Source organism: Spermophilus citellus (assembly GCF_964194105.1).
Source record: "Spermophilus citellus genome assembly, chromosome: 2".
In the NCBI taxonomy this organism is placed as follows: domain Eukaryota; kingdom Metazoa; phylum Chordata; class Mammalia; order Rodentia; family Sciuridae; genus Spermophilus; species Spermophilus citellus.
This window is the reverse complement of record NC_138183.1, coordinates 149,156,320-149,732,285: the sequence shown is the minus strand read 5'-3', so window position 1 is coordinate 149,732,285 and position 575,966 is coordinate 149,156,320. Positions and strand designations below refer to the sequence as shown.

General features: G+C 45.2%; 2 protein-coding genes across 5 annotated transcripts in view; both read left to right on the top strand.

Moving 5' to 3' along the window:
- Positions 1-83,338, top strand: part of ARHGEF12 (Rho guanine nucleotide exchange factor 12) — a 140,122-nt gene extending 56,784 nt beyond the window's left edge. The window contains exons 2-41 of one of the 4 annotated variants that reach the window (XM_081311302.1): positions 11,079-11,102; positions 12,224-12,309; positions 14,022-14,078; positions 25,651-25,749; positions 26,501-26,550; positions 28,768-28,825; positions 30,831-31,009; positions 32,269-32,346; positions 32,541-32,660; positions 34,237-34,377; positions 39,394-39,468; positions 41,844-41,939; positions 43,984-44,094; positions 44,397-44,495; positions 47,242-47,284; positions 47,598-47,703; positions 49,381-49,518; positions 50,240-50,272; positions 50,591-50,705; positions 51,615-51,720; positions 53,028-53,240; positions 57,679-57,811; positions 58,911-58,946; positions 59,270-59,424; positions 60,564-60,710; positions 61,820-61,905; positions 64,738-64,863; positions 66,461-66,575; positions 68,693-68,793; positions 72,039-72,116; positions 73,461-73,536; positions 74,387-74,554; positions 75,347-75,434; positions 76,006-76,089; positions 76,231-76,310; positions 76,697-76,930; positions 79,227-79,694; positions 80,677-80,993; positions 82,021-82,090; positions 82,673-83,338. In XM_081311302.1, coding sequence (XP_081167428.1) covers positions 11,079-11,102; positions 12,224-12,309; positions 14,022-14,078; positions 25,651-25,749; positions 26,501-26,550; positions 28,768-28,825; positions 30,831-31,009; positions 32,269-32,346; positions 32,541-32,660; positions 34,237-34,377; positions 39,394-39,468; positions 41,844-41,939; positions 43,984-44,094; positions 44,397-44,495; positions 47,242-47,284; positions 47,598-47,703; positions 49,381-49,518; positions 50,240-50,272; positions 50,591-50,705; positions 51,615-51,720; positions 53,028-53,240; positions 57,679-57,811; positions 58,911-58,946; positions 59,270-59,424; positions 60,564-60,710; positions 61,820-61,905; positions 64,738-64,863; positions 66,461-66,575; positions 68,693-68,793; positions 72,039-72,116; positions 73,461-73,536; positions 74,387-74,554; positions 75,347-75,434; positions 76,006-76,089; positions 76,231-76,310; positions 76,697-76,930; positions 79,227-79,694; positions 80,677-80,993; positions 82,021-82,090; positions 82,673-82,683 — 4,600 coding nt within the window. In that variant the 3' untranslated portion in view covers positions 82,684-83,338. Of the gene's footprint in view, positions 1-11,078; positions 11,103-12,223; positions 12,310-14,021; positions 14,079-25,650; positions 25,750-26,500; positions 26,551-28,767; positions 28,826-30,830; positions 31,010-32,268; positions 32,347-32,540; positions 32,661-34,236; positions 34,378-39,393; positions 39,469-41,843; positions 41,940-43,983; positions 44,095-44,396; positions 44,496-47,241; positions 47,285-47,597; positions 47,704-49,380; positions 49,519-50,239; positions 50,273-50,590; positions 50,706-51,614; positions 51,721-53,027; positions 53,241-57,678; positions 57,812-58,910; positions 58,947-59,269; positions 59,425-60,563; positions 60,711-61,819; positions 61,906-64,737; positions 64,864-66,460; positions 66,576-68,692; positions 68,794-72,038; positions 72,117-73,460; positions 73,537-74,386; positions 74,555-75,346; positions 75,435-76,005; positions 76,090-76,230; positions 76,311-76,696; positions 76,931-79,226; positions 79,754-80,676; positions 80,994-82,020; positions 82,091-82,672 lie in introns of those variants that run through there. The other 3 variants (XM_081311300.1, XM_081311299.1, XM_081311301.1) reach the window with 3 other exon arrangements.
- A 22,553-nt stretch (positions 83,339-105,891) lies between these two features.
- Positions 105,892-524,417, top strand: GRIK4 (glutamate ionotropic receptor kainate type subunit 4). The gene is made up of 21 exons (XM_081281772.1): positions 105,892-106,482; positions 232,795-232,899; positions 236,267-236,398; positions 361,006-361,170; positions 372,980-373,077; positions 377,655-377,820; positions 388,249-388,427; positions 392,528-392,581; positions 420,695-420,856; positions 431,369-431,521; positions 432,325-432,429; positions 454,440-454,547; positions 460,387-460,590; positions 486,952-487,065; positions 498,275-498,384; positions 501,227-501,400; positions 504,709-504,874; positions 506,219-506,444; positions 510,395-510,523; positions 520,319-520,437; positions 523,738-524,417. Exons 3-21 carry the CDS (start codon positions 236,317-236,319, stop codon positions 524,092-524,094), a joined length of 2,871 nt encoding a protein of 956 aa, XP_081137898.1. The 5' UTR covers positions 105,892-106,482; positions 232,795-232,899; positions 236,267-236,316; the 3' UTR covers positions 524,095-524,417.
- The last annotated feature ends 51,549 nt before the right edge of the window (positions 524,418-575,966 follow it).

Below are 575,966 nucleotides of genomic sequence, written 5' to 3'. Positions count from 1 at the left end.
AGTTCAACCAATAGCAAATGTATTTGTTCCCAATTAAGGATTATTTTCCTGTTTTAGATAGGCAAATTGAGAATCTCTATACACCTTTTCATGTACTGTATCTTCTACATCCATGCTTACTCTTTTCTAATATATCAGTGTTATGGTTAATAAAACACAAATTCCTCTGAAGATATTATGAATTCATTCTAGCTTTTGTCCATTTATTCAATTTGTGGCTTGTTTATCTGTAGATATTATGTGAGTTCCTGTTTTGTTTTTATTTTTAGCAGAAATAGGGAGTCTTACCACTTTGTGCCATATCTTGTTAGTTGGGCACCAAAATAATGTTACCCTGGTCCTTTGTTTTATAAGATCTGATGCCAAAATAGCTACTTCAGGTTCTACTGCTGTCTCTTTCCATAAAAGTTAGTTATGAGTACATGAAATTGAGTGAGAGGATAAGTGTATGCTCTTTTCTATTTACTTAGAACCTACACAGACTCCTGTTATTTCTAATCCATCTCCCATGTGGATTGCTTGATCTAAATGAATTAATTCATCCTAAGGAAAAAAATCAAGGGTGAAGTGTAGGATTTGAGTTACAGGGATATTTTTTTTACAACATTATTATGCTGAAAAACTGGACCCAGCCTAAATATGTACAAAAGGAATTTGTTAAATTAATTAAATAGCCATATTATAAGAACTTGCAATCAAAAAAATATTTACAGCTCTGTTTTTCAATTTTTTTATTCAAATATGTTTATTTATGACTTCATTTGTCATTTTGGGAGTATAAGATCCAAATACGATGACAATGAGATTTAATAAACTATAAAATTAATTAAGCAAATAATTTGTTAATACTTTGAAATCAAACATAGCTTAAAACATGTGATAAATATAATTTATAGATTGCAAAAAAATTTAAAAATTTACCTAAATACTATTTTTTAAAATTTGGTTGATTTTATTACTAGCAGGAACACTTTCAAAATTTTTATGATCATGGTAGGAATACTTAGGAGATAATATTGAACATAAACTGATTATATTTTAAGCAGATAGGCATATAGAAAGCTGAAATAAAATCCATTTTTTAATTAGAAGCATATCATATTTCTATTCATTATCAAATCTTTTGTTTTGTTTGAAGTTCCGAATATAAAAATAAAGCTAACCAGCTCTGATACATGCTCCAGAAGGGGCTTCTTATGAACCCCTAGGATTTCATGGAGCATATTTAAACCGATGCTATAGTGAAATATTTTAGTGATGTAAAATATGTTGTTTTATTAAGTTAAAGTTACAATATATTCAGTATTCTTTAATTTTCATAAAAGAACTTTTGTACACTGTATTCAGAAATCTATGTATAGAAAAATAAAATGTGCTTTATATACAAAAATTGCTGAATATGAGATTATGGGTGATTCTTGTTTTCTATTTTATTTTTAATTTTTAAAAATATTATTCATGTATTTTTTTGAGTATAAAGAAAAAAGAGACATTTTTTCATAATAAAAAGTAGAGAAGCATTGCTTGTATGCCAGCCTGCCTGCCATCTGTCCTTCCTCCCTCCCTCCCGCCCTTCCTTCCTAGTACTAGGGATAAACTCAGGGCTTCATGCATGCTGAGCAAGGGTTCAACCACTGCACAACATTCCAGCCCCTTTTTATTTTTTTATTGTGAGGCAGGGTCTTGCTCAGGCTGGCCTTGAACTTGTACTCCTGATTCAGCCTCCAGAATTGTTGGAATTTAGGTGTGTGCCACCACACCCAGCTGGAAATTTCACATATTAGAAAGATAAATCCCATTTTTCAATCCCTTAGGAAAAGAGATTATCTTGAAAATGTAATAATGTTATTAGTTTACTTAGAAACTATTAGTATCAGTAGTTCTATGTGTTTAGTATATTAAGATAAGCCACATATTTAGCAGCTAAGGGAGAGCATGGAAACTTGAATGTCAAAATGAACCGAACTTTTAGAACAGTGGTTCCCAATTCTGGAATGCTATAAGAAGAATGTCAGAATCATTAAGAGTGGGGTGTGGTGGTGTACTCCAGTAGTCCCTGCTAGTTGAGAGCCTGAGGCAGGAGGATGGATGGCAGCCTGGGCAACTGACACCCTGTCTCAAAAGTTTGAATAAGTAGGGAGGGGCGTTGGGGGTATATCTATGTTGTAGAGCACTTGCCTACCATGTATGAGAACCTGAGCTCAATTTCCAGTATCAAAATAAAAAAAAAAGAAAAGAAATAAAGACACCTTGTGCCCAGTCCTCTCAGATTCAGTGCTATGGTGAGCCATTGTACTGTTGAACATATACCCCTGTTTTAATTCCTTTGTTTGGGGTCAAGAAAAAAAAAATTTGTAGCAGAAAGTTTGAAATGGAATGCATATTACTAATTCTTTCGCCTTTCCCCCTGTAAAAATGAGGTGTTTTTTCCCCCTATGTAGTGGTATGAAGGCAAGAGTGTGGTTCTGTGATAAAATAAGTGGATAGCTAGCTAATTCTGATTGAGGGAGTTGTTAATATTTGGACATGAGAAAAAAAATATTTTAAATAAAAAATCTCTTTAGTAGAAAACCAAGAATTGCTTTTAATGTATTCCATATATTAACATTAATATAACATGTTATATAATTTTATATCATAATACAAGTTTATAGTATATAAAATGCACAAATGTTTATATATACATATGTGTGTGTGCGCGCACACACACACACACACACACATACACACACACACTTTCTGAATAGATCCAGTAAAAATATTTTAATGAAAAAAAATTTCCTCAAGAAGAGAACAAAGTACTTTCTTTGGATGTCTAGAGTGGTGTTTTTTTTTTTTTTTTTTTTGGTACCAGGGATTGAACTCAGGGGCACTTGACCACTGAGGCACATCCCAGCCCTATTTTGTATTTTATTTAGACAGGCTCTCACTGAGTTGCTTAGTGCCCCGCTTTTGCTGAGGCTGGCATTGAACTTCAGATTCTCCTGTCTCAGCCTCCTGAGCCACTGGGATTACAGTGTGTACCACCATGCCTGGCTCAAGTGTGTTTTATAGAAGATTTAATTGTAATGCTATTGGTTGTGGTCAGTTTTTTTAGTTTTATTTTGTCTTTATAATTTTATATTATATATTCATACACTGTCTTAAGTTTTATGTATTTATAGAGAAACACTTGCCAGTTGAGGGACATGATGACCTAAATTTAGAGATATATAACCAAAAGACTTGTCCATAATACATTTCTTTTTTTAAAAAATATTTTTTGTTATAGAAAGACACAACACCTTTATTTTATTTGTTTATTTTTATGTGGTGCTGGGGATCGAACCCAGTGCCTTATGAATGCTAGGCAAGCACTCTACCACTGAACCACAACCCTGGCCCCTCCATAATGCATTTCTTATGTAATTTTAAAAATTAAAGTAGAAGACAATGAAAATATGCTCAATCTTTATTCCATTAGAGTTCTACATGAAAAATATATGAGCTTTTTCTTTTTGCACAATAGATGTATATTGGTTTAGTTCTAGTTTTGAACAATTTTAGAGCACATGGGAGAAAACTTAAGTTTTATATTTTTCTGATTTCCTGTGCTTCCTTCTCCTGTGAATTCTGGGCAAGTCCTCATCTATTTAGCTTTCTGATATAGGCCTGGCTGTGATCATGCTTCTTTGTACTTCATAGATTAAGTGCATACCATGTACAGTACCTGAAGATAAGCAGGGATCTTGAATACTCTGTGGTTTGGAGGCTAGTGTAAATATGGTTGTTTTCCTCATCAGATTTTAGAAATAAAACATTCCTATTCCTGTAATTAATTGCTTCTTTGTAAGAAATGTTTATGAATTTTGTAAGATAAACTCATTATGATTTTTTTTTTTGGCACTGGGGATTAAACTCATGGGCACTCAACCATTGAGCCACATCCCCAGCCATATTTTTGTATTTTATTAGAGACAGGGTCTCACTGAGTTGTGCCTCACTGTTGCTGAGGCTGGCTTTGAATTCATGATCCTCCTATCTCAGCCTCCTGAGCCTCTAGGATTACAGGCATTTAAAAAATTCTTTTTCCTTGCTACAGATTGCTATTCTTATGGATATTTTAGGATTTCTTCTTTTTTAACTAATGCAACCAAACTACAAATATACTGCAATTTCAAGTGAAATGTAGAAATCTAGAGTAGAACTCTTTTATATTAGAAGATATCTAGCTATATTTATTTTAAAAAGTGAAATAATTGACATTATTTTTTAATTTTACATTGTAATAAAATTTTCAAGTTCACATTGAAAAGTAATTACTGTGTGTTGGAGCTTGTCTCCATTGCACTTCAGTGGTGCTGGTAAAAGCTAAAACTGTCTAATTTTTCAGAAGCACAGTTGTGTCTTTTAGCAAATTTGTACAAAGCAGATTGTCTTAACAGATTTTGCTCAACAATTCTCATGCGTTTTACAAAATGTTAACAATGTATTTTATATAAAAATTTGGCTGGGAATAGTGCCCCCAATTCTGATTAAGTGAACATTTTTCTTGTTATTTTTACCACCATAACTTGAAATAAGGCAATGTAAAATGAGATTAAGATTTAAACCTCCCTGTTTTTTTTTTTTGGTAAATCTTGAGGTCATTTTGTAGAATTCAGGTTATTTTATTTGTTTAATGATGTTAATACTTCTTCCATAAGCATGAATTTGTTGGTTTGAATGATGTTTAATAGAATGAGGATACCTGTTTAAGCATGTTTGAACTATTTTTTTTTCTTGGTAGTTCTTCTTACCCAGCTTTTTGAAATGAAAGAAATTATGTAAGGTAATACTGATAGTCCATATCTCAAAAGAAAGTCATTTAGAAATCTTCTAGGAAGTGTTCACAAAGGTAATAATTTCCCAGATTATCCATAATAGAATGAAAGCCTTTAATAGCCATTATAGTCATTGTTAATTATTTCCCCACTTTAGAGATAACAACCAATATCCAATTTATAATAGCTCTGGCTGAAAGAATGAAAATTATTTTTAAAAATTTAGGGCTGGGGTTGTAGTTCAGTGGTAGAGCACTTGCCTAGCATTTGTGAGGTCCTGGGTTTGATCCTCAGCACCACATACAAATAAATAAGTACAAATAAACATCAATCAACAACTAAAGAGTTTTTTAAAAAATCTATTATTTGTCAAAATACACCCAGAAAATAAGAGAGCCTTACTAAGGATCTTTGGGTGTTTAAATTCTTCAGGAACAATGGTGGTATACTAATCTATATAGAAGTTAATTTGAGAAATTACATTACATTATAGTGAATCATTTTTGGATTTTATACCAGAAGTGAGCTCGTTGATTCTTGTCATTCTGTGGTTTGTATTGCAAGGTACAGAGCTTTAAAGCTAAAAACACCATGAAAAATTCTCCATGAGTCATTCTGTCAGCTGTAGCTTCTGCTTTACAGTCCATTTGATATTGCTAATGTTTTATTGGCAGCTCTCCTAACTAGTTTTTGCTCTCTGGATCTATATGCTAATAATAAAGTATCTCGGTAATATGGACAGTTCTTCCCTTTCTCCTCCTCCTCCTTCTGTCACCAACCTCCTTCCTTCTCCTACCTGCCCCCTCCTCCTTCCTTTTTTTTTTTTGTCAGTTCCATAACCTTAGCTCTGTTGATGACTCTAGGCTGGACAGACAAGTTATAAGATGTTGGTGGTGAAAGTATGAACTATATTTTTTTGCTCTCGGGCATGGGTGGTGGTCATCTACTACTTTTCATTCTGTGATCTTATTGTCCATAGATCTAAAGATTGAATTAACAGTTCAGCTACTGTTGGCACTATGTGCTAAATACTGTACTTTTTATGTTTTGCAGACAAATGCTCTTTTAGCTGTTATTTTGTTAAAAATGACATAATACTAGATCAAACTGGTTCAGATTCTAATTTAGTTCCAAATTTGAAGTATTATACTTTAGGTTGTTTAAATTATTTTATAGATAAAGATCCAACCTGTGGAATGTCTTAATCATTCAGTCTTGCTATTTTAAAGGCAATGAGGATATAAAGGACTTCTTTGCTAATAAATGGTGGGTATGGTCAACACAGTTTCACTAGTTTGAAAGAAAAAAAAAATCACTGATGCTACCTGCCAGGAAAATTAAGGTTTAGATTTTAACCTGATCTTTTTCTTTTTAAAAACTCTATGGCAGGTGAGAAGTTTATTAACTTGAGTATTGATGTAAATTTTATGTACTATGACTTGGTGAGTTAAATCTACAGTTTTCATCACTGGCTTTGAATTCTGCATTTCTGTACATTTTACAAATTTTTACTAAAAACCTATTCTGAGTATTGTTAGTCTTTAAATTGAGTTTTCTATTTCATTTGAATTCAAGCCACTAATGTTCAGATTTTATTTCTGTTCTTCCTAATAGCTAATAATTAAGTGGCATGTTATTTGCTAGGCATTGTTTTTCATTTTCTAATTTAATCCTCAAAACAAATTTGTGAGGTAAGTACTAGTATTATCTTTGCTTTATAGGTGATGCCTAGAGAGGTTAAGCAACTTGTAATTTTAAGCTCCCATTAAACTGTGAAACTAGAATATGAACTCAGTTGTTATTTTCTGAGGAGTTCCCTGCACCCAAGTTCTTGAAATTACATGGAATTTTGATTGACTAAAATAATCAATAATACTTCATTCTAATCCCATCCTGCTCATTTCTGACTTCTGCACTGATATGTATCAACATTTTTATGAAGGCTGAATGTCAGAATTAATTTATTATCTAATTTGAAGTTTTTCGTTAGCTTAATTGTTATTTACTGTGCAGTTTTTCTGTCTAGTAATTCTCCTTACTGGATTGGATTCCAATAAAATGGTATTGTATTTCATGGATCTGAAGGTACAGTACCCTGCCTTCCTACCGCCAAACACATATACACACATTATAACATGCTCAAATTGGGATGTATGTTACAGTGGAATTCTTAATAATTCTAAATTATTCTAACATTATTTGACTGCTAATAATCTTCAGTGTATATAAAATTTCCTTAATTATGTCTCCCTCATTTCAGTCATCTCTTATTTAGAAGAACCCTCTATATTCCCAAATTTTCTATTAAAACTAAAAATATGGAGAAAAATTTCTAATCCCTTGGAGGAAAGAGAAGGGCAAAAATTGGAGTGTGATGTCCTCATTCTTATGTGATTTCACAGCACTTTTTACTGGAGTATTGTCAAGGCTAGTTCTTTATTCATTAAAACGTATGATTTCTTATAAATGGTTTATTACAATATGTGACAACACAGAAACTTGGTGACCCTTTGAAATTTCTCTTTAATCCAAAGGGAAAATTCTGTTTAATAGTCTTTAATCTTAAAGGAATATGCCAATTATAAACGCCCTCCTCCATCCCATTCACATGTACAAGCTTTTCTTTCCTGTTCATTTTTTACTGGATATTTAATTAACAATCACATTCTCCTCTACACTGAAATAACATATTAGGAGGGGGTGAAGGAAGACCTCTAATATATTGCTGCCTTGAACTTTAATATTAGAGCTCAGAGCTAGAAAAGGGCATTCTGAATCTAGTAAAGGAATGTATTCTAAACATTTAAGATGCTTGTTTGGGATTTCTGGGATTCAACTATGCTTTAAATAGGAAAATAAAAAGTAAGGGTATCTAGTCCCCTTGATCTCAGTGACTCAAATTCCTGATAATTCTTTCCATTTTTTTTTCATCATGATTCTTAATACTGGTATTTTGACTTTGATATATAGAAAAATGCATAACACATATATGAGATGTTCATTATTTGCTTATGTACCTAACCTAGTATTTTCCTTTTTTTTATTTTATTGGTTCCTTTTAGTTATACATACAGTAGAATTTATTTTGATATAATTATACAAGCATGGAATATATCTCATTCTATTTAGGACCCCATTCTTATGGTTGTACACTGTGGAGGGATTGATTATTGTGTGTGTTCATATATGAACATAGGAAAATTATTTCCAATTCATTCCTCTTTCTTTCCTTTTCCTTTCCCTTTCCTTCTTTGTATTCCTCTTTGTCTAATCTACTGAATATCTATTTGAAAGCCAGACACAGTTTCATTAGACACCTCTAATGTTATGTTACCATTCAAATACAGCTGTTCCATGCAAACATATAAACAAAGGAGATTTTATGATTAGACTATGTGGTGGACAGAGACTTGAGAATATAGGATTTTGTTCTCCAAAATTTGTATCATATAAGGCTAATGTTGAACAGGGCCACTTTTTAGCTTTCTGATCTGCCTCTCTGTGGCATTTGTTAGTATTTATTATCTTCTCTTCCTTGGCTGCTTTTCTGATTGATCATCTTAAACTCTGTCATTGGCTTTCATCTCCATTCTCAATCCTGCATCTGTTAGTCATGTTATGTCCCCCCCCCCTAAGGATTTGCACCTTGGCAATTTTCTGTGACTTGCTATTGCAGATTGCTGTGACCATCAATAGGTTGATGAATCAAATCTACAACTGTGGCCCCAGGCTTTTCTTGGGGATCATGGCTTCCTACTTCTGGCTCTCTGATTATATCTCTGTCTTAGTATTCAGAAGCTGGTAGAAATTTTACAAAACTATAGGATTGTCTCAATTTTCTTATCACAAATAGATAATAAAATAGGCTGTTGACAGTGTTATTTATGGTGTATATGCATATGTTTGTATATGTGTGTATATATTTGCATATTGTATGTACATATTTGGTTTTGCATATACTTTGAAGTGGAATTCAGAAAAATATTGATTTAAAAATTTTTTATTTGAAAAATTCTTTTTTATCTGTCTTTTATGGATGTAGTAAGTCCATTATGATAAGCGAGTTGTATTGTGATGGTTTTTGTGCTTTATCTTTTTGTTTTGTTGTCTCTTTACACTCCTTTTCCATTCTCCTGTAAGGGAAAATATTTCAGGAAACTGGGTTACTGTCAGTAATCTGGGAACTTCCAGGATTCTTTGCCAATCCCCCTAGATGTTGTAGATCCTAACGCAAGTAGCATTGTTCTAGGGAAGGAGTTTTTATAATGCTGTGAGGCAGAGTGGTTAGCTAAGGTTGATAACTGCAAGTGTGTTATCCTTTGCAGATCAGTTGGAAATCCTTTTCTGCCAATTTGTATACATATCTATAAATTAAAAAACATGTTTCCATTCCTTCCCACATTGTCCCAGCAAGCATATTTGGACTACATAGGAACTCCTGCTTCTGAAGATTTGGTTGTCTTTTATAATTGGTATAGTCCCTAGAGTGGCATCCTCTTTCTTGTCCCAGAAACCCCCTTCCTCGTTACTGCTAAATTCATTGTGTGTTCACATGCCATCACTTATTAGGGAAATTTTTAGATTTGTTGTCTTTTTCTGTGGACACTGTGTGTGTGTGTGTGTGTGTGTGTGTGTGTGTGTGTTTGTGTGTGTTTGTAGGGGGGATTGGTGCTGGAGATTGAACCCAGGGCTTTGTGCATGCAAGGCAGGCACTCTACCAACTGAGCTATATCCCCAGCCCACTGTGGACACTTTTGACTTAAATAGTAGTTAAAGGGAATTGTAACTAAATTTGTCTTTCAAGGTTTTTTTTTTTTTAAACAAAACAAAACAAAACAAAAGAAATCTACCTCCATCCAAATAAAAATATAGTCATCCAAGTATCATTGCTTTATGTTTGTTACTATCTTTTATTAATAGCCTTTTAAAAAACTCTACTTTTACTGATGTTCTTAGTAAAGCACTCACTGTTCTTACTACCTAAATAATCTTTATAAAAAATATCATAGGTTGAAATAATGGGAAGATATTTGACTTAGTGTTTATGTGTATCATCAAATGCTTATCAAGAAGTCTCTTAATATTTCTTTAAAAGGAAGACAACCAGGAGGAAATGCTTTGGTTCTTGCAGTTTACAGAATCTTCAGAAAAACAAATAAAAGAAAACAAAAAAGTATCCTTTGCATTCTACTTTTGAAACTTAAAAAAAAATTATGTATGTATGTATGTATACATGTATACATGCATGCATGCAGTACTAGGAATCAAACCTAGGGCCTTACACATGCTAAGCAAACACTCTACCACCAAGCTACATTCTTAGCCCTTCTTATTTTATTTGGAGACAGGGTCTTTCAAAGTTGCCCAGGCTGGCCTTGAACTTGTGATTTTCCTGTCTTAGCCTTCTGAGTAGCTGGGATTATAGGCATGTGCTACCATGCCTGACTAGAATGTATTGTTAATAGCTAACAGTACTCCCTGGATAATTTTACAAAAAAAGAATTCTCTAAGTAAAGCTAAACATAAATAACTGAGGATCATGGTTTTTTTTTTTTTTTTTTTTTTTTTTTGTTGTTGTTGTTGTTGTTGTTTATACCAGTGATTGAACCCAGGGCCTTGCACATGCTAGGCAAGCTCTCTACTACTGAGCTACATCCCAGCTTTTAAAAAATTTTATTTTGATACAGGGTCTCTGAATTGCCAGATAGCCCTGAACTTAAAACCTTCCTGCCTTAGCCTCCCAAACAGCTGGATTATAGGTGTGTACCACCATGCCTGAATTCTATGATTTGATCTTAATCAAAGGGTAAATACAGATCCGTAGTGCAATAATCAGCATCCAGATATTTTGGGAAGTGGGAGGGTTTCCTTGGATTTTTTAAAAAAAAGTTATTCTCGGGGACAACTGGTGGTTAATGCACTTATACTTTAAGATTAAACAGATTAGGGGCTGAGATTGTGGCTCAGCGGTACAGTGCTCGCCTAGCATGCACCAGGCACTGGATTGGAATCTCAGCACCATATAAATGTAAAAGAAAGATATTGTGTCCACCTAAAACCAAAATATAAATATTTAGGACAAAAGGTTTAAAAAATTAAAGATATTTAAAAAAAATCACACCTCTTATTCTACCTGTTTGTTGAATCTTTCTTCAGGAAAGCTAACATAAGATTTAAAATCTTTATTCTGGTTTAGTATAATTAATAAATTTAATAACAGAATCCTACCAGCGAAGTAATTACAGACATCCTTTATTTTTTTTCCCTCTCTTATAGGTTTCCCCTCAAAAAACCTATAAGGTAAGTTGTTCATTTGCCCTTCATTCTAAAATTTAGGTTAAATTTTAATTGAAAGCATTCCTTTGGAATTACAGGGATTTTTATGGGTTTTGAGAATGTGTATTTAAGTAATAAAGAATTTCATAATGCTTCACAAATTTAAAATGTAACAGGTGTTGTGTATTTTTTCTGGAACAGCATTGTTTTGATAATATTTTCAGTGTTTTTAATACAAGCATTTAAAAAGTTTGTTCAAATTGATATTTAATGTCACTCCCTATGAAGAGATTTAATTTTTAAATCTGCTTGTGACTGTTTTGAATTGTGAGTTGCTTGTAAGGTGAAAATGGATTGCTAGCTACCTTTAATGAACTTTTTGTACTAGTTTAGTCTTAATTAATTTAAGACAATAAATAAAAACATCCAAAATATTTAGATTTGTGTCTATATCTATATATTTATTAATTTCCTGGGGAAGAGATATCTCTCTTCTTTCTCATCTTAATTATTATAATAAATATTATTTTAAATGTAATATGTTATTCCCAATTATTACAGTATGTTTATCATTTTTACTGACTGAATTTTCCAGGATAACAGTGCAATTAATTAATAGTATATATGTCATGTATATACACACACACGTATATATGTATATATATGTATATATATGTGCCATAGTAGTATGTGTGTCATAGTTAGGGTCTTATTTGTTGTCTAGCCATTATCTGATCAGTATAATTGATTAGGCCTTAGATGTATATATTGGGTTAAGGAATGTGTTTATTCCATTTAGGCTCCATTTTCTTATCCATTAAATGGAAATGATAGTGATTAACCTATGAAAACCACAAAAAACTGTAAGCAATTATTTCTAGGAATAAAATAAGACATCAGTAATGAATACTATTTTTATTATTTGAAAGCACTTTTATAACAAGTAAATAGACTATGTATTAAACATAGTATAGATTGAATTTTAAAACCTGTTGAAAAATATAAACTAGAGAGGCTTATGAAGCTGTATAAGGTAAACTAGTTTTCCGAGTTTCCTTTGTAAAATATGCTTTTGGGATTTTTTTTAAGTTTTTATTCTAATGCTTTACTTCTTGTAAATATTTGGTTGCTTTGATTTAATTTAGGCATGGAAGTATTTTGAACCGAGAGTCACCAACAGATAAGAAGCAGAAAGTTGAACGCAGTGCATCACATGACTTTGACCCCACAGGTAAAAACACTAGTTGGGAATATTGAGAATAGTGAATATGAGAATAATACTGTTGAAGTTACCTGAACCCCTCAGGAGTATTTGTTTGATTTGCTGTACTCTCTGTATACTCCTGTTATATAATATCAAATCTTTGCATTCAATAGGAATGCCTGCATTTTTGACTTTTAACACTATAGATTCCACTATGGAAACATTATTATAGAGTATATTTTTAAAAATGATGAAAAGAAATGGGTATATCATAATTGAAGATTTGAGTCACACCAAGGACTTTTGTTGAGATGAATCATGGGGTGTAGGGATGTAACTCAGGTATAGAGTGCTTGCCTAGCATGCCTAAGGCCCTGGGTTTGATCCCTAATACCACCACCACCACAAAAACAAAACCACAAAAAAACAAAACAAAACAAAACAACAACAACAAAAAACCCAGAACACACACACACACACACACACACACACACACACACACACATGAATTATGGTATGAATGGTAGTATGTCATAAAATCAAGGTTATAACAACTACAAACTTTTGGAGTAATTTAAAAATTCATATATGATCATAGGGAATTTGGGTATTAGAGAAAATGCAATTTTATAAATTTAATGATTATCTTTTTAGGGTAAACAAATGATCAGATATCCCTTTTCTTCAGTCAGAAATTATTATTACCTCAGGGAGCTGTCTTTCAGCCTCTATAGTGTTAATCTTTCCTAGAATTTTCATGTTAGCATACTTTGTATTCTTAATGCTGTTCATATAGATTGAATTCCTTTTATAAAATATAGGCTTTGCTTTTTGCTTCCTCCTTGTAAACTCAGTATTTAATTTATTAAAATTACTTAATAGTTTTGCTTTTGTCATTTGAAATTGATACATGTTCTTTGATCACATAGTGTTTTATTTAGTTTTACCAAAGATAAAGCAAGTAAATGCTATAATCTCAGATAAATAGTGTCTTAAGATATCTTTACTTAGAAATGTAATTTTAAATATTTAACAGTGATATGTTTTGTATATGATTAAAATGTTTCATACTTTTAATATATGTGCCTCTTTTATTTTGAAAACATATTGTAAATATTATCTAGGAAAACTACGAAGTGGATAGCTAATAATTTACCTTCATGGATAGTAGGTAAAAGGTAATTTCAGTCATTGATTTAGGAGTTTTGGGAAGTAGGAATAATAATGTCAGCTATGGATCTCTGTAAAGAGAGAATTCTCTGACACCTAATTTTGAAGTCATGGGGTTCAGAACCTTTCACTGATATGAGTAGTTACAAGTTTCTGCCCTATATTCATTAAAATATTATAGTCTTGTTAAATTTGTTCTGTATTCCTCTGTGATATCCTCATCTCCAAAGACAGATTTAACAAAGAAGTATGTTACTTTATAATGAGATTATTGTAGCTTTTAGTGCTTTTGGCATCTCTCCCAGTTACAGATGATGTATTTTGTGGACTATTCATGTGTTGTTTTGTTTGACTGTAGTTTTATTGCACTGTCATTTCTTTGATAAATCTTTAAATATGTCATTACCTGTGCTATTCATGACTGTTCTAAGTGCTATCATCTGTGATGTTCATACTTTGTTTGCACGATTTAACTTGATCATGATTCATTCTTTTTTCCCCATGAATTTTTCCCCTTACATTGGTCTCCATATTTTCTATATCTCTCCTTTTCTCCCGCTCTTGTGCAGATAGTTCCTCCAAGAAGACAAAGTCTAGTTCAGAGGAGAGTAGATCCGAGATATATGGTAAGCTAATGTAGCTAATTCAGCCTTGCACCTTTGGAGCTTGCTTCATGCTGTTTCATTTTGTTTTTTGTAACTGCATCCTCTCTTGTGTTTGCTCTGCATGGCATGATCTACTGCAGGGAAAGGGAGCCTGGGGTTCTAATGTGGCTGTGATGTGGAAGCCTAAGATTGCTAGAAACTAACATTGAAGATTAAGAATAGGCCACATTACCCATCTTGCCTTTCATCCTGTATGTTAGGAAAGTGATTGTCTCTAATATGTTTGGGTCTGGTTCCTCCAAATAACGTGGACTGGCTTTGAATTCTTGGCATCTTCTTCCTATGTCTTGTTTGCTATTTGGATTATGTAGAGTTTAAGCAGTTAATGTTAAATATTTTCCTCTAAGTGTATTACTATATTAGCAGATCTGTGGAATGTTTCTTTATTTTTAATTGCTTCATTACCTGGAAGAATCATTTTTATGGAATGTATCCATAATAGCAAAAATATAGAAGTATTTTATTTTCGTCCTTGAAGAATTTGTGCCTTTCCGAAATTTCCCTGAAGCTTATTCTGAATGTGAAAATTTCAAAATGATAACTTGAAAATAATCTTCACAAAGAATAAGCTTAACCTTAATGGTCAGCTTTTGTAATAGATGATGAAAACATTAATATTTTCAAACCATATCCTATCTTTCAAAGATAAAAAAAAAACATATTTGTAGAAATTTCCTTTTCCTTTGCAGTTTTACCTGCTTACTTCACTTATTTTGGCACCTAATAAGTTTTTCGAGAAAAGTGAGTAGGAGAGGCATTACCTGAAGTAAGACTTTTAAAGTATTCTCTGAAAAAATAACATACTCTTTTTAGGAAAATTTCAAATTCAGCCTCAAGAAAATAAAAACCCAAAACCCAAATCTTTTGTAATAGAGTTGATCAAATGAAAGTTTACCTAGATGTTGGTGTTTCCTAGTTTGAAGTATATGAGAGGAAAACATATGCAACTGCCCCTTCCTCTTTTAAAACATCTTCCTACAATTGAGCCCATAATATCTGATACTGTTTAATATTATGAAGGCTCAGTGTTTGGTTATAAATTAGTTAATGATTCTACATTAGATATATAAGCCATAGTTTTTTACTTGACTTTTTCTGTGTAGTTTGACAGACAATGTTTAGAAGGCCTTGTGGCATGTCAATGTTATGTGCTTTCTTTTCCTCCAAAGTATGGCTTCCAATGAATAAGAAATATAACTTCCCAATTCCTGTACCCTCTCTTTCTGTTATATGTAAATAGCTTCCTATGGTTTAGTCTGTCCTTGGAAACATCAACACTGTCCTGATAGTTCCAGTCTTTCATAGTAGCCTTTGTAGTATGTTTCATCTTCCTCACCATTTGCCTAGATATGTGGTTTGTATGTAGTTACTTGTTGTTTGCTTTGGATGAGGGCAAAAATTTAGGAATCTATGACAAGAAATAATATACTAATATTTTCCTTACCAGTGATAGGAATATTACACTAGTTCAGACACGCTGTTAGCTTGGTAATGATAGAAGCATTTTAAGTGGTAGTTGGGAAGTGAGGTGTGGCTCCGTAAGAACCCTTGAAATACCTTTTTTGGAAGGAACTGAGCCACTGGTCCTCAAAAAGCATTCCTCAGAGCGACAAATTGATTAGAGTTAGTGAGTTAGCGTGCTAATGTAACTCTTTCACATTACAAATGTTTTATCAACTGTATGGATAGACTTATATAGACTGTATGCAGTTAGTGTGGGTAGAAAAGATACTCAAAGGTGTCATGGAAAGACTGGAAATGTGACAATATGTCTGAGAAGAGTCATAGCTACTGGGGACTTTCTGCTTTAGTGTATGGTCTTATTTCAAGCCTACTTCAGACTTTTAAGGAATAAACAGTACAGTCTGAGTAATCCCTTATCTGAAATACTAGAGACCAGAAGTGTTTCAGATTTCTAAATTTTTTGGATTTTGGAATATGAGGATATACATAACTCACTATCTTGGGCTTGGGACCCAAGTCTAAACATGAAATTCACTTATGTTTCATATATGCCTATATACATAGCCTGAAGATAATTTTATATAATATTTTTTTTTTAGAGAGAGAGAAAGAGAGAGAGAGAGAGAGAGAGAGAGAGAGAGAATTTTTTTAATATTTATTTTTTAGTTTTTGGCGGACACAACATCTTTGTTTGTATGTGGTGCTGAGGATCGAACCCGGGCCGCACGCATGCCAGGCAAGCGCGCTACTGCTTGAGCCACATCCCCAGCCCAATTTTATATAATATTTTAAATAATTTTGATTGTTTTGACTGAGACTTATCATATGAGGTCAAGTGTGCAGCTTCCCACTTCCAGTTTCATGTTCAAGAGGTTTAAGATTTAGAAACATTTTGTATTTCAGGTTTTTGGATTAGGATTATCAACCTGACCTTTAAATATCTTGGTTTGGGTACTTCATAGTTTATGTATTTTTAAAAAATGAATATATTTTTCTTAATCAGACTTCTCACATCTTTCAAAATAAAAGTTCTTGTTTGATTTTTGCTCCCATCAAGTTGTTCCTTTTTTTAGTGTTTTTTTAAATATATTTTTTAATTGTAGATGGACACAATACCTTTAAATAAATATGCATTTGGCATTGAGGATAGAACCCAAGGCCTCGCACATGCAAGGCAAGCGCTCTGCCACTAAGTCACAACCCCTGTCCTTCTTCAGCCTTTTTAAAATATATATATTTAGTTATAGTTGGAATAATATCTCTATTTATTTATTTATTTTTATGTGGTGCTGAGGATTGAACCCAGCACCTCACATGTGCCAGGCAAGCACTTTACCGCTGAGCCCCAGCCCCAGCCCCCTTCAGCCTTTTGAAGAGTGTTCTACATGAACCTTCTGTGTCCTTATAATTCTTTCATTTCTTAACCTCTTATAAACTGACTTCTGAACTCATGCTATCTGAACTATGAACCAAGACATCCTGCTTGAAAAATCCATTAGCTTTTTCTTGGTTCTTACCTTCCTTCTGAGCCATTTGGCAATGCAGTTCCTTTTCCTTGTTTTCTATATTTCATCAATTTGGCTTTTTTAAAAAAAATCTTTGTAATTGTCTTGTCTTTGTGTATTGATTGCTTTTTACCCCTTGTCTTATACTGTTTCTGTTCCTAATCTTTCTTCTAGCTGCCAGTCACGTTTTAATTGTTTGTGGTATACTTTCACTCTAAGTCACCCTCAAATTCAGAATGACCAGAGATCAATCTTCCTCTTGATTTACCTAATTCTTTCAATGACACTATAGTTCTTCCATTTACTTCCTCTTATTTCCTTATAGTCATCTTTTACTTCTCATTGTTTTTCAACTGTTTTCTCCTGTTTTTCAACTATTTGCCAGGCCACCTTGTTTTATACCATCTCAGTGTTTTTTATCCCTCATTCTGATTCCATCCCCACTGCTTTGTTTAGTTTTGCATGCCATGAGACTTTTTTAATAGGTTCATAACTTTGTTTAACTTCAGTTTCACATTTATTCACTTCCTTGTCTTTATTCTTCTATATTCTGCCTTGACTCATGAGATTAATATTATTAAAATAAGTATTTGGTCATTTACTTGTTAATAAAGTACAAATAGTTATTAAGATATGTAATAATTTGTTTCTAAATTATTATTACTTAATCTACTAGTATTCACCTAAAGGTACCAGACGCTCTTCCAAATTTTGCATTCTCCAACTATATCTTGATATTATACCTTTGCTCAGTTTATATACTGTTGCCTTGAATGATTGGTTTATGTCCTGTAATTTAGAATCCCATCCATCCTTTAAGGCTCAGTTCAAATACTGATACATAATTATAGTTAAATAGGAGGAATAAGTTTAACAGGTCTATTGTTCCTTGTGATTAGTGACAATATGTTATATTCTTGAAAAATGCCGAGAGTGGATGTGGAGTGTTCTTACAGAAAATGATAACTATATGATTTAATACATTTGCTAATTAGTTAAATATTTACAAACTGTAGAATAGTTAAATCTAAAATTTTTGTTATACACTATAAATACATAAAATTTTTTCTGTCAATTAAAAAATACTGTCTTTTCACAGGGCTTTTCCAGAGCTGCTCAGCTAACTTTGTTGTTTCTGAATTTAACATCCAGCTTTGTGTCTGGTTATTTGCATCTATATTTATATTTGCACCCTCTATGGTACCTGGCTCTTTGGAGAGGTACCTTTTTCTCAATTTTATTGTTTCAAACCCATTACCCTATTACCTTCATTTTTTTTAAAAATTGTATATTCTAATTTGTTAGACATGACAGCAGAATGCATTTCAATTCATAATATAGATATAGAGCACAATTTTTCATTACTCTGGTTGTACACAAAGTAGAGTCATACCACTTGTGTCTTCATACATGTACTTAGGATAATGATGTCCATCTCATTTCACCGTCTTTCTTACCCCTACCCCCCTCCCTTCCCCTCCTTCCCTTTGCCCTATATAAAGTTCCTCCATTTCTCCTATGTTCCCCCCACCACTCCCATTATGGATCAGCATCCACATATCAGAGAAAACATTCGGCCTTTGGGTTTTTGGAATTGGCTTACTTCACTTAGCATCATGTTCTCCAACTCCATCCATTTACCTGAAAATGCCATGATTTTATTCTCTTTTAATGCTGAGTAATGTTCCAGTGGATGGATGGATATATATATATATATATATATATATATATATATATATATATATATATATATATACACACACACCACAGTTTCTTTATCTATTGAAGAGCATCTAGGTTGGTTCCACAATTTAGCTATTGTGAATTGTACTGTGGAGAGGTACTTTCTTAAGTGTGTTTCAAGTGAATGATTGCTGAATTTGAAATCAAGTATTTTAGTATATAGAAGTGATAGAATAACATCTTGTCCCATCTTAATTGGCTCTTTCTTCCCTTCTGAAAAAGTATAAAGTAGATGTACAAGTAACTTAGAAAAGAGACTTATAACTGGGTGTGGTGGTACATGCCTGTAATCCCAGTGACTCCAGAGGCTGAGACCAGAGAATCACAAGTTTAAAACTAGCCTCACACTTCAGTGAGACTCTCGTCTCAGGTATAAAAAGGGCTGCGGATGTAACTCAGCGGTAGAGTGCACCGAGGTTCATTTCCCAGTAGCCCCCCCCAAAAAAAAAATAAATAAAAGAAAAGCAACTTGTTTCTGATAGTGGTCTAAAAGAATGAAATCAGTATACTTGGAACTTGAGGCTCCTCTTTCTGGCAGCGTTGTGCATTTAGAATGCAGAGGCTTCTTAATCAAAGGATTATCTGAGGACTTACTCATAAAACATGTATGTCTGGCAGCAGTTTAAAAATGAGCTGTTTTTATTAGGTTGCACATGGTTTTTCTTCACACCCTTCCCCGAAGCTAATTCTTAAGAAGTGAGACTTAAAGAAGTTTGGTCATGTAATAAAAGAAAAGGTGAAGAAAAACTAAAAATGTGTGCTCTTTAAGGCGAAAGTAGCATAGGAGATTTAGCATGTTGCCTTACATATTTAACACTCCATTTTCATTAATTTACTATCTGGCACTATAGCTCTGACCTTTTTAAAAAATATAGTGAAATATGACAATATTGTCTTTCTCTCTCTCTCTCTTTCTCTCTCTCTCTTTTTTTTTTTTTTTTTTTTTTTTTTTGCGGTGCTGGGGATTGAACCAAGGACCTTGTGCATGTGAGGCAAGCACTCTACTGACTGAGCTACATGCCCAGCCCCTCAAATTTTTCAGAATACATATTTATCACTTTTTCTTCTTCACTCCAAAGCATTACAAAGATTTACTTTTTTTTCACCTTCAAAATATTATCATTGAAAATTACCTATTGAGCAACAAATAGTCTTTTTGTGTTGGTTTCATATGCCACGTTATTTATAACAAAAAAGTCCTTTGTTATGAAAGGGGAATAAAATTTAGGAAGGAATAATTTATGTAAATTTGGCAGAATATTTTTATTTCACTGAGAATAAGCATGATATCAGTTTATTGGCTTCCAGGGGGAAATATCAAGACAGGAAATTAAAAAAAATTAAGTAGAGGGGTTAGTTTGGGGTAGATTGGGGATCAAATTGTTTTTGTTGGAATTTTACCAGACCAGAGATTAATTAGTGTCCTTACAGAATTATTTATTTACTTTGCATGGTCTTTAGGACTCTGATTTTCTTATTTAAAAATAATTGGGTATGATTTATTTCAAATCTCTTTTATGTAAAATAAATTCAGATTTATTTAGTAATGCTTTATTGAACACCTATTATATGTCAGGCACTGTGCTAAAGAATAGGAAAACAAATAATAGGCGTCTATACTTGCTTTCTACACATTCATAGGCTAGTACAAAAGAAAGCTTTGCAATACCTTTTGATAAATGCATTTAGAGATACACTTACTCACCAATACCACATATATACTTAAAAAATAGATATCTGTGAACAATCTTCACGTGACACCAAGAACCATGAGGGTGAAAAAATATTACTCTGATAAGAGTTTCAAGGAAGTTGAAGCCTTTTTACTGTCTTCTTCTTCACACTCTGTCTCTATATAAAGTGCTGGGATACAGCTTACATCCAAGTGTTTGTGTGATTTTGTAAAACTCATTCAGAGATATACATATTTGTATGATAGTTAGATTGATAAACTTTATCATAGTGAGGGATTTAGCAACAAAACAAAACCATGGCCTTCAACCAGAAAAAGTAAAATCGATAAATGTTAGTTTGGGGATTTTTTAATTCATGAAATTCAAAATGTCTGTTTTGGTGTTAGATTCCACTTTTCTCTTACTCTTCTTTTTATAACATATAGGGCCTCTTGTCTGTACCATAATCTGATTCTTAGTTAGATATTTATTGTTTGTTTCCCAACTAAAAATTTAAGTTCTTTGAGAGCAAAGACTTCTAGTAGTTTTCTGTTTGTTTTTATCTTTACAGCACCTGCAGACTGCAGTGTTAACTAACTAGTAGATGAATACTCAAACAAATTTGCTAAAACAAAAGTAGGTTTTTTGGTCAAGGACTTTGCTATGATGTAATAATTTAGTCAGTGTTGATGATTTCACTCTTACAGAAGGTGGAATTTCCCCTGAAGTGGGTCAGAATAGCTTCTGTTCTACAAGTAGATCATGTATCTCTAGAACAAAGAAAAAAATTTGATTTGATTGTGAGTGGGAGGTAACATCATAGAAGCGAGCATTTGAGATTGGATTTCTGAATTATGACTTAGTTTTCCCTTTATTATGACCATAAATCTAAATTTATGCAGATGGCACAGATTAACAGGGCAATAGGGTATTATTATAATAATTATTAGTAATAATAATAATTATTATAATAATTAATTTGAATTCATAGATTCTGAACTGATTACATGTTTAAAATGTAAAGTTCATTCTTTTTGTGGAGGTCTAGTAATTCTTATGTGTTGAAGTATACTAGAGTCTCAGATTAGCAAGTAGACTTAGAAGAACAAAAGTGAATCATATTTTGGGGATGGAGAGAAGAGAAAGACGAATAGATGTGTGCTTAGCTTTTTTCCCTTTTACTCTTTATCCCTTGTACCTCATTATCTCCTTGATATAGAATTAAGAGAGAAGTTTATCAGGCTGGAACTATTATGAATTGGAAAAAGCAAATTTACAGTATTCTGTAAATAATGTATGCAGTAATCCTAATATATTAACCCGTAGCAGCCTCTTAGGACCCTAGACATATTTGTAAAAGTAATTATGATTTTTTTTTCTTTTTAATCACTTCCCTCTCTGGGCTTCCACTCATCTCTAGACTCCTCTAATTTTCTGAATTTCATTAGCAATTTTTAAAAAATTTCTTCTGTGCCAGAATACATGCCAATTTCTGAACTAAAATAGTGAACAAGAAAGATATAGCACTCTGCACTTTTGAAGCATATAATAATGAGGGAATAAAACCAAATACCATCAATGTTCATTGATGGTGACGTGATGTGATAGGAGTAAATAGAGGTGCAGGGGGAGTTTACATGAGGATATTTAGGTAAAGTTTTTTGGTTTTGTTTTTTTCCTGGCAGTACTAGGGATTGAACCCAGGGCCCCGTGCATGCTAGATAATGCCTTGCTACTGAGCTACATCTTCAGCCCTAGGAGAAGCTTTTAAGAGGATATGATTCGTTTCTTGACTTTTTGCTGTCCTTCATCTTCTAGAGCTGACTATAAAAGAAGCCTTGCTCTTGAAAATTTCCCTTCTCTCTTTCTTCCCCATCCAAAACGTGAATGAGGATTGATTGTCCTGAGAATCATTTGCATTAATGATTAGAGTATATTAATATAAAAGTATTCGTATTTGGTTTTTAATGGTGACATGGATAGATGGGTAATACATTTTTGTTTTTTGAACTGGTAGCTTTCTCACTGAGCTAAATCCCCAGCCCTTTTTATTTTGAGTTAGGGTCTCCCTTAGTTGCTTAGGGCCTTACTAGGTTGCTGTGGCTGGCCTTGAACTTGGGGCCTTCCTGTCTCAGCCTCCTGAGCCTTTGCGATTATAGGAGTACCCACTGCACTCAGCTAGATGGTTAATATATTTCTGAGCAGCAAACTCCAAGGGCAATGTCCCTAATCATAACAATATAAGAGCTAACATTTCTGAACCCTTTCTGTTTGTGAGGCATTGAGCTAAGTACTTTATATATGTTATATTAACTTTATATAGTTTATACCCTTCTGATTTGTGGTTTTTCTGATTGAAGGAGGCCATTGAACAGATGAAAGAGTTTGAATTCTTATAGTCTATTTCTCTTCACCCTCATTAGAATTTACTGTTTTGTGGGAGTGGTGAATTTGTGAAAACAAATACTGCTTAGTACTTAGTAATCTCTAGAGTGATGGCTAACAAGTTGTTTAATGTTGAAAACCAGTTTTATTGAAATAAGAATGATTAATTTTAAGTGTGAGGTTTGAAGAGTTTTGACAAATGAATATACTCATGACATACCTTAATTAAGATACAGAACATTTCCATCACCCCAGAAAGTTCCTTTGTTTCTCTTTGTAGTCATTCTCACTCCTCTCCTCGGCAATCACTATTCTGCTTTTTTGTTTCTGTACTTTAAGTTAGGTTTTCCTCTTTGCATTTAAATCATATAATGTGTACCCTCTTTTGTATTTGGCTTGTTTTGATTAGTATATAATGTTTTTGTGATTCATCCATGTTTGTTGTATATGTGAGTAGTTTTTTTTTTTCCCTTGCTAGGTAATTTTTTAGAATGGTTAGACCCACATTATCCATTTATCTGTTGATAGACATTTGAGTCTTTTTGTGGATATGAATTTTCATTACTTGGGAATGAAATTGCTTGCTGGTTCATATGTAAATTATGTTTAACTTTATGCAAAATTTCAAACTGTTTTCCCAAGGGTTTGTACACTCCCATCAACAATGTTGTGAGAGTTCCAGCGGCTCCATATCCTTACTAACATTTGTTATCATCAGTCTTTTTATTTTTAGCCATTCTGGTTGGTAAAAAATAATTTCGTTGTGGTTTTAATTTGCATTTTCCTGATGATGGCAGATGTTAAAGCACTTTTGCATTGTGCTTTTTGGCTGTTGGTATATCTTTCTTTGTGATATGTTTATTTAAATATTTTGCTCCTTTTAAAATTTGTCTTCCATTGTTGAACTGTAGAATTGCTTTTTAAGATATAATCTGGATACAGGCTCTTTGTCAGATATTTGTACTGTATTGTGAATATTTTTCTCTCAGTCTGTGACTTGGCTTTTCATTTTTGTATCAGTGTGCTTTTAGAGAGCAAATGTTTTTCAGTTTTGAGACCAGTTTACCAGATTTTTCTTTTACAGTTGTTTCCCTTTTTCTACTAAGAAATCTATGCCTATCCTTGGATCTTGAAAATTCTGTGTTTTCTTCTGGAAAGTTTTAGCTTTTATGTTTAGGTTCATGGTTTTTTTTTTTTTTTTTTTTTTTTTTTTTTTTTTTTCTTCCCATGATGCCGGGGATCAAATCCAGGGACTTGCACATGCTAGGTAAGGGCTCTGCCACTGAGCTACATACCCAGCCCTCATGATCTGTTTTAAATTAGTCTTTGTGTGGGATATGAGTTTGAGGTTCATGTTTTCTATATGGGGATCCTGTTATTACTAGTCTTTTGTATTTCATAGGCTCACATACTCATAGTGCATCATTATCAGCAAGCATATACAATGGTAAGAATATATTATTAATATATTAAACCTATCCTTTGTACATCAGATTTATTTAAAAGATTGTGGTTCTTGGTATAAAAATCTTTATTTAAAAGAAGTGTTTGTTTTTCTAATCATCTTTTTCTTTGTTATTTTATATGTTGTGTGTGTGTGTGTGTGTGTGTGTGTGTGTGTGTGTGTGTATTTTTCCTGTAAAACTGAAAATATACTGTCTGTCCAGTGCAGAGTTTAGGAACTTCAGATTTGATCCTTTATAAAAACAAGTAATCAGGGTTCTAGTCTGAAATGTTCCTCTTTCTTTGGTTGGGCCCTTTTTTCTCTCACCTTGCCTGGACAGTTTTAAGTAGAAGGGAACAAATTGTCCTGTAGGAATCAGGTGAGTATATGAAAAACATGAAAGGATAGGTTGGGCCCATAGGTTCGTTTTCTTTTCTGTTTTTTTTTTTTTTTTGTGTGTGTGTGTGTGTGTGTGTGTGTGTGGTGCTGGAGATTGAAACCCAAGGCCTTGTGCATGCTAGGAAAGTGCTGTTTTACTAGGCTGTATCCTCAGCCCTCTTTTCTGATTTTTTTTCTCCTCTTTTATTTATTTGTTTATCTCAGTATGGGATATTGAACCCAGGGACACTTTGCTACTGAGTTATTATATCCCCAGCGCTTTTAAAATATTTTAATTTGAGACAGGGTCTTGCTAAGTTGCTGGAGCTGGCCTTGCACTTGTGATCCTCCGGCCTTATCTTCCCAAATATTTGGGATCACTGGTGTGTACTACAGTGCCCGGCTTTCTTTTTATTTTTTCTATGAGCCAGAGTTTTTCTTCCCTTGAACTCTTTCCTTCTTCAGGTATTCTGTAAGCACCCCCTTTCTTTGTTTCTATTTTCCTGAGTATATTTTATTGAGGTTAAGATTGAATTTCTCTGGAATTAGACACTCCTGGCCTCATGTCCTGTAGTCTTCAATTTTCTTAGGTGAAACACCAATTAGAGTACAGTGGTGTAGGATTTTATATTACAAATAATTAGCATATATGTGGGTGGACTTTCCTTTTAATTGTCCCATCTTTAATACTTTCTTTTCCAGTTTATCATCACTGTTTTTAATCCTGGAACAATTCTACTTTACTTCTTTAATGAGAAGACAATATTTGTGACTCTTGTGATATTATTGTTTTACTTATGGGTTGGCGTTTTTATAATATGTGAGTTTCATGAGCTATGTACATTTCTTTAGATAGAAAACAGTTCATTACTAAAATATAATCATTACCTTTTTCTCCCTATTTTCTCTCTCTCTCTCTTTACTCTGTGGATCTTGTATAGGTCTTGTTCAGCGTTGTGTAATCATCCAGAAAGATGACAATGGATTTGGGCTGACAGTCAGTGGAGACAATCCAGTCTTCGTACAGTCTGTGAAAGAAGGCAAGGCATTTTTAAAAACAGTTCTATTATTTGGAAGCAAACAGTAAGAATAGAAAAGTTTAAATAGTGTCTGTTGCCCAGAATAGAATAATTGCAGGGATTGCAGGTCATGAGGACTATTGTACTAGATTTATCTATAGTGTTAAGGAACAAATTAACCATAGTTGAATTTCTTTATACTTCATAGAAAGAAAACAGTTCTTAGTTTTAGAAATCATGTTACTCCTTGATCATGACACTTTGTGTCATCACTTTTAGAAGTTTGTAGAATTCATTTCTTCATAACACTAGTGATATTTTGCTAAGGATAAAGAGATGGTAATGGGCTCAAAACTATCAATTCTTTTTCCCAAATGATAATGATATCACCTTTTGCTATTACCATATATTGAATACTTCCTTTATGTGGAGGGATGTAATTTGAGGTAGGGTTTTTTTTTTGGGGGGGGGGAGGGTGAGTGCTGGGGATCAAACCCAGGGCCTTGTGCATGCGAGGCAGGCACTCTACCAATGGAGCTGTATCTCCAGTCCATTGAGGTGGATATTTTTTGTCCCCATTTTTTAGGTGATACTGAGGCTTAGAGTAAAAAAACAAAATAAGTCTGAGTCACAGAAATAGTGAGTGGCAGTGGCAGGATTTGAATAAGTACATCTGACTTTAAGCCTGTGTTTTTAACTGCTTTGCTACACTTCCTCTTTTATCAATGAATATAAATGAATCAATATATTATGTAATTAATTTTTTATACAGATGGAGCAGCCATGCGGGCTGGAGTACAGACAGGTGATCGAATCATCAAGGTAAGGAAAAGACTATTACAGCACTCATGGTAAGATTATAAAACAACATGTATTAGCTATATAGTTTTTTCCACTAGGAGTTTTATAAAAAGAAGCACATTATATGTAGATCCATTAACTGTAAAACCCTATTTCATTTCTTTTAAATTAATGTTACCTTTTACTGAATGGCATAATGAAAGACTTGAATAAGTAGGCATGTATGTTCTTAAGTAGGAGAATAACTCCCTATGTTATATAGATCATTTCTGTCCAGATTAATTGTAAGCAAGAAAGTCTTGTCAAATATATAGAGTGCTGGGAATTTAACTCAATGGTGGAGTGCTTGCTTACCATGCAGAAGACCCTGGGTTCAATCCTTAGCACCACACACACACAAAAATAATAAATAAATTATATACACACACTCGTGTGTGTGTGTGTGTGTGTGTGTGTGTGTATGTATGTGTATAAAACTTATGTGTGTTATATATATATAGCTTATATGCATAAAATTGTGGCAGTGTATTACTTGTCAAACTGATTGTTCTTACAGATGAACTTTACAAAGTTTTAGGATTAGCTAAAGAGAAATGGAGCTTATAGCTCAGTGGTAGAGTGCTTGCCTAGGGTTTACAGGTCCTGGATTCATCCCCAGCACCATTAAAAAAAAAAAAAAAGAATAGCTAAAGAAAAAGTGTGTTATGTAAATGAGAGAAAGAAAGAATTGATTAATTTTGAGTATGTCATTCTAGTCTAGAAGCAGACTTGGTATAGATGTAGACCAGTAGAACACAATGGAGAATTCAAAAACAGGTCTTGAATTCTGAATTCTGACCAGCAGAAATAGAATAGGTTTGTGAGTAGTTACACTTGAAACAATTGACTTGTTTACCTAAAATCAAATTATTTTACAAGAAAAGACTCCATGAACATATTTTACAAAAATAATTTGGGAGAAATCTTGAATGTGTTATACAATATGATGTCCTTATTTAAAAAGCACTTTTAAATTACTAAGAAAATAATAATTCTAATAGAAAAATAGGCAAAGAATTTCATCAGCAATTTCATAAAGTAATTGGAATAAATAGCATATTGATTAGGATATTTTCAACTTAAGTGATTTAGTTAATTTGAAATTAAAGTGATAAGTGAAAAATATATTTGGTTGTAAGGAAATTTACAAGATTGCTAATCCATAGTTGGCATAGTTTGGGCATGATAAATGGCTGCTCTCATAAGCTTGAGTGTAAATTAGGTAAAATTTGTTTGAATAGAAACTTAGTTGAATACTTATTAAAAAAAAAAAACTTTAAGAAAGTATCTAAATGCTGACTAACAATTTTGCTTTTAAGAACTTACCTGAAGAGATAAGTTTGCAAACATGAAGTGATATGTGCACAGGAAAATTGGTTTTGCCTGTATCACACCAAAAACTTGTGAACAATCTAAATTGTGCATAAACTGAGGGTTGGAGAAACTACATTTTTAGTTGCAGCCTTTAGAAAGAATAGATTAGGTCTACCTGAATCTTTATTGAAAGATATATGTAGTGCAATGTAAAAAAGGAAGTTATATGTATGTAAGTGTGCAGTTCACATAGTGTTGTATGCTAGAAGAGTGTCTCAAAGATTAGATATCATAGTTAAATGTGACATATCTGGGGTGCTTTTGTATTCGAACTTTAACATTACCTCAGAGAAAGAAATTAATGTTAAATCCATGTTTGATATTTTTACCTTTATATATTAATTTAGTTTAGTGGAGACTTTGTATGACTTTTTTTTAACATATAACCTGTCTGAAAATTAATTTTCATGGTAAAGATTAGGTCATATTTGGAAAACTAAAAGTAAATTGTGTATCATTATGGAAACATTACTTTTTAATCATGTTTTGATTTATTATAACTTTGAAAAATCAGTGAACTGGTAATTAAAAGCAGAGGTTTTTTTTTTTTTTTTCCTAATTACAGTAGTTCTTCACTGTGAAGGATTTTTAAATCTGTTTCATGGCATATTTTGTCATTTATCATGGTGAGTAAGTTGTAATTTAAATAGAGGACTGATTTTGTGTTCAAGTTCATTTTGTTGCTGAATACACTTTATAGACTAGTGATAAAAGCACATTTTGAACCAAATATATACATATTTTGATGTAACTGTTATAATTAGAGTACGTACCCATTGTCTCAATAGGATGTATCTGGCATACACTATTTTCATTTTCTTATAGGTGAATGGAACTCTGGTGACTCATTCAAACCATTTGGAGGTGGTGAAGCTAATCAAATGTAAGTGAATGTTATTTTCAATTTTAATTGTTTTTTTAAACCCTTAGAATGAGGATCAGTAAACATTTTCTATAATAGGGCAAATAGCAAATATTTTAGGCTTTGCAAGCCATGTAGTTTATTTACTGTTAGACTCTGTCATTGTAGCACAAAAGCAGCCATAGAACATATGTAAAACGAATGGATGTGGCTGTTTCAGTTAAATTTTATTTATCAAAACAGTTTGTGGGCCAGATTTAGCCCCTTGGCTGGAATTTTCCAATCCCTGCATTGAAGGAAGGACTGAGGTAAAAACTTATAACTTACTAATAATTATCTTCTGTCAACTCCATGTATGCGGTTGATTATATCCTTGTAGTTTTTTTTTTAAAGAGAGAGAGAGAATTTTTTTTAATATTTATTTTTTAGTCTTTGGTGAACACAACATCTTTATTTTATTTTTATGTGGTTCAGAGGATCGAACCCAGTGCCCCGCACATGCCAGGCGAGCGAGATACTGCTTGAGCCACATCCCCAGCCCTATCCTTGTAGTTCTTGATGATATTGAATACATATATTTGAAAGACAAATTGTTATGCATGCATCCCCTGAGATAGAGGAGGTTGAGAAATCAGACACAATGGCCTGATGAACTGAATGGAACTTTAGAAATCATGTAGCACATTTACTTGCCCTCAGGGAAGTAAATGATTATATAACCCAGAATAGTGGCTTCACAAAGTTTAGGGTTAAGAATTGGTGATCTTCAGGTTCAGGTGTGTAGCGCCCCTGCATTTATTTCTTCATAGTGAAATTGGGGTTCAAGTCAATGAGAGTTTGCAACTAACTAGCTCTAAGTACTTCAGGATCAAATTGATAGTACTTCTCCACCTGGTAGTGAGACATGGGTAGGCCAGACCCCATTGCTTGTAAGGCCCATTTTCCTATCTGCAAAGGGAGGAGATAGAGTTTAGTTACCCCTCTGAGCTTTGCTTGCAAGTGATAGCAGTATGTATTTGGGTATCTCAGAAGTGAGTGAAGTTTGGGCTCCATACTTTATATTTCCCTAGCTTCAGTTTCACTTTCTTGTTACCATTTAACTCCACCTGCTTTCCAAGTAAGGTGATAGATGACATTCTTGACAGAGCAATAAGACCAAAAAATGTTAACACGTATTTATACTTTCCTCACCTGCAACATAGCATTTGTGACTATTTAGTTAACAAAAATAGTTTTTAGAACCTTATACATTATGAAATAATTGATAATGAGTTTATTGGGAGGATTAAATTGGGAAGCAAATGTGAAATACATTTAAAAATTGTATTGAAGAACTTGATTAAAAGGTTTTATCATTAAAAAACCAGTTTATCTAGAAAGTCATTTATTTGGAACATTTCATTTCTTTTTGATGCTAGGTAAATAATATTGAGTCTTTGTGTTATAATTTTTCTGTCTATATTTTTTCCCCTCTCATGTGTCTAGTGAATTTTTCTGTCTACTCTTCCAACTTTTTTCAGTTACAACTCTCTGCTTGTTGTGTTTTTCCCTGTTTTTGTGGGATATTATTTGGTCATATTCATTTTGTAAAGTTATTTTGAAATTGTGCCATTACATTCTAAAATGTCAATTAAACCCTGCCTAATTAGTGTCATCTTCAAATATGATGATTTTAAACATTTACATTTAGGAAATTAGTTGAATTTATCTATTAGTAGATGGTTGATGTTAATCATCTCTAAATTGGGAAAGTATATTCTTGGGATTGTAAATTTTGTTTTCTTTTAGTTAGTCTGATCTTATGAGTAATTTCCTATAGAAAAGTATATATTTTTTTCAATTTTTAGGGCAGTCATTAAAGAGATTGTATTATTTTTCTGTGGAGACATGATTAGTGGATGATGGGACTTTCTCACATGACTGGAGTTTTAGAACTGCCAAAGATTAAGTAGTGAAATGCTATATAAAGTTTCTTGACGATGTTATTTTCCTTCCCCTTCTCTTTCTCCCATCTCTACACCCCAAGCTGGTTCCTATGTAGCTCTCACTGTTCAGGGACGCCCTCCTGGGTCGCCCCAGATTCCACTTGCTGACTCTGAAGTAGAACCATCAGTCATTGGACATATGTCTCCCATCATGACATCCCCTCACTCACCTGGAGCATCTGGGAATATGGAGCGAATCACTAGTCCTGTGCTCATGGGGGTAAGAGTAGGAAAATTTCTTAGTAAATGCTCAATTGTATAAAGATTTCTTTATTTGATATTAAGAGTTTTGAGGTATTGAACTGATTGACAGATTTAAGTTCAAGATTCTAGAAAATAATATCCTAATATGAAATCATGTAGTAATGTGGAAGATTGCAGAGTATTGTCATGGCAAATTTAATTCAAATAATAAACACATACTGTATACAAAATAATGTGTCACCCCCCCAAAATATAATTAAGATATTCTCTGTTCCAGGTCTTTAGTCATCTTCTAATGTATAATTTAAGAAGACAGAAGCTTTTTGTTTGTTAATTGTTGTCTCCCTGAACCTGAGATATTACTTGACATATAATAGGTGTTTAATAATAAACCTTCATTGAGACTGAATCAAGAATATACAAGCAATCATAATACAAAAGCAGAATGCATGTAGGTTGAGGGTAAAAATATTACGTTCTATGAGAGTTCAGAGGAGGAAGAAAGTACATCCAGTTGTGATAAGGAAAGCTTTCATTAGAAGGGTTTTATTTGAATTGAACTTTGTAAAACAGGTAACATTTAAGTGGTGGTAATAGGAAAGTAACCCATGTAAAGGAAGTAGGATAAATAGATATAAAGAGCCAAGAAAGCACCAAATACTTCAGGAAGCACTCAGGACTTTTGTTTGGTTGATACCTGTTCAAGTAAATGGTAGAAGATGAGCTTGAAAAAAGTAAATTGCCTATGTATGTTTCACAATTATCAGACTGATTAACACGTGTAATTGGATAAGCAGTAAGATTCCATTCAACATTCTTTTGAGCAAGTGAGTGACATGATTGTAACAGGATTATAGGAAGATTAAATTGGTAAAATATTAAAGAGTTGTGAAACAAGGAGGAATTAGGGAATTGTCTTCATATTTCAGGCAGGAAGTACTGGGAGTTTGAGCCATGCAATGATAATAACAATCCAAAGGAAGGAAGTATAAGATACTGTTTATGTAATGAAGGCAATTTCAGTTTTCCAACTAATATTAGTAATGTTCTTGTAAGTTCTCTTTAGTAAAAATGAAATGGAAGGGCAGAAATGTCCCTGTAATTTTTTATCTGTAAGAATTGATCTAAATACCCATCTTCATAACTGCAGGAATGAAGAAAATCCTAAAAGTACTGATAGTTAGAACTGAGGCAGAACATTTTCTATATTGTTTTCTCTGTTTTTAGCTTCACTCTCCACATGTTGGTTTTTTTGTTCATTTTCTCTTTTTCCAGGAAGAAAATAATGTGGTTCATAACCAGAAAGTAGAAATTCTGAGAAAAATGTTGCAGAAAGAACAGGAACGGCTACAGGTAACTAAAGTAGAAATGGGGGCTGTTTACAGGCCAGTAAAAATGTGAGTGGGCATAGTTGAGTTGGTGTTTATCATAATCACAGTCCCGTAGAATTGTAAGCAGTTCCATCAACTATTTTATTGATTAATAATGAACTTTTTCTATATTTTCATGGCATAATTAATCCTCAAAATATTTTTATAACTTTTCAGTTATTGCAGGAAGATTACAACCGAACACCTGCCCAAAGATTGCTAAAAGAGATCCAAGAAGCCAAGAAACACATTCCTCAGCTGCAAGAGCAGTTATCCAAAGCCACAGGCTCTGCTCAGGTAGCATCACTATGAAAAATGCTACCCAACTTTTTGTAGGAAAATTTTCTTCTGGGAATGTGTCAGAAAATGTTGCAGTTGCCTTTTTAAAGTGGTTTTTCGAACACAGGACGAGATGTCCTATGTAGAATATTACAAAAGTAATGATTAGCAAAAATAAATAAGGGCTTCTGATTGTTTGCTTGCTCATATCATGTTTCTTTGTTCCATAATTTTAAAAGAACCCAGCACTTTTGCTTTGATGTAATAAACTACAAAAATGTATTTAGATAAATATATTTGCATTTTTGTGGTTCATTTTGCCATCTTGAAACAGAATGGCAGTAAATATGTTTTTAAACAGGGACATAAGATTTTGCACAGTGATAGACATTGTACTAAATATACATGCAAGCATTCTCTAATTTGCACAACATCCCTTTGAGGTGAGATACTATTGTTTTCTTCCATTTTACGTATATAGTTTAAAAATCTTAGATAAGCAACTTTCTGAACTAGTACAGTTCAGAAGTGATAGAATTGGGATTCAAACCCAGTCTGAGGATTTCAAAACACATTTATACTCTTAGTGACTATATTTTTATTTTAATTTAAAAATAGATTTGTATAGAATTTGCTGTATAGGTATGTTATGCAGATAATGGTCTCATTAGAAAAAAATAGCTCAGCATTTGTATGTCAACCAGATGTATTTTGTAATACTCATATGTAGGATGTATAAAGCTTCTTATATTTTATCTGAAAGAAAAATGGGACAGATATTGCTTTAGCCATTTAAAATGTGAAAAAGCTGATGATCTATCACTTCTTGAATTAGGCTGAAGTGAAAACCACATAGTAATAGAACTAAAAGGGTTCTTTGAGATCATCTAGGCTAATCTCATTTTCAAATGAAAAATCATGTTGAGAAAACTAGGGCTGAACTGTTAAATGGACATATTCAAGGTCACAAAGTATGTAGGTCTCCTTTTTGTATCAATGTACTTTTCATTACACAGTTTTTTTCATTACTTTTAATTTTGCTATGTCACATTTTGAGTATTATGCTGGAGTAATGTTGACAGTTTCACATTATTATTATTGATCGAAGGCCACGGTCTTACCCTGTTTGAACAGTGAAATGTAATTCCTTATTTAAAAGCTTAACATTAACTTATATTATAGCAATTGTCCCAAAATTTGCAATTCATTGTAACTCCGAAGCACTGAAAGGCAGTTAACCAGAAGTTATAGTGTAAATAATTCTTTACTTACAGATGTATAATGTAAATTTACGTGTGTGTGTGTGTGTGTGTGTGTGTGTGTGTGTATTTCTTGGCTATATTTGGAAATTGAAACTTTTGTTCTCTTCACTAAAATATCCCTTTTTCTGTCTTTATGGTCATTCCATCTTAAGATCATAGAGTTAGTTACTATTAGTTACTATTTTTTTTTTTATTGTAGAACAGTAAGTATTCTTGATCACATTAGTATTCAACCTGTAGCAGTCTACATGTTGACCACAATGCCATTTGGTTTCTTTGTTTAGCCAGTAATGAACATGTTTGTATGTGTGTCCTCCTTTCTTCTCTTTTAGGATGGAGCTATAGTTACACCCTCCAGGCCTTTAGGTGATGCCTTAACAGGCAGTGAGGCAGAAATAGAACCTGGAGATGGACTGGGCAGGACAGACTGGAGCACTGGAGATGCATCTCGGCCTAGTAGTGACAATGCAGATGTAAGCATTAAGTTTTCTAAATTTTGATCTTCTTGTACTCTCCTTACAGCTCCTTTTTTGATTTAATTTTAAGTTATGTGAATTAGAAGTGTTATCTTTATACTTAGTTACTACCATCCCAGTCTTTAATATAGCAATTTGATGAACAGAAATTCTGGATACTATTGGATATGAAATTTAAATTTCAGAATTCATTTTTTTCCCTCAGACACCAATTGCCAAGTTTTTCTCTTGCAGGAATGGAATTTCCCAGTAGGCTTCTTGTTTGTGGGTAGAGAAGTTAATAATGCCAGTGTTTTTAACCGAACCAGGAGGCCAACTGTTGATATCTTTAAGAGCATGTTAATATTCCATTTGTGGTTAGAGTGACTCAGGCTTGAATCACAGGGCATTTTGCCATTACAAAGAGGAAAAACCTTAGTTCTGTTGGATAGCTTTCAGTTAATAGTACAGGTTTAATAACAGCACTTTCTTGATTAACTCAGAGACTATCAGGTGAACATGGGTCTTTGTTTAGAAGATGGTAATAAAATATATTAAGTTGAATATGTTGTAGCACGATGGCCACATTGATGTTAAAAGCCAATTTCAGCATTATTTACTCATCAGTACTCTCTTAGAAGCATGAAGCAACAGGAAAAAAGACTTAAAAATAGGTTACTTTCTTTAAAAGTGAATGAGGGAGGTAGTCTGAGCCAGTGTCTTTGGATCATAAAAATGATCCAGCTATGGATCATAAAAATCAAGTTAGTAAATTGTGATGAATTGATACATATTTTTTAAAGACTAGAAGTGGAAATAAATGTGCTTTGTATATAGAAGGTTTTATTTCTTGTGACTTTGTTGTATACACACATACACATGTAAGTGATGGTAAACTATGTAAGGTTTTTATCTTAATGAAAGTTGTGATTAAAAAAAATTTGAGAGTCACTGTATAAACCATTATTCAGGTTACCTTTTTTTTTGGTACTAGGGATTGAACACGGGGTGTTTAACTGACCACATCTACAGTTCTTTTTGTATTTTTTATTTTGAGACAGGGTTTCACTAAGTGGTGAGGCAGGCCTGGAACTTATAATCCTCCTTCCTCAGGGATATTAGGGTCAAACAATTCCTCTTGAGTCTCTCTGGAATTGCAGACAGACTTGGTGGGCTCAGGTTGCCTTTTGAAGGTTAGACCCAATGACTCAGTTCCTCATTCAAGGTAAATTTGAAAACTTTTTGTTTTGTGATAGGAGTCTAATGATTGGGTAAAAGGTTTTAATAGAAACTTTCAATTTGCCCGGGGTGGGGGGGGGAGGGGGGATTGAACTCAGGGTCACTTGACCACTGAGCCACATCCCCAGCCCTATTTTGTATTTTATTTGGAGACAGGGTCTCACTGAGTTGCTTAGCATCTCTCTTTTGCTGAGGCTGGCTTTGAACTCAGAATCTTTGTGCCTTAGCCTCCTGAGCTGCTGGGATTATAGGCATGCGCCCCCACTCATGGCAGCGGAAACTTTCAATTTTGACTCAAGAAAAAAATTATAATAGCTAACATTTATTGGTCGTACATACCATACATTAGTGTTTTATATTCCTTATCTTAGTTAAACTAATTCTCAAAACAGCCTTATGAAGTAGTATGATTATTACTGTAACTTTGTGAAAGAAAAACTGAGACCAAAGGGAATTAATTGCTTTGCCAAACTTATCCAGTTAATAAATGATCTACCTCTGTCTAGTTCCAAAGTACCAGCACTCTCAATATAAACAACATTATTAAAGTATGAAAACACATACCATTTGGGGAGAGCAGTGAAAATTTTAGAGCAACCTAGTGTGTTAGGGTTATGGATGAAGTGGCTTGAGATTATCTTGAGTAGAGGCTATAAAGGCTTCAGCTTAGATAGCAGTGCTACTTGGGAATATTTCTTATATTCGTTTTTTTATTATTTATTTATTGCTCTCTGTTTTTATGGTTTGTCTACCATTAAGAAGTTCCTTGAAAGCATAGACACTCTTATGTGACTTCATGTTTCCAAAGAATAGGTATTCAGAGCAAGTGATACCTATAAGAAATTTGCATTTTATCTTTTATTTAGAGAAATGTTACAATAAAATCTGTGGCTTAGAAGTATAACTTTATGAAACAGTGAGTTAATTGGTAAGTATAGGTAACAGGCATTCCAATGAATTAAGACTGGCATGTAATTGATATTTTGTAGTATTCAATGAACAACAAAATGAATGAGTCAAGTGTTTAGGTTTTATCTTGCATGCAGATGAAGGGCACCATCAGAAACATGTCAGTGTAAAAAATAAATTGCAGTATAGAAACAGGGAGATCTGTAAGAAATGAAAATTGCTTGACTGAATTAGAACATAACAAATGTATGTAGAATAGCTGACAGTTAACATTTATTGAATACCTACTTTCTGCCAGAAGTTGTACCTAATGGTATACATATATTTTTAATTCTCACTAAAGATGAGGTATTAGGGCAAAACAAATACATGAATATTGTGGAAAATTATGAGAATTCTTGCAAGTGTTAGTTTGAGGCTAAAGATGTTCTGCTTTTAGCTTATGGATTTCCATGTTTGTTTCCATTGTACTGTAATAAGTTTGGAGGAACCGGTTTGTTTTCTTAACTTTTGAATCACTGATTTTATTTTTTTTGAGGTTTCTTTTCCTTCCTTTAAAATAGTATACTCTGGTATTTGTGATACTATCATTATTAAAAATTTCTGCTTTTGCTCACTTTACTGGAGGTTTTAAAGAATGCTCACATAACACTGCTCTCAAGATAAGGAACTGGGTCCCACATCATTATCCAAAATTCAGAGCATCTGCTTCTGGGTTTCAATTTCTGAATTTTTTTTTTTGAAAATTACCATACACATTCAAAAATATTCCTGTCATGTCGCTGATAATTCAGTCTCAGCAGTCATCAACATGTACCCAAACTTGTTTTGTATGTAACTTCTATTCTCCATACCCTTCAAACACTGAGTTATTTTAAAGTAAAGACTATTTCATTAATGTGTCTTCGAAAGATTTGATGTTTAAAAAATATAACTATGATATCATTATCAAACCGTAAGAATTAATATTTTCTTAATATATGCTTTGATACTCTACTTGTCTTTAAAAAATCTTTTTATAGTTTATTTGAATTTGGATTCAGTCAAGGATTTCATGTTGTCTTTGGTTGATAAGTCATTGTAGTAGGACTCTGTTGGTAAAAGAAATTGGGTCATATACTAGTAAAGCAACTTACTTTTCAATTGTATTCACAGTGTTATGTAACCTGTTCCTCTATCTTTATTTCCTGAAAACTGATAGTTTGATCTAGAGTCTTGATCAGATTAAGGTGTGATTTTTTTTTTGGCAGGAACATTTTGTTGGTGGTTCTGTGTACATCTCTTTATGTCACATTAGGAAGTGAATGTCTGGTTGTCTTACTGTGGTTCTAAATTTGTTTAAGGTGTTCATTCAGAGGAGGAACTTCATTACAGAGTTCCCTATCAAACTTTTACATAATGTTTTTATATGCCATTGGTGACCTAAATGTCCAGATTCATGATGTAATTAGGGGTTTCAGAAGAATGATTTTGTAATTTTATCATTATTTTTTAAATTTGGTTCTAGGAATTAAACTCAAAGGCACTTAACCACTGAGCCACATCCCTAGCCCTTTGTAATATTTTATATAGAGATAGGATCTCACTGAGTTGCTTTTGGTCCTGATAAGTTTCTGAGGTTTGATCCTCCTGCCTTAGCCTGCCGAGCTGCTGGGATTACAGGCATGTGCCACCACCCCTGGCTCTTTCTATAGTATTTATTATATGGAATTATTTTATAGGGAATGATTTTCCCTTACAGGTGTTTAGGTTACCCTAAAATATAGCTTATACAGAAAATGCAGGATAAATATTTTTTCCCTGATTGTTTTCAGAAGAGTTGATTTCCTAACATGTTCCAAGGGTGACCAGTGAGAGAGAGAGAGAGAGAGAGAGAGAGAGAGAGAGAGAGAGAGAGAGAATATGAATGAATTAATGTAATATTTTGAACTAAGAGATTCTAACAAGAGTTGCCTTGTTTTTGGAATGTGAGAGTGCCTTCAGGTTGTTTCTTTTGTTACTTTGACTTGATTCTTCAGTATCTTTGATAGTTTTTTTTTGCTTTTTATGTTGGAATTATTCTAATCTTATCTTTATTATCTTAAGCTCCAGAGTTATCTGTTTCTTTAAGGTGGGCCATACATTTGAAGCTACTGTGATATATTGATATCTCTATATCTGTATCTATATATACATACACATACACACACACACACACATATATATTCATATGTACACATGATGATAGATAACGTCTGTCTTCCCAGTGGCTTTCACACATAAGTTCTTGTTCCTCCTTTTCAATTCCTCTGAGGAATGGCTGTATTGCTTTGGAGTTCCACATTTTCCCAGAATTGAATTTTCTGCATGTCATAATATAGTTTGTATTTTATATTGTCATCCCTATATAAATAGGGCAAAAGAGTTTTTTATTTGTTGGTTGGTTTGTTTTTTGAGCTAGTGGAGAGTGAACCTAAGCTCATACTAGGCAAGTACTCCACCACTAAGTTGTAGCCCCAGCCCTAGGCAAAATGCTTTTAATTTGAAAAGAAAGGATAGTTGGAAAAGGCAGAGGTTAGAGAAGATGAATAGAATTTGATTTTGACATAATGCATGTAATGTATCTAGTTAGAGTTATTTGGTAGAAGTTAGGTAAAACTGTTTTATTGGTTCTGTATTTTTTATCAACATAAAACTGAAAAGCTGAGGGATTAAGTGACTTTCTAAAGTCAGGAAAAACATAGTAGAGTCAAGTATTGTATGAAAGTTATTTAATAGTTATAAATATAAACATGAAATTCAGAATGCTATTTTTTTATTAAAAAAAAAAACATACTGTTTTTCCTTATTGTCTTTTGGTGAGCCTGTTGAAATGAACTGAGTAGTTTTTTTTTCCCCTCCCATTAGAGTCCCAAGAGTGGCATGAAAGAGAGGATTTATCTAGAGGAAAGCCCAGAGAAAAGTGAAGCAATTCAGGACACTGTGAGTATGAAATCCATAAAGTGAATTTTTTTTTAATCTTTTCTTCTTGTTTTTTTCCTTCTTCTCTTCCCTACTCTTCTCTCTCCTTTTCCTTCCCCCTCCCCCTGTCCACCTTCTGTGGTGCTGGACAATCACAGGGCCTTGTGCATGATAGGCAAGCCCTCTATCACTGAACCACATCCCCAGCCTCTTAACTTTTCTTTAGCTATTCATATACATAGAATTTACAATATTTTTTGTCTGTGACTGGCTTACTTCAGTTAGCATAATATCTTCATATTGTAGCATGTGACAAAATTTCCTTCCTTTTTAAGAATGAACAATATTCCCCAATTATGTGCTACTTTTTGTTTATTCATTCACCCAGCACACTGAATACTTGGGTTTCTTCTACCTTTGGCTGTTGTAAGTAAGGGTGCTCTGCTTTCAGTTTTTTTGGGTATATACCTAGAAGTGCGATTATTGGATCTTACGTATTTTAATTGAATGCTTTTAGTATTCTGATTTTACTTTTAAATTAGATTTGCTTGAAGTTTTTTGTTTGGTTGGTTTTGGTACTAGAGATAGAACCCAGAAGGGCTTAACCACTGAGTCACATTCTTAGCCTTTTTTATTTTGAGACAGGAACACACTAAGTTGCTGAGTCTGGCTTTGAACTTGCAATCCTCCTACCTCAGTCTCCTGAGTCTCTGGGATTACAGGCGTGTGCCATCATGGTCAGCTTGTTTGAAGTTTTATAGTAAAATATTTAATGAATTTTGTGACACATTGATTTTTAGCAACATAAGAATTATTGAAAAGCAGACATCAAATCACTTATAAAATCAAAATTTGACTACTGTTCTAAACAAATTTCTGTTCTTTTACCTGAATTTTTAAAAATAAAAATCTTGAAGTTAGAGAAATAAAAAAGTAATTTAAAAAAAAGGCAGAGTAAGAGCATTTAGGAGATGCAGTATCATAACATTCTTAAGGAAGAAAAACTACAGATACATACTATCCACTCAATTTATAATTTGTGGATTAATTTACATATAGACAACTTTAATTTCTTATGCAGACAATTCCTAAACCAATATGGCTCCACCCTTCTTTGCCAAAGTCCAGATCTTGCATGTTCAGGTGCTGTCAGTTTTCCAATATTTACTTATCTTAATCTTATATGGTCTTTTATTTTACTGTTTATGGTCTTCAAACATCACATTTTGCGTTAATGCCTCTGTACTGCCTTTTTAATGCTAAATCCTATTTTGTGAGAAGACAAACAGATGAATTATTGCATGGTGTGATGTCTGCCAGCCTACTTTTATAATTTGGTTATTTTTGTTTCTGTAGCAATGTTTGTGATATTACTTTTAAATGTTATTGTAATATACCAGTGATTTTTAACTAGGAGTGATTTTTGCCCTGTAGGGGACATTTGACAGTCAGTGCCTGGAAGTACTTTTGATTATCACACCTGGAAAGTTGCACCTGTCATCTAGTTGCTGGGTAGAAGTTAGGGATGCTGCTAACCATCATACAATGCACAGGACAACCCCATAGCAAAGAATTATTTGGACCAAAATGTCAATAATGACAGAGTTGAGAAACCCTGCATTATACACTTATAAAAATGAATTCAAAATGAAAAAATAGGGCTCAGTGAGAGATTTTAATTATGTTTTCAATGAAAATTTTTGATTTGTACTTCTCAGGTCTATTAACCTCTGCTAAATTTGTCTTTCTGCTCTCATTTTTTCTTTGTCCTGTTATCTTTATCTTCATTTTTTTTTTTTTTTTTAATTAAGAATGGAACCTAGGGCTCTGTACCACTGAGCCATACCCCTAGCCTCCCCACCACCATTTTTTTGAGAGAAGTTCTAAATTGCTAAGGCTGGCCTCAAACTTGTGATCTTCCTGCCTCAGTCTCCTGAGTTTCTGGGATTACAGGTGTGCACCACCATGCTGGGCTGTCCCCATTCACTTTTGTTTTTTATGTTTTTTTGTAACCTTATAAGCCGATTTTATGTCTTTATGTAAAAGGTATAATTTAATATGTATAATTTAATACCTGAGGTATATAGCAATTAATTAGAACCAGATAACCAAAAGTACAGTGAACAAAGAGTATTTATTATTTTAAGGGTCAATAACAGTTCCCCTCTTTCCCCAAGAAATCATCAGTACTACTGTGGTCATTTTTTTTTTTTAACTGGAGTGGTATTATGGCCTTAAATATTTGAGACACACTGGTTTGAAAATAAAGTACCTTAAAGAAAATAAACAAAAAGAACTCCTACTCATAAGTGAACCATTATCTTTTTGATGATTTAGCTTTGTTCTTTTTCTGAATTTGACCACCTGATAATTTTTCTGTTTTTCTTTTCTGTTAGCAGGACACTCAGTCATTTGTTGGGAGTCCCTCAACCCGTGTTGCACCTCATATAATTGGAGCAGAGGATGATGATTTTGGTACTGAGCATGAACAGGTAATGACTTTTTTTCTAAAAATCAATTTTTGACATTCTGAGATGTCTCATTTGTTGCAAAAATTAACATTTTCTGGAGATTAAAGTAACACTTGTAAGGATTTGAAATTAATCTTAGAACTAACTTTGCTTATTTTAGCTTTGGCCAGTGGAAACAATGGAAGTTTTTTTTTTTTTTTTTTTTTTTTTTTTTTAATTTTCTCCAAGGCCGTAAGTGTTAGGTCATTGATTTATACCTAAATTTTTCATTTTGTTTTGGAGGTAAGATGTTATTGAATATTTAATATTTTAAAAACTTTGAAAATTCCAGTTATTCATTGATGGTATATAGAAATATCTGGCTTAATTCTTGTCCTTGTATTCTAGGAGCTTCTTAATAGTTTTGGGGATTTTTCTACAGAAAAAATTACACTATCTTTTTCTAGTTTCCAGTCTTTGCATTTAAAAATAATTTTTTTTTTTTTTTTATTGGTACCGGTAACTGAACTCCAGGGCACTTTACTACTGAGCTGCATCCCCAGTCCTTTGTTAATTTTTTATTTTGAGACAGGGCCTTGCTAAATTGCTTAGGGCCTTGTTAAGTTACTAAGACTGGCCTTGAACTTTCAGTCCTCCTGCCGTGGCCTCTGGGATTACAAGTATATGCCACCATGCCCAGCTGTATCGTTTCACTTCTTTTTTTATCCTGGTAGTAGAAATTGAACCCAGGGTTTTGTGCGTACTAGACAAGTGTTGTACCACTGAGCTACATCTCCAACCCTTTTTATTTTTATTTTGAGACAGAGTCTCACCAGGTTGCCCAGGCTGTCTCCAGTCTTGCAATCCTCTTGCCTCAGCCTCCTGAGTAGCTGGGTTTACAGGTGTGCAACACCATGCTGGTCAATCTGTGTATCTTCCCCCCTTCCCCTTGTTCTTGATTTTATTGCGCTGGTGAGGACTTATAGTATGAGGTTGAATTGAAATGGTGAGGAAATCCTTGCCTTATTCCTGTTCTTAGGAAGAAGCATTCAATCCTTCATCATTGAGTGTGTTAGCTATAGGTATTTTTGTAGCTGCTCTTTGTTAGGTTAAGGATTATTAAATAAAAGACTATTCCAGGTTTGCTATGAGTTTTAATCATGACTAGATGTTGAATTTTGTTGAAAACCTGAGATGATCATATGGTTTTTAAACATTTAGTCTCTTAGTGTAGCAGATTACATTGATTAATATTAGAATGTTGAACCAGCCTTGTATTTCTAGAAAGAACTCCAGTCAAATCATGTGCTATCCCTTTTTTATATTATATGTAATTCGCTTTTATTTTTGCCAAAATTTTTTGCCTCTGTATGCATGAGGGATAATGGTCTGGAATTTCACTTTTTGTAATATCTTGTCTGGTTTTGATAGTCAGATAGTGTTGGCCTTGTGAATGATTTGGGAAGTGATCTCCTATTTTGGGGCAGATACTATGTAGAATTGGTATTTTTTTAACACTGTATTTTTTATTTGTTATTATTTGTTTATATTAACTTTCTTCTCTATATAAGTGTGAAAAGTCATGTGGAAATTGTAATGCTAGTTTGTCTTTAAGTTTAATTGTTACCTATTTTCTATGTTCAGAGTATTTAGGGATTATACAAATGACAATATGTTAACTTAAAGTCATACAGCTCCATTTTACACTCTCTTTCTGTGATTAGCCTGAAAGCAAAGGAAAAACATCTCTCCATTGTTGAGCAAAAAACTTTTCTACATTTTCAGGAATTTTATTTGTTTTCACATACTGATTTGAAGACAGTATGTGCTCCTACATGATCATTTCCTGAACTTCCATTCTCCTAAAATGGTCTGTTTTCTGATCCCAGGAAATGATTAATTTTCAGAGGAAGAAATTCAGATTCCATGGCCTATCTTGCTAATAACTTTTAGGGGAATTTTTAAAATATTTTTTTTTAAATAGGGAGATCAAAGTGAAATTTGGATAGTTGTGATTAGTTGAACTTATATTGCATTTCATATTTGTATGTCAAAGTTATTGATGTATGATTTTTTCTTCCTCTAGATCAATGGGCAGTGCAGCTGTTTCCAGAGCATTGAGTTGCTAAAATCTCGCCCTGCTCACTTGGCTGTTTTTTTACATCATGTAGTTTCCCAGTTTGACCCTGCAACATTGGTAACTTATTTTGCAATTTAACTGATTCAGTCTTTATATTGAAGCTTTTTTTTTAATAGAACTTTTCATATTTACAAGATTTCACATATATACTTCTTTTAGTTTTCCAAACACATAAAGGCAGATATGAAAGATACTTAAAATGTTATTAATTCACTTTTTAAAGACTTGATTACATGGTAAAAACTATATTGTTGATGGTGACATGCCTGTTCCAAACATTCCTGTTCAGTAAGGATCTAGCAAGTTACCTTTTTTGGTGATTTTTCACTTTGTCTTTTCCTTTTCTTTCTCTACGACAGCTCTGTTATCTCTATTCAGACCTGTACAAACAGACCAATTCCAAAGAAACTCGTCGCATCTTTCTTGAGTTTCATCAGTTCTTCCTGGATCGATCTGCAGTAAGTTTAAATGTTAATATTATCTTTGCTTTAGTACATTGATTTATTATCCTCCTGTTTCCAGTAGTCCTTCCCATTTTTTGGACTTTTTTGTGCTTTTAAATATCTGTATTATATCTCAACTATTGATTACTTTTTACAGTAATTTCTAAATTAATTTTGGGCATATGAATTCTCACAGTAGATTTTAGGGGATTATATATGTATACTTATGCTTTTATAAGTGCATAATTAGAATAAGGGAATGAAAAAAACATATAAAATAAGCTAGTCCTAATATATATTTATATTCTAGTGTGGTGTATACACACACACACACACGCACACATATGATACACACACACACACACACACACATTTATTTGTTAGTATTCCAAGGGATAATAATTGTATAATTGAAATCTGTATGGCCTCTTTGAAGCTTAGAGGCACAAATTTAACTAAAAAGTGGCAGGCAAAAATCTCACATACTGAGATTAATGATAATAGGGCTTTATTTTTACTAATAGAAATGTCAGTAGGGGTTTTAAACTAGTAAGTTTTATTGTTAGCCTTGCTAGAAGCAAAAAGCACTTAGCCCTTAATGCTTCAATGGGTGATCATGCTGCCTGGATTGCACCCTTTCATGTTTCAGTTTTCTTAGACAAGTACTTCATATCTTTTCTCTTCTAACACGTGTATCCCTTCCTGTTCTAGCTTTTTCTCATCTGATGACCTTTTTGTTTCTCTGCAGACGTTAAAGTATAGAAAAAAGAACTTCTACAAGTTATGTCACATACTTCCATCATATCATGTACTCAGCCCTTTGTCCGGATACTGTTGAGGAATTGTCCAAACTCTATCCATAGCCAGCTCTCCCTTTTTTACCCAGTGTATTTCCTTATAACTTCTCAGAGACCTTGCTCTAGCTATTATTTCCCTGCTCTCTTGCATTGTTGATTTTTTTCCCTATTGAATCATTACATTAACATGTAAAACATCGTTTTTTCTTTTATTTTAGAATAAACATACACATTTTGATCGTACTTCTCCCTCCAGCTCCTGCCTCATTTTCTCTGTATTCCTTTACAAAGTTGTCTACATACTTTTGTATTGCTAAATATACTTTCCTTTTCCACAAGGCCTTTCCTGACCAGCTTTCTAAATCTCACTCCCTTCACTGTAACTTCTTCTGTGTTGTTTTTGTCTCTAGGACTTATAGTTTATTTATTAATTTTATTTGTGTGTATACTTGCTCTCCTGACCTGAATATAAGCTCCAATAAGACTATTTGTATGATACAGTATCTCTAACACTGAAGTTTCTGATACATATCTATTCAGTGAATTATACTGCCATTGTTTTCATACATCACTTTTGTTAAAATAGCTTATTGTCATGAAGAAATGACAGAATATTTAAGTATGTTTAAATTTTTTATTTTATAAGAGAGCTCCAGGCTAAGTCAAAACTATACTTTGCTGCTCATGATCTATGAGTATATCAACATTAAAGAATAAGAAGGATTGGTTAATTTACTAATTATTCTTTAATGCTACAGGTCATATTTATTTCATATAGATATCCATGTACACAAATTAAATTTTATTTTTTTGTACTTGTACTAGAAAGACTTTTAAGAAAAATGATTTGAGCTACTGCTTGGCAACATAAAGAGAAAGTTTTGCAGTCCGTTTCATTATTCTTAAAGTGAATATGAGAGATCATAATTTTTTAGCAGTGACTTATTTTCAAAACTTAAAACTTGATAACTTTATGGGAATCATTTAATTTCTGGAAGTATATCACTGAAATAGGTATTCGATACTTTATGAGAATGAAGAGCCTAAGCTATTTCTTCTAAATACAGAGTAATAAAGTTTTCTCTCAAACTGTTGGAGGGGAAACACAACAATCTGTTTGCTTGTGAGACCAACAACTGTAGTTATCATGGGGAAAATCCTAGCTATAAGAAGTAAATTCTAAGACCTTCAATTTAGTTAGTTCAATAGCAAAAACTATAGATGATTACTGATTAAAAACTCAACATTGACATCCAATACTTTCTCACTGGAAGTGTGACTAAATAAAAACCCTACAGATTTTTAACTTTACATTGAAAAATAATTGGAAGTCTGTAGGGTGAGCATCTCAAATCCAGGAAATAAACCTCACAGTTAGATGAGTCAGTTTTTCCTATGACAACATACACATAGTTTAGGTTTTACGATTTTAATTCAAGTGCTTTGTTGTATTAACTAATGATTTTAGGAAACCAAAGCCAAGCCTGGTATAGTGGTGCATGCCTGTAATCCCAGAGATTGGGAGGCCGAGGCAGGATTGAAAGTTCAAGGCCAACCCCTGTGATTTAGCAAGACCCTATCTTGAAATAAAAAATAGAGTGTGCTGGGGGTATCACAATGGTAGAGCACCCCTGAGTTAAATCGCCAGTACCAGAAAGAAAGAAAAAAAGGAAATCAGAATCGGTCTATTCATTAGGAACAAGTATGACACTGAAACATTCAGTCATGTAAGTGAAAGAACTGTAGATATTTCCTTCATCCCACAAAACTGGGAAAGGGGCTTGTTTTTAAGTTTAAACAATAGAACACTCTGGGGCTATGAGATCTGAATGAGTAAATGAGCTCATTTGTGAATATGCCTGTCAGAGTAGGTATCCTTGTTTTATCCATTTATACAAATATTTATAAGCATTGTGAAAAGAAAGTCTTTAGTGCTGTTTCACCTTTGTTTGATTTTGTTTTAGCATCTGAAGGTTTCTGTTCCTGAAGAAATATCTGTAGATCTAGGTAAGTTTGGAGCACCGACATCCTTCAGAATTTTACTATGCCTCTTTGTATGTAGCTCAACTCAGTTCTAAAGGTTTTATCTAATGCTTAGTAACTGGTTAAATCCCTGAATTACAATAGAAGGAGAGTGTATAATAAATTTTAGGGGAAATGAAATCTGAATTCTGAGATCAAATGCAGGAATTGCACTAAGAATTTCTCTTTGGGGTTCTCCATGATAAATTGATACAAAGTAACATTGCTATGTTGCCAGTGAACTTATGTTGTAGAGGACATACCTTTAGATCAAATAATTCCTTTCTTCTTTATGCAGAAAAGAGGAGACCTGAACTTATTCCTGAGGATCTACATCGTCACTATATCCAAACTATGCAAGAAAGAGTCCACCCAGAAGTTCAGAGGCATTTAGAAGATTTTCGGTAAGCTTAGTGTACATAAAACCTTATGTGGTCGTTCTAAATTAATTTTTCTTAAATAGGAAAAGTTGCACATTAAAAACTTCACTCATCAATTAAGTAAACTAGGTGGTCTTATCCCTGTTATTGAATAGGAAAAAAGTATGGAGATGTCTCAAAAGATTAGGAATAGAACTACCATATTCATTCCACTCCTTGGTATTTATCCAGAAGATCTAAGATCAGTATATATAGTGATACATGCATATCAGTATTTATAGCAGCACATCTACAACACTCAAGTTATAGAACAATCCTAGATGCCCATCACTAGATGAATGGATAAAGAAAACGTGTGGTGTGTGTATATGCACACACACATATACATACTCATATACATACACACATACACACAACACACACACACACACAGTGGAGTTCTCAGACTCAAAGAAGAATGAAATTATGTCATTTGCTGGTAAATGGATGAAACTGGAGAACATCATGCGAAGTGAAATAATACAGAATCAAAAAGTTGAAGTTTGAATGTTTTCTGTCATATGGAAGCTAGAGAGATATAAGAAATAAAAAAGGGGAAATCTCATGAAAATAGAAGGGAGAACAATAGAGTTAGAAGCAGAGGACCAAGGATGAGGGAGAAGGGGAGGCAAAGGAGAAAAACTGGGGAGTAACATTGATCAAATTATGCCATGTGCTTGTATGAATATATCACAATGCATTCCAATTTTGATTTTTAATTAATTTTTAAAATTCATATATGACGGCGGAGTGCATTACAATTCTTATTACACATATAGAGCACAATTTTTTATATCTCTGGTTGTAAACAAAGTATATTCACACCAATTCGTGTTTTCACACATGTACTTTGAATAATGACATCCATCTCATTCCACTATCATTTCTAATCCCATGCCCCCTACCTTCCCCTCCCATCCTTCTGTCCTATCTAGAGTTCCTCTATTCCTCCCAAGCTCCCTCTCTATACCCAACTATGAATTAGCCTCCTTATTTCAGAGAAAACATTCAGCATTTGGTTTTTTGGGATTGGCTAACTTCACTTAGCATTACCTTCTCTAACTTCATCCATTTACCTGCAAACAATTTTTATATATAACTATAACACACAAATTAGAAGGAAGATCAATAAAGTAGAGGAATGGGATCAGGGTAAGGGAGGAAGGTACAGAAGGATATAATACTAGGGATTGAAATGGAGAAAACATTGTCAATATGCCAATCCCACTATTATATGTGACTACAATATATTTATTTATTTATTTGTTTATTTATTTATTTGAGGTAGAGGCAATATCTTTATTTTGTTTTTTTAATGTGGTGCTAAAGATTGAACCCAGTGCCTCATGCATGTAGGCGAAGCGCTCTACCTCTGAGCCACAACCTCAGACATCTGGAGTCAAAGGGTTAGAGTGGAACTGAGAGTCTACAGTCTACCTTCTGTGTCCTTTCAAGATTTGAGCTCAGTATTGTGTCTATGCTAGGTATATTCTTTCAGGATATGTATCTTTGAGTGATTGCCTCTAAAATTTTGGCATTCTAGGTGATGTGACATTTTGCCTGTTCCTAGAAATTTATAGCTATGGAGACTTTGAGAAACATCTACAGAGGGAGATGGTTTTCCCCTAGGCTACCTCAGGAGATTTCTCCTATTCCCTTTAGGCAGAAACGTAGTATGGGACTGACCTTGGCTGAAAGTGAGCTGACTAAACTTGATGCAGAGCGAGACAAGGACCGGGTAATTTTGGAGAAGGAGCGGGCATGTGCAGAACAGATCGTTGCCAAAATTGAAGAAGTGTTGTAAGTAATAGAAGTATATGTGGAAAAGTTAATATTGCTTGAAGTACTCCAGACAGATTTAAAAGGGCAGTCAGTGTATAAGAGGAAGTGTTTATTTTGTTATAAAACTTCAAAAACTATGATTTTTTCACCCTGACATTTCATTTTAGAAAAAGTTCTTAGATTGTGAATGTAGCTCATCGGTAGAGGATTTGCCTGGGATGTGCAGGATCTTGATTTGATCCCCAACCTTCCCCAACACCCCCCCACCACACACACACACACACACCACACAGTTCTTGCATTTCTTTTTCTGGATGTTGGTAAATGAATAACACTGGAATTTCTAATCAGTGATCCAAAACAGGTGAATACTTTCATTGATTTTAACTCATAGACTTTGGAAATATTTCTTATGGTAAAACATGTACAATTGATAAGTGCAAAAATGGTAGAATTCCTTTGGGGATTAGGGTTCTCTTGATATTTTACTCTAGATGACGTTTATTCTGTTAGATATCCATGATATGGTTTATTTATCTCTTCTGATTTATATGTGCATGGGCCTCTCTGCCATACTTTGTTTAATCTCATTTACTATTCTCTCCATAGTTCTGTTCTTTTTCTTTACTGGTGGGGTACAAAGCATTTGGTTTTGTTCTGTTGTTTCAGGTGTCTTAAGTTCAATAGCAAAATTTTAATTAAACTTATATGTTTTATTTTTAAACATTTGTACTTTTAGGTTGACTGCTCAGGCTGTAGAAGAAGAAAAGAGGTAACATAATTGTTCTGACTCCCCACCCCGAGAATTTTAAGAAAAAAGGAAACTTTCTTTTCTCCTATGAGCCTTAAATTACAATTGATTTCTTTTAACTTAAAAATGTACTGTGGTTTCCCCCTGGTGGCCTTGTGTTATATTTGATTAATATTCTAGTGATATGAGTAGAATCTTTGTGTGCAGTGAATAAATCCTAAGTTTTTTTTTCCTTTTTGATTAATTAATTTTAATAATTCCATTGTTGGGTTGGGGTTTTGGTCTTTTTTCATACTGACCCTCCGTTCTCAGAAGTCTTATTTTTATTTAATTCTCCAGTTCCACAATGCAGTATGTTATTCTCATGTATATGAAGCATTTGGGAGTAAAAGTGAAAGAACCTCGAAATCTGGAGCACAAGCGGGGTCGGATTGGATTCCTTCCAAAAATCAAGGTGAGACTTGGGAGGCTGAGGCAGGAGGAACACAGGTTTACGGTCAGCTTCAGCAACATAGCAAGGACCTAACTAAGCAATTTAGTGGGACCTTGTCTCAAAATAAAAAATAAAAAGGGCTCAGTGGTTAAACACCCCTGGGTTTAATCCCTAACACACACACACACACACACACACACACACACACACACACACAAAGATGAAAACTGGAATGATAAAAAAGTGATCAGGGCTCAGTACTCTTTACATTTGTTGCACTGTTTTCCTGCCTTTTAATATTTGCTAAATCAGCACATTAGCACTAGGCATAACAATAGGTAGATATGGTCCCTGTTGTCAAGAAACTAGTGATAAAGATATGTAAGCTTATTATTAATTAGTGTGAAACATGAAAATAGCAGTTTATACAGAGTGCCTTCCCCAAATGTTATTGCCTTATACTTTTAGGGTACCTGTAATAGTTTGTAATCACTTGTGTTTTGTTTCATGTTGCCAGATTTTAAAACTCTATGAGGTCAAAGACTTTTCTTGTTATTATATCCCCAGCTTTTATCATAGTGCTTTCACATTATAAAATTGTTGGATGGATGAATGAATTGTTTAGAACAAACTCCTGGTAAATGTGTAAATTCACCCAGTTAATAATAAGCTCCTGGTAAAACTACCCTTTTATTTCCTAAAATTATTATCTCTAAAGGGCTTGAAAAGACATCTTGAAGTTGAGGTATCCATAATACTATGTACCAGCCTCTGAGAAGTATTGTGTGTGTATGTGTGTGTGTGTGTGTGTGTGTGTATGTGTGTGTGTGTGTGTTAGTAGCCATTAGAATTACATTTATGTGTTCGAAAGCAGCAAAAGAAATCTTCTATAAGGTTTCTCTTATCTCTTTGATTATATCTCAACTCTAGCAAAGTATGAAGAAAGATAGAGAAGGCGAAGAAAAAGGGAAGCGAAGAGGATTCCCTAGCATTCTAGGACCCCCAAGGAGACCAAGTCGTCATGACAATAGTGCAAGTACGTTGAAGTTTGAAATGCTGCGTTCCCTCCATTCCATGCAGTGTTTACATCAGAGACTCATTGGCTAGAATGGGTGGCTGGAGGAAGGTGTTCTTGAGATGATGTCACTGAACTTTCAACATAGTTCATTTCCTTTCAGTGCTATTTCTAATCTTAGTACCCCTACGTTGTTGGGTAATTGTCATAAGCATCTTTAATGGCAGTATTCTGTTAGATGTCCATGATATGATTTTACTTATCTCTTCTGATTTTGTTTGCATTCAAGTTTTGTTTGTTAAATTTAAAAAACAATATGTGCATGGATCTCTCTGCCATACTTTGTTTAGTCTCATTTACTACTCTCTTTGTAGTTCTGTTTCTTTACCTTTTCATTGTGCTTTATTTTCTGATCTCCTTCTACCTTAGTCCCTGGCCTAGTAGAGAGAGATCAGACCACTAAAGAGGGTTGCAGGAGAATTAGGGATAGTGGTACTCTGGGAAGAGCAACTGGATCATGTAGTGCTTCCTGTCTTGGACAGTACCACATTTGAAATTACTGGCATGCTGGAGGTAGAAGTGGAGTTGTGGAACAGTGATACCGAGTATCCTCCATGATGTGGAATTCTCACTGAAATGCCAGTAGTGCCCTGATTGAGAAATACTGAGAGGAGGTTGAGGACCTGGAGGTTTCCACAGATGCTGTCATGATCTCCAAGGAATACAGAGGAAGTTTTCGGAATTTGGAAAGATGTTAGGATGTACAATGCTGTGGATGATAACCTGAGTGCCTGCAACTCATATAGTGATGCATGTGAATAAGGATAATGAACAGAATAGGGATAATTTTGTATGGTCTGAGGCATATTGTGATAATGAAGTTGTGAGTGTTAGGAAAAAAGTGGAATGGGGCTTGCTAAGCATCACAGAGATTAAGGGCTTCTTTTTGATTCTTAACAAATGATACAGCTACATGTCTACCTATCTCTGTCTCTCAGCATCCCCACCCCACATCGCTTTCTCATCTCCTTTACTCATGATCCTTCTTCTGCCACATCCTCTTACCTTCAGATTTTACCTTCTCATTCCCTTTTCTGTTCATCCTCCATCTCCTTATTTCCCTCCTCCATCTTCCTCTCCCTTTCTCTTGTTGCCCACCTCTCTTTCTTTCCCTTCTTTATTTTTCTCTGTGCTTTGCTCTGTATAATAATTTATTTTATGTTTTTCTAGGGCCAATATTCCAGGCATTTTTTTCCTGGATATTTTTATTTCCTCTTTTTTAAAAGTTATTTAGCAACACAGATTATTAACTATCATTTTCTGTTCAGTTGGCAGGGCCATGGAACTACAGAAGCCACGCCATCCTAAGCATTTATCCACACCTTCATCTGTGAGTCCGGAACCCCAGGACTCTGCTAAGGTGCGGCCATGTGGCTTAGCAAATGAAGGAACAGACACTGGATACCTTCCTGCCAATTCCATGTCCTCTGTGGCTTCAGGGTCCACTCTTTCCCAAGAAGGAGGGAAAGAGAATGATATAGGTGAGTCAGTGCTATAGTTCAGCTTAACTTGGTGTCAAGATTTTTAAACAAATATACTAATTGTACAGTGGAGAGGCGGATTCTTTTAATCAGGACTGAGTCCCCGTTTAATTTGATTTTAACATTTTAATATTCTCTAACCCCTGACAAATTTATGCTGAATGATAATTTGTAGTTCCCATTCATCAAAAAAAAAAAAAAAAAAAAAAAAAAAAAACAAAACTGAGCTCTCTGTCAGACATTAGCTTTGTACCAGAAGTCAGCATATAATAATTATAGGCAGATGCTTGCCCAATGCAGCTAGTTATATGGGGGAAATAGTCAAGGAAGTGAAAAATTCAGATTGTGCCAAGTCTAAGAAAGAAAGGTAAGAGAGGAATAGAGGGAACTGGGCAGTAGTTAGAGGCAGATATGGGGGATGGGATATTCTAAAGAAGACTTTAAAAATCTGAGACCTTCTCCAGATGGTCAGAATCATGTATATAAATTATTAGAACTCTAAACAGAGATGACTGAATCATCTGAACCTGAGGTGCCTTAGGTACTCTATTGACCTTGATGGGGTTGGAGTTTCCCATTGCTTATTAAGAGCTTTTTAATTGTTTTGGTTATTTAGTATTTCTTTTTGCAAAGCCCTTCCTGTCACTTTAACTAAAAACCAAAAATTTGTTTTCTATTCATAAGCAGATTGTAGAAAAATTGCCTTATTTTCAGAAGCATGTCTTCATTAAAGTGTAGGTTTTCAATAGAAATTGAGACAAATCTCTGGAGTGACTATTCAAACTAGTGATCTGGGAAATAATTCAAAATTATTTTCTTGACATGAATTTTGCAAATGCATTGCTTCAAATAAGGTCATGTATGAAAGAACTTCAAAGAAATTTGTAGTTAATCAGTTTTTGCATATAGGGAACTAGTTTTAAGGTTCTTAAAGATAATTTTAGAGGCTCCCTGAAAACTTATTTAATACTTTGCTAACATATGCCCTTATTCTATCTCTACTGGTACATTTAAGTTACCCATGTTGAATTATCATATTTCCAATAATTAGAGCTTGAATTAATGGTGTTTGTCATGAATTATCTTAGTTACTTTAAGCACTGCTCCATTTGATTTTTAATTATTAATTTTAAATACCAAATTAAATGCTGGTTTGTTGACTGTCGCTTTCTAGTTGATTGTTACTTTACAGTGTCCCTTCTTAACACATGGGGTTACAAATAAAATGATCTGTATAGTTTACTCTCTAAAAAAAAAAAATCTGAGACCCTGGAGATTTTTTAAAATGTCTAATGAGAAGCCTGCAGAGAAAAGAGATTGACTATGTGGCAGAGAGTATAAGCAAGAGAACAAAGTTTCAAGATGGCAAGAAGAGATGAGGTATTGAGTGTATATAAAGGGCAAGGTTACTAGCTGAAGGCGAGGTTTTAGTTAGATGGGCAAGGGGATTTGTAAAGAAGGAAAAGAAGTAATTGCAGGAGAAAATTAGGAAAGCAACTTATTACCATATTTCTTTATACTTGTTATAATGAAGGATTTCTTAAGCAAGTGAGCTGGTAGACCAACTGGTTTTATTTGGAGAAGGGAATGCCCATCTATACTAGTGTTTCTTAAGGCTGTTCCATTTCTGATGATGACATGATCAAGGATGAGACTGTAGGAGTGGTCAGTAAGATATCATAGAGGAGGTTACTAAGGATGAAGAAGGCAAAGAACCAAGGAGCCAGGAGTTTGAATAGCTTAATATACATATATTTGGAGGTCACCTAGTATGATTTGAGCATGGAGAAGAGAAGTATGAGCCAGCAGCCAAATGTTTAGGGCTGCTAGATGATTATTGTAAGGAGGGAGAACATCTGATAATATCCAGAGAGTGAGTACTTCGGTGGTGCAAATAATTTTACAAGAAGGCAGCAAGATAATAATCTAAAAGTCATGTAGAGAAAAGGAAGGCTATTCATCATATCTCCACCTTGAAGTACACAGTGTAAGACAGAAACATTAGTTTTTGAAAGGATTGGGGCAGTAAACAGTTTTCTATTTAAGGCAAGGAAGTGTGAGGGTAACATTTGGAGAACTGTTGGGATTTTGTCAGGTATGGATATCTGAAGGTGTTAGATTGAGTGTATTCATATTTCATGGCTTCCATGACTCATTGAAATAAAAAAATAGTAGGAAAGATATTAAAAATCATAAAGAGAAAGATAGTAGAGGAAGGGATTATGTTTTTAACAAATATTTGAGAGATTGAAAGTGGACAAGACTGTTCTAAGGGATAAAACAACGTAAAGGAAGTCAGAACCTATAATTTGTGTAAGGAATCCAATGTAGAAGCCATTCTATCCATTGAAACTCTGGGGAGACTTTGGGCTCAGAGTTAGTGTGTGTAATGGAGTACATAAGTAAGAAATAGATCTGCAGTGATGAATACATTGAACAATAATAATAATAATGTAATCAAAACAACTATGTCAGCACCTTCTGACCCCTTTTAGTAGTCTGTTATTTATGGACAAGAAGAGACTCAGTGAGCTCTTTTTCAAAGAAATTGGGTGAATTGTGTAGGGAGAGTTACATTTTTCATGGAGTTGATGCCCTGGAATTCCAACATTTGGGCACCTGTAAAGCCAGATAATAGGCTTGCCAGTGACACACCCTGCTTTGGGCCCTCAACTAGAACAGAGCTGTTTCCATACAGCAGCAAAGAAAGCCAGATAAGCTTCCTGGTCTTTCATTCTTAAATATGAATATCACTATTCACTCTTGGAAAAATCTGCATATGAGAGTCAAGACCTCATATAATATATAATACCAGATACATTAAACAATGGCACAAAGAAAGAATACAAACCAAATAGGAAAACTGCCCCTAGAAAGAAAATATGCTTTTTGGTAATAGACAAGAACTTTTAAAAATACTTCTAAATTAAGTAGTATATTTCGAGACATTAAAGAAGTTATCAAATCTATAATGCAAGAAATGGATTCTATGAAAAAAGGAGAGACAAGCTGAACCTGGGCCCATAATCTCAGTGATTCAAGAGACTCAGGAAAGAGGATCACAGTTCATGGCCAGCTTTAACAATTTAGTGAGACTTTGTCTCAGAATAAAAAGTTAAAAGGGTTGAGGATGTAGCTCAGTGGTAAAGTACCCCTGGGTTCAATCCCCAGTACTCCCCATCCAAAAAATATTAATATAACCATTAAATACAGTCCAATGACTATTGCATAGTCATGAATCATTGTGTGATAAATTACTCCAAACCTTAATGGCTTACACAAAATTCTTTATTATCTCACCTTTTTGGTGAGTGAAAAATGTGACAGCAGCTTAGCTGGATGGTTTTGGCATCTGGTCTCTTTAAAGGATGAGACCCCCTTCTTAATGTCTCAGCTCCTCACCACATGGATTTCTCCAAAGAGCTGCTTTAGTGTTCCATGACGTAGTAGCTGATTTTCCCCAGAATGACCTGATAGAGAAGACAAGAAGAAAGCCGATAATCTTTTTTTTTTTTTCATTTTTTTTTTATTGGTTGTTCACAACATTACAAAGCTCTTGAGAAAGCCGACAATCTTAACAACTTAGTCTATTGGTACACACTGCTACTTCTGCAAGTTAGACCCAAGTCCTTGAATCTGGCCCATACTTTAGGAGAGAGGAAGCAAGATCTACTCCTGAAGGGAGGATTATCAAAGCATTTGTGGATGTATTTTCAAACCACCACAGCTTCCAATATTTAAAGTAGAAAACAAGTTATAGAAAATAACTATAACAGTCTTATACATAAGCAAGTTAAGATGGCTATGCTATCACTAGACAATGTTATCTTTTGGGACCATTGTATTTATGGTCCATTGTTGGTTGAAATGTTATGTGGCACATGATTGTATGTAATGAGTAATTTAAAAAAAATCTATACCTAAAATGTCCTCAGAAACATCAGTGCACCAAGAATGAATGCTGAAAGCTTTTAAGACAAAGGAAATGGTGATTATGCTACTTCACATTTCTTATAACACTGCTAGGACACAAAAGAGCAATTCCTTCAACTTACTGAAAGAAAACAGTTTAGACTTTTAATTTTGCCCCCACCTAAACTTTCCATCAAATATGAGGAAAGGATAAAGACATTTCAAGATGTGTAAGGATCCAAAGTTTAAGCAAAATGCATCTTTAACATTATTTGAGACTACATAACTACAAATCCCCTTGTCCATCTAATTAAAACCTCGCCTTCAGCTAGTAACCTTGCCCTTTATATACATTCAATACCTCATCTCTTTTTGCCGTCTTGAAACTTTGTTCTATAGCTTATACTCTCTGCCACATTGTCAATCTCTTTTCTCTGCTGGCTTCTCATTAAACATTTTAAAAAATCTCCAGGGTCTCAGATTTTTAAAGCCTTCACTTTCAATGTCTGACTTCTGTTTTTTTCAGGATCAAAACAAGTTGGAGAAACACCAGCATCTGGAGACTCATTGGATGGCACACCTCGTACTCCCAATACCATCTTTGATTTCCCACCTCCTGCATTAGACCAAGTGCAGGAGGAGGAGTTTGAAGTAGAAAGGTAATTCGAAAGAAGATCTGAAAAAGTTTAGGGCATTGCTTAAAGTTTTTTGAATTATATTCTACTTGTGTACTATCTAGCATTTTTCCTTATATAGAACTAGCACTTGTTGGTAGTAAATATTAGATAGGTACTGAAATTTTTCTTCTGTTCATTTTACATTAAATACATCCTATTTCTGAGAGTATTGTTTATCTAGCCATTGGAGTTTGACCCAGTTTTCAGTATCTTTGATATGAACTCCTTGATATCCATTATTTTTTTTTCAGGTTGACTCTTTTTTTTTTTTATAGTAGTACTATTTATTCAGAAAACTAGAAATTACCCAAATGTTCATCAACATAGAATGAATAAAAAAGACATTCTCTTTCTGATATGTGGTCACAAAATAGAATGACATAGAACAAGGAAAATGAAAGATTGACAGCTATGAGCAACCATGTGAATGAGTCTCACACACCGTATTGAATAAAAGAAACTTAGATATGAAAAAATTATACTGTATCATTATACTATGTAGAGCTCAAAAATAGGCAAAATGAATCTGTGGTGTTAAAATGCTTTACTTTGGGGGCACAGGGAGTTCCAACAAGTGGAAGGAGGTGAAAAGGGAACTTCTGTTTGCTGGTAGTATTCAGTTTGTTGACTAGCTGCTGTTTATACAAAAAAGTAGTCCAATTTGTGAAAATTCATTGTTCTGTATATTTATAATTTATGCATTTTTTTTTATAAAAAGTTGGAAAAAGATTAGAAGGATCTATTCCAAAATGCTAACAGTAAATATATCTGGTTGGTAGGAACATGGATTTTTCTAAAAAGTTTTTTGACATATTCATATATATCCCAACTTATAATAATCAGGTCTTGTTATTTCAGTCTGAATAAAGTATTATTAAAATGCTTAAAAATGAATTAAGTCTAATCAATTATTATAATTTTGGATGAAAGGAAATAAATATTAAAATTGGAACTGTAACTACCACAAGAATTTTCTATATAATTATAGTATTCCTTCGAGTACCAATCCCTTGTAAAAATGTTATGTATTTTCTGGATTCAAAATTGTATGTCATGTTGACTCTATTCTCCACTGTTTTAGGGTGATGGAACATGGGACACCAAAGCCCTTTAGAAAGTAAGTAAATCTTAAGTAGCTTTGAATAAAGGCACATTTTAAGAAATAGAGCTTTTCCCCCCTAAAGTTCCAATCTTAAAGGAAAAGAAGCCCTGTACACAAATCTGTTAAATTGTATAAAGTTTTTAATATGCACATATAATTCAAAAGATAAACAGTAAGGTGTATATAACATTTATAAGCTGTTTTGTAGAACAGGAAGATATTTTAGGCTTTTTGATCAATTGCAGAAATCTGACTGATTACTGTAATCTTAAGACTTGTGTAGCTTCACATTATCCACTTGAAGTCCTCAAACAGAATTTATCATTTTTCTTTGTTAGGTTTGACAGCATAGCCTTTGGAGAAAGTCAAAGTGAGGATGAACAATTTGAAAATGACCTAGAGACAGATCCACCCAACTGGCAGCAGCTTGTTAGTAGAGAAGTGTTATTGGGACTCAAACCTTCTGAGATCAAAAGACAGGAAGTGATTAATGGTGAGTTTAATTGTTTTTGTCATTCATGTATATTGAGTTTTATCAGAATAAAGCAAATCCCTCAACCCTGGAGTGTGCTTCAGTTTCTCTTATCCCTTTGTTTTAAACAAAGATGGAATTAAATTAGATAAATGATCCTTGAATGCTTCAACTCAAAAAATGCAAATGGTATTATAATTCTTATTGATAACTTAATAGGAATGAATGTTTAACCTTCAAGATATTCAGGATCCATAGCATTATAGTTTAGAGTTGATGAATCATTGAGATACTTATCCCGTCACTTTACTTTCAGATTAAATTATTTTTTATGCAGAAATTATAAATAGGAAGCTAAAAAGCCCAATGGGATTAGTTGAGTTAATTAAGGTTATATAGCGGATGGGCTCGGGATGTGACTCAAGTGGTAGCGCGCTCGCCTAGCATGCGTGAGGCACTGGGTTTGATCCTCAGCACCACTTAAAAATAAAATAAAGATATTGTGTCCATCTAAAACTAAAAAATAAATATTAAAAAAAAGATCAAATAGCCCATAAGTGAAAAGGGGAAAACTAGGATCTATGTCCTTTCGAACCCTGGTTCAGCATTCTTTAGTTACTCCAATATGTTTGTGACAGATATGTGGCATGAATGCTGTATCCTTATCCCTAGAATGTCATTTGAATAAATACCCTCCTTGTCTCTGACAACATTACAACATAGTGAAGTTACAGTCTAGTTCCATAAATGAGAGTTTATAGGAAAATTAGATAGCCAAAAGTACTGTTATTTCTGAAGAAGGCTCAAGTTAAAGGCTGTATGGTATTGAGGCTTTCAGTTTTCTAATATTGTCATTTTGATATGTAGATGTTATAAATGGAAGAGTAGGGTATACTTAACTTTTAAGTACAAAATTGTTTTGAAGGATATTTTTCATTTGTTCACATTTAACTCAGAATCACTATGTTGGAGAATTTCATGGCATCAAAGTGATTTGCTAAGTAAATGCTAAATATTATTTAACTCATTTGCTACCTAATTCCAGCTAAAAGGCTCTATTTAGTCCCATGGAATTATTCTAAGTGAGGAAATAACTCAAAATAACTCATATCTCCCCTCCCCCATTTCTTTCCTTTTTTTTTTTTTTTTTTTTTGCTTAGAATTGTTCTACACTGAGAGAGCTCATGTTCGAACATTGAAGGTTCTTGATCAAGTATTCTATCAGCGAGTATCCAGAGAAGGAATTCTTTCACCTTCAGAACTACGAAAGATTTTTTCAAACTTGGAAGATATTCTTCAACTTCATGGTAAGAGAAACTGACTTGATCTTTGCCCCTACATTTCCAATAGAGAAAAGATTGGGAGTCTATCTGGCAGTTCTTTGGCACTTTTATATAATTTCATGTAATTTTGTAAATGTATCCATATTAGCATTTCTGAAGTTATATATGAGCACATAATGTAAATGAAGAAATGATGGAACTTTGACTAGATCCTTTTGCCCTATAGTCATCAAGCTTTGTATACGAAGTGTTATCATAGGGCTTCAGGTCTAAAGTCAGCACTTAAGCTTAAAAACATGAATAGTCAAAATTACCCTTAAACATTTCTTATCAATTTCAATATAAAAGGTTTTGAACATATGTGTCCCATGTCCTAATACATGTAGAAGTAGGTTTTGTAAATAGCCATACACAATATGGAATCCCATAGTATGATAAATTTTAGGCATTGCTTTATTGTATTGTTGCTTGATACACATTTTGTAAATATACAAAAATTCAACCTGTGTCTTTCCCTGTTTGAATAATCTACTTTTATAGATAGTAGTAGGATATTCCTAGTAGGATATTCTGCTCTTTGTAGGTTACTATTTCTCTAAATTTCCAATCTCTCTTTGTCAAGAATATTATCACTTCCCACCAACACCTATCAACCAAATTGATGTTCTTTACAACTTTTTGGGTAATGTTAGGTCCCATCAGAATGCATTGATAACTTTAGGCCTGATTACATCTGTTGCCTATAAACAGGACACATTTTGAAAGGAACAGTGAGCACAATCAGCACTGTTGAGACTTAAGTTCTTTTTGAGCATGATTATGAAGATGAAGTCCTGAGGTTAAATGATGTTTGATGCTACTGCACTATATTTAATATACTAGTTTCTAAAAATGTTGTTTGATGCTTTAACAGTAAAAACACCGTTCAGACACTGTTTTACAGTCTCTGGATGCATAGCGTATGTTCAGATTTTTGTTTACAGAGATTAGGAGTTGTGCTATTCTGAAAATTTTGTTTTTGAAAACTTAGCTATCAATCAAAATTTTTTAGATTGTGTATTAAACTTTTTAAGGTGTGTACTAAATTTTTCTTTTTTTAAATTTTTATTTAAAATTTTTTTTCTTTTCTTTAGTTGGGCTGAATGAACAAATGAAGGCTGTTCGAAAGAGGAATGAGACCTCTGTTATTGATCACATTGGGGAAGATCTGTTGACCTGGGTAAGGAAATTTTTTAATGTTTTTATAGACATTTGATGATAAGATTCAAGGTCAAGTCTTTCTAAATATGCAAACCCATCCAGTTTGCAAGGGTTTAGAGTGGATATTCTTGATTAATATGTACTAATCAATGCTCAAACTAAGTGCTATATTTTATTGAAATAAATATACTGGTCCTTTGTGTTTTAAAAACTGGTAAAATGGTTCTTAAATAATTTATATCCTTGTCAAGAGGTAATTCCATCTGAAAAATTAATTTTCAGGGCTTTGGAGTTATTGCACATTAAAAAATATTGTCACACACACAAAAAAGAAATAATTTAAGTGGTACAGAATTTTAGCCATCTTCTGTTGTTCAGATCTTGAAATTGTACTCTGAGACAAGTGTATATCCATGATTGCTCTCACAATAGTAGAAAAGTGAAAATTACTTAATTTTATGAACAGTATGAGGAAGGAGTCCAAAGGCTGTAGTAGTTTTTTTGTCAAATTCCATCTTTCTAACTCTGTGAATATATATTGTACAGTGCTGTGAAAGGAGCTAGTGGCAATCAAAACATAAATGTCTCCTGCCTTCACAGAACTTAAGTTATTTAATGCAAGATGAGTACAAATAAAGGGGGAAAAACACAAGGGACCTAAACTTGAACGTATTGAAAACCTTCTTGAGGAAGGCATTTGATTTAAACTTTTTTAAAAATTTTTTAATTTACATATGACAGCGGAATGCATTACAATTCTTATTACACACATAGAGCACAATTTTTCATATCACAGTATATTCACACCAATTCGTGTCTTTATACTTATACTTTGGATAATAATGGTCATCACATCCCACCATTATCACTATGTAGTTAAGGCTGTGAATTACAATAAAGTCTGTGATTTAGTTCTCAAATTTTAACATAGACTGAATAAGAATGTTTTAAAATAGGCACACAGAAGTGTGTGTGTGTGTGTGTGTGTGTGTGTGTGTGTGTGTACGGTTCTTGAGGAAATGCCATGAGATTTTAGTAATTCTAAAATTGTAACTTTTAAAAAGATTAGAGAATAGAAAGCTAACTAAAGCAATGTTTATCTTACTGCTTTCTTGATGGTGAGAAATGGCTCAGAATCTCGTAATCTATTAAAAGACCTCTTTTTTAATCACTTGACTCAGAACAGGAGCTACAAATCCTAATCCAGTTTTACCTTGCACTTTCCATCTTAGAGCAACGTTAGAATTATTGTTATTAAGGATATTTAATTTCTTTGAAAAATTCAACTTATTCTATGGCTACCCTGTGATAATGTGACTCATTTCCCCGCCCCTGCCCCCCCCCCCCTTGTTTTGGTGTGTTATTGGGAACTAAACCCAGGGGCACTCTACCATTGAGTTATCTGCTTGGGATATCCCCAGCCCTTTTTATATTTTGATACAGAGTAAATTGCATAGGATGGTCTCAAACTTGCATTCCTCCTGTTGTAACCTCCTTAGTAACTGGAATCGTAGGGTGTGCCATTATGCCCAGCTTCATCTTGTTTCTTGATCTCAGTGTAGGCAATGAAAATTATAACTGAGTGGTTTCACTGTATACTATTAACTTGAAACAGAAAATCAAAAATTTTATAAGACTATCATTTCATTTTATAGTATCACAGAGTATAGCATCATTTCTATGTCAAACTTTGATTAAAGGCTCTAAGTAACTCAGTGAGACCCTGTCTCTAAATAAAATACAAAAAAGGCTGGGGATGTGGCTCAGTGGTTAAATGCCCCTGGATTCAATCCTCAGTACCCAAAGTAATAATCATTTAGAATTCTGTCATATATAACAAATTTACAAATTAAAAATATTGATTAAAAAGCATAATTTTTCACAAGAGGTTCATAAGCTCATAGCTTCCCCCGTCCCAACAAAGCCAACTCTAGTCGCTGCACAAATGTAGCAGTAATTAATTTAATCTCTACGCTGCTTTTAGTCACAGCATATTTCATAGTTAGTAGGAAAACAAGCTAGTGTCCTAAGGATTTGTTTCTTGGAGCAGTAATTCTTGTAAAGGTGTCAGGGTCTGGTGAAAATGAAATTTTAATCTGAGTCTCCAGGCATTTTGTGTCTCGTATTCTCCAAATGTCACCCTCCCTCCCTTTTTTTAAAGTCAAATAACAATTTTATTATTAATAAAATGAAATTTAAGATGAAAACATCATAATGGGCAAAAGATGGACATTGTATATTTGTACTGCACATAATATCTAGTTCTGTAAGGATAAGGATTATCTATTGTATTTGTCCAAATTTCTATCCTTTCCATTGTTCTTTGATCCTTCTTGATGCTCCATGATTAGTTTCCTGTTTGAAGGTCTTTACCATTCTTTAAGGGTAAGTCTGATAGAAGCTAATTATTTTAGTTTCCATTCATCTGAGAATATCTAAATTTCTTCATTTCTGAAGGTTAGCTTCAATAGATATGCAATGCATGTTTGACAGTTCTTTTCCTTGAAGTTGACAGCACTTGAAAAATATTCTATTTCCTTTTTGCCTTCATGAAATGTCACCTTTCTATCTGATTTAGTAGTGGTGTGGGCTGAAAGGTAACAAGTTATGATAAGTTACCAGCAAGAAAACATTGATGTCCGATCAGAAAAGGCCTGGATGTGTCAGGGTCAGACCTTTCCTAATGGAGAGCTATTGATACTACACATAAATATCTAGTTCTATATTTGTTGTCAATTGAGAATACATTCTACTAGAATGTTGAAAGAATCATGGTTGTCTCTTATTTTGCATGGCCTTGTATAAGCTCTGTATCTCATTCTCTATTGTTTTCTTTGCATTCTTGGTACAGTTCAGTGGACCAGGAGAGGAGAAGTTGAAACATGCTGCTGCTACGTTTTGCAGTAATCAACCTTTCGCTCTGGAAATGATCAAGTCTCGTCAGAAAAAGGACTCTCGATTCCAGACATTTGTGCAAGTGAGTTGAATGAAAATAACGCAAGTTAAAAGAAAATAATGCAAGTTTTTAACAATTACCAAATAAACTTGGAAAATCCTGACTTAGACTGTCTTTTACAGGATAACATTTTTGTTAACATTTAAAATAACAATATTTATCTCTTAAATTATTGGAAGCATAAAAATGATTTTGGAATGATGAACAAAAAAATATATATATGTCAGGATTAAAATACTTGATGTAGAAATCCACATTACCATAGAGATTTTATCAGGAATTCATATATATATATTATTAAAAGAATATTGTTAAAACATTAAAATGGGCTTATATCGGGTCCAAGGAAGACTATAACAGCAGTCATACTCACTGGGGTAGGTGTTTACATTGGTATAGATAAGATTTGATAACTAAAGCCCATAGGTAAATTATCCAGCCTTGTGCCTATTTTTAAAAATAAAGTTTAATTGGAACACAGTTGTATTTATTTTGTATTGTATAATATACATTAAGTGACCACTTAATGCAAATTTATTGTCTCACAGCTTTTGTTGTTTAGGAATATGGCCACAATTTAGCTAGATCTATTTTCAGGGTTTTACCAGCTGAAATCAAAATGTTAGCTAGAGCCGCAGTTCTCATCTAAGACTTGGGAATCTCTTCTAAGCTCACTGGTTGTTCGAATTCATTTCCTTAAAAATGAATAACTGAGGTCCTTGCCTTCCTATTAATTGTTGGCTAGGGAGCAGTCTTCTATAGAATGTTTCTCTTTGTTATATGATCCCCAGTTTACAGCTATAGATAGATGTTTGTTTTCTTCCAGACTATTAGGAATGGAGATCTCTGACCCAGGTTTCTTTTCAAGTCTTTTCTGATTAAGTCAGACCCACCTGGGGTAATCTCCTTTGTGATTAACTCACAGGCAACTGATAGTTAGTAAGCTAATCATAGGAATGATATTCCTCTTTATTCGTGGATTTCATCCACTCAGTGGGATGGGATTATGCAGAGTGTTTCCACCAAAATGTGGAAATCTTGGAGTCCATCTTAGAGATTTTATTTTTGTTGTTGTTGTACTACATAAAGCAATGTTCATTCATTTATAAATTCTGTGGCTGCTTTTTTGCTAAAACAGCAGAGTCAAGTAATTTTAAGAGACTGACCTTCAAAACCTAAATATTTACTAACTGGCACATTACTGAATGTTTGTAGACTTCTGATATAGATAAGCTGTCATGTCCAGACTGGTGATCCATTGTACCTACTTGGAATGGCAGATAACAAAGAAGTTAACCAACTTTTAATAGGAATGCCAGTCAGGAAAGTGTACTTACATTTTTTGAATAGGTGAACATAAAGCAGTTTTAACACAGGAAGGTAATTGTTAGTTGATTGTGGATGCTGTCAGTTAGTGCTTAAACAGATAGCAGAAACCATTGATAACAGGCTTTCTTCCCCCTATATGAGATTAGAGGAGAAAGCAGAATCGTAGTATGGCAATGATGTGTCTTGTTATTTTTTGTCTTGATTTAATAACCAGAATGTTATAGGTACTTATGTGGTACAATGTACTGCCTAATAAGAGTACATATTCATTTATTTCTTTTAATTTTAGGATGCTGAGAGTAATCCACTTTGTCGTCGTCTTCAGCTGAAAGATATCATTCCCACCCAAATGCAGAGGCTTACTAAATACCCACTTCTTTTGGATAACATTGCCAAATACACAGGTACAGCATTCTCCCTGAAATAAAAAAAAAAAAAAAATCTAATCCAATCTTCTTTAGACTGTTGGATTTAATGTATCCATTAGTAGCTATAGTGAGAGTTTGGCAAACTGTGGGGATTATGGTCCAAATCAGGCACACTGCCTATTTTTACAAATAAAGTTTTATTAAACACAGGCTTACACAGCCTTACCTATCTGTTTACATAGTGTCTCTGCCAGCTTTTATACTGCAATAGCAGTGTTGAATAGTTGCAAGAGAGGCCATTAGGTCTGTAAAGTATAAAACAATTATCTGATTTTTTATAGAAAAAGTTTGTCCATCCTCATTCGAGCATATATATTTGTTTAAAGAACATCTATATTGGGTTGAAGAGATGTTTTATATCTATATATGTAGTTCTACTAAGTTAAACCAATGTGCTATCATTCCAGCTCCTGTTTTGAAACATGAAGTAAATCTGAGTTTCTCAGTTTAGCTTTAGGCTCTTATACTTTTTTTAAATTAATATTTGTGCAGTCTAATTCCTATTTCTATGTCTGAGAATTTGCATAATTGAGAAACATTCGTACCTGTTAATTTTTATACCTTATTATATCTGTTCAGTATAGCTGGACCATTGTTTAGAGGACTATAATTCTGAATGTTCTGATTTTGGTATCCCTTAGGCAAAGTGTAGCCTCAGCACATTTTGGTGAACTTTATCTTCTATTTTAATGATATAAACATTGTAATTGATTTTCTTTCTTTAGATATAATCTCAAATTCAAAGCAACTTGTTTTGGAATTTTTTTGAATTGTGTTACTTAAAAAATATTGCTTTAACAGGGCCACTGGACATAATTATATAGGCTCTGCACTATGAAATTCCAGGGGGAAAAGAGGGTCCTGTTTATATAGCTTACAAAATGAGTTGAGACCTTCCGCCTGTAGTGTGTAATATTGTGATCATTATATTTTATGTAATGCATAATTTCTGAATTTAGGGTTCTATATTATAGTTTCTTTTTAAAGATGAAAACCTATGTTTTAAAGTACTGTCATCAGGTGTTTTCCCAAAAGATCTAAAATTTGGCGTACTATATAAAGCAACATAGCCACATCAGTGTTTATAGCAGCACAATTCACAATATCCAAATTATGGAATTTACCCAGTTGAGCCCATCAATAGATGAATGGATTAAGAAATTATGGTGTGTATATATACATATATATATATATGTATGTATATATACACAATGAAGTTCTATTCAGCCATTAAAAAGAATGATATCATGGTGTTCACTGGTAAATGGATGGAAATGGAGAATATCGAGCCAAGTGAAATAAGCCAAATTCAGAAACTTAAAGGTGGAATGTTTTATCTCATATGCGGAAGCTAGAGTAAAATAAAGGAAAGGGGAAGGGAAGGATAAGATTATATAAGGAACAAGTCAAATGCATTAATTAATAGAAAATCTAAAGGAAGTCTAGTGTAGTAGAGGCAGGTGGGGAAGGAACAGAAGGGAAAAGGGTGAAGGAAGGGGGATCATGAACTGAAATTGACTTCATGCATGAATGAGTTTTTTGGGATGAACCCAACTACTATTACAACCATAAAGCTCTATTAAAAAAAATCCAAGTTGTATGCCACTTACAAGCCTATATTTATAAATTTGAGAGAATACAATAAAGAAAACTATTTAAGAAATAGATTCTGATTTCTTTATCAAAAAGGGTTTTAAATAATGAATTAAATATACAATTTGTTTAGGCTGTATTTTTTACACTATATATGTTGATATGTAGTAATTCTTGAACCAGGTTAAAATAATAAATTATTTCAATACTGTAAAATTTTTCATCTGAATAAATCTAGTTTTTTGTTAAAAAACTTCAAATAAAAAAATTCTTGGTCACAATAAAAATAAGTAAAGTATTGTTATCAGAGGTCTCACCTATTCAAAGACTATCCAAATCGAGATTCTGCCATACATTTTAACCTACCATAAAAATATTTAGGGTCTTAGTATGTTCTTATGAACTGTTGAAATAAGATGAAATCTCATGTATATATTTATATATTTTTTCTTTTTTTAATTTTTCCTATTTTACATTCTGAATTTCTTCCCCATATTCAGAATGGCCAATGGAAAGAGAGAAGGTGAAGAAAGCTGCTGATCACTGTCGTCAGATCTTAAATTATGTAAATCAGGCTGTCAAGGAGGCAGAAAACAAACAGGTAAAAAGGAAAAGCAAGAAGATAAGGATGGCATTGAAAGAATATTAAATTCATATTACCTAGGATCTGTGAAATAATTGAAATTATCATTACATGATTGATGGGCAAGGACATTTGTTAGCTTTACATCTATACATGTAGTATGTGAGTCCAGATTTTTTTTTTTAGGTACTAGAGATTGAACCCAGGAGTGTTTTACCACTGAGTTACATCCCAAGCATTTTTTTATTTTTTATTTTGAGACACAGTCTTGCCAAGATCCTTTGCCAAGGATCTTCCAGTGTTGCTGAGGCTGGCCTCAAACTTGTAATTTTTCTTTCTCAGCCTCCTGAGTCACTGGGATTATAGGCATGTGCCATCACTCCCAGAAATTCAGATCAACTTGTTATATCAGAGTTGTATTTGACTCTTTTGAACATCTCTTGCTGTTTGTTTATTCATTTGTCTATTCTGTGGAACATACACTGTAGGCTGGGAGCAAGTCTAGGGGGATTAAGAAATTGAGCACAATAACTCTCCACATTGAACTTTTATCTAGTAGAATTAAAAGGCATTTGACAGATTATAGTACAAGCATTTTGAGTCAGTATTGGTAACTGTATGAAGGAGAATTTAAGGATACTATCAGTAAGTATCTCACTAGGAGGCCTAACCTTGTTTTGAGATGTTAGAATGACTTTCAGTAAAAGTTCCCTAGAGGAATTGAAGTTTGAATCAAGTTTGGAAGGATGAGTAGAAATGAGTCAAAACAACATGGAAAGGGACAACCTACAGGTATAGAGAGCAAGCAGTATGTGTGACATACAAAGCAAGTCCTGTCTGTTTGAGTAACAACTGTTAGATCAATGTGGATCGTGCCTATAAAGTAGTGAGAGTACTATAAAATGAGGTAAGGTAGGCCAGAGGCAAACAACAGAGGGTTCTTTCAACCATTTTAAAGTCTTTGATTTTTATTCCAAGAACAATAGGAATTTATTATAGACATGAAGACCTTGGAGGTGTATAGATTTTTACTGGGAGGTTTCATTCATACTCCTATGTGGAGGGTGGGTTGAAAGAGGTAGGTTTTAAGTGAGAGATACAAGTTAGGGGTCTGACCATAGTCCAGAATAACTGATGGTGGCTCTGAGAGAGACAGGAATTGGAGGAATATTTAGGAGATGAAATTGGCAGGATTTGGTGATTGATTCAGAGAAAGATTTGAGGAGAGGCTATGTCAAGAATAAACACAGGTTTCTGGCTTGCATATGTGGATGGTCAGGAGGAGTGGAGATAGATCTGAGGAGGTGGAGAGATGCAGTAATTAGTTACCTATGTGGGTCCACCTTTAAGAGGACTATACTGAAGATAAATTTTCAGATTGTGAATATACAGAGGCTAATTGAACCCATGGAAATGAGTGTAATATCTTAGGAGCTAAGTATGGTGACAACTTTGTTGGTGAGGCTGTAGAACAACAGTGTAGGTACTTTCTAATGTATTGTTTGGAGGGTAAAAAGATAAAACCTAAGGGAAATTTGGCAATATTTATCTAAATTAAATGCACATACCCTTTGACCCATTTCAAGAGAAATGAAGGTGTATGCCTACAAACAGACTTACCGGAATGTTTATGGCAGCTTTATTCATAACAACTAAGAATTCATCAGATGGAGAGTGGATAAACCAACTGTGGTGCAGTCATAAAATAGAATACTGCCAGGGGATAAAAAGGAGTGAATCTCACATTATGCTGATTGGAAAGAAACCAGACACAAAGGAATACTTATATATAAATAACTATTTATATAAACTTCTAAGAGGCCAAATTAATCTATGGTAGGAAAAGTATCAGAAAAATGGGAATGTGGAGGATAACTGGGAAGAAGTAGAAGGAAACTTTCTGGGGTGATGGTAATATTTCATATCTTGATAGGAGTTTGAATTGCATGGGTATATGCATTTATCAAATATTATGTAAAGATACACTTAAAATATGTGCACTTCACCTTATTAAATTTTACTTAAAGAACTCTACACAGATATTGAACTTCTGTTTATGAAATGCATGCTGCAGTATTTAGGAGAGGTGTATACTTAGATCTATGATTTCGAGATGCATCCAAAAGACAAAATGGATTGATTTGATAGATACAGGAAGAATTGATGGATAAATATGTAATAAAACAAAACAAATGTTAATTGTGGAATGTAGGTAGTGGGTATGCATGTATTCATGACACAATTTCAAACTTTTCTGTGTATTTGAAAATTTCATAATGTTGAAGAAAAATGCACATAACCTTTGATTCAGTGTTTTTATCTGGAAATTTATCCTGAAGATATATATGCACAAGTGTACAAAGGCATATGTTTAAGGTCTTTCTATTACAGTATTATTTGTTATTAGAGAAGACTGGTAGTCATCAAAATGCCTATTAGTAAGAGGTGGTTAAATTATAGTTCATTCAGTTAAATATTATTCATAGTCTTTGAAAAAACATGAGACTTCTCTCTCTATATGTGCTAATATGGAACAATCTCCAAAATATATTTCCTATCACCTACCCCTTCTAATACACACCACACACATGAAATACATATATTAATCTGCCAATTGAATGAAGAATACCAGAAAAATAGATGTGTGAATATATTATACTACCACATCTTAAAAGCGTGTGTATACGCACATAACACACACGGTTGTATATACATGTATTCTCTTTGAATAGGATTTTTCTTAATGGCCATCCAAGAAATAGATATTAGTGCTTTCTTTAGAGACAATTGGGAATAGAGAGAGGGCAAAAGAACAGGGTTGTTTGCCATACTAACCTTCAGAAATTTGTACTATCCATATGATTTACATATTCAGAAGTATAAGGTAGTTAAAAGGCCAATGAGTTTGAAAAGAAGATTGAGAAGGGACAGGCAAGGAGGAGGAAGGAAAACTACTCCTGAATATTTTTCTGCAAAATGCCTTTCGTATTTAAGAAATTTTATGCAGGTTATTTGAACGTAAACTTTATTCCACTTTCAAGACAGAGAGTGTTAATAATAGTTGAATGTAAATGGTATGTGTTATGTTAATAGAGTATAATAATGCTAAAGCCAAAGAGGTGTTTTAAGATAGAATGGTTGTTAGTTATGTCTAGTGTTGCAGTGAGCTCAGTTCAACACAGATTAATTATGTCCACTTGGTGTGGAAACAGAGAGGTCATTGATGACCAAAGCAGTAACCTTGGCTCCATCCTGATTTTCAGCGCTTAGAAGATTATCAGCGTCGCCTTGATACCTCCAATCTGAAGTTATCAGAGTACCCAAATGTTGAAGAGCTCAGGGTGAGAGATGGTCTAATCATAATTTTAAAAATAAAATAGAATGTACTAAAGACCTGGCAGGTAATTAACATCTTAGTGGGAATATTCATCACTTGAAGGAGTTCTATATCATAGATTATCTTTATTTATGATTTTATTCTGCCTTTTATATGTCTTATCTGTGTAAGAATTATTTTTGTCTTTAGACCATTTTGTGAAAAACTATAATTTTACATGACAGGAATTGTCAGGAGACTAAGGAACACTAATTATTAGTAATATTACTGTATTCTTTCTCTCTCTTTTTTTTTAAACTATTTATTTATTTATTTATAATGGTGCTGGGCACATGCTAGGCAATCACTCTACCATTGAGCTACATCCCTGGCCCATTTTATTATGTTCTATAGCTTGTTTACTACAAGAACTTTCCAGATCATTGAGTAAAGCAGAATAACTTAATTATTTTTCTGTGAAGCTCTTGAAAAACATAAAAACTTGAAACCATTGCAGGAATAATAGTGTTTTCTAATTGCACCACTTGTATGTGGACTTTTATACTAATAAACTTTTTAGGCGTGATGAGTCTTTCTTATACCATTTCATTAAGTGGTTGTTTTGGCAGATTCGTTTGGTGACTATTTAAAATAGATTTCTGTGTCACATGTAACAGTTTATCAAGAAGCATGCTAATGTACTTATTCCATTGATTTCCAAAAAGATTTTCCAAGAGCTGCTAATGCTAAAAAATGATTCTCTTTACTAAAAAGCTACTGATTTTAGAGTAAGCATGAATAATAGTACTTGGACTTTTCATGGTGAATGTTGTGCCTTAAAGCTTTATTTGCAATTAGAACCTTTGGACTCAGAAGCCTCTTATAGATAAGCATGTACATCACCCTCATCCAGTTATTGTAGTTAAGAGATGGATTGGGAATGAGTTGGTTTACTGTTTGTTATCATAAGCTATTATCTCTTTGGAGTGAGAGTTGAAAGATAATACTCTTGAATGTTTTTCTCCAAGATGCCTTTCCTATTTAAGAGATTTTATGTAGATTAATTTTTTAAAAGTTTTTTAAAATTATACTTTAAATTGTTTTGCACAGTGGGGACACACACACGCACACACACAGAGGGTGCGGGGCAGGGAGAGAGAGAGAGAGAGAGAGAGAGAGAAAGAGAGAGAGATATGCAGGTTACTTTAATGTAAACTATTCCATTTTCAAGACAGAGAGCATAATAATAGTTGAATGTAAATGGTATTCATTATATTAAGAATGTTTTGAAAAGAAACTAAATTATACAGAATACCTTCTCATTGAGTGCTTGGAAATAATTTGCATGTAACTCTCTTTACTTTGGCAGAATTTGGATTTAACAAAAAGGAAGATGATTCATGAAGGACCATTGGTCTGGAAGGTGAATAGAGACAAAAGTATTGGTGAGTCTGATATTATCTGTCAGTTTTGAGAAGAGTGGAAAAAGGAAAAGAATAAGAATTTCATTTTACCAAAGGGAAGAAGAAAGAACCATTTACAATTTTCCCTTAAGAGAGTTAGCAATGCTATTTAGAGGACTTCTATTTGTGTTATTTGTTATGTGTGTGTGTGTGTGAAATATTCATTTAGGAATGCAGCAGAAAACTTTTTCATGATTCAGTCCCATTTCCATCATTATTGTATTCTAATGAATCTTTATAATCAGCTTTTTTTTTAGACCATTACCTCTCAAATTATATGTGGTGAGAGAATATTGTTCTTTAGTTCTTATTGGTTACAGACTTACTTTGGTAAAACACAATAAAAATTAAAAAAAAAAAAAAAGAAAGAAAGAAATCATAGGGCTGGGGATATTGTTCAGTGACAGAATGCTTACCTAGCATGAATAAGGCCCTTGGTTGATCCCCACCACAGAGAGAAAGGAAGGAAGAGAGGGAGGGAGGAAGGAATACCAATGTCAATTTTCAAATTTATTAGCTTTATCAGAAATAAAATTTCTCAACCAGGTACAGAGGTGCGCACTTGTAATCCCAGTGGCTTTAGGAGGCCGAGGCAGGAGGATTGCAAGTTCAAAGCCGGTCTTAGCAACTTAGTGAGGCACTTAGCAACTCAGCAAGACCCTGCCTCTAATAAAATATTTAAAAAGGGCTAGGGATGTGCCTCAGTGGTTAAGCATCCCTGGGTTCAATCCCCAGTATGGAGAAAAAAAAAATTTCTCTGACATTCTTTTAAAATTTATTAAACATATCTCAGTTTCTGTACTTATTACCTTTTCTACATCTTTATTTCTAGATCTGTACACATTGCTGCTGGAGGACATTCTTGTTTTGTTACAAAAACAGGATGATAGGCTGGTGTTAAGGTGTCATAGTAAGATTCTGGCATCTACAGCTGATAGCAAACACACATTTAGTCCTGTCATTAAGTTGAATACAGTGTTGGTTCGACAAGTGGCAACGGGTGAGTATGTCCACCAAAGGATAGTAACCTCCAGATTAATTATGAAGTTGCATCAGTAGTCACTGTTGTTTAAATAGCACAATTGGCTATTCTTAGGCAAATGAAATGCAGTTTATTTACTGTTTAGAAAGGAAATTTAAAGTTTATACCCCCAAATTACTTGGGATGCCTAGATTCTCTGAGTGATTTCTGCATTTAGAAATTTTTTTGCAGTTATTTTGGTCTTTATTCTATGTTCAAATCATTGATAAATGCCAATGAAGATAGTGCATTGAGAGGTAATCCCAATGAGAAGACGTTCATTAGAGTGGTATGTTTTTTGATAACTGAAGAGGTGTGTGTAGTTTGGGTTTATTAAAGCCAGTTTAGGTTGGCAAGTTGTATTTTAACTGTATTACAATGATCCTTTTCAAAACTTGTTAGTTATATGAAGGCAAAGTAAATTTATGATATCTTTTTTCTCAATACTCACTGAATGTTATTGACAACTTAGCAAAGGGGCAGTTCAAAATAAATGCAAAAGAATAATAGCATTCAGTTTAGTAATTTAGATTTTGACATCTTTTTCTAACAACTGTGGAATTTAGTGTTAATTTTTATAATCTTTGTTCTATTGAAGTGTAACATATGTAGTAAAACATACAGTAAGTTGCTCATAATTAAAATATACAGCTTGATGAATTTTTGCAATGTGAGCATATTCAACCTTTATCTAAATTAAGACCCTAGAAATATCCCTTATGAACTCTCTAGATCATATTAGTAAATAAGTTTTGTCTTGTTCTTTTCCAGACAACAAAGCTTTATTTGTCATCTCCATGTCAGACAACGGAGCCCAAATTTACGAATTGGTGGCACAGACAGTCTCTGAAAAGACTGTGTATGTATTAGATTTAGCTTCTTTGTTCTAATTAACATTTTTTATTATCCCAAGGATAATATTCCATGAACTTGTTTTTATAATAGACTTTATAAACCAAAACCTATATTGAAACTAAGCACTTCTTCTATATTCTTTTTTTTTTTTTTTAATGTGGTACTGGGGATTGAACCCAGGGCCTTTTGAATGCAAGGCAAACACTTTACCAACTTATCTATATCCCCAGCTCTCCTCTATATTCTCTTAGAAACATTCCTCTAAGAACTTGTTCCTTTTAACATTGATGTCTTTTGATTCTGTTCTATTACAAGTAAATTTTCTAAAGAAAAATTTCTCAGAAGTATCAAGTGAATTGTTTTACTGGGTAATATGCCCATGTTAGAATTTTCTTTCAGGGGTGATTTTGGAATCTTAACTTAATAGTGTGTTGCCAGAATAATAGTCTCTGGCAGAGTGGGGAGTTTTTGCTTCGGTTAGTTTGGTTTCTGTTTCACTTTTATTTTTGCTTTCTGAGTGTATTTCTTTTTTCCTTTGCTTCTTGTATTTTGGATTTCTTTCAAACTTCGTGAAGCTGGCAGGACCTAATCTGTCGAATGGCTGCTTCAGTGAAGGAGCAATCCACAAAGCCAATTCCATTACAGTCACCAGCTTGCGAGTAAGTGTTCCTTGGTGTTGTAATAAGACTTATTTTGTAGTTTTGGTCAGAAAAGAGATGGGTAATTCTTATATTTGTTTGCAGTGATGTTTAGGTACCTCATGAAGCTGAAAGATTATTGTTGTTGTTTTCTTCCTACAGAGGAGACAATGATGAAGAAGAATCACCAAAATTAAAAGTAGAACAGCATGGCATTTCAGTCACCGGTCTACAAAGTCCAGGTAAACTTATCTCTTAGGATAAGAATGGGGGCTGGGGATGTAGCTAGCTAAGTGGTAGAATGCTTGTCTACCATGCATGAGGCTCTGGGTTCAGTCCTCAGCACCATCAAACACAAAAACTGATAAGAATGAACAAATGTAGCCTATTACCTATTGAAATTACCTAAAGAAAGTTTGAAACTTTTGGTTTACACAGGTGCTGGCATCAGCTGTACAATTTAACAAACTCAACTTGTAAACTTTCTGTGTGCCAGTATAACATTGCTTTACGTGTTGTGTATTTTACTTGATGCTTTGTAACTTATGTGCTGTTTTTTTCTAAGTATTTTCTGAATGCTTAAACTTTTTGTTGAAATATACTCTACCTTTTCTGTTCCACTAAACAGACAGAGATTTGGGATTAGAGTCTCCCTTAATATCATCAAAACCTCAGTCTCATTCACTGAGTATCTCTGGGAAATCAGAGGCAGATGATCTTTTTGTGACTGAGAGACAGTTTGCAAAGGAACAGCATACAGATGGGACACTAAAGGAAAGTGGAGAAAATTATCAAATAACAATCCCAGATCCACACTTGCCTGTCTCAGAAGAACGGTGGGCATTGGATGCACTAAGGAATTGTAAGTTCTATTCATAAGTTACTGCAGATACCTATTAAGTACCAGCATTCTATAATGTACTGAACAGCCATTTAGGAAGAATCCAAAGGTGTATAAACTTTTCCCTTCAAGATATTTACAGTCTAATTGGAAAGATGATAGAAACCCCTACCCACCCTACCTGTACCTTTTTAAGGAAACATTCAAACAGTAACAATGCAGATATGTCAGAATTGATTTGGGTTAGAATGATCAGAGAAAGGCATTAGAGAACAAGAAAGATGTGATTATTGTCTTGAAGGATGGGTAAGATTCAGACAGGTGCATAGAATAGAAGCCATTTAGACCAGAATACTGGTAAGACCAAAAGCATCAGCAGGAAACTGTGCAAGTGTTCAGAGACAGTAAGCAGGCTAGCTGGCCTATGGTAGAGGCTGTAAGTTACAGGACTATGGGAAAGGTTGAAAAAAGAAAAAATGTGCTGTTCAGCCCAGCCATTGTGAACTTTGAATACCAAATTGGGCACTCTATACTTCAAGGATAGCATATTACCATGTTTTAAGAGCCTTTTCAAACTACACATATTCTTCTACCTTTCTTATGGAAATTATCATATTATCTACCACATATTATTGCCACACACAAACCCCACTCTATTAGTTGCCCCCTTCCCTCTCTGTACTGGTTGAGAATCACTGTTACAAACAGGAAGATACATCTCTCAGGTGTAATAAGGTGGGGAAAAGTCCAAGAACAGTTGGTATAGCTGTAGAGAACCATTTGAGGTTTTTAAACTAGGGTATAAATGAAAAAAGATTAATTGGGCTAAAAGTCATACAAGGATTTGAAGGGAAAGAGGCTTAGAGTGATATGCTTACTAAGTAAGTTATTATAGTAGTCTGGATTTGAGCCTGAAAGGGTTTGGACTAGAATGGTTTTAGGAGTAGAAATGAAGTTAAGGAATCATTAAATACTTAGAACGTTTGACTTATTTGGATATGAGGGCAAAGGAAAGCAAAAATGTAAAGATAATTTCAATATTCTAGTCAGAATACCACCTTCCCTACCTCTTTTTGCCCCACTTGATGATTTGGCACAGATTATGGGCTCCATTTTAAGTCATGTCAACATTTAGTTAATGAGTGGCAAACCATTCAAGAGAAAGTGACTAGCACAAAGTTGGCATTTCAGGGAGATATTTGAGTGTCAACACCATAAGAATTCATGACACCTCTCAGGAAGTGAATGTAGTGAAAGACAGAAGAGAGGGTTAGACACTCAGACACATGTGGAAACTAATTTCCTAAAGAAACATAAGATAGAAATTAAGCCCAGGATGAAAGTAGGGATTTAGTTAAAGTTATTTAAAAGCTAAGGATTGAGCTCAGGGGCACTTAACCACTGAGCCACATCTCCAGCCTGTTTTATTTTTTATTTTGAGACAGGGTCTCACTAAGTTGCTTAGGGCCTCTTTAAGTTGATGAGGCTGGCTTTGAGCTTACATCCTCTTGCTTTAGCCTCCCAACTGCTAAATTACAGGTATGCACTGATGCACCCTTCTAGTCTTGGTGATCTCTGATAGTTTGACTAACATTGCCCTAGAACTCTGTCATTGTACGAGTGACTTCAACATAAATTTTATTAGTTCATTCATAGTTTAATTGGTTCTTATTTTCTACAACATATAGAAGCTATACAACTAGTAAGATAATTTTTAAAAACCAAATGAATATCTTCTTATCTTTGGAGATTAGATATACTACTACCAAAAAATAGGAATTAAATTATTACAGGGCAATTTTATTTTCTTCTTCACCATGTAGGGAGATTCTTTGTATTATTAATAATGATAAATGTTCTATGTGGCTAATAAAACTAGAAAAAATAATGCCTATGTATATAGTGTTCTCCTGGAAAAATCAGAAATTTTAGCTTTTTTTGTTTGTTTGTCTAGTTTAGACAGCCTTTCAACATCTTTAAGTACCTTTTGAGTTTTAGTCCACTTATATAGAAAACAAAATAGAGACATGATGTTGGTATTTGGGGTTTTTTTCCTAAAGAGGAGTACCTCCCTATTCATGATGCTTAACTCTTGTTGAGTCTAGTTTAATGTTAAGTCATTTGTAGAAGATGATGCTTTTTTTTTTAAAGGTTATTGTATAAAATGGGTATTTTGGCAACATGTTATTAAAAGGTGCTTAGATTTGGAGATGATTGGAAACTCGGCTACCTGATTCTGGCTGTCTGAGGCTATGGTTATAAATATGCTTTCCTTTTTTTTTTTTTTTTTTCTCTTTCCCCCATTCTAAATCTTTAGTGGGTCTGTTGAAGCAGTTGCTGGTACAGCAGCTAGGTTTGACTGAGAAGAACACTCAGGAAGACTGGCAGCGTTTCCCAAGTTACAGGATAACCTCTCAGGGGGTTCAGGCAGATAGTGAAATCCAGAACTCTGAAAATACAAAGGCTTATCCTGGTGAAGGACAGATGCCCTTTAGAACTGGAACTGGTGACATGGCAGCTTGTTACAGTCCACGGACTTCAACTGAATCTTCTGCTCCACGGGATTCAGTGGTACTGGCATCCCAAGATAGCCAGGCAAGTAACATTTTAGTAATGGACCACATGATTATGACCCCAGAGATGCCTGCCACAGAGCCAGAAGGGGGTCTTGATGAGAGTGGAGAGCACTTTTTTGATGCCCGTGAAGCACATAGTGATGATAATCCATCAGAAGGTGATGGAGCAGTTAAAAAGGAGGAGAAGGATGTTAATTTACGCATCTCAGGCAAGTTTCTTTCGCATTTAAACTTTGATTTTGATTATTGTTAATGTTTTGTATGCTGGAATGAATGTTATTTGTGTTTGCATATATGTCTACATGTGTGTAGTACATATTCCTCATTCAATAAATAATTCCTGAATCTACTTATACCAGACCTCATGCTAGGGGCTAAGAGATACAACAGTATATAAAATGCAGAAAAAGTCTCCTCATGAAGCTTGAGTACCAGTAGGGGAAAGAGTAATGGTAAATAAGAAAACAAATTAAGGGCTGGGATTGTGGCTCAGCAGTAGAGTGCTCACCTAGCATGTGTGAGGCCCTGGGTTTGACCCTCAGCACCACATAGAAATAAATATATAGAATGAAGGTGTTGTGTCCAACTACTTCTAAAAACTAAATGTTAAAAAAAAAATAAAACAATTAAGTAGATGTCAGATAATGAGAAGCATTAGAAAGAAAAATGTTGGGATACAGGGGTATAGAGTAATGAGGCAGATAGGGATTGGAAAGAGGACCTCTGTCAAGTAGTACCTGAGTGAAGTGAGGGAAAAGCCACGTGGATACCTGGGAGCAGTGTTCCCGCAGAGGGCAGAGGAGTCAAAGCTGCATGTCAGGAACAGGCTTTTTGTATTTAGGGAGTGTTTACAGGGCAGGAAGAAAACGGTAAGAAACCAAGTAAGAGAGGTATTTGGCAGGGGAGGTGGTGACAAGATCATATTGGGACTTTGTAGTTTCTAGCTCTAAACTTTTAAAATGCCAACTAATATGAAATTATTCACAGGTTACCTTGAAAGCTTGCCAGGTTTAGCTTTAATCTGAAGTGAGAAAATTCTGATGGATTTAAAACTAAGCTTGGGTGTTAATGGCTTTTCCCTTTGTTAATAGCATTTCAGATTGTCAGCATATAACCCCATCTCTATTTTCTATTTTCTGATGTCCTGATAGCAGTACTAATCTCATCTAACTATTCTGACTCCATCAATAGGAAACTGTTTGATCCTCGATGGCTATGAAACGGTGCAGGAGAGCTCCACAGATGAGGAGGTTGCTTCCTCATTTACCCTGCAGCCTGTGACAGGCATCCCTTCTATGGACTCCACTCACCATCAGCAGCATTCTCCCCAGAATGCTCATTCTGATGGGGCAGGTTCACCATTCACCCCAGAATTCCTGGTCCAGCGGCGCTGGGGAACTATGGAAGATTCCTGTTTTGAGATCCAGAGCCCCTCCTCTTATACAGATTCACAAAGCCAGATCATGGAGTACATTCATAAGATAGAGGCTGACCTTGAACACTTAAAGGTACTTCCCACTTGAGCATCCACAAGACTTGATTATTCAAGAAACACACTTAGCAGAGAGGATGTATGGAATGACTGAAATGCTCATGTTGATAAACTTTTTCAGGTTCTAAAACCATATGTTTTCTTTGACCATTTTCATGAGTAAGCATGGATAAAAAGCTAAGATCGATACTGTTTATTTTGTGACAAATCAAAAAGAATAGAAAAAGTTATAGTTCTATAACTATGGTTTGTGTGGGTTTCTCAAGAAGCTTAAAGTGCTTGGGGCAGCTGGCTACCCTCCATCAGATGACAGTAACAGTAAGCTGAGCTGGGTGGTGCTTACACAGTTGTGAATCTCAGCAGGGAAATGCTCTGACTTGCTGTAACCTGTTAATTATCTGTGACTCGCTAAGTAATGTTCGTAGTTTCCCAGATGCCAGGATGGGTAGAATTTGGCTTCAGTGGCTTCTGTAATCCAGAAACTTGAACATTAATGCAATTCTTTAAAACTAGTAATTGAAGATATTACTGTTTCAAAACTGACTTGTATGGCCTATTCAGGTTGAATAGGACCCTATTCAGGTTGGCCCCTAGTAGACAACACTACTAGAGCCCACGTGCTTTTTCCTGACATGGTTTAGTTGAAAGGCTTTAGGAATAGATTTAATGTGTTCTTAGCCTTTTAGCTCAAGACTGGTCTCCCTTAGCTTTTCTTTTAATTTCATATGATAGATTTTCACCTCTTCATATGATTATATGTGATATCATCCTATGGCTGATGAGATGAGATAGCCAGAAAACCACTGTGGGCAAGTTGTTTATATAGTTTATGCCACAGGGGGTGGGGCCATTTTCAGGGTGACTTCTGTGATAGGAGAATTGCCTTTACTGGGTATCCCCCTCTGCTTTCATTTTACACGGGAAGGTTTTAAGCTATTAATTCAAGGAAGAAATGGGAAAAGGAAATTTACTTTTTGCCCCTGCTAACAAAATTTGTTTTTCTTATAATGTCCAAATGAAAAACCTGTGGTTTTGTTTTACAGAAGGTTGAGGAAAGTTATACCATTCTTTGCCAAAGGCTGGCTGGATCAGCCCTCACAGACAAGCACTCAGGTATGTGAAATTATGGGTTCCCAACTTTAGCATCATCCTGCCTGAACAGTACACTGAATGAAATGATTTATTATTCTTTAAAATGAAAACCTTCCGAGATTCCATTTCTTTTCTGTCTTTAAAAACCATTTGTTTCTAAACATCATAAATCAAGCAAAAGCTCTTGTCTGCTGACTCTGCTATTCCTTCTCGCAGAAGAACTGCAGTTGTCAGTTCCCATGCTATACTCTCTTCCTTCTCTCTCTCCACCTTTTCGAAAGCAGAAGGTGGAGCTGTGGGAGGTCTGGTAAATCACAGATTCAGGGTGAGATGTGCTGGTGTGACTCCCTTGTATGGAGGGTTGTTCCTCAGGTCCTGCTGTGCTTTCATGCCTCTTCTGACAGGGACAGGGTCTCCCCTTGACTGCGGTTGGGTCTGTTCAGTGCAGCAGTTTATATTCATTTGCTTGTATGCTTTTGGGTACGCTTTTATGCTTTTTTGATTCAGAAACAAATGTATAACTATGCCTACAGATTTCATGGTATTCTTTGCAGTGTTCATTTGTTCTTAAGCAGGTTTCCACATATCTTTATGTTTTCTCAGATAAAAGTTAAAGCCGAGTGTCCTGGAGGTGACTGCAGGTTGTTGGATTTTGAGCATTGGCCTTGTATCAACCACATCCTGGTTCCAGTGTGGACACAGAGAGAGTGTGACAGAGGATCTGCCTGTGAACCACTTGGGATTAACCATGTCCTGAGGTGTCCAGAGCAGGACTAGTTCTTCACAGTCTGGCAGCTGCACTGGTCTGTCAGTGAGGGAACGTCTATTCTCTCACTCTCCTCTCCTCACTGTCGGAAAGTCGTTTTGATTCAGAACAAAAACCAAATGTATAGAGCTTTGGGTGTAGGATATGAAATTGTACTTAGACATAAGAAAAAGAAAATCAGATGTATTTATTTGACTTCATTCCGTATTTGAAAGCACATTTTAATTTTTATTTGCCTTGTTTTATTTTAATTGAGTAGTGAGAGTTCTGGCCCTTTGTATTTAGTACACCCAAGGATCAATTGCTCCTGAAGTGAAAAGGTCAGGATGGGGTATTAGGAGGTTGGGTAGAGAGGAGATGAAGCAGAGGGAGGAAAAGCATCTCATCTTCACTAATTGTGTTCCATACTCTCTGCTGTGCAGCAGGCTGATTTTCTGAGGGTCACCTCAAAGGCATGGTGGTCCCTATGTGCAGAAGATGTGAGCTATGTGTTGCCCAGAGGTCAGAGAGTAGTGGGCTTCCTCCTACCCTAATGCAAGCACTGCTTCTCTGTAGCTGGAATATACCCCCAATTAACAGGAATCCTCAACATACTAAATAGCAGGCACTTGAAAATGGGTGTATTCTCTTCTGTTGTCATCTTTTCTAATGAGGGTTGGGATTTGGGAGGGAGAGGAAAACAAATTTTTTATTTTCTTGACTATAAATTTGTTATTCTTGGTATTGTTTCATTTTTATAATTCTACATTAGACTTTGGCACTTGTAAAATCATTCCTGCAGATTAAGCAGGAAGTAAGAACAAATAAATGGAAATGCTTCAGTGGTGGTGGGGGTTGCTAAGGAAGGGTGGGATGGGGGTGGGTAAAGAGTTTGGGAAGGTTATCTAAAATGAATCACTACTGAGTTGAACCATGGCTGTCTTAAGCCACGGGTACTGCTGATTATAAGGCCAGTAAAATATTAGTACCTGGAGGTTTGACTCTAATTTTTTGCACTGATGTGCCAAAGGGCTCTTTGAGTCACGAGGAGAGCCAGGGTGGAGTGAAAAAGATGTGGTGGAGGAGGCAGAACTGCTCACACCAGCTCCAGAATCACTTCCTCTGACCTCACTGCCACAAACTCTGTCCATACTGGGCCATGACTGACCTTAGGAATTGCAGACCAGAGCATACACTGGATACTGCAGGCAAAGTGTTGGTAACTGCCTGCTCTAGGATGAATAGCAGTATTGGCAGCACCTACAGAGGATATATATGTCAGAATTATAACTTGAGAACTCCTTCATTTATATTGGCTTTCTGTGGTTTTCTTTGTACATTAGGTAAATGTATTTCTGGAGTATTTTGCCAACTAAAATGAATTCATTTGTCAAAATTGTAAATTCTGTTAATAAAGAAGGAGTTCACTCATTGTTCACATCTTTCAGTAGTGCCCTCTGAACTCTGTGGGTAATCAGGATGTAATTTTTTTCTTCACTGCAGCCCCCTTCCTCAAAAACAGAAGCTTTCTCACCACAAATGGTGAGGATTCCCAACTACTTCTATAAACACCACTACAACTTAACAAGCTTAGCATCCAGATTCCTGTTTCTGTCCTTTCAAAACTGATCTATGTTTTTAGGTAGATCAACTTGGATCTTTGTACCTCATCTATAAATTGAAATTATATTTCAAGTCATAGGCCAAGTATAATTTAACTCAGAATGAAATTGAAAATGTTTAGAGGCAGAAGCTAACAAATAAGTGAAGCTTGGAATTTGGAACTTTTCTGTATCTCTTAGGAGAAGCAAGTAGAAACCAAATGGTTACATTGTGCTGCTGGAAATAGTGTAGTCACTTCCAATAAAAAGGGTTAAACCGGTAGCCACTTGACACTAAAACCTTCAGGAAAAAGACACTACAGGGTCATTACATAATTCTTTAGCACTCAAGAAGGTTGTAAGTTAGCAAAGTTTGGGTTTCTCTTCTAGTTCAGCCAGTATTTTGTTCTTAGTAATTATTTACTTCTCTTTTCTTGCAATTTAGCTTTTCCTTGGCTAAACAGGGCTAACTGGAAAAATACTTTGACTGTACCTCTAGTACTTTGAAATACATTCATGCCCCAAGATAAAGTTAATTCTGAAATCCACCCTACTACTTTTAGTGTTCTTTTGACCTTACCATCCTAATTTCTTCCCTTCTCCTTCCTAACCTGACCTCCCACACTTTGATTTCATTTTGGCCATTATAATCACATCTGTTTGACTTTCATATTATATCTGTCCCCCTTCAGGGAAGATAGAATTAGATATTCCTCCTGTCTTTGAGTGAAATTGGTTACCATTAAAGGATTTTTCTCAAAGTTACATAACTAGAAGTTGGAATCTGCTGTTGTACTGAGGAATGTGATGGAGGCAGACAACAACCTTCCCTAAGCCAGAAAGTTACATGTTGGCTATGGAAATGACCTGCACTGATACTCTGTTCTCTCCTGTGGGCTTACCGGCTCTTTTACTGTTAAGTGGCAAATTACATTTGGAGGGTCTTCTTCCTTTTCAGAGAATAGACTTAATCAAGGCAAATCAACAATCCCCCAAAGTGCTATAATTTAAAATCAGATTATTGCCATGACCATATGTTTTTGTGTAATTTAAAATCAGCTAACTTGAACTTCCTGAGCTATGTTGACTTTTAGAACCTAAATTGTAATTCTTACATTGCATGGGAGGTAGATTTTCTAAGATTTTTGGCTTTCTTTCCCACAAAACAACTTCTAATGACTATTAGGATGAATCCCCTTTTAAAAATTTTTGTTTGTTTGTTTTGGGGGGAGAAAGAAGTGACTGTGGTAATACAGGAGAAAGGCCTTTTTTTTCCCTCTCTTAATTATTTAGAAGCTAAAAGAAAATAATTACATTTCCTGTGAGTTTTCTTTTACTCGCATCTTTTTTTTTTCTTTGATGTTAGTAAACTTGGCACATTTCCTGAGGTGTTGGTATCTCACACTGGAAGTCCTCTTCTCTGAAGTTGATATGATGTTATTTGGAACTACTAGAGCTTTGGTCATGGTTTCCTTTCCTGCATGTCACAGAGGGCACCATTGAGAACTGTGTGCATAGGACCTCAAAATACAAAATTAGCAGGAACTTATAGCAGCTAACTGTGGGCTAGCCTACCCTCCCCCTAGTAGTACAGTTTTTGTTTTTTAAATCATGTTTTTCTGACATTTCTGCACCCTTTTCAGAGTGATCTGCAAAATTATTCTTCCTTCAAGAAGAGTTCCTTTTGTCTTGTACCTTATGCCTTCCCCACTGGAACTGAGGGTTTTGATAATAAATTAGTAGGAAAAAAAAATGTTCCTCCTAGAAGGAAGCCTCCCTGCCATTCCCAGGTGCCAACTGCTACGCAGGTATACTGCAAAAATGGTAACTGTAACGTGCACACTGTTGGTTATTTTTAATAAACCTCTTCCTACTAGAACATTTTATTTTCCTTGTTCACCATACAATCATGTACTCTTTAACAGAAATTGCTTTTAAAAAATCTGGAAATATCTTTTAAAAACTTTATTAATAATCATGTATTTTTACTGATCACATTTTGAAATGCCTAAAAGACTTTATTGTTCTAATTATCCAGATGTACCTTTGTAAAATAGCTCTTTTATGAACTAGCTGTTAAGGCTGTATGTTTCTGGAACAAAATATTGGTCGTCTAAAATCTTTCTGTTTTCTGGGGTTTGGGAAAATAGAAAATAAGAGTTCAAATATTAAATAAGCTTAAAGGAACCAGTATGTGACTTTTTATTTGAACACATTCTTCATTTACCTTATACAATTTATTTAGAGAAGTCAAGGAGTCAAAGAGCCTTTAACTAACTCATCTTACTGACGGTGACTCTCATACATCTTCCCACTTGTTGGAGCGTGTTTCCTCTGGTTGGTTGATCTCTGTAACGTGGACTTCCATGCTAATGATTACCCTAGCACTGGTCATGGTTTCCTTCCCTGCATGGCACAGAGGGCACCTAGCAGTGGGGCAGCTTTGTTGCTGTTTTTAAAATATATTTATTAAGACATAATTCATACATCATACAGTTCTTCCCTTTAAAGTATACACTCCCATGGGTTTTGGTATATTACATTATTAATTTCTTAAAATTTTGGTAAAATATATGTAATGTAAAATTTGCCATTTCTACCATCTTTAAGTGTACAATTCAGTAGGATTAATGGGCCAGCTTTTATGGTTCACTTGAAGATAACGCTAGTTTAATACTACGTACATGAAAAATATGATATCTTTATTATCATTCCTATCCCCAGTGCTGAGCTTCCTAACATAACAGTTTTTCTATGCTTTTAAGGTGCCATTTCAACTTAGAAAGCTCACTGACTTTTGGTATTTTCTGTATTTTGGTTTGGAAATTAAATTGTAATTTGACTTATTTTGAGATAGTATTTTAGTTTTCAGGCATTTAGGGGCACATTTGGCTGGTAGACCTAAGCAGCATAACAAAAAATGCCATTTTAATATTTTGTGAGATGTTTTAAACCTATTAAAAATTAAGATGAGTTAAAAGTATTTAAGTTAAGTATTTATACTCTTAGATCTGTAAGAAATGAACTTATTTTACTCTTAGTTCTGTTTATAAGCATATGTGTGTGTGTGTTTGGTAAAACAAACAATATAGCATTCCTATTTGCTCTCACCCATCTTCTCATGGAATGGAGAAAATAAAACTGTTGGCATTTGAGCAGTCACTTCTACTTTTTATTGCTCTCTTTCAAGCCAAATGACAGTTTTACCAAAGGTTTAATACCAATTTCAAAGAAAAGAGGCTCTACTCTTATTTTTAAGCTGTATTTAAAAGTTGCCTTTTAATGAAATTTGATGTCATCTTGATATTTTATGATGAAATATTACAAATAGCTAGATTTAAGTGTTTCCCTCCCTCTATCCCTGGAATGTCAGCAATAATTCTTTTTACTAACTGAAAACACTTCCTCAATTTTAGCTGTCAGGGAATATGTTTGTTTCCACCTGTTACTGTTAGTGAGAAATCATCATTCCTTAAGCACTGGCAGAGGTCTTGGTTTGAAAGCATTAAGGTAGATAGAGCTGTTTTCCTAGCCTGTTCTCTCATTGATGAGGGTACTTTTTGATCTACCTGTAGCATAAAGATGGATTTACAAGCATTTTGAAATAAATCTCTTTGTGCACATGATCCACAGGATTGGGTCTGTCTGCACATGTGGTGATCAAAGATACTAATTAGGGTTTATCTTGGTAATTTATTTAAATTTTTGGAGAAGTATTTCCAGAGGGGGAAAAATTACTATTATTATTTTGTTTGTTTGTTTTTGTTTTTATTGAGATGGTTTCTTGTGTTGCCCAGACAGTCCTCAAACTTGTGTTCCTCTAGCCTTAGCCCCTGAGTAGCTGGGATTACAAGCCTGCACCACTATGACAAGCCTGTTATTTTAAATATCAAAGGCAGATAGCATGATACATAGTGCAGTGATATTCAGTCTTTTTGATCTCAGGGCTGATTTACACACTTAAGAATTATTCAAGATTAATGGAGAAGCTTATGAATATGTGGATTACTTCTCAGTATTTACTATGTTCAAAATTAAAATGAAAAAATTTACACAATATAAGACAATTATTATAAAAATAGCAATAAATCCATTACACATTAACATAAATCACATTTTTATTTAAAAAAGAGACTCTTCCACAATTTAAAATAGTTATTGAGAAGTTTTTGAACCATCTTGAATCTCAGGTGTAAAGGACAGCTAGGTTCTTGTATGTGCTTCTTCATGCTGTCTGTTGAAGCATGAACTACAGAGAAAGTCTAGTCTCCAATATTTATTTTTAAAAGGGAGAAGTATTTTAATAGCCTTTTCAGATAATTATAGATTATTGATGTGGTAGATTTTTAAAAGAGATGCAATGTAGAATCTAAAAACATCAATGAAATTTTTATATTCCATTACACTGAAAATCCATTGGCCCCTTTTACACTTTAAATGTGTGAGAAAAGGTATCTTTTACCCATGCATGGTTTCATAATATCCTTTATTGGTCATTTGGAAGCATTAGTTTACTGAGTTAAATATGCCTTCCAAATATTGACATATTTCTTTATATAAAGTCAAAAAATCACATTTTTTTAAAATTAGAGCTTTATAATTATACATATTAGTTGGATTTGTCCAAAAAAACTCATACATGCATGGAAGTCAGTTTCAGTTCTTCATCCCCCTCAGCCTCCCCCCATTCTCTTTCCTATATTTGATTGGTTCCTTATGTAATCTTATCCTTCCCTCCCCCTTTCCTTTATTTTACTCTATCTTCTGCTTATGAGAGAAAACATTTGACCTTTGAGTTTCTGAATTTGGCTTATTTCATTTAGCATGATATTCTCCATTTCCATCAACTTACTGGTAAATGCCATGATTTCACTCTTTTTTTATGACTCAGTAGAACTCCATTACATATACACCACAGTTCCTTAATCCATTCATCTATTGATGGGCATCTGGATTGATTCCATAATTTAGGCAGTATGAATTGTCCTGCTTTAAACATTGAGGTGGCTGGCTGTCTTGTTGTTGTAGTATGCCAAAAATCATATTTACTTCCCAACTGATCGTATCAGAAAAGTGTAAGAGTGGTAGATGCAAATTTCCAAAATACTGTTTTTCCTTGAAATCTTGAATTTTATGATTGACAGTGAATGTAGTTGTTTGTCTCAAAGAGATAGGCTCACTTTTTTCATTTTTGAGAAAATACCTGCCAAATTCTTAAGTCTGTTCTTTCATTGCTTATAGTCATTCTTTGAGGTTAAAATGTTCTTCTGTTTAGAAAATGAACAAAGAGTGAAAACTGGCTTGTTTTGTTTCAACCCAAACATTTGCACAAGTACTTTTCCTTCAGCTGTAGTTAGGGTACTCTGGTATGCAGCAGACATACTTTATGCAAACTTTCCATATCATTACAGAATAAAAAGAAAATGTGGGGCTGGGGGTATACCTCAAAGGCAAGTGCACAAGCCCCAGATCCAATTTCCAGCAACAGTGTAATAAGAAAAATAGTGTGTTTTCAAGGATTGTGACTTTATAAAACTATTAGGGTTTTTAAAATTTTTTTTTTTTTTGGTACTGGAAATTAAACCCAGGAGTACCTTCACTAAGCCATATCCCAGGCCCTTTTTTATTTTGAGACAAGGTCTCAGTAAGTTCCTTAGGGCCTAGCTAAGTTGCTGAAGCTGGCTTTGAATGTAGGATCCTCCTGTCTCAGCCTCCTGAGCCACTGAGATTACAGGTGTGCCCCACTGTGCCAGGCAAAATTATTAGTTTTTACTGCTTCATCCAGGGTATTCTTAAGTGACAAGGCAGATCTGTATTGCAAGTGAGCAGTGAGGAATGGAGTGACTGTTGGTGACACTTGGTGTCACAACCTTCGTCTATGTTAGCCTCCAGTAGCTTCACCCTCCATTGTTTCTGTGTCATCAGTGTAAACGACAACATGGTAAAAAAGGCAAATGGTGTGCTAGTAGTTTTATGGAAATCATTTTGATTCTCCAGACCTCTGAGAGCATCTTGGACACCCCCAGAGGTTTCTAGGCCACACTTTTGAGATCTGTTGGTACAGTGAAAAGCGCCTGACTATGGAGGATTGGGATTCATTCCCACCTCTTCTACTTACTTGCCCTGTGACCTCAAGCAGGTTACATTTTCTCATCTGTAAATCAGGGAACATAATAGTCAATAGTTGTTGGGAGGATTGAGTGAAAAATTACCAAACGGGTTCAGTGTCTCAGAGTTGTTTTTCATTCTAGGATCTTAATCACAAGACCAATTAGTTTAGAATATATAAATATCTCTCTTGCTAATACAGCTACATTTTATGTCTTTTTTATTAATTTTTATTTATATATGACAGTGGAATACATTACAATTCATATTACACATATAGAGCACAAATTTTTCATATCTCTGGTTGTATACAAAGTATATTCACACCAATTCGTACTTCATAGGTGTACTTTGGATAATGATGTCCACCTCATTCCACCATCATTTCTAACCCCATGCCCCCTCCCTTCCCCTCCCACCCCTTTGCGCTATCTAGAGATCGTCTATTCCTCCCATCTCCCCTCCCTACCCCACTATGAATCAGCGTCCTTATATCAGAGAAAACATTCGGCATTTGTTTTTTTTTGGGATTGGCTGACTTCACTTAGCACTATCTTCTCCACCTCCATCCACTTACCCACAAATGTCACAATTTTATTCTCTTTATTGCTGAGTAATATTCCATTGTGTATATATGCTACATTTTCTTTATCCATTCATCTACTGAAGGGCATCTAGGTTGGCTCCACAGTTTAGCTATTGTGAATTGTGCTGCTACAAACATTGATGTGGCTGTGTCCCTGTAGTGTGCTGTTTTTAAGTCCTTTCTTATCCTAGCTTTGTACATTTAAATCCTAGGCTCTTGGCAGAGGCTATTATGTATTTGTGTTCATTAAAAAAAAATCCTCTAGTTTAACCCAATTGTTCTATTTAAATGTAAAGAAAGAAAAATGATCCTTTACGTTTGATCTAGCAAGAAATTTGGTTTTCGAGAAACCTGTGTTTTGGGCTTCTTGTGTTTTGGTGCTGCTGTTAAAGGGTCTGAGCGCTGGGGTGTGGCTCATTGATAGAGTGCTTACCTAAAATCAGAGCAGAGACTAAAGAGAACTCAAGTGCCCTTGTATAGTCTGGGTACCATCCCAGCATGGCAAAAAATAAAAGATCATACAGTGTGGGATAGTAGATGTTCCAGAAACTTTCCATTAGTTTGGTAGTGATTTGTGTCTAGCTGCAGACCCCCATCTACATGCAGGGTGTTAATACTTATTGGGTTTGTCTTCTAGTCAAAGCTAGATCTTGGTAGTTTTGAAACATCTTTATTCTCTTCAAATATGTAAACTGTTTACTTTCTGAGTTATCGGATGGTTATTTGATGAGTTTGTATTTTGTCTTCCTAAAAATGCATTGATTGCCTTGTCTACTGCACTGAAGAGAATAAGTCATGATAATACTTTGAAATCTTTTCTGAACAAACTGAGAGCCCAGCATCATGGCCTAAAATCTAGTGTAAAGCAGGATTTCTGGTTTTCTTCTCCATCCATACCAGGGAAGCAAGAGCAAACCAAACTTGAGTTCTCTCTAATCTCTGCTCTGATTTTAGCTGATTGTCTCACCTGGAACAAGTCATATACCTTATCTGGGCCTCAGTATTTTCATCTTACCCTGAAGAAGTTGGATAAGGATTCTTTTCCTTAAGGTCCTTCCAAATTAGATGGCCCATGAGCTTAATGACATAAGAAAACAGATGGAGTTACCCAATGGCTTGTTGGGTCATTTTAAGTGACCTTGTGTTTTGTTCCAGATAAGAGTGTGATTTTAACCTCACTTGCTGAGGCCTGTCCCTGACAGTCTTTTCTCCCCTCTGCTTTGGGCATCTGTTTGTCTTTTGGTAGCTTTTTCCTGTTCATTGTTACCTGCAGGTAAGAAGCATTATTTTTCTCTCTTCTATTCTTCCTGGTCTCACTGCCAGTTTACAAGAAACTTGGAGCCTTTTGTGGAAGAAGATCTGACATTCTTGGTTCCCCAGGAGACTTGTTGAACATTGGCTGAGACTGTGAGGTCCTGTCTGTATTCCAACTCAGGAATAGAGTGATGGCTTGTTCAGAAAAGTTTATGAAATGTGAAGGTGTCACAAAGTTGAGTCCCTGGAATATGGGCTAGCTGGATTAATGATTGCACTTGGCAAGCAAAAGCACCATCAGAAAAACTGTTTTACCTATGAGAATAAGTCTCAGACAACTTGGAAGTTTTGATGCAAAAAAAAAAAAAAAAATATTTACAAATTAATAGCTCAAGTGAAGGGAAAGGAGGAGGGACAAAGCCATTGCTATGCCCTCCATTTATTTTAAGTAAAAGGCAAGAAAAAAGCTCTCAAATATTCTCAAACTGTCTTTCCTCTTAGAAATTGTGCTCTTTGGGATAAATTCTAACCAGGGCCATCTGTGACATTTGGCTGTAATAGAGCCTAATGTTTTCTTCCTGTGGGGGTATTTGCACTCTAATGGGAGTATTGTTTTAGTCAGCTTTCTCGATGCTGTGACTAAAGGACTCCACCAGAACAATTTTAGAGGAGGAAGAGTTTATTTGAGGGCTCAAGGCCCAGGAGGTCTTAGTCCATAACAGGCCGGCTCCATTCCTCTGGTGAGGCAGAACATCATGGCAGAAGAATACCAGGGAGAGAAGCAGTCCACAGAGTGATCAGGAAGCTGAGAGAGTCTCCACTCCCAGACAGACAGACACCCAAAGCCACACCCCAAATCCCACCTCCAGCCACACCCTAGCACTTCAGTTAATCAGGGGATTAAGTCACTGACTGGGTTAAGACTCCCACAACCCACTCATTCCTCCTCCAAACCTTGCAGTGTTTCACATGGGAGCCCTTGGGGGATACCTCGTATCCAAACCACAAGTATGTAGGGAAGGTTCTGGGTGTTTAAACATGAGTTTTGATTAACTTAGATCCTCAACTTTTTTCTTCCTCTTCAGAAATGTTCTAAGCTGAATTGTGGTTAAGACTAGATATACCTCGGAGATCAAATAAGCAGAATCTTGCTATCTTGAGTCAGAATAGCTTGAGAGCGGTCGGTGACTACAGAGTCAATTGATTCATTGGTGAACTTATTTCCAGCTTTGTTTCAGAAAAGAAAGATTTACAGCAGAAGCACAGCGTTTGAATATGGTTTGAGAAAAAAATGAAACATGGGCCTTAGGGAAAGGAGACCAGAGATTAAGATCATTGGAGTATTGGTTACTGGGTACTGTGATTTCCTTTCTTCTTTACCCCCTTCCTCCCTCCCTCCCTCAGACCTTCTGTCCCTTCCTTCCTTCCCTCTGATTTACCCCTTGTTCTGTTTCCACTGTAGCCAGGTCTTCTTGCAGCCCATCTCCACAGATGCACACTTGCATAAATCACCTCCTCCTGCTCTCCAGTGTCACATGCAGGACTGACCTGCAATTCCCCCCCCCCCACCCACATTACTTTCATCCTGCCACTTGCCTGCCCAAGAACCTACCCTGGCTCTGGAGTTACTGCTCTGTTGAGACCAAATCTGCTTAGTTTCTGAGATGTCCATAACTTATGCCGCCAGCTTTATTTCCCTCCTTGTCCTCCCCATCACGAATCCTTTTCTCCAGTAAGTCTTGGCTTCCTTCCTGTCTCCCCACTGGCATTCCATGTCCTGCCTGCACCTTTGCTATTCCCGCAGTCCGAAATGCACCACTTCCTCTCTAGCTGTCCACGTCCAGCTCATCGTTTCAAGCTCAGCCTTTTTATTTCTTGCAACCACTCCTTAATGTTCTCTGTGTCCAATGTTTGCAGCTGCCACTGTCCTCATCCCCCACCTGACCCTCACACCTCCACTTAGCAATGCAAGCATTTTCAAGCACCCACTCTGTGCCAGGTAGTGCACCACATTTTGCAGAGGCTTCAAAGCTTAGTGCTAAAAATAATAGGTCCAACTTTCGGAGTACAAACTGTGTCAGGTGCTGACCACCTCATCTCCATTACCTCTCATCTTCACAAGGACCCCAAGAGGTAAGTGGCTTTTTTTTTTTTTTTTTTTGTTAACAGATGAGATCACTGAAGCTAGTGGTGATTATGATGTTCCTGAGAATTCAAGAAGGGTCTATCTGCCACCAAAACTTTGTTTTTATTATCCAGCTACAGAAATTGTTTCTGTCCTTTAAAATGTTTTTAATCAAATAGTAAAGAGAAGTCCATGAATATCATGTTTCTGCCTTTCTCCCTCACTAAATTACAGTTAGCCACACTGAACCCCGGTAGAAATCCTGAGACATTTTCATTCCATTTAAGGCATTTAATCTTGGAATGGCTTGAACATAGCTGAACATTCAGAAGATGAACTCAGAATCTGAATTCTCCTAAGTAGGATAGAATAGCAAGGGTCTGGGGTTAGGAAGTGGGGAGACCAGTAGAAGGCTATTATAATGTCCAAATGAGAGGCTTAAGTTTGGTAAAATGACAAAGGGAATAAAAATAGAATAGTTGAGGTAGAGCTCACGTGTTGGCACAGACATTTACATGGAGGGAGGAGGGAAACCTTGGTGAACCTAGGAAACTGGTCTTACCATTAATAGCAAAGGAGGAGCATGGACGGGGGAGAGGTCCTGGGGGAAAATTAGTTTGAGCTGTGTTGAGTTTTAGTTAGCAGTGTTATTTTAACTTGAACCTGTCTACTACAAATCCAGCTTTGGAACAGAGTGGAGTTGAGCCCTACGTATTTGTTGTTCCAGTTCATTTATGGACAGGAGTCTTGTGTTCATGAAAGCTCACTGTTGAAAGTACTTTAGAGCTCATCAGCTGATGAACAAAGTGGGTACATCCATATAGTGGAATATTATTTGGCCATTAAAAAGGAATGAAGTATCGATACATGCAACACAATGAACCTTGAAAATGCTAAGTATAGAGGACAGTCACAGAAGGCCATTTTTGTCTGACTTGTTTATATGGAATGTCTGAAACAGGAAAATCCATGGAGACAGAAAGTAGATTGGTGGTTGCCAGAGGCTGCGGAGAGGGAGATTCTTAATGGGAATGGAGTGATGAAAATGTTCTGGAATTAGATGGTGATGAGAGCTGCACAAACTGATGAACACACTAAAACCAAGTGTACATCTTTAAATGGTGAATTTTATGGCACATGGATTATATCTTTTTAGAAAATTGGAAGAAGAAAAAGTACCTATTCTGTCCCCACACTGAGTGACTCAATGCCTCCATCCATCCTCTGCTCACACTCAAGATGGTACACTTACTCTGCACAATCAGCCGTTCCCATGTTACAGGTCTCCAGTTGGATAAGAAGTGTGGTCTCTGAACGTCAGATGGTCCTGGCTGTGCCACTTCCTAACTTATGGGACACTGGGCAAGATGGTTCATTTCACTAAGCTCCAGTTTCATCATTTACAAAGTGCAGCTAACCTGCCTCCCAGGGTTGAGCTGCGAACCTGGAAATAATGCACAGGACACGCACAGTGTCTAGCATGTTGTAAACGTTTAATAAATGGTAGCAATTAGTTTTTTATCTCTTGCCTGCTCTTCACAATACAAAATACCTAGTGAGAGCTCAATTACCACAGTGTTTTTGGATTGCCTGAGAGCCCAAAAAGTCTATTGTACCAAGTGGAGGTACACAGGGCAATGGCATAATTGGAATGAGCTATGAGAATGTATGGCTTGTTTTTGGTTTTTAAGAATCTCATTAGAATCTGCTGATGCATTTATATTAGGTCATTTTGCCCAGTTTTGTTTTTCCCTTCAAGGGACATGTGTACCATGTGGCAAAAGATAGGAGGAGCTTTGGGATCCTGACCGCTGTAGGATGGCCAAGATGTTGGGAGAAACTTGTGTTTAGTTTGTGTTTTTCTCCTGTCCCCAAAGCTCTAATGACATTAAGAGTTGAGAGCAGTTTTATTTAACACAAGGCGCTGATCAGAACTTTCCTACCATCCCCATTCTCTTTGGAAACTAACAGTTATAAACAGAAAAGTAGTTTGTAAAGTATATGAAAGTAACAAGGAGTCCTTTCCTCTTCTCGACCTAACCTCACACCTCTTTTCCTTGTTTTGGCTAAGATTGGACAAGTATTGTGAAATGATATGGCACCAAAAGCTTAGACAGGAGACAATTTATTTAGGTTCAGTCATCTAGAAGGTTCGGCAACCTTTTATAAGCCATTTGTTATATTATGTGTCTAGTGCGATCCTGGTGTTAGCTGAAGATGTCTCTTGTATCGCTTCATAAAACACTGTAATAAACCCAATAGAAGCAACCTTCAAGAGAGCCACCCCTCCCACCCCACCTTCCCTCTGCTTCCCTGCTCCCCTAACTCACCCCCTGCTGGGCAGCGGGAGCCACAAATCACCAGTGTTACTTTCAGGAGAATAAAAACAACTACAATCTCCCTGCTTGCTTTTTTTTTTTTTAATCCCCTTACTGGTCTGTTTGTTTTCAGCTGTCAGTCATGTAAAGTATTTCCCCTAATCAATTTTTTAACCTTCTTGTTGATATTTATCCAGCTCTGTTGAATATATGATATTAAACCATGCTCCATGGATGGGAGAGTAAATCTAAATTTCTCTCTGTTCTCTGGAGACATCATAATATTTCCTATTATCCGAGGTTATTGCTTTGCTAGGATATTAACAAGCAGTTTCTCTACTGGAAACTACATTGCTTGCCTTTTCTTCAGTCTCCAAACAAACAGTTTTGAATTAGCATGGAAACCAGGTTAATTTCTTGACTCCTCTCCTCTGGTTTTGAATCTCCTCTGCTTCATGCATTGTGGATAATTTGGTGCTCGGGCCTGTCCATTTCCTCTGGCTCTGCTACTGGAAATATGATTAAGTGCCACCCCCCCCCCCCACTCTGTGGCTTTTCATTAGCTTGTCAATTATTTCTGAGCCTGTATTTTCTTTATTTAGACCTAAGATACCACTAGGGAAGAGGGCTGAACAAAAGAGCCGTTTCCCCCTTCCTCTCACCAGGGTGTGGGTGACGCTGGTGGCACAGCACGTCTGGCTGGACACCATGTCTTCTGTACTAGCTAAGGGGAAGGTGCATCCTGTGCAGTCCAGATGTGGGAGGGAACGTTCTTTACGTTGCCTTTGCTCAGTGAGACTCTTCATCTATTGTTATTTTGAAGTATTTTTATTATCTACCATTTATTAAATGTTTTCTGTGTGCTCTGTTAAAGAATATACCATGGTTCTGTCTGGCTTTAGGGTCTGGAATGCTTAGTTTTAGCCTTTATAACTAAAAATTTAAAAAATGGATAGTGGACCATATATGGCATCTTGGGGATATTTTCCAAATATTTTCTATTAAATTAATAAACATTGGACCCAGCCCCTCAGGGAGAGAGATCCAAAACAGGCACATACATAAAATAAGACACAAAATAAGAAAGGCAAAAACAAAATACACTTGAACATCTTTTAGAAGAAAGGTTGATTTTTACCTTAAATTTTTTTTATTTCAAGTGATAGATTGAATTTTCCAGCTATTTTCACCTCACCTCTGTTTTTCATTCTACAAAGAATGTTTTGATCTTTTCATCTGGCCCAAGGCAAAGCTGGTGACTTTGCTCAGTGACAAGAAAAAACTCTGGAGCCTTAAGGAGCAAGAGTTTAGATCGCAGCTCACTTAAGTGGTGTAGCTTGGTTCTGTGGAGCATGTGTATCAGGAGGGCAATGGGGTTGTTGGAATGTGACTGCAGCGGGAGAAGGCCATGCTCATTTAAATTTAAGAAATGCCACCTCAAGGCTCATAATCTACTAAATGGAATACTTTTCTGTCTTGAAATGAGGAGAACACAATTCAGTGTTGAGATGAGGAACAAATATGATACTGGCTGTGAATACACTTTGTTAACTGTGAAGTGCTTTGCAGATGTTAGTTGTTATGAAATGCAGTGGTGAGATGAGCTGTGTACCTACATACTGACAACAGGAAAGTATCCTAGCACATTGACTTTGTGTGTGTGTGTGTGTGTGTGTGTGTGTGTGTGTGTGTGTGTTTGTCCCCAAATGTATTCATTCATGCACTCAGGGTTTTGGGTTTTTTTTGGTCCTGGGGCTGGAACTCAGGGCCTGGCAGATGCTAAACCACACTCTGCCACTGAGCCACACCCCCAGCCGGGCAGTTGTATGGAGCTGAGGACTGAAATCAGCAGTCAGCCCGCTTTGGAGGTGTACAGGGCAGCATGCTATTCTATGCACCACAGTAGGCCAGCTCCTGGGCCCATGCAGGGACCACGCCTGCTCACAAGTGTATACCCAGTACCAAAGACAGTGCCTGCCACCTAGAAGACTCTGAATAGTAACTCAGCAAATTCAACTGAAGTTGAAAACACAGCCCTGGAGTACCACCCCTCCATTTCTTTAACCAACAACATTATAAAACAGATCCTTTTACTGCTACTGGAAAATAAAAATCTTGTCTTTGGAGGTTAGTGGAGAGAATTCCATTTTCTATTTTGGTTATTAAATGGATAGGTATTTATGTCCAAGTATTTTTGCCTGGGTCTACCTCTTTAGCTTATATTTTTCAAATTTTGTTCCCCTTTCCCCAACAAATTTTTAAGACAACCAGATCACCTCAACCATGTCCTAATTAATTAGCATCTGAAAAGCAGTGGACTCGGTTGCCTTAGAGTCCATTGGTATTCAGAAGAACTAGGTTTCACTGTGTACTGAGCTTTACTCAAGTGCTTAATGCTTGAGAATGTTTGAAGGAAACCGTCCTTCCTGCTGGATGAGATGCCCACTGACTCCAAGGTACAAAGGCAGTAGATACATTGAGATAATTTTTTTTGCATATTTACTGCACATACTGTTTTCATTCCTGAATGTGTGTGTGTTGTAGGTCATTTTAAAAGCAAACACGATGTTCCCTTATTCAGACTGGTCTTATTTTGGAACTATCTTTCTCACATGGAAACATCTGGCCTTTTCCAACTAGGCCATCAGTGCTATTTACCTAGTAACACTTGTGTGTGTCAATAACATTGCTTTTGTCAATAGAGTACTTAAGTAATTACTGCATTTTCTAGTATTAAGCATCTTCACTGCATTTAAAGTGTCCATGTATCTAAACTTAAAGGCCCAAAGACACAGGCAAGTCTGTTAATGTTTTGTTTTGTGTTTGTGTTGCTGGGAATTGAATCCAGAGCTGGGGGCGAGATTCTCCCTTCAACAAGAAGTGTCCCATTTCTCCAAGTATTCAAATTTCCTTTTAGCCTTGGGCCAAGGAGAGGGGCTGAGTATCCAAGAATTGAGAGATGGAAAGTACCTTGTGCACTGTCCTAATCTACTGCAGGAATACCCTGTGGGGCAGTCCTGGCAGACAGCCATCCATCTGCTTGTATCCTTCCAGTACTGGGGAGCTCATTATCTCCTAAGGCAACTCATAAATTCTTTCTTATTTGAGCTACAATCAGCCTCTCTGTGACTTCTATCCATTGATCCTCGTTGTGGAGCAACATAGGGAAAATCTTAAATACCTGAACACAGCTACCACATCTTCCTTTAGTCTTTTCCAAATTAAGATAACTGAATTCTTCTAAAATTAAGATTTCTACCTGGTATCTAGGAGAACAAGTGTGGAAATGATTGCACATTAAATTTTGCTTTAATGGCAGCTGTCTGGTGGAGTATTCTCCAGGGAATTCATACGTGGGCACATTCCACTGCCTTTTTTGTTGTTGTTTTCAATCCTGGAGATGTCACCGAGCTGCATCCCCAGCCCTTTTTATTTTTTATTTTGAGACAAGGTCTCGTTGATTTGCCCAGGCTGGCCTTGAACTTGGATCCTCCTGCCTCACTCCTGAGTATTTGGGATTACAGGGGTGTACCACGGCGGCCAGTATTGTTCTCCAATGTAACCTACCCCCTCATTTAGCTGGGACAATTAGGATATCTGTCCTGGGGGAACAGAAATCCTGCTTATTCCTTTTGCTATTCTGAATTCCTGGACGGAGCTCAAGCTCTCGAAAATTGCTGTGAGATAAAATGTAAAGGTTTTCCTTTAGGAGGGAAAATTAAATGCACCAGACTATGTTTTTTTGAAAGTAGAAACCATGTCCAATCTTTCTTTCTGTCCCCTTTAGTGCCCAATACCTTACCTGACAGATGCTATTCAATGAATTATTGCTCCACTGAGCTAAAAAGACAACTGGCCAGCAATATGTTGAAACACAGGTGTCTGCTGAAATGTAAATAGTATTTGTGTAAATAGACATAAATGTACACCTACCCACATACCCATATATACATAAATGTGCACACACCTTTTTTTGCCTTCAAATATCTCCATGTCACTCCATAATAATTCTTAGGAACACAATGCCACTGTTTAGACAAAACTATACCCTGGATAAATTCCAAATACCAAACACCTGGGGGAACATGGAAACTGCTGCCTTATTTCTGATATCCTGGGGTGATTGCATGGAGATGACAGATCCGTTGCTCTGTACCTGCCATTTCTAAATTGATTAAGCTTTGCTCCCAGATAGAAAATGCTGCACTATCACTCATCCTGCTACCTCTTGCTCCTGCTCATTTGTATGGTCTCTTTGGTCACCCTTGGAGATGCAGAAGGATGAGGAAAATGCAGCTTCCTTGTTTCCATCCAACCCCCCATCCCCATCTGAGTTAAAGGAGCTTCATCCCTTCCCAAGGTGGTCTTGGACCATCATTCTTCCAGCTGAGCCCTTCCCTCCCAGAAGCAAGTATTTTTAACATGGCTTAATGGGACCAACCTAGACTAACTGTGGGGATCCAAGGAGGAGAGGGGGTGTGGAAGGAGGAAGCACATCATACTTGTAAAATGCCGCTCTGAGATGTGAGTGCAGGACTGCAGCTTTGGCGGCCCTGGTCTACATTTGTGCATGAGCAACAGTGCCCCTTTCTCCACATCTGTAGCTGTAGTGACAGTAGACCTCCAGCTACATGCAGCTCTGTGGAAGACTCATATCTCTAGTTCTGGGTTTCCACCCATCCTAGTGATGCCTCCCCCTTGTCCTTGACTCTTAAATTGCCATAAACCACTTATTGCTTCTCCAGCCCCACCCTGCCTTCTAGCCTGGACAGTGATCACTTAACTGAGTTAATTGATCAATGTAGGTTAATGATACCATACAGAGAATACCCCAAGTCAGAATGGGCCAGAATTGTTAGAAGGAAAATGTGTCATCTACAATACCTTTTACTTGATTTTGGACTCCAAAAGGACTCGCCCTGGATTCATCTTGTTTTCTCTTTTGCCTGGCACCTAATAGGCACCAAAGGTCTCATGAAGAACTAATTGCCATGGCAGCTGATCTCCTCTGCAGAGTAGTAAATGGGGACTGAGACATGTGGCGGGAATGAATTAGGTCCCCACATTAGGGATGACAGCAGGGCTGCAGCACTGAGAGGCAGGTTGTATTCGGATCAAGGATGATCCAGATTTTAATTTTCATTTCAGTGTGAACAGTATTCGTTATGCCTAGACTAATAAAATGCAGATAAGAGATGTTAGGGGAAGGGAGCTGGGTTATAATATGATCGTCAAGTGGGGATGCAGCTTTTCACCAATAGTTGTAGTCTTTGCCGCCAGCGAGGCTGAGCAATATGGTGTGATGAGGCTTGAGGACTATGCAATGTCTAAACCACAGACCACATCTATTTGTTCTTTGCCAACACTGATCCATAATGTCACTGGGGAAAACTACTGCTTATTTCATCCTGTAAGGCATGGGTAAAAATCAAAGAACATTCCTCCTAACTTCAATTCCATTTTTAAACTGGTTCTGTTAGAGACCAGTTTATCCTTTAGAAATGAACCATTTGTCCCCAGCACAGGCATCGAGGACACAGAGGATTTACTTTCATTTAATCTGGAGCTCTAGTGAAGTGCTTCGATAGGATTGATGGACTGTAGCGCTGTATGGCAATACAATGTACAACCAGTCTCTTGCTTCCCTTATCCTCCAGCTCCTTAAATGTGAACTCCAACTTCAGCCTAAATTAACATAGACTCCAAGCATAGTGAGGACCCAGAGTGTCATATTTGCTAGCTGGGATGTCATCTGACTTATGGGGACTAATAACAGGAGCAACTGTGATCTGCCAGAATTGTCATTCAACCCCACTAACTCTTTCTCTGTAGTCTATATTCTCTATGAACTTGTGATGAGCCTTCGAAGGGACCTTCGGGAAAAAAAAATGGCAGGTAAATTTAAGATAAAATATTCTGCTTCATGGGTCTACCTGAGGCAAATCCAAAGAAGGGAGAAGCTAAAATATAGATCCAGAGAACAAGTTCACAGTCTATTAGAGCAAACACAAAACAAGTAGGTAAGCATAATCTCTAGTACATGCAAGAGGGGCCCAGAGAAAGGAGAATTCATTCTGTCAGGAAGGGACGAGATAGTGAGGTGTGAGATGGTTCTGGCAGGAGAGGACTTCTAACCTGAGTTTTGAAAGGTAAAAATGCACTTGTGTATTTAGGGGGTGTGAGGAGGCCAGGCAGAATTCAGTGTATTAAGGCACAGAGGGTTAGGGCAGGATGACCGGAGAACCTGGAGTACTTTGGTATTGATGGAATATGAGCCAGGCAGAGGCAGAAGATGGGAGAGGCAGGGGAAGCAAGCAGGGACCTTGTGTCTGTGCCAAGGAATTTTAGATTCAATTTTACCTTCCCGGTTATGTGGGATGCTAGAAGGGTTTTTCACTTGGGTGTGAAGTGGTGGGGCTCATTTTAAATACATCACTCTGGCAGCCGTTTGGGGGTGTACTGGAGGAAGAAGCCAGTCCACAGGCAGGGAGACAGTTGTGATAGTTTCTAAGAGACAGTGGCATGATGATGGTATGAGCACTAAATGTGAGGACAAATCACCCAGTCACTGTGCCTCAGTTGGCTCCATTCATGCACTTATGAACCTTCCAAGGGACCTGTGGGAAAGACATGGTAGGAAATTCAGATCAAGTATTCTTCATCCATGACCCTGAGGTAAATACAAAGATGGAAGGAGCTGAAAGTAAATCCAGGAGAACAAACTCCTTCCTGCAGTCTCCAGCCTCCACGGGGATGCCCAAGTACATCCAAACCTGTCTATCTAGCACAGCCAGCAGTCGGCTGCTTGGAAGGTTTCTGGCGAGAAGTCCTAAAGGAGGGGGCCCCACATCCCAATCGTTCTGCTTCTTCATTCAAGATCAGCCAAGCCAGCTCACTGGGCTCTGACCTTCCCCTACTGTGGAATCAAAAAATGATCTGGAAAGACCTTCTCACACCTAGGACTGAACTTGGGAAGTTAGCTTGCCTGGAACTGTGTTCTGATTGGCAAGTGGCACCAATGTTCAGGAGTAAAGAAGGTGGAGAGCAAGAAGTGAGTATTTTAAAAGAACTCAGCAGCCAGCCTTGAGGGAAGAAAGAGACCCGAAGTGAGTGGGGGACAACCAGCTGGGGCTAACAGTAGGCTTCTCTGGCATGGCTGCCCACCCTCTGCCTTGCAGGGACTCCTGTTTCTAAGGACGGAGACTTAAAGAAGAAGAAAATCAATATCACCCTTGCAGGAAAGGAAGAAACTGGGGTCCTCATGAGGCTCTAGCCAAGGCTACTGCCAGTCATCAGTAATCTCTGGGACCTGCCAAAAGCTCCTCCTCACTTCCCTGGTTCATAGGATGAGCTCATCAGGCCAAAGAATATGAGAAAGCATTTCGCTTTTATACTATTTTCCTTCCCAGACACTTAGCCTCTGTGGTCTTGCTGATCTTGCATCCTTCCAGTAGGCTAGGGATTCATGCATGTCAGAGTTTGAAATAACTTTAAGACTATTCCAGGCTACTTCCCTCATATTTGGAGATGGAAACTGAAGCCAAGGGAATTGAAGTCTCTGGCTGGGTCACAGGGATGCCCCTCACTCCTGCCAGCCTAGGGCACTTTCCATTAGATAATTTTGTCCTTTGTGCAAGTAAGGGGAATGAGTTCCAGAGTGAGAGAACAGAGCCGGAGTTAAACTCAGCTGTGTAGCCCATTCACCTCAGGGCCTTACTGTCTCACAGGTGATCTTAAACTTGAACGGATTTCCTCATCTGTGAAATGGGGTTAGGTTTCCCTTACACCTACCTTACAAAACTGATACGAAGGATTTTGGAAACCACACTTGTGTGGGCAGTTTGCTCTTGGCACACAGTAGGTGCTAAATAATGTTTGTCTGGAGAAATGGAGCCCTGTTCAGTTTGGTGACTCCCCTTCCTAAGGAGCATTGAAACCCAGTATGGAGGTGGGAGGGGGAGGACAAGGCTCTTGCAGAGAGTCATATTCCTCACCAAGCAGGAAGCTCAGTGCTGGCTGGCTGGCCAAGGGGAAGAAAATGTCAATGAATATTCTATAGTTCACATACAAACCTGTCATGCCTGAGATCCAACCAAGTATGTCTGGGAATGATTTTTTCACAAACAATTTTGCTGAGACTGGGTGTGCTGATGAGTGTAAGATAGGGACAGAGGGCAAATGCACTCTGACAGCCATTACAACATCCCACCTTAACTTACAGTGTGAGATTCCAAATGTGCCTCTTGGCACAAATAGTATGAGGTGCATCATTAGAGCCTCGATGCTTTCATTTAACTCATTGGGGCAACATTCCTAAACCCCAACTTGCAAACAGTTCAGCTAGCTTCTTCCCCTTCCCCCCAATTCCTGCCAGCAGAACTGACTTCTTGGCAGAGCTGTCTCCTGAATGGATGCCCCAGTAAAAACCTTGCTTGCATGTTTGCTCACTTAACTTGATGACATTTCAATCTGGGGTCAAAAGAGTCCAGTGTTCAGCATTAGTAGGGTGTATGTGTGTGTGAGGGGAGGCAATTAGTTCATTGGTGCTTTCAAGACAGAGGCCCTGTGGGTTGGAAAAGGGGAACTAATAGGTTTGAGGAGTTCACATGTCCGTTGGGCTTCCTGTTCCTGCTGGGCTCCCATTCCGCAGACCCATTTTTCAGACAGCTATGATGTAGTAAATGAGGATGGAACCGTATGTCAGGGGGTTTGGTTTCCCCCTGGTCCTACCACATGTTACCTGTGTATTCAGGCTGGTCCCTTCCCCTCTCATAGCCTTTGGCTCTTGGTGGGTAACGTGAAATGACAGCTCCTCCCAAGATGTTTGTGTTCATTAAGTAGTGCCTTGGAACCATCAAGTGCAAGCTGTTGCTCTTCAGCTCCCTGGAACAGGTGGAACAACGTGGTCAATATGGTCTTGCCCAGAAATCCTCCCGCTCTCCATCTTCCGTGCCCCCACCAAGGCCAGTCTCTTCGGTTAACAGGGCACGCTCATCCCTCGCGCTGTTCCCAAACGCCACCAGGAGGCGCCCTTTGCCCACCGAAGCTGGCCGGGCTAATAACTCCCGGGGGCCGGGGTGGGCTGCCCCTTTGCGCAGGGCTGTGGAGGGTGCGGGCTGCGTCCGGGTTCCCCACCTGAGCTCCAGACATCGCCGCGCCCGCGCCTCGGCTTGCCGAACGCCCCTCGTCCGGGCTCAGCGCCGCTCCCCAGCAGGGCGCCTCCCGCTTGGCCGGCCCTGGCGGCCGCAAGTTTGCCGGGGCTTCTCGGACCCGTCCCCCGGTCGCCACTGACGCCGCTCCGCTGCCCCTGAGCCTGGGCTCTGGGCGCGCTCCGCGGGTCCCGGAGTGGTCTCAGGGGCTTGCGGCTGCCGGCGGGGTGCGGGCCGGCCCCGAAGGGGCGCCCCCCCGGCCGGCGCGAGCGGGGCCGCCGCAGTTCCCGTGCTGCCCGCCGGGCGGCGCCCCGCGCCTCGCAGCGCGCCTCCCGCGCTCCCCGCTCCCGGCTCGCTCGCAGCCGGACACAGACTCTGCCTTCGGCTGCCGGCGGATCGGGCTGGAGCCGCCGCGGTTGCTGCGGAAGAAAAAAAAAAAAAAAAAAAAAAAAGGAAAACAACAGCCCAGCGGCCGGCAGAGCAGCACCCGGCCCCTGGCTCAGCCCCCGGAGTGCGGAGCCGCCCAGGTAAGGGCATCGGCCCGCCGCGGAGACCCCAGCCCGCACCTCGGGCTGCCCCCGAACCCCCCCAGTGCCATCGCGCCGGCCCCCCGCCGCGCCGCACCCCGACTTCTGACGTCTCCGCCGCTCCTACCCTCGGGGGCCGCGGCTCGGCCCCCGCCCCCGCCTCCCCTCTCCCGCCTTCAGCCACCCTGTCCCTGGCACCTCGGTGCCTGTGTCCCCCAATTCGCCACCGAGCCCCCGCCGCTCTGCTCCCGTAGTTCCTCCAGTCTCCATCACCGTCTGCCTCCCCCCTCTGCATCCCCTCCCTGGCTTGCCGTCCTCCCGCTGTGGTCCTCCCCCTTCCCGGTACAACTCCCAGCCCTGCCTCTGCCCCCTGCAGGGATGACGGCCCCTTCCCGACACTGGCGCTTCTCCCCCATCTCGTCACCCTCCGCTTCTCCCCGCGCTGCTCTTCCCCAGCTACGGTCCCCCTTCAAGCGCAGCCCTGCGCCCGAAGCCCTCTCCCCTTCCCTTGCTTCCATCTGCCTCGACTGCCCCTTGCCCCTGCCCTGGACTCCGGCCACCACCACACCCCCCACCCCACGCGTCGTCTTGCTTTGGCAGAAGCAGTCCTATCAGAAATGACCCTCCTTCCCGCGACTAATGGGGTTCCCAGACATCCCACCCTAGTTCACCGCGTGGGGAAGTGAGGGAGAAACTCTGGAGACCTGCATTAGGCGCGGGAGGGGGAGGGGGAGGGGGCTGGGTGGAGGGGGAGGGGAGCCCATGGAGATGCTCTCCCGTGGGGACTGGCCGAGCAGGAGCGGCTCAGACCTGGCTGGGTGGAGGGTGCGCAGGCGACTGCTGGGACAAGGGGTTCAAGGCGCTGTGAGCACCTGTGCCTCTCGCGCCTGGCTCCCTGGAGCTGAGGAAAGTGAGGGAGGAGGTGGAGCCTGGGGAGAGTTGGCTGAGGGCCTTGGGTTGAGGTTGATCGCTGAAGGGGCTGGGACAGGTCCCTCTCGCTGGGCTGCCTGGCAGTGGTGGGGCAATGCGGGCTGAGCCGCTCCCCGCCTGGACCTTGGGCTGCTTGGCTCTTGGCATCTGTACTTGATGCTGCCATCTTCCTCCTGGTGCTGTTGTCTGGTGATGCCACGCGGTGCCACCTCCCTGCCTCCCTCCAGTGGCTCTCCTGGGCATGTCTCCCAGGGGCCTAGGTTGTCTGGAAAGAGGAGAGGAGCTCTGGCAAGGCTGGGCCTCTCTGCCCTGCAGTGGGCATCTCTCAAGACCAGACCAAGAGGTCTGAGCCCTGCCAGGGATGAAGAGAACTACCTTCACGTGCACTCCCTGTGGGTCACTTGGTGGTAGTGACACTTCTAAGAGCACCTGGATACAGCTGATGTGGCATCCACTGGGATGCGGCCATTGGGGTTGGCAGTGGGCATGTGAGAGAAAAATCCTGTCTTACATTAGTCCCTGAGTGTCTGTGCTTGGTGGTGGGCAAGGGGTTGGAGAGTCAGCTGTGATCTGTCCTGCCAGGGAAGGAAGCTCCTGGAATTCCACTGGGCATCTATGGGCTTGCTTTATTTGCTGAAGCCGCAGCTGATGCTTCATCATTAATCAGGTTTATTATTTTCCTCACCGGCTGGATGTGTTCCTCAAGGTCATGACCCTTTGGAGAAGTTAATCTAATATGCACACATTAGAGTGGCTGGGTTTGTTTAATTTTCCATATTTTGTTCATTTCATGTGGCCTGGGCTTGCCCACCAGCTTCCTGCCTGTCTTACCAGCTCATCTCTCTCCTCTTCTGGACCTGTCACCTGAGCCCCCGAGGCAGGGCTGGTCCCTAGTGGGGAAGAGACAGGTGCTAATGGAGTTGGGAGGAGATCATAGGTTTCCAAGTTATTACCTTTCTCCTTCCCTTTGCATCTTGATCATTGCTGTTTTTCCAGCACTGGAAAGTTCCGAGAGACTGGGGCTTCTTCATAATTTCACTTTCCAGTTTGGTTTCCCTTAGGATGGGGAGGGGACATTTTTGTAAAGGGAGGAAAGTGAACCCTTCTCTAGGAAAGTGGGCAGTGCTGCTGGAAGACAGGGGGCCCTGGAGACAGGAGCTCAACTCCCCTGAGCTGGGTCTCAACCCTGAAGAGATGGGATGGGGGGTAGGGGGGAGACAGGCTCCGCGTGACATGGAAGACCAGCTCAGAAAGCAAGAGTGGTGAGTGGTACACCGGTGGCTATGTGGCTGGTGAGAGTGGGCAGGCGTAGTGCGCATGTGGGAAGAACACAGCTCTTGTCCCTGCTGCAAAGTATTCATCCCTTATATGTGTACAGAGTTCTGCAGCTTTCCAGATGCCTTTCAGCAGAATGACTTTGATCCCTACCATGGCCCTATAGCATTTGGTCTGTACCAACAGCCAATAAGGAGGTATCAGTGACCCACAGAAACTGAGGCTCAGAGAAGTTAAATAACTGATCCAAGGCTCCATAGTCATGTGGGAGGTCTCTGGACTCACAGTCCTGTGCTCATGGGGGAATCCTTGTCACTTTGTAAGGTCTCAGCTTCTCAGTCCTCAGATAGGCCACCTCTCCCTCTCCCATGCTTCAGTCCATCCCAGTGATAACTCAGGGCTTTCTTCCTTCATGTGGGACAGACTGTGTCTTACAGGTGACCCTGTCTCAGGACCCCTCAGTGGCAGTGGGCTCCTGAGTATAGTTCAGATGCCTTTGCTTGAAGTTGAAGGCCATATGCATGTGGTGTGGCCTCAGGCCATGTGTGTCATCTGGCATGACCTTCTGCTCACCTGTGTGTTCAGGCACCATCCGTATGCTCTCACTATGCCCCTGTCCTTGCTTTTTGTTCATTGCCAGGGATCAAACCTGGGACTTCACGCACACTAAGCAGGTGCTCTGCCACTGAGTTCCAGCCCCTGCCCATCCACATCTTGCCCTGCCTTCAGAGTGCAGCCCGAGGCAATTATGGCATGGAAGGGACAGCAGTTCCGGCTGCTCAGTGTCAGGCCCATCCAGGTATCTGTCCTCTCAACCCTCTCTGCATGACCTTGGATAAGAGACTTAACCTCTCCGAGCCTCACTTTCCTCACCTATAAAATGAGGATAATCTGCATCAGAGGGCTGGCAGCATGGAACGTGAGTGGCAGGAATGTGAGTGGACACAGGCAAAGGGCTGCTGGGGCATGTCCCCTGGGTGCCCAACCTACTCTCCCTCTCCTTGAGCCTGGCTAGTTCCCTAATCCTGCCCAGAATTCATAACTCTCTGCCCTGTCTGTCTCCTGACTCAGACAGCAAATCCCTTGAGGAGCAAGGCCTTTGCTCCTCGCAGGACAGGCACTGTCCTTCATGACATGTAAACTGGCCCCATGCTAGTGGGGACATAAGAAACAGTTGTTACTTGAGTATACTATTTTGTTACATAAAACAGGGTATGTCTTACATTTAGCAAATTCAGTATGAAAAAAAAAATCTCATACCACAGCACCAGGCTGGGTAGATTATGAGAAGGAAGGCAGGAATCAATTGAACATCGTATTGACTACATATTCTGCTTGTTTTGCTCAATCATCCCAGTTGCCCTGTGAATTAGATGTGCCAATCTCCACCTTCACAGAGAACAGGTAGTCCCTGGGGCCGCGCAGTGTCAATACACCCTGTCCCGAGTCACAGTCTAGTGGGAGCTCCAGATCCCAGAGACACTCAGATTTACGTGCAGTGCAGCCTGGGCTGGGGGGTTAGTGGGTAGTTAGTGTGGGGCGGGCCCTGTTCTTTCCTCTGCAGGTGAATTATTTGGGTGGAGAGTATGCTGGACCCTGCTCAGGTGGAACCTCATGCCTGTGTTCACATGCACCGTGGATGTGAGAAGCAGGCATTCCAAGCTGGATGGAGCCTGCAGGGGAGGCCTTCACAGAGAGGGGGGTGAACAGGGGCTGCATAGGCAGAACAAGAGGGGAGAGGATGGAGCGAGTGGGCAGAATGGACGGGGCAGGTGCAGAGTCCTGTCTGCTGTAGAGGGCTCGTTCAAGGCATAGAGGAGGGTAGGTAGGACTGACTGAACTCCAGAGAGAAAAGGCTCAGGCAAAGGCAGCAGGCTGTGTGGAGTCGCTGAAGATTCTTGGGCAGAAGAGTGTTGTGCCAAAAGGGGGGTTGAGGGCTAAGCGGGGGTGCACTTGAATGACATTTCCAAGGAACAGCAGAACGTGCCGACAGATTGGGTATAGCAGACGAAGGAGCAGGAAGTGTCGGGATAACTTTGAGATTTCTAGCCCGGGAGGCCAGGGAGACTGGTGATGCTGCTTTCAGAAATAGGGAAGCCAGAAGGGGAAGCAGGGCTGAGGGAAAACGGGGGTGCTTTCCCCAAACTGCCTTGAGGGGGCTGCCTGGAGCATTCAGGGACAGGGTCCTGTGGCCTCTGGAGTTGCTGGACAGCAGCTAAACAGTCCTGTGTGGCACACGCTGCATGAACTGGCTCCAGGGGTCTCTGATGTCTGAATTTTACCTCCCCAACTTCCTGTTAGTGCTTGCTGCCCGCTTCAAGGCCCCGGATCCTGTACCCAGCACTTCCTGCCCTCCAGTCCTCCTCCTATGTCTGTTACCTCCACGGGACTGAGAATGGAGCTGACATCCAAGAGGGCTGGAACCGTGTCCGAGATGTCCCTGATGCTTACAGAGAGCAGGTGCTAGTAAATATTTGTCCTGTTTAAGGGGCCTCAACTCGTATTTAGCAAGTGTGTGTTACAGAGCTAACTGCACAGACCCTGTGGGCCTCAGGCCTCCCTGGGAACTGGTCCGGCTCCACAGCCTGCTGTACTTCCTCATGTCCGTGACTCTCCTCTTGGCGCCCAGCCATGCAGTACTGGCTTGTGTGGCCAGCAGTCCCCGGGCCTGTGGGAACACTGCTGACAAGTCTTGCTTCCTCACTCAGTCTTGACTTTGAAATAGGCTGCTCTTCAGCCCAAGAGAGGTCTTGGGGGGTCCACAGACCCGCTGCTGGGAGCCCCAACCTCCTCATCTCTAAGTCAGGGACAGTTTTCTCAGAGGCACCAAGGAAAACCAGGTAGTCTGGGATTCCCTGTGCAGGGTGCTGCATGTCACTGTGGCCATGAGGAGACGAAAGGGAAGCCACCATATGCACAGTCACCCTGGGCATCTTGGGGAGAGGCCATGCTGTGGACTAGCGGAAGAGAACAGGGTTAAAGCAGGAAATCCAGGTTACAAAACGCTGCCTCGGTTTCTTCTCTAAAATACGGGCATATGGCGAACTTTACCTCTTGGAATTCCCATTTCAGTGAGATGCTTACATGGAGCCCCTGGGGGCTTCTGCCACAACCCCTGGAAGGGAGAAGGCTGACCCTCCAGGACAGGGGAGTCCTAGTGGTGGCCTGGGAGGGTGGTTGTGGAGTAAATACATGTTTAGAATTGGAGTTTAAGGATGAGAGTTAAAGAGGAGGATTTAATAGAATGAGAAATCAATAGCCCAGAGGAGGTTAAGATGTGTGAGTGAATGGCCAGCTGCAAGGCACACTTCATGAAAAAGAAAAGTTTGAGATGAAGTGGAAGATGGAGGCAGAGCTCAGGGTGGAAAGCTGGGGTGGTCTGCTCTGCTCAGCCAGCTCTGCAGCCTGGAGCTGGCTCCTGAAGAAAGAAGCTGGATCTCAGGAGCAGTGTGAAGGGTGGCTGTCTGCAGCTGTCTCCCTGTCAGGTGACCTGGGCAGGCACCTCCCTTGTTCCCTGGAGGCTGGGTCGTGCAGTGGTTAGCACTTGTCTATCAGGGTCTTCCAGATTCAGCTGCCTGGCTTAGGGCACAGAGCTAAACCAGCTCCACAGTGACCTCTGTAATCTCAGCAGGTGTGGAGAAGTTCCTGGCAGCAGTTGTTGTTAGAAGTATTATTACATTTTTATCTTTATAGCATCTTGCTAGCCCTGCCCAAGTACATAAGACCCTACAGAAATAAAGCCGGGCACAGTGGTGTATACCTATACAATCCCAGAAATTTGGGAAGCTGAGGTAGGGAGGATCAGAAGTTTGAGGCCAGCCTCAGTAATTTATCAAGAACCTCAACAACTTAGCAAAATGCTATCTTAAAATAAAAAATAAAATGGGTTAGGGATGTAGCTCAATGATAATGCCTTCCTGGGGTCAATCTTCAGTACTGGGGGGAAAAAAGACTCCACAGAATTAACATACCCAATGAGGTTGAGGAGAGGATGAGGTAGGGATGTCATGCTTTTAGGAAGCAGGAACCCCCCCCCCTTTTTTTTTTTTTAATCAGTGAAGTCTTGAGTGGATTTAATCTAAGCCCCAGACAGAAGAGGGCCCAGAGAGGTGAGGTCACTTGACCAGGCTGTACAGCTAGGGAATGGCAGAGCTGGGGTATAAGCCCAGGCTCCATGCTCCCCTGCCTGTGTCCCTTTTACCCTTTTACTGGGTTTTGTGGCTGTCCTTGGGTGGTGAAAAGGCTGAAAAAGAGAAGCTTCAACAATCTTTTGGTTCAGTCCCAACATCCAGACAAACTTGAACTATAATGAGGCAGGAGAATGAAGACCCTGAATCTTGAAAGCCCTCCACTGTGAGCGCCATGGGGGCAGACATGGGGCTTTGTTTTTTTGCCCCACACCAGGTTGACATAGAGTAGATGTGAATTCAACAGAATCAATGACAATGACCATAATAATAGCTAATGTTTATTCACTGCTTATTACGTAGCATGCATGACACAGTGGAGTCTTTGTATGTTATCTTAGTTAAAAATCCTCTTAATAACTTCTGTGGACTGAATGTTTGTGTTCCCCCAAATTTACTTGTGGAAATCCTAACCTCCAATGTGTTGGCATTAGGAGGTAGGGCCTTTGAGAATTGATTAGGTCATGAGGATGGGCCCCTCAGGAATGGGATTAGTGCCTTTCTCACAGGGACCCCTCAGAGGTCCTTCATGTCTTCCACCATGTGAGGATGTGGAGAGAAAGTGCTGTCTTTGAAAGTTCTCACCAGACCCTGAACCTGATGGTGCCTTGATCTTGGCCCTCCCAGCCTCCAGAACTGGGAGATAAATTTCTTTTGTTTATAAGCCATCCAATCTATAGGATTTTCTTATAGCAGCCTAAATGGACAAAGATTTTAACTTTAAGGAGCTGTTGTTATACCTATCTAACAGATGAGGAAGCTGAGATCCAGAACAGATGACTTATTAACTCAAAATCCCATAGCTAGTAAGAAGTAGAGTTGGAATTTGAACCCAGGTAGTCTGATTTCAGACTCTGATGACAGTTCCTGCGTGTGCCTGTGTATGTCTGTGTGTGCACATATGCGTGTGTAGTGGAATATGCATGGATTCTCCTCTGATTTCCTAGACTCTCCTTCTGGCTTCCTCGCCACTTCCATTCCTCATGTCTTAGGCCAGGAGGCCAAAGCTCATTTCTAGAGCTGACACCCTCATGGCCCACACCAGCCCAGCCAGCGGCCTTCAGGCCTGGAGAGCTGGTGCGGGGCCCTCTGCACTGGGATGCTTTTCTGTCTTGGGTGTGATTTCTTTGACCTTGAGTGGGATGGTCAGATGGGGAGTCAACTAAGGATCCACCCCTCGTTGCAGTGTTCCCTGAATTGTGTGTTGGTCTTTTCCACCGTGGAGGCTGTCCAGGGAAGGGTGTGGGGTAGAAGCAGGAAAAAGGCAATGACGGAAGCACTGGTGAGACCCTCTCACGAGCCGTCAAGTGACACTGGACTCAGGGATTAGCTCCAGCCTCACCCAGGCGGGACCAGCCAGAGTTCAGTCTATTCACCAGCTGCTCCAGGCTGGCTGGCTTGGCTGCCCTGGGCTGTAAGCTGGGGATTCATGGGAGGGAACCTCACTGTGGTCTTGGACTTTCTTTCAGCAGAATAACTGGGGCTGTCTTTGGGAAGAAGTCTGAGGCAGCACTGGGTGACAGTTAGGGCTATTCTTGCTCTTGATGGGTCTCCTGTAGCCTAGTTCAGTCCTAAGATCACTACAAATAACATCCGTAGCAAGGTTGCTTATAGGGTGGGCTGGGGGTCTTTCTCTTTCTGGTGGTGGTAGAGTAGGTTTCAGAGTTGGGGACTTGAGAGTGGGTTTAGGGAGGGCCAAAATGTCCTTCTGGAGCCATTTCATGGAGCCCCTCTGCAGCCCTGCCTCAGCCTCTGTGAGCACAGCCCATCCTTAGACCGAGGCTGCCGTGCCACTTCTGATGGTCAGTCACCTGCCCAAAGGCTTATTAGGTTCTTGGTGACTTCCGTCTCCCCCAAAGATCGCCAAGGCCTATAAACCTGAAAGGTGGATAGGACTGGTAGAAATTATTGTCCCCAACTCTCAGAATTTCAAAAACTAGCTGAAAACCACCTAGTTGTTGTATGGGTAAGGGGGTCAGGACCCAGAACCACTGCCCCCGTCCAGCGTTCCGTTTGTGCCGGTGGTGGAAAGAGCCATCCTCCATAACCCCTGCTCTTCCCAAGGCTGAGAATGGATGCAGAACAAAGCAGGGTTTGTCCAGGGATGACAATGCCTGTTTGATTGCTGGGAAACTAAAACCCTGGAGGTTAAACAAACCACAAAATGTTATTCCTGGGAGGAACCTGGGGTCATTGCATTGGACCTCCCACCTGAGGCTTCTCCCGATGGAGCCTCCTGTGGATGTTCCCTGGCTCCAGCTGCTCCGCCCCGTCTTCTGAAAGGTGACCTGGGGCACTCCTGCCATATCCAGGCACTGCTGTAGGTGGTTGGTAGGTACCAATTTGGTCTCCCAGCCTCCCTGTGCAATGGGTGCTGTAGTCTTAAGAGTGAGGAAGCAAACCCACAGTGATCGCGTAGCTTGTCTGAGGTGAGCCCTGGGAGTGGTGAGCTGGGAGATAAATGAGGCCACCCGGGCCGTGCTCTTGACCTCGCAGGGCAAGCCCCAGCCTGCTGCCTGGCACCTGGAAGGTGCTCAGTCAATGTAGGTGACTCTCTTGAAGATACCAGAAGGTTCTGTCTTCAGCGAGCCACATCCACTTCCCTTGGGTCCTCATCCCACTCCCCTCCTTGTAACCCCGGGTGGCCCTTGGGATGTGCAGATGCCCGCTGAGCAAGGGACAAAGCTGAGTTCAATCCCATCCTCCCTGCGTGCCCAGACTCTTTTCTTCAGACTGAAGACTCTGGACCAGGAAGGTGACAGTGACCCAGGAGGCTTGGAGAAGTGTCCAGGGCTTGGGCTTACCTCCAGGGAGACCGTTGCCTGGACCCTGGCCACTCAAGGCCGGGCAGGGGGTTGCCACATACCCACGGGTGAGCGTCCATTTCCAGAATGCCTGCTGCGTGTGGCACTGGACGAAGCAGATGTAGCAGGCCATGCCCCAAGACCTGTCCTCCAGAATGCGTGCAGGTATCGGCTCAATCTGCAAGATGCCACAAAGTGGGCCTTTGAGCTTCTAGGTGGCTGGTGCTGCAGACATCCGTGAGAGGGCCCCAAATTCAGATGACCCAAATCTAAGAGCACAGAGTGGGCACCTGGGGGAGAAAGCTCATGCGTTTATGGGAGCTAAAATAGCACCATCCGACTCTCCTTTGAAGAGAAGAGTCCTGCCAGAGCCCAGGTAAATAGGCTGGAACAGGAGCTCTGCCGGGAAGGTGCAAACTGGTGGTGAACAGGTGTCGGGCTGTGTGGGGTGGAAAGTCAGCTGAGAGAGAGCGTTTCCCCTGTGCTCTGGACTGCTCCCCTCACCCCTTCCCGGGAGGAGAGCTGTTATGTGGGATGGCCAGAGCTTGACCTTGGGCTGCAGAGCCTGGGTGGAGCTGTCCTTCGCCCTACATTCCTGGGGCAGTGCTGCTGCTGCTCTTTGCTTCCCAGTTTCTGTCCTTACATGTCACTGTGAGTCCTCATAGCAGCCCTGCACTGGAGCTAAATTAGTCCTGCTTGACAGGGGAGACCACAGATGCTCAGAGAAGCCAAGTCCCTTGCACAAGGTCACACAGCTGAACCCAGCATTGCTCTGTTCTCTTATACTGCTGCATCTCCACGATGGCCAAGGCCTTCTGCAGAGCTTGGAGGAATCTGCTCAAGCCTCCAGCTCCCAGCAGGGTGGGAATGAAAGCAGCCCACCTGGGATGGTCAGGTGGAGGTGGTAAGACAAGGCTAGGCCACCCTTGGGTGATTCAGGGAGGTCCGCAGAGACTGTCTGTCCCACAGACATGGATTCCCCTGGCGCAGGCGCTGTGTCTCTTTCTCAGCATTCATTCCTCAACATTTAGGGTAGTACCTGCATATAGTAGATGCTCAATGCACACTTTTTGAATGATCAGCTTCCTCTGTGAGTGCTTGTCTGTAGAGGTTTGGATCCTAGAGCCCTGGACTAGCAATGAGTCTCTGGAAGCTTGGACGGGAGGGCTTCGGCTCACAGGCATGTAGGGTTCGGAAGTCAACTCTGGATCCTCTGCTGGATGGCAGGATCAATTCTCAGGTTGGCATCACCCATGATGGAGCTGAGCCAGTAGAGGGTAACCTTGGTGTGCCGGATCTTGGCCTAGGACACTTTGCCTCTTCCTTGAAGCCAGCTGAGTCTGGCAACCAGGGGTATAGGGGATTGGACCAGGGTGGGTAGTGAAAGCAGAGGCAGCATATGGGGTGACAACTGTGATTCTAGATCAGGGCTGGGGGGACACACAGCTCCCGTGAGTCCGGAGGAGACTCTGGGAGCAGAGGCCAGACCCAGGCTGTTGCTCTAGGTGCACCCACCGCGGGCTGGGCCTGTGCGGGCTCCAGTTGGCTTACCCTGGAGTAGACAGGTCTGAGGGGGGCAGGGGCAGCATGGGAGGTGGTGCTGTGGGGGCAGAGTCCTAGGAAAAGGCTGTCTCTGTGCAGAGACGAGAAGGCCCCATGACCCAGAAGAGGACCCAGGCCTGGGGTCACGATCATGAGCCATGGGGCCCGCACTGAAGCTTTCTGGAGGAAGCTGTGGTGCTGGTGCTCTTCGGAGCTGCAGGTGGCTTCCCTCCTTACCCCTTGGGCTGGCTCAGCGTGGGTCTGATCCTGGCCCTGAGTGAACGGACTGATCTAGTCAAATCCTTTTACAGTTGAGGAAACAGGCTCAGAGAGGGGAGGTCACCATGACCTGCAGAATCAGGACTTGGAATGGGCTCCCCGCAGGTGGCCCATTTGGTCTCCTGCCTTTCACCAGACTGATTCCCTCAGAGCCGCTCATTGGCCCATGGGGACAGGTGCCTTGCTATTCTGCTCCCCACCTGGCCGGGACCTAAGGCACCACCATTTCTAGCCAGCTCCATTCCTGCTGGGCCAGGTGTGGCAGGAGCTTCATGCAGGCGTTGGGACTCAGAGACACGGGGTGAGGATTCGGGCTCCAGACACCACGTGCATCCCCATCAGATCCATGCCAAGGACAGCGTGGGTGAAGTCCTGCGGTTTGGGTTAGAAAGGAGCAGAGCAGGACAGGCTAGTGGCCGTCCTCAGGCGATCTTGAAAGCTCTATGGAGAAAGCAGGCCTTTGGGCGGAGGACTTGCTGTCATAGGGAGGTGCTGGTTGATATGTGGGAATTCACCTGGGGGGAGGTGACAGGAGAGGGTCCTGGCCTGCTCAGAGTGAGATTCCCTGATTCTCTGCAGCCTTGGACAGGTCAGGACAAGCTTCTGTTTGCTCAGTAGTAAAATGGGGACAATAAAAACCTAATCTCACTGGGCTGGGGAAGAGCAAATAAGATAACATCTATACAAGGGCTTCTTAAATCACAAGGTGTTTCAGTATATTCTGTAGGATTTATTTATATAAAGTTCAAAACCAGGCAAAGTAATCTATGGTAGCAGAAGTCAGGGTGATGGATACCCTTGGAAGGAACTCCCAGGGAGGCCCTAGAATATTGGTCATGCTGTTTCGTGATCCAAGGGCCGACTACATGGATGGCCATTGAGTGGACACTAACATGCACGTTTCTACCTGTACGTTATATGTTGGTGTTAAAAGTTCTTTAAAATTCAAGTGCTTATGGGGCTGGGGTTGTGGCTCAGCGGTAGAGTGCTTGCCTGCCATGTGTGAGTCACTGGGTTCAATTCTCAGCACCGCATATAAATAAATGAATGAAATAAAGATCTATCAACACTAAAAAATATTTTTTAAAAATTTAAGTGCTTATAATGCATATAATGGCCACATTATAGTGCTAAAGTATAAGTCACTTGATCAAATGTCCAAGAGGAGACCCAGAATGATGTTAATAAAAATGGTAGCTGGTACCTATCGAATATTTTAGGTAGTGTACTCATCACTCCACAAGCATTTTCTCACTTAATCCTACAACAACCCGCATTTTACACTTAGGAAAACTGAGGCTCAGAGAGGTGATCCAAGTTGCCCAAAGGCGAACAGCCAGCTGTGGCAGAGTGGGGTGAGATGGGAGCAGACCCAGAGGCAGCACCCTCCTCCAAGTGGAGTCTGCAGGTCACCGAGGTTTATGGAGGTGCCCCGACCCCTTCCTGGCCTGACTAAGCGTTGGGCTCTTGGTTCTCTGTCACCTTAGTTGCTCTCTGCAAGGTCTTTCTGGCTGCAGCTTGCCTACAGTATGTGAGAAAGCCTCAGTTTCCATGCTCCACCCAGGCTGGAGATGCTTCTAGAATGGAAGAAGGGGAGGCAGAAGCCAGGAAGGAACAGGCTGGTCTGGGGAGCCGTGAGTGAGCCATGCTGTGCTCATTGTGGGGTCTCCAGGGTTGGGAGGGGAAGGGGGCCAGGTAGAGGCTCCAGGACAAATGGTGGGGTGATCAATAAAACCCTCCAGCGTAGACCCCTGCCAGGCAGAGGGCAAGACAGTGTTTATTCGTGCAGCGAAGGAGAGGGGGCTGCAGCTGCAGCTGTGGATTTCCTCACTGTCGCCCCGCAGGGTCTGGGGTCTTCTCCTTCACGTGGAGAAGCAGGGAGGAGCTCACAGCCTGGGTTGGGCTTGGAGGAAAGTAGGAAGTCAGGTGCTTTTGTAACTTATACTCACACTAAGCCACTCCTGCCTTGTCTGGGGAGGGAGGGACAGTATTGTGTTTGCCTTTATATGCAACTGGCTAAACAGAAGAGCCTTCTTGGTATCCAAGGTCCCTAGTCAGGGGGAGAGAAAAAGTCCTGATGGTCAGAGTAGCAGAGAAGTGTCCTTCTTTTCCAGCTAAGTTGGCCTCATCTCCTTCAGGAGGCCTGCCCTGATTAACCCCTTCAGCATCTGACCCTCAGCAGGAACATACATGCTGTGAATAGAGTACATTAACCAATTCTGGTTGCTTGTGGTGGTTTATATCTTAAGCCAGTCTTCAATGTGTTAGTCTTATCAACCCTATTTGACTAGAGGCTGGCAGAGGGCAGGATTACAGGGATCCTCTCTTAGGGATCCTATTTACTGTATTTCTGACACTGGCTCTCAGTAGCGTTGGTTCTCTGCCTCAGGGCCTTTGCACATGCTGTTTACCCTTTTAGAAACTTCTCTTTCATTTCTTCTCTTTCTACAATATTATGTATCTATTCCTCTTCTGAGAAGTCCTCTTCTGCTGCCTCTGCCCCCAGCATACATGAGGTCCTTTGTATGTGCTCCTAAAGCAGCCTCCAATTCCCCCCTCTTTGGAACACTTCTGACACTGTCTTACAGCTATCTGCTTCCTGCTCAGTCTCCCCCACTGGGCCCTGAGCCTGGGAGGCCAGGAACAGGCCCATGTGCCCCAGGTCAACCTGCAGGTCAGCAGTAGAGCTGGAACCCAGTTCACCTTTTTCTGATGTCATGCCTCTGTCATGCCCTCCTTCCAGAGCAGCTCAGTGGCCTCCTTAGGAATCAGGGGACAGCAAGTGTGAGTTCTCAGAGGCCCCTGTGCTCACTTAGCTCCTGAGAGTCCCTGACCTTGGAAGGACCTGTGTCCCTACCAGAAGGTGCAGGTGGGGAGGGAAGTCTGCCTTTGATGAATAGCCCTATGGTCCCAGGACACGCAGGGCTAATTCAAGTGCAAACAGTGTATTACTATTTATTACTCATGCTCCACTGCTAATAAAATTTGAGTTTTAAAAATAATGGTGAGTAAATGAATTGGTCGATGGCCGGTGGAGAGAGGAGGCAGGGGAAGAATATTTCACGAAAGGAGTGACAGGGGTCTCAGCCATCGAAGACTCTGAGATTGGGCTCAGGGCTTACTGGGGACTGGGGGTTGTTCTTGGGGGCATCTCTGTTCTGGTCCAGTGTGGGGACTCGTTAATCTGCACGGTGTACAATTTGTTTGAAAGCACATTTGCCAACGGTAGCAGCATCTGCAGGCTGAGGAGGAGGCTGGTGACTGGGTAAATGGCTCCCAAATATGTTATCTGTACTTAAAATCCTTAATTTGGGAAGCCGTTTCCCATGAAGTCCTTCCTATACTTGTGCTCCAGGGAACCTCTGGTGACTGGGTTGCAGGGCAGGCTGGGTTGTGCGGTGCAAGGTTGAGAGTGACATTCTGAGCCCTAGGCAGGTTCATAAAACAACCAGGGACATGCCACAGGCTCCACAGTGTGGGGAGGCAGGTCCAGCCTGGGGTGAAGAGGGTGCTCGGGTGGGAGAGCATTTCAGGGTGAGGAGTGCTCTGATGGCCAGGCAACGGCACCTCTGCTGGCAGAAGCTTCGTGGGCTGGGGAAATACCAATTTAAGATAAGACCTGCCACGGTGTGACATGGAGAGAGTCATTTCAGCTCTTTGTGACTTAGCTCCCTCATCTGTAAAATGGGGACAGTGAGTCCTTCCTGGCCCTCTACATGGGATCAGGAGGAGAAGGCTGGGCCGTCCAGGCAGAAGGGTCTGATGGTTCTTCAGAGTCGGTCTCATGCTTTGCTTAAGCTGGGCTTTTGGAAAGCTTAGAAAATGTGGGCAATGGGAGATTTTTGTCTGCATGTGATGAAATATTTTTCCCCTTAGCATCTCTAGGATTCATCCCCCAGGCCAGAACGGCCAGGAGGGTGACTCGGAGGTTGGTGCATCTGCTTAGCATACACTCCTTTATGGCCCATCTTCATGCCCCCTCCTGGACAGCATCCTGCTCAGCAGTGCTGTCCAAATCAGCACTTGGACTTCAATGTCTCCTGTGGACCAGGGGCTCCATGTCCCAGGAGCCTCCTGCTGGCTGTCAGGATCATCCTATTTACCGAGCAAGAAACAGGCCCACAGCGATGAGGGGCCAAGGTCTTGGTCAGAACTCAGCCCTTCCTGCCTCCTTTAGAGCCCTGCTGCCTCATGGTTCTGGCCCAAGGATGTCACCTGAGGGTCATCAGTGGCCACTATGGATCCGTTGCCATCTCTTCCTTTCCTCTTTACTCCCAAATGGGGACTTTCCCCTGTCTCCATCTCGGGATGTTCTGAGCGGGAGGAAGGACTTCAGCTCACCTGGTGGGTGTCTGACTCAGGGAGCAAGGCATTCGAGGTCTGCCCTGAGCCTCTGGGCTGCTGTTGCAAGGATGAGTGCGAGATCCTGACAGGGGCCTCCCGAGTCCCCCATTCTCAGAAGTTACCTGGTCCCTTACTCTGCACCTCTCTCCCCTGACCTTGCGCTAAACAGCTGCGTGCTCCTGAGCTCCCCACCTGCAACTCCCTTTGCTCTGGCTGCCGGTGCCATGGTGCCCCTGAGCGGGGCACAGTAGCCATGTGGCCCTGCAGGGTTACCAGGGAATGTCCCAACAGCCAGCATGCAATGAATCAAGGTCTCCTCAGAGGGGAAAGGGTATCGTTTAGACATTTTGTGTAAATTAGTAATATTGTAACTGTTAATTGAATGTCCATTGATCGCCCATCAGAGGTTTGATTTACTCTGTCCTTCGCCCTTGGAGTCTCGGGTGACTGTTGAATAGGCTGCTTGCTCTGCCCTCGTTTCTCTTCCTCTGATGTGGACTCCTTCCCTGCACCCAGCAAACCTTGGTTTCATTCCACTGGCTTCATAATTAGCATCTTTTGTTTTCTGACTCTGGCCTTGGCCTCCCTACAGCCACTTGTCCCTCCTGAGTGGATTCCTATGACTCATTCCTCAACCAGAGTTTTCTGAAGTCCAGGGACACCCAGGACAAAGGCAGAGTCGGCCTGCAGTCTTTCTTTCAGAGATTTAGTTGCTTTGAGCTTTTCTTTGGAAGGATGTGGGAAGACCAGCTGCCTGGAGACTTTGGGGATGTGCCCTGGTTGTGCTGCTTCCTTCTGTCCGTCTGTCCCTCCCTCCTTTCCTTCCTTCTTCATCTATTCTGTGTGATTGGGGGAGGGGGGACACCGACTCTACTGCAGGCTCTGTGTTTAGCACTAAAGGGACAAATCTCTGAGTTCAACATTTTGTAGAGGAGGCTGAGAAGTAAATAGAGACGTGTGCAGCATGGTGGGACACAGGAGAGGACACTGATATCAGAATGGGCCAGCAGGAAAGGGTTCCTGGAGGGGGAATCCTTCCTGCATCAGAGCTTGGGCTGCAAGCCGGAGTGTTTGCCTGGTAGAAGGAAGAGCCAGAGCTTGGAGGCAGAGGCTGTGTGGGGGCAGGGCAGAGAGGCACTGGAGCCGGAGGTGGTAGAGGTCACGCCAGAGGCTAATGGTGTGTTTTTTTTTTTTTAAGCCAGACAAATGTTATTTTTCTTTTTTCTTTTTTTTTACATTTTTTTATTGATTATTTAAAGCATTACATAGCTCATGATATATCATCTTTCATACATTTGACTCAAATTGTGTTTTGAACTCCCATTTTCACCCCAAATACAGATTGCAGAATCACATCTGTTACATATTCACATTTTTACATAATGCCGTCTTAGTGACTGTTGTATTCTGCTACCTTTCCTATCCCCTACTATCCCCCCTCCCCTCCCCTCCCCTCCCATCTTCACTCTCTACCTCCCCTGCTGTTGTTCAATTCTCTCCCTTTTTTTCCCTCCCCCTTGCCCCTCATAACCTCTTATAATTTTATGTATCATTGAAGGTCTCCTACTATTTCCATGTGCTTTCCCTTCTCTCTCCATTTCTCTCCCCCCATTCGTCTTTGTTTACTGTAGTCTTTTCCTCATGCTCTTCCTTCCTGTTCTGTTCTTAGTTGTTCTCTTTATATCAAAGCAGACATTTGGCATTTGTTTTTTAGGGCTTGGCTAGCTTCGCTTAGCATAATCTGCTCTAATGCCATCCATTTCCCTGCAAATTCTATGATTTTGTCATTTCTTAGTGCTGCATAATACTCCATTGTGTATAGATGCCACATTTTTTTATCCATTCATCTATTGAGGGGCATCTAGATTGGTTCCACAAATCCAACAATATGCTGCCTTCAGGAGACTCATATGATAGGAAAAGACATACACAGGCTGAAGGTAAAAGGTTGGGAAAAATCATACCACTCACATGGCCCTCGGAAGCAAGCAGGAGTGGCCATACTCATAGCGAATAAAATCAACTTCAAACCTAAGTTAATCAAGAAGGATAAAGAAGGTCACTATATACTGTTAAAAGGAACCATCCACCAACAAGACATAACAATCATCAATTTGTATGCACCAAACAATGGAGCTGCAATGTTCATAAAACAAACTCTCCTCAAGTTCAAGAGTCAAATAGACCAAAACACAATAATTATGGGTGACTTCAACACACCGCTCTCGCCATTAGACAGATCCTCTAGACAAAAGCTGAATAAAGAAACTATAGAACTCAACAGCACAATCAATAACCTAGACTTAACCGACATATATAGAATATATCAACCATCATCAAGTGGATACACGTTCTTCTCAGCAGCACATGGATCCTACTCAAAGATAGACCATATATTATGCCATAAGGCAACTCTTAGTAAATATAAAGGCGTGGAGATAATACCATGCACCATATCTGATCATAATGGAATGAAATTGGAAATCAATGATAAAAGAAGGAAGGAAAAATCCTACATCACATGGAAAATGAACAAAATGTTATTGAATGATCAATGGGTTATAGAAGACATAAAGGAGGAGATGAAAAAATTCTTAGAATCAAATGATAACACAGACACAACATACCGGAATCTATGGGACACAATGAAAGCAGTTTTAAGAGGGAAATTCATTTCTTGGAGTTCTTACCTCAAAAAAAGAAAAAACCAACAAATAAATGAACTCACGCAACACCTCAAAAACCTAGAAAAGGAAGAGCAAAACAACAGCAAATGTAGTAGAAGACAAGAAATAATTAAAATTAGAGCAGAAATCAACGAAATTGAAACAAAAGAAACCATTGAAAAATTGATAAAACTAAAAGTTGGTTCTCTAAAAAAAAAAAAATAAAATAAATAAATAAATAAATAAATAAGCAAGCTAATGGTGTTTATAATGATGATCTATTGCCCTCTCACAAGCATCAGGCCGAGTTCTGAGAGCTTCCCTGTGTTCTCTAGTGTGTGTTCCTCCGACCCCACATGCAGGAACCTCCATGTCCTCCAGCAGCAGAGCCTGGTCCTGGGCAGAGGACAAGGCATAAATGCTGGGGCTCTAAGTCAGGGTTGCTGGCTCCACCCCACCCCCTGCAGCCTCACAGCTGTTTTCTGCCCCCAGGATGTTATACCCAGGGTTGGGTCATGGAGCTTGGGATGCCTCTGCAGAGCCAGATGGGGAGGTTGGAACATGTACACCAAAAAGTTTTAATTTCCTCCTGAAAGCTGGGAGAGCCACTGAAAGCTTTTAAACTTAAATATGTTGATCAGATCAGTTTTCAAGCTTAATACTTCTGACTGCTGTGTGGAGGATGGCAGGTCTCGATGCAGGCTGGAGCCCTGGAGAGTGGCCTGCAGACATGGGTGATGCAGTGGGAGAGGCTGGGCCAGGGCACAAGGTGCAGTGGAGACTGTGGCCCCAGAGGCGGGAAGGAGGCAGGATCTGCAGGACAGTGGGCCGCTCTGGACTGGGGTGAGGGTGGGGGTGGGAGGCCAGGCTTCAGATGACTCTCAGGTTCTTCACGTGGGCAGTTGGCCCCAGGACAGGGCAACTAGGGTGGTCTAGACTGTGGTGGAAGATGGTGGATTCAGCTTCACGTTAGACCGAGTTTGAAGTGACTGAGGAAATATCCGCGTGCAACTGAATATATATGCCCAGAGCCCAGGAGACACAGGGCTGGGGCGCAGAATTTGGATCTAGATGTGGGGGTGAACGCCCTTTGGAAGAGCATTTCATGAAAAGGGAGGGATTGGAGACTGAGCCCTGAGACCACCCACACCCAGCACCAGGGCCCACCAAAGAGGTTAGAGGAAATAGCCACACACAGAAGGATATCCAGGGCACAGCGGTGTCACAGGAGGCCAGATAGGAGGGGACCATAGAAAGGGGGAGCTGTCCTCAAGGTAAAATACTACAGTGAGGTATAGGTAGGGCGAGGGTAACAGTGTTCAGTGAATTTGGCAACAAGGACGTTTCTGGATGTCTCTCTTAGTCATCCCTGGGCATGGGCAGGAGGCAGCTGCAGTAAGAACACATTGGACAGGTTGGAGGGGACATGCAGAGAGATGGCCTTGATGGCCCTCTAGGGAGGAAAGACTAGGAGAGGCTCCGGGGGGCAAGAGGACCAGGGCTCAGGGGGCTGTTCCCACAGCAAGGGGATGAGTGCAGGTTACTGAGGGGGGACTTAGAATCTGAGATGAAGAGGTTGGGGTGACCAGCCATCTGTTTAACCCAGGACCAAGGGACACTGAACTTCCCTGCTAGTCCAGGATGGTCCTGGGCAGACCTGAGGTGGGCTGGCTTCCTGAGGTGAGCTGGTGCTCTTCCATGGCTCTCCTGGGGGCCTCAGATCTGCATGGTCTGCCAGTTCCTGGGCTGTAAACGCCGCCCCCTGCCCCTGCCTACAAGTGGACTTTAAACTTGGAAGATGGCAGTGCCACTGCAGAACCAGGAAGGGGAGTGCCCACCTGCTCTCCCAGGCTGCTCAGAGCCAGCCCTGGCACCTCCAGGAGAAAGCATGTGGGCAGAGCCACCAAGGAGGTGGGGGCTCCAGGATAGAACCTGGATGCAGAAGGGGCTGACCCTCCACGGAGACCACAGGGGAGAGCCAGGGTGGGTCAGGTGCAGATCCGTGCAAGGAGGCAAGGGAGGGATTGGGGGGCAAGGCCAGCCACCTCATGGCCCTGGTGGTCCCAATAACAGAAAAGACAGAATGGCTTTGGGCAGTTTGGAATGACGTGGGGGAAAGGAAAGGGGAAGCTGCAGACCAGGGCCCCATCCACCCAGCAGTATTCCAGGGCGGGGCGCTGGAGGGCGGGGCGCTGGAGGGCGGGGCGCTGGAGGGCGGGGCGCTGGAGGGCGGGGCGCTGGAGGGCGGGGCGCTGGAGGGCGGGGCGCTGGAGGGCGGGGCGCTGGAGGGCGGGGCGCTGGAGGGCGGGGCGCTGGAGGGCGGGGCGCTGGAGGGCGGGGCGCTGGAGGGCGGGGCGCTGGAGGGCGGGGCGCTGGAGGGCGGGGCGCTGGAGGGCGGGGCGCTGGAGGGCGGGGCGCTGGAGGGCGGGGCGCTGGAGGGCGGGGCGCTGGAGGGCGGGGCGCTGGAGGGCGGGGCGCTGGAGGGCGGGGCGCTGGAGGGCGGGGCGCTGGAGGGCGGGGCGCTGGAGGGCGGGGCGCTGGAGGGCGGGGCGCTGGAGGGCGGGGCGCTGGAGGGCGGGGCGCTGGAGGGCGGGGCGCTGGAGGGCGGGGCGCTGGAGGGCGGGGCGCTGGAGGGCGGGGCGCTGGAGGGCGGGGCGCTGGAGGGCGGGGCGCTGGAGGGCGGGGCGCTGGAGGGCGGGGCGCTGGAGGGCGGGGCGCTGGAGGGCGGGGCGCTGGAGGGCGGGGCGCTGGCGCTGTCCAGGTGCTGCGCTGGCACCGTGCAGGTGCCCCAATGGTCCGTGGTGTTTAGAAGCTGGCTTGGGAGCTGAATGAGGTTGGCTGGGTGGGTTTTGTAGGGTGACTGAAGAAGCAGGGCTGGGCATGGCTCATGGTCATGGTAGAACTTTGTTGACTGCGGACTTAGGACAAGCCAGGAAGGAAGGGGAGCCTCCCTGTGGAGGGGGCAGAGTGGGCCAGGGCTGGAGCCTGGAGAGAAGGGGGAATGCAGGAGAGGAAGGGGGCCAGACAGGGTGGGTGCTGGGTGTAGGCAGCTCACTGGGGAGGGGGAGTCTGGGCTGGCTGGGGGAAGAGGAACTGTACTCAGGCGCTGCATAGTCCTGCAGGGACAGGCTGGACGTGAGGTTGGGCTCACAGGCCGGGCATTCAGACCCGTGTCCAAACCCCCCATGTGGGTAACATGCCTCTGTGAAGCTGGGCTGTCCTCAAAGGGAATGGATGAAGGGGAGGGTACAGGGAAGGCCCCGTGTTGATGGCAGCTCTGGGCAGGGTCTTGAGGCTGGAGGGGCATGTGGGGAGCCCTGGAGGGGAGCTTGGGCCCTCTGCCCAGACCTCTCATTCTGGCTGCAGACCTGGACATCTGTGCAGGAGCCCATCCCTCGTGGTCCTGCCAGAACCTCTCTGCTCCTGCCTGCTGCCCCTGCCTCTGCTCTTGGGCACATTTTGGAACTGGAGCAGAGAGGACTCCTGGCTGGTGCAGTTTCAGACCAGCCACTTGAGCGGCTCAGGGTAGGCTGAGCTACTTGCTCTGGAGTCTGACAGGCTGGACTTAAGTCTGGCCCATCACTGAAACCCGTGGGCCAGTGGTCAAGATGCTCAGCCCTCTCCAGGCCTCCGTTTTCTCATCTGTGAGAGGGGAGGATGACAGCACTCACCTCACAGGTTTGGATGAATGACCAGTACAGATGGTCAGGTGCTGCGCCTGTTTGAGGGGACGGTGTGTAATTGTTGTCCCCTTGTGACATTGCGGATGCATTGCTCAGTATGCTCAGAACCCCCTCTCATCTGTATCTGACTCCTCGAATCAGTACTTAGAAGCTCTTGGCTCACTGTCACCAGCTCCAGCAGGTAGAATGTGGGTGCTGAGGACCCTGCCCCTTCCCTGAAGCCTGACTAAGTTCAGTGGATGATTAAGGGGCACCCTCCCTGCCATTCTGGTCGGCAACTGAGAAGTCTCAAGAGTTTAGATCCAAGAGTAAAATATCCCCTCACCTCCTGCCCAGACTTTCTGCCCATTTCCTGTCCCAGAGCACACACCACCTTCTAACATGCTGTGTTTTACTTATCTGTGGTGTTTACTGTCTCTCTTCTCTCTCTAGAAAGTAACTTTGTGAGTTTGTGTTTTGTTAGTTGCTCTATCCCATCATCTGAACAGTGCCTGGAATACAGTAGGTATCAAAAGTTTAATGAATTGATAAAGTAAGTGAGAGCCCCTGCAGGATTTATTCTTGCCATTTTATGTTGGCCTCTTGGTTTCTCAATCCTTATTCCAGAATATTTTACTGTTCGCAACGCTGATTAAGATATACTGGAGTACATCTGCAGTCCTGCCCCTTCCAGAAGGAAGAGAACAAATTATTTATCTGACATAGGATTAGGGTATGCTTCACAGGGAAGGCAACATTGAACTGGGCTTTGAAGGATGAATAGGAGTTTTCTGAGTAGGCAAAAGGAGAAAGGATATTTCAGGCAGAACCAATGGCATGAACAAAGATACAGTGGCTTGAAAGCACATGAAATGTTCAGAGAATATTGAGGAGTACCCAGATGTAAAGAATGCATGGTGTGTGTTGGTGGGCTGGAGAAAATAGAGACTGTGGGATGGGGTCTTGCTGATGTCTATAAAAATCATGAGAAGAGGCAACAGTAGTTGACAGCCCAAACTCTGGAGCCAGGCTGCTGGGGTTCCAGTCCCAGCTCTGCCACTTACAGCCATGTTCTTCATTTGCTGTAAATTGGGGATAATGATAGTACCCACCTCATAGGACTCTAGTGAGGATTAAATGAGTTAAAATATATGAAGCACTTACTACCTGAGCATAGTAAGTGATATAAAACATTAGCCATTATTATTATAGCAGGAACTGAATGCATGTTGAATTTTTTATACCTGTATCCACGCACATCTGCTTTCATTTGCATTGCTACACACATTCCTACCTTGCTCTCCATAATGAGCAGTCTGAGGAGAGAAAAGTGTCGCTGCGCCCTGCCTCCTTCAGTGGGCACGATTTTGCTTTTTCTCTAGTTGGCATGAGTGCACGTGAATACGATTTTTAGCATGCTTGACTGGCTCCTTTTTGCTAAGGGGCCACACTTATACCACGGTGGGCCAAAGCCAGGCACATAAACAGAGACCAGGACAAACAAAGGTAATGAGGAAGTCTTTCTCAGGGGAGCGGTGGAAGATTCTAAATGCAATTCCGGAAACACTGTGCATATTATTGAGAAACTGTGGAGAGGGTGAGCCGTGCCAGGAAGCTGAAGTTATAAAGATGTTTTCACAAAGAAGAAAAAGGTAGATTAAAAAAAAAAAAAACTCTCAAGCAATAAGTGTTAGGCCATTTTCCTCCAACATTTTGCAGGAGTGTTTGAAGCAGCTGGTTTGGGAGCTCTGAGAAAACGAAGAGATGGGAGCAGGGTCTGCAGCAGTCCATGAAGGACAGGTTAGGTCCAACTCACTTCCTTTCCTGTTTTTCAATAGCTCGCACGTCTAAGCATCTTAGACATAGGGGGTCTTAATGGGAGTAGCCTCAAGTCCATCCTGATGGCATCTGTGAGGAAAAGATGAGGAAAAGATGAGTCTTTGCCCTCTGAGGCAGGCAGGTGGATTCCTCATGGGTGAGCCAGGGGGCTGAAGCACTGAAGCAGGATCAGTCCAGGTGGACAGGAAGAGGCCACATTGGCCTGTTGATGCATTGAGCTCATCTTGTCATCATGTGACATTTATGAACTGGGACCTTCTTGTAAGTCTCCGTGCCACAGGGCATCATTCTTGGGCCTGTCCCATTTGACATGTTTATCGATGGCTTGAGTGGCAGATTTTCCAATTCTCACATGATGCCAGGCTAGCAGGGAGGAGGAGCTATTCCACAAGATGACATAGTAAGAGGTAGAGTGGTCCACAGGAAGAGCAAGGGGCCTGGGCCAACAGGAGGAGTTAACCAAGAGCACAGGAGAAGCCCTGCATCTAGATTTTTTTTTATTTAGTTGTAGTTGGACTCAATATCTTTATTTTTTTTTTTATGTGATGCTGAGGATCGAACCCAGGGCCTCGCACGTGCTAGGCGAGCGCTCTACCAATGAGCCACAACCTCAGCCCTGCATCTAGATTTTTAAAAAAAAATTAGTTGCATGCCAGGTGTAGAGTCACATGTGTGTAATCCCAGCAGCTTGGGAGGCTGAGGCAGGAGGATTGTGAGTTCAAAGTCAGCTTCAGCAAAAACTAAGCAACTCTCTAAATAAAATATGAAATAGGGCTGAGGATGTAGCTTGGTGGTGGAGTGTCCCTGAGTACAATCCCCAGTACCCACCCCCTCAAAAAAATAAATTGCATACATACAGGCTGGGGTGGCCTCTGTTGGCCTCATTCAAGATGGAGGGGCTGAGGTGGTTTGCCCACCAGCACCCTGGCCAGGTGGGAGCTGAGGGAGAGCCTGTGTTCCAGCCGTAAGCTGCTCACACCTCTGCACCCTGAGAAGCACATGGTGAAACAGGGCTTCACTCAGACACATGGATTAAAACCACAGCTCTCCCGAAAGGGCACTGCCAGCTGGTCAAGGGAGCTGAGACCCATTTCCTGGGAGGCTACCCTAAAGGAGAAAGGACCCAGTCAAGTACTTGAAGGGTTGTAGGAGAGCTCAACTCATTTGTGTCACTGTCCCTTATTCTTGGCTCCCAATCTGTGGCCCCCAGGAGCCCTCCTTTTTCCTTCTGCAGTCCTGTCACCCTGGAGTGACCTGGCTCACAGGTGCTTTGGGGATGAGAATATGGGAAGCAGGAGAAAATGTGGGGTGTGGTCAGTGGGTGAAGGAGCAAAAAGCCGGAGATGTTTCAGGATTGGCAAGTTCCCAAAGCTTCAGAGGAACCCGTGGTGCCCTGGATAGGATGTTTGCTTGGGGACAAGAGAAGGCAGGTGGGTGTGTAGGAGTGAGATAGGTAGATACTGTAGGACAGTACCGCCTGGGGGTGTCCTGTCTGGAAGCACAGTGAAGGAAGCCAAGACACCTGCCTCCTGGGAGCTCTCCCCAACCCGGAGGCGGAATTAATCAACCACCCTCATTAGGTCTCCACGCACTCCGTACCCCCTGTATGTGTCATCCTGCATCATGGATGGGCTTTCACGAGCCTGCTCCACCACTGCACTGCTCCCCGTGGCCCTTTACAACCTGCCTCTTGGCCCCGCGCCAGGCGCAAAGTAGGTGCTCAATAATGAATGAGGGAAGCTGTTGTAGAATAAATACATGTTCTTCTGCGTTCAGGCCGGGACGTCTACTCACTTTTCTTAAACAACAACTACCTTCAAATGGGTTTTCAGGGATATGTAGCTCCACATCACACAACAGGAAGGACCACATAGCAGGCTCAGGATTGGTCACCAAGGCCATGTTCAAATTAAATCCTCATCTTAATTATTTGGCCTTAACAAAGAAAAGTGGGTTTTGATGTCACAGCCATAGATCTTCATGTGCTACCCAGCTCTGATGAAGGGGCAGTCTCTATAGCACTACAGAGAGGCCTGGCCTCCCGCCCGACCCTGTTCAGTCTCTAGAGCAGCACATATCCCTCCTGTTGGGTGCCTGTCCCCAGGATGTGGCTTCTTACCCGGATGGGGTCACACATCACTTTGGCACCAGGGCAGTGGGAGAGGACCTATTTCTGGAGACCGTGCCCCTTCTGTGCAGGAACGGGTGGGGCACTGTGGTTGGTTACAACAGGTGCCTGCTCAGGGAAGTCCAAAGTGTCCACAGGGCCCCCGCCCGGGCTCCCAGGCAGTGTCTGACTCCCTTCCCATGAAGTCTGTTGTGCAGGCTCCCCTCTCCCAGCACAGGCATATCCAAACCTTCCGTGTCCTTGGGACTTAGCATTCCAATCAGATTTCCCCTTTCTTTCTCCATGAGTTAGAATCAATTTTCACATTAGTAATGAAATTGTGTGTATTGCATTAGCCATTATCGTTGGCTTCCTTGTGGCTTTGGGCTGACTGGGCAGACTGCCTCTGGCCCTTTTCCGCCTCAAGTGCTGAGATGAGCCAGGCATTCAAGTTTGCTGCTTGTCTGAGGCCTCACATTGGCCAGTCTTCCCAGTGAACTACCTATCTGTCCCTGGAGGAGGAGGGAGTCAGGAGGAAAGAAGGGTGGGGCTTCTCCACGAGCAACTCCACGCGATACAGCTTGCGCATCTGTCATCCGAAAATCCAAAATCTGAAGTTCAAAATCCAAAACTTCTCAATATTGTCATGACACAGAAGTGGAAAATTCCAAATCTGACCTCATGTGATGGGTCCCAGCCCAAACACATGAAATTATTAAAAATGTTGGATAAAGTTATCTTCGGGCTATATGTATAAATGGTGTATGAGAAATAAATGAATTTTGTGTTTAGACTTGGGTCCCATCCCCAAGATATCTCATGATAATGCAAATAGATCTGAAGAACTCCAAAATCTGGTCCCCTGGGAAACTCACCTTGTCTCTGACAGGGAAGTCCACAGGACAGTCTGAAGGATGTCAGTGGGCTGGGGGCCAGCTTAGGGACTTCTCTTCTTGTTCTCTGGGTTGGGAAATTTTATACAAGGGAAGAAAAGGAGGTGGCAATCATCTGTCCCAGAGTGCCTTGAATGTACCTGAAAGCAGCACCACTTCCAGAACAGGTGAGGCGCACTCAGGAAGGGGACTCTAACTGGGGACACTCTGCAAGGTTTATGAGGTGGCACATGGAACACTGTGTGGGGGACAGTGCCCCTCAGAGGGACCATCTCCTTATGGAGAGAGTGTAGCTGATGAAGGTGTGGCTTTTGGAGCCTAAGGAACAGTGCTGGGCCTGTCACCCACTTTGGTCCCCTTTGTAGTAAAGCTCTTCTTGGGTAAAAGGTCTGGCAAATCACGGGGCAGACCCCTGATTGTGAGCTGCTGGCTTCTTTATCAATAGTCCCTATCCTTTACATTTACAAAGGGAAGCACTGCTGGAAGTAATTCCTGCTACTGTGATCTGATTTGCTTTTTGCCACAATGCAGTAAGTGTGAGTATTATTTATGTACCCCTCTTGGAAAATATTTATTTATTTGCCTGTTTATTTATTGTTGTACAGGGGTTTGGACCCAGGGAGGCTGCTGTTCCTTCCACTGAGCTACAACCCCAGCACTGTTTCTTTTCTCTTTTGAGACAATCTCATTCTGAGTTGCTGAGACTAGCCTCGAACTCATGATCCTCCTGCCTCAGCCTCCCGAGTGGTTGGGATGACAGGTGTGTGACACAGCAGTGGCTATGGGTCCCTCTTTGCAGATGGACTCCCAGTCCAGTGCTCCTCCCAGGATGCACCGCTGCCCCTTGTGGCCATCTGCTGTGAGGGAAGCTGGCCAGGGAGTTAATTAGAAGTATTTTAGGTTCAACAAATCTTATTTGATCTGGAGCTTAATTCGAGCTGCCATCAGCAAAGTTATTATCATTACCAGTATGTTTAAAGTGGTTAAATATTTAAAGCCATGTCAGTGTCTCCCAGCTGAACAGGGTCACCAAACATGTGCAAAACGCCTGCACCAGGGCTTGCGGGGGGGGGGGGGGTTCTGCGCAGGACTGTGTGCCAGGGTGGTTTCTTGGAACTCCTTGTGGGGCTGGGCAGCTAGAGGAAGTGGAGCCACAGCTCTGGTCTGCTTGGTTTTCAAAGCCTCTTCAAGGTTACTCACAATGGCAATTTTAAAATAATTGAGTTACTGTGGGGCTGGGTCTGCGACTTTGTCACAGGTGGAGGAGCTATCTAGTCACAGGGAGTGAAGGGTGGGATGGATGGGCCGCTTGTTGGGGCTGGGCCAGGAAAGTCACACTCGCAGCCTCCTGGTCTGTAGGAGATGCTCCCAGGCCCCCGGGAGAGAGCCAAGCAGGTTCATGGCCTGGGCAAGCGGCTGAGGATGAGCAGGGTAGTTTCACTGTGAGAAAGAGAGTCATGGTGCTTTTTAGGGGCTGATAATCCAACCAGAGTGCAGGGTCTGAGGCATCCAGTGACTGGCAGAGGGTTGGGTCATGTTGCAGGGCTCCTTCCTGGTGCTCATCCTGAGTTCACAACCTGGGGCTCATTGACACCCAGAGGGTTGCCACCAATTGCCACTGATGGATGGGAAGCCTCCTGTGTTGTATGCAAATTGTGAATACATGTATTTTGGGGCACAAGGTCAATAGCTTACATTGCTTCTCAAGGAGGATTATGGGATAAAAAAAATAAAAAAGAGAGACAGACTCACTTGTTTGTCAGCCATATAAGGCCCTTTGCCATCTGCTCCAGCCCCACTCTCCCGCATATTTCTACCCACTCCTACCCTGCAGCCTGGGACCCAGGCACAGGATTAGCGGTGTCTTTCTGGAATGTCCTGGGCTGGTCCCTCTGTCTCTTTGTCTCTGTCCACATGCTGAAGTCCTGCTCATGCTCTGAGACCCCACTCAGCCTCTGCTGACAGACCTTCTTTGGACAGAGCTACTGAGTGTCCACTGTAGCACTGAAATTTGAACAGGTGTATCGGAGCACTTGCCACAGAGTGTTGAAGCTATTTATTCCTGTGTCTGTTTCACCCCAAAGACTTAGTACTTTTCAAAGGCAGGGACTGTCCATGTCATTTCTGAGTAAGTCTTTTGAGTGAACTCTCAGTAAAATTTGATAAATTGACTAACCTATTTCAACCAAAAGACCACAACATGTAGGTGTCAATAAAAATGCTCTTTAATTGGAAGAGGCCACAACTAAATGGGAAAATATACTCTAGAATAATGAATACTGTTGAACTACACATATTATCCAAAGCAATCTACAGATTTAACACAATCACTATCAAAATAACAATGACATTTTTCATAGAAAGAGAAAAAAATCCTAAAATGTATATGGGACCCTAAAGGACCCCAAAGAGCTAAGGCAGTCTTGAGCAACAAGAACAAAGCTGGATGTCATCACGCTTCCTGATTTTGAACTATATTATAAAGGTGTAGCTATCACAACAGTTTGGTATTGGTGTTAATAATGGACACATAGACCAATGGGATAGAGAACCCAGAAATAAACCCACACATACCTAGTCAACGAATCTTCAACAAAGGTGCAAGAACACATGGCGGGGAAAGAACAGTCTTTCAGCAAATAGAATTGGGAGCACAGATATCCACACAGGAAGAGTGAAATTGGACCCAAATTTTACACCATACACCAAAGTCAACTGGAAATGAACTGGACTTAAACATAAGTCCTGAAACCTCTAAGAGAAAACAGGGGAATCTCCTTGATGTTGGTCTCACCAATGATTGTTTTGGATGTGACACCAAAAACGGCACAAAAACAAATGTACAAGCAGAAGTGCATCGGATTAAAAAGCTTCTTCACAGGCAAGGGAGTAGCCAACCAAAAGGAAGGAGCCAACAGAATGGCAGAAAATACCCCAAAGTCACATATTAAGTGAGGGATTAGTATCCAGAATACATAAAGAATCCCTATGCTTAATAGCGCCAAATCCAACAATCTGTTTTTTTTTTTAAAATGGGCAATGGTGCTGGGTATGGTGGCACACACCTGTAATCTCAGCAACGCAGGAGGATCACAAGTTCAAAGCCAGGTTAACAATTTAGTGAAGCCCTGAGCAACCAAGTGAGACCTTGTCTCAAAATCAAAAAATCGAAAGGGTTGGGGATGTACTCGGTATTAAAGTGTCCCAGGTTTAATTCCCAGCACCCAAAAAAAAAAAAGGCAGTGAACCTGGGAAAAAGCCTTTCTCCAAGGAAGACTTAGGTAGCCAACAGGTCTATGAAAAGATGCTCAACACCATTAATCACAAGGGAAATGCAGAGCCAAACCACGGCGATAGGTCATTTCACACCAGTTAGTGTGGCTACAATAAAAAAGACAAGGTAACCAGTATTGAGGAGGATGTGAAAAAAAGGGCACCCTGGTGCATTGTTGGTGGGGTGTCAACAGGTAAAGCCATTGGAATCTGAATTTGGAGATGAAACGCTATTCCTTGGTGAGACCGGAGCTTCTCCACTTCTGCTGGCAGCTGGGCTGGGCATAAGGTTGCAGGCCTCTGCAGCCAGAAGTGGTGCCGCTCTTCATGCCCTCCGTGTGCGGCAGACCCCAGCAGCTCACCATCAATTTCTTCTGGCGTGGATCTTGTCTCATGAATTCAAAGAATGAAATCCATAGGCCAGGATGAGTGAGTGTAACCATCAGATTTATTGAAAAATGGAAACAAGATCAGAACTCCATAGCAGGTTCTCTCCTGCCGAGTGTGCTAGTTAGGGGTTGATATAGCACGTGGGCCATTGCTACGGGTCCAAACTTATGCTACTTAGAGTTTGGAAATGTACTAACACTATTGTTCAACTCTCAACTCCCAACTTCCACTCAGGTCTGCCCCACCTCCTTTTTCTCACTGTAGGTCAGGAACCGGAGGTGGTGGTGGGACCAGTAGGCTGGCTGCATGGCTTGGCAGCCAGGGCACAGTGTCACCATTATGGAAAACTTATGTGGGTTCCTCAAAGAATTCAAACATGATCCAACAGTCTTACTTGTCGGTATTTATCCAAAGAATTGAAATCAGGACCTTAAAGAGATGTCTATGCCCCTGTGCTCATGGCGGGATCATTCATAGTGGCCAAGGTCTTGTCCATTGATGGATGAATGGAATAGAGAAAATGTGGCATTTATATACAATGGAATATTATTCAGCCTTAAAAGAGAAGAAAATCCTATATTTGTGACAGGATGGATGGACCTGAAGAGCATTATGCTAAGTGAAATAAGCCAGGTACAGAGACAAATTCTGGGTGGTCTCACTTGAATTTGAAATAGATAGAAGGCAGGAGTAGAAGGGTGGCCTCCTGAAGTTAGAGGAATGGGGAAGGTGAGGTATTGGTCCGCAGGCACAGTGTTCTTACACAAGTCCTAGAGAGCAACTGTGCGAGATGGTGCTTACAGCTCACCATACTGTATTCTGTATCTAGAATTTGCAACAAGGGTAGGTCCTATGTTAAGTGTTCTCTCCACATACAAATAATAATAAAGAGCAGGAGAGAGACCTGGGGAGATACTTGATGACTTTTTTCAGTGTATACTTATCCCCGAACTCAGTTGTTGGTATACATCAAACACATACTGCTTTTACATGTTAATCAAACCTCCATAAAGGGGCCCTTTGTTTTCAACTTGGCACACTCAACACTGCTGGGATGAGGTGATCACATACTCCACATTGTCCCCTTCCACCTCAGCAGTAGCTCTTTGAGTTTGGAACAGGCTGGGTTGAGTTACCAGGGGGCAAAGAAGAGAGATGTCCCTGTCCCGTGGGTCCTGAACGCTCTGGGGGTGAGAGGTCAAGGTTGGAGATGGAAGTTTGGGAGGAGTCAACAGAAATGGAGCCCTTGAAACCATACCTGGCCCTTCTAGCCAAGGGGTCATAGGGAGGAGACTGAGGAGCTTGGGAAAGAGGCATCAGGTTGAGCACAACCCTGGTGCCCAGCTTAATGCCAGGCAGCTAGCAGCGTCACTGCAGCCCTGGGCTACAGGGTTTCTGCTTTCTCTAACCGATGAATGAGGAAACCAAGGCAGAGCAAATGCACAGCTAGCCAGGGGCAGGGATCCCTCCTTGAAGTTTAGGTGTCATTGATTCTGGTGGCTGAGGTGGGGGAGTCCCCACAGGGCCCTAGAGATGGAGAGAACCAGAGGAGGTGAAGGTCTGGCATGGAGGTGGCCCCACCTGCTGCCCATGGCTCCCTGCGGGATCCAGTAGGTCAGCCACACACTGAGCACTTCTGTGACTCTTTCCATAAGACCGAACAGAATCAACCAGAAAAGGAGCTTGCTCACTTAGAACCACCTTATCACTAGTCTTTAGAACGTTCTTTTGGCTGAAATTATATTAAGTTCATTTAATTGAAGGTTATTTTCCTAAGATAAATTTTTTCATTATTATAAAATGATGATATATGCTCATTGAAGAGAGTCTAACAATACAATGAGGCAACTGTAAGAGGATGGAAATTGTTCATAATCCTATCATGTGTAACAATATCAATAACAATAATAACTGACATGCATGGAGTAATTGCTGGGTAGTAAGTACTGTTCTAAGTGCTTTAAGACAGCACAGGTTGAGTGAGCCTAATCCAGAATGCCAGCCACCAGAAGTGTTTTGGATTTGGGATTTTTTGGGAATTGGAATATTTGCATATACGTAATGAGGTATTGGGACAGGACCCAAGTCTAAATGCATAATTCCTTTGTGTTTCAGCGTGTGTAGGCTGAAGGTAATTCGTATTACATTTTTAGTGTGTGTTTTGTCTGCGACCCATCACATAAGGTCAGGTGTGGAATTTTCCACTAATGGCATCATGTTTTGGTGCCTTTTGGTGCCCAAAAGGCCTTGGATTTTGGAGCATTTCAGATGTTTGGAGTGAGGATGTTCAACTTGTATTAACTGCCCCCCTCCACGCCTTTTTTAACATATGAGAAAAACAGAGAAGCTCAGTAATTTGGTAGAGGCTACACAGCTAGGAACTGATGAGACTTTAATACACAGTTCAACTCCAGGGCCCAGGCTCTTTACTTCTTTCTTTTGTGAAACAATAATGGCAATGAATTTGGAAATGAAGGAGATGAAACTGTTTATTGAGTTTTACTTACCGTGGACTCCAGAAATCTTGATTGTAATTGTCAGATAGGGACCACAGGCTTTAGATAACAACACCTAGGTGTTCTTTCACTCAAGCTTTATGAAGACAGAAAAAGTTATTGAGACCGCTGAAGTGTGTGGGATGGTGATGCCGTGTGCTTACAGAGCACAGCCCTGGGTGGGCAGCCTCTGTCCCTACCCAGCAGGGGCATGGCTCCCCGCTGGGTTTCATCTCACCTCTCACATGGGCCTCTGCTTTGTGGTCTGGTGTCCCACATGTGACTGGTACCCCTTGGTTTCTCTCTCTGGTGTCTCCACAGCCAGTGACCCAGAATCCTCGGGCTTCCTGGGCTTGTCAGAGCATCATCCCTGAGGCCTGGAATCTGTGTCCCAACAGGTCTCTTGGGGTGCATCTTCTAAGGGAGACCCACGTATGGAGGAGGCAGGAGATCTCACAGGCAGGTGCCCTCCTCAGAACCATCTGGTGCAGCCAAGCTTCGCTTTTTCTGTGTGATTGACTTGTCCCCAGTTGACACGGGATTGTGTGCAGTGTCCCTGGCAGTGGCTGGGTGTAGTTCCCAGGACTCAGGAAAGGTGAGCCAATTTGAGATCTGCCATGAGGGGTGTTTTCCAGTTTGGAGCATTTCTCCCTGGAAGGGCAAAGGACTTCCTGAGGAGCTGAGCCTGCCTGTGCCTCCAGGGTGGAGACTGCCTGCCAGGTGAGGAAGCCGGGCCTCTGCGCCTGCCGTTCCAGCAGCCTGACTCTTTCCCTCTAGAGATTCACCCAGAGGAAGGGAATGCAGGGTGTATGGGAGTCCAGCAGCAACAGGGCTAGGTGCAGCACATGTCCACAGGAGCCCCACAGCACTCAGGGTCCCCAAGATAAAGGGTGGAGTCTGAGGAAAGTACAGTGCTTGGAAGGGGCCTGGGACCTGCCTCCTGCCTCAGCTCCCGGGTCACGCGTTAGCAAGTGGCTCAGCTTTCTGAGTTGCAGACACCCTCATGCCAGCCTTCCAAAGTCCCCTCCCCATTATTTGACTCTTAGGAATGAGGATGGAATAGGTGGGGGTCTTCTGGCCTCTGTGCTATTAGGAATGAGCATGAAATGGAAATGCAAGGAAAAGATTCATAATCTTGTGGAGGAACCAAATGTGACCCATCTCTGATCCCACAAAGTTCTGGGCGGAGTGCAGCCTCGCCACAGTGAGGTCTGGTGGGGGTGGCATTGCCGATTGTCCAGCTGAATCTCTTGCTCCCAGAGCTCCCTGGCACCATGCCCCTGGGCTCTGGCAGCGAGTTCTCCACATCCTGTGCCTTGCGTGCCTTTGTGGGGGTGGGCCATCCACCCAAGTCCCAGCTCCCTTTCCCTTCCACTCATGCGAGGAGCCAGCTCCGTGGGTATCCTCTCCGTGAAGCTCCACCTGGAAGCCTTTCCTAGAGCCATTGACCTCTCTGCCTGCAGGACACCCCGAGCTGCCTCTCCTGTAGCTCCTAGCATCCTCATGACTGGACCATCGGCTCCTGGAGGTCACAGGCCTTGCTCCAGGCATCCTTATGTCTAGCTTCTAGAGCAGAGTGACTGCCACATGTGGCTGCATGTGTGAGGGACAGAGGTGAATGAGCAATGTGACACAGAGTGGGGCTCAGTCAGCATCTGGCTGGAGGTGACCAGATGCCCATGTGGGCATAATTCTCTCAGACACGTTCAAGGCAGCATTCAGATAAGTAAGAAAAAAGGCTTTGGAGGGGACTAGAGCCGGTGAGGACGGAGAAAACTTCTTGCTGGCAGCCGCTCAGGTGTGGTTTTTGTCCTGACACAAGCAACTTGGTTTTTCCACGGTTAACACCTGACGTGGGAAATCAGAAAATCTTTCTTAGGGAGAGACCAGAAATTATATGAGTTTGTCATTATTATCTTTTAATTAAAAGATAGCAACTGCCTGGTATTTGGTAAATTTAGGCCCCTCCCCGTGGGTCTACTAATATGCTGGAATCTGAGTTTAATGTGCTAAATTTATTTTTTATAAGAATCTGTTACTGAACCTGCTCAGTGGAAACAGCCTTGTTAGGGCTTGAAGAAACTTCTCATTAGTGGGATAAATGTGCCGGGGTGAGGGGGGCTGCAGCCTGGTGCTGCTGGGCACAGCTGGGCTGGGAGATTCTCGGGGTGCCTGTGGGAACACTCACGTGGGGACCGCAGTCCACAGAGGAAGGACACTGGGCATGGGCACCCTGCCTAATGTCTGTGTGAGAGTGCGGTCACCGTGTCTGGTATGCAGTCACAGTGCAGGCCTCCCAGTCTCTGAGGCCCACACTGCCCCCTACTCCCCAGGCACCCAGAGCTCCTTGCTGTGTGAGAATACTCCACACGCCTTGCTGGCTAGGGTAGGAGTGTAGGGGAGGACCCAACACCTGGACGCCCAGTGAGGGGACTTTCGTTCTGATTAGGGGCTGGCGGTAGGCTCGGATGCGGGGGCCATTCGAACAGAGCCTTGTTAAGTAGAGAGTACTAGGTGGAGATGCGGGGCAAAGGGCAAGGGGATTCCAAGCACAGGGACAGCAGGGTGGACCTCAGTGTGCAGTAGAAGTGGGTGGAGAAGAGGCTCCAGAGGCAAGTTGGCTCCGGATGGCCTTGCTCGGGGACTTGGACTTTCTTTTCCCGGAGTTGGGTTTCGGAGAAAGATTGACACATCCTTTTGATGTTTGGGGAAGCATGCTCTGGTGGCAGCGGGAGGTTGCGTGAAGAGGGGAGAATCACCATGGATGTGGAAACTCCAGGGCAGAGGCCTGACCTTAGGGCCACCTACCCCAGCACCAAGACCCCTGCCCTTTATAGACAGGGTCCTGGAGCCCTAAGAGGTTAGATGAGTCATCAAATATCATTGGCAGAGGTGACCAAATGTGCAGAGGGGAGAGAGGGCTCTCTTGCATAGATAGGGGAGCACATGTCGCCTGACTGACCTACGACCATACAGTACCTGTGTGACGTGCTGGGAGGGGGTTTCTCAGGCTCGGTGCCTGTGGTGTGTGGCCAGGATTTCGCGCTTCCCCACTTTATCATCCAAGACAGTGATGGGACCCCCCGGGGGCTTGGAAGGATGCTCTGTTTCCTGGCTGTTTGTTGTTGGAAAAGACATGCCCACGGGGTGCTGTGAGTGGGTTGATGTAGATAGACACAGCTGTAAGGAAGAAGGGGTGACACCTGCCTGGGTGCCGCAGCAGCACCTGCTTGGAGGCGTGGGCTTAAGAGGACTTGAGGGAGACAGGAGGGAGGCCCAGCCAGAGCCCCCACCAGAACCCAGCTGCTCTGCTCCCCATAGGAGCTGGGACAAGACCCAGGGAGGCTGAGGAGGGCTGGCTTGTGAGCAGCTGGCAGAGCCGGGGTGCAGAGGAGGAGCTGGGAGAGGCGGCAGCTGCTGCAATGAGGGGACACAAGGGACCCTGCTAAGCAGAGTCCCCGGGGGGCTGAGGACTCTCAGCTGAGCTGCGAGGGCTGCCTCTATCCTTGGGAGCCCCTCTATGGCTTTTAGAAAAAAGCTGCCGCTGGATTTTGAGGTGTGAAGATGGGAGGGCGACAACTGCTTCAGCCATTTTACTATCAATAAATTAGTTGCTATCATTGAAGCCAGTTTGAGTTGGGTTTTCTGTCACTTGCAGCGGGTTTGGTTCTAAGTGCAGTGAAAAGCCATTAAAGGATTCTGAGTGGAAAAGCCACAAGGTCTGATTTACATTTTTCAAAGGGCGCAGTGGCTGCCACAGGGAGAATGGGCTGTCGAGGGGTGACGGGGAAACAAGAGACCACCGCGTGAGGCTGCACTCAGGTGGGAGAAGAAGTGGCTTGGACTTGGTGGCTGCAGTTGAATGGACAGAGTGATGGTAGGAAACTCCTGCCACTGCTGGACTGGGGCTTTGGTGGGTGGAGCAGCAGGATGGGGCTGTTCCAGGGACTGACCAGGTCCAGGTTGGGTAGGTGTGAGTTGGAGGGAAGCTGTTCTCTGTGGAGCAGTCTCTTGCAGAAGGTGAAGGCTAGAGGTAGAATTGGGGGGTCATTGGAGATAATGACCAATGATAGTGAGGAGAGTGGAAGACACTGTAGGGAGGAAACAGATGTTGAAGAGAGGGCTGTGGATGGTCCTGAGGCACACCAGGTGGAGGCGAGGAGGTCAGGAGTGGGAATGCAGCAGGGGTGGCCTCAGAAAAGGGAGGCCAGCCCAGAAAGCACGTCTCACTGCAGCAGGGAAGAAGGAGTGCCCAGAGGAGCGGGGAAGGGAGAAGGGTCCTGTGGTGCTGAGAGGCCATTCAGAAGAACATGGAAACGTGGTGGTCATCAGTGACCTTGCTATGAGGTCAGATGGGTGACTAAAGCATTCGTGGTGGGAGAGAAACAGGAAGATGAGCACAGAGAGTCCTTTGAGGTGTGCTGTGGTCAGGAGCACAGGCTGGAGGAAGTGTGGGGTCAGGGGAAGGCCTTCTATTTTTGGGGGGAGATGTACAAAACATTGATCCCAGGGGTGCTTAACCACTGAGCCACATCCCCAGCCCTTTTTTTAAGACAGGGTCTCACTAAGTTGCTGAGGCTGCCTTGAACTTGTGATCCTCCTGCCTCAGCCTCCCTAGTTGCTGGGTTTTCAGGCATGCACCACGGGGCCTTTGCTTTCTAGTTTTAAAGACAGGGGGTGGCAGAACATGAGTACCTAGTGATGGAATAACCTGAGTGCAGTGGGAAGCTGGTAGTTTCCAGGTGGGGGTAACTCCCTGAATGAAGGGCTGGAGGGAGTGAGAGATTGGCATTCAGAAGACAAGTGGCTTGGCTGGAGCAGGAACTGTTGTGCCACTGTGAGGAGGGAGGATGGAGATGAAGCCAGGAGGAGGTGAGCAGGTAGGGCTCGTGGTGGAGGTGCCCGTGTGCCTGTTTTCCCAACAGACTAAGAGACAGGGCTGTGAGTGCAGGGGAGGCTGGAGGAGAGAGGACGGGCAGAGCAGCCTGGGGGAGCTGGGTGACAGTATTGCTGGGGCTGGCAGGAGGTCATAGAGTATCCTTGAGGGCCCTTTTGAAGCTTGCAGCTACAAGTTGAAAATACAAGGAAGCTGGGTGCAGTGGCACACACCTGTGATCCCGGCGACTCAGAGGCTGAGGCAGGAGGATCCCAAGTTCAAGGCCAGCCTCAGCAACTTAGTGAAATCCTGTCTCAAAATAAAACACAGTGATTGAGGATGTAGCTCAGTGTTAGTATGCACCTGAGTTCAATGCCCAGTACTAAAGAGAGAGAGAGAGAGAGAGAGAGAGAGAGAGAGAGAGAGAGAGAGAGAGAATATGCCAGGAGACAACCTGCATTGTGGATTTCTCCAGAAATGCTCTGTTGCTGGTGTGGGCATTGGAGATAGAGAATTGGGTCTAGGTGGACTTGGGATTTAGCTAAGGAGGGAGTCAAAGGAAGGAGGGAGAAGGGGTGAAGGATTTGAGGTTATCGGCATGGGAGGGGTAATTACGGGCTATCATCACACATACCCAAGATTCCTCTAGACAGGGAAGGTGCTGGGAATGAGGGCTTGGGCTCATCAGCAGATAGGCGGAGAGTTCAGATGAGATTGGCCAGCAAGAGCAGAGGAGTTACAGCAGTCAAACCCCGACAGTCAGCTTCTCAGCGGTGGGCCTTTGGAAGGACAGAGGAGAATGGGGAAACCAGGAGAGGTGGCGCCATGGAAACCAAGAGACAGGAGAGGGATGGCAACCAGGTCCCCCACTTCTGAGGAGTCACAGGAGGTTGAGATTAATTCAGAGGTCTCTGGTGACCTAGGGGAGGACATCTGCAGATGGGTGTGTGTCTCAGGGAGAGTCAGGGAAGGGATGGAGTGAAAACAGTGAGGGGTAGGAAGGGAGTGAAAGTGTTGGAGCCCACGTGAACTTGACCTGGGCCTGGAGAAATGAGAAACTGGCTAATTTTCTAAGAAGCTGAAGGGAAAAGAAATCCTGGCTTGAACTTGGGGGGTATAGTAAACAAGCACATGGCTCCCTCAGGGTCAGGAGCAGTGTGTGAGAAAGCCCTCTGCATCTGGAGAGCGGACAGGTTAAGAGGGGTCAGGGAACAGGCTGGGAGTGAGGACCATGTGCTGTGGAAACTTGGGCAGGTGAGCAGCTGTCAGTTGCCTTGGGTGTCACAGACATTTCCTTCTCCCTAGCAAACTAGATGGTGCAGTGGCAACACTGGCAGAGTGCAGAGGGGGCAGGGCAGGAGATCTGGGAAGGTCAAAGTCAGGGTCAAGTTCAGGTTTCCAAATAGAAACCACTTTGGGAGGTTTTGGTTCAGTTGAAACCAGGATGGATGAGGGGATGCTTACACTTATGCACACTGTTAAAAGGCTTCTCTCTCTCTCTCTCTCTCTCTCTCTCTCTCTCTCTCTCTCACACACACACACACACACACACACACACACACACACAGAGTATCTGAAAAGCCCTGTGCTATAGATACATGTAAGGCCATGTGAACGAAAGAAAGAAAGGTGGATAAACATGAATGTTTGAAATTTAGAAAATCTAGGGCCAGGCCCAAATAAGACCAGTGAAAATATCTTCAGAAGAGTTTTGGAGCCAGGATGTCATTAACAGAGAAAGTGCGTATTCTGAGACAGCCCTGGGAGCTGGCCGTGGCGGCTGATCATTCTTAACCTGCGCAGCATCAAGTGAGTTCTGCCACTTTTTAAGAGTTCGTGTGGTGGTCAGTCCTTTATGTCGAGTGACAGTGGCTCCCAACCTAGTGGCCCCTGCACAGACTCCTGTCTCTATTTAGATCTTGTTCTTCTCCAAGTTTTTTGCCACACTGTCAACACTGGTCAAGGGTTGGGGAGGCCGGCCTCCTCTTTCCTTCCCTTCTCTGGTGAGTCAGGCTCAGTTGGTGAGCCCTTATGCATCTGTTCCCTCCTTTCAAATGGAGAACGTCTGCTCAGCTCCAGGGTAAGGACAACAGTGGAGGAAGGTGGGTGGCTGGTGTCACCACATTGCAAAGCCAGTATCCCTAGAGGTGGCTTGCAGAAATCAACAAGAAGGAGCTGGTTGCTTCTGAAGTGGGTGACACATGGGAAGCTCTCTGCAGTCCCAGACCACAGCTGCTGTCCCCATGTCCTGCAGGCTATGCACGTAATGGTCACAGCACTGATGTGGCTGTGCTGACTGTCCATCTGTCCCATGACTTCATGCTTAACTTGTGCAAATGGAAGCCAGAAGCTAAGCCCTAGAAGGTGTGTGCTTTTTGCTGGTTGGGATTTCCAATGGAAAGCCCAGCAAGGGGCTTCCTGTTTATGCATTAGGTGCAGGAGCACTCATTATTGGGTGATGAACCAAAAGCCAGGCAAGGCAGCTAGGGCCAGATGAGAAGGAGAAAAGCCTCTCTGGCTCTGACACAGCAGGCAGAGGGCTGTTGTTCATTTCTCCGAGTCTGATTTGCATCAAGATTGCTAAGAAAGCTTCCTACCCGGCTCTGCTTATGTACTTGCTTCAAGGAGCCAATATTCAAATACTTTCTCATCTTCTCGAAGTAAAATGCATTCTGTGGCTGAGGCTACCGCCAGGTGCGCTCAGTGGGCATCCTTTCCTCTTGTGGTCCACCTGCCTTTCCCAACCTACCCACTTCTGGGGAGGCTGGAAAAGGCACATGCAGTCTAGAAGCATCCAGTGCCTAGGAAGTGGGAAGTGAGGAGGGGTGGCCTTTCCACTTCTTGGGAAAGCTGCATGTTTCAGAGAATGCAACTTCCTCTTACCTGTCATCCTGAGAGGCCTTGAGGCTGCTTCCCCGTCACCATTATCCGTGCCCCTGCCCATGGGGAATCACGGCCATGCTGGGCCGTTTGTCTTGGGGCAATAAAAACTGCTTTACCTTGGAGTTGACAACTTAGGCAGCAGCAGTGTTTATCTAGCCACTGCCCACTGTGTACAGGTCGTATTTCTAACTTTTATTTATAAGTTCACTCTGGGCTACTTGAGCACAGTTCTCATAGAAATACATTTTCAGGGAGGGTGAGGTTTCCGTGCCAGCACACACAGAGCCCTTTAACTTGGATTAAAGTCAGTTGTCAGATAGTCAGAGGGGCAGGTCTAGGTCAAGGTTTAAACTGAAGAAAGGTGGGGAGGACAAGCCTGGATGGGGAGCCTCATCGCCCGCCCTCTGCACTAGCACAGTCTGTCACCCGCATTCACGAATATATTCATCCATGATGCCTTTCCTCCTCCCCCACCCCATAGTCCAGCCCCAACCACCTTGTTTGTCCTCCCTTTCAAACAGACCCCCAAATCTAACCACTGTTTCCCTCTGCCAGCTTCTTTCCTGGCCCAGTGACCATCCTCCCTTAACCTCCCTGTTTCTGCTCTGCCCTTCATGACAGCCAGCATAAACCCTTTCACATGAACACCGGATCCAGTCCCTCCATGAGGACAATACAAAGTGCCTGTCCCCCTCCCCCACCTCCTCGCCTGGGCAATTCCGCTCACCTCCTGCAACTCCATGAAGATGAAGAGGCAGCAGACTCGGGTACACCTGCTGGGTTCTGGATTGGCCTGGTTTTCCTTTGGCCCACCCAGTCTCTCTAAGCCACCGAGTTCCTCAGTCTCCCCTAGGTAGCGCCAGTCTTGGGAATGGGTTGAACCTTGACCTTTACTTTAGGAGTAAAAAGAAATAGTACCTTCTGCTCTTGCGGGGGCACTCGGGGAGCACTGTTGTTCTCAACTATGCCCCGCAGGTCATAATTACAGTGATTCATCTCCTCTCGCCTCCTTCTTCCTAATTGTGAATGGCAGTCCCATTCCCGCCCCTGGGTCGGTTTAGCTCCACTGTGTGCTGGGCCTCTGACTCTTCCGCCTTAGTCACCCTCCCTACATTTTGCCACACCTTCCCCGGTCCTTCTCTTCCTTCCTGGTGTGAGCTGACATCCTCCTGAGCAGCTCTTCTGGTCAACAGAAGGCACTGACCCCTGACCCCTGCTGCAAAGCCACCGGCTCTCAGTGCTGTCATAGGCTGGGTTTTATAGCTGCTTAGAATTTGGGAACTGGAAGAGCCCTGTGCCCTCCCTCACCTCTACCTCTACCTTCACTCTTCCCCGTCCTCACATCCAGCCTGCCATCTTCTAGCTGCTCGCTCTGCTCCGCCATGTCAGGGCGAAGCCTCCTGTGTCCGAGTGTCCTCTCAGGCGGCACCGGCCCTGGCAGCCTCCTCTCGCGTCCCCTTGCTTACAGTTTCCAGCCTCCAGTCTGGGTGACAGGAGTACCTCGCCAAGACAATCGGAATTAATTTTGCAAGTAAAATTTCATCAGACGACCTATCAAGCGCTCCACTAAATCAAGACATATTATGTCTCACGTGTGCCTGAGCCCATTCATCACGTAAGTCAGCCTCCGAAACACCAGCCAGGCCAGGGCCACAGAGGAGTAACATTCTCGTCTGAAGGCAGATTTGCCCCTCAGAGGCACTTCTCTCTCCTCCCCCACCCCCTCCCCTCTCTCTTCTCTTTTGCTGGTGATAACATCAGAAGGCATTTGCCATGGTACTTGGAGTCAGACTCAGTGGACCTGAAGCAGAATCCCTGTTTTGACACTTATCAGGTGTGACATTGAGAAGTTACTTAAACCTGTCTGAGCCTCAGTTTTCTTTTTCTTTTTTTAAATTCATTTTTACATTGTCTTTTTAAAAAAATCTTTGTTTTATTTATTTATTTATTTATTTATTTATTTTAACGTGGTGCTGAGGATTGAATCCAGTGCCTCACACATGCTATGTAAGCGCTCTACCACTGAGCCACAACCCTAGCCCAGCCTCAGTTTTCTGTGTCAAATGAAAATAATATTTACCTTTGAGGGCTCTTCTGAGATTAAATGAGATAAGCTAACATGAAGCGTGTTTCAGTAGGTTCTTTATAAATGTTAGTTCCTTTCCCCTGCATGAAGTAAGCTAAAAACTCCATGGAGGTCTTCAGTTCACAGTCATGTTGGTGTAGCCGCATTCAGACACAACGTAAATGCTAGGGAATTAACAAATGAGTGGATTAGATATATACTATATCTAATATATCTATTGCATGTGTTTAGCCAACAGAGCGGGTTCAGGGGACATTTTGGGCCCACAGAGAAAGACATACAGAAAGTTTTAGACTTCCAGGCTGGTGTGGCCTCTCTCCATCTCATTCTTTTTCTTTTTTTTTTTTTTAATATTGTTTTAGTTGTAGTTGGACACTACACCTTTATTTTATTTACCTTTTTTATGTGGTGCTGAGGATCGAACCCAGTGTCTCATATGTGTGAGGCAAGCACTCTGCCACTGAGCCACAACCCCAGCCGCTCTCCCTCTGATTCTTTGTCTGGCTCCAGCTTGACAGTGAGTGGTTTGACCAAGACTCCTGAGATCCCTGAGAGGCCTCCCCATAGTGACACGAGGGGCCCTCATTTTTTTACTTTGTTCCTTCTTCCTGTCACTTCTTCAGACAGTAGCTGACTAGAGCCATTTAGGACCAGGCAAGGGAAGATAGAAAGCCAGCTTATCAGCTGGGGTGGCAGCTGGCGACGCAGACAAGGACTCACGGAGAACTCTGGGAGTGTGGCCTCCATGGCGAAGCATGGGCCCCCTGGGCTAGGTGGTAGCAGTTCTTTCCTACGTGCAGCCTCCTGAGAGCTGGGGAAGCCAGGTCCTCAGCTCCCAGGACTAACTCTGGAGGGAGCCCAGATGCCTGAGCTCTTCTCTCCTTCCTTGGCCCTGGATAAAGGAGTCACGTGGGCCCAGCACCCTGGTCACAGCCCTCTTTCCTGGGTGCTTGCCTGTGCTGGACCCTGAGCAGGCAGAACCCACTCCTGCCCACCATGGACACCTCGTCCTGACCGGTCAAGGTGCTTACTTATGCTATAATTTGTATTTTATCTGGTATTTCAGAGGATTGAAGCTTACTCCTTTAAGCATCCAAACGTAAAAAACAATATTTTGACTGCTGTGATGAAATATTTCTATCTAAAAGGGTGTAAGAAGAGTATGATTGTTATGCACATTTCCTTAAACAGCATGCATAGAACACCATTTGATCATTTTTTTCATTACTCAGGGTCATTAATATAAACACCAGCTCCTACCCTGTGCTCCAGCGAAGGTTCTCCCAGTGTCTGGCAGGATCTTCTGGGTTCTCTCCACCCTGCCACGTTGCCCAGACTGCTGAACTTCTTGAGCCCTTTATCCACTTCTCTGTTTTTCTCTCCTCTTCCCTTTCACTTGTCTCTCGCCTTCGCCAGACAGCTTGTTCTGCACTGAGTGCATATAAACCGAATCAGCGCAGGAGACGGGCTGGAAACCGAATCAGCACGGGAGACGGGCTGGGAGAGGGACCTGTTCAGAGGTCTTTTTGTTTCCTGCTTGATATCAGGACAGAGGTGAGTCCCCTAGGGAGGTGGTGTCATTGTGCTGCCTGTTGTGGCTGCTGCTTGAATACATGCCCAGCTTTCCAAACAGATTGTAAGTCTGTGGTAGACAAGGGACCCCACCCTGTGTTTATTATGCTCTCCATCCCATAGGCTCTGTGTGTAGCTCATGTACGCACGTTGAACATGTCGATGAATCTACCCAGTAATGAGATACGGGATTAAATTGAATATGAAGTTGTGGAACCACCAGAAAGAAAGTTTCCACCATGCACCTAAAAGAGACAGTATGACAGTAAAGTCAGTCAAATTGGGGTTCTGGTTCCAGATCCTCCATTCCATCAGTTGGCTAATATTAGATTTTTCCACGCCTTGGTTTCCTCACCTTATAAAATGGGATAAACTATAGTAGCTACCTTATAGGGTTGTGAGGCTTTAATGAGATCATGGCTGTTAAAATTGCTTTGGACAATACCTGGCACATAATCAGTGCTCACAGATGATAATCACAATCATAAACAGGCATAGCTATTTGACTTAGCAGAAGAGTGGTAGAGATGCTATGAATTCTGGGGGATTTCATTTGCCCCTCCCCCCTGAGGATTTCTTTCCCTTCCTTACCCCCCTTCCACACTGCTGGGAATATCTTTATTTGGCCTCAGCTCTCAATGGATATTAATGTGGAAATGTTAGGGCTGGAGATTTCCACAGCCTTTGAATAATAGACATTTGGAAAATTAAATATTTCTGTCAAGTGTGCCATAAATCTTGGCTGTTTAGGAAGGTGAGAAATTAAAATTGCAAAACAGCTAGGGAGGGAGGGAGCCAGTCCCTCCCTCTGTGTGGTCCGAGGTGGGGAGGGAGATGCCAAGTGAGGTGGGTGGTGAGCAGTAATGTCACAGCTGAGGGGCATCTAGGGACAGGTTGGCTGCTGTGGGTCATCAGAATGGGAGACATTGAAGTCCAGCCAGTTTTTTTTTTTTTTTTTATTTCCCCTAGTGCTGGGGATCAAACCAGGGCCTTGTGTATGTTAGGTAAGTGCTCTACCACTGGGTTGCACCCCCAGCCCTCCAGTCAATTTTTTGGGGGGGTACTAGGGATTGAACTCAGGGGCATTTAACCACTAAGCCACATCCCCAGCCCCTTTTTTATATTTTATTTAGAGACAGGGTCTTACTGAATTGCTTAGGGCCTCACTAAATTGCTGAGGCTGGCTTTGAACCCATGATCCTCCTGCCTCAGCCTCCTGAGTGCCTGGGATTACAGGCATGTGCCACCATGCCCGGCCCTCCAGTCAATTTTTTCATAATTATTTTATTTGTGCCATACACATGCTAGGCAAGCACTCTGCCACTGAGCTACAGCCCCAGCCTTCAGTCACTTCGGTTTTGATACCGAGGATTGAACTCAGGGGCACTTAACCACTGAGCCACATCCCCAGCCCCATTTTGTATTTTTTATTTAGGTTCAGGGTGTCATTGAATTGCTTAGTGCCAGGGTAAGTTGCTGAGGCTGGCTCTGAACTCGCGATCCTCCTGTCTCAGCCTCCCCAGTCACTGGGATTACAGGTGTGTGACACTGTGCACCATCCCTCCAGTCAGTTTTGATGAAGGTTCTTTGTGGTCAAGCCTGCATTCCTGCATCCCTATTGTCCCTTCCTTCTGTCCCTCAGGCCTGGCCTTTCTTGCCACATGCCCACCTGCAAGGCCCTGCTTTTCCCCACCTCAGAGGAAGCAGTCTGGTGCCTGCCCTTGTGGTTGTCTTTCCAATGCAGGGGGCAGTGGGGAGCTATTCTGGGACTCTCTATCCCAGCAACGGTTCTCAGGTTACACAGGGGGCAGCCCTTGTATCCCAGTCCACAAGGGTAGAGCAAAGGGAGGGACAGGATTCTGTCTTCCAGGGAGAATGACCACCCCACATCGCCTTTCTCTCCTCCACAAGCCCGAAGGTGAGGGAGTTACCTGTCGCCTGCAGTCTTCTCTGTGTTGCTCTTTCCCACCTGGGCCAGATGGTGACTCAAACTCATTGCACATGTACATCCAGTGACTAGCATATGATTTGGTGGCGCATGATTTGGTCACCAGTTCTTTGTGACTCACTTCAAAAGGGCTACAAATAAACCAAAGCATATCTAGGGAAAACAGCCAGGGTGGTGAAGGGCCTCGGAACCATGCCATGTTCTTCCTTTCATCACTCATTTACTCCATGATTATGACTAAGTGATTAGAATGTGCCAGATGTGCTTGATACAGAGGAGACGCAAATACTAAAGGGAAGAGTCTGGCCACCCTGTGCCAGGCACTGTGCTAAATACTTTGAATACATTAATTCTTTTAATCCTACCAGCATTAAGATCTTATTATCCATTTTTAATAAGGAAACTGTGATTCAGAGAAATTAAAATGCCATCCCAGAACTAAGAATCAAATTGACATCTGACTAACCCCCAAACCAAAACTAAGGAGCTCACTGTCTATAGGAGGAGAATGGGAGTATATTTAGGGCTGCTATGGTTTGGCTATAGTTTGTCCCCAAAGGTACATAAGCTGGAAGTTTGATCTCCAATTTAATATCGAGAGGTAGTGGACCTTTAAGAGATCGTGCCTACATCAGGTGCAGTGGCACACATTGTAATCCCAGCCACTCAGGAGGTTAAAGGAGGAGGATTGCAAGTTTGAGGTCAGCCTGGGCAATTTGTCAAGATCCTGTCTCAAAATACAAAGTAAAATGGGCTGGGGTATAACTCAGGGGTACAGCATCCCTGGGTCCAATCCCCAATACCAAAAAGAAAAGGAAATGAGGGAGGAAGAAAGGAAGAAAGAGAGGGAGGTGGGGCTTAAGGGGAGGTGATGAGGGCGAGGCCACCATCATGTTGGATTTAGTTCTGCTCTCCTGGAGGTGAGTTAGAGCTGAGTTAGATCTTGAAGGACAAGACTAGTTAATTCAAGAGCAGGTGTGATAAAAGAGCCAGACTGGCCCCTCCCTGCTCTCTTATTTCCATTCTTTGTCACCAAGTGTAATTTCTTCTGCACCCCCTGCTCAGGCTCTCAGGTGGTCCTATTTCATGATGCCATTGCTGTGTTGGGAAGTAGTCAGAAGGCCCTCACCAGAGGCTAAACAGATGGGTCTCCCTGATCTTAGAATTTCAGCCTCCAAAACTACGAGTCAAAACAATCCCCATTTTCTTTATATGTCCCCCTGCATCATGTATTTTGTTATAACAATGGAAGACTGACCAAGATGGAGAACTGACTCAGCCTTGGATGGATGGCAAAGAACCAGGGAGGGCTTCCTAGAGGAGACCATGTCTGAGCTGAATATGGGAGGACGTGTAGGGCCAGCCAGGGGAAGAAAGGGAGCTAGGATATTGGGGACAGGGAAGAGTTTACACAAACACTCAGAAGTGTGGGAGGTCTTTTGTTTAAGTCAAGGTAAGTGGGCTGGAGCCAGGGTGCAAGAGGAGAGAGAAGAAGCCAGGAAGGTGATAACAATCAGGTCACAGAGAGCCTCGCATACCAGACTTATACAAAAGGGAACAGGTTGACATCCTCTGGTGATGGTAGTGTGGGGCATGATAGGAGGCAGACACATCTGTTTCCAGGTGCCCTGGAACCCCAGCTTTTCTAGGCTGTAAAGAACAACTTCTGCCATCTGGATGAACCCTGTGCCCAAGAAGAAACTTGAAAAAGGAGATTAACACAATCCCTGGGAAGAAAGCAGGATGGAGAGCAACTTTAACTTTCTGGTTTATAAAATGCAAACTTGGAAAACTGAGTACCCAAGGCTGGATTCAGTCTTGGGCTCTGTTAGAAAGAGAAAGCAACAGCTGTGGTCTTGCGGTTATGGGTGGGATGGAGGGGTTTGTTTATTATAGGGCTGGCTGCCTCCTTCAGTTCATCAACCGGAGCACTTCCAGAACCTGTCCTTTGGTCCCCCTCCATGCCAGGAAATCAAGTGGCCGCTCTGAATATCCCTCCACCCTTCCCTGGCAGCTGGGGAAGTACACAGCTCATGTTCCGACAGCTCACGAATCCCTAGGGCTTTCTCTCTGCTGTTTGTGCCAGTTCTGGCATCTATCAGTCCTTGGGGTCGGTTATATATCCCAGGCTGCTCTGAGCACAGCCAGGATTCAGTCTGCCTCCCCTCTGGTGACCAAGGACTGGCACATTATCTATCCATCTCAGAGTAGGCGCTCTTGTGGTGTCTGGGCACTTAATACAACCACTATGAGAGCCTTTTAAAGGCTGGGGATCCTCAGAGAGTATGCAATGGAAAAGCTGGGGTCGGGGGAGGTGATGCCCAAGAGAATGGGGTTGCAGGTCTGAGGAAGGTCTGCAGGGCCTGGGCGTGCTAGCACGGTGGTGAGCCCTGGAGCAGCAGCCAGCTCCATCTCCCCACGTGTGCTCTAGGCCTTGGTTACTCTGGCAACTCGCCCCGCTCAGACGGCACCAGGCAGCTGAATCCAGCCCCTTGTTGCGGGGGAAAATGCTCTCATTGAAGCGCCGGAGCGGATCTTCTGCCTTTTATTGCAAGCGGCGCCACCGGCTTCCATTTGTAAACTTATTAGTGTGCGCGCTCGGAGAGAGGTCTCAGGAATCCCGGCGGCCATGCAGGGGCCGGGAGGAGGCGACGGCAGCCGCATGCTAATCAGGGGTCCGCTCTGCTACTCCTTCCCCCCAGCTCCCCAGTCTCAGCCTTGACCTCGCTCGAGCCTGCCGGGCGGCCCGACGTTCCTCTAGGAATGGGGTCGAAGCTCACGGGAAGGCTCTTAGGACCCGGAGAGGAGACAGTGCCTCCTGGGGGAGCACGCCCTCCCCCTACGAGGACGGGGGCGGCTCCCTGCCTCGCCCCGGGGTGCCGTTGCCCCCCGGGCTTCCCGCAGCCCTGGCAGTCGGGGCTGGCGGCGGCCGCGGCCCCTCGCGGCCCCTGCGCGCCGAGGCCGCCCGCCGGGAATGCTAATGCGCCCGCTCCTCCGCGCGCCGCGGTTCTAAAGGGCAGCCGCCGCCGCTGGAGCAGGTAATTAGCTGGACAGATGGACCGGGCCCGACGCACCGCGCCCTGCTCGCCGTCTCGGCCCTCGAGGCGCCCGAGTGGGCTGACGAGCAGCGCGTGGGCCTTCCGGAAGCGGTCTGATTGGACCCGGCTCAGGACTCCGCACAAGGGCAGCTCTTTGTTTACAGCTCCTCTTTCCTCCCCTCCCCGCTTCCTTTTCGCCCACCGCCTCCCTTTTCCGGTTTTCTGCTTCGCCCGGGGGCGAGGGTCCTGTCCAATCGCCCACCTCCCAGCCCCGCCTCTCGCTCTTCCGTTGGGGACCCTGTGCCGGTGAGTCTGTCGCACCCACGTCAGGGCCGAGGCAGCGCTACCCGGGCAGCGTGGGAGGACGGGCTACGGAGCCCACGTCATCCTGGCCCTGGGGAGTGCTGTGTCCTCCCTCCCGCCAGCGAGCCGAGGTGCCCCGTCCGCCGCCCCGCGGGGCATGCCTGCCATGTCGCCACCAGCTGCCAACCTCATTAGGGCTCCGATCATGGAGGAGCGGGTGGTTAAAGGACCATAAGAACCAAGCTAAAGTGGCCGCAAAGATATTGACAGCCTCCCTGGAAACCCACTTTCCAATAAGCTGCTGCACCCCCTCCTCCTTTAATTAGCAGGAGGGAGCTGGACAAGTTGTTACAACTGCAGGGAAAACGATAAAAGATGGCTTTGTATTAGTGTGGCAAATTTTATTAAACCGAGAGAAAGGGTAACTGAAACATGACAGCCGGGTGTGTAGTGCCTCCTGAATTTGTAATAACCCAATCTTGTTCTGAATCATCCCTGCGTTGGCAAACGGAATATAAAGCATTTAACAGATCCAGTATAGTAAGAGGTACAACAGAGAGCCTAGGAGCAGGGAGGGACAGGTGGGAGACCGCTCCAGCACGGGGCAGATCTCAAGAGTTAATGAGACTGGAGCAGAAACACTCTCAAGAGTTAAAGAGACTGGAGCAGAAACACGGAGTGTGGCCTAAGGCTTTGTCTCATTAATTATTCCTGCCATTATGGCTCCTTTCTACAACTCTTTCCACTTATAATTCAGAGGTGATATCTGGCCACATGAGAAAACTAATAGCACATTAGTTGGAAGGGATGGACGAAGCCATTTCCTACAGGGAGTAAAAAGCAAGACAGGATGTCTGAGAGAAAGTTGAGACAGCGTGGTCAGTCTGTGCTTGGAGTGTGACTTTGTTACTTAAACTGAGAAGGAAAATGACTGTTTACTATGCATTAGCCCTGTTGCATGTAAGAGTCCTTATTTCTGTGATAAGGATCTGAGCCAGGCCCACAGAGGTTAAGTAAATGGCAGCCTGGATTTCTACTTGGGTCCTTCAGACTCCAAAGCCTGTTCTTTGCCTGTTACTCTAGGCTTCAGATTTTATTTGACAAATGAGAAGGGGAAAAAGAAAAAAGCTTCGTTTGCAGAGGCTGTTTAGTAAGAAATTGTAGTTGTTAAGCTGCAAAGGATTTCAAGAGATGTTCTGATCTAGGTAATATTTTTCTATTTTTTATGTTTTATTTTTCAGAGGAAGTAACTGCCATTCAGTTAAGCATCCTGTCCAGGGGGTTCCAGCCCTCAAATTTCTTCCTACTTCGTAAGGCCTGAGATGTTAGATAAATCCATGCTGGTATTCAAACAGGGGTGATTTAAGATGATTGCAAGCTAATTATGGACTACGTCATGCTAGCATATTATGATTTGGACTCTCCAGAGTCAGAATAGGGAAGATGTTTAGCATATGCATAACTAAGTCTTCCAACAACTTGCAAAACCCTTTTTGATTTTAGGTTCAGTTTTCGGAATACGAGGTAGGATGGATCACTGGCTTCATAACTGCTTGAGCAGTTAATGAGTTGATGTCCACTAACAGAGAGTTTATAGGGACATGTCACAGGACTGCCCTTATTCTTTGGCATTTTTGATGTGTTGACTATTGGAATTAAGACTCAGAAAGCTCTCAGCAGGATGGCAGCAGGGTTGGGAGGTGATTTAAGGGTTTGCAACAGACGCGTGGACACCAGTTGGAGGCCTGGAGTGGTAGGACTCAAAGGGGACAACAAAGAGAGTGGCCTGCACTTCCTGAGCAGGGGAAAGGAATGAGTAAGCGGTGGCTTCCAGGACAGAGGGACATTCCTGATCACACTGTTCTTCAAGGACACTTATGCCTGGCCTTAGGTAGCAAGATGTCACACAAGACTAGGAGTCACACTCTTCCTATTGACATCTGCTTTTAAAGAATCATCTGTCCTATTGCTCTGCCTAAGGGGAGAATGGATTGAAAACATCCCAAAAATCTCCAACAAAAGATAGCCACTTCAGGGGACGCAATCACATGTTCCCTTACAGTAAGACACAGTTCCTTCTGGTATCCTGCCTAAGTTCTTACTGCTGCCATTTTCTTCATTTCTATCCTCAGTGGAGGCTAAGATATATACCACCCTCTTCCCAGCCACTCTTTCTAGATTGGAAGGTAGGTGTATAGGTCTCACCTCTGCTCTCCCTCAGTCCTTCCTGCCAAGGACAAAGCTGCACCCTCTGAGGAGTTTCTCTCCCCACCCAGGAGTGATTCACATGTCCTTTTCCCCAGCATGGAGAGGAAATGAGCAAAACACTTCTGTTAAAAAAGGACAAAAATATGTAATACAACCCCAGGCTCCAGTTTGGGTTTGCAAAGTGGAAAACAAAACAGAGCCATTTTCCAGGTACTTTTATGTTATTGCCTCTATAATGTGCCCCAAAATATTTTTCAAGTGATTCATCCACAATCCAATAAGAACAAAGGCTGTTGCAATTCTGATGAAAGGAACTGAGGTGCACTCGTGAGCAATTGGATTTTAGGAAGGGGAAGAGGCACAGGTGTTCACAGCCGTTTGCCTGCCTGAGGCACCAGGATCTGTGCCTGGGGCCTCTGCTGCTCCTGGAGGGGCAGCTGGCACTTCCTCAGTAGGACGATAGACCAAGCAGGCTGCACCCGTGGTGACAGGGATTCATGGTGCAGCCTTTTAATTCCAGTGCACTGGTTTCCTCCCCCTCGAGGATCTCTTTATAGTCTGCTAATTGTAAAAATTATTATTAATAATAAGGATAAAAATTCACATGTGAGGGGGTTTCCAGTTTAGCGCACTGCCTTTGCCCACCATCTGACTTGACCTTGGTCACCACTCGGGGATTGGAATAGGTGCTATCATCATCCGCATTCTGTAGGTCAGAAAACTGAGGCTTCAAGATGTTTACTATTTTGTCCAAGATGAAGGCTCCCCTTTTCTCATTCATCTCCCATTTCTTCCTTCCTTCCTTTCTTTCGCAGGACTAGGGAGAGAATCTAGGGCCCTCTGCATGCTAGACAGGTGCTCAGCTGCTCAGCTATCTGCCCAGGTGGATATTGCCTTGTGAATGTCAGGGATTTTTGTTGTTGTTGTTGAATTTTGATATGGGTGGGGGAAGAGTGGCTCTCCTCAGCCAGTGGCTCTCTAGTAGCCCCTGGGAATAGTTTCCCTGAGGTCAGTCTCTTTGGGGGATCAGTCAGTTCCACCCTGTTTCCTGGAGACTTTGCTCCAGGCACCTCTGTTCTTCTGTCTGTCCCACTTGCTCCCTAGGCAGGCGGTCCAGCTGCTCTCAGTGGCCTTCCTCTGCTCTCCTCAGCCCAGGGAATCCCTCTTGCCTTTCTGTGACTTGTCTTCCCTGTTTCTGGGGTCTTCCACATCTTCCTCTTTCTTGGTTTGGTTCACTCCACTTTTTTTTTTTTTTTTATTCTGGAGGGCAGGTACCAGGCATTGAACTCAGGACACTCAACCACTGAGCCCTATTTTGTATTTTATTTAGAGACAGGGTCTCACTGAGTTGCTTAGCACCTCACTTTTGCTGAGGCTGGCTTTGAACTTGCAATCCTCCTGCCTCAGCCTCCTGAACCACTGGGATTACAGACGTGTGCCACTGCACCAGGCTCACTCCATTGTTTTGATGGAGCACGTTATCCAGGAGTTTTCTCATGTTGAAAAGCTGCACAGGACGTTATTGTGACAGTCCTTGGTATGTCTCTGAACATTGTCTTCTGCACTGGGCACACAGTAGTCTCTTTTCTCTGATCAGATCTCCTGTTTTCTGTAGCCCATATGGTCCTTTAGCTTAGGTGAGTCTATCATCTTGCTGGAGGATTCTGATTTACAGGAAGGCCAGTTGGTAGCAGGACTTCGTGCACATCACAGGAGTAAGTGGCAGAACTGTGAACTTGAAGCCAGATCTGAGCCAGAAGGCCTGCTGTTCTTCCCTCTGGCTATGATCCTGACCCCTGCTCCTGCCAGGGCAGGGAGAGCTCCCACCCCCAGCCATCGCCACATCATCCACCTGGCTTTGCTCACCTGTCCTCATCTCACTTCTTCCTCACCAGTCCCCTTTTGATGTCTGTCTCTGGCACCAGGCCTGCACCTTTCCCTTGGTCCTGTCCACGGCATGTTTTTCAGAAGGAAACACCGGGGTCCATGAAGTGATTTGGACTTTTTATACTTTTCTGGGTGACTTACCCACTTGATGGTGGGGAATGATGTTAGGAGGACCAAGGCCATCTCTGTCTCCTCCCTTTGCCTGTTACATGGCCCTACCCTTTCCCCTCTGAATTGGCAGGAAGTTGCCGGAGGCATTCTGTCAGTCTGTGGGGGCTACTAGAACAAATTATCCCATACCAAGTGGCTTAAATAACAAACATTTATTTCTTGCCATTCTGGAGGCTGGGAAGCCCAAGTTGCTGGCAGAGCTGGCGTGTAAGGCCAACATGCAGGTTTACAGATGGCAGTCCTCTCATCTTCTCACATGCAGAGCATAGAGCACAGAAAGCACATAAGGGCACTAATCCCATTTGTGAGGGCTCCACCCTCCTGACCTTCTGACCTCTGAAAGGCTCCACCTCCTAATATCATTCCTTGGGGGTTAGAATCTCAACATGTGAATTTTAGGGAGAAACAAAATTCTAGTTCCCTTACACATCTCTTCTACAACTTGCCAGAGGGCCCTTCCCTAGAAAAATATATAGGCTTGGTTAAGTGGGTCAGAGAACAATGCCCTGGGGTGGGGTCAGGTGGGGACCCCTGCGTCCCCAGGTGCCTTGCAATTCCCTGAGCTTGTTGGGTTGAAAGCTGCCTCCCTTGCAGGCTGTGTGTAGAAGGACCTGCCTGGCTGCTGTGGGGAGGCTGCCCCCTCCTCCTCCTCCTGGTCTTCTCTCCTTCCCCTCCTTCAGTCACTTCCTGAAGCATTGTCTTCCTCAGGAAGTTTTCCAGGCAGAGTGGAGCAAGATGGCAGTGCGTGCCAAAAGTCATGCATAAATAAAAGCCACAGATAATTCTCAAGCCCTGCTTCAGCCATCAGTTTCCATCTTTCGGGTGACTAGCCCTCTCCCGGAGTTACTGAAGGGAACAGCAGTGACTGATCGGTGTCTTTCCCCTTTTCATTTCCTCTGCTTCCTCCCTCCTCTGATTGAGGTCCAAATTAGTAACAGAATGACCCCAGTAAGGCCATTAAATGTTCTGCAAGAAGATGGAAAGGCAAGGAGCCTCAGTAATCCATAAATTAGATCATCGGGCCTGAAGCCACGGAGAGGTGACTTGACTCCCTTCATTCATTCGTTCATTTGTTCAGGAAACTATGGATCGAATCAAGTTCTGGGTTCTGGTGTTAGGAAATCAGTGTCTTTCAGTTTGAGGAATCTGAAGTATATTTAAAGCAGTGACCTCTTGTGGCTTGTCAGCACCCCAGGGCCGTGATCCACATGGGTTTGGCAGTTCGATACAGTGTCCTGGGTGTTCTACTGCTTGGGTTGAAGGACAAGCGGGATTTGCAGAGGGAGAGCCCCGTAAATGTTTGTTGTTGATGATGGTAATGCTTGGTCAATAAAGCTAATCCTGCCATTGTCATCGGGATATAAATCTTTAGTCATTTGTGAGAGTTTCCCCTTGAATGTGAGGTGGAGGATGCTCAAACAGATTTTTTACAGTCTCTGGGAGCTGGGGCACCATGAGAAAACGCTGGGCATGGGCTGCTGAGAAGTTGAGAGGATAACAGGGAGGTGCCCCATTGGTCTAGCCTCCCTGTACCCCTATTCCTGCCCCCATGATGCTGAGGACCCTGAGCCTCAATTCTGCTGAATGGGGTGAGCCCAGGACTGGGAGTAGCAGGCTCTGGGCCTGGTGGTCATAGGCAGTGTGTGTATGGGCCTGGATGAGGAGCCAGGAAGCCACAGAGGCCTAGCGCTTGGGGCTCAGGGGTACTCTCTAGCCCCTAGTGTTTGGAGACGACCTGGCTTTGCAGCTACGACAGTGCTCTCCTGGGTCCTTGCCCACACTCGGGGCCTCAGTGGAGCCCAAGGAGCAAAGCCCCGGGCTCCTGCTAACTCATCTCACCCATTCCCAGGCTGGGCTACCCCAGAGGGCCTTAGAGCCCCAAGAGCTTCCTGGACAAATGCTGTGGCCCAGGGCCGACACCAGTGCCTGGGGGTAGACTGTGCAATGTGAAGTTAGTGCTTCGTCCTATTGTTTCTCCATAAGCTCTGAAGAATGAGTCATGAGTGGTGTGCCTCTTCCCTGTTCCACGCACACCCTAGCCCCCATGACAGGGACTCCACAAATGCCCGGTGAGCCACACAGTGGCCATGCTGGGGGATTAGGCCCGAGTGGGCTGGGAGCAGCCTCCAAGATCCAGTTGGCCCAGCTGGCGACGCCCTTGATCGTAGGTCTTCTTAGAGAGGCTATGCTGGAGGGTGATGACAGCAAACACATCACCAGCACTGGCCAGGGGCCGCTGCTCGTGACCTCACTCGACCCTCAAAGCAGCCCCTGAGCCGGCACTCGTGACCCCTTTATACAGAAGAGGAAACGGAGGCCCTGGCTCACTCCTGTTCCTTCTTTAGATTCCAGTTCCAAGCGTCACTCCTTCCACCTGTCGGTCACTGCATTTCTTGTTCCCCCGGCTATTGTTCACCTGTCGCTGTTCCCCAGGGCTGAAGGCTTTAGGGCCTGTGCCTGTCTTGTGCACTGTTTGGCTCTCAAGTTGTCTGGCTCATGGGTGGTATGGAATCGGTGCTCAATCCTGTGTTTGAATGAGTAGATGAGCACTCTTAGGGCATCACTTGGTCTCCATGGATGGACTTCATCCACCAGTCTAGGGAGGACATTTTACTGGGTCTCCCCCCAGGGCCTATTGACAGAAAGTGTCCCAGAACCAGGCATCTCTATTTCACAGGTGTTTATTGAGTAACTACTATGGGCCTAAATCTATACCAAGTGATGGGGAAGGAGTCCCTGACCTTGGGAAACATCTAACATTGAGGGCGTGGGGGCTACAGACTACATCGGCAAAGAAATCCCTTCATTTGAATTTCTCCTAAAGCTCTTTCATATTTTTGGTAAAATAATCTCTGCTTTGCCCCCTCAGACCCTGCCATGTCCACTAGCTCTCAGGGAGACCAGTAGAGATGAGTAAGTTCTGCATCTCAGTGTGGGCGCCCTCTTTCCCTCATTGGAGGACATGAGCATTTTGGCAAATTCTGAAGAATGCGTGTTTTTCCTGCTCAGACTGTGGCCGGCTGACGGCGCCTCAGCGTGACTATCTTTCCTCTTATCACCCATGCTGCTCCTCCTCTCTCCCTGCCCAGTCGCTGCCGTCTACCTGACTTAATTTTCACACGTATTCAGCAGCTCCTCAGGGACCTTGTCTGCGTGGTTCTCCTTCTCTTCCCTCTGGCATGTGTTGGGTGCCCCCACCCTGTCTGGCCCTCTTCCCCAAATGGAAGGTGTTTTGCAGGAAATGCAAGGAGTTCTTTCCTTAGTGCATCTAGCCAGGTGTTGCTGCAGCTGAGGGGGTGTGCTGGTGAGATTGAGGGTGGACTTGCACCTGCCCAGGTAAAACAGAGACAGGGCTCCTCATTTCCTCAACCTCTGCCATTCTCCCCCCAGAAACTACAGACCGCTGACATCCTGCTGGCTGTCCTGCAGAGTACAGAGTGTGCCACCAGCCACTCCTACCTTCACCTTGTGCTTAAGAACCCAGCCGCGGAAGCCCCTTGGCTTAAGGAGGGCCCTGAGAGGCAGCACCCAGGGATTCAGACAGCGTCATTCTCCTGCAGCTGGGAGACGAGGCCCCTTTTATTTACTGGGAGGCGACTATAGGAAAACAAAGTATGAATGGCCATAATTTACTGGGCTCCTGGGTAAATTTGTATTTCATTCTGATTATTAAATGTGTCGCCTAATTGCAGCTCTAAAAAGGAATAGTCCATCTTCTCCGTGAAAGCCCAGAACTGGCTGATTGTTGTTTAATTAGTCGATTCCAGTGGTCGAGGGGTGAGTTTGGAATTACAATTACAGCTCCTATTATTTCAGGGAGATTGCTGAATTAATTAGTGGGACAATAGGATTCCTCATTGTTGACATCTTAAGAATCCCAAATAATAACTTTAAAATTGGTTGCAGTAATGGACGTTGGAAATAGATTTGTCTTTGCTGGTGAGACTGGACTTGAGGAAGACTGGGGCTTCCCCTGTCTGCTCCCTTCCCGGGGAGTGAAGACCTTAGACTGGCTTGGGTGGAAGAAGGAGGCGGGATGCACACACCTGTGCTTAGCTTTCTCATGACCTGGGCAGGTGGAGACCCCATTTCAGAGATGAGAAAGAAAGAAGACAGGAAGGAAAGGGTTCAGCTGCGAATGTGCAAGGTTTAATTTAAAATCAATGAAGAGGTAGTCTGTTTATAGCTCTAATGGACAGCCACCCTGGCCAGGAGCAAATATAGTGCCTCTTGAGAGGGCCCAAGGCCATGCTGAATGAATTTTTTTTTTTTTTTTGTGGTACTCAGAATTGAGCCCAGGGTGCTCTACCACTGAACTATATCCACAGCCTTTTTTAATTTTTTGTTTTGAAACTGGGTCTCGCTAAGTTGCCCAGGCTGGCCTTGAACTTGCAATCTTTCTTCCTTGGCCTTTTGGACTCGCTGGGATTACAGGTGTGTGCCACCAAACGTGGCTTCATGGGTTCCTATGAGCCTGTTTTCCCCAAACCTCTCTGGAAACACCTGGTGCTGGGCCACCATCAAGGTTGGCTATTATTTGGGTCCTGGTGACCTCCAGTCTTCCTTCTGGTCAAGGTCTTACTGTAGTCCTGCTGGAGGTGGGTGGGGAGCTGCCCTCAGTCCCTCTTCCCTTCCTTTCATCTTTCCCCTCTCCCCAGGAATCACCAGAATCATCTCTACTCTGGATATAAAAGAGAAATATTGCACTTTAGCTTCAGCTGGAGAGGTGATAATGAGGATACAAGAAAACTGTTTATCCAGGTGGTTAATATTTGAATAATCCTGAAGGTCATGTGACATCTTTCTTTCAAGGAAAGATTTCTCCCTAGCCTCAGGTTATGTGCGTAGAGATGGGACAGATAAAGGACTGTCCCCAAGGACACCTTCTGGATTGGAGCCTGTGGCTGCTGTAGCCTAGAGATGCATGTTAATGCCTGGGGTGGGGAGGAGTGGGTGGCGTGCAGAGGACTGAGTAGTCGGCCGGCCATATGAGGGTGCCAGGGCAGGGGTCCTCTGGGAAGAGCAGAAAGGGATGATGGAGATCTTCTGGTTTAGGAGGGGCTTCTTACTTCTGGTTCTGAAGACATTTGCCCAGTGAAAGATGGATGGGGCGTATGCCAGACGTGCTCTCCTGTGCGCTGGCCTTTCCCTTAGCCTTTCTAGCATCTCTCCCTGATAGTCCAGGACTAGGTGTCCTCAGGAGGACAAAGGGCCGGGGAGCTTCTTGGAAGGCAGATCATTAAGATTTAATGGGACATTTCCTGCCAGACGGGGATTATAAAATATGGCTAATTTAGAGAGCAAGGGGATCACTGAGTCATATTGCCTGTTAGCTGGGAAAGGCCAGACATGAAGTTATGCCAGTCCTTAGCCTCCTGCCTGAGGCCCCCATCACACCACCAGGCTGCCACAGGCTGACCCAGAGCTACCTGGGCAGAGGCCGCCCTCCTCCCTCCCTTGAGGCTGCAGTGCAGGTGCAACCGCTGAGGGTTTAATGATGACTGGTGATGCTGAGAAGGGTCCAGGCAGCCACAGCCCCTGTGCCATGCACAGAGTGCCCAGCTCAGACCCGAGGGTCACAGCCACGACCTGGACTTCCTTTGCACACCCTTGATCCCCTGCTGTGGATTTTCCAGAGCCTCCATCTGGCAGAGTCCAGTCCATTCAGCAGAGTGAGTTGAAAGAAGTGAATTGGAAAAGGGGTGGTGGCCGTGTGTGTGTGCAGGCATGAGCGTCAGTGTGGGTGTGTGGAGGTGCGAGACAGAGAAATAAAGATGAATGCAGAGACAGCAAAGGCGGGAAACAAGGGGACACAGGGGATGGGGACAGGGAGAGGAGAGAAGTGAGTGCAGAGAGCAGGGCAGAGAAGAGTCCCTGGCCTCCTTACCCCCAGGGCTGGCTGTTTTGAGTTGATCTCTGCCATGTCCACTAGTCACAGAAATGAGAAAATGGAAGAGCAGAATTGGGTACATTTCAAGGATAAGAAATGGGAGGCCAGAAGTTGCAATAGCAGCAGATCCGCCGGGGCTCTCTGGTCTGCCTTCCAGTGGGGCTGAGATGAAGAGAAGGTGGGCTTTAGTGCTGCCCCAAGGCACGCCATGGAACAGTCCCCAGATGTGGACCCCTAAAGGCTGTGCCCCTCCCCAGTGAGGATACGCTTGCTCACTTCACAAGGGTGAGACAAGTGTTAAATGACACAACACTGCCAGAGGGTCGAGAACAGATGGGGTCCAACAAGCCAATGTGCTGTCTCCCTCCTTCCTGTCAAAGGGGACACAGAGATGCTTAGCGCCATGACAGACACAGGCTTGGCACTTAGTACCACTCCAGGAAATTGAATTCTGAGTCCCAACAAGCACTCAGGAGCAGCCCTGGGAGCTAGCCTGGGAGCTGGGAGTGCTGCAGGCCTGGGAGTCGGCTGAACTAGCCAGCAGTCCATGTTTCCCAGCACCCCTGCCATTTCTGCTTTTTTTCCCCACTTGGCCATCTGCATATATGCTCAGAGCCCTAGGAGGAAAGGCAGCCAGGCTTGAGCTCCAGTCCTGCTGCTGACCTACTCAATGGAAGTTGGAAGTTCTAGGTTCAGTTCTCCACCCCACAGTGCAGCAGGGTGGGAGAGGCTGGTGGCAGTGCTGTGCTGCCTCCTGCATGTCTGTGACATCTTCCCTCAACAAGTGCCTAGGAAGCCCTGGAGGCAGACGCCTGCCTGAAGTTGCCTGTCTAGTTAAGCATTTACTGAGCACCTACTATATCCAGGTCCTGCCTAGTATGGGGACATAGCAGTAAATAAGGCTGCAGAGTAGTCTGTGGGGGAGGGGTAGGGACAACCAGTGGTAAATAAGGGAGCAATTAGTGCCAGTACAGAATGAAAATCCTAGGATGGATGGGCAGGGGGTGTGGAGAGAAGGAGCTTTTTGGGAGACCACATTTATGTCAGATGGGGATAGGTAAGAAGGAGCCAGCCACACAGAGATCAGGGCAGGACCTCTCAGGCACAGGAAAGAGGTGGGAGCAAAATCCTCAAGGTGGGGCACCCTGGTGTGTTGGGGAGAACAGGCAGGTTCCAGGGTGGCCTGTCGTGGGGGATGAAGGGCAGTGGTGTGAGGCGAGGTCTGAGAGGCGGGCTTGGCTTTGTGTGCCAGGGAAAAATCGGTTTTTATTCTAAAATGAGATGAGACGACTTTGGAGGGGTCAGGCAGGGGAGTGACATGGTGTGATTTATGTCTGAAAAAAGTAATTTTGACAGCTTTTTAAGAATAAACTGTAGGGGAGGCGATGTTAAGAAGTGCCGAGTCGCCGTAGGCTGGGTGAGAACTGGCAGCGGCTCAGGCAGAGCGTGGCCCTGGAGGCAGCAGATCTGAGTGGGCAGCTCCGGGTCCGCGCGCCTGCCAGCTGTCACCAACGTGCACCTCACACACAGCGAAGCTCACTATCTAGCGTAAATTCCCTGACTTTTGGCCAACCAGTAAGCCACGAAGCCACCACTACAACCAAGATATGGAACATCTCAGCACCCTGCCAATCCCCCCAGGTCCCCCGTCGTCAGCAGTCACCCGACTCCCGCCCTGGGCACCCATGGATCCTTTCCTGTCCCTGCAGGCATGCCATATAACGGGACCACGCCATAGGTCGATGTTTGGGTCTGAATTCAGGACTCAGCACGATGTAGCTGAGACTCCTCCAGTTGCTGCAGATCAGCTGATCACTCTTTTTACTGCTGGAGTGCGTGCTGTGTATGGAAACGCCAGGTCATTCACTGACCAGTTGAGGGACATGGGGTTATTTTCAATTTTTTGGCAATTTTAAATAAGGCTCCTGTCCACCTCTGAGTAGAGGGTATTGCACGAATGTAAGTTCTCGATTTTCTGGGATTGCCAGGTTCCATGGTGTGCATGTGTTCACTTTATATGGGGCCACCACGCTGTGTCCCAGAGGGGACATTCCATTTTGCATTCCTACCAGCCATGCCCGGGAGTTCCTGTTGCTCTGCATCCTCACTAGCACGGAACTGTCACCTTTTTTTTTAATATTTAGTTTTTAGTTGTAGTTGGACACAATATCTTTATTTTATTTATTTATTTTTATGTGGTGCTGAGGATCAAATCCAGGGCTTCACGTGTGCTGGGCGAGCGCTCTACTGCTGAGCCACAACCCCTGCCCCCCTGTAACACTGACTTTTTTTAAAAAACATGAAAAAAGTATTCTCTCTCTCTCTCTCTCTCTCTCTCTCTCTCTCTCTCTTGTTTGGTTGTGGGGATACAGAGACATCTTGTTGTGATTTTGATAGCATTTTCCTAATAGCCAAAGACAAATCTTTCCTTCTGTTTATTTGCAATCCCTATAATCATCTTTGATGTGTCTACTTAAGTCTTTTGAACATTTTTGTATTGGTTGTTGCTTTCCTATTATTGAGTTTTGAGAGTTCTTTATCTATTCCAAATACGACTCCTTTAACTGATGTGTGATTTGTAAATATTTTCCTCAGTCTATGGTTGTCTCTCTATATTTATGAGATGGAGCAAAGATTAAAACACACGATTCTTTGATCACAGGCTATCCTCAGAGAATGGTTCTAGAAGATAGGGTCTTTGAAAATCTTGTGTTGATGGGCCAGAGTTTGTAGTTTTTATTTTTTTGTAATAAAATACACAAAACATAAAATTTACCATCATAACCATTTTTAAGTGTACAGTTCAATAGTGTTAACACATTCACATTTACAGTCACTCTCGAGAACTTTTTCATCTTTTAAAACTGAAACGTGAAATAATGAAATAATAGCTCTCCATTCCCTCTTCCCCTCAGTCCCTGAAAAACACTAGTGTTTTCTGTCTCGTGAGTTGGACTTCTTTGGGTACCTGGAAGTGGAATCATATGGTATTTGTTCTTTGTGATTTCACTTAGCATAATATCCTCAGGCTTCACCCACAGTATAGCACATGTCAGAATATTCTTCCTTTTTAGGACTGAATAATATTCCAATGTATGGATAGACCACATTCTGTTTATTCTTCTATGGATGGACATGGGCGGCTTCAACCTTTTGGTTACTGGGAATAATGCTGCTATGGACATTGTGCACAAATCCCTCTCTGAAACTTGTTTTCAATCCTTTTAGTCTCTTTTCAGTCTCTTAACAGTGCCTTTTGAAGAGTGGAGCTAATTTCAGTAAAATCTTAATTTGTCCAATTTTCTTTAATGGATTGTGCTTTTGGTATTACATCTAAGTACTCATTGCCTAATCCAAAATCACAAATGTTTTCCGCAAAAAGTTTTATAATTTTAGATTTTATGTTATGACCCATATTTAGTTATTTTTATTTATGGTGAGAGGCATGAACTAAGGTTCATTTTTTATTTTTATTTTTTTACAAAAGTGTATACAGTTGTTTTGACACTATTTATCTGTTGAGTTGTTTTTGCATTGGATAGGTTTGGAGATGGAATTGACAGGACTTATTTTTGGATGTAGAACATGAAGGAAAATTAAGAGTGGCAGTAGGGGCTGGGGCTGTGGTTCAGTGGTAGAATACTTGCCTAGCATGTGCCAGGCCCTGAGTTTCATCCCAGCAACACACACACACACACACACACACACACACACACACACACACACACACGAGTGACCCTCAGTTTCAGATTGAGCAACTGCTTGGGCCAGGGTGCCAACATATCATGATATGGGGATACCTTAGGTGTGAGTTGGGGGTTCAGAGTTCAAAGTTACTTTTTGCAGATGTCCATGTGGCATAAAAGTACCTGTCAAGGACACCACTGGAGGTATGAGTCTGGAGGTCAGGAGGTATAGCCAGTCCTGGAACCTGGGTGTGTACACTGGCCGTAGGGCACCAGGAGTCTCCCACAGTGACGGAGAGTGAGGCAGGAGTACCCAGGAGTAGAGAGGAGCCTTAGAGGAGGTCAGATGAGTGAGTCTGAGCGGATGAACAGCAAGAGAGAATCTGGGAAACGGCATTTCAAGGCAGCAGCCAGAGAGAAGGCATGTGGATAGGAAGAGAAGGTGTGTCCTCAACAGGTGCTTTTATGACATGTGAGCATCTCCACAAAGCAACTTTTTTAAAAAATATTGTTTTTTAGTTGTAGTTGGACACAATACCTTTATTTATTTATTTTTATGTGGCGCTGAGGATCAAACCCAGCGCCTCCCACGTGCTAGGCGAGCGCTCTACTGCTGAGCCCCAGGCCCAGTCCCCCCACAATGCAGCTTTGAACCCCCACCCCAAGCTTGCATTTCCCCAAAGTTACCCCATCTTACCACGGGGCACTGTTACCCAACCAGTTGCTCAAACCAAAACTGAAGAGATGGCAGGGCCGGTTCAGGAGGGGCCATATTTCCAGAGAGGAGATGGGCCTTCTTACGTAGGCCTTGGGGGATCCGTGAGAAGCCTTCTGTGAGAGAGAAGGCCTTGCTTCCTTCTTCCCTCTGACGTGTGTTATGGGCAGCCCACAAGGCCTCAGTGTGAGTTAGGGAGCAGGGGGAGCAGGAGGGGCTCTGCTCAGTGTCAGCTCCTACAGTGAGCCCCGGATCTGAGGCTACGTTTGTAGGCCTGGGCAGAGGCGTCACGGTGACACTTCAGAATGAGTGCCTGTCTCTCCGGTCTTCCCTCCCTCTGGCCCCACAGACTGCCCTTCCTCTGACCTGAAGAGTGTGTCTGTCTATAGGAGTCCTCTGATGAGGTCAAGTCCTGCAGTTTAGAGGAAACTCTGCGTTGGCTTTCCCTGTCAGGTGTGTGCTGGGGGCTGAGGCTCCTGCTCCTCCATCCTCCACTACAGGAGCAGGGGTCCCTGGGCCTGGCAGCCCGGGGATTCAGACTCAAGCCTTCAGTGGACTGGTGTTCGTCCGATCCTTCATCCATCGGCCTAATCAGACCCTGTCCACCCTGACAGGAATACAGATGTGCTGCTTCTTTCTCACTCTGTCTGAAATTGCTTTGTAATAACAGTAGGAGTTAGAGGGGCATTTTTATTGATTAAACAATTGAGGTGATTTGTCTTTACAAAACTGAAAATATAGAGGTGTCTTTTTCTCTCTCTGTATGCATTACACATGCTTATTTATTAGAAGCAACAGTCTCTGCTTGTAATCAAGCTGATGTTTATGATGGGGCCGCTCTATAATGCCGGGCTGATGACATCGCGGAATAGGAGTGAAAGGAAGCCCTAATGTAATGACACTGACAATCAGGGGTGAGAGGCCTGGGGAAGGCAGCCGGCAGGAGAGAGCTGTGGAGGGAACCTTTGAGCCCTGTTGATATGAAAAGAGGATTCTTACAGTGGGGAGAGGAACATGGGTTCGGGATCAGATGGCCCAGGGTTTGAATCCTAGCTCTGCTTCTCATTGCTTCTATCACCTGGGAGAAGTTACTTAAGACTCTGACATCCAAAATAGGGATAATGATACCTAATGAGACGGCATATGTGAAATGCCTGGCACAGTAGCAGATAAATGCAGTTATTATTATCGTGATCTTTCCAGAATGGGGTTTGAGGTAGGAATGGGTGTGCTGAGGTGCCTAGGCCAGTAACTTGTGTAGGAAGCAAGTTACTAGCTCTTGGGGGTGGATTTTCAGGCCCAGTCCATTCATCCTAGAATCTTTGTAAGGTCAACTGGACTCAGTTGGGCAGGGTTGCTTGGTCTCGTGGCCTCAGGCCTGGTGGACCTGGCTGCCTGGCTCTCATGCTGTAAGTTGCAGGGTGACACAGTCACCAGGAGGCTGGCGAGCTGCCGTTCCGATTGGGTGGGAGGAGCAGGGCCTTGTCATACAAGGACGCCACTACTGGAGCCACCAGCTGCATTATTAAGAGGTCTTTCTAATATCATCCTGATAGGGCGTAATTGCTCCAGCCCTGCAGGGCTCAGTATGAAAACCGCTGTCAGTCACTTGGCTGCCGGGATTCGTCAAACTGTATTCACAAATTTCATTTATCACCCAGGCTGTGTGTGAAGTGTGCAGACAGACGGCGGGCTGGGCAGCTGGCTGACTGGAGGTGAGCAAGACGGGGAGGAGAGTGCCTGTGTCTGGGGCTGTGTGGCTGGGCTTGGCCTGCACATGGTGACTGTGGGCATCCAGTCAGGGACTCGCTTCTGCCTTCAGGTTCCTCAGTCCTTGTGGCCAGGGTCTTCTAGAGGGGGCTTCCTGGACTGTGGTGTTCTTGGGGTTGAAGGGCAGCCAGTTCTGCACTAGCTGTCAGGGCACCGGCAGTGACTGCCACGTAGACTGCAAGGCTGGGAATCCTTACAGCAGAAGCAGGGTTGGCAGGAGGTCAGTCAGAATCAGTCCTTCCAGAGGTCAAGGGTGTGAGTCCAGGGTCCTGATGTTTGGTGTGGTGTTGGAGAGTTTGGCAGCCGGGGATAGTGTAGGATGGGGCTCTGGACACCTGGGGCCAGGTGAGAGGTTGTCCTGTGCAGCATCTCTGGCCTTTACCCACTAGATGCCAACTCCCCTAGGTGTGACAACAAAACAGGTCTCTAGACTTGTCAGGCATCTCCTGGTGGCAGAGTCGTCCCCTGTTGGGAACTGAAAGTGTAGGGAGTACAGATAAGTGTGAAGATGTTGGTGGGGTCAAGTCTATAAGGGCCTTGGGCTTTGGCTTATGAGAGTTGGGACTTTATTTTGGGAACCTTGTATGAGCAGATGATGCAAAGACTGTGGCATCAAGAAACTCTCAAGGAGAAATTTGGTTCAAGATGGCATTCTCTTTTCTTTTTGCTTTCTGAAAAAAATTTTTAATTTGTTCTTTTTAGATATACATGACAGCAGAGTATATTTTGGCATATTATACATTCACGGAGTACGACGTATTCTAATTAGGATCCCATTCTTGTGGTTGTCCATGAGGTGGAGTTACCCTGGTGGTGTATTCATACATGAACAGAGGAAAGTTGTGTCCAATTTATTCCACTGTCTTTCCAGTTCCTATCTTCCCTCCCTTGCTTTAATCCCTTTGTTTAATCCAATGAACTTCTGTCCCCCACTTATTGTGTGTTAGCATCCACATACCAGAGAAAACACTTAGCCTTTGGTTTTAGGGGATTGGCTTATTTCACTTAATATGCTATTCTCCAAATCCATCTATTTACCAGCAAATGCCATAATTTTATTCGTCTTTAAGGCTGAGTGATATTTCATTGGGTATATGTACCACATTTTCTTTATCCATTTATCTGCTGAAGGACACCTACGTTGGTTCCATAGCTTAGCTAATGTGAATTGGGCTGCTATAAACATTGATGTGGCTGTGTCACTGAAGTATGCTGATTTTACATTTTTTGGGTATATGCTGAGGAGTGGAATAGCTGGGTCAAAAGGTGGTTCCATCCAAGTTTACTGAAGAATCTCCACACTGGTTTCCAGAGTGGCTGCACCAATTTGCAGTCCTACCAGCACTGTATGAGTGAACCTTTCCCCCGCATCCTCACCAACATTTATTGTTACTTGTATTCTTGATAATTGCCAGTCTGATTGGAGTGAGATGGAATCTCAGTGTAGTTTTAATTTACATTTCTCTAATTGTTAGAGATGTTGAGCAGTTTTTCATGTATTTGTTGACCATTCGTATTTCTTCTTCTGTGAGGTGTCTGTTCAGTTTCTTTGCCCATTTTTTGATTGGGTTATTTGTTTTATTGGTGTTAAGTTTTTTGAGTTCTTTATATATCCTGGAAATTAATGGCACTCTTTTTTCTACTGTGGATCACACAAGTGAGATTCTCTCTGAGGCCCAGCAGGAAACAGGAAGTTGCTAACCAATTTGTAACAGATCCCCAAACAATCCCTACCTAGTTACACTACGTTAATGGTTCTCAGAGTACCAGGCATGGCAGAATCAACTGGAGGACTTGTTAAAACACAGATGCTGGCCCCCATCCCCAGTGTTTCTGCTTCAGTAGGGCCCAAGAGTTTGCACTTCTAAAACATTCCCTGCTGGTGCTGGTGCTGATACTGACATTTTTGGTCTGGGGACCACACTTTGAGAACCTAGTTTTGATTCCCTGCCTGGGCCAAACAAAACAACACAGCTGGCCATCTGTAGGTGGGCAGCTCTGATCTCTACCTTGCACAAGTCAGAGTGCTACCTTGGCCACCATTTAAATGGTAAAGACCTTTTTAGGGAGGATGTGGCAGGTTGGAGACACCTGATTTGAGCCCAAGGTTCAGCTGAGGAATTCCTGCCAAGTGTACCCTGGGAACCTCTGGGGTGTTGCCACCCGTGTCTTGCTTTGGCAGTCAAGCCTCTTGAATTTGACACAACCCCTGCAGAAAGACAGGGCTCAGGTGGTTTGAAATAGGAACAAAGGCAATGAGCTGGCTGTGCGTGTTTGCACTCCTGGGCCCCAAGGGGGCACTTAGAAAGCAAAGTATAGCCCCCCTGGGGCCCCTCACCACCCGCTGCCTGCTCGGCTCCTCCAACCACAATGACTTCTATCCTAGACAGGACACAGGCACATCTGTCTCTTTTAATATATATTTAAAAGGTATTGATAACCAAAAGGCCAGAGGGACACAGAGGTCAGCTTGGGCGGCTGGCATTTTCGTATGTGAAGCCTTCTTTCTAACTTTGCTCATAGAAGGCCAGGGCAGGAAGGGCCTCGAAGGTCACTGGAACCTAGGATCTGAGAGGGAGGTAAGGACTTCATGGTGATGCACCCTAGGAGGGGCAGGAGCAGCCCTTGGGATAACACACCATGCTGGCTTGAGGACCCGCCTATGTCAAAGCTGCCTGGTGGGGAGGAGGGTGCAACCGTGCCCTTGCCATCCATGAAGCCTGTGTAGCAATCACAAACCATTTTTCCTCTGCTCTCTCCACCACCATCAATACGAAAGACTTCTGCGACCCCCAAAGGTGTGAGGATTTCTTCCCACCCATAAGCAAGCAGTCATTTCTGTGGCGGACATCCCCTGTGCGTCCTCTAATCCAGGACAGTTCTGACACAGTCTCCCTGGAGGCAACTCACATCACACATGTTGGGCTCAGTCCCCAAGATGGCACCCCCGCTTCACATGCCCGTCACAAGCCCAGCTTGTTTTATTTGTGCTTCTCTCTGACAGGCTGTAAACTGGGGTTCCCCCTCCTTGGGTCTGATGGATTTGCTGAAGCAGCTGTCAGAGCTCAGGGAAGCACTGCCACTGCCTCCTTAGGAAGGATGTTTTAATGAACAGCTGGATGAAGAGACACTGAGGGTGAGGTCTGGGAGGGTCTCAGTGCCGGAGCTTCTGTTCCTATGCAGTTGGGTGCCCACCCTCCTGCATCAATGTGGTTTTGGTCACTTCCTGCAGGCCCCGACATGTTCAGCTAATTCCCTCTGAACCCTGTTCTTTTAGGGTTGGTTTTTTTTTTTTTTTTTAATTCTGGAGATTGAACTCAGGGACACTCGACCACTGAGCCACATCCCCAGCCCTATTTTATATTTTATTTAGGGACAGGGTCTCACTGAGTTGCTTAGCACCTCACTGTTGCTGAGGCTGGCTTTGAACTCGCAGTCCTCCTACCTCACTCTCCTGAGCCACTGGAATTACAGGCATATGCCACTGTGTCCAGCTCATTTTGGGTTTTTATGGCCACTTCTTTACATAGGCATGGTTGACTAAACCAGTGGACATTGGTGATCAACTTAACCTTCGGCCCTTCTCCCTGCCCTGAGGTTGGGAGTGGGGCTGGAAGTCCCAGTGCACTAATCCTGCCCTGGTCTTTCCCCACCAGCCTGATCTGGAAGGTACCTGGGGACTTCCAGCCTTGGGTCCACTAGTTATCATACAAAAGACACTTAATGCTTTGGAGATTCCAAGGATTTTAATTGTAAGCCAGAAAATGGGGATGAAGACCAAGTTTACATTTCACAATAGCACCAAGGATTAGTTTCCATTGACTTTTCTTTCCCTTTAGTTTCAACCCTACCCCAGAGCTGCAGCTTACCCCTGCTTCTGCTTCCTCTCCACAAGCCCAGGAAGCCACATCTTCAGGCCTCAGCACCCGGACTCTGAGTCCATTGTGCCTGGTAGAGTGGGTCCTCACAGCTGCAGGCTGTGTCATTCCACGGGAATTAGGGTGGATCATGTCCCAGGCCTCTTACGCTGCCCAGAACTAGCGCCCTGCAACTTGGGTTTTGCCTTGCACATCATCTGGTAGCCAGGGACTGCAGCTTCAGATAGTCCTAGTGACGGTCACTGCACCCTGACATCCAGGTGACACCTGCTGCTGGCGTGTCATCTCGATTATTGCTGCATTTCCAGGCTGAGCACAGTCCCTGGAATGTAATTGGCACTCAATTCAATTGTCTAGTGAGTAAATGGATGAACACATCTGCTTTGCTCATTCTCTTGATTCAGACTCAGCCCTCTTCTTGGGAACTCCAAGACTCACCAGACCGTGACTCGTGCATGACCCAGTGGCCTGTGTTGATAGACTCTTTGGGCCCCTGGAGGCAGCCTCTGCCGAGGGGTCCCTCCCCCAGGCCCATCTAACCTTCCATTTGTGAAATTCTTAGTATATGGCAGGCACTTGCTAAGGAACTTACACACATTCTTGATTCTCTCTGCAGCTCCTGAGATGGGTATTGAGGTCTCTGTTTCACAGGTGGGTTAAATAGAGATGAGAATTCTAGGGACTTGGCTTAACCAATCCTAGCCACACTCCCTTACTCATGGTGATGGTTATTGCCAAGAGGTGGCATATTCAGTATTAAGTTACAGGAGATCTGGCTCCTTCACCTGCTTTCTTCTCAGCCTGTCCTGGAGGGGTAAACTGAGGCAAGTCACCATATTGGGCCATCTGGCCATATTTGAAACAAGACGACTCTGGTGACTACCATTTATATTCTGTGCTCTCCTGGCACACCTCCTCCCTTCTGTGGAAGATGTCACTTCTCATGGTGGTGCCCTCTCTTCCTGCCTTCCAGGCCTGAAGCTGGGCTTCGATGCCAGCAGATGGGTCTGGGTATGAGTATGCCACTGGTTGACAGAGCAGCCGAGGTTCCAAAGAGCACCTGCATGAGGCTTTTCTCTATACTACTCACCTCGGGATCTCTCTTCCTCCTGATGTCTTCTCTATGTGGCATTAGCACTAATCATGTCAGAGCTTTATCTTGAAAGTGTGTTGGAGGGGCTCACCGGTGCATACACTCATCGTTTGCCTCCGCTACCTCCTGCCTTCGCCTACCCACATCTTTTCTGGAAATTTCATACAGCTGCGCCCAGCTTTCTTCTCTCCCTGTCTTTGTCCCAGGCATCTCTGTTTGCATTGGCTCCTGGATCCATGCTTCTAGACAAACATTTTGGGTGTAGGGAAAGTGCTGAGGCTTCCGTTTTGGCCAGCTGCAGGATGCTGGAGCCACACGCCTCTTGCATGTTCCACTCTTCCGTGTTCGTGTCGGCCCAGGAGCTCTTGTTGTCTCTGAATGAGCCAGGGGAGAGATCTTGGAAGAGTAATTAATTTGAGCAGATGTATGTCAATGTCCTAGGAAATAAAAGATGCCAGTACAAACCACCTGTGCATGATCTGGCCACAAAGCACCAGGAACGCAGGTGGACCTCTTTGCAGGAAAACCCAGTGGATGAGGCTGTTTGCATTACAAAATGACTTCGCTTTACAGGAGGATTTGCTGCCTGCTTCCTTAAAATCAGAGCTCTTTTGGCTTATTTAAGTCTTTTATAGGTCATTAAGTACTTGACAGAGAGGCTTTAGGGACTGGAAAACTTTTATGTTCAAGCTTAAGAAACAGTGCCAATTACGGATCCTTCAGAAATGAAGATGTAGCATCCTGGAAATTGTACATAAGTCCCTGGGGAAATTGCAATCAGACTCGCCCAGAAAAGTGCACACACCTCTTTAGAGATGATCACCACCATTGAAGGCTGAGGACCCTGTGTGGGCGCAAGTGTTCAACTTTTCTGTGCCAGTTTGCTAATGGATCCTCTGCTCCTCTCAGCACCACACTCCCCTGGGCTGGGAGACTTCTTAAGTGAAAATCATAGCACAACTCAGTGGCCTTTTAAGATTTTTTTTTCTTGTATGATGTTTTCTATAGTAGGCTTCCTTTCACTCCCCAAAGCTCCTGTGTCCTACCTTCTCTGACTTGAGATCTCCCATATCACCTCCCACATCCTCCCCCTGAGCTCAGCCTCACCTCAGCCTTCACAGGAGGCAGCGGGCAGCAGGTGTCTGGGAGCTGGCCTGCAGCAGCCCTCAGATGCACCCCTACAGAAAACCTGGGGGCATGACCTTCTGCATGTGCTCTGGATCCCATTCCTCTCACCTTCTCTGGGTCTCACCCTGGGATCATCTCTCCAGGAAAGGGATGTACCGTGTTCTCTGTCGCCTTCAAAAAAGCTACCTGCTGGGGAACCTTCTTCTTGGGCTCCCTCTCTGAATCGGTGCACTCCCTTTCAAGGCCAGTGTGCAAGAGCTGGGCACACGCTCTGCCTCTACTTTTTCACTAGAGTCTGGCACCTGACCCCACTCACCCACTTGTGGAGGTCACTAGTTGCTTCCATGTTGCCCAGTCCCGTGGACACTGCAGCAGCATCCACGTTCTCTCCTTGGTGGACACACTTTCTTTAGGCCCACTCCCCTGGACTGCCCCACCCGGGCTGGCTTTTGCTGTCTCCCTTTCTCTTTATTCTCCCTTTACTCTTGTCTAAGTATTGGATGTCTCCAGTCTTGGCTCCAGGTCTTTTCTCACCAAGAAAGCTCACCTACTGCCATGTTTTGAATACCATCATCTAGAGCAATGACGTCCGGCTTTCTCTCTTGAGCTCTGCTCCTGCAGTTCATCTGCCTCCTTACATTTTCGTTTGGATGTTCTTCAGAGATCCTGAGCATATAAAAAAAACAAACGCTTGGTTTCTCTTCCCAAGTCTGCTTCTCCCTAAACCTTCCCCTATCTCAGTAAATGGCACCGTGGTCCATGGGTTTGCAAGCCCCAAAGCATGGGCGAGATCCCTGATTTCTTCTTCCTTTCACTCTCCAACCCATTTCCCACCAGTTCTGCCATTTCACCTCTACCGTGCGTCTCAAATTTAGACCTTTCTCCCTGCCACCCTTCAGCCAGGCCACCATCACCTTTTACCTGACCTAGGATGGGAGCCTCCTAGTTGGTCACACTACTTTCTCTCTCGCCTTCTGTTTTTCACAAAGCACACGGCATTTTAAAAACCATGCACGTAAAAATGTGAACTGTTTCCTGTTATACTTCTGCTTAAAAGCTTTCCGTGGGTATTCATTACTGTTAAATAAAATCCCAACTCCTTAAAGTGCCTGATAAGGGCCTGTGTAATCTGGCCCATCTTATTCTCCAACCTACCCTTACATTTTTGCCCAGATCAGATGCTCTCCTGAATGTCATTTCCTACTATCTTTCCTGGTAGCAGAGCCCTGATTTTGTTCAGATGTGGGGGATTATTTTTCCATGAAAGAGGTGGTGACATTTGCCGGGAAGTGGAGTCCTCTGCCTGCAGGATTTGAGCTAAACCCTTAATATCATGACTTAGCTACCAGTGGTTGGTTTAAGGGTGGGCATATGATTTATTTCTGGCCAATGGAACTTAAAAGAACATTCCCTGGTGACTTTGAAAGATGGACTGCCTTTAGAGGAGGGTTGTACAGGAGGAGGAGACGTCTCCATGGGCATTTGACCTAGGACCTCCCAGCAGCCAGAACAAGAACCAAATAAGCGTTTGTTGTTTATAGCCCACTCGGTCTCTGGAGCCCTGTCATAGCAGCAGAAAACAAACCATGACCATGGATGAGGATGCAGCATTGAGCATGGCCATCTTATAACCTTGAGGGGAGACCACAAGAAACAGGTCCTAGGAGACTCCATTGAGTTTCAGAATCAACCTCAGACCCCACAGCCTCCCTACATGGGATCATACATGTCTTTACAGCTTCAGACCCTTTTAGGAAACTGAGCACATCTTGCTGACAGTTCCACACTGGCTTCCAGTAGTCAGGCCAGGCTCTCTCCTGCCTGAGGGGGTTTGCATACCTTCTTCCCCTGATCAGAGACTCTCCGCTGCTTTCAGCCAGCCAGTGCTTATCCAGCCTTGAAGGCTCAGATCATCCTCCACTATGAGTCTGCCCTTTTTGTATCTTTATCTCTGCTTCTTGTGAGTTCATTAATAGTTGCAGCTTATTATAAAAGTTCTTTTTCTTTCTTTCTTTCTTTTTTTGTGGTGCTGGGGATTGAACTCAGGGGAGCTCTACCACCAAGCTACTTCCCTGTCTGGTCTGGGATCCTCCTGCATCAGCCTTCCATCATGGGGAGTACAGGTGTGGACCACTGCACTGGGCTATGAAATTGCTTTTTGTATTTATCCCCCATCCCAACTGAAAGTTCCTTGAGGGTAGAGACTTGCTCTTGTGCACCACCTCACTGAATCAACTGGCAAGGGGCTCCACTGAGGGAAGAGGCTCACCACCTCTCTTATCACCTGACTCACTGCATGCAGAGAGGAGCAGTTTGACTTATGTCCATCTCTCCATCCATATTCTCTGCTACACGAGGACTTCTCATACGTCATACTCTAGCCACACTGGCCTGTGGTATTGCAGTCTCTCGAACATTCCTTAGTTTTTGCCATCTCTGGACCTTCGCATATGCAGCTCTGTCTGCTGGTACAGCTCTCCTGTACCTGGACACTCCCACTCCTCAGGGATCTCAGTCAAGATGCTCTTCTGGAAGCTTCTTTCCCTAGATCATGGACCCTTAGGACCCTCTTCTCACCCTCCAGAGCACTTATCAGACTGTACTGGAAGACACTGCTTGCCCGACTCCCTAGACTCTGGGCCCCTTGTGGGGTGCCTTTCTTATCCCTGGATCCCTCACACCAGCCTGAAGTGGAAATTAGAAAATCATACATCACCAGGTACAGTGGTGCACACCTGTGATCCTAGTGACTCGGGTGGCTCAGACAGGAGCATTGCAAGTTTAAGGCTAGGCTTTACAACTTAGGGAGACTCTGTCTTGAAATGAATAAATAGATAAGCAAACAAATAAATAAATAAAGTGATTGTGGGTGTAATCTGAAGTCCCCCAAACTGAAAATAAAAACAAAGTAAAAAGTTTAAAAGATGATTGCATCACCTGACATCTTTGGCTGCCCTCCATGTGTCAAACGTTATGTTGAATGTTGGGGATACAAAGATGAATAAGAAATTGCCTCTCTGCCTACGTTCTAGAAAGGGAGACAGGCCTATTAACCAGTGAATGTAATGTCACACTGTGAGGAGTGTGGGAAAGCAGCTGTGGGAGCACACACTCTGCCTGGGAGGCAGGAGATGGGGTGCTGGGAACCCCACCCCGCTGAGGCAGATGTCAGAGGAAGGTGGTGGGCTGGTTCAAGCCTGCAGTCATTTCGAAGAGGAAGGGTGGATATTTATATCTATGTCTGTGTGTCTGTATGTCCACGTCTGTGTGTCCATGTCTATATGCCCATGTCTGAGCTATGTCTACATATAAAATATATGGAGGAAGGGGCCCGGCTGGGAGGTCAGGGAGGGTGTGCAGGGCATATGAGGGTAGGAGAAGGGACCTCAGCAGCTGGACTCACACTCTGCCCATTTCTCAACTCACTTGGTGCCGCTTCGTGTGTAAATGCTGGGGAGGGGTCAATTTGGGAGGGGGCTCAGGCCCCTGGCTCGCAGCTACTCACAGGACTAAACATGGCAGCCTCGTGCCAGGCCAGCCCCTGTAAGCTGAGTTCCTGAGGCCCAGGTTGCCAGAGATGTCTATACTCACCTTGGAAGGCTGATGCTCCCTTCCTGAGTTCCCATCTGGCTGGGTTCCTTACCTGCTTGGGGACCAGTCCCTTCCTGCTGTGCTGGGAGTGGCAGTATCCTGCACAGGGTTCTGGAGGGAGTCAGTAAGGTGGGTCTGCAAAGCTCCTCCCTGGGCCTGGGGACTGGGCAGTTGCCCATTCCTGTTGTCTGCACTCTCCCCCTGTTGGCTGGCTCTACCAAACAGGTGTCTGCTGCTCTGCTCTCTGTTCCTGATCCCTCTGCTGAGCCCAATGGCAGGCCGTGGCAGAGTCTTAGTGCAACTTCAAGGCAATTTCTTTAGCTGTTTTTTTTTTTTTTTTTTTAAAAAAAAAAACAGCAAAAATCAACTTGCTTCCCAGTCTTCCTGGGTGGTGTCACGTGAGTGCCCTGCCAGCGTGTCTGCACTAAGGGGTCTGCAAGGGGCCCCTCCAGGTCCCCGCTGTGTGTGTGTCTGCCTATCTAACAAGGCCCTGACTTGGTCTAATTTTCTGTGCAGTCTTCTAATATTTTCTTAAAGGATGTGGAAGGAAAAGGGAACGCGTGGCCCCGGCTGAGCCCCTCCTCGGCAGTCTCCGAGGGAGCTCCTGAAGTCATTCTGCAGCCCAATTAGAAGCCTGCCTAGCTTTTAGGAGTGGGAGCGCCTGCCGACGAAGACTCCTGTTTGGAGCCCTAATTACCGCTTGATGGAATGAATAAAGACATGGTGTTTTCTGCATTTTACTTACAGAGTTGCTGATGCGGTGAATGTTGGATGAAACGCCTCTTTCCTCAGAGAGATTAAAAACTAAGTATCTCAGCGACCCAGCTGAACGGCTGTTTCAGACACTTTCCCTCCTGCCTTAGCTTGGTCTGGCAATTTGAGCAGGTCTGGGGTCAGGGAGAAAGGGCCCCTCTGGGGATCATTTCTCTACTTTCTGCAATTAAGGTAGAAGGCGTCTTGATCATCGAGTCCAGCTGCTTCAAAATAAAGACAAGCATTTACTGAGCATGAGTTGTGTGGGGTTTCCCTGTGCATCCACTCAGCTTCTCAGGACAGTGTTATGGGATGGCTTGTTGCACCCACTGTGCGGATGGGTAAGCTGAGGCTCAGGTCAGTGTCTTGTCCAATGTCACACAGCTGGCAACTAGCAGAGGGACAGTTTGAACTTAGCCTTCTGGGGCTGAGGCCGGTCTTTCCCCATCCTGGGGACACTTTCCTGGCCTGCTTGGTAGAGTCTGCTCAATGCTGGAGGAGCCAACCAGTTTTTTGCCTTAATGGTGAAGGGCAAAGAGAGTGTGGTGGTTAACTTCTACTGCAGAACAAACCTCCCCCAAACTTACTGGCTTGAAACACAAACTGGATTGATTTTCACAGTTCTAGGTAAATGGCTCTTTTAGGGCTGAGCCAGGTTGACTGGGGCCAGTCCCTCTGGGATGGCCTCATTTGGTATCAGTGGGCAAGGGCCATGTGCCTCTCATCTGTAGATTTCATATATGGACATAAACACTCATTTTCCTCTTTGAACATGACTTTGCTGGTGGAACCTTGTCTATCTTGACTCATTCCCATGGTGGTAGATTCCTCAGATCAGAAGAGGAAAGGATGTTTACATCCTGTTCTATTCCTTGTTAACATCTGATCATACAAAGGAAATCACGGGCCCAGATTCAAGGGCTGGACAACAGACCCCTGCTCTTGGTGGGAGGGGCTCAGAAGCCCCTTGGCACAGAGGGACACATGGGAGACTTTGGGGCCATCCTGTAGCCTGCCTCAAAGGTCAAGACCTGCTCCTGAGAAGGCCATTTCACAACTGCTGGTCCTATAAACTAAGAGCTGGCCCATCCTCTCCATCTGGACAGGTTGTCACCAAGGCTGATCCAGACAGATGTCTCAGATTTTTTCTTTTTCTTTTTTAACACGCAGACAATGAGAATACAGAACCTCCCTTTGGTAATTTATCCATGTTCTCATAACCAGCCATTATCTGCCATGATTTTTATTTCTCAGAATCAGCTGTTTCAGATGTGTGTGTGTGTGTGTGTGTGTGTGTGTGTGTGTGTGTGTGTGTGTTTGGAGCTAAGAGTAGGGAAGGTCCAGGCACCTTGGCTTATAGCTTCCAGAATGAAGGATGGGACAGCTGGGTGTGTGAGCCTACCCACTTCTTTAGGTCACAGTGTGTTCTGGTTCCTCCTCCTAAACTCAGTGTGGCCCCACCTGTGATCTAAGACTGCAGTCCAGAGAGCTGTACAGCTCAGCTTCTGCATTCCCAGCCCCCAGCCTCTCTTCTTGTGCTTCCAAGGACAAAATGACCTGTTTGCAGAGCAGGAAATGCTATAATCAGATGTTTGTGGCACCCGTTTCCAGGGAGTTGCCTTGGATGTGACAGGGATGTGGTCCCTTGGGCCTCAGGTCAAGGCTGACTAGCATCTCTCCTTCTACCTGGGAGAGAAAAAGGCAGTGGGAGCCAAGTGCATTTTGGGTCACCCCCACTCCAGCCTCCTCAGGTGAATACCCCGCCCCCCGACTCAGTAGCTCAAACAGCTCAAAGAATGCTGTGTTTAAAAATCAGACAAAGTTTAGGTTTTCCTCTTTCCTGTGTTGTCTTGAGCACCTAGCACAGGGCCTGGCCCAGGAGAAATGCCCTTTGACCTCTGTGCAGGCGTTATGGAAGGACTCCAATGGAAGGCTCTCGGGAGGGAGGTGCTGGCAGCTGATTCAGGCGTGCTTGTATAGGGGGAGTGAGACCCTCAGTGTGGGGACCCTGAGGCCTGCTTCATTTGCCTCTGAGGAGTGACCTTCTCCATCCTTCCGTACCTCTCACCAGTGGGAGCCCTGCTGACTCCTGATGCACTGTCGGCTTTTATGGGTCCCTTTAGAAACTCATGGGAGCCAAAGGTCTTATGACTTAATAAGAGTTTTCCTGCAAATTAAACAAATGTCAAAGCAGGGCCAGAAGCAGTGCCTCAGGTTGACCCGGGAAGGCTTCTGTTCTCAAGGCCTTCCAGGAAGGCCCACCGGGCTCTTGTTCTCCTCGGACAGAGGGCTGGGGAGGGGTGCGGGTCCTCGTTCTGCCTCTGTGTGTGTGTGTGTGCGTGTGCGTGTGTGCATTCTGGGCTGCAGGAGGTCCGGTTCCTCCCAACACATCCAGCCAAGAGGGTCTGCAAGGGTCCTGGGAGCCCTGACTTTATAGGTGGCATTTGGAATATGTGTAGCCAGTGAAATCAGAGTGGGTCAGTGTGTAGCTTTCTTCAGATTCTCAAAGAGGTCGGTGACCCTAAAAATATCAAGAACTCATGATCACTAGTTCAGTCCCCTCAATTTGGACAAGAGGAAACTTAAGGCCCAGACAAGGCAAGGGACTTGATTCAAACCACACAGTATATTAGTGACTTTTTGCTTAAAGATCAAACTCCCATGTTTTGGGGGACCCTGTGGGGGGAGAGCTTTTTCTCATTTGCTAGAGATTTGCAAGCAGCTTGTCTCTTAATTGATGGTGACTTTTTGTTGTTGTTTGTGTTTTTTTTTTTTTTTTTTTTAAGTTGGAATCACTCCCAGAACTAAAGGGGCTGAGATGAGCAAAATAAATACAGAATAAACAGGCTCAACGTGTGTGTGGGGGGGTGGAAACTGGAGAGTGGCTGAGTTGGGTGAAACTGACTCAGAGCTGAATGGGAGAGAGCGAAGCTGCGGGCCTGTGGGCCTCGTCCAGGCTTAATGAGATGAAAAAGAGCAGCCGGAGTGATAAAGTGCCGGCCGGAGTTTCCATATTTTGTTTCTGGTACCTTGAGGCTAGGGGTTTGCCCTTCTCTAAACAGGATTGAAGCGCGATTCCCACCTGTGGACCATGGAGACTCGCCTTTGCTTCTCCCTAGGTCCCTCTCAGGTGCCAGCCAGTACCCAGCCTCTCATCCTCTTCTTTCACCAGGAGCTCCTTAAATTTCTAGCATGTACCCCTTAAAGCATTGGTTGGGGATCCTCTAGGGCCAGCCCCACGTGTGCGGCCCCTCCTCTCTGGGTCACCCTTGGCCAGCCGTGGCGCCCCCTTCTCCAGTTTCTCAGAAACCAGGAAGATATTGAAAACATCCCTCTGCTATTCTCAACTGATGGGGCTTTGCTTCCTGGGGGCACTCTCAGTTTGGTTTAGCAGATGAATGGAAGCTTTAGGAATTGATTGCCACCTGCAGCCCGCTCAGGGAGCGCTGGGCCCTTCAGAGGAGTGGGTGTTTGGCCAGGTGGGGACCTATCTGAAGAGGAAGGAAGGAGAGAGCTGTGAGCAGAGGACTGCCCGACCCCCAGCCCGAGGTCCTGGTTGAAGGTTTGGTGGTGTGTGAGGGTCATTGTCTTGCCCTCCCTTCCCAACTGCATTTTCATTTCCATCTTATTTATTAATAGTAGGAGGTATATCCATCATGTTCAGTATCAACAATAGAGGCCTGAGGCAGACAGGAGGAAGAAGGCCGAGGTGTGATTTGAGATGAGGAATCTCCCTGTGCAGAAACGCTGTTGTTTTGTTTGCTTGGAAATGGCTTTGAACACCTGTAGGTGGGGCAGGCATTTTCCAGCAGTGCCACAGGCCCCCTCTCCCCAGCACTGTGCACCTGCTGGATCATACTTATCTTATTGGCTTGGCTGGCTCTAGAGCATGAGTCTTTACATCTCCCCCCAGTTCTGCATTCAGTGACATCAGGTTGGTTGCTTGAAACTGGCTTTCTTGGGTGTATTCACACTATGGAAATCAGCAAACACTAATCGGAGCTTTTTATTTATTTAATTAGTTTAGGTTTTGAAAGGTGGTTCGCATGTACGCCACTGCCTGTCGGCATTTTCTTTTAGCTCTCTCTGAAAGCCCTCTCCAATTTGTTCAAGGCATGTTCACCCAGGCAGGTTTATTTAATTCAATCTCTTTTACTTCTCATAACACTGAGCTTGTCAGAAAGATAAAGAAACACGCGCTGGGGCGTAGGGCACAAAGAGTTTGGGTTCAAAGACAAGTCCTTTGCCTTCAAGCTCAGTGCTGCTTGATGCTTAGCTCCTTGGTTCTCAGCTGGGGAGGTTTGCCCTCCAGGAGACTTTAGGTAAGGTCTGAAGATGTCTTTGGTTGTCCCAATTGGAGGTGGCACCTAGGCAGAGGTCAGGGCTGCTGCTGAACACCCTATAGCGTGCAGGACAAGCCTCTCAATAAAGAACGATCTGGCCCTGAATGTCAGTAGCGCCTGGCTTGAGGAGACCTCGCTTGGCTGGTGGCACAGCCTCCTATCACTCCCCTTCTTTTTCTGCCTCAAAAGATGATGACAAGCAAGCAAGCATTTGTCCTGGTGAGGAAGTGAGGCACAGGGTTTGGGAAGAGCTGGCTGCCCCGTGGATTTCAGAATGAACCCATGGGCAGGTTTCAGCTGTGACTGGACCTGTGCCCAAGGTCAAAATAAGGCAGGAGAGAACCACAGACGCCCCCAAGTAGAGGGAACTGGGACCTAAAGCCAAATAAGGACTTGGAAAGATTTTATGAGAAAAAGAGGAGGGTGGAGGGCGGGTGATCCAAGATAGAGCCCCCTGGGAAGGGGCCAGCTGGTCTTTCCTTGCCCTTAAGCCAGAGCTGGGGAAAATATATACTGTCAAGGTCTGAGTGAGAGGTTTGGAGCGCCACCTCAGTGTTCCCAGATCTGCCTCATCATCAGAATCATGGCGGGGGTGGGGTGGTTAGTAAGGAAAAATATGCATGTGGTCAGATCCCACCCCAGAATGGCCAAGAAATGGGGCCAGCACTTGAAATTTTTAAGAGTTCCCAAATGATACTAATGACCAGCCAAGTTTGGGAACCCCTGGGGTAGATGGACATGTCATTTGTCAGCGAGGGCTGTCACTTGCTGAGTATTTGAAGGAGGCTGGGACTCAACACCCATTCATGCAGCAAAGTGTTTGAAGACTTGCCACACGCCAGGCAGCGGTCCAGGCTCAGCAGGAGGCTGGGCCCGTCTCCTGCCCTCTCAGAGCATACAGGAAAACTTACAGAATAGGGTTAGGCTCAGGTGACTAAATCCCTCGGAGCCCTGTTTCCCTCATCCATTAAATAAGAGGAATAATCCTCAGAGTGCAAGGTCCTTATGAGGATTACCTAAAGAGCAACATGAGAACTGTAGCGAGTTCCTGGCTTCACATCTGAGCTTGTGGGTTCTCTATAGCTGCCTGTTGTCCATGGCTCCTTTTTTGGGGGTGAGGGCTTGCTTGGGACAGAATGCAGGGCCTCCCACAAGCTAGACAGGGCTTTCTCACTGAGCCACACCACCAGCCCTGCCCATGGTTCTTGCTCCAAGGTCCTTTCAGTTTCTTCCAGTTCCAGTTCCTCATATGCTGCCGTCCCACCCTGAGTCAGTGAGCCGAGCTCTGAAGGTTACTGAATTGTGGAAGACTTGGCGTCCTCCTCTGAGGGCTTGTGGTGTGGCAGAGCTGGGTGTGGAAGGCCCCAACCCTTCATTGTACAGAACACAGGTCATGCTGTGCACGGAGCAAGGCCCACTCTCCAGGGGCCTGGGGCGAGGACCCGGAGTTCCAGAGGATTCTGTAGGATGAATAATGTTCCCCGGGTGGGCAAAGTGGAGAAGGCTAATAGGAGCTGGGAGAGATGTGCGAAAGTAGGAGGTGAGACAGCGTGTTGAGTGAGGGTCTCTGTACTGCTCCCTCTGGAGTCTCTGCACCTTGGGCCTTGCCCTCTTTCCATCCTCTTCCTCTCCTGAGGCAAGGCACACATCAGGTGGAGACACTTGAAAAAGTTCATCAGCTTGGTGCTTGATTTATCCTTCAAACCTTCAGTAACTGATTTCCAGTCTCATAAAATATTAAATACATCCATATATTGAATATCACATTTTGATATGTTTTCACGCCTCATTTGCCACCGAAGTCAAGGACAGATTCACATTTTTCATGGCATGGGGCCCAGATTTGTCCTCGCACAGTGTTTTATGATATCCCCTCACTCCACCCCTCCATGGCAGCCCCACATTCCTCTGCGTCTCACTTGAGCAGCCACGTTGACAGCCCACTTGGCATGGACCATGGCAGGCCCAGGGCAGAAGGGCCACATACATCATCCCTGGGGAGAGTTATTTACATAGCACTGTAAACATTTGCGAAAGGACAAGGTCTCTGCCAGACATCTCCAGATTCCCCATCAGACAGTGGCGGGCAGGAGACCTGGAGGACAAGCTGCCTGGCTTGGAGCCGCTTGTTAGGACTGGCATTGGAGGGCTGCAGGGGACCCTGATGGGAGTTCAGTGTACACCAGAGGCCAGGGCAGTTCACACAAGGTCTTAGAAGCCACAAGGGTAGAGCAGTCTGGGCTGTATCCTGCTTACCATGGGAGAGCGCTGTGACCTGATATGGGATTAGGAGTAGGGCAGGACCAGAGGCTGGGCAGCCAACGGCCAGGTGAGAGGCAGGGGGACCAATCAGTACTGATTTGGCTGTCCAGGTGATAAAGGATGAGGGCCGGACTTGGCTGCAGGAGGAGGACACAGTGTGGGCAGGCTTTTGCCCTGAGTTCCCCAGAAGTATCCTCTGAGGAAGGCTTCAGGCTGTGCCGGGTTCAGTTGAGTGTTAACTACAGGAAACCCACTGGCAGAGTGAGGCCCGGAGGGGAACGCAGCGACTGCCGAGTGGAGAAACACTTTGTGGACACATGGCGTCAACTCTCTTGGGCCTCTGGTAGACAGTGGGGGGCGTGCGTCTGGGAGTCCCATGCACAGGAGCAGGAAGCTTCTACTTATCATCTAGTTTCCATCATCACTGGCTGAGGGGTCTTCCACATTAGCACCACAACAGGAGGCCAAGGGGAAGCTCTTGGGTGCTTGCTCTTGGGTGGGATGGGAGCGTCTGTAGGGGATGAGGGAGTCCAGGTTGATTCCCAGCATAACTGATTGGAAGAGAGAATTTGGGGGAGTAGCCATTTGCGGGGAGAAAGGGAGATGACTCAGTTTGGCCAAACTGGGTTTGGGGTGCCTATATACAGCCACGTGGAAACATCCAGTAGGGAGCTAATTGGTGAGATCTAGGATGAGAGGGGCGTGGGTGTGTGCTCTGGGCCTCTCTTGGGTAGAGAGGTAGCCAAGGCCGTGGATTCAGATGACGCCACTTATATTCACAGAGGAAGAGCAGAGAGCACCTGACAGGGAAGAGCTGGGAAGCACGAGGCTTTCACGGAACAAACTAAGGAATAAGCCCAGGGAGTCAACTGAGGAGTAGCAGGAAGGTAGGAGGAAAAAAGGCAAAACACGAGCCCGAGACCACAGACCCCAGGGAGGTGAGTGCCAGGAAAGAACAGGTGCTGCCGAGAAAGGTCAGGTCCAGTGAGGACAGAAGAGTGTCCGCCAGGCAGTGAGGAGGTCACAGGGCCTCTGAGGGATGGGAGCAGAAACCAGAGAGCCCAGGCAGCTGTATGAGGCCTTGGAGCACAGAAGTGTCAAGGTCAAAGTGGCATTATAGAAAATCATTCCAGAATGGGTGTGCAAGGTGAGAGGGAGGAGAGGCTGAGGTCGGGGAGGCCAGCAAGGTGGCTGCCTGGAGTACAGCAGGGGGCTTATCGGAGAGGAGGCTGTGGGCAGGTTGCAAGGAAACTTGCTGGGGCTCTGGAGTACCAGGCCAAGGGGGTGTGTTTATGTGGGCTTCAGCACCAACTCTCTGATCACTTGGCAGGGAGCCTGCATGCGTATGTACATCTGTGTCCATGCTCCAGGGCTAAATGCTGCCCTAAATCACATGGGCAGTCTCTGCCCTTCCCCCTACCAAGAGGTGACCTTGGTAGTGATCCTAGCCCCCCTAGGGCTCCCCCCCCCCATTGTGGAGGAAGCTATGATCCACCTCAGGGAGCGATGCATTTCAAAGTGCTGCGTGGCTTTTCATGAACCTGGTGGGTTTTAACTATGGGCCAATCAACTAGCAGGACCAGCCTCTGTGGAGGCCCCCGAGGAGCTCCCAGAAGCTGCCCCACTGCCCTGCCCTGCTGCTCTGCCCCACTGGGCCTTGAGCCCCCAGCCTCCCCCTTCTGGAAGCGCCCATGTGTGCTGACCTTGGATGCTTCCACCTCAAGGTGGGAGGCCTGGCTGGGTGGCAGCCTGTGGACAAAAATTGTGACCTGCCAGCAGGAGCCTTTTCTTCTGTTTCCTCTTCAATTCAGAGTCTGTCTGCAACCCACTGGCAGGGAGATTATTGAATCTGATTTGCTGAAACACAATAGCAGATTGACTTTGTAGCCACCAGCGCCTGTAACAAACTCCAAGTGAAGTTTGGATAGCCCGATTGTGGGGTAATGACATTTTAATTAGATGTCATATTTAGTCTGATTAAAATTGGAGGCCTGGGGTGGAGGCCCAACCCTGAGCGCTCGTGGCTCCCCCTTCCTCCTTCAGCTGGTTTTGGTTGTCCCCTCTCAGAGACTCCTTACCCAGCCCTCCACCTCAGGGCTCTCATATGAGCAGTTGGGGTGCAGTTGAACACAGCTCTGAGTTAGCAGCAAGTTCCGATTTTTCCTTCTGTCCCTCCCTGCTTCCCCTTGCTCCCACTCTGCACTTCTTCATCGACCTGCCTTCTATGCCCTCTTCTACATTTAATGTTCCCCTCCTTTCTTTCCCTGGGCAAGTCACTTACCCGCTCTGAACCCAATCTTTTCATAATGAGGAATGAAGACTAATTGGTCTCTATGGTCCTTTGGTCTAAATGTGGCTCCTCCTTAGATCCATCCCTCTTTCCCTCTCACCTCCCTTCTTCTCTCTTTCACTTCCTGCCTCAACTTTGTTTTTATGGGCAGACTGCATTGGGCCCAGGCATCAGCTGTGAGTGCCCAGAGCAGGAATTTCCCCCTCCACAGTAAGGGTGGAGGCCCCGGGCTTCCTTTTATGATCCCTGAACCTTCCAAAGGAGATGGATTTAGTGAGGAGCCGACTCGCTCCCCTCCCCCAGAACAGCCAAGTAATTGAAGAAAACATGAATGTTAATGATGCATTTAGCATTTGGAAGTTAGAGGGGTGATTAATATGTTGTAAGTTGTATATTAACACCTTCACAGTGGCATAATGAAGACAAAATATACACTCAGAGATGAGATTGTTTATTCTTGTGTGTAGTGCTCCTGGTTGCCAGCCCCGTAAGCCTCCGAACACACCGTGCGGCTGCGTGTGTGGTGGGAGGGAGTGGGTGGAGGGACAGTGTCTGTTCTGGCATCATGGTTGCTGCGGATGGGCTCTCTCTCCTGTCTTGAGCTGGTTCAGGCAGCTGGCGAGGAGGATGGAGGGCAGAGTGGGGCAAGGACTTGGAGTCCTGGAGGGGTCTGATGGTGGGTGGGGACTCTGTCATTTAGCAGCGAGCACGCTCAGGAGACAAGGCGGCTTGTTCTTTGTGGTCCATGGGGCTGAGTTTCAGAGGTGCACTGGGGCAGGGGTGGGTGAAATGAAGGAAGAACAGAGGCGACAGGCAACCTCCGCAGGGTCCTCAGCTTCAGCGACTCTGGGGATTGGCCCAGGGTTTGCCCCTTGGCTCTGGGGAGGTCTCTCCCAGCATGCCACAGGGGCTCCTTGCTACAGGTTATGCCTGGCCGGTGCGCCTGGGTCCGAGCAGCGTTCGCTGACTGGAACCTCTGAGCCCTCCCTGCCCCCTGCCCTATCTGTGCTCACTGAGGCCATGTGGACTAGAACCTCAGGGTCACAGAATGTCAGGGCAGGGAGAGCCTTGCAAAGTGCATCCAGTCCCAGTCTTGTCATTTTCAATTTGTGACTGAGGCCCCGTGAGTGGAAGAGACGTTGGTCTGGATGGACAGCTTGCGGCAGAGGCAGGAGCAGGTTGGCTCTCTCCTCTACTGCTCCTCGGGGACTCAGGTTGGGGTGCTGAGAGCTGAGTACTCCCTTGGCTCAGTTGTCCAAGAGGGTCACTGAGGAACTCAACCAAGAGCTCCAGAATGTGGAACAGCAGATGGGTGGTTCCATCTCTGTAGGCCTTGGTCTCCCTGTTGTCAAATAGGAATAACATTTTCTGTACTATAGTCAGGTCACTTTCATCTTAAACAATACACACACCCCAGAATGATTAGAATTAGTGTGTGTGTGTGTGTGTGTGTGTGTGTGTGTGATATACCAAGTATTGTTTCTGGCATAAAACAGGTAGATACTCAAAGATGATGGTACTGAGAGTGTATTGTAATTATTGTTACTGTTATCATCATCATTTTTACCTTTATTTATTTTAAAAATATTTCTTCTAGTAGATGGACATAATGCCTTTATTTTATTTTTATGTGGTGCTGAGGATCAAACCCAGTTCTCTCATGTGCCCGGCAAGGGCTCTGCCATGAACCGCAACCCAGCCCTGTTCTCATCATTATCTACTTTCTTGGCCATGGCCTGCATGGCCGCCTCCTGCTTGTCTTTGGGATTTGGCTTAGTCCCCACCTGCTCTGGGCATATTTCCTCACTGCCCCCTGCCTTGGTGGGTTCCGCACCCCCTGTGCTGTTGGGTGCTCCCCGTGGCTATTGACTGTTGAGACTCTGCTCCCCTCCGTCCCCATCTGACTCTTGAGCTCAGTGAGACCAGAGACTGTGCCTCCTCTTCTTTGGGGTCCTCGGCGCCAGCACCCGGTGAGTGTCTGTGGACTGCGTGCTCTCACTGCAGCCTGTGAAGGCTTCCTGGAGGAAAGCCAGGGGGTGTGAACGTCACCAGCTTCTCCTTTCCAAGATCAATCTGAGTTCTTTTGTGCAGCACAGAAAACACTATGCTTTGGGGTTTACGGCATCCTTTCCTAGCACTAGGGTGTCTGTGACTCGGCTTGCCTCCTTCTAGGAACAATTGTAACTTGAGTCCTTGCTTCTGGAAGCCTTCCACCGTAAGTCCATCTTTGCTCTGTTGCTATCATGGTGCTTGCTTCATTCTCCTTACATGCTCGTCACATTTCACCTTATCCTATAGTCACTTGCTTATGTGACCTACTTCTAGTAGGTTCTTTGTGTGTGTAGCCCACGTTGATCCCTGTTGGACACCTTGCTTCACTGTGAACTGCCATAGTGTCCACACACAGGACATTTTACTGTGGGTAGAGTTCAAATGGGGTTTTGTTAACTCAATGAATGAACAAATGATTTTGTACTATATTTGTAGTATAGAAGCCTGTTTAACTCTTACCTTGTTAAACTAGCTTTCCTGATAAGTTCCATGAAAGCAAGGATTTTACTTAATACTTCTGTATCCTTGTAGTACTGGGCAAGTAATGTTTAACGGGAAATAATTATTGATTGATTTTTCTCAAATTTCCTATCCTATTAAGACTTTGGAAGCAAAAACCAAACAAACAAACAAACAAACAAAAAACCAAAAAAACCCAAAAAACTTATTAGCCTCTTAAGAAGTTCCAACATTGGAAAGAATTGACTGAGTCCAAGTCCCTGTGATGAAGTGTATAGCATGTGGGATTCTATATCGAGAGTGGAAATCCTGAGGTTTCCTGATCATTTCCTGACAGGCACTGATTACTTTAATGAAGGCAAAAGGTCTGAGTTAAAGGGAATTATTCAACTTGACAATTGAAGCTGTAAATGCAGCCCTCATTAACGACTTGACTCATTTTTGAGCTGCCTTGTGGTGGATGGTAACTGGTTTTGGGCTTTGTCTATGACAGAAAGAGGGGAAGCCTCTGCTCATTCTGGGCCAGGCTGAGGCTACATGAGGGCTCTCAGCTTCCACCATGTGTGTGGTCATGGGAGGGGAGAGGGAGGTGGGGACTTGGGGAGGACAGATGTGTCATGGGCACGTGATATGATGTGGACTAGAGTATTTGTGTGAGAAATTTTTTTTTCCAACCAATTACTTTCATGGTGAGTGGGGTCTGTGTGTGAGTGGTGACAGGTTTGGGAGAGGCAGCTGGGGACCAGAAGGGCTGGTCTCTGCAGTGGGAAAAATGCGAAAATAATGAGGATGATAGCCACATGTACCTGTAGTGTAATTAAGATTGCTGTTTCCTGGGTTGGAGAGACCTAAGTTGGTCACTGAGCTCACGGAGCCCTCGCTCACTGATCTGGGGTAAGTTGTTTCCACTGATCCTTTGGCTCTTGTGGGGGTATCGTGATAACTACCTCTCTGCCTCTTGTACAGAGAGAAATGGCCCCCTGCACGGGACTAGAACCCTGGTCTTGGGAATTTATATCCTTTGCTTTCTACACACTGCAGCTGAGGTAAAGGGGACTATCTGTTACTTAGCTGATGTCGGTAAGCACTTTGGAGATGCAGAACTCTCCATGAGGGCGCATCCCCTTCCCCTGTGTGAATGTGAAACATGAGGCAGACAGAACCGGGAGGATTTCCTGGAGTGCAGGCAGCACGCAGTGCGCGCGTATGTGCGTGTGGATGCATGCATGTGCATGTGTTGTTCATGCTCCTCGCGAGGGTGCTGCAGCAATGAGGGGCAGGGACCATTGTATCATTTGGGGGCTTGGAGGAGATGCCCACCATGTCTTTCCATCCCAGAAGTGTTGTGAGTCTGTCTCTGGTTGGAGGTGACCCAGGTCCTGGGCAGGAGACGGACTGCGTTCTGAAGTAGCACCTGTGTGGTCCAAGGGGAGAATTTCTGAGCCTGCAGGCAGGTGTGGCTGGGTTTTCTGCACATTGCCCTGCTCCTTGTTTCAGGGTGCCTGTAGCAATTAAAACTGTTTTGCTAATCCTTCTGGCAAAACTGCCAGCCCCTCTGCAGCCTAGAACCGGGGGCTCTGTGAACTCAGAGACACTCTGTTCTGTTTTGACTCTGCAGCACACAATCTGTTTTCTCCCAGGAGTTCTGTTTGAGCCTTAGGTTGTCAATCATTCGCCCTCGCCTCTGTTCCCTCCTCTCCAAGAGCAGACTGTGCCCATGTCCTGGCCAGCTGCCTTCTGTACACCTTCCCTCTTTGTGGTTGATGGGTACAGGCCCTCAGTGCAGGGCCCCGCCCACGCCCCATGCTAAGTGTGGCTCCCTCTGAAACAGGCCTGAGGTGAAGCTCTAAGTGCAGGTAGTTATTTGGGAGGACAAGAGAGGTGGTTGTGGTTTCTCAAAGCCCAATCATGTGTCACAGAGGAACAGAGAAGTGAGACAGGGTAAGGAAGGAGGTAATAATGCAGAAGACCATATAGCCATGCATGGCCAGGGCCAGTCCCACTGGAGGATGGCAGGAGAGGATGTAGGGAATCCAAAGGTGGGGCATTCTGTTGGCTTCTGACCGAGTCACCCCACTTGGGGCCTGCCCTGTGTATGTGGGCTGCATGAGCTCCAGAGACCAGGAGGTTCCCAGGTGAGCCACAGGTGCCTGAGCTGGATGCCACTGGTCAGTGAGTGAGAAGGAATATGGGTTTCTCCATCCACTCTGAGCCTATCTGTAGGCCAGACCCCTGTCTAGTCTGGTGGGGTAAAGGTAGTTCCTGTGGCCATAACCCCACTCACATTGGATGCCAGCTACCCTCTAGGTTCTAGAAGCATCTCTGAAATTCTTATTTCTGGAAGGTATTGGTAGTGGTCTGATTTGTAAACCCACCAGTATGCATTTCATATGAATTTTTTAAGTGCCGAGTCCAGTGTTGAGTGCTTCTCCTGAATATCTCATTTCTGTCCTCTTGATATCCCGTGAAATAGGTATTGCTATTTTTATTTTCCATTTGAGGCAACCCAGGCAGAGTGCTTGAGTGACTTGTCCCAGTTTACACAGCTTAGAAGAGGCAGATGGGGGACCCTCAGCAGGTCCCTACCTAATATTGCCCCAGCTCTCCTGTCAGATGGCAGGGTGCCTGTACTTGGTCATGCCAAACGGCGTTTCACAAGGCACCGAGCTGCTTGGGTGGGCTACCTCTGTGGGCCTTCTGTGTACAAAGACACCAAACGAGATTCCATCCATCTATAAACCCATTAGCTACTCCCCTGGATCATGGATTGATGGGGCCTTGGGCCTCCTTGAATGAAAATTGCCTTTAAGTTAGGCTCAGAGGAACACCCAGCTCTGGCCTTTTGATGAATTTGTCTCTGTCTGGCAGGACTGCTCTCCTCAGTTCCAGGAAGCCTGGCCATGCCAGCTCCTGCTTGTCACTCCCTTTGTCCAGGGAGCCCTGGAGACCTCGCAGTAGCACACTCTACCTGCTGGGCCTGGCTGGCATGCTCCCTGCCCCTGGGCCTGGTGCAGCAGCTTTGCCATCAGATTTTGTGGTGGCAGTCATGGGTGGGGGATCCCAGGGTCCTCTTCAACTGTGTGCTCAGTCTTCATTACAGTCTTACGGCTGACAAGCCCCTGGAGGGAGGGTCAGGGGATCTGGATTTAAGTTCTGTGAATTGTGTCTGTCCTCATTCTTCTCTCCTCTGGACCTTGTTTCCTCATTTGCTAAGAAACAGAACCACTATCCCTTTCTGTACCAAAATCATAGGAGCTGGAAGATCCAGGGACTGGCTTACCAAGAGGGCAGAGGCTACAACTGATCCCAGAGGCAGATCCTCTGGGGACTGACTGTTCACCTGCTGACAGTTCAAACACCCAGTGTCATTCTAGTTGTCCCAGATACCTTGGGTCCTGCCAGTCCTAGGAGCTTCGGATGTTGCTGCCCTCAGATCTCCATGGTGACAGGGAGGGGGGCACAGGAGGAACCTGGGGACCCGTGTATGGAGGATGGGGAAGAAGACTGTGGCCTCTGCTAGTCTGAGCCTTTGGAGCCTGGGCCAGCCCCAGGAGGTTAAGGGTCTATGCAGTGGACCAGGTCATGAGGCATTGTGACTCCTCACTGTCTCAGTCAATAATCCCTTCACTAAGGGATCCCCAGGTCCATCTTAGCTGGAGCTCAGTCATGAGGTCAGCAGTGCAGAATGGAGTTTCATAAGGGGGTGTCGAGGAAGAGCCATTAGGTCCCTCTCAAACTGGCCACAACAGACATGGCCCTCAGAGAGCCGATATTGGTATTCTCATCGGTTGGAAGGTGGCTACTGTGGCCCAGGGGATTTGATCCTGATCAGTTCAGTGGGATGGAGAGTCAGAGGTTGGTCCCAAAGTGCCTCAAGCTGAGGCCATTGGGCTCAGTTAGAGGTGCTGGATCCGCTTAGTCAGCCTGCCAGCTGCCCTCGCCCCCTGGCTTGTTGGCCATATTCTGTTTTCCCTGATAAGGAAGCCCCACAGACATAGCACCTACTGTGTGCCAGGCACTGTACTGGACTCTAGAGTGTTTAAAGGCAAATAAGACAGAGAGGCCCTTCTCTTGAGAGGTAGAACCTATGAGCAGAGACCTGTTGCATACACAAAAAGTTCTGGACATCTGCAGAAGAGCTTTACAGAAAAGTGTCACAGATGGAGAAATAGCTGAAAATTTCCCAGAGGAGGAGGACTGGCCAGGATAAAAGGCAGGAAGTGGGGTTTCTGTCTAGGGAAACTGCCCAGGCATCAGTGTGGTGGGCGGAACGTATGCCTGCCCAGCAAGAAGGAGATAGAGAGGGTGGGTGAGTCTAGACCTGCATCAAGCACCTGGGGACAGCGCCTTGTGGCCCTTGACCAGGAGGGAGACAGAGTGTGGCATGGGCAGTGAGTGAGTGGAGGGGTAGGGAATGGGCATGCATGAAGCTCCAGATTGTTCCAGGAGCAGTCGGGAAACCAAAGGGCACCGTGTACAGCCAAGTCGAGACCCTGAGGGAGCAGACAGATTTCAGACATGGGAACAGGATGCTCCCATGTTTCCAAATAATCCTCTGGGCATTGGGCAGTGAACCAGAGTGCCCTTTGCACTGAACAACCTCATGGTCTACTGTCATTACCCACACGGGAGGTTCCAGTGTCCCCTCTGCACCAAGCAGTTGTTTGGGCTTCTGCCATGAGCTTTTCTCAAGGCTCCTCCAGCCTCTGCTGGAATGGTGAGGGAGGGCTCCAGGTGTGGACAGGTGTGATAAGGGCAGAAAGTTCCCCTGACCCAGAGGTTCTCAGCCCTCCGAGTCTCCTGAATGTTGGGAAAATATCACATACGTGGAATGATGTGGTTTTTCTGGGGAAGAATCTAAAACCTCAATCAGATTCTCAAAATGGTCTCTTGTTCTCCCAGAGGGATAAGGTCTCCAATAAGCTGGGCGAGAGAGGACTCTTTCCACTTTGCTCTCCCTTTATTCCTGGTGTCTAGTTCAGTACCTGGCACCTGTTAGGTGCTTAATAACTAATGTTGGGTGGTTAGTTGATTCAGAGGCCAATGGTTCATGCTCAGGATGAACTTTTAGTGCAGATGTTCACATCTCTATGGAGCATTTCTGGCTTCATTTCTTTAATAGTATCTGTTAAATTCTAATTCTGTGCCAGGTACATAGCATTATGACTTCTATGGCTGTCACTGCCACTACTGCTTTCTCCCGCTACCACGAGCCACCACTTCCTGGGCATACACGATGTGCTGGCATTGTGCTGGGCCTTTGCCACGTGACATCATTCAGTCCCTACGCCATCCAGCACAGGAGGTGTCCGCGCCTCTCTCTCATGACGAGGCTCAGAGAGCCCTGGGGTCACTTGCTTAGGATCATGCAGCCAGTGAGTAGAAATGCTGTCATTCCAACCCTCATCTGCCTGACTCTGAATCCTGTATCCTCAGCCATACTTTCTCGTCACAGCTGGGTGGCTCAATGCTGAGAGAAAGGACTCCTCTCTCCTTGCCCCGCCTCTGCAGGCTGGCTGAGTCCTCCCAGGCTGGGAGAGACCATGGCGCACCATCTTCAAAGTCCAAGGTCAAAGGCCCCATCAAGTAGGAGAGGAACACAGTTGCTCTGAGTCCTGGTGAGGTCGGGAAAGCTGCTGGGGGTGGACCTGATGGGTCTGGAGGGCAGTGGTGATTCTGGAACCATCTCCCCAGCTGACCCTTTCATGTGGTCCTTTTGGTCATTTTCTTGTCTGTGCTCAGCTGATTGCTTGCCGTTTTGCAGGCCCTTCTGCTTGAGAGGATCAGGGGATCAGGCACTTGGAGCTGTCAGGGAGAAATATTGGAATCATTTGAACAGGTAATCATAGGCTATTGTGAGCTTGTTTAGTGCAAGGAAAAGATCACAGTGTAGAGACCCCCTCCCAGATAATCAATGGGCACTGTATCTAAGGGATTTCCTGTGGGGCAGACATAAGAAGGCTTCCTCAGAGCTCTGGCAGTGGGGAAAGGGTCTGGGCTATCAGGAGACCAGAGGGAGTGGTGGTCATGACCTCTCAGGGGCCAATGAGAGTGTGTAAGCTGGAGCTAGCATGCCCATGCCTTTGCCTTAGACTGGGAGTTCAGAGACTGTGTTCTGGTACGAACTCATTCATTCATGACGTAGGTTTGAAATGTTGTCAACTTTCCGTTACTATAACAAAATACCTGAGGTGATCAACTTTAAAAGAGGAAAAGTTTATTGTGGCTCACAGCTTTGGAAATTTCAGCCTATGAACCATAGACCCTGTTGCTTTGAGCCTGTGGCAGCATATCACACCTGGAAGCAAAGTTTCTTGGCTGCATGGTTAGGACTCCAAAGACAGGAAGAGACTAGGGTCCCAATATCCCCTTCAAGGGCATGCTCCCCAGGTCTGGAAGACCTCCCACTAGGCCTCCCCTCTTAAAGGTCCCACCACCTCCCAACAGTGCCTCAGGCTGGGGACGGAGTCTAACACAGGAGCCTTTGGGGGGCACTTATCCAACAACTTGGCCAAGTGGTTATTTAAGGCTCATTTTCCTCTCCTCTGAAGGGAGCTGTTTGCATGGTGTTGGTCCGTTCTGACATTCAGGAATTCTATGATCTCTAGTGACTGTGCAGTTGGAGTAGCAGGACGAAGAGCCCATGTGATTCTTAACGTGGGTGTGGGGTGCAGCTTGTGCTTGTCTCTATGTATATCTATTATTATTATTATTATTACCACCGTAACAAACATGCAGCATGTTAGGCACTGTGGCAAGGGTATTATCTCCTTTAATCCTCATAGCAGCACGTGAGTGAGGGGCTGTCATTATCCCCATGGTTAGGGACGAGGATGACCTACACCAGGTTCTGCATGCTGTTGAGGGCAGAAGTGAGATATTTATTGGACTGTTTAACTCCGAAGCCTTAACCACTGGGCCAGTGTGCCCATCTTGTTTGACCACAACTCAGCAAGAAAAACGCTGCCAAGCACAACCCTGACAGTGGTCCATGTATTCAACGGAAGCCCGTGGTGCTGTGTGCTCTCCTGGTTCATATTTTCCTTAATTTTTTTTTTTTTCTGGAGTGTCATTACTCGAGTAGTTTCCTGTGACTGCTGTAACAAATGACGACAAGCTGGGTGGCTTCAGATAGCAGGGATTCATTCTCTCACAGTTCTGGATGCCAGAAGTCTGAAATCAAGGTGTCAGCAGGGCCTTGCTGTCTCCAAAGGTTCTAGCAGGAATCGATTCTGTGCCTTGTCTGGCTTCTGGTGGCTTTAGGCCATCCTTGGCCATCCCCATCACTCCAGCTTCTGCCTTTGGGGTCACATCGCCCCCTGCTCCATGTCTGTTATAAGGTCGCACATGATTGCCTTTGGGGTCCCCCTACTAGTCCAGAAGTCCTCCTTTCAAGGTCCTTGTCTTAGTCTTGTCGTTTGCCATGTAAGGTACAGTGGACAGGTTCTGAGGAGGAGGTTGTGGTCCTTTCTTTAGGGACCACTTGTTAAGCCACTATATTTAGGGATCAATGGACTCCATGTATTCAGTGTATTTCAGCAGCTCAGATGGTCACATCATTGGCCAGCGGAAGCCCCTGGAGCAGCCCTTGTGTTCTTTGGGTCCTGCAGCCTGAGAGCTAGTCTTTGCTGTGACAAGAGGCTACAGGGCCACCGCACGTGTTCCTGGCCCTTGACATGGAACTTCTCTATGTCACTCTGATTCTTTTCTGGATAGGACTCTGTTACTCTGACTTTCCATTCTTATTAAAGATAAATACTGATTATAATTACTGCAGTGATGGCAGGAACCTTCTTCAGGATGGTGACCCACAGTTTGGAAACTGCTGTATGAGAATGTTTCGCCTTTCCTTACCTTCTTCACAAATTGAGGAACTTCCTTCCCATCAGAAAGCGAAGCACTCCAGAGACGAGGCCCTGACTCTTCCCTGGCCCCAGGATGGGGTCTGCACACAGGGGACCCACACTTCCCAGCCCCTCCCCACCTCCTTACTCCACTTCCTGGTCTCTGCTTCTCCTCCGGGCTCCTTGCCCACCACCCCCTCCCTCCCCTGTCCCCTCCATCACTGCCTGGCCTCTGCTTTGCCATTCTAAGAGGCTCATGTGGAAATTGCTCACAGATGGCACAAACAATATGGAAAAGAGCCTGTCTCTTCATTAGAGCAACACAAGATAGTGTTTTTAAATGATTAAATTGTTATCGTAATAATTATGCCGGAATCCAAACTCTCAAGGCGCTGCCTCAGCCTCTTGTCAAGGGCTTCCGAGGCTCCCTCCAGGAGTTTGCAAGGTGCAGCACCAACAGAGAGCCCATGAGCTGGCCGCATGGTCCTTTCTGTGACCTTCAACACAGAGCACACGGGAGGGAACTCTTTGGGCAGTGTCTGCCTGCATTGCTGCTCCTCACCTGTCACCAGATGAGGCCAGGTACTAGCTGAGTGTGTCTTTGGTGGCCAGCCCGTCCGTTTGGTCTCCTCATCTCCATCCAGGTCCTGCTCTCGCAGGTGCTCCTAGAGGGCCTATCCTACCTACTTCTCTCTGCTGGCCATTCCAGCTCCCAGAATCCTTTGCTCTCTCAGCCCCCTTCCTGGAGTGGAGAGAGGGCAAACTGGGTGAGGTCTTCTCGGGACGTTGTTGGAGGACAGACACTTGGTCTCATCCCCCGCCACAGCACATTGGCATTTTCTGGAGCACCTTGGGATTGCCTTCAGCTTTACTCTTCCTTCCAGGCCATGAGAAGGCTCCGGGCTCGGCTCCTGCCCTGAAGCTCCTGTCTCCACTGCTTCCCGTCTCTGGTTTCCTTAGGGAAGGAAGTGGTGGGGACTGAGGAGACAACTAGGAAAGATGACATACAGCATTAAAAGCCAAGGCCAGCAATCATGAGCCTCATTTTATATCCGTAAAATATGTAAAAATCAACGTTGGTTTCATTTGGTGGTCACCTGATGCCCTGCCAGGGTGTTTGGGGAAGAGGGAAAGAAGGAAAAGAGGAAAGATCATTGGGAAGGGAATAAATAAGCCTCTGGCCAAGGAGGAGACACAGGGGACAGGGCAGAAAGGAGGAGAAGGGCCCAGGGAGGCTGCAGGAGAGAAAGGGCCTGGAGGTACAGAAGCTGAGGTGCATTATTAACTAGCGTGGGGCTTCCTTTTCGTCGAGGGATGTAAAGAGCCATAGCTCTTATCCTAACATCTGTGATGCACTCTTCTTTTTTTCTAGATCTTTCTGTCTCCCCTTTTAGTAGGGACGCTCCATCTGCCCGGTAGAGGGAACATTTTGGTCTGGGCTTCAGTGGACAGAAGTCAGAGCTGGCTTGTGTATTCTTATCTTCTTCTCCCCCATTGCACAAGAGCCTGGGAGGTGGGAGAAGCTGGCGTGTCTGGTGGGTGGTGGGCGGCTGGTGGTGAATCAGCACTTCCAGGTGGAAGTGGGTCTGTTGGAGGATACAGTTATTGGGGGATGGAGCCGGTGGCAGATGGGTGTGGGGAGGTTTCCTTGATGGCCACCCTCTGCCGTGCCCCAGCCTCCGTGAACCAAGGCTGCTCCGTCCCTCTTCCGTTTCGATTCTTTCTTTGATTAAGGGCCCTGACACAATATTTGAAGAAATATAAAAGGACAAGTTCATTCGCTGGGATGGAATTACATTAAGCAGGATGAAATTAAAGGCTTTTCATGGAAAGAGATCTCCAGGATAATTTGATGGAAGACTTTAATTATTTCAAAGTGCCCCCCAAAAAGATGCTTTTAAAAAGAATTCATTTGGGGGAATCACATAAAAATATTATATATGTGTATCTTTTTGAGTTTTATAGCTATGGATTCAGATGGCTGCCAGCAGCTCAGGAAAGCAGGGATTTGGTTCCTGGCCCCCTGTCCTATGTGCTGGTGACAGGTAAAGCAAGGCTGTGCCAGACTTGGGGACACAAGCTCAGGAAGGGGAAATGGGTTTATATTACTTAGATACCAGGAAGAACTGAAAAACTTGTTGCCTGCTTTAATTGACTTGGTACAGATACTTTCTTAGAGGAAAGTGAATCTTTCTCCTACTCTTAGAAGAGGGAATGGTATGTCTATGTGAGTGGAACGTAGACTGCTCAAGAACTTGTTCTGTCCCAAGGTCACATAGCAGAGTGGCTCTTAGACTCATTATCCTTTGTTCTTACCATCTTTCCACTGCCATATTGACCTTGCTTTTAGGGCTCTCAGTTCTCAGGCTTCTCCTGATCCAGGCTTTTCCAGGGAACCCTAGGCCCCTAGAGCCCCTCAGAGTTCTCTCCATCAATCCCTCGGCCTGAACACCCACCTGGGTTAAATCTCCAGGATTCCAAAGCTGCCAGTCATTGCCCTGGACCCACATAATCTGGGCTTTCAACCCCTTCAGGTCTCATCAGGACAGGAATGATGGAGTCACATAGCCAGGACTTTGTGGGAGAAATACACTAAAAAGGTTGCCTGGTGGTCTGCCCTGAAGAAACGGGGCTTGATGTGATTGAGAGGGAGCCAGCCTTAGTGGGGGTAAGCACTGATGGCTGCATACAGCTGGCTTCTTTACGTGCCTCCATGAAGGACCAATGGGCTCTTTCACTGCTTGAGGCCCTGGGCCCTCCAGGCCATGGCACCTGAGAGACCGTGGCCAGGTGGCTGGCAGGCCTGGCCCTGCCATGCAGATCCTGTCTTGGGACCTCTGGGTTGTGCAACTGGAGCAGCACAGTTCAGTGTCCATCCATGTCAGCTGTCATTGTGTTCCCTGTTGAGTCCCCAGAGCTTTGCACAGAGTAGGTATTTCATTAGTATTGGCTGATGAATCAGCATTAGGAAGCCCCAATTTATGCCCTCTTTCTCCACTTCTACTTAACATAGTTCTTGAAACACTGGCCAGAGCAATTAGACAGATGAAAGAAATTAAAGGGATACAGATAGGAAAAGAAGAACTCAAATTAGCACTATTTGCGATGAAATGATTCTATACCTAGAAGACTTGAGAAATTCCACCAGAAAACTTCTAGAACTAGTAAATGAATTCTGCAAAGTAGCAGGATTCAAAATCAACACCCATAAATCAAAGGCATTTCTATATATCAGTGACAAATCCTCTAAAAGGCAAACGAGGAAAACCACCCCATTCATAATATCCTCAAAAAACAAAAACAAAAACAAAACAAAGGGCTGGGATTGTGGCTCAGCGGTAGAGCGCTTGCCTAGCTCGGGCGGGACCCTGGTTGGTCCTCAACACCACATAAAAATGAAGGCATTGTGTTGTGTCCATCTACACTTAATAAATAAATAAAACAAACTTGAGAATCAATCTAAAAAAGGAGGTGAAAAAAAGGAGGTTTCTTTACAATGAAAACTACAGAACGTTAAAGAAAGAAATTAAAGAAAACCTTAGAAGATGGAAAGATCTACCTTGCTCTTAGATAGGCAGAATTAATATTGTCAAAATGACCATACTATCATATACAGATTTAATGCAATTTCAATCAAAATCCCAATGACAATCCTCATAGAAATAGAAAAACAGTCATGAAATTCATCTGGAAAAATAAGAGACCCAGAATAGCTGCAATCCTTAGCAGGAAGAGTGAAGCAGGTGGCATCACTATACCAGACCTTAAACTATACTACAGAGTAATAGTAACAAAAACAGCATGGTATTGGCACCAAAACAGATGGGTAAACCAATGGTACAGAATAGAGGACACAGAGACTAACCCACAAAATTACAATTATCTTCTATTAGACAAAGGTGCCAAAACCATACATTGGATGAAAGATAGCCTCTTCAACAAATGATGCTGGGAAAACTAGAAATCCATATGCAACAAAATGAAATTAAATCCCTATCTCTCACCTTTCACCATGCACAAAACTCAACTCAAAGTGGATGCAGGACCTAATAATTAAACCAGAGACCCTGTGCCTAATAGAAGAAAAAGTAGGCCAAAATCATATTGGATTAGGCCCCTACTTCCTTAATAGACTTTTATAGCATAATAATTAAATTCAAGAATTAATAAATGGGATGGATTCAAATTAATAAGCTTCTTCTCAGAAAAAGAAACAATCAGTGAGGTAAATAGAGAGCTTCTAGGTTGGGAGCAAATTTTTACCCCTCACACATCAGATAGAGCACTAATCTCTAGGGTATATAAAGAACTCAAAAAACTAAACACCAAAAAAATACAAATAACCCAATCAATAAATGGGCCAAGGACCTGAACAGACACTTCTCAGAAGAGGATATATAATCTATCAATGATACATGAAAAATGTTCAATATCTCTAGCAATTAGGAAAATGCAAATCATCTCACTCCAGTCAGAATGGCAGCTATTAAGAAATACAAACAACAATCAGTGTTGACAAGGGTGTGGGTAAAAAGGCACACTCATACATTGCTGGTGGGACTGAAAAATGGTGCAGCCAATATGGAAAGCAGTATGGAGATTTCTTGGAAAACTGGGAATGGAACTACCTTTTGACCCAGCTCTCTCTCTCCTCCGTCTATACACAAAACATACTTAAAATCAGCATACTACAGGGACACAGCCATATCAATGTTTATTGCAGCACAATTCACAATAGCTAAAATGTAGAACCAACCTAGATGTCCCTAAGTGGATGAATGGATAAAGAAAATGTGGTATATATACACAATGGAATATTACTCAGCAATAAAAGAGAATAAAATCATGGCATTTGCAGGTAAATGGATGGAGTTGGAGAATATAATGAAAAGTGAAGTTAGCCAATTCCAAAAAACCAAATGCTGAATATTTTCTCTGATATAAGGAGGCTGATTCATTGTGGGGTTGGGAGGGGGAGCATGAGAAGATTAGACGAACTCTAGATAGGGCAAAGGGGAGGGAGGGGAAGGGAGGGGGCAAGGGGGTAAAAAAGATGGTGGAATGAGATGGAAATTATTACCCTAAGTACATGTATAAAGACATGAATGGTGTGAATATACTTTGTATACAACCAGAGAGAGATATGAAAAATTGTGCTCTATATGTGTAATATGAATTATAATATATACTGCTGTTATATATAACAAATTATAATAAAAAATTTTTTAGAAAAGAAGCCCAATTTGTTGGGTGTGGTGGCACATACCTGTAAGCCCAGAAGCTCAGGAGGCTGAGGCAGGAGGATCTTGAGTTCAAAGCCAGCCTCAACAATTGAACAAGGCCTGAAGCAACTTAGTGAGACCCTGCCTCAAAATAAAACATAAAAGGGGCTGGAGGGCTGGGGTTATGGTTCAGCAGTGGAGTGCTCTCCTAGCTTGTGCGAGGCTTTGGGTTCGATCCTCAACACCACATAAATAAATAAATAAATGTAAAAGAGCGGGGGAGGACTGGGGATGTGGCTCAGTGGCTAAGTGCCTCTGGGTTCAATCCCCAGTACAAAAAAAAAAAAAAAAAAAAAAAAGAAAAAGAAAAAGAAAAGAAAAGAAGCCTCAATTTATCTAGCTCTTCTTCATTCACAGGGAATGAACCCTCACCATTATTCACGAAACTGATTTTAGATGGAAATCCTCATCTTGGATTTCCCAAAAGGACAAGCCACTCCTCGTGGCACATGGAGAACTCCAGGCTGGAGCTCCTGCCTGGGGTCTGGCCCCAGCTTTGCTGTGCAGGACTCTGCCAGTTTGGCGCTTCATCTTGGAGTCCCTATGCCCCTCTCTGTGGGCTGGGTGAACTCTCCCCCTCCCCCCTCAGTCCTGTGCAGACAGGAGACACAGCTGCCCGGCAGGTCCTGAAGAGAGTCACCTCTGGGAACAAGGCCTCCTGTCCAGAGGGTCAGGTGCTGCCACAGCTGCTGGGACCTAGGCAGCTGGGACACAGGGCACGATGGCTTGGGTGGCCCTCGGGGAGCTGTGCACCAGGACCTTGTTCAGTCGGACCTGGCCCAGACAGACAGAGGGACCTTCAGAGCCACCCCCATCTGGGTGCGCATTCCTCTTTCCCGGCATGAACTTGTTCTTTGGGTCATAGTGAGGAGTCAGGGTGGAGATATGTTCCACACACAACCCCTGGGCTCATGTCAGGGTGCCACCAACAATGTGCTACATGCCCAATCCCAGGAGCCTCAGTTTCCTTTTCTGTAAATTGGGCCTCTGAATGCTCACATGGAGACATAAGAGCACTTGGAAGAGTGTGCAGAGCTCTGTCAACACATAGCTTCCGGGGAGAGGAGGTGGCTTGTGGGGTGAGGGAGGTGCTGAAGGACTGCTGGAGGCTCCGGCATGGTCCTCACAGGATGTTATGCAGATGCCCCAGATGTAGTGAGGAACTCAGGGTGGCCACTGCTGGGTAGAGGCAGGTTGAGTGGGCTCTCTCCTTGTCACCTGGCCCTTGATCTGACATCTCTGGACCAGGTCAGATTCAGGTGCTGTCTTCTCCCCTTCTTGGAGGAGCCATTGATTTTGCCCCAGAAATAGATCTTTAGCCCATGGCACCGGGAGACCCCCCACCACCCCCAGCACTTCTCACCATCTTGTCACCACCCTTTCCCTTGGCTGAAATAAGAAATGTGGCTCTCAGCCTGCTTATTTGTGTTCCTTGGGCCCCTTGGAGACTATAGGTTTCCTGAAGCTAGGAGCTGAGTGTCCACGGGTCCTCCTGACAATGTGTGCCTCATGCAGAGACAGGCTTTTAAAGGACAGTGCTCCGGGTGACAATGACACAGGTTGTCAGCTGCATCCCAGAGGTCCTGTCCATTTCACTGATGGGTGGAAGACGAGAGGTGAGGTCAGCTCCAGAGGAGCCCAAGAAAGGCAGTTCCCTGGGACCCAGGAAGGTCCAGAGACTTTGGCATGGCATGGGCTCTTGGGTGGGAGGGGCTTGTCCACTGGGGCGAGAAGCTCCATGCTCGGTTCTCTTTTTCTTATGCCATGAAAAATAGATGTGCAGTAAAGAGGGTTTCAGGGAAAGAGCCATCCTTCTTCCCTCCCTTCCTTTCTTAAATATTTATTGAGTGAGCAGCGTATGCCTTATTCTTTGTTAGACACTGAGAGCAGGAAACATGTCTGGTGCCCTCTCAGGAACGCACAGTCTAGTCAGGAGGATGAAATGACCATTGTGCAAGGCAGGAGATGCAGGCCTGCAGGCCCAGGCAGAGTGGCGAGCCTGGTGATGCCTGGTGTACCCAGGAGAGAATCCTGGGGGAGGTGGCTGGGTTCTGGGCCTCTGAGGACCCGGAGAGGTGGGAAGAGTCAGGGAAGCACACAGGGAGGACACAGTGGTGCCGGACAGTGGCTGAGGACCTCAGTTGAAATTGCGTCTGCACCTCCACACGTGGACAAGTCACCTTCCTATCAGTGCTTCAGCTTCTTCATCTGAAAAATGAGGATCATAACAGGACCTACCTTGAAAGGTTATTTGGGGATTAAATGAAATAAAATAGGAACCACCCAGGGCCAAGCCCCCTCCATGGTAACCACATTAACAGGACGGTTCTGCTGTCCTGCCCGCTGGGGGAGCTGTCTGCCCTCTGCCTCCCAGTTACTGCTCCTCTGTCCCCCTCAGACTCTCAGCCTCAGCTCCTTCCCTTTGATGAGAGGGCACCTGGGCTTCCCCTCAGGCAGGTGTGAATCAAACCCGGCTTCCTCCTGCTCTGTCCTCCCAGGCAGTAAGTTTCCTGCCAGGCCCGGTGTGGTTTATACTGACAGCTCCGGCCACCTTCTCCTCCTGGTGTCTCCCCATGCCGGGTGGCTGGGGAGCTGGCCTTTCTCTAGGAGAGGGGGATGCAGTCTCTCAGAGGCCGTGTGACCCACCCCCTCGTGAGCCTGACATTTTGTTTGCACCGGGGCAGAGGCCTCTGGGCTAATTGGGCCTGTCCCAGCTGTTTCAGCGCTAATCCAGTGTCATCGTGCCAGCTGTCAGAATGGTGAGTTTCAGTGCACAGTGCCCAGCCCAGGAATGAAAGGAGCCCGGCATTAGTGCTGGGGACAGGTCACTGTGGGCACAGAGGAGGGAGTGCTCTTCCCAGCCAGGGACTGGAAGCCCCAGTGGGCTCCTTCTGCAAGTGTCATTGTGTGGTTCCCTTTCTCCTTGCCTGGCGATGGTTTGCAGGGTCCCTGCTCTGTGTTGTGCATACCCTCAGAAGCCTCTCGCCTGCCGCATGTGGAGTGAGCAGAAGGCTCAGAGGCCCTGTGCTGGAGCCAGGCCCCTTGGGAGTGGCCAAGCCCTGCCTCCAGTGATCTGCTCTTTAGCTCAGACAAAAGACTGCCTGACCACTTTGTGGTGTGTTTCTGAAACAAATCGAAGAACAGTGGCTCGGCCTCCCTGGGGGATTATGAGTGTTCCTGGCAGCCCGCTGGGAAGGGGAGGCAGGCTTTGCACCCACACCACTTCTGTGGATGGTTTGGAGCCAGTATCATCTCCAGCTTTTCCTGCTCTGCTAGGAAAGAGTGAAACCCCAGGAGCAGCAGACTGGATTCCTCTTCCAAGGGCACGGGCCTGGGCTCTGGGGGGCTGGGTCCCTGTCTCAGGAGCTATCAGGTAGGGGAAAATTGTGACCATCCATAAATTCATATTGTTTTGAGAATAAATGAGCAGTTGACTTAAAATTTATTTGCTTACTTTAAACTTTACTTTTGCTCCTTATCTGCAATACAATTGGCTGCTAATGAGAGGTGGTATCCTAAGTTGGAAAATATGCCAATAAGAGTCCTGGACTTGGGCTCTTGGGTGAGGCCACTTTTCTTACCAGGCCTGTGTCTCCATCTGAAAAGTGAAAGAAAGTGTGTCTACTCCATCTCTGGGTTCTTGGTTAAGAACTCCATCTGAGGTGGAGGAGAGCACGTGGGCTATGGCTTTGATGATTCTGGGTCTGGGTTCCATCTCTGGTATTTATATGCTAGTTGGTGTCTCCTTGCTTCAGTTTTTCATATGCAGAATCGAATAATCTAGCACCTGCCTCTTGGGGCTGTTGTGACAATTAATAGAGATGCATATAAAGTTCTTAGCACAGTGTCCAGCTCAGACACCCTCAGTAGGTGCCAGCTGTCCTGGTATTTTTGTTGGGATTATCATTGTCATTATTTCATTGTCCCTTCCAGTTCTGACAGTGCTGGGTAAGGGGCTAGCTGGGGGTTCCTGACCACTTCTTAATGTTAATCTGTGTGGGGATCTCTTGAGGGTCTTATCGGAGGGCAGATTCTGCCTCAGATTTCTGTTTCTGGAAAGCTCCTGAGGATGTGGATGCTGCTGTCTGTGGGTCACACCTGGAACCCCAGGTGTGGATGGCCTACATAGGTGATGTGTCCTCCAGGGCCTCCAAGTCCAGTGGGAGACTCCTAGCATCCAAGGAGAGATGTGATGTGCCTAGTAAGTCTCACAGCCCTGTAGGAGGATGAGCACAAACGTCTCACCAGACAAGAGTGAGGGGCAGGGCAGAGATCCTAGGGGACCATGTCAGGACAGTCTTCCTGGCTGAGGTCATGAGAGAGATTTTGATTCTTGCATAATTTAGGGCTGTTATGATTGCCTCCTGAGTACTGGGCTTTCCTCCTTGGTTATACTGGAGACTCTCAGAGGACAAGATCTTGTCTCCTGTTTCTCTATCCCAGGATAGTGCTGGACTTGTAGAAGGCACACAGGATCCATCCACCCAGGAGCCTGAGCCTTGGGGCTTGGTGGGGCGTGGGGAGGAGAACGTGGACTTTGGAATCAGGTGGCCCCAAGTTTGAAGCTCAGCGCATAGTGTGCTATCATGCAGCAGTCTCCAGCAAGCTCCCTGCCTCTCTACACTGCCTCATCTTGAAAAATTAGGATGCTGACACCCACTGCTGTGGATGAAGTTCGGTGACCCCTCAAAATTCACATGTTGAAACCTTAGCTCCCAAAGTGTTGATATTTGGAGGTGGGCTTCAGGGTGGTTAGGTCTTGAATGTGGAGCCCTCATGAATGAGATCAGTTTCCTTATAAAACACATCACCCCAGAGCTGGGCTTGGTGGTGCATGTCTATGATCCCAGTGATTTGGAAGGCTGAAGCAGGAGGACTGCAAGTTAGAGGTCAGCCTGGGAAACTTAGTGAGTCTTCTGTCTCAAAATATCAAGCTGGATTTGATGGCTCACTCCTGTAATCCCAGCCATTTGGGAGTCTGAGACAGGAGGATCACAAGTTAGAGGCTAGTCTCAGCAAATTATCAAGGCTCTAAGCAACTTAGTGAGTCCCTGTCTCAAGATGAAAAATACAGAGGATTAGTGCTCCAGTGGTTAAGCACCCCTGGATTCCATCCCCAGTACCAGACACAAAAGATGAATGCATTGAAAAAAAAAAGGCCTGGGGGTGTAGCTCAGTGTTAGAGTACTTGCCTCACAGGTGCTGGGTTCCATTCCCAGCAGTGTGTGTGTGTGTGTGTGTGTGTGTGTGTGTGTGTGTGTGTGTGAGAGAGAGAGAGAGAGAGAGAGAGAGAGAGAGAGAGAGAGAGAGAGAGAGAGAAAGAGAGAAATGTGAACACATGTTCAGAGAGCTTACTCTCTTTCCACCATGTGAAGATTCAAGGAAAAGTCAGCAGTCTACAACTGGAAGAGGAGGACCCTCACCTGAACCTGACCTTGCTGGACCCTTAATCTTGGTCTTCCAGCCTCCAGAACTATGAGAAATAATTTCTGTTATTTATAAGCCACGCAGCCTGTGGTACTTTGTTGTAGTTGTCCCAACTAAGACACCCACTTCTGAGATTCATAAGAACTAATTGAGATGCACTGAGCTGGGACCTGGTTCACAGCGGAGCTCCATGCCTGGTGGTGCCCTTTCTCCTCCTCCGCATCTCCATTCTTCCCCCACATCCTTAGCTAAATCGGGTCATGTTGGAACCCTGGAGCCACTTAGAGCCCCATGCTCCGCTCCAAGGGCCTTGCTGTGATGGCCAGTCCTGCTTCTGCATTAGCTTAGGCTGTGAAAAATGTCACTTAGGCTGTCACTGGTTTCTTTTTTCCCCAGTAACCCACCCCACCCTTCATTCCTGCCCCTGTTTCTCTTGTTGAAAACTTTGCTCATTCAGGAATAGCACTCAGGTCACACCAGCCACACTTCCTGGGGCTGTGGTGGAAGAGCACCCACTGAACTGCGGGGCCATGCTTCTAAGAGTCCCCAGCACCCTGCCCACACCCTCTATAGGCCTCTGTGTGTTCATAGTACTCAAACCTTCTCCAAGGCACCCGGACACATCCCTTCTGTGTGCTGACATTGGGGAGCTGGGACACACTTCTCTACTGCAGAGGGACACCTGGGTTGGGGCACTGATGATAATGCTTTGTTAAGAGCTTATGGCTCACCCACTTAGAGTGCCTCACTATTCCCTTTGGCTCCTGCAAACAAGCTCGAGGTGGCCCTCTCGTCATCATCCTCATTGACAGATGTGGAGACTTAGAAGTCCTATGGTTCTCCCAAGGACACAATAAGATGGTAGCACCTTGGTCATCAGCTCCCCTTGTCTTGAGTCCATGGGGAAGACTGGAGTCAACTGGGGTGTCGTATGTTCAATGACAATGATTCAGATTCTTTTTTGGCCTGGCGCTACATTTCAGATGAAGTGCCATCAGCAAGGTAATTATCATTATCAGCATATTTAAAGTACTTAAATATTTGAAGTCCTGTCAAGCTTTTATGACTCTCTAAATCAGAGACACAGTTAGACCTGGGCAGGCCTCATAGGAATCTAGCCCTTAGGAATCCCAGCCCTCTCCCTGGGGAGCAGAGAAAACTTGGCCTGAGGCGCACTCCCTGGAGGCGCCTGGTCTCAGCGCATGCATGAGTGTGTGCACACATCGATCTGCAGAGCCTTTGGCTTAGAAGTTTTCAGCAGAGGACTGTCTGATATGAGGCTGCTGCATCTGACACCGATGGTGTTCAATTAGGGAACTGAGAAGCTTTCAACTTTCATCATTTATTGATAAAGATAAATTCTAAGCATTAAAACTGTTCAGTTTCGTCCATTTTAAGAGGGAAATGAAAGAGACATGTCCCCTAGGTGAGAGGGGATGAGCTGTCAGCATCAGAGGGCCCCCCGAGCAGGGGGGTGCTGGGAGAGGACCCATCAGTCTGTCTCCTTTCCCTGCTGATGCTGTGGTGGTTTGCCAGGGAGAATCCTTCCTCAGTAGAAGAAAAGGTGGAGACTTTTTGAGAGAATGACCCTCCTTGCTGAATAGACCAGCAGGGCCTATAAAAGACCACTGCCAACCTCTTTTCTTATGCTATGAGCTATGAGCATGGGGTCCGGCTGGGGGCATCAGGGAGGGACAGTCCAGTAGTTAGCTGTGCGGATATTGGAGGTGGCTGTGTGAGGTGGCTTTCCATCGCTGTGATGGTGCCCGGGAAAATCAACTTCCAAGAGGAAAGGTTTGGGTCCATGGTCCATTGGCCTGTAGCCCCTGGAGCTGTGGTGAGGCAGCACACCATGGTGGGAGGAGGTGGCAGAGCAGAGCTGCGTGCCTCACGGCAGCCAGGAAGTGAGCAAGAAGGAGAGGAAGAAGCCCTGGGTCCCAATAGCCCTTTCCAGGTCCTGCCTGCACTGACCTAACTTCCTTCCTCTGCGCCCACCTACTGAAGGTTCCACCACCTCCCAAGAGCACCACTGGCAGGTGACCAAGCCATTAGCAGATGGGCCCCCATCATAGTGGACAAACCATGTGTGGACAAATGTGGATTCAAATCCTGGTGCCTCCACTTACAAGTTGTGTAGCGCTGGACTCGGGCCGTGCCTTTCTGGACCTGTCTCTATAACGGGGCTCTTCAGACCCACGTTTCTGCATGTGTACGTGGCTCGAGAACAATAATGTCTGTAAAATGTTTGGCATGTGCCTGACCTGTTGTAAGCCACCTAATAAACGGCGAGAGGGGGACTCCGTGCCCTGTGTTTCATGGCACTTTCTCTGTCACTCTAGTGCTGTTGGACTATTAGTTGTCAAACATGACAGCTAGAATGCACTGAGACCCTACTGTCCGCCAGGGAAATGCCTGAGTTCTGCAGCTGGAATCCAAACTAGGTCCCCTAGTTCCAGAGGTGACGCTTTGCAGGCTGCAAATGCTGAAGCCTAGGAGAGCTCCTCCCTGTAACACAAAGGCCCCCCAGGAGTCCTTTCCTGGGGAGTCCCTAGTTCTGGCTGCAGGGCCTGGCACAGGCTTTTTCGGAGACAGCTTCCCAGACCCCAAAGTCCCTGAACCCTGCCAGCTTGCCTTCCCTAGAGGTGCTTCAGAGAGACCCTTTGTTCCTGAAGGGACCCTTTGTGGGTGAGCCTGTCAGAAGGGAGACCTGGGACTGTCTGGAAAACCCAGTGACCTGGAGACAGTGGCTTTGGGAACTGAAGAGAGTCAGGAGCAGAGTCAGGAGACTGCAAGAGGCTCTTTGCAAGAGCAGGAGGGACATTTCACTCCTACCAGCACTTCTCTCTCCCTCCCACCTGCCAGTCCTCCTGCCCAGCACGTGGAGCCACCAAGCCCAGCATGTGAGCCACCTGCCTGTGTGTGCAGGTGGCCAGCCTGAGTGACCCTTCATCTGCTGCCTGTGAAAGTGAGATGCCAAAGTGCCCCCACGTTCAGCTGAGCTCTGCCTTGACAGCTGGGGCCCAAAGCCCAGGAGAGGATAGACCTGTGAGGCCAGGACCTCCATCCGCTGGGGGCTTGGTTTCCTGCCCCTTCATCCTTTCTTGGGGCAGAGAAGATAGGAGGGCAGGAGGGGCAGCCAGAGTGACCTGGACTCCCTGAGGAAGCCTCACTTTACAGTCCCCGCAGTGTGGCTGGTTCCTCTTCTCCTTGCCATGAATTCTCCCCAATAATGAATGTGACTGTGGAGTCACAAACCGAGGCTCTCCCCACTTGCTCAGAAGCGTAGGCATATTTGGGCAATTCTTGGAGAGCTGTCCAGGTTGCACTAGATCAGCTATGCAGATTGAGAGGCGGAGGCCACCGTCCCTTTTATTCCTTGGCAGCCTGAGAGTGCGGCTTCCCTCATAAGACCAGCACCAACTCAAGGTCCCTGCACACAGCTCCCCTCTCCAGTGGAGCGTTTTGACACTTCTGTTGTCACTTGGGGTTGACCCCAAGGCCTGGCTGCTCCACTCTGAGGCAGAACTGTGCATGGAGCTTACAGGTGAGATGCTGTTGCTCATTCTCTGAGAAGAGGGGACACTCGGCAGTGTCACATAGGACTTCCATGACATCAAGTGAATTGAGGAGTATTAGGAAAGTTTCCCCCCACTCTCATCCCATCTCTCCTCACTCCTATTCCTGATGCATGGTAGTTATTATTTTTAGTTAAAGTAATTCAGCTTTATGGAAAAGGAAGTCCCTGTGGAGGGGTAATTTGGTTGAACCACTATCAGTCATGAAGAGTTTAGTATGAATTAATGAATGTGATGCTTTCCTGTTGACTGTAGAGTGAGGGGGGTGATGAGCGGTTGGAAGGGGCATGAGGTCACTGGGTGATTATGGAGAGCCAGCGAAGGAGGGGAACTGAGGGTTCACAAGTGTGACCTCTGCTTTGCCAGGTTATCTCTTAAAATTCTTTCAATGTAAACTTTTCTACAAAGTAGTTCAAACACCGAAAACATACAAATCCTAAATGTACAGCTTTGAATTTTTACAAAATGAATACACTCTTGTATCTAGCATCCAGATTGAGAAACAGTACCCAGTTGCCCCTCCCAGACTTCCAACCAGTCACTGTGACTCCCCCAAGGTGCCCACTGTCCTGACTTCTTCTTTTAGTACTGGAGATTGAACCCAGGGGCACTTAACCACTGAGCCACATCCCCAAATATTTTTTGTATTTTATTTAGAGACAGGGTCTGACTAAGATGCTTAGGGCCTCACTAAGTTGCTGAGGCCGGTTTTGAACTTGCAATCCTCCTGTCTCAGCCTCACGAGCTGCTGATATTACAGGCGTGCTCCACCATGCTCAGCCGCTGTCCTGACTCCTAATACCATAGATAAGTGTTGCTTGTTTTTGAGCTCTCGGGGCACCCATAGGGCAGTATAGATACTCCTGTTTGTCCCCATGGCACCTTGCCACATTCCATGAGGCCAGCAGAGTTGTACAGTGATATTTCCAGCTCCTAAGCCAGTATCTGGCAGTGGTAGATGTTTAAAAGTGTGGTTGCTTCCCACCTTTGCCTACAGTTCATCTCAATACCTAAGAAAAACAGCTTGTCTGGAGCCTTGGGCATCTATTAAGATTCTTTCCTTAAGAGAGACGTCCGGGCTCTGGGCTCTACCTGGGTCCTGGTGTCCTGAAATTGGGGCTAAAGTCTGAAAATTCAATCTGGCCTTCAGGAGCAGGCTTTTCTGGGAGTTCCACAGGGTGCCCTCCTCCCTGCTGCCCCAGCACAAGCTGAAGCAAAACCAGCTCTGACACTGTGTGTCTTTGAGGACCCCCATGCTGTGGCCCTCCCTGGCCCCAGGCATGTGGTGGCCAGCTGGGAGGGAAGAATCATGAAGAACAGCAGAGAAAGAGAAGATGCAGGATGACAGGAAGAAAGAGGAAATAGAGAGGAGGCGAGAGGGAGAGAGGGAATCCATGAGTCAATCTTTTTCCACTGGTTTCTAGAAGCACAGCATGGGGGAGGGCCAGACAGGCAGGGAGCTGGTGCTCCCAGGGGGAAGCGAGTGTCCTCCTGTTTGGGCTGTATTGTTTTTAGTAGCAAGTGACAGAGTGGAGGCAGGAACATGAGCCTGTCGAAATGCAATGTCAGGGTGCCCTGGTGGGACAGGGTTGTTGTTTTTTTTTTCTCCCTTGGCGCTTGGCAAATCCCTTTCACAGGCAGAGCGAGTAGCTCCGCTGCCTCTCCGGCTGCGCGGTGTTGATTGAGCAGGTTATTCTTTATTCATACACCTTTTGCTGAGCTGCATAACAAATGTGCTGTAAATTCCAGTGCTTTAGAGAGACTGATACAGAAAGCAGGACTACCTCCAGTACTAAAGTGGAGGTTGGTCAAATTCCACAAACATCAAAGCCATTTGCGTTGCTATGGTTCAGAAGTAAACATTACTTCTTGAAGAAGATCTGTACCTAGAATAATTATTTCTTGGAGTGATTTGAGGGTAAAGCTGGTTTATGTCTTCATTTCCCTTAGACCAATATTTTGCCCTAGTGGGGTGTGTCAGAGTGCTCAAAGCCCACGCTGCAGAGTGCCCCTTCTTTCTCTGGGGCCACTTTCTCTGCACAAATGCACCTCCCAACCCCTTCATCTTGTTCCTAGAGATGCTGTCAGTATCCCTATCTTTGCATTTGTTAATTGATCAGTTTTGTAGTGCTTAATATGGGCCACGTATTCTTCCAAGCTCTTTAACAAATACCGACTCATTTAACCCTCACAACCCTCTGAAGAGGTATCTGCATTTCCAAATGGGGTAAATGAGTCACAGGGAGGTTAAGTCACCTGTGTGAGATGGCATAGCTAGTGGATGATGGAGCTAGAATTTGTCCCAGCGTCCAGTGTTCTTTATCATCACACCCTGTAATCTCTCTATGTTTTCTCTAAGTGGTAGGTGAGCAGGAGACAGCCTTTTGTAGGGACTCAAAACAATTTTCTGTGCCTTTCTTAATGTTTCTATCCAAGGTGGCCCTTAACTTTGGAAGAGCAGGGGATCAGTTCCTGTGAGACTGGTCACTGTCTACAAAGCACACACCTGCTCATAGGCTCAGCTGCACCAGCAACACCATGGACAGAGATGGGAAGGTGAACTTGGAGCACGGGCCAGGAGCCACCTGAGCTCTGGACTGCAGAATCGCGAGGCCCTGCTTGCTACACACACACAGCACGGGTGGTTCTGGTGTCTCTGGGTTGATTGTCCCTTTCTCTTGCTTTTTCCTTCCTCTGTTCTGGGGAGGTCATTTCCCCCTCCCCAGACTCTGCGCATCATGTGGCCCCACCGCCAGAGCAGTTGCTAAGTCTGGAAGGCTGCCATCTATTCTTGCTTCCTATTTCTCTGGGATCCACATCCATCTCTAGCTCTCATCCTCCACCACCTCTGTCTTACTTATATTGCCCCCCTCTCTCTCCAGGACTTCTTCAGGACCCACCTAATGAACCTCCCAGACTCCAGACTAACTCCTCTAAAACTATTCTCAAATTGCAGTCAGAGCCATCTTTCTGTAAGAAATTCTGACTATGCCACCCCTGAGCTTAAACCCTTCCTGGCCGTGCAGCACCCTTGGAATACAGTTCAGACTTCTTAGCTTGGCCGTTAAGGACCCCTTGGATGATGCTGTGGGTTTGTTCCCTTGGGGCAGCACCCTTCACAGCTTTCAGGATCACTAAAGCTGGCTGTTTCCTCTCCCTTTGGGCCACACTTGGGCTGTTCCCTCCACCCACCCCTCCCTGTCCCTCTGGCTGATTGCAACGCATTGTTCAGGTCTCTACTTAAATGGCCTTTCTTCTGAGGAGTCTTCTTTGACCCTCCAAGCCTGGCTTGAGTACCCCAGCCCAGTGTTCCCATGGCAACCAGCGATGACGCCGTTCCCTTAGGATTTGGACTTGATAGTGACAGGTATGTTTTTCCTAACATACATACTCTGTCTTGTGCACAGCTGTGTCCCCAATACCTAGGACAGGCTGGTTTGTGGGAGATACTTTGAAAAAGTCTTAATGAGTGAGTGCTGTCATAAAAAGGACATTGATGGAACATTCTGGAGGCTGGGCGTTTAGAACAGGCTCTGGTACAAACTCTTGGCCTTGATTAAGTCATGGAGCCTCATTTTCATACCCCTGAAGCCCATGCCTGTGCTGGATGGTCTCCAAGCTCCTTTGCAGTTCTCAGACCCTGGGATCCGTCTTCTGAAACCAGGTTTGTGCTCCTTGTCTCCCTTGACTTCCAGGCTGTGAGGATCCACCCTCTCCCTCTCCGGGGGCTCTTGCATGCTGGTAAGCGGTGCCCGGTGGCCTGCCTTCAGCTGCGCTCTGGCCTTGGCTTCTCCTTGTATCCAGACAAGAACTTCTTGATATTCTCTAGTGTCTTCCTCTTCACCTCATCTTGTTTGCTGTCAAAAATTTGCAAGTAGGAAGATTCTAATGCTGCCTCGCCCTCTGAATTGTCACAATAATCAATACGAAGGTGTTAAATCTACATGCTCCTGAGGCTACCCTTCTGCTCGCAGAAATAGGAGACTCCTAGTGGCCACAGCCCCTGCCCAGAATGCACACAGCCTTCAGTCAGACTGGGAGGGCTTCATCTTCATCCGGGTTACTGTCTACACAAGTGGCTCCCAGATCCAGCCAGCACATTCATGGAGCATCTGTTGTGTGACAGGAATTGTCCTAGGTGCTTTGGACGAATAAAGAACAAAGGAGATAAAAATCTTGCTCTTGAGGAACTCACCTCTTAGACGCATATTCAGGGGAAGGCGTGTAAATTAGAGATTCTATACACAAGTGAATTGTGTGAAGATAGGCCAGGAGGTGAGGTGTCCTACGGGAATAAAGGGAGATGGGGAAGGAGGATAAAGGTCCCTGGCAGGGATTTCATTTGTGGCGTGGACCAGGGTGAGGGAGTGTGCCACCTCTTCAGGGGAAGGGTGCAAAGCCCAGGGCAGAGTGTGAGCACAGCCCAGGGCAGAGTGTGAGCACAGCCCAGGGTGGGAACTCGCAGGCTGTGTGTGCTTGAGGAACAGTGAGGCTGTGCACAGCATGTGGCAGCCATAGGCCAGGGCGTGTGGGAGCTGGAGGTTATAGCACAGCCCAGAACCTTCAGTTGAGTGTCCTGTGATTTGTTCACCTAGTGCCACTTACCAAACCCAGGCTGGTCCTGTTTGAGGTGAGCTGATCCCATGGTAGTGGAGGACTTTAGGGATATCCCTGGTGGCTGTCAGAGGTCTTTTCATCTGTGGCTCCTCCCTTCTCTCCTGGGTTCTCACTGGTTGTCTCTGAATACTTGGGTGTGGAAGGAAATGGTCTCTGGTCTTTTGCCAGCTGACAGGCTCTAGCTGGTATGTCACACAGGGGTGCACACTGGGGATCTTTTTGTGTTGTGTGTTCAGGTTTTAAACAGCTGTTTGGACCTTAGTTGGATCATTTTGGGGTACTTGTTGGTGTGGGGTGACATTCGGAAGGCCAGGAAGATCCTTAGAACCTCCTTTAGGGGGAAGTTGTTTGGAGAGTAGTTTTTGGCCGTTCCTCTTTGTCTGTTTATAACTACTTTGATTTCTGAAATGGACAACTTAGTTTCAATACCACCTAAGTCCTCTGGGCCACATACTTGCTGACGGGAGAGCTTTCAGTTGGAGCCCTATGACAGAAAAGGAATTGTCATCCATTGTGTCACTGTGTGGCCCGTGTGTGTGTTTTTTGGATAAAAGATGGCCGCTTAGCAGATCTTTCCACCTGGAGTTGTTTTGTTGAAGATCAGGCGAAGGAGAGGAAGTCCCTCATGTACGGGTTTTTATACTCCAACAAAGAGGGCACAGGGTCGATGGTGTAGGGAGGAAAGAAAGGCATGATTCCCCTCCCAGATAGTAAAACTCATGGGGAAAGACAAAGGCAATTGGAATTCTAAATGCTTTAAATCTGCTCCTGTAGGTGTAGGCACCGAGGTACCACCAGGTCCTTTGGACTTTATATCTCTAGGGAATTTTTCACAGACATATTTTTGAGGGGTAGGGACTGAAGCCAAGGGTGGTCTACTGCTGAGCTACCTCTCTGGCCCTTTTCTCATTTTCAGTTTTGAGACAGGGCCTCTCTAAGTCATTCAGGGTGACCCTGAACTTGCATTCAGATATTGTTAGACTTGGTTTTCAATTTCTTTTCTCTTTTGGGGGGGGCCTGGGGATGGAGCCTAGGGGCACTTTACACTGAGTTACATCTCCGGTTCTTTTATTTTTTTATTCCGTGACAGGGTCCCGCTAAGTTGCTGAGGCTGACCTGGAACTTGCAATGCCCCTGCCCCGCCTCCTGAGTCACTGGGATTTCTGGTGTGTGCCCACGTCCTGCTTATCAGGACTTCTGCTTGCAAGCCTTTGGTTTTTTTTCCTTCTGCTACTGCTCCATTATCTAAATTTGCCTTTTGCTTCTTAATTTTTCTCTTGGAGAAGGGGAGCCTGTGCTAAAATGGGGAACAGCAATTCAAGAAAGGAGGAAGTATTTTAGGGGAGAAACCAACATTTGGTACTCCAGCTGGATTTATGTTTGGTGATCATGGTGACTCAACTTGCACATACTTGGGAAAAATGGGGAAATTTAACTCAGAATGACTTGCTTTATGTTTCCCTCCATGGGGGAACATTCGACATTCTTAAATTGGTTCTGTTGTGTGCTAAACATTAGGTCTGAGGCAACAGAGCAAAAAAGGATTACATCTTCCTGCCTCAGCTTCCCGAGTAGCTGGCCTACAGGTTCATGTCAACAGGATGGCTAAGAACGGTGTCTTAGAGATATAAATTTTCCATCTCGTTTCAACTAAGAGTCAGACCTTTGGAAATGCAACTTTAGGAATTAGGATTGCTTAGGAGATGATCAAGTCAATATTCTATTGGAAAACCTTTTAAAAATTGGCTAATGTGCTGTCTCTCCCTCTGGTGAAGGCCCACACTCTCCCTTGAATACATATTCCTTGCTTTACCCTAAAAGCTGTGACTTGAGATGGCCACATCCTCCCTTGAATGTATCTCTTACTTTACCCCAAGGGATGTCTCTCCCATGAGGGAGCCTGCATTCTCTCTTAAATACATATCTGCTTTCCTAAACAAATATGTGTCTCTGAAAAAAAAAAAAAGGCAAAGATAAATCTAAATGGAAGCTATAGAATCTTTGCATTCTGTCTCTATTGTGTGGTATGTCCATGTATATGCTTATGTTTGTGTGTTGTCTACATGGTAACTAATAGACTTGAAGAAAATGAGTGCTCTTACATTAAAAACATAACCATCTCCCCCCGAAAAAAAAATCCCTTTCAAATAGAGATGAAAATGTACTTTCCTGGATTAAACATGTGGATCAGAATCAATATAGCTGTTTGTTTCTAGGCTGCAGGAATGTGGTACCATTGTGAATTAAATTTGTAATATATTTAGTGAGAACTTACCTATGTACCAGCCACAGTATTAGGCACTTTGTAGTGTTTCTCATTTGAAACTCCAACAGTTCTATGAGGTAAATACTATTACCTCTATTTTAATTCTATTATTACCTCTATTTTACACATGAGGCAAATGAGGCTCAGAGAAGTTACTGTCTTTGTTGCAGCCAGTAAGTGAGGGAGCTGAGAATTGAACCCACCTGTATCAGCAGCTTTCTGTTACTATAACAAAATACCTGAGATGAACAGCTTATAAGGAGGAAAGATTTATTTTGACTCACAGTTTTAGTTTCAGTTCAATGGCTTTGGGGTCTGTATTGAGGCACATTACATTATGGCAGTTGGAGCATGTGGCAGAGGAGGCCTGTTTACCTCAGAGCAGCCAGGAAGCAAAAAGACAGGCAGGAGGGGCCAGGGTCCCCACATCCCCTTCAAGGAATGCCCCCCCATGATCTAAGCTTTTTTTCACTATGTGCAACCTATTAAAGGTTCCACCTTCCAATAGCACCTCAGGCTGGGGGCCAAGCCTTTAACATGAGGGCCTTTGTGGAGTACTCCAGATCCATACTGCAGCACCAGCCTTCCAGAAGGAATGCATTCACCTGCTTCTCCAGACATGGCCTTGCCGTGGCCTGAGCTCTCAGGAGGAGGAAGGCTGTTCTTGCAGCCAGGGCTGTAGGAAATCAGAATCAATAAGCTGTTTGTTTCAGGGCTGTGAAGTCACCTCTCAGGTCACTAGCAAACCTTCCACTAGAAGGGGAGAGAGAAGGGGTTCCCTTTTCTTGCCTGCAATAGACAATGAAGTAGTCAAAGATAAGGTTGCTCTCTGAGTGTATGTGAATGTATCCTTTTCTTCTTTGTCTTAGAGCATGTTAAGAACCCGGTGGAGCTGTGGGAATCCTGGATCTCCCCTTTAGGTGCCTAAAATCTGAGGACACATGTATGGTGTATGTACATGCACTTTGTGTGTGTGTGTGTGTGTGTATACGTGTACACGTGCATACATGCATGTATGGGTGTGTATTGCATGGAACGCATGCGCATGTGTGGTATGCAGTGTGTTGTAAGTTGTGTGTGTGTGAGGGTCTCAAGACAAGTGTAAGGGTCTCTTTTTCTGCAAAGCCTCCTGATCGTGCCTGGGCAGCCCTGAGAGCTCTCTGCCTGGTGCCAGCACTGCCTTGTGCCTGGACTGTGTTACCGCAGCTTCTGGCCTGTACTGGGTGACTGATGCCTGTCTCCCCTGCAGACGGGGAGCCCCCGGAAAGAATGTGTCACATTAGCGTTCTTTCCATAAACACATGTTGAGTGTGCAGATGTGCAAACGGATGTACCGAGGAGTGGACTTACGCCACCACTGCCTCCCCAGCCTGGGAGAGCCCATCATCTGTTCCTGATCACTCACGTGGGTGGGGGTCTCATTGTCATGGAGGCTGCCTGCTTATGGCATGGAGCCCCTGGTTTGAACTCAGAGAGATGCTGGACATCCTTGGTGCCCAAGCTTACTAGGGGCCACCAGGCTGTGTGCAGCTGGACTAGACAGCCAGCTGTGCTGGTCATCTGGAAGCACCTTCTTTCTTCAGTTCTAGAGAGTTCCCTTGCCTACTGGCTTCTCCTTGGGTCGCATGGAAATGAAAGTGTTGAGAAGTTGTTCTTCCCGTGGTTAATGTGTTCCATGCCCGCTGTGTCCCCCTGTGCTCAAGTTCCGGGCAATTACCCTCCTGCAGGGTTTTGTTGCTGAGCACAGCAGGTGGGCCTTGTTTGTAATTCACTTGCACCATTAACGCTGGGTTAGCACCATAAGGGCGCCTGATCCATTCAGTGCCCCCAGCCCCAGATGCCATTCGATATTGGGATGTTAAGATGGCTTTGGGGGTCCAACTGCTTCTCCCATTTGAAGCAATGAGAAGCTTAATCCATTGGTTGTCACAGAGCAGTGGCAGTCATCTACACTGATGGAAAATCTCTACCCAAACACCAGTTCCCTCCTCCCCAAATTGTGGAGATTTGGCTCTGGACAATAATAGCACTAATCACAATACCAGCTGTCAAGCATGGAGCACTGACTGTTTGCAGGCGTGCAAAGATCACAGCTGATCTTTGAAAGCAACCTAAAGGATAGTTAACATTCCCTCCATTTTATGGGTGGGGAAACAGGTTTGGAGAGATTGATCGCGTGCCTAGACCTAGTGAATAGCAGGGAGCTCTGTTTAAAGTGTGGAGTTGCTGTTGGTGACCGCCACATTGCCTCTAGTGGACATGAATTGTGTAAAGCTTAGTGGGTGGAGGGGACAGGACAGATCTCCAGCTTGCCATTCTAATTACTTTTTTTTTCTAGCATTGCTATTATGGTAAGTCTCAGAGTAGGGGGAAGATGAATAGGATTTAAACATCCTCTTCTAGATTCACTTGTATTAATTAATCAATCATACGTTTACTGAGCTCTAACTAGGTGGAAAACATTGTCCTGGGTGTTTTATAGAAAACAAAGATAAATCATTCATCTGTTCAACAAATCTAAGAGATAGGGAACCAGACATGTAATTGTAGAACCTAGCCCGGGGAGCGAGGTGCTGGGGGGTGTTGGGGAAGAATGCTAGGAACTAACCAACTACAGAGATCTCATTTAGAAAAAGCCTTCTCTAAGTCCGATTGTGTGTTTCCAAAGCATTTTTCATGTGTAACCTCTTCTTTGACCTTGAACAACAATGAAGTATGTAGGGCAAGCAGTATGTCTTCGATTTCATGGGAAGCTCAGGTGCCAAGGGATTTTGATCAGACAGTGAACAAGTACAGAGCTGGGTTTGAGGGCGGCCTTCTGACTCCAAGTTCAGACCCTTGTTTACAAAATCACCCCACTGTCAAGCTCCACATTTGGGACTGGACCTGCTTCAGACTTCAGTGTGCTTGATGTCCCATGTCCTGCTGAGGCTGGCTCCGGAGCTGCCCGGGCTCTGCCTCCCTTGGAGACTCACAGAGTACAAGCTTCTCCCCGACGTGAGGCTGCTCAGAAACTTTTCCAGTTTGTGGGAAAATCCCAATGCCCTGATGTGCGGGTGGTATCTGGTCAGGTCCCATCAGAGCTGGGTCGCCATGTTCCCGTGCCCTTTGCACGTGACTAAGTGCCTTTACTCTCTAGGCCCTTTGGTATGCCCGGGTCCTGCCTTCCCTTACCCAGAAACCCTCAGTAGCTCTTTATTGCCTGGAGGACAAAATCCAACCTCTTTAACCTTGGCATTTGAGGCCTTCTAGAATCCCATCTCTTTCAGAATCATACACTTTCCTGTTTCTAGGCTGCTCAGACACAATGGGACCTGGCAGCTTGGTTTGGTCACTGCCCTTGCTTTTCCCAGCACATACCTGGGAAGTCTCTTCCCATGCAGCATGTGTCTTTCACCGAGTCTGTGGCCTGCATTTTCCAAGGTTCTTGCTCCAACTGCAGGGGCCCAGGGTGCTTCCCTCTTCGGTCTTCCAGCCTGTTCCCTCATTTGGTGGCAAAGGCTGCTCTGCCGTGTGCACGCTGCTTTGTCACCGAGATGCATCCTGAGCTCTGGTGCGCTCTTACTCTTTGCTGGAGGACATCATACTTTGCCAGGAGCTCCTTGGGGGAAGGCAGCATATTTGAGAGTCCCCATGGCTGCTAGCACCCAGCATGGATGCTGGTGCAGTGCTCCCCAGTTGCTGGGGCCAGGATGTGCCCAGCTCATGCCCATGTGGCAGCCCCCCTCTTGGAGAACATACAGCACTTTTTTTTTTTGGTACTAGGGGTCGAACCCAGGGGTGCTTTACTGCTGAGCTACATCTCTACCCCTTTTATTGTATTTATTTTGAGACAGGGTCTTGTGAGTTACCGAGGGTCTTGCTCAATTGCTGAGGCTGGTTTTGAGCCTGTGATTCTCCTGCCTCAGCCTCCTGAGTTGCAGTACTTACAGGCATGCGCCATTGCTTCTGGCTGACGTAGAGCATTCTTGATCTTTCTCCCTATGTCTTGTGGCTGGATCCGAGATTTTGGAAACATGTATTCCTTCACCAAGGAATGTATTACCTTGTATACATGTATGCCTTCCACTTCCCCATGGTTGGCAGGTATGTGGGGGTGTTAGGTGAGAAGAAGCCCCTTGCTTTGCTAAGGAAGCCTGGGATCTTCCCAGGGCACCCTGTGACTGAAGAAAGTGAGGGGAAAAAGCCTTCAATCCCTGGACTCTCATCCTACAGACTGATTGGCTGAAGCCACTGGCAGAGAGAGGGTGATGAGGCCCTGACAGGTTCTCTTCTGTAGCCTGTGACAAATGCAGAAACCTAGGACAGTTCCTGGAGAGAGTGCCCTCTGCATTCGGACCCCTGGGAGAACGCTGAGTATGATGGTTTCTCAGGCCTCTCCTGCCTGAGGGAGGGCCCTCTTCTTGCACAGGGCTTGAGACCCATCTAAGTACCAGAGCAGGGGTCTCTAAGGCAAGTACTGGGACTGCACGTTTTCTCAGGAGGGTGATAACTGGGGCAGGGGTAAGAGAACAGAGTGAGTTTTAGGGTGGACTTCCAGGGACAGCTCTGAGCAGCAACTTGGCTTTGTTGGAGAGCCAGAGCACCTGGGATGGGGAAGAGTCAGAGAGTCTTGGAGAGACCAGGGCAGGCCCAGCATCACCGAGCACCTGGGCCTGAGCAGAGGGCTGATTAGCCTCACTCTACAGTGGAGGGACCCTGACTCAGGGGTTAAGGAGAATGGCCCTGTCTTAGAATCAGCCACACAGAGAATCAGATGCTTTATTGTGTGTGTGGTTTTTTAAAAAAATGATTAACCAAGTTTTTTAATTGAAAAAGCAATCCAACCTCTTTGTTAAAAATGCAAACAACAGAGAACACTTTAGAATGAAAAGTGAGTCTCCTTCCTATTCCTCACTGTGGTCCCCTAACCCCCCGTCCAGGAGCAGCTGGCCAGCAGCCAGTTTCTACTCTGAGCTCCTCATTGAGGGGGAATGGCAATTGGTGAAAATTGAACTGGGCAGAAGGGACCGTGGGAGAGACCACGCATGATGCTTTCAAGCAATTCCCAGTGATTGTTCTGAACTTGGGTGACTCTAGACTAGGTCTGTCATTCTGAATTGCAGGGGGACATCACTTACTTTGCTATGGACTGTCATTTTAAAGTTTCTACATGTCCTATCATCTTATTCCTGACTTCTGGGAGTGCTTGGAGCCTGGGCCTGGGTTTCTTCAAGAAATGCTTGGGTCTGGGGGTAGCTGCTTCCTGACCTCTGCCTGGAATTTAGGGGAAAATGATAAAGTCTTACTTTCTGACAGTGTTATCACAGGTGTCAGAAAGGCTGATGTGCATGAGAAGTGACCATTGGCAGGATGTGTGTGGTGAGATGTCCACCTGGGTGTGACAGAGCCAGGTCAGGGAGTTCCGTGTCTGTGACCCAGCAGCTCCCAGCCTCAGGGTTTCGTTGTCGCTGATACTGGTTAGAGTGCTTTCCTGTGGTCTTGACCTGAGCACCATCATCTGAGTCTAGAATAATTCCTCTCTGATTTCCGGTGGTGAAATTCTGACCGTGTCACCCTGTTGCACAACTGCCTCCGGACCCCCGCCTCTTCTCCAGGCTGAGTGGCCTGCACCTTTCAGACATTGTCATGGAAGACTGCAGTACACACAGGAGACCAGCCCCTGCAGGACAGCCCTCCTCCTTCCAACACCAGAGAGGCTCCTAGCAGAGGAGAAGCCCATGTTTGGGAGGTGATTTAAATACCATCCTAAAAGCTGTTCCATCCACCTCTCTTCCCCCTGCCCACTCCATTCCTCTGTGGACACTCCTTTGCAAGGTCTTTCGGCTCTAAATGTGTTTCACACAGCTCCAGAACTGGACTGTTTTGTTTCAAAGCCTCAGCTCACGTGGTCTCTGCCAGCTCGTCTCTCCTGGGGCCCAGCCTGGTGGCCTCAGATAAATGCCAGGGCCATTTTTCACCATTCCCAGCCAGTCCTGCCCTTCCCCTCTGACCCTGTGGTCCTCGTTCCACCTCCCCGGCTTGCAGTGCTGGTGATCAGCTCTCCATCTTCTTACCGCTAACCACCTCCTTTTCAGTGGGAAGGAGATGGGGATGCTGTGGCTGCCGCGCCTTTTCTGTGAAGGGTGCTGGGCCCAGCCTGAGGTTCATGGGGAAAATCAGCTTAGGCTGCAGCAAAGACAGAGGGAGCAGGCTTTTGTCTTCAGAAAGGACATGCCTACCAGCAGGGCTAGACCTCACCACAGCAGATACAGAGAAACAGCCCTCAGCTTTCTGCTCTGTGTGGACACCTTGCCATTTCTGAAAGCCACCATGCCTTGTCCTATCAGAGGCCTCTGGTCTCACATGCTGATTTCTCTGCCCTGATCTCCACCCTGCCCCACCCCACTGCCCCCACTGAAGCTAACTCCTGTCAAATTGGTCATCCTCAGGGAAGATGTCCCTCCCTGACACCTTGCACTTTCCCTTTGCCATCTGTAAAGATGGTGTCTACTTATCTGAAGATCTGATTCATAGCCGGGTGCCATGGGGCATGCCTGTAATCTCAGGAGGCTGAGGCAGGAGGATGGCAAGTTCAAAGCCAACCTCAGCAATAGTTAGGCACTAAGCAACTCAGTGAGACCCTGTCTCTAAATAAAATATGAAATAGGGCTGGGGATGTAGCTCAGTGGTTGAGTGCCCCTGAGTTCAATCCCCAGTACCAAATAAATAAACAAACAAATAAATAAATAAATAAAATAAACACTCTAATTCATGTATCTAAACAGCCCAGACTGGAAGGTCCATGAAGCCAGGGATTGCATCTCGGGGCCTGGAAAACTGCTTGTCGTGCAGGGGACACTTGGCAGATGCAGTCATTGAATGAGGGAAACACAAATTGTACAGCGACACCAAGTGCGTCAGTATGCTTTGGGCAGACCAGGGTATGGAAACAATACATACCATTTTGCTTTAAGAGTACTTTACTCATTTGCAAAGCAATTCTGCATCCATTATCTCATTTGAGCCCCTTAGCAACCTTGTAAGGTAGATGGCATGAGAGTAATTTCCCCACTTTACAGCAGAGGAGATTGAAGCCCTGAGAGGTTAAGTGGTGGGTCCAAGGTCATGCCAGTCTCCTCCTGCAATCTGCTGGCTTTCCTTCTGTGCCAGCCTGAAGCTCAGTGGGGGAGGAGGGTGACTGCTTCCGGGGATGTTGACCTGCAGCAGCACTTTGAATATGTGAGGGCTGTGGATTCACACTACTTACAAGCAGGCGTGGGAGACCATCTTGTTGGGAGAAGATGTGGACATGGGCCAGGGAACTCTTATGTACAAGACCTGGAGGGAAGTGTTGAGTGGGGATGGAGAGGTGAAAGGAAGGGAGTTCACATTTATCAATAGCATCATACCTAAGGTCCAGGCCACGACTTTTCCAGGGGTCATTATCTGAGTCTTTCAATTGAGGAATTGAAGCTCAGAGAGGTTAAGCAATCAGCTTAAGGACACACAGTGGCAGCTGGGATGGAAACCCTGGCCTCTGGTGAGGGATATTTATTTAGAGGTGCATCAGGGGCATCTTTCTGAAATCTCTAAGGGAGTGGATTAGAGGGGGAAAAGGTTGGGTAGTCATTCCTCTTGCCCAGTAGAGCCTGAAAATCCAGAGGGGTTGTTCCTAGTCCTGTGTCTGGGTGCTACCACATCCCTATACTTGGAGTGCTCATGGGACACCCTTTCTAGGGTCAGTCCCATGCTGGGCAGGCAGCTTGGCTGCTGCTCTTCAGTTCATCCTAAGAAGTCAGACCAGGTCCTGCTCCTGGGGCAGGTACTGACCTCCTGTGGCACCAGGGCAAGCTGTCTCATCAAAACTCACCACAGACTCCTGGGGGGCATCTCCTGTGGGAAACCCTAAGTCTCCTGAGGGCATCAGGATGAAGGTTTTGCCAGAGAGCCCCCTCCTTCTCATTGGTCCGTCGCCGCCCCTGATTCAGCAAGATGTGCAGATGGCCAGGGTCCACTTGCACTGTGATGGGCTTGTCCTCCAACATCATTATGGTCATCCCAAGCGCATTCTGCCATCTCCCTGGGGCCAACTCTGTGTTCGGTTCTGGGACACAAAGAGAAGGTGGGTGTTGAAGGTGGTGGAAGAGAGCAGGGTCCTGGAGCTGAGGACGGCCCAGTTCCTCCATTTGCCAGTGTAGTGACCTTGGCAAGTCACTCAACCTCTCTGCCCTTGGCTTCTACATCTGCAGATGTAGAGGCCTATCTGCCTCCCAGGGGTCTTCTGAGGAGCAAATGAGTCCAAAATGGTCCTTTGCTCATAGCAAATATCCAATCAATATTATAAAATTCAGTTCTGAGAACTGTGGAATTTCAGAGCTTAAAAGAACCTTGGAGAACATCTAGTCTAATTCCCTCACTTTATAGAATCAGAAACTGAGGCTCAAAGAGTTGACTGACAGAGTGAGGGGGCACGCTGGCCCCCAACTCCCAGGATAGTCCAGCTTCCTCCCATCTCCTACTTATTACCATGGAAACTATATACCTACCAAGTGCACCCAAATGTATTAGGCCCCAAAGCTCACCTCTAGGAGGCCACAGGGCTTAGGGCTGCCTCTGTCCCCTTCCCTGGCCTCCCCCGCACTCTCCAGGCAGGTGCTGGCTGCTTCTTAGAGTTTCTCCCAGCCAGGGGGAGTCAGAGAACAGCGGAGAAGCCCACATCCATTTGTCTTGAGGAGCCTGGAGCGTCAGGAGGGGTAATCAAGATCTTGTTGCCCATAACTGAGAGAAAACCTGTAATTAATCTGGCTGCCCCTCTGATTTTGTCTGTCCTCCCCGCCACCAAACACTGTCTGGTGACTGTCAGCTTTCTCTCCATCCCACCCCAGAAAAACACGATTAATGATGTAGCAGCCTATGAGGTGAGAGAGAGAGGGAGAGAGAGCGAGCGAGCAGTGGAGGGACTGCAGGCGAGTCAGGAGGGGAGAGGTCATTCAGCACAGCCGGGCTGCAGGGGTCCAGACAGAGTGTGCACCTCAGAATGCAGTGAGCTGTCAGCAGGCTGTACCTGTCACACTATCGGCCACTGCGCGTGACTCAGCAGGCGTTTATTGAGCTTCTACTCCATGTCAGCCCCATAGCAAGTACATCAGGTAGATGCGTGCCTGAAAGAGATGCTCCTGCCCTGCAAAGTTAAGTAAGCACTCATTCATTCACGGAGTCCACAGCATTCCTTTGTAGCAGCCATGCTCCAGGCACTGTCCAAGGTGCTGGAGGTGCTGCCAAGAATAAGAGAAAGCTCCTGCCCGCCTGGGGCTTGCATTCCAAATAGAACATATCTCTTTGATCTGAAAGAGATATTTGAAGGGTGTCTCTCCTAACTTCGGGGATCAGAGCAATCTTGCCATTGTGAAAAATGACTAATTAGGTTTCCCTTCTGGAAAAAATGGGGAATGTCTGGAAACATCCAGGCAGGTACCAGGGAGAGCAGAGGGGAGAGTGCGGAAGCCCCAACTCCCAGTCCAGCTCTCTACAGCACATCTGTCAGGCTGTCTCAGTTCCATGTGATAAATGGTGCCCTGGAGCCACGGTCAGTGGAGGGCCAAAGGAGGAGAGCTTGCAGGGGTGGAGAAACGGTATCTGGATTATATTCCTCATGGGCAAGGATGCTAACTGTAACTCACTATAAATACATGGTGGCTGGCAGAGTCGTCCACACACATTCTCTGATTGGATTCTTTCGTTATTTCGACAGATATTTTGTGAGTGCCTACTATGTGCCAGCCTGTGCCAGGCACTGGGGACACAGGTGGAAAAGTCCGAATTGTTCCTTGCTTTCCTGGTGCTCATCATCCCAGAGGTAGGCATTCTTCTTCCCATGTTTCCAGTGGATAAGGAAACAGGCTCCAAAGGGTGCAGTGCCCAAGATCATTCCTTACAAGATTGAGAGCCAGATCCAGCCTGACTTCAGTCCAACCCTGACTCTGTATCCATTGCAGTTGGCATGGCTGCCCCAGGGTGTTCAGAACAACGCCCTCAATTGTATGGGAAGGGTATGTTTCTCAACTCTTTGTTCTCTGAGGTTGACTGTATCCCCAGAGCCTACAACAGAGCCTGGCATATATTACAGCCTCAATAAATATCACCGAGCAGATAAGTGAACTGTCAAAGAGGAAAGAACTGTAAAAATCTGGTTAGGTTGTATAAAAGTAATACTAAATACAGTCACTTACATCAAATGCTTTCTAGGTATGCTTGATCAGCAGGCTGCATGACAATTATTATTCAGATGGCTAAATAGGTGTCAGATTAGCCCGTGTAAATTTTATTTGATGACAGAACTACACTCAATTTGAGCAAGTTCGGCTTATGTCGTTCATGGCCCTGAAGACTGGAGACCACATTTCAGAACAGTGATGGCGGAGGTCTGGGGCTGCCTTGGATTACAGCTGTGTGACCCTGAGCAGGATGATGAGAAATAATCTCCTCCTAAACTTTACAAGAATAAAACAAACCACCATGTTGAACGTGTGGAGGGCTCAGTGGTTTGGAAATTTTTTCCGTGTTCTTTATTGTATTTAATCCACCACACAAACTGTTACAGATGAGGCAGTTGTGCGCAAGAACAGTGAAGTGTGACGCTCAAGGTCACACAGAGGCAGGGCTGGGCAGGGCTCTGACTCCACCTCTTTCTTTTTCTGTCTTCACTTTTTCCACATGAGGCAGGAAGGTGAAGCTTCCAGATCCTTCACAAAGAAATTTGATGTCTTAATTTTAGTTTAATGTTAAAATGAGTCTAGTCTAAAACTTAACAGCTTGGCTTTTATTAACTAAAAATATTTTAATAATTTAGGGCTAAAAAAAAAAAGCATTGATCTTGGAGAAACAGGACAAGACCCCCTTTTCCATCTGGGAAATCACATAGCACTTTCCTTGCCAGGACTGAGGGAGGCCTGTATATGCAGGCCGAGCACTCCAGATCCTGGATCCTGGAACTTGAAACCTCACTAGAGGGACAAGGACTCAGTTCCACCTCTGTTGAGCTCACATGGTAGTGAGGAGACAGATAATCACTGAATAATCAACTTTATCCATAACAAGCACCAACGCCTAGCTTCCCTTGAGACTGTGTTTGCTTTAACCTATCTCTGCACTAACACCCGTGAATTAGGGGACAAAGATTCTGGGCCTGACTTGCCAACAGTGCAGTTGCTTTATCCCATTCCTCTCCCCTTTATCTCCCTCTGTCTTCGTCTAGCAGGGGATTGCTTAAGGCCTTCCATTCATTGAGCAAGTAGGTACTGTGAGGACATTGTGCCTAAGTAGTCTCTGGGGACCCAACAGGAAGCTGGAAACAGCCCTTGCCCTTAAGGAGCGACAGTGATCCCAGGCAGAGACACACAAAGGTGGCAGCCATAGAGGGAAAAGTGCTGCTGTCACAGCCACCGTGGTGGCAGTGATGGTGCAGGGAGAGGGGACACTGATTCTGGCAAGTGGCAGGGGCAAGGAGGGGAGCATGCTGCAGGGAGAGGGGACACTGTGCACAGGAAACTGCAAGTTGGAGAGGCGGGATGCTATTAAAAAAAAAAAAACACCTTTTTTTTTTTTTTTTCAGAAGTACAGCATAAAAAGAAAAGGCCCGTATCCTGGAAGCCCTCATGCTAGTGCACACCCTAACCGCTAACTGGACTTCTGACCGCACAGCATAACTTTGCCCATTTTGCACTTTGCGTAGATAGAATCGTGTGCCTGGTTTCTTTTGCTCATATTATATTGATGAGAGCCATCCTTGCTGAGGCCTTGGCTGTTGTGTTGTGTTGACATTTCTGCATCCCGTTCCGTTGTGTGAATATGCAGTATGTTTCCCCTTTCTGCTACTAGACTTTTGCGTATCGTCCAGTTTGAGGAAATCCAAAGAGTGCAGCTTTGAGTGTTCCAGGCCAAGTCTTTGGTGAGCATATCTGTGCATTTTTGTGGGAGATGTAGCCAGGAGAGGAGTTGTTGGGTCTTTAGGGTTTATGAAAGGTGCTTGTAGACTGGTTTCCCAAAGCAGCCGAATGCATTTACAGTCCCACTGATACTGCGTGAGAGTTCCAGTTGCTCGACACCCTCACTAACACTTGATGGTGTTTTTTTTTTTTTTTTTGGTGCCATTCTGGTGGGTAAACATATAATTGTTATGCTATAAAGTCATATTTTCCTGATGCCCAATGAAGCAGAGCTCCTTTTCAAATTTGTGCAGGTCATTGGAATACATTATCTAGTGAAGTATCTATTCAGATCTTTTGCTCATCATTCTATTGGATTGTCTGAGGGCAGGAGAAGGAAACATTCAAATGTTTTCTGCTTTCCTTTCCTGAGATTAGCATATCCAGGTGCTCACCAGCTCTATTCTCATCCTTGTGACGGGGGAAGAGCTGCTTGGTTATTGACTCTGAATCTTAAGGTGTCTGAGAGGTCTTGCCAGTGGGTGGGGGACAGTAACCCTACTGCCCTGGGGGGAGGCATCCCCCTTCACAGCTTTGCAGTTGATATCAGGAAGGAAGGGAGGAGTTGGTGGAGGAAGCTGGGGAGGGGGTTAATTTTTAGCAGGCCACAGAAGCAGGCGTGGAACCTTCTGATGGTCTGCAATGTGTGCTTCTGCCCTTGGTATTTGCAGCCAGGGAGGAACTGGAATTCTCATGGCCCCTCTTCAACAGCTTCTCCTATGTTTATGTTAGCTTAGTTATTCCTCAGGTCAGCTCCTCTAAGAGGGATCATTGTCACTTTTACAAAACAAGAAAACTGAGACAGCTGGCGAGTGGAGGGACTGGACTTAAACGCAGCCTCTTCCCCACCCCACTGTCTAGCATGGGAAAATGCCGGGGGCCTGGGGCTAGGGGTGACCCTCCCCCCTTCCTCTTCTGTTCAGTCTGGGGTGCTGTTCCTTAAGAGTAGGTGGAAGTCCTCATTCCCTAGTGGAGATTTTGAAAGAAAAGGAGGTGCTGTGAATCCTGAGCCTCAGTTGCAGCACCTGCCCCCAGTGGACCAGGAGGCCAGGACTGAAACTCGAGTTTTCTTTGGGCCTGGTGGGCATGGGGAGGAACGGCATGGCCCACTCCCACAGGAATTTCTGGTGTGGGGTTGTCACCCTCCCCAGTGGCTCTCCCTGGAGGCCCTGGTCTCTGGGCTGGGTAAGGGCGGCTCCCAAGCCCTTAGCACTCACCTACTCCTTTGCTTTCTCACAGAGTTATGTCATGCCCAGACCAGCAGAGGGCTCCATGAGGATTTATAGAAGATGCCCCGCCTCTCGGCGCCTTTGGTGCTGCTTCCAGCGTGGCTCGTGATGGTGGCCTGCAGCCCGCACTCCCTGAGGATCGGTAAGTGTGGCCTGGCTATGTGATGCTCCTAACCATTACTCCAAGGATCCATAGGTGACATCTGGGTGCTGCCCAAGCCTTGCAGGAGGCTGCCCGACCCTGCACTGTGCCTTCCTGAGTTTGGCTGGGGCAGAGGTGGGGACGGAGGAGGCGGAGGTGGTGGTTTTGAGGCAGCAAGAGGTTGACAGATCTGATCTGGTTGACTTGAGCTCCCCTGGTGATAACTTCCTGGTACAGTTCATGACAGAATCAGCCTAGCCCATGAAGAGGCAAAGAAGGGTGAGAATGGCCGTGGGGAGTTCAAATCCAGGGCTAGAGGAAAGAGAACAGGTCACTTCTCCTCTTCTCTGACCAATCAAAGAACCCTGGAGATGGTGGTGTGTCCTTGGCAATTTGGATGAATCCAGGAGTCTGCTTGGTGACCCTGCCCTTGGCTTGCTGTTTGCTGGCTGTGGCTTGATTCTGAGAGGAAGGGCAGGATCCCTTCCGTCTCTCCCTGTCCTTGTTGCTTGGGTGGGTAGGCAGGGCTGCTACCTGTACCATCAGCAACTCCAAACCTGGAGCCGGGGGTGGGGGGATCATGTGTCTCCTCTCTTGCTGGGACTGAGTGAGGCTGGCCAACTGCAAGCCAAGGCATTCCAGATCTCGAGTACTGGGGACTCAGTCCTGGCTGCAGGGCTGAGGACGCTCTAGTGCAGCAGGCCCAATGTGGGCATCAGAGGGCTCAGCCAGGGAACTTGTGGGGTCAGGTCAGATGGGAGGGTGTCGGTAGTTTCTATATGTGCATGTGGGGTGGGGGCCAGAGTGGACAGATGGGTGGGCCACAGCAGTGATAAATCTAACTCTGTGTTGGTTACAAGAAGATTCACCAGCAGGGACCCAAGGACAAGGTTGGGTGACAGCCCTATAAGAGTCAAATACCAGGCAGGTTATCCAGATGGATGACCACATGAGGCTTCTCTTCACAGACTAGGGTGGGAGCCATGTGTGGGTGACCTAAACGATGCTGGATCTGGATCCTAAACCCGATCCTAAAAGGACTTAAGGTTTAAGGCTAAATCCAGGGAAAGGACTTGAAACTCCAAGATTCCTCCAATTGCCATCAGGACTGGTCCTAAGGGCCGAGATTATGGTTGGCATGTGGTGATGGTCCAGCACGGGCAGAGGCGGGTCAATAGCTGAGACCCTGGCCAAGCCAGGCCGGAGGCTGAGCCTGCAGGTCTCTGAGCTGCCCCTTGTGATGCCGTGGGCATGTTTCTGTGCATATGTAGAGGCTCTGCTTGAAATCAGAAGTATGCACAAGTGACTCCACTCTCCTCTCACCCTACCCTGACTTCCTGCTCTATAGTCTTTATAAAAAAAAATAGGGGGAATTAAAAACAAAATCTTCCCTCCCTCTTCTTCATTCATTTCTGCAGCAACTTCAAAATCTAATTTAATTCTGCTTAGTGGCAGTGCGAAAATGGTTCATATCCTTAAGATGCTTATTTATAAGATGCCTACAGTTATTCAGCATTTGCTGCAAGGTTTTCTAGGCCCTCTAAATGAGCGGATAAAGCGGTAACCCATCAATTTCCATTTGTCAATAATGGGAAGCGGAAAGGGATTGAGCCAGAATTGGGAGTGCCTCACGGCCTTGGCTCTCCTGACACTTGTTCTCCTGGAGGGAAACAGAAAGTGGAGCCAACAGATCCCTCTCTTGGCTGCTGTGCTGACAACAGAGGGCTTTGCAGGGACCCCGTGTGCTCCCACATCCACACTTTGCCCGGTGCTTGTTCAGCTGTCAATCAAGACTCTGCTGGCCCCCAGCTTTGGTTCATGCCAGGCCACTTCCCATGATTTCCAGCTGAGGGCCTGCTGGCTGACAAGGTCAAACCGGCCCCATCTCCTGCAGAGACCAGGAAGCAGAGTTAAGCCAAGGAAGAGAAAGAAAAGAGAAAAACCCAAACAGCAATGCCAGGACCTGTTTTCCTGTCTCCTTGATTATCTTGAGAGTTAGGAGCTTTTAAAAATCTCCCCATCCTTGTGGATGGAGAGGTGCTAATTACATGCACTCCAGAAGGGAAGTGGAGTAGGGCAGGGATGGAAAGAGAAATAGGTCAAGAAAATATGAGTAGTTGTGCCTCATGGTAGGCAGCCGTGCACGCAGGTGGGCTTGCTGGGCAGACTGTTTTGGGGTCTCCCAAGTCCTTGAGAGTCTCCTGGGAAAGGGGATCACTGCTCCCAGCATTGGAGTTTTGGGGGGTTTTCCCCAGTTCCCCAGTCTCAGAGTGGATGGCTGTCAAAACAGGTCTGCACAAAAGGACCCAGAATCTCAGAGATAAATGGTCCAGCCTGCTCCATCCTCAGCCCCGCTTGTCGCTGGTGACAATATGGATGTTTGTAAAGAGGCCGCCGAACCCATTACCCTGTCTTGTGATGGCTGTTTTTCATTCAAGTGAGGCACAGGGTGGGAGACAAAGCCAAACTGTCTATTGCAGTGTCCGATGTTTACCCTCAAATGAGGTTTTGGGTAAGAGAAAGGGATTTTATTTATGGCTGCGAGGCTGCCCGCATAAATTCCCCAAACTCACACGCATATGTCAGCCCCCTCAGTCATCCATCTTCTGAAAATATTCTTTGATTTTGTTTCTGTCCCTCTGGGTCCTGAGTGGTGACTGTGGAGCCACGAGTTAATAAATGTCCCAGGAAGACCCCACCCTGTCTCTGTAGAACCTCCATTACTTAAAGAGATCAACTGTGGTCATAATATCTCAGAGACGTAAAAGGTAGTAAGGATCCATTATCCAACCTGCTTATTTTGCAGATGAGGAAATAGGCCCAAGGGTCAGTGGTTTGGCCAAGGTCACATGGCAAGTGACCTGGCTAGCAGTGGTCAGCTGAGAGCCTGTTGCCCTTGACTCTTCTCTCCATGTGCCCATGGGTGAACTCCCTTAGCCACTGGGGAACAGAGTCACCCACCACAGTAGGTGAAGATTATTACCTCTTTTAGTGTTCTCTAATTTCTTCTGGAAAATTTCAGACATTAGCCAATGCTGTCCTAATGCAGGGAACTCGGTATGTATTCTCTAGGCAGATGGACGCAGGGATTTCCAGCTGCCCCATTCTCTACCCCCAACTCCTGCCATGCTGCAGTCACACTGAATCGCTCGCTGTGGCCCGGCTGTACCAGGAACTTGACTCCAAGCTTTGCCCATGCCCTTCCTCTGTCATAAGTGCTCTTCTTCCCATTCCATTCCCCTCTGCTTAGAAAGCATCTCCATCAACTCTCCTGCATCACCACTGGCTTAAACAGTTCTCTGCAAAATTTTTCCCAATATCTTCCTGTCCTCCCAGGGAGAGTTCATCTTTTCTTTAACATTCTCCCATTCCCGCTGTTACATACATTTGTTCCTGCACTTATGGTACAATATTCTAATTATCACAGCATTTTCTTACCAGACTTTGGACTCCACTGGAGGCTGGGCACATGGCGTATGCATATGTGTGGCTCCAACTCAGTAAGAGTGATGGATGCGTCCATGGCCTTTCCCAAATACTATGCTTGGTACCATGTTTTTAAACTGTTTTCTTCCTGTCTTACCTATGTGCAAAGAGTTAGACCTGTGGGAAGAAGTAGAAGAGACAGGAGAAAGAGGAGGAGAACATGTCCATATATCTGTCTTTCATAGAAGAGAGAATAAGAATTGGCTGAATGTCCTGATTGGGTTCTATGGAAAGTTTTGGCTGCAATAATAAATGCATTGATTCAATTATTCATTCATTCATTAATTCAATTCATTTATTGAATGCAGTGTGACAAGCACTGGGGATATGGTGCTAAATGATAACAGTCAAAATAATCACTTGCCGTGGGAAAGGCTTTATTCTCTGTTGGGCCGAGAATATTCTCTAAGTTACCGAGGCTGGCTTTGAACTTGAGATCCTCCTGCCTCAGCCTCCTGAGCTGCTGGGATTACAGGTGTACACCACTGTGCTCAGCTTGGGATCTCTGATTATTATAGAAATCATATTAAGTACATTTTGTTGTGTTTGGTAAAGAAATTCAAAGATAGACTCATTATAGCTAACATAGTCTTATCTTGCTTTTCTTTAACACTTTTACCTCCAAAGAATTTCCTAGAAACATATAGTGTAGCTGACAGATGAGGAAGCTGAGGCTTGGGGATTCCAGAGGCTTGGGAAGTCCTGCTTGGTATGGGTGGCACCAGACACATTGGCGAGTTATTGCAGCGATTGAATCTCTTTTCTGCTTAAGGTTTCCCTGCATGGTGGAGCAGCAAGTGCTTGGATTTATTGGACACTCTGCCTTACTAGGACCCCCGAGCACTTTACAACTACATTTTTTTACTTAGTTGCTTTCCTCCAAAGAGCTTGAATTCTTTGCAGGGAATGTTCAACTTAGAACATTCAAATGTTATAAAGATGAAGCTAATAGGAGAATTGGGGGAGACAAGAGGGAAGAATAAAAAACATTTTCTGTTGGCCTTCTGCTGTGTATTAAATATATGTGACACACTGAGATGCTTGGCCTTGTTGAGGATTTACCATGGGGTTTTTTGAGTAGTGGGCTCCCCTAATAATCTTACCATGTGATTTGATTTATGAAATTTTGATCGGTGCGTAACTTTTCATCTTGGTTCCAAATTGAGTCATCCATATAGACAATCAATTGGTCTTTCACATTAGTGACAAATAGAAATTGATGACTTTCTCCTTCATCTGTCACCTAGAAAGGGAATATAGAAAGATTTCTGGGACATAAATCTCTCTTCTGCTGAGTAATTTAGGGGAGTCTGTATCTGCTTTATTCATGCCTGTATTCCCAGGGTCTATAGCAGTGCCTGGCCCACCGAGGGCTTAGTCATGGTTTGCTCTGTGGGTTTTCTATGGGAAGCTCTGAATCTTGAGTTGACCTTTCAGTTCTCAAATTTCTCTCCTCCCGGAATGCTTACGAATACTAATCAATTTTATTGTTAGCCCACAAAATATATAGTTAGGAGCATGAGTGTTTTGCCCGGCTGGGATTACAGGTGTAATCCCCCGCTCCCTGCCCCGGTCAATGTCTGCACGTGTGCCTGCACAGACCTCTGCATGCATCAGGACCTCTCTCCTCTCCCCCTTGCTTCACCTCTGCCATCAGCACATTTTTAGGTGGGCAAGGGAGGACTGGCTGCCGCCAGACAGGCATCCGGCCGTGTTCTGTGTGTCATTATCCATCCTTACTCAATTCGGGAGCATCACACAGGATGATTTCAGGGTGTTGACCTCCCTCCCCCTTTCCAGAACCCAGTGTGAGCCATAGACACACGCTGAAGTCTTTTCTGCTGAGAAGCTAGGGATGGATTAGGCCTAGATGCTTCATTTCATAGAGGAGAATTACTGGGGTCCCAAAGGCAAAGTGAACTGGCAGAGGTCCCTTTAGCAGCACCAAGGCCCCTGACTCTCAGCTGCCGGGTGGTGTCAGGGTATTGGGCATTGCATGCACCAGTTCAGGTCCCCCAGCATCTGTGAAGCAGGTACAGGGGAACACATCTCATGGAGGCAACCTGAAGCTCTCGGGGTCTGTGATTTGCTCAGGCTTGTGCAGTGGTAAGTGACCAGGTCAAAGTGGACAAAGTGAGTAGGATCTGAGTCCTGAGTAGCTTCTTGGCAGTCCATTCACAATGGGTGACATCTCAAAGCTAATAGGGGCCAGTGTTCTGGTCCCTGGGACTGACAAAGTGGGGCTGAGCCAAAGAGAACAGGCAAGTAATGACAGTGAACCTTGGTAATTCTGGCTTATCTGTTCTGTTTTCTTAAACATTGTGCTTGGTCTCTGCAAGAAAACTAAGCAAGGTCCCAGTGGCAGGAATATCAGAGATGAAAGGGTGGGGCCCTTGGTCCGTAACTGCGAGTCCTAGAGATAATAGAGTTGATTTCCATATAATTTTGGTGTGTGGCTGCCTGTGTTCATTTGTGTTAGGGTGACCTGGTTCCCCCAGGCCTCATTTTGTCCCTCAATGAACTTCCCTTTTGGATACAGCAGATTTCAGGCCTGCCTGGCAGGGTGGCCGGTGGCCTAATCAGGCGCATTGGGGTGAACAGAGATCACCATGGCACTGGGAGAACCAGCACTGGTGATAACTTCTCGGAATATCAAAAGCCTATCTCCAGCTCTGTGACATGCTTTACAAAGTCTCCCTTTGTGGAGCGAATCATTTGCAAGCTGGATTTGTGGGGCAGGGGTTGGGAATGTAGAAATTATGGAGAGAGATTTTGCTTCTGTGTAAAACAAAATTGCTTACCAGGCAGAAGGAATGGGCTCTTCTGGACCCCAGGGTCCCCAGAGCTGGAAGTGGCCACAGATAGGTTGGAAAGGGATTTTAGTATTGGAGGCAGGGTTGGACCTGTTACTTCCAAGACCCCTTCCAACCTGGGATTCTGTGATATAATATTTTAGCCTTTGGTCTCATGCTCTCACAGGAAGACATTTCAGTATCATTGTGTCCTCATTAATAACCATTAACAAGAGCTTAGATTGAGGCAGCCATCTGCCTAATTAAAGCTATGACCCCATTTGGTTCCAATTGCTTGGCTAAGCCAGGTAAGACACACAGCCCTGCTGATCCTTTAGTTCTGTCGGTGTGGACCTGGCCCGTCTGCCGCTTCCCTTCTCCCTGTGGACCCTGACGGAGGAGTTGGAGAAGCCCAGGTGATGGAGGCAGCTGCTTAGATCTCAGCCACACTGTGTATGTGTGTGTGTGTGTGTGTGTGTGTGTGTGTGTGTGTGAGAGAGAGAGAGAGAGAGAGAGAGAGAGAGAGAGAGAGAGAGGGACGGAGGGTGGGGTATGCTCATATGCATTGGCAGAGCCAGAATGTCCCATTCAGCCTCATGGCTCAGCTGCGTGCGAACCCGCGGTCACACTTGGCTCTCGTTAGTCTGAACAAGCAGGCACACTTCCGTATATCCTTCCTGGGGGGTGGTGGGGTGCACGGAGTGGCAGAAAGCTGCAGACAGCTGTGCTTTCTCCTTCCACCTTGACTCCTGGTGGGCTGGGCTGAAGAGGCTCATTAGGTTCACCCTGAGAGAATGCTATGGAGAGGGCCCAGCCTAGTCGGCTGCTGGGCGTGCATTGGCCAGCACAGTCCCCTGGCCAGGGAGACAGTGCCTCTGTGCTGGCCTCCAGAAGGCTCCAGCATAGTGTAGAGGTTAACCCAGCTCATGGGCTCTGGAATCAGACTGCCTGGTGGTGAATCTGAGTTCCTCCCTTGATAGCTGTATGATTTGGGGCAAAGACTTGATTTCTGAGTGCCTCGATTTCTTCATCTGTCGCATGGGGTCATAGTCCCTACTTTGTTTTCATGAGAACTTGAGACGATCCTATGGAAAAAGCCCTTAAAGTGCTAGCCAGGCCTATGCAGGTGCTGGGAAAGTGGCCTCTTTACTGAGAGAGAGCACTGATGGACGAGCTGGTCTCCATCTCTTCACCTTCCACTGCCCCTTTCCCTCCCCCGTTTCTTCACCAAATCTTGTCTCTTTCCTTTTTTTTAAACCTGCTTTAAATTCACCCTGTTCTAGGCGATGGGAGTCCCAGCTGGTTTGGAGAGCTCTTACTTCCAGAATTCTCCATGTGCAGGTGGGCACGTGCTCTGTCGCACGTGTCTCCCTGTCTTCATGGTACTTACCCACCTGTTTTATGCAAACAGTTTTTTAAAAACCTCATTTTAATTCCATCTACTCCAGGAGCCTAAGAGCATCCTGAAGGGATGGGCTCCAACTTCTGTGTCCTCACAGCACCGTGGACTCTCCACACTAGAGTTTCGTCCCAGGCACGGGCTAATGGATTTGAATGATCACCTTCTCAAAGACCCCCTTTAGCCCCATCCCTGTTCATCATCCCTCTCTATTTTTCTCCTTCCTTTTACAGCAAAGCTCTGCAAAATAATTGCCTATTCAAGTTGTCTCCATTTTCTTCCTCGCTCTCCCTATCAATAGGACTCTCCACAATCAGACTCTCAGCTCTCAGTGACGCCCCTATGGCTAACTCAGGCGATCTGTTCCCAGGCCTCATCTTACTGGGCTCAGCAGCAGCATTTGGCCTGTCTTCCACTGCCTCTTGCCTGCAGGACTTCTTCCCTTGGCCCCAGGACCACATCTCACCCGGTCCTTGCTCCAGCTCACTGGCTCTGCCTTGGACTCCTTTGCCGTTCCCTTTCCATGTCTTGATCTCTGCATGTGAATGTGCCCCAGGGCTCTGTCCTGAGGCTTCTTCTCTGTCCTCACCCAGTAGGTGATCTTGCTTTCTTCTGGTCCAGGTGCCTCTACAGGACATGACTCTCTGTCCTCACCTCCGGCTCTGACCTTGCTCCATGACTCAGTAACTCACACCTGCGACTGCCCACTCACATCCCCACTTGGATCGACAGAAGCTCAACCTTGACATGTGTTAAACTGAGCTCTTGATTTCCGTTCCAAGCCTGGTTCTCCTGCCGTCTGTCTTCCCCATTTCATAGATGGTAATGCTATGCTATCTGATTGGACTTGGGCTCTGAACTTTGGCGCTGTCCGTAGTTTCCTCTTCCTCTGCCATCCGACACCCTCTCCATCCGCAATCCTGTTGGCTCTTCCTTCCAAGCACAGCTGGTAGCTCTTGACCACTTCCTTCCATCTCAACCATTGCTGTCCCAAACCATCTTCTGCCTCCCCTGCATTATCATGAAGCTTTCCTACCAGTTTTCCTGACATCCCCCGCCCCCCACCATACTAGGGATGCAACTCAGGGTGCTTTACCACCTACGTTCCCAGCCCTTTTTATTTTTTTTATTTTGAGGGTCTTGCTCAGTTCCTGAGTCTGGCCTTGAACTCCTCCTGCCTCAGCCTCCCGAGTCCCTGGTGTGTGCCACGGTGCCCAGCTCTCTGTGTCTCGCTGATGCGATCGCTTTTTTCTCAAAATGGCAGCAAAACAATTCTCCTAAACTGTAAGTTACATCATATCAGTTCTCTGCTCTGGCCCATCACTGGCTTCTTGTCAGAATAAAACACAGTCTTCATAATGGCACGGGGCCCTCTATGTTCTGGCCCCACTGTGTGTTCCATTCTCCTGCCTTACCCCTCTGCCTCTTGCTCACACCACACCAGCCCCAACCAAGACGCACTAGCTTCTTTGTTTTTCCCCAAACATACTAACTGGGCTTCCACCCCAGGTCCTTTGTACCTGCTGTTTTCTCTGCTTAGAAAATTCTGGATATCTGCATGGTTCATTCTCTCACAACTGGTAGGTTACACCCTGACTGTCCTTGGCCCCTCCCCTGTCCCCATTACTTTCTATCTGCCCCTGCTTTATTTATTAATTTTTTGTAACATTTATTGCTAGCTGGCATTCTTGTCTTACGTGTTTCTTGTCTGAATCTTCCCATGAGGAAAAAGGCTTTGTTTTGTTCTCTGCTGTTCCCCCAGCACTTGAAATGGAACCTGGTATATAGAAGAAGCTCACTAAATACCTGCTGAATGAATAAATGAATGATGCAGAAGCAAGGGAGGCCCCCGAGGAGCTTCAGAGTTGAAGGCACAGGCTGGTGGTCTTCCTGACGGGGAGGCACCTCTTCCCAAGCATTGCTTGTTGGGAACAGTGCAGTTGGCTCCCTGTCCCCTTGTTCTCTGATTCCTGCAGCCAAACCCCAGGTCCTGAGGCTAATCTTGCTCCTGTTCTGAGGAAGCCTAGGCCAGCAGTTAAATGACTCAGCATCGACATGACTCTTGGCTGTGGATCTTGCTTTGTTCCTCAGATCCAAACACCAGGTTTCTGGCTTGTAATCCACCCCCACCAGTGTGGCCCTTGCAGTACCCAAGTCTCTCCTGTCATCATGTCAGAGACCTCGCTTGAATACTGTGACTGTGCCCAAACCACCCTGGGAGCATGTCTGGCCTTGTTGGTCTCAGTTTCCCAAAAGCCCAGAGACCCGCACCTGGGCCCAAATCCCAACGGATCTCTGCCACCTGCTGCCAGTGCTTCCCTGACACTGCCGCTCTTGGCCAGGAGTCTGCTTGTTGTTTGCCAGGAGACTTTACCAATTATGACTATCCGCTTGTGCTTAGGTTTGCAAAATCGAAATGGCGGCCGGGACCCAAATGTCGCCCATCCACCTTTGAATAGTGATGACCCTTGATTTTCTTTCTATCAAGCTCAATTCTGTCCCTCTATGCGGACTGTTCAGACTCCACCTTTCCCCCAGGGCCATACAGAGCAGGTCTGATGCTGTTCCCTGTGATGGTACCTCGGAGACCGGAAGCACCGTCATTTCCTGTTCTAACATCTTCTTTCTACCAGAGATCCATTATCAGGGCCGTTGTTCCTTCTATCACATTGCTGGGCTTCCATTCATCATCCTGGTCACCCTCCTCGGAAGGGGTTTTCTTTCTTCCTCATAATGAGAACAAGATTCCCCCAATTAGAGGCAGGCACTCCCCTCCTCGGTTTCCAATGCCGGCAGGCACCTGCTCCCACCTGTGGCCTCAAGTGCAGAGCCTGTTGTTAGACCCCTTCCCACCAACCCTGGCTGCCCAGGCTCCGGTTCAGGAAGGCCAACCTGGGACTCAGCAGTGAGACACAGCCCTGCTCCTCACAGACTGGGCTTTGCTCGCAGCACCCGGGGCTGCGGCTACTGCAAGGTCTGAAGGCACCTGTGTGAAGGGGCTGGGGGCTGGGTGGGTTTCCTAAGTAGAGTCACACCTCTGTGACTTCCTCTGAGCTATGCGTTTCCCAGGCTTTCTAGGACATGGTCTTTTGAGCAGAGTGACACAGGCAGGGGAGGGAGTGCCACTTTGCTGGCAATACTCATAAATTTCCTCCAGCTGCAGGGATCTAACAACATGAGACTTTGAGCTTTCAGCTCACAGATGAAAGAACAGGGATTTTCCCAGAGATGACAGAAAAGGGAGGCATGCAGCCCCAGGGGCCTCCACAGGAAGCTGTATTAAGGACTCGCTCCAAGGAGACACCAGCCACCAGCCCATGCTGGAGCAGGGCTGCAATGGGTGCACCCAGGCCCCTGGGCAGCCACCCGGAAATCTCAGGTCAATGGCCTGGAGCAGAGAGTGAGCTTCCCCAAGCTCATGGGTAAGGAATTCTCTTTGCACTTCCTAGAGTTGTTGGGGTTTCTGAAATTAAAGGGATCTTCATCTGGGAACCGTGGTTGAATGCAAATGTCCCCCTGTAGAGCCAATTTGGAGAACCTAGAGTTCTAAGGGAATCGAGGTTGCCTTAGAACCTCAAGGCAGTGGAGGTGGTGGAGATGAAACAGGGGAGGAGTCAGTTACCCATTGGAGCTTTCCCTTTATTTAATCGACCTCTTCCTCAGCTGTCACAGGAATGATCTCCCGGGGAACAAGGTGGCTCTTGGGAGGCTCCTGAGCAGGTGAGGCAGGGCCACCATCTCCTGGAGACTTGCTACTCTTATCTTGTAGTCCCAACCTGGGTGGGGCTCCTTGCTGGGTCTCAAATGTGCGCCTGTCTTACCATAAAGCCATGAGGATGGACACAGTTCAGGTTCAAGTCTTCGCATCCCAGGCTTCATGGGACAAGTCCAGTCTCAGATTCAAAATCCATGGGCACGAGTCAGGCATGGTGGCACAAGCTTGTAATCCCAGTGACTTGGAAGTCAAGGGAGGAAGATTGCAAGTTTGAGGTCAGGCTGGGTATTTTATTGAGGTATCTACTCTACCATGGGCTGGAAGTGTGGCCCATGGTAGAGCACCCCTGGGTTCAATCCCTAGCACCAAAGAAGAAGAAAAAAAAATCATGTGCCCAAATACTACTTACCATCTGTGTGCACTTAGGCAAACTCAATTTCCCGTTTATAAACTGGAGGTGACAGAGTTTATCACCAATCACTGTATTAATTAAGAGGAGCTATATAACATATCACACACAATGTGTAGCATATAGTAATACTTAGTAAATATCATTTCTGTTCTTTTTGCTCCTTTCAAGGAATAGTAGTTTGCTCCACAGTGATGGCAAGTAACTAGATGGCCTTCTAGGGACCCAGAGGGGTCTGGGCCTTACCGATATGTAAACCTAGCATTGAACTATGGTTTCTGCATGTGACCTTGGGCAAATTAAAGTATTTGGTGTCTGTTGTCTGCTTTCAGATAGGGATAATAAAACTCACCTTATATAACTGTTGAGGTTTACGGGAGAGAAAAGGTGTAGAAGTCAGTGAGCAGAATGCTTGACAGTCATAGGAAGTCAATAAATAATAGCTGTTATTGGTGGTGCCACCATGGTTGCTGTTGCTGTGGTTTTCTATTACTGTCATAACAAATTACCACGAATTTAGCAGCTCAAACAAAATAAATTTATTACCTCCGTCTATAGTTCAGAAGTCTCACTGAGCTAAAACTAAGATGTCGGCTGTGTTCTTTCCTGGAGGCTCCAGGGGAGAATCCATTTCCTGCTCTTTGGGGTCTCTGGTAGAACTTACTTCCTTGTGGTTTTATGACCAAGGTCCCTGCTTTCTTCCTGGCTGTGAGCCGAGAGCCATTCCCAGCTTCTAGTCTGCTGCGTCCTTGGCTCTTGGCCCTCTCCCTCCATTTTCAAAGAAGCCCTTCTCACCTCAAGGCCCACTGGCCTCCTCTGGGACAGGTTCTCCAGCGTTGAGGACTCCTGGGATTATTCAGGGTCACCTCCCCATCTTGAGTGCAATAACCTTAGTTGAATCTGCAAAGTTCCCTTTAGTGTGAGGGACTAACACACTCTCAGGGTGCAAGGTTTGGGATGTTCACAGCCTTTGGGGCCATTATTCTGCCTTCCACAGCCGCTGCTCAGTGTGGAAGCCTTCCAAGGTGGGAAGCTGAGCTATTCAGAAACCTCCTCGTGAACAGGGCCTGATGTGTGGGCTCTGCCCTTGGAAACTGTCCCTAGCCCCATCCTTGTCCCAAATTACCCAGCTCCTATTGCCGATGTCCATTTTGCATGAAAACCAGGCATCCAGAGCGCTGAAGCCCATGTGTTTCCTTGATGGGTGGTGGGTACCGCACATGCTGGCCACATTCCCGCAACTGGAGATTGTGCCAGCAGACGAGAGACAGCCGGGAAGGGGCTGTGTAACAGGAAGTACTTTATCATGTTGATTTAATAATCTCCCCGCTTCTAACATGTCAGGGCGCCAGCGGAGTAGCCTACAAGCTGAATGTTATCTGAGGCTGTCACGTGAGCTCTGCTTGGAGTGATGTGTTTATTTCTTGCCATAGGGCCCAGAGAGAATAATGTCCCCCCAGAGTCCCAGCAGACTCTTATTCTACCTGTCATCTTTCCAGAGAGGCCAGAGTCACTTGTGCTTCAAGAAGCAACTGCTGGGAGCAAGGAGTTCAGAAGCCTGGGGTCTGCAGCTGGTCCAGCCTGTTCCCTGTCTCCTAGAACTTAACAGAGCCCTGCTCTACACTATGGTTGTGGGAAATACAAGGAAATGGGATATTTTGTGGGTCCATGTTCTAATTTGAAGTGGCAGGGCTACCAGACGCGCGGGACCTGGAGGGTAGTGCAAACCATTTGTTACTCCGGTGTTGACTCTGGGATGCAGCAGAGGTGACTGCGGTCCAGGGACTGTGGGCACATTGGCATATGGATTTCTTTTTACTCCCTTTCTGGTATTTCTTCTGTTGCCCCTCAGAGTAGAGGGAATGACAGGGCAGTGGACCATCACCTGAAAAGGCCGTGTCACAGGAGAAAGAGTGACATTTGTGTTTACTAAGCACCTACTCCGTGTTCATGACTTCTGTTAAACTATATAATTTTTACAACCTTCAGAGGTGAGCTTGATGGTGTCTGGAACCTGGATGTGGAAACTCAAGCACATAGGGACCAAGGTCTCCATGCAAAACGTGGAGGACCCTAGATTTGAACCAGATGGCTTACATGCCAGGGCTGTGCTCTGTCCCCATTGCCTTGCGGACCTGCAGGTGCAGGGAGAAGGTGGGCATGACCAAGGCCCACCCCAAACCATTGTGACATCGGGTGTCTTTAGAGAAGCAGGACAGATTCCACACAGAGGCCCCCAGTGCCCCCAGCCTCTGCAGGGGTCCCTTTCAGACATTTGAAAGAGAGAAAATTAACTCAAAATTGAAGTACAGAAGTAGTGCTCAAGACACCTTTAGGCTAAAAATAAGAGCAGAGGCTGCTGCGCTCAGAGGGACCGAGTCTCATGCTGGCTTTATTTATAGCCGCTTATTTATTAGATTCCAAATGATGTTTAACCAGGAATCATATGGCAGTGATCTTTGATTACTTATGCGGCTAATGGCTGAACATATATTATTATTGCTATTTATTTAGCCCTGCTAAATGTACCGGGTGCTTCTCTCCCATGAAGCCACTAAGGAAAGGGCCACGGGAATAGGGAAGTGGCCAGAAGTTGGCCTTAGAGACCAGGTGAGGGGCTCCCCCAGGAGGATTATTTTAAAAGGATCAATCCTTGGAAATGAGTAGAGGTGGGAGTGGAGAGATTTCCCTAAAAGGGAAGAAAGAGTTTGAGGCTAGAATTGGGATTTTTGGAACCAGAAATATCTAGCCTCATTAATACCAACATTTATGGAGTGTTTCTTATGTGCCAGGAGTGATACTAAATGCCATTCAAAATTATTTAACCCTCCTTGGTCATTTTATAGATGAGCTCAGAGAAGTTAAATAACTTACCCAAGGTCACAGAGCTGGTAGGAGACTGGAGCCAGCATTTAAGTCCAAGCCTGTCTGCCTCTAGAGACCGCGTCCCCATTATGATGCTCTGCCCTACTTCAAAGCCCGCAACCTTCTCTTGTTTTGGTTAAGCTTAACTTTTTGAGTAAACAGCTCAAAAAGAGAATGGGAAGCATGTTGCCCAGGAGCCTGAGAAGGAGCGTGGAGATTGGGGCTGTTGACTTCCCCTCTCCTGTGGAGCTTTACAACCTGCTAGGGAGGACCTGTCAGCTGTCCCTGGGGCACAGCCCACCCAAGGCTCTTATTGCAAACCTGAGGCAGCCACTGGGGTGGGACAGGGAGTACCAGGCTCAGGGTTACGAGAAGGGCTTCTCCGCCTCCTGGTGCTCCCTGGCTATGCCACGGAGCGCAGCAGTTGGCCAGTGTGTCCTAGAAAGGGGGCAGGGTGGGGGTGTCCTGGGCTCCACCGGCTCCAGGCCATAGCATCTGCATCTGAGGCGAGAAGGGGCCCCGATGGGGAGAGCCACGCCCACCCACCTTCCCCGCCCACTTCTGACCTGCACCCCTGCGCTGTCCCTCCTGGCTCCCAGCCTCACCCTCACCTAGTTGTGTTTCCCTGGAGAAGGCCCAGAGGCCTTTCCCGGGCATCAGAAGCCTCTGCAGGCAGCCTGAGGATGGTCTAGGTTCATTGCTCAGCCTCCCCCCGCCCAACCTCGTCCCAACCCCATAAAGGCTCCCTACCAAGCATCTGCTCACTGTGCTGGAGTCACAGAACATCCCAGCCGCTCAGTTGCTGGGCCTTTGCTCCCTCTGCCGGAGCACCTGTCTTCTCAACTGGCCAGGCAGAACTGTGGTCATCATTCGAGGCCTGGCTTACAGGTGATCTCCTTCCCCAAGGAGCTCTGCTGGTCTTTCTCATTCTCAGTGTGGGTGACTCGGCCCTCTCCTCACGTGGCACTGTGGCATGGTTCCAGCAGGGGTCCACCAGGGCAAAGACCACATCCTATTCCCACCCACACCCCCCCCACCCCCCGGCCTGGTCTTGTTCACATCGGGTGTCCTGGGGCTGGAGTAGCCTGACCCCTCTTCTCCCCAGCACAAGGGTCACGGCTGATACTCCTGTAGCAAAAGACAGGTGAACCAGAGAAAAGCATAACATATTTATTTAATCAGAGTTTTACATGACATAGGCGCCTTCAGAAACGAAGCTCCAAACAGGGAGAACTGTCTGTTTTATGCTTAGGTTCAACGAAGAGTGGGCAGCTGTGCACAAAAGTGATCAGAGGAAGGGGCGAAATCCGATGGTAATAGGCTGGGTGGGGGCAGCAAGCCCAGTGTGTCTACATTATTCTTGGCCTCTCTGGTGTCCTCTCTCCTGGGTGTAGGACAAGACTCCTCTGGAATGAGGGTCTTCAAAGGAGAAGGGAGAAGGGAGAGAGGGATTATTCTAGGTTTTGTGGATTGCTTTGGGGAGAAGAAATTGAGTTACTCTGACCTGCTTTGGGGAAGAGGAGTTCTGGCTTCTGTGACCCACTTTGAGGGTGAAATAGTGATGGGTTACAGGAGGACCAGAGCAAGTCAGAGACCTGCTCCCGAGACCCTTTGAATCTTCTTCGGTTCAAGGCATTCAGTATGTGCCAAGGTGCCATGTTTTGGGATACTGTATTCTGAGCCCAGAAAGTGTTTAGGAAACTTGGTTGAGTGATTAGATGATGGGTTCATTCTTATTCTGGGCTGTCGTGGGAGAAGTATTTGTTCCACCAGGGGCCGCAGACCCACTGGTTTTTAAAATGGGGACATTAGGGCAGGAGACAGAGACTAAATGAGTCAAGTTGCACAGCCTGAAATAGAACAGCACAGAGCCCGATCCCTCTGGTTGGGGAGGGAGGGAAGCTGTTAGCTGGCTGTCTGGGTGCGGAGGGGAGGAGAGGAGACCTCACCGAGGGCAAGAAGAGGACTTCAGGAGCTCCCTTCCTGCGCCCTCTCCTCCCTCCAACACCACGGTCAGTCTCTGGCCTTTTCAGTTATAGCCAAATACATGGTGTGAAGTATTTGACCTTTAGAAGGAGGATTTGTGTGCACACGGCCCTGCATCACAGGGTCCCCTGCACTGCGTGGCTCTGATGTCCGACTCCCTCTGGGGAGGACCACCCTGCAGCGCGGTGGCCCATCCTTTCACCCCGTCTCTGGCTGCCATTCCCTTCATCTCAGAGACACAGCCAGTGGCTGCCTGGGGTTTGGCCAGATGCCAGGGGACTTGAAAAGAAGATCCTCGGACAATTGCAAAGACGGCGGCAGGGGGAGGATGATGAGCGGGGGTTCGCGGAAGGGGCCAGGGTAGGACCAGCCACTAGGAAAGCTCCTGGTGAAGATGGAAGCCCAGGAGGAGGAGAGGCCCAGGCTGTGCAAGCTGGTGAATCCGCAGGGGTCAGGTCCCCTGTCTGAGTGTCCGTTTCTCCCCACCATGGTCTCCAAGGTCCTGTCAGGTCTGAGATTCCAGAGGGTGCCGTTCCTCTCTCTGGAGGCGACAGCAGATGCACTTTCTCTGTCCTCCTCCGCCGCCTTTATTTTCTGTCCTCTCCCTCTTCTTGCCCCTGTATGTATTTACTACCCACCTGGGTCTAGATGATTCCCCTGCTTAAGTGCCATTTAGCTGTTGGCCGCCCGTTGGCTCAGTTTTATAGACACGTTCCTGAGGCACAGAGGCCAAGGCCTGGTTTTGGAGAGGGAGGGTAATGGGAACAGAGAGCGGTGGCGTCCCACTTAGATTGGATTTTAATAAAGTTTCCAGCCAACCTAAATCATCCCCGTCACAGGAGCCCAGCAACCGCCGAGTGTGGGGTCACCTCAGGGCTGCTTCTCCCGGCTGGGGACAGGCAGAATTAAGGGCTGGGGGGCTGGAGGTGGGCAGCCCTTGGAGAGGAGATGTCCATCTCAAGCCTAGTGTCCCCTTTGGTGGCCAGGCTAGGACTGTCAGAGAAGGGCTCGAGGTAAAGGCTCTCGGAGGGGAAGCCGAATGCCTGCTCTTTCGGCAGCTGTTAATTAGTTGCAGATGATGAGATAATTCATAAAAATTAGCAGTGATTTCCTTCATTGTGTTAATATCACCGGGCAATAAAACTGCTGTTAAGGATGAGTTTTCTCTGCATCAAGGAGCAGGATGTCAAGGAAAAAACAGCCCTCTGCAGGGGTGGAGGGAGGGAAGAAAGGAAAACAGAGCAGTGAGAGATGACGGGAGTGATTTCCAAGCTTTGGCTGAAATCATCGGAAAGAAGTCAAATTGAAATGCAAATCCTGGTGTCTCAGAGCACTGGCTGGGAAGAAGTGCATTTGGTGGTGTCACCTTGGCGGCCACGGACAGGCAGACGGTGGTGGGGAGGGCTTCCCCTGCTGCTCCGAGAAAACAAGATGGAGTAACCAGAGGCAACTCAGACTTCCACTGTGCCCGGGCAGGGAGCTGGCCCCAGCCCACAGGACAGTTCCCTGGAGAGCAGACACACTTGCTTATTCAGCCTGTGGTGTGGTCTGGCCTTGACCTCCTCTATGACTGTCTATGACTGTTGATGCTTTCACCAAACTCTGCCTACACTGGCCTCACATGAGTTTCTCAGATGTGACAAGAGCCTTCCTGATTTAGGGACTGGCCCCCAACACTCCCTCTGTCTAGACCATGATTTGCCCCCACTTTTTTTCTTTCAGTCTGGTTATTTTCTATTTTTCCCTCAGATAAAACATCATTCTTGTAGATAAAGCTTCCTTGAGCTGTATTCCTAGGGGCTGGCACAGTCCCCAGGTAGCACACTGGGAGTGAGGGATGGGTGGAACGGTGGTCTCTTCCTGCTTAAACCTTGCCCAGGCTACATTTTCTGCAGGACAGTTCCAAAGTCAGTTGCTTAAGAATACTCTGTGATCTTACCCCTGCCCACCTTGCTGACCACATCTCACAGGCCCTCCTACTTTGTGTCTGCCTGGGCGATCCTTACTAATTCCCTGCAACCTGGTTCAAGTGTCAAGTTCTCCATGATGTGTTCCCCTACGCCTCCACCCACCCACCACCTCTTACTGCTCACAACCTTTTGAGTCATCATCCCTGTGACTATGTTATTGCAGCAGGTTTACTTGGCACCAATCCTGAACTCAGTTGAGAACATGGACTAATACAGAGCGGCCACTCCACAAATTGTTGCATGATCGAATGGTTGAGTATAAAGTTCAAAAATGGTTTTAGTACTATTTAATCATCCAGGCCAGAAATGATGTTGGCTTAGGGGAGGGACAGTGGTGATGGTGAGAAGTAAACAGGTCTTTCTTGAAGTTAAATTGACCAGTCTTAGTGGTGGATGAGATGCGGGGGATGAAGAAGAGCTAAAATATGCCCAAGTGGGTAGCCGTGTCACTAATTAAGAAAGGAAGGAGGAGGAGGAGCAACCTTGGGGTTTGGGTTGAGAGATAACAAATTCCTTTTGGCAAATGCAGAATTTGAGATGCTTGTAAGACATCTGAGCGGAGAGGCCAGGGAGTCAAAGGGACATACAGTATTAAACCTCAGAAGAGGAAGTCTCAGATGGAGATACACAAAGGAGAGTCATTGGCATGTATGTGGTGTCCAGAGCCAGGGGACCAGGCAGCCTTCTAGGGAGAGAATGTGTGAATGGTGTGAAGGGCCCAGGACCAAGCAATCTAAATGTTTGCTCAAAAAAGAAAGATAATCAAAGGCTCTTGGGCCATTTTGCAAAATAGACACAGTCTAGTGAATTCATAATAAGCCACAGACTAAAGTATATATCAGATTTAATCATCCAAAAGATTTTAACCAGCAGGAAGGAGCAGAAAGCTGTGAATTTTGTGTCTGGGGGTGCATATTGGTGAGATGATGGTAGGCTAGTCATAGAAAAGTAGAGAATGGTCTCAAGAGCCCAGCATGTCTTTGGGTAGACCAGCTGAGCCTTGTGATACTAGCGTGGCCTCTCACCCTGTTCTAGATAAAGTAGAGGTTAGCCCAGAGTGCCCTTGGCCAAGCTAGGAAAAATTATCCATTGTGAAGCCCAGGAAGATTCTCAAGGAATGAAACACAAACACAGACTTGTAAATTAGTACAGAACTTTTCCAGACAATTAACATTTTCTGGCGAACCGTTTTTTTTTTTCTGGGAAGAACTCAACGTGAAGCAAATGGAATATGCATTTGATTTAATGCTGGTCGATCGATCCACTCACTCATTCATACTCAATACCGCTATGAACAACCACTATAAGTCAAGGTTAAGAAGAAAAAGAAGGATAGTATTTGATCCCTGACCATTTAGAGCTTGTGGAAATACTACCAACATGTATGAAAAATTGAGTGACAATGCAAGACAATTTAATAATTTCAAGGGAAGACTTATTTAAGTGCCCACTGAATGGTGCAGAGAGAACCCAGCAGCAGGAAGCTCACCTTCTCTGTAGCACCGTCGTCAAGGGCAGCTTTTCTACGCTCACCTGATCCGGTGACTTACTTTGGAGGAGTGAATAAAGGGTGCTGTTGTATAGGAGTCAGGTGGACTGGAGTGGAATCTGAGCCGCTAAGTCTCTGTCTACGGAAGATGACATTTAGATCTGCTGCCATCTGTTGGTAAGCGTGGGAAGGAGCCTGGAGCACAGTCAGCGGGTAGAGAAAACAAAATTGCCAAGAATTAGGTATTGGGACAAGAGAGCTTTGGTTTAGTTCATTGTCATGAAAAACATGGCTCTCTGGCCAAGTCCATCGACATCCCGTGGGAGTGTGTCAGAATGCACAATGTCAAACCCTACCCCAAAGCAGGTGCTGCAGTTTAGCCAAATCTCCAGGTGATTCACAAGTTCGTTTGAGAAACAGTGGTCTAGCATTGGTGATGTGGGATTCTGCTGGGGCGTTTCCCAGGTCCTTTCCCTGGTAGGTCCTGAGTGGCAGGGCTAGGACAAAACCTCAAAATTCCTATTTTTATTAAGTACACCCAGAGGATGGCTGTGAGCAGGACAGCTTTGAAGGGTCTGCTTGCTGCACGTGCGTCCCCGGGTTGGGACAGCTTCCTCACCATGCAAGTGCCTGATACTTATCCCTCACCATCAAACTCATTATTTGGAAGACCACTAACAAAATGGCATTTTCTTGGTCTTATTCTCTCCTTGCTCATTACCTCTCTGCAGCAGTTGCAGTTTGGATTGTTTCTTCGGAGCTCTCTCTTGATCTTGGGTTCCATTAGATGAAGCTTTTCTTCCTCAACTATTCTCAAACTCTGCCTCTTCCTTGAATCCTTTATGATTATTGTCTTCCTTCAACGGTTTGCTCTTCCCTCACCCTTTCTGGACAATCTGGTCCCCTCCGTGGCTGTGATTATCATCTCTAGGTAAACGGCTTCCAAGCCATCGGCAACCCTGCATCTCTCCAGCTCCGGCTGCCTGCAGGAGGTTCTCCCACAGGCTGTGATGCTGCTTGGGCTGTGCATGGGTAGTGCTACCCTCAGCGTCAGCAGGAATGTGAGCTGGGACATCAGACACACTTGGATTTGAGTCCTGCTCTCCTTTTGTCAGCTGAAGGTTTTTGGGTAGATTAATTCACTTTTGAGTCTCAGTTTACCCCTCTATTAATGTTAATTATATCTGTGTCAGAGGATTATTTTGGATACCAAGTGGGATAATCGCTGTAACCCGCATGGTGCATAATAAGCACATAATGAATGTTAGCTTCTTTTAAAAAATTGTTCTTCATGATACTTTATTAAAATGAACTAGATTCCTTATACCTTTCCTTTTTTTTTTTTTTTTTTTTTTTTGGTACCAGGGATTGAACCCAGGGGTACTTAACCACAGATTCACATTCCTAGCCCTTTTTATATTTTATTTTGAGACAGGGTCTCTTTAAATTGCTGAGGCTGGTTTTGAACTCACGATCCTCCTGCCTCAGCCTCCCAAGCTGCTGGAATTATAGGCATGCCCACTCCTGGCTTATACATTTTTATTTTAGTTCTGTATTATTGCTTGTATTCTTCTCTTGGAATACCCAACTTTGCTGTCTTTCAAGACCAAACTCTGTGTCCACCTGGGCCAGGAAGGCTATGATCAGCCCATCCCCAACTCAGATTTTGCATAGATTCCTATATTTCTTAGGGTCCCTACATCACTTTCTATGATTGTTTAAGCACATGGTGTCTTCCCTATATGATTGAAAGCTCCCTTCAGGCCAGGCTTATTCCCCGAGCGACCTAGCCATTCCTGTGTCCTGTGCCAGCTCAGCTCAGCTGTTCTGCTGGTAGTGGACGGGCTGCGCCATCTTCCTCTGTGCAGGCCAAGCACATCACTCTCCATTTCATATGCTAATAGAGGGGAGCAGTGATGTGAAGAATCAAAATAGCAGACTGCCCCAACATTATTGCTCTTGGCTTCGGAAGGCATTTTGGTATTTCTGCTTCAGATTTACCTTGCTGATTATGTTTTATCAGGCACACATTAATATGAGTTTGCATTCCGTGAGCATACACCATCTGGGAAACTGAAAGGGGTGATCCAAGAGACTGCTGAGCAGGGGGAGAAACCAGTTTGAGATTTTCAATTGTCCAGGGATAACTCATTAAGTGAAAAACCAGCCCCAGCATAACTGAGAGTTGGTTGTTATGTTATTATTTCTCTCTTAGCTTTCCCTGGTCAAAACCCTTTATGACAATTAGTCAAGGGCACACGAATCACCTGTCAGTGACATAACATACTTCTGGTGATAGAGCAGAAGCACTGTGTTTTGACTTGCTGCAAACTATTATAATCAATCATGATAACTTACATTTGTGTAATGATTGGTCATGTTGAAGGGCCTTTGCACGTCTTACTTAGTTTTATCTGCATGACACTGAAGTCAGTGGAGTAGGTCTCCTTACCCCATCAGACGGACATGGAAACCAAGGTTCTGACCTAGAGGAGGACTGCCAGGCTCTCTTAGGAGCAGGGCCAGGACCGAGGCCACAGCCTTGTTCGTTTCCCTCCCAGGTTCCAGGGCTGTTTCCACTCTTGACCCAGCATTTCCTGAGCCTCCTATTCTTTAAGATGTTGCTTATTCTCTTGTAGAATTTCCAGGTGAAACTTTTTTTTTTATCATTTCCAACTTTCTGGTGAAATTCTTTATTTTTGCCCATTTTCTTTCTGTTTGGGGGAGTGGAGTTTTCATATATGAGGTCCTTTTCTGTTGACTCTTCACTCTGGGTGACCTGGGGGTCTGTTGCTTTGGTTTGAGGGTTTCCCCCTCTCAGATTTTGGCCATGTGGTTCTCTCTTTAAATATGTCTAATCTTTTTTTTCTTTTTAAAATTTGAATGCTGGATGTCACATAGGCTGTAGATGCCATGATTTTCCTCAGGAGAGGGCTGTTTCTTTGCTAGGCAGAATAAAACTAATGATCTAATCCAATTACAGGCTGAACTGAGTCCAAGTGGGATTGTGTCTCCAGAAGGTTGTTTGCCTCTGCTTTGTCCCTCTCCCAGGGCATAGCCAGCGTTCACTGAGAGCCTGGTGTGTCTGTTGGGTGCCTTTTCAGTATGAGACTGTCCCCGAATCCCTCTTTGGGTTATAGAGACTTTTTTGGCTGAAGCTCATATTGGCCTTCTTCTCCCTTCAGCTTCAGAATTCTATGAATGACTTAAAGGAGGAACTGGCCATGTATTTGGGGGCCCTCAAATAGGCCATGTATTAGGGGGCCCTAATTTTCTCTCTAGTCCTAAGATAAGCTAGAAGGTCTGTTGGCTTCTTTGTCTCCCAGCACTAGTCCTCTATTTGTGCAAAGCCTGGGTTCTCAGCCTTTTGTCCTGTACCCAGGAAGGACTGGGCACCAGGTGGGCCCAGGTTAGAAGCCATGACAGATCATGGGCTCATCTCCCTTCACCTTCCCTTCCTGCAGTCGTATCTTCTTGATCGGTTCTGTCCAGCAGGTGTATGGTGCTTTGAAACAGGTGAATATTGTATTTTCTCCAGCATTTCTAGTTCTTAGTAGAAATATTGATCTGCCATGAACTATCCCATCCTACCCGGAAGTCAGTCGCTTACTGTTATCATGTAAGAGCCACGGATTACAAGAGTGGTTCTTAGCTGGGGGTCTTGGTAGGTGACCCAGACAAGTGGGAGCAAGCTGTCCTCAGGCCTTCACTGGTCTCTGGGCTGCCCAGCCACGAAGGAGGCAGGGAAATGAATGGAAGTGGAACTACAGGCTGGGAGGAAGGCATTCATTAGGCTGAGGAATGAGTGTTCTGAAGCTCGGGAGGCCTCGATACTCCATCAGGTTTCTAATGATTTTGTCAGAGTGTTAATCCCCCGGGTGAGCAGCAGCATTTTGATATCAGCAAACAGATTGTGTTTCAGCCCAGATAACCCAATATGGAGTCCTGCATGAGAGCCGAAAATAATTCATCACATTTTAATGGGATTGGGAGAGGCCAGACAAGGATGATTTACGTTGGTGGGGCTCAGAGCAGGAGTGGGATGTGGGAGATGTTGGACGAGGGACTGGCCCAGATGTGTGTCAACAAGGACATTTGCTTGTGAGTGTGAAGGGGAGACATTGTGTACACACAAGGCGTCGCAGAGTTAGTCCCTTCTGTCACAGAATGCTTTCTGAATGCCCACTTTGGACCAGGTCCTGGGAATACAGAGAAAGAAGATTCAAGTCCTGCCCTTGAGGACTTCCCATTCTGATGACCGAGCGGGCAAGTCATTCCATGAATAAGAGCAGCAGTGAAGATGCTAGGTGGGAGAAGGCCACCGCTGCATGGGGACACTGGGTAGGGACAAAGAATGGCTTGAGCCACTGTCTGAACTGATCCAGATAGATGGGGCAGAGGGCACTCCCAGCAGAAGGACCAGGGTGAGGAATGTGCTGCTTCATTTTGTGATAAGATGCTCTTGATTCGGCAGAAAACTGGGAGTGTCCCCGGCCTTTGCCATTGGCCAGCCAGAGCCTCCTACCTGCCCCCCACCTCTTGGTTCTCTAGTCTTTCCTCCGTGTGTGTTGTGGTTTGAACACAGTTTGTCCTCTTATGTTGGCGTTTAATCCCCATTGGGAGGTGTTAAGAGGGTAGAAGCTTAATTGGACCATGATGTTCACAGGTGGGACCAATGAGAGGTGATGAGGTTTGGATAAGGTCTTCCAGGTTGAACTTGATGATTGGGTCATGATGGGTCTATAAGAAGAGGGAGAGAAGCCAGAGGAGATATACATGCTTGCTCCCTGTCTCTCATCAGATGAATCCCTGTTGCATGTTGGGACCCTGCCATCAAGAAGGCCATCACCAGGTGAAGCTCCTTAACCTTGGGCCAGAACTTAGCCCAAATCAACCTCTTTTCTTTATAATGGATCCAGACTATGGCATTATGGTATTAGCAACAGAAAACAGACTAAGACAACATGGAACCCATGCTTTCATCTATTGTTGTTGACAACCCAGGAATTTCTTAGGGTTTCTGTAGTTTGTGAAATAAAGTGCAGACTCCTTAATATGCAGGATATGACCACATTTTTTCCTTCATCATCTTCCTCCCCAATCCTATTCTGCACCTCTGTTCTCTGGTTTTATGGGCTCACTTGCTATTCCTGAGGACAGCCAGCACTTTCCTGACTCTAGCTTTGTTCATGGTATTCCTTATACCCAACATGGCCTTCCTTGACATCTTCACCAGATTGCTCAGGACCCAGATCACATGACCTCCTTTTGGCAACATCCATGATGCTCCTAGAGAGTCATCTCCCCTCTGAGTTAGATAATAGTTTACACCTCTGTTAATGTAAATTACATCATGCCTACTTCATAACTTTCTGTGTTTCTGTCTGTTGGTGTCTGCTTCCCACATTCACCAGGGCAAACTCCTTGCAGGCAGAAAGACACCACACTCATGTTTGTGGTCTCTGTCACAGCTCACGTGGCACCTGGGGCATTCCTAGTACTTAATAAATATTTACTGATTAACTGAATAAGTGAGTATCAAATGGGCCTTCCATGTGTTTTGCTCTAGGTATCTCTTATTATAATTAAAGTTTTTTTAAAGTCAATTTCAGGCAAAGAGCAAGATAAATTTTATGTGAAGTTTGAGAAGGACTGTAAAAGTGATTTATGGGTGGAGAAGAGATTTTTGCAAAGAGGTTAAGAAAATGCTCACAGTCACTTCTTCCTGCTCTTTCCATCACTGCAGACCCTAAATACAGATGCATGTCTGCCCTCAGCAGCCCTGGCTGAGGCCTGGTGATCCTCAGGCAGAAGGTGCCCCTACCTGCCCATCTTCCTGGCATGTGAATGATTTTGTGTGAGGTGTTGAAGTACAGTTGTCCCTTGGTATCCATGGAGAATCAGATCCAGGATCCCCCCCAACACCCGCTGTCAAAATCCACAAATGCTCAACTTCATCAAATGGCATAGCATTTGCATCTAGCCTTTGCATATCATCCTGTGTACTTCAAATCATCTCTAGGTCATTTATGATCCTAATACAGTGTGAATACTATGTCAATAGTTGATACACGGCATCATTTAGAGAATAATGACAAGGAAAGAATCTGTACATGTTCACTAAAGAGGCAGTATTTTTTCTCAATGTTTTTGGCTCATGGTTGTTCATATCCACAGATGTGGAACCTACAGATATGGAAGGCCTGTGACTGGATAAAATGCTCACTCCTGAGAGTGGGTTGAGATGTTTATGGGTAGCATTCACACAGAGAGTAGTGCATCCTGTGTTCTGTGCTGATTCATGCTCTTTGCCTGTCCAGGTAGGATCTCTCATGGCATGCCTTAGCAAAGCCCACTGAGGCTCAGCCCTGTGACCTTCGCCTCCTGGTGTCAGGTTCCTATGCACAGAGTCAACCAGGCCCAGCAGAAGTGGCTGTACATGTCTTTTTTTTTTTTTTTTTTTTTTTTTTTTTTTTGTGGGGCGGGGGTGTACCAGGGATTGAACACTGAGTCACATCCCCAGCCCTGTTTTGTATTTTATTTAGAGACAGGGTCTCACTAGGTTGCTTAGGGCCTTGCCATTGATGAGGCTGGCTTTGAACTCGCCATCTTCCTGCCTCAGCCTCCTGAGCTGCTGGGATCACAGGCACGTACCACTATGCCTGGTTGTGCCTGGTTGTACCTGTCTCTTTTCATTTCAAGAGTGAAGTTGAGCATGAGCAGCCTGGCAAACAGAGCCTGGTGCCCGGGCCCTGACCATCATGAATCAAATGCCTGGAAATAGCAGTTTAGCATGGAGATCCTCTGAGAACACCACAGGAGTGGTCCAGATGGGTTCCAAACTGGCCATTTCTCCCAAATGGGGATAACTACACTGGTACCTGTGGCTTTTGCTTTCTGATGCCTTTGTACCAATAGCCCAGTGTCTTGTCCCTCATCCTCTCTACCTGCCAATGTTCCCAAGGCCCAGATTTAACGGTCTCTTATTTTAGTTTCAGGCCATTTCTTCTTTTAATGGTGTCCCAAGCTACCTGAAATAATTCTTGCCCTTCTTTTATGTAGCTCTGTCTCGCATATTTATGGGAAGTTATCATGTCCTCATAGGCTGTGGTTCTCTGGGTTCCACATATTATGTCTCTTTAACCTCCCTTTATAGGTCAAGCCTTTAATTCCTTTAATCATTTTTATTACATTTCTTTGTATTCAATCAGCCTCCTTTTAAGAGCAAGAAAGCCCACACTACATGTGTTTCATTGGGCTTTGGCCCAGTAGAGAGGCCTCTGGACCCCCGTTTTGGGCACTGTGCTCCTTTCCCTCTGATGAAGCTCTTGTGGCTTCTCCCCTTTACCTGGGCCTCTGCTGTTTCTGCATCCTCCACCCTGAACTTGCACTTCTCAGGGAGCGGTCTCATCCTCACTGTGGTCCAGTCCTCAGGCCTGACAAAGGATTTAGGGGACATCAAGAGCACAGAAATTAAGACTGGGAAGATCCAGGGTGGGAGCATAAGGGATCCAGCAGACGTCCTGCACCTGGGGTGTGACAGTCACCCTGCAAGACCCTCATGTATATTATTCCAGTGAATCATCGTCCCCTCTTTGTAATTACAGAAACTGAGTCTCAAAATTGTGAAATAACTTTCCCAAGAGTAGACAACTAATAAAGGGCACATCTAGGATTTGAACACAGGCTGTGAGATGGCCCCCAACCATCTTTCCTTTCTACTCTGTGCAGCCTCCTTTGAAGGAGGCAGGAGAAGGGTCCTGCAGCCGAACAGGATGCAGTGGAAACAGCAGAACTCCAAGGTGCAGGTGGGAGAGGATTCTAAAGTTTCCCGTGTCCCCACTGAACCCAGACCCTGGGGACCAGCAGCTTTCTTCCTACATGGCCTGATATATATAGACACCTCACTTGCTTTGGCCCAAATGCCTCCCCAGCCTGGACTCAGCTTACTTCCTGCTCCGTGTACTGTGGGCCACTGGGGACACCGCTAATGGCCTCAAGGGGCGTATTGGAGCTACTGTCTAGCCTTGGGTTTGGGGATTTTCCCAGGGGTTTATGCTGCCTCCAGTCCTTTCCTGCTCCCCATTAGGGCTGATGTGAGGGGTGTTCTACGATGTGTGTGATTACATTGGACGAACATGGCACCTCTGTGGGTGGCCACCTAGACTGTGGGGGAGGATGTGATGGTTGCTGAGCCCAAGTAGGCAGAGTGGACAAGTTTCAGTGGTACCTGGTGTAACAGCTGACTCCCTTGCCTCTCGGTGGGGGCAGGGAGCCATCTGCCACTGTCTACTGTGCCCCACCTGATATAAGATGAAACACACGGGTGTTCCCCTCAGAAGACATCCAGGGAAAACCTTGGTGGGCCCGGTGGGAGGTATCTAGGCCTGGGGGAGGCTGGAGAAGAGCTGCCCAGCTCAGCCCTGGGCAAGGTTTCCAGGCTTTGCTTCTCAGAATCAGCCCCTCTGGGGTGCATGTGATTGTTGAGAAACCTCGCTGTTACCATTGTGCTGGTCTTGGAGCTGGGGAGACAGAGGTGAGTGGGGTGGAAGCCTGTGTTCAGGGAGCAAGTAGGCTGCAGGGAGATGACACATATGGAGGTCAAGGTAACTCAGTGTGTAACTTTAGGGATGGGGATTTGTCCAGGACCCAGCGGCCAGGCACCGAACAGCCTTGGATAGGAGTGGCAGAGGCTGGAATGATTTTTGAGGGAGATGTTGCCAGAACTGAGTTTAAAAGAAGAGTGAAAGTTGGCCAGATGACGGAGAAGGATGCTCCAGAGGGGTAATACAGGTGGGACAGATCGGTAGTGGGAGAGATTAGGCAGGAGAGGATCAGGGCCAGGTCACCGAGATTCCGTGGGCTGCAATGGGAAGTCTGAACTATGTTTTGCAGTAACAAGGAACTCTTATAGAGGGGTCTTAAGTAAGGACAATGTCATGGCAGTTACATGTTAGATAAATCAGCCCAAGGGTAAGATGTGGGATAAAACTTTAAAGAGAGAAAGCCCTACTGAGAAGCTATTGGAATAGCCCAACCATTTATCTATCCAAACATCCTCCTACCCACCATTAACCCTTTCAATGAGTACTTCCTGAGTACTACTGTGTTTCAGGTACTGGGAGAGTGCTGGGTATGAAGATGGGGATAAAAATGAGTCTCTGCCCTCCATTGTGGACATGGGAGAGGTTAGGAGGCCTGAACTTCTCTTGCAGAGCAGCCAGAGAAAAGAAGCTCAAGTTAAGATCCTCTCGGGGATCAGTGTGATAGGATTTGGTCATGGCGTGGATGTGGAGGTCCTGGGCCTGAAGGAGGGCCAAGCAAACTCCCTCATTCCATTTGGGTGATGCAGTGACTTGTGGGGAGGGCCCTTCCCTTAGCATCTTCAGCTCCCTGGTCAAACATAGAAGCTGAGGAAGAGCAGTGTGCTTGCCACCCAGATTCAGCTGGGGACAAGTCTACCAGCACCCTTCCTCCTTGCAGTCCCCTGCCTTTATTCCCTCCCATGAAACCCCTGGAGCTGCTTGCTGGGTGGCCCACAGCTGAGGCATACATTCAGCCAGGGGCAGATAGCGAGCACAGCCGTGGTGGACATTTGGGCCAGTCAGCCAGGAGGCAGCTGGTAGATAGGACAGAAGCAGGAGGCAGGGGTCTGGGCTGGAGGACAAGCTTTGGCACTATCAGTGGAGGAAACCACCAGAGCAGATACATGTCAAGTTTCTTTTGTTTCAATCTTAGATTTGTTATTCGTACAGCATGACCTGAGACGGGCTCTTTTTTACTCCTCTGAGTCTTGGAGGCCCTCATCTGTAAAATGAAGTGATCAGACCAGACCAGTGGTCTCCAGACTTATTTTTAGTGGCCAAATCTTTTGTTCAAATAAAACCACAAGCAGCCTTCAACAGGTGGAAATTGAGCTGCCCTGGTGGGAGAGGAACATCAAGGACATGGAGATTGGACTCTGCTCTCTGTCTGTCGTACCTCTTGGTACCCCATTGGGCCCCGGAGTTGCTCTGTGGGGGCACAGTTTGAAAATAAGAAACATATGGGCCTTCCAAGGTCCATCCTCCAGTGCCTGACCCCCTGGAGCCTGCTTCCCAGCCTGGTGTTGAGTGCAGGAGGTGGAGACTGTGCCTCTGGCTCCCCGGAGCACAGTCGGGGTGCAGGGAGACTGGGGAGAAGAAAATGCCAGCAGCCTATTCCCCAAAGCCCTGCATCATCTTTGACTTTCGGTAGTCTAATTAAAATCCAAGCCCTTTAATACGGTTCCCTTATAAAAGGAAAGAAAGACAGACCAGCAGCACAGGCCATAAAACACTGTAGCCCGTGACGCTTCCCTGTTCGCTCCTGTGGCTTCGGTGCCTTCTAGTTTATCATCCTCAGGCTTCATCACGGGAACTTGATTATTTCCTTTTCCCCTTCAGAGCATTTAAAAAGGTATTAAAAACATCCCCGGTGTCATCCTCAGCCAAACCCACTTCCTTCTCCCCACTTTGAAGGGCCTGTGCCATTTACCATCCACTCTCCCAAGGGAAAGGACCCTAGCCGTCCTGCCCTCCTCCCGCAGGGGTGGGAGCCTGGCCCAGGAGGTGAGTGTTCCTGCCTAGGAGCTGGGCCAGTTCTAGCTGTCAGTGTGCAGCTGTGGGCCACCCCAGGGGGTTGGAAATGGGCCCAGGACCTTCAGCAACCCCTGGAGCCAAAAAGCCCCCTGGGATGCTGGCCTCACAAGGGGCTGCTCTGCTCTTTCCCCAGGCATGGCTCTCCCTCCAACCCCTGTCACTGCTGGGTCCTTCTGTGAAGGGCTTTCTGTGGCTTGCCAAGGGATTGTTTGGAAGATGCATTTCGTCCATTTCCCCCAGAAAGAGACTCCAGTGTCCTCCCTGAGGGGCGGGGTCCTCACTTGCCCATTCCTAGGCGGTGCTCTCTGGTGCTCAGGGAACTCTAGGCCATGCTTGTCAGCACTTCATTTATGCAGATGAGGGAGGGAGGTCAGCCTGTGGGGTCTGGCCTGCCCACTACCTCCCAGCCTGGAAGGCCACCACCGGTGGGAATTGGGGATGGGCAAGGCTGTCTCTGCCTTGTTAGTGGGCGGAGGCCTGGGGTTGAGCTGAAGGGAGCAGCAATTGGGTGAGCTGGGTGACCCGTTGATCAGCCCTGCAGAGGCCTTGTAGGTTGGCAAGTGAAGCACCATGGAGATTACTGTCCATGGACCTGGTTGAGTGCAACCCCTGGAAGGGGCATTTTGGGATGACAAGGCCAGAGTGGGCCCCAGAGACCTCATACCTTTCATAGAGACCTGCTCTGTGGACCAGCTGGATAGGGCGCAGGGTGGTCACACACCTCACCTGGGAGCCTGGAGGCCCTCTCTCAGGGGGATCCCCCCTGCAGGAACGGCTCTAGTGCTCCTTTCCGGCACAGGGATCTGGGCTGCCTGCCTCTGCAAGACGGGGCAGGGGCCCTGGGAGCGCCTCTGCGACTTGTCCTATAAATGACAATAGAGCTAACAAGCTCTAATTGGCTATTAAAGGAGAAAGCAGCCCTGTAGATGCTGCAGGCTAATTAACCCTGGGAGTGCAGAGCGAGAGGAAGAATCTCTGCAGGGACTGCGTGTGAGCGCATCTGTGCCCAAGCATGTCTGCCCAGTGGCTGCCAGGGAGACTGATGTGCCCCCGCAGCAGACCTCACGCCGCCCACACAGCGTTCTGCTTGTTGGCCATCAGACCTGAAAAGAGCCTGAGACTTGTAAGATCCAGTGTACTCATTTTACAGATAGGGAAACTAAGGCCCAGGGAGGAGGTAGGACTTACCTATGGCTACATAACTCGTTGGTGGAGCCAAGACTGAGCTTGGATCTGGGAAGGCCGGTTGCCCCCATGGTGTCTGGTACCATGTTCAAAGGTCTGAACCTGGCCTGTGGTGTTCACTGTCTAATGTGGAGGCCATCTCTGTACATGATTATAGCCCAGTGTGCAGAGGCCTAGAGTAATGTCTGAGCACCATGGAGATTACTGTCCATGGACCTGGTTGAGTGAGTGCAACCCCTGGAAGGGGCATTTTGAGGTGACAAGGCCCGAGTGGGCCCCAGAGACCTCATACCATTCATAGAGACCTGCTCTGTGGACCAGCTGAACAGAGACGGGACCTCTGCTCTGCTTGGGGTCTCAGGGAGGGCTTCCTAGAGGAGGTAGAGTCTGAGCTATGTTTTGAGCAAGAAGGTTCTAGGTAGTTGGTTTGGCTTGTGGCAGGAACAGTGGTGCCAGCACACCGTGTCTGAGCTGGCTTAGCCACGCCTGGCCTTAGAGAGTGTGTTCCTCTAGCCCACCCAGCTGCCAGGGGTGCCAGCGGAGCTGGAGGTGAGCCTCTGACCACACGAGGCTGAGTTTTCTCTACACAGAAACACCCTTGTGGAGGTGTTGGTGGCACACCTTGATGGTGCATGGGATTGGGGTGGCCACTCCTTGTTGGGAGAGGCTGGCAGTGGGGGTGGGACTCCCTAGATTGATCTCTGAGAAGGGTCTCAGCTCATCCTCCTGCCCTGCATATTCTCACGCCCCTTGGTGGTGCCCCTCCCTGCCCCTCCTCCTGCCACCATACTGCCTCCAAGAGCCACCTTCCCCCGCTTCCAGCATGCCAGGGGCTGGGTTGGGGAGGTCAACCAGAGTGCAGGGGACGTTTTGTGTGGTGTATTGTTTCTCAACTCTGTTCCAGCCATTTTTCACACATATTTTTTAAAAGCCTACTTCTAAAATGGAATTCAGATATAACTATTTTATATACAATTTAAAAATGCCTTAAATATAAGGGATAAATAAAAAGAAGATGACATAATAAAATGTGTTTCAATATATTAATGCTTGGGCATTACTACACTTATGGGGGCAAAAACATTTCTAGAAAGCCCCAGAAGGTTCCTGTTAAAAACCATGGGCTTTGGGGTTAGGGAAGCTGGGGTTCAAATTCCACTTCCAGTCGCTGTGACCTGAAGCCAGTAAGTCAGCCTCTTTGCAGCCTGGGCTCCTCACCTGTAGGCAGCACACCTAGATGACAGGCGTTCAGGAGCTGCAGGATTTTGAAGCTGAGTTGCCCGCTCTTGCACCATCTCCTGGTCGCTCTTGCACCATCTCCTGGTCATATAATACCGTTATGCCTCACCTTTGTGCTGTGCTTCCCCTGTGAAAGCATTCTGCCTTCACCACGCCTCCGCAGCCAGATGTTCCAGGCTCCCTGGCTTCCTGTGCCCTGTGCAGCCAGCTTGGCAGCCAGTTCCTGCTTCCTCCCTGCCCTCCGCCCCAGCCCATCTTTTCACACCTTCCTGAGCCTCTGACTGGCCTGGGGCTTGTTTGGCTCCACCTGCTGTAGAGGAGGGCAGAGGCCACCCAGATGGCAGGAGCCCCCCTGATGGCAGGAGCCCATTTGCCCCCACCCAGAATGCATACACTCCCCGCATCAGTAGTGCATTGTATTAATGAGAGGAAGTAGGGCTCTTGGCTTTTGATGGTCCCCAATGAGGCTTAGCCTGAGTCCTTAATAAATACTGATCACCCTCCCTGCTATAACAAAATGGATTGAAATCCTATCCAGCTCCGGGAAGACTTCCCGCCTGCATCTGTTTGCCTCATTGGCAGCCCCAAGCACGTGCAGCATCTCGCACTGTATATTTCCCATTGCCACTAGATGGTAATGGAACCAACTGCTTCAGTGTGGCACAGCTGCGTGTGACCCCTCTAACCCAGGTGGCAAGGCAAGGGCAGAGCACTGCCAGCTGTCCGATCTCTCCACTCTTGCAAAGCCTGGCTCACATTGTCTGTCTTAAGAAACATTCCAACTGGTGCTCCAGGGCTCCCGTCCTTGAATGTCAAGGACTGGTGGCCATGGCTGTGCCTGTAGTCTCCACAGCCCCAAGGCAGGGCAAGGTCTACACCCAGGCCCTCAGCCTTCAGTTCATCCATTCATTCAGCAAATAAAAATCTAGTGCCTTCTATGCACCACATACTGGGCATGTGTAGGTGAATTAAAACAGGAATTCCTCATTCCTCTCAGAGAATACAGGCAGTAAAGCCAGTGGTGTGTGTGTGTGTGTGTGTGTGTGTGTGTGTGTGTGTGTGTGTGTAGTCTGTTAGTGACAAGTACCAAAGAGAAAAATAAAGCAAGGAAAGGGAAAGGGCTTGGTGGGCAGGGAGCCCCTCACTGAGAAAGTGACATTTGAGTGAAGACCTAGAGGAGAGAGAGGTAGAGCCGTGCAGACGTCTGGGAAGAGCACATCAGAGACAGGAAACAGCAGGTGCAGGTGTAGAGGAGACCTGGGGCAGGAGTGGGCCTGGCAGCTTCAGGGCACAGCCAGGCGGCCCCTGTGGCTGCTTTACAGTCAGCAGGGGGCAGAGCCTTAGAGGAGGTATCAGAGGTGTGGGTGGGAGGGTCAGCCCACATGGTTCCTTCAAGCAAAATGGGAAGCAAAAGGTTTTGAGCAAAGTAAGGTCACGGTCTGACTTAGATTTTAATGGGCTCACTCCAGTTGCTGCATTGAGGATAGACTGGAGGGGGCAAGGAATGGGGCAGGGAGGCCAATTTAGGAGGCTCTTGTGATAATCCAGGTGAGAGAGGCTGAGGGCTTGCACAGGGAGAGCAGTAAAGGCAGGAGTGGTGAGATTCTGGGTGGATCTTGAAGATAAGGCCAACAGAATTTCCTGCTGGTTTGGATATGAGGTGAGAGGGAACAGAGGAGTCGGTGACTCCATGCCTCCGGCTTGGTACCTGTAAATAGGGAGCTGGCATTTGCTGTGACAGGGGAGGGAACTGGGCTGGCTTTGGGGGTGAGAGGAGTCTGAATTCAATCTTGGGTTGCTGAGTCTGGAAGCCAGTGAGGAGCCACATGGAGGTGTCTGGAGGTGGATGGCTTGGGGGTCTCCAGTTCAAGTGAGTGGATTCTGGCGGAGGTGTGAGTTTGGGAGTCATGGACACATAGACTGTACTTAAAGCTCCAGGGCTGGGTTTGTGGGACAGAGAAGAGGACTTCCAGACAAGAGATCAGAGGCAAGTTGAGGAGCCAGCAAAGGAGAATGAGGAGGAGTAGCAGGGGAGCCTGGTCTTCCGGAAGCCAAGCAGAGAGATTTCTTGGTCAAACACTCCCAAGAGGAGGACGTCACTGAGAGATGGGCTCCCTGCTGTGGGGATTTCTGATTCACCTTGTTTTCATGCTCCACATTTTTATTTTAAAAAGGCTCCACAGGCCATGTTCTCGAGACCCCATCCCTGCAGAAAGCAGGAGGGAAGATTTGTGCACCTCGAAAGGAAAGAGAAGGGTACCAGTGCGCTTTCAAGCTCATCATCTCACTTGCTGCACACAAGTGCCGATGGGGAAGTATTTATAAAGAGAATGGGGTACAAAGAGGCAGCATTGCTAACTTTAGATCAGGTGCTTTTAAATTGGCCAATAGCACTTTCTATGATGGTGGAAATATCCTCTTCCCTTGTCCGTGGGCTCCACGTGGCTGTTTATTCAACAGTTGAAATGTGGCTGGTGCAACAGAGCTGACCTTTTCATTGTGTTTGACTTCATTTAAATTTAAAGAGCCATCTATGTCTAGTGGCTACCTTCCTGGATAATGCAATTAATTCTAAGTGTCCAAATCTATATTTAAACGCAGGCCTTCTGACTCAAGGCCTGGATCTTCCACTCTACCTTCTGCTTCTCGAGAAGGAATGTTCCACAGCAGGCCAGGTTGGCTTGAACTGATGAGTCTAGGGGAGAGCAGAGCTGGAGAAGGAGGTAATGGATATGATCAAGGGACTCATCTGAAGTTCAAGGGCGTCCTAATGCCTTTTCCCTTGACTCTCAGCCCATCCCAGGTTCTATGTGTGTGTGGGGGGGAGGGGGTACTTAGTCTGTGTGACCACTTATAAATCTTACCATCAGTCAGTCTCCTTCACGCAGCCTTCCCTGTCCATTCTAGCCCTAAGCACTCCAAATCCTTTGAAATAGTGTTATTTAAACCTGTTTTTGGACTCAGAATGAGGCTGGTGTCATTGTCAGTATTTCAGTTATGTTTGTGCCCTGTCTCCTGAATCACTTTATACATTCCTGCAGGCAGGTGGATACAGGATAGGATGGTGTAAAGAGACGATCTTTGCAACACCAGACACTAAGCATCAGACTGTACCCGATGCTTAGAAAATTGTGGGACCTCAATAAAAGTCTGTTTAATAGCTGAATGGCTAAAGTTAGAATCCTATAGACTCTTTTCAGATTTCTGAGTTTCTGCTCACCAGCTTTGTAGCCAAGAGCAAAATGCCAAGCTCTTTGAAATCCAATTTGTTCATCTTTCAAATGTGATGGCAGTGTTTTCTTGTGTTCTCAGGAGCACTGAATGAGAAAATAACTATAGAAGTTTTTGCACAGTGCCTGGCACGTAGCAGGTGCTCATTATGTGGTAGTGTTTCTTTGCATCTCTTACAATGATGTGCATTTGGTTCATTTTTCACCAGACTGTATCTTCTGCAAGCAAGGACTGTCTTGTGCTCACTGATGTCCTCCACTTATACAAAGCCCCAAATATATCAGGTTCTTAGGAAAGCTATTGGATTTCTTGCTTGTTGGATACCTCTGGCCCCTGCTCAGGAGCTGCAGGGCAATAAGACATGACCCAGGATCAACAGAGAACATTTGTATGTGCCCAGACTTAGAAGGGTCATGGCCTCTATATTAGCTTAGAAGCCTGCTGGTAATTTACACTTGGGCTCATTGCTTCTCCCCAGAGGGTCATTGAATTTCTTGAGACGGCAGGGCTGTCCTGGATAGTTTGCTGGAACATAAACTCCACGAGGACAGACACCTTTGTCGATTTTGTTTATTGCCATCTCGGGAGCAGTGCATGGTAGGTAGTAGATGTTCAAGAAACGTTTGTTGGATGGAGGAACGTCCACAGAGGAGCATGAGAAGGAAGATATTAATACAGGAATCTGCAGACTCTTTTGGTAAATGGCCAGGCTAGATGTTTTAGACCTGAGTGCCATATTCTCTTCACTGGGGTTACTCAACTCCGCCGTGGTAGCTCAAAAGCAGCCATACATAATGAACGCTTGAGCAGGAATATGTTCCAATAAAGTGTAATTCACAAAAACAGGTAGCATGTGGTTTTCAGGTGTCCCAGCACCACTTGTTGAAGAGACTGTTATTTTCCTATTGAATAGTCTTGGCACTCTTGTAGAAATCAATTGGCCACAGGTGTTTTGGTCTATTATGGATTCTGAATTCTATTCTGCTGATTGATTTATTTGTCTATCCTTATGCCAGTACCAAACAGTTTTGTTGCTGTAGTTTTGTAGTTAGTTTTGAAATCAAGACGTTTGAAATCTTTACCTTTGTTTTTCTTTGTAAATATTGTGTTTGCCTGTTTAGGGTCCCTTGCAATCAATATGAATTTGAAGACCATCTTTCTATTAAAAATGCTGGTGGAATTTTGGTAGGGATTGTATCAAATCACTTTGGGAAGTATTACCCTCTTCACAATATTAAGTCTTCCAATTCATGAACAAGGGATATCTATCTATCCATTTAATTGGTCTAGTTCTTAGTATAAAACTCTTTTATACTCCTTAGTTTTGTTTACTCCTAGCCATTGTATTCTTTTTTTTAATAATTGTTTTTCAGTCATACTGGGACACAATATCTTTATTTTATTTATTTATTTTTATGTGGTGCTGAGGATTGAACCCAGCACCTTGCACAAGCTAGGCGAGTGCTCTGCCGCTGAGCCACAACCCAGCCCCGTGTTGTATTCTTTCTATCTATCTATCTATCTATCTATCTATCTATCTATCTATCAATCTATCTATATTTTAGTTGCAGATGGACACAATATCTTTATTTATTTTTATATGGTGCTTAGGATCGAACCCAGTGCCTCATGCATACAAGGCAAGCACTATTATACCCCTGAGCTACAACCCCAGCCCCCCTGCATTGTATTCTTTTTAATGCTAATAAAAAAGGACCTGTTTTGTATTTTCTTTTCAGATTGTCCATTTCTGGTATCTAGAAAGTCCACTGGTTGGTCTTCTACACTATAACTGCTAACTTTGTTTTTTAGTTCTAGTAGTCTTTTGCAGATTTTCTAGGATTTTCTATATACACAAAAATGCAAAAGAATGAAACTGGACCCTTACCTTATTCCACATATAAAAAATAACTCAGTGAATCAAAAACCTAAATAGAAGAAGTGAAACTATTACAAGAAATCATGGGGATAAACATCCATAAATTTGGCTGTTGTGTTAATCGTTTTTTTTGTGTGTGTGTGTGTATGTGTGCTTTACAAAAATACCAGAGACAATCAATTTATAAAGAAAAAAGGTTTATTTTGACCCTCATACGTTTTAGAGGATTCAGTCAATGATCAGATAGATCTTTTGCTTTGGGGCCTGTGGCAAAGCAGCACGTCATGGTGGGGAGCATGTAGCCAAGCAGACCCATTCACCTCATGGCCAGGATGCAAAAATGAGAGGAAGAGGAGGACCTAGGGTCCCATTGTCGCCTTTGAGAGCATGTCCCCAGTGACCAAAAGACGTCCCACCAACCCCATTAGTACCAATCTTGTACTGTGCCTTTAACACACAAGCCACTGGAGGACACACCATAGGAGGTGTTGTAATGGGTTCTTAAATCTGATGCTTAAAACATAGGCAACGAAACCCAAAGTAGACAAATTGGCCTTCATCAAATGAAAAACTTTTGTGTGTCAAGGGACATTATCAAGAAAGTGAAAAGAAAACCTACAGAACAGGAGAAAATATTTGCCAACTGTGTATTTGATAAGAGTTTAATATTCAGACCACGTAAAGAACTCTTACAAAACCACTATGGAAATCTACTCCCACTTATAACATGGGCAGGAGATTTGAATGGACATGTTTTTCCAAGAAAGATCTACAAATGACCGTCAAGCACCTGAAAAATGTTCAACTCCATGGATCCTTAAGGAAATGCAAATCAAAACCATAATGAAATACCACTTTACATCACTAGGAACACTGTATGTAAAGACTAAAAACTAAAATTAAAAACACCCAGAAAATAACAGGTGTTAGCAAGGATGTAGAGAAACGGGAATTTTCCTGCATTGCTAGGGGGGAGTTAAAATGGTGTAGCCGCAGTGACAAACGGCTGGCAGCTCCTCAAAAAGTTAAACATAGAATTGCCATATGGCCCAGCAATTCCACCCCTTATTCCTCAAGAGAAATGAAAACAGCTCTCCACATAGATTCTTATATACAAATGTTTATAGCAGCATTATCCTTAATAGCCCAAAAGGTGGAAACAACACAAATGTCCATCAGCATATGAATGGATAAACAGATCGTGGCAAATTTATGGAATGGAATATTATTTAGCCATAAAAAAGAAGGAAGGATGGATACAAGCTAGAACTTGGAGGAGCCTCAGAAATGTTTTACTGGGTGAGAGAAGCCAGACACAAAAGGACAGATATTGTGTGGCCCCTTTATGTGAAATTTACAGAATATGTAGAAAAATGGAGAGAGCAAACAGATTAGTAGTTGCCAGGGGATTCAGGGAGGACAGGATGGGGATGGATTATGTTGAGGGCCTCAGATGTTCTTCGGGGGTGATGAAAAAGTTTTGGAAGGTGGTGGTTGTACCACTTTGTGAATGCACGCACCACATTCTACAGTCTAAAATGGAGCCACAGTACGAAATTGCATACATTGTATAAACTGTATTTCAATTCTTAAAAAAATCAAGCAGGTGGAGCTGGGGTTGTAGCTCAGTGGTAGAGTGTTCGCCTACCATGTGCGAGGCCCTGGGCTCGATCCTCAACACCACATATAAATAAATAAGTAAACAAATAAATAAATAAAATAAAGGTACTGTGTCCAACTATAACTAAAAAATAAATATTAAAAAAATTCTCTCTCTCTCTCTCTCTCTCTCCTCTCTCACTCTCTCTTTAAAAAAAAAATCAAGCAGATGACAGTGCTGTCATTTGTTGACCTCTGTTTCATAGCAGCGTTTTTCAGATTGTAGGCCAAGACCCATTAGTGGGTTGGGAAATCAGTTTAGTGGGTCACAAACAGCAATTTTAGAAAAATGAATGGGGGGAATAAGGAAGAGGACGCACTGTGGCCTCGTAGACAGTAACGTGTTCCTGGGTTGGAAGTTTGTCATGGTTTTGTATATACCTGTGGGTTTGTGGGTCCTGGTCAGTGGTGTGATGCATATTTCTTGGTATAGACGCTGGTCAATAATAGCTGGAAAGCGACTTGAAAATGGCCTTTTTGAGGGCTGTCAAATTCAGTGTCGACAGCTAAAGGCAGCCCACATTGTCCACTCAATTTTTCCTGGAGGGCCCCAGTGTCTGAGGCTCCTGACCTCCTCCTCGAGCACATGGAGGCCTCTGGGACATCACCCTCTGGCAGTCCCAGAGGACTGCTTCCCAGCAGCTGGCCTGGTCTTTCTATGGATGCTGGGCAGCCACCATGACCAAGTCCATTTAGCTTGACTTTCCCCCAGGGCTGGGGATGGAATCTGGGTCCCTCACATGTGCTAGGCCAATCTGTACCACCAAGACCCACACCAGCCACACTAAGTCCACTTATCGTCCCCTGGGGGGAGGTGCAGGGACCTCTTCCTGCCTGTTTGCAGGAGTCTGATGATCCATTCTGAAATCCGTGCCTCTCCTGGCAAGGTGCAAAGGGCTCTGGAGCTGACCTTGATCTCTGTAGATAAGTCCTTGTCACGTGTTTTGACCACCAGTCCGCTCCTCCAGCTGCCCCACGTAATCTACAAGATAGATTTCTTGTCTGTTCAATATTCAGGCCCACTGTCTTCTAATCTGGCTGAATAGGCCCCAGCTTTGTCTCCGTAGATCCTCGTTCCCAGCTGCCCATCTCTTCCAACATGACCAGCGTGGCTTGCCTGGGTGCTGAGTGGAGTGGGCAGGTGTGGGTGTGGGCATGAGGGCTGCAAGCTCATGTCTGAATGTGACTCACTGCTCAGGCTTGCCCTCAGCCCCTTCCCTTCACCAGGCCTGGAGTCCTCCCATGGAGACCATGGCCAAGTCACAGTGGGGACGGGATGGACAGCCAGACTGCCAGGCTAGTTGGTGTGTGGTGTGCTCTGAGGTTTTAGGAGTACAGGGAACCCCTTAGGAATCCAGGTTGATTTCTGGCCCTCGAAATACTGAACCTGCTGGGACCTTTATGGCATAAGACAGTCCATGCAGTGGCAAAGCACTATGGGAGGTCAAGCGTGGGTAATGTGATCAAGACCCTGGGAAGCCGAGCCTGGGGTGGCAGATAGCCTCTTTGTGACTGACAGACTAGCAGGCTTCCTGACTTCAGGACCCTGCTCTGCAGGAACATGATACTTGGTGGCCTTACCTCCTATAAGTACTGATCTTCACTGTGATCAGCACGTCACACCAGGTGCTGGCATCTACATTACAGTGCTGTGGTCCGACACTGACAGGCCCCATGAAAGGAATAAATACCGGCAGATCCTCCGACTGTGGCAGATCCTAGAGCACCTAGCGCTCCTGGGACAACCTCGCAGAGCCTTTTCTTCTTCATCAACCTTGAGCCACCAGGCATGGGTGAACCCGCCAGGGCAGAGCTCTCGGGGGGGACACTGAACTATGATGCCCGGTTACAGAGACCTGGGGACCAGAGGAAGGAGAAGGTAATGATATGAGAACCCCACAGAGTTGTGAGAAGGAGGCCTGGTGCCTGGGTCAGAATCTGAAGAACCTAAAGACCTGGAGCCTTCAGGTCTCCATTTATCATTTCATTGGTGAAACTCGCTGTCCTGGCCACAGACTACCAGGTATAGCTACTGCTCAGGGTGAAGTGTCCAGGGAAAGGCTGAGGTGTGGGCTGTCAGTGTGGGCTGAATTGATCCTGAGCATAGCCCTCAGCAGGCCCCACACTCTCGTCTAAGTGAATCCATGTGACTCTGTAACCTCAGAGCCCCCTTTTGGTGGCAGACTGGCAGGGTCCAGAGGCTGGGATCCCTGTGCCTAATCAAAATGGTTCCTGTTATCTACCATTGGTAACAAAGCACCTCACAATGTCATAGCTTAGCACAATAGCACAGGTCTATCTAACTCACAAGTCTTTGATTTGAGCAAGGCACCATGGGGAAGGTTCTAGGCTCATTTCTGCTCCATGTATTATCTGTTGGGGTGGCTGGAGGATCTGCTCCAAGATGGCTCACTTCCATGGCTGGCAAGTTGGCTCTGGCTACAGGCTGGAGGTTCTGTCTGAACTAGGGCTGGGGCCTCTGTTCTTCTCCACGTGTCCCCTCCTCAGAGTGCTTGAGTTTCCTCACAACATGGTGGCTGAGGTCTGAGCTTGAGCTCCCGAAAGAATTGTGCAGAAGCTATCTTGTTTTGTGACCTAGCAGAAGTGACATAGAATCACTTGCATGTGAGAGACCCCTTGTGAAAAAAGTCTTCATTGGAACTGTTTTTGTTGAGTCTCCTCTCCTCCTCCCACCTCTGGCTCAGCTCAGCAGACATCCCTGAGGAATCATCCTCATCAGGAGAGACCAGAAATATCTTGCTACTTAGCAGCCAGGCAGTGGGGTGGGGGTGAGCAGGGCTCAGGGGTGCTCACCCTGCAGCTGGCAGGCTGGCCGCTGTGGGTTTTTTCCTTTCCAATCTCTGGTCCCTGGAACAGAGCCACATCCAGAGAGATGCCCCCTGCCTGGGGCTCCTTAAGGGACCTCGAGCAGGCTGCAGAGGACAGAGCAGCTGCTTATTCCAGTGCTGGAGCTGCCCTCTAAAGGTTAATTGCCCTCAGCTGTGAGGGGCCCAGAGCGATTGCCGAGATCCACGGTCCTGATATTCTGATGAAGTCTTTCCTGTGCCGAGGCTCAGGAGCCCGCAGCTGGGAGAGTGGGACTGCTGCCCATGACACTCCTCTGCCACCCCTGCCCAGGGAGCGTTCAGAGGACCCCAGCAAGCCTTGCAGATGGTCCAGAGCAGAGCAAAGGCAGGGCCATAACCTTTATACAGTTGGCCTGAGGATATTTATAAAACCCAAGAGCTTGGGGACCAACTGTGGATGGACATGTATAATGGCCCTCTGCAGAACCTGCCAGCTTGGGAATTTGGCATCATTTCTGAGGATCACCTATCCATAGTCTTACCTGGACAACTTATGAAGTATGCAGACTCCAAGCCAGCTGAATCGCCAGTGTCGGAATCAATTCTCCGCATCTTAACAAGCACCCCGGAAGTCTGAGACCCAGTGCTTGTCCCAAGGGCAGCAGTGTCCCTCATCTCTCTCTAGCACCTGCTCTGTGCTGTGAGTTGTGTTAGATGTTGGAATAGGAGGATAAATAAGACAAGGTACCAGCCAAGGAGGGGATAATTATTTCCAGAAATTCCTGGACTGTTTTATGTTATGAAAACAGGGGTTCATTTCCCCAACCCTTCTCACCTGACAACAGGGTTTGGGAATTGCATTCTAGGAGAGTCTCTGTAAATGCTGACTTGCTTATAGAAAATAAAAGGTCAGTTTGACAGGAGTACTGGGGAACTGATGCCATCTGCTATGGCAATGTGGAATTTTAATAACCACACTTTACTTTTATATTTCTCCTCTGACTATCCCTGTAAACAGACAAATCTAGAAGTGTTTGTTCCATACTCAGAATGCTTTAGACAGCTGTTCACCCATTTCCCAAAGCCCCTTCCTTTTGAGGCTCTTTGAGGTTTTCTGATTATACCAAAGAGAGTCTCAGTTCTTCATTACAAAACAGAGCAAGAGCCCTGGACAAGGAATGAAGGGACCAGGATTTGAGGCACCTCGCAGTGACCCCTGAGACCTGGAGTGTGTCTTCCTGTCTCAGTGTTCCACCTGCCACATCACTGTCTGCCTCTGGGGATCAAGCAGATAGGGCTGCCAGGGTGCTTTGGAAATTGAGTGGCCCCTTCCCACATGCAAAGCATCGTGATTAGGAACCACAGCTTTGCATCTCAGTTTCTGAGGAGCTTCCAGTTCCAGCAGACGGCAGGCAGGGAGAGGAGAGGTGGAAACAAAATGAAACGATAACCCCGAGTCACATCTGAAATCCCGAATCCACAGATACAGGCTTCCTGCGTTCCAGTGAATCCGTCCAGCAACGTGGAGCCCTAGGTAGGACAGATGTTATCTGTACAGTGAGGAGATTGGACTAGATATTTTCTGGGGCCTCTTCCAGCTCTAAAATTAAATAATTCTATTATTTGCCATATGAGAAAACTGAATTGGACAGAGCCGAGAGACTGGGAGGTCAAAGGGCCTCGTGAAGACCACATGACTCATTCCTGTCAGGCCTAGTCCGGTGAGAGCCCCTGGCCCTCCACCCTCGGCTCTTCTCATAGGCCACAGTGTCTCCCTTTAGCCCCTCAGTGACCAAGTGTGTGTTGGTCATGAGTTTAGACCCTGTGGGGGCAAAATGGTTCCATTCCGGCTATGAGGGGCACCCGCTGTGGGCCAGTCTTCCTCGTGAGCACTGTGACTCATTGTGTCTTTCCGCATGGATTAGAATGTGCTAGAGAGGATAGGAAAGGTAGCAGAATACAACAGTCACTAATATGGCAGTATGTAAAAATGTGATGTGTAACCGACGTGATTCTGCAATCTGTATTTGGGGTAAAAATGGGAGTTCATAACCCACTTGATTCTAATGTATGAAATATGATATGTCAAGAGCTTTGTAATGTTGTGAACAACCAATAAAAAAAAAAAAAAGAATGTGCTAGAGGTTCTGTGCATGGGAGCCAAACCGGAGCTGGAGCCCACTCTCCAAGGGAGAAAACGCACCTCAGTCTCCATCCTCAGAGGCTTAAAGCTGGAGTCTCCACACGCACTTCTACTCCACGCTGTGAGCCGCTCTGCCAGCCCAGGAAGGCAGAGTGAACTACGCTGCCTGACCACTTTGAATGTCAGTGATTTGTATTATTTAAATGTATGACTGTATGCCCGGAGCCCCCTTTGCCAGAGACCCAGAGGTTTAACACAAGGGAGCCTTCAGGCTGATTCCCAGCTGTCTTTTCCTGAAGGGTGGGTGAGAACCCAAGTACCCTCCCAGTGGTACCTAGCATGCCACCTTGGGGTGGGGAGGTCATGTCAGCCACCACAGACCCCTGTTCTCCACTGTGGCCCAGGGTGGCCCATGCTGAGCTGCAGGAGGCCGTGAGCTCCAAGTCAGTCTCTGATTAATACTGCACCAGAGCTGGTCATGTCAGGGAAGTGTGGCTTCCTCCAGAGACATTAAATATTAATAGCAGCAATAGAGGCAGAGGGTAAACAAAAGTAAGTCATAAAATGTTCACTTGAGGGCAGTGGTGTTCACTCCAGCTGGTGAGAGGAGAAGGAGCATTTCAAGAGTGGAGCAATGGCCCTGAATGCCTTGGGTCTTAGAGACCCTCCAGGTTGGGGCCAGGTACTCTGCACTTCTCACCTCACCTGTCTCTGCCATGGCCCAAAGTGTGCAGGAGAAAGAAGAGCTCATCCTGGTAGGACACACCCCTCCCTCTGGGCCCTGGGAGGCAAGGGATCTCTGCTGAGTCACATGGGATGTGACATGTGTCTATTCAAGGGGCATCACTCAGGATAGCCCAAGGTCAGAAGGAAAGGTACTTTAAAATCTAAGTGAGGAGATTCCCAGGACAGAAAGGAGCTCCAAGGCCATCTTTTTTGTTCTCTAGCTATCTGGCAAACCCACCTTGAACAGATTGATCCTCAGAGTTTTGCAGGAAAGGATTTCCTGAAATGTCCATTGCCTGAAGCCAATGGGAAGGTGTCGCTGATGAGCCTGTCAGCTGCAGAGGGCCTTGTGAGGGAAGGGGCTTCCTCCCCCGGGCCCTGAGCCAGGACAGAAAAAGCTTCAAAGCTGATTTGCAGCCCAGGGGAGACGGGAGATTTGTTTTGTAAGGGATGAGAAGCTCAGAAGTTCCAGCAACTGAATCCTACCCAGACTCTGTCGTCTGAGTGGCTTCATCTAGAATCCAATTCATTCATACACTTGTGTGCTCAGGACAAATTGATTTCGTGGCTTCACTGTGCAGTAGACTGGGCGAGAAGCTCTGGATGCAACAACGGGCAAAGCAGACAAGGGCTCTGCCTTCACCCAGCTACATTCAGCAGGGAGATACAAGCCAATGAGCAGTACCTATAAAGTGGACAGTACCATACTGAAATTGCAAGGTGCTAAGAGACCTTCGGGGGGGGGGGCACTCAGTTTGCCTCTCAGAAGAGCTCTGGTGTCCAGCATATAGTACACTAGGATGGAGTTGGACAGCCAGGGACAAAAGTAGCAGGACACAAGACCAGAGAGGCAGGATTTAAAAGGGGAAAGGACTAGGCCGACTGACCTCATGAAGGCCCCCAGCCAAGGCAGTCTGAGCCATTTTGAGTTCAATCAGGAAAAATCTCCAAACCCAGCCACTTATGGGCCTTGTGAAGGCCATATCAACAGAAGCCACAGGTCCTTCTGTTCTTTTCTCCTAAATTCATATTCACATCTCGCCAGGGGCAGGGAGCTCACAGCAGCCTGGTTGTCGGTCTGTTTTCTCAATGATGAATACAAATTTGAACCTCACCACTTCCTTCTGCTGGCCTGGCTCAGCCTTCATGGACCTGGCCATTCTTCAGAATGGCCCTTTCTACATCCAAAGTTATCAACCATAGTATTGCCAAGTTTTCTTTTCCTCAGGATGAAAATTTCCTGTCTTTTCATTCACCTCTTATATGATTTGGTTTTTATGTGTGCTTGTCATCTGGAACCTTTCTACTTCTAGTATTGCTCTTGTAGAAAGAGGTGAGCATACTGGTCATGGTGTTCTGTGTTAGTCTGTCTAGAGCAGAGGTCAGAAAAGCAATCCCCTTCTTTGTACCAGGCACTCTACTACTATTAATGCAGCCCAAGATCACACTTCCCCCCCCCCTTTCTTTAGCTTTTATTTTTGGGACAGGGCCTCACTAAGTTGCCCAGGCCGACCTTGAACTTGTGATCCTCCTGCCTCAACCTCCTGAATTGTTGGGATTACAGGTGCAAGTCACCATGCACAGCTTGTTCTTTCTTTCTTTCAATAAGTGACAGTTCTTCAGTAAGCGTGTGGTTCCAAAAACACATGAACAAACAAAACCCACATCTTCCTCTTCATTAAAAACTCGTCCAAGCCAAGTGTTTTAGTCAGCTTTTTTTGCTGCTATGACTAAAGGATTTGACCAAGACAATTGTAGAGGAGGAAAAATTTATTTGAGAGCTCATGGTTTCAGAGGTCTTAGTTTATAGAAGGCTGGCTCCATTCCTGGGGCTCCAGGTGAGGCAGAATATCATGGAAGAAGAGTGTGGCAGAGGGAAGCAGCTCACATGGTGATCAGGAAACAGAAAGAGAAAGACTCTATGCTCCAGACAGAAAATATATACCCCGTAGTCCCTCCTCCAATGACCCACTTGCTCCAGCCACACCCACCACCCTCCAGTTACCACTCAGAAATTCCCATCAGGGATTAATCCAATAATCCCTGGGTTAAGGCCATAACCCAAACATTTATCCTCCAAACCTTGCATTGTCTCACTCGTGAGCTTTTGGAGGACACCTCACATCCAAACCACAACACCAAGTGTCTTCCTGTGTGTGGTCTGCTATCGAGTTCTTGAATCCAGATTGTCTTTACATTTTCCATCCAGGATTTCACTTAGTTGTTTTACCTCTATCTTGCATTCTGCTGGTCATTTTGAGTTTGGATTCTGTTACCTGACATGGTGAGTGTTTCCCCAATCCTCCACCAGTGTTGTGGCCCCTGCAGGAGGCAGGAGGAGCAGGAGGGAGACAGCGGGATCCCCCTTGTATCCTAGCACGGGGCTATTCAATCCCAGTCATGTTGTAATGGGCAAGTGTAGGAACCCCCAGCATGCTTTGTGCTTCCAGCCCTTCACCAGGCCGGGTTTAATTGCAAGGAGATTTATGACGATAGCTCGTAGGAGGTAATAGATGTGTCCACGTCTCTTTCATCCTCTGTGGCTACAGAGGATTTTTTTTTAAGGGAGGGGGAAGACAAGTGGGAACTGAACTGGGAAACTACAAGGTGGAGAGGTGGCTACAAATGACTTGATGAGTTGCAGACGCTGAGGTGGCCCTAAGAGAGGTTCACATGAATATTCAGAGTTCTGTGCGCTTAGGTAGCTGCTTTTCTGGTCTTATCTCTTCCCAGCAGCCTTGGCAGATAGGGAAAGGAAGACTCAATTCTCCATTTTACAGAGGGGGAAATTGAGTCGAGAATGGATTTGCTACTGGTTCAAGGGGTCCAGTGAAGGTCACAAATAGAACTGGGGCTGACGTCTGGCGTCAGGTCTTGAGCTCTGATCTTACCACAGAGCACCTGCTCCTCCAGCTTTGGTGACATCGCTGCCACTCTTCCCTCTTCCATCATTACTCATGAGATGACCAGTACGACAGGCAGTGGGAACTGAAGCCTGGAGGTGCGGCCCTAGTTCCTGCCACCGTGGCTGAGGCCGTGTGGCATGCCAGGTACCAGGAGGTGCAGAAGCGGATGAAGCAACTGTCCTAATTTTCAACTGGGCTGACTTTAGCCATGTTGGGAATTCGCCCAGCCTGGAGGCTCCTCTTGACTTACACTCCAGGGGCTAGAGAAGGCAAGTGCCAAAGCCCGTGTCTATTGCAACCTGGAGTGAAGACAAGGGGCTCTCAGAAGGAAAAGCTGACCCCTGTCCTCCTCTCTCCTTCTCCCTGCTCTCGCCCTTCCTACCCTCTTCCCTTCTGTCTCTCCCCAATTTATCCTATTTATTTTTTCTACCAAATCAATTATTAACCCAACGGTTTCTACCAATTATCTACTGAGCATCGACAGAGTGGCTGACCCTGAGGTGGATGCTGTGGACACAGTGGAGAACAGGCAAAAGTAGCTTCTGGCCTCTTGGGACTTAAATCTTGTGTGATGGGGGCAGGGATACCTAAGAGTAAGCGCTTATGGCAAAGTGTCATGCCGTCCTAATTGGGGAGGTATGGGGTACCTTAGGGTCACTTAGCAAGGGACTGTGACCTGGCCCAGAAGTTAGTGAAGGCATCCTAGAGGAAATTATGACTCAAAGACCTGAAGTTCAAATTAAAGGTGGGCCTTTGCCTAGATGAAGGGAATATGGTTGGATGCTCTGGGAAAGCCCAGAGCAAGAGAGCACATGAAGTTTGGAAATAAAGGGGGAGGTGGGGAAAGAGGATGCTGGAAAGGGAGCAGTGGCCAAGTCATGTGGGATGTGGAGTCCTGCTGAGGAGGGTTGGGCTTAGCCCAGTACAAGGGAAAGCTACCAGGGAGAGATGAGCAGGGGGACCCGGCTGGGATTTCTGTTTTAAGAGAGTCCTTCAGCTGCAGCAGGGAGGAAGGGGCAGGTGCTGTGTGCAGGTCCTGCTGGCTCTGCAGGGCCTCGGGCTTTCCCGTGGCGCTCTCCATTCTGACAAGTAACTAGCTCCATTTGGGTCCAGAGCTCAGAAAAGAGGTGCAGGCTGGAAACTCGAGTTCACCGCCTTCCTGCTGCAACTCCTGCTGCACTAGGAGTCAGTATATGGAGTAGTTATTGAAGCCAGGGATACGAAGCTGCCCTAGGAGGAGAAGAGGGTCCTGGTTAGGACCCTGAGGAGTCCCAGCCTGGGAGGGCAAGCAAGGAAGTGGAGCCTGTAAATTTATCTGTGAATAAAAGAAGCCCTTTTGGAATCACAGACCCTTTGAGACGCCAGTAGAAGTGGTAGGGCCTCTCTCAAAAAGCCAGAAAGGTCAAAGCGAGATTGGAGGTGCAAGCCCCTCAGCCCTATCCGTGAGCTCACGTGAAGACGCCCTGACCTGAGGTGGGTCCTTCCCCTCTTTGATTCCACTGCTCCCCCTCTTCTCCCTTCCCTCCGGGTTTCCCTCTTCTAGACTTCTGTTTTCCCCACCGATGCCTTCCCAGTCAGGTATGGAGGATGACATTTGCAAAGGGCTCAGGGATTCTCGAATCCCAATAGCTCCACACCACTGGATAGGAAAGGTCGCATGTTGATAGCTTTATTCCACACCAGACCCACGGGCAGCTCATCATCTCCCTTTTGTGGGTGGGTGAACTTGGGACAGATATCCCCATTTTTGAGACAGAGCTGAGGAGAGTGAAGCAGAAAATAGGCTGCAGCCTCCTCTAGGTTCCAGCTTTAATTTACTTCAGATGAATTAAATATACACTTCCTGAGCCCCAGTGGATTCCAGGTGGGGGAAGTCACTCAAACAGTCACAGAGGCAGGACCATCCTGAGCAGAGAGAGCACCGTGCTGCCTTTCAAGAACTGGGTGTGGGGAGTTTGCTGCTAAGTGCTGGAAGGCTGGGGCCTGATGACGGTGGTCCTAAAGCAACGAGGGTAAGGGGTCTGGGCTGTTCTGTAGGGAGCTGGACAAGGTTTGAAATGGGAATGACCTTATCAGAGCTGATGTGAAAAAACTAGAGCCCCTTGTGCACAGAATTCCACCTGGATTTGTACTGATAAAAACTCATTAATTTACCCTTTGTGAATTGAGTGACTGCTACGTGTAGACTCAAGAGTCTCGATTCCAGAGATGCAAAGATAAATAAGAGGTGGTCCCCCGCTGCAGAGCCGGCAGCCTAGCTGGGGAACAGGAACTCAGTTTAATAAGCCCAGACCCTTGGCACCTCCTGCTCGACATTCATCACTGTGTGCAGGAGTCCTTCCAGCAGTGAGAGAAGGTGAGCTCCCAGACATTTCCAGGAGGGGAAGCCGGCCTCAGCAGCCAGCGCTCTGACCAGGGTCATGGAACCAACCACACAGGAGGGAGGTTCCGCACGTGCTCGTCCCCAAACTCCATGTAGAGCGTCAGGGCCTTGTTGGCAAACCTATTTGCACAGCCCTGGGCTGAGATTTCAGCTCAAAGAGTCAGAGAGGGCACGGGAAAGGATTAGGATGCAAATCCTCTAAATATTTGCTATGGGGACCTCTCAGACCCAAGAGGGGAAAGAATGCCAAGGCAGAGGCTCCTCGTTGCTCTGATGGACAGTTGGAGGTCCAGCTGGGAGATTTCTCTCACTGACCAAATGACCTTTAAATGGGGGCCAGCTGCCCTGTGCTCATCACAGACCCCGTTGCTGTAATGTGAGCCTCCAGCAGGGGTTCACCGGCTGCAGCTGCGCTGAGGCAAAGTAAGCGAGGGTTGGAAAGGAGGAAGCAACCAGACACGAGGGTGGCAGCGGCCACCATCAGGGACAGATACCCTATGGAGCCAGGTGGCTGGGAATGTTTGCGTTGTCATGGGGCAGAGACCTGGCTGCCCTCGGGGCTTCCTCCCTGCTTCTCCTGCTGGTTGAACTTGCTCCCAGGGTGGGGAGCTCACCAGGCATGGAAGATAATGGAGAAGGAGGGGATCTATTTCTCTTTGGCCATGCCACCTGCCCCACTCCCCACCTCCTAGCTGTTCAGAAAGAGAGTAAGAGGTAGGATTTAATTTGAGCCTTGGTTGCATCAGCCTGTTGGGTTCTCATGTCCTTACTTATACCAAGGAAAATGACTCCCCTGCTTCCTGTCCACCCAAGTGACATGAAGAAAATAACTGAGATAATGAAAGAGAGAAAGTGGGAGGGGAGAAGGGTCAGGGTGTATGGGGGATGCTAACTGGAGAAGCCCTGGGCTTCCTGGGTAGGGATCTGCTCTCCCTGTGGCCTAGCCACTGCAGACTGTCACAGAGACTCACAGGGGCACGCCTCCCCAGCACCAGCTCTGCCCTCTGTGAAACCAGGCAGTCATCTGTGGCAAGAGGGTTTGAGGAAATTCTGAACCGAATTAAGCCTGTGTGGCTTTTTGTCGTCTTAACTGTCTAGACACAACACCTGATTCTGGACAAGGAGATCATAAGTCATGCTCTTGCTGGGTGCTGAGAAGCTTGGCTTCTGCCTCCTGCTCTCTCCTCTTTTCTAACATCCTTCCTCCCTCCTTCCCTCCCTCCCTTTTTTCCTTCCTTCCTTTCTCACTCAAAGGCAGGGCTCAGCCCTGGCCACAAGACTACAGTCCCTTGACTGTCTCTGGATTCTGACCAGGTGTGAATTTGCCCCCGATGTCCCCCAAGTCTATAAGTCAGAGCCTCCCAGTCGCTGGTCCTCTTTGCCTCTACCCAGGCATCTGGAAGGAGCAGAAAAACCTCAGACTCCAGGTAGACTGAGAGTGCTGTGACCAAGGGCTCTAATCGCTGAAGCATCCATATTCAGGAGAGGATGCTGGCCAGTTTCCATTTTCCCTGAGGACGGGGTGAGAAGGAGTAGGCTTAGGCAGCAGCCAGTGGGTTTAGGCTGGGGTTAAAGAAGAGCTCAGTGGCCCTGTACAGAGTGGTTTGCTTGGCTCCTTGCTCCTGTCCTCACCAGTGTTCTAAGCCAGCGACACTCAACGTCCAGCTGTAAGCACAGTCTTGCCCTGGCACGGGATTACTTCTGTCCCTGGGATGGGAGGCAGGAAGAGGGGAGTGTGTCCCTCATCTTGCATGCTGAAGCTGAGCAAGGCACCTTCCTATCCAGTGCCCCCTCGGCTCTGGTAGGCTGATAGTGCCCAGGGCGAGCGGTGAATCTGGCTGCTGTTGTCTGGGTCCCATTCTGGCGCCCACCAACACCCTCTTGGTCCTGCCTCAGTCACCTCTTTGCTGGTTTTTCCCTCACGTTGCTGGGCAAACTTTTATCCCCTCTCTCCCCTCCTGGTCTTCCTGCCTGGTTTCTGCTCCAAGCCGACTCTGATCTGAACCATTTCACAACCTTGGTGTTGAAAGCCAGAGTTGTTAATCAGTGGGATGATTTGCTAAGAAAGAAGATGGCCTCTTTAAGTCCTTTATAGAAAAAGTGCTTAAAGAATTACAATAGGTGTTAGAGTTTTATTTTACTTTTTAAAGATACCTGAGTTTGGTAAGTAATTTTTTTTAAGTGTTATCATGAACATTTTGAGTTTTAAATATATTAGATATGGGGGTTGGGGTTGTTGCTCAGTGGTAGAGCGCTTGCCTTACACACGTCAGGCACTGTGGTTTGATCTTCAGCACCACATAAAATAAATAAGTAAAACAAAGGTATTGTGCCCATGGTTCAACTAAAAAAAATTTAAAAAATATATTAGATTTTGAAGAAATCCAACAAATGAGATATTTCACATTCTTCTACAGATTCACTGTGATAACTGAATAGCGTTTTATGCATGATTGAACAAATCTTTAATTAAAAATAAGTTTTAAAAATAATAGAAAGACGACGGTAACTTCTATGGGCACACATAAAGCACTATTTTCTACAATCTGTCTGGCCTAGTGATGGGATATGGGGGGGATGGGGAGGGAGGGGGAATGGGGGGATGGAGAGGGAGGAAGGGAGTATGGACCTGGAAGAAGGTGGAGGCTCTGAGTCAGGTCTAGATTCACATCCGTGCTCTGACACTCACCTGTGTGACCTTGGACCACCTTCCCTACCCCTTGGACCTTGAATGCTGCCTCTTTTGGTAAGAGACTCACCATTACCTCCCTCCTAGCTGTAGGTATCAGACAATGAGATAAAGGATGTGAGTGAGTCTCCTGGAGCTGAGGCAGGCAGCTCCCCCACACTGCCACTCCCTTCTTCTCGCTCTTTAGGCCCCAGGAGCTCAGAGTTATTTGCACACCTGCCTTCTCCTGCTCAAGAGCTATTTAATCTGAAATGAAAGAATTAGATAAGCTTCCCTCCCATCTAATATTAAAAATCAGAATTTACAAAATAGAAAATTAGGTGACAATGTCTAGACTTATTACAGAAGGATTATTCTTTTTGCCTAAAGATATTTCCTAAGGTGCTTCCACTCCAGAGCATTGTTTGCATGTTAGATGCTAATTTCCACCAGGCAGAGGGGAAAGGCTGAAAGCTAAAGGCTTGTGTTAGGAACCCGTGTTTCCTAAAGGTGAATTTGAGAAAGATCTGGTGTAGTGGTCCCTCAATAGCTATACTTTTGCTTTCTCCATGTTCTGTTAGCATGGTTGACAAGAAGTGCAATAAGATGTTGAGAGAGAAAATAGAGAGAGAGAGAGAGAGAGAGAGAGAGAGAGAGAGAGAGAGGTCACATTCACAAAATTTTATTATAGCATATTGGTATAATTATTCTATTTTATTAGTTATTGTTAATCTCTTAATGTACCTGATTTATTAATTAAACTTTGTTCTATTCATATTCATATGTAGGAAAGAAGCACAGTATATGTAGAATATACTACCTGAAGTGTCAAGTATCTACTGCAGGCCTTGCAATGTAACCCCCATAGATAATGAGGACTACTATAGAAAAGAAAATTTGGGGAAACTGGAATTTGATTGATAAAAATTCAAGTTGTTGCAAGAAACAACTTTTACATATAGCAAAGTTCATTTAGAAGTGAGTGTTGATGCTGTACCTGGAATTTGGAGAGAGAGAGAGAGAGAGTGTGTGTGTGTGTGTGTGTGAGAGAGAGAGAGAGAGAGAGAGAGAGAGAGAGAGAGAGTGTGTTTAGAGGGAGAGCCAGGGAGAGATTGGAAAGGAAGGGCTCCTATTGGTGTGACCATTAAACCTACTTCTGCCTTTCACAGTCACAGCACATTAAGATTTGCTGAGGCAGAATTGGTCATGAAATCGATCAACACTGCATTTTGTGTTTGACTCTGGTTTATTGTAGACTGTTTTCTCCAGACATCCTCTGATGTGTCTTTGACCATGAGCAAACTGATATTGATCTTCCCTCCATGTTCCAGGACTTGAGGCTGACTTCCCTGCAGTCCTGCACTTAGGGGGTGACGGGAGTGATTTGGGATGGTACCTGAGCTCTCAGCTCCCAGATCTGGGTGGTGTGGGAGGAGGGCGCTGAGGATGTTGATGTGTCCTTCATTGCCAGAATTAGCTCAAGACTGGCAAGAAACTAAGCTTGCAGGTGAGAGGTCGTGGCACACGGCTGTGGATGGTTGGAGGAAGAGGCAGAGGAAACTGGGGAGGGGGAGGAGGTCCAGATCCTTAGGAGAGTCAATTGAGACTTCACATTTATTCTAAGAAGGTGGGGTATTTATTCTAAGAGGGTAGGGTTGGGAAGGGGCAGGCAGGGAAGTAGATGGAAGAGTTACATTTTAACAAGTCAGGGTGCAGTGTGGGTTGGAGGGGGAGAGACTGGTATCCGGAAAAAGACTTAGGATCTCACTGCTGTTTCAGCATGTGACGGTGGAGGATGATGTGGGAAGAAGAAGGAAGAGAGAAGACTGGAAGGACAGAAGAGAGAGGGATGAGTCGTTAAAGATGACTCCAAGTTATAAAATTGGGCAAGTTCATTGGTTCATGTGACTGTTCATTCATTCTTTCAATGAAGAGTTTTTGCACAGCACAAGGTTAGCTGTGCTGCTCACTGGGGTGGGGGGGCATGTTTTCCTGGGTAGACCATCTAAGGGAGGTCTTTTTAGACCCACAAAAAGAGCAATTCCAACATCTGTGGGAGCATGTGGGGAGCAGTGGCCAGGAGATTGGCGGGGGGTGGGGTTGGGGGGGAGTGGCTCAGGAAGACTTTTGGAACAAGTGACCTCTAAATTAGTCGGCAAAGTCAAATACTATAGTGAGGCAAGGAAACAAATAGTGGTGGGTAAGGCCATCTGGTTGGCAGCTAGAATACCACTGATGGCCTTTGCCGGAGCAGTTTCAGGAGAGTCAAAGCTATGGCAAAGAAGTGTTTTAAATTATGGTGTTTTCACAACAAATGGAGGCACAGTGAGGCCAACTGATCAGCAGACAATTGCCATTGAAAAGAAGTCAGCACACATGGTTCCCAAGAGGAAGGGGTGCGCCATGTGGCACCGTGTGCACAGGGTAAACACAGGGATGAGTCTGGAGAGGGGGCAGGTGTGGGCAAGGGCCTTGGCTGTGGTTTCTGTGGGAAGGAAGGGAGGAGGCGGATAAACAGGCCTGGGTTTGGCAAGGCTGAGTACCTTCAGCGGGTCTGGACACCTAGTTGTTTGATACATGGTTCTGGAGTGATCAAGGCCGGTGGCTAGTGGCCCAGAGGGTTAGCACCCCATAGAGGAGGTAGGTTGGGTGTGGGCTCTAGATTAGTTGGTTTGTATTTAATAAACACCCTTGTAGGTGAGTTGTTTACAATCTCTAGGGAAAGGCTAACCCTGGGAGAGGCCATCTCTCTAGGGTCCCTTGCTTTGCTCCGGACCATTTCAATAGAAGTCAAGGATTTCTCATATTTCCAGACGGCATTTTTCTCTTTTAAAACTCTCCATTTGATCATAGTAGTTCTACCATTATGGAGGCAATGGCATTTTGCAGTGGGATTAATTGAGAATCAGAAGGATTTTGAGGCTTTTCCAAAGAGACCTTGGCTCAGTTTAGGAGACTGATTCCCAATGTCTCTTCTGAGCAGCAACTTGGGCTTCCTGGTCTGGGTAGCACCAGCAGACTTCCCCCAAGCACCACTCTCCCTTCATTTGCATGCACACCCAGTGCCTCCAGGTTTCAAGGAATCTTTTGCAAGTCTGCGTACTGTTCTTTCTATAAAGAAGGGGGAAGAACAGCCTGTGCTGGGGCCTTTGGAGCATGGAGTGAACCCAAATGAGATTTGCTCAGCAATTATGTTTTCCTTAATGCACTTTAAAGGAGGCGGTAACTAACAGGGCTTTATTCAGACACCAGCCATTCCTCATTGGATAAATGGTGCTTCATAGCAGAATCCTGCACAAAGAATTCTGAAGGATTCGAATTCCAAAGGCTGCAGTGACCAGAAAGGGAGAAAGGAGGTGCTGAGAGTTGGGGATTTTGTCCTGGCCTCTGATACCTGGCTTACCTTCCCCACTTCCAAGAGCTAAGGCTTTAGGGTGAGTTGCACGCTTCCCAGTCTCTAGAACTGTCAGAAATAAATTTCTATTGTTTAAATTTCCCAGACTGTGGTATTTTGTTATAGAAACCTGAATGGACCAAGATAGAGACAGAAGGAAAAATCATTGCTCTTTAGAATCCCTGTCCTATTGGCCATAAGAAAGAGGACCTCAAGATTGGGACAGTTTGTAGCATGAGTGACCTTGACTTATGATTTGTCACCAAGGCTTATTGCCCAGACTTGTTTGCCATCTGAGCTCCCAACCCCTTTGCAGAAGGCACTGTTCTTCTATTCTCTGCCCTTCAGGGCTTTGTTTCTGACCTCTGACCTCTCCATCAACCCTCAGCTAGATAGCAGGCAGCTGATGGGTCTTGGCAGCTGGTGGAAGGTATCCCAGTGTTTAGCCCAGCAAGGGGAGTGGGTGATGGCCAGGACCTGGACACCCTGCAGCCTGGCCCTGGATCTGCCATTAGCCAGTCCTGTAGCCTCAGACAAATCACCGAGTCACAGAGGATCAGGACCACTGATTGGGGAACAGGTTCAGAGGAGTAAAGTGGCTTGCTGAAGGTCACACAAATATACTTTAATGGTAGATTTCAGGTGTTGGACCAGACTTTCAGCACAAGTGTTGGTTTTCCCACATACCATGCTTGTCTCCAGAATAGGTCTGGTAAGTCTTGCCCAGTCTTCAGTGGACAGAATACCAGGAAGAATTTTATCAACTGTGAAGCGCTCTGCAGTGGTTCAATGGGACCTGTTGTTTTAGACACATGTAAATTTTAAGGCATAATTTACATATAATAAAACTCACCTCTTACAACCATGCAATTCTATGAGTTTTGATGAACACATACAAGCATGTAAGCATAAACAATACAGAACAGTTGCATTACCCCCCCCCCCCAAATTGATTACTTTGTTGTCAGTCTCTCTCCCCACCCCCAACTCCTGGCAACCACTCATTTATTACCTGACCCTATTATTTTGCCTTTTCCAAAAGGCTACAGAGTGTAGCCTTTTTGTCTGGCTTCTTTCACTTCTTTCTTTACGTTTGAGGATCAACTAGCTGTTGCCTTCATGAGACATTTACTCATTTTTATTACTGAATGGTATTCCATTGTGTGAATGGACCACAGCTCCTCTATCCATTCACCAGTTGAAGGATGTTTGTGTTGTTTCCAGTTTTCTGTGACCATAGATAAAACTGATTTGTCATTACAATGCAAACGGAGTAGGCATTTTGTAAATTTGTTGGGTCAATTTTGTTTTTTACAGTGGCCAGGGCCTCTGGCTCTTCACAGGCCAGGCCTGGGTACCAGGTACCTTCAGGATTCAGAATAGTCCAATGCAATGAAGGCATCCTGTCCTTCCAGTAAGACTTTAGGTATTCTACTAGACATTCATGTGTGATAAGCCAGTTTACAAATATCTAAACCTAGAAACTTTATGTGTCAATAAGCAGTATTTTTTTTCAAGATTTAGTATGCATTGAATTTTCCATGAATGTAACTACTAGGTGAATGGAGAAGACCAGGCTTTGTTTTGTTCTGGATTTTATCAGCAGTTGTGCACCATTTTGGAAAATCACATCATCATTCATCATTCCTGCCAACTCAGCCTGTGAGTTACCACAGCGACTCTCCTGTATTCATCTGAATTCGTAGTTGCTGTGTTCATAGTGATTCTACATAAAGGTGCAATCATCCGACTGCTTCATTATGTCTTCCAGTTTAGTCATGCTCAAGCATTTGCATAATGAAATACATATTATTTTATTATAAATTGCTTTCTTTTTTATTACCCCTTTATATTGTAGTTAGGGAATTATGTGAATTTTTAAAAACAATTAGGTATGCAGTTATATATAAATTCAATTTTCAGATAGAAAAGGAGTATTATAAGATATTTATTACAGAAAGGGAGTGTTGATTCTTAAAGAGTTGAGAGTCACTGCTCTTCCTAAGAGTTATGTGGTCAGGACACTATCCAGCTACCCAGACAGGGCCCGCATCTTGAGAGAAAGGTTTTGATTGATGACTGATAATTATAGGAAAATATTCATGTTCTGGGCATTACTATGTACGGGGCATGGTTCTTTTGGTCATATTCAGAGGCATGCATGTGAGCAAATATTTACTGAGAAACTGTTAGGTACCAGGTGCATTCTAGTAGTGCTGACGGTGGTGTTGGGAGTGTGTACAAATGAACGACATTTATACGTATGAGTGAATAAAAAAGATAATTTTCAGGCAGTCATGAGTACTAAGACAGATAAAATGGGTATCAGGCTTACCTAGGGTGTCCCGGAAGGCATGTCTGAGTCAGATCTAATGGTGAGAAAGAGGCAGACTTGCAAAAATCTTGGAATAAAGCATTCTAACTGCAGGGAACAGCCAGGAAAAATGCTCTGAGATCTCAAGCATTTGAGCATGCTTTGGAGAGGAAACAAGACCCAATGTTGGGAACACAGAGAATATAGGAGAGTGGAGGGAGGTAGAATTAGAGAGAATAGCATGGTATAAATTATGTAGGGTCTTATAGGCTATGGCTAGGTGTTGGAATGTTTTTGTTTGCAGCAAAAGCTTCTGGGATATGTTGAACGTGGGAATAATATATCTGAGTTACACTTTAGAGAGATCACCTTGGCACCTTACAAGGGGACTGGGGTGAGAGACCAGTAAGAAAGCTAGTTCTGCAGCCCAGAAGAGAGATGGTAGAGGCCAAAGTTAAAGCAATGGAGAAGGTTAAATGACCAGGGCCTATGGATGTGATCAATCTTGGAGTGTGAGCAAGAGACTGAATCCTAAGTCTGAGCAACTGGGAGGGAAGTGGTGCCATTTAGGGAAAAGAAGATTAATGGAAATGGTTTAAATGGGTTTCTTTTGGCCAAGTTCAATTTGAAACACCTGCTAGATATCCATGAGGAGGTAGCATTGCTAGTGGGTATACGAGGTCAGATGAGAGCTGCAAGCTGCAGATGGACATTTGAGAGTCATTAGTGGGAGCTTTTTGGTAAAATATTGGCCACAGTGGCAGTATAGTTTTTGGATCTTCCCAAAACGCCACATAAAATAGAACAATGAGATAACAAAAACAAAAACTAGGGCTAGGGATTTGGCTTAATGGTAGAGCATTTGCCTAATACATGTAAAGACCTGGGTCCAATATCCAGCACCACAAAAAATCAAAACAAAATAAAAAAACTACTTCAAAACCCCAAACTCATAGACAACATGTACAATAAAACTAGATGACAGGATATGTCCATAAGCTCCAAAATACAATAAGGTGGGGAGAAATTATTAATAAATATGAGGCTTGTCTGGTTTTGGTACATGGAAAGTAGAGGGAAGGTGGGTCTGAGAACAAGGAGCCTCAAAGCAGAAACAGAAAATGTGGTGGGTCAATGTGAGAACAGCAGCCGAAACTGGGAAGGGCACTGCTCACTCCAGTAGCAGATGAGTACACGAAGCCCTTCAGTGGACAGAAGGACCCCACACTGATAAAAGCATTTAATAAAACCTGACTGCCAGAGCTTCCTCCCAGGGTCCTTGCTGAAGAGAACCTTCTGGGAGTGGAGTAAAAATCAAACAGAATCAGGGCATAAAGACAAAAGTAAGAGAAACTCCATATAAGAGTTGGTGAGGGGAATAGAACCAGGAAATCTCAGAGAGAAAGCCACCATATATTTTTTAACACTGTGTGGAACAACAGAAGTGTGAACTCAGCGGGAGTTGGAAAGGGCATCTGAACAAAGCCTCTAAAAATGTTGGAAAATTTATTCCACAGAAAAACAAAATGATTTGATTCAAGGCCATAAAAGTTGCTACAAGAAAGAGAGAATGGAGAGGATAGCATCCCCATAGAAAATGATAGCACACCAGAAAGATATGCTAAAAATAAAACAAATGACTTGTGCCAGTTAGATTTCTGTGGCTATGACAAAATGTGTGAGATAGTCTAGTCAAAAGAAGGAAAATTTTATTTTGGTTCATGGTTTTAGAGGTCTTAGTCCTTGGTCACTTGGTCCCATTCCATTTAGACCTTTGGTACAGCAGAACATAATGGTGAGGAGTGCATGATGGAGCAAAGCTGCTTACCTCATGGCTGCCAGAAAGCAAGAAAGAGAGAAGAAGAACCTGGGTCTCCATATCCTCTCCAAGACCACGCTCCAGTGACCTAACTTCCTCCCACTAAGTCCCTCCTCCTAAAGGCTCCACCCATTCCCAGTAGTGCCACAGACTGGCAACCAAGCCTTTAGCACATGGGTCTTTGGGGAATATTCAAGATTCATGGGTCTTGGGGAATACCCAAGATCCAAGATATATCATATTATGTTATATTATATTATCATCAAGATCCAAGCCATAACACCATAAGTATGTACACCATATGTAATATATACAAGATACTATTTTATGATGTGCTCAAAAGCCTTGTAAAATGATATAAGACATGGAAGACAATATAAATGTACAAAACCTTACAAGTAGGATGACAGAATTCAAGAAAAATTAGAAATGGAAGAAAAATATGATTTCATACACAAAAACTAAATCACAAGGAAAATGAGCAAACAAACACTATAAATAAAGGCATAACAATTTTAGAATCAAAAGGAAATTAATGAGATAGAAATGATTACTACTAAACATAGGCAAAGAAGACCCAATACATGAATAATAGACATTTCTGAAGGAAAAAAAGCAATACAAAACCAAAGCAAAGAAATAGAATAAATCCTAACAATACTAATTCAAAAATTCCCCATGAAATTAAAAATATGTGTTTAAAGCTGTATATTAAAAGAGCAAACTGTGTGCCTGAGAATACAGATCTAAAAGGACCAAAAAATATTTTAGTAAAATTACTGGGTGAAAGAGAAAAAAATCCTTTGGGCATCCAAGAAAGAAGAGTAGGTGCTTTTATATGGGAAAGGAAATGATATTGTCATCTGACTTCTCTATAGCCATATGTTATGACAGAAGAAAATGGAATAACACATTAAAGGTACTCAAAAGAGAAAATGTGAACATGGGCCAAGGATTTTATATTCAGCAGAATTGACCTTCAAGTATAAAAAGCATAAACTATTATTAACATAGCACATAAGAACTGAGAGAATATTGTTCCCATGAGCCTGTCCTTAGGAATCTGCTGGAGAATGAATGAGTCTTAGACAACCAAATGACCAGAGAGACATGGACACAAAGCAGGTGTTGGACATCAGTTACAGGTAAGACCAGGAGAAAGTGAAGGCAACAGGGATATCATAGCATGTGTTGACCAGGTGAGCCGGCCAGGTGGACATAGTCTTTAAAATGGGGCCTGTGGAGATCATGTGTGCAAAGGATTTGCAGCTGTTTTAGTAATCATAATTTGCTCATGGTGGTGTTAGTATTCTTATTGTTCTCCTGAGACTGTTGTATGTATAATGTGGGATAAAGCAAGTGAATAATTTTGGGTCCTTCTATCATTTCTGTGTCCCTAAGGAGCAGGATTCTCAGTTCAAAAGAATAGAAGTACAGAATAGTATGGAAGAGAGCACTGTAGAGCTGAACTTGAATTTTAATTTGTGTGGGTGTAGATAGATGAATGGGGGGGGGAGAGAGAGAGAGAGAGAGAGAGAGAGAGAGAGAGAGAGGGAGGGAGGGAGGGAGGGAGGGAGATATCTCCTCTTCCAACTCTGTCCTCTGAAAAAGGCCTAGAAACTTTGACTGATAGATGAAATGAGCATCTTGTGCAAGATTATGGTCATGATCCAACATTTCCCATTGAAAGGAACCAGGGCTCCACGGGGCAATGGGGACTCAGGTCTGGGTAGCAGAGGTACAAGGTGAGCCTGGAACAGGCCACGTCAAAAAGTGTAGGAGCCAACTTAAAGAGGCTACCACTTGCTGCAATTTAGACTCTAATAAATTTAGACTCTAACGACAATTTAGACTCTAATAAAAATAGTAATTGCCTTGAATTGAAACCCATGTTTAAACGTGGGTTTAATATTTTTACATTAATGAGTTCATTATGACATACTAAAAATTAACTAATTGGTCATCTTCTGAGGAGGTCAGGGAACTAATTTGAAAAATGGGCAAACACAGGAAATAAGCATATATTCTGTCTTTCCTATCTGAACTATACTCCTGGGGAACCAAATAATAGATGAAGGACAGCGTCTCTGTATTAAATTATTCTGATATGTGAAGACTAAAATGAATTATGGATCTAGTGTTGAAATTTTAGACATTGAGCACCAATAGCTGCTAATATTGAAGAAAAAAAAAAGGAAACTACAGACATATGTGCCTCCTGATCCTGAGGAAGGAGCAAAGCATCACCACAGTCTTGGCTAACTTGAACCTGATGAAGCCTCAGAATCCAGCTGCGAAGGTCAGAAGAGCAGACAGGGGAATGTGTTGGACTGCCATGAGATGCAACACCAGCATTCAGATGGTGGGAAGCTCCACAGGGCAAATGAGCAGATGAATTGTCAAGGAAGGAAAGAGAGGAAGGAGGATTCTGTAAACTTAAAGACTTAGCAGACAGCGTCTCAAAAACCAGGCAAGACTAGGAACACACTTGGTTGCTAAAAACCATGAAAGAACACAAAAACACAAGTGATTACACTGTAAGTCAGGAAAGTGGTTGCTTTTGGAGGGGAGAAGGGGTCTGGGATTGGAATGGGGCACATAAGGACCTTCTGGGTGGCTGACAAAGTTCTGTCTCTTAACTTTATAGTAATTTAATAAGCCATTTATTTGTTTTATGTGATTTTATGTGTAAAATATGAGTGGAATTTAAAGCTATGGAATGGATAAGTTCATCTGAAAGAGATTTTAGATAGGAAAGACAACCCACGAGTGAGCCTTGGAGATATTCCAACATTTGAAAGTCTGGTAAGGAAAGATTGAGGAGGAGCTATCATTGAGGCATATGTTAGTCTATTTTCTGTTACTATAATGAAATACACAAGGCAGGCCAACCTTATGAAGAAAAGAGGCTTATTCATCTAATAGTGTTGGAGGCTGAGATTCCAAGATTAGACAGTCCCACAGCTTTAGCCTCTGGTGAGGGGCCCAGGGCAGATGGCATCACAATGACAGGAGTGTGTGTGTTATAGGGACAAATGAGGCAAGGCACCGAAGATAGCAGGAAACAGTTTTATTTGGCTGTAGCCAGGTTCAGAGGGCACAGCTTTTGCTGTAATCAGTTAATCCCCTGAACCTCGAGTTCAGGGAGTTTCAGAGTTTTATACCCAGCATGTAAGGGGAGTGCAGTGACAATCAGAAGTTCACAGTCAACAGAAGTTCACATAAAAGCAGTTCTTAATTTCACTGTTTTGGGCAAATGAACCCTTCAAGGATAACACCTGAGAAGGGGAGAGCTTCTTCTCCCCTCTCTTTCCTTCCCTGCTAGCTAGTTACCATGGAGCCCAATTGGTAACTTATCTTAGAAATGTAGACATCCCTGTGAAGCCCAGCTCAAGGCCAGAGGCCTTGTTTGTTCATTTCTACAAACTACTACACTGGATATGTTTGTGAAAACCTAGTGAGGGGGTGTCCAGCACCTGGAGTGCTGGTATCTTCCCAGCCAGTGGCCAAGTAAAACAGGGCAACATGAAAATGGGAAGTTTATCTACATTGAACTCTTTTGCAGAGACTCTTTTGCTGACAGTCCTAAAAGCAGCCATGGTGAAGATTTCTGGAGAAGCCCAGTTGAGACTTTTCTGTGGAGAAAGGGGGTGCCACTTCATGTGCAGGAGCGAGACATCACATTTCCAGACAAGAAGTCAGAGAGTTGCACGAGATGAGCTTGCTCCTTTTATAACACCCCTTCTTCAAAATCTATGAGAACTACCTTTAGTCCTTCTGAGAGCAGCGCCCCTGTTATCCAAGGAACTTCCTGTCTCTCACACTGCCACACGAAGGACTGAGCCGCCCTCATGTGAACCCTCAGGAACAAACCACTGAGCACAGCAGAACAGAAGGCTGGGAAGCAGCAGACACGGGTCAGATGAGGGAAGCTTAGAGAAGTCAGCCAAGGGCTTAACCAGTCAGTGCCACCAAGGGGCTCGGTGGAGTGAGCGTGGATGAGTCCCCCCGGGGTTTGGTTTAGTGCCATGACAATTCAATGAACCCCGTCCCCACGTGGAAGGGATGGAAGCCCAGTGCAGAAGGACGGTTGGGGTGAGAATGGGAAGTGACGTGGCGAGTAAAGACGACAGTTCCAAGAGGGTCTTGAGGGACATAAAGGAAGGGCAAGGAGTGCATCAGGAAAGACAAGGCACAAGGTGATTCTACCCAGCCTGGACGTCAGGGACACCCTGGTTGGAAGATGAGCTACAGGATCTGTTCTGCTGAGGTCCATCTGCACCCAGGGGCCCTGCCCTTGCCAGTGTGGGATGCTGAGGACAGACCTGCAGCCAGGCAGCTGGCAGCCAGCAGGAGCTGTGTGTGCGGGGCCAGGAGGGCACAGGCATCAGGCTTTTGGGCAACCTCAGCCAACTCTGGAAGGGAGATGCCAATCAGATCAAAGCTGTCAGCTGGGATTTCTGCTCTCTGTCACCACCTGCTTTGGCAATGCTGAGAGAGAATCAATTCTCCCTGTGTCTTGTCCATGCCTTCCCCTTGAAGGCCAGTCACAGCCATTTATTATCCCAGTGCTGGAGGAGGGCCTGGCGCTGAGGATGCGGCCCGCGGGGTGGTGGGAGTCAGCCAGCCGGGGTAGGTTCCGGCTGCTCGATGTTGAGGTGCACAGCAGTCCCTGCTCACAAAAGTTGGGAGCCATGAAGTGGAGGCTGAGGGCCTTCACAGCAGGCCTGATACCCTCCTTAGAGCAACTTGGCAATTTGTGGACCATGATCCCCTTGGGCCTGGATCTAGTGTTCTCCCCTTTGTGAATTTGTTCCCAAGGCTCTAGATCCCCCCCCCCCCCCCCACCGTAGCCCCTCACACCTGTGGGCAGAGGCTGTCTAGCAGGATGGCCTAGTGATAAAGAGCCAGGCTTGGGTCTGCTCATCTACGTGGAAATAGTAGTGGTACCTACCCCACAGAATTATTGTCAGACACGTTACACCTAAGTGCTTGGAGCAGCGTCTGCCACACAGATGGGGCCAATCTTGACTGGTCTGGTCCAGACACTTCTGATAGGTTCTTGCTGCTTTACTGCCCCCTCTGTCAGAAACTAATGACATTCCTGCATGTCTGAGCCTGGGTCTCCTTCTCCAGGTCTTACTCCATACCTAGAATGCTCATGGAGAGACCTCAGAGATGATTTTCTAGACGAGAGAACTGAGGCTTTTTGGAGAGGAATCTTATTCTGCTGCTAGGATCTCTTCTGTGTTTCTCTGAGACAAAACATTTAGACACATCTTATTTAAATATATGCCTCTTAGAGCCATTGTGTTTAGGGAAACTTTGGAGTCCTAAATGGATTCAGGTGTATGTGTCTAGCACCAGCCTTTCTACTCTCAGGTGAGGATACTGAGCATCAGTAATGCATATGCAGTTGTCTTCTAGCATTGACAGTGAACTTGCTCTGAACTGGCCTAGTCACATGACTGTCTAACATCCCGGCAGCCAGCCTAAGCTAAAGGTGACTTCTGTGGCTGTACCCAGAGTCAGGCTAACAAGATCACACATGGACCAGACCCATTACCCTTGTTGTGGGACTGCAACTGACCCCACATGTGCTCTAAGCTGGTCCACCAGGACAGCCCATCTGTTGGCCCAAGCCTGCATTTGGAAAGTGCAGATGGCTGGTTTGCATGACATGGAACAGCTTGGGGCCTGGACTACATGGGCAATTGGCTGAACTTTTGCAGATCCAACCAGATGTTTGGCATCACACAGGGGCAGATTGTCTTTCTTCCCCTTCTGAGCCTACTGTCAGGCTCGGGGGAGTTTTAATAAATGCTGGAACCTGACTGGACTCCACAACTGTGAGGCCCAAGTGTAACATCTGATGGAAGTTAGGTCGCTGGAAAAGTTCTATGCCATCCATGCATCTGCTTTTGATTTAGAGACCAAGGGGACACAGGATGATCACAGACAGCCTCTCACAGTGGCAGTAACTTCTGCCTTTCCCTCCACATGAATGGCAGAGCCTCTATTTAGAGTAAGGGTGGAGACTAGGGCATCCCCGCAGGAATGTACTGACCCTACACCATCCATAGCCATCTCATGGCCCTGCTCTCAGCTGGGACTCTGAGCATCAGAGAGCTGTGGTTGTGTGTATGTGTGGTGCACTTCCAGGAACCTTCCCTGGGGCAGGTTTCTGGTGAATGTTCCAGAACCCACTGTTACATTCTTCTTCTCCTTCATATAATTGCTAGCATTGAGCATTTCCCAGGTGCCACGTGTCATTCTGAGCATCTGTGTGTGTCAACTCACTTGCCATCCACAGCCTCTTCCACTTTGCAGTGGAGGAATTGGAGGCATGGACGAGGTAAGAGCTCCACCTCAGTGTTCTCAGCGGAGAGGTGCAGAGCAGGTGGTACTCTCTCAATGATGGTGCACTCCTGCCTTTCTGCAAAGAACAAACATGCAGATTTTCCTCCTCAGGTGACCTTCTGTTCATGGGAGTGCATCAGACGGGATGTTAACCTTTCGAGTCAGATGCAAAATGCCTTCTGTTCTCATGAATATCAATATCCACACGAGTGTGCCTGTGTGCAACCAGACACACACACATAAACAAATAGTTGTTGCCTTACCATTCATTCATTCATAATTCAATTATTCATTCGGCCAAACCACAATCAAAGCCCATTGGGCCCTCGTGAGCCCAGTGGTGGATGCCAGGGCTTTGAAGAGGACTACAATGCAGTCCCTGCCCTAGGGAAGTTCTCAGGTAAGAGGAGACTCAGACCTGTCCACATGCAGTACACTAGGGTAGGTGTGGCCACAGAGGGATGTGTAACCTACCAGGGGGACAGAGGACCCAATATGACCTGAGAATCTGGAGACTGAGATCTCATCTCAGAGAAGATGTTTTAAAAAGGTAAAAAGGTGTGCAAGAGAATCTTAAGCCCTGTGCATGCCTGTAGTCCCAACAATTCAGGAGGCTGAGGCAAGAGGATCACTTGAAGTTAGAGTTTGAGGCCAACCTGGAAACATAGTGAGACTCTGCTCAAACACAAAAATAGAATCTTGGAGTTAGCATAAGGAAGACCTGGATTCAAATCCTACCTAGCACAGTCGATTCCTGCATGGGACATTGTTGCAAAGATGATGGGCAAAGGACCCAGGAGGAAGTCCAGCACCTATAAGGTCTCAGAGACATTTCCTGACTTTTTTTTTTTTTTTTTGAAGAATGAGCTCTGTGACCTTGAACAAGCTGAGTAAATTCGGGGCCTCAGTTTCCCCATTTACAAAATGGGAGTGATGGTATCTGCCTTGATTACCTCTAAAGATGGGAGTAAGGAGAAAACAATTTATAGTGGGTGCAGGGGCTTTAAAATATGAAAGTCAATCTGCATTTTAGTAATCAGCACAGGGAGGCCAGAGCAGGAGTGGTAGTCGTGGGAGCCAGGATCTCTGTGTTAAGGGCACGCATGGCAGAATCAATTCCTTTAATAAGATGCTTGGCTGAAAGACCCTAGAGACTGCCACAGAGTCAAGTGCAATTCTCCTGGCACCCTGGTCTCTCCCGTGAAATGACTGTCAAGCACTTTGCAGTGACAGAGTCTTTCGTAAATACTTCCTAATAATAACAACCTACAAGATTTCCAGGGGGAGCGGGCCTAGAAGGAACGTTCATGAAGCTCTGGGTGTCTGTTAAAGTGTGGCTCCCTCTGGTGAATTGAGCTTTGGGACTTGGGAATGTTTAGAAAGCTGATTGGGACCCTCTTTCCCCTGGGCCAGAAGGACCTGAACCCTGCAAGACTCATGACACCACTACCTCCTCCTGCCAATCAGTGAGGGTTTTTTGTTGTTTAGACATTTTACTTTGTAGTTTTAATTAGTAGGAGACAGGAAGAAAGTGCCGAAGGGCTTGTTCTCTGGCTGGTGGAGGGAGAGTGGGGCTGCCGACAACCTGACAGCAAGAAATAACGTCAGCCACCACTGGGGCTATGCCAGGCCCTGGCAGGCGGGTCCCATCAGTGTCTTTCCCACCGGCGAATGGAGCATCCTTTTCCCTGGGAAGAGGAGACGTGGAGGAAGCAGGAGAGATGGGTGGAAGGAGCGGGTGGCTCTGGGTGGAAGGGATGGCGTTTGTATAAAAGGACTCACGGGGAGATTTATGTGGAAGTTAGCGCTGGAAAAAGCCATGGTTCTAAGTGGAATATTAATGGCATCCATTTTCTTGCCATCTCCTGCAGGAACACTTTGGAAGTGCAGGGGAAAAAAATCGCTTTGCAATAATAACTGTTATTTATATAAGAGAACAGCATTGGATATATCAAAATGTGAGGTTTCAAGGTAATAACTGGACCCTCAGAATCATCATTATCTATTTAAAAGGCAATTTCTAGGCTTGGAAATTGATAGAAAAAAATGGCTCAATCCTTCCACGGTGGTAAATAAATTTGTGTTTCATTTTTATGATTTGATTTCATTGTGAATCCTATGAGACTGGATGACTGAAGGGAACCGAGGAGGGCGTAACTGGCAATGACCTTCCTAGCACATCCTTATTGATGTCCACATTTGATTGTTGGGCAGAGGCCTCCTGTTTTCATCCTGGACACAGCTGGGGGGAAATCAGTGGAGACGGAGGAGACAACTGCTGCCAGCGTCCATTGGGCACTTCTAGAGTCTCACTCCCAGCCCCTGTAATACAGCCCCTCCCACCTGCCAGGTTAACCACTATGGGTGAACGTTTTCCTGATTTTTTTCTATTCATAGTCTCTCTATACATTTTTTTCTATTTTTAAAAAATAGGGATCATTTTATAGATACTGTATTTCAGTTTGCCCATTTCATTCTATTGGAATGGCTTTCCATATCAGTTCATAGGAGATTATACCTCTTGCTATAGTTTGGATCTTGAATGTTCCCCAAAGGCCCATGGACTGAAGGCTTGGTCCCCCAGCATGGTGCTACTGGGAACTGATCGGAACATTTAAGAGAAGGGGGGCCTACTTCAGGTCATTTGGTGTGTCCTTGAAGGGGATAGTAGGACCCCGGACTCTTACGCCATCTCTTGCTTCCTAGCTGTATGCTTCTTGCCTTGTCACAGGCCTGAAAACTATAAATCCATCTGATCAAAATGGATCGAAACCTCCCGAACCATGAACCAAAATTTTTTCTTTATGAGTTGATTAGTTTAAGTGTTTGTTATAGCAACAGAAAGCTGATTAATACATCTACTTCCTTTGAAAAGCTGTATGTTCTTTCTTTATGTGACTGCACCAACATTTAAGTAACTTCCCTTCTAGACGGGCATGTGGGTTATCTCCATCCCTGTACCTGAGTGTACATTTGCAAGAGGATTTCTAGAGAACAATTCCTAGAAGTGAAAGAATTGGGTGAAAGGTTGTGAACATTTTAAATTAGAATCAATTGGGGTATTTTTCATCTTAAAAAAGAAAATCTGGCAATCTCTGTCCACTAAGTCAAATAGGTTCTCTTGTTGTCGGGTCAGTGACAGACCTTTGGGTAATTAGTGGCTTTGCCCACTTCGGGGCCAGGGGAAGGCTGAGAAGAAGATGCAGCTGGTTTTGGAACATGGCTATTTAGCTCCTGCCCCTGCTGGTGGCAGTGGTGTGGCCTGGGAAGTGTTCAAGAGGGAGTGAGACTCCCCTTGCTCCCTCTGCTGTTAATGACCAGAGCTGTGGCGGCATGACAAGGACAGTCCCACGCTGGTCTTCACCAGCTTTGCTGCTGATGAGCTCAGGACTTGATGTGCCTTTTAACCCCTTCCTGGGTGAAATAGGACCACACACCTCATGGTCATTGTAAGGACTGAGTGTGATGATTCTGTAATAGTGCTTTATAAAGTGTTGCCTAAATGTCAGTGTTTTTATCAATAAAGAATCTGAGGCTTTGAGCTGACTGGAGTGATCCCATCCTCACCACAGTGTCCTGGGACCTAAAGGACAGATGCCTGTTTTTCCTTTTAGCCCTGTGACAAGTTATTAAATCTCTGTAAGCCAGAGTTTCCCCTTTTTGAAAACTTGAGAGAGGCAAGATTGTGTAAGCAGCTCAGTCCTGTGGAGATTAGTAGCATTTTTCTTTCTTTTTTTTTTTTTTTTTTTTTGAGGTGTCAGTAGCATCTTTAGCCAGAGTGCACACATCCAGCTTGGTACCCCTGAACAGAGATGTTCTTTAGATAGAGCATGGGACAGGTGGGCAGGGAGGTGTGAGTAGGACAGGTAGATAGATGGATAGGCAGGCAGGACAGGTGGATAGGGAGGGCAGGAGAGAGGACAGGTAGATGGGTCCTTTGAGAAGAACAAACTGTTCCTTCCCTCCCAGCCAGGAGCGGAGGGTCCTGTGTTACCAGAGCCCAAGACAGTGTGGAGTACTGATGCGGGAAGTGACCCAGGAGCCCAGGGACTAGGAAGCAGGTTGGGAGGGGTCTATGCTCACCCAAAGGCGGAACAAAGATCCCATTTTCAGTCAACTCCACTCCAGAGAAATTAAGAAATATTCACAATTCATGTCCTGGGGCCCCCCATTCTCTCTGCCATCCTCAGGAATGCAGGACCCTGCAGCAGAGAGTCAGGGAGAGCCCGGGTTTCTCACCTCCTCTTAGCACATCGAGTTCCTAGAGTTTAAACTCATGCAATTCTTGAATTAACCCATGAAGTGCTAAGTTTTCAATTCTGCAAATATTTCAATGAAACTGGCACAGGTGCATTAAAATTAGTTGGAAGTCATAATCTAGAGTTTATGAATTATTATAATTAATAAAATTAACAAATATTATATTATCGCTGATCATTCACCTATTGCTCTTTGCTAAAGAATAGAATATTCATTTTAAAGTTACCATAAGTTGGACAGTTGAAGGTTTTGAGGTGTTTCATAAATGGGATGATGGGACACAATGTGTTAATAAAGTCAGTCCAAAGGGAGGCAGGGTCGAAGGATGGGGATAGGTCAACAGAGTGATTAAGGCTATGGGGTTGAAATCCCAGCTTGACCACTGGTAAGCTGTGTGATCTTGTGCAGATCACTTAACCATTCTGAGCCAGTGTTCCTTTATTTCCATAACAGGGAAATGATGCTTTTCTCTAATCTCACTGTAAGAATTAAATGAGATAAATGCCTAGAACATAGGAAGCACTTGGTGAGGTATGGCATCCCCAAAGCAACAGCTGTATGTTATTGCCAAACTCTAACAAGCAATTAAGGTCCACGCACTCAAGTCTTCCTGGTATCAGCAAGGGGACTGCCTTGATGTGTTAACAACCCCTAAGGAGGACCATGATCATCACTTAAGTAAACAAGCAATTAGGGGGTGGGTAGAGGCTTTTTTCCTCAGCTTGTTCTATTAATCTGCTGGTCGTTGGTTCACATTAGTTGGAAGCTGATTAACTGCAGGTCCCAAGTCACTGGGCTGCTTCAATTCTGAGTCAGACCTGCGTGTCCCAGGCTATCCTGGCTTGCAGCAGTCTCCTCCCCTCCTGGGATTTGTGACAAACCGAGTCAGTGTTCAGGATGGTGGAAGAGTCTGGCGGGAAGCCAGGCAGTGATGGAGAAAGTCCAAAACCCCATAAACACATCGCCCCAGATGTAGGTGGGAGCACTCAGGTGGCTTGAGGCTGATGAAAAAATTTGACAAATAACTAAGGAACCAATTTGGAAGTCTCCAGAACAGTATGGGAGGTGCAGGGTCGAGGAGAGGCGTGCAGGCTTCCGGGATCCCTGGTTCCATCTGTTATTCCCATTTGCGGTAGTTTTCCTTGAGCACAGCCCCATATTACCATGAAAATTTTTAGCCCTGTTTTAACAACATGAATATTATGGTCAGATACTTTATCAAGGTGCCTGGGAATGGGCAGAGGGTTCACAACCTAGCTGTGCGTGCAGGGACACGCACACACGTGGGTGGGCACAGCCCTCAGTTTTCAAGCCTCCTCCTCTCCCAGTGTCCTTTCCAGACAAGACCCAGGGCGAGTGCCACTCAGGTTGGAATCCTTATAGGATGAGCGAACTTGACCGTCTGTAACCCAAGCCCATGATCCAGTAACTAAGTGGTTTAATTACGCTTATCACTGCTACCCTGAGCCAGGTGCCTCTGTGGATTAATGTAGCTAATTCAATATCCTCTCTAAGAAGCACTATCAGGGAACGCCATTCTGCTCTGAGGAGCAGCCTGTGGCCTCTCCCCTCGCCACCGAGGCCCTGGCTGGGTGTCTTGTGTTGCCTCTGGAGGTCTCTGGAGAGCCCGCTGACAGGTTAATCCCTGTCCTCCTGGCTCTGTCTCCCTCCTCCTGGCTGGGCTGGGCTGGCCATTGGAAACCTTCCCAGCCTCCCTTCCTCCTCCCACCTCTGTCTACCCCCCGCTGAGCACTTTTAATTTGCTTGGAATAATTGATTCTGTCTTCTTCTTGCACCTCATTTTCTCCTGGCTTTTATTTATCTTCTTGGTAGAAGCAGCTGTGGGGAGAAGACAGCGTTAGGTACCGGGTACCGTGTGGCAGGCAGGTGCTTGAAGCTGCTCTGGCACTGAGATCCAGTTTCCATGTCTCCCCCACGCACTGGTGACCTCAGGGCCGTCTCAAGTCTCAAAAGCACCTGTCACATAGGAGAGCTGTGGCGAGGGAGAGTGGAAACGATGGGGGAGCAGGGCTCTGCATTTTCTGGCTCAGGCTGCGCCCCTGGCTTTCACCTGATGGCAAAGCCCTCCCGTCTGTCCCTCACCCCTGCTCATCCTTCACAATAGCACCGGCCAATCCTCCCTCTGTAAAGCCCTCCCCATCACCTTTAGCTCTTCTCATGGAAAAGGCAAGGTTTCCAATGAAACCACCAGACAGTGGATGACCCAGCGTCCCTTGGGAGTGGAGAGAAACTGGGCAAGCTGCAGCTTTCCATCTGCCTGAGAGGATTGCAGCCACGTGCCTGTCTTTCCTGCTAACTCTTAGAAAGCCTCTTCGCCTTTCCCAGAACAACGTTGGTGCCCTTTAGCCAAATTCTGAGTAGTCTATCATTGTGGTGCGAGCTGGGAACAGGGTGGGGAACTGAGATCAAAAGCACTGGACTGTCAAACCACCCTGGAGCATGGTACTGGCCACCAATGCCTGGATCGGAAACTTGGTGGCTTCCTGTTTTTAGATCCTTTGCCTTGGCTCTATGGCTATTTTTAAGATTTTAAGCCCCGTCTCTTCCTTCTAATGATCTGTGAGGATTGAAATTGGCCAGGGAGGGTCTAAATAAGGAAGAATGAGAGAGCTCCAGTGGGTGTGGGATTTTGTAGGCAGAGTTGGATCTATGTTCGGCTCTGTAGTACCTGTCTCTCTCTCTCTCTCTCTCTCTCTCTCTCTCTCTCTCTCTCTCTCTCTCTCTCTCTTTTGCTGCTAACGCCTCACCCCAACCTCCAACATCAGTCTGGTGTTCTGCTGATCTTAGAAACCTGGGGAAACACACAGAACATTCTGGCACTGGCAGGTAGTGTCAGGCTGGGAGGAAGCCCCACCTCTTTCCTGAGGCATCAGATGGGGAGGGGTGGGCAAAGGGGCCAGAGAGTCTCTATTTGCCCAGTTCACAGATGGGGGCGAGGAGCCAGGGAGAGGCGTGCAGCCCTGCCTCTGCTCTTGCCACCCACTGTTGTGGAAACCATTTGGCTGCTGGCATCAGAGCTATGTGCAGGTCTCTCCAGGTAGGAAGAGGGGGTGCAAAACGGAGCAGAGGAACTCTTCAGAAGGAGTGACCCTGAAACCCCAAATGTCTGGGTCTGACGAAGCAACATGGGCTTAGCCAAGCAGCAAGCACAGCTTCCTGGAGGACAGACGGCAGGGCTCTGGACCATAAGTCCTCCACTGCTTCTCACCCAGGCAAGCTGCAGTAAAGAGGCCCCCCTGCAGCGTGGCCCTTCCACATCTCAGCCTTGGTGGGGCGCCATGGGTGGGCCATGGGCTCAGTGGGTTTTAGAATAATTTTAAAATTTACTTATTTAGTTAGTTTTATTTTTTGCTATTAGATTAGAAAGAGAAATCAATGTGGCGGTGGGTCTCAGGTGTAGGGTTTGGTACCCTGTGTGCCCTTTTGCCGCAGTCTGGCTGGGCACAATTCACAAGCCATTGTCAAGCACAAACGAACTTTATTTTTAGAACACACAGGGCACCACATGAGCTATTCAGGAATTCCCTCAGAACCCAACTGCCACCACCGGCTTCCTACAGAGCCCCTCAACCCCCACTCCTCCTGCTCTTGAGGCGGATTGGCTGGTTCGAGTGGGCGGAGCCAAAAGAGTCCCCCAGTGAGCAGCTTCATGGTCTGAAAGGGCAGGAAACAGCCCAATGAGCAACACCGTAGAGGAGCCAATCAGCTGGAAGTTTGCTGGGGCCACTTCTGCTGTTGCTCTCAACACCCTTTGTCAATGTGCTTTCTTAGTGGAGCTATGGGGGAAGGAAGGCCAGCAGCCTCAGGGGTCCTGGTGCAAACACCTTATTTTACAGATGGATAAACCGAGGCAGAGATGAACAATGACTTCCGTGCGGTAAAAGGCTACTTTGTGGTGGAGTTAAGACCAAGACCCAAGGCCCTTGACTCCCAGGCAAATAACTCCATGACAGGACGGGGGATATGCCACGGGAGCATCAGATTGGAGTTTCTTGTGTCTCACAGGGTGTTTCATTCACAGTTAGTCATAAAAAACATACTCTCTGACTTAGAAAAAAATTGTTGTACTGTGTGGTGTTGGTACACCCTGCCCCTGCCCTGGTTATAAACAGGGATCTTGGAAACCTCTTTTTCTGTAATTACACCCCCTCATCTGGGAGGAAAGCTCCTCAAAGTGAGGTTCTCTATGTTCTTTTTTATTAAAATAATGATATCTTTTGGTCAGCCAGTCTGGAATGGACCCTGTAATGAGAACTTCAGATAAATGATTCCATGTCATCTCCATCAAGTCAGGAAATAGACACTGTTTATCCTTACCACAGAGGGGGAATCAGAAGTCTGAAGTCATTTTAGACATTTGTCCAAGTCCCACAGTTGGTGAGTGGTAGTGTCAGGATTTGAGCCCAGGTCTGCAGGTTGCAAGGAAATGCAAGCTCAGGAAGGCCTGTTAATTGCAGAGGGTTCCTTAAAACAGCATCCTTGTATCAAACTTAACTTGTGGGTACAAGACTCGTCGTGAGTCTCAGTGGAGAGCTAGGGGTTCTTTCCACCTTGGCAGGACCCCTAGGTGCACTCACCAACCCGGACCTGCTATTTTGAGTGCAATTAAGCAGCTCTCTACAGCAAGCTCGGAACTCATGCCTGGCTGGATCCAGCAGAACCCTGACAGTGGCTGCCAGCGGGGAGCATGTGGCAAGGAAGCTGCTGAGCCCAGGGCAGGAGTCCAGGCAGGAGGTGCTACTGTGCCATTACGACTTAAAAAAGGACGAAAGAAAAAAGCCTCAGAGGTTCTCAGTGGCTCCAAATCCCAATTTGCATCTCATCTGGGAGTTATTTGCATAAAAGTCCTATTGGTTGCTTTATGAAATAAAATAAATAAAAAGAATGGGCAGATGGGACTGCAAGCAGACTCTCATACCTGTGCTCTGAGGGGAAGTTACTGCTTCCTTGGGGGTCTCCTTAGAGTCTCCAAGAACCCATAACTGCAAGGCTGTGGGTGTGGTGGGGCTGGGGAAGGGCAGGTTTTAGGAATCAGGCTCCAGAGGAGGCAGGGAGGTCAGGCTTTCAGTCAGACCTGGATGCAGTATTAAGTCCCATGTTGCACTAGGACACAGTTGTGTGGGCCGCTCCAGATCTTTGGTGCCATCTTGAAGACAGCAGTGACTTCCCTTGAAGGGTCTCCTTGCTCCTCAGTCCTGCTGGGCTTCTGGGCCACCTTCTGTGCTTCCCTGAACAGCAAGTCTCAATGTTGAGTGAGCAGGATGAGCCTGGGAAGCTTGCCAGTGTCCACAGACACACTGTGGATGCCAGGAGTGAAGCCCAGGAGTCTCTAGCAGGCAACTCAGGGGCGGAAGCCACTTCCTGAGGATCTTGCTTCCAGGTGTGGGTGGCAGGAACTGGTAAGATGCCAAGTGTTCCCTGCTGGGTGGCAGGGCAGCAGCACACCCCAGCAAACCCAGGTCCCCACATCAAGCTCTCTGTGTATCTTTCCTACAACCTGGGGAAAGAGAAGACCGACTCTCTGTGACCCACGAGGGCTCTTGAACAGGCCAGGATCACTCAGCCAGGAAGCAGGAGGGTTTGATTTACAAGCTAGTTCCTCAGACTCAAATCGTGCAGCATTTTAGGGGGAGATCCTTGCAAATGAAGCCACTGCTCCACTGGCATAGTTTCCTGGTAAGTGGGAGTGGAGGGTGTGATCCTGCCAGGGGGGCCATCTCAGCAGCTATCTCTACCTTACCTGATACTAAAGTCCTGAGGGACAGACAGGGCCACATCCAGAATCATACAGGCCACGAGGTGGGGCCAGGCTACCATCTGAGAGCACCAACCCCAGCTTGGTCTCATACTCTCAGGTAGTTTGACAGCATTGGCCTCCTGACCCTTAAAGTTCATCCCATTAAAATTTTCTTTCTCTTAAAGGTATTTTTCTTAAAGTACGTTCTCCAGGTACTTTCTCTTAAAGTGTTTTTCTTTCTCTTAAAGCTTTCTTGCTTTCACTATTTCACTTCCACCTTTTCTGGAACAATCAGGCAACAAGGAGCACATGACCCTTCAGAGGGGTCAGGGTGAGGACTCCGTCTCCTCTCCCAGGTCAACACTCCCTTTATCGACCCTGGTTGTCACTATTTGCACAGCCAAAGCACCCAACAAATGTGACTGGTGCCCCACAGTGGCTGCTAAACCTGTTCACCCTGCTCCACAGGGAGGTCAGGGGAGGTCCCCTCCAATCCCCAGTGGGAGGCAGGAAGCTTTGCCTTGGCTAGAAGAAGTCCTTTAGGTGCCACTCGCTCCCTGGGTTCTGCCCTCCTCCTCCACTCTCTCTCCGTCTTGCAGCCTTCAGGGACATGGTCCTGGGGGAACAGGGTACCCTGTGAGTGGAGGCTGATGAGGGAGGAGTCCCCTGCTCTTCCCATCATGTCCTTGGCAAAGCCCAGGATGGGTGGTTTGGAGGTGAGAAAGCGCTGGAGTTTTGCCCAGCTTCCCCCAGAGCAGAACAGAGGTGCTTCCATGGGGCCCTGCTCTGCATTCAGCCCATTCAGGTGAATCCCAGGAATGTGAAAGGGGGGCCCTGGGCGGGTGGCGGGGGCCAATGGCTTTTGGCTGTAGGCTGGGGAGTAGAGACAGATGCCAGACCCTGGACCAGCAGCAGAGTTGTCATCCACAGTGAGGGGTGTGGGGGAGGGGGAGGAATGAGGGGAAGACTGGGGGGAGGGGAGGAGGTAAATTAGGGTGGTTTTACTTAGGAAATGAAAAGGCAGCCAGGTCTGGAGACAGTAGCACCTGACTTCATCTGTGTCATTCACTAGCTGTGTGACCACAGAAAAGTGACCACATTTCACTGGTTCTCAATATTCTCTTTGGTAAAATTGAGATCACATCCATTCTCACTGGTTGTGGTTAGACAAAAATGAAATAAATGAGTCCCATCAGATAACAGAAGATGCGTCCCTAATCATGTTGAATTGGAATGGCAGGCGAAATGCCCTGTTTTCTTTCTTGGCCCAACAGTCCTGGTTTTCACTTGCAGAAATTCCACATCCAGCCTGGGTTTGGGTGCCATGGGGTTATGAGAGGTAAAATGCAACTTAGGCTCCTGTTCCCCAACATTGGATGCCTGAGAAAGTTGAAGAAATAAAAACCTGGCCCTTCTTTGTGTTTCATTTTTTAAATATCTTTATTGAGAGGAATTCATATACTGTACCATTCACTCATTTAAGATGCACAATTAAACAGTTTTGAGCACATTCTCAGAGAAGTGCAACCATCACCACAGTCATTTTTAGAAAAAATGTTGTTATCCTCAAAAGGAACCTCATCCTTTTTAGCTATTGCTCCTCAATACCCAAATCCCTCCCAGTCCCTGACAACCACTTATGTACTTTCTGAATCTGTAAATGTGCCAATTTTGGACATTTCATATAAATGGAACCATTTGGCATGGAAGCTATTTGTGTCTGGCTTCTTTCATTTAATGTATTTTCAAGGTCCATCCATGTTGGAGCATGCATTAGTACTTCATCCTTTTTCATGGTTGAATAATGTCCCATTGTATATGTGGACCACATTTTATTCATTCATCAGTTCATAGATACTTCAGTTTTTTTTCTACTTTTTGGTTATTATAAATGAAATGTCTGTGAACATTCAGGCACAGGTTTTTATGTGCACACTTTTTCTTTTGGTGCACGCAGTTTTTTATTCTCTTGGGTATATACATGCTAGATCATATGGTAGCTCTATGTGTTTTGCAAACCATCTGCACCATTTTGCATTCCCGTTGGTCATGTGTGAGGGTTCTAACTTCTCCACATCCCGTCTTATGTGGTTTTGATTAGCATTTCTCTAAGATCTAATGATGTTGAGCACCTTTTCTTGGGCTTATTGCTCATTTGTAGGTCTTCTTTGAAGATTGATTTTTTTCAGATCTTCTGCCCATGTTTGATTGGATTATTTGTCTTTCTTTAATGTTTTTTAGTTGTAGGTGGACATAATACCTTTTTTTTAAATGTGGTGCTGAGGATCAAATCCAGGGCCTCACAACGTGCTAGGCAAGCGCTCTACCGCTGAGGCACAACCCCAGCCCCGGATTATTTGTCATTTATTAAGTTGTAAGAGTTCTTTACATATACTGGATCATATATATAATTTGCAGGCATTTTCTCCCATTTCTTTTTCCTTTTTTTGACAGTGTCCTTTGAAGCACGACTTCTGAATCTGAACAGCAAAAAATGTCAGTGTTGATTACACTGAAACCTCATTAATTTGGACTCTAGTAATTTAGAATTGGGTAGGGCAGAGGGTCAAAATCCATTCTTTTCAACAAACAGTTAAGAGACCAATGGTGGGCAGGGACTGTGCCAGGCCCTGGGGACAGGGAGGTGAGCAGGGCAGAGCCTTTGCAGGTCCCCTGCCTGCAGTGAGGAGAATCCCTTCATACCCTCCAGGCCAGGGGGCCAGGAGCTAATGGCACAGCTGGGTGCTTGGGAGCCCTGGGAAAGGAAGACCTAACTATTTAAAAAGGGTTTACTGAGCAACTGAGCAATAGAAACTGTTTAGGAAAATAAACAGCTTTTGAGGTCCCTGAGGCTTTCATTTCTGTTCTCACAGAAGACATGGTTGGGCTCGTCCTCCTACCCTCCTGCCGGAGTCGGTTTGGATGGCTTCCCTGCTCCTCAGCGGGCCCAGGCCGTTTCATCACCTTGGATTCTCATGCCATGCGGTATGGGAATTTACCACTTACACATGGTAGCTGACTGGGAAGTTAAGTGACGTGTGCAATATGGCAATCACTAATTATTGGGATTGGCTTCGCACCGTGGAGCTCTGTTCTGGACTCCAGACTTGACTGGAACCTGATGGTGTGAACTTGGTGTCCTCCATAAGCCAGGAATGATGCTGGCCCTGGGGGGGGGGGGTAAACCCCTCGGCCTCCTGTTCCACATGAGACCAGTGTATGGCATTCTGTTGCCATGCTGGGACTCTGAGCCACACCAGGCTGAGGACTAGCAGTTTGAAGGTTTATTTTCATTCTTCAAACACAGTGTGCCTACTTTACACGCTGTGCCCCCACCTTCCAACAAAATTGCTGGGACCCCGTACCCCAGCCTGCTCTCCACCCTCCATGGATCTCAGTGGCTCTGTGCCCATCTCTAACTCCTGACCTTTAAGTCCTCTGTGGTGTCTTGATGTGGAGAAAATGTACCCCAGCCCACTTTGCCACATTCCACTGCACAGGTAAGAAAATCAGGCTGCCTGGATTCTCTTGGTTCCGGTTCTTTATTGCGCACCTCCTAGCCTCTACTCCAAGGGCAGAGTGAGGTCCACGAGTCATGTTGGACTCAAAGTCATTTCTTTTGCTGCCAGTTCTTCTTAAACTCTTAAACCAAGTTGACCATTCCTGCCTTTCCTTGCAGGGGGAATTTTCCTCTCCCGAGGCTCCTTAGTCCTTCATGTAAATGGACCCCAATAGTTCCACCCTGTCAGTCTTCCCGACTTTCCATTGATCTGCCATGGACGTGCAGCTCAGATTCTGATACCCAGACTCCTGGACAATTTTGTTATTTAGGAGGTAGGACGTGCGGTGGCTCATCCTGGCCACATGGTTATGACATGGGTGGGACTGTCCCCTGTAGCTACTTGATAGGCTTTGTGCCATCCAAATAGCTCAATCCCCTCTCCACCTCTGCCTTCCACCGCACTAAACACCTTCAGCTGCACAGCCTGGAGGTGTTTAGTTCCTGAAGAACACAGTTCAGTGGAGCTAATTTTTTCTGCTCTTAAAGGAGGTTTAGCGTTCACCCATGAGTGAATCAAGTATATGCTCATCAACTCAATGGCCCGTGAGTGTCTTGTCTCATAGACACAGTGGCAGTGTTGGTGGAGCTGCCTCCGCTCTGAGCAGGGGGAGACTCCCAGAGGAGGCTTGAGAGGCCACTGGAGGCACACCCTTGGCCACTGCAAGCCACCAGCCTGGCAGTGATACTAATGATTCATTGGAAGAGACCGACAGAGAGAGGGTCATGAGGTAGGACACAGATTTTTGTCTACAGGGCCATGCTACTCTCCTTGGGCTTCTAGGAAGTACAACCTACTTGAAGGAACCTGGGCTTTTTACCAAATCCCAGCTTTACCTGTTTGGGGCTGCATCTTTGTGCAAGAACTCTACCTTCTTGAGCTCCAGGTGTTATGGGGAGTCGCTCCAGAAAGCACTCTAAGTCCAAATTTCAAATCAAAAAAGAGCTTTATTTACCTGGCCAGGGACTGTCGCCCACCACAGAGACTCAAGCTCTGTGGGAGGACAGCCCCTTCCTGGTCCATCCAAAGAGAATATAAACACAAAATCCACAATTCAGTGACTTGCTTCGCGTCATGTAAGCTAGCCAGTCACAGAAATTAAAACATTAATAAGTGGGACCTGTGGGCTCTAGGCAGGACTGGACTTTTCCAGTCAGCAAACAAGTGATGAACAGAAGCTAAAAAAGCATTAGCTTTGCAGTTCAGTTGACCATAGTCCCGGGTTTAAGCAGGTGCTAGACAGTCACATCCTGAATTTGGGGGGGGGGAGTCGGCGGGGCAAGAATCTACTTCAAAGTCATGTAGATCCACGAGGGCATTCAAACTCAGGATGTAGCTCATCATGACCACCGACCACCGCTACATCCTGAGTAGGGTACAATTTGTGGGGTACAAAGTACAGAAAGACAACTTTTTTTTTTATAAGAAAACAGCTTCATTTCAGTTTCTCGCAAACAGCTCTTATAACCGTTTTTTATAGATGGCAGCAACACGGAGTCTTAGGTCTGTCTGTGGACAGTTCTTGCTTTATAATTGTCTTATGTCACTTGTCAAAAATCTTATATCTATAATCTATGTTTTTTACTGTTCTATAACCTATAACTTACACTCTTATTGATTGTATTTATAAATACAATTGTGTATATCTATAATCTATATTTTTTACTATTCTATAACCGATAGCTTACACTCTTATTGATTGTATTCATCAGTTCCCACCACAACACAGGTACCCTCTGTGTGAGGTGTGGAAAACAGAGCTACCTGTCTCATGGGGTGGGGGATGGGAAGCAAATGAACTTACCAAGGATGGTGCGTGGCCCAGGGGAGCTTAGCAACTGTTAGTCTCCTTCTTGAGACTCTGTCCGCCTCCACAGCTATGGAGGGAGATGAGCTCTGGGGGTCAGACGGGAAGCAGCTAGACCTCAGCCGCTCAGGCCCTGTATTCTATTTTTTTGTGTGTGTTCCAAAATAGAACTTGGGTTCCAGAAAGGAGGAGAGAGCGACATTAAATACTGGGTTTCTCTCTTGGGCAGGGAGCCACCATTCCTCCCTCGGTGTGCAGGGGCTGGTACCGAGTCTCAGTTGTCTGGAGGGAGGGTTTGGATAAGGAAATGTGGATCCCATGGGACTCCTTCCCTCAGGACTTCTGGGGACAGGTTCCTCCCCTACACTTGATGTTTCCAGAAACATGAAGCCTCTAGCTTTTCCACCAGAGCTCCCCTTGGCAGTGCCTCGTGAGAGGCTGCAAGCTCCTCCCAGTTCACAGAGGGACAGCGTGGAGACCTGTGTCATAGCTGGTAGAGGGGAGTTGTGCAGAAGAAGTGGCCTCCCCTGTGGCTCCCACCTCTTTAGAGGAATGTCTCTGTAGCCAACACTGAAGACGGTTTTAATTCCCAGCCCAGGAGCAGGGGGTTTGGCCTGGATTGCCAGCCAGGGCTGCCCTTGGCCTCCAAGTGACCCTTCTGGATCCTTTTTCCTGGGCATCCCTTACTGCTCAATGCAGCACCATCTGTGCCCCTCAAACCCCACCAGGAAACCCTCCCTGAAGCCTCACATTCTTCAGACCTCCCCGCCCCTGACCTTTTGGCAGTCCCAGTCTCTCCATCCTAAAGACCCAGGGGGGCCTGTGCTTAGCATCTGCGATCCTGAAGCTCATTAGCAAACCTGTTGCTTTATGCTGGGTATTTGGAAAGGCCTCTTAATGCATTGCCACTGTATTTGTCATTTCCCAAAGGCCCTAAGCCAGTGAGTTTCACACATATGTTTTTTGTTTGTTTTTTTTTTAACTGGTAAGATGTTACTTGTTTTGGAGAAAAGGGTACCGTCAACAAATAAGTTTGGGAAATGCTGCATGTCACACTCCCCTCCTATAGGCTCCCAACCAGGGCTCCAGCATGCCCCTGTCCCTCACCACCCACCACTGCCTTCTGGGCACTGTAGCAATGGCTCCCAATAATCCTGTTGTAAAGGCAACTGCGTAGCTTGTTCCTTGAAATCATGTAGGAATCAGACCTGGAGTTCCTGATAACAGTAGGGTGGCCTCTACTCTTCACACTATAGGGGACCCTGGAGTGAAGTATCGTGGTGGGAAAAGGGAGGGACAGCTGGACATAACCATCTGCTCCTCATTGGTCTCCAACAGGCATGAATAAATGGGAAGGTCTTGCTGCTTTACTCAACAACATCTCATGGGATGCTAGTGCTCTGTGGATCAGTCTGGGAAATGCTGCTTCTTGTGCCATTTAGTTACCACCTAATTTCCAGGCCCTGTGCTAGGCACTTGGTTCATAGTGGAGAACGTAATGAACATGATTCTTAGCTGAGATGGTGCATGAAGGCTAGCATGCAATGTAGACAACATGAGAGAGAAGTGATGTGTGTTACTGGAGGATCCGTGTCTGTGGATGGGCATGGTGTACAGCACAGGGTTGTTACCTAGCCTAGGAGGTAACAGGTGACCTTCCTGTGACATTGCTACTTATTTTGAAACTTGAAAGATGAATGAATGTTAACTGGGCAAGGGGTGGGGAATGGAGAGCTTTCTGGGCAGAGAGAATAGTATGTGCAAATGGTAAGAGTCAAGAGATGCTTTCGGCTGCAAGCCACAGAAAATCAAACTCAAAGCAGCTTAAACGATGGGAAAGTGGATTTGTCTCCACAACAGGAAGTCTAGCAGTGGGGGAGCACCAGCATTTGTTGTTCTGGTGCCCAGTGATGGCAGTGGGAGCTCGGCTCTCCCTGTCTCTGCTGTCTGCAGCACCTACTTCATCCTCGGATTGATTGGACCCCCCACGCCCCTGGATTGTGAGCTATCAGTAGCAATTGTTTTCCAAGCCTAGCGGGAGAGCAAGACCCAGCAAGGCAGCATCCTCTCCCCCTCGAGTCTTAATGGGACAATTTGGATCACTAACCACCCTGAACCAGTTACTGTCAAGAGCGGGGCACCTAGTGCTGATTGACTTAGCCTCTTCAGGGAAAAGCAAACCACTGGTATGGGAAATGGGATTACTAGGCTGACTTACCAACGGTTGGCAAAGTTTTTCCACAAAGGGCTAGATAGAAGTATTTTCAGCTTTGTGGGTCTCTGTTGCAATTTCTTAAGTATCCCTGAGGCACTAGAGCAGCTATAGACATATGTAAATGAATGAGTGTGGCTGTGTTCTAATAAACCTTTTTTAGTGGATATTAATATTTTAATTTGACATAATTTTATATATTATGAAATAAGCTTTTTTCCCAACCATTAAAAAATGTAAGAAATCATTCTTAGTTTGCAGATCTTCTCCCTCATCCCCCCCCCTCTTTTACACACACACACACACACACACACACACACGCACAATAAAAGGTGCAGGCTAGATTTGACCCAGGGACCACAGTTTGCCTTGCCCCTGAGTTACACTAATCAGATCTCATTCCCTAAACTAGGTTCCAACCCTAAACTAGGTTGTTGTTATACACCGAGAAAGGGATAGGATAGATGGGGAGGCGACCTTGGACTTTTCCTCTGAGAACCTGATGCTTTTGAGGATCTTCAAGAACATCCTGTGGCTGCACTGTGGACAGCATGATGCTCCATGGTGGACCAAGGCTCCACCAACAGCTCACAGATAATACTTTTCTTCTCCCTGCCTGGGGACAGCTATGGCTCCCTCCTGGCTTAAGCAATCTACTATATGACAAATTAATCTTTGAAAATGGTTAGCAGTGGGTTGAGGACTTCCCCTCTCCCTTCTAGGGAACACCTGAACCCATGCATCTGAGCAGCGTCTTCCTGACAACAAGGCTCCCACTTTTGTTGCTAGACCCTAAGGAGTTCCTGCAATTAGTCAGTTAGTCAGTAAGCAGTCATTGAAACACTGACTAGGTTTGCAGCCCCCCTGGGTGCAATAGAGAAGCAGGAGGAGTGGAATGAGCCTCCTTTATAGCGAAGCCATGGCATACAAAACAAACAAACACAAATCTTCCCAAATCCTACAGTGCAGAGCTGCCAGGGTGACAGTGGCATGATAAAATGACCTCAACTCCCAGCATCTGTTTATGCCACACAGTGAAAGTTAATGAGGGCTGACCCTCAGCAAAACTGGGAAGTCAACCAAAGTTCAGCTCTGGCTCCAGCCATCGTTCCTGAAGACATGCTCCCTCTTTTAGTGGCAAACCCTTTCCCAGTCCCATTACCATCTCAGCTCTCTGTCCCTTTGCTGACCTTGCTTTAATTCTAAAAGCAAGGATCTGCCACGTGTCCTTCCTACTGGACACTCGCCGATAAGGCACACTTTTTTAAGAATGGATTTCAGTTGTATTCTTTCCTCATAACTGTGCTTATATTTTGGTATTTTATACCTAATTTTCCATTTTATGCAATGAGAGACTTTGTCTTTGGAGCAATGGTATAGTTTGGGGTAATGCCTGTATCCCCTCAATATTTATGTTGACACCTGTTTCAGTCAACTTTTTTTTGCTGTTGTGACTAAGATCTGACAAAACAATTTTAGGAGGGAAAGTTTATTTGGGGGCTCATGGTTTCAGAGGTCTCAGTCCATGGAAGGCTGGCTTCATTCCTCAGGGCTCACGGAAGAACATCATGGAAGAGTTGGGAGGAAAGTAACTCAGGATATTACCAGGAAGCACAGAGAGACTCCATTCTCCAGATATAGATACCCCAAAGGGATTCTCCCAATGCCCACCTCCTCCAGCCACATCCTATCTGCCTTCAGGTACCACCTAGTTAATATCTCAGCAGATTAATTCACTGATTGGATTAAGGCTTTCATAACACAATAATTTCACCTCTGACTATTCTTTCATTGTTTCACACATGACACCTCATATCTAAACCATAACGAACTGATCACTGATGTGATGGTGATAGGAAATGGAGCCTCTGGGAGGTTTTGAGATCATGAACCCACATGAGATTAGTGCCCTTATAAAAGGCCCAGAGGGTGAATTGCCCCTTTCTTCATGTGAGGACACAGCAAGAAGGAGTTATTTATGAACCAGAAAGTGGCCCTCACCAGACACCAAATCTGCTGGTACCTTGGTCTTGGACTTACCAGCCTCCAGAATGGTGAGAAATAATAATCATTTAGTTATTACTCACTCAGTATATCATATTTTTTTAAAACAGTAACCTGAATGAAACAGATTGAAAATTTGTACCAAAATGTGGAGATCCTACTGTGTAATAATAGATGCCTGAAAATGTATAAGCAGCTTTGGATCTGAGTAAAGGGTAGAAGTTGGAAGAGTTTTGGGGTGACTGCTAGAAAAAGTCTACATTTCTGTGAATGCACTACTTAAGGTGATCTTGGTGAGGGTCCAGAAAGGAAGGAGAACACTAGAGAAAGTCTCATCTTCTTAGATAATACCTAAGTGGTCACCAATGGATTGTGTGTAGAAGTATCCATTCTGCAGAGCTCTCAGACAGAAATGAGGAACATGTTATTAGACAATGGAGGAAAGGCCACCCTTGTCATAAAGTGGCAAACAATGTAGCTGAATCATGTTTATGTTCCATTGGTTTCTGGGAAGGTAGAACTTGTGGGCAATGGAGTGGATCTTTGGCTAAGAAAATTCTAAGCAAAATTTTAAGGTGCATCTTGGCTTCCTTTGAGTATTTACAGTAAAATGTGAAGAGAGACAATGAGTTAAGGATTGATTGAACATAAGGATTTGGAAAACTTTCAGACTATCCATATTATAAAGAGTGAGCCGTGTGTGGTGGTGCATACCTGAAATCCCAGTGTCTTGGGAGGCTAATTCAGGAGGATCGTGAGTTCAAAGTCAGCCTCAGCAACTTAGCAAGGCTCTAAGCAACTCAACAAGATCCTATCTCTAAATAAAATACAAAATAGGGCTGGGGATATGGCTCAGTGGCCTGGGTTCAATCCCTGGTACAAAAAAATAAAAGAAGGAGAGAGAGAGAAAGCATGTTGGGGAGAGAAAACCAAACCAAAGTTATAGCCTGCGTAGATTGGTATAGATCAGCCATCTCAATGGAATCCACACCCTATTGTCCAAGGTAAAGAGAGAAACACCATGAAGGTGCTTTGGAGATCCTCAGGACTGTTTCTCCTAGAGACCAGGGCCTGGGGCACTGAATGCTTTCAGAGGAAGGGACATGAGCACTTTAGTACTCACTCTTTGGTGCCTTCCCCCAGCTCTGATGCCCATGCTCCATAACTGCCCCAGTCTGACTCTGCAGGCCCTGGTAGGTGTGTGCTGCATCTACTGGGAGGGAGTGGTTACTTCTACCTACATTTTAAAGGAAGCTCTGGGTAGCCACAGGTCCAGCTAGGAAAGCTCCCTAGAGAAAAGACCCGAGGAGCCAGAGGGGCAGGGCATGCCTAGGACCTCAGACTGGTGGAGCCACTTGCATACAATTCCAGCCCAGGAGAGCAGCAAGCATGAGACTCCAACCCAGGAAATTGGTGATGTGGGCTTCACTTTGCCAAGCCATGGCGGGGGGCGCTGCTCAAAGTGTGTGGAAAGGGCTCCCCAGACCACTGGGGGACCCAGTGCCTTCCCAGTGTGTAGGGAAAGCAGGAACCCTGCCACAGCAGGCCTAGAGGACAGAGCCTCATGGCAAAGATGATTTCTTCTTGAGGCCCAAGATTTTGGACTTGCTTGGGACCTGTTGCCCCTTTCTTTCCTGTTTCTCCATTTGGAAAGGGGATGTCCATTCTCTGCCTGTTCCACTACTGAATTGTTGAGTCACATAGCATGTTTGATGTCCAAAGTTCACAGCAGGAGAGCAATTTGCCTCAGGATGAATCCTACCTTGAGTTTCACCCCATCTAAATTTAGATGATATGTAGACGAGACTCTGGACTTAAGATAAGTTGATACTGGAATAACTCAAAAATTGGGGAGCTGTTGGGTGGAAACCATGCATTTTGTGTGTGAGAAGGAAGTGGATGGGGGAGGCAGGACAGAATGCCAGGGTCTGTGTGTGTGTGTGTGTATGTGTGTGTGTGTGTCCCTTTCTGATTCATGTGCTAGGCATCAATGTGAAGGGCATCAGGATGGGCCCTTTATGAGGTGATTGGTCATGAGGGCTCCATCCCTATGAACCTGCCCTGCCCCTTGTCCCATGAAGGACACTGGGAGAAGGCATCACCTTGGAACCAAAAAGTGGACACCAGACTTGTCAGCTCCTTGATGGTGAATGTTCCAGCCTGATGGATTGTGAGAAATGAATTACTGTCATTTAAAAGCTACTCGGTCTAAGATAGTTTGTTAGAGCAGCCCAAAGAGTCTAAGGCAGACAGAATTTCAGGCCAAAGTAAACGTGGCAGGGCTGATTTGGAGCTGGGAGAAGAGGACAGCAGAAGCATGAGGATGTTAAAAGATATTTCGGTGTTATTTCACAGTTCAGAGTATGTACACTTGCTGTTTCTTACAAAATCCTAGAAGATGGTAAGGCTACAGGAGTGCCATCATTATTCTGCTCACTTTATAGGTAAAGGACCTGAGACTCAGAGAGATGGGCTCCACAGCTAGCATTGGAAGGACAGAGTTGACTATGTTTTCATTTAGCCGAGCTGCCCCCTCCCCAGCCCCTGGGCATCCTTACTTCCTATGCCAGCTCATCAGGACAGCTGCAAGGACAAATCTAACTTGGATCTTTGACAAGCAACTGATTCACTTAGATGACCCCAAGTTTGGCTGAACTATGAATACTGAAGATTCTTTTGGTTCCTTTTTATATTCTCATTTTTTAAGCTCCTGGTGGGTGGGATAATAAACACATATTATTTTGTCACTGGATTTGATTTGTTAATTTCTTTAATTGGCATTTACATGTTAAGTTCTATGCTAGGTACTGGGGACACCAAGAGAAGACCTGTACTCCCCATCCTCTGTGACCAGAGGGCCAGGGTGGTATTTAGGGCATGGGCTCATGGAAGAAGGGAACCCAGCCCAGTCTGGGGGGATCAGGAAAGCAATCAGCTCAGATGCTGACCTTGGTTAGGAAGTGAGGATAGGCAATGAAGGGACTTACTGTCAGGGGAGGGGTGTGTGTTTGTGTGTGTGTGTGTGTGTGTGTGTGTGTGTGTGTGAGACATGGGAGACATAAGCCTGATTTGTATCCTGGGGAGGAGAGGGAAGGTGGAGTATGGTGGAGATGAACAGGAAGAGGCAGGAAGGGATGAGATCACTGGAAGGACTGGCCTTACACAGGTGAGGGGTACCTTTCTACTGGGACAGGAGGGAAAATGGGTATAAGTGTTGATTGATTGATTGATTTTCATGTAGTCATCTAGTCCTATTAACTCATGAAACATGGACTGAATGCTGTGAGGTGCCAACATTGCTATGCTAGGTAATGAGGATATAAAGTTGAAAATAATGAAATTCAGTACATATCGGCTGAGCATTGTCCTAACAATAGCAACAAGTATTGTGTGTTGCTTGTGCGCCTGTTCCTGTTTGAAATGTTATGCATGTTTTATTTTACTTCATCATCAGAACTGTAGATGCTAATGTTATCATTAAATTCTTCGAGGGTAAACTAAGACAGAAACTAGGTAACCTGTCGGGGTTTTCACAGCTAGTAAATGGCAGAGACAGACTTTGAATTCAGTGAAGCCACTGAACGCATTGTCTCAAGGAGCTTGTGGGCCCCGTGGGAATAGACAGATGGGCACACAAACAATTAAAATATGGCCGATTTCCACTCCTGGAAGAGTGGTTGAATAGATAAACTGAAAAGGCTTCCCCTCTAAAATACCAGGAAATGCTGGATAAAATATAATTTAAAAAAAAAAAAAACATTTATTGAAGGCTGCTGAGCAAGACGGGAAATAAGGAAAACCACCAGGGACCAGGAATGAATGAGAGCTGAACGTCAAAGTGGTGAGTGTGTGACGTGACCCTGTGCAGCCAGTCAGGGGCCTTGGGGTGATGCTGGCCTTGGAGTCAAGGGATTTGGATTTTATTGCCCAACAAGAGAAAGAAGGCAAGACCTTGGAACTGCAGAAGGCCAGAGTTAGGAGAACCCCCTTAAAGATGAAGTCCTCGAAGCCATGACTTCAAACGGGGACCCACTTATAGGTTTAGGGTGACTGCATGGGCTCTGAGTGAGAGAAAATAGTCCCCGAGAGACTTCATAAACATGAGGTACCCTTAATGTATTTGAGGTTTAAGTTTATACTTCCTGCTGACCCAAGAATCACCAAGTTGAAAAATCACAAACATGGCCATAGGATAGCAGGGCTCCTGGGGTTTATGACAGAAGCAAAACTAAACCCCTCAAATGGATTACCCTCAACCCTGGCTGCACAGGATTCCCACAGAGCAAGCACCTCTGAAGATGAGCTTGAATCCAAAATTATAACACCAGGGAGAACAGCGCCATGAACCGGAGTCAGTAGGTGGAACAGACGTGGGGATCAGGCCCCGGAGAGCTGCAGCCGGGAGAGCCGCTGGACAGAGCTGTTACAGCCCCACACGGTCATTTTCATACTGGAAGGAGGCTCAGGGCCTCAGCTCGTCGGCAGGGAAGGCCTCATTTAAGCATACACTGAAGGAGGGGCTGGAGGGAGTTGACCCAAAAGATTGCTGGGGACATAGCATTAGAGGGCGATGTATTAGTCAAGGTTTTCTCTCTGTCTCCCTCAGTCTGGAGACCCAGGGAAGATTGACGTTGCAGCTTGGGTCCTAAGACCATTCAGAGGCAGAATTCCTTCTCCCTCAGAGGCCTCAGTCTTTTTTTTTTTTTTTTCCCCTCCTCGTGAAGCCTTCAGTTGATTCGATGATGCCCGCCCACATTATGGAAATTATTCTTCTTTACTCCAAGTCTACTAATTTAAATGTTAATCACATCTAAAAAATACCGTGGAGCAACATCTAGACTGGTGTTTGATCAAACACCTAGGTGCTGCGGCCTAACCAAGTCGACACATAAATCAACCCTCACGACGACGTGGGATCTGATTGTCTTATCCCCTCTGTGAACTGGGAAGCAAGGTAATCTGCTGGGAGTGAGGACAACAGGGATGCCTAGGAGGCTGTGGAGAGCAGGGAGTCGGGAGATGGTCACGTCAGGGCCACGGACAAGGGTTGCTGGCCCCTGTGGTCCCAGCCGAGCGTGGGCTAGTGAGAGTGTGTGAAAGAATGAATAAAAATCTAAATGAAGTGGAGGCCTGGCTGATGCTGGCAATGAGTGACACCCCTGCCACTGAGGCCAGAGAGGAGAAAAGATGAGGTTGGGTGCATAGGGGTGTAGGGGGACACAGCAGGAGGAGGAGGCACCGGAAATCCCTCCTTCCCCTCTCCTTCTCTGACCTGAGCATCCCAGAGGGGTGGTTTGTGTTTTCAGCACTTCTATTCATTTGGGTTGGTTTTGAAGGAGAGCCTAATAATGTGCCCTCCTTATCCAATGTCCTGGAGCATGCCCCTGGCCTCTTGTCAGCAGACCTTCTACACCTGGTCTGCTGACAAGCCCAGGTCTCCAGCTTTGGAGAATCTGCCATCAGCTGAAAAATGTGGACACACACGTGAAAACACACACAAGCTATTCAAGAGACCCCTCCCCCAAGTGGCGAAGCATGTGATGGCAGGAAGGAGGAAGAAGGGCCCGAGAGACCCTGCTGGGGACCTGTGGCACGAGGACTGGGGATTGGCCTGGGTTCTGGTGCCATCTCTCTGGTGGCTCACTTAAATGAGGCCTCACCGTCTCTGCCCCCAGACCTCATGAGGTTGTGTCAGGGTCTGACAATTCAGAAGTATGGACGAGCTCTGTGAAGTGTAAAACTTGGCAGTTTTTATCCTTTGTAGGGATGCTTACTACATGGACCAAACAAAGGAAAAAGGATTTTGCAGCCTTCCTGAAGTGGTGCGTGGGTTGAGACTTTCCATCTCATCCCAGCAGGAAGGCCTTCCCTGAGCAACTGCTGTATTCCAGGTCCTGCGGTGGGCACTTTAGATGTGGTTTCTTATTTACCCCTGATGACAACACCTCTGAGAACTCTTGGTTCAGACAAAGGAAGTAACTCGCTTCAGGGCAAAAACTAAATGATAGAGCTGAATTGGAATTCAGGAGTGCCCGACTCCAAAATCCATGGACTCCCCACCATGTGGGGCTACCTCTTGGGGTTTTTGCAAGAGACTTTTATGATTGACTTTGGGTCAGGCTGAGCCCTCTTTTGCCACCTGGTTGTCACTATTGCCTCCCTGGCAGGCTGTGCCATACAATAGTGTGTTCAGAAGACTTCAGAAGTTTGAGGACCTGGGTACCCAAGGCCTTCTAAGTGTTAATAACCCTTAATAAAAGTGGCAGAGAAAGGTCAGTCTCCAGGTGTTGTGCCAACAGGAGATAAACCTGCCCCGGAACATCTGTTCTCTGTTATTGTTGTGGAATTGTGGTTGCAATGTCCTCTGATTAGTTCATGAATTAAGTGGAGGGGAGGCAGTAAAACAGACGGTGCTCCCATCTCGACTGCACCTCTGGGACCCTTGTGGGCTGAGAACCAGGTGTCAGGTGGGGGATCAGCAAGTCTCTGGAGTAGGGGAAGGGAGGGCTGTGTCTGTCCCAGCTTATGGGGAAGCTGAGTTCCCTACATTCTTTCCATCTACTGGGCTTTGGAGCAAAGAAGTCCAAAGGTCCCTTATCTCTGATTAGTGGCCGTTGAGGAAGATAGCCCCAATACTCTATTATACTTTCTGTCCCAAAAGCAAGAGGTCATTGCATGCTCTTGGAGAGGAATTAAGTTGTATTAGTGACCTATTGCTGCATAATAAAGTACCCTCAAACTTAGCAGCTTCAAATAACAACCATTTATCACCTCTCATAGTTTGTGAAGATCAGGAATCCAGCGGCTTCGCTGGCTCAGACTCCCTCGCAAGGCTGTGGTCAAGTTGGCTAAGGCTGCAGTCAACTCAGGGCCCCCCAGGATGGAGTGTCTCCTTCCAAGCTCACTTCCATGCTGGCTGTTGGCCCTAGGCTTTATCACCTGGCCTAGCAGTTCTCTCCATGGGGCTGCTCTCAACAGGGGGCAGATTGCTTTCAGAAGAAGAAGAAGAAGAAGGAGGAGGAGGAGGAGGAGGAGGAGGAGGAGGAGGAGGAGAAGGAGAAGAAGAAGAAGAAGAAGAAGGAGAAGAGAGAGAGAGAGAGAGAGAGAGAGAGAGAGAGAGAGACACTAATATGGAAGCAGCACTTTCAGAAGCAACATCCCATCTTCCGCCACCGGCAGTTGGCCAGGTCAACCCCATACAAGTAGGAGAGAGCTCAAAAGGTGTGAATAGGGGGAGACAGAGGTCATGGGGTCATCTTGGGGAATGGCTGCTACATGGTCCTAGCAGGACTCTTCCCTGGTGGACTCATGTCAGGAACTAAAATCTTCACCTGGAAGTCTGCCCTCCAGCCCCCCAGATACGGCTATGGATCTCTCAACCAGTTCAGATCAAATTCCGATTCCTTTAAATGGCTCACAGAGCTCTTCACAGTTTCCTCCCCTCAGTACCTCCAGCCTCATTTTCTGGTCTTTTCTCTAGTCACCCCAATCCCAGCTGCACGGATGATTTATTTTCATTCATCTGTGTCCGTAGACCTGCCATTTCCCTTCTCCAGTCAGTGGATTTCTATGTCACAGCCCAGGTTAGCAGTCTCCCTCGTGAAACATTCCCACGCAGCTCCCCAGAAAGGAGAGTTTTCTCCCTGTGCCCCAGAAGCACTCCATGCCTGTCTACAGCATGGACTGCCACACTGGGCAAGCGTGAGCGCCTCCTGCATGCCCATGTGCACAGTAGGGCCAGCAGATCTGTGAGCCAGGACACATGGAGGGTGTTGGGTGTCGAGCGCCGTGGACCAAAGTAAAGTGAGGCGAGGAAGGGTGAGTGGCCCTGGCAGAGGGGGTGGGGTCCACTCCCTGCACTGAACTGAGGGAAGGCCCTGCTGTGAGGTGACATGATGCAGGGGCAACAGGCGAGGCATTGAGTTGAGAGGATGTCCAGGGACAGTATTTTGAGTGAGTGTAACGTTGTGATTACGGTCATGTGTCTCTGAATGATGGGGATACATTCTGAGATGTGCCTTGTTACACAGTATTGTCATTGTGCCAACATTGTAGAGTGTACTTACCCAAACCTACATGGTCCACACACACACACCCACACCCACACCCACACACAGGACAGGTGGTGTGTGTGTGTGTGTGTGTGTGTGTAGTCAAACTATTGTTCGTAGGGCCAAGATGAACAAAACAATGCGCACTATACTAACAGAAGATCAAATCAACTATATTAACATAAGATTAAATCAACTACAAGAGAAAATGGTACAATTAAGAGAGGCAGTAAACACAAGATGTATGAGGCTGCTGCCGGTGTCACTTGGCACATACTATTTTACAGTAAACATTTTCTTTGTAAATTGAAAGTGCACACTCCAGAATAATGATAAAAACTGCAGTAAACACACAAACCAGTAACAGTCGATTATCGTTGCACTTATCATGAGTATTGTGCACTGCACAGAATTGCACATGATATACATGAATGTGCTTGAGAGTGACGTGGGTTTGTTTACCCTGTGTCACCACAAACATGTGAGTGACATGTTGCACTATGATGTCACAAAAGCTAGGAAGTCACTAGGTGATAGAAAAAAAAAATTTATTTTTTACTTTTAAATTTTAAGCCTGAAATTGAACCCAAGAGTGCTTACTCACTGAGCTACATCTTCATCCCTTTTTTATATTTTAATTGGAGACAGGGTCTTGCTAAGTTGCCTAGGGCCTCGATAAGTTGCTAAGGCTGGCTTTGAACTTGCAATTTTCCTGCCTCAACCTCCCAAGCCACTGGGATTACAGGCGTGTGCCACTGTGTCTGGCAGTGACAGGAATTTTGCCGTCTTGTTGTTAAGGTACAAGATCTGCATGGTATGGCAGCCCACTGTTGACTTAAGTGTCTTCTGCAGTGTCTGACTATTGCTGCTTTTGTTTCCACGTGAATCTGTAAGCAACTCAAGGACAGGGACCATGAAGACATCAGTTTTGTCCGTTCTGCCTCCTGCTGCTTAGCACAGCATTGGCATATGGTAGAGGCTGATGAATGAGGTCCTTTTGATGCACAGGATTCGAGGAGCGTCTGAGGGAGACAGGATGGGACACCCAGGGAACTTCCAGACACCAGGATGGCGGACGAGGAGAGAGACCAGAACAGATAAATTTGTTTTGAGGGTTAAAGACTCGTGCTGTATATACCTCTGTGTTTTATAGACAGGAGTGAGATGAAAGCGAATTTAAGTAAAGACTTTAGTCTGTATTTAATGATGTAGTTATTAGGCTGCTTTTGGCAATGCGTCCCCTGACATAAAGTTTTAACATCGGCCTTTTCAAATACTAAATTACCTTTTGGATCTGCCAGCTGTAATGATAAATAAAGTGAAAGTCGACCTCATTACCATCAGATTCATGAAGTGGATTAACATTTGGTGGATTTAACCAGTGGATGCTGAAAAATGAAGGCCACTAAATGACAGATTTTGATGGAGAATCAGGGGCTAGAGTCACATTTGCAGCCGAGTTCATTACACAGGGGTTGATGAGCCCCTGCTTTAAATCAATGGGACCGAGGATTCCAACATGGCGGCAGGCGCGGAGAGATCAAGTCTCTGACCTCTTCAGCTGTGCAGGCATAGGGAGTCGTAAACAACCTAAATCTGTTTGCTCAGGATCACTAGGCAATGCTGAGCTGACGTGAATCTGGGGCGAACAGTCTGGGCCTCTCAGAACACACACTAAGCCCAGATCGGCTGAATTCAAGCTCCCGTTCGCCTGCTTCCCGCAGACAAACAGCTGTGACTCAGCACTAATCCATCCGGCTGAAACAACTGGTCAGCCCTTCTGATCCTACGGAGGTAAATGCCAACCAAGCCTTCATAGGTAGTGGCCACAGGTTTGAAACGGGGCTTGGGAGAGACAGTAAGGACCCACCCGTTGCATTGGTCACCCGGCAAAGGGAAACGAACTGTCGCCATTTGCAAGAGATACCACCATGGCAGAGAACTGACGTCATCAGACTGCGGCGGAGGAGATAACTTCATTGAAACCTGCGGCTACAGGTGTGTAATTCCCTAGCCTTCCCTCTCCACACATCGGGGAAACTTTAAGGGCCCCTCCCAGCTCTCCCATAAGGGCCCCTCCCAGCTCTCCTGTGAGTGCGATAGCCAGACCGAGGGAATCAGAGGTTGCGCGGGACCCGCGGCGAGGAACTACCGCTCCCACCAGTGCTGATAGCTGAGGTCTCTTGCACCAGCTACTGGGGGCGTGGCTACCGGAGGGCAAGTAAAATTCGCTGAGGATTCTCAGCCCCAAGCTCTACAAACTTAGGGTCTGAGGGAATGGCAAACTGGGAGAGTGTGCCCAGTCGTTCATGAAAACAGGGCTCCCGGGAGCAGCAGACCTGGCGTGTAGCCAGTATTGTGGTGAGCGGCACCTGTGAGAGGGGCCTGGCTAGAGGAAAAGTGGGGAAGTGACTAGACACAAGAGGAGGCCCTAGGCACTCAGGATTGGAGACTCGCCCAGTCTGGGAGGAGCTGCTGCACAGTGATTGGTTCCTGCGTATTGAAAGGAGAAACTTGGCCTGGTGGGCACAGCGCCACCTACTGGAAGAGAAGTTAATCAAACTCTAAGACTGCATTTATTAGTTTTTTTTTCTTTTCTCTTTTTTTTTTTGATTTGGGTTTTTCTTTCATTTTCATTTTTCTTTCTTCTTGTTTTTTCAAATTTTTTTTCAAATTTTTTAAATTTTTTTCTTCTAATTTTAATTTTAATTTTTTTTTATTATTTTTAAAAATTTTTTTTTCTTTTTTTATTTCCTATTTTTTCTTCTTTTGTCTTTTCATTTCTTTTCAATTATCTTATCCCCCCTTCCTTGAATTCTACCTGCTTACTCTCATTCTCTTTAGTGACTTCTTCCCTTCCCTTCTAATACCTTTCCATCCAAGCATCAAATAAATTTATAGGAGTAAACAGTAACTCAGCAGTCAAACAGAACAAGAAGTAACATGAGCAGCTTCAAAAAGCAAGGAAGAAAAGGAGTAAAAACAATGCAGGACAGCCTAAATTCAGGAGGACCTAGAGTCATCAGAAAAATGGTCATATAAAGAACTCAAGGAACACCTTAGACAGATGGAATTGAACCTTAAAGAGGATACAAGACAGCAAATTCAAGCAGCGAAAGAACACATTGGGAATGAATTACATAAACAGATAAAAGAAGGAGTTAGGCATCTTTATCAGGAGATAGAGATTATAAAAAATAATCAAACAATAATTCTAGAAATGAAGGAAACGATAAACCAAATTAAAAACTCAATTGAGAGTATCACTAACAGAGTGGAGCAAATAGAAGCCAGAACTTCAGATAATGAAGACAAAATATATCATCTTGTAAAGAGTCTAGCCAACTCAGAAAGGCTGGTAAAAAATCACGAGAAAAACATCCAAGAGTTATGGGATAACATAAAAAAACCAAACTTATGAGTCATCGGGATAGAAGAAGGTACAGAGATTCAAAGCAAGGGAATGAGTAACCTGCTGAATGAAATAATTACAGAAAACTTTCCAGAAATAAAAAAGGAAACAGATATACAAATTGAAGATGCATACAGGACACCGAGCACACAAAATCACAGTATACCAATGCCATGACACATTGTTATGAAGATATCCAATATACAGAACAAAGAGAAAATATTAAAAGCTACAAGAGAAAGGAGACAGATTACATTCAGGGGTAAACCAATAAGGTTAACAACGGATTTTTCATCACAGACACTGAAAGCAAGAAAGTCATGGAACAATGTATTTCAAACACTGAGAGACAATGGATGCCAACCAAGAATTCTGTATCCAGCAAAATTAAGCTTCAGGTATGACAACGAAATAAAAATCTTTCATGATAAACAAAAGTTAAAAGAATTTGCAGCCAGAAAACCAGCATTGCAAAGCATTTTGAGCAAAACACTACACGAGGAAGAAATGAAAAACAATAACCAAAACCATCAGTGGGAAGTGCCTCAGTAAAGACAGAGGGCGAGGGGAAAGATAATCATGGAGAAACAAACTAAATTTTTTAAAAAAAGGATAAATAATCAAACATGGCTGGAAGTACAAACCATATATCAATAGTAACTCTGAATGTTAATGGCTTAAACTCTCCAATAAAGCGACATAGGCTGGTGTCATGGATTAAAAAAACAAATCCAACAATATGCTGCCTCCAGGAGACACATCTGATTGGAAAAGACATACACAGGCTGAAGGTGAAAGGATGGGAAAAAATATACCACGCACACGGTCCTCGTAAGCAAGCAGGGGTGGCCATCCTCATATCGAATAAAATCGACTTCAAGACTAAGTTAATCAAAAGGGATAAAGAAGGACATTATATACTGTTAAAAGGAACCATTCACCAACAAGACATAACAATTATCAATATTTATGCACCAAATAATGGTGCTGCGACATTCATAAAACAAATTCTCCTCAAGTTCAAGAATCAAATAGACCACAACACAATAATTATGGGTGACTTCAACACACCTCTCTCACCATTGGACAGATCCTCCAAACAAAAGTTGAATAAAGAAACTATAGAACTCAATACCACAATCAATAACCTAGACTTAACTGACATATATAGAATATATCAACCATCATCAAATGGATATACTTTTTTCTCAGCAGCACATGGATCCTTCTCAAAAATAGACCATATATTATGCCATAGGGCAACCCTCAGTAAATATAAAGGGGTGGAGATAATACCATGCATTTTATCTGATCATAATGGAATGAAACTGGAAATCAATGATAAAAGAAGGAAGGAAAAATCCTACATCACATGGAAAATGAACAATATGTTACTGAATGATCAATGGGTTACAGAAGACATAAAGGAGGAAATCAAAAAATTCTTAGAGATAAATGAAAATACAGACACAACATATCGGAATCTATGGGACACAATGAAAGCAGTTTTAAGAGGAAAATTCATCGCCTGGTGGTCATTCCTAAAAAAAAGGAAAAAACAACAAATAAATGAGCTCACACTTCATCTCATAGCCCTAGAAAAGGAAGAGCAAAACAACAGCAAATGTAGCAGAAGGCAAGAAATAATTAAAATCAGAGCGGAAATCAATGAAATTGAAACAAAAGAAACTATTGAAAAAATTAACAAAACTAAAAGTTGGTTCTTTGAAAAAATAAATAAGATCGACAGACCTTTAGCCATGCTAACGAAGAGAAGAAGAGAGAGAACTCAAATTACTAACATACGGGATGAAAAAGGCAATATCACAACAGATGCTACAGAAATACAGAAGACAATTAGATATTATTTTCAAAACCTATATTCCAATAAAATAGAAGATAGTGAAGACATCGATAAATTTCATAAGTCATATGATTTGCCCAGACTGAGTCAGGAGGATACACACAATTTGAACAGACCAATATCAATGGATGAAATTGAAGAAGCCATCAAAAGACTACCAACCAAGAAAAGCCCAGGACCGGATGGGTATACAGCGGAGTTTTACAAAACCTTTAAAGACGAATTAATACCAATACTTTTCAAGTTATTTCAGGAAATAGAAAAAGAGGGAGCTCTTCCAAATACATTCTATGAGGCCAACATCACCCTGATTCCGAAACCAGACAAAGACACCTCAAAGAAAGAAAACTACAGACCAATATCTCTAATGAACCTAGATGCAAAAATCCTCAATAAAATTCTGGTGAATCGAATACAAAAACACATCAAAAAAATTGTGCACCATGATCAAGTAGGATTCATCTCTGGGATGCAATGATGGTTCAATATACGGAAATCAATAAATGTTATTCACCACATCAATAGACTTAAAGATAAGAACCATATGATCATCTCGATAGACGCAGAGAAAGCATTCAACAAAGTACAGCATCACTTTATGTTCAAAATATTAGAAAAACTAGGGATAACAGGAACTTACCTTGACATTGTAAAAGCTATCTATGCTAAGCCTCAGGCTAGCATCATTCTGAATGGACAAAAGTTAAAGGCATTCCCTCTAAAATCTGGAACAAGACAGGGATGCCCTCTATCACCACTTCTATTCAATATAGTTCTCGAAACACTGGCCAGAGCAATTAGACAGACGAAAGAAATTAAAGGCATAAAAATAGGAAAAGAAGAACTTAAATTATCACTATTTGCAGATGACATGATTCTATACCTAGAAGACCCAAAAGGGTCTACAAAGAAACTACTAGAACTAATAAATGAATTCAGCAAAGTGGCAGGATATAAAATCAACACGCATAAATCAAAGGCATTTCTGTATATCAGTGACAAAACTTCTGAAACAGAAATGAGGAAAAACACTCCATTCACAATATCCTCAAAAAAAAAAAATACTTGGGAATCAACCTAACAAAAGAGGTGAAAGATTTATACAATGAAAACTACAGAACCCTAAAGAGAGAAGTAGAAGAAGATCTTAGAAGATGGAAAAATATACCCTGTTCATCGATAGGCAGAACTAACATCATCAAAATGACGATATTACCAAAAGTTCTCTATAGGTTTAATGCGATGCCAATCAAAATCCCAATGGCATTTCTTGTAGAAATAGATAAAGCAATCATGAAATTCATATGGAAAAATAAAAGACCCAGAATAGCAAAAGCAATTCTAAGCAGGAAGTGTGAATCAGGCGGTATAGCGATACCAGATTTCAAACTATATTACAGAGCAATAGTGACAAAAACAGCATGGTACTGGTACCAAAACAGGCGGGTGGACCAATGGTATAGAATAGAGGACACAGAGACTAATCCACAAAGCTACAACTATCTTATATTTGATAAAGGGGCTAAAAGCATGCAATGGAGAAAGGATAGCATCTTCAACAAATGGTGTTGGGAAAACTGGAAATCCATATGCAACAAAATGAAACTGAATCCCTTTCTCTCGCCATGCACAAAAGTTAACTCAAAATGGATCAAGGAGCTTGATATCAAATCAGAGACTCTGCGTCTGATAGAAGAAAAAGTTGGCTCTGATCTACATATTGTGGGGTCAGGCTCCAAATTCCTTAATAGGACACCCATAGCACAAGAGTTAATAACAAGAATCAACAAATGGGACTTACTTAAACTAAAAAGTTTTTTCTCAGCAAGAGAAACAATAAGAGAGGTAAATAGGGAGCCTACATCCTGGGAACAAATTTTTACTCCTTACACTTCAGATAGAGCCCTAATATCCAGAGTATACAAAGAACTCAAAAAATTAGACAATAAGATAACAAATAACCCAATCAACAAATGGGCCAAGGACCTGAACAGACACTTCTCAGAGGAGGATATACAATCAATCAACAAGTACATGAAAAAATGCTCACCATCTCTAGCAGTCAGAGAAATGCAAATCAAAACCACCCTAAGATACCATCTCACTCCAGTAAGATTGGCAGCCACTATGAAGTCAAACAACAACAAGTGCTGGCGAGGATGTGGAGAAAAGGGTACACTTGTACATTACTGGTGGGACTGCAAATTGGTGCGGCCAATTTGGAAAGCAGTTTGGAGATTCCTGGGAAAGATGGGAATGGAACCACCATTTGACCCTGCTATTGCCCTTCTCGGACTATTCCCTGAAGACCTTAAAAGAGCATGCTACAGGGATACTACCACATCGATGTTCATAGCAGCACAATTCACAATAGCTAGACTGTGGAACCAACCCAGATGCCCTTCAATAGATGAATGGATAAAAAAAATGTGGCATCTATACACAATGGAGTACTATGCAGCAATAAAAAATGACAAATCATAGAATTTGCAGGGAAATGGATGGCACTAGAGCAGATCATGCTTAGTGAAGCTAGCCAGTCCCTAAAAAACAAATACCAAATGTCTTCTTTGATATAATGAGAGCAACTATGAACAGAGCAGGGAGGAAGAGCAGGAAGAAAAGATTAACATTAAACAGAGACATGAGATGGGAGGGAAAGGGAGAGAAAAGGGAAATTGCATGGAAATGAAGGGAGACCCTCATTGCTATACAAAATTACATATAAGAGGTTGTGAGGGGAATGGGAAAATAAACAAGGAGAGAAATGAATTACAGTAGATGGGGTAGAGAGAGAAGATGGGAGGGGAGGGGAGGGGGGATAGTAGGGGATAGGAAAGGTAGCTGAATACAACAATTACTAATAGGGCATTATGTAAAATTGTGGATGTGTAACCGATGTGATTCTGCAATCTGCATTTGGGGTAAAATTGGGGGTTCATAACCCACTTCAATCTAATGTATGAAATATGATATGTCAAGAGCTTTGTAATGTTGTGAACAACCAATAAAAAAGAATAAAAAAATTAAAATAAAATAAAATAAATCAATGGGACCTCAGCTCCCTACACATTCTTAAAATGGGGCAGGCTGTGGATGCCTTTGTTTGGTTCAGGCAGCTCCAAAGCACTAGCCAGGAGGCAGGGACCAAGAAGGGCTGCTGCAGAGGAGGTGCCATGAGGTGCCTTTGTGAGTGAGGCCCTGGGGGTCAGCCAGGGGTGACTTCCATAGACTGTCAGAGGTGGTTCCCTTCTCAGGTCCCTTCTCTCAGCCCTGGACAGTTGTCCCTCTGAGGGAGTCTGTCCAGCTCAACCAGGGGAGCTCCTTTACCCTTCACCTGTCAGGCCAGGGAATGGCGGAGCCTGGTTTGGTGGGAGAGGTTCTCCTGGGCCTCCACTGTGTGTTCCTTTGTGAGCGAGGGGAAGGACTTTGAGAAAGGAGAGAATGCCCTCATGTGGTTCTTGCCTGTCTCCTGAGAAGGCCCATGGCGGTAGGAATCCCGCGATAGACAGGAGGGACCGTCTACTCTTGGAGCAGGTGGTGTGTAGGTCTGAGTGAGCCACGAGGAAGGAGAGTGAATGAAGGTGTTTCCACAGGCCCTGTCTCTCCTCACCCCAGAAAGCCCAAGGAGGTAGAGTTGCTCAGGACCTGGGTAAAGTATGGCCCAGTGGGTGAGTCCATGGAGAGGCAAGAACATTCCAGAAAAGTGTCCCTTTAAATTGCAGGTACCCTGTTTGTGGTGGTATTGGAGGAAGAGAGTGAGTTAGTCAAGTAATGCTGGCCCAGAGCGTGGAGACTGGATGCACATGTTGGCATCTAGACCATTCCAGAGCAAGGAAGGGGCTGCGTTTCCAGGAGCCAGATTCTGGACTCAGACGCCACACAGATCGAGACTTCTTAAAAATGTCAAAATTGTTCAGGTGGTTTATGGATTCTATTTTCTTTACCATCACCTGTACAAGAATAATAATAATAATTAATAATGATGATAACTATCCACTATAGAGGGCAGAAACGTTGGTTTTCCTCAAATCAAACAATCGCTTCCTCCCTCCCTTCCCGTCTTCCCTTCCTTGCAGCTGGGCAGCTTGCATTTTCCTTAGCACATAGAAGGTGATTTAGTCCACAGAACATTATGATCTACTGGTCAGAGTGCTGAGAGTAGAGCAAAAGGTATGATTTTTAGTTTTAATCCCTCAACACATCCATGGTGTGTCCTTGAGTTGATTTAAATCTTTCTAGGCTTCTGTATACTCATCTCTAAAATGGGACTGAGAGTATTTTGCTATTATAATCAAGGTTATGAAAAGATATAAATGAGATGTGTGAGAGTCCTTTGTAAAATATACAGGAAGACTTTTGCATTTTAAAATTATTTTTAATTATGGTAGAAAACACAATGAAATTTACCATTGTAAGCATTTTTAAGTGCATAGTTAAGTTCTGATAAATATATTCACATTGATTATTGTGCTATCATCAACCATCCACCTCCAGAACTCTTCTCGTTTTACAAAACTGAAACTACATACCCATTAAAAAAAAATCCCATTGCTCTTACCCCCAATCACTGGCAACTATATCCTTTCTGTCTAGAATTTGACTACTCTATGTAACTCACCTGTGTGGGACCAAACAGTGTATGTCTTTTTTTTTTTTTTAATAGTACTGAAGATCAAACCTAGAAGTGCTTTACCACTGACCTACAACCCCAGAATTTTTTTTTATTTTGATACAGGGACTCAAAGTTGTTGAGGCTGGCCTCAAACTAGCAATCTCTTGTTTCAGCCTCCAATATTTGTCTTTCTAAGATTGGTTTATTTCATTTAGCCTAATGATGTCAAGGTCTTAGCATGTGTCAGAATTTTCTTCCTTTGTAAGGCTGAATAATATTTCATCTCATATATATATATATATATATATATATATATATATGTCTATTCATCTGTTGGTAGACACTTGGATTGCTTCCATCTTTTGACTCTTGTGAATGATGCTGTTATAGGTACATGAATATTAATTTGAGACCCTGCTTTAAATTCTTGTGGTAATTCCACTCTAATTTTTAGGGGATACACCACTATTGTTTTTCAATGGCTGTGCCATTTTGGATTCCAACTAGCAATGCACAAGGGTTCCATCTCCCTGCCATGACTTCTGATTTTCTATTTTTTGTTTGGTTTTGGTTTTGTTTGTTTTGCAGTAGACATTCTAATAGGCGTGAGGTGATGACACATACATATCAGTCATTTACACAAGTGACTGACTTGATGAGAGTGTGTCTTATTCAAAACAGAAGAGAAGAGGGATCTTAGCAGCTCTGTTAGGATGGGTACTTGCCTAGAAGAAGTCATGGTTTAGAAGTGGAACCGAGGCTCTGGTGCAAGTGTTTGCACTCTAGGCCAGAAGATGTTGACCTGTTGCCAACTGTGTCCCGGATGATGCTTGGCTGGGGCTGTGGTCCTTGGGCCTGAAGATCACTGAAAGAATGTGTGAGAGTCGCTTTTGAGTCAGACTTTGAAAAGTGACTGGGATTTCAAAACACAGCCATTGCAGAGGAGGGAGTGGGCTCTCACGGTGTGTGATGGAAATAGCGTGATTGAAGACAGCGCGGAAGCTTGTTCAGAGAGTGATGCTCCCAGCGTGGGCCCTGGATTAGCAGTGTCAGCAGCTCCCGGGAACTTGTGAGAAATGAACATTCTTGGGCACCGTTCCAGCCCTTTACTGAATCAGAAGCCGTGGGCGTGGGCCCGGCAATCTGTGTTTTAACAAGTCCTGTGGGTGATGCTGATGCACGCTCAAGTGAGTAGAGAGTACGAGAAGTCTAATCTGGGCAGGGTGGGCAAGGCCGGGTTGTGGGTTCTGGATCAGCTGAGGGAGTTTGGGTTGAGCTTATAACATTCAGCCACTGCCCTCTGCAACTGGAACAGTATCCAGCTTCTTGCCATGGCCCAGAGGCCATCGGGCCACCTGTGGCTCCCCACTCCATTCTTCCCTACAGTCCAACACCCTGCAAGCTCTCTCTTACCTTGCTCCTCCCTTGTGGCTTCTCCCTCCTCATCATTCAGGTCTCAGCTTAGGTGGCGCCTTGGTAAAGACAGACCTTCCTTCCCCAGCCTGCAGCATTTGCTCAGTCAACCCAACGTTCCAGCTCTTCCTGCCATCTGGATCATCCAGAGGGTCCTCTTGGGTGCCTCTCTTAGTAAGAGCACCAGATCCTTGAACTGGGTCTCTGTCCTATTCACAGCTCTGTTTCCAGAGCTTGGAAGAAGCTCTGCACACAGTAGGGCACCAGCACTCTTCAGTGAACCCTGGGATGCTTTGAAGCAATTCTGAATAGTGAAGTGACACCATCCAAGAGGTGCTTTATGGGGCCTCATGCAGCCTTACAGGGCAACCCCTCTTGTGGGTAGATGGGGTGGAGGGATGACTTCCTAGGGCAGGAGTGCAGTTAGGAGGTGACAGTGGTCTAAACCAGTGGTTCTCAACTAGGGGCAGTTGCTGTCCCCCAGCCCCACTGATGGACACTGGGCATATTTATCTGGAGACATTTTTAGTTATCACAGCTGGGGAAGGTGCTGCTGGCATCTAGCGGTTAGAGGCCAGGGATGCTGCTGAACTTTTTTGGGGTGTCCGGAGCAGCCTCCTGCGATAAAGACTTATCTGGTCCCAAATACCAGTAGTGCTGAAGTTTTGAAACCCTACTGTAAACTAAGGTGGCAGTCATGGTAATAGAAAGGAAAAGAAAAACAACAACAACCACCAGTGAACGTTTTCCGGTCAGCAGAGAAAGCGTTTGTCCCATCTGTGCAGCATTGTGGCTTTAAGTCTCTCTGGCAGCAGAATCAGAAGACCCCCCAGAATGGGAAGCTCCCCTGAGGATGTGAGAGCCACCAGCCTCTCTTTCTGTGTCATCCCCCCCCACCCCAGGTGGAGAGCATTCCTTTATTTTATTTGTTTATTTTTATGCGGTGTTAAGGATGGACCCCAGTGCCTCCCATGTGCTAGGCAAGCGCTCTGCCTCTGAGCCCCAGCCCAGCCCAGCCCCGTTCCCTGTCTCTTTCTTGGTGCCTGTCTCAAGTTCAGTCTTGCTAGCTCTGCGTTTCTTGTCCTCTACCCTTCCTTCTTTCTCCTCTTTCTTCTCTCACCTCCTCTTTCCCTCTCCTTCCCTTCCCCCTTCCCCTCCTCTCTGGTCTTATCCCTTGTTTTCCTCCCCCTCTGCACCTTTTCTCTTTGTCTGTCTCATTTAACTGCCCATTATGAAGATTTGAAGTTTAGTGGGTTTATAGTCTCGGTCCTTAACTTTTAAAGTGGGTAATTGCGTGATCTATACTAAATTAAATTTACTAGCTTTTTACTTCTATGGCATATGGCATCTGAACAGGGCTGCTTTTTATCCCCTGCAGTTAGCGATCATTCTTTTCCCTTGTCCCTCTATGCATTCGGAGTAGTCTGACAACTGCCAGCTTAGCATCTCTCTCAGCCAGCAGCTCTTGAAGCAACTCAGCCAGTCAGCGTAATGCTACCCAGAAAGGAAGTCAGAGCCTGATCTCTGGGTTCTGGTGCAGAGCCCTGTTGAGCCCTGCTCTCAGCCTGCTCCTCTCCTCATCTCTGACTAATCTCCTGAGCTCTCACTTGAAGAAAGGCTCTTGGAGTTGGCCTCCCAACTGCTCCTCATTATTCTTCCACAAAGTGCTTCTCGGGGCTAGCCTGTGACACCTGCTAAGGAAACAAGTTAGTTTGAGGGGGGAAAAAATACGATGTACAGTATTGGATTTTGACGGTGGATGGACCTGAGAGGTGTTTGATTCTGTGAATTGTCAGGAAGGGTGCTTGAGATCTCTGCAGGCTACTAGGAAGGTGATGTGGAGGTCCCGGCCCCGGGGGTGGAGGGGTAGGGAGACAACTTTCCAAATCACATTCTAGACACGGGCTTCTGGAGGACTTTGCCTGTCTCCTGGGCATGTAGAACAGTGACTGTCACCCCCCATCAGGAATCATGAGCTCGAAGTTTGACATATTTTGTTGATATGAATCTCTTCCGTTCTACCTTAGGAAAAGGGCAAAAGTGAAAGTGTGACAGATTATCTGAATATTTTTTAAGTGAATGAACACATGAATATTCCGTTCTCGTCCCACTGGGGGTACCTCGCTTAGACGCTAAAGCCCAGTGTCCTCCTGGATAAATAGTTCCTGTCCTGTTCTGTCTCCTTCCTTGGGGGATGATGACAATGAATAAAAAGATCTATTACTTGTGGCTTGATCTTCTGGGAAAAGAGACAGATAACTCCAAGGTGGAAACAATCAAAGTAATGGCCCTTCAGATTTTTCTAGCCATCTTCTTGCAAAGAACTCAAAGCAGTTCTAATTTGTCATTTTCTCTTGCTCGCCCTTTTCCCTGGGGTGGAGGGGAGATCAGTATCAACTAAATGCGTCAACCCTCAACCCGTTAGTCTCCATTGTCATTGCCGTTTCTTTGATCAGAGGTGACAGGGTCCTGTATTGTAAATTCTCTTGGGCGTGACACTCATTTATTCAAAGCTTTGGGTAGAAGGTATGACTTAGGGTCTCCCTCCCTGGAGTCAGGGGGGTGGCATGGTGTAATAGTGATGGACTTGATGGAGACTGATGGATGGGTCCCAGCATCATGTGGAGTGCTGTTGGCCCAGAGGTAAGTGAATTCTTGGGCTGGCACCTGCCAGCTGCCCAGCTTTTTAGAGTCTGCTCAGCACATGTCTTATGATCTTTACCCTTACTCCCCACCCCATTGCCATTTCCCCCAACTAGCTCACGAATCTTTGTGAGCAGGTGCCAGAGCTGCTTCAAGTTGTTTGTTTTCAATTGCATCCTCCCATGCCCCCCCCCCCCACTGGAGCCTGGCATAAGATAGGTACTCAATAAATGCTCGCCGGATTAAACTCCCCCAGGCAGTGAAGCTGACCTGGGCTCAGTCTCCTCTGGAGTTAAAAGGCAGACCTTGCCTGGCATCCTTGTACACACAAACCCATTAAAACTCCTAGCTGCCTCCATCGCTCCGTGTCCCTTCTGCCTTCATTCCCACTCTGTCCCACAACCTGGCCAGAAGGCTGTCACCAGCAGCCATTAGACAAGACAAACGGGCAGCTCCAGCTCACTATTTCTCGCCCGTCCTGGCTCTGTGTGCAGGGAGGCGTGAGTGTGGGTACGATGGGTGCTTCGCTGCCACAGTCATGCATCTGGGCCGGTCAGAGCTGCCCACTAGCACTGCCCCAGACGTGGCAGGGGCTCCCTCTGTGGTGATGGCTGAAAGAGTAAACAGATGGGGACAGACTTCCCTGAAAGAAAACTGGGAGGGAGCTGACCAGATTCAGGGAAAGAAAGGACCAGTTTAAAGCAGCTAACTGGGAATATCAATCAGATTATACGGTGACCTTACACCCTGGCCCGATTTTAAGGCACTAAATGTAGATATAATTGCTGGTTGTGCTAAGGACTTTATTAATAATTTTTCCCAGGGCTGATGTCCTTTATTTAACTGTGGGAGTGTGAAAGGTTAAGGTGAACCGTGATGTCAGAGTTGAACCATGAACTCACAGCAGGATCAACCTCTTAGGCATCTTGGAAGGTGCATGTGCCTGACGGGTGTCTAGGTTTAAGCTGAGCTGTTCTGGTGACACTGACATACTGATACAGTGTCCATACTCGGGTGTTTCCCGTTTAGGTGGCAGTGCTTCCAACACCATTACCGGGGCAGCATCAGTCCAGGCATGTGGCCCACACGAGGCTCCGCTGCAGCCCTGAGCTGTCCTCGGCGCTGGCTCCCTCTCCTGGCCACCCTTTGGGCCCTGCAGCAGGCACACAGAGCTCCCATTTCAGCTGGGGTATCATGTCCATCACACATACTCCCCTCTGTGGCCAGAACCCAGCGCTGGCGGGCACATCTCCAGAGGCAACCAAAGGGTGGCCACAGCTTCGCCCTCACTCCCTGGTGCAACCTACCGACACTTTCCCTCTGTCATTTCCCTTCCAGGTCCCCACTCACCTGTGGCTGCCATTGCCATGTAGGGATGGGACTCGGGGCTCCCCGCCTTCCTCGCACCCTGCCTTCCGCTGGCCTGGCCGTGCTCAGTGCCCACATACCCATCCCTCCAGTGCCTCTGGGCTTCCTCCCTTTGCAGGCCTTTCTCCCACCCCTGGTCACCATCACAGTCCCCCTGGATCATGGCAGCTCTTGATCCTCTGCTTCTCAAACCTTACATTTCCAGATCCCATGGTCTGCAAACAGCCTCCTGGCCATCTAACTTTGAGCACCTTGCTTCTATGTCTCCTGCTGTTCTGGACGCCCTCAGGTCCACATGTTCAGATGTGCCTCCCCTCTGGTCTCTGCTGGGTCTCACCCGCTGGATAGCTTTTCTGGGCTTCACTCCCTTCTTTGTCTAGTCAAAAGACCACAGCCCATCCCTTCTCGGTCAGCTCCCTTGTCCCCTGTCCTGCACACCCTCCTGATAACCTACTCTTGAGAGTTTTGACAGCTACATCCCTGGCTTTTGTCTGTGCCCTGAGACACACGGATGGGTCTCCACTTCACCTGGGCCCAGAGGGAAATGCATTTACCGTCAGAGCAGCCATGTGATAGGCATTTTCATGTCACAGCTTCGAAGCTGTGCCCCTGAAGCCACTTACCCTATCATTGCCCAGTCTTACTTGCAGAAGAGGAAGAACTTGCCTCACCCCAAATAAAATGGAAGGATGCCAGCTCAGTTCATCTCCATTCCCCTCCTACCCAATACTGATTGGCAGTGGTCTCTGTCACTCTGTTTAGACCTGCACCATCTAATTCAGCAACTAAGATCTGTCGAGCACTTGAAGTGGAGCTAGTCTGATTGGAGATGTGCTGTAAATATAAAGTACATACTAGAGCTTGATGTTTTAAGATGAAAACAAGAAGATAAAATAGCTCAGTGATTTTTGTATTGATTAGATGTTGACATAATACAATTTTGAAAATTTTAGTTTAATTTCATAATCTCATCTCTTTCTTTTGACCTTTTGCAATGTGACCACTAGAACATTTCAAAAGGCCCATGTGGCTTGCATTATGTTGCTGTGGGACAGCACTGAGTTGGGATATAGGCTGAGCCCCAGGAACAAAAAAAAACTAAAAGTTTTGGCCTCAGAGATAGAAGGGTATTTCTCCTACCCGTGAGTCTGGAGTAAGTGGCAGCCCAAGGATGGGGAGTGATGAGGGATGTTGCCATCGTCAACTTATGGTTTCTGTATGTTCCTGTTGTCACCACTTTGAGCAAGCAGAAAAGGGAAGGAGAGTCCAGAGCACAGAGATGACCTGGATGTCCTGGTCACTTCCACTCACAGCTGCTAACCCAGAGTCAGCCCATGGCTTCTCTGAGCTCAGGGGAGGCTGGGGCATGTAGTTGGGCAGCCACGCATCCAGTTAAAACTTGGAGTGTTGCATTATTAACTGGAAGGAAAGGACACAGGACTAGGGATTGGTGAGCAGTCTTTGCCACACCTCCTTTCCTGATGCCCTGCCATCTTGGAGGAGGAACAGTCCCTTCTGTCAAACTAGTAAAGTTGTACTTGTCACAGCTCCAGACTCTTCTCTGTCCTTTTGCTGGACTTGCTTCAGAATATGCCCCACTTTCAACTTAAAAATCAACATGTTATAGTGATGCAGCCTCATCCATGTTTATAGCAGCTAAGCTATGGAACCATCCTTCAATAGATAAATGGATAAAGAAACTGTGGTATATGTACACAATGGAATATTACTCAGTCCTAAAGAAGAATAAAATTATGGCATTTGCCAGTATATGGATGGAGCTGGAGAATATCATGCTAAGTGAAATATGCCAATCCCCAAAAAACCAAAGGCCAGATGTTCTCTCTGATATGCGGATAATAATCCACAATAAGGAGTAGGGGGGAGAATAGAAGTTTGTTGAATTACACAAAGGGGAATGAAGGGAAGGGAGGGGGCATGGGAATAGGAAAGAGAATAGAATGAATCGGACATAACTTTCCTGTGTTCATATATGAACACACCACCAGGGTAACTCCACATCATGTTCATCCACAAGAATGGGTAGTTAAACTCCATGTATGTATGATATGTCAAAATACATTCTACTGTCATGTATTACTAAAAAGAACAAATAAAAAATAAAAAGGAAGAAAATGTTCTCTTTCTTCTAACGTGATCAGGTTGCCCTCTCCACTGGCTCCTCCTTCTGAGCCCCTCTCATCTTAATTTGAAAACCCTCCCTTGGACAGCGAGATTGCCCACTGTTGTGCTAATCAGACACTGCCAAAACAAGCTACTTGACCCTTCATTCTCTTCTCCTTCACTTAGCTACCTGCTGCCATCTAAGTGTCACCCCCAATTCTCGGCCGGAAAGACTCTTGCTAATTTCCCCAGGGACTTCCTAATTGCCAAATCTCATGCAAAGTCCACAGTCTTTGTTTTATTTGACTTCTGTCTTCCTTAGATGTTCTGGTCTAACCATTGCTTCTCCATCTCTTCCCACGTTCTCTCCAAGGATCAAGTCTCCAGGATCTTAGACATGTTCCCCCTCTCCACTTGCTGGCCACCCAGCGCTGGATCCAAATTGTCATTACAACCTCACCTTCGGATTCCCAGATCTGGGTCTAGGGTGGACCATTTCCAGAGAGCCAGACCAGTAACTTTGTTACTAAACACTTAACAAATATACACCAAAATCATCATCTTTGCCCTTCTTCAAATACAGAAAAGAGCAGTCTCATCTCTGTCACCCCATATCCTTTATCCTGGTCAATGACACATCTAAATAGAAAGTGAATCCAGGAGCCCATCCCGTCTGCACCCTCCCTCTGCAGGCTTATTGATTCTGACCCTCCTTGGCCTCTCTGTCTTCTCCTAACAGAGCACCCAGGCCAGTCTTCCTAGCTTACATTTCTACTCTCTCTCCAATATATCTTTAAGGGCAATAGGCCTAAAATGCAAGCCTTATGATGTCATGGCCTTTTGAAAGGCCCCCAGCTGTACCTCATTACCTTCAAGGTGTCACCCCCAATGCCTAGAGAGTCACACAAGGTCTTTCATGTTCCTTCAGCCTCCCCTGCTGGGCGTCAGCAGAGCCGGTCCGCCAGGCTTCCTCATGCCTCAGGAGTCTGCACACTGGAACACACTTTACATTTGGCTTCCGTGCCTTTCTGGCTGCCTCTTCTGTGAGGCCTGGTAGGTAGGATGCATTCGACCTATAGATGTTGGATACCTGCTGAGGCCTCCCCTAAATCTCCCCCCACACCGAGAGTTTGTTTTCCTTTATTGGTGCTTCCTTGGGATTTTGTGACTCTGTCTGTGGAAACACTGGCTTCATTGTACACCAAAGATCTGGCTCTGTCCCCAGCCCCCAGGATGTCCTTGGGAACCAAGGCCCAGTCTCCTTTGCCTGTGTGATTTCCAAGAACATGAACACCTTGTCCACGGCTGAAGCACAATAGGATTTTATCACATCACTTACCATATTGGGTTGTTGCTATTTGTTTATTGGGCCGTGTTCTCTCCTGGACACTTTGAAAGCAGAAATACGTCCTGTCTTTCTCTGTATACCTAATTCCTTGATTAAGATACATGGTTAATAGGTATTGGGTAAATTAATAAATAGAGGGGCAACTGAGTGAATGAAAGCCTTTCCCTTCTCAGTGAGAAGGTTCAGGACGGAGTATGAGATGAACAATAGGGACAATAAATGCTTTGAAGGATTAGGGGCCGGAGCAGCTCAGTGCTTGCCTGTGGTTAGGGTACAAGGGGGGGCATGAGCATGGGGTGCTATTTACATGGGATTGGATGTGGGTACCGAAGAGGCAGGAAGAAGAGACTACCCATACCAAAAAAGTTTGGGGGAGAGTGACATGCTGTGCTCATGTTCAGCTAGTGGTCACAGAGTAGAATAGAATGAGCCTGGGAAAGCTCACTGGGGCCGACTGTGGAGGACCTGGTGGCCTGGTGGCCTGGTGGGCAGATCTACAGTGGACAGAAGCTGTCATGGTGTGAGAGCCACTGAGGCAGGGGGAGGAAGGCAGGGGGAGGGAGGCAGGGGGAGGAAAGGCGGCAGCAAGAACACAGTGTCCATGGGTGGAAGCAGATCAGGTCCCTTGGCAGTCCTCAGTGACCAAGCAGATGGAGTGGCTGAAGGGATGGGGAGAGCCAGGACATGCCGCCAGGGATCTGCACGTGGGCAACTGTGCTGCTCACTGAGGCCGAGAAGTCACCAAGAGCCCCCTTTCTATGGAAAAAATAATGGGTTATATTTGGGACAAAAATCTGGAAGGACTTCCAACAGGATCCTAGTAGCAGACAGAGTGGTGTGTGGATGAAAAATTGGGCCTAGAGATGGAGATTTTGGCATTTCACATGCAGCTGATAGTTGAATGTAAGTTGTCTGAGAGAGAGAGAGAGAGAGAGAGAGAGAGAGAGAGCAAGGACAGAGGGCTGAGGACTGGGCCTGGAGTGTGGGATTTGGGGAGCACTCACAGGCTGAGATAGCAGAGGGAGGAGGGATGGAGAAGGAGCTGGGCATCTGGGAGCCCGGGTGCTGAATTCTCTCCAGCCCTTGGTATGGCCAGTCAAGCTCTCTAATTTCAGCCATTCTGATAGTTTTGCAGTGCTATCTCATTCTAGTTTTCATATGCATTTCCCGGTGACCAGCCCTGTTGAGCACATTCCCCACAGGCTCATCTGCCACCCACCTGCATCACTTCTCTGTTAACGTGTCAATTCAAATGTTTTGCTCATTTTCAAAATTGGGTTGTTCCCTTATTATTGAGTCTTAGGAGTTCTTTGTGTATTCTGGAGACAAGTCCTTGATTGAATGTGTTTTGTATATAATATTTTCTCCCAATCGGCAGCTTGTCTTTCCTTCTGGTAACAGTGTCTTTTGAATAATAGACATTTCTATTTTGGATGAAGTTCCATTTACTAGATTTTTGTTTTTGTTCTTTGTTTTACTTCATAGGTTGATTTTGGTGTCATACTTAAGAAATCTTTGTTTAACTTAAGGTGGTGACTATTTTCTTCTAGAAGTTTTATAGTGGTATGTTTTACTTTTATGTCTATAGACCACTTGGTGTTCATTTTTGCATATGGTGTGAGATAGGGTTTAAAGTTTTCTTTTTCCCCTTTAGCATATGGATATCCAGTTGTTCCAGTACAACATGGTGAAAAGACCATTATTTTTCCACTGCAACTTTTTTCAAAATAAGTCTTTCATCTATGTATGGGTCAGGATAGTAATTTTGAGGGAAGGACTAGAAGTTGATATAGAATCCCTCAAAAGCCAAGGCGAGTTTGGCTAAACCATCTATACAGCATGTGTTGTTACCAGGTTAGGTACCAGGCTTGGGGATAGAGAGAATTAAGGAGTGAAGGTTGAACACTAAACTGATGATGAAAACGTAGTGTGAGTGTCTTCTGTGGAAACACACAGTGGTGGTGCTTGCTCAGCCTTTGTGTTCTGGGAAGGCTTCCTGGAGGAGGTGTCTGAGCAAAAGCAAGTGGGGACGGAGTAGGGGGCAGTGAGGAGCTGGGGAGGGCCCCATGTCAGGGTAGCTACTGTCATTAACTGAGACCAGGAATATGGCAGGAAGAACAGGAGGGAAGGAGGGATGCTTGGGGCGTGGTAGGGTTGAGATGCTCCTTAGACATGGAGACCTCACCAGATTGCTGGATGTGCAGAAAGCATCCCCATGAAGGTGGGCACAAAGGAGAGAGATCATTTTAGGAAGCTTCTGAGATCAAGGTAAGAAGAGGGCTCTGCAGAGACCCTGGGAATTCATCATTATGTAAAGGACAGGCAGGACAAGAACGTATCTGCAAGAATGGCCAGAGAATTAGGAGGACCTGGGAGGGTTGACTCTTGGAAACCAAGGAGGCTAAGGGTCTCAGGCAAGGAGTGCTTGGGACTCTCGGGTGCTGATGAAGCACCAGCCAGGAGCAGCGCCCAGGATCTGGACCCAGGCAGCCATTGAGAGCTGTGCCCTCTTGGGAAAATTGCTTAACCTGCCCATTTCTCACTTGTCTCGTCTGATCTGGAGTAACCCATTGTAGGGTTGTGTGAGGTTAAATGAGATGATACATTTGATGTTCTTAGAGCAGCACCTGGAGGTACATAGAGATGGCAGCCAGCGATATCATTGCACCAAGAATCCACAGTGTCCACTGAGTTTGCACAAGTGGTTGTTGAGGTTGACTGTGCCGTTTGCCTGAGGGGGCAGGGACAGAAGGCAGGGTGCAGTGGGTGGAGGAGTCCAGGGTGAGGTGAAGTCAGCAAACGTGGAGGGACCATTTGACCAGCCTGGCTTGGGTTGAAGGGGAAGCGAGAAGCAGAGTACACCTAGGGCCGATGTGGTCAGGGAGGGCTTTAGCCATGTCCAGGCTCAGGGGGACATGCTTGTCTGGGAGATACTAAAGACAGAGGAGAGAAGGGAGGTAGGGTGAGATGTGGAGACCCCAGGCAGAGGAGGGAGGCCACGGGGAGCAGGGTCACCTGGAAGAGGAGCCCTTGTTCTCTGAGCCTGGGGGAAGGTTTGAGGGTGGGGAGTTCAGGTGGTGGCTCCAGAGTGGCCTCACTTTAACCAGTCTGAGGGCCAAGAATGAGGGGAGGGAGCTGGGCAGTGGTTAGAGGTGACAGGTCATGTTATAGGTTGAACTGTATCTGCCCCCCTCTCCAAATTCTTATTTGGAACTCGTGAACCCCCATCTATTCAAATGTGACTCTACTTGGAAATGGTGTCTTCATCGAGGTAGCAGTAAAGCGGGTCCTTAGGTTGGGCCCTCATCCAACACAAGGGGTGTCCTCTTAAGAAATTAGGACACAGACACAGACAGAGGGAAGAGTGAGAGGACAGGGCAAAGACAGCCATCCCGGCCAAGGAGGGAGGCTCCAGAGGAAACCAGCTCGGCCAAAGACAGAAAGACAGGTGAGTGGAAGAGGCTGGTGCAGATGAGTGACTGGTCTCAAACTTCCAGCCTCCAGAACCATGAGAAAGTAAGTTTCTGTGATTGAAGCCCAGTGGGGAATGCTTGGCTATGGCAGTCCCAGCCAATGAACACGGAGAACACAGCCAGGAACTGCAGAGAGGGAGCTGGCCAAGGGCCAATGAAAGTCCAGTGTTGGGTCCCAGCAGAGGATGCAGGTGTGAGCTGGTGGTATGAGCTGGTGGCATGAGCCTGCGTGGTGGTGTGAGCTGGTGGTGTGAGCTGGTGGTGTGGAGCCTGCGCGGTGGTGTGAGCTGATGGCATGAGCCTGCATGGTGGTGTGAGCTGGTGGTGTGAGCTGGTGGCGTGAGCTGGTGGTGTGAACTGGTGATGTGGAGCCTGTGCAGTGGTGTGAGCTGGTGGTATGAGCTGGGGCATGAGCCTGCATGGTGGTGTGAGCCTGCGTGGTGGTGTGAGCTGGAGGCTGAGCTGGTGGTGAGAGCCTGCGCGGTGTTGTGATTGCCTCCAGCAGCAGGGATGACCAGAAACAACGGGGGAAGGGAGGGCACCAAAAGACCGAGGTGAGTGGAAGAGGCTGGTGCAGATGAGTGACAGGGCTGGGACTGTTTCTGGGGACCAGGAGCTGGAGAGGGAGCAGCCAGGGGTCAGCCGTGGAGCAAAGCTAACTGGCTCCCCAGGGCACAACTCAACTCTTTTTCTTGTTAGCACAGGGCTGTAACAGGCTGAGCCCAACAGCCAGAGGCAACGTTATGGGGACTGCCTATAAAGAACTCTCCAGTACAACCTCTTGATTCCTCCCCTTGAAGAAGCAAGAGTTTTCTGAGTGCCTCTTCATGGTGAGCCTTTGGAGGAGCCCAGGGTTAAGGAGGCTGACTTCCCACCCAAGGGGTCACTCCCGGGCTGTTGAGGGACGGCAAGCCCCATTCCAGTTTGCACAGGTGAAGGGCGAACAGGAGGACAACCAGGGCCACAGAGGCACCCCCAGGTCCTCTCCCCTGCGGGCCCCATGAATAGAGGCCGCCCTCAGCCCTCACTTCTAGAGCTGACAGCACCACTAGGTGTCACAGGGGGCACCTGCTGTGGGGAATGGGAATGCAGGCGACCTCACACTGTTGGTTCATTCGGGAGCAATTCACCAAGAGCCACTGTGTGTCCAGAACTGCAGTTACCCAGAGGGTCAGTCATGGTCCTCACCCTCAAGGAGCTCACTGTCTAGGGGGGAACAGGGAGGCAGACACAAGGACACCAGGGCAGAGGCACAAGGCCATAGGGAGTTCCAAGGACAGGGAGTTCATTTGGGATGGGGATCTGGGAAGACGGGAAGGAGGGATCACTCTGGGCTTACAAACCTTAAGCAGCTGAGGACTCTCACAGAGACAAATGGAAAGGTCAACCCCTCCGTGGCAGCGTCGGGGTGGCGGGGGCTCTCAGGAAATCCAGAGGAGGAGGCCTGGGGAGTTGTGAGGGGCTTCTGAAAAAGGTGAACCTGAGGGGAAAGAGGCCTGCTGGAGAAAGGAGGTCAAGGGGCAGGGACAGCATCAACAGAGCTATGAAGAGAGAGGCTAGGCCAGTCTAGGTCTTTTCACGGGGCTCTGTCACTGTGCAGGTGGAAGGGGATGCTGCAGCCCCAAAGGTGGGTGGAAGCCAGGCTGTGCAGGGCCTGGGCACTTCTGGATGATAGATTGAGACCCCCTCTGGAGACTGTAATAAGGAGACCCAGAGGCCTTTGAGCAGGTCAGTGGCAGACAACCCTCTCCTGGGTAGTCATGGCCACACTCAGGGCTGAGCTAGAGGGTGTGGCAGTAGGCAAAGCCAGGCCCTCTCCAGGGCTGGCACAGGCATGGGACTAGAGCAGCAGGGAAGCTTGGGGTGGGGATGGGCATAGTCAGCAGATCACCCTTTCATTGCCGTGAGGCTCAGGCCTCAGGGAGAACTGGGCAGAGACTACAATGCTTGGGGCTTGTGGGGAGAATGGCTCAGTGGGAAGGCCACGACCCTGCCTCCTAAGCACGGGAAGACATGTTGAGTCTACCTGCATTGAGGGACCACTGTGTGCTGCATCCCCATGGCTGGAAAGGGGGATCCCTGTGTGTGTGTGTGTGTGTGTGTGTGTGTCGCCATCTCAGCCCTGGCCCCTGCAGTCCCCACCTCCAGCCTCACTGTGACTGCTGGTCGACTTACGTGTAAGCAGTCCCCAGGGCTGGAGGATGTGCTGGCTCATGTTTCTCCTCATTTGGCAGCAGCTGGGAACTCTGAACATCCTAGCCTCGCCAGGCGCCTCGCTGGGCAGCCAGGCCTGAGGGACACGGCGCAGGCCAGAAGCCCCCGCTGCACATTAAGTCTCAAGCACGCGGCTCTCCCTCATCCATCTGGCCCCTCTCATGGGACTGCCAAAGAACAAGTGTGCTGTTTGGTAATTGCCTGGTGGGGACATGTCCCTCTGATGTCCCAAGAGAGCCTGAGCCTCTACCTTGTCTTTGGTGTCCACAGCCCCAGAATCTGGTTCTTATTGTCATCCCAATTATCCTGATCCCAATATGTTTGATGCCAACCAACTACCCAGTGAGGCTTTTCCCAGCCAGAAATTAATCACTGTCTACAACTAAAACCTTAATGAAAAATGGTGCCCAGAGTGGCATGGGAGTGGAGGGTGGGAGGACGGGATATGGGACCTTAGCGCATTGGCTGGCACCTGCCAAGTGCCTGTAAGTGCAGAATCCCTGCTAAAACCACCTTGTGGGTGGGAAATAAGAAGGGGGTGCAGAGGGGATCTCATGATCCCCTTTAATATAAGAGTCTCACATTCCCTAATTGCCTGCCTGTCATCTCTGTCTCGAGTGTGCCCAGTGGTGCCCTGAGCTGGTTGTCCATTTACACACTGGTGGCAGTCCTGCTCCTCTGGGTCTGTGCTAACACATTGGCATCATCAGTTCGGGCTTCCATAAGGAGGTCCCCTAGACTGAGTGGCTTCAACAGTAGATCTTCACTGCTCCACTGGTCTGGAGGTGGGGAAGTTCAAGATCAAGGTGCTAGCTCCTTGGGTTCCCTAGTAAGGATTCTCTTCCTGACAGAGGATGGCCGCCTTCTCACTGTGTCTTCACGTGGTGGAGAGAGTGAGCCTGTCTGCTGTCTTCTGAGAGAAGCACTAATCATATGAGATGAGGGTCCCACCCCATGACCTCATTTAACCTCAGTTGCCTCCTAAAAACTTAATTTCTGAGCATAGTCACTTTAAGAGTTAGGGATGCACCATGTATGTGGGAGACACAAAGGCCATGACATCAGTGGCACACAGCTTGAACGTGTCCTTTGCAAGAAGAGAACAGATGGAACCAATCAGCTCTGACACAGACCCTTTAATGAGTGCTACTTCCTTCAGTACAGCTTTAATTGTGCCTTTTGTGTAGCTATGATACAGGGACAAGTCCAGCATGACTCTGTAACTCCAACATCCAGGTCAAAATGTTCCTGAGTTCCCAGATTCAGAGTGTGTGGGCATTGTTAGTCAGCTTTCCACCACAGTGACAAAATACCTGAGATAAATCAACTTAAAGGAGGAAAGATGTATTTTGTCTCATGGTTTCAGAGGTTTCAGTCCATGGTCATTTGACTCTATCACTGGGGCTGTGGCAAAGCAGAAATTATGGTGGGGAGCACATGGTGGAGCAAGCTGGTCCCTTCACGGTGGCCAGGAAGCAGGGAGGGGGAGAGAGAGAAACAGCAACAGAGTCCTACTGTCCCTTTCAAGGACACATCCAAGGGACCTAACTTTCTTACCCACCTCCCAGTGGCTGAATAGACCAGAGACCAAGCTTCTATAAATGGGCGTTTGGGGAACACTTTAGATCCAAACCATAAGAGGCATTTTTCTGAGAAATTATTTTATTACAACTGATTTGTTAAATAACTAGTAGGCTGTTGTTTTAGTCAGCTTTTTCACTGTTGTGGCCAAAAGACATGATGAGAACAATTTTAAGAGGAAAAGGTTGTTTTGGGGCTCATGGTTTCAGAAGTCTCAGTCCATAGATGGCCAACTCCATTTCTTAGGGCTCAAGTTAGGAAGGACATCAGGGTGGAAGAGTGTGGTGAAGGAAAGCAGCTTAGGACATGGTACTGGGGAGCAGAGAGAAAGCGTTCTCCTTACTACAGACAAAATATAAACCCCAAAGGCATGCTCCCAATGACCCACCTCCCCCAGCCATGCTCTGCATGCCTACCGCGATCACCCAGTTAATCCCTATCAGGGGACCAATGCACTTAGATTAAGGCTCTTGGAACCCAATCATTTCACCTCTAAGCTTCCTTGCATTATCTCACACACATCTAAACTATAGCAGTTGGAAAAGTTGGTAATATTGAGATCACATGGCCCAAAGGGAGGGATAGCTACTCTAATCTAAAGTCTGGCTGGGCATAGTGGTACACAACTGTAATCCTAGCAGCTCTGGAGGCTGAGGTAGGAGAATCACAAGTTCAAAGCCAGCCTCAGCAATGATGAGGCACTAAGCAACTCAGTGAGACCCTGTCTCTAAATAAAATACAAAATAGGGCTGGGGATGTGGCTCAGTGGTTGAGTGCCCCTGAATTCAATCCCTGGTACCCCACCCCCAAAATAATAAAACGTCATGTAAGTGGGGTGGAGGGAAGTAGGGAAATTACCTGGGGATATTTTTGGAGGCCCAGGCTCCAGCCTGTCACTGTTGGTGTCTCAGAGTTGATTTGCCTTGGAGACACTTCCTTCACAGTGCCTACAAGTCTCATGGGTCCTTCCTCTGCACCCTACCTTCAACTCATGTCCCTGGAGAACAGGTCTTCATGAGGAGGAAGGTCCAAAGTCAAGCCAGCCTGAGTTCACCTTCTCCTCTCCTGCTCGCCAGCTTCAAGATGGTGGACTCAATCGTTCACCTCCATGTGGAGATAAACACCCATCTTGCAGAGTTGTTTCAGAGACTGAGAGAGACTGTACCTACTAAGCACTTACCCCAGGGTTGTCATTGGATAATATAAAGGTGATGTGTTGTGGGCCTGGGGTCCCTTGCCCATGATTCATGCTTGGTGGCATTACAAGTTCCAGATGTCTCTTTCCCATGTTCTAAATGTTTTCTTTGTATTTTTAACCACAAAACATTTTCCCCAAATCGAATCTTATGTGGAACCTTGGAATCTATAACCAGTGGATGTGGAGATGTATTGGTTGAAACTGGCCTGGGGCTAGATGCCCTCAGACAGCCTTCTGTCCATCTCTAGGAGCCCCAGGGGTCCACCAAGGAACACTATTTGAGAAGCACTCCTCTATTTACTCTTTTCTTCCAGTCCTAAAGTTGGCATCCTGGTGTAGCAGTATAATTGTTTCAGTTCTGCATCCCAAGGAACCATCTCATCTGGTCTTGCTCCCTGAGGTCACCTTGCCCAAATTCTTCAGTCACACATTCACAGTCCTCTTGTCACTCCTGCACAGGGCTCATCACCTCAGGTTCACATGGACTTTGCTAGTCAATTTATAGAGGCCCATATAAGGCCACCCTAAGTAATTTAGATTTAGCTTTTATTATTCAAAGGGGTTATGATATAAATATATCTACAAATTATAAAAAGTGTTTTGTAATATTTTGTAGTCTCCTTTCTCATTTGTGAAATGGTATATATATTTGTGAAATGGGAGCAATATACAGAAAAGACAGCACGGCCTGGGTCTCTCTACCACCCCAGTCACAGAGATTCAAGGGCCGTGTGTTAGAGAAGTCTGTTCAGCTTGATTCCCCCTGTTTCCTTCCACCTCTGAAAGATAAGTTGGACATTGATATTTTCTATAATGGCTTTCTTGTGATATATATTACATGTCATATAATTCATTCGTTTAAAGTATACAATTCAGTGTTCTTTTTACTGTATTTGCAGGGATACACAACTATCACCACAATCAATTTTAGAACGTTTTCATCACCCAAAAAGAAATATTCTACTCAGTAACAGTCCCTCTCCCTTTTTCCACAAATCTCCTAATCCTAGGCAACCAGTAATCTACTTTCTGTCTCTGTGGATTCAAGTAGTCTAGACATTTCATAAAAATAGAACCGCTCAATATGTGGTCTTTCATGTCTGACTTCTTTTACTAGTATAATGTTTCTAGGTTCATCCATGTCCTAGCATGTGCCAGCACATTGTCCCTTTTTATTGTTGAATTATATTCTAGTACATAGAAAACCAAATTCTCTTATCTATCACTTGATGGACATTTAGTTTGTTTCCACTTTTTGGCACTCAGGAATAATGCAGCTATAAATGTTGCATACAAGTTTTTGTGTGTGGATCTTCAGTTTTGTAAGTTTCCCTATCAAGAGAATGAGGATCTCAGTATCTAGTGAGTATCTATTATGTTCAAGATACTGTGCTGAGCACATACTATCTCATATTATATTCACTGTGGCCCAAGGTGTGGGGTTTTCCCAAGGGAGAAAACTGAGGTCCCAAAGCTAATGATATGCAATGAAACTAGGATTTGAACCCAGTTTTCTATGGTTCCGTAACAGTAGTCTTTCACACTGCTTCCAGAAGTTGGGCAGCTGTTGGTACTTCTCCACTCCAGTCACCCACACTGATTGTCACTCTGATAAAGTCCATATCATGGGCCACTTACCTACACTATTTTAATTGCGCCCTCATCCCAGCCCTGTGAGGTTGTCCTACTGTTACTAATGTTGAGGGAAGATAAGAAGTTCCTAGAAGCTCCATAGCTCACCTGAGTGACATGGCTCAGGACATCAGAGCCTGGGGTGGCAGCATTCAGCAGTATCCGGCAGCTGCTCCTTGCTGCCCCAGTTCTCACTTGCAATCCTAGCCTTCTCTAGTCTTCATCCTCCCCAGGAAGCATTTCTCACATGCCAAGAATTCCACTTTCAAAGGACAGCACATAGGAATGGCTGTGTAAGCACATGTAGACATATGAGAGCCAAGGACCTCATTGTGCCTGAACCCAGGGACCTCATACAGTTGGGACCCCTGGTGGCCAGCCTTGGCATTGCCGGACTCCCTGCTGCACATCTGCATCAGAATTCACTCCTACATGTGCCTGCAAACCAACACCCTAAAGTGCATAGAGAACTTCCTTGGGAGGTAGTTCTGAGGATGTCAAGGTGGAAAGCGATTTGTGGAGCTGCCTGGAACAGGAAGACGGCAGTTGAAGGGAGGCTGTAGAAGGAGGAGGGGTAACGGTCATGGGTAACGTATCAACTGTCTCCATGTGGTTGCCTGCCCACAGCTGCTATCTTGGACGACCCCATGGAGTGCAGCAGAGGGGAGCGGCTCTCCATCACCCTGGCCAAGAACCGCATCAACCGCGCTCCTGAGAGGCTGGGCAAGGCCAAGGTTGAAGTGGACATCTTTGAGCTTCTCAGAGACAGCGAGTACGAGACTGCAGAAACCAGTACGTAGAATGGACAGGGCCGGCAGAGGACGAGCTGGTGGTGTGAGCTGCACCTGTTGCCAGGCCTCTGATGTAGATATACTCAGGGGTGGGAGAGAAACCAGCACCTGGAGGTCCTATGGGGTTCTTGGCCTGCATGAGACTCCCAGGTTTTATTGGGAATCTTGTGTAGAATAGAACTGAGACAGAATACAAATTCATTCGTCTTCCCGTTCATTCATTCCTTCATATAGTGATTCATTCAGCCACTGGAAATTTTGTGCACACATCCCTAAATGAAATCTTGTGTATGATTGAGAAAGAAGAAGTAGAGCCCTCCCATGGGAACTCAGCCACTGCTTGTTGGGTAACTTGTCTTGCTTTCACGTGCTGAGGGCAGCATTGTAGAAAACTGGGACTTCTTCATCTGTAAAATGGAAACTCTAGGCTCTTCTTTGCAAATGTTGCAAGTTATTGTGAGATTTAAACTACTTAACATATAAGAAAATCCTTTGAATTGCAGTGTTGTACAGGCATACACAGTAGGTCAGGTGTCCCTACTATGTGATGAACATTACTTTTAATTCTCACAGTAGCTTGAGAGTTAAGTGTTATTCATCCTTTGAGGGAAAAAACCATGGAGTTGAAAGGTATTGAATAGTTTGCCTGATGACAGAACTAAAGAGTAGATCCTGCAAACCCAGTGCGTGACCCACTACGCCTCCACTGTGATGCTCTGGCACCTTGCAGCGGTTACCTTGGTGACTACATAGGATTAGACCCAAGTAAGTGGGCCAGTGTCTTGTAGCTAAGCTGAAAATGAACAGTTCCAGTGCAGAAGGAAGGTAAAGGGCTGTGTTAATCAACCCTCTGTTACTGTAGTAAAGTATTTGAGATAATCAACTTAAAAAGAGAAAAAGGTTATTTTGCTCTACAGTTTTGAAATTAACAACACTCAGTGAAAAACAAACAATAATTTGCTTGAGTATTTATGCCAGGCATCTGGTCTTCCATACGAGCCATGCTCTAACCTGGCCTGATATTGTTGCAAGAAAAGAAACACATCCTCAGTGGCCCGAGAAGAGCAGAAGGATATTATAAAGAGGGAGGTAGGCAGTGGCTCCAGGACCCACCAGCCTCTCTCTCATATTTTTACAACTTTTTAATGCTTTCAAGCTATTGGATCCAGACTCTTCCATCTCTGCTAGATTGGTTTCTCTGGCTTATCCATCATGTACTGTCCCATAATGGCAGTCCCACCCAATTTTGCTCTTTGTTCGTTCCTTCAGGAACTTTTATTGAGCAGTTGCTCTATTTATGGCATGATTGAAGACATCATGCTTTGGGAACAGTGTGGAAACAAGGCAGACCTGGTCCCTGCAACTGGGGGAATTGCAGTCTCTCTTTGGAGTGCACATCAGTGGCAACCTCCCCTCAGTGCCTCTTCCTCTGGATCCCCAAGGTAGAGTATAGCATCTGTTTAGCTCATCTTGTCATGTGACCAGTGTTACAAGTTACAGGTGTTGGACAGATTGCCTACTGACTACCCTTGGGGACTGCGTCTGTGTCTCATCTGGTAGCTGTGATGGAAGGTGGTTCATACTGTAGAGAACAGGGCCAATGAATCCAGCAGCATCTATGGGCACAGATTGCTCCAGAAGAGGGTGTGGTGGAACAAGTACCGAAATAGTGGATCATTTATTCATTCAGTCAGTCAGTTGATGAGTGTTTAGCGAGTGCCTGTTAGTCTTTAATCTAGACAATGAGGACTCAGCAGGGAACAGATGAAAGTCCCTAGTTGTCAAGGAGGCTAATTTCTAGTAGAATGAAAGAAGATTCTGATTTCCCAAGATCATTCAAATGAAATTGGAAACACCAGCAATGACTTCTTAAGGCTCTCTTAGTCCAGTCTGCAGGATTTCTTTGTCCAGGTCTCAGACAGGCATCCAGATTTCTGTTGCCCATAGTTTGAAAAACAACCTGCTCATTCCTTTCCTTTGGTTCCTCTGGGCTTCCCTGGCGGGACCCAGAGCACAGATTTACCTGTGGTGAAAGGTATCCTTAGCAGATGGAAATTTCCTCTCCTGATGACCCACGCAGGCTGTCTTCTTAAAGTCAATACATCTAAAATATTAAGCCAGGTGAATCAGGGGAACAAAGGAAATTGATACATTTATTCCACATTACAGGGCTCTGGGTATCTTTTCAGTGGCCTTCTTGTAGGCACCCAGTATTTTATTAGCAAATGGCTCTTGGTTAAGCTTTTACATCTCAGTGTGATTAAGGTGTGATTAGCGTTTGTTAGAAAAGAGGGCTTCTGGATCTTTCTACCCCCAAGGCCTTTCATTGGATGCCAAAGCGTACCCCCACCCCCCATAGGTTTCACACACTACCCAGGTACTTCACGGGAAGATGCCAGCCTGGCTCTTTCCCTCCCAAAGGGAGGGGGTCTTGGTGCTGCTGGCGGAAGCAGGATGGGGTAGGACTGGACGTCAGTGGGAATAGGGTGGGAAGGAAGGAACAAGGAAAAGGCTAGCAGCTCTGTGATCCCTACTTTGGGGAGCCTGTGTGGTATAAAGGTGAGGATCATGGATTTTGGGAACTGGATTGACCAGGATTAATCCTGTTTCTGCTGTTTATCAGCTGTGCGGTGTTGGCAGGCTATTTAACCATTTGGAGCCTCAGTTTCCGCACATGTCAACAAGGGTGCTGGTTACATTGCCTCATGGATTCCATCGTGGAGTGCTTGCCATGGTGCACATGGCAGGAATTCAGTAAGCGGTAGCCATGGCTTTTCTTGTTGGCCTTGTCCTCTCCTGTCACAGTTGAGCAGGCTTCTTCCAGGCTGTCACGTGGCCCCCCTCTCTGTTTCAAAGTTGGGCCACACCCAGGGGCAGCAGTATCTCCAGGGCTCCTCTCAGGTGGCCTGCTTCATGTTGGCCCCATTGTAATTGGATATTCCTCTTCTTTTTCCAGTTTTCTGGGCTTGATACATCTGACAGCTTTGAGCCTTTGGAAGTTGGGGTGGGTCACTCATGCTAGCTGATGCTCAATGTCACAGGCTGTTTTCCCTGAGCTAGTGGCCCGCGGCTAATTTGGATTGTTTATTTTAAAATTTATGAGTGCTCTGGGACCCTGGGAAACTGCCTCAGCCCCACACCTATCACCCTGTGGCCAGGGAATCTGCTTCAAGGAGAACAAAGAGACCCTGGTGAGGATGTTTTTGGTTGTGGGAGGTGGAGGCTCTGATTGAAGTTGAGGCTGTAGCAATCCAGCAGGGTACAGCTGTACCCAGCTCTCAGTAATAGGTGGGTTTCTAAAAGCTCCGTACACACACACCATACTTAATGAATCACTTTGGGGGTGGGAGAGTCATTCCAGGGAAGCCGTGGTTATTTCGAGAATCAAAGATGATCAAGTATAAAGATGCTGGAGTCTGACGGTCACCACTCTCATCTGATAGTTGAACACGAGACTTGGAAATGGGAAGTATCATGCAGGGCATTAATTAATAGCCAACCTGGAAACTGGAAAGATAGAGGAGTCGAGAATCAACCCCTGTTCTATCTGGTTCAAACAGATTTTCATACAGTGGGCTGAGTTCAAGTGAGGGTCACTTGTAAAATGTCCTCAGTCCACATGGGATCCCCCCATCTCTGCCCTTTCACCATTATTGCCTCTGGCTTCTAGATGTCTGACTTTCCGATTCCCTCCACACCGCCCACAGATCTGAAATAAAAGGATGGACAAGACCCCTTAGGTCGTCTCCTGCAGCCGCCCTTCCTCTTCCCTTCACTGTCTTGTCTCCATCATAGCCTTTCTTTTGCAGGGAGCTCCCGGGGAGGCATCACCCTCCTGTTCCACAGATCACTCTATCTCCTGCGGGGCTCAGGTATTAGAGCTTAACTAAGCGCCACCCCTTTACCACCCAGATGCCCTGAGGCACTGTCTCTGCTGCTGCCAGAAATGTTTTGAGGTTTAATTTACTGCAGAGCTAGAAGCAGGGGCCTCCCTACCAACCCCTGGCCTTTGCCTCTGTTGGTCTCTGAGGCCACGCGTGCCACCAGCTGTCCGAGCTGAGTCCCCTTGAAACCCAGAAGCACACTGGTTACTGGGGTCTCGTGCTACTGCAGTGCACGTAGCATGGGGCATGGTGGGTGCTATTCTGGCTCTGAAGGGCTGTGCTCCTCTTGCAAGGCCCCTGAGCTTCTCCAAGTTTCCATGGGCATGATTTCCAGTGATTCAGAGCCGCCTCAACTAAGTGGGGGCTAGCGTCCCTCCCTCAGTTCAGTAGAATAAATCAAAGTCAGAGCAAAGCAAAAGAGTAAGAAGCTGGAAGATAAAGACATACAAATAATGGCGAGTCATTCAACAAACATTCCCCTTGCTCCCCGTCTCTGAGTTACCTGTGTCACATACACATGATAAGGATTCAGAGCTGCATTAAATTATGACAATGTTGGAAATCATATGCTCCAAGCCCTTTGCTTTTACAGATGGAGAAACTGAGGTTCATGATCTTTCCCAGGAAGAAGTTAAGACCTGCACATCTGCAAAGTGACATAATCCTGAGGATGTGTGGGTGGGGAGTGGCTCAGAGAGGGCATCGGGAAGTCAGAGCTAGGACACAGGCCAGAGGTCAGGTGAGGCCTCAGGAGCAGACCTTAGAATGCCCAATAGGTGACAAGAGGGGAGGAAGGCAGCTAGGGACATGGTGTAGTAAGTAGCATGAGCTACTGAGGCTTGAACCAGGACAAAACAGGGTCCATTGGGACAGGGTGACAGATTGGCGTGGCTGTGCAGGAGAGTTTATGCAGGGGCAGAGGTGGCAGAGGGCCAGGTAGACGGGTGCTCACACTTGGGGCTGGCGTGGATGTACCAGGATTCTAAGCGCTGGCTTCGCCCACACCTTGGGCTTCTGTCTTAGGCCCCCACATCCTCATGGGAGAATAATCAGAATTCTCCCCAAAATGGGCATAATGTTCTCACTTCATGAAGTCACCGTGAGGATGAAATGAGAGATGCTTCAAGGACTCAGAGCAGCGCCTGGCGTGGGCTGAGCTCTCGGTGAGCATCTCCGGCTCCCGCCAACTGTAGGAGAATCGGCACTGCAGCTCCGCCCTCTCGGGTCATTCTGAGGACTTCAGATGGGATAGTGTGCCTGCCAGCCGGGTGCTTGGCGCATGGGAAACTCCAGTAAATGGTGTTGTTCCTCTTGCAATGGTTGGAACCAGGCTGGGGTCCTTCACAATGTGCCACTAGTGAGGGAGGCGATGGCAGTTTCGAGTCCTCTGGTGTGTCCCTCAGGGAATTCTGACACTCTGTGGTGGAGCAGGATGGTATAGACCTGGGACACCCACCTTTACACACACCCCTTCCTTGGCTTGAGAACAGCACGTCCAATCTATCTAGCCCACTGTCCACCATGGAGAGTTCAGTAAGGAAGGCGTTCATGAGAACGGATTGAGGTGACTGTTGGCCTTGCCCTGGGATAATCATGGGTTATCTGTATGCTCTGTGTGTGGCCTAAACAGGCACAAAGAGGGACCTCTCCCCACAGCCTCTGGGACTCTCAGGATGTGGCACAGAGAAGTGTCTCAATGCCTCATTGAAGCTAGGATTGTCTTTATGCCCCATAAAGCTCCATAAAGCTGCCCCCACCTACTCCTGGGCTCAGAGGGTGGCCGAGTGCTCATCAAGTGCTGCCCTGTCATTGAGGGGACTCAGGAAGCTGGAGAGACTCAGAGGTCCCTAGGGTCAGCCCCTCTGGGCAATCTGCGCCAGAGCCACCCTTTCCCTCTGCTGTCGGGGAGGGACCTGTGAAGTCTCTGGGGAGAGCTGAGTTCCCATGAGTGCTCCTGTCCAGCCCCGGTTTCTCAAGGGAGTTAGTTTCCAGGCCAGATCTGGCATTTGGAGGGGAAGAAGTCCCCCCACCGGCTGCCACACCGCATCCCAGTCCTTTATTCCAGCAGCTGCTCTAACAGTTGCTTCCGACTCCTCTGCTGGCTGGAAAACTTAGTTGCCATGGCAGTGCCACTCATGTCTCCATGTTCCTTCTCTTCCCTCTCCCCAGGAGGCAGAGGTAAAGCTGTTTCCCTCCCCTGCTCTCCCTCCCTAAACTGCTCAGAGTCCTCACTCAGACGCCCTATGGAGTCAGGGCCCAGGGAGCTCTACAGCTGCAGCCCTTTTTAGAAGGTCCCCATTTCTGCCGAGCAGGGTATCCTTCATAGGGAACAAAAACCACTTCGTGATCCCAGCAAATCCCCAGACCATGGCTGCTAGAAGATCAGAGTTCAATTTCATTGAACTCATTTTGGATCATTTCAATTCAGTTGAGCAAATGTCTGGCGAGCAATTCCTTTTTGCCAGGACTAAATAGATTGACCTCTGCCCTCAAGAAGCTTATAATCCATCCAGGGAAATGGACACATGGACATGGGTGTGAGGAGCTCCGAAGACAGGCGTAGGTCCTCAAACCCCTGACCCAACGCATTTAGAATCCAGAGCTTCTAAGACACTGGCATGGTCATATTGAGCTCAGGCCATATGCTAAAGAACATCTCCAGTGACATGCCAAGCCCAAACAAATGCATGCTTGTATTCTTTTATTCACACTTTGTACAAGTTGAGTACCCTTATCTGAGATGCTTGGAGCCAAAAGTGTTTCCAATTTCAGGTTTTTTTTTTTTTTTTAAAAAAAAAAAAACATTTAAATATTCACTGCATAGACTTTACTTGTTGAGCATCCCTAATCTGAAAATGCGAAATACGAAATCCTAAATGTTTTGAGCATCATGTCAGTGCTTAAAAAGGTTCAGATTTCAGAGCCTTTCAGATTTTGGATTAGGAATGCTTAACCAGTAGATAGCTATACATCTGTCTATTTAGATCAGATTTTGCCACTAAATGAGTTTGATGAAAAACATCCCATCTCAGAGCCTTATGGATTATGGACTTCGGCAAGAATTTATTTTTAGGAGAAACTTCCTTCTGTTGAGAGCCAACATCATGAGACTGCTTGGGGCAGAACTTGGCTCGGAATTTAGAAAGCAGGGGAAATTTCCCTGTCTCCGAAAGGCAGCTGACTCAGATGTAGGGAAGGACAGATGCCTTGGGCAAGATCCCAGCTGGGTGTTAGAGGAGCAGTAGGAGTTTGCCAGGAGAGGGCCAAAGATGGTGTAGACCACGGTAGACTAAGGATGCTAATGGACCCTTCTCAGAAAATTGTTTTAAAGTGGACAAAATAGTGAATGGTTCAGATGACCATGGAAACTAATTGTATAGAAATGCAGTTAAAATATTTTAATAGTCATATATTAACACCTGTGCTTCTTTATTAATGTATTCAATAGCTAAACCCAGCATTGGGTGTAACTTCTAGGGTAATTTTGAAGTAGTAATGAATATTAATGACATTTTAAGATATCTACAGCTCTGTAAAGTGATGCAAAAACAGTGGTGATTTCAGTTGGTGACCAAGTCACAGACACTGTTACTAGACCATGGTTTGCTGCCTACATTCAAAATGGAAGGAAATTCTACCTTTCAGCTGGGGTTAGAGGAAAGAGTGATGTGATTTCCCCCCACAATGTTCAGACTCCTGACTTCTCCCTCAGGTCCAGGCAGCAGGTTAGGAACCCCTGGTCTTGTCAGAGATAACCACTCAGGGACAGATAAGGAAGCAGATAGAACATTCTAGTCAAGCTGGCATGGGAGATGGCACTATGAGAGAAAAGGCCAGAAAAGCAGGGTCATAGGAAGACCAGACTCACTTGAATTTTCCTAGTCATCAGGAGGAATTCTTTTTATTATTATGCCATATTACTTATAAGACATTACAAAAGGAGTGCATGCTCATATTGGAAAGCAAAGGAAGTGAAACAGGAAGAAAGTCACTCAGCGTCCCAGCAGCCAAGGCAGTGTCCGTCACTGTTCTCCATGGGAGCCTGTGCCGAAGGAACAGGGCCCTGGAGCCTGGGGGTCGGCAGCTGAATCTTCACCCTGCTCTTTCCATCTTGTTTTTGTGTCTATGAAGTGAGGTACAGTAATAGTACCTCTTTACCAGGTTGTGTTAGAACTAAATAGGTAAAAGTTCCTGTAACGTGCTTTGAATGGGCCACAATTAGCACTCAATAAACATTGGTTTCAGTCACATCTTGTTCCAGTCATTCCTTGTGCATAACTATCCCCTGAATGTGCCAAGTTGGAGCCCTCAGATAGATGGACATATAATTTTATTTCCTGCTTCCTTCTCTTAATAATATTACATAAATATTTTTAATGCTATTATAAACTGTTCATAAGCATTTTAAATTCCTAAATAATATCCCATTTCCGTGTATGACCCACACTTTATATAACGATTCCCTTATGATTAGACATTTAGTTTCTTTATTTATGGAAAGCGTTGAGCGGGCTTCAGTGTGGTGGACAGTGATTTATTGGACACATAATTCCGAGTCAGGCCCTGTGCTCAGTATGGAGGGTACCAGGGTAAATAAGACAAGCTTTCTGACTTAGAGGAACATGCAGATCGTTGCTTTATTATTATAATTTGCCTCACAGTTTGGAGAAAGGATTGGAAATGAAGAATGCTGGAGACAGGGAGACCCTTTGGAAGACAGGTGGCCAAAGGAACTGACCTGACACAATGGCAGTGGTGTAGGAAGGAGAGGGTGCCAGATGTGAGCATGTAGAAGGGCAGATTTGGCCCCCGACTCAGGAGTGAGTGAATAGATTTAGCAAGGAAGGGTCAAGGGTGGGCCTGGCTTTGACCTTGAGGAGCTAAGGGGAGAAAAGTTGAGTGGTTAAGAGCCCGGGCTTTGATGCCTGATGGATCCCCAAGGTCAAATACAGTTCTACCATATATTACCCACATCCAGTTGAACAAGTTATTTACATTTTCTAAGCCTCAGTTTTTCTATCTGTAAAGTGGGGACAAGATGAATCTTCCTCATAGAAGTATAAGATCAAATTAGATTATGAAGAATATAAGCCAGGCTCAGTGGCACATACCTGCAATCCCAGCAGCTCAGGAGGCAGAGGCAGGAGGTTCGAAAGTTCAAACCCAGCCTCAACAAAAGTGAGGCACTAAGTAACTCAGTGAGACCCTGTGTCTAAATAAAATACAAAACAGGCCTGGGGATGTGGCTCAGTGGTTCAGTGTCCTGAGTTCAATTACTGGCAGCCCCCTCAGATATATATGTGACATGATTTACCAGGGACAATGAGAAGGGTTGAAGGAACCATTCTAAGCACTTTGTACGTATTAACTCACTTTAATCCTTACAACGTGCCCATGAGAGAGGTGATGTTAGTATCCTAGTTTTAGAGGTAAACCCAGGGAGGTTCAGTAACTTGCTCAAGTTTTCATAACCAGTAAGTGCCAGCCCTGAGACTCAGACTCAGACAGCCTCACAACAGAGTTCACGCTCATGATGACCTTGCCGCCGGTGGCCTTGTTGAGTGTGAGGTGCTAGAAAGAAGGCCCTGAGGTCACATCCAGCAGGTGCTTGGAACTTGATTGTGTAACCAGGCCATAGGTTAGAATATAGGATCATCTGGGCAGAGAGGAGGCAAGGGCAGACTTCCAGATAGAGGGCGGCCCAGGCAAAACCTAAATTTAGCAGGTGGGAGAAGGAAGAGGAGTCAGCAGAGGAAACGATGCTCAGACAACTGGGTGAGTGTGAGGACTGGAGGGAGTCGTGAAATTCCAGCGAACAGTGTGCTTGGCAACAGCAGATGCTGCACAAAGAGACCTGGACAAGGACCAGTAACTGGTCATGGTGACCTTGGAGAAATCGGATTCTAAGGACAAGGTGGGCAGGCAGACCTCAGCTGTGAGGGATTGAGAAGAGCTGTGTGACAGGGTGGCTGCAGGGAGTCCTGCAGATGAAGTAGGTGGCTGTGAGAGCGCAGGATGAACTCTGGACAGGGTCCAGAGGCTGGAACCCAAATGCTGGCTTTGACTTTGATCAGGTGTGTGACCTAATGGGAGTCACTTTGTCCCTCAGGGATAGTAGTTCCTATTGGTAAAGAGGAGGTAGGAGTCCTAAAGGGGAGAGAGACCCTCATAGGGATAGATGGGGTGACAAACTAAAAGCACCTATCAGGCCAGTTAAGAGTTAGGCAGGCTGCAATCACTTGAGGTCACTTGCAAGAAAATAGCTTAAACCTAGAAGAGGCTCTCAGGGCTGAGGCCTGGTCCTCACTTCCTCTGCCCCTGGGATGGATCTGACACTTAGAGCTGATGAGTCCCCCTCAGGTGTCCTCTGCAGGCAGACTCGGGGTTGGCTGAGATTTGGGAGGTTGTGGGGTCCCTGCTGGAGCTGCAGCTAAGCCAAGAGGAGGCCTGGAGGATGTGTAGTTCGTGTGGTCAATTGCCACTCTGGGATTTGACCCCACCATCTGCCTTGCTGCCTGGGTGCCATTCCAATGATTGCTTGGCCGTGTTGGCCAGTGGTTAGGACTCTCACTCGGGAGAAAGAACATCCAGGGGGTAGGTGTGGCTTTGCAGCTGTCTCAAGAAGCAGCTTCCTGGCCCAGAAATGGCTGCCTTACTCCTAATGTGAAGTGGGGGAAAGTCTTTGTGAAATGAAGCTTTGGGCTTTGCAGACAAGGATGTCCCGTCATGCATGGGGAACTTTGAGGCGTATTCTGAACGCGGAGTCTCCGTTCTGATGTCAAATGCCTGGACAGAAAACGAGCTCTTGTCCTCTCTCTTCACATTTTCCCCACTTTTCTCCCGTTCTTCCTTTCTTGGTCTCTAACATTTTAATGTTCTAGATCCTTCCTTCCTCTTCTGACCATGCCCCACCCATTCATGCTTTCGTTGGACAAATGTGAACTGGGCACCTACTGTCTAGAAAATGTGCTAGACACTGAAGAAATGGGAAGCGGTAGTTTAGAAATAAGCATGGCTCTGTTCCTGCAAGGGGTTTGAAATCTAGTGAAAAGAGTCTGGCGCCTGCTCCTGGGGCCCAACTCGAAGCAATAAACCAAAGTAGACACAATTGCAAGTGTCTTAGAATACAGGCACAAAATGGGGACCTTGGAAGCCCCAGGCCTGGTTAGTTCTACCTGAATAACCCAGGAAGGTCTCAGGAGAAGGTGGCATTTGAGATGACATTTGACAGATGACTGCCCAGAGTCCAGGAGGGAAGGGCACCTTCCCAGCGGAGGCAGGGCGAGGTCACAGGTCTGCTGGTGCGTCAGGACAGTGGCCAACATGCTAGAGAAGGAGGTGAACGGAGGGGCCCTTGACAGTGGGCCCCCTCTGCCTTGCATTCTATTTTGACTCCTCCTATTGAACCTGCTTTCTTGTTGTCTGTCTGCATCAATCCTGCCACCTTTGTTCCCTGTATTCCCGCCCTTCTTCCTCCTCCACTCTGGGTGTCTGGAGGCATGACCGCTCTGGGAGCTGGGCCCTCAATCCCTGCAGCACATGCCCGGGCTGCCTCCACCCCACTGCAGACCAGGCCGGGAGGGCATCTCAGGGTTCCTCCATTAGCCTCTGTCCTTTGGTGACAGCCCAGACGATTTATATACCCGGCTGGCTGTGGCCGTATGTTGTCATAACCTGGGTCATTTCCTCATTTAATACTGCCCATAAACTCCAATAAAACTGTCCTAGAGCCCAGTGGTCCAGGGGGAGAAGGAGGGACACTAGGTTTGGAAGGGTTGGAGAGGGGCCGGGGCTGAGGGTGGGTAGAAGGTGAGAGGTAGCCGATGAAGATTGAAGGACTCAAGCCTGCCACCCAGGGGGGCAGCTGAACCAAGCGCCACCTGATGGGTGCCTTGCTTCCTTTCCTGTCCCTACCTCTGGCTGCAGTGTGTCAGATCCTCCCCAAGGGGGTGGTTGCTGTCCTGGGACCATCATCCAGCCCGGCTTCCAGCTCCATCATCAGCAACATCTGTGGGGAGAAAGAGGTGAGTACTGGGCTGGGTTGAGGGATATCTAGAGGCTGAAGCCTGGGCCTGGGCCTGGGCCTGGGCCCCAAAGGGATCATGGATTTGGAGGGGCCGGAAGGGCCCATCAAGACTGGGTTGGGCAGAGTGTGGTGACACAAGACTGTAAAGCCAGTTGGTTCGGGAGGCTGAGGCAGAAGGGTCACGAGTTCAAAGCCAGCCTCAGCAACTAAGCCAGGCCCTAAGCAACTCAGTGAGACCTTGTCTCTGTTGTGGCTCAGTGGTAGAGTGCTCGCCTCACATGTGCAAGGCCCTGGGTTCGATCCTCAGCACCACATAAAAATAAATAAATAAAACAACGACATAGTCCTCAGTTTAGCTCACTTTGCTCCAAACTATTTTAATAGGGGAGCCTCAGGGGAGATTTTGATAATGGGATTTTCAAGCTGAGCTCCTGAGTCTTCAGAGTCCCATGGTGGTGTCTCCAGTGGCCTCTTGGTGATGGGGTGGAGAGGCTGGTGAGGGTGGTGGTGGGGAAGGAGGCTAAGAGGACAGAAGTCTGAGCCCTCCAGTCCACGTGGCCAGCTCTGTGGTGATCTGTTCAGACATTGGTATTCTGGGGTAGAATGCCTTTAGGGGAAGGCACTGCTACATTTTATTGCAAAATATAAAGTTTGAAAGCCTCTATTTTATAGTTCTTGAGAAAAGGGGTTTTATTCTGTGTTCTTCCCTCGTTCACCGATTCCAGATTCCAGCGTCTGGTCTACTCCTTCAGGCAGGAAGGCTTCCTGGGCGGGGGAGGGGAGCTCCCAAAGTGTTGAGGCGCTTTCCTCTGGTTCTAGCTCCAAGAGAGAACAATGTGGGAGGGGCAAGTTTCTGAGCACCAGCCCCTCTCTATTCTGTCCACTCTCCCCTCCTTCTTCCCTGGAGAAGATGGACTTGGAGCTTCTGAGAGTCTCTGTTGCTGGCATCTTTCTTCGTCCTTCCTGGAGTCCGCCAGTCCTTCCTCTTCAGCTGTATCTGGGAGATGGGGAACAGGTGGCCCCTTAGCCCCTCTCTGCTCCTACGGCCTTCCAGCCAGGTCCTTGGGGGCAGCTGCAGCTTGGTGCAGAGGCACAGGAGGGTCCAGGGGAGGAGCCTAGGGAGAAGGCAATACCTTACATCTGCATTGGAGACCTGGAGTCTCCGGCTTCCAGAAGCTTCACTCCTGGCAGGTCCAGCTCTTGGAAATAGGAGGGGGCACCCCCTAACTGACAGACTGGATGCCTCCCCAGAGAGCCGCCCCTGTAGAAACGGAGAGCTGTGGACAGGCTTCTGCCTGCCCCACATCCTCATGGAAGCTACCCTCTTGAGGTTATGATCAGAGGGCTTGGGAGTCCCTGAGCTTTTGTGCAGAATATTTATCCTCCCTATTTGATGAGCCCTAAGAATTGCTATCAGCACATTTGGGTGCCTTGCAGCCCCAGGCTGGTCCCAGGTGATCTTGCTCCTCCAGGGGCTGGCTTGCCCTTCTGGCCTCCCACTGGGGCCATGCTGACAGCTCCCCATCCTTTCCCCTCCCACACCTAGAAGAGGGCTCAGGCTAGCCCAGGGCACAAAGCAGCTTCCGTCCCTCTCAGACCCTTCCAGCATCTTACTGTCCTCAGCCCAGGAGTTTCTCCTGATATTTAATTGAAATCTTTCTGCCATGCTCCAAACAATAGCTCAGTTATGTGGCAGGTCATTATTTCAGCGGTGGCTCTGATCTTCACCAGCCGAGGTCGCCAAGACTTCAGCTTCCCATTTTCTCTCTCCCTTTCTTTTCTCTTCTCCCCCATTTCTTTCTTCATTGGCTCTTTCTGTCCTCCCCACAAACCCACTTGAACATGGCCTCCTCGTGGGATTCAGTGGCCATTCATCTCAGCCAGCAGATCCCTCAGCTCCATTTGGCCTTTGGGGCCCAAGGCTGAGCCCCTCACTTGCAATGTCCCACCCTGGCCCTGTGCCAGGGACCAGCCTGCCAGGCTGCACTGCCCAGGGAGCTGCCAGACAGTCAGCCCTCCTTTGTCTGGTCGTGTTCCTTCCTGAGCCACCTTTCCTCTCTGTTCAGATTATGCATTTCTTTTAATATTTTATGAGGCCGAACAGCCTTCCACCGATTCCCCCTGGCTCCGGGGAAAGCGGTGGACTTCTCACCCAGGAGTCCATCCCTTTAAATGCTGCTGATGTCCCTGCAGCCCTGGCGACTGGCTGCTCTCTGCCTTGATGCTCTCTCTCCACACTTCCAGGATGACTTCCTGGGACGCATTTGCAATTGCAAATCGATTATGGATTGATCTTCTTAGAGAGACAACTGGCAGGACGGGCAGGGTCCTCCCTGCCTGGGCACGCCAAGCAGCTGGCTGTCTGCCCTGTGGCCTTTGCAGTGCCCTGTGCTGGAGATCCCTACAGCTCCCCTTCCCAGGGGCCCCTCCACCCTTGGCCCTGCACTCACAGCTCTGGGATCTCCGTGGGAACTCTGACCTCTGGGGGAGAAAGGAGAGTGGAGGGAGAAAAGGCATTGCCCGAGCTCTGAGGATCTGGTGGGAGGGAGCTATTCCCACCCGCCCTTCATCCCGACATTTCATTGAATCTTCCAGAGCTCTTCTTAGGAAGTGCCTCTGGCTGTCTCCGTCTGAGTGAAGTGTAGACAGGTTAAGTGGTTTGCCCCCAAATCACACAGCAGGACCTAAATGCAAACCCAGGGCTACAGTCTCTAAAACCTACGCTTCCTTCATCTTCCTGAAGGACTCCCCCACCCAACCAAGACTGGAAACCATGGGTTTGTGGGTCTCCCTAGGGGCTCTGCACTATTGGAAGTGCTTGATGCCCAATGCCCTAACGGGTTAGCTGCTACTGAAAATCAGCAGCCTGCATGGCCACACCAGGAGACCTTGGCCAGAGAAGCTCGGATGTCTAAACCAGCCAGCCCCCGGCCCCCCACGCCCAGTCTTGAACTTCATCTTGACCCCCTGTAACCTCTTTTCCTGTCAAGGTGCATTTGTTCTTCATTCAAGATCAACTGTGTGGGATGCAAAGTGCGAGTGGGGAGAAAGGCCCCTTATGACACAGGCCAGCTCCTCTCCCGAGAGTCATCATTCAGGACTCGCTGGTTCTTGTGAGTTCTGTGCCCCTGCTGAACAAAATATGGTCATGTTCTCTCTGAAGTCCAAGGGCTAACCCTCATTGAATTCAGTAATTTTTCTCTTTCTCTCTCTCTCTCTCTCTCTCGGCCAAATCAAATCTTTATTCTCCTTCCACTCCAATTTCAGAAGAGTTCTAGTCTCTGGCCAACTTCTCCCCAAAACTTAAAAAGAATAAAGAAGTAGATTTCTTTTCTTTTTTTAAATTTTAGGTACCAGGGTTTGAACTCAGGAGCACTCAACCACTGAGCCACATCCCCAGCCCTATTTTGTATTTTATTTAGAGACAGGGTCTCACTGAGTTGCTTAGCAACTCAGTGCTCTTGCTGAGGCTGGCTTTGAACTCGTGATCCTCCTGCCTCAGCCTCCCGGGCTGCTGGGACTATAGACGTAAGAAGTAGATTCTTACATGGACAATAACAGCTCCCAGACTCCTGGCAGCACAACTCTGGGCCAGGCAAGGCAAAGAAAACTTCTGTAACCATTTCTGAATAATCTAGTCTAGAATCCAACCAAGTCACCATCAGAAAGTTCTTCCTGCTGTCTACCTTCAACCTTACTGGCTTTAACATTAGGACAAACTCCCCCTCCCCTTCAGCTCTCCCAGCATAGGGTGACAAGGATGATCCTGGCAGAGTAAAATCAAGGTGGATGGCAGCTTATTACATTTTTAACTTCCCTATTACGTACCAGATAGCCCAAGCTGACAATAAAGCAGACACTGCAGCCTGTTAATATCTCTTTCCCAGAAAGAGAGGCAGAAGGCAGGGCAGTGCCTCTCAAAAATGTCAGCAATAGATGCAGACAGAAGCCGACACTGTCCTAATGAAACCAGAGCAGGTATTTATTCACAGGAATTCATCCAGATTTCTCCATCGTTTCTCTAGATGCCGGGTCTCGGTCCCCACATAGGCACGGGTCCCCTCCTGCCCTGCTGTCGCCTGGACATTCACCCAGGACGTTGGTTGGGAGCTGGTTTACACACCTGTCGACTGGGCTAAGGGGCTTCTCTCTTGGTCCCCAAGGGAGCGTTCCTCTCTTCTGCCATCTCTGCTCTGATTTAGTAACTACAAATAAAATATTATCAGGGCCAGGATTTCAAGACCCATTTGTCTCTGCCCAGTAGCAGGCCCTTCTGAGGATAAAACCTCTTCTTTTTCCTTCCCAGTTTGGCAGACCCAGCTCCCAGGCTCCCCGTATCTTTACACAAGTCTTTGGCCAAAGGGTTCCTGGTGGGGTCCTGGCAGGGATGCCATCTTGTCTCCCCACCCCCAGCCCTGGCCCCTGCGCTGGGTCCTGTGAGCTCCAACTCTGCTGGTATGCACACAGGGTCGTTTCCGGGACCCTCCCTCCACAGCCTGGTCGGCCCCTCACCCTTCCCTTTTTACTCACTCATTTTGGATGCTCCTTGCTGCCCATTTTTGCTCCTCCTGCCAGGTCCCTCATTTCAAAGTGGCCCCAGAGGAATTTGTCAAGTTCCAGTTCCAGAGATTCACAACCCTGAACCTGCACCCTAGCAACACCGACATCAGCGTGGCTGTAGCTGGGATCCTGAATTTCTTCAACTGTACCACCGCCTGCCTCATCTGTGCCAAAGCAGAATGTAAGTGTCCTCAGGCTGGATCCGCCTCTGACAGGTGGGTCCTGTTGATCCTCCCCTGGCTCCCTGTGCCCCTGGCTCCCCCACCAGGAAGGGAGGTCTCTCTCAGATCCCAGGCTGATAACCAACAGGTTCAGGTGTTCGTCCATGTGTACACCTGCGTGCGTGTTGGTGTGTGTGTGTGTAAGACAGAGAAAGAGCCCGTGGTCCAGGTGTACCCTTTGCCAGGACTCCCTGGGCATGGCCAGAACAGAAAGGAACTAGGTTAGAGGGAGACTGGCCAACTGCCAAACCTTTTTGCATCTGCAAACTCAATTCCCACATTTTCAGCCTCATTGTTAAGGAGATACAGAGAGAGAGAGAGAGAGAGGGAAAATATAAATTGAATGCATTTGTACTTGATGGGTTGAAGAGCTTCTTCCCCTGGAGAGCAGGTTTTGCTGATGGAACAAGGTCCAAGGTCAATTCCTGATAAAGCATTTTTTTCGTAAATGCAGGCTTTGGAAATGCACTTTCTGTGACAATTTGTGACATAAATTTAGTGTTTATGAGATTTAGCTAATTTAAGCCCATGCCTCCCAGCAAATTGGAGCATCTGTGTGTTTCTGCAGCTGCACCCACATGTGGTCAACAGGTGCCGGGCACTGGCTTGCACTGGGGACCAGTGCTTGAGCCTGATACCTGTGGCCTGCCTGGCTTTCTTACCCTGCAGGTCTTCCTGGGCTGCACTGGTAGAGATGCTCCATCTTGGAGCCGGGCTCCCTTCTTTGGCTTCTCTGAACTGCTCAGAGTTCTCAAGTCTTCCCCGCATCCTGGAATCCCAAGGACACCCAAAAACAAAAGCCCCCTCCCCATGATGGTCAGTACCACCTATGTCAACACCCGTGTTGCTGCCCGCCCTGGCACGTGTATTCATTCATTCATTCGACACAACTCCATTGGGTCTTTACTTCGTGGTACTCAAGAAACAAGTCACTGAGGCCCAACTCTACGCTTTATATGTACCTTGTCTAATCATTACAACCACCCAGTGGTTTAGGAGGAGTTGGGATCCCCATCAGAGGAAGTTCAGACCAGAGAGGTGCAGTGACTTGCCCAGGGTCACACGATTTGAGTAGCAGGGCCCACACTCAGATGCCGGTCCTCTTGCTATATGTCCAGAACTTCTTCCAGAGCTCTGGAGTGGAGGCAGAGGAGACGTGACCCTGCCATTGGTGGGAGAAGGCACCCAGTAGTTTGTGGTCAGTGTCAAATGTGCTATGTGGCTAGTCGAGGAGCCATCCTGGGCACAGGGTGACAGGAAGGGCTTCAGGACCAGGGCAGGGCTTCAAATGGGGCTCGAAGGATCACAAAGATCTAGGTCAGTGGAGAAGTGAGATAGAGTGTGCCCGATGAGGAGGGGAGGAAGCAGGCCTCCGGAGCTCAGAGGCTCTACTGAAGTGGAAAGAGCCTGCGGAAGGGGCAGGGAGCCATGGCAGGTGAGGGAGCGTGGACTTGGTTCTACATCAACTGTAGGGACTTCAGGCCTCTCCCCTAGGAATGTCCTCTGGGTAAAGGCCATTCCAATCATGGGCCCACCCTTAAGGAACAATTAGTTTGGGGTACTAGTTTTGGGAAACCTGAATTAGACCCAAGGATCTGGGGACTCTCAGGCTTGGAAATAGAAAGGTGGTTTCGGGTCTTTCTCAATAAGCAGCTCCTAAGAAGGACCCACGAGATGGGCACGTGTAAGAGCAGGCCAGTCCTTCACTTAGTCAATCAACAGGTATTTATTTACTGGCCATATTTTATGTGCCAGGCACCGTGCCAGGCTCTGTGAGAGATAGAAGAACAGCACAGTGTCTTTTCTCAAAGGTGAAGCAGCCTTGTTGGAGATCAGGCAGGACCTTTGCACACAAAGCAGTTAGGACAGTGAAGGATGGGTCTGAACTCCTAGGGAATGCAGGTGCCCTGGAGACTGGGGTCCACGGAGGGGGCTTGGCAAGAGCTCAGTGAATAGAGACTCCAACCACTTTGTTTATAAAAGAGGAGACCGAGGGTTAGAGAGTAGCTCGACTTGCCCAGGGTGCCATAACGAGGAAGTGGTCCAGCTGGGATTTGGCCACGGTTCTCTGGATCATAGTCCCATACACCATCACCATTATACCAGTATTTCTTAAACTGGGTTCCCCCGGGGTTCTGTTGACCAGTGCAGTAGCCCCAAGTCACTTGAGACTCTTTAAATCTAAATCTGAATTCATTAAAATTAAATAAGACTAAAAATCCAGTTCCTCATCCTGACTGGCCACATATCAAGTGTTCACCACCTGTACGTGGCCGCAGCTCTGTACTGAACAGCCCAGGTACAGAACAGTCCCATCGCGGCAGAGAGTTTACTGTACAACACCGCGTTGATGATGAGTGCTACAGGGGCGAAGAAAAAAGTCTGGGGAGTCCTCCATTCTGTTTCCACTTCATGCAGATCACAAGACACATTAGCATGGACCCTCTGAGATGTCCCGTGGCCAAACCAATTATTTACCTCATTGTCTTCCAAATGGGTTTGCCTACAAGCCCCCCGAAAGAATGCTGACGGAAAACTGCACAGGATGCTAGATATTAAGAGACAGAAGGCAAGGACAAGATTTTCCTTCAGTCTTCTTCAGTGCTGGGCACAATGGCTCACCAACCTGCCAGGAAGTTCTTTCTTTTGTCCAGCCACCAATCCCTCCTGCTTTTAGGCTGAGTTCTCTTTCTTCTGCTTCAGCTCTCACTGGGCTTTAGGAAATGAGTTGCTTTGCTCAGATGTATACAAGTCACTAAGCACTTGGCTAGATACCTTTGCCTCTGGCCCAGGACTCTTTCCCTTAGTATTACGACCTTGCTTGACATTCAAACAGTTCCTGGTGGAGGACAAATCACTTTCCATTTCTGTGTTCCCATTTGACCTCCTCCTCCTCCTCTCCAGTCTTGCTAGAGCTGAGAGAACAGGCCTGGAGCCTTCCAGGGACTTAGATCACACCATGGGTTCCATGGAAAATCCAGGACTCTGCCTCAGGGGCTCTGACCCTCAGTTGGGGCTGCCTCCTCCACGCAGCGGCCCTGGGCCATGACCCCAACAAACAACCCAGAGCAGCGCCAGAGGGCAGAGAAGTTCTCAGGCAGAATGGCTGTCCTGGAGGAGGTGAGGCTGTCTGTCCAGGCCCAGGGGAGGCAAGGCCACCACCCGGGGCTCAGCAGCCACCACACACTGCTCTCCTGCCGCTGCTGCTGCTGAGGGTCTCTGTCCCACCCCCCAGGGCCAGGGGAAGGAAGGCAGAACAGAGCTGGGAAGTTCAAGGGCAAAGGAGATTAAAAATCTAATCAAAGGACAGGGACTGAGGGGAGTGGGGCTCAGGGCTCTGAAGGAGACTCTCTTCCATCTTCCTTATTAATGCAGGGCCAGGAGATGCTGCAAGCAGAATTAGGAACAGGAATCTAATTCCCTTTTTCAGCCATCAAAATCAGGCGTAGCAGAGATCATTCCGTGGGGAATCTTGCCACTTATCCTCCTGTTTCCCAAAAGTAGATTTTTAATAAGCAGGTTTTAGACCAAGTAGAGATATATTGTGAATCATATTATTTTTTTCTTTAATGAGAAAAAAAAAAATGAGGACATCTGCAAGTCCCTGTTTCTAAGAGGCTGGCGAGGAAGTGAGTGGCCCAATGTGGTAGGTCCTGGGAACCGAGGAGCTGGTGTTTGGGCTTCCAGGGACAGCGAGCACCTGCCGGGCTCCCCACTGGGCTCCCCGGAGGGTCCGTTTGGTTGGGCCGCCTGGTGAGACCCTCAGGACGGCCCAGGGCACAGGTGGGCCACGCTGCGTGTGCCCTCGCAATGGCTGTTCTTCACCTGCGTTTTTTACAAATTGGCTTTGGTGTTTCTAAGTCCCTTTTATGGCTCTGGACCCTGTGTCCCCACATCTTGTGCCACTTACTCACTATCTGTGTGACCTGGGGGCAGTGACTTCACCGCCCCCCCCACCCCCACCCCCCCGGCCTCTGCTGTCTCGTTTATACGGCAGGGATCATGGCACCTCCCTCCCAAGGTGGCTGAGGGGACATACTCAGAGTGGCTAACACGGTGTCCACACTGAGGGGAACACTGGCTACACACATGTTCTCCTTCACTGGATCCCTTTGAACGAGCCTGGCTGGGACCTGGAGCAAGAGTGAGCCGCCATTTGGTGTGATTCTCCTTACATCCCTAGGTTCCCCAAACACAGTCCAAGTTGTGGGAGCAGAGAGATTTGAACTCCAGGAGGTATCACTCCCAGGGAAGACATGTTGCCCAAGAGAAAGAGGCCGGATGGTGGAGTAAAAAGAGCCATCTTTGGAGTCAAACTGAGCTGTGGCACCATTTAGGAGCTGTGTGATGTTGAGCAGGTCACTCCACCTCTCTGAGCCTTCATTTCCTCTGTGTGATAGGGGAATAAGACCATTGGGGTAATGGGGAAGGAAAGTAACTGGGCCCAGAACACAAGCCACATTTAATGACTGTTTTCCATCCTGCAACCTTGGTGGAGGCAGCGGTGGTGGAGGATGGAGCAGTAGGGATGACTCCCAGGCCCCTGCATGAGAGTAAGGGTGGCAGTAGTGGGCTTTCCCCAGGCCACCTCCAGGAGGCGCTGTGGGAGGCCTTTGGCTCACCGTGAACCCTCACATCTGAACCCTGTGGAGGACAGAGTGAGGAGCTGCGGTCCCGTGCCAACCTGAGTGGTGGGTCAGGAGCGGGGCCTTGGAGTCAGAAGACTGGGTGTGGGTCCCGTCCTGTCCCCAGGTCCTCCAGCGGTGACCTCAGGCCCTGGAGCCCTCCTGCCTCCCAGTGTCTTTCCTCAGGCAGTCGTGAGGGCCTGGTCAGCCAAGAAAGTAGAGGAGCCTCGGCCACACTGCAGGGTACCCAGAGGGGGATGCCTGCCGGGCCCCCCTGGGAACGCTCACCTTGACATCAGGAGGCGAGTTCTTCCACGCCCATCCTTGCCATCAGAGAAGGGACAGCAGGGCAGCCCCAGGCAGCCCCAGGCAGCCCCCAGCCCCTCTGCCCTCCCTCCGTCCTCCCCTGCCTGCCTGCTCCGGGGCCAAGCTGTGAGGCGGGACAAGACAGAGGAGCAGGTGGCAGGGTCAGTGGCATCTGGCAGGTGAATTTGTTCTGTGTCCCTCTCTGCCTTGGACCAGGTCCTGGCCAACACGCGCCCAGGGGAGCACCAGGTCAGCGCCTCCCACGGGTTTAAAAGAACCGTCTCTCCTGGGAACATCGGCGTCTTCCCAGGGCCAAAGCTCTACATCAAGGGAACCAGGCGGCAGAGATGGAACGAGGCCGTATTTTTAATACAGGGGTCCTCTGTGTCCCCCGCAGAACCGGCACTTGAGCATTTGTGTCCTTGTCCTGAGGTTGTGTCTGACCCTGGCTGTGCCTTTCAGGGTTCCCTGTCCTCCTGCCCCTCCCTGTTTTAGGGAGGCCCCTGCTCCCGTTCCAGAATCCAGCCTTGCTCCCTCCTCCCAGAACAGCTGGCCTGCTGGGCTCTCATCCATCCACCCTGCTACCTCCTGAGTGAGGCTAATAGGTTCCCCAGGTCCCTCTCCACCTTAGACTTGGCAGGCAACTGCTGCCGGGCCAGCGGTCTGCCCTGCGGAGAGAAGGTTGGGGTGGAGGTGGAGGGGCTCAAGAGAGCAGATTTGCACCCCTCGGATGGCAAATGCCCTTGGTAAATCCCTTAGTTCCATTAAACAGAGGTGAGGAGAATGACAATTTGCACCGAAACGCCTAATATTCTTAACATAATCAAACCACACTTTCTCCTTGGCAAATTTCTTCCACTGCCTAGAATTTAAAAGTATCCTAGTTGATTCACAGAATTAGAGAGTTTCTGGGCTGGAAAGACATCAATGTTTTTCTAGTTCAACCTTCCATGCACTGACTGAATCCCCTCTACAGCAGTCCTCAAGAGTCAATCCCTCTATTTGACTACCTCCCGCCCTGGGGAACTCACTACCTCATGTGTACTCGAGCAGCTTCACACAGCTCAGACCGAAGGCTCTTCCCTAGGTTGTGCTTTCTCCCTGCGACACCCACCCACTCTGTGTTGCTGGCTTTAGTCCTTCAGGCTGCCAAGAACAAGTCTACCTCGTGACTGCCTTCCCATGCTTCCCAAGGCCTGCAGCCCTTCAGCTGCTACCCTAGTGACAAGCTGACAGTGCCTGCCAGGTGCTGCTGCTTCCCTGGCCTGTTAGGATGCAGAGTCTCTTTCTTTCCCACAATCCAGTTCGTGCAAACATTGGGCACCTGTGCCCTGGGGATATGCAGGAATTTTTGAAATGGGATCCCTACCTTTGTTAGCTTTGCATTGCTGCAACAAAACACCCGACTTAGACAACTTAAAAGGAAGAAAGGTTTATTTTGACTCACAATTTCAGAGGTTTAGGTCCATGTCACTTGACCCCATAACTTGTGCTTGTTGTGAGGTGGAACATCATGGCAGGGAACTCGTGCTGGAGCACAGCTGCTAACCTCACAGGGGCCAGAAGGCAAAGAAAGAAAAAGAAGGGGGCCAGGAACAAACTGTATATCCCTCAAGGGCACACCCTCAGTGACTCACTTCCTCCAACTACGCCCCACAGCCTACTGTGTCCACCCTGTCCCAATAGTCCATTAAGTTAGGAGTCAATCAATGAATTAGTCCATTGATGAAGTCAGAGCTCTCATGATCCAATTACCTTTTAAAGGCCCCACCTCTGAACAGTGGGGACCAAGCCTTCAACACAGGAGCTTTTGGGGACATTTAAGATCCAAATCACAACACTACATAAAACCATGGAAGAACTCATGTATATATTTCTCATTACCATTATATATAACCCACAAATACATATAGACATATGTATACAAATACATGATGATTCCAATTATGATTTTTCCACCTGGCCACGGTGCAGTCCCATACTATGCCATGAGTCATAGCATCGGGTGCCCGAGATCACCAGGGAAAACGGCCTACACTCTAGCATCCTGTGTTGCTCAGCCAGGATATTTGATAGGTTACATGCATTCAATATGTTTCCAATTTACGATGTTTTCGACTTACAATGGGTTTATCAACATAACCCATTGTAAATTGAGGATTATGTGCATGCTATCAAGTATTGTATATGGCTTATACCTAAGCTCCTGAATTGAGGGTTAGATGGTAAATCCTGCAAGAGTTGGGAGAAGGGAGAAGTAGGTGAGATTGGAGATTGGAGAGAAGTTTTCAGGGAGGAGATGGGGTGACGGGTGTTTGGGGGAAGAATGGGAATCAAGATTTGTTCAGCCCATTCTAGGTGACGGGTGCCCTTGAGGTCCTCCTGCTAACCCTGCCAGGCCACCATTCTGATTTCACACACAGGGACACAGAGGCACAGAGGAGAGAGGGCATTGCACTCTGACCTGCCCAGCCGTGGGAGTTGCAGTCACCTCCCAATGCTGTTTTCTTCTCTGTCCCCGGTGAGGGCTGCCCACCTCCCCGAGGACCCACTGCCATTCTCTCCTGCATGTCCCCGCCCGCCTCTCTGCACACACAGAGTGCTGGGCAGGATTAGGAACCCTGCTGTTTTTGTTTAAAGGGCAGCCAAGGGCCCCAAGGAGGTGGCAGGCAGGGGATTGAGCGGAGTGTCTGGGGTGCTGTCTCCCTGGGAGCTTAGTGTACCTGCCAGTTTTAAAGGGATGAAGGGTCCCTGGGCTGTCTCTGTCAGACATCACCATGCTGAGCATAATCCTGCTCTCAAGCCCCGGCTTCCCTGTCTCGTCCCACTGAATTTCATTGCCCATTTGAAGAATCCCAAGGGTTTTGGCCTCGTTCCCAGCCAGACTATGAAGATTTTCTGTGCTGCCCACGAGGACCTGTGGAGCTGGCCCTCCCATGTGTCTCTCCAGCAGTGGGGCTGCCATAACCCCAGCACGCACAGGAGACCCTGAGGCCCCAGGAGGACAGCTCTGTGGCCTCTCCTGTCTCATTATTAAAAGTGCCTTTGGGGGCTGGGGATGTGGCTCAAGCGGTAGCGCGCTCGCCTGGCATGTGTGCGGCCCGGGTTCGATCCTCAGCACCACATACAAAGATGTTGTGTCCGCCGAGAACTAAAAAATAAATATTAAAAGTTCTCTCTCTCTCTCTCTCTCTCTCTCTCTCTCTCTCTCTCTCTCTCTCTCCCCACACACTCTCTCTTTAAAAAAAAAAAGTGCCTTTGGGTCAGGTGTTCCGACTTTTGTCCAGGTGAGGGTTTGCTTTTGGCATCGTGTTTGAGGAAGCTGTGGTGAATATCGCTATCATCTCACTTGTGAGGCAGAATGAGGCAGCCCCACAGAAAACCAAGTGAACTCAAACCGCCAAATAAAATAGGGACGTGACTCACACTTGCCCTTGGTATAGGTGCCATCCTGGACTCTGAGCTCCCAGGGGTGGGGACCTCATCCACCCATCTCCTCTGCCTTATGTCTGTCTTCATGGTGCCTGCCACTTAGGACAGGTCAGTAGTAAGCAGTGGGTATGTGCCAGCTTCTCTCCCTTCTCTGTGTGGTCCTGCGTCAGAATGGGCGTAAATAAATACAAGAGAAACGAACTTAAGATGGCACAACCCACTCCTGGCCTGTTTCCTGGTCCTCACCCTCTTATGCCATTTCACAGATGAAGAATGAAGCCGTGAGGTTAGAAGATGGGGGCTGGTGCTGGGGGACTGCCAGAGGCAGTGCAGTATTGCAGGTCTCTGTGGGGGCCCTCTTGGGGGCTGAGAGGAAAAGCCAATTCCACGTGGTGACTTGCCCAGTGGGGCTACTGAAGCCTCTTTGTAAAGATCTAGCCCTCCCAGGGCTTCTGCCTCCCTGCCCTTTCTCAAAACCAGGGACAGGATGATTAGGGTTTCAGTGTGTTAAAACAAAAAGACCCCAGCCCCCAACAAGTTGTAGCCTCTGTCCCTTCATTCCCAGACGCACTGTCCCTCACCCCCAGTACTATGCCTGTTGCCACCTGCTTAATTTGTCCTAGGGGGTGGCCTAGTCTCATGGGAAGAAGGTTGGAGGCACATCAGAAAATGAGAATTCGGGTTCCACCGGTGTCCCTGCATTCATGTAACTTAGACAAGCTGTGCCCTTTCTCTGCAACATGAGGAGGTGGATGGTAGCTTTTTTAGTGTCCCCTCCCACTATATTATCTTTTGGACCTCAAGATTCAGAAGAGCACAGGAAAGAGTCTTCAGGGTTCTCTATTCAACACATCGCCAAAAGGGCCAGCGTAGAAACAGGCAGTTTGGGGACCAGGACTGGCAGGTCATCCACAGCATGTGAGCTGAATTGCTCACCCTCCTGCCTCTGTCCTCCTCTGAACTCCTGGTATCGTGATATTTCATGGATTTCTGTGAGGACTTACATGAAATAAGTCATGTAAAAATTTTAGCACATTAGCTAGAACATAAAGGTTCAGTAAATGTTACTCACGTCATTGCTCGGGGAACAAATGCCCACACTTCTCTTTCCATTGGGATTGAGACCACTGCTTTTCTGGACAATAACCCTCTGGCTACACATCTACCCTACCCCTGGACTATCTTTTCAGAGCCAAGGCAGAATTAGCACACTCTCCTCTCAGTGACATCATTCTGGGCTCTTCTTCCTACCACAGCCCCAAGCAGCCAATAGCTGGGGGTGGAGGGTGGAAGGAGAGTCCTCAGCAAAAGATTCCTTTTTTCCATTTTGTTCTGAGCTCCGATTCTTGCCTGCTGGAGTTAGTTCAAAGCCTGTTCTCTTATGATCATCATAATGCCTGTCTTAATGCAGCCACGAGGCTCTGAGGAGTTCAAAGGTTTTGCCAGGCCTTTTTTTTTTTTTGGTCTGGATCTTGAGGGAACCACTTCTCCACCTCTAAAATGCAAACAAAGGTTTTCTAGAGCCTGATGTCCCTTCATGCGGTTTCCAGGGTCCTAGTGCTTCACATGCTCCCTAGTTTGGAGTTCACACACTCTGAGGCTCCTGCTGCTGTGATTCTCACTTCTCAGATGAGGAAACCGATACCAAGATAACTGACCAGGTGAAAAAGTCCTGGAAGTGGGGAAAGAGACCCTGGCTTTGTGGCCTCTGAACCCAGTTCTCAGCCCCTGGGTACACTGCTTAAGGGAAGGGTTGGGGACTCTCACCCCACCTGACATTCCAAGCAGGCCATTCTCCAGGGAGCTGGGTAGGGGATAATGGAAGCTTAGGACATTCTTTTTATTTTAGATGGGATAACTGAAGCCCAGAGAAGCCAAGAAACCTGCTCAAGTCATGATATAGCTCCTTAGCACCAGCCACAACCCTACTTCCTGCCCAAGTCACCATGTGTCCTGTGTGTGCCCAGGCATCTGTTGGGGCAGGTCTGCAGAGCCTCAGGGACTTCCTCCTCTCTCCCTCTCCAGGCCTTTTAAACCTAGAGAAGCTGCTCCGGCAATTCCTTATCTCCAAGGACACACTCTCGGTCCGGATGCTGGATGACACCAGGGACCCCACCCCGCTCCTCAAGGAGATCCGGGACGACAAGACAGCCACCATCATCATCCATGCCAATGCCTCCATGTCCCACACCATCCTCCTGAAGGTGGGAGCCGGGCTGGGTGGCTGGTGGGCATCCTTCTGTCTCCTCCCTCCTTCCCTCCAGCATCCCTGCTCCATGGCTGTTCTTCAGCTCTGGGCTGGACTGAACCCTGACCAACTCCCTGTGCTTCTCTTTGAATGGATGGTTCCTAAAAGTTGAAAGGAGAAAACAGGGTGATGGGTGATGCCCTAAGAAATATCTAACAGCTGGTGAGGCGGGGCAGCAAGCTTCTAAAACACCAATGCTAGACCCGCCAGGGCCCAGGGGAGAGGTCAGGTTCCTGGGGGGATCAGGAGTGGGGGTGGTGCACTTGGGGGACTCCAACAGAGACTGCTAGCCAGATGGCACAGAAACAGCTCCACATTTTGACAAGCAGGACAGTCACACCAGTGTGTGTTGCCCTGTGTTTAATCCTGACACCATGTTCAACAGTTTACAAAGCACTCCTGTGTAATTTCCCAGTGATGAGGCAGGTGTGCGGTGCTCAGGGAAGAAACAGAGGCTCTGAAGACGAGCAGATTTGTCTGCTGCCAGTCCTGGGAGGGGCAGAGCCAGACTGCTTGGTCTCCTGCCCGCAAGGCAGGAAGTTTCCCTGATGCTCCCAAAGACAAGGGGCAGCTACCTGGCCCTGAGTCAGAGCAAACACCCCTGGGAACTAGAATACATGAGGCGGGCCAGCCCAAGAAAGCGAGAACTCAGGTGGCTGAGGGCCATGGTGGACATGCTGGACACCATTGGGCAGCCGGGGAGTCAGCTGTCACCGGTTCCTGGGCTGGTGGTTGGGGTGGACATACTACCTCAGAGAGAGCTGCCTGCTTCTAGGCCGGCAGGCCATCTCTTCCCTGGCTCATCAGCAGCTCCCCCAACCTCTCAGGCATACTGGCCTCTTCTAATGCCATTTTAATTGCACATTTAAACACAACCTGCCATCTTCCACTGGGGGAGCCAGGCTCCTCGTTAACCTCTGCCAAGCTGTGAGACCTAGTGGACTCTCGGATGATTGTCTCTTCCTCTCCCTCCCTCCTTCGCTCTTGTCCTCCCCTCCATGGCTAGTTTTTGTCTGAGACTTAATAAGAGATTTGAATGTGTGTTCCCAGTACTGAGGGCTGTCCCTTCAGCCCGTTGCTATAGTAATTTTCCACAGCACCAAGCCACGTCTGTCCATGGGTATATACCCAACGCACACTCACACACACAGACACTCTCTACGACACATCATTTCTCTCTTTATCTCTTTCTTGTCTCATGTCTGGACCTATCATCAATGAAGTCATTAAGGATGGAAGCTCTTCCCCAGGTCCCAGGAGATGAGAGACACAGGGTGAGGGGTCTTTCTCAGGGAAGGTAGGAGGTTCAGCTTCCTAGTTCAGTGTCCTCCAGCCCCCTGTGGAGAGTGGGTCTGAACAGCCCTCAGGTGGGAGCCTCAGAGGGCAGCCCCCTGCCCAGGAATGTTCTGTGGCTGCTAATGTACAAAGTTGGGCTCCCCTATGCAATTCTATATGACTAGTTCATTGTTGACATTTTGGAAAATACAGAAAGCACATAGAAGAAAATACAAATCATTCATAATCCCATCCCTGGAGTTAACCATTCCTAAATTTTGATGTCTCTTCTTTCTGTTTCAGTCACATTCCCCACCAGATTATTGCACAAACATTTTTTTTTCTGTAAATTGCTTTTAAAAAACTTAATTATGAGCTATGTATTTTGCTCATGTTGTAAAGTATATTTCTGCCAATATTTTAATGGCTGTGCCATTTCCTATCATATACACGTCTCGTAATTTATTTAACCATCCCCTTATTGTTGGAGAGATGGGTTGTTTCCAGTCTTTTGCTATAATAAGTAATTCTGGGATGCACATCTTTGTACATAAATCTTGATGCACGTTCATGACTATTTCCTTCATGTAAATTTCTAGAAGAGGAACACTGAATTAAGGTGTGCATGTTTTTAAGGACATTGAGATGATTTGCCAGATTGCCTGTTGGAAATCTGTTAACAGTTTACACTTATATCAGCAGCGTGTAGGTATCTTATTGCACCTAGCCAATACTAGAAATTGTCATTACAAATGTTTCGTGGGTTGTCTTTTTGTTTTTGTCTTTAGGGTTTTTATTTGGTTGGGATTTTAAATTTTGCTTTTGTGGTCATGATTTCAAAGAAAATTCTGCCTGTAGTGACTCTCATTAGAAAACAGCTCTGCTGGATGCCTGTGGCCATCTTTCCTGATCCCCCTTGACCTAAGCTTCTGTGTCTTTGCAGCTAAACTGATCAATGAGCAGTGAGTTTCAGGAAAGCCTCTTCTCTTTGTTCTTATTGGACATCCTGCTGGTCCCAGGCAGGCCGGCCCGGCCTCCCTCTGCCCTGGGGTTCTCTGTTCCTCCCTCCAGGGGGCGTCCATAGAGCCTTCGTGGGCCTCAAGGAAGATGGACTTGATGTGGGAAATGGGGTGTGCAGAGTGCACACGTGGCCTCTGGGAGCCCCAGAGTGTGCCCGGGAGCCTGGCCTCAGCTCTTGGCTGCCTCTTGATATCAGGAGGATTTGCAGAGTAATCCCCTACTTTATTGAGCAGCTGTTCCAGCAACAAGCTCTATGTTTACCCAGAAATCAGGTCTTAAAAACCAAGGATCTCTTGTCTTTTATCTCTAGAATAGCAGATTTCACAAAATGAATTTTAACCATCCGACCCCTTTTCGATCCCCACCAGCCCGTTCCTGCAAGCAGTGGGCTCAGGTGGGTCAGGTCAGGCCATCCTCTCCAAGGCAGAGGACATGTAGCTTTGCTTGGAGGGAGAAGGAACCTCACCATGAAAGCCTTGAGTTCCACTGAGCCCCCAAGTGATCCTGCCCTTGTCACTAAGCCCTGCTGCACTTTAGCTTCCCATTGCGATATGGTGACATAATCCTTAGCCATTTCCTCCAGGAGCCTGAGCAGGTTCCGGTAAGAATGCTCATAAAGTTTTTGGAGGTCCTTGAGAGATAAACACCACGTACGAGGAAAGTGCAATCATCCCTGGTCTTGTTTCTCCCCCATCCACCTCAACAGTCATGACAAGAACTGTCTCCCAGTGGCCCCGGGCTGCAGGATATATTATGAAAATCTAACCAACTGTCAGGAGGGATGAGGGCCCTGGAGAGAGCCAGGCTCATTATTTACCTGATCTACTTGTCAGTTTCTGTAGCACCTGTCACCCTCAAAGCCCGGCACAATGACAGAGAAGGTTGGCTAAGGGGTATTTCTGATGGGTACAGAGATCAGACAAAAGGGAGGCTGTTCTGAAGTTGCAGTTCCACTGTGAATGAGTCTGCCCGTGTGCTGTGATCAAGGGCAACTAGTTCCTTACTATTAATAAAGGACCAAAGTGGGCAGATGATTTGCTTGTTTCCTAGATTATTATAGACTCAGAATACTCTTAATGAGTTTCACCTGCATTCTGATGTGGGTGAGGTTCATTTTCACAGTCTCTCTTACCTACGCCATGGCCCTAAAAGATTGGGTGTACAGTTTCGTCCATAACATTGTCCTCAAAGGGGAGTAGAGTTTGGTTAAAAGCACTGAAATTAGGCTGCCTAGCTTAATTTCATCTGTTCCGTGTATGAGACTCTTGTATAAGTGATTTAGCTTGTTTTCCTTTTGGTTTCTTCTGTTATGAAATGAGGGTAGGGGATGTAATCATGCCTCCCCCCCCATGATTGACCCCTATAGAATAGTTTGTAGAGCCTGGTATCTAATGGGTAAATGTTAGCCATTGTTATCATTTGTGGAGAAAATTATTCTAGTCTATTTTACTATTTGCTTCACTTTATGTAAAGCCACTTTGTTCCCCACAATATCCCCTTAAATCCATGGGAGTGTACACCAGCTACTGTGGGTGTCATGGCGGGGTCGGGGGATGGAGGCGGGGAGACCTTTAGAGGCCAGTGTTTCTGTGTTCCATCATCCAAGATTCAGGGTAACATAAGAACCTGTCAAGAGATCCCACTTAGCCTGGTGCTGCAGGGTGGTGGCCAGACAAAGCACAGGTCCTTGATGCCCTCTCTGCTCATTTGCTTCCAGTGAGTCTTGTTTTCTTCTCTAATCTCCTTCTCTTTACTTTGCAGGCAGCTGAACTAGGGATGGTGTCAGCCTATTACACATACATCTTCACTAATCTGGTAAGAAGTTTCCACAGATCACCTCTTTGGTATAGAGAATTGTCAGTGGTCGGGGTTAGTGGGTCCTGATGGGACCTAGGAAATGGGGAGTAAGTGGAGAAATTAAGGCAGAGGAGCAGAAGCCAACCAGAGCCAAGGCATCTTGGAAACATGGGAGTCTGAGAGCCCAGTGGGATTCGCATTCTAATGATTCTTAGCCTCAAAAAATGGAAATTTGGGGACTTTAAGGCCTCCATTTGAATGCCTCTAGCTACTTAGCACTGATACCTTGGGCTGTATCATGATGGATGGGCCTTGCTGGTAGGTCCGGTGACTGACCTGCAGTCCAGTCTCTACATCACCAGCTCCCCATGATAACTCAGAAGTACAACACCGGGGTGCAGAAAGTATATATGTCTTATAGTGGTTTAATTGGATGGACTTCTAGAAGCAATCTTAGCCAAATCCCCTTATTTTGCAGATGAGAAAGCTGAGATCTGTAGAAATTTTATTGAGTCAAAGTTTAATATTGGCTTTCCCAAATGCCAACCATGTGCCCTTCAACAAAACACTAAGCTTTGGTGTCTTTATCTACAAAATGGAAGTATGAACAGCAACATCATTGAGCTGTTATAATTTTGAAACCAGAGAATTTAAGGCAGATATCAATTAGTTGAAAGAGCCCTGCTAAGTTTAGAGAGCAGAATTCAACCTCACAGCTTGGTATTTTCGACTTTAAAAAGAATAAGCTTACTGAGAAGCAAAGACTTTCTTGCTGAAAGTGTGCAAGAGGGTAATTTAGGAGATGGTGCAGTCTCCCTCCCTGGACATAGGGACTAGATCTCCCTCGGTGTATAGGAGCCGCCTACCTACGGAGACAGGCGTGGACTCTGAGATCCTTGTTCTTTCCTAGCTGTAGGTGTCCATGAGCAGCCCTTTCTTGGGCTTCTGTGGACTATTAACCTTGAAGCATACAACAGGCTTTTGCTCTCAGAGTTGAAAGAGATCTTAGAGGTTTGCCAGAGAGTCATTCCCCTTTGCTTGAACTCGAGTTTAAACGGCTGGTTCAACACCGTCTCAAAACTGCCTGTGCTATGGTTGGAATTGTTGATCGAAGAAGACCACGCTTGCTATGTGTTCATGGCACAACGAACTTTCTCCAAGGAGCACACCTGTGTAAGCAGCTCTTGCATCCAGAAATAGAGCCTCACTAGCACCCCGAGGCCCACTCTCACGTCCCCCAAATGTAAAACAGCACGAAGGCCTTGTTTGCCACTTTTTAATTTTTTTCCTAACACTGCTGCTGTAAATCAGAGCATTAACATGTAAAAGGGGAGACAAGGATTAGGCTATTCCCAGAGCAATGCAAAAGCATTTGCTTCAAGTAAAGAGGCCTCTGGGGCGGCCTGGGCAAGTTGGCAGAAGAGTAAAGAGAGATTAAAGTACAATTGGGTTCCATTTGGGGAGCCTGGGAGATGGAGAGGAGGAGGGACAAAAGGCAGGCCAGGGTCTGCAGTGCTGTGTCAGCCTGCCAGGGCGGCTCTCTCCCAGCACCAGGCAGCTGCAGCAGAGGAGGAGAAAGGCTGCAGCCAGGAGTCACTGGGTCACTTGGCAGCGGGAGGGAAGGAGGCCAGTGGTTTGGAGGGGAATCAGAAATCAGATGGCTCTGGGTACAGTGGCACACTCCTGTAATCCCAGTGGCTCCAGAGGCTGAGGCAGGAGTTCACAGCCAGCCTCAGCAATGGCAAGGTGCAACTCAGTGAGGCCATGTCTTTAAATAAAATACAAAAATGGGCTGGGATGTGGTTCATTAGTCAAGGTCCCCCTGAGTTCAATCCTGAGGAAGAAAGGAAGGAAGGAAGGAAGGAAGGAAGGAAGGAAGGAAGGAAGGAAGGGAGGGAGGGAGGGAGGGAGGGAGGGAGGAAGGAAGGAAGGAAGGAGATGGAGAAGCTCAACTTAGATTTTTAAGAAGATGTCATTCTACCTGCTCTGACATGGTGGGGACATTGGCATGTTATCTAGTAGAAGAAGCACTGGCCTGTGACATCAGGGGACTCAGGGTCATGTCCCCACTCTGTCCTGTTCTCTCTGAAAGAGTCAACTCTGCCCTCAGAGCCCCAGTTTTCACATTTTTTAAATGGGTATAACAACCTTACGAGGTTGTTGTGAGGATTAACTGGAATTCTGTAAGTAAAAACGCTCATAAATCATAAAGTACTATATGCTCTGAAGTGCTGTGTTTTTCAACATAGCACTATAATACTTTCAGTTTTCAAAGGACTTTCTTCCTTTTCAGGTGGGCGTGGAGCAGAGAAGCTCCGAGAGATGCCTCAGTCTGAGAGCTCTCTGAACTTGGAATTAACAGGAATTTCATAGTTTGTGAGTTTGCAAGGGAGAAAAACCAGAGAATTAATTATATGAGTGATGCTGGTTGAATAATAGTCAAGAAAATAGAAACAGAAGTATTGCATCAAATCAGTGAGAAAATATTCTAAAAGCTCCTCATTAGTGCCTTGGTTTTCTGGAAGAGTCAGGGTGGTAGCAAGACTGAAACACTGTTTTGAGCTAGAGAAGGAGGCACTTTATAAAGGGCAATGTGTTCGTGTTCGTAATCTTTTGCATTTATCCAGCTCCATCCCCCAAACACAGATGCCGCCTGGGCCTTGGTTTTTATGTATTTCTTCTCTGCATTCCTTAGGGATCCCCATCATGACCCATCTCTCTGAATTCTGCCACATTGATGCAGTGGGTTCTCAGAATAGTTTTTTTGAGAACTGGAAGAGGCATGGACCTCAGCTTTAGGTAGATTAGACTTAAAATTCTGGTTTGAATAGATGTTGGCCATGTGATCTTGTGTGAGTTATTTAACCTCTCTGAGTCTTTGTGACATCTTCTGTAAATGGGCACTAATAGTACCTTCTTTGGGAGATAATATACATGCAGCAATTGGTTCTCATATGAATTTAGTAAAGGGGGATTATTTTTTAAAGTCCTAGTTTTGCTTCTCATCAGCTAAAGAAATGGAAGATACATATTTTGCATGTAATGGCCTGTAAAAATGACTCCTAAATTGCTGTTTTATTTTTTTCCAGAGAATGAATAGATGTAGGTAGTTTGGTTATTGTGCATGACTGAACCCACCATTGCAGGGCTTATTTGTGTCAGTAATTACTGAGTAATTGACCAAGTCCCCATACCTGAGTTCTCATGCAGGCATTAAGAGAGCTGATTGATTTAGGGCATCTGTAATGAATGCATTGGGTTGTCTTCTCTGGATTCCATCAGTTGATTAGCCATTACAAGAGTTGGAACAGAATGATCCATCATGAATCAGACTTGCAAACCGTCAATTCATTGGCCCCCACTGAAGAACTGTCTTTTCCTCTCTCTCAGGGTCTAGGCAGCAGGGAGAATAAGTGTGCCAACCCTGGGCCTTGGTTGACAGAGAGGACAAATGTGACAAGAGGAACTGAGTTAGAGGGAGTTGAGGCTACTGGAGGGTTCCCAGTTCTCACTGCTGAGCTTGGGATAAGCTGGATGAATCCAAGGAAGAGCCAAGTCTGTGGGTCAGGAGAAGCCCAGCTCAGTAGCACCATGACGGTGGGGTATCAGACCAAGAGAGAGGTGCTTCTTCAGAGGGGGAGAGAACCACATGCAGGAACAGATGCTGCCCAGAACAAAGGAGGTGACTGAAGTGTGAAGATGTTCAAACCCCCAGTCATGCGAACGGTGGACAGAGGTCCAGGTCTTTTATTTGCATTATCTACTTCAAGGTGGGATTTGGGGGGAGTTGGTGCTGGTGTGAAAGGTTTGATCAGTGAAGCAGCTTCCTGCCCTGGTTCCAGGTTCTAAATGGTCGGGACTCATTCCCAGCACAGCATGTCCCTGATTAGTAGGTGAGAATGGCAACTGGTTGAGGCCGGAGCCCAGAAGCAGAGGGTCAGCTTATGAGGTCCAAGTCACAGAACTTGAAAGGCAAATTGAAAGCCAGATGTGCTCTTGGCCAGAGGTCAGGCCTATGGAGAGGAACTAGGAGGAAGCAAGGCCCAGCTAGCAGACCAAAGTAAAAGGACAAGAGTTTAGGCCCAAGTGAGACTGGACCAAATAGGGAACCAAGCAAAGCAACCGAATTACTGCTCAAAGTCACATGTGCAACCCTGAGAACTGGTTCCTGCCCTCATCCAGAGATCAATCAGCCCTTCCCTCCTTTCATACCTCCCTGTCTCCCTCCTTCCCTCTCTCCTCAAAATTGTCATTTTAACCATTTCTGAGTTTACATTTCCATGGCATTAATACAACTATTACCACTATTTATTTCTAAGTTTGTTTTTCTTTGTTTCTTTCTTTGGCACTAGGGATTGCACTCGGGGGTGCTTAACCACTGAGTCACACTCCCAGCTCTTTTTATTTTTTATTTTGAGACAGGGTCTCCCTAAGTTGCATAGAGCCTCACTATGTTGCTGGGGCTGGCTTTGAACTTCTGATCCTCCTACCTCAGCCTCCCAAGCTGCTGGAATTAGAGGCGTGTCCACCACTCCCGGCTACTTCTAGAATTTTTTTTCCTCAACCTAAAGAAATTCTGTTTATTAAAAAGTAGCTTTCCACACCCTCTTCTCTAGCCCCTGTCAAACTCCGTTTTTTTTTTTTTTCCTTTTCTCTGGAGTTTGCCTATCCTGGGCCCCCTTTATAAGTGGAGTTATAGAATATTTCTCCTTTTGTGTCTCATTTATTTCACTTATCATATTTTCTAGGTTCTTCTCTGTCATAGCATGTATCAAAATTTCATTCCACTTTATTTTTTTTTATTTTTTTATTTTTTTTTTAAAGAGAGAGAGAGAGAGAGAGAGAGAGAGAGAGAGAGAGAGAGAGAGAGAGAGAGAGAATTTTTTTTTTTTAATATTTATTTTTTAGTTTTCGGCAGACACAACATCTTTGTTTGTATGTGGTGCTGAGGATCGAACCCGGGCCGCACGCATGCCAGGCGAGCGCGCTACCGCTTGAGCCACATCCCCAGTCCCCTTCATTCCACTTTAAAAAAAATTTTTTTAGTTGTTGATGGACCTTTATTTTATTCATTTATTTATATGCAGTGCTGTGGATGAAACTCAGGGCCTCACACGTGAGAGGCAAGCACTCTACCACTGAGCCACAACCCCAGACCTCATTCCATTTTTAAAAGACATTTTTATTGTGATAAAAATATATATATAGCAAAATTTACTATTTTAACCAGTTTTTTTTTAGTATTCCTTTCAGTGACATGAAGTATGTTTACGTTTCTATGTGACCATCAACTCCATCCATCTCCAGAACAGCTTTTATCTTCCCAGACTGGAACTCTCTGTACCTATTAGACAGGTTCTCCCCAGTTCCTCCTCCTCCCGGCTGCCGGAAACCACCATTCCACCCTCTATCTCTATGAATTTGACCAGGCATTTCTTATAAATGGAATTATACACTATTTAGCCTCTTGTGTCTGCTCTTTTTACTTACAATATTGTCTTTGAGGTTGATCCATGTGTCAAAATTTCCTGCCTTCTTAAAGCTGAATAAGATATCATTGTGTATGTAGACCATACTCTGTTTATTTATTAATCCATGGATAGACACGTGGGTTGCTTCCTCCTTTTGATTATTGCAAAGAATGCTGCTATGAACATAGATGTACAAATGTCTGTTCAAGTTCCTGCTTTAAACCCCTACAGGTATATGCCTAGGAGGGGAATGGCTGGATCACAGAGTCATAATATGTTTAATTTATTGAGTAACCAACAAACTAGTATCTAAATGACTGCACCACTTTTCATTCCCACCAGAAATTTACAAGGTTTGAGTTTCACTGCAACTTTTTCAATACTTGCTACTTTTCATTTTTAAAATAATAGCCATCCCAAGGGGTGTGATATGGTCAGGTATGTTTCTTGTTTCTATTTGGAGTTTGCAAGAAGCAAGACCACCTGGCTGTGGTTGAGGGGGATGCTGTTAAGAAGCTCTGTGATGAGAGGAAGGAGCTGATGTATAAAACCCCAGTCCTTACAGTCATTCACAACTGGTGAAAATCGTTTAGGAGCTCAGGATTCTCATGGCCCTGAGGTTCCTGGGCTTCAGTTTCCTCAGAGTTAAATTGGGAATAATAATAATAATATCCATCTTTAAAAAACCTTGGTAAGAATTAAAAGTTAATTATTGATAACACTGTTTGTGTCTGGCAGGTAATTCTAGCTGCTATGATTGATCCACCCCAAATCTCCAAGCTTCCCCACAATGGAGGTATAGTCACCTCTCCATGTCTGTGGGGGACTGGTTCCAGAACCCCTCACAGATGACAACCTATGGATAGAAAATGCCATGGTATTTACTCCCCTGTACTTTAAGTCATCTCCTAGATTATAATTCTTAATATAACATAAATGCAGCATACTCACTGCATAATTTAGAGAATAGTGACAAGAAAAAAGTCAGTACAGACCCAACTTTGGTGGCACATGCCTCTAATCCCAGCAACTCAGGAGGCTGAGGCAGGAGGATCTCGAGTTCAAAGCTAGTGTCAGCAGATTAGTGAGGTACTTAGCAACTCAGTGAGACCCTGTCTCTAAATAAAATATTTAAAAAGGGCTGGGGATGTGACTCAGTGGTCAATCAAGCACCCCAGAGTTTAATCCCTGGTACAAAAAAAAAAAAAAAAACAAACCCAAACCAAAAAAACGATTTATTGGGGCTAGGGTTTTATTTCAGTAGTAGAGCGCTTGCCTAGAATGTGTGAGGCACTGGGTCTAATTCTCTGCACCACAATTTAATTAATTAATTAATTGTCCATTAACAACTCAAAATTATTTTTAATTAAACAATTAAAGGTCCATTAACAACTCAAAAATATTTTTAAAATGTATTTATTCATTTATTTTAGTGCATTATGATGATGGAGCTCATTTTGACATGTTCATAAATGCATATAATGTACTTTTCTCCATTTCGATGCCAATTACAGCTCCCTTCTCTACCCTCTTTCTGATCCCCTCCCTCTGCTCTATTGGTCTTCCTTTTATTGATTGATTGATTGATTGATGCATTATAGTTACACATAAGATTGTAATGCATTGTGCTCTATTCTGGTATAATTTGGTCAGCTTCACTCCCTGGTCCTTCCCCTGTTCCCTCCCCCTAAGTCTCCCATCTCTACCTTCTATTAAAAATAAAGCCCCATTATCATTCCTTTTATCTCTTTAGCTTCCATGTCTGAGAGAAAACATTTAATCCTTGAAATTCCAAATCTGACTTATTTCACTTAGCATGATGTTCTCCATTTCCACCCATTTACCAGAAAAGGACTTAATTTCATTCTTTTCATGGCTGAGTAGAACTCCATTGTGTATATCCACATTTTCTTTATTCATTCATCTATTGATGAAAACCTAGGTTGGTTTGTCTATTATGGATTGTGCTGCTCTAAACATGGGTATTCATGTAACACTATAATATGTTGATTTTAGTTCTTTTGGATAAATACCAAGGACCGGGATAGCTGGTTCTATTCCTAGTTTTTTGAGGAATCTCCATATTGCCTTCCAAGTGTTTGTACTAATTTGCATTCCCACCAACAATAGATAAGTGTACCTCTTCCCCTACATGCTCACCAGCAATTATTGATATTTGTATTTTTGAAGATTGCCATTCTAACTGGGTGAGATGAAGTCTCAGTGTAGTTTTGGCTGCATCTCCCTGATTGCTGAAGATGTTAAAGCTTTTTTCATATATTTGTTGGCCATTTGTATTTCTTTATTTGAGAAATGTCTCTTTTAGATCTTTTTGCCCATTTATTGAGTGGATTATTCTTTTTTTTTTTTTTGGTGTTAAGTTTTTGAGTTCTGATTTTCTCCCACTCTGTGGGCTCCCTCTTCACACTTTTGTTTCCTTTGCTGAACCGAAGGCTTTAAATGTAATGCAGTTCCACCGATTGATTCTTGGTTTCTTTCTTTTTGTAGGGGGTACTGGGATTGAACTCAGGGGCGCTCGACCACTGAGCCACATCCCCAGCCCTTTTTGTATTTTTATTTAGAGATAGGGTCTCACTGAGTTGCTTAGCTCCTCACCTTTGCTGAGGCTGGCTTTGAACTCGCCAACCTCCTGCGTCAGCCTCTGGAGCCACTGGGATTACAGGCCTGTGCCACCGCGCCTAGCTTGGTTTTATTTCTTGAGTTTTAGGAGTCTTATTAAGAAAGTCGGTCAGTGCCTGTGCCAAAGTGTTGAAGTGTGGCCCCTGTGTTTTCTTCTAGTAGTTTCACTGCTTCTGGTCTAATTCCTAGGTCTTTGATCCACTTTGAGTTGATTTTTGTGTAGGGTGAGACGTAGGGATTTAGTTTCATTCTTCCACATATTAATATCCATTTTTCTCCTAGGATAATTTGTTTAAAAGGCTGTCTTTTCTCCAATGTATGCTTTTGGCACCTTTGTTAAGGATTGGCTGGCTATATTTATGTCGATTTATCTCTTTTTAGTTCATATTTCCCCAAATATTTTCAATCTACAGTTGGTTGAATCCATGGGTGTGGAACCCACAGATAATAAGGACCAACTCACTATTTATTACTTTAACTGAAGTCCCAGAAATATGTTCTTGATAACTGGGTAGACTTCCCTAAGGTCTTTCAGGGGCCTAGGTATCTTCTAGCTTATGCATGTGTCCTCTTAGAAACCAGGGGTGGGAAAAAACATGGAGGATCCCACACAGGAGGGTTTATGGATCAGGTCTGGAATTGGTACATATTTCTCAGAATTCTATTGATTAGAACACATTATATGGTAACACCTACCTGCAAGGGCAACTGGGAAATGTAGTCTAGCTGTGTGCCCAGGGAAAAGAGGAAATGAGCTTAGTGATCGGGAAGCAATCTCTGTATGATGATCATCAGTCATCATCACACATCTTTTCCATGTATGCTAGAAAAGCAGTTGGCATGGTAGGCCCTGGCTTGCCTATTTAGAGGATCCTATGAATGGAGATTAGCACTTAGTTTAAAGGGTGTCAGCTCCCTTATACCAAAAGAGTCTGTGCCCAGAGTGCTCTCTCTGGGTAGATGCACAGGACAGTCACAGATGCTCTGAGCTCCTTCTGCTCTGTAGTCTGGAAGGAAGCCTCTGTCCTCCAGTTGGCCTCTGGGTTTGTCTGGGGGAACCTTTGTTCCATAAGATTGATGGAAGTTTGAATAGAGAACATGAAGAGTTAAGGGCCTTTGGTCACAGCCCTGTCTGCTACTGAGACAGCAAAGGCAGCTGATGTTTTCTGAAGAGGTGAAGAAGGAAGCGAGGAAGCTCGATTTGAGCTAATAAATCTGGAGGGATTACCTAGCAACTAATGAACCCAGGGAGAGTTGCAATCACTGCCTAATAGAAAAGATAAAATCACCCTAATCTGTTGTCAGAGAGTGCTTATGGGCTCTGTGCCGTAGGAGGGAGCTGTCTCCTCGACAGGGAGATGTGCAGAGATTTAAGAGTAAAGATCAACAGTCATGGGACATCAGTGAAAAGTGGGACATAACTGGGCCCTGGAAGCAAGAAACTTGGGATCCCCCAGGGCCACTGTCTCCTTCTGACCTTACTAGCAGCATGGGGAGCTGCCTGCTGTTTCCACCAGAACCCCCAGTTCCTGGCACCACCCCCACACTGGAGAGTAGGCTGCCATTTGTGAGGTGTATATAGAGACAGTGGCATCTCTGAGTTTTCTCTGGGGGAACTGAGAGAGAAGGTACAGAGCACTGACTGTGCCCTGTTGGAAGGCAGGGGAAAGGGTCACTCTATCAGGAGGCCTTGTCAAGGGACCAAAGCACTGGACTGGCAGTGAAGCCACTGTGGCTTAAAGGTCCAGCCCTGACACTAATGCTGGGTAACACAGTATTTGCAACAGTTGATATTTATTGAACATCTTCTCTGTGCAAGACTACTTAATAAGTGCTTCGTAGTTATTTTCTCATTTAAGCCTTATGCCAACTCTAGCAAAGCGCACCATTTATTTCTATTTTAGAGATGAGCAGGCTGAGGTTTGAAGGCCTTCCTGTCTTATTCAGGGTAGTGGATCCAGATCATGAACCAGGCAGATAGCTCTAACCATGCCATTCTACTGCCTTCAACTATGCAGCCATTTCTCCTTGCTGGGCTTCAGTTCTTCATCTGCAAATTCTGAGGTTGCATTAGGTGATGTCTGTGGGTCTTTCCAACCCTGGACTTGTTTTGTGTGGTTGGGAGCATTCCAATTCACAACTCCCCCACACTGGGAATGTTCCCTGGAGATTCGGGAGAATGACCCATTGAACTGGAGGGTCCACGTGACCCATGGAAGCAGTTCCTGTTTACCAAACAGCTACTTGGATTCACAAACTCAAGCCAGGTCCCAGCAAGCCCTGCAGTAATGTCCCAACTCCCCCCACCACCCCCGCCCCCACACTCAGTCTCAGTTTTGTTTAGGCAGAATAGACATAAGCAGCCAATCTTCCTCCTCTGCATCCATTTTATTGTCAAGCAGACAAGAGCTTGTGTTTATTTTTCCAAGGGTTTAGCACAGATTAGTCATAAGTAATTGAAATTGCTAAAATTATTACAGAAAGGGGAGCTGGGGCAGCAGAGGAAGAAGCAGCAATTGATTCCAGGAGAAAGTGAGGATGCTACAGCCCCACTCTCCTTCTTCCTTCCAGCCCTACCCACATTTCAGGTCTTATTTAAATGTCATTTTTTTCCCAGGGATGTCTCCTCTGACACCTGGCTAGATTGAGTCTGCTGTCATACACTCCCATAGTAACCTGTGTTCTGTATTTTGTAGCATTCAGCTCCTGTGGAAATTCTTTCATCTTTATCTCCCTTTTCCATACTCAGAGTTTCCTAAAGGCAGGACCAAGTCTGTCTTGTAACTCTAGTAGCCTATAGAAGCATAATAGGTACTCAATAAATATTGATTGAATGAATGAATGAATGGAGCATTTCATCACATTGTAAGTACGTGGCAGGGGGCAGAGGTGGCTGGTCAGGTGAGATAGCTCATCTCCTTGCATCCAACAGGCATTTAGCTCACCCTGATGAAACCTCTAACACAAAGTAGCCCACACAGTAACTGGTAGCTACTCAGTCTGGGAAGACCCTCCTCCCATTCTGTCCTGGACAGATCTGAAGGAGTTTGCAGGACATGCAGGTGGCTTATTTCAGAATCTGAGAGCCAGGGATTGGGGACTCTGCTTAGTGCAGGTAATGTCAAAACCTGAGGCCCAGTGTTGACACCAAGAATGACCACTGAGGCGGAAAGGGGAAGAAGAATGCAAGGGCAGTCAAGCTGATCACGCTGAGTGGCCTCTCTGACACCAGGAGCTGCTTCCTTTGCTGTCCATCATGCCTGCCCTGGTCAGCCTTGGTCAAGTGGCCCCTTAAGACCAGAACCTGGCACCAGACTCATGGAGTCAGATCCCAAAGGTTTTTGAAACAAAACCTCTCCTTCAGGTTTTCAGATCATTATGAAATTAATTGGTCCCCTGTTCCCAAAGCTGGGCACATGAGGTCAGTTATCTCATCCCTGTGCTGTGATGACCCTTAGGATATTGTTTATGGAGGCAGCCAGGACATTGGATCAGAGAGGACCCTCTATACATAGATGTGCATGTGGCAAGTCACTTAAACTCTTTTTGTAACATGAGAAAATAACGCTTATCTCTTCACATCATTTTGTGAAGAACATGGGAAGTTTCTAATCCTCAGTGGATCGCTAGTAAATATTTCCCTACCTTCTCCGTTTTCAACTTCCCTGTTGAGTCTTTCCATCCTTAGGCCTGGTTTCTAGTTACTGTCTCTATCTAGCTTTCAAAGCTCCAAAGCTGTTTGATAATGTTTGATAATGTTTCTGATGAAACATTCCAAAATTGGCCTCTCAACCAGTTGGACCCATAGTTCCTAGGATGCCATATTGTTCACTCTTTCACTGAAAGTGTAACACACACATTTCTACATCCCTATGCACGCGCGCGTGCGCACACACACACACACACACATACACACATAGAGCCAGAAGCTACCATCCATCTCTGGTAACTTTCTAGTGCCAGAGAAATTGATTCTAAAGTGTAGTTTATTGTAAAATTATTAAGAGTATCCACATATTTCAGCTTTATTGAGCCTTTTAGGAGAGCCACTCTGCATACTACAGTACGCTTTGGTGAATAAATATGTTTTTAGTGCAACTAGGAACAGAGTAATGAAGTGAAAACTCCCCATGTGTCTATGTGAGCTGCCAAAGTCCCACCCCCACCAAATGTGAATCGAGAGGTGGCAGGGCTGGCAGGGACAAATGTCTCTCGGGCATACGTGAGCACAATGGCATCCTAAGGAGAAACTCTGACTCTAAGATGGTGCTATCTGAAGCTGCTAACCTCCAGTGTGTTCTCTAAGCTAAGTTGTTGGAAAATGTGGGAATGTTCAAAAATGACGGGAGAGTCCAAAAGGGGTTCACAGGCTTTGACTGAGTTTTATTGCTTTGCATTTGCATTTGAGGAAATGGTGGCTAACAGCTTGAAGCCCCCTGGCCCAAGTGATAGGATTACAAAATGATGAGCCAGCCATGATTAAACAACTTTCCTGTGGAAAATGCTGAAATCAACTACACTTACTCAGCAAATGCCTATTAAGTGCCTGCTATGTGGTGGGGCACTAAAGGACCAGTCTGATGTGGTCCAGCAGGATGCGTCTCCATGGAGCCTCTGTCAAGCAACACAAGTGTGGGGGCCCAGAGGCAGGAGCATTAGGTGCTCCTCAGGGAGCTTGGATAGCGATTTACAGATACAGCTGCTTATTTCTTTATTTAGTGGTCCTGAGGATTGAACCCAGGGTCTTGTGCGTGCCAGGCAAGTGCTCTACCACTGAGATTCATCCCTAGCCATTTTTTTTTTTTAATTTTGAGACAGCATCTCACTAAGTTGCCCGGCTGACCACTAGCTTGCAATCCTCCTGCCTCAGCCTCCTGAATAGCTGGGATTATAGGTATGCACCACCTTGCCTAGCGCACACACCGCTTCTTGATGGAAAGACAGGTTTGAAATGAGAATGGTAGAGTGACAGTGGAAACAGTAAGCTAGGTACCTGTGGTGGGGTGACCAAGATGTGTGATGGAGAAGGGTGGCCAGAGCCAGCAAAGGGAGGTTCTGCTCAGATGGTAACCTAACACTGGAGTTGGCATCAGTAGAGATCCCGTCTTGGCCATCTCCCTGCGTGTGACCTTGGATAGCCCTTTAACCTCCGAGAATAAGCTAGAGGATCTTCAAAGGCCTTTCAGTTCTGAAATCCAGTTGAGTCTGTGGATAACTGTCTGGGTGAATTTTCCTGCTCAGCCTGAGTTCCACTGAAGCAGGTGACTTTCCTGTCATGGAGTTTGTGTCTTTGTTTGGCTTGCTCACCTCTTCCTTGCCCTTAGTTGTCTCCCTGGGGAGTGAGTGCCCTGGTCTTGGAAGCTATCTTGATCTCTCACTCTCTTTTGCCAGGGAATAACTGCCTGGTTCCATATCTCGATTCACTCTTCACAGCCCCGATGAATGACAGGCCTCTCTGATCTGAAAATACCATCCATGCCAAGGTGTTAATGGCTGGTGACAGCATTGAATTTTTCTGAATCATTGAAAGCATCTAACTAAATCTGAAGCGAGGAATTGAAGGGCCTGAACTCTCTCAGAGAGTCAAAAGGTCTCCTCACGCTCACACATTCACAGGATCTACATTAATTGAGCACCTACTGTGCTGTGTGTTGGGGAGTCAAACTGCAGGAGAAGATCTCAAATAGATTATTGTAAATGTATGGGTTCCATAAAGTGATGAGGACTCATAGCACAGGAATTATGGAGCCACCAAGGAAGGGCCTCTGGACTAGCTTGGCAGGTTCTTAGACTTCCTGGGGAGGCCTCACCCAGTGGGCCTGAAAGAGTCAATAGTAGTTAACCAGGTGGAGGATGGGGAGAGGCAGAGATTCTAAGATGAGGATGCACACAGCTGTCACCTCACCCACCCGGGTAACATTTGCATTTCAATCAAGGCTTTAATAGAGTGGGAAATTGTGGTGCTGGTGAGGAAGGTGTTTGGGATATAGGAAGAACCTTTTAGAGCCTTCATACAGGTAGCTAACTTTCCTGTCCTGTGTAAGGCAGGGAAAGAGGAAAACTATGAGTTTTAAGTGGCCCTTGGTGGTACTTGTCACAAATGCCTGTTTCAGACCAGTTGTCACAAATCCCAGGCCCAGGGATAACCACTTAGATAGCTATCAACAATTGTGCGCAGCCAAGGTGATGAGAACCACTGGCCTAGAAGAGAACATAAGCTCTCGGTGCCTCGGGAAAGAGCAGGGAGATTTGCCCATCCCAAAGGTGAAATGCCCTGCTTCTTTCATGGCACCAGCCACTCATTAGTGTCTGACAGGGAAACTCCATTCTGCCAACCCAGGAGTCTGTCCCATCCCTGACCATGATGGGGCCTGCTAACCCTGAGACCTGAGGACCCAGGGACTCCTTCCTGGATGAAGAATGCCGTTTAGCAGCCTTGAGAGAAGCAGAGGATGCGGGCATGGCACAGCCCAGCTCTAAGGTGCCAGGTGGGGTGGATTCACTTCAGTTGCAGCCCTGGGCTACCCTGGGCCAACCCTCTGTCCACCTTTCTTATTGTCAACATTTACAGATGGCCACTCTTTCCTCAGAACCGCTGAAGTGTTCCCTCCCCTTGCTCTGAAAGTTACCTGGTACAGGGCTCAGGATCAGGGGACATTTGGATGGAGTCACTGCCTTATTTGATTGGCAGGAGTATGGCTGCTCAGAAAGTCCTATGGGGACAGGAAAAGGTCTTAGAGATGAGACCCTTCTCTTGGCAAACCCAGGTGACCAAAAGAAGCACCCCAAACTGCATGTAAATCTCCCCAAGAACTTAACTATTTGAGATATTCTGCTGTCTTCATTGCAAGAGTGAGTGTTAATGGGGACTGAGGAATCAGAATGCCCCAGGCAGGAGATGAGGCACTATTGTCAAGACAGGGCTGTGGAACCACTGGAAATAGAAATGATCCAGTTAGGCCCCATCCTGGGGCTTGGGTGGGGGAGCAGGAGCCAGCACATGGGCCTCTGGGGGATCTCTGGTTACCCAAGATGAGGCAGGAGTTCCCAAAGCCACCTGACACCTAAGCCCACGGGGCAGGGGCGTGAGGAGAGAATGAGTATTGCCAAGAAAATCAAGGGAAGCTGAAAAGCCTTCGATGGAGAAGACCTGTGTGAGGTGAAGAAACCCTTCCTCACATGGGAGGAGGCAATTATCAGAAAACCTTTCTGCTGATGTTTGACAAACAGCATGACACTGAAGATAAGTCCCAGGGGGATCCCAGAACCAAATTGTGTTTTATTCATTGAATCAAAATTGAAACTCTCTCCTTTTATCAGCTCCCGTCTTCCCCCACCATATCTCTCTCTCGCTCTCTCTCTCTCTCTCTCTCTCTCTCTCTCACACATACACACACACACACACGTACACACACTCACGCACACACACATTCGTTTCTTCTGTGCCTGTGTGTGTTGGTGACTGGGTGCATCAGGTTGTGCATAGGAAATAAATCAAATTGAAATAAGATCCAGGCTCTGCGAACTGCTCTGCTTCAGTATCCCTGGAAACCTAATGGAAATGTCCCCTCTGACTGCCCAGGACACTGTCTAGTAAAGCTTGTGGAGAAGGGAGACTGCCTTGCTTCTGTCACAAAGTTGTTAAAAATTCAAAAGTCCCGTTCATTCAGTAAGAGAAACCTTGGCCTTCCCTTCTATCTATGGATCCAGCAATTTCCAGTTGTCCACAATCAAGATAATCTTAATAAAAATCTACCCATTTCCACAAGCTGGAATGGTGACACTAGTTGCCCCTGGCTCTGAATGTAGCAATGTGCCAGATGCCATAACAAGCATTTATATTCAAGATATTTAATCCTCAGCCCTGCCAAGTGGGTGCTCCAGTTTTACAGAGCAGCAAAGTGAGGCTCAGAGAAGTTTGAGAGCCTTGTTTAAGGTTTTCCAACCACATGGTAGATGTGAGGAATTGCTTTCTCCTCTCAGCCCCCATCTTCCCCCTTCAGACTGATCTTTATGGCTTTTCTGGGCTGTGTCACTTTTCTATTGCTGTGCTACTGTAAGTTACCACAAAGTCAGCAGCTTCAAAGAGCATCATTTATCACCTCCAAGTTCTGTCAGTCACAAGTCTGGATCTGTGTGACAGGCTCTGCTCAGGGTGAAATCAAGGTGCTGACCAGCCGCAGTGTCATCTGGCATGTAGGGTCCTCTTCTGAGCTCCCTTCCTGTCATTAGCAGAACTCACTTCCTTGTGGCCCTTGGACTGAAATCCCTGTCTTCTTGCAGTTTCTTGGCCAGGGGCATCTCTCAGTGTCTAGAGGCTGCCTGGGGGTATTTCCCCCTGACTGTTCCATCTCCACATGGAGGCTCCACAAGAAGGCTCTAGTGCCTTCTTCCCACCCTTTTTTAAATCTCTTTGACCTCCTCTCCTGCAACCAGTCCTTTAAAAGATGCTGCATATAAAGGACCCATGGGCCTAGGTCAGGCTCACCTGGATCATTCCCTTCTTTAAAAGCAAGCATTCCATCCAGCATAACCCAGTCACATAGCCAAGGTCCTGGGGATATTGTGTGTGTGTATTGCAGGGGAGTGGGCGTGTCTTAGGGGTCGACTTAGAATCCTGCCTGTAAGGCATGCTGACTATGGAAGTGACTTTATTTCTTTAACATTCCTCGAAACCACTGGTGAGAGAGTAGTCAAGGAACCATGGAGGCAAGGAACCAGGAAGCATGGACTTGAGACAGCTGGGGCAGGAAATCAGTACCTCCCCTGACAATGCCAATCACAGATCACAACCTCACCTCCAGCCCAGGGTGGGGCTTTGGGGAGAGCTCGTCTCTTGGCCTCTGAGGGAAAACTGAGAACCACAGGGGGAAACTGAGGCGTTTTGAGGCTGCTACAGTTACTAGGGAGGCCTTCTGCCTTGAGGAATTTGGTTCCTGCTGAAAGAAGCGTTGAGTGTTTAATGAATGTTTGGGAAGCATAGGGAGAAGGAGAAGAAAAGATATTATGGCAAATCATATTATTATTATTATTATTACATTATAAGTGCTATTGTATTACAAGCACCATTAGGAGGAGCAAGTGCTGTTATTATTAAGCAATCCAGCTTCTCCATCCTTAGCGTCAGGCTCCACTCAGTGGCAAAGGCATCCACAGCTCCATTAATCACTATCGGAGGCTTCCCCGTTCCTGGGTTTGCAGAGCTGACAGCTGGCATTCACAGCCCAGTGGCACACATGGCACCTGCCCTCCCGCCGTAGCCTCCAGCCATAAGTCACGCAGTGAACACCTCTCCTGTGTTTTCCACAGCTGGATTTTTAAAAAATCTAGGTCAAAAGTTAAGATCTTCCTAAAACCACTCCTGGTCATGTTGCACTCTGCTTAAGACCCTTAAATGATTCCCCATTATCCAGAGGATAAAGCCCAGACTCCAAAGTGACTTCTGCAGCCTCTCATGAACTTGCCTCTTGGCTTTCTCCTGACCCGTTCCCCATCACCACACATACCCCGGCCAGATCTAGTAACTCACTGTTTCTGGAATCAAAGCCCTCCCTCTCCTGGACTCTCACATGCTCTTGTTTCATTCTGGGAAGCTCCTCTTCCTGCCTCTTTACCTGACTGTCCCTTTCGGGTCTCAGCTTGCACTCTGCTCTTGGCTCAGGAAAATCCACAGCAATTCTGGTTGAGGAAACCATCTTGTATATGCTTCTCACACAAGACCTTCCTGCCTTTACCATAAATATAAGCATCTTGAGGCCAGGCTTTCTCACTGTCATAGTTCTAGTCCCTCACATGACATGTGTGCTGAGGAAACACTCGTATTTGTGTTGAATGGAGGAATGAATGAGACTAGCCCACATGGCCAAGATCAAAGAATCTTGTGTATATTTCCCCCCACTATGGGAACCCATCTGAAAGCCTAGTGACCTTGAGCATGTCAGAGTCAAAGATGCTCAGCCTTCCTGGAAAGCCCATTGTATAAACCTGCTCCACAGATGGGACAGGCAAAGTCAGTAAGGAGTCAGAGATTGACAGCGTCACTGATCTTCCTAAACTCCTGTTTCTCTGGTGGGAAGGGTGGTGCCTTGCTTCAGTCTCTGCATGCCTGAGGCTAATGCTTTGGGACCTGGAAAAGGGGAAGTTTAGCTCCTGAGGTGTAGACAGAAGGTCTGATCAGTGAACCTTAGTTCAGAGGACTTCAGAGGTAAGGAATCAATGCCTGATGAAGGAAGCAAGCTACAGGAAAACAGTAACTCTCCCTAGCCTAAGGCAGAGAGCACAAGGTGTCCGCCATTTTCATTCACAGAGGTTTCAGCTGCACAGTTAACTACATAGTTAACAGCTACTTATTTAGTGTTCAGGACTCAGAACAGTCTCCTAAATACAAAGTGGAGACAGTCACAGCTGCTGTATAGAAGTGGTGGTGGGAGGGGGCTCTCCAACTGGCCTGTGCCTGTCTCTTGGTGGGAGAAGTGACTAAAGTCCTTGTAAAGGTGCTTCCACCCTGAAGGGTGTTTGCTGGAGACCATTAATTTGTTTAGTGAATGTACACTGAGCACTTGCTAGGTGCAAGTGAGGTGTACGGTACAGGGGATAGAGCCATGAACAAAACAGAATGTGATCTGCCTTTGAAGTCTTATTTGTGGACTCACATTGGGAGAGAAAAGCAGGGAAGGGACAGAGTTGTTGGAAAGAAAAGAAATTCATGTTCAGGTCATGGGAGAACTCAATAGGAAACATGCAGGGAGAAGAATCCAGGAAAGCTAGGAACTGGGAGGTTTGGGACCAAATCTCCCATTAAATAGATTTACTGACAGGTATGAATTAGCCTTCCAGCTGCTACTGTCTTCAAAGACCTATTACACAAAAAGCAATCTCCCAGCCTGCAGAAAGCACAGGCTTTGATGCAGATAAATAGACTGATGGGTACACAGTTAGGTGAACTTTGGAGGGAGGGAGAGGAGGCCAAGGTGCCCAGGAGATCTGGCATTCTGCTGCTTTTAGGACTTTCCTAAGGAAAGCTAAGGCAGGACTTGTGAGACAACAGTCTAGACCCTGGCTTCTGCCACGCAATGGGACCTGAGGAGAAGTGCATAGCCTTAGCTACAAAGAAGAGCCTTGAGAAGTTCTGAGGACCAGGCTGGCCATGTGAGATGAGGGACATCCTGACAGATGCTATCTTTCAAAATTTTCAGTCAATAGCACTGAGGTTTGTATCTGTGACCTAGAGTAGATGCCAATAATGTAAGTGTGTGTGCTTCACATGGCAGACAGGCCTGGGGTGGTAGCTTTGCATAAACTCCTGAGGAACAAAAAAGCTCAAAGTGGTAATTGGTATATATGGGGGTACAGTGAGTGGCCAGTTCTGCCTGACTGGGGTACTGGAGGAGGTCAAGGTGGGGACAGAGGTGAAGGTTGGCAGCAATCATAATTTATTGCCCAGTTGAGGAGTTTGTTTTCATCCTGAATACAGGTGAGGAGATTGGGGGTGGAGGTTCATGATCAAGTTTACAATTTAGAGACTTTCTTCCAAGCAACAGCATAGAGAAAGAACTTGGATAATTGCAAAACAGAGGAAGGGAAACCAATTGGTCTATAGTCCAGGAAAAACCTGTTGAGGACCCATTTGAGGTGCAGATAACAGCGATGGAGGGCAGAGGAGGGATTCAAGAGATGCAAAGGGACAAAAATGTTCTCAAATAACAAGGAATGAAGTGTGCATGCAGGAGATGTGGATGGTGAGCGCATGGAAGAAGTAGAAGATGAATTCTATTGAAAAGCCAGTGAATAATGGTGACAGTCACAGAAGGGAACTGAGAGAGAGGATCAGATTGATGCAGAAAGATAAAGAGCTCAAGCTGAGGAGTGATATAATCTTAAGGGTTCCTTCCACCTTTCCTGCTTATAATAATAGGTTAAGAACTCAGGACTCCTGGGGTGCAAACATTTTAAGTTGTCAGTCATCAACACTCTCAGTGACAGGGGCATTTGCTCGACACCATCTCCTGGTGTCCTAGCCCAGTGCTGAGCATGCAGTAGGGAAGGTAAGATAAGCTCTGATCCTGAAGCTAGTACTGGCATCTTTTTGGGGGATGGGGGGTACCGGGGATTGAACTCAGGGCCACTCAACCACCGAGGCACATCCCCAGCCCTATTTTGTATTTTATTTAGAGACAGGGTCTCACTGAATCACTTAGCACCTTGCCATTGCCGAGGTTGGCTTTGAAGTCTCAATCCTCCTGCCTCAAGCCTCTCGAGTTGCTGAGATTACAGGTGTGCGCCACTGTGCCTGGCCAGTAATGGCATCTTAATCCCACATCTGTCTTTTGGGCAAGACACTTAGCTTCCAGGAACCTCAGTTTCTTTTTCTACCAAATGGGAATATGAATAAAACCCGTCCTGTCCAAGTGTGTCCAGGAGGACCCAAAGAACATAGGAAAGCTCCCTGTAAGCTACATAGGGCCACCCGATGGAAGCAGTTGGTGTTATTATATAACTGATGTTTACTAACTTGTGATTGGGTGACTAAGGCTGCCAGCTTCTCTCCCAGGCAGTTTAGGGGACAGAGGCTGAGCATGCAGCCGAGAGGACCAAAGACTGAACTTTGGGTGACAACAGCCCAAAGGACTGTTGAAAATCCCACTGTTAGGGGAGCTAGGGGGATTGTCACACCACTGTTAAGAAGTCAAACCAGCTCTGGATTGAAGAAGCTGCAAATAAGGACAGTCAACCCACCTGAATTCAGGTGGCAGAACTGAGAGGTACCCCAGAGGCCCTAGAGGCATTGGATGAGACCTTTAAATAATGACTTAAAATTTTTTTTCTTTGTTGATGGATCTTTTATTTGTTTATATGTGGTGCTAAGAATCGAACACAGTGCCAACACATTCTAGGCAAGAGCTCTGCCATTGAACTACAGCCCCAGCCCCGGATGAGAGCTTTTATGAGTTGCCTGTGGTCCTAGGAAGAGGTAGCTATTAAGGTTTCAGGGCCAACTGGGGCCCAGGGCTTGTGCAGAAGCAGAGAGAAGCCTCCTGAGCAGCAGAATCTAGTAGGCTGCCCACCCTGTCTTCCTTACTGCCTGTTAATGACACCTGAAAGTGCATGAAAAGTGTATTCCTTCAGCTATTTTATTGTGACTTCTAATAATATTAATAACTCAAGGAGTCTGTATCCTACTTCCAGAATACATAGAGCCTTTCTTTCTTTCTTTTCTTCTTCTTCCTTTTTTTTTTTTTTTTGAGTCTCACAACAGCACTGTGAAGCATCACTTCCCCCATTTTATAATGAGGAAACTTGTCTAATTAAAAGAGATGGAAATGAAGAAATTAAAAAATTGAACAAAAAAAAAAACCCAAACAAACAAACAAAACAACCCAGCGATTGGTTTTTGAAATGTGGGGTTTCAGAAAGGAAAATCTAGGACAAAATAGCAATAAATAGGATATGATTTCAAATGTCACAACTCTAAATCTATGTCCATTCTCCCCAGCATAATTATCATGCTAATCATTTAATTAAACCAGAGGCAGGTTTGGGTTTCACTGATTTTTGTCTAGGTACCAGGGATATGGCCAAGAGTGAGACAGCCCACTCTACCTGTCAGGAGTTCACAGGCCAGCAGGGAAAGCATTTGTGGCCAAATACTTGTGACTATAGAGAGAGTTTACTGGGGATGGCTGTGGCCCCTCAACCACGTTCTATAGAACTGGCCAGGTTGCAGAGCTGCATGTCACCTCCTGCTTCTCTGCACCATCTCAGCCACACATGTATCTGCATTTATTTCGGATTCCTCCCCACCTACCACACCTGGGCTGACTCTTGTTCCTTCTCTGGGTTCTTCCTGCCGAGGTGGACATGCTGGGGGAAAAACCGCAGTTCTCCCATTTTCTCAAGGTCACAGTTCAGCCCCGGATGCCCTTATGATTAGAACCTTCTCGTACAGAGATTCAGTGGATGTTTGATAATTGCTTTATTCTCTTAGACCACCAGTGTTTGTTTTGTTGTTGCAAATCTTCTCCCTGGTGTTAAGGTCAACATAAATAGTCTGAAATCAGCTTGACTTCAATTTTGCTGGTTGTTCTACAGCACAGCCCAAAGAACCCAGTCCCTCTGACTCCTGTAAGAAGTAATTGGTACAAGAACACAGAGCTCTCAGTGGCACAGGAGGAGGCTGAGACAGGAGGATCACCAGTTCAAAGCCAGCCTCAGCAACTTGGCAAGGCCCTAAGCAACATAGTGAGACCCTGTCTTGAATAATATACAAAGTGTGGGGATGTTGCTTAGTGGTTAAGCACCCATGGATTCAAGCCCTGGTATCAAAAAATAAACAAACATAGAGCACTGACTTTCAGAACCTCTTGTATGGCCTTGGAAGGGTAACTTCAGTACACTGGGCCTCAGTTTTATAGCTATAAAATGGCAGTAATAATATGCATGACTTTTCTCATTTGACAAGTAGCTAAGATTAGCTTCTTAGAGAGTGAGAAGGAGAAGGAGAGAAAGGCCCTCAGGCCAAATATTTTGGCTGGTGAGGAGGAAAAGCAAGCGGGAAGTCGTGGGGAGGCAGCTCACCTTCTTTAACATCAGCAGCACAGAGGTTGGATTGCACTGGAGAGAAGAAGGTTCATGTCCTGAGGGCTCCTTTGTGGATTAGCCCTGCAAGGTCGCTGCTCTTATCCACATTTCACAGGTAGACAAACTGACAGCTCAGAGGCCTTCCCAACCAGAGATCACTGAGCCAGCATGTGGCTAAATCAGGGTTTGAATCCAGGACAGTCCTATTCTCAAGCCTGTGCTTTTTCTAATACATTCTGCTATTTCCTGATAAGATTGCCACATTGCACGATGCCAGTAGACACCATCCACACTGTCGTCAGGAAAAATGGCACCTGAGCATCCTCTAATATATTGGCTGTGACTCCCAAGATCAGGAGCAATACCTTTGTTAAGTAGGCAGTCATTATAAAGGAGAAATGATGAGGGTCTAACCTGGAGGGATTGGAAAAGAAAGAATAGATTCAAGAGTGAGGAGACAGATTTGACCAACTTGGCAATTGATGAGGTGTGGCGTTGAAAAAGAAAGAGCAGAGCTGCCTCTGAAGATTCTAGCATAGATGCTCAGGAAATGGTACTGCACTTACTCCATTAGGAATAGGAGAAGGGACTGCTGGGCAGGGAGCACGTGGCACATGCCATTTCCCCCGCTTCCCCATTTGTCCCGGGTTAGGAGGTGGATTTGACTCAAGGTACTGTGTGGACCTATGTTTTGGTTTCTTGCTTTTCTTCTTGAATCCAAGTGCACAAGCTAAATCTGGATCATTCAAAGTTCCTCTGCTTGTAGCTCTATTTGACTAACCTTGTCCTATTCCCTTTGTTGACTAACAGGGACTTGGCTGATTAGCCCAGGCTGGATGTGTCCCTGCTCCTCAGAGAAGACACCTCTTCCTCTGCCCCCTTCCCTCTTCCCTCTGCAGAACTTGCACACAGCTTATCCTCTGAGCCACCCAAACACCTGTACCAAAGTTGTATGCTTCTTGGCATTTGGACCCTGTGTGGTATGAACCTAGTCATCCCACTCTCAACCAGGTCATGTGACAGTCTCCAAACCCTTCTTCCCCTTGCTCTTCCTCTACTACTTCTACTTCTCTGGGCCCTATTCCCAATTCAGCCATCCCTTACAGCCTGCCCCTGCTGCTCGGCCCAGGTGGATGAATAGGCTAGATTTGGGGAAATTTTCCTGCAGCTGATCAGTGAATGCATGCCTGTTTATAAGCCAGGGTATTGGAAATGTCACACCTGCTGGAGAAAGTGAGGGGCCCTCACCCAGCCCTAAAACCATTATTGATGAGGCATTCCTTTATCCCAAGGTGGCATTCACCTACGTTCCTTTGTGGCTATAACCTGACCTTCAGCTATAGTTATTTAGACCCTTTTATGTACCATTAAAAAAAATACACACACACACACACACACACACACACACACACACACAGAGGCATGCACAGTTTTAAGCTTTTTTGTTTTTTAAATGAGAACACCCAGTGATAAGAAAACAAGCTGACAAGAATTTGTCTTTGAAATACAATAATGCAACTTCCAATCGGGGGTTGGTAAAACTTCTACTCATGTTCTCACACCTTGTGTAGGTATGAGACAGCATTGTTAGTGATAGAGATGGCTATGGTGAGGACCCCAAGGCATCGAGGTGTCTTCAATCAACAGTCTTCAACCAACACTGAGTGAGCAGTTTCTAAGGGTCAGCACTCTACTAAGTGTGGGCTTCAAAAGTGAGGCAGGCCCATCTTTGTTTCTCAGGAATATATAGCCCTTTGGAGAGAGTCCACCCATGTGAGCAAGTAATGGTGACAGGAGGGCTGTCACAAAGCCATGCACACATGGAGTAATGGAAGGCCTGGTCTTGGTGGATGTTTCACCACTTGGCCTTACCACATGGTTGTTTGCTCATGCAGAAGCGCTTATCCAGGGAGATTCACCCTGGTTCTTCGGGGTGGTTCCTCTGGTGTTGGGATAATGGGCATACACCCTCACTGACAGCAGACACCCCCCTTCCCTTTCATAAAAGGATCAAGATTCCTGTAGAAACCTGTTCTATCTCAGGGATGCTCCTAGCCCTTTCTGTCAATTTATAAAGTCCTTAGGTAGTGAGACTGAGGAAGGGGCACCCAGGACCCTAAGTGAGCCAGGTATGCATTCTTAGAGGTGGAGATGGGCTGCAGCACTGGATGACCCCTAACTCCTTCCAATCCTGACATTCATTAATTTTATGACCTATCTGTTGGCATAATGTTCCCACCATTTTATTGGGTTCATAATATGCATTTCTCTGAAAACATTTTATGTAGCATTCCCCAAATGGTGTTCTGTAGAATGTCATTGCAAATCACTCATGGTTTTAGGGGGAAAAGTGTTCCACGGTCAATATGTTTGGAAAGTTTGGGGTTAAACAAAATTAAACAAGCTCCTTCCCTGTGGGTCTCCTTTCAACCTTTAATGTGCTTTCGTGTGTGTCATGAATATCGAAAAGGCAAATATACTATGCAATGATTTCTAACCCTATTTGAACATGAAAACCTTGTTTTCATAAAGTTTCTAGTTCCTTCTGGAAAGCTGATATCCTTGGGAACACACTTGGAGGAATACTGGTGCAGAAAGTTTTCATTGTATATAAATTAGTAGGGGGCAGCTGTTTCCTATATTCTTTTAGAATAGCACCAGGACAGTCTAAGTTTAGATATAAAGAAGAATTCCCTAACTGTAAGGGTGCTTGGAGAGTAGAATCCTACAGTGTCCTGGGAAATTGCAGTAAAAGAACATGCCACCCCCTTTCTTGTCCTTCTGCAGGGCTCTCCCGTGAGTCATTGTAAATAGAATGAATCATGAAGGAAACTCCTGGAATCTTTTTATCTTAACAGGCCTTTGAAAATAGGAAATAGGATGTAGTTGAGGGATAAGAAGGTAGGAATTAAAAAGGCAGGAAGACAGACTGGCTGACTTCTGGATGGACTGTCTCTCAGTGTCTGCAATTAACTCGTTCATTTTCATTGTGCCCAGAACACACATTGAAGGAAATACCTTCCTCACTCAGTTTTCTAAGGCAAGTGAAAATAAAGAAGGAGAGGGCCCGATGTCACCTAAAGTCTCATGGAAGTCTTTCAGTGACTATCATACACTAAAAATTCTCCTTTGTCATATGTAATGTTAAGCCTTTGCAGAATCTTATTTGTTCCTTGAAACAGCCTAGAAGGCTGCTGATATTCTTGCACCCTTTTTGCAAACTGCAGATCTGAAGCCCACAAAGATTAAAGGCCCTGCTGAAGGTCACATGTCCAGTACAGTGAGGAAGCGGGATTGGATGCAGAAGCCCTTATCCATTCTGTCCCCCTTCACCACTGTGAGTCTGTCGACACCCAAGACTTCCTTGAAATGGCCCTGCAATCACCAGCCTATGTGCAGGGAAAGCACAGAGATGGGACCATGTGTCTGCCTACATTGATAAGGAAGCCAGGAGGAGAGGACATTTTTCAGCCCCCACCATCCACGGCCAGTGAGGCCCCTTGGTTTCCCGACAACAGCCTGGCTCTGTGCCCTAGTCACCTCACCCTTGCCAAATGCATCTCTTCTCATTAGCCATCTGCCCCCTCACGCCTGCTGATAGCCCACAGCGCATGGGCAGCTGCCCTGTTAGAGAGACAGGATATAATATCAGCTTATGAATCAATACATTCTCTGGCACATCCGTGTTCCCCTAATGGGAGTGTGGCAGGATCCAAAACACACTTAATCTGCATCCAACTCCACTCTGTCAGGAGTTGGTGGCTCCATAGGAGTCTTTGTAACTCCACTCTGCATGCTGAAACCAGTCAGGCTGGGCTCTGGGCAGGTGAGCTCTGGCCTGCAGCCTGAGGCCCTGGCGGTCACTGTGGATGGCAGTGAGAGAGCAAAGGAGATGCCAGGGGCTAGAGGAGCTGTCTTCAGAAGGGAGACTGCCTGAAGGAGAGCGGTGTCTCCACCTGGCCAGAAAGTAAGCCCCAGGCGCTTGCCATCTGTCACATCAGGTTGAATGGGTTAGTCCTAGGGTCTGTAAGTACCGAGTGTCTATGGGCTGCAGAGATGGCATAAATGTTCGAATAAACGCGATGAGTGTGATTTTGGTCTGAGATGGCCTGACCTGCCTTTGAAGGCATTTTTCCAAGAGTGGGGATTAGTGAACTAAAAAGTCAATATTCTCTTGCCTGATTTTCTTGTGTTGGGCTAAGTGGGACCTTGGAGGTCCAGGTCTCTGAGCTCAGAGGACTCTGCCTCTGTCTGTAACACTCACCGGCCCGGAAGGCATGAATACCTGCAGGCTCACGTGTGGTCAGGTGATTGTATGAGGACCTTGGGTTGCTGGAAGAACTTCCTAGAACTTATAGATGTCACTGCTTCTCAGATGGGCTTCTCTGGCCACCTCATCTAATGCAGCAGCCCCAGGCCCCATAGCTATCTGAAATGATCACAAATTTATTTCCTTACTCGCTGTCCTTGAGAGCAGCTATTCATGTCCTCTATGCCTAAAATAGTGTCTGGCACATGAAAAACACTTAAAAAATGTGTTAAATGAATGAAAAAAAAATAATGACTAGGGAAGGCACAGCCTGCCTGCAGAACTTCAAGTTGGGATTCTTCAAAAGCAAACTCGATTTTGACACTCTTCTGTTGACAGTCTCCTTGCACCCAGACTGAGGTGACTACAGGACAAAATGTGAACCCCCTAGCCTGGCATCCAGGCCTACAGGATCCAATCCCAGCGGATGCCCCAGCCCCATCTCTCAGCATTCCTCCCCCAGATCCCTGTAAGGGATCTGGGAGGAGGTCCTTTGTGCTCATCTGGTGTCCCCTGTACTTTGGTGTGCAGGGACCTACTGAGAAGGCAGCCTCCTGGGCCCCAGCTCTAGAGATGTATACTCAGGTGGTGGCAGGGGGTGCAGGAGTTGTCCCTTTTTAAAAAGACACCTGGGTGGTTCATCAGAAGATGGTTGGTGGAATCAGTCTGAGGAGCTGTGCTTTTGTCAGGTGCACTGTGGGCAGCTCGATGAATGACCATGTACTTTGTCACCTCTGTGCTTTTGTCTACCTGGAGATTTCAAGGCTGGGATAGCCTTTATCCATCCACATTTTCCACCTGGAAATTGTCTACATATCCTTTAAGGCTCAGCTCAAGTGTCCTGCCTCCCGTGGACGCAGTCCTGCCTTCACCAGGCACACGTGTCTGATGATCCTCTCTCTCCATCCTGTGCATCATGTATATACTTGGCTTAGAGTTCATTCTGCTCATTTCTCTTTTTCTCCCTTGCACCCCAACACGGTAAGCTTCTAGACCCCTCGACCCCTAGCATCCAGCAGAGCGCCTTATGTTTACTGGACTAGAGTGAGGTCCCTGGATGTGCTCCAGCGTAGTCCCCGCCTCTTCCTCCCCTCCTAACTGTGTTCTCTATTTCTGACTGCTGGGTCTTTTCAGGAGTTCTCACTCCAGAGAATGGACAGCCTTGTGGATGATCGTGTCAACATCCTGGGATTTTCCATTTTCAACCAATCCCATGCTTTCTTCCAAGAGTTTGCCCAGAGCCTCAATCAGTCCTGGCAGGAGAACTGTGACCACGTGCCCTTCACTGGGCCTGCGGTAAGTGTCCCCCAGAGTTTCTCCCTGGAGCTCCTGGGCCTCCACCTGCACCCCACTGTGGGCTGACACTGGGAAACAAGTTAGAATCCAGCCTTCTCTCTTCTCCAGTCCCAGCTCGGAAAGATGTATGTGGGTCTGCTGGGAAGTGGGTCTAGAGATAAGGTCTGGGAAGTAATAAGCTTAGAACACGCAGCTGGGTTCACAGAGCAGCAAGGGAAGTCATGTGGAGGTACCGAGCTCTCTTGACTGATGTCTGCAAGTCTCCTGAGGCCAGAGTCTCCCGTAATGCTGTTGCTGGGGACTGCCTGAATTTAGTATCCAAGAATCTCACTATTAAAGGGCCTTTCGGAGCTGATCAGCTCCCTCATTTCTCAAACAAGGAAACTGAAACTTAGGCTGGGAATAGAGTTGGGAGTACGGATGAGTCTTTTGCAGAGGGAAACTGGATTCTGAGATTCCTGGCCCCTGGTTCAGTGCTCTTCCCACCTCACAGAGCCACTGCCCTGAATAGTTCATCCAGGGAAGCTTCCTTTCTGTCCTCTCCGCCCCATATTCATGTCCCCATAGTCCCTTCTCTGAACTGCATGCAATGGAGGCAAACCCTTCACTTGCCATTCTCCACAGGGTTGATCATTCTTACTCTGTGGCGGGTCAGGCATATCTGTTGTGTCTGTTGGTTAAAAGTCAAGTTCTCAGAAGCCTGGGATCATGTGGCTTTCTGACCCTGTCCTAGCCAGATTACATGCACCATTTCATTTGAAAAAGCCCCTGTGCTGGCAGCTCATGTGGCATAACCTGAGGCAGCTCATGGGATGCTCACCATAATATTCTGAAGCAACTGCTCTCAGTATCTACATCTTACTTATGGTAAAACTAGGGCCCAGAAAGGTTGAGTAACTAGCCCAGAGTCACACAGTGAGCAGAGGAACTAAGTTCAGAACTCAGGCTTCACTATATGGGTTTATGGTTTTCCTTTCAGCCACAGTTCCATTTTGCCTCTTTCTAGGATCACCATTTCTTGACCACACTGCACTGTCATTGAGCCTGAAAAAATAGGTATTTGTTGAATGAATGAATGAATGAATAAGTCAGGCATAATGATGAGTTAGAGATAGAGAAGCATGAAAATGAATTAGGCCTAGGAGTTGGCGATGGGGTATCCTCCTGGAGTGGGAAGTTCTTTGGTGGGCTTTTAAATCGGGAGCTGTGCCTGTCTTTGATAAGATATGCCTAGAGGCCAAGCCAGGTCTAGAACATGCTCAGTGCCTAGTTAGTGGTTGTGGTGATGCAGGGTAGGGCGGCTGGGGCAGGGCATGGGCATGGTGGCCTTTCACAAGACCCTGTGTAGCCTGGTGGACTCTTAGGAAGAAAGGGGTAGCTGAGGGAGCACATGAAGAACTCAGGAAGCTTTGATCCAAGGAAGGAGGTGGAAGGTTTGTGCAATGTGTCCCAACAAGCTATTTTAGACCTGAAAGAAGTAAGGATCCACAGGAAGGGTTTGGGAAGGGTGGCATCTGAAGGAAGAGGGTCCTTACCCATTAGATGGCTTAAGGGCCAGTGAGGATGGCCTCAAGCATATGTGTGCAGGATGTGTCATCCCCCTGCTGAGTGAGAGGTTCTTGTAGGCCACTAATACTCTAGTGGCATGCTGATGACCTTGAAAGGCTCACAGCAGGAAATCAGGAAAGGGGAAATAATCTGCCTCCTCCTCTCCAGCCCAAACCTTACCTCCTTCCACTTCTAGCTCAGTGAAATTAAAGGTCCCCATGTCATATTTCCAGTTTCTCTCCTAGGGTTTCAGCCCTGTCATTCTGCTCATATTAGCCAGCAGCAGGCACACAAGATGACCTTAGTACCCACTAGGATCCTTCATAAGGACCTGACACAGAAGCCAGGCAGAGCCTTGCATAGAGCTGCTGGGCCAGCTCTGGCTGTGGTCACCCATGCTGCAAAGACTACTGGCCTTGGAGGCACAGGGCCCCTCTCCATTTTCTTGCTGTGTGTGTGATCTTAGATAATTGTGTGACCCCTCTGGACCTTGTATTCTTTATCTGTGATATTGGGCTAATTAATTATACTTGACCATCTTAGAAGAACATCGTGAAGATAAAATGAGATACAATCCTATCTTTAATTCACAATTACTCATTGAATAAGTTTATTTAACAATCTATATGCCAGACGTTAGTAAATATATCAGATAGCTTTTGCTACATAAATGCCGAGTAACAACCAACCACGTAATCTTACTAGCTAACAACACTGCACATTTATATAGCTCATGCATCGGGGGCTCAACTGGGGATCATCTCTTCCAAGCTGGCCCAGGAGACAAACACGGATTTACTGATCTCAGCTGGGCCTGCCCAGAGAGCTCTGCTCCACATGCTTCTCATGATGGCAGAGGGGCAGCAAAACAAGTTGAAACCCATAAGCCCTTCAGACCTAGGTCTGCAGAACACACTCTGTGACTTCTTCCACCTCTTTTTTTTTTTTTTTGGTAAATATAAAAGACAGTATAAGTGCATTTTTAGTTTGTAAGTTCTTTTCCCCTCATTTTTCTGATAGAAAAGACAGCTGCATAATGCAGCAATTATAACTTACTGGGCCTAGAATACCTACAGGTGACAATAAGATGATAAAGTATAGAGAATAAGATGCTATATTGGAGAAAATTTTCTATATACTATTTTTTTCCAAGAAGAAAGATGATTATTTTAATAATTCTTTTAGAAAACAAATAGCCCCTGTATCAAACCTGCCCTGCCAGGATTTTATTTTTGTCATAGATGTACATGACAGTAGAGTGTATTTTGACGTAGGGTACATACAATGGAGTATGAGTTATTTCTAATTAGGATCCTGTTCTTGTTGCACCTGTTTTGTTCACCAAAAAAACACATGTGGACAAAGTCAGAGAGTGAGGAATTGTAGTCTTTCCTTTTAGACGGTGAAGAAATATCACGTGCAAAGGGCCTGAATGCCTGGATTCAGGGCTAGGTGAGGAATTGGGGCTCATCACGCAGTGCAGAGGTGGGGAAGGGACAAAGCTGCTGTCTCTCCTCCCAGGTGCACCGTGGGGAGTGGATCCACCTCCACATGACTCCTGCAGGAAAGGCAGGGAATCCCTCCGCCTGTAGAGGCCAGAGAAGCCTTCCCAGAACAGGGAAGCCAATATAGTCGTGAGCAGCATAGCACTGTTTTGGCCTACCATGAGTCACAGAACAGCAGTGTCCCATAGTTATACCATGCGGTGACTTGATGGTTATCTTGGTTTGTGTAAGTGTCCTCTGTGATGGTCACACAGTGACGGTTGACTAATGATGCACTTGTCAGAACATAACCCATCATGTTCTGACATATAACTGTGACTTGCTGCTCATTTTCTGTGTATAAGACAGTGGGCAGGGTATGCAGCATCCGGGCCAGAGCTGCCCTGCTCAATGGAGCTGGAGAGGCTGTCCCGTGGCGTGGAGGCTGCCTAGAGCAGTGTAAAAGGTAGAAACCCTGGCCTCATCTGTTTCTTTCTAGTTTCGTTCTCAGACCTCCATGGCCTCCACAGCTCATGTTCCCAGGATGTCTGGGGGGCTTCGGGCAGCTGGGAGTGCTCTCTGGAGGTTCCGTCCCCTGCAGGGATTGAAAGCTGTGGCCTTACTGGACGCCTGGAGGGGGCTGGTAGGAGGAGGACCAGGCAGCCTCAGACCTGGACCACCAGGTCCCTCTGGTTGTACCCCACTCTGCTTTCTCCACCCAGCCCTCCTGTTTTCTGGCTGGTCACATGTTGCTCAGGAGCCTGTGGCACTCATGGTCATGACTTTCACCTCCACGCAGAGCTACTGTAGCACTCCCCAGAAAATTACCCAGCCATGACCTTTTTTCCTCTTTGTGGCATCCTAGTAACAGTTAAGGGCAGTCATGCAGCCCTTTATGACAAATGAGGAAACCGAGGCACCAAAGAGCCAGGTGGCACATAAGGGTCACCCCCGGGGTCCACGCTTTAACACAGCCTGAACCAGAAGTCGAAATCTCTCCCTGGGTGCCAGAGAACCTTCCAGCCACGTCTCTGTGATGGCCTCTGAGGGGGATGGGAGGTGTTCCAGACACTGTCACCTCAAAGAGAGCGCAAGGGAAGCTCACAGCAGTGACAAGAGCGGCACATCTCTCTCTAGCTTCTCACTTTAGCAGCCTACCTTTTGAAAGGCGTCCTCTTCCTGTCTGTCTGGGGGCTGAGAATTCCCAGCACAAACAGCCCAGCTCTTTCCTGACAGAGAGCTGGAAGGCGAGGGAGTTCCAGGAACACACAGCCTGGTCTGCCTCCCCCATCCTGCTCTGTGAAAACACTGCAACCCGCTCCTGCCCGGTGGGATGGTCTCATTCCTCCCCCCTCCTCCCTTCCTCGCCCTCCTCCTCTCCCTTCTCTCTCCATCTCAGGCCCATGCTCTTTCTTTGCCTGCTCCCATATTCTCCCTTCACTCCCCCCTTTCCCCCTGTGATCTCCTTTCCGTCTCCTACTCCAGATGTTCCCCACTTGTGCCATTTTCTCCTTTCCTTTTGTGTGTGGGTCTCCCCCTCCCCCCCCGCCCCACTTTCCATATTCCAGGTGGAGCTTGCAGGAAAGGGAGCCCAGGTCTAAGGGCATCAGTGGAATGGAGTGTCTGGAGCCCAAGGGAACCAGGGAGGAAACTCAGGGAAGCCTCCCCTGCAGCAGGACCTGCCAGGTGGCCCATAGCAGTCTGCAAAGATGCGTCCTGCCTGCCGGGGGGGACCTTGCAAACAGAAAAGGGAGTGTCATGAGCGGAGACACACACCCACTAGTTTCATATGCCATTCCCATTAATCACGCTGCAAAGAACGAAATTCGTGGGAAATCATTAAAATTACAGATGGCTAGATTAAGTAATTAGAATTTAGGCTAAAGCAGATGTTTGTAATTAAGTGTTTATTTCATTGAATAAAATCCAGATTGTAAGAACTATTCCATGAGATTTTTAATGGTTCTTGCCCTGCTATTATATCCGGGGTGAGGGGCAGAGTTTAAGCTTACAGAGGTTCAGCAACAAATGGGCATCCAAGAGGATCCTGGGAATCCAGGCTTCGGAGGCTCAGGGAGAGACGAGGGCTACAGGTGTGTGTCTAGAAGTTATTCCGATTTCATTTCAAGGGAGGGGGAAGGAATCCAACCAGAACTCCCTGAGTCAGACTTGATTCATCTTAATTTATACAAAGTCTTTCTTTCCCTGAAACAATTTGCAAACAGCTCAAAAGAAAATAACAATGAAGAACCAAATGAAAATATAAAAACAAGAGAATCGAGGGTTCCTTGCCAAACAACATTGTGGTGCCAAGATAGAGGAGAGGATTTTAAATGAGGATTGAGCTAGGAGGATTTAATATTTAGAAGAGACAGGGACAGACACGGAGACAAAAACGGGCACGTGCATGCACAGAGGAGGAACAGAGACCTCAGAAAGAGAGAGGGGGATCGTGAGGGGAAAAGGAAATGGAAGGGAAGGCAGTGGGAAAGGAGGGAGGAGCAGAGACGCCCCCTTTCCTTGTGCCCAGAAGTGGAGACAGAAACTAGGGCTTTTGTGATGGGAACAGCTTTCCCTGACTGTGGTCCCAAATGCTTTCCAGAGCTAAATTAGTAAATAATAGCAGAGGGAGAAAGCAATTAGGAGAGCAAAGAGATGCTTCAGGATGGAGATGTGGAACAACAACGAGAGGGGAAACTGATGAGGCAGATCAATTGCAGCCCCTCACACCTTGGGAGGTGAAGCTGGGCAAGGGAAGGAGTCCGGAGATTGGAGGAGTGGGGGCGAGTTCTCAGAGTGGTAATGAGAGGGTGGATGGCCGGGAGCCTGCCAAAGAGGGGCAGTCTGGTAATGAGGGGAGGACCTTCAGGAGACTGAACCAAGGTTGGGGTGTGGGCAGAGGGATGTTCATGACTTAGAAGGGATCAGCTCCATCAGCCCAGGCTGAACTGTGGAGACCTGTGAAGCCCAGACCAACTTGAGACACATCACCCAAGTCAGCTCTGAAGGCAATTTATCAGCGGAGGTGAGACAAGAGCCTTGATGACTTTCCTTCTACCAGCTCCCCACCCCCCCCACGCCCACCCTGCATCCCCAGCTGGTGTTGTAATTACTAGGAGAATCTTGAAGGCCCCAGAGTTGGAGGCGCCAAAGGACATTGGAAACAGGCACAAGCTGATCTCCCAGCATCCGGCTCGTGAGCTAATAAGAGCATCAGCCAAGAAAACCACATCCCAGACGGAGTGGGAACAGCGACAACAGGTGGCAGGAGCAAGCTGGGGGCTTGGTGGAGGATGTGCGGAACAGCAGAGCGAGCTTCCTCTGCTGGTGTGGAGTCCTGATGGTCTCTCAGGGACTAGCGCACAGCCTCACCCAGGAAGGTCCCTCCTTGAGGGGGCTGAGGCCCAAGTCTCCCTGGGGACCTGGTTCGACAATTCTCCTGAGAGGCCAGGATCCCCAGAGCCTCCGTACCAGTTAGTGTGCTCTCAGCTTCCTGTAATAGAAACACTAATTAAAATTCCCTGTGCACAAAAGGCAGGGTGGTGTCACATGGCTCAGCAAGACTCCAGAGTGATGTGGTTGGAGACCCACATGTTTTCCATCTCTGCTTGGTCACCCTTGGTGACAACTTCATGATCAGACTAGGGCCCCGGTTGGCTGAAGCTGCTCCAGGCATCTCCCCAGATGCAGAAGTGTCCAAAGCAGGAACAAAGACTCTCTCCTAGGACACAGAACACTCCTGAGAAGCAGACTCCTCTCTCCATACCTCAGCTCTTCCCTCATTGGTTTGAACTGGGTCACTTGTCCTGAATCACACGTTGGCAGGGGGATGAGGAGATTGGGATCACTCAGGCTCACCTGGGCCCTGGTGCCACAGTCCGGCTGCAGCAAAATAACCGGGGGGTGATGAACAACTTGTGTACGTTGATACAGCAGGAGTGGGAACCGTTTATTATAGGACAGGAGCGGTATTTATACATTCCACACAGCTTATCTTAATTAGCATAAACTAGATACAGCAGCCAACCAATAAGAAATCTCCACACTTAATGGCTCGCTGGCGCCACCTCACAAACCACTCCCTCTGGCGAAATGCCAGGCGCCGTCCAGACTTGTTTACAGACTCTAACACCCTGGGGCTGGGTCAGCCCCCTCTGAAGCTCCTGGTAGTGGGGTGGGGGAGGGGAGGCACCTAAACAAAATGAGGGAAAGAAAGGGAGAATGTGTGCTCAGCTAATGATTCTTACCTGAGTTAATGTGAGGACAAACGGCCAGGGATGCCAGGAAGCTACTGGGTGATGACCCAAAGCCAGGGCATCAGAGGAGCCTGCCCACCATTCCTCTGTGGCCCAGGTGCCCAGTGTTCTTATCTGTTGTGGAGAAGGTGACCATGTCTTGAAAGATTGTTCCAAGTCATCCTGGCACAAGAATAAATCTGATAGAGTGGATTACCTAGGCTTCTCTAGGGCCACCCTGTGGGCAGTGGGTAGGAAAACAGGGCTACAGAATTAGGAAGAAACCAAACTGGACAAAGGGGTGCAGGGGTCCAGTTGTGGCCCTGTGCTGTCTTGCTGGGTGATCTTGGGCAAGAGAACTCCTTCAGCCTCAGTTTCTCCATTTGTAATACGAGAGCCTGACTAGTTGATTTCTAGGATCCTTTCCAGCTCAGACACTGTGATCTGGGGAATCTTAGAATGGAGCGAGTAACTGGGAGGCAAGGGAGAGGGCGGGCCAGGAATTGGTTTACAGTATCACTTAAATAGCCAGACTGAAGGCTCTGGAAGCCAATAGCAATAAAGGTAACTAGCTCCCCCTGAGGGAGATGCTTGTGCACGCTGGAAAGGGAGAGCGTGTGGCATTCATCATTTCCATTTCTCCTCTTGGCGAGGAAATGTGAGAGGCCCATTAATAAAAGAACCACACCGGCCTGGGGGGAAATGAATTATGTGCAAGGGACAAGGAAAGTTGTAGGCTCTCGGAGGAGCACCAGGTGCCATGCAGGTGAGCCTTGAATCAAATGAGGAAGGAGCTAGGTGGCCAAGGGGAAGGGCAGTGGGGTCGAGAAGGGGTGATAGATTGGAGGATTCGCAGGAGTGCTCAGCCTGGCTCAGCCTCGCTCGGCAGGGCCATAGGATTCTCCTCTGGTCCTGATCAGGGATTTGGGTACCCTTGTCTGCTTGGTGTTTGGGTCATAGGCAGATTCAGCACCAGAGCCAGAGGAGGGCTGGCCTCATTGACTGAGTCAGTCAGGGGAAATTTGAGGTCTAGGGTGCCTGCCAGAGGGTGGGGGCACCGGAGTGGGAAGAAAGAAAAGAAGCAGAGGAAGAAGGAAGGCAAGAGAGAGGGAGAGAGGGAGGGGTGAAGAAGGGATTCCCTGGCCAGGTGATTTTTACCGCACAGGTGAACTTGGACTAGAGAAACTGTATCGTCTGTGTTTCCTGTAACTGCCTTTGAAAGAGATTGGCCAAAATCAGCTCACCCAGTTCCCCTGATAGGTCTCCTGGCCCAAAACTACAGGAAATAAGGCGCTCTGCCCAGCCTGTTTTCTGACCTGGTAGCTCCCCGTTTCTGCTGCTCCCCTGAGACTGCATTCAGCCAGCCTGTTTCCTGAGCACCTGCCAACACCTGGCAGACCTGGCAGTGCAGGTCCCTGCTCTCAGGAAGGCTGACCCCTGACTCCTGCCATTATAGAACGCTTTTACAGCCTTGTGAGGCAAGGACTGCTGTGTCTCTTTTATAAATATGGAACTGTCACTGATTTTGAGAGGTTCAGGGTTCAAGATGCTCAGGGTCAACTCAGCACCCAAAGGAGGGACTGGGGTCTGGACTCCGGGTTGAAGTTCTGCTTCCAGGCTCTTTCCTCTGTACTTTGCTATCTCATGCCAAGCATATTCTCTCTGGAGAGCTTGAAGAAACATTAGGTGGGCTTCCTCCATCCTTGGAGGGGCCATTGTTGTGGAGCCTGGCCAGGTGGGAGGCCAGTTGTAAGAAGTCTGTCACATGGGAGAGTGCTCTGCCAGTCCTTAAAAAGGTAGTCCTTAAAAAGTAGTCTTCAGTCCAAAGGAAAGTCTTGGAAGGGCAGTACTGAACTGCTGATAGGGGGACCTGGTAATTCTATGAAGAAACTCACCTTGCAATGGGACCCTGCATGGGCTTCTAGTCCCTCAACCTCACTCCTCCTGGGAGGGCTCCACCTGCTTTCATGGAGCACCCCCCGGGCCCCTGAACAGTGTTGACCACAATTTACACTTGGTAGGTATTTCTGGTCAGGGACCTTGTGAACATTAACTCAGCATATTATTATTTCCTTCTTAGATTGAAATGTCCCAAGGACAGGAGTCTCTGCTGTCACCACCTGAACCCAAACACCTCAGGCTTCCCCTCTCCAAAGGCTATAACCATAGATTAACTCGCTGGGCAGTGGGCATCTGTCAACCAATAGTAAAGTCAAGAAATAGGTCTTGGGAACCAACCACCTGCCAGACCCCATGCAAGTTGCCATGCAGCATAGAGACATTAAGGTCCTGGGTGCCCTAAGGAGCTTGCGTTTTAAAAGGGAAGATGGAAATATGGACACTACCATGGCTTAAGGCGGTCCACAGTATGACCCTGTGTATGAATGAATCTGATTCACGGCTCCCTCCTGGGGTGCTCCACACTCTCCATCTCCTAGTCTTTGCATTTATTCCTCCCTAGCTGCTCCCCACCCTCATATCCAATAATGTGTGACCCAAATCCTCAGTGCTCCCATCCAGTGTGGCATCCTCCACGATGTGTTCTCTTGATCACCCAAAAGACATCTCCCTTTTTTGGACCCCTACAGACTTCGGTGGGTCCATCTCACTCAGTCTTCTGCTACCCTGATTGGTGTCCTCTCTCCCTGCTCCTTCCTTCCACATCCTTCTGTGGAATATCACAGGAGGAGGCCCCTCCTCTTCTGAACTTGCCTTGTGCTTCAAATATATTCGTCAGATTGAACAGTACAAGTTGGACACTAATTCTAGGTATATTTAGGAAGAAACAGCATCTTTGGGGGGCTCCCAGGAAGAAGTGACCTTCCACTAAGCCTAGTAAAATAGGCTAAGCTGAGGGAAGTGGTCAGTTTCCTTCCCTGTGCCTGAGATAAGCAGCCCCACCTCCTTCTTGGGAATTCCTGGGAACAATGGAAATTGCAATTTCCCCAGGGGTTGGGGGGCATATCCTTGGAGTCATTTGGAGCCCACACGGGTAGCTTGATGCTTCCATCCTAGAGAAGGCTTTGCACAGTGCCTGTGGACAAGAGCCTGGGCAGTCAGCAGAAGTGCAAGCCCAGTGCAAGCACAGGGAGGGCCGAGGGCAGTGGCAATGCACCCTTATTTCCCCTTTCGTTTGCTTTCCTTTTTCTTCCTTCCTTTCTCTCTCTTTTTTTCTCTCTCCTCTTTCCTCCATATCTCTGCATCTCGTCAACTCCTCTCTCTTCCTTGCTTCCTACCTCCCCCAGCTGTCCTCGGCCCTGCTATTTGATGCCGTCTATGCTGTGGTGTCAGCGGTCCAGGAACTGAATCGGAGCCAGGAGATCGGCGTGAAGCCCCTGTCCTGCGGCTCAGCCCAGATCTGGCAGCATGGAACCAGCCTCATGAACTACCTGCGCATGGTGAGGAGCAGCTGAGGGTCTGCCCAGCCTAGTTTGATGGGGTGGGATGCTTGATTCAAGACACAAGGAAGCCCTTGAGCTCCAGGCTTACCAGTAGGTAGATCACAGTCCTACATAAAGTCATCTATGGTGGCCCTGGTTGACTGGATCATGGGTCACTAATACCTAATGCCCACTGAGAATACATGGCAAGTTTGTTCCAAAGGCAATGACCTTTGAACCTTTGACTACTAAGGGGCCCTGAAAGCCAGGCTTGGAAGCTGGCCTCTCTGCTCAGCAATGGTTTTAGCAAAGCTCTGCATAGCTGGGAAGACCCTCACTCTGGAGCCTGTGAGGTCTCCAGAAGCTGCAGCCTGGAGAATTCTAGCTCAGTGCTGGGTTCTCCCATGTTCCTCTCCATGGCTACGCTTCCTCTGAGGAGCAGCATGGATTTCCACCCACAAGTAAGACATCTCCTGACAGAGAGGCCTGGTGCAGAGGGTCTTGGGCTTAGTGTTTTTTGAGTCAGTTTCAGGGGTATCCTGGCTTCCTGAAGGCTTGAGAGGTGGTGAGCACCTGCCCAAAGAGAATAAATGCTATGGACAGGTCCCTAGAGAAGGGGCAGAGGGACTCTGAACTCAAGCTGGCATCCTGACTTGCATTGAAATAGAATTGGCATGGGGTTATTGGATGTGGGTGGGCAGGAGACTGTGTCTCAGTGACTTCTCCTTTCTTGGACATCCCCCAAAGCCCATGGAATGCTTGCTTGGAGCCAAGGGCATGTGGGGGCTCTTTGGTGCTGTAACTCACTCTCTCTTGGACAGGTAGAATTGGAAGGTCTCACCGGCCACATTGAATTCAACAGCAAAGGCCAGAGGTCCAACTACGCCCTGAAAATCTTACAGTTCACAAGGAATGGCTTTCGACAGGTAAGCCTGGCTGTGTTGCTGTGGTGACAGACTCCCACCTCTTTGTTCCTGTCTCTGTCCCTGGCCCATTTCTTTAACTCCTTGCTGTCAGGTATCCCCAAGAACAGCAGGCTGCATCCCAGGCAGGGTCCCGCACAGCACTGATGTCCCCCTCCTGCACCAGGTCAGCCAGCATGATGTCACAGAGGGAGGCGACCAATGGCATGAGAAAGGGGATGGTGTCACTTAAGGAAGGAATTCCCTGTCCTTGTCCCCTCTTTTGGATTATTCTACTCACTGAATTTTACCCTAACTGTGGAACCCATGAGATTCCAGGGATCCACTGGCGAAGCACAGACTGGATCCCAGATGGGCTGAGGAGGCCCTTCAGCGATGGAGTGGAGGCCCATCTCTCCCATCAGCTCGTCTCTGGCCAACCCACAGCCCCACCTCCTGCCAATCAACCCCTCCTCTCCTGTCTGCTCCCATCATCCCAGGGCTGCTCTGTCCTTCCTGGCTCCTCTCAGCTTCCTACTCCTGTTCTCATTCTCCTTCGTTAACCTTCTTACCTTTTCTGGGATCCTCCTCCATCAGAGGGATCAGGGATTCTGACAGTCATTCCGAGTGTCCCTCAGGTCGCTCATCCTCCCCACCACCCTAATAATCAACTTCCTTTCTAGGAGCCCTTCTCCAACCTTAGAAAAGCCTGGAAATAGGGAGGCAGGTCCTAATCACAGCAGGAAACAGGCATGTTAAAGAGCCTCCTGGCTGTCCACGTGGCTGAGCCAGGAGGCTTGCAGAGTCCCCCCCTTCTAGCAGATGAGGAAGAATCACCGTCTTCATGTCACCATCACCAGCATAACGATGGCAACTCTCACTTAGTAAGCACTCACTGTGGGCTGCCACATAACATGTATTCTCCAATGAACCCTACAGAGTTAGGTGTATTTTGTTAATGCTCTCACTATCAGTGAGGAAACTGGGGCTCCAGGAGACTGATTGACTTGTCCTCAGTGAAGAGCACTGGACACAGGAGAGCTGGTTTGGGGCCCATCTACACCTCCCAGTAGATTCCACATTTCTAACCATGATGGCAAAATATGCATCAGAATCACGTTGGTAATGTGCACAAATGCAAATTTTTAGGCTCCACCCCACAAGAGAGGGGTGGCCTAGGGTGGGGCCCAGGAATGCACTCAGTCATCAGGTGCCTCAGCTTGGGTGGATGAACGTCTGTACCATAGAGCCGTCATATTTGCCTCCCATACTCTGTGCTCATGGGGAGTCCTCCTCAGCCCTTCTCACGTATCCAGCGGAGTTCCTTGTAGAAGGGCAATGATTAGAACACTTTTTGTAAGATCACCCTTCTTGGAAGACAATAAGTCCCCGATGGAGGGAGATGGCCCCAACCCTGGTGCCAACTCTGTTATCAGGTCCTCACAGCTCTGAGCTGGGGCTATGTGATCTTTAAGCAACAACCACCATTTTTCATAGCTTCTTAAATGGGCACAAGGTCAGGCAGGCAGCCAGAAACTATGGGGATGGAATATCACAGAGTGGTCGTTCCGTTGATCTAACCAATCATTTATTGAGCGTGTACTATGTGTCAGGCACTGTGCTGGGCCTGGGGGAAACAAAGCTGAAAGAGACAGTCCCTGCACTGAGAAAGAGCTCACGGTCTGGTGAACAAGAGTGACACAGGAAAAAATAACTTCAATTTTGGGTTATTAAACTCAAATCATGCCCTCGGGCTCATCAGTCCCTGAATAAGTAAGCTGCCAGCCTGTGGGAAATGTCAGGCAGGCTTTTCCCTGAGCTCTGATGTGCTTGGGGGATGCAAAATGAAGACCATTCATTCATTCTTTCAAGAAGTGCATGTTGAGCCCCTTCTTTGTGCTGGCCTGCCTTCTAGGTACAGTTTTTTTTTTTTTTAAGAGAAAGTGTCTGCTTTTGTGGAGTATGTATTCTAATAGGGGACAGATGACAGGTGTACAAACACAAATAACATCAGGTCAAAAGCAGTAAGTACTCCAAGGAAGACTACAACAGGGCAAGGAAGTGGGTGCGAAGAAATCAAAGGTATGAAAGGGCAGGGAGAACGTCCTGCTCGCGCCAGCCCCCGACCTACCCATAGAAGCCCCTCTCAGGCATCGAAAAATTCCTCTTGGACCTCAGTCCTGCTCTAGGAGTGACCCTGGAAAGAACCCACCTCCAGCACTCCTCCTATCCAGGGACAACTCCAGTGGCCCTGGTCTTGCCTCTCACTTGAAAGACAGCTGATTGGGCTCAAAGCCTCTCTGCACCTGAGTTGTGCTTCTACATTAGCTGCCACTCAGACACACTTCTGCCAGCTGTGAGGCCACGAGGTTGCCTGGATCATTAAGAATTGTCATCATCATGCTGGGTATGGTGGTGTATGCCCATGACTCTGGAGACTGAGCAGGAGGCTGACACAGGTTGAGGCCAGCCTCAGCAATTTAGGGAGACATGGTCTCATTATAAAAGAAAAAGGGCTGAGGATGTAGCTCAGTGGAGAGAACTTACCTAGCATGTGCTAGGTCCTGTGTTCAAACTCCAGTACCCAACCATCCATACATAAGAATCAGTATCATAAACCACAAGCACCCACCTTGCAGCCCCCAGACTCTACCCTAAGGCTTCCTTTGTAGTGGCTCACTGCCCTTTAACAGCAGCTCCCAGTAGCCCCACAGGAACTCAGGACTATATCTTTTGATTAGTAAAACCAGAATCTGCTGTTTAACTGGCACCTAGATGGAAGACTGGGATGTGAGTGGTCCACAGGTTACCCTTTGGCAAATCCTGCCTTAGCAAGAGTAAAATTCCTGTTTGATCTCCCTGCACCTCACCCCACTCTTCTGAGCTAATCTGCCACACAAGTGACCATTAAAGAGGATGTGATGTTTTTGACCTTCAGCTGCCCCAAGAGACACACTCCTGGCTGGACTTACAAAGTGGATGGTGAAAATCCTTTTTATGACCTATTTTTTTTTTCCTTTGGAAAATCTGATGAATGTCCTGCTGCTTCTGTCTGGTTCTGGTACCAAGTGGATACTGTGCATGATGTGTCATGGGCACAGATGTAGTTTCACAGCGCTGGTCCCCAGGTCCCATCCCAATCACCACCCAGTCTTTACCTCTTGACAGGTGTCCTTCCCCTGCTTATTGCAGGATGAAGAAATGGTTTAGGAAGTGATAATTAATCGTGCTTCTCTTCCAGGGCGGAAGGAAGGAATGCCAATATCTCTGCCCTAACAGTCTCCCAATTCCATCCAAGGTGACGCTGGCAGGGGAGGGCAAGTGACATGGAGCAAAGGAAATATCTTTTGAGTGCCAGTTGTCACATGTGCACTTTGCAGTCTTGAGAAGGACCCTTCACAGTAGGCCAGTTCCCAGTTCAACAATAAGAAAGCTCAAGTCTTACTCAAGGGTAAGGCCATTGGCCCACGTCCTGCTATCAGCAAGGACCTGGACACACTGGAATCTATGTTCAGGTTTGTCCAGCTCCAAAGCCCATGCCCTCGACTCTTCCACTTCCCTGGTCTCCTGGTTCTTACGACCTGCTGGACTGGGTCTTCTTTAGTAATGGCATCTTCTTATTTGGATCTGGTTTTATTCTTTCTCTGCCGGCCTGGGCAAATGACTATTAAGAGCTGGTTTTGATTATTTAGAAAGCACCACGCAGGGACCCAGTGGGTTGTAATTGGTAAAATGTCTGAACCAAATACTATATTCCCTGCCAGTGGCTGATTAAAGGATTATTACCATTTTAAAAATAGTCTTTCAGAATTCAGGGTTATTTTTTTACTATTTAAAAAAATTACTATTTTGATTCGGCTCAGAGAGCATTTCCCATTTTGGGATTCCAGGGAGCTTCCATTGGAACATGTTTGGGGGAACATGTTTCCTGTGGTATCTGTGACATTCTGAACCTGGACCATCTCCTGATTTTGCATGTGTGGGCATAGAAGTCGATAATGTTGCCCCAGTCCATGCTCCATTTCTGCCCATGTGAGATCCTCATTCTCACCCAATGTTCCCCTTCTCCTCCCCAAGAAGGCATCCTGGGTAATATGGGCACAGCACAGTCCCCTTCCTGATCTGGAAGAAGTTCTGCTTGAAAGAGAGTAGGGAAAAAAGAAGCATGGCGTTAGAAGGCCCTTAATTTCTTTATTTATTTGTCTGAAGATCAGAGATTCTTAGCCCCAGATGATCGGATATGGGTTAACAGGCTCTAATTAAGCCTGTGGGGTTTGACATCCAGAGCTAAAGGTGTGGATCTACTCTTTTCCTATTGGCTCACTGTGGACCAGGAGGTGGGTACCTCAGTTTTCTTCCCAAGTGCAGTGAAGATGGTAGCCTGTCCACATCTGGTTCCACATATGGCCGGCTGAGCCCAAGGATTATCGGAACTAGATTTCCATGGCTCTCTTCTGCCTTCTTATGATTATGTGGAAGGCTGGCTCAACTGATACAATAATAATAGATGGCATTCATTGTCGCCTATGTGAGGGACCGTGCTGAGTGGTGTACATACATATTTAAATTTTTGCATCCTTTTATCAACCCTGCATGAAAGCTATTCTCTCATCTTGTAGGTGGAAAAAAAAAAAAAACAGAGGCAGAGAGATAAAGAAATGTATCCATATTCATAGACTCAGTAAGTGCCAGACTGAAGAACTGAGTTTGGGTCTTGCTTCTTCAAAGTCCAAGGCACTTTACAACTGAGATGCATCCCGGCCCTTTCAATTTTATTTCGAGGCTGGGAGAAGACCTGGAAGGCTGCTCCATGAAATTTCCAAACCAATGCAAAAATGTTCTGTGTTGTGCGTGAGAGACAGCCCTCAGCCTCCCTGTGAGCATGTCCTGGGCTGGGGAATTCACCATCTCTTCAGGCCACATTCCAGATTTTTCCAGGCACTGGGTCAAACTCTACTTCCTAATTCCGCCCTCTGGAGTATCCTAGAATAATCTGCTTCTCCTTTCTTAATAGCTCTCAGATGTATAAAAACAGTTTGATCTTACGTCACTCATTCATTCTTTCATTCCTGAATTTAGACTAAAATCTTTTCACATTTACTCTTTGTCAAAGGCTGGGAATGCATGAAAATGAGTCACAATCTATTTCAGAGCTTGTGATCTTTGGGGAAGGCAGAAGTTGCAGCCAGTGATGACTGTACAGTGTTCTAATCATGCTCCTCTTCTTTTCCTTGAGAAGCAGCCTGCACCTATTCCCAACATGTCTTGTCTTACAAATCTCTCACCATGGATGATTTTTTGTTTGTTTAGTTCTCTATCAAGACGCAAGGCTCCAGGTGATCCAGGGCCCCAAACTGAGGCTCTGTGGAACTACCAGTCACCTCAAACCGAACACTCAATTTCTATTTGCTGAATTAGCTTGCTTACTGAAGTTTGTTTTTAATTTTTTCTGAACTCTGGGCAGTAGGGTTAATTAATTACTCTGGTTGCCATCTTCCCCAGTCTAGTTCTCATGGACTTTTCATGGAAACTAGACCTGAGCCACCCTTTCCTTGAACCACCAATCCCTTTAACAATCTTCCTATGGAAATGGAGAGACTAGCAGGGTTGGCCAGGAGAAGGCAAGTAAAATGTCTTATAAGTTGACTGCCTTATCTTGTTTTCCAAAGAAGATATAATCTTAGTTTTCAAGGGGTCAGTCTCAGTGATTTGAGTGTGGTTTTTATCAGAGGCAGGAGGATAGCTTATCTGAATCACCTCTCCAAGCCAGGAACTCGGGGATCTAAGGTCCTCTTGAGAAGCTTCTGGAAATCAGGATCCAACCTCCTGTCCCCCACAGCTGCAATGGCAGCCTGCATGTCTTTAATCTTCCCTGCCGCCATCTTGCCTGACACAGTCCGCAAAGAGGCCGGTCTGCCCCTTTCCTGGGGAGTCTTGGCAATGGTAGAGCTTGCTTTGCAGCACCCCTGATGGGTATAGAGGCAGCTGCTTTTCTTATTACAACCCTGTACAGTGGGGCCACCAGGAAGTGCTTCTGTTACTCTGAAGGCAATTTGAACAGAGCTGCTTGTGGGATCCGCTCCGGTGATACCCATCTTCTGACCCCTTCCCCCACTCCAAAGGCACTCCAACATAGAACTACAGAAGACTTCAAAGCGCCCCATCTCAGGGGAGATTCTGCATTGATGCATCCATCACATGATACTGGAGGAACAGCGAAGAGAGTGTCACCTCCATAGAGAGGCCCCACCCATCATCTGTGCCCTTGCTCCCAGCCCTCTTATTATAAGCCTCCTCCATGACAGCATCAGTCCCTTGTGCGCTAAGAACAGCCATCAAGGCTCACACAGGTTGCCAGTGAGGGAGGTAGCTCCAAGAAGGGCCTGATTGCCACCGTCTAATGCATTTTCAATTTGAGGAAGGAGTTTACCATAAATATGCAGATCCTTTGAAGCTGCCTTGCTGGGACCTGGCTCTGAGCGCTGGGGTGGGGGTTTGATTGCTGCAAATGAGCAGCCTCAGAGTGCCAGCTCCCCAGTGGGGGACAGACCTATGAGAGTGGGCCAGCTGGGGAGGCTGCTTGGCCTGCCATCCCCCCGGGCCAGCCTGAGCAGCTTTGCCTTTGATGAAGAAACTGAGAGGCAGCAGATCGGGGTGAGGGAGGGTGGTTTGGGGGCTGCTTTGAAGGTGACTGAGAAGTCACTTATTTCTTCTTTTTAATTAAGGAGCTGGGAGAAGGGGAATTGACATGAAGTTTAAAATAGTTGACACCATCTCTTAGAATGTCATAAATTCTCAGAGCTGGAGGTCAGCTAGGCCAACTTTTCCACCAGAGAATGCATAGGTGAAAGTCTCATTCCTGGGCTTAAAACCCCTCAGGAACCCCCGCTTGCTTTCAGGTTGAAATGTGCAGTGTCCTGCTTGCCTTGAGCTTCCTCTTCTGCCCACCCCACTCCCACACTGCCCCAGCCATCCTAGATGATGGTTTCCTTGGACACACCAGGCCGTCTCGCAGTCCACGCCTGCGCACCATCACAGATCTCTGTGCCCACTCATTTTGCACCTGGCCACTCCTCCCCAGCACTCAGCTCAGGAAGTCTTTCCTGACGCCCCTGCAAACACGGGTGATGTGCCCTGTGTGTTGACCCCCTGTGCCTTCATTCTGGGCCTGGGGACTCTTTCAGTGTGAGCCAGCACTGCCCTGCTAGAGTGGGTGCAGCAGTGAGCAGGGCCTGGGCTGTGCAGAGCCTCACTGGGTCGCAGGGAGGGTTGCACACAGCAGGTGCCTTCCAGGTCTTAAGGAGCTCAGAGCCAACAGGGACAGTGGAGCCCTAGGATCTGAGGGTTTGGTTGTCAGAGTCTTCTAAAGCCATGGCTCCCCAACTTGTTCAAGAGAGATTTCATGGGCCAAACCTCCCTGCTGGCAACTGGTACTTTAAAAAATACAAATGAAAGATCCCTTGAATCACTGATCCATTTCTCTCTCTTTCCATTTTCTTCCTCTAAGAGCAGGGCTCCCATGGTTCTTTAGAAGACTTCCTTATCTTCTCTTGTGAGGATCTGGCTCTCCTGGCACCTCGGGGATGACCAATGGTCAAAGGCAGATGACCTCTGAAGGGCTTTCTCTCTCCTCTGGCCTCTCTAGTGCCCTGGTTTTTTGTCCTAAAGCATAGGAAATTTCTGCTTATCAGCCTTGATGGAAAATTCACTGACTGCAGAAACTTATTCACACATCAGCCGGCAAACAAATTAAAGCTACTTAAATTTTTGAACAGGGGGCTGCTTTTGGGCAGAGGAGCAAGATTCTGAAGTGTTGCGTTTTAAATATATTTCGTGTAATGTGCCCGATCACGCTTCTGCCTGAGATCAGCCTGGGGAAGTTTGCCAGTTCCCGGTGACTCCTTTCTGTGCCTCTTCAGCCAGCTCATGCCTGGGGGAGCTGGAAGAGGGCGACCTGCTAATTCCATCTCCTGAAGCTGCCTGCAGCAGCCAGCTCTAAAGAGAAGTGGAGCAGACCCCTGGCCAGAGATTGAAGACTGCCAGCAGGCCATGCATCCACCTTCAGGGTGGGTGGGGAGCCTGGCAGGGGCAGGCAGTGTGGCTTAGTGGGAAGAACCTAGGTTTTAGCAACAGAGGACTCAGGGTTAAGCCAAGATCTCAGTTTTGGGCATTTGGTTCCTAAATTTTCTCCTCAGTAAAATAGACATGATGATCATAATAATATCTGCTTCATGTGCATCATAAAATTATTGAGCACAAAATGGAACATTGTTTATAGCTGTGCTTTGAGGATTCTATTATATTGTGCAAATTTTAGTTCTGTGGTCTCACATGGTGATGTGTATCTATATATTTCTCAGTCTTTGTTTGCAATATTCCTGGAATCTTGCTTGTAGCCTACCACAGGGCACAGAAGACAAAGCTGGGGTGAGCAAGGCTTTCAGTCACTCCTGAAGCCCTGGACGAGAACTGCAAGGACCAGGCCATGCCAGCCATGCTTGGCAGAAATCAGTTCTACCAAGTGGCCCCTCCTTGCTTCGAGAAGGTTCCTATGGCCTCCTCCCTGCCCTCCCTTTCTCTGTTCTCTAGCCCTCATCTTTGTCCTTTCTACCTCCATCTGTTTCTCTACTCCCTCACATTCGGTCCCACTTTTCAGTGACTCTGGGTGGGTGTGAAGCTGATAGCTGTTCCTAGGAGAGGCCACAGCACATCAAGTACCTGCATAGCATGGCATGCCTGAGACAAGAGCAACTGACTCTCCAAGCTAGGAATTCCCCATCTTCCCAGAGCGCAGAGCACAGTGAGGCCCAGACCCACCCTCCCCATGGCCCCCAGCACAGCCTGCATCCAGTGAGGGCCACGCACCAGTCGTACCTAGCCCATCACTGAAAGCTCAGAAGCTGACCGTCCCTTGCCCCCCAGCATTCTCCTGACTTTAGCAACCGGCCTTCCTGAGGGCCGGGAATGATCAGCTTTCTTCAGCCTCGAGGCTTCTTCAAAGTCATGAGTTCAACTGGCACCTGCACTTGGAGCTCAAAGTTATGCGATTAGTAGAGCAGCTTTCCCAAGGTACTTCTCACTTGGTGAGCTGAACAAATGAAGCCAGGCGTGCCCTGACTGAGTCATGTTCTTTGGCAGTAATTTTCTTATAAGATGAAAAATCTCTAGCATGCCCAAGTTCCCTGACAAATTCTCTCCTCAGCAGCTCATTTGAAATATCTTCAGTCTTCCGGGAGGTGGGAGAGAGAAGGGCAGATGAGTCTTCCTATTTGCAGACTCTGCCATGCTCTCACCACATGAGGAAGGCCAACTGGATCATCCCCCCAAAATACTTAAGGCTCTGAGAGTTTTGATTATAGAAGTCAGAAAAAGAGGGAGTTGGGGTATAGGCAAAAGAAAATTTTAAACTTGCTTAGTGCATCTGTCCCCAAAAGAAAGAGATCTGAGCGTCCTTCCAGACCTTCTCCAGGGAGCTTAACTTCTGAAATCCTGAACTAGGTGGGGAGTACCTTAAATCCACAGGAGCATGATTGAAGGGTGACATTTGTAGTCAGAGCCAACAGAAGTGGCCCAAGCTCCACTCCTGCCCTAAGTAATAGTTATCAGTCACTAGAGAACAGTCAGGGTGGGCTTATTGTCTTTGGCAGTAAGAATGGTGACCAAATTCTGCATCACTTCCCAGAGGTTGGAAATTAAGGATGGCAGTCTGAGCACATCTTGGCAAAAGCCAGACACTCAAGTGCAGATGAATACAACTGATTCTCATTATTTATGGGTTCCATATTTGCAAATTTGACTACTTGATCAAATCTTTGTGTAAACCCCAAAACAGTATTTATAGCTTTTTTTTTTTCTGCAGACATTCATAAAGTGGCAAAACATTTGAATCACCTGATGTACACGTCTCTAGCTGACATTGAACAAGAAGAGGCCCTGCCTTCTTGTTTCATCTCTCTTACTATAAACAAGTATCTTTTCCACAGTGCCATAGTTTTGGTATTTTTGTGCTATTTTCCCTTACTAGTAAGTTTTCTATTTAACTTCCAATCAGTGTTCCAGTGCTGTCTGGTGTTCCTGAAGACACAAAGACTGGGATGTGCCTTATAGACAAAATCCATGTTCAGTAAGTTTTGGGTGTGAATTATTATGCTGTTGTTCATTGTTAATGAACCAGCATTATTAAGTGAGATATCTGGAAACAGAAACACATAATTCAACAGGGCTATATATTGAAATTATATATAATATACCACATATGATATATATTATATATCGGCTGATTAAAATGTGATGAGGCTCATAGGAACCTAGCACTTCATTTCCCCTGGGAGCAGAGGTTCAGTGTTCCCTAATTCAGTGTATGTAGCAGGTTTATAGATCAGAACTACTATGAATAACAAGAACCAAGTGTAATGAGATTCAGCCAGGAGAGGAAACAGGTGGAAGCAAACTTAGGAATGGCTAAGGTTTTCCTGTGTGGCCTTCTCTCTCTGCATTCCCTGCTCCCATACTCTGGGCCTCCTGTTTTCTTTAACAATGTTCAAGTGCCTCATCTGTCTCTTGGTGCCCTGCCTTCTTCCTGGTTCCCCTCATGTAGAAGTCAAACCTAGCTCCTACATATCTGGGGCCAAATAGAATAACAAAGGTCCTCTAGACCAGTTCTCTGATTAGCTCCTTGGTTTCTTGCAAATGCATCTTCTTGAAGGAGAGTCTGTAATTAAATGTCTTTGGTGTCAGGGGACTCACTACCATATTCCATCTTGGAAAGCTTTTATTTCTAGAAAGTTCTTCCATCTGTTGGGCAGACATCTTTCTTTCTGAAGCCTCTTGCTCTTGTCCTTGGCTCTGTTTCTTGGGTCCACACATCTGTTCCAGCCTTCTGCTGACTACCTTCACTTCATGGGGCTCAGAGAGGGCTGGTTTGTGGCAGTTGGGAGAAGGGTCTTCCTTGTGTCCTTCATGTAGAAGACCACCTGCTTCAGCTTTGTGTCTAGTGTGGCCTCTTGATGTCATCTCTTCTAGGCCTGTCTTTCCAGGCTCTGCCCCAAAGCACTTTGAAAATGACACCACTCAACACTTTCAGGAATTTCTCTTTGAGCTATAAGGAAAGCTAGCCTCTACTCTTCTCTACAGGTACAATAACTAAAGACTAAAAAGAAGTGACTTGCCCAAGGGAATTTTATAATTCAATCCAATGGATGCTTATTGAGTGTCATTATGGGCCAGGCACTGCCCTGAGAGCTGGGGACATAAAAGGGTATTTATTCACATAGTCACAAAATTTTTAGTAAGTGCTGATTTCATGCTAGATATTGGGGGTATGATGGAGGATAAGATGGAGTCTTGTCACTCATGGGATGAATTATCTAGTGGGGGGGAATGGGCTGGGATAAATAATTGCATAAATAGTTGTATGACTGCAAGTGGGATGAGTGCTACCAACGAGTGACCTAGGGAACAACATGAGTCCCTGCAGTGGGGACCTGACTGATTCAAGGGGGGGCCTTGCAAGCAGTTGAGATTCAGGCTGAAGCCCTGGGGAGGGGAATGTGAGGAATCAAGACAAGGGCCTCCCACATGCATAGGAGTTGACCACAAAGCCACGTCAGGAGGACAAAGCTCCTGATGCTTTACTTTTCCAGAGGCCCCCTCTTTCCCTTTATTTATATTCTCTTCTAAATATGGAAGTCAAAATCAAAGGCAAGGAAACTCAAAGGAATGTGGAATCTTAGACAGAAAATGCTTATGGCAGACACCAGTGGACAAAGAATGATTCCAATGTTTACTAAATGATTAACCATATATCCACAGCCCAGGAAAATTTATATCTTGGGAGAAGTGTAGCATAGGAAATCTGTCCAGGTTTCAGCCTCCCTGGGTCTCAGTTTTCTGATCAGTAAGATGGGAATGAGGGCAATCCCTTCCTAGAAATGCGGGTTGGGTGGGAAGATTAAATGAGGTAACAAATATAAAGCATCTAGTTCCGTGTTTGGCATCCAGTAAATATTCAAAAATATTAGCTTGTATAATTTTCTTACAGCTCTCCTGTATTTACAACAGATGACCAAGACTAGGAGTTCATTGATGCTGAAAATATACTTAGTGAGCATCAGTTATGTTTCAGGTACTGTGGGAGGGGCTGGTGGTGCAGGGTGAACAGGTGGCCTGTGCAAATTCCTCTGCCAGGCCTTTCACGCTCTGAGCATGACTTGCCATTCAGGAGGTGCACAAATACCCACCTCTGTGCAACTTCAACCAAACTTATGAAACAATAGTTACTTCTGCTACATGTATTTGACTCTGTACTCCATATAGATTTCATTTTTTAAATGCAGGTCTTGGGCTGGGATTGTGGCTCAGCAGTAGAGCTCTCGCCTAGCACTGGCACAACCCAGGTTCCATCCTCAGCACCACATAAAAATGTGGCCACCATGTTTCACCCCTAGATGTCACTTTTCTGCCCAGATTTCAAGGCATTGTGTTGTTTCCATCTACACCTAAAAAATAAATGTTAAAAAAAAATTAAAAATGCACGTCTTGACCAACTAAATGGATGTCATAATCCATGAATGGGTTGCAGCCCACAGTTTAACAGAGCAGTGCCTTAGAGCAATTGGGTCAAATGCTTAATAAAGCCAGGGTAGAATCTATTTGATATGGAATCTTCCCAGATGTCCCTGGACTTGCGTTTGATCTCTTACCTTTGGCATTTGCCATTGCTGTCCTATGATGGTGAATTTGCACAGCATTCTGCACTCAAGCACATATATGATGGCTCCTCTCACTCCACTTTTAGCAACTCCCCTTGCTCCTCAGAGCACCCTTTAGTGTTCAGGTGCTAGCTCATACCCTAGTCTCCCACGTGAACTAAACTCTGTGATTAGAGATGGTAGATTTAAACTCAGTAAACATTTGCTCCTTCATGTCAGGTGTTCACCATGGAGGCTGATATTATACAACTTTTTAAGCAGGTCCTGAATCAGTACAGACCACTGCTGTGGATACTGGAACACCAATTCAATCTCCATTCACTCCTGGGATCTATGGCCACTGTGTTTCACCCCTAGATGTTGCTTTTCTGCCCAGATTTCAAAACCATTTCTGTGCACTCAAGAAGACTAATATGTTATCATTGGCATCCTTTCTAATGAGAACTATAACTTAGAACCCTGAGCCTGAGACTGAAACCAAAAACAAAATACAAGTCATTGGTTATGGTTCATCCAACTCTGGTTGGCCCTAGGGAAGAAGAAACTGGGATAGAAAAAACTTGCATTTGGCTAGGGCTTTAAAGTTTTGTCACATCTGAGATTGCCTCAGAGAATCCAAATAAGGGGAGAAGGAAAAGGAGATTATCCTTATCTTATAAGTAGCAAAATTGACTTCTGGGGGCTACATGGTAAACGGCAGACATGGTAGAACCCAAACCCAGATGTCCTGAATTCTGATCGTTTGCATTCCCACCAGATGCCAAGAGTGCTGCTGTCTTACATTCCCTGGGCTTATTATGGCTCATTAGAAGCCGTTGTATATATTATCTTGGTTGCTCATAAACAACACTCTACTGTGTTGTATTAATTGGCTTTCCATGGCTTTAACAAACTCCCTAGATAATCTTCTGATAAAGAAAAAAGGTTTATTTTGGCTCATAGTTTTGGGGTTCCAGCCCATGGTTGGTTGGCCCTATTGCTTTGGGCTGGGTGGCACATCGTGGAGAAGAATGTGTGATAGAGCAAAGCTATTGACCTTACTATGGCCAGGGCTGGAAAGCAGAAGAAGAGTCAAGAGGGGTGGGGGTCCCTCTGTCCTCTTCAAGGGCGTGTTCTCAATGACCTTCAGGCCTCCCACTAGGCCCTACCTCTTAAAGTTTGTGTCTCCTCCCAGTTGTGCCAAGCTGAAGAACAAGTCCTTGACACCTGAGCCTTTGGGAGAATATTCCAGACCAAACTGTAGAATATATGTAAATTTCATTTATCCCCATTTTAGATATGTAAGGTTTCAGATAGGGGTTAAGTAACTTACCCAAGGTCATACAGCTTATACATACTATAGGAGAAAAGGGGTGCCCTATGCATCCCCTTGTTCCAAGCTCCTAAGCAACTACCCTGGACCCTGGCCAGGATCATTCATGTGGGTCCTTTCCTCTGGCTCCATTCAGAACTGCATCCTTCAACAAACAAGTTCATGATGATCAGGGATGTGCATGGGAAGGTGCAGGTCTTAAGGTCAAGATATTCTTCATCTGCCCCAACTCAAACTGATGGCACAGTAGTAAGTAGCATCTGAGTTCAAATCTCAGTTTAAACCCCTATTAACTGTGTGATCCTCAGCAAGTTGCTTGACATCTCTGAGTCTCAGTTTCATTCATTCATTCATCAAAACTTGTATGAAAGCCCCTCACTAAGTGCTGTAATTGTGGTCTGAAGTACCTATATTATACCTGCATCTCTCAGGTGGGAATAATAACAGGGTTGTTATGTAGAATCAGGAAAATTTATGTAAGCAAACCACAGGGCCCAGCGCCTAGCAAGCAAAGAAGATCAGTAAGTATTTGCAGAATCTGACTCTGGAGCAGGACTTAGCCTGCCTTGGAGTTATGTCAGCCTCCCTAGAAGAGGCTGGGTCCTGGCAGCACTAAGTGCAAAGAACAATCGTGTAAATGTACACAAAATATCAAATTTTATGGCATTGTACGCACATCCACGGATGCAGCAGGGATGTGAGGAAATCCCTCAGGGCTTTAAAAATGAATCTTTTTACCTACTTGAAAGAGAACAAAGTGGTAAAATGACAACCCCGAGTGTTTCGAGGCAGGAGGGAGAGGGCCATGAGCCAGCAGGTTCCCTAGTGCTCCCCATCAGTGGCAGGTCCTGAGAGTCCCAGGGACATCCATCAAGTGAGTCCCTGGATCTCCTGGACCAGCCTGCAGGAGAGGGCCTGGGGGCTCATTGTGACAGGAGGTCAGCTCTGCCAATAAGCCTGGCACTGCACTGAGCCTGTTCCTGTCATTGTCTTGACTCTGTAACAAAATAGCGCGCTGGTAAGGAGCACATACATGCTCTGGGGACAGAGAAGGCATGGATTTGAATCCCCATACTGGAGTTGAGCAGCGTGTGACATTAATTCCTAACCTCACTAGGACAGGGAGATTTTTTAAAATCTGCAAAATCAGTATGAAAAGATCTCTCTCTTAGAGATGTGCTGAGGATTAAACAAGATCTGCAAATTCCTGGTGTATCTGTGCAACTAGATTTTATTGTACATCTATAATAATAAGCGAGGCACTCTGCCGGGCTCTGGGGATGAAAGGGCAGGCTGAACCAGCCAGGACGCGTGCTTTCCTGAAGCTTATCACACAGCAAGAAAGACAGAGAGTAAGTGCTAGCACATTAACAAGTAGTCTGAAGGAAAAGAATATGGTTCTAAGCAGCTTGACTATGGGAGATAAGGAAAGGCTTCCTGGAGGAAGTGACCTTTGAGCTGAAGCCCGAAGGAGCAACAAGAGAAAACCAGACCAGGGCGGGCAAACACTATCTATGAAGGTCCAGGCAGTAAGCACTTGGTCTTTACTGGCCTCACAAGCTCTGTTGCAGTTCCGCTGTGGTGTATGAAAACAGCCAGACAGGACATAGACGAGGGGGCGTGGCGGTGTTCCAACACAACAGGTAGGTTCGGCCTGTAGTCTGTGGTGTGCCATCCCTTAAATGAGCTGGAAGAGGGCTGGGGGCGGGGGGTCGTGGCAGGGAGAATTCCAGACAGGGAGTGGCATACACACCTGGCAGGATGGAGCTTGCTGCACTTGAACAGGAGAAGAAGGCAGGTGTGACTGGAACCAACAACATGAGGTGAGGGTGGAGAGCCTCCAGAGAGCAGGCCTTGTAGGCTGCAGTAAGGATTTGGGTCTCTACCCTTAAACCTAAATGGAAAAGACCTGTAGAGCCTGTAAGAGGCTGGTGTGATGGAGGTAGTGGGGAGATGTCGCAGTGCTGGCTGGATGCTGCCATGTGAGAAACCGAATGGAGGGGACACAGCAATTCTAGCTTGAGGCAAGTTGAGGGGAAGTTGGATGAGGTTGGGGAAGGGTGAGGCTGGGGGAAATCAACCCACCCAACTCTGTGATCCCACTGTCAGATATAAGTGCAGGTCTCCTGACTCCAGATGTCACACTGCCATCTCATCGGGAAGCAGCAGGGGACGCCAAGGGTCTTGCTCTTACTTTCCTGTGACCAGAGGGCAGACTAAATCCAGGCATCAGGCCCTCATTCAGTTGTACAGATGTCACCTTTCAAAGACCTGGAGAGCTCCTATCAAAGTCAGGGAGCCCACTCCCTGGCCTATTGCCCCCCTATCCAAGCTTCCCTTCCGGCAGATTCTTTCAGGCTTGGTCTCTTGGCTACTCCACCTATGGGACTTAAACATAGCTCTTGGAAGAACAATGGATCAAAAATAGCTGTCCTACTAGAAGCAAGAAGCAACAGCTGAGAGAGAGAGAGAGAGAGAGAGAGAGAGAGAGAAGAAACCAACACTATGAAAAGCAGACAGATTAACTTATAAAGGCATAGAAATGTAGGCAAGGTGCCCTGCACATTACTGTCACCCTGGAGCAATACTATATCACCACACAGTGTAATAACTGGCTTCCCGATGATAACAATGCATATTAAGGTAAAGATGCCCACTCTATTTAAGAGGACAGAGGAACGTATTCCTTTGGAAAGGATTTTTGAAAAGAATGCTTTTGAATACATAATTAAGATCTCCAAAATTTAGTGCTCAAAGGAGCAAGATTATTATTAATTTATATAGATCTGTGTCCCTTGGTAATGTTGGGCAAATGGTGCTTTCTATGCATGTTCAAGCACATCTCTTACCAGTTATATTTACCTAAATTTTCATATTTGACTAAGCACTTCTATTATAAGATGTTTCTCCTAATAGTATTAGCATCATAGTTAGAAGGGCTACACATTTGTTTTAAATAATGTGATTCCAGTGAAGCAGCACCTTGGCCTCTTTTGAGTGCTATGTTTTTTTTACTTGCTAGCTCTGTGACTTGGGTAAGATATTAACTTACCTGGACTTGACTTTCCAGGTGGGGCAGCACTGAGATTGGTATCCATAAACTTCTAATGCCCAGCCCAGAGGCTTTTTGTGCATTTCGGGCCCCAGCATACACTGGAGCCAGCTTGCCCCAGCTGCAAGAGCCCACTGTACAAATCTTCCCAGCTTTGTGTTCTCTAACATCATGTCAGCAACCAGGGGAGTGTTTGCACCATAGAAATTGGTAAATGCCTTTAACCAAGGCCTCTTTTTCAGGAGAGTCAGTTTTTAAGCATTCCCTAGCCCACCCTGGGTGGGTACTCAAGTCATTACTAATCTCTACAGTCTAGTCTTTCCCCATCATCCTGTTTCTTCTCTGAGTTTGTCCTCTGCTCTGATCCAGCTAGCATACGAGCCACCTGGACCCTTGCTACAACACAGATTGCTGGACCCTCCCCAGGCAGTGTCTGATTTAGTTCATTCAAGATGGGCTGAAGAATCTGCATCTTGAATGCTGATACAGCTGGTCTGGACATCAAACTTGGAGACACTGACCTAATCTAATAAGCCAAGTCCCGAGTGCAAGCCCTTTGGAGGGCACAGAAGAGACTGCATCTTCTGTCTCAGGCAGTGGCACGATTAAGAGTACTGACCTAGTACTTTGCACATATGCTATCTCCTTTAATCTTCTTAAGAACTTCTTAAGGCAGTAATTACTATTTTAATCCCCACTATATAGAGGGGGGAGGACAAAGTTCAGAGGGATTCAGTAACTCAGGTGAGATCGTGTGGCTTATAAACTGGGAAGCCAAGCTAGACCCAGGTCCTCCAACTCTGGGTCCTCACCTGGGTGGTGAGTTGTACAGTGCTCAAGGGTGGGTAAGACTGAAATGCAACCTGAGCTCCACATGCCCAGCTGGGCACTGGCAGGGCCACCTCAGCCTAGAGAGCTGTTTTTTTTTTTTTCTCTCTGCATTAAGATACCATTAAGGCTGGTAGTAGCCCTGTGCAATGCATATTCTCCTCCCTCACTATCACTTCTAGGGCCTCTAAACTGAGGCAGAGTGAGTAGGAGAGAGAAAATACAGAGAGGGCCCAGCAGAGATGTCATCCGAAGTGAACTCAAGCCCACACTTGGGCATGGAGACAAGGCTCACAAAACAGCTGTTCCCACAGGAGGGTTTGGGGGCAGGTGTCAGTGGGGTGGAGCGAAGGGATTTGGCTGCAGACAGAGGCACAGATTGTCTGTGATGTGAGAGCTGTATCTCCTGCCCACCCCTGGCACGTGTGTGGCATCGAAGGTGCCCAGTGGGTGGGGCAATTAGCCTGCATCCCAGGGCGCCTGGCTCTGCCTCTCCCCTTCCTTCCCACTGTCTTTTTGCAATTAGATTGCACTGGGTAATAGCTGCCAAACCATTTTGTTGGATCTGATGAGTTTATTAATTTCTTAGGGGCTAATAGAAGAGTGGGTGGGAGATTCATTTCCTGACTGGATCTTGGGGGCTAATTAGTCTCTTTGCCAGGTTCCCAGAGGTGAGAGGTGGGAGGGTGCATTGCTCAGGCTGTTGGACTTGGCTCTGGATAAATCATCTCTATGCTTGGCTTTTACAGGAAACTAGCTCACTGAGTAAGACCACAGAGGCTGGGGCTGGGCCCCTAACGCAGGGCTGAGTTAGAATTGCCTCCCTTGGGAACAGTGGAGGTGGGAAGAGAGGTAGGGGTGGGAGCTGAGTTCTGCCTCAATTGGTGGGAAGTGTAGGTTTAGGGTGACAAATGGGACTCTAGAAAGTTCCGGTCCTGTCCCACACATCCAAATGCTGACATTCAGCCCAAATCTTTTTTGTTTCTTCTGTCCAAATATAGTCCTTCCAAGCTTAACACACCATCAAGGTCTGGTTGTATACATTTTGAAGGCAGGGAAACTGAGCCTCAGAGAGGAGAATAATTCTACCTGGCTTTGTGGAGTGCCAAGACCAAGAAGAAAGCTGTGTGCCTGGAGTTTGAATTGGATGGTTGACACCCCTCAAAGCCATCTCCTGGTCAGCCGGGTCTGCTCAAATGAAGGACATATTAGTGTTCCCACCCTAAGAGACAACAGCAGAAACAGGGAAGAACCCATTCTTAGGAATCAGATCAGAATTCAAGCCTATGCTATGCCTACACAGAGGGTGACCTTAGGCAAGCCACTAAACCTCTCCGAGTCTCAATTTCTTCGTAAATAACATGGAAACACCATAAGCATTCCAAAGGGTAATAGGAGAATCCAAAGAGGTGATAGAACTTTCTAACCCAACAGTTGTCTAGAAACTGTTACCCTTTTCCCTTCATTTGGAAATCCAGTGCATTCCTCAGCCTCCCTGTACCTTTCTTGTGTAGAGAGGAAGAGGAAGGAGAGGCTCAGGCAATAGCGTGGACTGTCTGGTCTGTTTGAGAGACCATAGGAGCTCCAGAGGCCAGAGGAGGGCTTCCCTGCCTCCTGCCCATGCCTGGCTAACAAGAGCAACCTGCCAACAGGAGATGAGGACTTTCCCCTGCTTCCAAACCAGTTCTAGAGCACGATGCTGGGGTCTGTGCATAAATAAGTCTGTCCTCTTTTGTCCTAAGCCACAAAGACTGTGGGGGAGACCACAGGGAACTGAAAACGTGCAGAACACTGAAAGACTCAGACAAGACGGCTGTGCTGACTTCTTTGGAAAAATCATGTGGTTTAAAGAGCACAGGGCAGTGTCACCTCACACTAGTTGGGTGGATTCTCTGATTTGGGGCTCTTTATTTGTAAAACGGGGCTTGCTATCTGGATATGCATGAGACACTGCTTGCAAACTAAAACCAAACATGAGCATATAGAGAACCATCCTGCCTTAGAGAGGTGGAAAAAACTACTACCCCCACCCCTTTTCCAGGTGGTGTCCCGTCCGAGGGGCATTTTTGGTGATCTCCCCTTTGCCGCCTGAAAGGGCCATCCTGGGAGACCCTCAGTTTCTTTCCTGGAACTGGAAAGGCTCCCAGTGGATGGTCCACAGTCCCCAGTGGACCCTGCCCTCCACACTGTGAAGTCAGGAAACTGGTTCTGCTCAGTGTGCCCCTGAGTCCGCCTGCTCCACGGGTCTGGGGTGAAGGCCGAGGCAGAGCCAAGTCTCCATTGTTGTTGGAGCTTCCAGAAGAGACCCCAGAGCCCTGCTCTGGGGAATAGAGCCACCAGCACCCATGGAACTCAAAGAGAGTTTCCCAGGGAAACTGCCGCTGGTGCTCGGAGATGCCTGGTGGAGGCGGCTGTGTGTGTCTCCATAGGTTGGTGGCCAGCTGTCAGCTGTCTCTCTTGGCTGCCCACCTCCAGTCTCAGCAGCAGACATTTGTCAGCGGCTCCAGCTTGTAGAACTATATTGGGATTTTATCTATGTATATTATATATTTACATATTATTTATACATTTGACATATCATGGACTTCTGTATTATTTACACATAGCATATATATTTATACAATGTCTACTTAGATATATTATTGAAAGGGTTCTACTGAGAAAAACAATCTAACAATCCACTGTGCTATTGAGTTTAGGCTTAGGTAACATTCTAAAATGGGGAACTAAGTAAATTATGGATTTTATTCCCCCTAGGGGTCTTTAAGACAATGGGAAAGTCAACAATAATATATTGTGCACCTAAAAATTTATTAAGAAGTTAGAGCTCATGATAATTGTTTTTAACACAATAAAATAAAACTAAGGCTAATACAAGGAAGAAAGCAATAGGGAAGTAGAAGAAAAATAATTATTAGGTTTCTGTTGCTTCGACAAAATACTTGGGAAAATCAACTTAAAGATGGAAAGCCTTATCTTGGCTCATGATTTCAGAGGTTTCTGTTCATGGTCACTGGGCTCCATTGTTTCCGGGCCTGTGGGGAGCTCATGGTGGAGCAGAGCTTCATACCTGATGGTAACCAGGAAGGGCAGGGAGAGAGAGTGAGAGAAAGAGGTGGGAGACAGATGTACCCTTCAAGGACACATGCCTTCCAACTAGGACCCACTTCTTCCAACTAGGACCTATCTCCTAATATTCCATTAAGTTATGAATACACCAGGAATTAATGCATTGATGAGGCCAGAGCCCTCATGATCCAATCACCTACCGGGGTGCCGCCTCTGAACACTGCTGTACTGGGGACCAAACCTTTAGCACATGAGCTTTTGGGGGGATATTTCAGATTCAGATGGTACATTCAAATGCCAGATTAAATTCATTCTCACAACGACCCAAAGAAGTTTCTATCATTCCCATTTTACAGATAAGGAAACAAGGTTAGTGAGGTTCAGAAACTCTCCTGGGGTTACACAGGGAGATCTGTGCTTCTGGGTCTGTGAGAACAATGCAATGTCAAGATGGCACATAAATGATCTTTAAGAAGGTTGAGAAATGTTACCATGCCCATTTGTAGATGCCGAGGCTCTGGAGAACATAGGTGTCTAAATTTTGACAGTAAACAAATAGATCAAACAGGGTCTGGCCTCTTCCAGTTTATTTACTCATCTATATATTTAACCATTCAGCACACATTTATTAAAGGCCTTGTATCTGCCTGTTTCCTCCAGTATGCCATTCTAATTCTTATTTTGATAAACACAATTATTGAATTCAGGCCAAAGCACAAGAGTACCTGTGGTTATTCTTGCCTGAAAATATTTTGCCATTCTCTTCTGGACACAGAATTTCCTGAACTGTGTTTCATTCCTAATTTGTTTTTCCCTTTACCCTCTCAGGCTCTCCCAAGCCTTCACAGTCCTTTCTTTGCTTAGCCTGTCAGTGCCCCCTTCCCTCAACCCTGTCCTGATCCAGCCCCCTGCACCATGCTCCACACACCACCCCCCATGGCTTATACACAGCCCAAGGAGACACCTGGGACTGTCCCCTTGGCTCCTCCAAGCCTGGGGCCCCAGCCTGCCAGGCCTCTCCTTCCTCCATGTCTTCCCAGTTCTCTCTCATTGGTCTCCTCAGATTGGCCAGTGGCACGTGGCGGAGGGCCTCAGCATGGACAGCCGCCTCTACGCCTCCAACAGCTCGGACAGTCTCTTCAACACCACCCTGGTTGTCACCACCATCCTGGTAAGCAGGATCTCCCGAGCCACCCAGCTGCAGCTCCCCGGGGTACCTCTCCTGAGCCAGTGCAGAGAGCTCCCAGGCTTCCCAGGGAACAGAAGATGGGAGCACTAATCACAGCACCAAGGCCAATTTATGACAGTGTAATTACACTCAAGTTGCTGTTTCATATGGAAATGATATTTGATGAGTTCCCAAGCAGCTGGGGAAGAGGGATAGGGTGGAGAGACTCCACAGTTTGTGGGTGCCTCTTTCAGGGGCACCCTGAAGCCTGGGGCAGCTATGTAGGGCCACATGGAGAGGACACCCTAGGGGAAGCTGGATCCAGTCCACTGGGGTGGCTGCTGCTTTTTCCCAGAAGCCCACCTTGCTTGGCACCTAGAGTATACAAAATGAGGCCTTCCCATACTGCATCCCCCAAATGGACACCTGAACGTCTGTGGGTTTATAAGGCCTCTTTTTTTCATTTCCAGACGGTAAAAAGAGGGTTCTTAATTAACCTATCGGGCAAGGGACCATCTGCTTTTCTAATTGATTCAGTTCTATTCAGTAATTACCAAGTCCAACCCCTGACTCTAGTCTCCTGCCATGTACCAGGCACTGTGCTCAGTCATGGAGACCAAAGATAGGTAAGACTCCGTCTCCATCCTCAGAGGTTGTAATTTAGCAGATGGGATAAGTCAAGTGCATACACGGCGAAGGTATTATTTGTCTTCCCCCCAGAAGACCTCATGTTTTAAAAGATTTTTCAATTAAACCAGCTGCATGTATTAAGCAATAATTACTCTGTTCCCCCTCCCTTCCCCCTATTAACTAATCAAAAGTGTATTTCCCCTGCTTGGCACAGCATCTTATCAGCAGGAGATAACCAGTGTAGTCACACTGATAATGCAGCCCAAAGCAGGGACGATGTATGGGAAAGCCTGCTCCTCTTGTCTCATCCCTCTTAAATGTGCAAGGTCTGCAATGGGTTTGTTTCTTTTAGGCTTTTTAAGATAATAAAGAGAGCTCAGGGACCCCCATGGTGACTTCACAAACTCTGGGGTCCAGGGAATGCTTAGCTGGAATTATTGACCTACTGTGAATGGAATAGCACTGAAGCTAGGAAAGAGGTGCAACCTAGAACTGTGGAGTGTGGGGGAGAGGGCCGACCTGCAGCACTACCTGAGAAGGAACCTTTAATTACAGATGGAGACTGAAAGGGAGCACTTAGGAAGGGGAAAGTGAATGAGGGAGAGCATTGTTAGGTGTTTAGGAAATGTAGAAAAATACCAGCTTTCCCCAAAAAATGGGCTTCAGTAGGGAAAGGCAGGAGCACCAGCCAGAAATGTGGGTTGAGTCCATAGTGCTGAGGAACTTGAACGTCAGGCCCTCAGTTTTTATTTCAGCTGGCAGGAGATGGGTGGCTGAATAGTTTCATTCATCCTGTGGGGCACTATGATTTGCTTGGTACTATTCCCGGTACTCAGAGTACAGCAATGAATGAAACACAAGACCCGCTGTCTATATTGAACTTCCATTTTGGTGGGGAATGTGAGATAGACAATAAAAAGCCATTACAGGCTGGGCACAGTGGCACATACCTATCATCCCAGTGGCTCAGGAGGCTGAGGCAGGAGGATTGCAAGTTCAAAGGCCAGCCTTTAGCAACTTAGCAAAGCCCTACGCAATTTAGCAAGACCCTGTCTCAAAATAAAAAATAAAAAAAGGACTGGGGATGTTGCTCAGTGGTTAAGCACCCCTGGGTTCAATCCCTGGTTATAAAACAAACAAATAAACAAAAACCAAAAAACCAAACTAATACAAGTTGACTGTCCCTTATCCCTTATCAAAAATGCCTGGCCTCCTCAATGGCTCCATCCTCACTTGCTTGTGTATTTCCCCAACTAAAATCAGAATTGTCCTGTAATTTGCTTACTTTGCCCCCCGCCGCTCCCCTTGGTATTCAGAACTAGCCCTCCTTACTTGCTTCCTCTCCACGCTCCTTGGGGTCTAGTGGTGAGGGATTGCCCTCCATTTCCTCACTGTATCTTGCCTCTCCCTTCCTTTGCACATGCTGTTCCCTCAGACTGGAATGCCTTCCCTGCATTCCTGTCTCATCTGGAGAGGCCCGCACACCCTCACAGTTCTGCTCAGATGTTGCCTGTTCCATGGAGTCTTTCTTCCCCTGTCTGACTTCCGCCTCTCCTTCTCTAGTTTTTTGTACATTCCTCCCTCTGTGTGGCACATCCTCTTAAGGGATGTCATTTGAATATCTACCTCCCCTTCTAGAATGAGAGCTCCTTAAAGATCCAGTTGCCTGGTCCACATCAGAGCTCAATAATCAGAATTGGAGTCAAGAATTTCTTCCTGCAGAATTTGAGGGAGGAATTTTAAGGAATTCTTTAAGAGTCAAGGAGAGTTTGGAGGGAAAGGGGGAACTTTCTGGGACATGCTTCCTGCCTCTCAAGTTTGGGGATTTGACTGCACTTGGAGATCTGGCTGTGCTGAGACTCCAGGGTCCAGTTTCCAGGCTGAGAAAGTCACTCTGATCTGCGCGCGCGCGCGCGCGTGCGCGTGTGTGTGTGTGTGTGTGTGTGTGTGTGTGTGTACCCGTGTGCACATGCATGCTCACTGCCCACATGTAAGTTCACAAGGAGTGGGGGTGCTGGAGGTTAATACCTTTCATGTGACGTGACATTTAATGACATGGTAAGAACACTCAAGCCAAAATTAGCACTGGCTCTTTTTTTTTTTTTTTTGGTGCATGTGTGTCTGAGGCTGCTGATCCGAATCAATAGCTCCTACCAGGAATGATGATGATCCTAATTCAGTCCCTAGGTGACCGTTTGTGGGTTTTCCCTAGCAAAAGGTAATCCTGAATGATTTATCCCTTAAAACTCCGCACATATCCATGTTGTTTCTCGCTCCTGTCAGGGTGCGCTTGGGACGTGTGAATGATTTATTGGTTAATACCAGCAAACACACAGAATTAGCTACAGCTCCTGTTCCCTGAAGACATTCTCTGTGTCAGGCCCTGTGTCAAACATTTCGCTGCATTGTTGCCTTGGGGTCTCCCCAACCCCCTTTCTGGATAGACCAGTGTGTAGCCCCCCACATTTTCCACAGTTCAGGGAGCCCCAGCCTTTCTGATATTTTGACCATTCAACACATCTCCTCCCTCCAGAATCCAGTTCTGTATATTTATTTTGCTTATGTCAGTGAAATTTAAATTAACTTGAGAGTAGAGAGTATTTGGGGAGGAGATTCTATGATGCTTCTCAGGATAATTAAAGATACCCTGGTCCTAGGTTGGAAGCCCTCCGCCAAGCTGTGTCTGTCAGACCATTTTGGCCCTTCTTTCTCTCTGTCTGTCTCATAATCACCAAGCTCTTGACCTAGAGAAGGGGAAGGGTCAGGTCCAGGCTGACTTGCTCTGCGTCTGGGCTCCTCACAGCCTCAATGTTGGATGCAGAGAGGAGGACTTTGGGGGACTCATGGGAGCCCTGGTGTTAGCACAGGAGTTGGTGGAGGAGGCAGGACAGGGACAAGGAGAAGTTAGGTTAGGTGGAAGATGGGGAGGGAGAGGAGTTGCGGCATGAGAAGCCCTTGAGCCAGGGTTGGCAAGTGTGGAAGGTAGGGAGGTGGCCCGTCACACTGCCATGACAGTGGACTTGGTCATAGGTCAAAATCATGTCACTTTCAACTCTGAGCTCATGCCCAGAACTAAACTGCCCTCTCTGCCCTCCCCCATAACCTCTGGTCTGTCTGGCCCTCCAGCTGCCCCCATCCCAGGAATAGAAGCCCATCCCAGGAATTCCACGTCAGCATTTCAGCACTTCCCCCCTTACCCTCTAGAAACATCTCTACCATAGTGTTCAGCCATCTGGCCAGAATACCTGTCCCCAGGCCTGATGGCCTTTGTGACCCCTGCTCCCTGCTCAGTCTGCATTCAGCCTCCTCTCCTCAGCTAGGCCCCAGGGCTCCCGTGCTCTCCTGCTTCTCTCTCCTTATCATATCCCCCTCCAGCATTCTGCCAGACCTTCCCACACACCAAGCCATCCATCCCACCTGCTCCCACCTTCAGCACAGCTTTGGGGTAGGCACAGGCTCGCCTCTCCTCACGTCCACACCCACACCCTGCACCGTGCCCCAGGCCTCTTCCTAGCCTCACACTCACCAGGGCCCTGTCTCCATCTCCTGGTTCCTGGGACCCTGCTCCTCCCACCACTCCTCTTCCTTCCTTCTCTAAGCTCTCCTTTTGCAGCATTTCCTCTCTGCCTGCCTGCACGGCTCTCTCCCACCCTAAAACCACCCCATCACCTAGACACTGCTAATCTTCAGCTACCCTCCAGTTGGAGAATGGGGAATCAGATTTGAGTGCACCCTTGGGGACCCGCCCACCCTGCTGTTTGCAGAGAAGAACTACAGCAGCTTGGAGGGGAGGCCCAGCTCCCTCCATCTCCCACTTTCTCAAAAATGCCTGTTCCTTCACTCCTGATCCTCGCGCAGTATCCCAGTGCTTGCTTGCTTCTGCCTCCCAGCAGTCACGTGACTTGTAATCCAGCCACCCCTCTCAGTCCTGTTTCTCCTCTGCATTCTCCTTCTTCAGACTTTCCCCCTGTTCCCTGGTTTCCAGCCTCTGGTTGCTGTTGAGTTGGTTCTATGGCTGCTCTTCGCTTTTCCACTCTCAAAGATCAGGTTCTTCCCAGGGATGAGATTCCTGCTCCTCTCTGTCCTGTCTCAGTTCTCCCCCACAATGGTGTCACACATTTTACTGCTCCTGCCTTCACTTCTGCTCAGAGGCCTTCGGGTCCTTATCACTGTCTTACCTTCATCCCGTATGTTACATACCCCATCAATCATTTCCTCCTGGACAGCCTGCTACTGCCTCAAACTCAACATGTTCCTAGTCCCTTTCCCTTCCAAGCCACCTATGGCACCCAACCAGTCATCAATCCTGTCTTCCCTCTGTCTCTTACACCCTTCCAGCTCTCTCCCGTCCAGCCCAAGCCATGAGCAGCTCAGGACACAATGTCCTGCTCTAGGGTTAGTTGCCCCCTCGTGTATGGCTTGGTGTTCTTTACTTCCAGCTTTGTGTTTAAAACCCAAGATGCTTCCCCATCAGGCCTAATGTGTTGTACAGTCCCTGGCCTCAAGGCCCATGCTGACTCTAAGTCATACAAATTTTTCCTCCCACATACACTTCCCTAACACATGCTGCAGTTAAACTGAGGATCCATCTGAGTGGACCACACTCCTTCTCACCTGCAATTGTGTCCCGATGGTGCCTCTCTTCTGTCCATAATGCTTCTCATTCCCATCTGCCAATGTTCTTCCATTCTCTGGAGACATCTCCTCTGTGAAACCTTCTCTGCACATTTCATTAGAGAGGCCCACCCCAATCCTCAGTGCTCTCTGCCTGGGATTGCAGTTGTTCATGTGCCTGCTCTTACCTAGGAGGCTGTGCAATAAGCATCCTGCACCTCTTATTGCTCTGCAGTGTGTGTGTGTGTGTGTGTGTGTGAGAGAGAGAGAGAGAGAGAGAGAGAGAGAGAGAGAGAGAGAAGGGATGGAGGAGAGTAGGGCCAGATAATGACCTTTTACCATGTGGAACTTCAACTTGACCTTCTGTGCAGTGGGAGCCAGTGTGTGTTCCTGGTAAGAGAAACAGCTTGAAAGAGCACTTTGGGAGTGGGTCAGGATAGGGGAGCCATTCCCGGGGTCAGCCATTACCCAAGCCACTTCCCTCCTTCTACCTACCTCTTCCCCAACCTTCTTTGCCCTCCCGCCTCCCGCTGTCCCATCACGTGTGGCTGGGATGCCAGGCTAAGATGAGAATGACAGCTGCCCAGTTTTGCTGCAGGAAAACCCGTATTTAATGCTGAAGGGGAACCACCAGGAGATGGAAGGCAATGACCGCTACGAGGGCTTCTGCGTGGACATGCTCAAGGAGCTGGCAGAGATCCTACGCTTCAACTACAAGATCCGCCTGGTGGGCGACGGCGTGTATGGCGTACCCGAGGCTAATGGCACCTGGACCGGAATGGTGGGGGAGCTGATCGCTAGGGTAAGGAAAGGGCGGGGATCTGCGCTTGCCAAGGGTGGGAGGGCGGTGGGAGGCCATCAAGTTGTGCTGTACGTGTGCTCTTGAACCCCTCATTTCCTTAGTCAGTCATGAGTGCCTTTTTCACTTATTGATGGGTTTGTTCCACACTCTTTACTGAGCTGGCCTGGAGCCAGCCACTTGTGCTGAGCTGTGATGAATAGACCGCGGTGATCCTGCCCCATGGCTCTCCCAGGCCAGCCCTGTAATAAGTCATGGAGGCTTTGACATACCAACCTGAACTTTGGAGTCTGGGTTCTATTTTGAGGTAATTCTGGTACTTTCTGTTTGTTGTGATGACTTTGTTGCTCATTGGCACCAGCTGGCAGAGCTTGGGCAGGCCCTGGGAGAAGGCACACACGCACCCATCAGCTGACTCTGATACTTGAGAGATACTGTCAAGGCAGACATGGTTAAATAAGGTGGAAAAGGGATCCACCATCAGAGCTGCTGGTCACAGTATCGGTTATTTTGTTACTTCTCATATTATCTTCCATTATCACAAATGTCCTTTTATAGACCACGGATCAAGGTGCATTTGGATATGCTATAGATTTTCAGGGTGAATGTGGAGACTTGTTTAAAATGCAAGTGAGCTTCCCAGGATGTCAATCTTCTGATAGGTTAGAGCAAGGGTAGAGAAAGTTCTTCCATGGGGAAATCTCTTGTTTTCTTTGTACACACTATTAACAACTGTAAAAATTAATTAAATCATGGCTAATTCACTGTCCACATTTCTACCAACTGAGTTTTTATGATCAGGACAGATGATGAGGACCCAGTGCAGAGAACACAGACCCAGGTTATTAGTGTCACCTTGGACCAGTCCCTTTTCCTCTCTGTGCTTTCGAGGGGAGAAGGAGCCTCTGCCGCAGCCCAGAGCGTGCTGACATGCAAGGCACTCTCCACAGTGTCTCCAGTCCTCTTTACATTTATTATCCCCGCCTTAGGAAGGAGCCATTGGAAGCTCAGTGAGCTTAATGGCTTGTCCAGAACCACACAGTTAATATTTGCCAGAGCTGGGATTTAAACCCAGATCCCTTTATTTACTGAATTACAATCATGTTCTGCATGATGATGTTTCAGTTAACCATGGGCTGTGGATATGATAGTGGTTCCGTAAGATTATGTTGCCTAGTGACATCGTCGCTGTCTTTTTGTAGGTGTACTCTGTGCTGTGTGTGCCATGATGAAATTGCCTAACAACTCATTTCTCTGAACATGTCCTCATTGTTAAGTGACCTAAGATTGCAATATAACTTTAATCCTTTGCATCTACCAAACTTGGAATATGAAATAAACTTTTAAAATCCCAGTCTTTAAGGGTGTTAATATGAAGTTTGATTGTTAAGGAAGCATCGTTGACAATGTCATGTGAGACATTCAACATGGATGGCAGCTGTGAAAGGGGCGCCTCAGGGCTGAGCAGGGAGGATGCTTGGGAGTTGGCCTGGCAATAACAGCAAGCCTTGTTCAGGGGATTTGGAATCATGAACTTTCCAGAGGGACTGGAGTCCTGAGGGAGCTGGTTCAGACAGGAACCTCAGAGAGGCTGGCAAATGGAAGGCTGACGAACCAGCAGAAGGTCACAGAAGGAGAGGTACCCTGCAGGGAATCTCATGTGGGGGTCATAGGAGGGGTAGAAGCTTCAGCAGGGATCCCTGCAGTCTTTGAGACTCCAACCCACCCTGCTGACGATGCACATGCTTCTGCAGAAAAAGATTTGCTGCTTTTCTCTGTAGACCCAGACCCCCTCCTGGAACATTCTTCTTGTTGGGATTCCACTGCAAAGTCTCAGCCCAGCAGTTAATCCACAGGAGGCTGAAATGCCTTTTCCTTACCCTCCCACAATGTACTTGGTCACCTTGAGCCATTTCTTCAGCCTCGTTGGGCTGCCTGGTGCCTGGTAGGGTGACTTCAGGGATGGTGGAGTCAGTGCACAGCCATCTCCTTATTAGCCCCCTAATGAGCTGTGACGTGGACTGGCAGGACAGGGAGAGGAGCTGGGGACTCAAGGACATGCAGCTACATACTGAGCAACTTGGGCAATCAGTCAGGGATCTTAAAATTCACTCCGGCTCATCTTTAGAGCAAAACGACTTGGCTTGTTCTCATCAACGTACTTTGATCTCATCAAGATTTGGTGACATGATATTAATTAACCAATTAACCCATTAATTCAACAGCTATTTACTGAAGATCGTTCACTGTTGTAGACATTAGAAACACAATGGGAACAAAATAAACATGGGCATTGCCCTCGTGGACCTTTCGGACTAGGAAGCAAGACAGATGCTGATGAATGATCACATTTTTAGATAATTTCATCCTGTAATAAAAGTGCAAGGGAAGCAATGTTGCAAGGCGTTCTGTGGGAGCATCTAGAAGGAGGGGTTCAGTCTAGAGAGGCAGGGGCAAGGCTGACCTTGAGAGATGATCCCTTCTGAAGAATTAGTAGGAGCTACTTGGGCAGAAGCCTGATGCCACTGGGGTTGGCCCTGCTCAGGAGTGAGCCATGCTAAGACCCCACCTTCCCCAGGTTTGAGGCTTTGGTGTGTTTTGCAGGATGCTCTTCTATAATCACAGTAATTCTAGGCTTTATCCATCCTCTGAGACCCATTCCTCAAGCTAGACTAGAAAATTCCAGCACAGAGTAGCAACAGGGAGTCCCTCAGGAGATCTCCGGGGCTACTGAATGTTCACACTGGATGCAACCTTAGAACTCATTGCATCTAAACCTGTCCCTTATATACATAAGGAAATAGAAACAGAAGAGGTTAAGTAATCTGGCATAGTTCATCCAGCCAGCAAATTCAGAGCCAGCACTTAAACCCTGGTCTGACTTCAGTCCTCATGATCTGAGAGAGTATCATCTTGATATTAGACCTGAGCGAATGTTTCAATTACCTGCTAACTAGCTGTGTGTCTTGGGCAAGCTATTCTATACTTTCCCCACCCCCGGTGCCACCCACCCCAGCATTCACCTTCAAAGAAGTTTTTGTAAAGACTGAAAGCGTGCGCGCGCGCGCACACACACACACACACACACACACACACTCACATAGAGAGAGTATTTGGCATATAGGAAAGATTAGTTGTCTTAGGCCAAGGTCCCTGAAAATCAGGGGCCAAGTCCAAAGCTTATCCTCTAACACAGGGAGTGAAATTCCAAGGAAGCAGAAGTGAGGGGAAGGGGAGATTGACGGGCAAGAGGACAGCACATACATAAGGGAGTGTGTTAACAAAATGGTGGTACATAGTTTTATACCAAGCATAGCTGACTATTCAGTCTGCAGGGGCCTCACCCAGTCCATAGCAGGGAGGGACACACATGCACCTCTCTTTGGCCCAAGTTCATATCATAGGAGATCACCTCTCCTACTCTCCTGGGCTATGCACCAGGACTTTCTGGTGTCTTCAAAGAAGTTAGATCCAGAGGCAGCAATGACAGTCTTGAAGTGCAAGGCAGATCCATGAGCTGATCCAGGAAGTCATGAGCCCCATCCCCACCTGCACACAGCCTTGTCTTCAGCTGGGGAGCTGGTGCAAGCCAGGGTTAGGAGAAGACCTGCATATTCTCACATCAACAGCCTGAGGTAGCCTCAGGACTGGAGGCTGGAGGCACATGGTGCGAGGAGTGAGGCAAGGCAACATGGAGGGTCAGCAAGAGCAGACCAGTGGCTAGGCCAGCCATGCTGATGGAGCACTGAGATGGCAGAGCCCCCACCAAGGAGGCAGTGAGTTTCAGAGCTGGCTGAGCCTGCCTCCAGGAGGCTGGGGGCTGCCCTTTGTGGATCACTAGAATGCACTCAGTACTGAGCCATCATCCTGGAGGGCTGCTGGAATCCTCATGGCTGAGCAAACCCACAGATAAGAAAAAGCTGGTTTGGCCCAGAAGGGATGATTATTAGGCCCTTTTAGGTACACCATACGTCTCTGGGTGTTCCTCTTCTTCTGTACGTTCTGATGCAGAGAATAAAACAAATCATCTACCAACAGCTGAGAGTGAAAATCACTGTTTGCATCACATTGGGGCAAATCTGAGATTTCTTCTTATGGGTCCAGGACTCTGAGCACCTCTGTGCCAGGGCTTTGGGGGTTGTCCTGCAGGCAGGGGTGGCTCCTCCAGGCTCTTACTCAAGCAGCACATGCAGCACACAGTAGGGCATGTGTGTGCATGGCTGCCCATTATTTCCACCTGGATGAAGAGCAAGGGCAAATGCAGCTGAAACTACAACAACCGACATGGAGGCCGGATGTCAAGGAGGACCCCCTGAACTCGGGGTCAGCTCGGGCTGACTGCAGAATCTGGGTCTTTGGAGAGCCTGAAGACTATAGCAGCTGCCTGTGTGTCTGAGTGGTAGAAGTAAAGGATAGTGGCACAGAGTTATCGCTGGTGGGAGACTCACTCTGTTGTCACCTGCTTCCCTAACACAGTGGGCTTGGACCCTTGGTGCCTTAGCTGTGAGGAGCATTCAAGCACCTTTCCTGCATATGTATGGAAATCCTAAAAGCCTGTGTTTTCATGCAAATCCCATTTAAAGGGAGCCTGGTTGGAGCTAAAACAAGTGGGTTCACATAAACTGGCCTGTGGTCAGCCTCTTGTACTCAGGACTGAGTCTGAGCAGGAGAGAGGAGAGGGTGGCTGTTTGAAAAGTCTCAGGCTTGTATTTATTTTGCCCCAGTCAGCTGCTTTTCATGTCCTCGGGGTCCTGTTTGGGAGAAAGGAAAGCACATTCAGGAGATAGAGCCCCCATCTAGCTTCACGATTCAGAACAAAGTACCCCGTTGGCATTTGACTCCATGTTGGCAGAAGGGCACATTTTGGTTTAAAGAGAAAAGGGCTTTGGAAGGCTTACATTCAAGGCTCATAAGCCTTGGACATCAAATAGCTCTTACCAATGACATTTTGACAAATTAAGTGTAAATGAAGCTGAAATGCCTTATTCCACTTCCCCTTCTGGAAAGGGAATTTGCTAGGACCTGGTGGGGTGGCTGTCCATGGCCTCAATCCACTGGGAAGGTTGTCCAGAGACATTTTGCTGAATGGAAAAAATTTCAACTAGTCCCCTGGGATCACTTTTCACCTTGAAGCCAGAGACTATTTTAATTGCAAATAGGTCATAGAATTCTATTCAGCATTCTTTAAAGTAAAGAAACTCATTCAGGGGCCAAAACTGAGTGTTCAACTCTTTCCCTATGTGACAGCCACACTCAGGGAGGACTTCACTTTACCTTCTTTGTGGAGGCTTGGTTTCTGCACTTACTCAAATCAAGAAGAGTTGGACTTCAATTATGATGATTCATTCATTCATTCATCCATCAAAGTGCCTACTTGCTGACAAGCACTATTTAAATGTGAGGAATTGCCCATAAAATGTACAGGAGCTACTCAAAGAAGCAGACAGGTAAACCAAGAATCACTGTACAGTGTGACACATGCTATATTAATAATGGTTATAATGATGATGATAATAAAAATGGTTGACACTTATTAATTCTGTCCTATGAGCCAAGCACTTTTCGAAGCCCTTAAGTATCAACCAAATAAAACAACCAAAGGTTGCAGAGAAGGAAACTGAGTCACAAAGCACTTAAGAAACCTGTTCAGAATCATGTGACTCATGAGTGGCAGGGATAGGTTCAGTAGAAGAACAAGGTATGGTATAGGACCAGGGAAGGGCTCACCAAGGAAATGACAAATATGCAGTTCCATTGTCTGTGGTTTCAGTTACCCAAAGTAAAGTGTGGTCTGAAAATATTAAATGGGAAATTCCAAAAGTCCACAATTTATAAGTGTTAAATTGTGTGCTATTATGGGTAGCATAATAAAATCTTGCACAATCCTACTCCTTCCCACCTGAGATGTGAATCATTCCTTGGTCCAGCACATCCATACTATATATGCTACCCACCTGTTAGTAACCTGGTAACTAAGTTATCATATTGACTGCCAAGGACCCCAGAACACAGCCTGTGTTCTTATAACCCTCACTTTACCTAGTAATGGCCCCCAAATACAAAAGCAGTGATGGGCTGGCAATTCTAATATGCCAAAGAGAAGCCAGAAAGCACTTCCTTTAAGTGAAAATGTAAAAGTTCTCAACTTAATAAAGAAAAAAAAATGCATGCTGAGATTGCTAAGACCTACAGTAAGAACAAATCCTCTATCCATCAAATTTTGGAAAAAGAAATTCAAGCTCATTTTACTGTTGCACATCAAACTGCAAACATTACAGTCACAGTGTATGAGAAGTACTTAGTTAAGACGGGCAGGACATTAAATTACAGGGTTCGGTACTTTGCACTGTTTCAGGCATCCAGTGGGTGTCTTGGAATGCATCCCCCGCAGATAAGAGAGGACTGCTGTATCAAGGATCTAAAGAATCATCTTGGTAGGAAAAGATGATGTGGTGTGGTGGATGCTGGGATATACACTGTGTAGCACTGTTGGTTCTGGAAAACAGAAATCAAGCATGAGGAGGGGCAGAAGGGAATAGGGCTGAAGTCAGGGGCCAGCCATGGTAGGATTCATGTATGTGGATGTTTGTGTCCGGAGGGCTAGTGGAGGCTGTTGGAGAGCTGGTGGTTTGTGTGCTTTATTCAAAGAGGGGAGAAGCATAATTTGCTTTGGTTTCAGAAGGTTCCTCTAGCAGGGGATGGGGGCACAGATTGGAGGTGGGAGGATCAGATGCAGATTTACTCTTTAGACAACTGCTGGTGATCCAAGAGGATGGGGAGAGCCATGACAGCAAGGCTGCCCGGGGAACTGCAGGGACAGCAGGGGGATTTCAGCATCCAGGCCCAGGGACTGGAGCTGAGGGGAGCTTCTCTTTCTTTAGACTTATAAGCATGGGTTAAGGTCACCCTGCCTCTCAGGGGTAGAGAATTGGGCTGTTTGGCTTTCACAAAAGTCCTTTCTAGAACCGCTTCCTGAGGGATGTGCAGCACATGTGACCCCTGCTTGCAACCTGCTGAGACCTGGGAAGGGGGGGAATCCATCTAGTCTGGCTCATTGTCCACTAACAATTGTACTTGGAAATCAAAGGGCCAGAGAGCTGGACTGCATCTTGGGTCCCAACTGCCTTCACTCCCCCTCCCTCACAACACAGTGTCATTGTGAGTCTCTCAGGGTTCTTTTAAGTCACTCAAGTCCTTTCACCCACTGACAAAAAGCCAATAAAAGCAGTTTATTGACAGCCAAGGAGAGGGGTGCCACCCCTGCCCAGGGCTATCCAGACTCCCTCCCTCTTCAGGAATGGGCACACTCCCCATATAATTGTAGTGGGAACCCCAAGCCACAGCCTGCCCTTGGTGTGAGCCAGGCCAATGCTGGTGACAACCTGGTTGTCACCTGCTTTCAGGAGAGGGCTGAAAGCCCTCCAGGGCTTCTAGGTCTTCTCCTTCCTCTGGCTTCCCTTGGTGGTGTCAAGGGTCAGAAAGGGTCCTCTCTGCTCCAAACTGTGGTGCGTCTTTTCCCAGCTCAAAGCTGAGCCACAAGGAAGGAAGGGAGTAGAAGGGGCAGGGTGCTAATGACTCCTCACAAGGTCAGACACCATGCAGGAGCTCTCTGCTTGCTAATCCATTTAATCATTTACTTATTTATGGTACTGGGGATTGAACTCAGGGGCACTTGGCTACTGAGCCACATCCCCAGCCCTATTTTGTATTTTATTTAGAGACAGGGTCTCACTCAGTGCTTGGCGCCTTGCATTTGCTAAAGCTGGCTTTGAACTCACAATCCTCCTGCCTCAGCCTCTTGAGCGGCTGGGATTACAGGCATCTGCCACCATGCCCAGCAAATAATCCAATTTTATTTTTACATGGCCACAAGGTAGGGATTGTTGCCCCACTCCATAGGCGAGAATGTGGAGGCCTTGAAGTTCTATAATTAACCCAAGTTTAGGCACATAACATATGATTGATTCAGACCCCAATCTGGTTTTCTTCTTCCTGCACAAAGGGACACATGCGGAATGGTGACTGCAACAGAGAATGATTTGGGCAGAGTCTGCATGTTCTGTTCATAGGCTTGATATAAGGAGGCAGAGGGGCAGAGGGTGGCAGATATGCTAAGTCCAGGAAAATGACAATAAAGGAGGTAGCTCTGAGTGACCAGTTTGGGAGGAACTCTTGGATGACAATTATGTCCTCAACCCCCTTATCTGGAAAGTCAGTGTTATTATTACCACCTCCTTTTTATAGACAAGGAAGCAGAGCCTGGAGTGGCAAATGCCTGGACATCCTTGGACATGAAGCCAGGTCCTTTTCCTTGGGGAGTTTTTTAGCTAGAATCTCCACAGACAGACACCAGCAGAAATCCCTTTAACACAGGTTCATATGGGATAAGCACTGTCCTCTACCCGAGTATATGAAACTGACACAGAAAAGTAAGAGGCAGAAGGGACTTCTGAGTGAGGACCCCAGGGTGGATTTTCAGTGGAAGGAAGACCAGCAGCTCCCTGAGGGAAAGCCCATGTCTTATGCCTCTTGGCATCCTTGGGCATGTAACACAGGGCCTGGAAGAGCTGGGTGTGAATAAGTAGTTCTTGAGTCACACAGGTCAAGGCACCTTATATACTCCTGTATACCCCTAGGAGGAGCTGCCTTTGGCTTGTGTATGTCAACTCACTGTCAGCCCAGGGTTTAGAAAACCAGGATTCTACTGATTGCTCAATCAGCAGACAGTGACTTAGTAACTTAATATGTGTTGATGGTTGTGTTAGGGGTTCTGGTGCCAAAGGACAATCAGATCTGATTCTGTCTTTGGAAGCTTATAGATTAAGTAGCATGAAGGTAGGAAAAGTACAGGGATAGAAAAGACATGTGTATAGGTGTGAGTACATCTCAGGGGAGCCCCAAGTTGGGCAGGGTTAAGGAATGTCACTGTAACATCACCTGTGAGCTCAACTGCCCATCTCTCATACAGCAGGCCAAAACCTGGTCCCTCCCTGACTTCACAGAACCTGAGGCCATGTCTGCAAGACCAGCCAGACTCAGAGAAGGACCTCAGAGTCCTGCCACCCATGTTTATATCCCTGTGTTGGTTGTTTTTCACCAGAGGTGTTAATCTGAGGGACCTGGAGGGGCTTGGAGTTCAGTTAGGTTCAAAAGTCTCTTATCAGCTTCAGACTGGGAACTCCCCCAAATGCCCGGGGTATCTGGAAGCAGCCTGGGAAATCTGACAGAAGGTTCACTTCATGGGAATTATTTCCACCTTCCCCACTGAGTACCAGCTGTTAAGGGAGGCAGAGGTCTGCAGTGGAAATGAGAATGTATTCATGGAGGCACCTGAGAGCCTACTAAGAGACAGGCTCACTGTTAAGCTGAAGAGACAGAAGAGACAGGCAGTAGGGAATTGAATGGGGTCAGGAGCAGGGATCAAAACTATAGACAGTGACATCTTAGTGCCCTCTAAGAATACCCTGGTCCCAGTTCCCACCTCTACAGCAGAGGTGAGGATGTCACTTGCAGCCTCTACCATGCACCAGGCTCTAGTCTGAGATCTTGTGTACTTTTAAGACCTCTGGTTTAACAAGCAGGGACTTAGCCTCTGCCTTGTTCTCCAGAAGACTCTCTCATCCACCATCCAGTTTTAGGATTACTCTCAAAACTCAAGTTTCCAAAGTTGCTAAGCCTGGTTCTTACACTCCCCAAAGTTAAGTATTCTGTTTCTGAGCCTGGGGCTAGGACTCTATTGGTCCTGTTGATATATTTCCTGTCCTTGGCCAATATTTCCTGCCCCTAAATGCACTGATTCAATATTGGTTGTGGTTTCAGTTAAATTAGACACAGTTCCCCCTTTTCAAGAGGCCACATTCTGTGTATACAGGACCTCCAAGTACAAATTGTCTGTTTTCCAAGGGGTGAATGAGGACTGAAACCAGCCACCCCTCTGCTCACCAAGCCTGTGTTCTGGTGTGGGGTTCTATCCACCTGTGGGAGATTTTCTTTCTGCAAAGATACGTCCAACTTGCCAACCCATGTGCCTAAAAGTCTGCTGGGAGAGTCAGTGTTTATTATTCATAAATAGCCCCAGTTCCACTGGGAATGAAGCTCAGGGTATAAACATAATATGAGACTATAGCATGAGAAATATGCAAAGTGAAATCATGTATAACAGTCTATAGGAGGACAGAGAAGAAAGGAGGTTATTCTGGAGGGAGCCAGGCAAGGCTTTAGAGAAGAAAAAAGCTAATGAAAACTGCTTATTGAACACACACTACCTATTAGGCACTTATTATGCGCCATTTCCTCTCCATGCAATAACCTTATAAGATAAATATTATTATTTGCATTTTATAATGATGACGCTGAAGTTAATTTTGGCTTACCAGAAAGGCTAACTCACATCACACAGCTAAAAAGTGATTGGTCTGGAATTTTAAAAAACCATGCTCACTTAACATCAAAGTCCATGGTTATTCTAATGCACAGTGATGTCTTCAAGTCAAGTTGGACCTTGATGGACAAGTAGGAATTTGACAAACAATAGGACAGAAAGAATTGCAGGCAAAAGAAACTATGTGTACAGGACAGGCTTAAGGAATGTGGCCATTTCATAGGTTGGAGGGATGTCAGTGGCTTAAGATGCTGAGAGGCAAGTCCAGCCCAGCTTGTGAAGATCATGGTAGACCATGGTGAGGAATTGGAACACATTCTGAAGACAGTGGAAGGAGTCATAGAGTGTTGTAAGCAGGGGGTGACGTGATTTGATTGTGTTCTCAAAGTAGCCTTTGAACTAGCAGAATGAACATCACATAAGATTTGTCAGAAACCCCAAATCTGGGGTCCCATCCAGGCCTAGAGAATGAGAAATTTGGGGTGTGGGCCAGCAGTTTGCAATTAACAAGCCCTCCAGGTGATTCTGATTCATGCTCAAGTTTGAGAACAACTGGTCCACATGTGGCTGGAGTTTGAGAACCCCTGGTGCCCAGTGCAATTTAGTAGATGGACAGAATGGGAAAGAACTGGAAGCAAAGAGACCAGTTCAGGGGCTATTGAATAACTCACAGGAGCTTGAATGATTATCGTGGCAGTAAGAGCTGTAATGGGTTAAACAGGCATTTCAGAGGTGGATGGATGGGGCTTGGATATTGACTGAGGAGAGAGCAGGCAAGGGAGGAAGGGGGAAGACTCCAGACTCACTCCTGGTCTCTGTTTTGGATTCCAGATGGGTAAGGAAGTCACCCAAGGTACACAGAGAAAAGAGTAGCTTTAGGTGAAAGAGATGAGGAGTAGATGACGTGGGTACAGTAAGTCAGTAAGTGGGTGAGAGGGCAGAGCTGGCCCCCAGCTGCACCCGGGAGTTGTCCACTCAGGTGTTGGTGAAATGGGAGGACCGTGCTCGCCCCATCCTCACCCCACCTTCCCTCCCTGCTGGCCACCCCGTACAGATCCATCCTTCCTTTGTGAGTAATGAGATTGTCGACTTGTCAAGTCACCTAACTTTTCTGACTTGCGATGTCCTCATCCCCAAAATGGAAATGATAGTATTGGGTTGTTGTGAGAAAGAGATGAAATCTAATATCCTTAGTGTCCAGCACTTTGTGAACTCTCAGCGACTGTTACCTGTCTCCTATCCTTGGCTCCTGAGACTTTGCTGGCATCTCCTCTCCTGGCCTGGAGCTTAGCTCCACCATTGGTCCCCAGACACATGCACACACGTGCCTGCTTCCATGTGACGTGCTCACCCAGGTGCAGGGCCTTCCCTCTCCTAGGTTGTCCTGTGTCAATTTTTTGTTGCCATGCCACATCCAGATTCTCTGACACAAAGTACTGGCTTTCTGTCACCCAGTCTTGATCCTGTGATAGGGAAGCACAGCAGCTTTCCAAGGTTATATGCCATAGCGGCAACCTGCTGTGCTGTTCCTGTCGCCATCCTTCTTGCCCTCTGCAGGTAGGGGAGCAAAAATCCCTTCCAGGGGGTGCTAGTGTCTGGGCCTCCTACTGTTAGGTATTGAGTTGGGGACTGAGGTGGCAAGTCCACTATTCGTCTTGGGCCTAGAGGGAAGTGACTTGAGTTAGAAGTCAGGGTCTGTCCCTGAATGTTAAATTACTATCTGAATCTTCCTGGGCTACCATTTGCTCACCCGTTAAGTAAGCACAACCATTTCCCCCAGGTCATGCCATAGCTTCACCTGTATCCCTTCAGTCTGGAATCGCTCATCCAGAGCCATTCCACCAGGCCCTGCATCTCCCATCACTTGCCACTCACTCCTGAAGCTTTGTCACTACTGGCCTTGTTTATTCCTTGGATGTAGCATGGTTAATTGAGCACATGGCCTTTATATTCACTCTTCCTTCTAACACATGCTTGATTCCCCACAGCACCAGTCTGTTATTTCCATCTCATTATCTAGGTCAAAACCCAATGTTACCTTCCCCAAGAAATGTTTTTTCTCTACCACGCTACAGAATCCATTCCCTCTGCCCATCGAATTCTGCTGCATTACCCTATTTTATTTTCTTCCAAGAAATTATTACCACGTAAAATCATCTTGCTCATTACAGGACTATTTGTTCATTGTCTGTCTCCTCTCACTAGAATGTAAATTCTTTGAGATCAGGAATTATACCCATCTTGTTCATCCCTATACTTGTAGCATCTGGAACAGGTGCCAGCATACAATAGCACTTAAAATTATGGGATGGATAGATGAATGGATTGACAGATGGATGAGTGGATGACTATATGAATGTTCAAATATATAGATGTATGAATGGAAAGATGGATAGGTGAATGGGTGGGTGAATATACAGATGGATGAATGGATGGGTGGATGGATATATGTATGGAAGAGTGGGTGTGTGGGTGCTGTGAAGACATGTGGGAGAGAACTAGCCATGATAGCCCCAGACCCCCAGGAACTTAGAGCCTAGACAGCCCTCCCAGTGCTGAGAACCATCTGTTGGTTTCCAGACAATGCCTTTGACAAGTAGCAGGGAAAGTGCAGCAGCGATCCCCCTCTGCTGATGCCTCCAGCAGGTTGGGGCTGAAGGCAAAGCTTGTTTTGCTGAGCCCGCCCTCCCACGGAATCCATGGTGCCTGTGCATTCCTCCTGCTGTCCTGCCTCCCCCTCCTGGCTCTGCCTCTTTCAGCTCCTTGCAGCTGGGCCTCCAGCTCACCCACGGCATGCTAACCCCCACCCCACTTCCCAGAGCCACAGGAGCTTGAGAAAGAAGCGTGTGGGTAACCATGTCCTCCTTCCTCTCCCCGTGGGGGTGCCAGGGACAGTCTCCTGTTTTGTTCCCAGAGTCACAGTGACTCCCCTCTTCACACGTTAGGCTGTGGTTGGCCTAATCAGGTATCTGTTCAGCTCCTTCCACATACACATTTACATTTCAACTGCCTGTTGAATAAACCGATCCATAAAACTTGCTGCCTTTATTTTCTTGGGTATGGTGTTGGAGGACAGGGGAATCAAAAGCCCACACATCATGGAACCGGTGTCAGGACCTATCTGGACTTGAATCCACCCATTACTGCCATGTGCTATGCTCAACCCCTTATGCCTCTCAGTGTGACTTTTTGCCTATCCCTTGGCTGAAAATTGCTCTATAGATCGCAACAGGCACGATGCTGTGGGTTGGATATAGTGCCAATCATGGCTTTACAAATATCATCTCATTCAATCTTTAAACACAACCCTAAAGTATTATTGTGCTCAATTTAAAAATCAGAAAAGCAAAGCTCAAGATGAAGCAATTTATCCTAGGTCACGAGGCTGAGAAGTGATAGAATCTGAATTCAGATGGGTCCACAGTGTGTTCTGGTTCTTGTGCGGTGCTGCCCTGAACACAGGCTGTGTTTACCTACTCGAGGTACCTAGGATCCCTGTCCTGCTCCAGCAGACAGACCCCACTCATCCCTCACCTTTCTGTGAGTAATATAGTCCTGCTTCACAGAATCCCAAGTGTGCCACTGCCCTCTGTCCTCCATCCTTCACTAGAAGGTCTGGTGGTGTTCAGCTTGCCTGTTGCCATGGCTTGTCCTAGCTGGCTTGGGATTCCTGGCCAGAATCACTCTATACTCTGGGAGGCTAATTCACAGACTGTTTTCTGTGCTGTCCTGTAGTTTGTTGGGGGCACCTGACATCCCACCATCCATGAATGCAAGAGCCAGGCTGGCTTGGTCGTGCCAATGGCATGTTGGCAGCCATCGCAGCAGCCATCCCCAAACCCTGCTGTGGCCCATCCTTCTCAGAACTGTGGAATTATCCCTTATCTTCTGTAGTCCTCGGATAGGCTCCCTTGGTTTAGGACAATCTCCTGTCCCAGATGTGTCTATATTTGCTATTTAGGCAACAAAGGGAAGGCTCAGATCCTTTGAGATGGCAGCATGTAGCTGGGTCAGTGGATTTGGACTGCTCAGAAAGATGCTGTTGACTGGTGCCGGGCAGATCCTTGCCCAATCCAGGAGGCACCCTGAGCAGCCCTGCTGTGTCCTGGATGGCAGCAGGACAGTGGACCAGAGGCCTGGCTGGCTGCCAGGGGGTGGCACTCCATGATACACAGGCTGGAGATCAAAACAGAGGGTAGGGATCAGTGAGTGCTGCAGGTGTGCCAACAGCTGTCTGTGTGGCTGACGGTAAAGTGGGGGTCAGAAGGAGCAACCCAGGGCTGGGTTTAGCCTTAGAGAACCTCGCCAGGCAGGACAGTGCTGCCTGAAGCAGAGTCCAGGTCTCTGACACTCAAGGGATGAACAGAGGATGGAAACAGAGTGCCAGGATCAAAACCAGCATGGAAATAATCACAGCAAACACTTATTAAGCACTTAGTCTGTGCGAGGCCCTGTGCATTAGCACATGTGATCCTCACAACAACCCAGGAACTAGAAACTGGTACCATTTATACTTTACTCATGAGAAAACAAGTTCAGGGCTCAGTAATTTTCTCAAGATCACACAGCTAGCCAGGGACAGCTTAGACCCAGGGCCCCTGAAGGCTCTTTGGCCTACTGTCTGATACTAAGAGGTTGTCCACACAAAACACTATGAGCATCCATCTCCATTGAATCTGAGATGAACTGGGACCCTTCTCCCCTGAGTCCTAAGGCCCCTCTGGGGTCTGGAGGGTGACTGTGGCTCCCTCCCCTCCCTGGGGTTTTGCTTGGTGTTCCCAGCAGGCAGAGTTGGCTCTTCAGGGAGTTTCACAGCCTGCTCAGCAGTTTGGCCCAGAAGAGAAATCTGGAGTGTTCTCCATCTGCATGCAAATGCAAACCCAGTTAACATGTCTGGATGTTCCTCTCACTCCTTCTCTCATTAGAAGCCACATCAGGTGTGAAAGCACAATACCCACAATACCCAACTTTCTTGTTTGTGAGAGATAACTGCCACCACTGCTGCCCCGGCAGAACGTTCCGGGCTTTCTACCCCAGAGAGCCAGCAGGCGTTTGAAGTCAGGCCTGACAGTGGCCATTCTCTCTTCTACTTGGGAAATCACCTTGCATTTTAAAAACCATTTTTATATTGAAATACACACACAGGAAAGTGCACAGACGTAAGTCAGCTTGAGGAACTATGACAAGGGGACACGCCTTTGTAGCCACTGTCCAGCACCTGAAGACGCCCTTGTCCCACCCCACTCTGCCCTCCCTCCTTCCAAAGGTGGCCATTATCCCAAATTCAACATCACATGGCTTTGCCAGGTCTCATTCCGCTCTGCTCTAAATAAGCCACTGCTGACCTTAGAGATGGTTGTGGGGGTCAAGTACAATCTGGGGAAAATAACTCTGGAGATGTTGTTACTGACGGGCACGTGAGCCATGTCAACAGGCACAGCATCTCTCTGAAGGTTTCCCACAATGTCTCTTGCTCTCTTTCTCACAAGACTGCAGGGATCCCTGGGAAAATGCCCCGCTGCCCTTCGCAGTGTTTGAGCTTGCACGCGTATGAATAAGAAATGAGAAACGGGCTAGATGCTACCCACTCGGTGCTCTAATTGGTCAGATCATTGCTTGCCTCCTGGTGCGGCTGGACAGCTCAGGGGCTGGTCTCTGGGGCAGAGCTGGAGTGGGGAAGAAGTTGGAGGGGGCTTCTTGTTGGCTGAGAGAAAAGAGGGGGCCCGGGGGAGGCTTCTGGAGGTTCTCTATGGCTGTTAGCAATGCTCCCAGCAATTGGTGCTACTTTATTTCACCCGACATAAACAGTCCTGATAACAGGCCTGTGAATCACACCATTTCTAATTACAGGGCTGACAAGTGAGAAGGAAAATGAAAGATAGCATGGTGAGCTGGTGGTGCCACCAGATGCCTGCAGCAGCCCCAAACGGCTGCCTGAGCTTGCTTTATGCAGGTCCTTAACAGGCCCAGAAACCATCACCTTTGACAGGTGGAGGGCTGGCCAGGCCAGCTCAGTGCAAGCCCCTGCATGAAGACAGGGCTGCAAGTTTGAACTCCACGTGGGCCAGTGAGCTTGCTCAGTGTTCTGTCCCATGCTGCTTCCAGAACATAGCCAGCATTTTTGGTGGCTGGTGGAGAGGGGAGACGAGTAGAAGAGGGTGGACTCAGGATTGAAATTCAGTGCGTCTGACCCCATCACCAGGCAGCTGAAGTTTGCATCAGTAAAGGGGGCATTTGGATTACAAATGAGCATATCACCATGAAACCTCAGACAGGATTCTGTTTCCTTTCTTTATGTGATGTGTAAGTTGGTGGTCACCTTCAAAAGCTCAGGTGTGACAACAGTGGCCTGGTGGTAGTATGGTGAGGAAGCCAGCCCAGCCTGAGCCTCCTGGGGCTTCATAGCAGGTGTGGAAAATGCCAAGCCCACTCTTGGTTCTGTTTCACATCCCAACTACGTCAACTCTGTGTGACATATACAAAACATATTGATTGTCCAACCATGTGACTTTTTTGCAATCTCTTCAAAACCTACATTGAATTTTCTACAACAACAACTTTTTCAAAGTTGCAATCAAACTGTACTAGATGACACTCCTCTAGTGTTTCTTGTGTTCCAGGCACTGTCCTAAGTGCTGTTCATGTACCCATTCACTTAACCTTTACAACATGTTTATGACATATATAGTATCACTTACCCCCATTTTCCAGATGAGGAAACCAAGGAACAGAGAAGTTAAGTAATTTTCCTGTGGCCACATGGCTGATAAGTAGCTGAGCTGGCCCTCCTGTGTGTGCTCCTACTCAAAACACTACTCTAAAGTTGTTCCCTGAGTTGAGAGCCAAGGTGACAGAATCACATTAATTGAGCTTCTCTTTGTTGGATTCATCCATTCATTCGTTTGATTTTTCTAGTTCAACAAATATTTATTTAATGCCTACCATGTGCCAGGCATTGCTGTAGACTCAGGAGAGATCTGGTGGATAAAACAGATGGGAGGCAGAGCGGGACTGCAGCTAGGACAGAGCATTTTTGGAAAGGAAAGAGCAGATGCAAATATCCTCAGGGGAAAGTGGATTTAGGCAGGACAAAAGTCAGTGTGGCCAGCTAGCATAGCCACAGGATGCTGCTGGATCAGGTAATGCAAGTCCAAGGTGAAGAGTTAGGATTTTATCACCAATAAACTAGGTATTGATAAAAGTATCTATGGATCGTTTTCCTGGGTCCACAGCCTACCCCTGCAAAGATCTGAGGATAGCAGTAAGAAAGTCCATAAATTTAGAAGGGAAAATTTGACATCTCTATTTTTTCTAAATTCAAACAAACATATTATTTCTTTCAAATGATGGTCGTTAGCTATAAACCTTCATAGCATCAGCCATATCTTTGACTTTGTCACTGATAGCATTATAGTGTTGCTATAAAAACCACCTCTAAAAGTTCTTGTGACATAAAAATGCACAGGTCACCATATCACAAAGACTATAAAATATTTTGATAACCATATTTCTCTGTAATCATTTAAAAACATTTTTAATGAAGAGGCTTCACCCGGATGTCATTGGATCGCCAGAGGCATCATGGCATGAAAGAGATGAAGACAGCGTTTTAGTCAGCTTTTACGCAGCTGTGACTAAAAGACCTGATAGAACAACTGTAAAGGGGGAAAGTTTATTTGGGGGCTCATGGTTTCTCAGGCCTCAGTCCATCAGGGGATTAATTCACAGATTATGTTAAGACTCTCATAACCCACTCATTTTTCCTCTAAACCTTCTTGCATTGTCATACCTGAGCTTTTGGGGGACACCTCACATCCAAACCATAATAGACAGTGATGTAGAGGAGATGACTTGTTCTGCTTTAGCTTTTCAAAAGCGCCCCCTGGCTGCAAGGAAAGTGGGGATTTAACACCTGAGCTGTTCGCACAGGTCCTGGGAGGAAACCTTCCCACTGGTGACAAGAAGTAGACGTTATTTGATCCATTTTAGAGACAAAGAGACTGAAACTCAGGTTTCACGCAGTGTGCTCAGCAGATGAATAGCAGATCTGGGATTTAAATGGGCATCTCTCTGACCCCACAGGGCTAGAGGGTCAGTGAATGCCTGTGGCAAGAGATCAAAGATGAACAATGTCTGCTTGGTCTCCTGACCCAGCGTGGACCTCTGTGCCCCACAACTTTACCCGTGAATGACTTGCCAACTCCTTCTGTCCTTAGCTGTGAATCTTGACTAAAATCTGCCCTCACAGGCCAATAACATAGCCTTGTGCTGAGCCAACTAAATATTTGATGGGGATGTTAATTTAACTTTAAAGAAATTCATCCAACCCTGAGAATAGTCTGTCACCTCAAGAAATAGCACCAGGGTGCACGTGGACCTATGAATGACATTGCCACTTCCCCAAGAATGCTAATGCTCCTCTGTGCCTCTGCCTCCTGGAGCATCACCAAGGAGAGGCTCAGCCCAGGGAGCATGGATAAATCCTACAAACCTGAGCTCACAGTGGTTGCAGAGACTCTGATTGGGCCCTGCTCTGCACAGGAAGTAGGCCTTCTTTGGGAGTTTGCGGGGGTGCAGGCTGGGTTAACTGTGTGGTGTGCATGTGTGTGTTGGCACAGGTGACGAAATGCATGCCATTTGCTATTCTCTTATCCTTGTCCCCATATCCTGGTTCTGAAAGCAGGGAGAGTGGTGGGGCCGTCATCCTCTCTCCCTGTAGACAAGGACATCAAACATTTTTTCAGGCCCTGTGTGACCCTATGAGTTTCTCCTTGGCCCCACCCACGGTGGATAAAGTGGGCAGACAGGCTGACTCATGTGGCAGGAGGGCAGATGTGCACACTCCCGAGGCATGTTATTATGAAGTCTACATGACGGCTCCTGCCAATGCACGAGGAGCCAGGAGTGGGAGTGAGCTTCCCCAGCTCCTGCAGATCCCACTGCCTCACAGCTCAGTGACCCCCATGAGTCACACCAAGCTCCCTGACTACCTTTATAGGTAGGGGCGGGAAGGGAAGAGAGACAGGCTCACAGCAGATAAATCGATCAAAAGACAAGAAGTGAGCAGATCATCTAATTTCAAATGAGCTGCGATGCATCTGCTCAACTGGGCAGCAAAAAAGGAACAGGGCTGGGGAGAAGTTGGAAGCAGCTCCGTGGAAGGTGGTCCTTCTGCTGGCCTCTGGCTCAGGCTGAGGCTGTCATCTCCCTTTCTTCCTAGAGTGTAATTAACACCCCTCTGCTGACAGCCACCTTTCACCAGAGTGCAGGAGTGTGGGGCTTTGGGCAGCCTGCCTGGCGCTGTCCAAGGTATTAGAGGGAACTGAGCTGTGGACAGGGCAAGGGGAGAAGGGCGCACCCTAGTGGGAAATCCAGGGCTTCACGTCTCCCTTAGACTGGAGGATGAGGGAGGACTTGGTGCTGACCATGTCCTGAAAGTGACAAGAATTTGCTTCTACCATTCCAGCTTCCTGACAGAAATGCCCCCTGCATACCATGCAGCCACTTGTCAGACATGGGCCTGTTTCTGCAGCCAGCAAGATGGGGCTCAGAGCAGGCTTTGTTTAGGGGGTTTCACTCCTTATTCTATGGCGTTTGTTCCTTAGGGACTTATTGTGAGCTCACTTGGGGAACGTCACCTTGATTAGTGCAGCAATAAGAGAGTAAAGGGCCCAGTCTGTTCCTTTGGGTCTGAAGTCATCTTTCTCCACATCCTAGCTGTGTGCACTTGAGCAAGTTACCAACTTCTCTGGGCCTCAGCTCTTTGTGTTGAGTTTTTAAAAGACTCAGTCCATGCTTCAAGAAAATTGGGTGGAGGCTGTAGCTCAGTGGTAGAGCACTTGCCTTGCATGTGTGAGTCACTGGGTTCAATCCTCAGGACTACCTAAAAATAAAGATATGGTGCCCATCGACAACTAAAAAACAAATAATAATTAAAAAGAAATGTATACTCTAATGGGGAGATAAAATATGCACCAGATGTCAACAATAGCAATAATTGTAAGAGCTAATATTTGTTGAGAGTTATTCTGTGCTGAGCTTAGACTTTGTATTTAATTCCCATTGAGGCTTCATGAGGATAGGAATATTGTCCCCACTTTATTGGGGAAGAAACTGAGGCACAGAGAAGTTAAGGTCATACAACTTGTAAGTGGCAGAGTTGGAGAATGAGCCTAGATCCCCTGTTCTAACACAAGGCAGTTGACACCTCATGCCACAGGGGTGGTACAGGCCACGGCTTATCCCCTCTAGCCACCAAGAAGTGGCAGGGCTCGTTCCTGGGAAGATGATAGGGAAACCTTTTTTGGAGAAGGCAAACTCTAAATGGACCTTGATGGGTCGGTGGAGTTGATGGTTGGATTTTCACATGAAGAAAATAGAACTGTAGATAAATATGAGGGGTAGCAAAGAGTGGGCAGTGGGCCCTTCAGGCAGCCACTGCCAATATAGAGATCCCACATGCGAGAGCAGACTCCATGACACGATGCTTCCTGGAGGTTCCCATCAGTTCAACAATTCCCTATCACCCTCACTCCAAATGCTCCACCAGAGCCCAATGCGCCTTCTCCCTCCCAGGAAAGCCATGCTTGCTGGACTCAAAGCTCCTTCCTGTCTGCGGATAATGCCAGCCCTGTTTTCACAGCCCTGGGCCGGGCCTTGCTTGGGATTCTGTAAGTTCTTTCAGTATACAGGGGCTCTCCAGAGGCAATTACCTTGGAATGCAGGCTTCCAGGAGTGCTCAGTACAACCTTATTCTGTGTAGCGTTTTCTCATTCCAACTGTAACCTCCTGAAGCTTTCCAGAGTTAAGTAACACAATTACAGAGTTAACTAAATGACAGCAGAGAGTGGGAGGCTCCATGGGGCCCGAGCAGCAGCGGAAACAGGGCCTGTGGATGCCATGGCTTGTAAAGGAGTCGAAAGCTGCTGGCCGGATGGGGTGGCCAGGGCAGAGGCTGGAGGCAAGAGAGAGGGGGCAGTAAAAAATATAGTGAGAGGAAAGATCTAAAAGCTAATCTGAGAGGGCACAGTGTGTCTGGGACAGAATCATGAAGAGCTTGAGCAAGCCATTTAATCCACTCTCCCAGAAGAGAGCCATATAGCGAGGAATAGGCTGTAGAGAAAGACCGTGTTTTCAAGCTGGACTTTATTTTTTTCCCTAGAAATTTCCAAAGCATGGGGCGGTGTGAGGCCCAGGAAGGTCTTCATGTGGGTCTTTAAAACCATACAATACCACAGGAAGCGCACTGTGTTGACACAGCTGTGTGCATGCTCCAGGGCACCTGGGAAACAACAACAGAGGGCTGGACGTGGTGGGGGCACACCTGTAGCCCCAGCTACTCAGGAGGCTGAGGCAAGAGGATGGCAAGTTTCTGGCCAGCCTGGGCAACTTAGCAAGACCCTATCTGAAAATGGAGAGGACTAGGGCTGTAGCTCAGTGGTAGAGAACTCCTGGGTTCAATCCCCTCTACTGCAAAAAGCAAAAACACTACCAAAGATTGAGTGATGGTGGGGGAGTGGGTACTGGTGCACAATCAGCATTGCACAGAGAACAAGCTTGCCCACCTCCAGACACACCTACAACTCCTCATGGGCTAAGATCTCCCCAGAGGCCCTTGTCGAGATAACCATCATTGTCCAGTGCACCAACGCCCTATCGCCATTGCCATCCTGCAGCAAATACTTTTGGAACCAGGTCCGTCAGCACTCACAGGCACTGTCCCTGTGAAGCTCTAGGGTTGGGGACTATTATTATCCCACTTTATAGATGCGTGGATAGAGGCTGAAAGACACATCTAGTAAGTGACAGAGTCCAAATGAGTCGGTCCCATGCTCATCCTCTGTGGTAGCACTCTGCAATTTCTACAGCCTCTAAGGCTCTTCCACCCCCATCGTCTCTGTTGACCCTCACATCATATCAATAGGCAGGCACTGCACCCATTTTACAGCTGAAAAAGATGAGTCCCTGAGAATGCAGAGGCTGTTGCTCACAGACATGTGAGTGGCAAAGGCAGCCTCCTGCCCATTGCCTCCTCCATGTGGGTGTGAGGGAGGAGACCCTTCCAGGCACCAGGGAGAGGATTTTGCCCAAAAGGGGGCAGCAGCTGTCTAAATAAAGAAGCAAGGATGAGAGGGCAGGCTTCGTCTGCTTCAGATGGCCCGGGATCTGCTGCTGCCATCAGAACACCTCTGACTTGTTCTCTGGGAAGCCCAGGTGGGAGCAGCAGGCTGAAGTGACAAAGACCAGGGCCCTGCAGTGAAGACAGCCCCCGCCTTCCCCCAACTAGGTCACAGTCCCGGGAGAAGTCTTGGGGCTGTGATAGCAATGATAGTGGTTGTGTGACCTCCATTGAACCCCATGAGGCAAGGGAGCGTGTGTTTTGGAAGTGGCCTAGGCCTGCCCTTCTCTTATCAACGCCACAGACATCCAGGAGATAAAAATGGGGCTGGCTCAGAGGCAGCATACAAAGCTCTTCCAGGAACACTCTCAATCAAAAATGAGGAGAGGAGAGAGGCCTCTCGTGCTCAGTCAATGTCTGGACATGCCCCTGTGCATGTGTGCACACCCAAGTCATGACCAGGGCCTGTGACACGTGGAGAGCCCTCGGCCACTGCCCTGCTCTGGTCCTTCTCTGCTTCTGACGGACGCTAGCTCTCTGGCTCGGGCTGTCCTGGTCTCTTCTGATTTCACAGTCCCCTGAGATTCCGTTTTCAGGCCTGGGCGTCCCAGATAGTTTGCACCTTCCCGATCTTTCCAGATTTCCTCCCATAAAAACAGAATCCTAAAATAAATAAAGTAAAATGTCCCTAAATAAATAAAATGAAACACCTCTAAAATAAAACATCTCTGCCTTGGGTCCGCTGCTCCTCTCCCCAAGTTCGGCCCCCTCATCTGTTCCCCACCATTCGATTCTGCTGACCTGACCGCCTGATTAAACCAAGCCATACTTCCTCCAGCTGGGAAGACCAAGCACAGGGCTTTATAGCTGGACAAGAGCTGGTGAGCTCTCTAGTTGAACCCTTTCATTTTACAGTTGAGGAGACTATTCCAGACAGAAGAATAACTTGCCCAAGGTCACAATGAGGTTGGAACCCAATGGAGACAAGAGCCACTTGTCTGTCCTGTCCACTGCTCTTTCCACTAGAGGTCAAGCCCCCCAACCCCAGCACAGGAGAGGCCGGAGGAGCAGAAGGCCTTGGATGCGCTGCCCTTGTGACCACCCTGCCCTCCGCCTCCACTCAGCGGTTCCTGGCATTCTCACACCCCAGCCCCTTCCTTGTTAGTTTGGTTTCATGGCACATTATCTCCTCATCTGAAGGCTGCTTTATAGTATAATGTCTTTTTAACTAAGGTGAAAATAAACGAATTCACGCCTCTTGGAATAATCTGGTCCCGTGTGATTGGTCTGATACCCTGGGGTGCACCGAAGCCAAGCTACATCACTACCGTTCCATAGCGAGTCAGTTAAATATAAGAAACAAGCATCACCAAACCTCCATGGCTTCTTGTAGCTTGCTGCTGCCCTTTCTCTCCTCCTTCCATGCCTTCTCTGTCCCCAACTTACCCTGAACTGGGACAAAGAAAAGAGAAGTGGGGCTGGAGCCCGAGTCAACAATGTGGGCAGGAAGTGGTTTCTCTGCTTGGCCCAGTTTGGGGAAGTGTCTGTTTGTGACTAGAATGAAAAGCCCTCTCGGGCTTGGGGCACAGGCTCTGCTGGATACGCGGTCATTCTGCATGTATTTAGGAAGAGGTCTGGCAGTGGGATGTGCTCCATTTCCAGCTTCCTCCCCATATGGACATATGGAATTGTTTAGCATAATGTCATTGTTGGCCAACTTCTGTAAACTTGTGAAATGGTTTCCAGCTTTTAATCCAAAGTTTGCCCTTTTTGGAGGAAAGCTAAATGTGGGAAAAAGAAATTTGAGGACAGAATTGTTTACTTTGGCTAATTGATTTTAATTTAAGAAAAATAACCAGAGAAAAGACTGGGTGCTATGATTACCCTTTGTCCATTTTAGCAGTTTTAGTTTCCTTAATCTGTTCTTTAGTCCAAAGCTTTGAACTTGTTACCTCCCCCATTTCTGGCAGGGTGGGGCTGTCAGTTTCCAGCAAATCTGACCGCTTGGACGGATGCCGCACCTGCTGGCCTTCCTAGTTGGTTTCTGCTGCTCTGTGCCCATGTCACAAACTACATTTGTCAGGGCCACAGTCATGGAGAGGCTGAGGTTCTGAAAGACCCAAGAAGCCCTCTAAAGAGTCCCCCAGATGAAGGCACTAGCAATCTTCTAATCAAACTCCACTCTCTAATCCAAGGGTTGATTCATTTGATAGCAGTAATCAACATTCTCTTGGAGAAATACAGAATGAGTCACTCAGTTTCCATTCTTTATTAAAGATCTCTTTCATCTGCACTCTAGTTTCTTTTAAGGATGCCTTGACTTTAGAAGTTTGTTAACCTTTGCTGGGTCAGGGTTTGGAACATGTGTGAGGGTGGAGGACGGGTGTTTAGATGTAGAAGAAACTGACCTTCACCCATGGATTTATCCTTCCTGGGCATACATCGCAATTCCCTTGGGAGCTATTCCCTTTCTACATTTTTTGCAATGGGTAAGCAAGGATCGTGTGTGTGTGTGTGTGTGTGTGTGTGTGTGTGTGTGTGTGTGTTCATGTGGGCTCATTCAGAACTGATTGGCTTTTTTTGTAGATTGTTTGACATTTTACTTTTCCTCATTTCTTTGTTCATCTTTTGCATGAACTGATCAAAAAACTGAAATGTAAATTGCCAGAGGCTTGTCTGAAAGATAGTGCCTAGGTTTATAAACATGCTTCTTAAATATCAGTATAAGTCACCTGAGCAACTTGTTAATACGAGTCCTATAATTTCCCAATAGAGTCAGATCCAGGGTGTGAAAAAGACTCTGGAATTCACATTGATTGGCTCACTAGGTGATTCTGATGCAGGTGGCCCCGTGGACTGACTGCATTTTGAGAACCATGCTGGAGAAATGTTGGGACAGGTCTAGCACTTTTAACATTTCATCGTTTGTGAATGAGGTTAAGGAAGCCTGGAGAAACAAAGAAACTAGCCTTGGTTGGTTGAGTGGTTAGTTAGGGCAGACCTGGACTAGAACTGAGTGCTAGCTCAGTCCAGGTATCCAAGAACAGACCAATAGGGAATGAGCTTGCTTTCAACGGGATGGAAAGGAAACCTACAGCATCTCCTTTCCCAGTGGGGGCCAGATCCCATCAGAAATGAACACTCGAGGTGCAATTAGGAGGCAAAGAAAAAGGAAGGGAAAGCTCTTCAGGACAGATTTTGGTTCTTTTGCATCAAAAAGACCAGAGACTCTTCTTTTGGTCCTGCCAGTGACACCTGAATTTCCATCTGGACAACAATGTAATTGGTCAGTGATCAGGAGGCCTGAATCAGCCCCATCTCTGGAAAGGGTGGGCTTTGTGACTTTGGGCCCCGCGCCCAATATGTTGACATCCCTTTTTTTCTGTGAAATGAGTGGGGTTGCATTAGACTGTTTCAGATGCCTGTGTTCCTGGCATTTTTACCTCTCACTGTGACTCTCCCTGTTGAAGTATCTCACCTGCCAAAAGCACTCCGTGAAGTTGTGTTGACTGGACAAGTGAATAAGGGGAATAAAAATTATTCAGTGTGGAGAACTCCAGAGCCTATCTGCCAGTTCTCCCCTCCTGAGCCCCTCCTCAGGGCAGAACAATCTAGCAGTGATCCTCCTGCTTCTAAATCACCTGTGTGTTTAGAGGGCTCTAACCAGGAATGGACACAAGCCACGGCTTCAACATCCTGTCCTTTCCAGGGTGATTGTTCAGATCTGGGCTATGCTGGCTTCTCCCCAAGCCAGGAAGCCAGACTGAGTAACCTCTCCTCGGGGACAGCCTCTAGTCACAAGTCCCCATGCCCCACCTCACCTCACGTGGCTACCCCGCTGATGGGATCTCTCTGTTCCTTTCAGAAAGCAGATCTGGCTGTGGCAGGCCTCACCATCACAGCCGAACGTGAGAAGGTGATTGATTTCTCTAAGCCATTCATGACGCTGGGAATTAGCATTCTTTACCGAGTTCATATGGTAAGAGACTTATTTTATAAGCATTTATGTCATTAAAGTTATTTGCATGCAAACACTGAGTTATATGGTAATAATGAGTGACTCACGGAAATATTTAGATTTTGAGACTTAAATGCAAATGTGCTGGGCTATTTTTTCCTCCATCAGCTGTGAGAACTTGCAACCAGGAGGGATGGAAAAGTCACACTTGTGAGCTTTCCAGTAAAAATGGCTCATGAATAGGGATGACCAAGAGAGTAATCTGGTAGCACTTGGTGCATAGTCTGTCGGTGACTATCTCTGTCAGTTACACTTCTTTCTCCCGGGGGCAGGGCCTGAAGCCTAGATAAGTCACCCCAACCTTCTCAAAGATTCCTTCGATTCCCAGATCCACTTGTGTTCATTCTGAGCATTGTGTCTGGTTAGGGAATACAGACTTCTTCCTCTTCTGATTATTCATATTGATGCATAAAGAGCAAATATCTAATGTCATTTTTACCTTGTCTTCTGCACCATACCCCCTCCCCCATGCACACACAGAAAGATTTCTCTGGCTAGGTTAGCTAGAGTGAGCATCAAAATGAGTGTGTGAGAACACACCAATAAGTGGCCAAGGATGGACATGATCCCTGATATCCATCATGACTGGCTGGGTCATTTCTATCAAGTGGGCAATTGTTGTGCTCCCAGCAAATAGCTGTCTTTATCTAGTTTACCAAACTGGACCAGAAGAGCCTTTCTCTCCTCTTTTCATCCACACTGGCTCCAAGTGTGTGGCTACATGGATTTCCCCAGCTCTCTAGTCAGTTTTGGTGTGCATACTTCAGTTTCTATGCATATTTCTGAACATAGCCTGGCACCAAGAGGCTGCCCAACAGGAAAGGACTGCATGCCTGCTGAAGTGACCCCAGCCCTAGAGAAAGAGGATGTTTGCACCCCCAGTGGATCCCATCGCTACAGCTGTTGAGGCATCAGGAGCTGTTCCCAGGTTTCTCTAGGAGGGTCATCTCCTGTCATGGAGCCCATGCAACAGGCCCACTGTTCAGTTGAGTGATGTTCTGTGCTGGGCCTCAGTGTCCTTCATGGCTACCACCTGACCTGGGAAAGATGACCAGATCATCTGGAAGAAGTGTTGCCACTGAAATCTCAAACTCCACAGGCTAAGACAGAAAGAAAGGCAAAGATTTCACAGTCAGGCTGTTATTGATGTTTGTTTTTGTGCAGTAAGGTGCATTTGGATCCCTCCCAGCCAATGTCCTCCTCTTGTCTTTCTTACTGATGATAGTTCCCATTTGTGGAGTACCTTCTATGTCCCCAAGAGTCTACCAGGTGCCTGTGACATGGGTTGTGGTTATGGGTTGAATTGTCTCCCCTTGAAATGCATGGTGAAGTCTTAGCTCCAGGACCTGTGAATGTGACCTTATTTGGAAATAGAGTCATTGCAAATGTTATCAAGTTACGATCATACTGGATTTCCATGGGCCCTAATCCAATGAAGGGTGTTCTTATAAGATGAGGAAAATTTGGACACAGACACATAGGGGAGAATTCAAAGACAGAGATGGGAGTGGTGTGTCTATAAGCCAAGGAGCACCCAGGGTTGCCAGAAACCACCAGAAGATTCCTCCCCTAGAGCCTGCATGGGGAGCCTGGCTCTAATGATGCCTTGGCTTTGGCCTTCTGGCCTCTAGAACTTTGAAGTGAAAGATTTCTGTTATTTTAAGCCAGTCAGTTTGGGTACTTCGTTTTGATGGTCCCAGGAAATGTGCACAGTTGTGTTGTTCTCATTTTAGAAATGAGAAAACTGAGATGGGATTAGTTTAAACACCAGGACAAGGACACATGCTAATAAGGCAAAGGGTAGGGTACAAAGCCAAGGACAGAGTGACTCCAGCCCGTGCTCTCTCTGTGACCCCAGCCTGCCACCCTCATGTTTTGCACATCCTTCTTCATTTGGTTCTCAGAGCCGTTCTCTGAAGAGGGAGGCAGGTACCATAATCCCTGACTCGCAGATAAGGGAGCCAGAGTGTCACTTGCAGCTGACCCAGGGCAAGGCTAGGGTGAGGCCTCCCAGCTCCAGGACAGTGCTCCTGTCATTACTCCTCCTGCAACTTTCCAACCAGCACCTTGGTTTGAGGTTCCTCCTCCCTACACTTGGCCCTGAGGGAACATCCAAAAGACATGGAGATGCACAGCCTTTTTCAAGACCACCCTGCTGCAGCTGCAAGTAGGCTCCGGCCTTGATTTCTTAATTAACACTGAGGAAAGAGCTCTCCTGGTGACCCAAAGACCCCCCCCCGCCCAGGAGCCGGGTAGCCAAAGACACCTGACCCTGAGTGTTTCTACCACTTCGAAACGACTGGCTTCACTTCTCTGCAGAACACCATTATCCTGAATATCAACTCTGGCCAGAACTATACCCCAAGTCACCAACCCTCTGATCATCCTCTGTTGAATTGTTGGCCAATTATTTCCTACCACCACAGACCTATGGCTGTATTAGTTCCTGGGATATTAAGTTTTATGTGTCAAGTAGGCATTGCTGTGAAGGTATTTTGTAGTGTAATTAATGTCGACAGTGAACTGACTTTAAGTAAAGGAGGTTACCTTCAATACTGTGAGTGGCCTCATCCCATAAGTTGAAGGCAGTGAAAGGCAAAGAACTCAGGTTTCCTGGAGAAAAAAATTCTGACCCAAGGCAATAACATAGACATCCTGCCCATTCAGATATATTCACCTTTTGGACTTAGCAGCTCCCCCAACATGTGAGCCAGGTAGGTAGGTAGGTAGATAGATAGATAGATAGATAGATATGATATGATATGATATGATATACACATAGATATAGATATAAATATAGACATATCTCCCATTGGTTCTGGTATAGTTGGCCTGGATTCCTCCCTCCTCTGGCCTCCCCTTGGAGGCCCCAGTATGCCACATGGCTGCTCAGATTTGATTTATAACAGGGCCAATCTGAGCAAAATATGAGCACTGGAATGAACAGCTTACACTGAACAAAACTGACAGTTTATGCATTTATTCAACAAATATTTATCGAGTACATTCTGTGTGTGAGGCACTATGCTTAGAGAGTACCAAAAAGTCAGCTCGAGAGAGAATGATCTGGATCTACTAAAGCAGAGAATACCTGGTGAGAGTGAGTCCAAGATGAACTTTGCTATATCTGACCCAAAGAGGTCTCCGCAAGAATCGCTAATGCTGAAGTGTAGATGGGTGGAGTCCACCCTGAGAGCCTAGATCAAAAACTACACGGAGAGGCCGTCTCCAGTGTGATAGTGCTACGGGAATTAAAGCCAAGTACTGGGTATTTATTATTTTGTGAATTTTCTCTAATTGATGGTTATCTTGGAATGAAAAATGTGCTTAATTTTGTTTATCATTTCTAAGAATATAGAATTTCTCTCTCAGTTCTCTATCTATGAACTCACCTGACTGATGAGCAGTCGTCACCAAAACGTGAGCATCTGGTGGCAATCAATCCCCCGTGCAAAAGTAGAAATCATTAACTCAAAGTGAAATGCCTTGTGAAGAATTAGTTTTAATTACTTAATTTTAAAACTGATGCACAAAAGCATAAACATTTTATATATTAATGGGGTCCCATGTCATGGCCCGTTACCTGCATATGTTATTACATAATGTAATTCCTAGTTAAGAATTATTGACAAAGCCTCCCAAATCATAAGTGATGGCAAGTGTCTCTGAATGTAAAGATAACCAGAAATAATTTGTGAATTTCCAAAAATCTAAAGTTATCTTGGCTTTTCCATGAACATAGATCTTTAAGAGTTGATTATGGGATACTTTCCTTCTTTCCAACATCAGGGTATAATCTCTCTTTCTGAGGAGACATCTCTAGGACCAAAATAAGAAAAATGTTTTGCTCCCTTTACCACCTACGCCCTGCTACTTGACAGCCCAGCTGAGGAGTCTGGGTTTGGTATTTGTCCCTGTTGATATGTCCTGCTTTTAAAAACTCTCTGTTCTTAGCATCCAAGTCACCATTTTCTCCTGGAGTCCCTCATGCCTCCTTATCATTTTGGTTGATTCCTTTTTCTTTTCTTTTTTTCCCCTATATAATTTTCTATTTATTTATTTTTTTGTTTATTTTTTAATTTTTTTATTTTTATTTTTATTAGTTACACATGACAGTACAATGATCTTGACATATCATACATTTGAATCAAATGGGGTATTTCTTTTTCTTCCTCTTCTCTCTCTTCTGTCTCCCTCCCCCTGGATAATCTCACCCACGACTCATCTGTGACCCACCCCAGCCTCGCCCCTCAATTCCAGGAGTATATTTCTCACTCATTACTGTAGCTATCCACCTGGGTCTCACAGACTGCTCCTCCCTGCCAAAAATATAGCATCACAAACTGCATTCAGTGTACTCAAACATGTCCCTCCTGTTCCACTCTGAACCCCCTCCAGTAATGACATCTCTGTCCAGTACCCCAGATCATCCTGCCCTGTCCTCACCTCTCATCTCACCTCCTAGGTAGTTCTCAAGCACGCTTCAGGTCTCCTAATCTCTAACCTGAACTGTCAACTCAGTGGGATGAACGTCAAAGTGTAGGTAACCCCTTGTCAGACTACAGATTTTTGTATTTTTGATATGAAAAATGTAATCATCCTAAACCTTCAGTGTTTACTGGATAGGTATGAAAGGAAGGAAGAAACGGCTGGCAGCTCCTGAATCTAGGGACTCTGAGGTCACCAAGCTCCATCCTTTACTCTTGGCTCCTGTTGGGCAGAGTACTGAGCCCCAGCAACCTGGGTCTCTGTTAGGGGATCCTGTGGGGCCAGTATTCTAGGAAGCAAGATGAAGGCCCTAAATAGATGATCTTTTTCTTTTTGGTCTTTACCCTCAATGGTCTTGACAATAAGAAGAGATGGGAGGCAGAGGTTCCGGGCAGCCAGATCCCTCTTCTGCTCAAGCCTGGCCATAGTTGCCACCTGAGCGCATTGCAACACCTATATGCCCTGCGTACAGCACAATCTCCACCTGAGAAGGTATCAGGGTCCTTGGTGGGGGCCAGGTGTGCTTCTAGGCCATATGTAGATGGCTCAGCCTTTGGAATCTGGGGTGTCCCCCAGTTGACTCCAAGGATGGGAGTCAAGTGATAGGATCTACAAAGTTCAAGAGTCTTTATTTCCCTGGCAAATGAGCTTAGTTCTTACTGAGAAGCTCAGTATCTGGTCTTGCCGTATAACTCCAAGGGCATTTTGCTTTCGAGGGTTTTATGATGTTGCTGCATACTGTGAGCTCTCAAATATCTGTGTGAATGGAAGGGAGAAGAGCATGGGAAAATAAAAACATTTATACTTGACATCAGAGTATATCATGCAGTTTTCTGTCTTTTCCCCCTCCTGCTGCAGCAATTTGCCTAATGATGTTTTGCCCAGACTAATATTAAAATAAGTTTGTATTCCTCAAGCACGCCGTGACTGCCATAGCAAGGCATCCTTAGAATGTGCCAGAACCACCCTGGGAGTCAACGTTTGGGCCATACAACCCCCAAACGGATCAATCTCTTCTGAATAATTTAGTCTTGGCATCTTCAGGGAGCCTGTGTACGTCTAAGATATTTTTGTGTTGACCAGTGGCTGTTACTTTTGATACATTTCCACATACACACTCTAGTTTATTGCAGCAATGCTTCAAAGCAGATAGTGTGATTCCCATTTTACAGGAGTCTGAGGCTCCGTGAGCCTAGCCAGTGCAGTGGAAGAGGAGAGGCAGCACAGGCGTGCCAGGGGCCCTCGAGCAGGTTTTCTGTCTCTTACGTCCCAGATGTTTCCAGCTACCTGTGTGCAGGAAGTGGGTCCATGGCTAACAGGTACTTTTCTTTCAGTGTCAAGGACATGCATTGGATGATCTTTAAAAAAAATAAGTCCTTTCCTATTGGAGGACACTATCTATGATTCTATGTCAGGTCCCAGTCCAGCCAGAGCATTGGAAATTCACTAAAAAATATGAGCTGACCATTTCCCCTCTATACCAGCATCCTATTCTATCTTTGATTAAGCAACGGAAAATGTTCTTACTCTTCTTAACTTACAGCTAGACTTTTCTCTCTCAAGAAAGTTAAAAAATAAAAATCAGACAATGATTAAAAAGTGAGAGAGAAATAAATGCCAACATTAAATTAATTACGGCATTTGCTGGATATATTACTCGTTTTTCCAAGAAGGTCTGTTTCATTTCAGAAAGACTGTCTAGGAAAATGGAGAACAGTGCTAAGTAAACCAGTGAATCATTTCTAATACTCCTTAATACTCTGTTATAAGGAAATAGAAAATGAATAGTGTTCTATTCCTTAACGCTAAGTAACACGATAGCCCGTCTAATGGAAATATGGATCCCTGAATGTATAATCATTTTAATATTGGTTATTTATTAAGTGCTTCTCTCTCAAGAAGCTCAAGGTGTCTTATCAGCGTTAGTTTAGTAATCCTCACATTCTCCCTTCATGGGGATCATGGCGCTCTATTTTACGGAAGAAGAAAATGGCACCCAAATATGTCAAGTGGCTTACCAAGGACCACTCAGCAAGTCAAGGTTGGTGCCAGGATGAGAACATAGGTCTCCTCACATTAGATTCCCGACCAGCAAAGTGAAAACTGGGATATGGTAGCTTGTGGGTCATGTAGGCAACAAGCCATCTGGGTGTTATAGGTGGAGAGGAATTAATTGTTTGCTTTCCTTTCTCTTCTTGCAGTCCAGGGTGAGTGCATGCTAAACTGAAATACACAAGACGATTCATTGCCAACTCCTTTGGGGAGGCTGTCTGTGGGTTCCTGCAGTGGGTTGAGAATTACCCTCTTCCACGTCTCCCAAGAGTCATGGAGAGACTGTTTTCTTCCCTCTTCAGCCCTAGAGAGTATTTTGTTGACCATTGACCACTATTGGAAGTTGACTATCTAACAGGAAACCTCTCTATAAATTACCATTTAGAACTAAAATCAAAAATCACATGACAGACGTGACAACCCTCTGTCATTGATATGCTGGGGAGGGGACAGAGCACAGGGAAGAAAGAGAGTTGATATCATTAGTTTTTGTGTAGGAAATTGGGCAACATAGCCCTTACACAGATCCAACAGAGCAGCCGCAGGTCTGACCCACTGTGCTGGTGAGTTTTTTGGGGGAAGGCTGAGATGGAACAGAGTTCTAAATGTTGGTTGTTAAAAGCCATTCTTCCAGAAGAAATTCTGCAATTTCCCCAACTGCTTCCCCAGAGAGCCCTAGAGGAACCCCCATGATCCATGTTTTACAACTCATATAAACTCCAGGAATTATGGGAAATGACTGTAGCCAGATGACATTTGTCCCTCAAGGATTTTTAGTGTCACCCTAGGGCAGGAGATAGTATTTTTGTTCATTGAGGAATGCCTGAGTATAAAAGGACGTTCCCTCCTTGGTCACATACCCTCTTCCCCTTCTAAGTTACTCCCAGCTGCCATTAGATACAAGGGAAGCAGACACGCATGTACACATCACCACATGGTAACTTACTTCATCCTCAGAACAACCCCAGGTAGGTTTTATCACTACCCTCATGTTACAGAAGAGGGAACAGACCAGGAGGTTAGGCAGCTTGTCCAACATCATACAACTTGGAAGTGGCAGAGCAAGGATTCAGTCCTGGGCAGTCTGGCTCCAGAGTCTGTGTTTTAATTCACCACCTGCCCTGCTTTACCCAGTTCTAGGGCCCATAGCTTTGGTCCAGACTCTGAGAAAGTGATTGCACTTTTACCACAATACCATTTCCTCTAGTACAGATAGAGCAAGGTAACAGTGGGTTAACAGAATTTGTTTTAAGGAGAGAAGGAATTTTTAACATGTAAGAGGAGTTTAGTGCCTCTCAGCTCTACGGGCAGCCCCACTACTACATTGCTATCAAAGGACTGGAACACACCAGAATCATGGTCTATCGGTGACCAGCCCTTTGGGTCTCTCCCATCATCAAAGAGCATCAAGGATGCTGACTCTGATGTGGTCACTCTGAACCACCGTTCAAAAGCTAGGGAACTAGTTCTAATTTTGCTGCCATCTAATATTCAATTCTGCCAGCCGGGCTTGACCTGTCCTTGACATTGAGGCATATATCTATATCATCTATTTATCTATATAAAACACCACTTATCTACCTCCAAAGTGGTTGTATTCACCAGAAGGAACTAGCCCAACTTGTAGTCAGCAGTTATATTGATTGTAGAAATCAATACAAATGTCTATAAATACAACAGAGTCACAGTAAACGATGATGAGTATAAATAAATAATACGACTACTTCAAGGGGTTCAGATAAAATAGGTTGGGATTCTGCTGGCACTGGGGGAAGGTGTGGGATTAATTAGGGAGTTTATTGGAACAAGTTGCAAAATTAAAAGGAGAGAAAGATTTGATACAGCTGCCATTTGAATGAAAAGAGTATGGCACAGCTTGATGAACGAGAACCAGAGAAATTGAAGCCATCACCAGTTGTTGGAGCACGACACTTAACCTCCCTGGGACTCAGTTCTTCCATCTGTCAGTATGGAAAATTGGGTGTTTAAATCAAGAAAACGTAGGGAAGCATTTTTGAGTTCTTCAGAAGAAAAGCATCACCATCATACATCCTTGGGGTTCAGGAAAAACTATTATTTGGAAGAAATGCCTATGGCATGTGACACCTGATTTGCTCCAAGTGCTGGTAACTCAGGTGTCCTTTGGGAAGGAAGCAATCTAAAGCACCGCATAGAAAAAAAAATGGTAGGCATTCAGAGTCCTGCAAGAAGCGCACTTCTCTTTGGCATCATCTCAATGGCCTGAGCCAAGGCTGTAACAACCCCAGACCCAAATCTCAAATGACTGCCCAGTCCTTCCTCTTCTGGTTGGCGTCAGACAATCACATGTGGAATCAGATGTTGCCTTGCCAACAGGACTGATACGTTCCTGGCGGAGCTGTGTTTGTGTCTTGGTCCTTGTTTGTGTGATGTTCTGTTTTATAACTTTAGTCTCCAAGATTTTTTCTCACGGCTGTGCATCATTCCTTATCACCCATAACCAAATATGGCAGCTTTAAATAGTGTTGTCATTTTCCTCAATTTCACTCATTGTGATATAATCAGGTATAGATTTCTGACACTGAGCATCTAATGGGGTTTCAGATTCAGAAAACAACAATAAAAGATGTTTTTTTTTTCCTTCCTGGATATTTCTCAGCTGAGAGATACAAAGTGAAATAGTCCTGAGTGACAGGGAACATGGGATTCACACACATTTGCCCAAAGAAAGTCTGGGGTTAAGAGGGACCCCAGGAGTAGACCAGCTAGTGATTTCTGCTGCAGTAGGAGCTCAGACAGGAACAGATCCTTTGTCCCCTTCCAGACTCTGCCTATGCCTTCTGTACTGTCTGTGTTTTTCTGTGCCTGACACTGGCTCTTGGTATGATGAAGAAGACACAGCCCATGATGGACACCAGCATGACCAAGCAGGGACCCTGATTCTGCTGCTCTTGAGTCCCTTACTTTCTGTTAGAGGATTTATGTAATGGTGGGATCAGACATGCTCACGTGATCTTCTCCCCATTCCTCTCCTATTCCCTTCCCTTAGTTAGTGGGACTTGTTCCTCAAATTGTTTCATTTTCCCAGTAGATGACCTGAGTGGCCTGTGCATGCACTACAAGGAAGATAATTGCAATTTGCTCCAAAGGGCTGTTCTCTGGCCTAAGCCATACTGTGAAAGAAAACCAGTTTGAGAAAGACCACCTGAGATGTCCCTGTCGCATTGCTAAAAGGCCACAAAACCCAAGAAAGTCTGCCCCATTGGCAAGGATGAGTTATTGACGTCTTCTCTGTACCTCCTCTGGTCTGTTGTCCCAAAGGATAAAGTAAACTGTTCCTGAGTTGATTCAGGAATGTGCCCACCGGCACTCTGAAAAGGAATGAGTGTTCATAACCCACTTCAATCTAATGTATGAAATATGATATGTCAAGAGCTTTGTAATGTTGTGAACAACCAATAAAATAAAAAAGAGAAGGTAAAAATCACCCATGACTGGGGCTGTGTAAAAACAGAAGGATCGTGCACAACTGTCTCCCACCTGCCACACATGTAACTAAGGGGACAAATATTGTCACTTGGAGTTTCTCAGCTTCTTCTGGCCTCTTGTGAATAATGCAAGCTTTGAAAGCTGGTTGAGTTCGGCTCAGTATTGGCATAGATGGTTCCCATTTGTGTTTCAGAGGACCCCAGGGTAAAAATGACACACCTGGATATTGATGTCAGGTTGTTACCACGACAGATATGATCTTGAGGTTGAAAGCTCATCTGTTCATAGAATACCTGAGCTTAACACTGATTTCCAGTCCTATCTGTGGACTGACATCCCGGACTCCTGAGATCATGAAAGCATAGCATTTTCCATTTAGAATGGTCCTTAGGGGACATCTAGTCCAGTGGTTCCATAGTAAATGGAAGAAGCAAGCCTGGCACAGGATCAAGTCATCAGGCAGGAGCTAGAGACGACACGCCATCTACAGTGGCAGCACCGTTCAGCTCCAGTGCTGCCAGATCTCCCGTGTTGTTTGTTCTTAGATATGTGAAATCTAGCTATTTACATGAAATCTCCTAATCGTTTAATACTGGCAACTAATACAAAATGAAACACTGCTAGGTCAACAAATAAGCAAACAAGTCCGCGGGCTATATGTGGTTCATAGGCCACCAGTGAGTTGGTTCTGATCTATCCCAGCTCCAGCTATGCCCAGAGACCATCAGGGACTTGCCCAAGGCCACACAGCTAAAGGCAAGGCAGACAGCTTAACTCCATTCTTTTTATTCCAGTTTGCTTTCTTGCAAAAAATGACAGGGAGCTGGCATCCAGTTTTCATTTCTGCCCACAGGTGCTGCCTGAGCCAGTGCACACTGACAGTAGTGAGTGGCACTGGGGGCTGGTCCACTCTCCTGGTACAAAGCGTAAAAAGTGATATGCTCAAGCTGTTGTTCTGTTTTGTCTGCTGAATTTAGAGTGGGAGGTGTTCTGGAGAGGCCCCCACTAACCCTTTATCCCAATGTATCATTTAAACTAATCACCCAGAAACCAAAGAAATTTGGGGCCAAATCTACACACGCCATACCCTCTGCCCTGCCCTGCCCAAGGGCCATTTTGACTGAATGTGTATGGTGAATCTTGTTTTCATCTCCATTTCTAGGGACGCAGACCCGGCTATTTCTCCTTCCTGGACCCCTTTTCTCCCGGTGTCTGGCTCTTCATGCTCCTAGCCTATCTGGCTGTCAGCTGTGTCCTCTTCCTCGTGGCTCGGTACTATCCGTTCCCCTTCCCTGTCCTCACACCGCCACCTCGTGTCCACCTCTGGAAACTGCATGGGGTGGGGGGTTGGGAGGAGGAGATGGGTGGTTAAGAGGACCTTGCTGCCAAACTAGGGGACTGGGAGAGCCTGAAATGCTCTCTGCCCAGCTGTGGACCTCCCGCTACCCACCCATCCATCTTCGTGTGTGTTCCCTGACTTGCACAGTGCAGACAGGTGAGCTTGTCTGGATTTGTTTCTACACCCCTGACTCTTGTCCCCTCCTGCTGTCTGGTCTCTGGCCCCCTGCTTGTGTAGGAGATTTAGGAAAGGGAGGAGGGGAGAAGGTGGCAGGAAGATCACTCTGATTAAGTACTATGCATTTGGCTGCCCTGACATCAATCCTTGCCAGAATCCACCACAAAGTGCTGAATGACAAGAAACGGATCCTGCAAATTCAGAGTGGGGGGGACTGGAGTCTGCAGTGACATAGGCCAGGGAGAATACTTCCTCTGCACAGAGCCTGAATCTGCCCCTGAAAACACAGCTGTTCTGTTCAATAAGAACCATAGAGGGTGGCAGGCGCAAGAGGACAGGATGGAGGGAAGTATTTGCAGTTAGTGTTGAGTGGAAACAAATGGTTCAGATCAGCAGTTGGGGAGGATAATCCCTCCCCTCTCCTCAGAAGCCAGGGGCTGCCTCTAGCCCTACAGAGAAACCTAAGGGCATCCTAAGCTATGTCCTACTGAGAATGTGCAGAGAGGGTTGTTTCTCTCTGAGCTTACGGCCTGTTGAGCCAGCCTGGGCTTCAGGAGAGCCGAATTATATCCAGAAGTGGAACAAGCCCTAGTGGCCCTAGGCCACTCACTCAAGTGCCCACTGTCTGTTCAGCCTACTGCAATGGAGGACCACCAAGGACCGTTGGGTGGGAGTGGAAAATAGTTCAGGATGAGCTCCTAGAAATTCGATGGAGGCTCTATTGCAAGTGTCTTTTCAGTGGACTCCTTTGCCTCCATCCAACAGCACTGGGCCACTAGTGTGCATCCCACCTCTGCAGGCTGGGGTCTTCCCCATGGGTGTGTTTGTTTCCAGGATCATGAGGAAGGTGCTCTTTCCATTTAGGACAGGCGGTTACGGGGTCCTGAGGCCTAAAGAATCTCAGTGTGCCTAACCCCAGCGCAGTTCCCATCCTGCCCAAGATGAGTTGCCTCACCCTGTCAGTGCTCTTCCCAGGGAGATAAGGCCGTGATTGGGAAAGCCGTCTGGGCCAGAAGATCCAACCCGACAAAGAATGGCCCTGCTTACAGCCTGGTAGAGGCGGCTGAGTTGCTGCTCGGGTGCCACCTACCCCTCTTGGGCCTGTAGGCATTGCCACTGTCAAGTATCTGTTGTCAGTGACAGCTGGCAAGGCGCGGGAGCTCACACACTGTCTGACACTCCGCTCTCCATTTCGCAGCACTGTCTGCTGCCGCCGTTAGGAAGCTGTCGGTGGAGCCAGCGCCGTGCTCTGTGATGCTCTCAGTGACTGAGCCCCTGAGAGCACGCCACAGCTCTCAGGTCACCTCCAGGGCCCTGAAAAGGGTCTTGGGGCTTGGTTACCAGACATGCACACACAAGCCTGCCACACCATGCCAGAGGAAGCTAAAGCTCCCTGAGAGGCTATGTCACCCTTCTTCCTTGCCCCACTCCCACCCACTGACCCCAGGATCCTGCATGGACAAAACATAACAAAAATGTATTAAAGGGCTATCTATAGAGTCTGTCCATACAGCGTAAACATACACACATGCACATGTACACACACATGAGCAAGCACACACACACACACACACACGCACACACACACACACACACGATAAACTAGCCCAGAATATTCTATCCTAAGGTAGTGGTTTGCAAACAGGGTTCTATGGAATGCAAAGGCCCTTGGGAACTACCACAGACTCTGGGGGCAGCCAGAGCTCTGGGGCCCTAATGTTTCTTCATCCAGATCCACTGGACTTTTATTTCTTATATATTGTACTTTTGGGTAAGATTTTAGAGAGAAAATGTTTCAAACCTATAGCTCTCAGGCAGCCATTCCAAAGCCAGCTGATCATCAGAGTTACACAGGGAGCTTTTAAATATTTGAATTCCCCGGTCCCAGTGTCTTAGAATCTCTAGGGCTGGGCCCTGGGAAGCTGCATCTCACAAGTGTGAGCTGGTTATTAGCAGTGTAGACTCTGAATTGGAGGGAGTCAGTATCACCTGGGAACTTGCAGATTCTTAGGCCCCACCCACACTTACTGGATCAGAGGCTGTGGGGTAGGGCCTGGTGATCTGTGTTTAAACAAGCCTCTTGGTGACTCTAATATAAAGTCTGGAGTTTGAGAATGATAGAAATAGGCTGAGGGTTTTCAAACCATGGTCCTATAGGACCTTAAGTTTCCTCCCTGAGCACCTTGAGGTGGAGAACAAGCGACTTCCCAGACGGCCCAGCCCCTGATACTCTCAGCTTCCAGGCAGATGCCTCCACTTTTATCTATTTTATATATGAAAGTTCCGCACCAGAATTTATTTGAAGGAAAAAAAGTGTTTAAAAGTATGGCTTTTTTTTTTAATTAAAGAAAAAGCATTTGAGAACCACTAACTTAATCCAACTACTCCATTAATTTTTATATTTTTTTATTTTTGGATGGGAAAAAAATCCAAGTCCAGCAAAGGGGAATGACTGGCCCAAGGTGACAAGGCCCAGTCCTGAGGCAGAGAGGTGAGGCCAGAGGTGAGGCCAGAATGGAGAGCACCTCCCGCCTCTCCAGCACCCTCCCATCATGCCCATCCTCCCTGGCACTGAAGTCTGTACCTTTTCTCCCACAGGTTGACGCCCTACGAGTGGTACAGCCCACACCCGTGTGCCCAGGGCCGGTGCAACCTCCTGGTGAACCAGTACTCTCTCGGCAACAGCCTCTGGTTTCCGGTTGGGGGCTTCATGCAGCAGGGCTCCACCATTGCCCCTCGCGCTTTATCCACCCGCTGTGTTAGTGGAGTCTGGTAAGGACCCAGGATGGGACAGGGCCAGGTCTCAAGGGGTGGTGGGACTCAATGGGAGTCTTCAGATAAGGCTGGCCCCAGCTGCTGGAGGCAGGAACTTTAGCAGCCCCGAGGAGAGTTCAGAAGCCTTGCCTCTTCAGCAGACCCTCGCTCGGAGCTGAGGTCACTTCTGCCAGGTCACAAGGTGGGGAGTGGGGGCCCGTGTGCACTCTCACTTCTCTGTTTCCCCTTTCTCTGCCTCTGTGGTCTGGATACAGAGAGGAGCCAAGACTGGAAGGAAGAGGAGACGAGAAAACACTTGCTGGCCCACAGCAAAGTAAAGATAACTTCTTGACCTGGCAAAACCTGAGGTTGAAGTGGCTGCGCCAACTAAGGCATATGCAGATTTATGCAAATCTGATGCTGCAGCAGGAAATCCCTGCAGGAGGACGCTGCCACACCATGCCCCCCCGTTCTCCTGGCTTTCTCAGGCTTTCGCCCTGCTCTTACCTCTGGGGCTTGACCTATCCACCTCAGCAAGTGTGGGAAAATGCAGAAATGGACAAATGATTCAATGGGTGGGAAAACTCTTTGAAAACTTGAGAATTCTACATGAATATATGAGACTAATAATTTTTATTAGACTGTTATGGTGGAAATGAAAAATATAGGCATGTGGATTAGAGATGAAAGTTCACAAAATACAAGTCTTGGTCTTCTCTTAAAAATCCACTGCAGGTTTGGCAGTTATCACTTACATGACTTACAGCCTCCATCTTCTTGCCTCCTTCTTGGCTTGTTTAAGCCAAGGAAAAGGAAAAGTGGTGGTGCTTCCATCCTTGGGTATTGGTGCAGGTCAGACAGAAGTACTGGAGTTGCCTCTGGGGCTGTGTAGTAGCTGGGACAGTCGCCCCTACCAATCTGGAGTCTTCACTTCCCTTGATAAATAATAATTGTGGGATTTAAACCTCCTGGGCAAGATCTCACCTATTACCAGACATTGCCAGGAAGTCACTGATTATGTCAGTATGGAGAACTGGGCCCTTGTCCCCAGGAAGAAGGGATAGGCCCGGCAGGGACAGTCATAGGCAGCCTGGGCAGAAGCCCGGGAGATGAGAACTTGTCAGCTAGGGATGTTAATTTTCTTCTCTCTGGGCTCCTGCCTTCCAGAGAGTTCTCTGCTATTCATACAGTTAGGGCCCCATTGCCCACTTCATCCACCTGTAAACTCCCTTCACCCCACCCCCAGGAAATTCCTCTTCTAGATAGTTTCCGAGGCCAGAGTCCTATGGGCTTCCCTGCCACAGGCCGCCATTCAGTGCTGCCCTACATAGCTGCCCCAGGCGGCTTGGTTACTGTGTTTCAGAGCACATTGGGAAGAGAGCTCAGCACTGAAAGGGAGCCGCTGTGAAGGATCCTCATCAGCCTCTCATCCCAAATTGTCAGCTTACCCCTCTGCCTCTCAGAGTTCTTAGTTATTAAGCGAGGGCCTTGGTTGGGTCAGTTCTACGTGGCCTCCTCACCCAGAGCAAGTGAAAGAAAATGCCTTGTTGCTCACAAGACTGCCAGCTTTACAACTGATGGTGCCCTCTGACCTGCCAGAGACAGCATCGTTTGCTTTCTCAGCTCAGGCAGTGGGCTTGCACTGGTCGTGTCGGCTCTCTGACCCCTTCCCTAGTGCTCAGGAACCTAAACAGCCGCATGCTGTCCAATGTGGAACAGATGCCAGAGTGCAGCCACGTGGCTGAGGGGACCTGCCAGTCAGCTCTCAACCCAGCCCAGGGCGCATCGACCCCCAGTTCTTACCAAAGCCACTAAGTAGCTGCAGAGCACAGGCTTGTTCCTCTGCATGGTCATGGAAACAGCTTCCCAGAGTGGAAGAGCTGAGGCAGGCCCGAGACAGCAGGCCTTGAGCAGGGAGGGTCACCTAATAAGGAGGTGGCCCAGTGACTTTCATCCCATATGGAGGCCGAGGGCCTTCCTCTACATTTCTGTCTCCCATCCATCTAGTCTTCAAGGATATGCTACCTCATTTGATCTCACAACTCTGAAGACAGGCAGAGCTGGCATTATTATCCCCAAACATAGTCCAGTCATTGTCTATTTATCATTAGACAAATGAGCTCAGAGAAGGCCAGTGACTTCCCCCACAATCTCACAGGTGCAATGTGACCAGAACAGAAAACCATTTCACCTCCCTGCAGGTCCAGCATATCGATGTGCTCATCGAGTTGGTATATGCCCCTATTACTTCATCCCCCACCCCCAGGGAGGCAGCTAGCAGGAGGTCTTGGTGACAGTGGGAAAAGAGACAAGGGAAATTTTTGCTCTTGAAAATCCATCCAGTGGCTGCCAGCTGCTGGGTCTTAGGGCAACACTGTGCTTTAACTGGTGCTGAGTTCACAATGTGTAAAGGCATTCAGACCCCATTAATTCAGAATCTGTGCTTCTCTAACCTGAACTGGGCATGGATCTATCTTCAAACCCGTTATACACACACATATATCAGTATGCAGATCTGTACTGTTGACCAGATAGGAAAAGCTTGTTTAACCTACCAGCTCGAACAAACTGTCATTAATGACTTTAGTGTATATGCTGCCTGCATCGCAAAATTATTCCAATTATAAATGAGCTCTAGCTACTCATTACAATAATCTTCTAGTATGGAATAGCATAACTGTTGTAAGACTGTTTCCAGATTCCAACTTTTTTAGCAGTTCAAAGATACTTCCCACCAGTCTGTCTTCATGAAAGATTTTCTGCTATTAAGAGTTATAGAACTGGTTCTAAAATGAGAATTTACCAATGTGTTATTTAGCAAGCTACTTCACTTCTCTGACCCTCCGTTTCTTCATCTGTAAAACAGAGAAAGGAAATGTGCCTCCCTGAGTTGTAGGGATTCTATAAGGTGGTGGTTGTAGCTCATGGCAGGTGGTCAGTACCTGGAGAGGCACATCTGAAGGTTGACCTCAGCGTGAGGGGCAGGGGAGGTGGCCTGGCTCAGGACTGGCACCCTTTGCTCATTCACTGGCTCATTTTCCATAGCCCCCCAACTATCTCATGTGCATGGACTACATATCTTCTGAATAACAACCAATAATCACCTCCTTTCAGAAATAAGAAAAAAAATCGATTGTCTACTTCCAGGCAACATTCACCAACTCAATTCATTTCTCTTGACATCCTATGCTCCGCCTCCTTCCTCTTCCCCCACTGAGTTGAGAGCTTCTGCAGGTCTCTCCTGTGCCATAGCAAGTCTGGGTTTGGGGGCCAAGGCTCCCGAAAGTGCCCGGGCAGTGATGACTTCCTGGTCTTTTCCTACGTAGGTGGGCATTCACGCTGATCATCATCTCATCCTACACGGCCAACCTGGCAGCCTTCCTGACTGTGCAGCGCATGGATGTGCCCATTGAGTCAGTGGATGACCTGGCTGACCAGACCGCCATTGAGTATGGCACAATTCACGGAGGCTCCAGCATGACTTTCTTCCAAGTAAACCCCATTTGGTTGCTCACCAACATTGGGAATTGGGCAGAATAAAGTTTTGAGATGTTTGTCCACTGGAGATAAAAACATCTCTCCTCATCTCATTATCTCTTTTGAACATCTAATTTGAAGGTCCACCTGGGGCTCATTTTTCTTTTGCTCCACAAAATGTCCCCAGAATGGGGTCCCCAAAGGACTTTGGGTTCATACCAGCCCATCCTGAAACATTATACATGCACCTGAGGTGATTTGAAGCTTAATGTGATGGAACATTTTTAAAATTGTAATAGTTTCATGTTTATTTTATGTGCATTAGGAAAAAATATATATGCTATGAATCAAACCAGTAGTTTTATTTACATCACTGGATAGGATGAGGCATCTTGAAATTTTAAGAAGTAAGAGATTTTATGGGTAGCACTTAACCAAAGCAAGATTAAAATATTACACAAATGACCGAAGTTTGAGCAACACTAGATTAAGAAGAACTGGTGTCATTGATCCCAAACTGACAGGCCTCAGATAGGGACCCTCTTGGCTTCTTTGGGATTCCCTTGCAATGCTCAGGAGGAGGTGCTGCCACAATATCTCGCTGACAGGCAAAACTGATTGATCACCAAGGCTGACAGAACCAGGCCAGACAGAATAGTAGTTTTCGTAAGCCTCAAGAGCTCAAGGGAAGCAGATTTCCCCTGGGGCTAATAAGTGTCCAACCAACCTAATATCCAAGAAGTTCATTTTCACATGAAATGAGATCAAGGCCTTCGGTTTTTTGTTTTTCATACAAGTCTCTGTGCCTGTTGACATAGAGGCCAGAGAAAGCATAATGTAAATGCAGAGTTTGGATAGACACTCAGAATTCTGTTTTGTTATTATTGGCAAAATAGAAGCTAGTGTTGGCCTTGTGGTTGATAAATTGCTTTAGGGTGGATAAAAAATACCTCACTGGTTTTTCAGATGGTGTCTCTGTATAAGTCTTAATGAACCTGAGTTCACTGCCCCAAACTAAGGGATGATGAAGGGATGCAACCAGAGTTTTAATTCTTCTACCAGAAAATGAAAGTAGGCAATAGAAGACCTCTCTAGGGTAGATGAGGCAGAACCGAAGATCAAACCAGGAGACAGAATTCACAGTGCCTGGGGACCCTGTTGCTTCCAGATCTTTCTGTAAAGACACAAGTCCCTCCTTGGCCACCATTCAGTGATAGCGAACATGTTGAGTTGAGAGATAGAAGGGGAGAGGTGGAGTGGCAGAAGGGCCAGCAGTTTAAGGCTTTGACTCCCTCCCTCTTTAAACCCACATTTCCTTTCTCTTTTCCCAATCCTGCTTCCTGTCTGTTCTTTCTCCAGAATTCCCGCTACCAGACCTACCAACGCATGTGGAATTACATGTACTCCAAGCAGCCAAGTGTGTTCGTGAAGAGTACAGAGGAGGGAATCGCCAGGGTGTTGAATTCCAACTACGCCTTCCTGTTGGAGTCCACCATGAATGAGTACTATCGGCAGCGAAACTGCAACCTCACTCAGATCGGGGGCCTGCTGGACACCAAGGGCTATGGGATTGGCATGCCAGTCGGTATGCAGGAGAGGAGCAGCCTCTGTGGGGAGCTTCATCCAGGCAGGGCCAGCATAGCTTCAACCACTGACTGCCGTGTTGAATTCAGTAACCTCTGTTTCTAGAGCCAGTTTAACAGTGACTTGAGGTGGGCAGTCTTAAAGCTAAAGAAAGATAAAAGCCAACCCCAATGCTTCCACTAATCAGTGATCAGAGCTCAGCTCTAATTATTAAAGAGCTCGTTGATTGTTTATTTAATTGATTCATTATCAAAGGCTAATTCTAATTATTAAAGGGCATATTGATGCCCTGGGTGGATTCTTTAGGCCTTTTGTTCCTTCTCTCTCTTGCTTCCTGCCCCTTGGCCATTTCTTTGTTGATTGACATCTCCATTAGCAGTGGGAAGAAAGAAGAGATGGGAACACTAGAATTAATTTTTCTATTTGTTAATGTCCCCTGTGAAAGTTTACTGACATGATTGTATGAGATGGCTTTGAAATTACTTGCGGGTTTCACTGATCCATCCATTCCAAGTCCACAAGGGTCATTGAGAACAGGCAGTAAGGCTCTGGTGTTGTTCGATGACTGGGTGCTGTCCAGCTTTGTTATAGGAGGATGGAGATGTTTGGCTTGCAGAAAGGTTTCCCAGGTGTGCTTTATAAAGGATACTCACACTTGGGGCCTTCTCCTGCTGATAGTACCTCCACCAGAAGATAAGGGTAGACATGTTTAAATGCTCTTGTGAATGAGTAGGGATTGGAACATGTTCCCCGAGTGAGTCTGACATGCAGGCTTTCCCCCTACGTGCACCATTGAGAGCAGTTGCTGCATAGGTTTGTCCTGCACAAGGCATCAGGGGAAGAACTGAGGCCATCAGGTCATGTGAGAGCACTGATACCTCCATGCACATCCTTGTGGTTACATGACATGTCCCTTCTATTAATCTTGACCTAACTCAGAGCTCTCCAAATTATAGGATTCTCTTACACCTGTGGAGTGTAATGAGCTTGGTCTTAGAATCAGGCAGACCTGGGAATGCATTCTGGTTTCTGGCCATGGTATCTCAATATATGTTGATTTAACCTTTCTGAGCCACAGTGATCCCATTCATAAAATTGGTTTCTCATTCCTATTCATGGAATTATTGTGAAGATTAAACCTCATAATTTGGCCAGATACCTTACTGCAGCATGTCACACTCTTGGTGAATATTAGTGCCCTTTTCATCTTTCCCATAGTTCCCCATGTTATTTGATAAAAAGAGAAAACTTCTTGAATATGAACCAGAAATCAAGCAAATAAACATAAGTAATAAATAATTCAGATTATACTCTCAACTCCATAGATTCTGACAATAGCAGTTCTGCAAGCTGGAAGCCTCACTCAGGGAACTCATAAAGCTACACGTACTCTATTTACTGTCAGATTTTATTGATGTCTATTAATGTTACAGATTATGGGCCTGTTTAAGAAATGTATTGGATGACATTTTCTTTCAAGATAGTAGAATAAACTACAAAATGAACTTAGGATGCACCTGGTAATAGTCTAGTGATTTAACACATTTAATCCAGGTGTCAGGTGTTTTGAAAGTTTTCATGAAGCCAAGTGCAGTGATACACATCTATAATCCCAGAAACCTGGGAGGATAAGGTAAGAGGACCACAAGTTTGAGGCCAGCCTCAGCAACTTAGTAAAATCCTGTCAAAAATAAAAAGGGCTGGGTATGTAGATCAGTGATTAAGTGTCCCTGGGTTCAATCATCAATACTGGAAAAATAAAAGTTTCCTTGAGAAATTTGAGGTAAAACAACAGTTGGTGTTTATTATAACTAATATAGTTGAGGTAAAACACCAATTCTAGAAATGTTCATCAATAAACAAAGAAAAGGTAAATGAAATGGATTTATTTCTTATCTGATCTGAGGCTATTTCACATGTGTTTTTTCACTTAATTGTCCCACCTGAGTGAGGTCAAGTGATTACTCCTGTTATATAGAAGACAGAACTGAGATTTAGAGCAGATGACTTACTTGTCCAAGGCTACAGAACAAGTAGAGAAGCTGGCTTGAATCTAGGATGCTTGTCTTTAAATCCAGTACTTCACTGACAAAACCATGCAGCCAACTGGGACCCATCAGCTGGGAAGGGGGGGATAGGTGACAAGGTGGGATGAGGGCTGGCCCGGATTCTCACAGGAGGCTGGAAAGAACATTACATAGTCCATTGGTGAGATAGGCTTTAGGTCCCCTGAGGTTATGCATGTCTGTCATTCTGAAGTGAGAGGTAAGGACATAACTACAGAATAAGCAATGTGGTTGGATCCAGGAAAATTAAGAGAAACAAAATGAAGAACAAGATGGAAAATTTATCAGGTTGTTTTGAGCTAAGTAAGCAACCAAAGAATGCGCAGGATAGCCCTTTCATGTGGTGTGTTGTGAGGCTGGCCTCAAAGTTCCTTGAGAGAGTTTGAAATGCCTTGCCGGGCTGCACACTTGTCTCTAAACCCCACATAGTCATTAGCTCCATACACAGACACATCTGTTTTGCAACTTATTTGTGTATCCATTCACTGCAGATGTGTTTTAAGCACCTACCGTACATGAGACCCTACAGATGTTCTCCCAAATTAATTAAATAGACATATTCAATGCTGCAGGCATTGTGTGTGTGCTCAAGCATAGTTGTGTCCACAGTAGGGAAGATTCTACCATGCAGTCTTGTGCAGCCGGAGTCAGAAGAGATCTGGGAGATGGCTGAGTCCCTTGCTTCTCAAAGTGCAGCCGGTGACCCAGAAGCCTGGGCATCACTCTGGAACTTGATGGAAATGCAGAATCTCAGGCCCACATCCCAGATCTATTGAATCAGAACCTGCACTTTTAACAAAAGCCCCAGATAATTCCTATGTACATTAAAACTTGAGAAGCACTCATCTATTTGTTCCAAGTTTATGCCTGAATCCTTCACTATAACCTTTTTCCTCTGCAGCATCTGTTGACATCAGACCTTCATTGAGTTTGGGCAAAGAAACTGGGCAACATACTTGTTTTCCAGTCTCTTGGCAGATTTCTGTTAATGATCTCCAGCCTCTGCCTGTTGTGAGACACTGAGCTTTCCAAGGTTTCATTTAAGCTGTTCTTGTGATTAAACCTTAATTCTAGAAGCAAATCTCCTTGACCACATTCCATCAGAAAAATTAAACAAGAATTGCACTAAACAGAAAGAGGCTTTTTGTTTGAGGAGGAAGGGAGCAGCAGGGGGCATGGGGTGGTGGATGGGCCAGAGGGTTCTGGTGCACTTGGTGGGCAGCCATGGGGATCGGAGGACCCCTGGTGACTGGCTTCTCCACATGGATGGACAAGAGGAGGCATCTGTTACACCCTGGGTGGCTCTCCCGTCACTGGTTGGGGACTGCTCTGAGTGTGCATTGTCAAGTATAATGTAATGACAGTTACAAGTGCCTGAGAAATTAGTTTAAGTAGAAATTAGACAACTGACTGAGAGATTTGTATTCCAGAAGCACAGGCTTGGGCTTCCTAGAGGCAGACGGAAAGCTCTGCATCCAGTTTCCCATGTGTCTGTGGGCAGGTCACTTAACCTGAATAGGCCACCTTTATAATTTAGAAAGTGGGAGTGCCCAGGCAGGGAGGTGGGGTGGCAGAACCATCTGGAAAGCCATTACTTGATCCATACTGGGGTCTTTGGCCATGGGCTGGACGTGCCAGTCAGTATGGAGGGAACAAAAGTAGAAAAGATGGAGAAGCATGCCTGAAGCCAGAAGGCTCCCAGCTGCTTCCTGCAGAGGAAGAGACAGCGAGAGGGCACAGCCTTCGGGTGGGCAGGCCCACCTGTCTCCCCTGCTGAGGTTCAAGCAGGCAGTGGCCAACAGGTGTGCTGGGAAGGGGAGCGAGCAGAGTAGTGCCTCAGAGGGCACTCATATCCTGTGTCCTGGGCTCTCCTGTGACCCCGCAGGCTCGGTTTTCCGGGACGAGTTTGATCTGGCCATTCTCCAGCTGCAGGAAAACAACCGCCTGGAAATCCTGAAGCGCAAGTGGTGGGAAGGGGGGAAGTGCCCCAAAGAGGAAGATCACAGAGCTAAAGGTATGGACATGCAGGGCCTTCCTCCTGTGACCTAGAGAACCAAGTTTGCTTGTTTCTTGTGTCCAGATTTCAGGAAGCGACTTCTAGGACACAGAGAAAATAAGTCTGGGAAGACACCGAGGAGGGCTAGGCTGGGGCTGGCTGATCAATCCTATCCCAAGGTCCCCTACCTCCAGCTCGTAAGTGCTGGAGGCTCGGCCTCCACTGTGTTCCCTGACTCCACCCCTCTCACCCCAGCGTCCAGGCTTCTGCCTGTTTCCCCCTTTCCCAGCCTGGCATCTCCACAGTGGATTCTCCACTCCAATCAGAGTGGTTCTTTTTTAAAATGCAAATCAGATTGCTGCATTCCTCTGCAGGAACCTTCCAGTGGTTTCCCATCTCACTCAAAATGAAATTCAAGCTTTCCATAGCCTCTCCATCTTTCCTTCCTGCTCCCCAAGTCTCTGCCCTTGCTTCCACCCCAGGACAGGCTCATGTTTCCTTCCCAGCCACCTGGAGGAGGCCTCCCTCTGAGAGGTCTTCTCTCCACTCCTACCCTCACCCCATTTTCTCTTTTCAGATCTCATCACTACCTTATACATTTTTTATGTGTTTCTTTGTTGATTTTCCACCTCCTCCACTAGAATGTAGGTTTCATGAGGCCAGGGTTCATCTTCTTCACAGGGCTGTCCACAGGCCCCAGCCCATGGAGAGTTTACTGAATGAATGAATGACTTTTAAATTGGGTTGAATAGCAAGCAGTCACTGACTAGTGTAGTAAGGGCTGGGGAGGGTCCCTGAGCATCCGGTATTTTCTGTAAGGAACACATATCCTGGTTTGCCTAGGACATTCCTGATGACATCTGTTGTGCATCATTTAATGCTTGTTAATAATATTTAGATAACTTTTGTTCTTGAGGTATTCTAGTTTGAACAATAAATCATGTGGTCACCCAGTATCTACTGCAGCCTTGCTAAAATATGCATCAGATTTACCTGTGTGTGCTCTCCCCTTGGAAGGCAGCTGAGGATTAAAATGAACGATAGCATGTGCTTGCCTTTCTGCTCAGCATGAATGATTATCCCTGATGAGACAGTGAATGAGCGACCATGTGTTTCTAACTGTATATACGTGGATCTCTATCTGGCAAGGCAAGGTCTCAAGAATATGGATCTAGGGGGCAAGTCATTTGCAATGTAAAGGAAACATTGCCTTTAAAACAACCCAGTGAGAACACACAGTCCTTGGCTCTTCTTTCCACAGAAGGCCAGAGCTGCCCATAGGGAAGGCAGTAGCCACTAGTAGATCCAGGGCATGGGCAGGTGTCATTTGAATCCCAGCTGCACTAGTTGCTAGTCTGTGAGTTTAGTTAAGCACATTAGTTAACACTGATGAGTCCTCATTTCTTTCTTTCTTTTTTTAAAATATATATATTTAGTTGTTGATAGACCTTTATTTTATATATATATAGCTTAGAACCGACCCCAGCGCCTCACACATGCCAGGCAAGTGCTCTACCACTGAGCTATAACTCCTGCCCCGAGTCTTCGTTTCTGTATCTGTGAAATAAACGCAGTAACCAGCTACAGGGCTGTTGTGAAGGTGGAGTGAAATAGCAGGTAGCTTAGCTGTTTTTCAAACAGAGAAGTCCCTGTGTTTTTGTTAATCAGGTGAAATGTAAGTTTGAAGTCAAAATTAATTTCATTCATAGAAAAATAAAATCATCATTTTTGCAGTTGTTGGCTCTGGAAATTCTTCTCCATTCTGCAGAGGTTCAAGAAGACTGGTCTGACAGTAGGGTTCAGGGTGGAAGAAGAAGGGAGACAGTGGGATCAAGCCCCCAGGAAAGATGGAAAGCCATGAACAGGAGGCCTCTGTCTGCTGCACATGGGGACCAAATGTTCCCTGGCATGGAGAAGAGAACTGAACACGTGAAAAGGGATAATCAACAGGGGAAGGCATCCTGCCTAGGTCCCAGTGTTCAGAAGATGACTGGGCCCATCAACCAGTGTTGGCTTGCCTCTCTGCAGCCATCCTTTGGAGCAAGGGGTCAAGCTGTATTAATAAGAGGCAGTGTCCAAGCGTGGGTTTGTCTGGGAGAGGCTGTGCAAATCACCATGAAAGCCAGGCCATGGGCTGCCAGTCCAGCTGCAGCAGCTAAGGCCAGTGTCACCCAGTGGCCCTATTTTTGCCATGGTTGGGAGTCCAGGCTTTACTTGGAGAGGCTCAAAGCCTTCTTGGACTTGTGAAATTCCGCATGACGTCCTCCAGGCCAAGCAAGAAGCAGGTGCTATTACTTCTCTCTGGCAAATTAGCCATCAGGCTCACTATGGTGTATAACTCATTATTCAAGAGACTTGGAAAAACAGGACCAGAATGACCCTAAAAATCTCTTCCTTGAAGTTTTGAAATGGCCACCAGGAATCAAGCCCCAGGAACGTTTATTCTCTTGTGTCTTGACGAGAACAGAGAGCTGTAGTTTTAATTTGCTTTCCACAGAAGCTCCTAGGTGATCTTTCTTTTTTATAATTTGAATCAGTTGACTTTCGCATGTGCCTAAAGGAATGAGTCTAATATGGAACAGGCAGAGAGAGATGAGGGTGAAGGGAAGGAGAAGGGGATCTTTTTTTCAGAGACCTCTGAAATTCACAGTGCCTAAAGGCACTTTAGTTTCAATTAAAAGTACCAGACAACACACTGATGCCTAACATAATTCTTTTCTGCTTTGTTATCCTAATAAAATGCAAGAAATTTAAAAGAAAATGAACTGGTGCTTACCCTACTTCTAATCCTACACTACAGCTTGAACATCACTGCCAAATTCCAAAGAAGAATCCTAACATTGGGATGCTGCCACCCATCCTGAGCCTTCTTGCCAGGTCTTACTTGGCTCTGATAAGAGCCACCACAACCCTCCCTTCATCTCCCCATCTTATTTTCCCTGCCGATAGCTTGGTGACCATGTACCTTCATACAACCAACCGAAAAATGCAATAGCAGATCCTGTGGAAGACTAGAGATTACAAAAAGGAGCAGGCTCCGTTCCAAGCTGTTCCATTTGCTTCTACCTTGTCTTTTCAAAACAACACTTGTTTTATTTATTTATTTTCTCACCCAGCTCCTATAAAAAGAAATATTGCTAGCCACTCACAGATGCCAACGTCCCAATTCACGGAGATTGGATTACTGAAGGCTTTGCAGAACAATTGTTAGACAAAAAGGTGGTTGGTGAACTCCAAGGAAATTAAATGCCATTATCTTGAAAAAAATACAAACTCACAATCAGGCTTCAAAGGAACATAAATACACCACCAGGCTGTGAAAACCAGGGTTCCCTTTCAAGAATGGAAAGGAGGCCGGTGGCATTAACTCACAGAATCCTTAGAGAACAGGAAGTTTGCTGTCTGGCACGGTGGGAACGAAGGCATGAGACATCTCAGCTAGAGTGGGGGCGGGTGATGGGGAAAGGGGGAGTCTGGGGACCTTTCCCTCTCTCTTTTTTCTTAGGGGCCCTGCATGGCTATACGACTTCTCTGGTTTCTCTGGAGAGCGCCAAGGCTGGAAACCTGAATGTGGGAGTTTGATAGTGTCTCAGAAAGATGCTGCAGAGGAAGCCTGTCCTTAATCAAATCAGATTGATTGCTGAGAGTCGGAGAAACTCCAGAAACGTTGCCAGAAAGCTTGATCGGAAACAGGCAAATGGTGGCCCAGAGACTCTGCGACACATGAGGGCAGCGATTATAAAGATGACAGCCCACCTTTGTCTGTAAACTGAGCCAAGAGGAAGTCAACAAATCATCGACTGAAACATTTTATGTAACATTCTACAGGATAGAAAGGGGCTTTATAGGCTGAACTTGAAGCTCATACATAGAACCCTCACCCCTTGTCACTCTGGAGTTTCCCAGGAATGAATGCAGTCCTCAGGATACCAGCTTGAGTTCTGTGATCACACCCATGCATCCAGAGTGGATGCAAAGTGCCAGGGAGACTCAATGTGGCATGAGGACCGAGGGCCTCTCTGGCTTCAGTGTGGACTTGGGCACTTCTATGTGACAACCATGGGCAAGCTTGGGCAGCCTCCCTGACTTCTTTATATCTTGGTTTCCTCATTAAGAAAATGAGGGTAAAAGCAGTGCTCATGTCCCAGGGCAGCGGTAAAACAGCATGGGAACCTTGCTCATGGTAAACACAAAGGTGAGCTTCACTTTTATAAGAAACATAAGCATTAGAATCAGATTTGTCTAGAATTCACATCTTAACTAGGAAAACTTAGGTAACTTAAGTTCTCTGAGTTTCCTTTAGAGTGTTTTTAATAACTGAATGAGATAACAGTGTTTTTAAAAATAAGATACTTGAGCTTGTATTCTGACAAATTGTAAAGTGCCTCTCCAGTAACTTGTGTTTTGATAAGTTGCAAAATTTATCAAATACCTCTCCCATTCCTCTTCTATTTTGTGGTCATTTTCCCTACTTTTTTCCCATCACTGTCTCCAGAATCTGGTAAGTCTAGGCAATAGACGTCACTGTGAATGCAAGAAGCAAGTGCAAGCCTACTGTTTGACAATCCTCAGTAGCACCAACGTGATGGGTCACGTTGCATTTTCTGGGAAGGTCATATAGGTCACTTTACACAGGGGCATGTGAAGGTGCAGTAAAGTTTGTACAGATGGGACCATTTGACATATCTGCAAGGAAGTAGGTGAATGCGGCTCTGAGAAAATGTTTGAAAGCCATATGGACCCAGGAACCCATGTCCAATGCTCTTGTTATAGAGACATTACACAGAGCTTCAGCACCCAGGATGGCGCCCAGCTCATGGAATATCCTTGATAAAGATCTGTTGGCTGATGTCAAAGAGCAAATGTACTGTCCCTTGTCTAGATCAGGACATGAGTCTGTCCACCCCCTGCACATCTGGATTCTCTGCACACCTGGATTCTCTGCACACCTGGATTCTCTGCATGTGCCTGCACGGCTCCTGTAGCCTCTTGCTCTTTGCCTCTGGGATATGACCCCCTACCTCCCACCACATTTTTTTTCAAAAGGAGCTTCCTCTCTCAGTCAGATGACCACAGTACTACCTGGAGTTCTGTGGAGGTTTTAAGGGCTAAGACAGAGTGTACCTGAGTTCAAAGGGTGGTTATTAGCTAGTCAGAAAAAAATGACAGCAAGTCAGTTGGTGGCAATTTGAATTTCTCTGAATTGTATTCTCTCCCTTCTGCCATTCCATCTCTAGTTCTAGAGACAGTGACAGGGATGCATTTGTATTTGCAAACTATTGTTTGTATTTGTGGGCAATTTGCGAGTGACACCAAAGTTAGTATTTAACCAACCTAGAGTTTGCAAGGCGAGTTTGATTCTTTTTCAGCCTGATTGTGGGGCATAGGAGACTCAAGCGTCAGGAGAAAATCCCAGTTTTCAAGCCATCTGTCTGGATGGCTTGTGTGTGGTTCCATCTGAAGAAAGGAAAGGATGAGTCGACTCCATGGCTTCCAGGTCCCTCTTACAGGTGCCCAGGCATCTGTGAGTGCAGAAAGGGGCTCGCAGGCTGGGGGAGCCCACATGGCCCCCTCTGATGAATGGCTGCGTGCTGTGGCAGGTGCTTGACTTCTGGGAGGGTGGCTGATGACAGTGTTAAATGGAGCTGCCTCACTCTCCCAACGCTCCCTTCCCGCTCCCCGCTCCATCTGTTTCTCAGCTCTCGCTCTGCCAGCGCTCTATTCTTGCTTCCACTTTCCAATAACTTCGTAAAGGCACGAATGGAATAGAAGCCTTACTCCTAGGAGGAGGCCAGTCAGAAATTGGCACACTGGCGCCAACACCCATGATTAATATGCAGGCCCTGAAAGGCAGGAAACTGGGAAAGAAAGACAAGGGGACGTTGCAGTGACTCATGGTTCCTACCAGCATCCTGTTGAAACCTCAGCTCCTGCAAGAAGTTTGCTCTGGTCGGATCAGAGTTATCCCAAAACAGATCACAGGTCTGTTTATGACACTCCCCCACTTCCACCCAATACAGAAGGTCTGTGTCATAGACCACGTCAGTGTTCAGTTCCCTTTTAGCCCGAGGCATAGTACAGTATGAGCCATCTGCCTCTGTGGCCAGGAGAAGCCCTCAGTGAGAACTGTCGCATTTTACTATTATCTCAAACAAAACTTAATTAGGCAATGAATACATATCCCTGTGTGGATGGAGGTTTTGGTATTACAGGCCTCTTCATCTGGAATCTAACCTTTTTTTTTTTCCTGTTCATTCTTTCAACAACCACTGATTGAGCTCTTCATAAGTCCCGTGATTGGGGACTGCAGATTGAACATGGCATTGTTCTTCCCTCAAAGAACTCACAGTCTAATGAAAAACCCAAGGATATAAACTGAAAACTAATTTTTACACATGATCGGAATGAGGCACAATGTATTATTAGTGAAACACAAAAGCAGTGTAACTAAGTTAGATGAGAAATGCACTGGGAGGAGTGGCCCTGGTGTAAGACTTCAAGGAAAGGCTGAGGTTGGCCAGGTGTGTGTCTGGGGAATGGGGTGGATGCCAGGCAGCCATGCTAACAGGAGTGGAGGAACAGTGATAATGGCTATGGCAAATGGTTGTACTACAATATTAGATGATTCTCGCGTCAGATTCTACATTTCAGGAAGATCACTGAGGCAACTATGTGGAGGGTAAAGTTGAAGAGGAGACAGGTCTGAGCCTCTTGCAATCACCTGAATAAGAAAGAGGTGGTGGGCATCTGAAGGAGGGAAGTGGTAGGGGGGATGGGGAGAAGTTGAAACTTATACAGGAGAGGAAAACAGCAGGGCTTGGTAATAACTTGGTGCACGGAGGAGAGGCCAGAGACCAAATGCTGGAAGAGGAGAGAATGTTCCCATAGCAAGGAAAAGAGGTCAGTTGGTAAGACTGGAAGAGAGCAGCAGCAATGGCTTCCTGAAAAGCCCAGAAGGGAAAGTGTTTGACAGTGTCAAGTTCTAAGAGAGGTTGCATGAGATCAGGTCTGGCAAATTTCCAAGAAGTTAGAAACTAAGTGGTGAGGGTGGTTTTAATGGTGCAAGGCAGAATTGCCTGGGGTGAGCATCGAATGAGAAGAACAAAAGTAAATTCAGTACGGAATCATTTGCTCTTTCAGATATTGCAGACAGAGCCTAGAGCCTAAAAGCTTTTCTGGTGTCCAAAATTATATTTGAGGACTGAACAAAATGATTGGCTTCCAAATGCAGGAAAAAAAACCTGCAAAATTAAATTAAGACATGTTTAATTAAATATCTCCAAAACGGAACATTGTTTCAACTTCATTAATTTTAAAATTTAATATTCATAAAAACTGCGTCACATTTAGAAATAATTTTTGATTTAGATTTTCTCATTTTGCAAATATTCTCTTGTATGCATGGTGATTGCTGAGAAATCACAGCCAATTGTGAATTAACTGTTACTTGCCCCTCAGTAATATTGGAAGCAAAAATTTTTAATGTATTTTACGCAAGATGTGAGGACATTTCCTTCTACTGCTTTTTATATGAGATGGGATCTTCAAATAGGTTTTAGAGCTTTTAGAATGTCTCAAAATAATGCTGCTATAGAGATCTCTTTTAAAAAGCTTGGCCAGGGCCGAAAGGAAAGGGAAGGTCTTTGAATAGATAGAATTGGAAGGGTCAGGAGGATATTTTTTCTTTAAGGAGGGAGAAACATAAATGATAAAGATCTAGTAGGGAGGAGAAGCTTGAAGAGGACCCAGGTAGTGACTAATAATAGAGGCTGGGGACCTAGCTAGAGCATAGGTGGCAGAATGAGAACCAGAGAAGAAATACCCACTTCCAGAAACAAGAGGAAGGGGAAGCCGTTTGAGGGGGCTCTAGTCCTTTCTCCTTTCTCAGGCAGAACTAACCCCAGATGATGGGGGCAGTCCTAGAATATCCTAACGGTCACCTGGTGACCATTTTTAGTATCACTGTTGTCACTTCCTCCTCACTGGGCATCTCCTTCCAGCCTCCCTCCTCAGGGGCTGGCTGGAGAAACTAGTTTATCCAGGATGCACAGAACAGATCCCAAATACCCCAATTCTCACAATCCCCAAACTGTGGGCCTAAGGAGCACCTGACTACAAACCCCAGCCAGACCCTTTTAAGTATGCATTCCATCTTCAGTTTTCCTTTTTGTCCCCCATTCACGTGGATCCTGATGCATCCACAATCAACAGTCTTGCCTAAGTGGCCCTACGTGAAGGAGGCAGATGTTCAAATGACCCAAAGCATCTTCCTGCTGGATGGATCTCCGGTTTTGCCTATTCAAATTAGAAGTTCCTTCATTCACACGGTTTCACAAGAGTTGACTGGTCTGTTTGATGCATTCATCATGTAAGCTCTGGGAACTATTGGAAGCAGATTCTCAGTGTAGGCAGGGACTGCTACCATGCTGAGTTATTTCAAAATAGCAACCGACACCCACTTGAGGCTTTGTGGGAGGTAACCCAAGACATCTTGAAATGGCCAGGTAGGGCTATTTTCCCAGCTGATTTCTGTTCCTTAACAGTGGCTCATCCTATAGGGTTTTGTGGAGCTGGCTCACCCTGACAATGACATAGCTCTGTATGTGTGATGACTGAACAAGCATTAGAATGTGCAAGCATTTCCAAAGAGCAGAACATGTAAGCTATCATCTTGGCATTTTCATGGATAAAAGTTCCCTTTTGATTTATGATTATAGCCCCTGTTGAATGAAGGTTTCATTGTTTTATAATAGACCCCCGCCCCTTAAATTTAGGTTTCTCTGATGCCAAAGAAAGCAGTTAGTTACATACCTAAACTTGATGTTTGACACTGTGGAAATGAAATGGTCACATATGTGTTGAATATATTCTATAGGTCAGGCATCATGCTAGGCAATGAGGATACAGCTAGGCTTTAAGGAACCTAAAAACTTGTACAATTCTTCCAAACAGACCGATTTGCAATTAATTATAGGCCTTCCTGGCTAGAAAAGAGTCACCTGTGAAACTCGTATTAAGGTACAGATTCCTGGGGTCCATCTCCAGAGATTCAGTAGATCTGGGGTAAAGACTAGGAATCTCTGTGTTTAACAAGCTAATACAGGCAGTCTTGATGGCAACCAGGTTTGGAATGACTTAGTCCTATGGAATAAAAATTTTTACTTTCCAAAGAAGTATTTTAGTAACATGTTGAGCATCTCTTATCTGAAATGTTTGGGACTAGAAGTGTTTCAGATTTTGGATTGAGCATCCCTAATCTGAAAATCTGAAATTTGAAATAATCCAAGATCAGAAACTCTGTAAACATCACATTGGTGCCCAAAATGTTTCAGATTTCAGATTTTTGGATTAGGGATGATTAATCAGTAACATGCTGACACTGGTAAACAAGTTTTTCCTATCCATGATTTAGTCAGAACAGTTGCTTTATATCACACAGACACAGTGTTAAGAGGATTGATTAAAATTTACATGAAACTTCTAGAATTTATGTGTAGTTTGGTGTCGTGTTGCTATAAGCTAAATTAAATTCAGCATGTGCCCTCCTTTTAGGATGATCTTCACCACCCAGCCCAGATCATCTTCTGTAGCTTTTCCAGTCTCCTTCATTTGAAACTGGATCTCCCTCCCCCATTTTACTGCACCTACACTACATTAGTGTTAAAACAAACAGTTAGCTCTCTTCCAGCAATGTGTGTCGAAGATGTCTGGAAGACTCAAATTCCCATTGTTCATATAATTTAGCATTGTTGATAGGGTGATTATCTTTCTACTCTTTTACATTCATTTTTTCTTCTTGTCATTTTCTTATAGGCCTGGGAATGGAGAATATTGGTGGAATCTTCGTGGTTCTTATTTGTGGCTTAATCGTGGCCATTTTTATGGCTATGTTGGAGTTTTTATGGACTCTCAGACACTCAGAAGCAACCGAGGTAAACTTCCAAAGTTGTATGACCTACAGTGCTGGCAATGCGGTCAAGTTCCCAGGCTCATGCACATATTTCAGACAGTAGCTGTGAAATCCCCTAGGAGGGTGCAGGCTACCATGCAATGAAAAGAATTCCAGGCCCCCTGTGGGAAATCTGAGTTCGTGCTTTATCACTTCCTAATTGTATAGCCTCAGGAAAGGTACTAACTAACCTCTCTGGGCTTCACATTCTTCTTTGAAACAGCTGAGGACATAAATATGTGAAAAATGTTTCATGAACTACGACAGAGTTTCACGGACAAAAACCCTTATAGAACTATAGTTTAAGATGTAGTGTGTGTGTGTGTGTGTGTGTGTGTGTGTGTGTGTGTGTGACAGAGAGAGAGAGAGAGACACAGAGAGAGAGAGAGAGAGAGAGAGAGAGAGAGAGAGAGAGAGGAGAGAGAGAGAGACAGAGCGCTAATTAATGGAAAATATGACCTCAGTCCTTCCATTTTAAATATGGTTTGCCTTACAGGTAAAAAAACCCTTAGAGATATAACAACTTACAGGAACCAAGAATTATATCTTCCTTCTTGGGGATTTTGAATAAATGAAATTTTCCAGAGTGGCTTAGAGTCTGGGTTAATATAAACTTCACACTGAAGGAAAAGTCTGAGAAGATTTGGTCTATTCTTCCCTTGCCACCCCAGAGAAGGTGCAAAAATTCTTGCATGTTAATTGCATTATGAGATTTTATTTAATTTTTTTAAGTTCACTAGTCTCTACCTCAAGGTTCCAACTCTGGATCATTCCCAAATCCCCTTCCCTAGTTGACGCTGGAAAAATATCTCATGACTGTACGGCCAGCACCCTGGAAGTCCACAGAGTCCCGCCACAAGTGGGCCCTGGACACAATACTGCCTGCCAGTCCTTTTACTTTTCTGAGCTCAGCCTCTTTCCCATCCTCACATAGACCCTCCACGACATCACCCATTCCTCACGGTCTTTGTTCCTGCATGCACAGAGATTAGTTTTACTCTCCACCTCACTGAGAAAACATCACCCATTCCTCACGGTCTTTGTTCCTGCATGCACAGAGATTAGTTTTACTCCCCACCTCACTGAGAAATTAAGACTAGCCACAAGTTAAAATCCTTACCTAAAAGTGCACCCACAACTCTGTTAATCCTGTGGCTACAGCAGATGTCTCAGTGTTCATGTCTCTACCTTTATCCTACCATTTTCTACTCTCAGATTAACCTCTGTCTTCCCTATAATTTTTTTCTGTCTTCTCTCTCTAAAAATCCATAACTATGCTCTAGTTAACCCATATTTTTAAAATAAGAGTAACATTACTCTTGCTCTTACTTTATCCCTCTCTTCTTCCAAACCAACCAGGTCTGATGATAATCTGTTTCTATTTCCTCACCTCCCATTTGGTCCTCAATATAGGTCAGCCTGGCTTTTCTCCATCGTTGTGTTGAAAGGCTATTGATAAAAGGTCTGACCTCTTTTAGCAAAGGATGACACCAAAGAGAAGCCATGGGGCCTTACTGGACTGCATGCAGTGTGCCCCTTGATCATGTGGACAGCTCCTCCCAGAATCTCTCTTTGCATGGCCCCCAGCTTTTTTGTTCTCCTTATGTTCCTCTCTTCACCTCTACTCTCTCCCTTTTCTCACTCCTTAAGTGGAGGAGGTACTAACTAATTCCATAAGACCTAATTCAGGCAATTCCTTCTCCTCCCGCCTCCCTTTGTCTAGTAGAGCTGATCATTTCTGCTCCTTCCCAGCACCATTGTAACTTACATGCAACGTTGCAATGACTATACACTCAACTGCCTCCAGTAAGGATTATGTCTTTCATTTCTACTGCAGAGCACAGTGCTTGACCACTAGTAGACAGTTAGTAAATACATGTGGTTATATTCTTGTCACACATGATGGATTAGGTAGGTGGTGTTTACTGTTGTTAATAGTTATTAGAAGCACAGAGAGGTAAAGTGATTTGCCAAGAGTCTTTGTTATTTACTAAAAATGGTGGGTTTAGAATTCAGGTCTAAAGTCCTAATGTAAGCCATATTTCACTAGGTGACACTGTCTATAGTTGTTTCATGTTTGGTTTTTCTCCCAAGAGCTCACCCATGGTCTAGACATACATTGAAAAATTCAGCGAGAATGAGAGTTCTCTTGATGGCTAAAATGAGAGCCGGGCCTACGTTGGCTATTTGGCTGTGGTAGAACAACCATTCCATTGACAGAACTGGGAGAGAAAGCGTGGAAGAACAGACGCTGCTTCTCCCATCATGGTCCATCCAGAAAAGTCTCCGTAGAGAGAACTCAATAGAGCATGCATGGGCTTTAGAGTTAGATAGGTTGAAGCTCAAATTCTCAGTTATTTATTAGCAGTTTTTGTCAGATATGTTAACTTTTCAGAATCTCCATTTGCATATCTGTGAGATGGATAAACTAATAACACTAGTAGTACAGGCGCACAATTCTTCATCCACAATTCTCAAACCCAGAAAGCTTGGAAAGTTCTAAGTTCTTTATAAGTTTGATGCAAATGTATTCAGTGACAAAACTTTACTAATGTTTGTGGTCTTTATCACACTCAGTGTGAGCATACATACATTTTGCTCCAGAAATATTAATGTGCTTGAAAACAGAATCTGCCTGAGACCCACTGGATGTGATACATAATATACTGTTTGTACCTTATATTATCTTCCTAAAATTCAAATATCCTGAATTATGCACCACAGCTGGAGTCAAGCATTTCGTATCAGGAGACTGTGGACCTGTAGTAGTAGCACTTGCTCTCATTTTAGCTATTATCAGAATGCATCTTCTCCAGCCAAAACCAGTTGGTTAAAGGAAATGAGAATCTTTGGCCTGAAGACAGAAAGTTATGGAGGCCTGGCAGTTTTTTCAAATATTTGAGAGACTGAGGTGTAGAGGGGTCTTTACTGGGATTCAAAGTCCAAATTAAGCTAGGATCAGTGGATGAAAATGTCAGGAGTAGAAATTAACTCAGTAGAAGGAAGCAGCATTTAATACAAATGTGCAAAAATCTTTCCCAAGATGGTGACATCATTGTCTTTGAATGTGTTCAAAGATAAGTCAAGCAGCTGACAAAACTATTGAACACTGAGGCATAAAGGGCTTTTAGACATTCAATGGGGCTGGGAGGGAGGCGATGGATTGCAGGACCTTCGTGTAATTTTCGTACCTAAAATTATAGATTCGGTGAGCCCTCTCCCTTCATCCCATCCTGCGGGGTTTATCCTGAGGGGCTGGCTGTGTCTTCGCTGTCTCTTCCAGGTGTCCGTCTGCCAGGAGATGGTGACCGAGCTGCGAAGCATCATCCTGTGTCAGGACAGTATCCACCCCCGCCGGCGGCGAGCTGGGGTCCCACAGCCCCGGCCCCCCATCCCGGAGGAGCGCCGGCCCAGGGGGACCACGACGCTCAGCAATGGCAAGCTGTGCGGGGCTGGGGAGCCCGACCAGCTGGCGCAGAGACTAGCCCAGGAGGCCGCCCTGGTGGCCCGCGGCTGCACACACATCCGCGTCTGCCCCGAGTGCCGCCGCTTCCAAGGCCTGCGGGCGCGGCCGTCGCCTGCGCGCAGCGAGGAGAGCCTGGAGTGGGAGAAGACCACCAACAGCAGCGAGCCCGAGTAGCCCCAGCGGCCGCAGGACAAGGAGCCAGGAGAGGAGGCGGGAGGGCTGGGCAGGAGCTGCTGTCCGCCGCGAGCCAGGACTTGTACAGCGTCAATACTTCTCTCCGGATTGGGGATCCTGTCACTTTACAAAACGGTCAAAGAGCCTGTCGCCCCAGCCAGACATGGACAGCGCCTGGTCGGGAGCGGTCCACCCAGAGACATTACACCCAAGTGGCAAAGGAATGCGCTCCCTGGTGGGCACAAGGACCCACCTTGCCCCAGTGGGTCTTTCTCTCCTGCCCAAACAACATAGAGTCTGGGTGGGGGACCTTGCCTGGACCAGTCTAACGAATTGATGAAATCATCAGTTGAATTTCCCCCTAAGAAGGGGCCATTGTACCCTGGGTCTAATTCTTACAGAAAACAAAAACAGAAACAAAAATTAAACTCACCAGGGAAGATTTTTTTTTCTTCTGAATTTGTATATTTTTGTTAATGCTCCTTTCCTCCCTCCTTTTCTTTTGTCGTTTTTTCAATTCTGTTCATTTGCTTTGTGTTGTTTGGAGGGGGAGGCTGGTTAGGAAATGGAAGTCTAAATCATCCCTATTCCCTTTTCCTGGATTTTAGGATATGAAGTTGCCAGTGCATCAGATTTCCTTCCGGTGCTGAACTCCCAGTCCTTGTGGGGGCTGGGGGCCTAAAGGAGTGTGGGAGAAGGATCTGAAGAAGAACCAGGGGGGCAAGTCTCCACTGAAAGTCCATTAAAGCAGTTTTTTAAATGCCAAAAAGCAATTAACCCATAGTTCACTCAGAGAGACCTTAAAATGCCTGGGATTTCAAGAGTTAATCTGTTTTTTTCTTTCTCTGTATTTTCCTGACTTTTGCTATTATTGTGTTGGGTTTGGTCTTTTGGGAATGTGGTGTCTAAAGACAGACAGGGGAGGGAGGAAAACAGAGTGCATAGTGTCCTGGGGCCTTGTGAAAGGAGCAGAGAGGGTAGATATAATTTTCCCATACCATGGCCTTGGCTTCTATTGTAGTGCACTACTTACAGAGGAGGAAGGACAGGCTGCCCTGTTGGTATGGTGCATACTTTATCATAACTGCATCTCTTTTTAACCAAACTCAGTAGCTGCCTATGATGCCCCATCCCCAAGGCTATGAAGGATTTGGTGATTTCTTGTTACTAGATTTGAAACCTGAGTGCAAGTGTGTGTGTGTGTGTGAGTGTGTGTGTGTTGTGTGTGTGCGCGCGCGTGTGTGCACGCCCACACTTATTAAATGGAAAGACCTTAAGCAATCAAGAATTTACTGGGTTCCTGAGAAAGGTATGGAGTTTCTTAGGCAATCACAGACTGGGAACCTCAAATTCTTGAATCCTAACCTCAGCTTGGGCAGTAGCCTCCCTTGTGTGATTTTAAGCTAAAGTATTTAACTTCTCCTGCATCCACAGAATCAGATTATTGATGCCTTCCTGGTTACGAGGTGACTGCTAGTCAGTGCTCCACTTGGGAGAAGTTTGTGGGGTCCAGAGCACACCTGTGATGGGAGGAGTGAGGCCTCCCAGCAGCTGCTTGACCTTGGCTTGGGCGTCACCAATTGGGAGTTTCGTGCAGAGAGTTGTCATTTTTCTGATGGAAAACAAATTCTATGCAATTTCTGATTTTTCTTAGAAAATTCAGAGGGAGAGAGAAATAAACAGTTGCTACCACCACCTCCACCTCCACCACCGCTGCCACCTTGAATCAAGTTGTCCTCACGTTGCTTCTGTTCTGAATGTACTAAAATAAAGACGTTTTTGGAGATGACGAGCTGAATTCCATGTTTTTGCCATTTGGGTAGGTCCCCATCCTCTTTGTGTTGGGACAGCTAGAGCTGCCCTCCTGGGGGCCAAATGGTACCCTAATTATTCCCATGCAGGATGCTGGGTTTGCCCTAAGCTGATCTCTTCTCTCATGAATTTGAATCCCTTCGCTTTTTCTCTTTTTTAACCATCCCATGACAGCAAGCTGTGCAGGACACTGAGTATTTTTTTTGAACCTTGCCACAAGCCTTGTGGAGACATGGATTTGGAGGGAAGGGCACCCAATGGCCAATGGCCGGCAGATTCCCATGGTGCCACACTGTTCCAACCCCATGATTCTATCCCATGCTTCTGACACGTGGTCCCTCCAGTCAGATCACATTTGGGGTGGGAAGGGTTGTTTTTCTAAAAACTTGTTTTTATGAGTAGGATATCTTGATCAATAGCAAACTTTTTTTAATGGATTAGTGAAATAAATGTCCCCATGCATCATTTATAAAATGTGTTTTCCTTCACCGTGTGGAATAAAGATAAGACCGACAGCGTAGACAGTTTTCTCTTAGTTTCTCTGAGACCATGGCTGCGCCTCTCTCCAGCTGCTGTGTGACATGGCAACCACCTAGCTCTCTTCCTCGGTTTGTCTCCACTTTTTATCCGTTGGTTGTTGGCTTTCTTTTCCATTCTGTATTTTCTATCTGACTCTGTGAACTGTACAAAGCAGTTTTTTCTTGTCTGTTATCTTTCTTTGACTGGAATATTTACAATAAAACAACAAACCCTGAAATGTTAGTGATGGGTGAGAGCTGTTTTGGTTTGGAAAGCACGGTCTGGTGTGTCTAATGTCCAGGTAGGAGACTCTAAAAGCAAATAAAAATAGAAACCCACTTTGTGCCTTCCCCTCCCCCTGTCCTTTTCTTTTCTCTCTGTTCTCCACCTTTCTCCACTCCCCCACCCCTTTCAACCCTTTGTTCAGATCCCAGAAAAATCTACGTGGCTTCTTTCAGTTTTTAGTCCTGTGAGTCTGAGCCAAACAGCCCCCCACCCCCAAATGGATACACATGTTAATGAAGTTCAGAATTCGTGGGGTTTTGTCTTCCTAAATGCACTTTCACAGAATGGCCATCTACTGATACCTAGGGTAACTCTAGTCAGATATCACCCCAGATTCCACTGGGAGCGTGAAGATTACATCAATTAAAATATAATACATTGCTTTATTTCTTTTAATTGCTCTACAGGGCCCAATGGTCACAAGATCTCTACTTAAGAACCCAGGTGGGGTGTAAATTGAGCATGTAGATGGCCGAAAATCTTTTGGCTTCCTCTAATCCAATGCTTGTATGAGAATATTCATCCTGGGAGCTTGCCAGCCGGCCCTCTTATTGGTTAGGTGAGACTGAAATATCATGATAACCAATCCACCTGGGGCTGCTCTGTGAAAGTTTATTAGTTTTGGATTCCAAGGAGTTTAATTTTCTTTTGGAATTCAAGGGGGACTTCCCCATGGTGAACGAGGCCAGAACAGGGCTGGGACATTTCAGACACAGCAGATTGGTGGATGTAGTGAAGCTTGAGAGAAGCATTTATGGCCCTCCCACCAATAGGTGTTCACAGCAAGGTAAAGTAGTCTGGAAATGATAAGGGAGATTTTATTCCCAACTGGTTGTCAGCTCTCTTGGGTAATAACAAAGAGGCCTGTTTGGAAAATGTAGAGAAGGAATCCTTTCATAAAGATCTTGCTTAAAGCTAGGGCTTCCTATGGGGCCTTCTCAACAGAAAAATTGAATCTTAAGTTGCCTTGAGCTTTGAGTAATTCCCCTGCCTTTCTAGAAAAGGAGATTTTCTCTCCACAGGCAGGTCCCCACCAGGGCCAAACAGAATGCCCTTGGCCTGACAATCCAGTTGTCCTCTGCTATGCCTCAAAAATTGGTGATGGCAGGCTTTGAAAAGACTTTTCCCATAGGTGTGACTTCCGGAGGGAAAAAACCCTCCAAATTCTAGAAGGGAAGTGGTCAACAACCTCATTGTCATTTAAGAGCAACTACTCAAGAGAAGTATTGATAGAACATTATCATTTGCATTTTATTAATTTCATATTAATTTTCAAATCTGAGGAGTAAATGATAAAATATTAATATTATCATAAAACAAATAACAGAACTCATGCTCAGGAAAGAAGGACATCTCCAAAGGTGATAAAGTGAAAAACAACCCCTCTGACCAGAAATGGCAGAAAAGTTGAGGCCCCAGGAAGGAACATAAAGAAACTGAGCATATAATATGACCATATGGTAACTAAGTGTGTGCATATAAATATTCTCCTAGCTGGGGCTTACTGAGGCATGTCAGGGGATCAGTGCATTTTGCTCATATAAAGTCAGGGGACTTGATCCTATTTACAGATCAGACTATATACAGACTTTATTATAGAGGGTGGAGGTCAAAACCTTAAGAGCAAAGATCTTCCTGCTAAAAAATAGGTAAAGAATCCAAACTGCCATTTTTTATTCCTAGTGCCCAACCTAATATAATCTCTTGGCTATGTAAGAGGAAAATAAAGATGGAAGGGCCTCATACCTTGTTGGCACTTTTTCACAGATTGGTGATTAATCCAGAGAGCCATGTAGAAATTCACAAGGGCTCCATAGTCCAGGTGGTCAAGATAGCAAGAGAAAGCTTAGTGGAAGAAGCAGCTGCGTCTTTGGGTTGTTAAAATGTTTTTGATGCCTGCAGAAACAAGATTTTGCTTCATCTCCTTTGGAATGAGATATAGTTAATTCATGTTGATGGATTCAGCCCTCCTCTGATAAAAGATAGTTTGTTGTTGCTGTTTTCCCCCCACCCACAGCATTCCTTTTGGAGAATTCTGGCTCTCCTATGATGCTTGTTCAAGTTGGCTGACAATCTATTTAGAGATTCTTACCACTATCTCATTCCTGGGCATTTTTAAGTTGTGTTAGTGGAATTAGCTACAGAGACAAATGGCCTCACTCAACAGAATACAGAAAGACTAACTGAAATGAGCATGAAACTGTCTAAAATGGATTATGAGCTCTTTTTTTTTTTTTAAGAATCCAACAGTTTTAAAATTGGAGGAGATGAATGAATGCAGAACTGAAGATTCAGAGTCAATGTGAAATTGATACAGAACAAAACCCCAAATTTTTGATGTACAGGACCATTCGAACTGTCTTCCTCCTTTTCAACCCATTAAACCATCCTGTTATCTAGAGCACAGGAGACTGCCTGGGAAGTTATTCTACTTGGATTGTTCTGATTAGATTTTTAGTAACTTTTCCATTAAAAATAATAGAAGACAACTTCTATTTCTACATCATTTGTAATCCTATAGTGCCAAGTGAGCTAAAAAAAAAAAGGCATTTAAAATCACTAAAGGTCCAAAGAGAGAAGTCCCAGACAGGTGAATAGCACAGGCCAGCATCCCCAAGTGACTGTGCGTGCCCGCAAGCTAAAGCGTAGCTACAGAGCTATAAAACTGGCTTAGAGAGAATCTGACAAAAATAGTTCTGTACAAAGACTTAAAGTTATTTTTCTTTACTGCTTTCCCCCTTTCTATATAAGTTAAATTTTGTGTGTGTTTGTGGTGTGGTTGTGGGTGGTGTGTGCAGTAGTTTAGTACAGATATGTGGGTTCTTGTGTCGGGGGGTATACGGGGGGGTATGAGTGTGATAAGTGTGTTTATGTAGCATTTTAGCACAGATATGCAGGTTGTTGTCTGTGTGTGTGGTAAATATGAGTGTGGTATGTGTGTGAGTATATGATGTGTGTGGTATGAGTGTGGGGTGTGTGTTATTTGTGTGGTGTTTGTGTGAATGCAGTGTATATGTGAGAATGTGGTGTGTGCATGCATATGTTGTATGTGTGAGTTGATATGAGGTACGTGGTGTGTGTGATTGTGTGGTGTGTATGTGAGTGTGGTTGAGTGTAGTGTGTGTGAGTATAGGTATGTGTGCAGCAGGTGTGTGGTACTGTATGAGAGTGCTGTGTGTATGGCATTGTGTGAGTGGTTTCTTGTGAGTGTGTTGTGTTATATATATGGTTTTGTGCGGGTGTAGTGTTGTGTGTGAGTGTGGTGTGTGTGTGGTGTGTTTGTGTGGTATTATGTGGGTAGTGTGTGTGGTATTGTGTGAGTATGGTGTGTGTGTGGGGGGGGGACAGTTTGGCACAGACATGCTGGTGCCTATTGTGTTCCTTGTGTCCATTTCAAAACCCAGAAGACAGTCCCATTACCACTTGGGTCCTTCTCCAGTGCTTCCAGGTAAGGGGGCTGGGCTTAGTCTTTGGGCTTTTAGTGGCTTAGTTCTCATTGAATGGTCTTTGATATAATTTATTGCTAACAGAACATATATGTAGATACATTCACAATGCAGAAGAAAGTTTTTTAAATTCCCATTCCCAGTTGAGTGATAACATGAGCTGACTTCTGAAAACCTATTCCCAGCCAGGCACAGTGATGCATGCCTGTAATCCTCAGCTTAGGAGGCTGAGGCAGGAGGATTGTGAGCTAAGCCAGACTCAGCAACTTAGCAAGGTCCTAAAGCAACTCAGCAAGACCCTGTTCCTAAATAAAATATTATAAAGGGCTGGGGATGTGGCTCTGTGCTTAAGTGCTCCTTCCTGGGTTCAATCCCTAGTACCAAAAAACAAAAAATACAAAACAACAACAAAAACCTATTCCCCTCCATTCCTCTGGCATTAGTAAGTGACCAGACAAAATGTTCCACTGATAGTGTGATAGGGCACAGCCAGTAGAAAGGAGAGCAGCGCAGGCTAACTCTCATTTATACTTCATACCCGTGGATAGCCTTGCCCATTTCAGGCAAGATACAATTTCAAAAAGGTTAGACAATAAAATTGTTAATATTTGAGTGGGTTAGATTAGCCAAGAAAGTACAGGATTCAGAAAGACTATTTTAATTCAGCTAGTTTATTTTTTATTTAAAATAAAACAGTAGATTTGCTGAGGTTTCTGTTATTTTCAGAAAACTCGAGGCTGTTTCTGATCTGGCTCCTGCTGATCTTTCAACCTTCTGACGCTTTTCTCACTTCCCTACCATGCCATGCTGCAGTCAAACCACACCATTTACTCCTCTGATAATCCCATGCTTATCTTCTGTGCCTTTGCTCCCGCAGTTCCCACTTTCTGGAATTTCTTCCTGATCATCTCTGCATTGCCAAAGCCTCCCCATAGTTAAGATCTAGCTTAACTACCATCTCTCCTATGAAGTCTTCATTAATCTCCCCTCTCCTGAACATTCTCATCCTTCCTCCATAGCCCCTGATGGTTTTCTGCATTACATTGTAAATGACACACGCTGTCCCCTTACTTCCCACCTTTAAACCCTTGAAAATGCAGAGCAAATGGCTTTTCCCACTTTCCTCCTCTGATAGTGTGTGGGATTCCTGGCACATAGTTAGTTCCAATGAATGAATGCATGAATGAATGAGGCAAATTCAACTGAGAGCAAATGTACATAAAAATGCTGCAGATAGGAAACTGAGTGGCAGGAATATGCTAATACACATTTGATTTAAAGCAACCATGAGAAGAACAACTTAATAATTTATATCAAGCAAAAATACGACTTCATTTATTTTGCTGGGCATGAGCCTGGTGAGGAGAGCAAGTTGATAACATGCGTGGGTTGGAAGAGGGTTGGTTCCAGTCGGTAGTAGGAGGGAATGTTTTCTTCCAGCTGTTTCCATGCCTTCCATATAGATTACAAGAACTCAGTCTCCTGACACCCAAACCAGCTTTGGCAAAACCAACCAGCTTTCTCTCCTCTCTCCTCATTATCCTTAAGGAGTGATTTCTACCCCAAAATAAAATTACCAAGACTTGGTTTGTGGGCTATCCATTTTGATGAAAGTCCAGCCAAGTGGTAATTGCCCAGAAACACAATCATTGTTTCCAAAATAATCAAAATCAACCTGATTTTCTTCCTTACTTGCCAGGAAAAGACAAATTTCCCCTTGGTAGCTTGCTTCTAAAATGTGAAAACATCATCACTGTTTGAAGGGCAACAAATTATAGTTCTAGCATTTATAGTGATTTTTTTTTTACTGGGAAGTCTGGCCATTTTTGACAAGTTTAGGAAACAGCTGCTATTTTCCTAAGTATTCCTATTTAGACCAAAGAGGAGAGGCATGGGGGACGGAACCAGCATTTCTCCATTATCTCCTACGTGCCAAACACATTTGTTTATATAGTGCTCCTGGTAGCCTCACAAATTAAATCTTATTACTTTCAGGAGAGAAAAAAAGAAAGCTTGTGGAAGTAAAATAACATGTCCAGAGTTCCACGGCTAGTGAAAGGCCAAGCTTCAAGGTGAAGGGTAAAGATCTGAACCTAGTTCTTACTTTTACCCATTACCAGGGTATCTTCCATTATATCAAATTTCCTGACCCCATTTGGAGGATTTGCTCCAGAAAGGATAGAAACCTGGCAAGGCTCCACATGTGATCATGCTTGATTTTCCTTAGTTAGGACCTTTGCTTTTTTAATTATTATTAATAGATAAATCGCTTTGATTCCATGACTTTGTCCAACCCTAATATTTTGCATTTGTTTTTGAAGAACTTGCTTCTATAATGCTCAGAAGTCATCAGAGATGCTAAATATGTTATTTACAAAAGAGATGGAATTTTACTGTAAGAAAGGTTTTTATTAGGGTTTCTGACTGTTTCTCATTATTAATCTCCATGAGGAGATTTCAGGATAGCACACATCAACCACTCATTTAGTTGAGCATCCAGCTGCTCTGATCTTTTTTTTTCCAGTGTAAGAAAGTCATGTTAAATGATCAGAGAAGACAATCTAATTGAGGAAAGCTGTATGTCATGCCCTAGAGATCTAGAAGTTTACCACCAAATTTAGAAAACTATAAGGTTCCTCTAGCAGTCAGTTGCTTCACTTGAATTCATTTCCCTACTATTTAGACTATAGCCAAGCCATTACAACTAAAAATGTAACTCTCAATTCCAAGGAACAAACCTGTATTAAATGCTGAGCTGGTGGGGAGGGAGGGAAGTTTGTGGGTTCAGCTGAGGGGTATTAAGATGGATGAGGCCATATGGAAAAGGCAGTAGAATTTACATTCTGAGTAGTCCCTAGAACTAATAGTGCATATTGCTGAGATACAGAATTCAAAAGGAAGAAAGTTTAAACAAAGCAGTGAGTTTCTTGCCACTGTAAGTTATGGGTTTATATCACCTTAACAAATAAAGATATCAGAGAGAATTCTGATATTTTGTTGAAAGTCATAGTAGCTGAACTATTATGGTGAACTATTATGGTGACAATTATTCTATAAAAGTAATATAATAATAGCAACTGTCTTTTATTGAGTACATAATAATTACCAGATATGTTCTCTGTGTTTTTCATATGCCATTTTTATTTTTGTAACAGGTAGATATTATTTTCCTTATAGTTCAGAAAAGGAAACCTGGCCAGCATTGAGTTAGAAGTCAGCAGTGGAGCCAGGATTTGAATACAGATGCTTGGCTCCAAAGTTTGACCTTGAAACTGTGTAATTACAAGGCCTGGGACCTGTCTTCATTAAAAGAGTCAAGAAGAGGACACAAAGGAATCTATGTATATACACAATAATGAAAGGGAGAAAGAAATACAACATGTGACATAAAACATTATCATCTTGTTGAAGAGATATGAAATGTGCAGTCAAAAAGCAACAAAAGATTTATTTAATAACAAGATATTACTACAAAAGACACAACAGGATATTTTGTTACCAACAAACAACAATTATATTCAACAGGATATTTTGTTACCAACAAACAACAATTATATTCAACATGTATTTATTATATTATGGTCAAACTCGTCCTCAAACATCTGCCATATACCCATTTCTGTTCTAGATACTGAAGGGTACAGAAAACAAGCACTTAAAGTTGAAAAAACTCATTTTTTGGATCACTTATTTGGTCCTGAACCTTAATTTGGTTTTGTGATTTTTTTTATTGTATTGCTACTTAGCCCATACTCAAAGTCTTATTTTTTTCTTTTACCATCAGTAAAGTAATATACATACATTATAGAAAATTTGGAAAATCCAAAAGGCAGAAGAAAAAAGTATCCCAAATGTCAATATCTAAAAATGTTCATATGAAAATTTTGTCCTCTGGTAATTTTAAGTGATTTGAATCATGGTGCTTCTATTGCATTATTATCTAATTTTGTCTTCATACATACCAAGCTTATCCACAAGACTATGTATGAGTTACTGGAAGTCAGTAGGCAGACAAAGCACTTCTTTGGTGCCCCTGAAACACTTGCACAATTCTCTGGGTTATAGGTGCTGGAATAATCCATGGGTTTACTGCTGACTCATTTATCAATCAATAAATGAATGAATACAAAATAGCAGAACAATCTTCCTGCTCTTGAGACATTTACAATCTCTGTTGAAGGTCAAGTCTAAGACATTGTATGATAAAATGCAAAATGAGTGGTTGTGCGAAACTCCTTAGAAAGAAATGGTATGTGGTTAGGAAAGGTGACTTGGGACATGCCTGAAGGGCAGACCCAAAGAATCTGAGATCTTTATTTATTTATTTTTTTTTACCATCCAATAAGCACCCTGATAGAATGGGTTGGTCTATATCAAACCAGTTCCCATTCTTCTACCCGGTGCCAGGCAGTCTCTCCATCAACTGTCTCAGAGGACCCACTCTGTGCTATACAGGCAAAAGAAACTAGACTCCTCTCTCTCCACAGGGGGAATTTCCCAGCTAGTGTTTCCTCTCAGCTCTGGAACAAGGAGGGAATTTTAGGCTACATAGTAGCCACTATGAGGATATCTTTCTCCAGTGGTAAACTTACTAGAAAAGGGGTTTCAAACTTTTTATAGTTCTCTCTCTCTTCTAAGTGAAGTCTTCTTGGGTGGAAGTGCTGAAATAATACTCTCCCCCTGCCTAGTTATCTGATAATCATGGTCTCAGGGTTCCCACTATACAATGTGTGCTGAAGAATATTGGAGCTGGGTGACCTGTCTTGGCTGTGATGGGCAGCATGTGAGGGTCACAAAGGAGACCTGTAGGCTTCTCAGATGGCCTGAATTCAATTAACCATTCACAGCTAATCAATGAGGGCATAGCAATCAGGTGGATGTAAGCAATGCTGGATTTGAAGGATTTTCAAGTAATCATATTGGAGAATTGCCCTGGGCATAAAGAAAGGTATAATATCAAACCACATTTGGCACACTGTACCTAAGGTAGTAGCAGCTTGTCTGACGGGATGTCCGCCCCTTTAACAGCTCTTTTAATTCCAGAGGAAATGAAAATTCCCTTCCTACTAGTCATTAAGGCTCCAATTTTATTTCTCAGTATTAAACCATGAAGTTGGCCAAAACATTTAAATTAAGCAAAATGAAGAGATTTATGAGCAAATTAGAGTCTAGGTGAAAAATTCAGGCCTAATCTCCTGAGATTAAGAAATACACAATAGCTAAATTTTTAGAAAGAAAAAAAACAAATCTCAGAGTTAACAGGAGGATGTGTTCTTTCTTATTTTTCCCAAAGAAACAGCTCTTTAAAATTGAGTTTTTAGTTGATAATTTCATGCTTGGTAATACCCACACGATTTGAGAAATGTTGGAAGAAGACCTAAATGGTATTTTAGTCTCTATGCAGAACTAGAGAAATATGTCAGGTTGATAGCCCTAAGCAGCTGACAGCCTCCTATGGAGAGAAAACACTGTGAAGAGAACACCATGAATTAATTCAGATCCCCCTGCCCTGAAGACAGAACTCTGCTAGGTGGCCAGCATGGAGGTCAGAGATTAAACTTGTTTGATCTTCAGTTATCCCACTGAGACTGTCATGCCAGAGGGAAGGATGTTTCCAGCTAGCTGAGTGGCCAAGGGTAAAGGACAGGACTGAGACCCCATTCAATTTCCTCATCAAAGGCCACCTTCTTTCTGAAGATTGCTGTCAAAGGGGCAGATTCTAAATGGTAACTGAGAGATGAAAGGTTTCACAATCTGCCACCCAAACCACCAACCATTAAAAGCATCTTAATTTAAGACCAAAGAATATCAGGAATATTCATAATCCCATCTCCAGGATCTAGAACTTTATCAGTTATGAGAAGAGATACTTAACCTAAGAGCAGGTGAGAACATCAATTGTTCCTGGGGACTTTCAGGGGAAAAAAATAAATGTGCTCACTTCAGATTGAACACCAAAGCTTGCCTTGAAATGATTTGATCGGCAGGTTAGTTTTAATTACTTCAAGACTCTACTGTTCCCAGACACTGCATCTCCCCTGTACAGATGCAGTAGTACCTGAAATTGTCATCAACAGAGTCATTTCTTTGGATTAAGGAAACATAAAATGAATTAGCCATTTTAAGGCAGTCATTACACAGTAACAGAGACGAAGTCAGGAATTTGACAAGGAGGAAGTTCACTTTGGTGTAGATCCACACAAAGCCTGATGCTAGGAAACCCCTACCCAGGAAGATCCTGCCCCACTTGGGAGTTGTAGAGGTGTTGGGGATGCAAATCAAGTTAAGATGGCGCCTGGCAGTTTGCCAGGAGGAGTGGTCTGTGAAGTAATGCCAGCGAGCCATTAAGATGATGAGGATTCTGTAATGACTGACTGTATTAAGATGATGAGGATTCTGTAATGACTGACTGCTGTATCTAGATGATACTAATTGAGTTAAGCTGTGTGTAATTAGTTATGTATATATACCTCTGCAGTCCCGCAGAGAAGCGGCTCCTGCTACCTTGGGTGCCCGCTACTTTGAGTTCTCACTCAGTTCCCGCTGAGTTCACTCGAAATAAAGTAGTTCCCGCTTCAACCTTCAAGTTGCTTGTCACCTCCCGGTTATTTAGCCCAGCCTGACTGTGGCATAGAGGCACTGAGTACCATGGAAATGCTGGTCCTGGCACACAGGGTGGGAAAGAGGGGAAGAAGGAAAGAACTGTCTTAGCTTTTCTTGCCTGAGACAAATACCTGAAAAAATCAACTTAGGGAAGGAAAGATTTATTCCGAGTCACAGTTTCAGAGATTTCAGTCCATGCAGAAGGGCATGGTATATTAAAGCTGCTTACCTCATGGCAACTGGGAAGCAAAGAAAGAGCAAAGAAGGGGCTGGGGGAAATACACACTCTTCCAAGGCATGCCCTGAGGGACCCACTTCCTGCAACTAGGCCTCACCTCCTAGGTTTCTACCACTTCCCAGTAATGCCATCATATTATGAATCTACCAATGGATTAATCTACTGATGAGGTCAGAGCCCTCATGTTCCAATCATTTCCCAAAAGCTCCACTCCTGAACATGCGTTGGGGACCAATCTTTCAACAGAATTCTTTTGGGGACATTCCAAATCTAAACTGTAACAGGAAGTAAAATTTCTGCCATATCTACTATATTCCAGGCATTTACTAGGTGCCTTTATGTAAGGTTTTCACATTTAATACTCACAATTAACTCTCTAAGTTAGCCTTCTTACCCTTTTTTTAGAGCTGAAAATTGAAGGCTCAGGGAATTGAAGTAATTTTCCTAAGTTCTCCCAGCATGCATCTGAGCTCAAGTTGGCCAGGCTTCAAAGATCTCACTCTTTCTGTGATATCATGCTGACTCCCTAGAAATGGAGGAATAAAGGCTTATTTCACAGCTGGGTCCACCAGGATTCATTATCGTGGTCTATGTGGGAAAATATAATTGGAAGAAACCCCAGATTCTCCCTTAATAAAAACATTCCAATATTGGAATGGAGTTTGTTACAGTTTAGATCTAGAATGTTCTCCAGAAGTCCATGTATTAAAGTCTTAGTCTCAGCTTGGTGCTATTAAGAAGTGGTAGAAGTTTGAGAGGAGTTCTTAGGTCATTGTGAGAGAGAGTTCTTAGGTCATTGGGGTGTGCCCTCAAAGAGGATAGTTAATATCTAGCCTGTTCTCTCTCTCTCTCTCTCTCTCTCTCTCTCTCTCTCTCTCTCTCTCTCTCTCTCTCTCTCTCTCTTACCTAACAGCTATCATGATATGCAGTCTCATTTTAGGCCCCAAAGCAATGGATCATAGATTAAAACCTCCAAAACTGTGAGCCAAAATAAACCTTTCCTCTTTAAAAAGTTGATTTATCTCAGGTATTTGTTACAATAAAAGAAAAATGATTATCACAGAGGTATTACATGAGAGTTGGAGGCTGGATTTGATAGCCAGATTTTGTCCCCTCAAGACTCATCTTTCCTTATCACAAATCACTGTTGCTGCCATCTTTGCTGATGGGGCCATTTCTCCTCTTTCACAAATCAGACTCCAGTGGACTTAACTCATTCCTTAACTCCCTGAAACAGAATCTCAGTAAGACCAAATGGTGAAATAAAGCTTAGCTAAAAGGCTCAGAGATAATGAAGGGGAAATGTACACAGATTACAAAGTGACTTGTAATGGACTCAGGGGTGTGACTGCTCTCAGAGCACAGTCCATTACTACAGGGCCCCTGTCAAAGCCCCTCCCTGACTAATTTTCAGTCTTCTTTCATGTGACAGAGACTAAGGCCTCATCGTACTAGCCCACTCCAAGAAACTGGGAGCAATTTAAAGCATATCTGTGGTCACCAAATAAAGCCATCTTTGAAATTACCAGGCAATTGTGTTCCCCATGCAGACGGGTGTCAATACTGACATTTCTGTTTGTATAGCACCAAATTTATAACTCAATCTGAAAAGAGACAGGTAAGTAGCAAAGTAGCATAGGGAAGGAGGAAGACCTCTGCTCTAGTGAGTTTTTCATCACGGTGACCAAAAGACCTGACAAGAACTATGTAGAGGAGAAATTTATTTGGGGTTCAACATTTAAGAGGTTTCATTCCCTAGATGGCCAACTTCATTGCTCTGGCCCCTGGTGAGGCAGAACATCATGGCAGAAGTGCATGGAGGAGGAATGCAGCTCCAGACATGGCAAGAAGGAGAGAGAGGGGGAGAGGGGAGAGAGAGAGAGAGTAGCAGGGGTGTTCAACTCACCAAGGTCAAAGTGTCAAGCCCAAAGGCATGCCCCCAGTTCCTACTTCCTCCAGGCATACCCTACTGTCTACATTCAATTAATCCACATCAGTGTATTAATCAACTGATTAGATTCATGCTCTCATAACCCAATCTGTAGAGAGCCATTTTGCTGTGCTGCCTTGTGTGGGCGTGAGCCTAATTCTTGGGCTGAGACCCAGTTCTTTGTTTTCAGCCACTCCCTAGAATACAATGTATCAATTGTCCAGCTCCTGGAACAAACTGTTTTCAAGAAGTGCTTGTTGCTTTGCACAAGCTGGAGCTGGGTGTCTCTTGCATTATGTGCAAGTGCTGGGTCTATCATTCTATTGGCTGCTGCTGTGTTGCTATGCACTCTTTGTCCAATGGTGTACGAGCAGGGCTGCAGCTGAAGTATATAAGGGGTGGTTTTCTCGGGCTCGGGGCCCTTTTTCTCTCATCTATACCTCATGGAAGCTTCCAATAAAGTGTGTTAAAGAAGAATCCTGCTGTTGTCGTCTTTCCTGCCGGCGGGTAGACGCGACAAGTGGTGCCGAAACCCGGGAAAATCAGAACTTTCAGTCGACAGGAGTGGTGCACCGATCGTCCGTGAGTGGACCCCTCGTCCCGGAGTGGACCCCTCGTCCCGTGAGTGGACCCCTCGTCCCGGAGTGGACCCCTCGTCCCTGAGTGGACCCCTCGTCCCTGAGTGGACCCCTCGTCCCGTGAGTGGACCCCTCGTCCCGTGAGTGGACCCCTCGTCCCGGAGTGGACCCCTCGTCCCGGAGTGGACCCCTCGTCCCGTGAGTGGACCCCTCGTCCCTGAGTGGACCCCTCGTCCGTGAGCGGACCCCTCGTCCCCGAGAGCGGGACCCCGTAGGCCTCATATTTTATTGCAGCTGCAATGTGTGCTTTTACTTTTGTTTTCTGTGTTCTTTTTGTCGTCTGTGTCTTTTGTTTTCTGTGTTTTTCTTGTTGTTGTGTCAGGGGTGCCGCACCTTCAAGTCCGCTTTTCTCGGCCCTAGATGGTCTGTTACGCTCCAAGGGCCTGAAAGTGAAGCATAGCACTTTACAGAGATTGGTGCAATGTGTTGCTTCGGTATGGTTCTCTGCTTGTGGTTTCTCTGTCGCCTTAAGGCCCGCAATGCTCATGATAAGGCTATGCTCACACAAGCTCTTGCAGCTTTAGAAAATGGCAACTCACCTCAAGTTTGGCTTGCGCAAATTAAACAGTGAATCTTTGACATGGTCGTTGCACCCCAAGTTTACGGACATTGCACTGGGAACGACATGTCTCTTCTTGCTATTTTCTTAGTGTTGGAAAGCCCTTGCACTCTGCCGGCTTTACTGCCATTGCACGCAGATGGGTTTCCACACTAGTGCTTTTCTATCGCTTTAGGACCCGTGCCTTTCTTTTAGGGTGTTGCCAACTTGTTTGTCGTTGTATTTTTATAGCCACAGTTCAGCCTCAGAGACCTAATAATGACTGGCTGAGTAGATACCATTAAACGCCTTGGCAACAACGAGCTGATCTTGTAGTACCCAGAGACGGGCAACTTTCACGCTTGCACTGCAACCTAAGACAGGGGAATGGGGCCTCCCCAAGGACGGGTAAGCAATGTAAGGGCAGTGAACGACCTAAGACAGGGGCTACTTGATTCCCTTTGACGTGCAACAAACAAAAGGAAAACACTGCTGGCAGTGGATTCCCCCCGGCCCCCAGGGCTTGGATCCAGCCCTGAAGTTTATGCACGTCAAGGAGGCCAGCTCACAAGGCCTTGTAAGATCTGTGGTGTCTGTTTTCATATTCAGCCAATACCGGTCATGCGGGAACGTCCTGACCTGCTTGGGTCTGATAAGGTTCCTGGTTGAAGGCTTAGTATGAGTAATGGCAATTCACCTCTACTCTTGCCTGTATTGTTTTTAGAAAACAAAAGGGGGGAACTGTAGAGAGCCATTTTGCTGTGCTGCCTTGTGTGGGCGTGAGCCTAATTCTTGGGCTGAGACCCAGTTCTTTGTTTTCAGCCACTCCCTAGAATACAATGTATCAATTGTCCAGCTCCTGGAACAAACTGTTTTCAAGAAGTGCTTGTTGCTTTGCACAAGCTGGAGCTGGGTGTCTCTTGCATTATGTGCAAGTGCTGGGTCTATCATTCTATTGGCTGCTGCTGTGTTGCTATGCACTCTTTGTCCAATGGTGTACGAGCAGGGCTGCAGCTGAAGTATATAAGGGGTGGTTTTCTCAGGCTCGGGGCCCTTTTTCTCTCATCTATACCTCATGGAAGCTTCCAATAAAGTGTGTTAAAGAAGAATCCTGCTGTTGTCGTCTTTCCTGCCGGCGGGTAGACGCGACACCAATCATTTCCCCTTTGAAATTTCTCGAATTGTCTAACACAAGAGTTTTTTTATTATTTATTCAAATTTGTTATGCCCGATGGCAGAATGCAATTCATTTCCTATTACACATATAGAGCACAATTTTTCAAGTCACTGCACACAAAGTATTTTCACACCATTCATATCTTCATACATGTACTTAAGGTAATGATGTCTAACTTATTCCACCATCGTTCCTACCCCCTTGCCCCCTCCCTTCCCCTCCCTCTTCTTTGCCCTATCTAAAGTTCCTCCATTCCTCCATGCTCCCATGGCCATTATGAGTCAGCATCCTCATATCAAAGAAAACATTTGGCCTTTGGTTTTTTGGGATTGGCTTACTTCACTTAGCATTATATTCTCCAACTCCATCCATTTACCAGCAAATGCCATGATTTTATTCTCTTTTAATTATGAGTAATGTTCCATTATATATATATATACCACAATTTCCCTATCCATTCATCTTCTGAAGGGCATCTGGGTTGGTTCCACAATTTAGCTATTGTGAATTGTGCTGCTATAAACATTGATGTAGCTGTGTCCCTGTAGTATGCTGTTTTTAAGTCCTTTGGGTATAGGCTGAGGAGTGGGATAGCTGGGTCAAATGGTGGTTCCATTCCAAGTTTTCCAAGGAATCTCCATACTGCTTTCCATATTGGCTGCAGCAATTTGCAGTCCCACCAGCAGTGTATGAGTGTGCCTTTTCCCCCACATCCTCACTAACACTTAGTGTTGTTTGTATTCTTGCCATTCTGACTGGAGTGAGATATAGTTTTGATTTGCATTTCTCTAATTGCTAGATACGTTGAACATTTTTTCATATGTTTGTTGATTAATTGTATATCCTCTTCTGAGATGTGTCTGTTCAGTTCCTTGGCCCATTTGTTGATTGGGTTATTTGTTTTTTGGTTTTAAGGTTTCTGAGTGCTTTATATATCCTAAAGATTAGTGCTCTATCTGATGTACTTGTGGTAAAGATTTGCTCCCATTCTGTAAGTTCTGTATTCACCTCACTGATTGTTTCTTTAGCTGAGAAAAAATGTTTTAGTTTGAATCCATCCCATTTATTGATTCTAGGTTTTAATTCTTGCACAGGAGTCTTATTAAGGAAGTTGGGGCCTAATCCAACATGATGGAGATTTGGGCCTACTTTTCCTTCCATTAGGTCCAAGGTCTCTGGTTTAATTCCTAGGTCCTTGATCCACTTTGAATTGAGTTTTATGCATGGTGAGAGATAGAGGTTTAATTTCATTTTGTTATATGTGGATTTCTAGTTTTCCCAGCATCATTTGTTGAAGATGCTATCTTTTCTCCAATGTATGTTTTGGTGTCTTTGTCTAATATAAGATAACTGTACTTTGTGGGTTAGTCTCTGTGTACTCTATTCTGTATCATTGGTCTTTAAGTCTATTTTGGTGTCAATACCATGCTGTTTTTGTTACTATTTCTCTGTAATATAGTTTAGGGTCTGAAATAGTAATGCCACCAGCTTCACTCTTCTTGATAAGGATTGTTATGGCTATATTGGCTCTCTTATTTTTCCAGATGAATTTCTTGATTGCTTTTTCTATTTCTATGAGGAATTCACTGGGATTTTTATTGGGGTTGCATTGACTCTGTATAGTGCTTTTGGTAGTATGGTCATTTTGACAATATTAATTATGCCTATCCAAGAACAAGGCAGATCTTTCATTTTATAAGGTCTTCTTTAATTTCTTTCTTTAGCATGCTGTAGTTTTCATTGTAGAAGTCTTTCACCTCTTTCATTAAGTTTTTTTCTTGAGGCTATTATAAATGGGGTGGTTTTCCTAGTTTCTCTTTCTGAGGATTTGTCACTGATGTACAAAAATGCCTTTGATTTATGGGTGTTGATTTTATATCCAGCTACTTTGCTGAATTCATTTATTAGTTCTAGGAGATATCTGGTGGAATGTTTTGGTCTTCTAGGTATAATAGAATCATATTGTCTGCAAATAGTGATAATTTGAGTTCTTCTTTTCCTATTTGAATCCCTTTAATTTCATTCACCTGTCTGATTGCTCTGGCTAGGTTTCAAGAATTATGTTAAATAGAAGTGGTGAAAGAGAGCATCCCTGTCTTGTTCCAGTTTTTAGAGGGAATGCTTTCAATTTTTCTCTATTTATAATGATGCTGGCCTGGGGCTTAGCATAGATAGCTTTTACAATGTTGAGATATGTTCCTGTTATCCCTAGTTTTTCTAGTGTTTTGAACATGAAAGGGTGCTATATTTTGTTGAATGCTTTCTCTGCATCTATTGAGATATCAAATGATTTTTATCTTTGAGTCTATTGATGTGATGAATTACATTTATTGATTTCCATATGTTGAACCAACCTTGCATCCCTAGAATGAACCCCACTTGATCATGGTGCACTGTCTTTTTGGTATATTTTTGTATTCAATTTGCCAGAATTTTACTGAAAATTTTTGCATCTATATTCATTAGAGATATTGGTCTGAAGTTTTCTTTCTTTGATGTGCCTTTGTCTGGTTTTAGAATCAAGGTGATATTGGCTTCATAGATTGTGTTTGGAAGTGTTCCTTTTTTTTCTCTCTTTCATGAAATAGTTTGAGAAGTATTTGTGTTAATTTTTCTTTAAAGGTCTTGTAGAACTCAGCTATGTATCCATTCAGTTCTGGGCTTTTCTTGGTTGGTAGGCTTCTGATGGCATCCTCTATTTCTTTGCTTGAAATCGATCTGTTTAAATCATATATATTATCCAGATTTAGTTTGGGCATATTATATGCCTCTAGAAATTTGTCAATGCCTTTAATATTTTCTATATTATTTGAGTACAATAATTCCTAAATATTTGTAGTGTCAGTCATAATATTTCCTTTTTCATCATGGATGTTAGTAATCTGAGTTTTCTCTCTCTTTTTCTTCATTATTAGCATGGCTAATGGTTTATCAATTTTATTTATTTTTTCAAAGAATGAACTTTTTGTTTTGTCAATTTTTTTCAATTGTTTCTTTTGTCTCAATTTCACTGATTTCAGCTCTTATTTTAATTATTTACTGTCTTTTACTGCTTTGGGGGTTGATTGTTCTTCTTCTTCTAGGGTTTTGAGATGTAATGAGAGGTCATTTTTTGTTGACTTTTTCTTTTTTGAAGGAATGAACTCCCTGCAATGAACTTTCCTCTTAGAACTGCCTTCATAGTGTCCCAGAGATTTCAATATGTTGTATTTGTGTTTTCATTTACCTCTAAGAATTTTTAAATCTCCTCCTTGATATCTTTTGCAACCCATTATTCATTCAATAGCATATTATTTAGTCTCCAGGTGTTGGAGTATCTTTAATTTTTTATTTTATCTAATTTCATTCCATGTGGTCTGAGAGAATGCAGGGTAGTATCTGTACTTTTTTGTATTTACTAAAATTTGCTTTGTGGCATAGTATATGATCTATTTTCGAGAAGGGTCCATGTGCTGCTGAGAAGAAATTGTATTTGTTTGTTGACGGATAATATACTCTATATATTTCAGTTAAGTCTAAGTTAATGATTATATTATTGAGCTCTATAGTTTCTTTGTTTAGTTTTTCTTTGAAAGATCTCTCCAGTGATGAAAGAGGTGTGTTAAAGTCACCCAGAATTATTGTGTTGTGGTCTATTTGACTCTCAAACTTGAGAAAGAGTTTGATTGATATCGATGCTCCATTATTTTGGGCATATATAACTGTTACGTCATGTTGATGTATGTTTCCCTTAAGCAGTATGAAATGTTCATCTTTATCCCTTTTGATTAACTTTGGCTTGAAGTCTACTTTATTTGATATGAGGATGGAAACCTGTGCTTGTTTACATAGACCATGTGAATAGTATATTTTATCCCAAACTTTCATCTTCAATCTGTGCCTGTCTTTTCCTATGGGATGAATCTCTTGAAGGCAGCATATTGTTGGGTACTTTTTAAAATCCAATCTACCATCCTATGTATTTGATTGGTGAAGTTAGGCCATTAACATTTAGAGTTATTATTGAGACATGATTTGTATTACCGGTCATTTTTGTTTACTTTTGGTATTTAGCTTGACTTGGTTTCTTCTTTGGTTGGCTTTTCCTTTATTGTAGTTCTTCCATTTGTGGATTTTCATTTTTGTTTTTCATTTTCTCCTCGTGGAATATTTTGCCAAGAATGTTCTGTAATGCAGGCTTTAAATTCTTTTAGCTTTTGTTTATCATGGAAAGTTTTTATTTCATTCTCAAATTTGAAGCTTAATTTTTCTGGATATAAGATTCTTGATTGGCATCCATTATATGTAGAGCTTGGTATATGTTGTTCTAGGATCTCCTGGCTTTGAGTTTGGGTTGAAAAATCTGCTGAGATCCGAATTGGTCTTCCCTTATAGGTAATCTAATTGTTCTCTCTTTCAGCCTTTAAAATTCTATCCTTTTTCTGTATGCTAGGCATTTTCATTATAATGTGTCTTGGTGTAGATCTGTTGTAATTTTGTACATTTTGTGTCCTGTCTTTTATTTGATTTTCCAGTTCATTCTTTATGCTTGGGAAATTTTTTGATATTATTTCATTGAAGAGATTGTGCAATCCTTTGGTTTGAATCTCTAAACCTTCCTCTATCCCAATAAATCTTAAATTTGGTCTTTTGATGGTATTTCATAATTCTTGAATATACTGCTCATGGTTTCTTACCATCTTCACTGTGATGACCTCACCGTGAAGATTGTATATTTTGTCTTCATTGTCTGAGGGTCTATCTTCCAAGTGATCTAGTCTGTTGGTGACACTATCTATTGAGTTTTTAATTGTCTCATTGTTTCTTTCACTTGAAGGATTTCTGTTTGTTTGTTTGTTTGTTTTTTAGTATCTCTTTCTTGAAGTAATCTCTTGCAATCTGTATTTGCTCTCTTATCTCTTTGTTGGAGTGATTGATTTTTGCCTGTATTTTCTCACTTAGGTCATTCTTCAATTCCGAAATCATTTTAGTTATGTATATTCTGAACTCCTTCTCTGACATTTCATCTACTGTGCTATCTCTCGATTCTATTGTTGTAGTATCTTGGTTTGTTTGGGGCACTTTCCTCCCTTATTTTTTCATGATGTCTATATGTCTTCTTCTCTTGCAGTGTAGATCTGAGGTATTACAGCTTCTGCCCTATTGTCTATAGTCTTCCTATAGGTTACCAACACCTCACTTTTAAGGGAGAGATCAATATTACAGCACTTAATGTACCGAACGTGCAGCCATATATCAGTTAGCTTCTATTTTTACATTTACAGTTTTGGCACTATAATCAGAAATTAGGAGCTTGGTTATTTTCTACCATATAGTCAATAGGTTTGCATAATGCTTTACAGTTTCTAATGGTAGAATGGGGGAACTGGGGGATTGGCTGAGATGTTTATGAGGTAGGATGTGAGAATATGGAGGTATTAGACTATATGACTATATGAGAGGTAATCATATTATTAGACTATATGAGAGGGGAATCATAAGAAGTTGGCTGTTAATAGGAGAAACAAGAGATAGGCAAACTCATGTAAGACTCCCCTGTTATGTCAGCAACAGGATAACTGTTAATACCCCTAGTAGAGAAACCTCTGGTGCAGCCAGGCCTACAGGGACCTTGGTGACTTCTTACCAGGTCCTTATTGTTGTCCCTTGATAGAAATGGTAATATTCCAGTTTCATGGTGGTGGCAGCCCAAGCCTATATGTACCCTGATGTTGGACAGTGAATCCACCTTTGGTGAATAAAGAACCCCAAGTGGAGTGGCTCTGCATGCAAGTTCAGAGTGAGCCTCTGTCCAGATCATCGGGCCATGGTGGTGGTGGTGGGGGAGGGCAGGCAGGCCTCCGTCTGGATCTCCCTAACACATGAGTTTTGGGAGGATATCTTGTATCTAAACCAACATTCTGACCCTGGCCTCCAAAAGCTCACATAATTCAAAATACATTCAGTTCATTTCCAAGAATTCCCATAGTCTTTAATAGTTACAGCATTGCCCAAAAGTCCAAGTCCAAAAATCTCCTCTGAGATTCAAGGCTAACTTCCCCCCATAAAGATCAAAAGCAAGTTACATATATCCAATGTACAATGGCACAGAGTAAACATTTCCACTCCACAAGGGAGAGATAGGGGCATGTACAGAAGGAATGGGGACCAAAGCAAGACTGAAATCCATCTGGGCAAACAATTCCTGTAGCTTAACATACAGTATCTGGAGCACATGGCACTGTGACATACTCACCAAGGGGCTTGTGTAGCTCTGCCCATATGGCTTTGCTGATTGAAATCTATATGATCTTTCTTTTTTTTTCTACTTATTTCTGCTCAATTCCTGCAGCTTTCCTTGGCAGACATTCTTTTTGGCATCTCTTCATCTCAGAGATCTCCACTACAGCTTCAGCTTCCTTCCCACTTTCTTATGCATCAACCTCCCAGGGGCTGCCCACAGGGACTTAGGCCCTACTATACTTTGCTATCCTCCCAGGCCATCCTTAGAAATCTTGGTGGAAGCCTCCATGATCCCCTAACTCCAGCATTCCTGTAGAACCAACACCACATATTTGATGCCAAGATCTGACACCATCTTGAGCGGTAATCAAGGCTTGTGGGACCACAGCTCGAGAAACATCAGAGTTCCTGATTGACTAAGCACAGTGAAACAACTTCCTAGGCCTCCCTGTGCAAGCAGAGTTCCCCACTGGTCTCCTCTCAAAGAAAGTTTTACTTTTACACCCTTGAGCCTGAGATGGGTGTGCTCTTGCCAATTCCTGATATGGCCTCAAGCCATCTTTCCCATTGTCTCTGGGTAAAACATTCAGCATTTATTTAGTGGTTGCAATCTCTTTAACAACCACACCTTCCTCGGCCCTAGTTTCACTTGCACTTTTCTGGCTACACTTCAAGTTTTCAAATATTTCTTCTCCTGAATTACCACAGTAAACTTGGCTGAAAGCTGTCAGCAGTATCCATGCCACTGCCTGAATTCTGTGTTGCCTTGAAATTTCCTCAACCAGATTGATTAGTACATCACCTTTAAATTTGGCCTCAAAAAGTCTCAAGACAGGAGCAAAATGTAGACAAGTTCTTTGCTAGAAGCTAACATGAATGGCCTCCAATCCAATTTCCAAGAGTGTCCTTCTGCTCTGAAACCTAATGAGCCCAGTCTTTACTGTCTGTAGTCCTTTTGGCTTTCTGGTCTTTGGAACTCCCATCAGTGGGCCCAGCTTACAACATTCTAAAGCTTTTCCAGATTGTATCTCTCAACTTGTCAAAATTCCTCCCCTTGCAAACCAGATTGAAAGGCTTCTGAACCATGTGGTCAGGTTAGTCACAGGCACAATCCCACTCTCAGTACCATTTTCTGCTTTGGTCAGCTTTTCCATCATTGTGACCAAACGACCTAACAAGAACTTCATGGAGAAGAAATTGTTTATTTGGAGTTCACCATTTCAGAAGTCTCAGCTTATAGATGGCTGACTCCATTGTTCTGGCCCAAGGTGAAGCAGAACATTATGACAGGAGGGCATGAAAAAGGAATGCAGTTCTGGGTATGGCAACAAGGAAGCAGAGAGAGAGAAGAGAGAGTTATATAAACCAGGGACAAAATTTAAAGCCCAAAGGCATGTCCCAGTGACCTACCTCCTCCAGGCAGACACTACCTGCATACTGTTCCTTCCCAGTTATCCCTATCAATAGAATTAGATTAAGGCTCTCAATACCCAATTATTTTTTTCTGAAATTTTTCACATTGTCTAACACCTGAGCTTTTGGGGAATACCTCACAACTAAACCATTACAACATTTTATGACTTGTCAAAATATGAATGCCAGTAATTCATTAAAAAAAAAGTGCTTAAAGCACTGGTAGTAACTGATCTCCTTTACCCTCATTTGGGACCTCATTGAAAACATTCTTCATGCATTGTCCACTTCATTTAGAACAAAGGTATGTTTTCACAAAATTACCAAGCCAGTTATTTTCAAACACTTGAAGACCTTCAAGTCAGCAATGAAAAAATGTTTCACAACTCTCAGGTAAGTTAGATAAATATATAACTCTGAGAGTACCAGAGCTAGCAAAAATGTGGGATATAAGAAACTCTCATACTTCCATTGCTGGTAAGAGTGTAAACTGGAGAAAAATTTGATAATGTTTATTAAAGGTAAAGATGAGGAATGCTCTATGAACTTTGAATTTCTTTTCTTGGCGTATATTGTAGAAAAATTCTTGCAAATGTTCACAAGTAAACTTCAAGAAGAATATTCACTGTAGCAGTTTGTAACAGGAAAACAAACAGACAAAATCAGTCTAAAACAAAACAAATATACCCTGGAAAGAGTTTAAAAGTACACAAAAAAGGAATGGATTTTTAAAGCTCTGACTTAAGCAATGTTATGCAACAATTCATCGTGGTAAAAGGAATGAATCGGCTCTACATATTTCCATATGGATGAGTCTTTACAACATAGGATTGAGTGAAAACCCCAGCAGCTCAGGTGTCAGCTATGCTATCACTCGAATGTTCTTAATTATATGGACAAGGCCTCAGATTTTCAGAGGTTGAACTGCTGATCATTTGCCAACAAAGAAACTTTTGGGGGGTCTCGTGATTTGTGTGTATCTGTAATGTACAGAGAAAGCCACTTGTGTTTTGTGTAGGCATGGATTTGATGTGCACTGATGAACTGAAACAGAGAGGCAAGCAGGAAAACAAAACCAAAATCAACTCCCTATCACAAATGGAGAAAAGGAGCAATGACCTGGTTAAAGGAATGCAGATAAGTGGTTTTTAATGAGAATGTGTTAGTCAACATAAATCCAGACTGGACTGTTCAAGAACAGATTGCACTGTTTAACCTACCAACTGAGTAAAAGAATTAGAAGTGTTTTGTTTTTTCTTTACTACAATATTAAATCTACTCAAAGGATCAACAGAATGTTTTTTTCTTTTCCAAAAGATTTTTAGTCCTATGTGGCATTTGGCAGGAAATAATACCAAATAGAAAGTGATTACAAGAAATCAAGAGGGAACAGCCCTTCTAATCAAGTTGTAGAAACACATAGAAACACAGAGGTGGTGTGGCACAATGGAAAATGAAGTCAAATTCTGGCTCTATACTTAAGAGCTGGTGGCACTTTGGGAAATTCATTAAATGGTTCGAATCTCCAGTTTCTTTTCTGTTTTCTTAAAAATAGAAACTCTTACAGTGTTGCTGGGATTGTCACAGAGGTAGCACATGGAAAGTGCATATTAATAGAGCTTGATAAATAAGGGTCCAAGAAACGGTTGAGAAGATGATGTGGTGGTGGTGATGATGATGATGATGATGATGATTTTTTTTTTGCAGGTGGCTTCTCCTCACTGTTATCATCTATATCCTCCTTCTGACAATACATATTGTATGAATAGAAAAGGAAAAGGAAGCTGATCAAAAGTTATCTATAAAGTATTTAGTGACAAAATGTAACTCTTGCACTCAGAGCATAACTGGCCAGTCTCTCATTAACACAATGTTTTCCAGTGTCAACCTTCTTTTCTGTTTGTACATTATGGATTAGCAAACAGCTGGTGGATTCTGCATTACATCAGAAGTATGCAGAATTATTCCTAAAAATTACCTTTTGGTGAGCTGCTATTAGCTGAGGTGGAACCCAGTGACACTCATTGGCTTTATTATAAAGAAAGTTTTTGAGTATAAGGCTCACTGCATTATCCAGTATCCATCATTAGACACCCAGAGATAAAATCTTATCTGATCTTGGTGACAAAAATAGCAAAAAGTCCCTTGAGCAATTGGTTTTATCCTATAGATTCTGTGAACTGAGAAAGTTCTTTTCCTTCTTTGAATCAATATCTGGAGTGCTAAACCTGAGTCCCATCCATCTGTAAGATGCATATGTCACCACCAAGAGCATTTTTAACCCTCAGTCTGGAATCATCTATGCTCTGGCCCTGTTTTTTCTTCTCCTTCCACCCCATTTTTGGGCAGAAAAACACAAATACACAAATAAATATGCCTACATCTACAATGTAGAGCCCCATTCTAGGAAAGAAATTATGCAGAGTTGTCACTTTGGGCGTTCTGAGAGGAAATCAATAAAGAGTAGACTAGTGCAAAGTTTTGTTTCTCCCATAGAAACTTCCTATGCACATGTTTAAATGTAGCCCTTTAAAAAGGCAGTTAAGTTGATAAGTCCCATCTAGATCCAAAGTGTTTTTCCCAACACATCATTTATAATATTGTTGCACCTCAGGAATCGAGGTATGAAAGTGCCGTTTGAGACATGCTGGGGAAACTCTGGAAAATAACTTGCTAAAAGAAAAGCAGTTTAAGAGAGCAATTTTATGGTCCATTTTCCTGGTGGGATACTATCTGGGATGGGGCAGCACTGCTTATGTGTAAGCAAAAGTCTATTCTGCGTGCTAAAAGAAAGGCAAAAGCAACTCCAATTTGAAACATTAAGCAGAAGCACACAGTGGATAATTTATGGAGCAGAAAGTCAAGGACTTGAGCTTTTTCAATCATTGTCATTTTTATGCATGGCAGACCACCATTTCACTTTTTGCCTTCCTTTGGCTCTCTGGTGTATACACTTTTTCCCCTTAATTATATATATTAAGCTCTACCATGGGTTCAAAAGTACATCCTAACACACTTAAAGCTCATACCTTGTCCCTGACTGAGAACAGTGAACATAACATTATAACCAAGAGGGAAGTGATGTGCCTCAGTTCAGAAGCAGGAATAGTCATCCTTCTGTAGCCATGAAGGATGGTTCCAGGACCCCTCAGAATACCAAGGCTCAAGTCCCTTATATAAAATGGCACAATATTTTCATAAAACCTATGCAATCCTCACATATGCTTTAAATCACTTTTAGACACTTATTGTACCTACTGCAATGAACATGCTATGGAAATAATTGTTACACTGTATGGTTCAGAGAATAATGACAAAAAAAACTGTACATAATCAGTACAGATGTAATAAAAAAAACACACGTTTTCTACGCAGATTGATGTGGAATCCACAGACACACAGGTCCAACTGTAATTCCCTCTTTTAGGAAAAACTCATTGATGATCCTCTCCCAGGGACTATTTCGCTCCATAACTCTCAGGGTAATTCTGTCAGAGTTTGCTTTTTGAAATTCTTTTTGGACCAAAGAGATACTGTGGAGATGAACATGATTTCATGAAGGAAGAGTGATAATGTTTTTTAGTTTAAAAAAAAGGTAAGGAAAGGTCCCTTCTTTCCACCTTTATTTTCTTCAAAATGATGAATTGCTGTTTAATTGCACAATTGATGAAGAAAGGGAGAGAGAGTGGACTTGTGAAGGGGAGATCAACAGAGAAGTTTCTCACGAACTTGTAGGAACAGGACCAGCTGCCATAAAACAAAGCACAGGAGTCTCCATTTTCTACTGAAAAGGACTGAAAGTGCACCTGTGCCTTCCTCCCTTCAGGACACATTGCCCTGGTGAGGGTCACAGGCCTGGTAGAGTCAGGCTCCCAGATCAAATCCCTGTTCTACCACTTTATATTGTGTGCTTTCAACAAATTGCTGCACTTAAAGTCACAAAATTCCATTTTTGTCAGATAAACATGGGAATGATGATAAAAGATTCCACTTCATAGGGCAACTGTAAAGGTTAAATCTATAAAGCACTTGCACAGTACCTGAGCATATTAAGCACCAAAAGACAACAGATGATTTTAGGAAGTCAGAATCATTTTAAGGATGATTGATGCACAAATTTTTCATTTTTACCAGAAAGACCCCTTTCTAAGAAAAAAATTCATGCTCTCGCATAAAAGGAATCCTGCTACACATTTAGTATCAAATGACTAAGAACTAGTGTTTTTAAAATCTTAAGTATGAAAACAATTTTTTTTTTAAGTAGCACATGGGTACTTGAGAACCAATTTGTTCAGGGTGTGGTGATTTGGGAGATTTGCAGACCCCTTGTGACTAACTCTCCATGATCACGGAATCTGAGTCCATGTCTAAGGAAAGACTGCCTCCCTGCAGTCCTCCGTGTTTTGTGGAACAGGGGTTCAGTGATTTGTTGTGTTAGTCCTATTTCCATTACTATAATAAAGAGAAAATACTTATTGTGGCTCAATTTTAGAGGTTTCAGACCCCATTGCTGGGCCTGCAGCAGGAATATATGGCAGAGGAAACCCATTTTCCTCATAACTGGGTATGAAAAAGAAAGAGGAAAAGCCTAGGGTCCCCAAATACCCTTTGAGGGTACATGCCTTGTGACCTAATCTCTTCCCAACAAGGCGCTGCCTCCTTAAGGTTTTAGCACTTCCAATAGCATCATTGGCTGGAGGACAAGACTTTAACACATGGGCCATCAGGGGGACACTCCAAACACAAATGATACTACATGTTAAGATGTATTCGTGACAAAGGATTATAAGGCCAAACATATTTGGAGCATGCTGCATGAAATAGTCAAACCACTATTCTTTTGCAGAACTTTGGGGAGTATTTGTATTGCAAAGATACACAGTGATTCTCCAAGGGGGTAGGATGAAATGGGACTTTTCCCAGGCATTTTGACAAAAATTGTGGTGTGTGTGTGTGTGTGTGTGTGTGTGTGTGTGTGTGTAAGACACCTGTAACAACTTGTGGGCGTGAGGCTTGGAAACACACCTGCACTGGACCTCCTTATCACACATATTCAATGGCTTCAAAGTATCTCTGCTGCTTTACTCCTGCTTTTTGTTACTACTGCTATTGACCACAGTGCTTCCTGCCCTAACTGCTCAGAGCTGCCCTTCTAAAACTATTAGGCTCCTTTTAATAGGCTCCACAAAGTGATGCCTCATTTTCTGAGTTTACAAACTTTCCCATGAATATAGTTGGATAGACTTTCCAAGGTGAACCTAAAGAGGTTTAATCCCTATCTTGCATGAGCATTCCTCCTTGCCCACCACCATTTGGAAACTCAAAAGCACCTAGGTTCCTTGATTCTAACCTATCCCCAGACAATTTCCCTACCTGTCCCAGAAGCTGAGAAAAGCTTTCTCTACTCCTTTTTAGCATGCTTACATTCCAATGTTTTCTTACCCTACTGGCAACAAGAACGCCAACTTCTCCTATCTATGACTCCTGGCAATCTGTTCCAGAGTTTCTCAAGTGAGAAAACATTAATCTTTTTCCTATTTGTTTGTTCGTTAAACACGTATTTATAGAGTGCGTATCTGAGCTGGGAATCTGCAGAGACAGAGATCAGTATATTTTGGAGGTAGACAGCATTTGGTAGAGTCAAGAATGAATTCCATGTTACTGGCTTTAGTAATCGGTGTGGAAAGTGGTACTGTTTACTAAAATGGGAAGGCAGATAAGGAGGGGGAGAGAGGACAGAGAGTACTCTTTGATGTATACTAAATTTGAGACATCTGTGGACTATCTGAATGGAAATATTGACTAGCCTGTTGGATATGCAAATCTTGGAGTCCAGAAGATAAAGAATTCATCAGTGTGAAGATGATTTAAATCCAGAGCAACAGATCACAGGATCTAGGGAGAAATTAGAGAGAGAGAAAGGAGAGAAGAGGCCTTAGAACTGAATCCTAAGCAACTCTAACATTTGGAGGATAGAGGAGTGTGAACTAGTCAAGTGACTAAGAAGGAGCAGCAATATGGACAAGAATGACTAGAAGACAGATGCTCCAGAGGCCAGAAAGAAGGAAAGGATTATGTTAGCTTTCCACCCTGTAACAAATACCTGACATAATCAGCCTGTTTAAAAAAAAAGGTTTATTTGGCTCTTAGTTTTTGAGGGTTTAGTTCATAATAAACTGGCTCTGTTGCTTTTTGGGCCCATGGCAGGCAGCACATCATTATGGGAGCACGCAGTGGAGCAAAATCACTCACCATGCGGTTGGAAAGAGAGAAAGAAGAGACTGGGATCCCACACTCTCCTTTGAGGGCATCTCCACAATGACCTGAAGATCTCCCACTAGACCCTCTTAAACTTCCACTACCTCCTCACAGCACCACACTGGGGACTAAGCCTTTAACACATGGACCTTTTGGGGGACCCTTACGATTCAAACTATCACAGGGGCTAAGTGAAGCAAAAGTGACTGTGAATTTAAAGTGAAAACAAAGAAGTATCCATTGGTGATCCTAAGAAAAATTTTGTGGAGAATGGTAGAAAGAGAATCCAACTGGTGAGAGAAGAAGCAGAGATAACATGTGTAGTCACTATTTCAACGAAAGTATGAAAAGTAGAGCAATAGGGCAAAGGCATAGAACATGAAGAAGGAAAATGGCAAAGCATTTGCCATTTGTAATGAATATTTCTTGCTTATGTTCCCACCAGCATGATTTGGTGGAGAGGAAGAGATTGATGAAGCATGAAAAGAAGAAGAAATCAAAAGATGGAAAATCCTGAGTGGCTGAGAGAAGAAAAAGTCCAGAACACAAATGGTGGAACTATTCTTGGGTGGGAAAAAGGACACGTTCTTCATTTTGGCAGGAGAAATGGAGATGTGCACAGACTTTTAGGAAAGATGCAGATAGATAAGTAAATTCACACTGATGCTATTTGTTTTTTCTAATAAAGTCTGAAGCCTGCTCAGCAGGAAAGAAAAGGAGGAATGCAGGAAGTCTGAGGAGAAAGAGTCATCTTAAGGAATGTAGGAAGTAGGCTGGGCATGGTGGTGCAAGCTCATAATTGTAGCAACTTGGGGAGGGCTGAGGCAGGAGTATTGCAATTTGAAGGCCAGCCTTAGCAACTTAGTGAAGCCCTAAGCAACTTAGTGATACCTGTCTCAAAACAAAAGATCTGGGTATGTAACTCTGTGATAAAATGCCCCTGAGTTCGATCTCCAGCATGCATACATGCTTGCGCGTGCGCGCGCGCACACACACACACACACACACAGAGAAGAATGTAGAAAGTAAGAAAAATTTAATAAGGTGGGTGGGCAGTCCCAAGTGCCATTTGCATTTAAAGATGAAGTTAAAGGACATGCAGTTGGCTTATTTATGCGAGTCTCTCTGGCAGTGTTCAGCTCCTCTATTTCTGGCATAGTCAGGTTCATCCTGGGGTTTTCCATGCAATATGGACAACAGAGAAAACAGGAGGCACTTCCATTGGCAATATTTGCAAGGGGGTGAGTACATTGAAGAACCATGGAATTTAAATTGTATATCACCTACTACAGTGACTGGAACACGTTGGATAATGAAGAACTAATGAACCCTACACATCTCCCTTTATACATCTTCCACAATTCATTTGTGTATCATTAACAAAGTTGAAAAGTAGAAGTCTTGTAAAAGTGATTGGACAGGGGCCAGGTTCTGTAAATTACTGAGTCTTGCCGTACCATGTATAACCAATTTTCATTTCCCTTTCCCCATCATGATAGTTGATGTACATATACATCAAGTCAATATGCACATACACAAACATTCATATACATACATACAAGAGACAAGGGCATCCTTTACTTCTGTGAGGACTTTGTCTTAAATCTTTTCCTTGAAGAGTGTGGGATCTGATGTGGGTCACATATGCAATAAATTACATGCCAAAAGCTATAATGGAAGAATGTGAAAATACTTGGGAGCATAATGGAAGGAGCAATTTAATTTTGCCTGATAGGTGAGGATGTCATCTTGGAGAGATTGACCAAAAGTCTCATTTAAGCCTTTATGTTCAATAGAAACTCACTTAAGAGAACGGAAAGAACTTATAACTAATATTTATTGTTAACTGCACCAGGCACTAAGCACTTTACATACTTCAGCCACTTAATGTATGAATAGGTTCTATTTTTATCCCCCATTTTGCTGTTGAGAATCAGAGGTTGATTACTCTGCCATTGGGTGGCCCAGGAAGAGAGGCCAGCAGAGACCCAGGTTGCTCAGACGTCTGGTTGTTCATGTTAGCTGTTGGCTGAGACTTGAGCTTGGGTTGGGGGTCAAGGTGTTAGGACACCTTACATGACCTCTCTGTGCGGCTACCTAGGCTTCCTCATAGCAGGGTGGCTGAGGTCTAAGTCTGAATGCTCCAACAGAGTCAGGCAGAAGTATGTGGTACGTTATTGCACTAATAGAGTCAGCCACAAAGCCCATCCAAGTTCAAGAGGAGAGAATGTAGATCCCACTACTTAATGGATAAAGTGTCAAAACATTTGTTGACATATTCTAAAAGTACCACAGTCAGCAAATCAGATCATTCAATCAGGGAAGATCTTTAAGGTGATGGAATGCTGGTCTACCAGCACTGGGGTGACGTCTGTTGTTATTATAGCTTCTCCATGAGCAATATATGGGATAGTGCTGTTTGCTCTTGCAAAGTCCCTCCTGACCCTTTCCTCTCATTTCAGTCATCTTCCTTACTTCCCTCATTTATAACTTTATGTGAGAAGAACCAAGTTTAAAAGAGCCATATGGGAGTACCTTGAATATTTTTGGAGAAAAATAGCTATAAAATTCTAACAAATAAATAATGAGATAACAGGTAATAGGATAATTTTACATCAGAGAGGATTATCTTCCTAGTGCCTCAATAGTTGGCTGAATATTCTGGACTCACATCATGCACAATAATTTTAATTGCACTCAGTGTTATTTTTAAATTGGTACAATTTTTTTTAAATGACACATTCACAGAGTTCAATAAAACCTCCTGAGGTAGGTGAATGGTTAAACCTTCAAGACAGATGGCTACCTATGTGCAATATTTAATCTTAACGGCAAGCCAGGTCTACCTATGTCAATTTCCTGGCTTGGAAGCAATGCTTACTGTGACACAATTTTGCTGAGCTAAATGTTTGCAGCCAGTGGAAGACAACAGGAGAGCCAAACAGCTGCATTATTGTAAGCCATCCTTTAGAACATGTCTCTGAACCCTTGATGAGGCTTTTCCCTGAATCTTCAATTGACCTACACATGCTTCTTCAAAGTGTAACTCCATAATACAATCATTACCTCAATTGTGTTTTCCAATGTTATTCTTATCTTAATTTATTTAAGCTTTTTTTTTTACCCCCAACTATCATAATCAAATCTAGAGCTTCTTCTGGAAGGTTAACATAAAACTACAGGCCTATACACCCGAGTCTCTCTCACTTTGTCATCAGGCCAGAGGGGCAGAGCAGAGCTGCCGCCGGAGCCCGCAAGGTAGGCAGGCCTGCGACCGACCGGAGGAACAGGCCCAGCGGCCTGTCGGCATGGTAGACACGTCACCCCATTTGGAGTAGGGGCAGAGCAGAGCCGCTGCCCGCGCCCGGAACAGGCCCAGGGGCCCACCGGCGTGGTAGTCACATCACCCCAATTGGAGTAGGGTTAGAGCAGAGCCGCCTCCCGCGCCCGGAACAGGCCCAGCAAACCGCCGGCGTGGTAGACATGTCACCCCAATTGGAGTAAGGGTAGAGCAGAGCCGCCACCCGTGCCTGCAAGGTAGGCAGACCTGCGACCCACCGGCAGAACAGGCCAGGGGTCCGCGGGTGTGGTAGACACGTCACACCAATTGGAGGAGGGGCAGAGCAGAGCCGCCACCCTCGCCTGCAGGGTAGGCAGACCTGCGACCGACCGGCAGAACAGACCCAGTGGCCCACCAGCGTGGTAGACAGATCACCCCAATTGGAGGAGGAGCACAGCCACCATCCGCCCCTACAAGGGAGACTTTTCAACTATACAAGAGCAATATAAATATATAGGGGGAAAATTTCAAAAACACAACAGTTTCACCAAGCAGAAAGAAACGCGAGCAGTATGAAAAGACAAGGAAAGAAAGGACCACAAGCAATGCAGGTCAACTCAACTTTAGAAGAGGTAATAGCTGCAGCAGATGGAATGTCAGATAAAGAATTCAGGATATACATGCTTCAGATGATCTGGAGTCTCAAGGAAGACATTAGACAGCAAAATCAGACAATGAAAGATCACTTCGACAATGAACTACATAAACAAATCCAAGAAGCAAAAGATCAACTATACAGGGAGATAGAGGTAATAAAAAACAAACAAACAGAAATCCTAGAAATGCAGGAAACAATAAACCAACTTAAAAACTCAATTGAGAATACTACCAGCAGAGTAGAACACTTAGAAGATAGAACATCAGACAATGAAGACAAAGTATTTCAACTTGAAAAGAACATAGACAGCTCAGCAAGACTGTTAAGAAACCATGAGCAGAACATCCAAGAAATATGGGATAACATAAAGAGACCAAACTTAAGAGTCATTGGGATACAGGAAGGTATAGAGGTCCAAACCAAAGGAATGAGCAATCTATTCAATGAAATAATATGAGAAAACTTCCCAGACTTGAAGAATGAGACAGAATCCCAAATCCTAGAAGCCTACAGGACGCCGAATGTGCAAAATCATAAGAGATACACACCTAGACACATTATAATGAAGATGCCCAACATACAGAATAAGGAGAGAATTTTAAAAGCTACAAGAGAAAGGAAGCAGATTACATTTAGGGGTAAACCAATCAGGATAACAGCTGATCTTTCAACACAGACTCTGAAAGCTAGAAGATCCTGGAATAACATATTTCAAACACTGAAAGAAAATGGGTTCCAACCAAGAATTGTGTATCTAGCGAAATTAAGCTTCAGGATGGAAGATGAAATTAAAACCTTCCACGATAAACAAAAGTTAAGAGAATTTGCAGCTAGAAAACCATCTCTTCAAAACATCCTCGGCAAAACATTACAGGAAGAAGAAATGGAAAATAACAATGAAAACCAACAGTGGGAGGTAGGAGAATAAAGGGGGGGAAATAATCAAAGAGGAAAACAAACCATGTTTAGTAACATAAATAAACAAATATGGCTGGAAGAACAACCCATATCTCAATAATAACCCTAAATGTTAATGGCTTAAACCCACCAATTAAGAGACACAGGCTAGTAGAATGGATCACAAAACAAGACCCAACAATATGCTGCCTATAGGAGACGCATTTGATAGGAAAAGACATACATAGACTGAAGGCGAAAGGTTGGGAAAAATCATATCACTCATATGGACTTCGGAAACAAGTAGGAGTGTCCATACTCATATCAAATAAAATAGATTTCAAGCCAAAGTTAATCAAAAGGGATAAAGAGGGACACTACATACTGCTCAAGGGAACCATACACCAACAAGACATAACAATCATAAATATATATGCCCCAAACAATGGTGCAGCTATGTTCATCAAGCAAACTCTTCTCAAGTTCAAGAGTCTAATAGACCACCATACAATAATCATGGGAGACTTCAACACACCTCTCTCACCACTGGACAGATCTTCCAAACAAAAGTTGAATAAGGAAACTATAGAACTCAATAACACAATTAATAACCTAGACTTAATTGACATATATAGAATATACCACCCAACATCAAGCAGTTACACTTTTTTCTCAGCAGCACATGGATCCTTCTCAAAAATAGATCATATATTATGTCACAGGGCAACTCTTAGACAATATAAAGGAGTAGAGATAATAACATGCATCTTATCTGATCATAATGGAATGAAACTGAAAATCAACGATAAAAGAAGGAAGGAAAAATCATGCATCACTTGGAGAATGAACAATAGGTTACTGAATGATCAATGGGTTATAGAAGACATCAAGGAGGAAATTAAAAAATTCTTAGAGATAAATGAAAACACAGACACAACATATCGGAATCTATGGGACACACTGAAAGCAGTTCTAAGAGGAAAATTCATTGCTTGGAGTTCATTACTTAAAAAAAGAAAAACCAACAAATAAATGATCTCATACTTCATCTCAAAATCCTAGAAAAAGAAGAGCAAAACAACAGCAAAAGAAGTAGAAGGCAAGAAATAATTAAAATCAGAGCTGAAATTAATGAAATCAAAACAAAAGAAACAATTGAAAAAATTGACAAAACTAAAAGTTGGTTCTTTGAAAAAATAAATAAAATCAACAGACCCTTAGCCATGCTAACGAAGATAAGAAGAGATAGAATTCAAATTACTAGCATACGGGATGAAAAAGGCAATATCACAACAGACACTTCAGAAATAGAGAAGATAATCAGAAATTATTTTGAATCCTTATACTCCAATAAAATAGAAGACAGTGAAGGCATCGATAAATATCTTAAGTCATATGATCTTCCCAGATTGAGTCAGGAGGATATACACAACCTAAACAGACCAATATCAATTCAGGAAATAGAAGAAACCATCAAAAGACTACCAACTAAGAAAAGTCCAGGACCAGATGGGTATACAGCAGAGTTTTACAAAACCTTTAAAGAGGAACTAATACCAATACTTTTCAAGCTATTTCAGGAAATAGAAAAAGAGGGAGAACTTCCAAATTCATTCTACAAGGCCAACATCACCCTGATTCCTAAACCAGACAAAGACACTTCAAAGAAAGAAAACTACAGACCAATATCTCTAATGAACATAGATGCAAAAATCCTCAATAAAATTCTAGCCAATCAGATTCAAAAACATATCAAAATATGTGCACCATGATCAAATAGGATTCATCCCTGGGATGCAAGGCTGGTTCAATATACGGAAATCAATAAATGTTATTCACCACATCAATAGACTTAAAAATAAGAACCATATGATCATCTCGATAGATGCAGAAAAAGCATTCGACAAAGTACAGCATCCCTTTATGTTCAAAACTCTAGAAAAACTAGGGATAACAGGAACATACCTCAACATTATAAAAGCAATCTATGCTAAGCCTCAGGCTTTACAACAGTCACTAATATGGCATTATGTAAAAATGTGAATATGTAACAGATGTGATTCTGCAATCTGTAGTTGGGGTGAAAATGGGAGTTCAAAACACAATTTGAGTCAAATGTATGAAAGATGATATATCATGAGCTATGTAATGCTTTAAATAATCAATAAAAAAAAAGAAAAAAATGGATCAAGGAGCTCGATATCAAATCAGAGACACGGCGTCTGATAGAAGAAAAAGTTGGCTCTGATCTACATACTGTGGGGTCGGGCTCCAAATTCCTCAATAGGACACCCATAGCACAAGACTTAATAACTAGAATCAACAAATGGGACTTACTCAAACTAAAAAGTTTTTTCCTTAGCAAAAGAAACAATAAGAGAGGTAAATAGGGAGCCTACATCCTGGGAACAAATCTTTACTCCTCACACTTCAGATAGAGCCCTAATATACAGAGTACACAAAGAACTCAAAAAATTAGACAATAAGATAAGAAATAACCCAATCAACAAATGGGCCAAGGACCTGAACAGACACTTCTCAGAGGAGGACATACAATCAATCAACAAGTACATGAAAAAATGCTCACCATCGCTAGCAGCCAGAGAAATGCAAATCAAAACCACCCTAAGACACCATCTCACTCCAGTAAGATTGGCAGCCATTATGAAGTCAAACAACAACAAGTGCTGGGGAGGATGTGGGGAAAAGGGTACACTTGTCCATTGTTGGTGGGACTGCAAATTGGTGCAGCCAATTTGGAAAGCAGTATGGAGATTTCTTGGAAAGCTGGGAATGGAACCACCATTTGACCCAGCTATTCCCCTTCTCGGTGTATTCCCTAAAGACCTAAAAAGAGCATGCTACAGGGACACTGCTACATCGATGTTCATAGCAGCACAATTCACAATAGCAAGACTGTGGAACCAACCTAGATGCCCTTCAATAGACGAATGGAGAAAAAAATGTGGCATTTATACACAATGGAGTATTACTCTGCATTAAAAAATGACAAAATCATAGAATTTGGAGGGAAATGGATGGCATTAGAGCAGATTATGCTAAGTGAAGATAGCCAATCCCTAAAAAACAAATGCCAAATGTCTTCTTTGATATAAGGAGAATACCTAAGAACAGAGTAGGGACGAAGAGCATGAGAAGAAGATTAACATTAAACAGGGATGAGAGGTGGGAGGGAAAGGGAGAGAGAAGGGAAATTGCATGGAAATGGAAGGAGACCCTCAGGGTTATACAAAATTACATACAAGAGGAAGTGAGGGGAAAGGGAAAAATAATACAAGGGGGAGAAATGAATTACAGTAGAGGGGGTAGAGAGAGAAGAGGGGAGGGGAGTGGAGGGGAGGGGGGATAGTAGAGGATAGGAAAGGCAGCAGAATACAATAGACACTAGTATGGCAATATGTAAATTAATGGAAGTGTAACTGATGTGATTCTGCAATCTGTATACGGGGTAAAAATGGGAGTTCATAACCCACTTGAATCAAAGTGTGAAATATGATATATCAAGAACTATGTAATGTTTTGAACAACCAACAATAAAAAAACAGTAAAAAAAAAAAACTACAGGCCTAGACGAGTTTGTGTGTGTGTGTGTGTGTGTGTGTGTGTGTGTGTGTGCGTGCACGCGCACGCGCTCTGTATGAAGATATATCTATAGATACAGATTATTTTTGTTGGAGCTGGTAATCTAACACAGAGCCTTATACATACTATTTGAGTGCTCTACTTCTGCGCTACCTCTCCATCCTAGAAATATATCATTTTTAAAGATATTCCCTTTTAAATGATTAATCTTTACTTGCTGAGGAAAAGTACCTTGAGTTTACCAAAAAAAAAAATGTATCTTTAGAAGTTACATAAGTACATGAAAAGCTAAGAACAATATATATTTAGCTACTATTAAACCCAAAATCCTCACTAAAATTCTCTCAAGTTACTCATACCGGTTCTCATTATATTTCTTGGGTGGGATTGGAGATCAGTAAAAATGCCAAAAAGGAAGGAAGGATGGAAATGAATTGGCAGCTTCCATTTCTAGCATGTTGAGCCAGATATCTACTAAGCCTCCCTTTGAAGACAAGTGAAACACTGGACAAATATTTTTTCAATGTGCTGTAAGCATCAGAGAACTAATAATGCAACGAGAGGAGCAAGGGTCCCTGTGAAGACAGAAACCCTGGGAGGTGCTGGTGCTGCTTTCCCCTGTATTCTGCTGATTGGAGAGATGATTGAGAGGCGCATAAGCTGAGCCATGTTTTGAGAGCTTCACGGGGCTAGGAAGAAAAAACTGGAGAAAAAAACATGCGCAAGGCTTGATAGCCCCGTGTGCGGTTTAATTCACACCTATAGTCATGTACCACATAAAGAAAAATTGGTCAAGAACAGACTGCATATAAAAGGATTGTCACATGAAATTATAAAGGAGCTGAAAGATTTCTATCACTCGGTGATATTGTAGCCTTCCTAACGTCATAACACAATATATCATTCATGTGTTTGTGGTGAAGCTAGCGTTAACAAACCTACTGTGTTCCTGGGTATACACAATCATAGACATTTGAATATGTATAATACATAATACCTGAGAAGGATAATAACGGATGATGTAACTGGCTTATGTATTTACTATAGTCTGCTTTTTATCAGTACTTTAGAGTGTAATCCTTCTAATCATTAAAAAAGTTAACTGTGGCCAGGCACTGTGGCGCATACCTATAATCCCAGGAGCTTGGGAAGCTGGGGCAGGAGGATTGTGAGTTCAAAGCCAGCCTCAGCAAAAAAGAGGTGCTAAGCAACTCAGTGAGACCCTGTCTCTAAATAAAATATAAAATAGGGTTGGGGATGTGGCTCAGTAGTCAAGTGCCCCTAAGTTCAATCCCCAGTACCAAAATATAAATAAATAAATAAATTAATTAATTAATTAAAAAGTTAACTGTGAAACGGTATGCTGTGTTATGCCAGCAGCAGCTGCATACAACTTATGTTTATCACATCTCTTGATTGGTAGCCATGTCTACTAGCCATGTCTAGTGACTGATTTATCTCATCTAGGTCTGTGTAAAAACACTATGGTGTTTTCACAATGACCAAATCACACAAAAATGCATTTCTTAGAATATAACCCCTTCATGAAGCAACATATGACTGTATCCCAGATTCTTTCAAATCCTTCCAAGAAACTGAAGAGGAGGAAATACTTCCTAATTCATTTTGTGATACCAGAAATATACAATACCAAAACCAGCTAATGTTTCTACAAAAAAAAAAAAATACAGACCAATGATCCTTATAAATATCCATGCAAAAAATCCTCAGCAAAACACTAGCAAACCGAATTTAACAGCATACTACAAAGACTATACGTTATAATCAAGTGGAATTTCCCAGAATACAAGATGTGAAAATCAATCAAAACAATTATACCAATTTAACAAAATGAAGGAAAACAGCCATGTGATCAATTGATATTGAAACACAGTTTTACAAATTCAGTATTCTTCCAAAATAAAACATTCAGCAAATTAGAAGTCGAAGGAAACTACTTCACCATAATAAAGAGCATATATGAAAAGGTCACAGCTAACATCATGCTCTACAGTGAAAGACTGAAAGCTTTTCCTTGAAGAACAGAAATAAGGGGCTGGGGTTGTGGCTCAGTGGTAGAGCACTTGCCTAGTGTGTGCAAGGCGCTGGGTTCTATCCTCAGCACCACATAAAAAAATAAATAAGTAAAGGTATTATGTCAGACTACAACAAAAAAAAATATTTAAACAAAGATCAGAAACAAGACAAGGGTGTTCACTTTTGCCACTTTTATTTAACAGATTATTAGAAGTGTAAGCCAGAGCAATTAGGTTAAAAGAAAGAAGAAAGAAAGGAGGAAGAAAGAAAGGAAGATAAAAGGAAAAGGAAGAATGGATATCCAATTATAAAGGCAGAAGTCAAATTATCTCTGCTTCTGGATGAAATGATCCCATATGTAAAGAACTCCCATAGGTAGATATCCCTCCCTTCAAAATTACTAGAACTAATAAAGTAACTCAACAAAGTTATAGGACACAAAATTAATATGAAAAAATTAGTTGCATTTCTATACACTAACAAGGAACACTCAGAAAACAAAATCAAGGAAACAGTTCCCTTTAGGATAAAATAATGAAGAAGATCACTATTTATCAAGAAAAGTAGTTCTGGGATATAGCTCAGTGGTGGGGTGCTTTCCTTGCATGTTCAAACCAAACAAAAGAAAAATGAAGATTAAAAACCACTTAGGAATAAACTTAACTGGAAGACAAAAGACTTATACACTGAAAACTACAAAATGTTGCTGAAAGAAATGGAAAAAGACCCACAAAAAAAGGAAAGCAATCATATGTTTATGGGGTGGAACACTTAATACTGTTAAGATGTCAATGTTAACCAAAGTGATCTACAAATTGAATAAAATCCCAATGATGTTTCTTGTAAATGTAGAAAAGTCCACCTTAACATTTATTTGGAATCTGAAGGGAGATTCAATAGCCAAAGTCATCCAAAACAAGGGAACAAAGTTAGAAGTCTCACACATTCTGACTTAAAAACTTAGTACAAAGCTCTAATAATAAAAACTGTGGTACTAGTATAAAGACAGACATAGAAACCAATGGAATAGAATAGAGAGCTCAGAAATAAACCCTTGCATATTTTGTCCCTTGATTTTCAACAACAGCGCCTAAGTCATTCAATAGGGAGAGGACAATAGTTTCAACAAATTGTGCTAGAAAAAATGGATATCCACACAGTAATAGATTGAATTTGAATCTTTTCCTCATACCATATTCAAAAATAAGTTCAAAGTTAATCAAACCTAAACATAAGAGGGAAAACCATAAAATTATCAGAATCCAGAGATGGGGAAACTTCATGACATAGGATTTGGCAATTATTTTCTTGGCATAGGCAAAGAAAACCACAAAATAGACAAACTGGACCAAAATCAAAACCTTCATGCATCAGGGACACTATCAGGAGAGTGAAAACACCTACAACAGAAGGGAGAAAATGTGGCCACTATGGAAAACAGTGTGGCAGCTTCTCCAAAGGTCCAGCACAGAGATGCCATTTGATCCAGCATGTTTGCTTCTAGATATGTATCGGTCATCTCAGGCTGCCGTAAGGAAGGAGTACCTTCTGTATGACTTAAAAACAAAAATTTATTTTCCCATAGTTCTGCAGTCTGAAAAGATCAAGATCAACTTTCTAACAGGGAACTTCCTTACTTGCAGATAGTCACTTTGTCCCAACATGGACTGTCCTCTGAGCAGACACAAGGGAGAGGAAAAGTGCCGCAGAGAGCACCCTGCTCCTGTATCTCTTTTTATAAGGTCATTATTGCTATCAAATCAGGGCCCCACCCATGTGACTTTCTTTAACCTAATCACTTTCTGAGCAATTCATCTCCAAATACAGAAACCCTGGAGGTTATTTTAACACAGTGCCTACTCTGTGGAGACATAAACATTCTATTCATGACAAGGTACAACTCCCCTCCCCCTGAAAAAAATTGAAAACAGGGAATCAAACAAGTATTCTACACCAATGTTCATAGCATTATTGACATAAGTCAAAAGGTGGAAACATACCAACTGTCCATGAACATATGTAGTCCAACTGGCTTTCCAAATCCCCAGGTTCAGCATCTAACGATTCAAAGAATTAAGGACAGAAAATACTCAGAAAAAGATTGTGTCCATTGAACGTGAACACATTTTTTTTCTCTTAATTATTCCCTCAACAGTACAGTGTAACAATTTATTTACAAAGCACTTAATTGTGTTAGGCATTATAAGTAATATAGAGATAATATAAAGTATATAGGAGGATGTGCATAAATTATATCCAATGCTACATCACCTTTTGTAAGGGACTTGGGTATCTTCAAGGGGGTCCTGGAACAATTCTCCACAGATACTGAAGGACAGTTGCATATCTACACAATGGAATTTCATTCAACCTTAAACACGAATGATATCTCAATACATGCTTTCAACCTTTAGAGCATTATGCTCAATGAAATGAGTAAGATTCATGATTCTACTTACATGAGGTAAATTCATAGAATCAGAAAGTATAAAGCTTAAGGTTGAAGAACAGGCGGATGTTGTTTAACGGGTAAAGTGTGTTTTTAGAAATTATGAAAAAATTCTTAAAATGGAGAGTGATCATGATTGCATTAAATTGTGAATATATTTAGGTACATTGCTGAATTGTACAACTTAAAAATTTTAAATGGCAAATTTTAAGTTTCATATGTTTCACCATAATATAAGAGGAAAATAAGCAATAAAATTGATAACTATATAGATCTATCTAAATGAATACTGAATACCAAAGGAATATTAACACCATCTTGTGGGCTTTAAATATTTATTTAAATAATTATGTTAAAATAAATGAGAGTGATAGCATATAATTCAGGATGAGATAAATTGGAACTACAAATTTTTGCACTGACAAATAGTCTCTATTTACCAATAAGAGAACAGTAAAATCATATGTAACTTCCAAGATAATAGTAGTGAAAATGAATAAAAAATATGCTCAATTATTTAAAAGTAGGGGAAAATAAACATGAAGTAGTAAAGTAAAATAAACATAAAGTAGAAAAGTGATGATTTAACCCCATATGTATCCATATTTATATTAAACATATATGGATAAAATTCTCCAATTAAAAGATAAATAATATCAGGCTGAATTTAGAAATAATAACACCATGCTTTTTATGAAAGGTGCACCTGATAGATAAGGTTGTAGATATAACATGATGGAAGATAGTTTAGCAGAAGAAAGCTAGTTAATATCAGATGAAATAATCTTTAAGGCTATTAAAAAAGCATTACTTGGAGATAAGTGGGATATTTCATAATGAGAAGTTTAATTTACTAGAAATATAACATAATTTTAATTTATGTAAATAATTTTTTGGTCTGTATCTTAAGTTACAAACACACAAATCAAAAATTGTCAGAATAACAAGTAAAAAAAAGATTAATCAATAGTTATAGTGAGACATTTTAACATATTTCTCTCAGTAGCAAATACAGTCAATCTGATGATAAGAATTATTACAAAATAAATAAGGATATAGGCAAGTTTACTCACATAATTAATGAACTTGATCTATTGCTTATAAAGAACATTGAATCAACAACTGTGAAATATAAGTTCTTTTTAAGCATTCACAAAGAAATTGATCCCAGTTTCACCATAAACTGATCCTTAAGGCAAAGCTTTATGCTTTACAAAATATGCTGTCTGGTTATGGTTTAATTAAATAGAAATTATAGGCTGGGGGTGTATATCAGTGGTAAAGCATAGGACAAGCATGTTTGAGGCCTTGGGTTTGACCCTTAGCACTGTTAAACTCTCTCTCTCTCTCTCTTTCTCTCTCTCTCTCTCTCTCTCTCTCTCTCTCTCTCTCTCTCACACACACACACACACACTCACACACACTTAAAAAATCTTCATGCATTTGAAGATTAAGAAATATGCTTCATAGATTTTCTTCTAATTTGGTCTTGAGGTTTCTCTCTAAAGAGAGGTCACAAAAGTTAGCCCTGTCTGGATAGAGCTCCAGGAGATTTGGCTATGGAGATTGACAGTGTGCTTTTACAGGACAGCCAGTGCCTGTGTCTGACCCATGACCAGGTATGCCTCACACAGGAAACTGGCAAATCTCTTGTGGCTCTTGTTTGACATGTGTCTAGTTCATTCCTACAAAGATAGGCACTCTCTAGAGTGTCTGAACTAGGAAAGAAATTTGGGTGTGTTGGTCAGGTGAGACAGAAGAAGACAGCACAACGAAACACATGAAATAAGAGAGTCGGTGTATTACTTACAGATTCCTGAGAGAAGAGGTTATCAAGCTTTCCAGAGTCAACCGGAAGTTGGGACATATGTGTTCAACCTGCTGGTAATTAGAGAGGAAGGGAGGGAAGAATGGGGGGGGGGAGAGAAAGAGAGAGAAAGAGATGGACAGAGGGAGAAAGGGAAAGAGAAAGAGGGAGAGATATTTGTGCATCAAAGCTTTATTAGGGTTCAAAGTGTTACCCAAGCATATGGGGAATTCTAATTAGTGGATTTAGAGAGCAAGCAATGAGGTCTGTCTGGGCACACTGTGACTGGGTGGGAGGCAGAGGTCACATTCACATATCTGCATAGTTTGTGTTTTCTCTGGTGATCAGTGGGGTAAGTCAAGTGGGTTGTATCTAGCTGTCCCATAGGGAGGTGGTCACCAGCAGGTTCTTATATAATACAGATTACTGAATCAACCACCTTAAAGAACTGGAGAGAAGTGAAGAACTATAAAGTGTGTCTAAGGTGAATAAGACTTTGTCTAGTATAAGAAAGCTAAACACTTTAAATGAATGTTTAGGCAACATAAAAATTGTAGGCAGGGCTGGGGATGTGGCTTAAGTGGTAGCGCGCTCACTGGGCATGCGTGCAGCCTGGGTTCGATCCTCAGCACCACATACAAACAAAAATGTTGTGTCTGCCGAAATCTAAAAAAAGTAAATATTAAAAAATTTAAAAAATATATAGGCATTCACTGCACTTACAAACATCCCATGGGCCAAAGGAAAAAAAATCACAAATGAAATTAGAAAATATTTTGAACTAAAGAAACACAAAAATATGATATCAAAATTTTGGGATGCAGCAAGAGGAAAATTCATAGCATTGAATACATATATTAGAAAAGATCTAAAATCAGTCATTTAAACTTTTACCTTAGGAAACTAGAAAAATGAGAGAAGTTGAACCCAAATTAAGCAAAAGAAAAACAAAAATTAGAGCAGAAATCAATGATATCCAAACAAGAAATTAAGAGAGAAAAATCAATGGAACCCAAAGCTTTTTCTTTTGGTAAGTCTCTAGCTGGGCTCAGAGAAAGAGAAAGAAGATACAAACTACCAATATCAGAAATGAAAGAAGAACAATCTTTACAGATTCTATGGTCATTTAAAGAATAATAAAGGAATATCATGAACTCTATGATCACAAATTTAGATGAAATGTAGATGAAATGGATCAATTCCTTGAAAGACATGATCTTCCAAAACACACATAAGAAGAAATAGACAATATGAATAGGTATATATATTTATAAAATAAATTGAATAGATATTAAATAACATTCCAAAAGAGAGAATGCCTAGTCCACATGTGTTAACTGGCAAATTCTAACTACCATTTAAAGAAGGAATTATTCCAGTTCTCTATAATCTTTCCAGAGAATAGAAGCAGAGGCAATGCTTCCTAAGTCATCCTATGAGGCCAGCATGACCCTAATACCAAAACAAGACAATGTCATTACAAGAAAAGAAAATCATAGAGCAGCATTTCTAATGAATATAGATTAAAAAAAACTCAACAAAATATTTACAAATTGGGACTAGAGTTGTGGCTCAGCGGTAGGGTGCACACCTAATGTGTGTGAGGTGCTGAGTTATATCCTCAGCACCACATATGAATAAATAAAGAAAAATAAAAAAGGTATTGTGTCCACCTACAACTAAAAAATAAAAATACAAATATTTATAAATCAAATCCAACAATTTACGAGAAGAATTTTATACCACACTGAAGGAGATACAGTCCAGGCATGCAACACTGGTTCAGCATTTGAAAATTAGTGTAATCCATCACATCAACAGGCTAGAAAAATCAGAAAATATTTAAAAATGAATGAGAACAATAATGTTACTTATCAAAACTGAGACATACAATTAACACTCTACTTAGAGATGTACAGTTTCAGAAGCATATTTTAGAAAATAAGAAAGAAAAAGAACAATAAATTATATCAAATAATAGCAGAAGGAAGGAAATAATAAAGACAAAGGCAGAAAATGATCAGGAGAAAAATATAACAAGAAGTTCAACAAAACCAATAATCGAGTTTTTCAGAAGAGTAACATAATTGGTAAAGCTAACAGAAAAAGAAAGGCACTAGCAATTAGAGAAATGCAAATCAAAACTACTCTAAAAGATATCATCTCTCTCCAGTCAGAATGGCAGCTATTTGAAAACAAACAATAATAAATGTTGACAAGGATGTGGGGAAGAAGGAACATTCATACATTGTTGGTGGGACTGCAAATTGGTGCAGCCAATATGGAAAGCAGTATGGTGATTTCCTTGGAAATATAAGAATGGAACCACCATTTGACCCAGCTATCCTTCTCCTCAGTCTATACCCAAAGGACTTAAAAACAGCATACTACAGGGACACAGCCACATCAATGTTTTTAGCAGCACAATTCACAATAGCCAGACTGTGGAGCCAAACTAGATGCCCTTCAGTGGATGAATGGATTAAAAAAAATGTGGCATGTATACACAATGGAATTTTACTCAGCAATAAAAAAGAATAAAATCATGGCATTTGCAGGTAAATGGATGGTGTTGGAGAAGACAATGCTAAGTGAAATTAGCCAATCCCCCCAAAAAACAAATGTGGAATGTTTTCTCTGATATAAGGAGGCTGACTCATAGTGGGGTAAGGAGGGGGAGCATGGGAGGAACAGACAAACTCTAGATAGGGCAGAGGGGTGGGAGGGAAAGGGAGGGGGCAGGGGATTAGCAAGGATGGTGGAATGTTATAGACATCATTATCCAAAGTACATGTACGAAGAAAACGAATTGGTGTCAACATACTTTATATACAACCAGAGATATGAAAGATTGTGCTGTATACGTGTAATAAGAATTGTAATGCATTCAGCTGTCATTTTTTAAAATCAATTATAAAAAGAAAAAAAGAAAGGCATGGCACAAGTAACCAGTATTTAGAATAAAAGAATATTAATGTAGAGCCTAAAGATATGATGAACATAATAGATTATCATAAACAACTTTATGCCAATAAATTGAAAATTTAGATGGCATGAACAAATTTCTAGAAAAAAATTCAATCTACTAAAATGGACACAAGAAGTAGGAAAAAATTGAACAGTTCTATAATTATGAAATAAATTGAATCTGAGCCCTCCCCCTGCCCTCTCCCTCCAATGCTGGCAATTGAATCCAGGGCCTATATATGCTACGCCAGTGCTCTACTACTGAGCTATACCCCGAACCCTGAATTGAAGCTGTGATTAAAAACTGTCTTATACAGAAAATTCTGTCAAAATGGTTTCACTAAAGAAACCTAATAATCTTCTAAGGAATTAACAATGTGAATGTTGTAAAAACTTTTTTTTTCAGATAACATAAAGAGATCTATTTTATTGTTGGTAGACCAACAATAAAAAAACAGACAAGATCAACAGAAGAAACAACCTAGTCTCTTCATGAAAGAGATTACCAATTGGCCTATAAACATGAAAAGATACTCAACCTCTTATCAGTAATGAAATTCAAATTAAAACAAAATATTATTACAAAACCACCATCAGAGTGGTTAAAATTAAAAAGATTGACAGTAACAAGTGTTGAGGAAGATGTGAACAATTGTAACTCCAATACATTGCTTTCAGGAATGAATATTAGCACAACCATTGTAGAAAACTGTTTTGTAAATATCACTTACAGCCATACCATCCAATATGGTGGTTAATAGCCTTTCTTTTTTTAGTATTTGAAATGTGACTAGCCCAAATTGCTATGAGTATAAAATATACACTGAGTTCTAAAGATTGAATATCAAAAAGACTGTAAAATACCTACTCAATCATTTTATATCGATGACATTAGTAGAATGAAAATACTTTAAATATATGGGTTAAATAAAATTGATGATAATATTAATTTTGCTTTTTCAAAATTTTTTTATTGGGGCCACTAGAAAAATTTAAATTTTATGTGTGATTTGACTTATACTGTATTTCTATTGGGCAATGCTGATCTAAAACTACGATCCTCCAGCTTTACTAGTGGGTATATTCTTAATTTAAATGGGTATAAATGTGCCCTAAAAGTCAAGGACAAGAATGTTCACAGCAGAGTTAGGTGTAATAGCTCCAATCTGGAAAAAACTCAAATTCCCATCAATAGTGCAATGGATAAATAAGTTATAATGTGATTATAATATGAAATACTATTTAGCAACAAAAGTGAATAAACCACAGCTACATACTACAATAGTATTCTTGACTCTACAATATTGTCAAAGAATTCAAATCACTTGATCCCATTTATATAAAACTTATAGAGGTTTTATGGGTTGGATATGTAGCATCTCCCAAAAACTCATGTGAGAGACAATGCAAGAATGTTCAGAGCTGAAGTGATCAGATCATGAAATTGTAACTTAATCAGTGGATTAATCTACTTGAATGGATTAACAGGGTGGTAACTGTAGACGGGAAGGATATGGAAGGAAGAAGTAGGTCACTGGTGTCTTGGTGGTTTACATTCTGCCTGTCTGCTTCCTAACTGTCATGTCCTGAGCTGCTTTCCTCAGAATACCTTTCCACCATGGTTGGTATTCTGCCTCACGTTTGGTCCAGAGATATGGAGTTGACCAACCCCGGATAGAACCTCTGAAACCATGACCCCAAATAAATTTTTCCTCCTCTAAGTTGTTTTTGTTGGATCCTTTGGTTGCAATGATGAAAAGCTGACAAAAACAAGGGGAGGAATAAGCTACAGTATTAGAAGTCAGAAAGGTAGCTAACTTTGGGGAGAATGGTAGGTGTAGGGACTGAGGGAAATCGGCAATGTTCTGTGACATGAACAGTGGATGTTCATGACAATTAATTGAACTATACATTATACAAATTGTGTTCATTTTTCTGCATATGTTATTGTTTCCACTAAAAAATTAAGAAGGGTTAATGAGGCTACTCACAATTTGTTAAATATTATTTTTAAAAGCTTTTATTAGTACATTATAGTTATATATACTAATGGGCTTCGTTCTGACATAATCATACGTGCATGGAAATTAATTTGCTCCATTTCAGTCCCCAGTGCCTCTGTGTTTCCTCCTTTCCTCCCTCCCACTGTTCCTGTTCCTCAACTGGTCTTCCTTCTATTTATTTATTTATTTATAATTGGTGCTTTATAGGTGTATATAAAGGTGGCATTCACTGTGCTATACTTTTACACGTGCATAGCATAATTTTGTCAAATCCATTTCACATTTCCTGCCCTTTCTCTTTTTTCCTTCCTCCTCTCCTACTCAATATTCTTTTACTCACTGATCTTCCCTCTATTCTTATGAGATCTGCTAACTTCCCCTTTCCCCCTTATTTTGCTCTAGCTTCCACATATGAGAGGAAACATTCTTCCCTTGATTTTCTCAGTCTGGCTTATTTCACTTAGCATGATGTTCTCTAGTTCCATCCATTTACATACTAATTCCACAGTTTAATTCTTTGAGGAGCACTTAGGCTGCTTCCACAACTTGACTACCATGAATTGTGCTACTATAAACATTGATGTGGCTGGATCCCTACAGTATGCTGATTTTAGATCATTTGGATAAATACCGAGGAGTGGGAAAGCTGAGTCATATGGTGATTCTATTCCTTTTTTTTTTTTTTAGTTATTTTCAAACTACTTTCCAAAGTAGTTATTCTAATTTGCAGCCTTACCAACGATGTATGAGTGTAACTTCCCCCCATATCCTCACCAACATTTATTATTTTTTTGTATTCTTATGATTACCAATCTGACTGGAGTAAGATGGAATCTCAATGTAGTTTTGATTTGCATTTCCCTGAGGGCTAGGAATGTTGAACATTTTTCATATATTTGTTGGCTATTTGTTACAAAATAATTTTAATAAATGTAAGGCCTTCTTGAATATTAAGCTTGTTGTTAAGCTTAATGCTATCCATGGAAACTGCAGAAAACAAACTGTTTTTTGTAGATTGTATTCTGTCCAGTAGGAAATACTGACAACTTTCTAAATAGTATAACTTTCAGTTTAAAATTTAAAAATTGATTA

Coding starts and splice junctions, on each gene's coding strand:
- GRIK4 (XM_081281772.1), top strand. CDS start 236,317: ATGCCCCGCCTCTCGGCGCCTTTGGTGCTGCTTCCAGCGTGGCTCGTG. Junction 431,522..432,324: donor TCATGAACTACCTGCGCATG/GTGAGGAGCAGC, acceptor TCTCTTGGACAG/GTAGAATTGGAAGGTCTCAC. Junction 460,591..486,951: donor TGGGGGAGCTGATCGCTAGG/GTAAGGAAAGGG, acceptor TGTTCCTTTCAG/AAAGCAGATCTGGCTGTGGC.